General features: G+C 43.3%; 14 protein-coding genes, 6 long non-coding RNA genes, 1 other non-coding gene and 4 pseudogenes across 51 annotated transcripts; 13 read left to right on the top strand and 12 right to left on the bottom strand.

Annotated features, from left to right (window-relative positions):
* Positions 1 to 37,864: 37,864 nt before the first annotated feature.
* On the bottom strand, positions 37,865 to 38,953 carry LOC140623353 (uncharacterized). Its single transcript, XR_012022999.1, has 2 exons — positions 38,669 to 38,953; positions 37,865 to 38,153 (listed from the first exon to the last, which is right to left on the bottom strand). It is a non-coding gene; the product is annotated as an uncharacterized lncRNA (long non-coding RNA).
* An 86,913-nt stretch (positions 38,954 to 125,866) lies between these two features.
* Positions 125,867 to 130,764, bottom strand: DUXA (double homeobox A). Its single transcript, XM_072780443.1, has 4 exons — positions 130,621 to 130,764; positions 130,022 to 130,130; positions 129,448 to 129,593; positions 125,867 to 126,127 (listed from the first exon to the last, which is right to left on the bottom strand). Exons 1-4 carry the CDS (start codon positions 130,762 to 130,764, stop codon positions 125,867 to 125,869), a joined length of 660 nt encoding a protein of 219 aa, XP_072636544.1.
* A 25,468-nt stretch (positions 130,765 to 156,232) lies between these two features.
* Positions 156,233 to 172,832, top strand: LOC140631940 (uncharacterized). Of its 3 annotated transcripts, XM_072823413.1 has the most exons (5): positions 156,233 to 156,634; positions 157,689 to 157,871; positions 158,212 to 158,338; positions 166,076 to 166,171; positions 169,761 to 172,832. In XM_072823413.1, exons 2-5 carry the CDS (start codon positions 157,836 to 157,838, stop codon positions 171,359 to 171,361), a joined length of 1,860 nt encoding a protein of 619 aa, XP_072679514.1. In that variant the 5' UTR covers positions 156,233 to 156,634; positions 157,689 to 157,835; the 3' UTR covers positions 171,362 to 172,832. The 3 variants fall into 3 exon arrangements, with proteins under 3 accessions (XP_072679514.1, XP_072679596.1, XP_072679677.1); XM_072823495.1 differs by lacking the exon at positions 157,689 to 157,871; XM_072823576.1 differs by lacking the exons at positions 156,233 to 156,634; positions 157,689 to 157,871 and adding an exon at positions 165,468 to 165,612 and having other exon boundaries at positions 158,227 to 158,338.
* Positions 172,833 to 184,954: 12,122 nt separating this feature from the next.
* AURKC (aurora kinase C) lies at positions 184,955 to 188,602 on the top strand. The gene is made up of 7 exons (XM_072826720.1): positions 184,955 to 185,163; positions 185,249 to 185,285; positions 185,470 to 185,661; positions 185,997 to 186,135; positions 186,853 to 187,001; positions 187,987 to 188,161; positions 188,337 to 188,602. The coding sequence occupies exons 1-7, from the start codon at positions 185,103 to 185,105 to the stop codon at positions 188,505 to 188,507; spliced, it is 924 nt and encodes a 307-aa protein (XP_072682821.1). The 5' UTR covers positions 184,955 to 185,102; the 3' UTR covers positions 188,508 to 188,602.
* A 2,005-nt stretch (positions 188,603 to 190,607) lies between these two features.
* LOC140634122 (uncharacterized) lies at positions 190,608 to 192,066 on the bottom strand. Its single transcript, XR_012031663.1, has 2 exons — positions 191,479 to 192,066; positions 190,608 to 191,132 (listed from the first exon to the last, which is right to left on the bottom strand). It is a non-coding gene; the product is annotated as an uncharacterized lncRNA (long non-coding RNA).
* ZNF805 (zinc finger protein 805) lies at positions 191,948 to 234,073 on the top strand. 7 transcript variants are annotated; one of them, XM_072823283.1, is made up of 9 exons: positions 191,948 to 192,184; positions 193,822 to 193,906; positions 201,644 to 201,739; positions 208,795 to 224,767; positions 225,223 to 225,367; positions 226,405 to 226,494; positions 227,020 to 227,146; positions 232,067 to 232,162; positions 233,880 to 234,073. In XM_072823283.1, the coding sequence occupies exons 2-4, from the start codon at positions 193,873 to 193,875 to the stop codon at positions 210,399 to 210,401; spliced, it is 1,737 nt and encodes a 578-aa protein (XP_072679384.1). In that variant the 5' UTR covers positions 191,948 to 192,184; positions 193,822 to 193,872; the 3' UTR covers positions 210,402 to 224,767; positions 225,223 to 225,367; positions 226,405 to 226,494; positions 227,020 to 227,146; positions 232,067 to 232,162; positions 233,880 to 234,073. The 7 variants fall into 7 exon arrangements, with proteins under 7 accessions (XP_072679384.1, XP_072679319.1, XP_072679248.1 ...); XM_072823218.1 differs by having other exon boundaries at positions 192,047 to 192,371; XM_072823147.1 differs by having other exon boundaries at positions 192,047 to 192,371; positions 193,780 to 193,906.
* On the top strand, positions 226,483 to 251,466 carry LOC140632076 (uncharacterized; annotated as a pseudogene).
* Positions 251,467 to 253,394: 1,928 nt separating this feature from the next.
* On the top strand, positions 253,395 to 259,578 carry LOC140634082 (uncharacterized). Its single transcript, XR_012031643.1, has 4 exons — positions 253,395 to 253,838; positions 254,620 to 254,746; positions 255,784 to 255,905; positions 257,997 to 259,578. It is a non-coding gene; the product is annotated as an uncharacterized lncRNA (long non-coding RNA).
* On the bottom strand, positions 258,556 to 274,144 carry LOC140634192 (uncharacterized). 2 transcript variants are annotated; one of them, XR_012031741.1, is made up of 4 exons: positions 274,070 to 274,138; positions 271,637 to 271,755; positions 268,184 to 268,313; positions 258,556 to 261,555 (listed from the first exon to the last, which is right to left on the bottom strand). It is a non-coding gene; the product is annotated as an uncharacterized lncRNA (long non-coding RNA). The 2 variants fall into 2 exon arrangements; XR_012031728.1 differs by lacking the exon at positions 271,637 to 271,755 and having other exon boundaries at positions 274,070 to 274,144.
* On the top strand, positions 273,992 to 282,895 carry ZNF304 (zinc finger protein 304). Its single transcript, XM_072822879.1, has 3 exons — positions 273,992 to 274,608; positions 277,183 to 277,309; positions 279,028 to 282,895. Exons 1-3 carry the CDS (start codon positions 274,576 to 274,578, stop codon positions 280,848 to 280,850), a joined length of 1,983 nt encoding a protein of 660 aa, XP_072678980.1. The 5' UTR covers positions 273,992 to 274,575; the 3' UTR covers positions 280,851 to 282,895.
* Positions 282,896 to 292,241: 9,346 nt separating this feature from the next.
* Positions 292,242 to 324,682, top strand: LOC140606617 (uncharacterized). Its single transcript, XM_072780326.1, is given in 13 exon segments — positions 292,242 to 292,381; positions 293,283 to 293,527; positions 294,158 to 294,410; positions 296,531 to 296,657; positions 297,859 to 299,303; positions 315,883 to 316,082; positions 316,272 to 316,398; positions 318,093 to 318,134; positions 320,486 to 320,612; positions 322,185 to 323,720; positions 323,723 to 323,780; positions 323,782 to 323,858; positions 323,861 to 324,682. Coding segments are annotated over 11 exon segments (4,149 nt in total). The 5' UTR covers positions 292,242 to 292,381; positions 293,283 to 293,527; positions 294,158 to 294,203; the 3' UTR covers positions 324,064 to 324,682.
* LOC140633148 (uncharacterized) lies at positions 316,265 to 403,677 on the top strand. Of its 10 annotated transcripts, none has more exons than XM_072825529.1 (9): positions 316,265 to 316,398; positions 337,595 to 337,682; positions 338,898 to 339,135; positions 340,802 to 341,040; positions 342,498 to 342,524; positions 342,970 to 343,447; positions 346,740 to 346,778; positions 348,376 to 348,502; positions 349,343 to 352,076. In XM_072825529.1, exons 7-9 carry the CDS (start codon positions 346,764 to 346,766, stop codon positions 350,635 to 350,637), a joined length of 1,437 nt encoding a protein of 478 aa, XP_072681630.1. In that variant the 5' UTR covers positions 316,265 to 316,398; positions 337,595 to 337,682; positions 338,898 to 339,135; positions 340,802 to 341,040; positions 342,498 to 342,524; positions 342,970 to 343,447; positions 346,740 to 346,763; the 3' UTR covers positions 350,638 to 352,076. The 10 variants fall into 10 exon arrangements, with proteins under 10 accessions (XP_072681630.1, XP_072681471.1, XP_072681554.1 ...); XM_072825370.1 differs by having other exon boundaries at positions 338,898 to 339,138; positions 342,965 to 343,447; XM_072825290.1 differs by lacking the exon at positions 316,265 to 316,398 and adding an exon at positions 320,493 to 320,612 and having other exon boundaries at positions 342,965 to 343,447.
* Positions 378,861 to 384,848, bottom strand: ZNF772 (zinc finger protein 772). 2 transcript variants are annotated; one of them, XM_072824826.1, is made up of 5 exons: positions 384,604 to 384,848; positions 383,988 to 384,026; positions 382,416 to 382,542; positions 381,955 to 382,062; positions 378,861 to 381,335 (listed from the first exon to the last, which is right to left on the bottom strand). In XM_072824826.1, exons 1-5 carry the CDS (start codon positions 384,679 to 384,681, stop codon positions 380,191 to 380,193), a joined length of 1,497 nt encoding a protein of 498 aa, XP_072680927.1. In that variant the 5' UTR covers positions 384,682 to 384,848; the 3' UTR covers positions 378,861 to 380,190. The 2 variants fall into 2 exon arrangements, with proteins under 2 accessions (XP_072680927.1, XP_072681002.1); XM_072824901.1 differs by lacking the exon at positions 382,416 to 382,542 and having other exon boundaries at positions 384,604 to 384,845.
* On the bottom strand, positions 387,312 to 389,701 carry LOC140634338 (uncharacterized). Its single transcript, XR_012031862.1, has 3 exons — positions 389,184 to 389,701; positions 388,565 to 388,630; positions 387,312 to 387,684 (listed from the first exon to the last, which is right to left on the bottom strand). It is a non-coding gene; the product is annotated as an uncharacterized lncRNA (long non-coding RNA).
* Positions 395,956 to 427,016, bottom strand: LOC140633654 (uncharacterized). 5 transcript variants are annotated; one of them, XR_012031289.1, is made up of 4 exons: positions 414,806 to 415,066; positions 414,432 to 414,580; positions 397,613 to 397,799; positions 395,956 to 396,454 (listed from the first exon to the last, which is right to left on the bottom strand). XR_012031289.1 is itself a non-coding variant. In XM_072826575.1 (3 exons), exons 1-3 carry the CDS (start codon positions 426,792 to 426,794, stop codon positions 419,945 to 419,947), a joined length of 1,173 nt encoding a protein of 390 aa, XP_072682676.1. In that variant the 5' UTR covers positions 426,795 to 427,016; the 3' UTR covers positions 419,924 to 419,944. The 5 variants fall into 5 exon arrangements, 1 of the variants encoding a protein (XP_072682676.1); XR_012031304.1 differs by lacking the exons at positions 414,432 to 414,580; positions 414,806 to 415,066 and adding an exon at positions 422,628 to 422,757; XR_012031297.1 differs by lacking the exon at positions 414,432 to 414,580 and having other exon boundaries at positions 414,806 to 415,058.
* LOC140633778 (mitochondrial nicotinamide adenine dinucleotide transporter SLC25A51-like) lies at positions 415,787 to 419,912 on the bottom strand (annotated as a pseudogene).
* A 23,674-nt stretch (positions 427,017 to 450,690) lies between the features above and the next one.
* On the top strand, positions 450,691 to 544,749 carry ZSCAN4 (zinc finger and SCAN domain containing 4). 2 transcript variants are annotated; one of them, XM_072826213.1, is made up of 8 exons: positions 450,691 to 450,830; positions 503,931 to 504,123; positions 504,338 to 504,459; positions 505,984 to 510,749; positions 538,173 to 538,407; positions 542,501 to 542,947; positions 543,549 to 543,714; positions 543,804 to 544,749. In XM_072826213.1, exons 6-8 carry the CDS (start codon positions 542,594 to 542,596, stop codon positions 544,538 to 544,540), a joined length of 1,257 nt encoding a protein of 418 aa, XP_072682314.1. In that variant the 5' UTR covers positions 450,691 to 450,830; positions 503,931 to 504,123; positions 504,338 to 504,459; positions 505,984 to 510,749; positions 538,173 to 538,407; positions 542,501 to 542,593; the 3' UTR covers positions 544,541 to 544,749. The 2 variants fall into 2 exon arrangements, with proteins under 2 accessions (XP_072682314.1, XP_072682378.1); XM_072826277.1 differs by lacking the exons at positions 450,691 to 450,830; positions 503,931 to 504,123; positions 504,338 to 504,459; positions 505,984 to 510,749; positions 538,173 to 538,407 and adding an exon at positions 541,705 to 541,851.
* On the top strand, positions 450,694 to 480,300 carry LOC140632141 (uncharacterized). 4 transcript variants are annotated; one of them, XM_072823867.1, is made up of 3 exons: positions 469,685 to 469,974; positions 472,609 to 472,735; positions 473,960 to 480,300. In XM_072823867.1, the coding sequence occupies exons 1-3, from the start codon at positions 469,942 to 469,944 to the stop codon at positions 475,501 to 475,503; spliced, it is 1,704 nt and encodes a 567-aa protein (XP_072679968.1). In that variant the 5' UTR covers positions 469,685 to 469,941; the 3' UTR covers positions 475,504 to 480,300. The 4 variants fall into 4 exon arrangements, with proteins under 4 accessions (XP_072680146.1, XP_072680054.1, XP_072679968.1 ...); XM_072824045.1 differs by lacking the exons at positions 469,685 to 469,974; positions 472,609 to 472,735 and adding an exon at positions 450,694 to 450,830; XM_072823953.1 differs by lacking the exons at positions 469,685 to 469,974; positions 472,609 to 472,735 and adding an exon at positions 457,623 to 458,169.
* On the top strand, positions 450,698 to 459,311 carry LOC140632035 (uncharacterized). The gene is given in 4 exon segments (XM_072823700.1): positions 450,698 to 450,830; positions 454,504 to 454,630; positions 455,929 to 456,609; positions 456,612 to 459,311. Coding segments are annotated over 4 exon segments (1,827 nt in total). The 5' UTR covers positions 450,698 to 450,797; the 3' UTR covers positions 457,598 to 459,311.
* On the bottom strand, positions 497,176 to 510,581 carry LOC140633455 (zinc finger protein 550-like). Of its 2 annotated transcripts, XM_072826093.1 has the most exons (5): positions 510,392 to 510,581; positions 509,613 to 509,689; positions 508,139 to 508,265; positions 505,941 to 506,036; positions 497,176 to 505,025 (listed from the first exon to the last, which is right to left on the bottom strand). In XM_072826093.1, exons 3-5 carry the CDS (start codon positions 508,170 to 508,172, stop codon positions 504,010 to 504,012), a joined length of 1,146 nt encoding a protein of 381 aa, XP_072682194.1. In that variant the 5' UTR covers positions 508,173 to 508,265; positions 509,613 to 509,689; positions 510,392 to 510,581; the 3' UTR covers positions 497,176 to 504,009. The 2 variants fall into 2 exon arrangements, with proteins under 2 accessions (XP_072682194.1, XP_072682097.1); XM_072825996.1 differs by lacking the exon at positions 509,613 to 509,689 and having other exon boundaries at positions 510,392 to 510,566.
* Positions 520,694 to 521,830, bottom strand: LOC140633919 (uncharacterized; annotated as a pseudogene).
* On the bottom strand, positions 521,855 to 526,885 carry LOC140606570 (zinc finger protein 416-like; annotated as a pseudogene).
* Positions 533,105 to 533,239, top strand: LOC140609108 (U4 spliceosomal RNA). The gene has a single exon (XR_012011067.1). It is a non-coding gene; the product is annotated as a U4 spliceosomal RNA (small nuclear RNA).
* A 5,195-nt stretch (positions 544,750 to 549,944) lies between the features above and the next one.
* Positions 549,945 to 555,376, bottom strand: LOC140634240 (uncharacterized). The gene is made up of 2 exons (XR_012031768.1): positions 554,944 to 555,376; positions 549,945 to 553,588 (listed from the first exon to the last, which is right to left on the bottom strand). It is a non-coding gene; the product is annotated as an uncharacterized lncRNA (long non-coding RNA).
* On the top strand, positions 555,079 to 561,831 carry LOC140632343 (zinc finger protein 814-like). 3 transcript variants are annotated; one of them, XM_072824339.1, is made up of 4 exons: positions 555,080 to 555,353; positions 557,684 to 557,760; positions 558,192 to 558,318; positions 559,663 to 561,831. In XM_072824339.1, the coding sequence occupies exons 3-4, from the start codon at positions 558,285 to 558,287 to the stop codon at positions 561,048 to 561,050; spliced, it is 1,422 nt and encodes a 473-aa protein (XP_072680440.1). In that variant the 5' UTR covers positions 555,080 to 555,353; positions 557,684 to 557,760; positions 558,192 to 558,284; the 3' UTR covers positions 561,051 to 561,831. The 3 variants fall into 3 exon arrangements, with proteins under 3 accessions (XP_072680382.1, XP_072680440.1, XP_072680517.1); XM_072824281.1 differs by lacking the exon at positions 557,684 to 557,760 and having other exon boundaries at positions 555,079 to 555,353; XM_072824416.1 differs by lacking the exons at positions 557,684 to 557,760; positions 558,192 to 558,318 and having other exon boundaries at positions 555,081 to 555,353.
* Positions 561,832 to 576,716: the final 14,885 nt, after the last annotated feature.

Here is a 576,716-nt window from a genome sequence, read left to right as displayed (position 1 = left end):
CTTTTTAAAAATGTATAAATGTACAAACATACATATTCAGATTTCCCTGTGTTTTTAAATTTATTTTGGTTTTGTGTTTGCCCCTGGCCAGGTAGGGCTTTCCTTGCCACTCTGAGGTTGGTCTGTGGGTGGGAGATGGAGAATCCCAGGGGGTAGGTGGCCAGGGCTAGATCATATAATTCCCAGGGGTAGCAGGAGCTGGTCGAGACATGCTTGGTGGTGGCGATGACTGTACCCTCACCAGAATAATTCTGTGGTTGCTTGTGATTTTCATCTGACTACAGGACCTTCCTACTGGCACGTTTTAAAATGTAGGCCTTATTATTCTTGTATGGGAAAGCAAATACATTCTTCCAGTTTCCCCAGACACAAAAGGCTGGTGAGAGAGAATAACATTTATTGAGTACTTACTGTGTGCTAATCATTTTGCATGCCCTAAGTGGCTCCTGTAAGCCTCAAAATCACTTGTAATGAGTGGGTTGCTCCAAGAACAAAGGTGTGATGTGAGTGTCACTAACCCAGAGCCAGCACATAGTAGTTGTGCCATTAATGTGAATCATTGGCAATCTGAAAATTTCACCTCTTAATTAATGGACTCCAGAGTCAGTACCATGACCTGTGAGGACCCTGCCTGCAGCCCCTGCCTTGTGTCTTGTCCATCCCCAGCTCTGGTTTTTGTCTGTAGCTTACTTCCTGACAACTGGCTTGCCCTTGAAACATGCTCCTGCCCTGGGGCCTTTGCACCTGCTGTGTGCTCTCATAGCTGGCTTCCTCCTTTTGTCCATATCTCCCCGTGGTTCTACCACCGTACAGATATTCCCTGATTTCCTTGTGTAAAACATCACGCCTCATGTCACTCTCTCTCCTGTGACCCCCAATTTAGTGTTGACCTTAGGGACTCATCATTCCAACATCATTTTATATTTTTGTTTACCTCCTACCTCCTCTACCAGAGTGTAAGTTCCAAGAGATCAAAGGCTTCTCTTGGTGGCTTCAGCAAATCACCTAATAGAGACTCTGTGGAAACTCATTTAGCAAATAGTGAATAAAATGAAACTTTCTGAATGCAACAGTATTTCTCCAGGGCAGAGACTCTGCCTGTTTTGGATGTTTTTGTAATTCCTGCTCCTAGCTTTGAGGCCGGCAAATACAAGAGGCTCAAGCCTTTATTACATGAGTAAATGCATGAATGTATGAAATGTGGAATAGATAATTCATATCACTGGAGCTTTCAAGAGACTTATGATTTCTTTTTTTGTTTGTTTTAAAGTTTTTATTTAAATTCCAGTTGGTTAGGGCAACTGTGTGGCTCAGCGGTTGAGCATCTACCTTTGGCTCAGGTCATAATCCCAGGATCCTGGGATCGAGTCCCACATCAGGCTCCCTGAGGGGAGCCTCCTTCTCCCTCTGCCTGTGTCTGCCTCTCGCTCCATGTCTCTCATGAATAAATAAATAAAATCTTAAAAAAATAAATTCTGGTTAGTTAACACATATGTACTCTAATACTGGTTTCAGGTGTACAGTGTAGTGATTCAACATGTTCATACATCACCTCTGCTCAATACAAGGGAGACTCGTGATTTCTAGCAGAGTATGCTGAGACTCCAGAGAAGCCAATTTTGTTGTCTTTTGCACATACGCTGTCTGATGATGCAGTTTTTCATACACAAATGCTATGCAAGAGGCATGGATGAGGCGTTGTCTGCTAGGTCTTTTCCTAGTCCACCCCATCCCCCAGCCAGGCTGTTTTGTTTTAGTTGCTTCTCTCTGTTCATCCAGGAGCATCAGTGTGATGCCTCACTGCAGGGCCTGCTCAGGCTGTTGCCATGGAAACCGCAGCTAGGGTAGGCCGGGGAGCCAGAGTCTAGAATTTTCCGAGCTCTAAAGGTGAATGCATGTGGCTTCAAAAACATCTCAGCACACTCTGGACCTGGCCTGTCGAACATGGTAGCCACTGTCCTTGTGGCTTGCACTTGGACTTGCAGTGTGCCTGGTCATTGCAAAATACACACTGGATTTCCAGGAGTTAGTATAAAAAATTTTTTTGCATACCTCATTAAAAATTTTTTGTATTGATGGGATCCCCAGATGGCTCAGCAGTTTAGCGCCTGCCTTTGGCCCAGGGCGTGATCCTGGAGTCCTGGAATCGAGTCCCACGTCAGGCTCCCTGCATGGAGCCTGCATCTCCCTCTGCCTGTGTCTCTGCCTCTCTCTCTCTGTGTCTCTCATGAATAAATAAATAAAATCTTTAAAAAAAATAAAAATAAAAATAAAATGAAAGTGGTTGCTAGGAAATATAGTTATATACGTGGCTTGAATATTTCTATTTATATTGGATAATGCTCTTCTAGGGTACATGTAACTGAGCAAATAAATGATATTTGGTCAAAACTGGGATTATTACTCATATACCATTTTATATCCTGCTTTCCTTCTCAATATATTTCTTAAATGGCTAATTGAATATCCTAATTGAAAGGATGTATAGACAAGGACACCTTGGTGGTTCAGAGGTTGAGTGTCTGCCTTCAGCTCAGGGCATGATCCCGGAGTCCTGGGATCGAGTCCCATATCGGACTCCCTGCAGGGAGGCTGCTTCTCCCTCTGCGTATCTCTCTTGCCTCTCTCTCTGTGTGTCATAAATAAATAAATAAATAAATAAATAAATAAATAAATATCTTTTTAAAAAGGGGGGGTGTATAGACATAATAATCTTCAGTAGTGGGATCCCTGGGTGGTGCAGCGGTTTGGCGCCTGCCTTTGGCCCAGGGCGCGATCCTGGAGACCCGGGATAGAATCCCACGTCGGGTTCCCGGTGCATGGAGCCTGCTTCTCCCTCTGCCTGTGTCTCTGCCTCTCTCTCTCTCTCTCTCTGTGTGTGACTATCATAAATCAAAAAATAAAAAATAAAAAAATCTTCAGTAGTGAATTAAATTGGGGGTTAAGTACAAGTTGTCAGCCCAGACATTAAAATACCATATATATATATTTTTTTTAAAGATTTTATTTATTTATTTATTCACGAGAGACACAGAGAGAGGCAGAGACAGAGGCAGAGGGAGAATCAGGGAGCCTGATACAGGACTCGATCCCAGGACTCTAGGATCACGACCTGAGCCAAAGGCAGACACTCAACCACTGAGCCACCCAGTCATCACTCATTGATATTTTTTAGAAGGAGACACCTTTTCCTGCCCCCCATGGAGACAGGCAAAGCTTCCTGACTTTCACGTTGAGCCCATTCCCAGAAACTGCATGGCTGAATCAAAGCAAATTTGTGCACACTTGCTGCTCTGCTACATCTTGCTAAAATAGTTGAATAGAGGCAGCGCCTACCCAGATTCCCTCTGGCCTCAACCGAAGGGGTCCATTCCCTCCCACTCTTGCCAACTCTGGGTGTCATCACTCTCAGTGTCCAGGTTTCGTTTGGTTTTCTAAGTTGTGGTAGAATCCATGTAAAGTAAAAAGTCCCCTCTTAACCATTTTTAAGCGCACAATTGGGAGGCATGAAGCACATCCACACTGTGCGACCATCAGCACCATCCATCTCTGGAGCTCTTTTCCTCTTGCAAAAATAAAACTCAGTACCCATTCAATGTTAAGTCCCCAGTCCCCTGTCCCCAGCCCCTGGCGACCCCCTCTCTGCTGTCTCCGCGTGACCTAGGCTGCCCTAGATATCTCACATAAATGGAATCATGCAGTCTTTGTCTTTGTGTGACTAGTTAATTTCACATAGTATAATGTCACCAAGCATGTATATACTGCTTCTGGTTTATCCCCTCGTCTGTCGATGGACAGACTCTTAGTCTGTTTCTCCCTTTTGGCAGCCACTCTGGATGCACACCGACTTCCAGTTTTGCAGCACAAAGATGTTGGAACATCCTTTCATGTTTCTCAAAACCTTTGCATTTTCTCTGTCATGACCTGCCCATTGTAGTCCCTTTTCTCCTGATTTGCTGTTCACCTTTTCTGTGTGGATCCATTGGCACTTCTTGGGTAATATCAGTAGAATTACTTAGATTTTATGTGATACAATGATTTCACCCAGTTGGATACTGGGATGGGGTTTTCATGTTCTTATATTGTTAGTGTTTATGTAATAAGGTTTAACACTCTTTCATTCTGTGTTTGTTGATATTTGGACTGTCTTGAATCAAGCACCCCCTAACCTATGATTGCAGAAATATTCTCCTGTATTGCGCTGGGCTCAGAAAAGAACTCTTCTCTCTCTGTGTAGACCCTGCCCTCTTCACTGTGTTCAGAAACTCTGGTCCTCATTAAGCCCTGAGACCTTAGTGTTATAGAAGGGATCTGGGCCAGATCTGAATTCAGTTAAGAGACACACATCTAATTGGAAATTTGTGGTCCTGGAAAAGAAGGAGTTTGGATGTTGCTTCCTGGCACAATCATCAGATTATATTTTAGTTCAAGGACTCACCGTGGTTCATTAGCTCAGTGCTCGGCTAGAAACCAAACAATACATACATTTCCTCCCTAGCAGGAAGCGGTTGGATTTCTTGAAAACAACTCCACATTGACCTCTGTTCCAAAGTCATGGGTTTCCAAATCATGAAAATACTTAACACTAGCTTTCCTTTTCCTAGACTCTACCCTTCCATGTTCTTTCTCAGCTTCTCTGTCACCCGAGCCTCATCATTTTCTGATGGACCAAGTGTCTGTCTTGGGTGCTGGCAAGACTGGTGCTTGTGTGTGCACACTGCAGATTTTTATACACAATAGCCATCTGGTTCCAGATATGCTTGGTTAAACCACATTACACAGTGCGTTGAAGTCACAGCCATGTCAACGAGAAGAATTTCGCTTCTATTCCTTTGTCTACACACACATACACACACACACATGCACACACACACACATGCAGAAACGTATGCACATATGTTCAAAGAAATCATTTGCATTTTCCTAAAGACTGCTTGTGAGAGTCAGAGCATCCGGAAAATGAATGCTAGCAGCAGGGGCTAGAGGCAGCCCCTCCCCAACTGGAATGCATCCTCCACCTCCCCAAGTGCTGCCTTTGTAGAAATTCTGGAGTACCGGACAGTCTGCAGGTCAGGGGGGCACCAGGTCTTTGCTTATGGAACAAAGGGAATCCACTAAAGTGATTTAAGCAGAGGACAGATGCAGCATTACTTTCCTTTGGGATCTGTTATGTCTTAAGGCAGTGAAGAAGCAGGAGATGTTTATATTTATTATTAAATATTAATATCTATGTACACATGTGTTTACATATACATACATATATGTAATCAATAATTAGTGTGAACATTGTTAGGGCTCCAGACTTCAGTGATCAGATTTTCTTCCATAACCAGACAGTCCAGTGAAAAACACACATTATATTTTGCTGCATTTTCCAGGCTTTTTCTCCATGTCCACCTCCACATAAAGTTTCATATGAAATTGGCATGATTCTTTGAGTCTGACATCTTTTTTATGTTATTTGTGAGCATTGCCCTGTCATGAGATACACTCTAAAATATGACTTTATTTTGAGAAAGAAAAAGAGCTTGACTGTTTGTCCCCCCCCACCACCATCTTATTTTATTGTTGTGAGGACACTTAATGTGAGATCTACCCTCTTAACATGTTTGTAAGTGCACAACACAGTCCTGTGGACTAAAGCTTATTCCTCTTGCTTGAGTGAAATGGACTATTTGCTTCTGTTTAGAAAAACACTCTGTGTTATAGACCCAACTGCCATTTGTTATTTTAGAAATAAGGCTGCCTGAATCTCCATTATTACAGTAATCTGGCACATTTGGCCCAGTTTCCATTGAGGAAAAATTCCTAGATGTAGAATTGAGGAATGGGTCAAGGAAACGAAATTTTGTACAAATTAACAAATGGCTCACCACCTCCTGACAGGGGAGGACCAGGATCCAGTCTGTTTGCTTGGTCTTGAGGACCAAGAGTGGGGGCATTGAAGCTAAGATGAAGACTGGTCTAGATGGCAGTGGCCTAGACCAGGGTGGCTGCCAACTGTGAGCAGTGACCCATGGGAGATGACAGAGCTTTACATGGCACTAGACCAAGGGACAGCCAGGAGGGCTTCTGTTCCTGAATCCCTTGGAGCATTCACTCAAGTGACCTCGGGTTGTGGTAAGCCCTTAGGCCAGCATCGCACCCTAATCTGTCTTCTAATACAGGAGCTAAACATCTAGCCAGAGTCCAAATACATCCAATTAAACAATTAGGTAAGAGAACCACTTAGCATGACCTACTGATTCAGAAATTCTGGGAGAGGAGCCCATCACTTTCAGCTCTAACAAGGCCTCTAGGGTTCTGATGTCCATCAAGTTTGAGAATCTCTGGTCTAGATGAGAGCCTTTCTCTACTGGGATTCCTCATGTGAACCACATAACTAGGAAAGTGGTGTTGTTCACACTCACTGTTTCCCAATCTCAAGGATGCTACAACCCAGAAACTATTCTAGGTTCAGAGGAGAAAGGCCATAGATCAGATTCTGTGACACCTGAGGACATGGAGTCAGAGAGTCAGAGAGGACAAGAAAGCAAAGGTGAATCACCCATGGTATAGATGGAGATGTGTTCTAGAGAGGAGGCTTGCTTTGCTGTTAACAAAGATCGATTTTGAAATTCATGAAGTTGGAAATCCAAACACACATCTGGTATAGAACATGATGGGATTCAGGAGGGGGATCAGGGCTGGGGATAGAAATGCGGGGTCTCCAGGAGAAGTGGAGCCAGGGAGAGGAGGGCATGGCTCAAACTGAGGAGGGGAGAGCCAAGCAGCTGCCCAAGTTTTGAGGAACTCAACAAGAAGATCTTTCCTACCCAACAGGAAAGTGGGATATGATCAGGGAACTAATATTAATCTGAAGTCACCACCCAGCAGAGCACAGCAGTGGTTCCCAAACTTCACTGTGCCCAAGAAGCATCTGGAAATTGGGCTAAAATGTAGATTCTGACTCAGTAGGTGTATTCGCCTGCTCCAGCTACCATCATGAAATATCGCAGACTGGAGGCTTAACAGATATTTAGTTTCTCCCAGGTCCAGAGGCTGGAAGTCCAAGCAGGGATAGTTTTCCAACAGGATTGTTTTCTGCTAGCCCTCCAACCTTGTATTACAGTTTAGGGCCCCACTCTTATGATTTTATTTAAATGTATTCCCTCCTGGGATGCCTGGGTGGCTCAGCAGTTGAGCATCTGCCTTTGGCTCAGGGTGTGATCCTGGTCCCAGGACTGAGTCCCGCATCGGGCTCCCTGCATGGAGTCTGCTTCTCCCTCTGTCTCTGCCTCTCTTTCTGTGTCTCTCATGAATAAATAAATAAAATCTTAAAAAAAAATTTATTCCCTCCTTACAGGGCCCATTGCCAAAGACAGTCACACTGGGGATTAGGGCTTCGACAGATGAATTTCAGGAGACACAACTCGGTTCATCACAGTAGGTCTGGGGTGTAGGGGTGCTGAGGTCCTCCATTTCTGCAAAGCCCACCAGGGGATACCCATGCTGCTGGTCTGTGGAGCACAAGTGAGTGGCAAGGGGAAGACCAATCATTCTCAAAGTGTTATAAGCGGATCATCCAAGTGTCACCTGGGAACGTGTTAGTAAAGAGATTCTTGGGTACCACCCAGATATATGGCATCCGAAAGACTAGGCAATCCGGATGCCCCCTCCGGCCTTGTGTCTCCCACCCTCCACACTCATCCTGCCTTAGTCATGATTTTCCCTGGGCAGAAGGCATTTGCAGTCAATGAGAAGCTGAAAATAAGGATGCAGAGACCCCAGTTTGGAGGGTGTTGATTCTGAAGACAGAGCTGGGCATGAACCCCTGCTGGGGGGGACAGTGGGCTCCAGCCCACCCTGAAGTCCCCTCCTTCTTCCCACCAGAGATGCTCAGGAGCTCTGCTCTGCTCTCCCTTTCCCCTGCCCAAGAGCAAGAGGGGGAGAGGTGGCTCTGGATGTTGTCATGGAAACGTCAGCTCAGGCCCAGTTGGAGGGAGGGGGTGCTGAGGAAAGAGCTTTTGAGACTGGAATATTCCATGCTCTGAGAAGGCTACTATGTGGCAGGTTCAAAACCGTGTCCCAGCACCAAGTAGTACTTTGGAAGGAACTTTGGAAGGATAAGTATACCCCCACCCCCACAATACATCTATCTGTCATACTCACCAAAGGCCCACGTGGGTTAAGCATCAGATTCTAGGAAATGTACTACTTAGGTCTCCTTCTGTCTTGGTGAGGTTAGTGGATAAGGAAGTAGTGTGAAGAAAGGGAGATCCTGTGCTTACAGATGGGCAGTGGGGTGGTGCAGGAGATGGAAACACAGCAGGTGCCACCCCAGCAGAGTCATGGGCATGAGGTCCATGCCTCATCCCACCATGTGCTGCTGTGGCTCAGTGTCCCACTGTGGAGTGTATCCATGCTGCCATGAGGAATGTGCATGCCTCCCCCTTGCCATCGGTGGTGATTGGTGTGCATATACAGCCTGTGTTCATGCTTCCTGCCCCGGTTTTTAAACTCTTGACTTGTGGTATCATTGTCACATCGTGAATGTCTCCTTCGTTGACTGGCACATTGTTGTTGATTAATAAATATTTATTGAATGAAGAAAGGTTGCAGGGAACGTCCTCGTACTGTTGCTTTGCCCATGTGGCGGAGAATTTCTCCTGGTCATCTTCCTAAGGGCGAAACCATTGGCAAAACACTTCTTTTGTTTTTAGATGGTACCAAATTTCTCTCTCAGGAGGCCTTTCAGCAGCTCCATAGGCAAGGGCCTGCCTTCCTTTCATCTTCCATGCTTGCAGGAAGCCTTGTGCCTCAAGGTAGGTCTGGCACAGAGTAGGCACTCAGTGTGTCTCAAGTGTGCAGAGTGAATGCATCACTTTTGCTTTTTTTTTTTAAAAGATTTTATTTATTTATTCATGAGAGACACACACACAGAGAGAGAGAGAGAGGCAGAGTCACAGACAGAGGGAGAAGCAGGCTCCATGCAGGGAGCCTGACATGGGACTCGATCCCAGGTCTCCAGGATCAGGCCATGGACTGAAGGCAGCACTAAAACCGCTGAGCCACCAGGGCTGCCCTCACTTTTGCTTTAAATGAGCACTTAAAAAACAAATAAATAAATTTTAAATGAGCACTTAAGTGTATAGATACACATTTAGCCTGCCTTCACTGAACATGCTACCATGACATTAAATGTTCGAAAATAAGCTTTGGTATCATCAAACCCCTGCTCAGCTACCAGCATTTGAGAATGCCTATTCCCTACAACCTTCTGAACTTCATTTACAGTTGCTGTTTTTTTTTAAGTGGGCCCCGTGCCCAATGTGGGGCTTGAGCCCATGACCCTGAGGTCAAGAGTCACATGTTCCACCAACTGAGCCATCTGAGCACCGTCCAACCTCCCTAACTTTGATTTCTTTTTCAATTTTGTCAGTCTAAAGCAATACCTCCTCTTTGGGGTGAATGTTTTGATATTACAGGTGTCGTGGAATAAATCTTTTATTATATTTATCACACACACAGACATTCTCTTGTAGTCAATTTGTATCCTTTGCCTGCTTTTCTATTTTGTTATGCAGCTTTCCTTCTGACTTGACGCTTTGTATGTTGACTTGACTATCATTTCTGTTTCTACAGATTTGACCTCAGGTGGCCACTTAAGTCTTCTTTAAGAAGGCTTCCCCCACACAGATGTTTTCAATTGTTGTGGAGTCAGATTTACACATTTGTTATTTTATGTTCAATGACTTTTGTGTCATGTTTAGTAAATCCTTCTTCATCTCATGGCTTCAAAAATATTCTTGGGGCACCTGGCTGGCTCAGTTGGTAAAGCATGCAACTCCTGATCTTGGGGTTGTGAGTTTGAGCCCCATGTTGGGGGTAGAGATGACTCAATAAAAACAAAAAAAATTTTTTTAAATTATCTTCAGTTTCCTCGTTGTGCCTGTGAAATGGAGGACCTGCTCTAAACAATGTTTTTCCTGCTCAGACAAAACTCCAGGACCAAACTGTCAAGTAGAGTAGCCAGCAGTCACACATGGCTAGAAAGCATCTCAACTGTGGTTGATCTGACTTGAGCGGTACCACACAGTGAGTTTCAAACACTAAGTATAAACAAACGATGCAAAATATCTCACCAACAATCTTTATGTTGATTACACATGGAAACGGTAATATTGTTGACATACTGAGTTAAATGGAAAGTATCATTAAAATTAATTCCATCCATTTCTTTTCTTTTTTAAAAAAGATTTCACTTATTTATTCATGAGAGACAGAGAGAGAGAGAGAGAGGCAGAGACACAGGCAGAGGGAGAAACAGGCTCCATGCAGGGAACCCGATGTGGGACTTGATCCTGGGACTCCAGGATCACGCCCTGGGCTGAAGACAGGCACTAAACCACTGAGCCACCCAGCGATCCCCTCCATCCATTTCTTTTAATGGCTAACAGAAAATTAAGATCAGGATGAGTGGCGGCTGACAGAAACTTAAAATTAGATATGTGGCTCACATTATAACCCTACACTGTTGCTGTAGGGTCTTTCGAGACAGTCTCGGTTGCTACAGGAAGGACATGGGCCCAACCTAAATAAATAGAAAAGAGGTTTAGATGACAGACCTTTCTGACTGGAGACTCTTAGTCCTTGAGAAGGAGTTTGAATGTCAACATTGGGCCCAGTTGCCAGATAAAACCGCAGTTCGACAACCCACCATGGAATATTTCCCTGATTAATGAGCTAAATGCTGGAGTGGAATCCAAGCAATATATATGTTGCCATCCAACTCATGAAGGGACTGGCTTTCTTGGAATGAGTACAACCCAGCCAGTGTTCTTAAGACTTCTATTTCCAAAACTGTAAAAATATTAAATACTAGCCATCTGTTTTGCAGATTGTGTCCCTGATTCCCATCGTTCATCAGTTCCCACCACGACCACATATTTTCTGAGGTAAATATCCTGCCCCCTCATTTTCCAGGTTCCATTATGAGGCTCTATCTGGCATCCTGGTGTGCAAATAGCAGCAGTGTGTGGATATTTCACATTGTGATACATGATGCCAGCCTACCTCCATGGAGTAAAATTCCATAATGCCTTCAGAGCAAAACTAAATAAGAATTCACTTTTCAGTTTTTTAATAATAGCTTTATTGAGATATAATGCACATACTATACAATTTACCCATTTAAAGTGTACAGTTCAATGGTTTTTATTGGCAGGGTTGTGTAGCCATCACCACAGTTCAATTTTAGAGCGTTTTTCTCTCCCTGTGTTTATCAGCAGTCACCCTGCATTTCGTCTCAGTTCCCCCTGCCCTAGGCAGCATACTAAAATCTACCTTCCATCTGTAGAGATTTTCCTATTCTCAATCGCACAATACGTGATTTTTGTGGGTAGCTTTTTCCATTTAGCTTAATGTTCTCAAGTTCATCCATGTTGTAGTGTGAATCAGTACTTCCTTCCTCTTTATGGCTGTATAATATGTGTGGATAGACCTCGTTTGATTTATCTGTTCATAAGCTGATGGACATTTAGGGTGTTTTCCCTTTTTGGCTATTATTAATAATGCTGCTGTAAACATTTATGTACAATTTTGTTGTGTGGACTTATGTTTTCATTTTTCTTAAGCATATACCGAGGAGTGGAATTGCTGGGTCATATGGTGAGTCCATATTTCACCTTTTGAGGACCTGCCAGACTGTTTTCCAAAGTAGCTGCAGAGTTTTCTATCCCCACCAGCATTTATGAGTGTTCCAAGTTCTCTATGTTCTGACCAACAACAATCACGTCTTTTTGATTATAGCCATCCCAGTGGGTACAAAGTGGTATCTCAATGTATCTACAATTTGAATGTTCTTGATGACCAATGACATTGGCTATCTTTTCATGTACTTCTTGGCCATTTGTATATGTTCTTTGTAAAAATATCTATTGAGAACTTCCACAGACCCATCCATTTTTGGAACAACTGGTCTACCCATGATGGGTTGAATTTTCCATTTATGTGGGTGCAGTGGAGTCAGAGAAAACAGAAAGGGTACAAGAGTGATTTGAGTGGTAACGAGAAATTATACCCAAACTAATTCAGCTCAGAAAGGCTCGGCTTAAGGATGCAATATAGAAAACTCACTCTGGCCTCCAGGAAGGAGGCAGGAGGAAGAAAAGGGGCGGCAAGTAGATGCCAGGGGAGATTTTATTAATTCGCCTCATGTACTTTTAATAATTTATGTTTAGTGGTATACACCGAAAAATGTTATGTGCAAAATAAAACCTGGAAAATTTCCAGAGGGTAAGATTAAAAAGAAAAAAGGAAGTTCCAATAATTTTTTATACATATGACCACTTTTGAGACCACCAATCTAAGTGCTATGCTATGGGGTTAGGCCAGGCAGGGTCAAGGCAGGGTTTTAGGAGTGGGTGGGAGGATTTGGGAGGCATTTGGGGATGAGTAAAATGGCTGAGGTATATTTTGGAAAGCAATTTGATCTGATGTGCTGGTGGGCTTGGCTTTTCATTGTGAATGAGGTCCATGCTGAAAGTGGTTGAGATGAAAGTCTCAAATCTTGTGTGGTTTGGGATGTATGCATAGCTTCAGAGAGAGGTCTGGGCCTTGGCAGCCGAGGTAGGGATCTTGGAGAAGCAAACCATAAGCATAACCAGGAAACTGAACAAGATGGCAGTGAGCAGAAAGGATAGCCAAGAGCCAACACAAATTTCTGAAGACAGGGGTCTGGCTGAAGAGCCTCACCGTCTGGGTGTGTGGGCTTCCTCGGGAGTCTGGGACCCACCTCGTATTCTTGCCATAGCTTCTGTTATTGTCAAAGCCAGCCAGCCAGTTTCCCCTAAAGCAAGAATTCTTACTCATGCAAAGGGTCACACCTACTGCAGTTCCCTTCCTAAGAACCTCACCCAAGAGTATATTTTTAAGGTGTGCAAAAACCAATGTGCAAGCAGTGATGGAGAAAATTTGAGCCTCCCTGACTGAGCCTCCTTCCACCTCCCCATCCATCTCAAAAGCACTAATCTGCTGCCATCAGCAGAGTCTAGCTCCAGCTCTTGCCATGGCAACCAAGGCTGCAGAGAATGGCATTTTTAGACTCTGGTCAACTATATGTGGGTTCAAGATCCCAGCCTAGCCTACAAAAGGTGGTTAATTGTGTTTGTAGAAGGAGAGAACATTTGTCTCCCCTGCTCCACCACAACCCAATGTTCTGTGCAATGAGAGTGATCTTCTCGACACGGAGCAAAAAATTGTGAAGTTGATATTCAAAAAAACCTTCAGGTTTACTGAAGTATAATTTACATATACTAGGATTTGCCCATTTTTAGTGCATAGTTTGGTACATTTTAATAGTTGTTTATGGTCACATAACAACCATCACAGTCAAGATATAGAACGTTTAATTTCCCCAAAAAGTTCCCTGTGCACTTTGCCTGAGTCCCCTCCATAGCCCAGAACCAAGCAAACTTTGGTTTGCCTCAGTTATTACCGTTTTGCCTTTCTGAAATTTCCTGTAAAGGAAATCATTTGCTATTTTGTTTTTGACCTCTTTTCACCCAACATAATGTTTTTGAGATTTATCCATGTCGCCATATGTATTGGTGTTTTGTTTAGTAATATTAATTATCAAATAACTATTAATTATCAAAAATATATCAAATAATATTTTGTTCCTTCTTATTGCTCAGTATTATTCTGTGATATGGATATACCACAATTTGCTTGATTTTCTGGTGATGGATGCTAATAGGTTGCCTCCAATTTTTTGGCCATTATGAAGATTGATGTTATTAACATCCACCTTTTCTACCAGCATTTTGAAATTTTTCTCCACTATTGCAAACCTAAAATATTGTACTTTTTTTTCATTCTTGTCAGTTGGATGGAGAAGAAATGACCTCTCCTTTTGGTTTTGCTATCCAGTTTTTTTTTTAAAGTTTATTATTATTTTTAGTAACCTCTAAACCCAAGGTGGAGCTCCAACTCACAACTCTGAAATCAAGAGTGGAAAGCTCTTCAGACTTTTGGAACCAGCCAGGCTCCCCATTATCTGTCAATTTTCAGTTTTTAGGGAATCACACGTATCAAAATTTTATGTGTTTTGGTTTTAGCATTCCAATGGCCATTATAGTTATCACCCCAAGATTATAAAAACATTCACCCATGCTCTCTGAGCATGAGTGAGGCAAAGAATCCTTTGATACAGGGAGGAATTTGGGTTGAACCTGCAGACTTAGGAAAGCGGGTCAGAAGGGAATGACATTTCTGACTGGATACCTCTGAGAAGAAGCAGTTAAAATGTCAACTGCCAGAGAAAACTTCGGTTCAATGACCCACCATGGAGTTTCTCCCTGGATTCATATGCTAAATGCCTGGCTGGGATCCAAGCAGTAGAGATGTTGCCATCTGAACTCAGGAAGGGAGCAATTTTCTCAGAAACAGCACGGACCTGGCCAATGTTTTAGAGATCTCTACTTTCAAACCACAAAAATGCTTCATTCTGGTTGTCGTTTTGCAGATTCTATCCCCTGGTCCTATCAGTAATCATTCTGGGGTGGGTGTTTTGTGGGGAGGTCAGGAGTAGAAATCCTTCCTTTCATTATTTTCTGGTTCTACTGACATTCTTCTGTGATTCCAGTCTGATTCTAAGTATGCTTATGTAACTTAAATTTCTATAACTGGTTCAATTTGAGACCAAATCTATAGGAACTAACCTTTATTGCTTCACCTGACTGTGTATGTCTAAATTAAGTTCACACACATACTCATCTCTTCATAGGGTTTGTCTTTTGCCACAAAACTGTTGTGCAAACTTTACAGTATAACTATATGCCTATTTTGCATAATAGTTAATAGCTTTGTGAAAACACAACCTTACAGCAAATAACTCATTGCTTCTTGTTATGTCTGTCCTGGGAATTTGTATGTTGAAGTCCTAACTCCCAGGACCCTGGAATGTGACCACATTTGGAAACAGGGTCTTTTTAAAAATTTTCTTAAAAGATTTTTAAAAATTTATTTATTCATGAAAGACACACAGAGAGAGGCAGAGACATAGGCAGAGGGAGAAGCAGGCTCCCTTTGAGGAGCCCGATGTGGGACTCAATCCCAGGAACCTGGGATCACAACCTGAGCTGAAGGCAGATGCTCAACCACTGAGCCACCCAGGTGCCCTGTGATTGATGTTTTCATAAGAAGAAATGTGGGTACAGACATGCAGAGAAAGAGGACCACGTGAGGACCATGGAGAAGACAACTGTCTACAAGGCAAGGAGAGAAGCCACAGGAGAACCAATCATGCCCACACCTGGATCTCGGACTTCTACCCACCTCCAGAACTACAGGACAATACATTTCTGTTGTGTGAGTCCCCACCGTGGAGCTTTGTTACAGTTGTCCTCGCAAATTAATATACTTCCCCAACCAGGCTGCCCCCATACCTCCTTCCCATATAGAAATCCTGGAGTTCAGACAGCTTTCACATCATGGTAAAAAAGGGGCTCTTTATCTAGAGAACAACATGAGGATCCATGGATGTGTTTTTACCCAAGACGTATACACAAGTGCTTTTTCTTTTAAGAAAATCTATATTGGCACCAATGTGGACAAAAAGCCAGGATTGATGGAGAGAGGGGACCAATGGAGGGACATCTGTTTTGTGTCCACTTGGCCAGGCCCTCATTCCCAGTTAGTCAGACTTGAATCTGGTGTTGCTGTGAAGTATTTTGTCGATGTGTTCAGCATCTATGATCGGTTGACTTTAAGTGAGGAGATTTTCCTGGAGAATGTGGGTGGGCCTCATTCGGTCAGTTGAAAGGCCCGAAGAGCAAACACTGAGGTTTCCCTGAGGAAGAAGAATTCTGCCTCAAGACTGCAGCCTCAGCTTCTGCCTGAGTCTCCAGCCTGCCAGCCAGCCCCACACATGTCAGACTTGCCAGACCCACAGCCATGTGAGCCAATTCCTTGAAATGAGTCCCTTAAAAAAAGCCCAAACATAGATATAGATAAACCTATCTATGCATATAGATATAAGTATACATATCTAAAACTATACATATAGATACATGTACTAATAAATATATTTATACATACACAGACACATATATACATACACCCGTATACACACATGTGCATGTAAATGTACCTGTGTACCTGTATACACATACACACATACAAATACACATGCACACATATATACACGTATGTGTGCACATATGCACATATGTGTACAATGTACATATATAAACACAAATACATGCATGCATGCATATATATAAAGACATATAAATGTACATATATGTCCTACCTGCACTTGTTTGCTTGGGCTGCATAATACAGCAGCACAGGCTGAATTGTCTAAACAATAGACATCTATTCTCTCCCAGTCCTGGAGGCTGAAGTCTGAGATCCAGGTGTGGGCAGGGCTGGTTTTCCTGGGCTCTCTCTCTGTGGCCTGCACACGGCCACCCACTCCCCGTGTCCTCACACAGTTCTCCCCGAGTGCACATCTGTGTCCTGATCTCTTCTTACGAGGACACCAGTCACATTACATCATGGCCCACCCCCACAATCTCAGTTTGCTGTAATTACTCTTTAAAGGCCCTGTGTGCAAGTACACTCATGCTCCAATGTGCTGGAGGCTGGGACTTCAGCTTATGAGTTTTGGGGGACACAATTCGGCCTGTAACACTAGTGGTGGTTTCTCTGGTAGGACTCTGACAATCCTGTAACATGCACAATTTCTGCTTTAGGGAGCTGGCGGCCTCGCTCCCTGAGAACGGGGAGGATTTGGAAGTGTGAGGGGTTCCACGCAGCTGGGTAGAGACCCGGGAAGAGGGGGAACCCTCGACTGCCTCCATGAAGGGGAACATTGTCCTCATGTTCCTCTTTCCCAGACAAAAGCATCACGGCCAACCCCCACTCGGATCTGCCTCTGTGTACTGCATCCCACCCCTGGGGGGAATGTAGCAGTTCAAGTTCCAGGTCACAGTGCAGGAAAGGTCCTCAAATTTTGCTGTGTCCATGAATTTTATCCCAAGTCAGGGAGCTCAGCCGTGGTGCCTGTTTTTTGGTGACTGCATTTCTGTTCCTCCATGCTTGCTGCACAGATAAGCCTGTAAATGTTTATTCGAAATCAGGGCTATGTTTCAGCAGCTTGTCATCCAGTTTCTTTCGCTCATGAAGATGTCCCATGATAGAAAATATTTCTTTGGAATTTTGATTGCATTTTGAAAGGGAAAGAAATTTGTTTTTATCTTTTAATTAAAACAGTGCTAAGTTCTCATTTTATGTACCATTTCTGTATTTTATAGCCTTGTTTCCAATTATTTCGTCTCACAGACACACTGTGAGAGTCCCATTCTGTCTGTGTCCCTGGGCTCTTGGGCTGTATTCATTAAGAATTAATCCATTGTGTTGGATTCATGGGAAGCCCAAAGTGGATGTAGTATGAGCTCCGTACAGTACGGACACCCTGTGTGTCAGAAAGAGCACCCTGGCTGATGTGCAGAGGCAGAGTGGTGGAGGGAGTAGAGGGGGAGGCTGTGCTGGCCATCCAGGACTCTGCCAGGGGAGGCTAGGGCAGCTTGGTGGCCAGCAGAGACTCATAGAACAGGCCAGTGTTTTAAGTGGGAGCCATATGGTGATAGAAGATCATCCTCTCTGGGTGAAGCCATTAGAATGTTATCCCAGAGGCCAAATGAAGCCTCATACAGACCCCACCCTGGGATGGTCCCCCATCTAGAGAATTTCCTTCCAAGAGATAAGCATCGTAGACACTGTTCTGGAGGGATCCATTTCTAAAGCATGAACATATTTTCTTTTGCAATCATGTCTTTTGTAACTGTTCCAAAGTTTTAATCACAGAGAAAAGGAAAGAATGGCACCTTGATTACGTCTGATCGTTGCTTCATGATTCCCGTACTGGTGGGAAGGGCCGATCTTTTTTGTGCAGACTTCCAAATATATGGATATTTGTTCTCAAGAGCAACACAGATCTGGTACGTAGTAAACACTCAATAAATACTTGCCAGCTGAGTTCTGTAATGTGCGTCACACATGCTCAGGACGTGAAGAAATGTCCATTTGTGCTCTGACACATCAGATGCGGTAACGTATGTGAACCTACCTGTCCACACTCATACATGCTTGTGGCCAATGCAGAACCTGGCACTTTACGGCTTAGAACTTTGCAAACCAACCCACTGGAGAAGTCTTGGCCCACCTTCCCCATGAGCCTGCCTCCTGCCGGCTCTTCTCTGGGAAAGCCATAACACTTCCTCTGCTTGGGCCTCAGTATGGAGTGAGGCTTTCATCCCCAAAGCAGCTGGAGGGGGAATTAGAGAGGGACAGGGCCATCTTCACTTGGGGAAGGAAGCAGAACAGGAGAAGGTTATTGCAGGAAATGAGAAAGACGGTCAGTAATGAAACACGGAGTGTTTTGAGGCAGAACTGACATGACTTGGGGATTGCTAGATTTCTGTGAACTGACATGACTTGGGGATTGCTAGATTTCTGTGTCTGAAAAGCATGCCTCCAAGGCCCCAGGCCCCTGGTTCCAGCCCAGCCTCACTGTGACCAAGTATTTTAAAATACAGGCTTCATTATTATTTAGGCATGGCAAGATCAACACAGATCAGGAGATGACTGCCATCAAAAAGGTCAGTGGCTACTCACCATTCTCAAAAGAAGAGGGCATGCCCTGTCAAGCAGGGGCCATATGGGGAAGCAGCAGACCTGGTCAGTGGGGTAGACGGAGCCCTGACTGTGGCTTCTGTGGGAAGGAGCAGGCAAGACCAAGTATCAGGCTCAGGGTCAGCTCTGCTCCATGAGCTGTGTGGCACAGGGGTTGTAGGGCACCCGGCCCTGAGGGCTGAGGGCAGGTAGACAGGGGCTCGGAGTGTGAGTCCCATGGAGCAGGGGGGAGTGCAGCTGGGGATTGGCTGGCATGCACACAGAAGGCCCGCTCTGGTGCTTTCCTGCCTCTATGAATGAGCTGACCTTGGTTGGGGGAAATGGGGGCGCAGTCTCTCCAGGGTCAGCAAAGCCCCAAAATGGCAAAGTGTCAGAAAAGGGACAGTTAACACACCCAGGAGAGGCGTAGGGAAGCCCAGGTCCCTCTGTCCTGCTGCTGGCTGATGAGGGTGTGGGATCCAGGGTGGATAGAGCCGAGCAGGGAGGCAGGATGCTGCCAGGCCAGGCTTTTTCCCACCAGTCTCCCCTGTCCATGGCTCTGCCTCCTAAAGCAGCGCTTCTCACATTTTTCTATGATTCGAATCACCTGGGGAGCTGACTGAGTAGGTCTGTGGCATGCCTGTTATTCTTGCATTTCTTTCTTTCTTTCTTTCTTTCTTTCTTTGTATATATATATTTTTTATTGGAGTTCGATTTGCCAACATATAGTATAACACCCAGTGCTCATCCCATCAAATGCCCTAACAACAGTGCTGGCCACCCCCCTGGCGAGGCCCTTGGCAGTGGCACCTGGCCCTTGCTGTGGGCAGTGAAGTCCTGCTGAGCCCACCCCTTCCCAAGTCAGTGTCTCCATGAAGAAGGCATCCCACGCTCTGCCCTGGGCACATTTTGGCCAGGTCAACTTTCTGCTATGGGCGTCTTCTCCTTCTGGAGCACACACATGGATTCTGTTCTGTTGCCCCGCCACACATTTTCAAATTATCTGTCTCAGGGTCAGGACTCACAACCTGTGCACGTGCAAACGCGTCTGCTGTTTTCCAGCTACTCAAGGTTTGGTCTGTGGCGGTCTGCTATCCGTACCTCGTGCCATGGTCAGGCGCTAACTACTGGAACCCTCCGTTCTGCAATGCTTAGCCCCACACTCTTCTGTAGCCACCAGAGCTGGGCACTGTATGCTCACCACAAGGCAAAAAGGGGGTGACTATTTTAGGGACCAGACAGAGTGAACTGTCTGGGTAAGGAAGCAACAACCAACACACATGGAAGATAAGATGGGCAAACATGGCTCCATCTGGACTGAACACACAGATACCAAGGAAAGGGGAGCAGAGAAGCCGGCAAAAATAGATGCGGCACGGTCAGAAACTCATGGTTAGTATACGAAGAGTGCAAATGTGTCCAAAAGACAGAAGTCAAAGGCCAAAAAAGAAAGAGTGAACAAAGGCTGGCAAGAAGCTGCTAGAGAAAGAGAAAAATCAAATTATCAATAGGTATGAAGAGATCCTCCACATCACTCAGATCTGGCAAAGTGGATGTAAAAATCAAAATGAGGTGCCACTTGCCATGCCAAGGACAGAAAAAAAATGGAAAACTAGGGAGCATGTAAGAGTGTGGCTGGGGATTGGGTTCATCTGCGGCCGGCGTGAACACATGCTCCTCCAGTGCCGCCTTTCCGAACCTTTTTTTCGCCATCGATCTGAAGGCCCTTGGACCGAGTGATTCCCCCAATTTGGGAACTGGGTCCTCACCCAACATTGAAACAGCACACAACAGTGGCTGTGATAATCCCGAGGGATCTTTGCCTCTCCTGCCCGAGGGGATATTTGGCAGCACCTACAGACAGGTTTGGTGGGGGGGCGGGTATGCCCAGCATCTAGTGAGTAGACCAGGGAGACTGTTGCATGTCGTAAAATGCATAGGACAGCCTTCCCCCACCCCCTAAGAAAAGAATAACTGGCCCCAAATGTCAGCCCTGCTGGGTTGAGGAAGCTGCCCCGACCCCAGCTGTTCTGCTCCTGGGTATGTGCCCTGGACAGGGGTGCTCCCCCTCATCCCAAGGACCCCAGGACAAGAATGTCCACTGCAGTGTGTCACAGTGCCATCTGTGTGCCATCCATATGCTGTGATAGCTACGGGTGGGGGCTGTTTGTATTCTTTGTATTGGAAAAAATTACATCCTTGAATGAGAACACTGCAAAAGATACAGAACCCGCTGTGAGGGCCTCCCAGGACCTGGTCAGAAATCACACACATCTCTAAAGCACCAGTGACATCAGCCGTTTCTTCTCCTTGTTCATTCATTTATTCATTTATTCAACAAATATGGATCGACTGTTCTGGGAGCCAGTGATACAAGGAAAAATAAACCTGTAGAGGAAAGCTCGCTCTTGGCTCCAAGAGCTGAGCTGTGAGCGGCTTTTGTTCCTTTAGATGAGAGACTCTTTTTTTTTTAAGAGTTTATTTATTTATTTATGAGAGACACACACACACACACACAGAGGCAGAGACACAGGCAGAGGGAGAAGCAGGCTCCATGCAGGGAGCCCAACGTGGGACTCGATCCTGGGTCTCTAGGATCACACCCTGGGCCGAAGGCGGCGCTAAACCGCTGAGCCACCTGGGCTGCCCTAGACAAAAGACTCTTTTAGAATCATTCTGCAGGGATCCCTGGGTGGCTCTGCAGTTTAGTCCCTGCCTTCGGCCCAGGGTGTGATCCTGGAGACTCAGGATCGAGTCCCACGTTGGGCTCCCTGCATGGAGCCTGCTTCTCCCTCTGCCTGTGTCTCTGCCTCTCTCTCTCTCTCTCTCTGTCTCTCATGAATAAATAAATAAAATCTTAAAAAAAAAAAAGAAAGAAAGAAAGAAAGAAAATCATTCTGCAGAAGATGTTGGACCGGCCACTACAGGCCAGGGGTCATGTGAAGCAGAGGTGTGCATCAGGAAGAAAGCACACCAAAATCCCTGCCCTCAGGGAGCCTGTAATCCAATGCAGGGCAGAAATGTTAAATCGACACATGCATTTATGTTCTGTCTTGTATCTTCAGCGCCAAGCAGAATGCTGAGCCCGTAGGACAATCTCCAAACATTTTTAACGTGTGAATAAATAGGTGGATTCTGTTCAGCTCACAATCGAGATTCTGCTGTTTTTATTCATGTAACATGGTGTCATAGCATTAAGCTTCCTTCCTGGGATGGACGGGCTGTTGATTGGATGTCAGAGATCCTAGAATTGCCTGAGAAAGAGGAGGGAGGGCAACACAGGGCAGGCAGAGAGCTGATGGGCTTCAGTTTCCTGCTCACCACAGAAAGCTTGGGTGAACATTTTTGTATTTGGATGGAGGAAAGCTCAGTAAACACAACTTGAGAGCTTACTGCCTTAAGAAGAAAAGACAAAAGCTGAAAAAAGAAGGTGCAGAAGATAAAAAGTAAAGCAAAGAAACAACATGGGTAAAACTACTTGCAACCTAATGAAAATCCAAGAAATTATATCTTTTATCTGCCAGTTGTGTTTGTGAGAAATGAGTATAAGATATGGGGGTAGGGGAGTGAGCCTCCAATTACCTATATGGATGGGAAGGCTTTAAAGAATAAATTGAAATGATAAAAAAATACAAAATGACATTCCAACCTCTTTGTACTCAAAACAAAAACAAAAACAAAAACAACCCCCCCCAAAAACAAAACAATCAAAAAACCCCACGAAAAACTGGATGTGGAAGGCTAACTGGCAAGCCATTTTTCCCATTGTCAGGACAAAAATGCAAACATAGTCCAGTGGAGTTGGCATTTGTGTAGAAGATGGATACCTTCCTGGGCTGTTGAGAAGACAGCTTACTATAACCTTTCTGGCAAGGTTTTTTAACCATGAACATCAGTGTAAAACACGTATGTCCCTTGACCAACAAACCCACCTCTGGGAACCCCTGCCTGCAGACATTCATAAAAACACACCCATCCACACTGAGGTTGAGGCGGCCTTGCTGGGGACAGGGGCTGATCATGTGATAGGTGCACAGAACATGCGCACAGGGATGTGAAGTGCCCTCTTGCTGCCAGATTTTACAGCCCAAAGACATGAATAAAAAAAAAATTCTTCCTTTGATAAAGAAACTGTATTTTGAAGGATACTTAATGTTAGGATTTTATGTTAATTAAACAAGAGCTGGACTAAAAACTTGTATTGGTGTTAATTTTCCAGATGTGAGCAGGTAGAACTCATTTACCCGTTGGTTTATTCACTCACCATATGAATTCACTCACCAAAAACTCATGCCACCACAGACCGAGGTGAAAACACAACAGAGATGGAAAACAGAACATGTCTTTTCTCAGACGGCATCCATTTCAGAAGACAGAATAGAAGTCCAAGACCATTTTGGGGAGCTGTGTGACAGTATGTAGAAAAGCTGGTGGGGTGCGCTCCCCCAGCACTCAGAAAACTCAGTTTGAGATTTGTGCCCTGAAAGAAACTCTCACACAGCTGTATGTTTATTCAAACTGTGTACTGGACACTGTTCTGAGCTTCAGGAGCCAGCGCTGCAAGAAAAAGAAACTAATACCAACCTAGATGTCCACCAGCAAGCAAATGTGCACATTCACTGAGGTCTGTTCAGACGGCAGACTATGATGGACAGTTTCCAGGCAAGAGAATATGGACATAAGTTGCAGAATGACTCGTTGATGGAAGACCCCCCACCCCATTTCTCTCAGCTCCCTGTCTCGTGTTCTCTGTTGCCCTCAGAATTCCCTGAAGTTCTCTCTCTCCCTTCTCTCTGCCGGCCATTCTTAGCTGGCATTGTTTTGGATTCAGGGACTACCATGCACATCAGTAAGGGGGGCTGCCCTTGTGTGTGGCTCTCCTGGGAACACACAGCAGTGAGGAGAAAATACTCTTGGTTCAAAGAGACATAGAGAGGGGATGCCAAGCCCTTCATTTTCTCAAAAAACTTTTAGCAAGCACCTGCTTTGGGCTAGCCAGGCATTCTGATCCCAGCACAGCCTAATGGCAGAGCTGGAAATTTCCAGTACTCCTTAGGCTTTGGCTCTCTGGCCCCCTCCCCTAGCCTTCCCAGAGCTCCCCCCCCCTACTGTTTCCATGGCAACGGCTGGAGCCTGCCTCTGCCGCTCAATCAGGTGACAGCTCTTGAGGGAAAACTGAAGATATTGGTGCACCTCCCCCCACAACACAAAGACCCAGCCTGGGTGGGGGAGGGGCTCACACCTGCAGCCCCTCCCCCACCGCTGGTCTGGTCCATCCTTTGTACACATTGATGCACATCATTAGATGGGGGTCACTGAGTAAGAACACAAAACCAGCACACTGCATCCCCTGCAGGCCTTATAAGAACTTTCAAACCTCCTGCAAGAACCAGGGATGTTGGTCTTAGCCTTTCAACGCTCACTGACTCATTCAACATATTGATTAACCCCCACACTCTTCCTGAAGCCAAGGATGCAATAGTGAGAAAAATAAGTGGTGTCCTCCCTGAAATCCTAATATCTGAGACATCTGTTCCTCTGAAACATGCACTTAATCATCAGACAAATAGGTACTGAGGCCCCCCTACCACATATCAGGTGACAGAGCAGAGGGTGAAGATGCAACAGGGACCAGATGGTTGAAAAGCCCTGATTCTCGGTCTTTTATTTGAGTAAGGTCACAGTCAGTGAGCAGGAGAACCCATCAAGTCCCACCATAATAGAAGTGACATAGAAAAATAATTAGGATAAGGGGCTCAGGAGAGGCTGGGCAGGCTGGTTGTCGCAGGGAGGCCCAGGAGAGGATAGGGATTGAGCAGATTGTATAAGGAAAGGGAGTGAATAAGCATGAGGGAAGAGAGGCCCCGGCCGTCCAGGGCTTGTTAGGACATTCTAGGAAGCCAGTGGCCCCTGAGTAGCATGAGCTAACAGATGGGAGGAGGTGAGGTCAGCGATGGAGGAAGGTCAGGTCATGGTGGAAGGCACTTTGTATTTTATTAATGAGCCCCTGTAAGTATTAATAGAGAGAATGTTATTTGTATTAAGTGTGTCCATCACTCAGAGACACACATATGGAAGCGTCCATGTGGCTCTGTGTCCATGGGAGGGAGAGGAAGTGCACTGACAAATGCCTAGAGGTGACATTAGAAAGACGAATGGTTTGCTTGGTGACTGCTCTGGGCCGTGACACCACAGTACTGGGTCCCACCTCCAGGAGCACAAAGCAAGAGCAAGATGGCAGCATGAGTTGGGGGGGACTGTTCTGGAGAGGGATGCAGAGAAAGGCATTCAGCACAGGTGTGGTGTGGGCACAGTGTGGGTGGGGTTGTGAATACCAGGGTTGGGAAAGGGTCAAAGGTGGCAGTGCTGATGGTGCTCAATAAACACGAGCAACACATTTTCAGTAGGAAGAGTAGGAAGACTTTCCTTTCCTTCCTAAAGATTGAAATATGAGTAGGGAGGCCATGGGGCTTCAGTGTAGAGTTATACAGGCTGTGCACTGCATAAGAGCAACATTCAAGAGGGCAGGTAAAAGGGTTGAAATCCAAATGGTCCTGTCCCACCACACTGTGCATGGAGTTGTGAGGCTGTACTCTCCCAGAGAAGGGGCATCCCTTGCAACTTCATGCAGAGGCAAGATCTGGTCAAGCTGTGGTCCTAGAAGCCAACACCTCCCTGCACCAGGAATCCTGGACACCAGACTCAGGAGATGCTGGCATAACAGCCAGCATTCTTGGCAGTCAGCAGGAGAAGCCAGTATGACTCCAGTCACTGAGAGAGGCATTAGGGGGATGGCAGGTGGCTCTTAGGAGAGGCAGGAAGGCTTTAGTTCCCTGTGGAGGTTCTGGAGGCAGACTCACAGTGGCTGGACATAGACTGGTCTAGGAAGGACACAGACATGGCTGCCCCCGGACTCGAGGGGCCACCAAGGCCTCTGGGAATGAACTTCTAATGTCCAGAAGGCATTCTCTGCCTTTGCACTCACCAGCATGCCTCGTTGATAAATAAGGGGAGTCCTTACCCGTAGCAAGAGTAGCAGCAGGAGAAGGAGGAGGATAAACAGGGATTCTTTTCCAAATTTATGAACACATACACAGGAAGTCAGGTCACAAAATCATAAAGACTTCTCACTCTAGTATATCCTGAGCATTTCAGAATATATGATTCAGTAATTGTTACTTTCATTCAATGTAATACGGGATTTTAGAGGTGGGCTCTAAATGCTTGATGCCTATAGGGTCCCAGTAAAGTCGCTCTGCCCAGGAACCGAAGCCAGGAGAAAATGAGAGACAGGATTTTAATGCCAGGAGAGTGGAGAGAAATTCAATTGCAGCGGGCTCCAGGGAAGTCATCTACAGAACAGACGACTAGTCTTAAACATGTTTGGGAATGAATGTCTCCAGAATACTGGCTGCATTTTGCTGTTTCTGAGAAAGCCATTCCCTTCCTGAGTTAGAAGGCAATCCATAGAGAGCTTGGACTCCAATCTGGCACTCATTCATTCATCAGGGAAAATTCTGAGGTCGGTTGATTGCTCTGGCATGCAGGCTGAATGTTGACATTCTTCAAGACCCATCCACAGGGCCATGGACTCCAGACAAACTCCTCTCCCATATGAACCATCTTTTCAGTTTAGTTCTGGCTCAGACTCTGTGAGCAGCTGGTGCCAGCACCTCATTGAGGGATACAGTTTCTCTGGGGCAAAGAGTACACCGTGGCCTCCTTTCCTCTGCTCAGTATGAGACTTGACATGTCAATGTTCTTACCATCGCAAAGAGGTAAGGATGTGTGAACAGGTCACAGAGGCACACAAGCAAAAGTGCAAAGACATGTAAATCTGACCACATAAAACCAGTGAGATGCCATCTCACCCATTACAATGGTTACTATTTAAAAAAAAACAAAACCCAGCAGATATCAGGTATTAAGGAGGATGCTGAGAAATAGGAACTCTCGTGCACTGTTGGCGTGGATGCAAATTGGTGCAGCCACCATGGAAAACAGTATGAAGTTTCCTCAAAAAGTTAAAATAGAGCTAACCTATGACCCAGCAATTCCACTTTGGGGTACACACCCAGGCACCCCAAAAGCAGGGTCTTAAAGAGGTATTTGTACAGCCATGTTCAGAGCAGCATTGTTCACAGTAGCCAAAATGTGGAAGCAACCCGTGTCCATCAATGAATGAATAGATGAGCAAAATGTGGTCTCACCGCACAAAGGAATATTATTCAGCTTAAAAAGAAAGGAGGGGTAGCTGGGTGGCTCAGTCAGTTAGGCATCCGACTCTGGATTTCAGCTCCGGTCATAATCTCAGAGTCCTGGGATCAAGCCCCCCATTGAGCTCTCAGCATGGAGTCTGCTTAAGATTCTCTCTTGCCCTTTCCCCCTAAAAATAAATAGATAACCCTTTTTAAAAAGAGAGAAAGAGAGAGCAAGAGAGAGAGAGGAGAAAGTAAATTCTGACATGTGCTACAACATGCATGGACTCTGAGGACATTTTGCTAAGTTGCCTAAGCCAGTCACAGAAAGATAGTGTTATGATTCCACTTATATAAGGTACATAGAATAGTCAAGTTCATAGAGGCAGAAAGTAGACAGTGGTGCTACCAGGGGCTGGGGGACAGGTAAGGGGAGTTGTTTAAATGGGGGCAGAGTCTCAGTTTTGCAACATGGAAAGTTCTGGAAATGGATGGTGGGGACGGTTGTACAACAATGTAAATGTACCTAAATTGGGCCATGTCCTTAAAAATGGTTAAGATGGTACATTTTATGTAATTATATGTATTTTATCACAATTTTTAAAAAGCGTGTATACATATATGTACTGGGGAAAGCTACAAGTTAAGAAAGATTGAAAACCCACTGGTTAACAGATAGGATTGCAGATGGGATAGTCAAAGGAATCTGTATCACTTGTTTATATGAATTGTGTTTTAGGTCAGTAAGAAATTATAAAACACACAAAATGGAAAAACAAGACAAAGGATCTGAAAAGGTGTTCACAAAGCAAAAAATCCCAGCATGCAAGCAACAGTAATAGAGGTCTCATTTCACTTGTGATCCACAAACTGGATGCTAAGCCAAACCAAAGTAAGACACAGTTTCTTCCACATCAGGTAGATGAAGGTGACAACACGCAGTCGACAGTCGACTGCGGGGGGGTTTGTTGGGGAGGTTGGGGGCGGAGCATGTGTGGGATACAACCTCTCTGTCCAGTATTTTTGGCAAAGTTTAAAATACGTTTGCCCTCCAACCCAGCAATTCTGCTTTCGGAATTCAAAAGAACATGAGTGTCCACCTGTGGTCATGGCAGTAATGGCTTGCAACAAAAACAAGAAAGCTCTTTCCTATACAGGAGCTTGTGCTTTTGAAGAATATGTAATGCCATGTGTGTTGGGGTCCCCAAGATGGCTGGCAGTTTCCACAATTCACTGGATGGGCCCTCAGGACGCGGCATGACTTGTCCTCACACCTGCATCCACAGCGTTAGCGCATTTCCGTCATGCACGGGTGCCTGGCATCATTTCCTTCCTCCACTTAGTGAAAGCACTTAGGTATTCATCTGAGTTTCACTCACCAAAATTCACTTAACAGGGAGGAATAGGCAAGGGCAATTCTCCTAGAATCAAATACAGATCACTTCTATTTCTCCCTTGCAAGGAGGAGATATTTCTCATGTCACAGATAGAACAGTTAGGGGGAGCAGGCAAAAGAATTTTGTTCTTTCTACAAATTCCCGTTGTGTGGCATGTGTGCTAGGACGTCCTGAAACTCATATTTGCCTCTAGAGCCTGGATGTTTCCAAGCCCTGAGCCCCTCTCTCAGAGTTTCTACAATCCTATAGCCCCCACCCCAGCTGCAGTTCCCATGGCAACATGTGAGCGTGGCCTTTGTCCTGTAAAGGTCTTCAGGGAGAACCGAAGATAGTAGTGGACAACAAATTAACCAGTGTGGGGAGGGCTCAAACCTGTGGAACATCCACCAGAGGCCCAGACATGTTCTTTCCTAGAATTAAAATGCACTGTTGGGCGTTTGTAGAATGTCACCTCATCAGCCTTGCTGCCTGAGCCCTGGCAAGTCTCCTACGAGCACCGTGATGCAAGCATTATCTACTATAATTGTTCATTCATAGACTATGGATTTCATACCAACAGTAATGGCAGATCCTGTTATAGGATATGAGGATAGAACAGTGCTTTTCAAAGCGGAGGGGGGGGCAGTTTTGCCTCCCCAAGGAAGCATTTGGGAATATTCTGGTTGCCACAAGCAAAGAGGGTACTGTTAGCATCTAGAGCATAGAGGCAGGGGTACTGCTAAACATCCTACAGTGCACAGGGCACCTACTGTCCCCCCCCCACCACCAAGGAACAACCCAGCCCCTAATGTCAGTAGTGCCAAGATTGAGAAACCTTAGGATACAATGATGTGGAAGAACCTGCCCTGAAAATTTTCATGGCGCTTACTTTCTGAGAGAGGAGACAGACCACAAACGCAATATGATTTGTGTGCTCTGCTAAAAGAATGAGGGTGTTAGCAGATGAGACAGTGACTGGCGTCAAAGTGATGGCAGCCTTTCTCAGGGTGTGATAAATGAAGAGAGAGATGCATAAAGTCAGGGAGCAAGTCATGGGAAAAGAACATTCCAGGGAGCAGTTACAGTACATGCAAAGGCATGCGGTAGAAACATGTTGCACACGTTCAAGGAAGGGCAATGAGACCACAGTGGTCAAAGCATTATTAGGCAGGGTGAGGAAGGGAGGTGGAGGGGTCAAGAAGGGACGAGTTGATGGTAAGAACCATGGGATTTGCACTTTAACTATTAAAAGTATTAATATTGTTAGCGTCATCAATATTAACTGAACGTTTACTGTATGCCATGCTTTCTCTGGGACACTGGAGATCACCAGGAACATGGATGCAGGTGTGATCACTGCCTTTTTGTGGCTCCAAGGCCACTGGGAGAAAGACATCAAACAGCCACACAAAAGCAAACTGCAAGAAAAACAAATATTTGCTCAGTGACTTCTCTGGGCTGTGTGGCCATTGGGCTGGGGGGTTGAGGGGATAGGGGGATGGGGAGGCCTCCATTAGCGTGGGAGCCGAGAGAGAGAGAGAGAGAGAGAGAGAGAGAGAGAGAGAGAGAGAAGTGCACATATCTTAGATGGCAGAGCTAGTCACTGAGATGAAGAATCCTGGTATTTTTAGAATCAAGCAGTTTCAAATCTGGCTGGGGCCCCAGATTGCTGGTGCATCACCATCATCAACATCACAATTACTAAAAAGGAGAAGGGGGATCCTATCAGGCTCTAATTGCAGAGCTAGGACGCCCTGGATGGAGCCCATCACACCACAGCCCCCTATGCCCTCTGAGCCACTTGCCTCATTTGAAAAGAAGAACCTGCCTCTCAGGGTTCACATGAGCACTACATGAACAAAGGTGCAATGACCACACAGCAAACTCAATTGGTAACACCACAAAACACTCGGCCCTCAAGATAAACAACATTTTAATGCAATATTTTTTTAAAAATATTAATGAAAACCCCCTCACGATGAATCAAATATTAAAATTATATTTATCTATTTATTAAATAAATAAAAAGGTTAGTTTGTTTATGCAATTTTTTAAAAAAGTAATCTCTACACCCAGTGTGGGGCTTGAACTCAGAATCCAGAAATCAAGAGTCACATGCTCTACCAACTTAGCCAGCCAGGTGCCCCACTTTTATGTATTCTGAAATTTTTTTTTTAATTTTCTCATGACATCCATCACTTCTTTTTTTTAAAAAAGATTTTATTTATTTGAGAGAAAGAAAGAGAGCATGAGCAGTGGGGATAGGCAGAGAGAGAAGCAGACTCCCTGCTGAGCAGAGACACCCCCACTCCCCAAACGTGGGACTCAATCCCAGGGTCCTGGGATCATGACCTGAAGGCAGATGCTTAACCAACTGAACCACCCAGGCACCCCTTACATGTATTTTTAAGGGGTAATTTTTTCCAAAATAGATTTTGAAAATATTACTGATGCTTTGCTTCCATCAAATCCAGGAAAGTAAAATTATAAGTTCTGGGTTTTTTCTTTTGTATAACTAAGATATTTAGACATAAGATAATGTTGTAAGTTTTAATATATTTACTTTTCAGTTTTTTAATATTTTTCTATGAATTTAATGTTCTAGGGGACAATTAACCATTAAAAATTCACATAGAAACACATATATAGGAGCTCACGTTTTTCTTTACCTCAGGCTTCAATATGGTTCAGCATACTCTGGACTTTATTTAAATTTTTGACATTCCATCTTTCCATCATGGCTTTTTATTTTTGGCATTCATTTTGATTTTTTAGCTTAAGATGCCAGCTTAGTATTCATGGAAAGATGTCATGAGGCAAGAATTCTTTTTTTTTTTTTTGAGGCAAGAATTCAAATGGAAAATCAGGGTTGGAGATGGTTTTTGTAAACATGGCCCTGGATGAGGTCAGCCCGGAGGGAGTAGTGAGGATGTGGAAGCTAGCCACCAAGGTGGGCCCTAGTGATTCACAATCCAGGTATGCAAGCCTCTGTGTTGTCCCTCCTGTAGAGGAGAAAGCTGACCTGTGTGACCAGTAGGACGACACAGACCTGTCCATGTGTGGTTTCTGAGGCAGGGTTATAAAAGGCATACTGGCTTCCTGCATGCTCCTTCCCGGCTCACTTGCTCTGGGGGGATCCATGTCATGTGGGCACTCAGGCAGTCCTCTGGAGAGCCACACTAGGCCAGGAACTGAGGCTTCCTACCATCAGGAATCATGAGGAAGCCCCCTTGAACATGTAGCATGCAGCCCTGGTCGAGCCTTCAGATGACTGCAGCTCTGCGCAACATCTTACTGGCAACTTTAGGAGAGATTCAGAGCCAGGACCACTCAGCTGAGCCACTCCCAATTCCCAGAATCAAAGGCTCTGTTGCCTTCAGTCCTAAATATTGGGTGATTTGTTAGCAACAGTAGATGGCTAGTGCAGATGAGAAAGGTGCCTGGACCTGGTCCTGGAGCCTCCACTGCTTAGCACCTGGGTGAGGAAGATGAGGAACAGGGAGGTCGGTGTCCCCATGAGTGGGTCAGAGTCTGTGAGCTGAGCAACATGGATGGACGTGGCCATGGGATTTAGGAATGTAGAGGCCTGTGGCACCTGGACAAGAGCAGCTTCTTGGAGTGATGTGCTGGGAACCTGGCTGGTGTTGAGTGGAGAGGGAGCAGGGCAGGACAGGTGAGGCGGTGCCCACCATGAGTGTAGATGTCTACACAGGGAGTGCACATGCTCAGCGCACATGTATGCAGTCCCAGGCCGCAGGCACAGAGTCAAATTCTTCTAAATACATTCCAGTCACATAGGAGACCTGTTTGGGGAGCTCTGTTTGGCAGGAATTTGCTGAGCCGCACACTGTGGCAGTTCTGTGAGTGCGTGTGGAGGACGCCGCAGACTCCAGTCTCAAGCACAAAACTTGGCTGTTTATAAGTTCCATGCAGGAAGGAAGGAGAGGGCTGAGAGGCGGGAAGCTGCACACCCCACACCCCACCCCTAACACATCAGAAAGAGAGGCTTTCTTCTGTGTCTCTGCTCACAGACACCCCTTCACACACACACACAGCTAGTTCCAGGAACTGCTTTCTATCCGCACACCAGAGAGGACCTTGAACTCCCAAATCAACAAACTTTAAAGTGTGAGCTGAAAACATACACTTGAGCAAAGAGGCCGTGTGTGCATTTGGAAATAAGAGAACTCACAGTATTTCTCTTTTCATGACACGGAGCATGGCATTGAAAAGCTAAAAGGAGGGAAGTAGGTTCATGGACGATTATTCCCTGAGATTCATTCAAATTTGGGACGTGAAGTTTTGTTGATAGTGAACAGTTGATTTTGTCAGCGGATATGTTGGAGATGGGTCTGTCAGTGCAGCAGAGCTTCAGGCTGGGTGGGTCTGTCTGTGCATGTGGCATTTTCACAAAGTGCAAAAGTGTGCATAAACGCATGTTAATAGTTCACAGTATTGTTACTTACAATAAGCAGCACTGCGTGAGGGTTGAGGGGCAGGCTCAACGAGGTCACCTCCAATTCAGAATTTGGTGTTCATCCTATCAGCAGTGGGAATTCCTCAAGGGAAGGTCCTAGCAAAAGAATGGGCCATTCTAGGGCCACCCCAAAAGTGGCAGCAACATTTGGAGCTGACAGATGAGGTGGTAGCCAGGATGTCAGGGAGCTGGGTCAGCCTCAGATGTTCTGGACCCCATCTTGTCAGGACTCCATGATGGTTGCGTGGAAACCAAGGGAGGGAGAAGCTCAGGAGGATGCTGTGGTCCTGCCTTGCACAAGTGGGTCCTGAGATGGGGGTCCTGCTCTGTCTGCTCCAGAGGGGAGGGTTCACTCCTTCCACCATGGCCAGCACAGGGCCAGGGCAGATGATAGGTCACATGCACCAAGCTGCACCCTCACACCTTACAAATACAAGTCATCTGGTCTTCACTGTCCCCCACGGGGGTAGAATCTGTATCGTGCACATTTTATAGATGAGGAAACTCAAGTACAGACAAGTAGAGCTCCGTGAAAGCAGAGACTGGGTCTGTTCTTGTGCATTGTTTACCTTCCAGTGCCTAGCAGATTGTAGATGCTTGATAAATAGTGTTGAGGGAGTGAGCATATAAACAAATAATTGAACTAATGAATACTGGGGGCACCTGACTGGTTCAATTGGTGGAGCATGCAATGCTTGATCTTGAGTCATGAGTTCAAGCCCTACATTGGGTGTAGAGATTACTTTAAAAATAAATCAATCAGGGGATCCCTGGGTGGCACAGCGGTTTGCGCCTGCCTTTGGCCCAGGGCGCGATCCTGGAGACCCAGGATCGAATCCCACATCAGGCTCCCGGTGCATGGAGCCTGCTTCTCCCTCTGCCTGTGTCTCTGCCTCTCTCTCTCTCTCTGTGACTATCATAAATAAATAAAAATTTTATAAAAAAAATAAAAAATCAATCAATCAATCAATCAACAAAAAACCAATCAAGACCAGATGGTAGGCGATGGTGTTTATGCCACCAACACCCCCGATCGCTACTCAACTAAACACTTGCAGTGATGTAGAGTCTGCAGAAGCTCCAGAGCCATCTGGTTGCCCATCTGCAAAGACTCCATCAAAGGAAGCAGTGTGGCAGGCAAGAAAGACGTGCATGATCGCTAGTGGGAAAGCAAAGTAGTGCAGCCGCTTTGGCAAACAGTATGGCAGTCCCTCAAAAAGTGAAGCATAGAATTACCCTACGATGCACCACTTCCACTTCTGGGTATACGCCCAGAAGAACTGCAAGTGTGGTCTCAAAGAGATGTTTGCACACCCATGTTCATAGCAGCATTATTCACAGTAGCCAAAACATGGAAGCAACCCAGTGTCCATTGAAAGATGAATGGATGGGCAAAATATGGCCTATCCATATATGAGAATATTCTTCAGCCTTAAGAGGGAAGAAAATCATGTCACTCACTATAGCCTAGAGTTGTCGGATTCATAGAGACAGAAGTAGGATGGTGGCTGTCAGGGCTGGGGAATTGTGGTTTAATGGGGACAGTTTCAGTTTGGGAAGAAGCTCTGAGGCCAATCAATAGTGGGGATGGTGCACAACAGTGTGACTGCACTCAATCCCATAGAACTGCATGCCTAAAAACAGTGAAAATGGTAAAATTTTATCATGTGTATGCTTTACCACCATTTTAGATGTGCATGGACTATTGGTGAGATGTCTGTGCCTTTAAGGGTCTCCTCTCTTCCAAGGTACCCTGGCTACCTGGGTGTCAGCAGCTCAGCTGCCCCAGGAGACTTCCCCAGTCTCTGCATCAGGAGCTAGCTGGGCTCAGGCTATTGCCATGGAAACTGCAGCACAGGGAGGGAGGGGCTGCAAAGGAGCAGAGAGAGTCTTGGAGCCTGGAATTTACCAGGCTCTGAAATGGCAATAAATGAATCAACAAAAATATGGGTCTTTGTCCCTAGTAAGCGTGCTGTCCCTACTCCCTCACTAGGGAGTGGACACTGGGCCCACCGGAGGCCGGATCCTGTCCAGGCAGGTGTATGGACTGTGCGAAATAGCTTCTCTCTTTTTTTAAAGATTTTATTTATTCATGAGAGACACACAGAGAGAGGCAGGGGCATAGGAAGAGGGAGAAGCAGGCTCCCTGCGGGGAACCTGATGCGAGAGACCGGATTGCAGGACCCCAGGATCACGACCTGAGCCAAAGGCAGATGCTCAACCACTGAGCCACCCAGATGTCCCCAGATTCTCATTTTTAATTTTTTTTTTAATTTTTGGGCGGTAAAATGAGTAAATGAATTAAATTTTTTAATTAAAAAATGTTTAAAGATGTTTATTTACTTATTTATGAGAGACACACAGAGAGAGGCAGAGACATAGGCAGAGGGAGAAGCAGGCTCCTTGCAGGGAGCCCAATGTGGGACTCGATCCCAGAACCCTGGGATCACAACTTGAGCCAAAGGCAGACATCTGTTCAACCACTAGTCACCCAGGCATCCCCCCAGATTCTTATTTTTTTTTATTTTTTAAAATTTATTCATGATAGACAGAGAGAGAGAGAGAGAGAGAGAGAGAGAGGCAGAGACACAGGCAGAGGGAGAAGCAGGCTCCATGCCGGGAGCCTGACGGGACTCGATCCCGGGACTGCAGGATCGCGCCCTGGGCCAAAGGTAGGCGCCAAACCGCTGAGCCACCCAGGGATCCCCCAGATTCTCATTTTTAAGGCAGATTCTCTCCAGTTACTTTTCTTGAAGGAAAAGTCTTTGGAAAAAGATAGAAAATCATGACCTCTGTCATCTTCAGCATGTTGATTTCTGAAGACAGGTTTTGTGCTACTGGAATTTGAGTCAGGCACAGTTCTTGGCTGTTTCAGTTCCTTTAGGCACAGTTCTTGGCTGTGCACTGTTTCAGTTTCCTTACTTAACAGTGAGCCTAACTGTGGGCAAAGAGAGGGCCTTCTCTTTTTAAAGATACCCATTCAGTCAGATGGCAGGTCGGTCTTCCGCCTGCTGCATAGGTAACAAACCCTCGCAAACAGAACACTTGATATGAGGCAGTTATCTGGCTTGCGGGTGGTCTCTGGGTTGCGGGTGGTCTCACAGGTGGTGCTGCTTACCCTTCTGGGTCTCTAGGTCTCTTTCCAGCATCATGCAGTTGCTGGCAGATTTAGTTCCCTGAGGCTGAAGGCTGAGATCCCTGTTCACGCCTGGCACCCTGTCGATTTCTGCCACATGGCCCTGTCGCATCTATGGTGGCTTACCTCTTCCGTGCAGGTCTCTACCTTTGTAGAGATCCTTTGAGGCTCAGGATAAAGCTGCCTTTTCATTTGCACTCTGCTTCATATTTGCATTGACAGGTGGGGATTACTCCCTACAAAATTCAGGACTGAGTTTTCCTGAATCCTCCCAAGGTACCCAAATAGACTGAATTGCGTCCCCCCAAAATTCATGCTGAAGTCCTAACCCTCCCCTCTCAAGTGCGCTGGTATTAGGACATTGGCTTTGGGGAAGTGATTAGATTTAGATGAGGTCACGAGGGTGGAATCATTGCATTTGGAAGAAGAGTAGACACCAGAGCACTCTTTCCCTATCGAGTGAGGACACAATGAGAAGGCCATCATGGGCAAGCTAGGTAGAGGATCCTCACTTGGGCTTCCAGCCTAGCCCTGCTCTCTTATTTCAAGTGTGCTCAGACACTACTTCAGTGGGTTCCTCCCTCCCCCTTCTCCTCCCCACATGCTCTTCCCTATTCCCACCCTGCACCTTCACTCTGTTCCTCTTATTTCTCATCCCTGACGCTTCCTGTATCTCCCACTAGATGAAGCCTCCAGGAGGATATGGACTCTGTCCCATGCCACACAGTTGAGTCCTGTGTCTAGCACAGCACCTAACCCATAGTGGGTACCCCAGATCCATGTTGCAGGAGTAAATGGATTTTTTTGGAGTATATTAATGAATGACTTTTCTGACTGCGGAAAACCTAGGAAAGTCAAGTGGGCACCCGTTGTTACTTTCCTTTTTAATACAGATGCCTCAGATGGTGCCCAGCACACAACTGGACTCAGTATTTCTTGACTGACTCAGTGAGCAAATGATGAAGATAGGTAGCATTCGTGCACCTCTGTGGCATGGGAGAGATTTGTGGTTGCCCAGAGCACAGGTGGACATTCCTCCCTCCTCCCATCATTTTGCAACATCCCTTTATGTTGTGATGTGCAGCCCCCCAGTTTATGATAATTCTCCCATCCCCCCCCAGACCCTGGCTAGAAGTCGGTGAGCCAGCCTTTTCTTGAGCAGGGATTGGTCAGGCTGTTGTCTTGGAAACGGCTACAGTTGGGAGGAAGAGACTGAGGAGGGATCCTGGAGAAGCTGGAATGTTCTAGGATGTGGCTAAAGATTGTGTGTGATCTAGTAATAGTGGCCCAGCATACAGCAGGAACTTAATAAAGCCTGTGAATGAGGGAATACTGGACTTCAAGAAGTCACCCTGTGTGGAGGAGGGGTGTCACATACCTCATTTCTACTTGTACTTGCAATTTTATTTTGGGAGTGGAAATCTATATAGTTGGCATTTGAATTCATCCATCCATCCTCTTATCCACCCACCCACTTGCCCATCAAACCATCAATCCACTTGCATGTTATGTTTTTTACCTTCGGTATCTTAGGAGGTTTTAGTATCTCTGGGGGGGGGGTACTTATAGATCTAAGGAGAGATTGCTATCCCAATCTCTCTTAGGCAACCAAATTCTTAAGGAGAATAAAAGCCTGCCATATGTAAACCAAATGATTGCACACATCTCCTTCATCTGACTCACCCCATCTCCCCTGTCCCAAGTCATCCTGGGGCAGGTGCGATGCACAGGAGGCTGGCTCTAGAGTCAAAGGGCTCATCGCCAGTGGGGGGATGAGTGGTCAGAAAATGCTGCTTCTATAAGCAGCTTTTTTTGACACTTGGGATTTCTTTAGGAGTCCACAAAGACCCAAATAGTAACATCTTGACCCTACCCCAAAATGCATTTTTTTAAAAAATCAACTTACTGATTTTGTTGTAGGTATAATTTACCTACAACAGAAAATACCTGTTGGAAGCATGCAACTAATGGGTTTTGACAAATGTATGCATCTGTGTAATCAACACCACAATCAAGCTATTCCAAGGATGTATTTTAATAAGAAATAAAAAGTGTGAGGCACAGATAAGGACTGGCTACTCGACTAAGGTTGACCCCACCCCACAACTGTCATCTCCAGGAAGGGTCATGTTTCTCTCTCTCCTTGCTAACATAGTCTAGCACAGGGTGGACTTACAGTGACTATTTGTAGAGTATATTATCGAATGGAAGAATCTCCATGCAGGCTCTTGTAGAAAAACAAACAAACATTGTGGGGGAGGAAAGATAATTTTCTCTCTACCTTTTGGAATTCTTGGCTGAAATCCCTGTAATGAAGGACAGAAGAACTAGAGTAAAACAAAAGTTATTTATGTGTACACCCAATGTACACGTGGGAGACACCTAGAGAAAAGTAAATCCTGGAGTTGGCCCAGGATTCAGGCTTGCATTCCATCCCAACAGGGAGAGGCACAGGAGATAGGGTCTTTTTGGAAAGAGTATATGATTTTTCGGAAAGGGGGTTTGGTGGTTTGTGATGGTTTGTTTGTCTGGGTGTAGTGTCTGCCTCTGGTCACCCCTCCTGCCAGTCTTTCCTGGTGGATGAAACTCTCAGGCAGGGCTAATGACATGAAACTCTTGTCATGCACCTGTACTGTAGGTGCATGAGGGGCTTAGAGAATGGCCCTCCCTGCATTTGCTCTTCTCCAACGGCCTGCAGCTCAAGATAACCCAAATCCCACAGTGATGTATTTTGGGGGGGGTGGCATGTTCTGCTATCCAGCAACATCGTATCTGTATCTTTCTCATCGCAATGGTCCCAGGGCATGGCACATTGGCTTACCAGAGCAGGCTTTCAATAAATATTTGTTGAGTGAATAAGTAAAAGGATGGAGGAGAATATGGTGAGGACACGGAATCTTTATGTCACTGGCCACTTCTGGTGTGAAGATGTGGGGCTTTCTAGACTCCATGAGGCTCAGAGGCAACTTTGTGCCCTTGTGCAAAGATGCTATCAAGGACAACACAAGGATGTGCATGAACCTCTGATGGGGACCCCCAGCCTCTCCATCCCTCACCGAGGCTGGCTGCACACAGTAGATCCAGCCTTTCCCTCCTTGGGGCTCTGTTTCCTTAGCAACCCAGACAAACACAATCTGTTACCATGGAAACTGCTGCTAGGCTGAGGAGGTGTCAGTGGTTGAAAATCAGCAGAGAGAACATCAGAGCATAGAATATTCTGGAATCTTGTATTAAACTGTTTAAAATCCCAGCCTGGAATTCACTAGTTTCTCATTCATTATTTGTGAATAAATAAAAATATGGATTCTTCTCTTGTGCATTGCTGATGAGGATACAAAATGGTGCAGCTGCCATGGAAAACAGTCTGGTGGTTCCTCAAAAAATCAAGCATGGAATTACCATATGATCCAGCAATTTTGCTTCTAGGTCCATTCCCCAAAGAATCGAAAGCAGGTTCTCAAAGACAGACTTGGGCACCAATGTTCATGCAGCATTATTCACAATAGCCCAAGGTGGAAGCAGCCCAATGTCCATCAACAGATGATGGATAAGTAAAAAGTGGTGTGTGCACACAGTGGAATGTTATTCAGCCTCAAAAAGCAGGAAACTTCTGGCACATGCCACAATGTGGATGAGCCTGAGGACATGATGATGTGTGAAATAAGCCAGTCACAAAAAGCCATGTACCGTATGAGTCCAGTTACATGAGGTACTTGGAATAGTCAAAATCAGAAAGAGGGAGAGCAGGGTAGTGGGTTCCCCAGGATGGGGGAGCAGTGATGAATGGTTAGTGCTTAACAAGGACACAATTTCTGTTTTGCAAGATGAAGAGAATTCTATACATGGGTAGTGGTGATGGTTGTTTCATCACAGAATGTACTTAACTCCATTGAATTGTACACTTGAAGTGGTCAAGATGGCACATTTTATGTTATGTGCATTTCACCTCAATTTAAAAAAATAAATATAAAAGATGTTGAGCAGGTGTTTCCATCTCTCTGAGACTTTGCTAGTCAAACTCCTTGTGTGTAAAATCAGAGTATCAATTGGTCCTACCTTGTAAGGCAATAGAAAACAGCATTGAACGCATGGTCCACCAACTTATAAACAAGAATTTGATGAAAGGTGGCTAGTGGGCTAGTTACAGCAGGCTTACTTTGGAGAATCTTCCCCAAAGACGAAGATTCCACTCATCACAGGCTGTTTATCATTCAGCACTGTGTATCCTGCCCCCACTTGGTTTCTTTAGCAATGGCTTCCCCCGCCCCACCACATTACCAGGTCGTCTTTCAGCACTGGGGTTGTACCAGCTGTTCATGTACATGCACTTATTCACAGGCTTCCGGTTTGGGACTAGAACATGGTTGCAAGGAGTATCCCTACCAGGTGAACTCTATGGGCTCTGGAAGCCACATGGCTTCCATTCAAACCCCAGCCCTGCCATTGGCTAGCAGCATCATGTTCGAGAGACTGTCCAACCTTTCTATGCCTCCATCCCCTCATGTCTAAATTTGGGATAATAATATCACCTACCTTAGAGGACTGATATTGGTCTGTGGGTGCCCAGCACAACAGACACTCACTGCAAGCAGAGCAAAGGCACTAAATGCATACTCGATATTCTTGGAAGGTGTCTGTTTTTTTGATGATCTGATTAATATCAGATCTGATATTCTCTGATTAATATCAGGATCTCCGAATAACTGTGAGCTCTGTGAAGGCAGAGGGTATCTGTTTTGATGCATCCATGCAAACCCAGTGCCCGGTTCTGCATCTGACTCATAGGAGAAATTTAATCAGCAGCACTAGGATCATTATTAATAATTTGTTAATAAATTTGTTAATAAACCTGCAAGTTTTATGAAGCCTTGCATGATGCAGCTACCTTGGCCTCCCTTGCACATGCTCAGCATGTTTTTGCCTTGGGACCTTTGTACCTGATATTGCCTCTGCCTGGATTTTTCTTCCTCCAGAGAGTCTCATGTTTACTGTTTGTCTTCTGCTCAGATAGTACCACAGCTTTAACACACATCGAAGACAGCCCTTGTAACACCTTCCAGTTCTCTGCTTTACTTTTCTTCACAGGTCTGGTGAGCTTCTGAGGTTGTATTAACACCATTAATTAATTAATAAGTTAATCAATTAATTAATTCGTTCATTGTCTCCCTTGTACCAGGGGAGGGAGGCTCATTGTATTCCTTGCCGTTGCCCCAAGGTCTAGTATGAGCCTGCCTCCTAGAAGATACTCAACATCTTTCTTAAGTCAAGGGCCAAGCTTTTATTTTTTTTTGGGGGGGGGCAAGCTTTTAGAACAGACAAATGTGTGTCCCACCAGAACAAAGCACAGGGTAGCAGAGGCTACACTTGGTCTGCCTCACATTTATTCTCTACCCCTAGACAAGGGCTTGGCATACGGAAAACAGACAACCGATGGATCCTGAACATGGATAATGCTGTTAGAACTGGAGGTTGCTGGAGATGCAGGACTTCTAATTGACCCTCAGAGCCCCTCACGTGTGGTTTTGTTCTTGTGCAGACCCCATCCAAAGGCACCTGACAATGCGCCTGGAGCACTGCAGGGCTGGTTGCAGAGCTGAGCTCCTTCTGAATCCCTGTCCCCATCCCTCCCATGCCCACCACCCTGTCTCAGTGAGATTATCAACCCTGTGGTCTGCTCCCACTCCAGATTGCTCATCGCCCCTAGCAACAGAGGGAGGCTTAGCCCGTCGCCATGGAAACTGCAGCTGAGAGGAGAAGGGGAGGGTGGGGAAGGAGCCCAGAGAGCCTGGGAAACTAGAAGGTCCCTGTCAGGAACCCTGAGCTGACACACAGTAGGCCTTCCTTAAACAGTTATTGACAGAACAAAAGAGGCTCAAGGCAGCCTCCTCCCCATTGCCTATTTTTATCTGCGGGGACAGAATAAACCCCTTTGCTGGACAGATACTCTTTCATTGTTAGTGAAATTCAAAACCCTAACAGTTAAGTGTTCACATTTCCAGAGCACTGACCCAGAGCTACGGGCTTCCTAGGTACTGAAAGTCTGCTCCCCCCGCCCCTGATCCCCAGTGTGAGGGCGTTTTGAGGTGAGATCTTTGGGGTGATTAAGTCAGGGGGTGCGGATCCCTCACAGTAGTATCAGTGCCCTCCTGAGAAGAGACAAGAGATGGGAAAGATGATCTCTCCCGCCACGTGAGGACACAGGCAGAGGGTAGCAAAATAGAGTCCTCAGCGGAACCAGACTGTCCTGGTACCCGATCTGGGGCTTCCCAGCCTGGAATTGGGGGAAAACACTTGCGCTGTGAAAGCCCCCAGTCTGGGGTAGCTGATGGGGGCCGCCCTCACTCCGCACTCCGCTGGAGCTGCTTCCCACAACCCCCCATCCACAGCTGAGCCTTTCCGCACGGTTTCCACGTCGCTGAAGATGAGAATGGTTGCCCTGGACACAGCCCCAAGTGGTCAGGGTCCCCAAGACCCATCCATTTGCAAACCATAGATGATTTAAATGCTAGCCATCTGTTTTGCAAATTATTTCCTGGGATGGCATCTTGTGCCAGTGTCCCTAGCTTTCTTCCCAAGCGTTATGTCCGTCCTCCTTGGGGCTCCCCCCATTGCCCGTTCACAGCAGGTCTTTTGGGAGTATTCTTTATTTCTGCCTCCTTTTACCACAAAGAAATCTAGTCTAAAGTGCTGGGGCTTTTTTCTCCCTAACAGTAGGAGATCTTTTTGAATGAATGAAACGCATATGTTAAATATCTCACTTGTTTGCTGTTTTTATTTTGTTGAGGCTGTGGATTTTAAGTGGCAAACTATATCAGGCACCATTATAAAACAAAGATGCTGTCTCCTAAATTATGGCAAAACTGCTAAAATCTGAAAAAAAAGTCTTAAATTAATGAGATCCATTCTTTTTTTTTTCTTGCACTTTTTATTTTGTTCTTGTCTTAGGATGTCACTATGATTTTTGGTGTCACTATATGATTTTGGGTATTTTACGTTCGTTTTGCCTGCCAGCCTATCAAAGCTCACTGCAGTGCCTGACACGTATCAGGAAGTCAACAGCTTAAATGAGTGAAGGAATAGATTTTGCTTTTGAAAAACTAGAGTTGTAATGTTTTATATTGTTTGGCTTTCTGTCTCCATCTCTATTATTTTTAAACTTGAATTATAACATAAACACGGTGCAGATCATTAGCCAGCCTGGTACTCACATCTCTTAGATACTGCTAAGATAAACACACAGATAATGCAGAATTTCACAGTATCAAAATTTACACAAGAATTTTGTCAAAAGACTAGTGCCTAAAATCACAGTGATGCCCTTTCATTTATTCTAAAACATCTTTTTTTTTTTTTTTGGATTTTAACATCTTTCCCATAAGTTAGTAGATGGTAGCTTTCTTTTTACAACAGTGCCTAAAATAATTTATGATTTAAAAACCCATGGCCTCCAACGAACAAAACAAGGGGATTAGCTTTTTTGGTCCCTGCTGCAAGCACAGAAACTAGTTTTCAGTGTATAGGAACACACAGTTTAAGGATGAAAGCTCTACTACCAGATGTAAACATATCGAGCAATTTTCTTTTACAGAATAGTGATATTGCAAAAGCATATATCATTTCTTAAAGAAAGATTAGCCCAAATGGTACCTTAATGATGATACTTAGATAATTCTGTAACAAATTAATGCATAAATATTTTCTGAAAACAGAGGGCTTTATTTTTTCAGTCACAGCAACTTTTTTTAAGTATAAAAGAATTTCTTTACATTTCCCCACTAATGACAATTAATACACTTTATAATGAGCTTGTTAAAACAAACAGGGATGTCTGGGTGGCTCAGTGGTTGAGCATCTGCCTTCAGATCAGGTCATGATCCTGTGGTCCAGGGATCGAGTCCCGCACTGGGCTCCCTGTGAGGAGCCTGCTTCTCCCTCTGCCTTTTCTCTGCCTCTCTCTGTGTGTCTCTCACAAATAAATAAATAAAATCTTTTTAAAAACTAAAATAAAATCTTTTAAAAAAACAAAAACAAAAACCCGCAAGATATATTGGCTACCAAATCTGAGTAATGTAGAAAAAAATCTGAAAATTTGTATTGTTTTTACTTTTATAATTTCTTATGGTGAAAACCTTACTGCATTCTGTTACAGACATTTTGCACATGCATATTAGAAATTAACATTACATTTGAATAAACACAAAATATGAATCGCAGCATTTCCAAAACACAGGAAATAATGTTGCATATTACCAAAACTAGGAAATGTAATGAGCAAAACCAGCACACCTTTTTCAGATCCCCAGCAATCTGAGCAAGAGCTTTTAGCTTCAGAAAAAAAAAGGATGCGTGTCACTTTCCTAAAATGTCAAATGGCTGCAGAAGGCTTTTTTTTTTTTTAAATAAATGCACCGCAATATTTCAAAGTTTACATTTAAGATTTGGAGTTTATTAAATATAACAACACATCTGGAAACGAAGTTGTAGAAATTGACATCTCACAGCTGGAAACACTTAGGAAAAAATATGTTTGCTTGTTTTTAGTTGAAAGTGTTAAGATTAACAGGGATAGCTACATGAAATGAGCCTGGAGGTTTATAAGCAATTCTTGAAGATTCAAAAAAGATGTTCCTCTAGAAAATGAGATCCCTTATTTTTTTCTGATATAAAAATGCTATACCCTCTATTTATAAACATCCTATACACACTTCTTCTATAGAGCAGAAGCCCCAGCTCAAACTCCAGTGCGGCCGGTCTCCATCATCACCATCTCCCACTTTGCAAAATTCTTCTGTGTCCTAATGAGGATCTCGGATCTCAGGCCCTCCTGAACAAGGAGACATTCAGGCTAGATGTGTCCCCATCACCCTCCACTGAAACTTAGACCTCTGTGCAGAAACCACATTGCCCCCTCCCCCAGAAGAGGTTTCCTGCAGCTGCATGGTGGGAGGAAGGGAGAGAGGGTGCCTCAGGACACCCAGAGTTGGCACAGTGCACCCTGAGCAGCAGGAAGCAGACCCTCTGCCCACACCTGCCCCTCCCAGGTGAGATTGCTTTGCAGGGAAGGAATGAGAAGGGGCTGGTCAGATCTTCCCTGATTCATGAGATATCCCTGAGCTTCTCCTACCATGAACCTAAGGGATCCTGCCTGTAGGGCAGGCAGAGTGCTCTGGGAAGCTCTCACTTCATTCATTCATTCATTCATTCATTCATGCATGCATGCAACTGATATTCATTCACTGTTTTAAGCACTGGGCATACAGTGGTAGGCAAAAAACAAAAGAGTCCCTGCTTTCACAGGGTTTAGACTCCAGTTGCTGACAGCAGAGAAACAAGTGAGAGTCCCGCCATGGAGAACAGACAGCAGGCAGATGTGATATGGTCTAGAGGGGCTACTTCAGCTAAGGTAGTTGGATGGGAGCGAGGATTTCTCCTGCCGACACTGGACTGCAGAGAAGAAGCCAGCCACAGGTGACTTCAGGCAGAGCAAGAGACTCGAGGAAGCACTGAACATGAAGTCTCAGAAGAAAGGAAGGATGTGCACATCTGAAGGGCAGTGAGAAAGGCCAGAGCACACGGAGAGCAGGGTACACTGGGGGGTGCTGCCAGACGGGCTGGAGAAATTGGCTGGAGCAGAGCCAACACTCTTATATTTATCAGATCCATGAGTTTAAAAACACATTGTTCTAAAATAAAGATCTTTCCTGTAAGATGGATACAAGGGCTGCAATCATTTTCTAGAGTTGCCATGACAAATCACTGCAGAGGAGGCGCTCAAACAATAACAAGTGTCTTCTCTGATGGATCCATTGAGTGTTGACGGGCTGATTGCCCCCAGGCCTCTGTCCTTGACTTCTAGATGCCGACCTCCCCCGTGTCCTTCTGCATGGGTTTGTGTCACATCTCCTCTTCTTGGAAAGACATGTACCCACTGGACTAGGTCCCACCCATGGCTTTGTTTTAACCTAATCACCTATTTAAAAGTCCTGTCTCCTAAGGCAGCCTCATCCTGAGATGCTGGGGGTCAGAGCTTCCACATAGGAGGTCCCAGCAGACACCCTTCTGCCATCACGGGCACAGCTGTCTTGCCTGGAGCAGTTGGGGGGTCGTTCAGACCCTGAGTAGGTCCTGGCACCACGGGCAGGGCCCCCAGCCATGTGTGTGGAATGCATGGGTAAGTGGGGAGAGCAGGCAGTGATTTCTGACCATGGCAGAGAGAAGCACGATGGCAGGCCTTGCCTTCTGCACCTCTCTCGTCTAGGGGGTGCACCCGACGGAGACTCAGCCCTCTTCTGCTCTGCCTCTACCCTGCTGGGCCACGGACACTGCAGCAGGATGAGGGAGGAGGGCACAGCGGAGTGGATAGAGGGAGCCCCTGACACTGGACTTTTTCAGAATCGAGGTTCAAATCCTCACCCAGGTACACAGGTAGCACTTAATAGATGCTGCTGAACGAGGACACATGTGCCTCTTACCCCAAGTGCATGGGAGCAGAGACGTGGGACCCTCCCTCTGGGAGCTGAGAGGAAGGCAGGATGGTTTGCTCGTGTCTTCTCTGTTCCTTGGAATTTATCGGCCAAATTAAGGCTTAAAATCTCAGAATGAAGCAGCTTTGACATTGACTGGGTGCCAGGCAGCTGTTTAGGACCACAAGGACAGTGGTCATTGTCACAGCAGCTGTGGGTGTGTCCATGGCTGGCGGGGAAACTTCTGGAAGCTAAGCGGGAGTGGTGGGACAGGTGGGCTCACATGGGAAAGCTGCCACACAGCATGGTGCCCACCCCCGCACACAATAATAATAATAATAACAACGGAGGTAGGAGGAAGCTCGGCTGAGGTGATGGATAATGGCGAGGGTTTCACATGTGTATGCTTATCCCCAAATCCATCAAGTCCTATCCATGAATATGTGCAGATTTTCCCATGTCAAGAGGAATAGGAGGGGGAAGGTGGCAGAGGCAGGCTAGCCTCCTGAGCATCCCTTGCCAGCCACCTGCTCCCAAATGACCACCTCCGATGCCCACAACAAAGCCCAGTGTCCCATCCTACAGAAGAGGAATCCTGAGTGTGAGATGCTCATATCATGAAGTGACGACACACCTTTATTATTATGTCGTATCAGAACATGGAGTGTGCATGTTCACTCCCACTGCCACAAGGGCCACCTGAACCCTGAGATCCCCTTCCTTCTGCTCCTGCAGCCCTCCCCCCAGCTGTCCAGCCCCCTGTGCAGTGGGAAGGATCAGGAACAGTGTCTGAGGCACTAAGGACCGGCCCCTATCCCCAGCAGCCCCCAGCTGGCCCAGCACAATGTGTCAATGAACTGTCCCACATGGACTGAGGTCTGCTATGAACAAAGACCTGGTAGGGATAGTGTCTAGGACCTTCCCATGCCCCCCTGCAGAGTTCTGCAGCCCCCCTCCCCCACTGGGAGCTGGCACCCAGTCCTGCGGCAGCACTGGTGTGGGCTGGGAAACATTCAGGGGTTTTTCTAGCTGGTTAAGCACATTCTCCAGGCAGCATTAAATCACATACACTTAAAATGAAATAAATTACATCCAAAACAAATGTGTCCTTTCTTAATTATATTCCCAGGGTCTGTGTGTTCTTGAGGCTATTTCTGTGGATGGTCACTGTGTGGTGGGGACACCATGTGATGGTCGGGCCTGTCTCACTGCTCATCACCTGGTCTGAAAGCAAAGGCAGCCTCAGCACAGAAGCCCGGGGTGTCTGGGTTACAATAAACATCCTGTTTTTCAAAGCCAGGTGGCAGGTGGTCGGCTGACCCCCACACTATGTGGTCGGCCACCTTGACCAGAATGCCCAGGTTCCCAATCTCTACCCATGTTCGCCCTGCCACTTGCTCTCCAGCCACACTGGTCACTTCGCTAGTCCCAAAGCAGGGCAAGTATCCAACCTCAGGGCTTTGCAAAGTGTAGTTTCCTCTGTCCGGACTGTTCTCCTTGATTTTCCCATGACTCGCTCTCACCCTCCCTCCAGTGAGGTTCAAATATTACCACCTCCAGGAAGCCCTCCCTGACCACCCACTCTAAAATACTGCTCTCTGTATCTTGTCCATCCTAGCACTCACCACCACCTGAAACCTTAACTTTATATTCAACTCAAGACCCCCTGCTAGAATACGAGCTGTAGGGAACCGGGGCTCTGTGGGTTGGTTCTTTGCTGCCCCCATCACCCTTTAGGGCCTGCCACAGAGTATGCTCTCAGCAAATGTTGTTTGAGGGAATGGATGGTAGCACGAATCATGAGGGAATAGAAAGCTGCTTCTGCTCCTCATCATCTCTCAGCTCCAGGAGGGCAGACATGAGCTTCCTTTTTGCTCATCACCTGATTCTCAACTGTCCTGTGGTGGAGGAGTTGGGGGGCGGGGGGGGATGCTCCATCAATATTTCTGATCAGTTAGTATTCTGGCAACATGAATCGCTGGTGTTTAGAAGATACTCAGGACTTCTACCCATGACCACAGAGGCTCCTGACGCCATTTCTCCCCCTCTGCAGGGGCGCTGCAGTTGGTGATGCATTTCAACGTGCACAAAATGTGCACAGAGCCTCAGATGTGGATGCATACTCTGTGGTACACAGCAGGCCCTCCCCACCCTCCTTATCCTGAAGGATGCGGAGCTCAGCCTGTTGCCATGGAAACTGCAGCCTGTGTGGGAGCCAGCAGCTGTGGAAGATGCAGGGAGGGCCATAGAGAGTGGAACCTTCCAGGCCCTGCAGTAAGATGGTGGGTTCAGGCCTCCAACCTCATCCAGGGCTCTCACCTGCCCAGCACCCCTTTCAGACCTCCTCTCACGTTAGCCGTCCAGAATTCTGTCTCTGTCCCTCCTCTCAGTCTTTACCCTGGACCCCCCACTCTCTCTTGTTCATATTTCTTGGGCCTCATAACACCCACCCAGCATGAGTCCACTGCCCACTCCACCAGCCCCCTCAAGTGTTTTTATTGTGGGAAAACACACCAAAAATTTACCCTAGTGGTTGGTCTTTTGTGTACAGCTCGGTGGTAATAAATATATTCATACTCTTGTGCAACTGTCACCACCAACCATCCACAGAACTCTTCATCTTGCAGAACTGAGACTCTGTCCTGGTTGAACACCTTCCCCACCACCCGGCTTCCTGTCTCTGTAAATCTGACTCCTCCAGGGACCTCATAGAAGTGGAACCACAGTGTTTGTCTATTTGTGACTGGCTTATTTCACTAACACACTGGCCTCAAAGTCCATTCACATTGTAGCACATGTCAAAATGTCCCTTTTAAGGCTGAATAATATTCCATTATGTACACACACACACACAACACACTCAAACACACGTTTTGTTTATTCATTCATCAATGGACACTTGGGTTGCTTCCACTTTTTTGTTGCTATGAACATGGATGTGCAAATATCATTTTGAGACTGTGCATTCAATGCTTTGGGGTATATATATCCCAAATTGGGATGACAGGATCATAGCATAATTCTATTTTTAATTTTTTAAGGAGCTGCCATACAGTTTTCCACAGCTTTTCCACAGTTTTTCCAAGGCACAGCAGCTGTACCCCTTAGCCCCCCAGTGTAACCACAATAAATAACTTGGCCGAGATGGATTTCCAGGTCTGACATTTGCCATGGGAGTATCCATGGTACCTTTTAGGGAAACTTGCCTGTGTGCACTCTTTCCATGGTTCCCAATATTGAACTCTTCTCATGGTTCCCAATGTTGAATCATAAAAGTAATACATTATGTTTAGTTTAATAAGAAATCCTATAACACTTACTCTACGCCCTCCAAATTCCTACTTCATTAAAGCTCACTTGAGATATGTTCTAACATTACCCCAATTTTCCAGATAAGGACAGGGCAGGGGGAGACACAGGTGTCAATAAGCTGTGGAGAGTCACACAGCTAGTAGATGACAAATCTCAGATTCAGACAACAGAGTCTGGGCTTGTAACCTCAAGCTCTGCTCTTGCTTAACCAGTGTCCAAGGGCTGTCTATGCTCTGTGCAACTTAGGCAGCAGCCTGTGTGTCAGAGGATTTGCCATGGAGAATCTTGACCTACTGCTGGTGGGCTGGGCTTGTTGGTGGCTAGATCAGTTCTGAACCCATACCATACTGCTCATACTGAACGTCATCTGAGCAGAACATCAAGGTGATAGGTGGATGCTCATGTCTGGTGCTCATGAGGGAGATCCAGGCTGGGGATAGGATTTGGGGGGCACTGGTGATTACAGAGTTGTACAACTTCAAGGGTGTCAGCCACACAGATAACACTATGAGTGGGGGTCTCCCTCAGCTACCCAGGGAGTGTGAGGCATGAAAGAGCAGCATTCAGACCCCTACTCACTATTCAGAGTGACGGGATGGGTAATGCAAATGTTATCCAACTCCACAGGTGACTGTATGCAAAGATGAGGCTGTCTGGCAACTGTCCTTCTTCAGTCACCACTGTCATATATATGTATCTATCTCCCAAAGCCATAATCTGCACAGATGAGTAGTGTAGCCAGGACATGAGAAGCGAGTTCTTGAATTCAAAACTGACTCGGAGGGATCCCTGGGTGGCGCAGCGGTTTGGCGCCTGCCTTTGGCCCAGGGCGCGATCCTGGAGACCCGGGATCGAATACCACATCGGGCTCCCGGTGCATGGAGCCTGCTTCTCCCTCTGCCTGTGTCTCTGCCTCTCTCTCTCTCTCTCTGTGACTATCATAAATAAATAAAAATTAAAAAAAAAAACTGACTCGGAGAAGCACCCATCCACACAACCATGATCCATCTAAATACCCATCCATCCTTCACTCATCAGACCTTACATTCACCCATCCATTAACTGTCCATCATTCTACCCAACCACCCACTGACCAGCCCATCTAACTGCCATCCATCCATCCACCCAACCATCATTCATGTAACTACCCATCCATCCTTCACTCATCAGTCCTCATATTCACCCATCCATTAACTGTCCACCCATTGACCAACCACCCATTGACCTGCCCATTTAACCACCATTCAGCCATCCACCCAACAAAGAAGTGAAAATATTTCTAAGAAAAACAGGTGTGAACACCCCAATGATAAATTTAGTTATGTGTTTATTCACCAAATATCAGCTAAAATGCACTGCATGCCTCTTGGCAGCCCCAACTCTGACTTCCCCTCTGTGGTGCATCTTCCCTGCTCACTTCTCATCAGATACCCTGGCCTCCTTTTTGTTCTTCAGCATGACAAACATGCTCCATTTCTGCACGTTTTCATTCAGGTGCTGTTCTCTCTCCATGCCAATCCTGTAGATGGAAGATGCACAAGGAGGGGATCTGTCTTGGTTTCTACTTCATTCATCACATTCAACTCCATGCTGAGCCACATGGGACCTCAATAAAATACTTGGCAGAATGAACAGAATTGTGGGACTGAAGGCAGGAATGATCTACCAGAGGCCAAAAGCTGGGCCTTATTTCTCACTGCTCTGTTTTCCAGATTATAGAACCGAGCAGGTAAAGCACAAAGGGGCTCAGTGACTACTGCAGATATATAGATCAGTTCTATTATCTATATTCGCACACACACGTACACCGAGGAAACGTGCGGTAAGAACACAGCTTCAGTGTCACTGCTGTTCAGCATGGACTCACGGTTCCTGTGTGAGTGGGTGAGGCTCTGACAGTGGCTCTTCCTCTCTGTCTGTGCAAAGAGGGTGCCAATGACACATCCCCACATGCTTTATACACCAGTGATCTGACATGAGCCCACAGGAAACTCGAGCCTGGAGCCCCTACCCCATCCCTCTGCTCCAGGGAATTGGATGTAACTCGAGGTGTTGCCTTGGAACTCATGAGGCAAGGGGCTGGAGACCCCTCTGAGACCAGGAACTGAGTCCCAGAATGGCACACAGCAGGCCCTGAGCACAAGCTGGAAAGCCAACGTTGTGCATCCCTAAAGTGTAGGGAGTCCATCCATCCCACGGAACCCATTCTTCCTAGGCGTTTCTGGCAGGTGTTTATACCCTGCGACCTGGATCTCGGGATGGTTGATGTCTTCTCTGCAGCATATTCTGTAACAGGACTGAAAGTAGGTCCGAGAGGAAGCCTGACATCGTTGTCCCATCCCAGCACCAACAGTGATCAGAGAGATGGCTTTTACCACCTTGGTGACAGAGGAGGGATCTCTAGGCCCCAGGGGTTAGCACAAGCAGCTGAGCTCTGCAGGGGGGCAGGAGGCAGTCAGTGAAGACCTGGTTGGGCCTGTTCCCAGCAGAGGGAACAGCAGGCACAAAGCAGGACAAGTCAGGGAAGTTCAGAGGCCTCTGGAGCAGAGTGTGGGAGGAAGGGAACAGCGGGTGGCTGAAAACCGGGATGACCAGGGCCTTCCCAGGGGTCCCAGTGCTGAGGGTTTAATGCGCTGAGGTCACCATCATGAAAGTCTTTATTTTATCCTTGAAATTTTGTTCTGGAAGTAAAGACAAGAGGGCGTACCTGTGGGCTTGGAGTCTTGCCTCCAACATTGCCCAGCCTTCCTGGGACAGGTTCTAAGCAGTTCCCTTCCATCCTGCCCAGAGACCCTGGCTGTCCTCTGCTTCTGTGGAGAGCGTGCCAGGTCCGGGGCACAGACCTGGGGAGAGTTAGGGTCAAGTGGGACCCCCCGGGCACCTGTGCGGGTCTGCACTCACCCACCAGTATTGCCAGGTGCCTAGGGAGCACGCCATCAAATAGCAAATAAAAACCACCATTAACAGATGAACAGTATGTCTGCAGAAGAAAGGAAAGAGCCTTTTCTTGCTTTTTGAACAACAGGCCTGCACTTTCACGTCACACTGTACCCTGCAAATTATGTGTCGTGTCCTGCCTGGAGCGTGAGAGCCTGCGTGGGTCCTACCGGGGGAGACTGTTTATCGCGGGCATGATCAAGCAAACAGGAGAAGGGTGCGATTTAAAATCTCGTATTGGCTCTCAAGGGGAAAGGAGGCTCTGGGGGGAAGGCAGGGATGGGCCCGCAGCCAGGCAGGAGGTGCTGCAGGCTGGGACCAGGGGTGTGTGGCAGGGATGAGGCTTGCTAGCAGAGGAAGAGGGAAGAAGCTAGCGGTGGAAAGAAATGGTCAAGGGGAGGCAGAAGCCGGGGGCCTTTCTGGCTGCAATCTCCTGCTGCCTGAAGAGAAGCAGATGTGGAATTCAGCCGTGGCCCCTGACCCCTGGAGCCCACGAGGCAGGAGCCCCAGCCAGGGCTGAGGCCCCGCCAGAGACACAGCCTCTGACCAGGGAAGTGAAGGGTTCTCTTGGGAACCGCAGACCATGGCTGGAGACCTGGAAGTGCCCCTTCCCAAACCATGTTTGAGTTTCAAACACCACTGCTCTGTGTGGCTGTGGGTTCAGCTTGGTGTCACACGTTCTATGGGTTTGGAAAAATGCAGGGTAATATTCTAGAACCCATCATTATGGTCTCAGGGAGAGTACTTTCACTGCCCTGGAAATCCTCTATTCTCCCAACATCTCTCCTCCCCAACCCCTGGCAACCACTGTCTTCTCAGTGCTGCCTTAGCTTGCAGAATGTCCTAGGGTTGGAATCTCACACATGCAGCCTTTTCAGATTGGCTGCTTTCATTTGGTAATGTGCATCGAAATTTCCTCCTAGTCCTTTCAGGGCTTGGAAGCTCCCTTCTTTTTAGCACTGAATGTCTCATTGTGTGGATGTGAATGGATTTCTGAACAAGTGAATGAGGCTGAAGGTGTCTCTGCTGTTGGCCCCTGACCCCAGGAGGGGGCACAGACGGACCGTTTGGGGTCTCATTGTACTCTGCCTGTCTAGAGTAGCTTCCGGCATTGAGGAGGGCCTCCCTGGCTATTTCTGACTGAATGTGGATAAGAAACGTGCTCAGAGGAGACTCAGATTTTTGTCTGTGTCAGCAAAAGCTACAGCAGGCCAGCTCCCTGCTGCGAAGTGACGCAGTCCATGACGCATGTTAATGGACCCTAGGAGCCACTGATGCAGAGATAGTGCAGCCAGGCTGCTCTGAGGTCTATCCCATCGCCCGGTCCTCCCATGGAGGTGATTGTTGGCAGCAGGAATCCAGCAGGCTCAGGGGGACCTTCGAGCCTGCTGCTGGGGTACAGGAAAGGAGAGGTGGGGGCGGGAGGATTTGAAGCCAGGGTGCAGCACACGGTAGGCCCTTCATGACTGCTACAGCAGGATGAAAAGCATCCTTATGCTCCTGCTGACAACCTCCCGCATCCCTTTCTGATCCTCACTCTCACTTCTGTCCTATATTTATTATCCCACTCCTTGCAGAGAACAAAATCAATCTGCCCCAGGGCCTTTGTATGGCTGCTCCCCCTTCCTGGAATGGTCTCTGAGTATCTTCCCACGGCCTGCTTTCTCCAGTCCAGATGTGTCCTAAGCTCTCTGAGCCACAAGTTTACTCAATAGCAAATGAGAATAATGGTGTTTGAGGATTCATCGAGATAAGCCTGGAAAACTCATACGAGTGTATAATCCTAGTTTATGGTTCTGCTCAAACAACATTTAGCTGCTATCAGACTTGTACCTACGGGATTTTTCTGAGAAACAGAAATAAAGATATTTCTACTCTGGAATGGAGATGAAAGACCTTACAGTTTTCTGACCCCCACGCTGGGGCAGATTCTCTCTGTTCTGGCAATGTGGTGTAGCAGACATTTCCCAGGGTCCTTCTTGGAGGCGCAGGCATTAAGTCAACATTTATGAGAGGCCTACCACGTGCTGGGCCCTGATTTCACTCCCCGCATCCCTGAGAGGACCAGATTCTTTCCTCCCCCATACCATCAGCATTATCAGCATCAGCCATTTAGTTTAACAGGAATAACAAACCCAAAGCTCTCAGCGGAGCTGGAGGGCTCTGCTATCTGGCAGCTGCCACTTTTCAGATGTCACATCTCCTACCGTTCCATCTCCTGCTCGCACCCAGCCCCTCATGTTTACTGGTCCTGTGTCCCTGAAGCACCAAGTGCTCACCCCTCACCTGCTCCAGCACCCAAATACCACTGCCTTGGAGAGGCCCTGCTGATCCCCACCCACTCGGACATGACTCGGGTAGTGCAGACCCCTAACTCCCACCCCTGGTCTATTCACGCGTGCACCCCCCATGACACATGGGAGAAGGCAGAAAGGAGTGACTCAGACTTATTTCATAGGGGCAGGGAAGGGAGGAAAGGCACTGGCAAAAAAGCACGGGTATTTGGGAAAATAAATGGGCCCTTCAGAGAACAGACAAGGGTATGACAGCTGGAGGATCATCCAGGGGCCTGTGTGGGCATGGTGCACCTCCCACAAGAGATTGAGTTGATCCCAGGAGGGATCACAACACTTGAGTCCCTTCAAGAGGCTCTGCTTCTGGGAAGATAAGGGATTTCAGGAACTCAGATACCTTCAGCTCAAAATAGCTGGTGTCCAAAGCGGTGTGTGCTGGGCTAGCATAACCTTGTCTCCACAGAGGTATAGGGCTGAGCAACTATTATGTGTCAGGCACAGTGCTAGGCACTACTGTTGCTCGAGGGAAGAGTTGCCGAAGTCTCTGCTTCCTGGGGTTCATAGGTTGTTGGGAGAGAAATGTGGAAGGATTGAAGCAGTGACTACTCTTGGAAGCAGATGGCAGTTCCTCAAAATGTGCAACATATAGTTACCCTACAATCTGGGGACCCCACTTCCAATGATGTACCCGGAGCATGGAGAACAGGGACTCCAACCAGACCCTGTACAGCCCATGTTCAGAGCAGCATTATTCGCAGCAGCCAAAAGGGGAAGTGACCCAAGTGTCCGTCAGCAGAGGAGCAAACAACACGTGACATATCCAGACAGTGGAATATTATTCGGCCTTAAAAAGGAGTGAGGCTCTGATACATGGTACAGGGACTCTTGAAAATATTACTTGAAGTGAACATACCGGGCACAAAATGAACAATAGGCATAATTGTATATCCCTGTGGCCTCTAGGACAGGCCAGTCCACGGAGACAGGAATTGGGGAGTTTCTAGGAATTGGGGAGGTGGAAACAGTGAGTCCTTGCTTCTGTTTGGGATGATGCAGAATTTGAAAAGTGCATAGTAGTGATGTTTGCACAACGTCCTGAATGTACTAAAACTGTTTCACTATCCCCTGAAAAATGACTAAGATGGTCAATTTTAGGATGTTTCTTTTTACCATAATAGAGAATTTTTTAAAAAAAGATTTTATTTATTTATCCATGAGAGACACACACAGAGAGGCAGAGACATAGGCAGAAGGAGAAGCAGGCTCCCTGAACCTGATGTGGGACTCAATCTCAGGACCTCAGGATCATGACCTGAGCCAAAGGCAGACACTCAACCACTGAACCAACCAGGCAACCTCACAACAGAAAATTTTTAATGTAAAAAATAACATGAAATGTCTTATTCATAATTTTGTATATTGATTAGATATTGAAAGGATACACTTTCATACATAGTAGGTTAGATAAAGAACATTATTTATTATTTTTATTTTTTCAAAGATTTTATTTATTTATTCATGAGGCAAAGAGAGAGAGAGAGAGAGAGAGAGAGAGAGGCAGAGACACAGGCAGAGGAAGAAGCAGGCTCCATGCAGGGAGCCTGACATGGGACTCGATCCCGGGTCTCCAGGATCATGCCCTGGGCTGAAGGCGGCGCTAAGCTGCTGAGCCACCTAGGCTGTCCAAAGAACATTATTTAAATGAATTTTAAAACCACGCACAGATGTCTACAACAGCTCTATTTCTAACAGCCCCAAATTGGAAACACTCCAAATGCCCTTTAATAGGTATATTGCCTGATAAACATTAGTGTATCAATGGAATACTACTCAGCAATTAAAAAAAAAAGAATGGATTATTGGAATTATCTCCAAGGTATTATGCTGAGTGAAAAGCCAGACTGTCTGATTCCATTTACAGGAGTTCTACTTATTTATTTATGTATTTATATGTTTTAGAGAGGGATAGAGATGGGCAGGCAGAGAGAGAGAGAGAACCCCAAGCAGAAGCCCCATTGAGTGCAGAGCCCAACACAGGACTCCATCTCACGACCCTGAGATCATGACCTGAGCCGAAATCAAGAATGGAATGCTTAGCCGACTGCACCACCCAGGTGTCCCCATTTACATGAATTCTTGGAAAGACAAGGCTGCCCTCACATCAGATGCGGGGCAAAAATAAAATAAGAAACACACATTAGATCCAGTAGTTCCGTTCTGCTCTTGAACTAAATCTCCCCACAGAGGTAGGCTTGGGATAATTGCTGGCTACAGCCTTCCCCAGCTCCACCTCCTGCTAAATGTCTCTCTTCTTTTGATTCTTGAATCCCCAGTCTTGCTCCTGCCCCAGGGCCTTTGCACTTCCTGCTCTCTTTGCCCACAACTGTCTTTCACCAAGGCCCCTCCACTAATTCAGAGCTGACCAGGCTCCCAGGTCTAGAACATGTGGTATATCAGGAGGTGTGCATTTAAGTATATAAAAAGCAGGAGTACCAAGCAGTTACAGGGGGACTCTCCCATGGATCCAAGAAGCACTCGGGGTATATGCTATAAACATCATGGAGACTTTGGCTCCTCGTTTCGTATCTGCTTACTTTGGAGAGCTGCTCAGAAGTGCTCCTCCAGCAGGACACTGGGATGGACAGGTCACACAGACCAGTGGTGTTTAAAACTCAAACATGGGCAGCCTCGCTGACTTAGCGGTTTAGTGCTGCCTTCAGCCCAGGGCCTGATCCTGGAGACCCAGGATGGAGTCCCACGTCGGGCTCCCAGCATGGAGCCTGCTTCTCCCTCTGCCTGTGTCTCTGTCTCTCTGTCTCTCTCTCTCTCTCTCTCTAATAAATAAATAAAATCTTTAAAAAATTAAAAAACAAAAAAACAAAACTCAAACATGGTTTGGGAAGGGGCACCTCCAGGTCTCCAGCCATGGTCTGCGGTTCCCAAGAGAACCCTTCACTTCCCTGGTCAGAGGCTGTGTCTCTGGCGGGGCCTCAGCCCTGGCTGGGGCTCCTGCCTCGTGGGCTCCAGGGGTCAGGGGCCACGGCTGAATTCCACATCTGCTTCTCTTCAGGCAGCAGGAGATTGCAGCCAGAAAGGCCCCCGGCTTCTGCCTCCCCTTGACCATTTCTTTCCACCGCTAGCTTCTTCCCTCTTCCTCTGCTAGCAAGCCTCATCCCTGCCACACACCCCTGGTCCCAGCCTGCAGCACCTCCTGCCTGGCTGCGGGCCCATCCCTGCCTTCCCCCCAGAGCCTCCTTTCCCCTTGAGAGCCAATACGAGATTTTAAATCGCACCCTTCTCCTGTTTGCTTGATCATGCCCGCGATAAACAGTCTCCCCCGGTAGGACCCACGCAGGCTCTCACGCTCCAGGCAGGACACGACACATAATTTGCAGGGTACAGTGTGACGTGAAAGTGCAGGCCTGTTGTTCAAAAAGCAAGAAAAGGCTCTTTCCTTTCTTCTGCAGACATACTGTTCATCTGTTAATGGTGGTTTTTATTTGCTATTTGATGGCGTGCTCCCTAGGCACCTGGCAATACTGGTGGGTGAGTGCAGACCCGCACAGGTGCCCGGGGGGTCCCACTTGACCCTAACTCTCCCCAGGTCTGTGCCCCGGACCTGGCACGCTCTCCACAGAAGCAGAGGACAGCCAGGGTCTCTGGGCAGGATGGAAGGGAACTGCTTAGAACCTGTCCCAGGAAGGCTGGGCGATGTTGGAAGCAAGACTCCAAGCCCACAGGTACGCCCTCTTGTCTTTACTTCCAGAACAAAATTTCAAGGATAAAATAAAGACTTTCATGATGGTGACCTCAGCGCATTAAACCCTCAGCACTGGGACCCCTGGGAAGGCCCTGGTCATCCCGGTTTTCAGCCACCCGCTGTTCCCTTCCTCCCACACTCTGCTCCAGAGGCCTCTGAACTTCCCTGACTTGTCCTGCTTTGTGCCTGCTGTTCCCTCTGCTGGGAACAGGCCCAACCAGGTCTTCACTGACTGCCTCCTGCCCCCCTGCAGAGCTCAGCTGCTTGTGCCGACCCTCTGGGCCTGGGGTCTTGGAGAGGCACTTGGGTGAGATTAGAAAGTAATTGAAGTAAAGTCTGCTGTGTTGCCTATTTTATGCACTGTAGCCAGGGTTCCCAGCCTAGGGTGATATCCTCCTACCCTTGGCAATGTCTGGGAATATTTTCTGTTATCACAACTGGGGAAGGCAGTGGGGTGGGGAAGTATAGGTGCTGCTCAGCCTTGTACCGAATACAGTGCAGCCGCAGCCACAGGGACGGATTTGGCTTGACATGTCCAAGGTACTGTGGTTGAGAAAACCCACGTTATGCCTGGGATTTCCTGTGACAAGTGTCTCTGAAAGTAGGTCTGCAACATGATACAGAAATGTGCAACGTGTTCGCACAGGGGCCAGCTGTGTGCTGAACCCCCTCACAGGCACGTTGGACAGGAATCTGCTATGTCAGACAGTGAGGAAAAAAGACAGCCGGCCCCAGGAAATCTGGGGAAAGCTGGCTCTTGGAGGCCTCTGGGGATGCATCTGCAAGCCAACAGCTGCAGCACTCTGCAGGGTGGGTTTGAAAGTGGACAGGCCTGGGTTGCTGGCCTCACTGAGCAGTTCCCAAGAAGATGCTCTCTGCCCAAGGGCTGAGATATGCATCCATTTCCTGGGCCTCTTGGGGGCCTTAGCTCACAACCCTGGGAAGACTGCATGGAGTCTGTGAAGCTGAGCTTCTGTCCGGGACTGGGCTGAGTCTGGGTGTTCCTAGTGCGTCTTCTTGGGGGCCCATCAGAATGACTCTTCCGTTTGCATTGCCCCCTCTGTCAGGACGGGAAATGTGTGGGTTGGAAAGGCAGTGTCCTAATGCAAAGGGTTCTGGCTTCTTTCACAGAGCCGGAAGGACCCCCATGCCTCACCTCCCTCCCTCCAACCTGAATACGGTAAAGGCCGTGAGCTGTCACTCCCATGGTTATGGTGACCTCAGATGAGATGCTCTCCTGCCAGCCGACTTGCTGGAGATTCTCCCCACGGGCTTATGAAGTATCTATCCATGGGGTGAGGAAAGGCTACCAGAGAGGAGAGCAGCCTCCAGTGGAGGCCAGGCCTTGGGCTCCACAGACACAGGCAACCAACTCTGCCAACAACCCAAGTGAGTTTGGAATCAGATCCTTCCTGGTCTTTCCAAGTCTCTGGGGAGCTCTCTGGCCACCCTGACTACAGCCTCATGAGACCCATGAAACTCCAAGTTTGTGGAGATTGTGAGGCAGCATTCGAAAACTCAAGTACTGCAGGAAACTGTGAATGGGTGGTTATATCTTGCAAAGGATGCAAGAGACCTTGTTAAGCATGACCCAGAAGGGGACACCTGGGTGACTCAGTGGTTAAGCCTTCGGCTCAAGTCATGATCCCAGGGTCTGGGTCCTGGGATTGAGTCCCATATTGGGCTCCCCACAGGAAGCCTGCTTCTCCTTCTGCCTGTGTCTCTGCCACTCTCTCTGTGTCCCTCATGAATAAATAAAATCTTAAAAAAGACAAAAAACAAAAAACAAAAAAACATGACCCAAAAGCCATCAGTGTAAAAAAATTGATTCACAAATCTGACCTATGTTTGTAACTGGTAGAGCAAGGAGAGACTCACCATAGTCAAGGCTGACAATGAGCTCCTCTCAAGGGCTATCTGATGATGTGATCACCCAGCACAAAACCCCCCGTGAATTCCCAATGTCCAGGCAGCAAAGAAGAAGAGTGGGTCCGATGTGCGAGGAGGGGCAAGGGCTACAGAATTTCCTCTGTGGTGAAACATGGGGGAGGCAATGTTTTGCAAGAAGTGGGGAGTAAGGACTATATCTTGAGGCTTCATTTGCTTTGCCTTCTTGACTCATGCCACATTGTTGTAAAAGAAGAAAACAAATGGATGATATTACTGTGTATGCATGTATGCGTGTATATTTATGAAAAATGAAATATCCCCATTGTTTTATTTAAGCAGGGGCTATTTTCCAGGAAACCACAGCCACAAACATTAATGGATCACTAATTGTGTGCTGGACATTGTCATCAACATCCAGGATTCCAGCCATTGCCTTAAAAATGAAAGGACAGATTTTCAGCCTCTGAAAAATCCGAGAATACTCATAGCCAGCAGTACCCATGAAAACAATCAGCAAATAATCTTAATGGATTTGGACACCTTTTTTCTTTTTTTTTTTTTCCCTTTTTATCATATGGTAAAAGACACCTCTTGCATACAAAGATTATTGTGCCATATCTGAGAAAGCCATCCTGCTTTCTTGTGCGTTAAGTAGCAATGCGTACACATGTACACACTGGACCCCCAACAGGCATTAATTGTGGATTTGGGGAGCATTTTGTGTCTCAGCTTGGGTCAAGGTCCCCTGTGCACCCACTTGGCCTGGAGTAATGTTGTACTCGGGAGGGAATTTTGGCTTGAACAGTCCGGCCTTATTTGGAACCTTTGCCGTCTCCATCCTCTGCGTGTCACTGAAACCCATCAGCGCAGGCCGTCTCCATGGCAACCTCCTGTGGTCTCAGGTGCATGTCTTCAGGCGACCTCCATGGCCCTAGTAGCATCTCCCCGAGTGAAATCCTTCCGGCTCCCTCCTCTACCTCTGCTCTCAGCCGCATGTCTAGCTAACTAATGTCAATGTTAGATCATAACAGAAATGGACAGTTTCTTCTTGTCTCTGGTGGGGTCACTCCTCTTAGGAGATAAACACACTTGCAGGACATCTTGAGAATGGAAATCTCACTTCAGCTACCTCTTCACAATAGCAAGAGGTTTTTCTGCTAAAATAACCCATGTTCCCCCTCTGACCCAGGATCCTAAGCTTCCCACTGCTTTCACTGACTCAGAGCTGGACTCTGAGTCTGCTGGCATGCACCTGCCCCGCGCCTGTTAGGTCTGGGTTCAGGGAGCCCAGCATCTTGTCCAGGACGCCGAGAACATCTTCCTTCCTGGACGTCCTGTCTTGTGGGTCCAGACCTTCTGTGTACTGACATGGAGGCTTTTGCTTCCCACCCCATCACCATAACGGGACATGCCTGGAGACAGCCAGCTCCGCCCCTTCTGCTCTTTCCCACCTAATTAGTGTTGGAGATCTTCCTTATGAGTGTACCTTGTTCATTTTTTTAAAAGTCAAACAACACTGATTTGTGCATGTGTGAAGAAAAGAAGGGAAAAAAGGGAAATCCTTTATTGTGGCAGAATGGAAGCAATGTGTTCAGGAGTACATTCAATGTTGTTCCCAGAAACCGCTCTTTCAGAATCACTGCAGCAGGAGTGGGAGCTGGCCAACCCCTCGGAAGCCCATGGAAGCACAAGTCCCTGCTCCCACCCGTTCATGGCTCTCTTTCCCTTGGCCTCACTTCCTGACTTTTGTTGCAACCATCAGTGTCTAAACGTGTATGGTTTATTTGCTTGCATCTGAGCATCGGTTCCCCGGGGATGTCTCAGCCACAGCGTCAGCCCCAGAGCACCAAGAGCCTCATCTGTCCAGTCCATCTCTGCGTTTCCAGGCCTCAAATGATGCTGATCATTCCGGATGCCCCTGGACATACATGCTGTGAATGAAAATAGAGTGCATGTCCTTTGTTTCGACACTATCACTTATAGAATATCTCCAGACACTGTAACAGATGAAGTTATTTTCTGTGGCTTTTCTGGAACGAGAAAGCAGTAGAAACAACTTGTTGTCCATGAGAGGGCAAATGCTTAAGGCAACATTGGTGCACTATGGAAGATTCTGCTAAAGTCCGAAGAAGATGTTCTTAACATACTGCTAGGGAATGATGCCCAAGAGATATTATTACAAGAAGAGGACACATGCCAAATTATATATACTAATCACTTTCTATAATGTGAAAATATGAAAATATAATTATTTTTACAACATATACATGATAATTTTGTGCAAACATATATATGAAATTTAGCTCCAGGGTGAGACATAAGAAACTGGTGTTAAAAAAAAAGAAAGAAAGAAAGAAACTGGTGTTATGGGAATTACATTGGGGAGGCAGAGGTAAAAGAACTAATGGCCAGATATGGAAGAGATTTCTTTTTGTTCTGTTGGTTTAGTGCTTTCATGCTTCCTTCAAGATGAATTATCGATAGCAAGTATAAGGAAAGATTATTAGTGATTTCTGTCTTGAAGCTGGGCCAGAGGTTAACATTTATATGATGTGTGCAGTGAGGCTTTCCAAGTAAGGGTCAGGAAAGAAAAAAAAAATGAACAAATATGGTAAAATTATTTACAGTTTACATCATGGAAACAAATGTAAACAACATTTAGATAGTGATCATGAAAAAACAATTGGAAAGTGAAATTTTAAAAATACCACTTATGTTAATAATCCAAAAAAAAATACAATTCCTTGTGTAAATCTAACAAAAGTATGAACAACCTTACTCTAAAAAAAAAACCTACAAATGCTGCTGAAAGAAATGCAATGAGACCTAAATAAATAGAGACATATGGTGTTCTTAGATGTGGTAATGTTAGGACAGTCGTTCTCCTGAAGTTGTTTTTATAATCCTGGTGCCATTTTTTGTAGTAATGGAATCACAAATTCTAAGGTTTGTATGGAATTACAAGGGACCTAAAATTGGCCCCCAAAAAATCTTGAAAAAACAAATCAAAGGTGGGGGGTTTACATTTTTAGTTTTCAAGACATAATACAAATCCACAGTAAGAGTAATTGACATAGTGTGGTATCTGTATCCTGGGAAACATGATCAATGGAACAGATTCCAGAAATGCATTCATGCACATATAGTCAATGGATTTTTGACCAAGACACTGAGACAATTGGACAGAAATGGACAGTCTTCTCAACAAATTGTACTAGAACACACACATAACTTAATTCAAGATGGATATTAGACCTCAGCATGAAAACACTTCCAGAAGAAATGTTAGAAGAGTATCTTCAAACATTAGAAGAGGAAAAAATTTCTTAGACAGGAGACAAAAGAGCTACCATTTTAAAATTTAATAAGTTGGACACAATGAAAGTAAACATCTCTGCATCAAAATGTTCCCATAGCAGGAAAATACATTGGGACAAAGTAATTCGTTGCAGGATTGTTTGCAATTGCAAATGATCAGAAATCCCTTCAACACCTGCCTGTGGTGGGGAAAAGTAACCGCACCCAAACTCAAAGTGATACTCAGTGATAAAGTCAGAATTATCCATTCCGGCCCATGGCGAATTAAACCACAGCTCCTAGCTCTGGGGTGACCTATAATCGCCCTTCTTGCAGGGAAGAGAGCTGCCATTCATCCAATCATTTGTAAGCTATTGATCCGTCTCCAACTATATACAAGCCACCATTTAGTGCCCACACCCCATGGAACAAATAGAGCTGATGGATTTTGTACCATTTCACTCTTTTAAAAAAAAAGCAAATTTTTTAATAGTTAATACATTCACATAATAAGAAACTTGAATGATGTAAAAGGATAATTATGGCAGTTTCCTTCCATCCTCCATCCCCCAACTACTAAGTTCCCCTCTTTTGAGGCCACCAGGCTTACCAGAATCTTGGTATATCCTTACAGAGAACCTATGTATGCAAAACAAATGTTTTATGTTTTTTTCCTTTTTTAACACAAAAAATCGTGGTTGTCAAGTTTTGAGTTTTACTTTTTTTTCCCCTCACACAATGATGCATCTTAGCTACGGTTCTGCAGCAGTACATAGGAATTTGCTTCATTCCTTTTCATGGCCATATAGTATTCCACTGCTTACTGAACCACAGTTTATTTGATTTATCCCTGGTGCCTAGACATTTAGAGTGTGTCTAATCTCTTGTTTCTTCATATTCTTTTGATGTAAAAAAGGTTGGTGAAAGCTTAGGTCCAGCATAGCTGTGCAGAGAGATGCTCGCCAGTGGCCTCCTGTCTCCTTACACCTGGACAGTGCGGGCACCCTACACTCTATGCAATAAAAACACCTGCCAGGGGCATCTCAGGAACCCCTGGATGTGTCAGGATCTCTACTTTCTGTTTTTAATCAATCTCTCAACTCTCCCTTTCAAGACAATCTGATCTGCTCAGGGCTACTACATTTTAGAGCCAGAATGTCACATGCATCACCCCAATTCTGGACTTTTTTTTTTTTTAGTAAATGAAAGCCGGGGAGGCTGAGTGGCTCAGTTGCTTGAAATCAAGATGGCTCTTGATTTCAGCTCAGGTCATGATCTCAGGGTCATGAGATGAAGCCCCCTGTCCGGCTCCATGCTCAGTGAAGAGGGCCTCTGCTCAAGGATTCTCTCTCTCTCCCTCTTACTCTTCCCCTACTCGAGCTCTCTCTCCCCTTCTCTTCTCTCAAATAAATAAAAAAAAATCTTTAAAAAGAAATGAAATGGAAGCCTATTCAGTATATTAAAAAGAATCTGTAATATTTGATGAAGCAGATGTTTTCAACCTTGTATGCTGTTCCCATCAACCTCTTTCCTGGGTTTCAAAGGCAGCACGCATTCCCTGTGTAATTGTTCTACTGTGCCTTCCTAAAGGGCTGACATTTAAGTGATAAATGTCATGTCTCAAAATCCAGCACGAAAAGACCTCTCTGTGGAACTGCTATGAGCTGTTTTCACCTGCAAATTTCCAACCTGAGCTGATCTCCCCATGTTCGCATTACTCATACAGTTTGGGAACTGACTCATCGTTTGGGAGTCGTGATTCTCTGCAGTTGCTGCAAAACTACATCTTTCCAAAAAGACAAATATTCACCTTTTTTTTTTCTTTCTGGCATTACGGGATTGTCTTTTCTTACAGCAAGGGATCACTCACTACTTTAAAAAGTTTCCACAATACTTTTCCTGGTTAGATACATAATACAGGAAAAAACGTGCATCTATCTCATTTGTTGAGGTCAATGTCTGATTGGAGCTATTTCCCAGGCTGATGAAGGAGAGCTGGCTTCCCAGAAACCCACACCAATCCACACATAACCACCACCTTGCCTTTCATAATAATAATTTCTTTGTTGTTCTTGATAGTCTTACTGCCTGAGTAAGCCATCAGTTTTTATTGGGTTTTGTTTTTAAAATAGTAATCTTCAGGGCCCCTGGGTAGCTCAGTGGTTGAGCATTTGCCTTTGGCTCAGGGTGTGATCCAGGGTCCTGGGATCCAGTCCCACATTGGGCTCCCTATGGGGAGCCTGCTTCTCCCTCTGCCTGTGTCTCTGCCTCTCTCTGTCTGTCTCTCATGCGTAAATGAATAAAATCTTTAAAAATAATAATAAAATAAAATAGTAATCTTGTTAAAATTTTGGTAATCGTCATTTGCTTTCCCTCCCCCAACTTCTCCACATCTCCCTCTTACGTCTGTTTATGGCAAGTGAAACTGGTTTGTTTTCCAATCTGTTGTGAGGATTCAAGTTTCTCATTCTATCCTTTCAAAAATTGAATTTTGGTAAAACACACAGAACATAAAATATACCTTCTTAACCATTTCAAGTGCACATTTGGTGGCATTAAGGACTTCCATATTATTGTGCAGCCAACCCCGTCATCCATCCATAGCTCTCTTCATCTTCCCCAACTGAAGCTCTGTCCCCATTAAACACCATCTCCCCACCCCCAGCCCCTGGTACCACTGTCAATGTTCTGTCTCTATGAGAACCCTAGGGACCTCACAGGAGTAGAATTTGTCCTTTCATGACTGGCTTACTTCATTGAGCATAATGTCCTTGAGGCTCACCAATTCTCTTCCTTCTTGAAGTTGATAACATTCCACTGCATAGATACACACAGCTTGTTTATCTGGTCATCCACTGATGGACACTGGGTTGCTTCTAACGTTTGGTTATTGGGAATAAGGGACCACTCACAGTTGGTTCCTGGGATACACAAGAGTATAGAGCTGACAGGAAGATGTCAATTGATATTTGTATAATGACTGAAGGGATGAAGGAGTAAATCAGTGAAGGGGAGAAGATGATTGTTGTGCATCCCACACTCATACAGCTGCTGGGTGACTGTGACCCCTGAACCTGTTGAGGCCAGACTCACTCTGGTTTTGCTTTCTGTAAAACTCTTGTCCAAAGACAGGGTTCAATATGCATGAAACACAGGTCTGAGCCAGGGATTGAAGCCAAATCTGTGTCTCTTCTCTGGACCCCTATCAGGCCACTTTGGGGTCCCCTTTTCCAGAACTTACATCAGCCTGCCACAAGGGCTCTTACAGCTGTGGGTGATGGGTACAGACTCCAGTGGTTGCCATGGATACTAGCACCAGAGAGAGCTGAAGAATGATCTCCAACGTTATGTGTAAAAGCTAGGTCTTAAGTAGTAGATATAATGATGCTATTATTTGCTGCAGAAAATACAAAAAAGTGTGGTTAGAAACAAACACAAACTCAACAAATAGCTCTGGAATGGCAAAGGTTGTTGGTGAAGAGGAGTGGGAAGGAAGGGAGAGTAGAAGGAAAAGTCAGCAGGTAGGTGTAGAAGGTAAATTCATTTCCATCCCTTCTCTCCTGTTAGCATGCAAATTGCCAGGTTCCTCAAACACTAAAAATGACACAATCAAGAGTATCCAGAAAATTTTAGCTATTGACATAAAGTCCAGTTAGAGCCCAGTTTTCAGTTTATATCAAAATGAATTACAGTCAGACACTGTGGTTAAAAAAAACAACAACAACCAAACAAAAAACCAAGAAAGCTTTAATTCTTGGAAAAAATAAACCAAGGAGCAACTTAATCAACATATTCAGGGGCACCTGGGTGGCTCAGTTGGTTGAGCGTCTGCCTTCGGTTTAGGTCATGATTTCAGGGCCCTGGGATCAAGCCCCTTGTGGGGCTCCCTGCTCAGTAGGGAGACTGCATCTCTCTCTCCCTCTGCCCCTGCCCCCACTTGAGCTCTTTTACTCTCTCGAATTAATAAATGAAATCTTTAAAAAAAATTAACATACTCAAAATATCTACTATATGCCATATAAGAAACAATTGTCTTAATATATAAAGAACTCTTAAAAAAATCAATAGAGTAAATATCTCAAGAGAAAAAAACCTATAGCAATCAACAAATGAAGCATAAGAGAAATGCAAACACACTAGAACCCCAATGAGCAATAGTCATAGGAATGTTTGTGTGCTTCCCCAAATTCTTATGTCGAAACTCTAAAACCCCAATGAGATGATTTTTAGAGGTGGGATCTGTGGGAAGAAATTAGGTGTAGATGATGTCATTAAGATGAGATTAATGCTCTTATAAGTAGAGACAACAAAGAGAAAGCTTTTCTCTGTCTTTCCACCTTGTGAGGATGCAGCAGAGAGACAGCTATTGGCAAACAAGGAAGACAGGTCCTCGATCTTGCATTTCCAGCCTCTGAAACCATGAGAAACAAATGTCTGTTGTTTGAGCTGTCCACTCTGTTATTTGGTTACAGCTGTCCAAGCCAAGTAAGACATGGAGGGTCAGGGAAAACAAGGTGCTCACATATTTCCATGGAGGGTCCACTTGGGCAGCCATTCCATGCAACGTGACTCAGGATTTTTTCCTCAGGAAATAACCAGTACACATAGACATGTACAAAGATGTTAGCTGTGTCTCTGGTAAAATAGAAAGGAATCGGGAAGAACTCTGGGTAGCAGGACAACCACCACCACTCGTGTCCACATCCTAATCTCTGGAACGTGTGAATATGGTACCTCACCTGGCAGAAAGCATAATTCAATTAAGGATTTGGAGGTGAGGAGAGGATTATGCAGGATGGGGTCCTCAGAAGTGAAGCAGGGAGGCAGGAGGTGTGACTTGGGAGGCAGAGGTTGGAGGGACATGGGGCCACAGCCCACGGGTGTGGACGCTTCTGAAAGCTGGAACAGCATTCCTCTCGAGTCTGCAGAAGGCAGCACAGCCCTGGCACGTGTTGATTTTAGTCAGGAGACCCATCTGGGCTTCTGACTCCTGGGGCTGTAAGATAAATAAATGTGTGTTTTAAGTCACCAGCTTTGTGGTACTTCATGACAGCAGCCTGAGACACCTGTATGAGCTCAAATACCCATGAATGGAGCAACAGGTCACTATCTTCAGGGATGTTTTCAAATTTTGAATTTCAAAATTCACATGCACATTTCCCCTCTGGCCCAGAAGTGATTGATCAATACTAAACCCAAATTACAAACACATACAACCTTGAATCTGCAATGACATCCCATGAGTTCATCTAAAAAATCACAGCAAGATTCAGATGGAATTCCATCTCTGTGATTAGACTGTTCACTGCACCGGGGCATTATTGCTCTTATTTTGTAACAGAAATACAATAGAAATTCATCAGGAAATTGGCCCATGAAACCATGAGGATCCACCAATGCAATGTCCTATGGCCATTGATAATAATACACTGTGTTTTTGTGCATTAACAGGGGATCATCACCAGGACATGGTGTTTAGTGATAAAAGCACTTTTTTTTCTACCAAGGCCTGCCTCCGGGAGGGTGAAAGCAGCTGCAGACAATTTGTAATGAATGGGCATGGTGGTGTCCCAACACAACTTGATTTGTAAACATAGACAAGCCTGATGTGGCCAGTAGGGAAGACAGTTTTGCTGGTCTCGAACTTGGAACCCCGGGATCAAGAGTCACATGCTCAATTGACTAAGCCAGCCAGACACTCGAGGAGAACAATTTCTGATTCCCGGTCTAGAGCATGGATCTAGGGGATGAGGGTCAAGACTGAGAAAGAAACTTATCATCCTTGTTCCCTTCATAGAGTTCACTGAGTCCTCAAACAACACCCACACGGAAGCAAGTGTTTTCATCCTCAATACTAAGATTTGGAATCCACTCTTAAGAAAATTGCACAAGAAGCCAGCTGGGAAGTGGAAGAGCCAAAATGCACACTCCAAGTCTAATCCTGGCCACGTGTTATCATGCCACCTTCAGAGAGGGATTATTCCTTCTCTCTTTTACCCAGGAGGGAACCAAAGCACAGAGGGATTGAGTAAGCTTCTCCAGGATGCACAGCCAGTAGGGAGCCACACTCGGGTCCTACTCCAAAATATGGACGTCCGTCACCAGCACTGTGTTTCCCCCTCTTTCTGTCGATGGTGCCTATTTCTGTCCTCAGGTGCTCCCCTGGCTCAAATGACCCTTCCTTCCCTCATTCCTTTATACTAACATCCCCCTAGGCTCTGTACAAACACAGACTCACTCTGCCCTGTCAGCATCATCCCAAGGTATCAAGAGGCCCCTGAGTCTGCAAGGGACTCACACTCTGACTTCTTCCTCTCTGTCCCTCTCTCCATCTGGCCTGTCCTCACGGCCTCTTGGCTCTGTTTCCAGAACACCCCAGAGACATTCATCGCCCTGGCCAGGCCCTGATGAACACAGCAACCTCTGCCCTGACCAATCTCTTAGGTTACTTTCTTTCGGTTAAAAATTTACCTAACTTTTTATTTAACTCAAGAAATCCAAGCATTACCATTTCAAAACATAATCCCCATTGCAGATGAATAATATAAATTATTCCCCTGCTTCCCTCTGTGTTGCACAAGCCTACTGTGCATTTCACTGCTACAGCACATCTCTGTGGGAAAGTTAAATTTGACTAAATGCACTTGGTGTGCAAGAAGATTTCGTGTGATGTGTGGTTACATGCCTTGGAATGTCCTTATAACACAGCCGAGTCTCCCCACTCAGAGCTGAATTTGCACTGGCATCCACCGCTCTGCCCTCCACTTGAATGGACTTGGCTTTTGCAGACCCCACATACAGCTGGAGTAGTGCACTATGATCTCTCTGTGCCTGGCGTGTTCACCGAACAACATATCCTCCAGGCTCATCTGTGCTGCTTCAAATACATGGGTCTCATTTTTAGAGGCTGAATCGTGTTCTGTGGTATCTCCATCCCACAATTGCCTTATCTAGACATCTGTCTATGGACAATTAGATTGTTGAGGTCTTTTGCCTGTTTTCTGACTGGGTCACTTGTCTTTATCCATGGGTGTTTTGGTTCCTATCCCATCACTGATTTTATAGATAAGGAAGCTGAAGCACAGAGAGGTTAAGTGACTTCCCCAAGAATGCACAGCTAATAACTGGAAGAGCCAGAAAGAGGAAGCCAGGCCATCTCATTGGTGAAAAAGAAGCAGAGAGACCATCACCCCTTTGGATGGATCTTTAAGAACAAACAGTGATTCTGTGTTCTGACAGCTCTAGACAATGTTTTGGAATCTGATCATTTGAGATGCTCCAAGTGGCCTGGCTTGTACCCACCTCAGGGCCTCTGCATCTGCTGTTCCCTCAGCCAGGAAAGTCCTTCCCATAGACATTCTCCTTGTCTGCATTCAAGTCCCAGCTCGAAAATCTGCCTTAGAGGGCATTTCCTTTGGTTTGGCCTTTGGTTTATTGACTTGCTTGTTGTCTTTTCCTGCCAGGAGGATGTAAGCTCCACGGGGTCAGGTGGCTTGTTTGTGCTGAGATGGGCCTCTGCCCCCACACCTGACTCCAGCCCCATCTCTCACCAGTCCTCTCTCTGGCCCCTGAACGTTTCTCACATCTGCAAATGTACCACATTCTCCAACACTATACTGCCCAACACAAAAGATAAGCAAAACATGCTAGTTGAACGACAATAAAAATAGCAAGAGTGGAAATCTGGAAATGGACTTTTAAAAAAAAAAACTAGGAGATTAGAATCATGGAAATTGTCATCTCCCGAGAAAATAAATGCTCTTTTTGTTCAAGTTCTAATTCTTCTCTGGTTCCAGGAGGAAATTCCTATACAATATCAGGCTGGTGAAAGAGGTTTTCCTGCACCAAACAATGGATAAGGGGTGAAAGAGCCGGCCCCCAGGATGGTTCCCTAAGGCCCTGGCCAATGGGTGTTCATACTATGGCAGTTCTCCACATTGAAGAGGGCTATGTGACCAGTAAATGACAGAAATGACCGTGTGTGACTTTTTTCTGCCTGCTCTCTCCTGACCACCTGCTTGGAGGGAATCCAGCTGCCATGCTGGAGAGGCCTCTTGCCCACAGTCAGAGGCCATTCACCAGCCATGTGTGTGCACCATCTTGGAAGTGGGTCTTCCTTTGCCAGTCAAGCTTTCAGATGGTCAGGGTCCCAGACAGCATCTTGACTGAAACCTTATGAGAACCTTTTGTTCTCCAGTCCCTCTGTCCCTCACTTTACTGTTTTTCTTCCTTCTTCTTCATAGGTACCCAACCAGTACACATTTGTTTCTCTTTACGACCTCCCCCTTCTCACTAGGTTACAAGCCACAACAAGGCCTGAAGATTGCCTTATTTGCTTTACTGGTTATGTCAACAGCCTCAACAGGGCCTGGCATGCTGAAAAATTATTGGCTGAATGCTGTGGATTAAGAAGGCCCAATGTTTCTGACTGCTCAAGAAGTGGCATCTGTTTAAGTGGCCTCAAGACACCTTGCAGCTTCCTTTCCACTATTTTAGGACCCTGAGGCCACCATGCTATGAGGAGATCCAAGTGCCCAGAGGAGAACCAGCATAGCTGCTGAGCATGAAAGAAAGACATCTGGGACCTCCTGGCCCAATGGATTCTCCAGCCAAACAGGGTCACACAAGTGGGCTCAGGAAAAACCCATGCACAGAGCCACTGGCCAACTCGTGGAATTGTGAGCATTCACAAGCCATTGCTTCTATACAAGCCATTGCTTCTATATGTTTGGGAGCAGCTTGTTACATGGCAGTAAGTAACTGATACTCTCAATAAATAACCAGCTCCCTAGCAGCCCTTCCTCCTTCTACCCTTGACCCCTGCAGTCCCTCTCCACACAGCAGCCAGAACCATGTCTTGGAAAACACAGCTGGTAATGTCACCTCTCATCTCACTTAATGCAATTCAAAGGCTCCCTGTTGCTTTTAGGATAAAGGGAAATGCCAGAGACATTGAGGTTTTGCAGGCCCTAGCCTCTCCCTTTGTGTCCTGCAGGCCTCATCACCTTCTACTCCATACTCCGGCCCTCTGGAGTGTGATTAGTTTACTGAAGGCTCCATATTCCCTCCTGCCATGATGCATTTGCACATGCTGCTCCTCTGCCTAGAGTGCTCTTCCCCAAGCCCACACCTGGTAACACCTGGGCAACCTTGAGATAGCAGCTCCAACACCATTTCCCCAGAAGAACCCTCCTTGATTTCACAGACCATCCTGCCATAAGCTCTCACAGCCCCTGACACCTCTCCTCTATTAATACTTACTATGGGCTGTAATTTTTTTCTGAAACATATCTGTATTATTCAAGTTTCACCAATGAAACAAAGTGATCATATGAGTATGGAGTCTGGCAGGTCCAAACTCTGCAGGGTGGGGCCAGTAGACTGAAGACTGAAGGTGGAGCTCATGTTGCAATTCAAGTCTGAAGATCATCCACTCACAGAATTCCCTCTTGCTTTGGAGGTGGTTAGTCTTTGTTCTGTTCACGCCTTTGACTGATTGGACGACGCCCACCCACATTAGGGAGGGCAGTCTGTTTGACTCAAAGTTCACAAATTTAAATATTAATCTCACAAAAAACACCCTGAAAGAAACACTCAGAATAACGTTTGAGGAGGTGTTCTGGCACTGTGGCCCAGCCAAGTGGACCACAACATTTATCTCACTTTTAAGAGGTAATTCCCATGAGGGCAGGACCATATCTGTACTTTCTCCCTGTGCCCCAGCATGGTGGCCAGCATGATGGCTGACACATAGCTGGCACTCGCTCAACACTTGTCTTATGAAACATGATGCTGCAGCCACTTCCTTCTTGCTGAGTCTCATCATCCTCTTCTCACACCCAGGATTCCCATAGCAGCCTCCTTTAGGGTCTCATGGCTGCCATATTCCTCTTTCCTAGTCTAATCTCCAACATGTCTTTCCAAAATATTAATGTCAACAGCAACAACAGTTGATCTGATTGTGAACATCCTTTACTTAAACACTCATGGCCAATCCCCACCATCTACTGCATAAAGCTTAGCTTGGCCCATAAATCACTCCCATTCTGTGGATTCTATGATGGTCCCCAAGACTCACACTGTGTACACACCCTGTGTAATCCTCCTGAGTGTGGCTGTGAAGATCTTGCTCCTGTGATTGTATTATGTTTCATAGCAAAAGGGAAATCCCCCTGAGTGGGCCTGACTTAATCATTTGGGCCTTTAAAGGAAAAGCAGAGGGCACCAAAAAGACACATGCCTGCTGGCCTGGAAGAAGCAGCAACTGCCATGAATTCTCCCAACAACCAGTCTTTGTGTGTGTGTGTGTGTGTGTGTGTGTGTGTGTGTGTGTTCTTGGAAGAGTGCCCTGAGTTTCAGATATGACCATAGACCTGAATGATACCTTGACTTCAGCCTGGTGAGACCCTAAGCAGAAGGTCCAGCTAACCCATACCTGAATTCCTGACCAGAAAAACTATGAGAGGGACTCCTGGGTGACTCAGTGGTTGAGCATCTGCCTTCAGCTCAGAGTGTGATCCCAGAGTCCCAGGATTGAGTCTCACATCAGGATCCCTGCAGGGAGCCTGCTTCTCCCTCTGCCTGTGTCTCTGCCTCTCTCTGTGTGTCTCTCATGAATAAATAAATAAAATCTTTTAAAAAATGAGATAACAAATTGGTGCTACTTTAAGCTGTGGAACAGTGTTGATTTGTGCTACTTTAAGTTGTGGAGCAGAATACAAATACACCTTCTACCAGTTTCCCACATGTGTACCAAATGCTGGTACAGTCTGGGCCCGAGGACCACAGCACCAAGGAAGTGAACCCGGAGGGTCCCATGGTCAGGGCCACAAACCTCACAACGGCTACGGTTCTTAAGCTAGAACACACATTTTGGGGCCATCGAGCAGTTCGTTATAGGGACCAGCATGGGGTCACAAGGACCTGGTCCATAGTCTGGTTCTGCTCCTTCTAGTTGGTGTCAGAAACTCTCTGATTCCCAGCTATTCAACTATAAATTAGGGATGATGATGGTGCCTTCCCTATGAGTTCCTCCAAATTAAATGGTCGGACCCCTTTGTAAAGCACATGCCATGGGGCCTGGAATACTTCTGCACATGGAATAGACATGCTACCTGAACTCATCATAACCAAGTCCTTCACACATGTGTCCATAATAATGTGTATAAAGGCACACACATGAATACACATTCAACAAGATTCCCACACGAACAGAGGCTCTCATTATTCTCACACCTGTATCAGTGGAAATTAACTGTGGGAATTAATACCAATTGGCTTCAAGACATCGTGAAGGGTCCCCAGGACAGAGAACTACTTCCTTAGAAAATGGTATTGCGGGCAGCCCCAGTGGCGCAGCGGTTTAGCGCCGCCTGCAGCCCAGGGTGTGATCCTGGAGACCCCGGGATCGAGTCCCACATCGGGCTCCCTGCATGGAGCCTGCTTCTCCCTCTGCCTGTGTCTCTGTCTCTCTCTCTAGCTGTGTCTCTATGAATAAATAAATAAAATCTTTTAAAAAAAAAAAAAGAAAGAAAATGGTATTGCAAAATGAGCAGTTCTCAGATTGCAGAGGGAAAAAATGGTTAGAAAGAGAATGTGGTGATAACAGTTTGCCAAACAGATGGCTAGTATTACTCTTTTTCTCATGTTTGGGAAAGGATGCCTCCACTATGCTGTCTGTACTGAGCTGGGTCCTCGGTCACATGGAAATATGTGCTACTGGTATCCAGCCCGGCCCTTAGCTCAGTGGAAATTCCATGGGATTCTGGAGCGTAGAGGGTCTATCTGGGCCACTTGGCCTCATGTGAAACTTCTAAAAGCTTCTTACTGGAGTATTTCTCACATCTGTCTCATTCACCAGGGCCAGGACTGGGGTGAAACAGGGGAGGCTCTCAGCTTGGTTGCAAAATCGAAGCATGGGATTGAGGGGGACTGCAAACATCTCAGTAACTCAGAGAAACAATATTTTAATCCAAAATGTCTTTAAAATTTCAAAATTTATGCAAAAAAAATCAATGATAAACAAAATATCAATAATTTAAAGACAGGACCTGATAGGATCGATATTGTGGTACAGTGAAGGAGGTGAGGCACACAAGGCACAGTGCCAGGTCCTGTCTTGGGCAAGAATTTAAGTTTTGGATGCATCATGGGTTATTTCTGCTTAATTTTCTGTCTAAAAAATATTGCATTCAAATGTTACCTTGACTCTTGTGCCACAGGTAGATGGCTCCTTGTGCCCCCTACCCCGTCACTCCACACCATTTCCTGTCAACTAAATGGCTCTCAGTCTTTCCTCCTTCCTCACCATCCTCATCCTCTCTGCCATCACATCTGGCTTGAACTGCCACAGCAACTTTCAAACCATCCTGTCTATGCCCCAGCCTCACCCATCTCGTGAAATTCAGGATTCAATATTCTTTCACGTCTTTTCCCCAAAGTCCATGTTCCATCCATCCACGGGTCCTGCTGATTCCACCTTCATCCCCCACTGTCGAGAAACCTCTAACCACCAGCCACTGCCCCCATCTCTGTGCCATCACCTTTGGCCGTGGGTGGTCGCACCTGACTCCATACTATGTTCCCAGCTCTCTTCCTTTCTCTGCCTAGGGTTTCCCAGAATGTGGGGCAGATTGTACCATTGTGATGTCAGTTCAGATGGTTTGGCTTTAAACGTAATTGAATTTCACTGTAAAAACGTATTCCCTTGTGGATTCTTTCCATCTCATCCCAGAGGAAATTTCTATGAGGTGCTGGCATGCCCTCAGCCCCTCCACAGCACTTGCTGATTGCTTTCTAAACAAAGGAGAGCTTTGCTCAGAGCCTGGGCAAACACTACCATCTGGCCCAGGGAGTCTCAGCTCAGCACTGTGGCACCAGGGGTGGGGGAAACCATTTGTGGCGGGAGCATCTTGTGTCATGTGCCCATCTCTCCCTCTAGATGCCAGTAGCGTGTGCCCCTCCCCTATGTTGTGACAACCAAAATCTCTCCAGGCAATTCCAGATGTCCCGTAGTAGGCAAACTCACCCCTGGTTCAGAACTACTGGTTTAGCCGTGCTTATTGACACGTTTTGTTTCTACTGTGTTTCCTTTTTAAAAAACAAACAAAAAGGGATCCCTGGGTGGCACAGCAGTTTGGCGCCTGCCTTTGGCCCAGGGCGTGATCCTGGAGACCCGGAATCGAATCCCACGTCGGGCTCCCGGTGCATGGAGCCTGCTTCTCCCTCTGCCTGTGTCTCTGCCTCTCTCTCTCTCTCTCTCTCTGTGTGACTACCATAAATAAATAATTAATTTAAAAAATCTTTTTTTTAAGAGCAGTTTCAGGTTCACAGTAAAACTGAGATGACAGTGCAGAGATTTCCCATGCGCCCCTGACCCCACTCATGCACAGCCTCCTCACTATCAACATCCTTCAGCTAGGGTACATTTGTCATCACTAATAAGCCTCACTGATACAACATCGTCACCCGGAATCCATAGTGTACACTCAGGGTCGCTTGTGGCACTTCATTCATGTTGTGGGTTTGGACAAATATATGATGACATGTATCCAACTTTATACCATCATATGGAGTATTTTCACTGCCCGAAAAGTCCTCTGTGCCACTCCTCTTCATCCCTTCCCTCCAAGCCCTGCAGACCGCCCCACACATGTGACACACACACACATGACACAATCCCCACATGTGGTCACACGTGCCCAGGCACATTCTCGCACACTTTGAGATCCACAGCGGCCTATGCTGGGCACTGCCCCTCCTGTTCCTCACATGACTCTGGAGGTGGGGACCATGCTTCCCCTGCCTGAAGTGAAAACATGGAGGCCCCAAAAGTCAGCAAGTGCAAGTATATGCTGTTGAATCTTTCACACGTGTTTTCCAACAAGACACATGGACATTTGGATGCAGATGGAACATTAAGGTGAACGATGACTGGGGCATAGGGGCTGGAGGAACATGCAGATGGAGAAAACCTGTTCATAAAGTCGCCGTGATCCATTCCTGGTGGCAGAGTCCTAGGGACTTTGGATCTTGGTTCTTTTTTTTTCCCCCTAAAAATTTATTTATTTGAGAGAGAGAAAGAGAGAGAAAGGAAGAGAGCACATGTGCGTGAGTGGGGGAGAGATGGGGAAAGGAGAGAGATATAAGGAGAGAGAGTCTTAAGCAGACTCTCTGCTGAGTGCAGAATGGGACTCAGAGCTCAATTTCAGGATCCTGAGATCATAACCTGTGCCAAAGCCAAGAGTTGGAGGCTCGACCTCTGTACCACCCAGGTGCTCCTGGATCTTGGTTCTTTTGTTGTGATTTGCTCAAACAGCTTCTATTCCTCTGCTCTGCCCTTTCTATCCTACAAAGTCTTCATCCAGGGCACCTGGGTAGTTCAGTGGTTGAGTGTCTGCCTTTGGCTCAGGCCATGATACCAGGATCCTCGGATCGAGTCCGGTTTCAGGCTCCCTGCAGGGAGCCTGCTTCTCCCTCTGCTTATCTCTGCCTCTCTCTGTGTGTCTCTCATGAATAAATAAATAAAATCTTTTTTAAAAAAAAGTCTTCATCCAGAGTCCCAGGGTTCGCTATTAAGGAAAACCACATCCCCGATGTTAGGAAAACCCAGGTGTGTGTTGTAAAAGCACCGTGGTGGGTGGAACAGTTTGGAACAGGGCGGTTGGAGGGCACTGGGTGACATCCCAGACTCCTGCCTTTCCTTGGGAGTGCCTCTCAGAATCACCTGATAGGGGTGTCTGGCTGCCACGATTATCTGTGACAAATTTCATGGAGCTTGAGGTTACAAACAGCAGCCCCTCATCAGCACTTTGCCGCAGCTGCCAGTGATCAGAGCAGTCAGCACTGCCCTCGGCCGCCTTCAGTGGAGACCACGTGCTGGTCAGGGGCAGCTTGACGTGCCACAGGACCAGTGCAGCTGTCGGGGGATTAGCTGTAAGGAAAGACAATCCCATGACAAACGTTTCAGGTATGTCCGCCCCTGGGAAGCATGTGCTTGAAGGTTTGCGTTATAGAACTTGATGGTATCAAAGGATAGAGAACATGTTTGTTTTCTGAGTCCCCGGAGAGTTGCGACGGAGACATCTTTGAACGTACCCAGAGAAACAGAACACTAGGTGTGAATCACACATAGGCTGTGTGCACCATAAAGAGCAGTCATTTTGGGAGTTCTGCACAGAGATTCCCTTCGGTGGTTTGCTCGCATGCAGCGCTGGTGGTTTCTGAGATGTTCTCTTTCTTGCTCAGAGTTCTGAAGCAGGGTGCTTTGCAGTAAAAGAATCACAGGAGACAAAGGGGGAACTGTGGCCAGAGGGGCCATAGGTGTCATCAGAGGTTTTAGCGGACTCTCATTGTATCCCCCAGAGATGGATAAGCATCTAAAGCCCAGGGTGTGGAGGAAGTTAAGCAAGATTGAAATTACAGATTATTAATCTGGGGTAGCTCAGTGGTTGAGCATCTGCCTTCGACTCAGGACATGATCCCAGGGTCCTCGGATTGAGTCTCACATCGGGCTGCCCACAGGGAGTCTGCTTCTTCTGCCTAGGTCTCTGCCTCTCTCCCTTTGGCTCTCATGAATGAATAAATAAAATCTTTTTTTAAAAAAGATTATTAATCTGTACAATAAAGAGCTCCACTTTCTGGCTCTTTTCAGGAGGGCAGTGGTGTTTAAAACTGGAGAGTGCAGTGGTCAGAAAGTTTAACAGAAAGGTGACTCTGGCTTTGAGTTCGAAAAGTGGTGGGTGGGGGGTTGTGTGTGGGAAAGCCTGAAAATATGCAGAAGTAGACAAAGGAGCATAATGAATCCTCTTAGACTCACCGCTTCCACGACGATCCTCTCATACACCCTCAGCCTACTATAGCCATGCTCTGGTCACACCACCTGCAATTCTTTTAAAGCAAATCCAAGACACGATACCATTTCATCCATAAATGTTTCAGTGCCTGTGTCCTCCAGAGGAAGACGCTTGCATAAAGCTGACCTGTGAACCCAGGCAGGGTGATTTTCTCTAGATAGGGAGAATGACAAATGAGACTCAGAGTTTGCATTTTTTTTGGCGGGGGGGCGGGGGGAGGGGGGATTCTCCTGCTGGTCTCCATTGTTTGCATTTCACTTAAGGTATCTGGGCTCTTGGCTTTTTTTTTTTTTTTTCTTTTTTAGAGTTTCTAATATATTAAGTAACCAATTGATCTCATATCAATTATATAGGATTGTTTTCCAGAATTTAACATTGCTTCTTAATTTTTTTTTTTTAATTTTTGCTTTTTAGGGGCATCTGGGTGGCTCAGTTGGTTAAGCATATGCCTTCCATGGGCTCAAACCCTGGGCTGGGCTTCCTGCTCAGCAGGGAGCCTGCTTCTCCCTCTTTCTCTGCCTGCTGCTCTACTTATGCTCTCTCTCTCTGTCAAAGAAGTAAATACAATCTTTTTTTAAAAAAAAGAATTTATTTTTGAGTAATCTCTATACCCAAAGTGGGGTTCAAACTTACAACCCTGAGATCAAGAGTTTCATGCTCTTCCAAATGAGCCAGCAAAGCACTCCCTGATCTCCTTTTCTTATAAGGACACCAGTCACACTGGATTAGGGCCTAACTACTTCATTTTAACTTCATCACCTCTTTAAAGACCTCGTTTTCAGATACAGTGACATTCTGAGGTCCCGGGGTTAGGACTCCAACACATGAATTCTGGAGACACACAACTTGGCCTATAGCACCTGGAACCCAGGTGGGGCTGCCCAGATGGGGCTGGAGGGCTTGGTAAGGGCCAGATGTAGAGATATATTCTTGCCCCTGATCAGGGGCTTGGATTTCACCCTGACTTCAGGAGGGAGCCCCTGATGGACATCAGGCAGCAGGGGGCCATAGTAAGACTTGCATCCAAGCAAAATGGCCCTCACTGCCACTGGGGCTGGACTGGAGGCCAGAAGTTACCGTGGGGAGACCCAGGCAGAAACTGGACACCTCTGGGGTCGGTAGGATGGACAGGCATGGTCAGAGGGGAGAGATTTGGATACAACTCATCAGGCAGGAAAGTCTGTGTTCTCAACTGCTTCTACCTCTCAGCAAGAGGACACATAGCATACAAGAGAAGACCGCAGTCCTGACTTTCCTCCTCTCTGCACCCCCTTTCCCTTAACAGAGAAAGGATGGAGTCTATGGCCATAAGCCTTTTTCTTTCTCAGGCTCTGCCAATTCTTTCTAGTTGCATAGTTTTAAGGTAACTTGACGATATTCTTGGATGCCCTCTGCTGCCCACTTTTCTCAGCATGTAACAATGGTCTGTCCCTGGGCAGGCAGCTGGCAAATGTGACCACAGAGCCCTGGAGATGTGGCCAGAGCAGAGTGACATGTGCTGTAAAGTGTAAAACACTAGATTTTGAAGATTACTTGTAAGAGAAAAAAGGTGGAATATCTCGTTAACAATGTTTTATATTGATTACATGTTGATTATGCAATAATACATTTGAATATCTTGGATTAAATAGATACGGTCTTCAAATTCATCTCACTTGTTTCTTTTTTACCTTTTTAATGAGGATACTAGCAAGTTTTAAATCACATATGTGGTTTTCATTATATTTCTTTACTTCTCACTGGTCTGTACTACTATAAATGTATGTGTATGTACCAAGGTTTCTCAGCCTTGGCACTGCTGACATTTGGGGCTAGCTCAGTCTTTGCTGTGGGAATCACCTTGTGTGTTGTAGGATATTGACCAGCATCTCTGGCCTCTACCCTCTAGATACCAGTAGCGGCCCCCTCCCAGTTGTGACAATCAGAAATGTCTCAGACAGGGGTGCCAGGGTGGCTCAGTTAGTTGAGCATTTGACATTTGATTTTGGCTCAGGTCATGATCTCAGGGTCCTGGGATCGAGCCCCGAGTTAGGCTTGCTGCTAAGCAGGGAGTCTGCGGGAGGATTCTCTCTCCCTCTCTCTCTGCCCCACCCCACACTCTTTCTCTTTCTCTCTAAAATAAATAAATAAATCTTTTTTAAAAAGTCTCAGGGATGCCTGGTGGCTCAGCGGTTGAGCATCTGCCTTTGACCCAGGGTATGATCCTGGAGTCCTGGGATCGAGTCCCACATTGGGCTCCCTGCATGGAGCCTGCTTCTTCCTCTGCCTATGTCTCTGCCTCTCTCTCTGTGTGTGTCTCGCATGAATAAATAAATAAAATCATTAAAAAAAAAAAGTCTCAGACATTGCCAAATTGTCTTCTGAGGGACAAAAATCACCCTCAGTTAAGAACTATCTATATATGATTACATATATCTGTATAAGTATATATTTGTATATGTAATTATAGAGAGAAATAAATTGATGATTACATATGAACATATATGTATTTATTAAATGAAAAAAACATGAAATATAACTACACATAATACTTTCTGAGCCCCCATCATGTGCAAGCTCTGTGTAGAGTGCTTAAGTGCATTTTCCCTTTCATCTTCACAATGACCCCATGGAATGGGCATCATTATTTTCCCTGTTTTGCAGACAAGGAAACTGCAACACAGGATGGTTAAATGACTGCCCTTGGGGTACGCAGCTAATTAATCTGAATTCAAGTCCAGGCATACCGTTGGTGGAAGGGAGATAAGAGTGTGTCCCACACTCATGGGCTGATTTATAGGAATCCAGGATCTGCATCTGACGTACAGCTACTGGACTATAGTTAGCAACACTAAATTCTATACTTGAAATTTTCTAAGAGGGTAAATCTTTTTTTTCTCCAAGATTTTATTTAAATTCAAGTTAGTTAACATATTGTGTATTATTAGCTTCAGAGGTAGAATTTAGTGATTCATCAGTTGCATATAACACCCAGTGCTCATCACATCACAAGTGCCCTCCTTAACGCCCATCACCCAGTTACCCCATCCCCCCACCGACTTCCCCTCCAGCAATCCTCAGTTTATTTCCTACAGTTAAGAGTCTCTTACAGTTTGTCTCCATCTCCGTTTTCATCTTATTTTATTTTTCCCTCCCCATCTCTGTGATGCTCTGTATTGTTTCTTAAATTCCATATATGAGTGAGACCATCTGATAATCGTCTTTCTTTGACTTATTTCGCTTAGCATAATACACTCTAGTTCCATCCATGTTGCAAATGGCAAGATTTCATCTCTTTTTGATGGCTAAGTAGTATTCCATTATATATATACACCACATATTCTCTACCCATTCATCTGTCAATGAACATCTGGGTTCTTTCTACAGTTTGGCCTATTGTGGACATTCCTGCTATAATCATTGGGATGCTGGTGCTACATCATATCTTTGAGGTAAATACCCAGTAGAACAATTGCTGGGTCATAGGGTAGTTCTATTTTTAACTTTTTAAGGAACCTTCGTACTGTTTTCCAGAGTGGCTGCAATAGTTTGCATTCCCACCAACAGCATAAGAGGGTTCTCCTTTCTCTGAATCCTTGCCAATATTTGTTGTTTCCTGGCTTGTTCTTAGCCATTCTCACTGGTGTAAGGTGGTATCTCATTGTGGTTTTGATTTGTATTTCCCTGATACTGAGTAATGTGAAGCATCATTTCTTGATGGGATTTTTTTGGTGTTTGGGTGTTAAGTTTGATACGTTCTTTTTTTTTTAATTTTTTATTTATTTATGATAGTCACAGAGAGAGAGAGAGAGGCAGAGACATAGGCAGAGGGAGAAGCAGGCTCCATGCACCGGGAGCCTGATGTGGGATTCAATCCCGGGTCTCCAGGATCGCGCCCTGGGTCAAAGGCAGGCGCCAAACCGCTGCGCCACCCAGGGATCCCAAGTTTGATACGTTCTTTCTAGATTTTGGATACTAGCCCATCACCTGTCTAATATGCCATTTGTGAATATCTTCTTGCATTCCATAGTTTGCCTTTTAATTTTATTGATTGCTTCTTTCTCTGTACAAAAGTTTCTTACCTTAATGAGGTCCCAATACTTTATCTTTGCTTTTCCTATGAGGGTAGATCTTAAGTGTTCTTACCACATATACACAAAGAAAGAGGGAAGGAAAGAAGATGGTAACTATGTGAGGTGACAGATACTTTGTGATGATTTCACTATAAATATATATATATATATATATATATATATATATATATCAGATCATTGCATTATATAGTTTAAATGTATGCAATTTTAATTCATCAATTATATTTCCATGAACCTGGAACAACAACTACAAAAATAATTCAGGATCTCCATTGGGTGGTAAATGTGCCCCATCTTTGTCATTGAGTCCTCCTGTTGGAGAAGCCACCTGCCCCATGGCTCCTCTCAGTGACCCCTCCACAAGCCCTTGGTGTCCCTCCTGGATTAAAGGCTGGGATTTGAACGTGCTCATGCCCACAGGCTAACTCCTGAGCCTTGACCCCATGCAGCCCCCTTCTCCTCCCAGGCTGGCTGTAGTTTCCATGGCAGCAATGGTCACCAGGTGACAGCTCCTGAGGCTGGGAAGATGGGGCAAGGGTGTCATCCTGCAGAGGCCTGGGGCCCCATGAGCAGTCTGCTCATGACCTCTATGCAATTAAAATGCATCCTCAGACAGGATCTTTGCTGAAGAGGAAAAATAGGTCTGTGCGGGTCTCTCCAGCCTATGTTGGAAATCCCTAAGCCCCTGAAAAAGCCAGTGATAAAATCTTATCTGTCCTCCAACTCATTCATTCATACACCTATTACACCACTCATTTATTTCACAAATAGTTATTCTGTTAAATAGATGATGAACATGGATGATTCTATTAATTTACTAATTCCACACCTGTTCCAAGCTCCCAGCTTTGTTCTAGAGCTGAAGGAAAAATTCACAGTGCCTCCTTCCCTGATGCTGATTCCATCTTAGGTGTGAGAGTGCCTACACGGAAGTAAGTATATAATATGATATCGGGCATCAGAAAGTTTTGGGAAGACAAAGCCATCAATGTTGTCTTCAATTTCATTTTCTTCCTCTTTTATTTATTTATTTTAGATTTTATTTATTTATTCATGAGAGACACAAAGCGGCGGGGGGGGGGGGTGGCGGGGAGGTGGCAGAGACACAGGCAGAGGGAGAAGCAGGCTCCACACAGAGAGCCTGATGTGGGACTCAATCCCGGGTCTCCAGGACCAGGCCCTGGGTTAAAGGCAGGCACTAAACCGCTGACCACCCAGGGATCCCCATTTAATGGTAGAACATTTTAAGTGGTAGTTATGTTGTAACTCAGTGAATGTAATAATCTTATGGTAAATGTTGTGCAGTGAAAATCCCACCTTCCTTCCCTGGCCCATGCCACCTGTACCTTTCCTGGAAGACACATCTGTTACATATTCTTGAATGTGTAATTCCAAGCATATGGTACTGTCAGCCCCTATTTTTTTTAACAGAATAGTAATTTTTGCATCCATTTTTCTTCAACTTCCTATTTTCCACTTAATATGAAGTCAGAATAGCATGGTGATTTAAAAACGTGGATGGAACCCATTATCCACTTTTTGGTTAACTGCTGCCTCAGCTCTGAAGTGGGGATTGCGTGAGTAGACTGGTGCCTGATGAGATTAATAAAACATAAATCTCAGAGATAATTCCATACCAGTACCTAAGCAATTTACTCTTTTTTGATACAGATACAGAGTATCTGATTTTGTAGATGTTTCCTGACTTATTTAACCTGTCCCCTCCTCATGGATACTGAGGTTGCATCCAATCCTGTTATAAGAAATGATGATGCAGGGATCCCTGGGTGGCGCAGCGGTTTGGCACCTGCCTTTGGCCCAGGGCGCGATCCTGGAGACCCGGGATCGATTCCCACATCGGGCTCCCGGTGCATGGAGCCTGCTTCTCTCTCTGCCTGTGTCTCTGCCTCTCTTTCTCTCTGTGACTATCATAAATAAATAAAAATTTAAAAATATATTAAATAAATAAATAAATAAATAAAATCTTTAAAAATAAATAAATAAATTTAAAGGATCTTTTTGTAGATTCCTTTGTATTTTCTACAGTCATATGAACTATAAATAAAGACTATTGCTTTTTATAAAAACTCTTTTTATTTTTATTTTTTTTTTATGCTCTTCTTGCTTCATTACATCAGTCGGGACCATCAGTAGGGGATTGAATACACGTTGGAGAACAGACATCCTTTCTTGTTTCTGACCTTAGAGGAATGTGTTCAGTATTTTATCATTATGTGTAGTGCTGGCTGTTGCTTTTCACAGACATCTTTTATCACACTGAAGAAGTTCCTCTCCCTTCCTAGTTTGCCAAGAATTTTTATTATGAATGGATGTTGGATTTTGTCAAAAACTTTCTCTGTATCTTTTATGATGATCATGTGGGTTTTTCTCCTTTAATCTTATTAATGTGATGAATTGCATGGATTCTGGCATGTTGAAACAACCTTGCATTCCTGGGGGGTAGAAATCCCACTTGTTCCTAATATATTGTCCTTTCATGCATTGTTGGATTCAGTTTGCTAATACTTTATTTTGGAATTCTGCACCTGTGTTCATGATAAATACTTTTCATTTTCTTTTCTTGTAATATCCCTGTTAAGTTCTGGTATCCAAGTTATGCTGATTCCATGAGACCAATTAAGAAGCATAACCTCTTCCTTTATTTTGTTAAAGAATCTGTGTAAGGTCAATATGATATCTTTTTCACTGTTTGGCATAATTCAGTAGTAAAGACATTGGGCTAATTTTCTTTGTGAGATGTTTTGAAATGACACATTCCATGTCTTTAACAGATACATAACTATTCACATGGTTTATTCCACCATTTTTAGCTGTTGCATTTTGTGAGTTTTTAAATTTTTTTTAATTAAAAAAAAATTTTAGAGAGAGTGTGTGCACACAACTGGTGGGAGTGGGGCAAAGAAAAGGAGAGAGAATCATGAGCAGACTCCATGACCAGCACAGAGCCCAACTCAGGGCTCAATCTCACCACCCTGAGAACATGCCCTGTGATGGGCTGAGGGTGTAAGAGGAGACCAAGAAAGGCAGATCTCCACTCTCACGGAATGGAACTTAGTCTATAGTGAGGGAAAGACACTAAAAAAACAAGGGTGTGGGAAATGGGGAAATGTTGGTTAAAGAGTGAAGTTTTAGTCATGGGGGATGAGTGAATTGTGAGGAGCTAAGGTACAGCATGGTGACTCTAGTGAACAATTGACTGTGTTGTAGCCTTGACATTTGCTATACACACACACACACAGCCATACACACCCACACAGCCACACACAAATCATCATCATATGAGGGGGCTAATATGTGAATTAGCTTGATTGTCATAATTGTTCACTATGTATATGTGTATCCTTTTATTTTAAAAAAGATTTTATTTATCTATTCATGAGAGACACAGAGAGAGAGCCAGGGACATAGGCAGAGGGAAAAGCAGGCTCCTTGCTGGGAACCCAATGTAGAACTCGATCCCAGGACCCCAGGATCAAGACCTGAGCTGAAGGCAGAAGCTCAACCACTGAGCCACCCAGGCATCCCTGTATATGTGTATCCAAACACAGATCAAAATTATGTAAACGCATATACAATTTTTTTTAAGATTTTACTTATTTATTCATGAGCGACACAGAGAGAGAGGTGGAGAAGCAGGCTCCATGCAGGGAGCCTGATATGGCGAGACTTGATCCTGGGACTCCAGGATCATGCTCCGAGCCGAAGGCAGGCCCTAAACTGCTAAGCCACTCAGGGATCCCCTGCATATACAATTTTTGTCAATTATACTTCACTAAAGCTGAAGGAAAAAAGAAACAAAGAAGCCAATTTCCGGTGCTGAGATGTTGCACATAAAACAAAGCCAGAGTGTGAGTAGAAGACAGGGCAGCAAGCAGTGCAGGTTCTTCTGCTTTGACTGGTCTGGAGGGCAGCCTAGGACTCTGCATTGTTAATCATCCACCTGCCCCCCCCACACACACACATTCTAATGCAGAAGTCTGCAACATGCTTTTTAAAAACTCTAGCTACACTGACAGGCATGGTGCCACATACTTTACAAGCAGCACCTATTACAACCCTCACCACAATCCAGGGCTCCAGGGAGAGAATTCTCCAGTTTTAGAAGAGGAAACGTAGTTTCAGGAAGGTGAAGTCACTTTCCCATGACCCTGTATTTTCATTTAATCCCCCCACGAATATTTACTGAGAACCATTAGTATGGCAGGCTGCGATTCTAACCCACCTACAGTCTAGAAAGTTCCATTCTCTGAATGCCTCCCAGCCTCCTCCCCATCTCGGCTCTGGCTGCAGTTTCCATGGTGATGGGCAGAGCCTACCTGCATTATTGTAGCCTGCTGAATTCTCTTAAGGACCAGCGCAGAGTAACAAATGCTGGAACAGTTGAGCTGGGGCAGGGGGAGGTTTGGGGGAGGACACAGCCCTGATGCACCTCCATCTGGGATTTGGGCACATCTTTTGGACACATCACAATGTAAAATGGGCACATTTAAAATGGTATCTTAGCAGAAGGGAGAAAAAACCTGGCTGTGTGTGCCATTGCAGACAGGAGTAGAAATCACAAGTTTCTGTTCTGTGGCAGCCACCAGTACTAATGATGTAAACAGCTTTTGTTCTTAACAATACTAATTAGTTACTTGACTGATCATTCATTCATCAAGTATTTATCCCGAGTTTTTCCAGGACCCAAAGTTAACAAATCGGATGAGATCCAGGTTTAGCCAAAGGAATAGCATCCGTGAATGACAGAAGAAAAAGGCTCCTCATATTGGAGGATCACACTCCCCAGCTCATCAGTGACCGAGTTTTCCTCCATGTCTTCCTGACTTTCAAGTATCAGCCCTCTTGCCAAATCTCTACTTGATATTTCAAGCACTCATCAAACAAATACATGTGGGGGGCCACGTGTGTGCATTTAATTGTCCTAAGTTCTGAAAATACAGGATAAACAAAATAGATAAGGTCTTTACTTTCATGGAACGTTCACCATCATGCAGGGATGCAGAAAGCAAATGAGTAAGAAATAAATTAGTGAGATTATTTCATACTCTAAAGCAGGTTCTAAAACTGTGCAAAGCCTCAAATGCACACCGCACATGAAATTTTAAATTTTCCAGGGGCCATGTTTATTTATTTTTAAAGATTTTATTTATTTATTTGACAGAGGGAGCGAGCACAAGCAAGGGTAGTGGCAGGCAGAGGTAGAGGGAGAAGCAGGTTCCACATGGAGCAGAGAGCCAATGTGGGGCTCTATCCTAACACCCCAGGACCATGACCAGAAAACAGATGTTTAACCGAATAAACCACACAGGCACCCCTCCAAGAGGCATATTTAAAAAGGTAAAAAGACACCAGTGAAATCAATCTTAACAGGTTTTACTCATCTAAATAGATTATATTTAACCCAATATATGCAAAATATTACCATTTACACCAAGGACACCAATGCGATAAAGTCATCTATGAGTTATCAATTTATTTTCACCAGATTTTCAAAATCTGGTGTTTACTTCACGAGTACAACATATCTCCATTGGGACTAGCCACATTTCAAGCACTCGGTAGTCACAAGCTTGCAGCTACCATATTGGAAGACACAGAACTAAACACTGCTGTGAGGGGATCCCTGGGTGGCTCAGCAGTTTAGCACCTACCTTTGGCCCAGAGCATGATCCTGGAGTCCCAGGATCTAGTCCTGTATCAGGCTCCCTGCATGGAGCCTGCTTCTCCCTCTGCCTGTGTCTCTCATGAGTAAATAAATAAAATTTTAATAAAGACCGCTGTGAGGAAAATTATAGTTCACAGATATTTATTGACCACCTGCTCTGTGCTGAGACTGAGATTTCACATCCACACATTGGGTGTCTTGAGGACCTGGAAAATTAAATTCCCTCCCTGCCCACCTCCCCTCCAGCTGTGGTTTCCGTGGCAACAGTCTCTGCCTAACATCAGCTAAACACCCTTGAGGGGAGCGGGAGCGAGAGATGGTTGACATCAGAATAGCCTGGGCTGGGGGTGGTGTGGCTGGGGGAGTGTGAAGCCCTGCAATCCCTACCCCACCCCACATCACTGGTCACTCAAGCCTTTAGTACTCATTAAGAGGTTTCTTTGGATGAGGTTTTTGCAGAAGAGGAAAAAAAAAAAGAAGAAAAGAGGAAAGAAAAAAAATGGCCAAGCAAGCTGCTGCTGAGAGACTCTTAAAGAAATTTCAGGTTTGCCATGAAGCTGCAGCTGTAGGTGCCAGCGACATACCATGACCTATTCTCACCACTTAACAGCATCTCATTCTTCCTTCCACACAAGTTGATTGAGTGCCTGGGGAACTGTGGGCACTTGAAAATAGTTGCAAAAAAACCCCTATTATAAGGACTGAAAATAGGGCTGTGAAAGCTTCAAGGATCTTTCTTCCCAAGAAACACAAGTGTGGGGGTTCCATTTATCCTTGATTCAAAAGATGTTGGGCACCTGTTTTCTGGCGCCCATTAGTGCCCAAATGCTTCAAGAGACTAATAGTAATTTGAATAAAACCAAAGAATCAATCAGAACTCATAACCCAAATTACATTTCTTTCAAAATCAGTGGAAGGGGTGAAGGGGAGGGGGTTGTAAACAGAGCTTATTCTTAGCAGTGCATTCAGAAATTGATTGCTATTAATTTCAAGATGCTGCTATTATTAATCACAATTCAAAATCTTGAGACAGGTGCTTCCCAGTGGAACTGTGGAGGCCTGAGGAAATGCTCAATAAATTTGTGCCTCAAGAAGGGAAGCAGATGGCATGAGGGACAAAGAGTTGAACATCTGCTTGAGCAAATGTTTGCTTGTTTTGTCCATGACATTGTATAAACTGCTACTGTTTTCCTCTAATGATTATGCGAGTTTTCACAGGTTGTTTCTTCAGAAGCATGGCCATTCGAGCTCTAACATAGCATGGTCATAAGTAAATGATCACAGCTTAGAGGGGGAAATAAACTTAAAATGTTTATCTTTGTGACCCTAAGCAGAATAGACAGAAAGTGAAGAATTCAGATTATGACACATGTCCCTGCAGATAGATATTCTGAAATACACAGAGTATGAGAGAGTCAGTGCTAACCAGGGACACTGAAGCACATTAATTACTCCTGCTGGCATCCCTCTGCTTGGTCATACACAAACTTAAATTTTTACCAACTCCAGTTTTTATTGTACCACAGCTTATAATAACACACTGTTGGAAACACTCAATATTCTTCAAGAAGGGACTCGGTAAACTCTAATGAAATCATTCAATGGAATTCTATGCAGCTGTGTAAAATTCTAAGGATATTCTTTAGAATATCTTAAGAATATCTTCTTAAAAGAGCAAAATGCATAGTGAAGTGAAAGCAAGGTGTATAATAATGGGGAGGGTGGCTACCATCATGGACAAAAGGGGAAAATAAACATATATAAAAATAGGGATGCCTGGGTGGCTCAGTGGTTGAGCATCTGCCTTCAGCCCAGGGTGTGATCCTGGAGACCCAGGATGTAGTCCAGCATCGGGCTCCCTGCATGGAGTCTGCTTCTCTCTCTGCCTGTGTCTCTGTCTCTCTTGAATAAATAAATAAAATTTTAAAGAAATAAAAAAAATATATGTGTGTAATGCAATACAATGTATTATATTGCAATACATAAAATATATGTAATAATATATAAAATATGTGTAATATAACATATAGGAATACGTGTATATATATAGGCCATCTCTGTTACAGCACGGGGGAGCCACTGAGTAGCTGGTGGACATGGATGATGTCCTAGGTTGATGGGATAGATTGACTGCTCTATCCTTCCAAAATTCATATGTTAAAAGCTAATCCCCAATGCGATGGTATTTGGAGGTGGAGGAGTTGGAAGGTAATTAGGTTGTGAGGGTGGAGCTCTTGTGAATGGGATTGGTGCCCTTATAAGAGACCCCAGGTGTGACTATAGTTAATAATACCACATCTCAGGCAGCCTGGGTGGCTCAGCGGTTTAGCGCCACCTTCCGCCCAGGGCCTGATCCTGGGGACCTAGGATCGAGTCCCCGCATAGGGCTCCCTGCATGGAGCCTGCTTCTCTCTCTGCCTGTGTCTCTGCCTCTCTCTTTGTGTCTCTCATGAATAAATAAATAAAATATTAAAATATATATACAGATTTTGTTTCCACAGCAATAGGATGATGACCAAATGAATGGTCTCAAAGGGACCAAAAAAGACTGATTAATGCCAATGTGGCCCCTTTGCAACTAGGCCCAGAGCAAAGGTGGCAGCCTGGTTCCCAGCCTGAGTTGGTGGTGATCTGGTCTAGGAATGAGAAATGCATGCACGATCTGTTAGAGAAGCATCCAGGCATGGGGTATGCTGACACTGACTCAGTGGGGCTTACAGTGGGTTGGCCACAGAGATCCCAGAGAAGGGAGCAAATGGGGGATTTCTTTTCTGGGGTTTCATCCTGAGGAACTTGGTGGATCGCAATGGCTCTTGCCAAGGCAGGCCAGCCTGAAACACATAAGGGAGGGATGACAGCTTCTACTCTCGTTATCCAGGGGTGTGGGGTTCTGAGGATAGCAGGAATGTGGAGGGACCTTAGTGAGAGACAATGTGAGAAGAATAAAAGCATTGAAAGCATTGAGAGCTTGTGCATAGGGAGAACAGTCAGCGAGTTGACCATCTCTCCCACCGCCAGATGACAATCATCAATAGAATTTTCCACTGAGCTAAAGGCCAGGCCAGATTCCAAGAATTATATGCATCCAGTGTAATCAAGGATAGGGAAGGTTTCTTTTAGACACAAAACAGTGTGGACAGCATTCTGGAGACATCTGTTTAAAATCACATATGTCTGAATACTCACTTGTTTAGCAAATTATCCCTGGATTTGATCCTCCACTAGTTTTCATCTAAATTTTAAGAACTGACAACATTGAATTTTATAATCTATGGCCTTTATTTATTTCGAGGTGTTTACCATGGTGTCTGGCACACAAAAAAGTGCTCAATGCAGCTTATCTGGAATCAATTTCCCCAACACAGTTAGAAAGAATGAAACGCTTCAGGTTAGCCTAATGTACCCTCTTTTTAAAAATGTAGATATCTATTTTATATTTACCTAAGTATATGACAACATGTGCATATATAGAGGCATATCCATAAAGAAGATTAGGTGGATAAATTCAAGTGGAAGTTAACTTCCGTGGTTTGGGGTCTGCACCCAATATGATGACAAGTGCTTTATCCAAGTCAATATATTTGCCCTCCCAGGGAGCCCAAGGGGTGAGCATAAGTGAGTCTAATCTCCACTTTAACAGACAAGGAAACTGAGGCATGGAGAGACATAGCAGTCACAGAGTATGAGTGCCACCAACCACTTTGCCCCAACACCAAACATCCCAAACACCCCCACTGGCCATGTCTTCACCTCCCACCCAGCACTCTGCTCATTCATCACACTCACTCCCCTGATGATTTCATGCAGGCTCTGGTTTTTATCATAAACATGTTGATGGTGCCAGAATGCATATCTGGGTTAGAGAGCCCAAAATAGGGGTGCCAGAGTTCGCAAATAAAAAATACTGGACGCCTAGTTAAATATGACTTTCAGACAAACAACTAATTTTTAATACATGTTTTGTTTTAGAAAAAGTTTAGATTTGGAGGAAGTTGCAAAACTAGCACAGGGATTTCCCATATACCCTGCACCTGGTTTTCTCGATTATGAACATCTTACATTAGCATGGTTTGTCACAATTAATGAATAATTCTCAATACATTGTTGTTTAACTGAAGTCCATACTTTTATTCAGATTTCCTTCATTTTTACCTATTGTTCCTTTTCTGTTCTGGGATCTGAGCCAGGACATGGCATCACATTTATAAAGGGTTATATTTTTATTTATTTCTTTATTTTTTAAAGAGCTACCTGTCTGTTTTAGAGAGGGAGAGCATGCGTGGGAGGGGCAGAATGACAGATAGAGGGAACCTGAAGCAGACGTCACACTGAGTGGAGAGCCCAATGCAGGACTTGATCCCACGACCCTGAGGAGATCACGACCTGAGCCAAAACCAAGAGTTGGACTCCCAGTGGACTGTGCTGCCCAGGCGCCTCATCACATTTTTAATTTTCATGTGTCTTCAGGCTCCCTTTGGCTGTGGCAGCTTCTTAAACTTTCCCTGTATTTAATGACCTTGACAGTTTTGAAGACTGGAAAGGTATTTTATAGAATGTCCCTCAACTGGGGCTGTCTGATGTTTTTCTCATGATTGGACTAGAGTTATGGGTTTTGGAGAAGAAGAACCCATAAGGGAAAGTGCCGTTTTATATCACTTCATATCTAGAATACATACTGTTTATGTGGCTCATGGCTTGACCACCTGGACAAGGTAGCATTTGTCAGGTTTCTTTCCCATAAAGTTACTCTTTTCTTTCCCTTTCCATACGGTACTTTTATTTTTTATTTTTTTTAAAGATTTTATTTATTTATTCATGAGAGACACAGAGAGAGAGAGAAGCAGAGGGAGAAGCAGGCTCCTTGCATGGAGCCCAATGCAGGACCTGATCCGAGGACCCCAGGATCATGACCTAAGCCGAAGGCAGAAGGTCAACCGCTGAGCCACCCAGACGTCCCCATACTGTACTTTTTTAGAAGGAAGTTAGAAGTACAGTCCACACCTAAAGAGTTAGAGTTATGCTCCACCTACTTGCAGGCAATATACATAAATTATTTGGAATTTTTCTGTATGGGAAATTTCTCCGTTCCCCCTGCAAAGCTCTTAATTGCTTTTATTTTATTTTATTTTTAAAGATTTTATTAATTTGTAAGAGAGAAAGTGAGAGAGAGAGAAAGCAAGAGAGAAAGAGAGCATAAGCAGGAGGAGGAGCAGAGGGAGAAGCAGACTTCCCACTGATCAAGGAGCTAGAATTGGGCTTGATCCCAGGACCCTGAGATCATGACCTGAGCTGAAAACAGACACTTAACCAACTGAGCCACCTCGGTGCCCCTTGTTTTTATTTTATTTTATTTATTTATTTATTTATTTATTTATTTATTTATTTATTTATTTATAAGAAAGCTCTAGGCCCAACATGGACTTGAACTCATAACCCCAGGATTAAGAGTTGCATGCTCTACAGACTAAGCCAGTCAGGGGCCGTACTAATAATTGTTTTTAAGTGTAAGTATGTTTTATGCAATCTTTGAGACACACATGAAAAAGTTACTTGTTGTTTGTCTGAAATTCAAACTTAACTGGGCATCCTGCATTTCATCTGGCAACCTTACCCTAGACCCATATATCTACAAGTATTTTTGACATCCCACTATTGGATGTCCGAAAGGCACCTCAAAATAACAAATTCCAATCTAAGCTACAGATATCCATTCTCATCCCTTCAGCCAGCTGCTCCTGCAAAGTTCCCATAAAGGCATCTCATTTCTTCAGTTGCCCGGGCCCAGAACCCAGGAGGATCCTTGACTCCTTTCACATCTCATAGCCAATCAGAAGATCAGGGCAAATCCTCATCCAAAAATGTACTAAAAAATTCAACAACTTCACACCATGCCCAATGTCACTGCCCTGGTTCATGCAACCAACAGCTCTTGACAGAATGATTGCAAGAGCCCCCCACATACCATCTGTTCTCTCAACCTCTATCCTTTCCCCGAGTTAGGTTCAACAGAGCATCATAATCCTCATTGTAAATTGGAGGATGTCCTTCCTGTTTAAAGTCCTCCCACAGTTCCCATCTTGCTCAGAGTAAAGACTGCTTCTCTGAAGGCTGAGACCTCTATATTCTTTGCTTTCCCACATCAGATCTCTTTACTCTGGCCTCTTGTCAGCTATACAGACCTCCAGCAGGGTAGACATGACTCCACATTTCTACCCCTGTCCTCTATCAGGAAAACAGCATGGCTACATGTCTTCATTCACTTCCTCAAGACGTCTTCTCTAGACGCCCTACCTGAAGTGTCACCCTTCTGCATCCATGTCCCTCTTCTCTGCTTTGTATTAATTGCTCCTGAAGAAGAGAAAAAGCAGCCCCTGATCTCTGGGAGGATCAGGCCTGGCACGTCATGAGAACGGGAAGCCCAGCCGTGGTGTTCTGTTAAACATCAACCTTCAACAATGTCCTCCAGAACATCAACCTTGGAAGAGGCCACTCTGTAGTCATAATGGATCAGGACAAAATACACCCACTCCATAATTATGTCTGAACACAAATGTGAATATTGTCCAAGACACAAAAACAAACAAGCAGTCCTCTCTCCTGGCCAACACTGGTAAGCATGGCTTCTTAGCCAGTTACAACTTTAGCCTTGCTCTAGTTGATGCTCCTTCTCCATAAGATTGACTGAGATATTCAGTCATAGCATCACCCTCTATTTCTGACCACATCTAGTCTAAAACAAAGCCTAGCTTCCTTAAACACTTCCTCGGAATCCCCTAAAGGGAATTCAAATTCTAGGATAGGTTGTTCACAGCACAGTCTTAACCCAGTTTCTACCATGCCTTCTTCTGCATTTCAAAAGTAAACTGTTGGGATGCCTGGGTGGCTCAGCGGTTGAGTGTCTGCCTTCGGCCCAGGGCCTGATCCTGGAGACCCGGGATAGAGTCCCACGTTGGCCTCCCTGCATGGAGCCTGCTTCTCCCTCTGCCTGTGTCTCTGCCTCTCTCTCTCTCTCTCTCTCTCTCTCTGTGTGTGTGTGTGTGTGTGTGTGTGTGTGTCTCTCATGAATAAATAAATAAAATCTTAAAAATAAAAAAGTAAACTGTTGTATTCAACTCCAAGTGTCTTCCTGGACACTCCTTAGAATTCAACACTAACATCCTCATCATCATATTTATTGTCTGTTGCCCTATTATAACGTACACTGAGGACAGAAATTCTGCCTGGCACAGTGACTAGCTTGACAAATAGCTTTTGAATGAAATGATCAATGATAAAATTGAAGCTTGGGGGCAGGGGGCATCTGGGCAAGGGCACACAAATGCTATGTGGTGGAGACAGTTGTAAATGCAACTTTGGGAGCCCTTGCTCTGGAGCCCTGCTGCTGGATTGGCACCACCACTCTTGGGCATGGGTGGAATTTGCTCCCCTGCCTTCTCCTTCTCTGAATTTACCTGTTGCCCCTCTGGGGAGGTAGTTGCCTCTTTGAAAAACAATGTATTGAAATAAGTCTGGAGCAACAACATTCTTTATTTTCAAGATCAGTGGGACACTTTTTTTCCTCAAATGAGGAAATTTTAGAAAATATTCTAGCAGCGCCATCTTTTGACAATTGACCTCAATCACTGGTGAGTTTTTTGAGTCCAGGTGCAACTTCTTAACCCAAAGCACCTGAACCAAGTGGTGGGGAGGAAGCAGTTATGTGCAAGCACTGCCAACCTGGGCCTTCTGAGATGGAGGTCCTGCCTTGTCCCTCAGAAGTACCTGAGAATCTGTGAGCTCACCCCACAGAAGAGTGGCACCTCAAACCCCCTCTCTTCCTACCTCCTGTTCCTCCATCTGATTCAAGTTTGGACAAGGCATTCTCTCACTGGAGGGCTCCATCCCAGTTGAGGCCACCTCTCTCCATGCTCCGCTACAGTTCTCCAACCTCTCTCTGCCTCTCCTTCTCCTCCTTTGACTTTGGCATTCCATAGAGCTGCCCTCTCTCAAAATATATTTTTTTGTTTGGGTTTTTTTTTAAAGACTTTATGTATTTATTTATCTATTTATCTGAGAGAGAGAGCATGAGTGGGGGAAGGAGAAGAAGGAGGGGGAAGGGGAAAGAATCTCCAGCAAACCATGCTGTAAACACAAAGCCCCACGTGGGGTTTGATCTCAAGACCCTGAGATCACAAGATCAAAGACCAGTCTTTAATCAAGACCAAAACCAAGAGTTGGAGGCTTAACCACCTAGGTGCTGCTCAAAATAGACTTTTGGCACTGCTGTCCTTTCAACAAGGCGATGTTGAAGATTTGCTCCTCTGCAAGGCCTGCTCTAGGTTGGGGACACTCTGAAGAACAAGACCAGCTGGGTCATTGCCCAGAGGGAGTTTACACTATAAGATAGGAGGACAGATCATTAGCAGATCAATCAACTTTAAAAAATCATTTTGGATACGGACATGCACATGCTCTCAAGAAAATGAAGCAGGTGATATTTTAGAGAGTGAACTGAAGTTGAAAGGTTCTGCTTCCTTCGTTTTAGGGACCTCAGGATTCCCCATTTTTAATAAGCCCCTCTAGCCAAGCACTCTGAGGCACATGGTCTCGGGGCACCACTTTGAGAGACGGGCTAAAAGGAAATCAGATCTGGTGCTGAGCATTTTATAGGATGATTTGCTTTATGCTCATGCCAACCCTATAATCCAGGAATGATTATAATTTGTGTTCTAGAAGAGGAGCTGGGGCTTGGAGAGGAAAGATCACTTGCCAAGCTTCAATATTTTTTATTGTGTGGCTAGGCTGTGATTTGGATCCCACACACAGTCTGACTGCAAAGCTGGGGAGAATTCAGTTGGTCTCTGGGCCCCAGTCCTTTCTCTAGACCCTCTAGCCCCCATTTCCATGGCAACAGCTTGAGTAGCCTCTATCCTCACAGAGGTGGGAGTTTCTGTGACAGGAAGGGAGAGGGTGTCTTCATAGGCAGGCTGTTATCAAAAGAAACCACAGGTGGGGCAGTTTCTTTCTCAAGGTCTGGAGGCTGGAAGTCTGAGATCAAGGTCCTGGCAGATTTGGTGTCTGGAGAACCAGCTGTCTGGTTCACAGATTATGTCTTTTCTGTGTCCTCATGTGGGAGAAGGAAATAAGGAGTGTTCTAGGGTCCAAACTTTAATGAGGGCACTCATCCCAGAATAAGGGCTCCACCTCCCATTGCCATCACCTATAGGTTAGATTTCAATAAATGAATTTGGGGCACACAGACATTCTGTCCACTGCAGGGGCAGATGCCAGACCAGTGTGGCTGGCAAAGGGAGGGCTGAGCAAGGACTTGAACCTCCAGTGGCCCCAAGAAGTCTATCAGGTACATTTTAGCCCAGACTAAAACAGAAACTTAAGAGTTCTTACACCAGTACAAAAAAATTTAATAAAATGGCTTTGTGGTCTTTTACAGATGCCTAAAGAAATCCCATGTTCTAGACAGCACTGCTGAAAGTGCAGTGGCTTAAAGTATAATTACTTATATGACTAAAAATAAAACATATGATGGATGAGATATTACCAGCCATGAGGAAGAAAGAAATCCTGCCATTTGCAACAACACAGGTGGACCTTGCGGGCATCATGCTGAGATAAGTTGGACAGAGAATGAGAAATACCACATAATCTCACTTATGTGGAATCTTGAAGAAGAAGAAGAAGAAGAAGAAGAAGAAGAAGAAGAAGAAGAAGAAAGAAGGAAGAAGAAGAAGAAGAAGAAGAAGAAGAAGAAGAAGAAGAAGAAGAAGAAGAAGAAGAAAGGAGAAGAAGAAAGAAGAAGAAGAAAGAAGAAGAGGAAGAAGAAGAAGAAGAAGAAGAAGAAGAAGAAGAAGAAGAAGAAGAGAGAAGAAGAAAGAAGAAGAGGAAGAAGAAGAGAAAGAAGAAGAAGAGGAAGAAGAAGAAAAGAAGAAGAAGAAGAAGAAGAAGAAGAAGAAGAAGAAGAAGAAGAAGAAGAAGAAGAAGAAGAAGAAGAAGAAGAAGAAAGGAGAAGAAGAAAGAAGAAGAGGAAGAAGAGGAAGAAGAAGAAGAAGAAGAAGAAGAAGACGAAGAATGTGGAGGAGGAGGCACTTGAGTGGCTCAGTGGTTGAGCATTTGCCTTTGGGTCAGAGGGTGATCCTGGGGCGGGAAGATCAAGTCCCACGTCAGGCTCCCCACAGGGAGCCTGCTTCTCCCTCATCCTATATGTCTGCCTCTCTTTCTGTGTCTGTCATGAATAAATAAACAAAATCATTTTTTTAAATTTTATTTATGTATTCATAGAGACAGAGACATAGAGACAGAGAGAGAGAGAGAGGCAGAGACACAGGCAGAGGGAAAAGCTGGCTCCATGCAGGGAGCCCAACACGGGACTCAATCAGGGCTGTCTGCCATCACGCCCCGGACTGAAGGCGGCACTAAACCGCTGAGCCACCTGGGCTGCCCAAATAAATAAAAAAATAAAATCTTAAAAAAGAAGAAGAAGAAGAACAGAGGGTCAAACTCAGAGCAGAAAGTTGATGACCAAGGGAGAGCAGGTGGGGCAAATGGGCAGATGTTGGTTAGAGTGTAAGACCCTTCAGTTATAAGAGAATAGGGGTGATGGAAGGGGAGGAGGGCGGGGGATGGGGGTGAATGGGTGACGGGCACTGAGGGGAGCACTTGACCGGATGAGCACTGGGTGTTATTCTGTATGTTGGTAAATTGAACACCAATAAAAAATAAATTTATATTTAAAAAAAGAGAATAAGTTCTGGGGAGCTAATGTATAGCGAGCATACTGATGTTGAGGAGGAAAGTTTTTTCTATCTTTCAAGATTCTTCCAGTGGGTTTAAAATTTTTTTTTTTAATTTTTATTTATTTATGATAGTCACAGAGAGAGAGAGAGAGGCAGAGACATAGGCAGAGGGAGAAGCAGGCTCCATGCACCGGGAGCCTGATGTGGGATTCGATCCTGGGTCTCCAGGATCGCGCCCTGGGCCAAAGTCAGGCGCCAAACCGCTGCGCCACCCAGGGATCCCTTTCCAGTGGGTTTAAAAATTAAATTGACAGGAGCCAGATTGACAAGAGGGGGGAAAAAAACCAACATTTGATTATGTACACACCAAGGAGGCCCAGTACTGAAACTGAGACCCAAAGAAAAGACCAAGACAAGCAGTTTTTTTAATTTATTTTTTATTGGTGTTCAATTTACCAACATACAGAATAACCCCCAGTGCCCGTCACCCATTCGCTCCCACCCCCCGCCCTCCTCCCCTTCTACCACCCCTGGTTCGTTTCCCAGATTTAGCAGTCTTTACGTTCAAGACAAGCAGTTTTTATACTTTTTAGACAAAGTGACAAATCTGTGAGGAATTGACAGGACAAAGAAAATGTTTGTTTAGGAGCTTCAATTAGTGAAGAATCCTAAACAGAATTTGGGCTAAGGTAGTAAATTAGTGAAAAGTAATAGGGGTTGTTTATACAGACTTCTGGGCTCTAAATCTTCTAACTCTGGTGATAAGGACACCTCTCTGCCTCCCGGTATAGGCAGGGTCCCTTTTACATGAGAGATTTATTTTTCCTGTTTTCTAGGAGACGGGGTTGAGGGGAGTCAGAGTGTTTTAGGTTTTGTGGGGGCTTTTTGTTTGGTTGGGGTTTTTTGTTTTGTTTTTTGCACTGGTTGTTTCTTAAGAAACTTTTAATTTAAAATAATCAATATGCTAAAGTGGCACATTTTGGGGCAGCCTGCCCTTGGTCCCTATAATTACTGTAGTTAACAATATTATATTGTGTACTTGAAATTGCTAAGAGAGGGACACCTGGGTGGCTCAGTTGGTTAAGCACCTGCCTTCAGCTCAGGTCATGATCTCAGGGTCCTGGGATCAAGCCCTGAGTCAGGTTCCCTGCTCAGCAGAGAGCTTGCTTCTTCTTCTCCCTCTGCCTGTCCCTCCACCTGCTTGTGTTCTTGCTGTCTCTCTGTCAAAAAAATAAATAAAATCTTTTTTAAAAAAGAAATTGCTAAGAGAGTAGAACGTATGCTTTCTCACTACACACACACTCAACTAAAACCGTCAATTTTAAAAACAAAATAAACATTCATGAAAGAAATGGATAAATATTATTCTTTCAGTGTATTGTTGGTGGTGAGTCTCTGAAATGATTAAAATAAATTTGATATACTGTGATATACCCGTTGTCATTTTTGGAGGCATGCATAGACATAGGATGAGATGCCTCAGCGTGTGTAGATGAGGTCAAATTAGCACCCTGCTCCACCTGTTTCTTTCTTCAAATTATTTTTCTCTTTCTGATTTTCTCATATTTTCTCTTTTCCCTTCACCAACACCCATCAACCCAAGGGGAAAAGGACAAAACCCAGGAACTTTCTTCTGCCTCCTATTCATATTATCTGTCTCTCTCCCTCTTCTCTCCTTGTAGAAGAAAGCCCCAGAAGGAGCAGAGTGCAGGGGTCTGAGAGAAATGCCATCTCCTCTGTGAACTGCAGGCATCCCACAGACCTCAGATCTTTGTCTCAGGCAGGGAGCACAATGGCAACTGTGGTTTCAAGATCCTCTCCAGCTGCAGAAACACCCAGAGTCTCAAGAGAAAAAATTTCTAATGTCACCATTTTAGGATTGAGGAAAACTTTCTCCAAAGACCTCTCAGCAGACACTATCTCATGTCCCATTGCCCAGATCTTGGTCACCTAAGCATCCGTAATGCAATTATTGGCAAGGAGAACGGGACCTCCATGAGTGAATTAGACCTACCGAATTTACTGCTGTAGCTCAGGATGGGGTCACTCTTCCATGACTCAAGTGCTTGCTCCAGGTTTTCACAAACCTTATTCCCTTTCATCACTAAAGCCTCAGCACAAACATCACCTCCTCAGAGGAGCCTTCCAAGAACATCCCATTTAGAGTAGCCTCACCCAGAAACTCCCTCTCTTACTGCATTATTACCTATTCTTCCAGGCATTTATGACAATCATAAATCATCTTGCTCACTTATGTTTTCTACCAGATAGACACCATCATTCTTGGAAGGAATACAGAGGCACGTTCTTTGGTCCCTTTATGGTCAACATGACCCTTGCACGAATGTGGATGTTGCCATCTTGGTTTCCTCCCCATCATTTACCTGTGTTCCCCTAAATTGTGGCTATGTATTGCTCTTGATTTTTTTAAATTATAAATCTGAAAAAATAATTACTACAATTTGGGGCGCCTGGCAGTCTCAGTTGGTGGAGCATGTGACTCAATCTCGGGGCTGTAAATTTGAGCTCCATGTTGGGTATACAGATTACTTTATTTTTTTTAAAGAGATTTTATTTATCCATAGAGACAGAGGGAGAGAGGGGCAGAGACACAGGCAGAGGGAGAAGCAGGCTCCATACAGGAAGCCCGACGTGGGACTCGATCCTGAGCCTCCAGGATCACACCCGGCTGCAGGCGGCGCTAAACCGCTGCGCCACCAGGGCTGCCCTACAGATTACTTTTAAAATGATAATAAACTTTAAAAATTACAATAATAAAATTATAAATCTGAGATCTGATTAAAATTAAAGAAGGATTGGGACCCCTGGCTGGCTCAGCGGTTGAGCATTTGCCTTCAGCCCAGGGCGTGATCCCGAGGTCCAGGGATCAGTTCCCACATCGGGCTCCTTGCGGGAAATCTTCTCCCTCTGCCTATGTCTCTGCCTCTCTCTTTCTGTGTCTTTCATGAATAAATAAATAAAATTTTTTTTTTAAAATTTAAGTAAGGGTTAAAAAGGCAAATGCCCATGGGCGGCCAGAATGGATAGGACAGCTGTGCCAAGTGCTCCCAGTTGGATCCCATATAATTGGAATTGGTCAGGACCTCTTTAGGATTGGCTAGTGCTCTAAGTGTGAAATATTTGGAATATCTTGTTTGCCTCTCAGTCGGGCACATGGAGCAGGATCCCACCGATGAGCAACTGGTGGAGGTAAGGCAGTAGTAGGGGGGCAGTGAGGAGATTCAGTACTGTGATGTGGGGCTTCTCAACCTCAGCACTATTGATATTTGAAGCTTGATGATTCCTTGTAGTAGTAGGATGTCCTGTGTCCTGGCCTCTATCCACTAGATGCCAGTAGCACCACCTCCCCCACACCCAGGCCAGTTGTGACAACCAAAATGTCTCTGAACACCCCCAAATGTCCACTGGAAGGCAGAATTGCCTCTGATGGGGGCACCTGGGTGGCTCAGTCGCTTAAGTGTCTGCCTTCAGTTCAGGTCATGATCCCACCGCCTTGGGACTGAGCCCTGCATAGAGCCCTGCACTGGGCTCCTTTTTCAGTGGGAAGTCGGGTTCCTCCTCTCCCCCTGCCTCTCCCTCAACTTGTGCTCTCTCTCTCTATCTCTCTCAAATAAATAAAATCTTAAAAAAAAAAAAAGAATCACCTCTAGTTGAGAACCACTACTACTCTAAATGATTCAACACAGATTGGAGTTCAGAATCCCATGGGAGTGGTAGGGGACAGCGTGGGAGTATGGGGTTTGTGTAAACCATACTGGGCCCCACCTCTAGAATTTCTGGTTTAGGAGGTCTGGAAATCTTACCTGGAGAAGTCCCTGCTCTAAATAATCAAGATTTGTCTTGTTGTTGTTGTTTTTCTTCTTCCTCTTCTTTTTTCTGTTTAATAGAAACATTTAACGTTGCAGGGAAATGTTAAAGCCATCAACATATGGGGGTGAGTTAAGAGCCCCTCGGTGCGTGTGCATTGTGCTAAAGCCTTAAGGTTAGTACTGTCCAGAAGGGAACAATGATTCTGCATTCCTGAGGACACAGAGGCCTCCTTTGGTTTGTTTTTTTAACTTGCCTTGCACCTGCGAGCCTGTGCCTGAGAATTTCTGTGGTGATTGCTATGTATGACCACTAGATGGTGGTGGAAGCCAAGTAATAAAGTGATCCGACTCCGGCAGAAATTAGATGCCGGTAGGGGGTTGCCTATTTAAGGCTTTCTTTCCCGGTTTAAAGAAGAGCCCCCACCAGTTAGATACTCCAGTGCTGCCATTACAGAGTTTTCCATATTATCCAACTCTGCCTGACAGTTTTCCTTTAAATAGGTTGATTCACTTGTTATTTTTAAAGATTTATTTATTTGAGAGAGAGTGAGAGAGCGCGCATGCACAGAAGGAGAGTGAGAGGGAGAAGCAGGCTCCTTGCTGAGCAGGGAGCCCACTGGGGGGCTTCATCATAGGACCCTAGGATCGTGACCCAAGCCCAAGGCAGACCTTAACTGTCTGAGCCACCCAGGCACCCTTACTTATTTTTTAATTTTTATTTTTTGAGAGGTGGGGGGAAAATGCCTGCAGGGGGTGGGGAGGAGAAGCAGAGAGAGACACTTAGGCAAGCTCCTTACCCAGCCTGGCCCTTGCAGCTGGGCTGCAAGACAAGTATATGGCATGTCCATATATATAGCCTTAAAATTACCTCTCATGTTGGGAAATGAAATAGATTCTGTATTTGTCAAGCAATGGATGATGAAGATTCAGCAAATAATACACTTTATAATGCATTATTTAGTAAAATTGTGCTCAAAGTTCTAGTATTTCAGAGCCAAGAGAGATCTCAGAGCATGCGTGATGGTAATAATAATGATAATAATAATAAACATTTATTCAATGATTCTCCTCTGCCAGGTCTTATTCTGTGCCTTATGAGGTCATTCAGTGAGTCTTGATTCGATCTCTATAGCAAATGTAAGAGCTACATAGCATTATTATTCCCAGTGGCTTGGGTAATTGTGCAACCACACAACCAGTCCCAGCCCTTAATTTGTATAAGAAATGGAAACCAGCTTTAACAGTGAGTTGATCCATGATACGTCTGCACGTGTGTGAGCACACATCCGCACACCCGCCTGCACACACACACACACACACACACACATACACGCATGAGGATGTTCTTCCTGTTGCCACTAGGTAGTGATAGAAACCAAGCAATATCATGATGTCTATAAACACTGCTGGGTTCACAGATGACGCATAAACATGAGGTTTATATTTGCATCCATTCGTTCAATCACTCATTCATCTACACAACAAATAACTATTGAGCATCTAATATGTGCCCAGGACAGTTCTGTAGTCTCAGGATACAACCATGCATAAGACAACAGAATCCACTTTAAAGGTCCATACAAGAGATGATTGGAACTTGGCAATAGGAAGCAAGAGGGGATGATGGACGAGGGAGGTGCTTTGAAGGAGAATAAACAGGACTTTCTGGCAGTCAGGAAGTAGGAAGCATGGGAAAAGTCAAGGTTAAGGCTGACGGAGGTCATGTCCCTGGCTTTGGGTACGAGGGAGAGTATAGAGACCCTGCAAGTATTTCCCTACATAGGGTGTGCACTAGGAGTATTATATGGTATCAGAACTAATCTTCCACTATTTCAATGCTCTGGAACATTCCTATTAACTATGTTTCTCAAATATTTTTAAATTTTACCCAAAGAACTCTGCTCAGCCTTTCCTAGAAAATCACTCATCTGAGATTTTCAAATTTATTACTCTAAATTAGCATATACCGTATTTGAAATCTGCTCTGTATATGTGGCTACTTCTTGATCATTCAAGACTCTGATAATGTGTGTGTTCTGTCTTTTTTACCTAGTTAGGTCTGCCAACTGTTGGACTATTTTCTTTTTCTTTTTCTTTTTTTTAATTTTTTTGGACTATTTTCAAAGCTCAGCCTCTGATATTTGCATATCAATGCCTCTTCTATCTTATGATTCCTTGATTGCTGGTTTTAACCCTATTGATGTTTTTCTTAGATTTTTTAAATTTTTTACAATGTTATTGATATAAAGTTGACCTACAATAGACGAGATATACTTAAAATAAGCAATGTGATTCTTTTTGATAAATGTATACCTGCAAAACCACCACAATTGAGACAGTGAACCTATGCATCATGCCCAAAAGTTTCCTTGTGCACCTTTTTACTGTCCCCACATGCCCTCCAGCAATCCTCTCGTCAGAAAACTTTTCCACCGGTCTGCTTTCTGTCACTACAGATTCATTTGCATTTTCTAAACTATTATATAAGTGCAATTATATGATACATACATTTTTGTGTCTGGCTTCTTTTATGCATCATAATGATTTTGAGATTCATTCAGGTTCCTGTAGCAGTAGTTCATTCCTTTTTTTTTTTTTTTTTTTTTGGTGAGTAATATTTCATTGATGGCTATATCACAATTTATTTAACCATTCACCAGCTAATTGGCATTGGATTTGTTTCCAGTTTCTGGCAATTGTTCTGAGTCTGTGAGGGACAATGGTGTATGTAGTGACACTTCTGTAAAATCCAAGGGAGAGAAAATGGTAGTTCAGATCAGGACAGCAGTGTTGGGAAGTGTCAGATTCTAGATATGTTGAAAATGGAGCCACTGGATTATTGACTAGTTTGAGGAGAATATGAAATTGCATGAGATTTCCATTAGGAGACCCCTCTCCATTTTAACCCACATTGTTTGGATAGAATTGACTCTACATTCAACTCTAAGAATGTTCCTGAGTCTAACTAGTTAGTGCACCCTACCTCCAGTTCAACCACAGCAATTGGTCCTGAGGTTAGTACATATCTCAGGCAGAGCCAGTGAGAACACAGGGGACATTTGTTAGGGATTCTGGAAAATAGATGCTTGCTCTCTTATTCCAGGATAATTTGGTGAGGTATGGTGTGTTGCTGCTCAAAAGACAGGGGCTGGGGTGGGACACCTGGGTGGCTCAGCGGTTAAACATCTGCCTTCGGCTCAGGGCATGATCCCACAGTCCTGGAATCGAGTCACACATCAGGCTCCCTGCATGAAGCCTGCTTCTCCCTCTGCCTATGTCTCTGCCTCTGTGTGTGTGTGTCTCTCATGAATAAGTAAATAAAAATATTTTTAAAAAAGAAACAGGCTGGGGCAACTGAGAGACCACCAGGTAGAAACTGAGGATTAAGTCAACACAGTGGAAGGAGCATGGACAGAGATAGAGAAATGGGGTTACTGTCAACACTTTTTAAGCTGCTGGATCGAGCCTTACCTGATTCCCACATATCAGTCCTCCCTCTGGACATCTATGAATTCTTGTGTTTTTTTTTTTTTAAGCCAGCCTGATATTGCTTTTGAGATACTGAACAGAGGAGGTGGTGCTCTGGATGAGTAGTGTGTTCTAAGGTGATAGAATAGCAGTATGGGCCATCATTTGCTTATGGGAGATGTGAGAGAAGAAGGTATCCATGATAATGCCCCCAGATATCTGGCTTCGCAACCCACTAAAGGAATGAGTAAGCAGAAGGGGCATGTTCTACAGAGTGATATGGTGAATACTGGATTGTTGAAATTGAGGTGTCTCTCAAATATCCAGAGAGATATGACATTTGAATACATGGATGAGGGATCCCTGGGTGGCGCAGCGGTTTAGCACCTGCCTTTGGCCCAGGGCGCGATCCTGGAGACCCGGGATCGAGTCCCACATCAGGCTCCCGGTGCATGGAGCCTGCTTCTCCCTCTGCCTGTGTCTCTGCCTCTCTCTCTCTCTCTCTCTCTCTGTGACTATCATAAATAAATAAAAAAAAATTTTTTAATTTGAATACATGGATGTATATAAGTATATGTGCTCAAATGCCACATCTCTCTGGCTATTGAGGGGTACTTCAGCTTCAAACTCTCCACGATAGAGAAGATAAGGAGGGATTGCCAAAAGCTGTTTTATGTATAGTAATATTGGAAAAATTTTTTAAGTATGTGCAAATATTGTCTTCCCCCCTCCCAAAACTCAAGTTTATTCTTCTTTTGTCACTCTGCATTGAGCAGTGAATGGATGGCCCAACAGTGATGGGCATTGGAGGCTGAGCCACTGAAAGATACATTCTTTCTGGGTCATCACCATTGATAGAAGTATAGGCTACTAGGATAATATTTAGGCCTAGGAACCTTGGAAGCTCCAAGATGAAAACAAAAAAAAAATCAGTCTGGGAGCCACGGTGGGATTGGGGGAAGGTAAAGAAAAGTCCTATTTACTGGGAAACCAGTGTGACCAGAGCCTCAAAACTATGTGTCCAGAGCTGCTGGGATTTAGAATGAATGTGTGCAAATTAGGAAAAAAAAATACCGTTTCGTCAGACAGACCTATAGATACATGGCTTGACTTATGGATAATACTTTTGTGGGTGAAAAACGCCATCCCTACTTCCAGGCAAGTTGAGCAGAGAGTAGTGACCATGGCATGGTGAGCAGACATTGGGCTGGATTTCAGCTTCTACTTCTGTCCTGGGCAGGAGTTTTTATGCAGTACACAAACTACACAACTGTATATGATAGCATGCCAGAAAGCACACATTTCTTTATTGTTTAGAGCATAGGCTCTGGGGTCCTATTGCCTGGATTTGAATCTAGGCTTTGCAGTTTGCCATATATGTCTTTGGGCAAGTTTACAAAGTCCTCATGCCTCATAGATAAGTTTTCTTGTCTCTAATGTGGGAATAATTTTTCATTTTTACCTCTTAGCACTACTGTGAGGATTCAGTGAGCTAACACATGTAAAATGCTTAGGACAGGGCCTGGCAAGGTGCCTGGGTGGCTCAGTCAGTTAAGTATCTGACTCTTGATTTTGGCTCAGGTCATGATCTCAGGGTCCTGGGATCAAGCCCTGTGTCAGGCTCCACACTCAGCTTAGAGTCTGCTTGAGATTCTCTCTCTCCCTCTGCTCTTCCCCCTGCTCCTTCTCTCTGTCTCTCTAAAATGAATAAATAATTCTTTGGAAAAAAAAGAACAGGGCCTGGTACAGAGTAAATATTCAATAAATATTCCCTAGTGTGCTGGATAGAGTGTGAGGATGGACTCCAAGATTTCCACTCCTTTGTCTATATGTTCTGTAAAATCTCTAGGAATAGGAGTATGGCATTTTACTCCTTGATTAGTTGTATTAGTGGGAAAGTTGACTTCTAAAAGGTGGGACTATCCTCAGTGGTCATGGTCTGATCATGAGAGTCCTTAAAAGTAATGGAGCCCAGCCTGAAATTCAAGAGCTTTGAAGCATTAGGGAGACTTGACACACAAAGTTTTCTAATGCTGGTTTTGAAAACTGAGGGATCTGTGTAGAAAAGTCTTGAGAGTGGCCTCTAAAGTTGAAAGTGATCCCTGGCCAACATCCAACAGGGAACAAAATTCTGTCAATGATCTCAATTAACCTGGAAGAGGCCCCTGATCTCCAGATAGAAATGAAGCTCCAGCCAACATCTTAATTTCAGCTTGTGAGAACCTGAGTTGAAAAGTCAGCCTCACCATCCCTGGGCTTGCGACATACCAAACTGTAAGCTAACAGATGAGTGTTGCTTTAAGCTGCTAAGTTTGTGGTTAATTTGTAATACAACAGTAGAAAACTAATACCCCTAGTAATAATAGAGAAATAGAGCTGAGCACTCCAGTATGGACTGAGCTTTAAGAAGATGATCTAGAATAGAAGAGATGCATTCTGAAAGACCAGATGTGGCTGGAAGCCCCTGACCCAGCAGTCTGATAAAACTACATCCTTCACACCAGCTAGAGCTGAGCTCCTCAGCCCCTCTCAGGAGCAGCACAGAGGGAGTAGCCATCACTCTATCTAGCCCTCTGTCCATAGGAGACTTCCAGTGATCAAACTGTGGATAGAAATCCAACCTTGGATTAAATTCACAGTGCTGTGAATTATTTCAGAGAACTTTGAACTTTACAGTCATTTTACTCATCTATAAACATGGTGTATTTCTCCATTTACTCAATTAATCTGTGAAGAAGAGTCCCAAAAGTAAGAGTCTAGTCTCAGTTTTCATTCATCACCCAATCAGTATATGTGAAATGAATAAGTGAGGGGGCTTACAGTGTTGCTTTGCAGCTTTATATATATGCATGCCAGCCACTCTCTTCTTCACACCACATACTCTGTTATGAGCCTTGGAGATGGCAAAGGCTTTGGGGGTTCCTATAGCCCAGATGAGTGAGCTCCCCAGATCCCTAACCTAAGACCAGTCAATGCAGAGTTCTAACACACAGAGGAGGCAAAGCAATGAAACTGCAGGCATGAGTTATAAAGCAAAAATAGATGTACTAAGACATGAGACCAAACCACCTGAATTCAAATATGGACTTTGTCTCTCATGAATGGTGTGACCTGGGGTAAATTACTTAATTTCCTTACCTGTAAAGCGGCTTAGTCATGAAATCTCTTTCATAGGGTCTTACAACATTCAATATATAATTCAGTTTATATAAAGTGCTTAGAATAAGCTGAGAACAACCATTACTATTTACACTGACTGACCAACTCATGGGGATTTTGGGCAGGGTGAGCAATACCCAGAAATTTTGTAACCATATGCCTTGATTAATGCATATATCCTAAATCAAGATCCTCTCCTTTGTTCCTTCTTTTATGTTTCTCCCAGGACCTACCTGGAGTTGCCTGATCACTCCTGGGTAGCCCCATAACATTATAATTTCCATGTTCAAATGAGATACCATGTCTGTCTCCCACCAATTCCCATAATTGTGGAGAGGGGGATCCTGGAAAATTATGTCTTCTCAGGCTTCGTTAGTGATGGCAATATTAATGCTGTTCTTTTTTTTAAGATTTATTTTATTTTTATTTTAGAGAGAGAGAGAAAGAGAGTGGTGGGAGGAGGGGCAGAGGGAGATGCGGGGGAGAAAGTAAAGAAGATTCCTTGGGGCTCCATTCCAGGACTCCAAGATCACGACCTGAGCCGAAACCAAGAGTCAGTGGCTAAACCAACTGAGCCACCCAGATGCCCCTGGTTTTTTCAAAGTGTGTGCAAATCATGTCATTAATCAGCAGTCAAAACAGGTAAAGAATCAGACTTTAATTTCAGTGATATTTTATAGAAAACAATTCATTATATTTATAGGGCTTCTCACCAGTGTGAATTCTTTCATGCATAATGAGGTGTGCTTTTCTCCTAAAGACTTTCTGGTAGAGCTCACATTAATAGGGTCTCTCACCTGTATGAGACCTCATGTATTTCATGAGGGAGTAAATGATCAATAAGTAAAGGTTTTCTGATACCTGTTATATCCATAAGATTTCTTCCCAGAATGTAGTTTCTGGTGTCCAGTCAGGTGTAATTTCAGACTGAACACAGCTGTATTCACCATATTCATAGGGTTTTTTTCACTTTTGTGAATTTTCTCATACTTGATTTGAAATTAACTATAACAGAACAATTTTTTCATCTCTGTTAAATTCAAAAAGGTTCTTTCTTCTACAGTTAAGTAAATCTTTTTCTTGGTTCATCTCTATTTGGTTTGCATCTCCCCATTACCTCCTGAAATAGAAATCAGAATTATCACTTGTGTGAATCTTCCCACTAGTCTGCTATGAAATGAAACTCTTTGACACACTGTCTTTGGTGGACATATACTCTTCTTTTGCCTCATACAACTTGCCACACTCCTAACAATATCTTTACTTAATGGTTCACACATCTGGTTTCCATTAACTGTGAGAATATTTAAGACCAGAATCTCAGTTCTAGACTTCAAAGTATCTTTATTCTGTTTTCTCTTGCTGTTGACCATGTACAAAGCAATAATTTCTCTTCAGCACAAGCCCATAATTCCTCTAGTCCACACCAACACAGCAAATATGAACGAAAAAAGCTAGAGACACTGGCCTGGCAACCCAATCTCCTGTCACCTGGATCCATACCATACACTTAAGCTTAAACATTCTTATTCCCAACAAATACTTTCTGCTCCTTTGCTGTGTTTAATTTCTGGCTACATCTCCAATGTTTAAAAATGTTCCCGGGGTATCTGTCTGGCTCCAGTCAGGAGACTAGGCAACTCTTGACCTGGAGCTATAAGTTCAAGCCCCATGTTGGGTGTAGAGATTAGTCTTAAAATAAAATCTTAGAAATAAAAAATGTATGGGATTCCTGGGTGGCTCAGTGGTTGAGCATCTGCCTTTGGCTCAAGGCATGATCCTGGGTCTGGGGATCGAGTCCTACATTTAGCTCCCTGTGAGGAGCCTGCTTCTCCCTCTGCCTGTGTCTTTGCCTCTCTCTTTCTATGTCTCTCATGAATAAATAATTTTTTAAATCAAAATAAAATATGTGCCTAGTATATAAAAAGCATTTAATAAATATAATAATAAAATTTTGCTGACCAAAGAAGCAAAATCAATCTTCAAAGGAAACTCCATATATTAAGACTTCATTGCCTCAGCTACAGGCTTCAAGTTAAGGCCCTTTTTGTACGAATTCCTGGCTAACCTATAAGTGAAGATATTCCCATATTTTTAATGTTCACAGGGTTCCTGTCTGTAATCTAACAAGATCTGAATCATCAGTGAAGACTTTTCTGCATTTAGAACATTCAGAAGGTTTTTGTCCAGTACGGTTCTTTTTATGCCCAGTGAAGGTTGGCTTCCTGCTGAAGGACTTTCCACACTCATTACATTCGTAGGCCCTCTCTCACTGTGAATTTTCAGATGGGTGTGAACGTTTGACTTCTGAAAGAAAGCTTTCCCACATGTATTATATTCATAACATTTTTTTCCAATATGGATTTTTTTATGTTGGGTAAGATTTTTCTTCTTTTAGATTTTTCTTCATTTTTGAAGAAAGATTGATTTTGCTTCTTTGTTCAGCAAAATTTTATTATTTATTATATTTATTAAATGCCTTTTATATACCAGGCACAAATTTTATTTTATTTTATTTTAATTTTTTTAAAAAATTATTTATTCATGAGAGACACAGAGAGAGAGAGAGAGGCAGAGACACAGGCAGAGCGAGAAGCAGACTCCTCACAGGGAGCCCAATGTGGGACTCGATCCCCAGACCTAGGATCATGCCCTGAGCCAAAGGCAGATGCTCAACCACTGAGCCACCCAGGTATCCCATACATTTTTTATTTCTAAGATTTTATTTTAAGACTAATATCTGGGATCCCTGGGTGGCGCAGCGGTTCGGCGCCTGCCTTTGGCCCAGGGCGCGATCCTGGAGACCCGGGATCGAATCCCACGTCGGGCTCCCGGTGCATGGAGCCTGCTTCTCCCTCTGCCTGTGTCTCTGCCTCTCTCTCTCTCTCTGATGTAACTATCATAAATAAATAAAAATTAAAAAAAAAAAAAAAAAAGACTAATATCTACTCCCAACATGGGGCTTGAACTTATAGCTCTGCATGAAGGTATTGTCACTAAGATTACACTCATAAGCTGTCTCCCCAGCATGAATTTTCTTATGATCAATGACATTTGATTTCTGGGCAAAGGCCTTTTCACATATGCTACATTCATAAGGTTTGTCTCCTGTGCATGTTCTCTGATGTTTCACAAGATCTGACTTGTCAATGAACACTTTGCACAGTCATTAGAGCTATAGGGTTTTTGTCCCATGTGAAGATTTTTATGTTAAATGAAGATTGAGTTCTGTTTGAAAATAGCTCATATTTGTTACATTGATATGCTTTCTCTACATCATGAATTTTCTCATATGGGATGATTTTCAGGAAAAGGCTTTTCCATATGTTTTACATTCTTCGGGTTTCTCTTCAATATGAGTTTTCTGAAATTGAATGGGACTTAGCTTTTGCTTATAGACTTTTCTATATTTATCACATTTAGAAAATTTTCTTTCTGTATCAGTTTTCTGATGTTTATTGATCCTCCACTCAACCTTAGATACTTTTCCACATTTATTATGTTCAAGGGATGCATCATTAGGTCACTCTGATGGCATGGCTTTGAGCTGAATAACTTTGACAAGCATTACATTCAATTTTTTTCCCACGAATTTGGGTGGATTATGACCAACTAATTTTCTGTATGTTTTGTAAGAATTATTTTTTTACATAGATTTTCATATCTAAACTATGTTTCAAATCTTTTCCAAACAGGCCATAGTCAAGCAGTCTGAATCTTAAAGGAACACTGTCTATTCCCAGTAGTAAGATTTCTTTAAACTTGTCATGTTCAATGCCTTTTTGCTTCGTTAGTATTTGCTTGTTGTTTGATACAAATTCCCTCTTATGACTCTGCTCCACATCCTGGAATCTCCAAATCTGATCTTTAATGCCCCAGTCTTTTTCTAAAACAGAGTATAATGAAAATGTCCTGTGTGAATCTTTCCACTCACATAATTGAAATGAAATGTTATAATCTATTGCAGTGATCATTCTGCCTTCAGACTTAATGTCTGTAGGGAACTGAACTTGATCTAACCTTATTGAGCAATATTGAAAGAATAGATGCAATTTCAGGTGGTACTGATCAAGAATGATCAAAAACAGGATGTCAAATTAAGCTTAATAGAACAATTGACACAAGTTGAGTAACTGCTGCTTACTAAAAATAGGATGCTGTATAACAACCGTAGCTTTAATTTCAAATAAGTAAAGTTTAACATCCACTATAGATTTATAGTCATTAGGTTACCTGCACTGTGTGTATTCTGGGTTTCTTTTTTCTAAATAATCTAGATAATTCTGTATTTACACACACACGTACAACACTCACACAATCACACAATACTCACAAACATCAAACTCCAGTTTTTCCATGAACAGAAGAGACCATCAAACCTGAGGTGATCTTGAGATCCACACTGTTTTAGTGTGTACCTGGACTTGAGATCTTCAGCACTTCTCCTCCCACTATCCACGGCTCCTCTCCTTGCTCCAATCTCAAGATCACTTCAGATTTGACGGTTTCCTCTCCTATTCATGGAAAAACTGTGGAGCCTGATGTTTGGGAGTGTTGTATGTGTTTGTGCGAGTGTTGTGCTTGTGTGTGTATTTGCATATGTGAGTTGCATGTAGATATTTGTGTGTTTCTGTAAGGGTATGTGAGTATTTGTGTGCAGATGTTTTCGTGTGTGTTTATAAGTGTTGTGTGGGTGTTTGTGTGACATTGTGTGTATATGCCATTGCTTGAAGGGTGAATGGGGAAGAAACAGTTTCAAGGATTTCCCAGAGAAGTCATTTCACATACAATAAAAAAAAAAAAAAAAAAAAAAAAAAAGCTTTTTTCCTTGGATGATCAAGCTTTTAAAAAATTGAGGCCCAGACTAGGCTGGAGAGAGAAGCATTGACCCTAGGACAATTTAAAAGTTCTTGCAGTGCTTGGACACTTGGGTGGCTCAGTCAGTTAAACATCTGCCTTTGGCTTAAGTCATGATCCCAGGGTTCTGGGATCCAACCCCACATCAGGCTCCCTGCTCAACAGGGAGTCTTCTTCTCTCTCTCCTCCTGCCTCTTCCTCTAGCTTGTGCTCTCTCTTGCTCACTCTCTTTCTCAAACAAATAAATAAAATCTTAAAAAAAAATTCTTACAGTGCTTACATGACCCTGACACTGAAGGGTCCTTACATTTAGCACATGTGCACTTCATATGCCTCATCCTAATCCCAGTCCTGCCACCAACATATCCAAAGCAAAATCCACCTAAAAGCCAAAGCTGATAAGCCACACAAGGGTGAGTGCCCAGGCATTTCAGGTTTCCAGTTTTAAGTTATCCTGCCAAGAAGCTGTGCTTACCCATGGAGACCAAATTCTAATCTATTTCTCACAGTCAGGATGGAAACTAGAGAGTGGCATGCTCCAATTTATTGACTTTCCTTGCTTTTGGGAAAGAGCATCCATCCTTTACATGGATCATGGTTTCTGCCATTGCATGCCACATTCCCACTCAATGCCTGTGTCACTCCATGCTTGCCTTAGTCTCCTTTCTCCAGCCATTCGGGGCTTATGGTAGCATTTTATTCTTGTCAAAGTGTTGGAAATCATACTTGCAAAACCAACTCTTATTGGCAACTAAAAATCTTTTTGCCTCTAAGAACTGGCATGTGTTGTCCTATTGGACAGAAAAAAAATGTAGTTGCATTTATGTTCCAGTTTGCTGTTCTTATAGAGACCAGATTCCAACATCAGGCTTAAGTTTTAAAAATGTGAAGAAACCACCATCTGCATAGTTGTGTATACCTTGTCCCTGGTCCTTGAACTATCTGTGATTTACTTCAGTTGTGATTTTTTTTTTATCAGTTTATGATTCTTCAGCTTATCGGGCAGATTCATGAAACCTATTTCAATGGGATGCCTGGGTGGCTCAGCGGTTGGGTGTCTGCCTTCAGCCCAGGTCATGATCCTGGCGTCCCAGGATTGAGTTCTGCATCGGGCTCCCTGCATGGAGCCTGCTTCTCCCTCTGCCTGTGTCTCTGCCTCTCTCTGTGTGTCTCTCATGAATAAATAAATAAATAAATAAAATCTTAAAAAAAAAACCTATTTCAAATGCACACAGAACAAAGTAAAGGACAAATTTTCAAAACACCAGTAAAATTCCTTTTTTTAGATATATTGGGATAGTGCTGCCTGGGTGGCTCAGTTAAGCATCTGCCTTCAGCTTAGGTCACGATCTCAGGGTGCTGGGATCGAACCCCATGTCGGGCACCCTGCTCTACGGGGAGTCTGCTTCTCTCCTTGCCTGTCTCCCCAGCTCATGCTTGCTCTCTCACTCTCTCTCACTCAAATAAATACATTTTTAAAATTTAAATATATTGGGGTGACACATACATAGTATAATACATCTGGGGCTTAGCAGTGGACTAGGTGTGTGAAGGTAGTGACCAAGAGATGCTTAGTTTTACTTGAAATGTTTTAGTTTGATATGAAAGGAAAAATCAGAGCGTGTGGCCCCTTTTGATAAAGGTATGGAAGGAAGAAAGGTAGGAGGAAAATATGCCAAAATATTAGCAGAGGTTAATTCTGAACAATAGGAATATGGGTGACATGTTTTGTTATGATGATTTGAATTTTTGAAAAAAAAAATTACATGGAGGGACGCTCAAGTGGCTCAATGGTTGGGTATCAGCCTTCGGCTCAGGGCATGATCCTGGAGTCCCAGGATCGAGTCCCACATTGGGCTTCCTGCATGGAGCCTGCTTCTCCCTCTGCCTATGTCTCTGCCTCTGTGTGTGTCTCTTGTGAATAAATAAATAAAATCTTTTAAAAAATAAAACATAAACTTACATGGAGACGGTTCATTTCCTGTCCTTTTTGAACCAAGACAGTCTTGGGAAGGAAGGTGTGAGAGGAAATGAAAGACAGGCATGAAAATGAAAGACAGCTCCTTTCTTTGGAACTGCCTGGATATCCATTATAGAGAGCTCCATACACTTTATTTATCTCTTGGACCCCTCAGAAAAGCCCTCCTTTCTCCCTCGGTGATCTCTGTCTGAACAAGTGCTGACTTTATTGTCAATGCCTCTGAGTTCCATTGAATGCCATATATGTATGGAGTGCCCATGACTCTTCCTAATTTATGTAGCCCTTGGATCATGAAATTCTACCTATAACACTTTTGCCTTAAAATAAATAAATGCCAAAGTGCAAAAAAAAAGTCAAGTATAAGACATTTCATGTACCAACTTATTTTCAAATAACTGTATATACAGGCAATGATAAATGATCACTTAAGGAAATTATGACTCAATCTCAATGTATACAAGGGGGATCATACTGTCAAACACATACAAATCACTCCAGGAATCCACTCTATGTGCTTTTCACGTGTGTGTCACAGAGTTTTCAAAGGCACAGTTGTCTCTCAGTGCAAATTCAGCTTGGCTGACTCTTGATGGTCCTCCTGGTGTCATCATAAACTTGCCAGTGTGGATGGGATGGAAAGCCACAGCCTCCCAGAATCCAACTTTAGGCCCAGGGGAAATTCAAGAAGGAACTGTCCTGAGACCATGTCTTCCTGAAATTTCTGCCTCATCAGAGAACACATGGTCTGTAAATTATTTTGAGCTGTTCCCAAAGTCTACCAAACCATGCAGTCTTCCCCTAATTGCAGAAGCAACATACGTGAAGCAGACACTTGAAGACACAACCACCCACAGAAGCTGGATTCATAAGATGGCAAGAATTCAGACAGATGGAGCCTGGGTAAGAACAATAAATGCCCTTTGCCTTATTAGATTCAATTTCTGAAGATGTTTTATTTTCATCTTTCATTTTTCTCTGGAGATTAAAAGGAGAGTGTTGCAAAGAGGAAATTTAAAAACAAAATTATTGGGGCACCTGGATGGCTCAGTGGTTGAACATCTTCATTTAGCTCAGGTCATGATCCCGGGGTCCTGGAATGGAGTCCTGCATCAGACTCCCTGCTTCTCCCTTTGCCTATGTCTCTGCCTCTCTCTGTGTGTCTCTCATGAATAAATAAAATCTTTTTAAAAAATTATTGATTTGTATTTCCCTGATGGCAAGTGATGTGGAGCATTTTCTCATGTGCTTGTTGTCCATGTCTATGTCTCTTCCTCTGTGAGATTTCTGTTCATGTCTTTTGCCCATTTCATGATTGGATTGTTTGTTTCTTTGCTGTTGAGTTTAATAAGTTCTTTATAGATCTTGGATACTAGCCCTTTATCTGATAGGTCATTGGAAAATATCTTCTCCCATTCTGTAGGTTGTCTTTTAGTTTTGTTGACTGTTTCTTTTGCTGTGCAAAAGCTTCTTATCTTGGTGAAGTCCCAGTAGTTCATTTTTGCTTTTGTTTCTCTTGACTTCATGGATGTATCTTGCAAGAAGTTACTGTGGCCAAGTTCAAAAAGGGTGTTGCCTGTGTTCTCCTCTAGGATATTGATGGACTCTCATCTCACATTTAGATCTTTCATCCATTTTGAGTTTATCTTTGTGTATGGTGTAAGAGAATGAACACCAGTAAAAAAATTAAATTAATAAAAAAAATTATTGAAAGCAGTCTTGGATCAAAATGGAAGTCAGTTACCCAAATGAACAATAACTGGGAAGCAAAATTCATAAAACTAGCATTTTTTTTAAAGCTTCCATATATCATTTCTCTGGAAACCACTGGAGGAGCTGACACAAAAAAATGAGGGAGTAAACCAAGAGAAGGTTCCAGAAAACAGGGGATCCAACATGGAGGATGAACCAAGAGGACTCCAGGACATTGGCTGTATGTAAGTTTTGACAGCAAGGAGTTCACAGGGTCACAAAGGCTCAGGAGGGATATCTCTAGGAAGACACACAAAATTGATAGGCTAAATATTGAAGGGGTAAGAGGAATCTACATGGGCACAGATATATCAATATATAAAATAGAGATGAACTGAGAATAAAATAAACAGAAGCTCAACTGCACCTTTGAAATGAGCCTGTGCCAAGACCATGAGGCAAAGATGGTGTCAGCTAGAACACAGCAAAAAAGCTGAGAATGGAAAATAATAAGGTCAGAAAACTAACCATGGACCAGTGATGCTGAAGACTCAAACCATGAAAAGGATATGAGGTGTCCTGGGAGCATTACTTTCTAATATGAAAAATTTTAAATCCAACCTACAACCTACATTTCACTTTCAAGGGAAAAAAAAAAAGCCTACCTCCAACAGGATCTGATATAAGTTGGCAAGTTGATTCCCAATGCCCGTGGTCTTTTTGTCTCCTTGGATGGATTAGAAATGAAAAGACATGTATTCTGAAAAGCTAAATTAAGGATCAAAATAAATTTAGTCAGCTTCCTCCTTAGCTCATCCTACATGATAATGCAGTCTGGAAAAAACCCACAATACTCACATCCTACCAGAAGAATTAAACTCCACCTAAATTAGACCTATCAGACCTTCTCATCCACCACGTCCCCCAAACCTAATAAACTCCCATAAAATTTGCAATTTTAAAAATATTTTGAAAAATCTGTTCAGTTTCCAATGAAAAAATTTTAAATCTCAGGCAAGTAAACTTTGATGTAAAAATGAAAGTTAAGGGATGCCTAGGTGGCTCAGCAATTGAGCATCTGCCTTTGGCTCAGGGAGTTGATCCTGGTCCTGGGATCGAGTGACGCATCAGGCTCCCTGCGAGGAGCCTGCTTCACCCTCTGTCAATCTCTCTGCTCTCTCTTTCTGTCTCTCATGAATAAATAAATAAAATCTTTTTGAAAAATGAAAGTTAAAAATAACTTTTTATCTTCATCAACATTCTTTGCTTCTGGTTGAGAATAACTTGCAAACTGAAAACACATTACTTGAATTTAAGTAAGAAGAAGAGCAGAAGAGAGATGACAACCCTGTATAAAATTGGGTCCACAGAAGAGCAAGGAGTGCCCTTCATCCTTAGGGAAGGTACATGCTCCTAGCAAGGTACCTCTTCAGCTGTCTGGATACTCTCAAAATGAAACCAGTACGCCGATTAGGTCCCACCCTCATCTGGGTCTTGAATTTATTTTTTAAAAAGATTTTATTTATCTGACAAAGAAAGAAAGCATGAGCACAAACAGGGGCAGTGGCAGAGGGAGGGAGAAGCAGATTCCCCACTGAGCAGGGAAACCAATGTGGGCTGGAGCCCAAGGCAGACGCCAACTGAGCCACCCAGGCGCCCCTGGGTCTTGAATTTAAATACTTGTTATGTAACCTCTGCTTATAGATATAGAAACTTTCCAAAACAAAGTGCCCAACTTAATTCTGAAAGATTACACCAGACTTTACGAGATAGGCTACAACAGATTTGATATTCTCCCAAACATAACTGAAGGTGGTTATTTGTAAAATAACCTGAATTTAAAGGGGAGAGATAGAGCACAGAGGACTCTTAGGGCAGTGAAAATACTATGATGCTATAATGGTAGATACTATTTGTCCAAATTCTCTGGCTCAAGCCCAAAGAATGTACAACACCAAGGGCAAACCCAAATGTAAGCAATGGTCTTTGGGTAATGATGGGTCAATGTAGATTCATCATCTGCAACAAATGTACCACTCTGGTGAGGCATGTTGATAATAAAGGAAGCTATGGGGGAGGGGATATGGGAACTTTCCTTTTTTGAACTAAAAATGGCATGCCAACTGGGAATTTTCTGTACCTTGGTGTGAACGTAAAACTTTTTTTAAAAATTGTATTTCTGAAAAAATGAACTGATTCTACTGATCAGCCCTGATCTGAAGGGTGAAATGAAAGGAATGATTTATATTATTTTTCTCCCTAACTGTGGCAGAAGTGAGAATTGCTACGGGAAAGTTGCTTTATCATCCTTCAGAAATGTCAGGGTGATGGTTTAGTGTTAGTGGAGAGGGTTTCTTAAGACTAATGGTTTGAAAAAATAAATGGTGATAGAGCCTCGAGACATTTTCCAATGTGTTTAGAGTCCCAAGATCTAATTTGACAGCATCATTGCTATCTCCACATGGCAAGAACAAGAATTTCAGAGTAGTATGAATGGTAAAAGTGGTGATACTGTTGAGCTGGGTGCTCAACATGCAGAAGCATCACATGCTGGTTTACTGTCTGTGTGGAAATTCACTTGAAAATACCTCTGCTAACTCCAAAGCACCACCTAAAAGTGACCACAATGTCTCAAACTGTAGATATTATTCTCAAACTGCAGAACTGGAATCGAGTGATAAAGCATTTTTCTTAAGGGCTCTTGGGTGGCTCAGTTGGTTAAGCACCTGACTCTTTGATTTCAGCCCAGGTCATGATCTCGGGGTCATGAGATCAAGCTCCTCATCAGGCTCAACAGGACTCTGAGAGTCTCTTCTTCTCCCTCTGCCCCTTCTCCCCCACTCTCTCTAGTAAATAAATTTAAAAGGCATCCTTCTTAAATAATTTATAAGTAACTATTACCTAACACTTCAGAATTATGGAGGAACTTGCTACTGCATCTTCTTACCATGCCGTATGTAAGCTCATGACCTTTAAACCTCCAACCAACTTTTAGCACTTCCCTGAACAAAAGGCCACTTGCTCTGAAAATCCCCAGGAAGCTGTGAGAAGCTGGATAGCTAGTGGTTAAACAAATGGACTCTGGAGCCATACTTCTCTAATCCACCTTGTACTAGCTGTCAGAACTCCAATAAATGACATTATCACTCTGGCCTCAACTGCTTCATCTGCCATAATCACAATGGAGGGAGTCACAATGTAGTGAGGATTAACTGGTCTGAGACACAAAAAGAACTCAGAAGGCCCCCTGGTACAAAGTACTTGCATATATTCATTATTGTTTGTCCCAGAAGTTGCTGTACACACACAGATTCAGGGGTTTCATAGCAAGCGAGGTAGATGAGAAATTCCACATTCATCTTAACCCTGTAGTGTCCAGGACTGGTGTTAATCCCTAACACACAACTCAGTTCTCTTTCGATAGCCTCCCCAAATTTATTGGCTCTGTTTATTCTCCAGATCCATGCCCTTTTATTTTAAGGAGCTCTTGCCCCAAAACCACCCAGGTTACTTTATCTTCATTAAGTATTTATGCTTTCATTTTCTTTAGTTCTTTTTCTGACTTGGGTTTGATGCCAGCCCACTGTTAATATTCATGTGCCTTATTGCATATATTAGGTTTCTTCATTTGAGTCGTGTACAAGGTGAGAAGAAAAGTTTCAAGTCCACCTTCTGGAAGGGGAACAGAACAAGTTTTTTATAATCAAAGGGATTGACATTACATTATATTGATGAAAAGGGTAGAGAAGCATGACTTTTCATGAGTAAAGATAGAGCATGCGTACTGAGCATATATATACATAACCTATATTCCATATTCATTGGAAGTAAAGACAACACCAGAACAAAGCAAAACACAGCTCCTGATACCAGGTGGTTATATTAAGACAAGGGGAAGCAATGATGGGCATGTTCTGGGAGCTGGTATAAACTGGATGGGGTCCAAAAGCCTGAATGGCCCAGTCAGTTAAGTGTCTGCCTTCAGCTCAGGTCATAATCTTGGGGTCCTGGAATCGAGTCCCACATTGGGCTCCTTGCTCAGTGGGGAGTCTGCTTTTCCCTCTGCCTGCCGCTTCTCCTGCTTCTGTGCTCCCTTTATCCCAAATAAATAAACTATCTTTAAAAATATGTGGGATCTTGGCTCATTTTCTTGAGTAATGCAGGTCCTTCCTTGTTCATGAGCTGAGACCGTTATCAGTTGACCTTGAGTCCAGGCTTCTGCAGAGACAGCTAGCTAATAGGTTTGTTAGTGGGGTCTTAAAAGGCACAATAGCTAATTGGGGTAAAAGTTGTCTAGGAAACAAGCTTAAATTTTTCTACTAGTCTTAACCTCATTAACCAATAGCACACTGCTTCAGTGTTGCGTGATTAAGATAGAGTTTTACGTTACTTTCTAAGCTACTAACACCATCAAATAAACAGGTACCAGTGTTTGAGGAGTACATTTATAAAATTAGAAAGACACTGCCCATGTAATGTTTAAATAGTTCACAAAATGCTTTCTAGATCTGCACCATTCAATAGGGTAACCACTAGACACATGTGACTACACTTTATGCCTTTATTTTTTTTTACTTAAATCCAGTTAACATACAGTGTATTAGTTTCAGAGGTAGAGTTTAGTGATTCATCAGTTGCATACAACACCCAGTGCTCATCACATCACATGCCCTCCTTAATGCCCATCACCCAGTTACCCCATCCCCCCACCCACCTCCCCTCTGGCCACCCTCAGTTTGTTTCCTAGAGTTACTATAACATATAAATGAAAATAAATTATGGGGTACCTGAGTGTCACAGTCAGTTAAGTGGCTGACTCTTGGTTTTACCTCAGGTCCTAATCCCAGGATCATGAGATCAAGTCCCATGTGGAGCTCTGTGCCTGGAACAGAGTCTGCTTGAGATTCTTTCTCCCTCTCTCTGCCCCTCCCACTCATACTCCCTCTTAAATAAATAAAACTTTTAAAATAATGGAATATTACTCAGCCATAAAAATAATAACATTGGGAAAAAATAATAATAACATTGGGGTGCCTTGGTGGCTCAGTCGGTTGAGCATCTCCCTTAGGCTTGGGTCGTGATCCCAGGGTCCTGGGATTGAGCCCCACATTGGGCTCCCTGCTCGGTGAGGACTCTGCTTCTCCCTCTCCCTCTGTCCCTCCTCCTTGCTCCTGCTCACTCTCTCTCTCTCTCCAATAAATAAAATAATTTTTAAAAATCTGGCCATTTGCAACACCATGATAGATCTAGAGAGTGTAATGCTAAATGAAATAAATCAAGAGGTGCCTGGCTGCCTCAGTCAGTAGAGCGTACAGCTCTTAATATTGAGGTTATGAGTTTGAGCCCTAACAGGGGGTAGAGATTACTAAAAAATAAAAATAAATAAAATTTTTTAAAAGAGGGGGCACTTGGGTGGCTCAGTCCGTTAAGCATCCAACTCTGTTTTAGCTCAAGTCATGATCTCGTGAGTCATGGGACTGTGCCCTGTGTCAGGCTCTGAGATGCTTCAAAGATTCTCTCCCTCTACCCCTCCCTGCAAGTGCTCGTGGGCTCTCTCTCTCTCAAATAAATAAACCTTAAGAAAAACTTTTTAAAAAGCCACATGTTAAAACAAATCAGTCAGAAAGACAAATACCATATGATTTCACATATATGTGAATTTAAGAAACAAAAAACCAGACTCTTAACTCTAGAGAACAAACCGATGGTATGCAGAGGGGAGGTAGATAGGATGGGAGAAATAGGTGAAGGGGATTATATACATTTACCATGATGTACACTGAATAATGTATAGAATAGTTGAATCCCTATATTGTACACCTGAAACTATTAACACTGTACGTTAAGTACACTGGAATTAAAATTTTAAAAATCAGTCATTGATCATTGACAAAGAATTCAACCTCCAGCCTCTCTCCACTTCCTGGAGGTCAGGGAGGAAGAACCAAAAGTGCCAATGCTCTAATTTCTCTCATCACAGAAAATTCCAAAGGTTTTAGAAGCTCTAAGCCAGAAATGGGGATGAAAACCAAATAAATGTTTCTTATTTAAAAAGCACAATTACTGCGATGACTGAAAAACACTGTTTATTTTCATTGTCTTCATGGTCTGCTGAACTCTGGATCCACAACCAATCAGTAGGGCTGTGTGATGTTATGTGTCTGTCTCTGCCTCCTGAAGTTCTGTTTACCATCTCCAGCAGGTTCAGCTTCTGGAAAAACTGAAGGTATGTAAAGATATGTTCTCAAGAAGAGTGAGAGAGATTCGGAGCCCAAGCTGAAGACACCAAACTTACTGAATGTCTATCCATCTTGCTCTGGCCCTGGAAAAATAAGACAGCTGAGAGTAAGATTGGTACCATTTTGTGTAGTTTATATGCCTAAGGGAGAAAGATAAGAAGAAAGAAAAATAGAAGCCAGTTTATACATTCAAACATGAAAGTAAAATCGTTCCCACCTTCCTAGTCCAATATGGAACTTACTATCTCCTAGGAAAGGCACACACTAGGTGGCCCCTGGCAGAACACACCAAAGGACTGATTCTTCCATTCATTCAACCATACCTTCCATAAAAGTTTACTGATTGTTTACTATGTACCAGGCACTTGGAAGACATCAATGAACAAAAATCACATTCTACTGGGGTGTCTGGACTCTGGCTGGAAAAGTGGCCAGAGGAATGAATTCCTTAGGGGAATCACCAACTTGGGAAGAGCCTTCAGAGACTATAACCAATCCCCTCACTCCATGGAGTCTGATGAGGCACTTGAATAGGCATATCTTCTACTTCCCAAGAGATAGTTGAGAGTTGACTCCACCATGTGGAAGAACTGGACAGTCAGGAGGCTCTGCTTGTGAGCCAAAATGAGAACAGAGTGATTACCTTGAACTCTCTCAACCCAGAGATCCTGTTCCTGGTCTTGTCTCTGTTCTAAGTCTTTATCATCAGGTTCTCTTTTTCTCTGAACGTGGAATCTGGATCTGCGATTTTGAAACCAAATCTAAGTGGGTAAAACATTGAGAATTAATTAAAACCAGTGATGTCACGCAAGCTTCACCATTGTTTTTTTCATAAGGCAGAAGGAAGAGTGAGATGGTTTGCTTTAGGCCTAATTCCAAAATTACTGACATTACATATGACATCTAGGAAAGTCTTTCCAGTCTGGAGATAAAGCCCAAAATTCACACCTAGTACCTTCATGATGAGTTTCATACCTTCAAGGTCTCCATGATCCCTCATTACCAGTGCTGTTTTTTTTCCCGAAAGTGCCATGCCTAGACTGAAGCCCTGGAATTCCTTCCCCATCTTTTTGCCTACCTCTCAAAAATGCCAATTTTTCTTCCATGACCCAGGATAGTATATCTGTCTAGGAAGATATTTTTCATCCCACTATACATAATTGGTTGCTACCCCTAGTCTCTGCCAATCAATTACACATATATATGCACATTAAACACATATTAAATGTCTATATACATAATTTATAATACAACTTTAGAAAAACATTTTTTATATATTATGCACAAACACATTCACATTCCATAGCTGCTACTTTTGGTTTTCACAGAGGTTGCAAGGAGGATAAAGCACTGGTCTGGAGTCCAAACACCAGGCTTTGGAAAAGTCACATAATATCACTGGAACTTTCACATCCTTCCTGAGAGTATAGACCACTCTACAGATGAATGCTTGTTTTGGAAAGATCTGTATATATGTAGACCTGTATATATGGTTTTCTACACCCAAATTATAAATCCCTTTCTCCATCTGCCATGCTTATAGTATCTACAAGAATTAGTTCCCTGTTGACAAAGTCATTCAGACATTTCTCATTTCTGCACCTACCAATATCTTAATTAAGAAAAAATACATTCAGCTTTCAATTTTTAAAATTTTATTTATTTATTCACAAGACACACAGATAGAGGTAAAGACATATAGGCAGAGGGAGAAACAGGGTCCCTGCAGAGAGCGTGATGCAGGACTTGATCCCAGGACCCCAGGATCATGACCTGAGCCAAAGGCAGACACTCAACCACTGAACCACCCAGCAGATGTCCCTCAGCTTTGAATTCTGAGGAGAAAATTAGCCCAAAGAATATTGGAATGGCTATATTAGGACATATTTGCTTCATATTTTACCACTGACTTCTATTTTCTTCTCTCCCAACTCACACTCTCAGAATTTTACCAAACCTTTTACTCAAAAGTCAGTCTGCCATTTATATCCATCTTCTTTATAAAATCTCCCAGCCTTTACTGGGGTGTATCCTCTCCTCCCCAGAGCTTTGGAGTCTTATGGAAGCTGCCTCTTAGATATCTGTTCTAGGTATCTCAATTGGACACCTCCAACCCTGTGGAACTCTTTATATTTTAGAACCCAATCCTCCTGCTGGTAACACCAATATTAGCCAGCTATCCAAGCCAAACCCATCATATCTTCCTGCCTGTCTCATCTCTCTCCCTTTCCATGCCATCCCTGTCCTCTACACCCCAATTATGCATCAATAGACCTACTCTGTGAGGCTGCCTTCCCATTCAGGCTGGGAAGAGCCCTCTGTCACCTGAAGGCCGTATATTTCCCTGTGGCCCTGTGATGGCTACGGTGAGGCTGTTCTACCCGTCATCCTCAGTCAGTGACACCCACCTCCATTGGCCACCTGCCCCATTTGGGGTCCAGAGTTGTTTCTACAGTAAGGGATTATCTGGTGTCTTCTATGCTTTTTTTAAAACCCAGCTAATATCTTTATAATCATTGTTTTATTTTTTTTTCATCGTTTTAAATTATAGTTCAGACATCTTACTTATACCCACATTGATAAAATCCCTGGATGTGAGTACTACTCACATTGTTCTTTATTGTGAGGTGAATTTCTCCTTCTCATCATTTGGTCCAGGAAAAAAAAAAAAACTCCTACCTTCCAAAAGGTGGTCACTTTTCTACTTGTGGAAAAAGTAATACTTGGCAGTATTTGTTTTCTCAGACCTCTGATTTTCCAGGTATTTAGAATGATTTGATAACTATCTAGTTGTATTTAAGGGATGAGACAAACTTAGGCCCCCCCTAGTCCTTCACCATCTTAACTCCTCCCCTGGGATCTAGAGTTGTTTCATCAGTGGTGTATAATGTGCACTCCTGATCCAGCCTCCAGACTTGCCTTCAGGACCACATATTTGCTACCTTCAACTGCCTTCTGGGTCCTCTTCCCCCTCGCCAACTGACTGCTAAACAGGAAACCTCTTTGATGTTATTGCTTGTGCATCTATTTGCCCAGTACCCAGTACTGTCGTCAATTCCTGAGAGCCCTGGAGCAGTTTCCTACCATTCCCATCTTCTAGCTGCTTGTTTTAAGTCCTTTTTACGTGGCATCACCTACCTCCAATATCGCCAACTGCTCTGTGATACTCACCGAGTCATCTGGCCTGGGCTCAAGTTTGAATGACTGGTGGAGTTACCCCCTGAAAGGCCACTCTCTTCGCTTTTGTATCTTGTAGTTTTTGTGTCAGTACTATGATCCCCACAGCTTTGATCTGTGATCACTGTGCCTGTGAAATTGTGCATCCCTTTGTAGCCTTTCTCAATGTGGGTGGCAGCTTTGAGACTTCCTAATGCTAGAGTTAAGCTTTTCTGCAAAAATGAGCAAGGCTCTTTGTGCCCTCTAGATTTTCCATACCTCCCAACATAGGAGAATTGTGGAAGACTGCCTCCTTGGTCTTCCCCATTCTTCAACTGGTATCATTTCTTCTGGGTTTGATGCAAATCTTTGAGGTGTTCTGACTCGTTAAAGCCTCGTTAAAGGCTCTGGTGGGCTACCCTATCTCCTCTCCAACCCAGTTTTTCAGACTAAATTATTGTGAGGCCATCAGCCCTTTTGTAGAATTCTGTGATCTCCATCCAGCTGACCTTTGGGTGGAACCTGGGCAGTACTTGCCTTCTTCCAACCTTCTGCTACATCCATGGCACTGGTTGTTTTCTGTGAAAATGGCAGTGGACAGATTCAATTCTGAACTGGTCCTGAGGAAATGGGTCAAGTATGTGGGCAAGCGGAATGTGAGCCACTGGAGAACTGAGAACGAATTTTTTAAACACCTTTTAATATTAGTAATAAATGTGGTGAAAAGATGAAAAAACAAAAATAAAATATTCATTATAACAAAAAAGAACTTAAGGGGGTGAGAGAGCTGGCTGTGGGAGAACGTGGGTTAGATCCTGGATTGAGAGAACAGCTTGTGGAAAAGCCCTAGAGTAGGAATGTGTCTGGCATGTCCACGTGGCTCCCCTTCGTAGGAGATGGAGCAGTCAGATTCTTTATTACTTACTTGGACTCTTGACTCTGGAATACCAATTTCTTTAGCAAGTTGCTCTCTGGTGTCAATGCCAGGATAAGGGTTATTTGTAAATGCCTCAATGAGGGTGTGTAATTGTGAGGAGGTATAGCTGGTACGACACCGTCTGTCTTCTCTACCTAGGATAGATATAAGACTGAGGGCCAAGGAATATTTCAGAGGTCAGTTTGCATATTCAAACAAGGAACCCAAACATGTCCCACTCCGTCTCCCATCCAATTAGGAACCTGTTGCCTCTCCTTAAGAGGGCCTTGCCCCAGTTTATTCCTGGCAGAAGGTTCTAGAGGGGACTCAGTTTATGGCTAGGTTGCTGTTTCTTTCCAGTGGAAAGAAGGTAAGCAAGAGAGTCTCAGAAGGTCCATGAACTATGCATGGAAGACTTTCCAGGGGCCATATTGAAGCTTGAACCAGAAGACCCTGAACAGGAGGTCCTGAGAGAGAGAGAACATTCCTTTTCCACTCAGAGTAGCAGTTAGCTCCAGTGTAGAGAGACACTTGGGTACCCAAGAGACTCTGCTGGGGAACAGGACTGGAGTAGACTATTTACTTGGAATCTCCTCTTCAGGGTAATCTTGGTCTTGGCTTGATTCTAAGTCCTCATCAGGTTCTGATTTTTTCTGGCACTGGTGTCTAGCTCTTCGATTCTGAAACCAAACCTCAAGTGAGGAAAAGAAAGTGAGAGAATTAAATATATCTATGTCATCTCAACCCCATCACTGCCTTTCTTCAAAGGGTATGCATGATTGTTATTAGATCAAAGCTCAGGATTGTTACTGATACCTGTCACATCTGACAAGTCTTAGGTCAAGGCTTGGCATTTGGCATCTTCACAATCTCATCCCAAAATGACCATAATAATCTTTTTAAGTTAGTAAATAAATGCTGCGATTATGCATTTAACAAGAAGCTCAAGCATTTCCTTTTCTCTGAAGGAGTATCTGCACATTTCCTTTCCACTCCTGCAAGCTCTTTCATCCTCAGTATCCACATTTGTGAAGTGAGACAAAGCAACATCTTTTGAGTTCTGGGTGTCCATCAAGATACTCCACGCAAAGCCCTTTAGCACACTGGCTCATAACATGTGCTTGATCAACAGTTCCCTCCCTTTCTCTTTTTAGTCTTGGAGATACAGAATTTATAACTTACCTGGATTCTAGACTCTTCAGCATTGACTTCTAAAGCAAGTCTTTGTTTGGTAGCATAACCTGGATAAGGATTTTGGTCAAATGCCTTGATTAGGATTTTCAGTTGATCTTCTGTGAATTTGGTGCGGCTACGTCTATGATTCATTGCTATGGTCTCTGTGGAAAGATTAGGAGAGAGAATTGAATAGTCCAGTTAAACATTTCAAACTTCAGGCTCAAGCTAATCTCTGATTTCTTCTCATTTGGAATCCACCATAACCCAGTAGGAAAGAACTCTGACACAATTATAAAGCTCTTAAACACACAAGGATGATTCTTGAACTTCTCTAGTTGATCTGAATGCCATGACTGGGAAGTCAAGGTCTTCTATCTTTAAAAATAATGAAAAATGGATATGTTCTGTTCATATGGGTTAAAAGCAATGAGTCAAGAAAATTATAATTAAATTACAATTATGAATACTTAAACCCATAGAAATGAAGAGCAAATGAAGTATCATTAAGCTCCTTTCAGTTTTTCTGGTTAAAAGTCTGGTGCTTATGAATCATTTTGAAGTCTATTGCCATCAGTAGTGGGTAAATAGGATCATTTTCCAAAATGTTTTTTAAAACACTGTGGGGAGCATAAATTAATACTTTCAGTAGAGGGCACCTGGATGGCTCAGTGGTTGAGCCTCTGCCTTTGGCTCAGGTCATGATCCTGGGTCCTGGTTTTGAGTCCTGTTTCGGGCTCCCTGTTGGGGGCCTGCTTCTCCCTTTGTCTATGTCTCTGCCTCTCTCTGTGTGTCTCTCAGGAATAAATAAAATCTTTATAAAAAAACTTTCAGTAGAATCTTCAAATAAGGAATAAATACCACATTACATTGTTTTAGATATGGGACACCACCTTGAAATAGCCAAATCTGGAAAGCCTGGGCATTTGTTTGGAACAAATGATTTTGTAACAAAATCAGACTTAGTGAATTGGAATTAGAAGTTACTGAGGATTCTGGAGGTTCGCTTGGAAGTGCAACAGCTGTATTTATGAGAGAAGATTTTAATGTATTGAGTTGCTTTGACTGGGACCTCATAGGAAAGAGCAAGTTGAGTCTTACTTCCTTTCTGTCTCTAATACAATTGTTTTGCAATATTTCTGAAGTCACTCTCAGAAAAATCAAACTCCACATTTATGCAAAAATAAAATCCAGTAAAATCTAACTATGGCTACTCATTACATTCCTTAAGCAAAAGAATTCATTTGGATTTCTAGTCTATAAGGATTCTTTTTGTTTGATCCCTCCTAAAAGCCTAAATCTTCCAATTGCATATCAGTCTACTATCTCCTGGTCTATTGTACTTCACTGAAAGGGAAAGGTTAATTTTATGTATGTGTTTTTACTTATTTTTAGATTTTTAATTTTTTAAAATAATCTCTACACCCAGCGTGGGGGTTGAATTCACAATGAGCATGAGTCGCATGCTTTACCCACTGAGCCAGATAGTCACCCTGAAACAGGAAAGTTAACTTTACTATCATTCACAATTCCTCTTAAATCGTACCATGTTGATCAGGCTTTTATCTATATCTTTGACATCATCATATAGTGATCTATTTGGCCTGATACCCTGGAATAAGTATGTTGTCCAGCCACCACATATAACTTCTTTCTGCCTCCTAACCAGGCCAACTTCCTCCTATTCCAGAGCTAGGTACTTGTTCCTCTCTTCCTGTGATGCTCTTCCTATGATGATGGACTAGCTTGTTAGTCCAACAGGTTCTAGCTTGAACACTATCTTCTCAGTCCTTCTCTGACTCTCCAGTCTAAGGCCCATGCTCCATGCTCCAAATAGTCTGTGACAGAATTTTTCTTTCCTTTTTTTTTGAAAGATTTTTTGAGAGCTCATGAGAGAGAAAATGAGCAGGGGGAGGGGCAGAGGAAAAGGAAGAGGGAGAAGCAGACTCCCTGTTGAGTGGGGAGCCCCTTGTGAGCCTTGATCCCAGCACCTGGGATCGTGACCTGAGCAGAAGGCAGGCACTTAACTGACTGAGCCATCCAGGTGCCCCTGTGATGGAATTTTTCTGATGGCAAACTGATCTGCTCTGAGGTTGATTTTAGGTTCAAAAGCCCTTACAGGACCCCACCCATCTAATACTGTCACATTTTCTCTGTGCACAGGTCCTTGACTATCCATTCTTGAAGGAAAATCCCTTTACAGTGAAAAGCTTAAAGGAAACGTTAAGCCCTTAAGTAGCTGTGGCAGATTTTTTTTTTTAAAACAGAATTAGTCCTCCCTACCTCATAGGTAAGTGTGACATTGTTTTTTTTTTTTTAAGATTTTGTTTTAATTTATTTATTCATAGAGACAGAGAGAGAGAGGCAGAGACACAGGCAGAGGGAGAAGCAGGCACCATGCAGAGAGACGTGGGACTTGATCTCCAGGATCACACCCTGGGCCGAAGGTGGCGCTAAACCACAGAGCCACCTGGGCTGCCCCTTCACTGTACTTTTTAAAAAGCAATCTCTACACCCAATGTGGGGATCAAACTCATGACCCCAAGATTAAGAGTCACACGCTCTTCCGACTGAGCCAGCCAGGTGCCCCTCCCCTATTAACATCTTACATTAGTACAGTGTATTTGTCACAACTAATGAATCGATACTGATACATTATTAGTAAATAAAGTCCATACTTTATTCATATTTTAAAAGTTTTCTTCTAAAAAAAAAGGTTTTACCTCATATCCTTTTTCTGTTCTAGGATGCTCCTCAATGTACTATATACTACATTGGGTTATCATGTCTCCTTAGGCTCCCTTTGGCTCTGACAGTTTCTCAGACTTAGTTTTTCATGTTATGGACAGTTCTGAGGAGTACTGAGGAGGTATTTTGTAGAACCTCATTGGAGTTATCTGGTATTTTTCTGATGAAGATATGAGGGCTATGTTATCTGAGGAGGAATCAAATAGGATTGAGAGCAACCTAAAATGTACAGGGAGAATAAAAGCCCACAAAGTAGATTATATATATATATGTTTTTTAAAAGGATAAAGACGATAGATTTAATTATCCAGATAAAATAGAGCAGTAGAATTTTTTTTCCTATGGTACTCATGCAGAAACAGACAAGGAGACAAATGGAACCAAAGAGAAAGCCAAGAAACAGAAATCTTGTTATAGGGCAGCCCGGGTGCCTCAGCAGTTTAGCGCCGCCTTCCACCCAGGGCCTGATCCTGGACACCCGGGATCGAGTCCACATTGGGCTCCCTGCATGAGGCCTGCTTCTCCCTCTGCCTATGTCTCTGCCTCTCTCTCTCTCTCTCTGTGTCTCTCATAAATAAAATTTTTAAAAAATCTTATTATATCTGAGAACTTGGGATAGCTATAGCCTCCAAAATCAGTGTGAAATAACAGTGTTGGGTAAAGAGAATGGCTTACTGTATGAAGAAAAATGAAGTTAAGTCCTACTATGTACAGTATATCTAAAAATGCCAAATTAAAGACATGTAAAATGTAACAGTAAATGGAAGATGATGTAAAGAAAGCCTATGTTAACACTGAGATAGAAAAGAATTACTTGAATAAAATGCCAAAATGCAATGGGAAAAATTGCTGGACTAAACACATTATAATTGAAAGCAGTTCAAAAGTTAGAAAATTAGATAAAGTCAGATGCTTGCATGATGGGGATGGCATGGAGAAGATGGAAACCCTTCCAGAGAGCTGGCTGGAATGTACTTTAGAAAGTCTGTGAGAAGGTTTTTAAATGTGTTATTTACTTCTCTAATCATGACAATTGCTATAAAATAAACAAAAGTCTAGAAAAATTAAGGAAGTCTGTACGGGGGATGCCTGGGTGGCTCAGCAGTTGAGCGTCTGTCTTTGACTCAGAGAGTGATCCCAGAGTGCCAAGATCGGGTCCCACGTCGGACTCCCTGCATGGAGCCTGCTTCTCCCTTGCCTGTGTCTCTGCCTCTCTCACTGTGTCTTTCATAAATAAATAAAATCTCAAAAAAAAAAGTCTGTACGGCAATTGGGCTATGCTTGTTTAAATTATGTGTAAGAAGTCATTGTAATACTGTAATTTATTTCTCACTCAGATCTCCATGATGTTTTTTTTTCAGAATGCTGTTTGTAATAGCAGTTGAAGCAACTAAATGCCCATCAACATAAGAATGGATAAGTGAAATATGGTATATCCCCATGATGAAATTTTATGCATTAAGACCAAAATAATGAAGAAAAAAAGGACAGAGAAGTAAAATAGATAGCTCTCAAAGATACAATATTAAGAAAGGAAGATGCAAAATGAGGTTTACAGAGAGCAATATTATTTCTTTTTTTAGCAACATTATTTCTATATAGTAATGTATATACCTACATGAGTAAACATAAAGTCTACACTTACAATTTGTGCATTTTACTGTATACAGTTGTTTACTTCAATAACTTCCAATTGGAGGGTGAGTGCCATGGCTCAGTCAACTAAGGGTCCAACTCTTGATTTCAGCTCAGGTCATGATCTCAAGAGTTGTGAGATCAAGCCCCAACTCAGCATGGAGCCTGCTGAAGGTATAGTCTCTCTCCCTCTCCCTACTGCCCCACACCTGCCTCCCTCACCCACATGCATGCACTCTCTAAAAAAATAATTTAAAAAATTGAGGAATATCAAGTTATTCAATAAAGATCAACTAATATAAATAAAATATATTACATAAAAATAATGTATATTTGTCAAGGATACACACATATCAAAATAGACACATACCTAAAGGGCATGTAGTGCACTAAAATAGATGGATGCCTGTGGATGAGCTGGGGAAGGAATTTTGTGTCATGAAGAGCAGATAACAAAAAGAAAAAAAGACATGAAAACTTTGCAATTTTTTTCTCCAGAAAAGATTCTTAGATCACTAATTCCCAATTGATTTTGGCTTCAAGACCCATTTACACTTTTAAAAATGAATGGGCACATGGGAGACTCAGTCAGTTTTAAGTGTCTGCCTTCAGCTCAGGTCATGATCCCAGCCAGGGTCCTGGGATTGAGTCCTGAATCAGGCTCCCTGCTCAGTGGGGAGTCTGCCTCTCTGCCTTGCCCCCTTCTCATGATCTCTCTCTCTCTCTTTCTCTCTCTCTTTCAAATAAATAAATAAATAAATAAATAAATCTTAATGAATACTCAACGACCATTTTGTTATACCTTATTAAAAATTAAGTGAGAACATTAATCCATTTTAAAATGTCAATAAACCCATTACACTTTAACAAAAGTAGCATTTTTATTTAAAATAAAATAAAATAAAGTATTTTCCCCCTCCCGGGGGAAGGGGAGAAATTAAAAATTAAAAATTACCACTTCTTCAAATATTTTATTTATTTATTCATGAGAGACACAGAAGAGGCAGAGACATAGGCAGAGGGAGAAGCAAGCACCATGCAGGGAGCCCGATGTGGGACTCAATCCTGGACCTCCAGGGCAAGGGCAGATGCTCAACCACTGAGCCACCAAATTGTGTCCCAAATTATCACCTTCTGAATAAAAATGATTACTGAGATAAGAGGATTGCTTTACATTTTTGGAAATATCTTTGTTGTCTAGACTAATAGAAGAGAGCTGGATTCTTACATCTTCATTTGATTTTGATAATGTTCTTTTAACTTAATATGAAGCACATACCTACTCAAACAGATATGTAGTTGGACAGAGTTGTGCTTGAATAATCCTTCAGATAATTGAAAAATACACTATAACAAGCTTCTTAAACTTTATTAAATATTAGTTGCCACATAGAGTCAAACCATTTCAGTGAACTGTGCTGTGTGCTATATTAAGATACACAGCATATAAAGATTGATGATTTAAAATAATGGCTTACCATATTCTGCAAATCTTCCAAAAATTGATAATATCCAGGATCAAGTCACATTCATTAAATTTACTACTTATCCCATAAGAAAAGTCTTTATAAAGTATTGTGATACGTCAAGCCTAAAGTGACAGATCCGAATTTTCCAAAATTCTAATTTTCCTATGAAAGCTTGGATTTTTCCACTTTTCTTCACCCAATACACGTTAACTCATAGGACTATTAGATAAGTCCAGGTAGGATGAACTATAATATTTTCATCTAATTTTAATTGTTCATAAAAATACTTCTAGAGTGCCTATTAAAAGTCAGACCCTATCCTAGGCAATGTGAACAAAATAGACAAGATAGCCCTGACCTCATGGAGTCAGGAGATAGAAAGCAAACAAGTGAAATATATAGTATACCAGATGGTGAATATTTCCATGGCAAAAAAAAAAAAAAAAGGAGAAAGGAGGGAAAGGAGAGAATGCATAGGGTAAAGTCACAGCTTTAAGTGAATCAGGGAAGACTTCAGTGAGAAAAATGACTTGAGCAAAGACTTGAGGCAAATGAAAGAGGGAGCCATGTTGACATTTAGAAAGTCACATTGCAGGAACTGAGGATAGCAGTGGGAGCCTGCCTGGCCTATTTAAGAGACAGCAAGAAGGTTAGACAGTCTGGAGAAGAGGGAATAAAGCATAAGCAGGTGAGATGCTTGTTAGAGCTAAGTAAACACTTTAGATATACAAATTCAAAGTTCAGGAGAAAAGTTCAGTCTAGATTAAGAAATTTGGAAGCTTCTTTGATTCCAAAGATATTCTGGTCTCTGAAGTTTCTCATGCCTCCCATAATTCCTTTTTTAAAGTGTTTCTCGGGATCCCTGGGTGGCGCAGCGGTTTGGCGCCTGCCTTTGGCCCAGGGCGCGATCCTGGAGACCCGGGATCGAGTCCCACATCGGGCTCCCGGTGCATGGAGCCTGCTTCCCCTCTGCCTGTGTCTCTGCCTCTCTCTCTCTCTGTAACTATCATAAATAAATAAAAATTTAAAAAAATTAAAAAAATAAAATAAAATAAAGTGTTTCTCCCTCCCTCTCCTTCATCCTGAAGCAAGAAATCTATCTTGTTTAGTTCTTGAATGCCTGTATCTTTCTGAAATTCCCAATGCTCAATGCACAGAAAACAGCATATTTTCATCTCAATGAGAGAAACTCTTTCCCTAACCCTATTTTCCTAACCCTAACAGTTATTTCAAAGTTTAAAGATGGAATTTCCACAACTTCTGGCAAGCCCAATGGGTTTTTAATCCAATTTCCTCCCAAAAGGAAGGAAAGACAATAAAATGGAAACTTTAGTCAGGTGTGTGGGGAACTTACTGTTTGGAGAGTTGTCTTGTGCCATGTTAGAAGAGAGTTCTGAAGTCTAAGAATTAGACTGGGAGACAGTAGGCCTCAAGGATGGTTTTATATCATCAGCTTGCATGGCCCCTCCTGTTTATTTAATCTTTAGTGATAATGAAGTTTTATCTTTACTAATTGCATCATGTCTTAGAAACATAGGTTTTTTTGTTTGTTTTAGATTTTATTTATTCATTTCAGAGAGAGCAAGCATGAGCAGGGAAAGGGTCAGAGGGAGAGGGAGAAGCAGACTTTCTTTCCACTGATCAGGGAACCCAACTCTTGGGCAATCTCAGTACCCCAGGACCTGAGCCAAAGGCAGACAATTAACCATCTGAGCCACCCAGGTGCTCAGAAACATAGACCCTCTTAACCTAGGAAGGGCTAGATAAGCCTCCTATTCTTCCATTAATAGAAAAGTAATCATTTATACTAAGCTGTACACTTAAATCATTAAAGGAGCATTTCTGGGTACTACTGTATTCACACATTTTTTTCAATGTTTATTGTATACATATATATTTTTTAATTGCTTCTTTTGTGCTCCTCACTTATCTTTCAAAGTGGCGACCTGCTCTTATTAAATTAAAAGAGTTCTTGGGGAGGGGAGTGCCTGGTTGGCTCAGTCAGTAGACCTTGTGACTCTTGAACTTTTGGGTCATGAATTTAAGCCCAATGTTGGTCAAGGAACTTATTTTAAAAAACAGCTAACAAACAAAACACAAAAATCAAAAATTATTTTAAAGTGCCAGGATTAGGGTAAGGAAAGTGAAGATCTCACCTCAGGAGCAATTTAAAGGAGTGCAAAAAATTATGTGTTCAAAATAAATAATATTTGAATGCAATACTTAAAAAAAAACAAAAATAACTGCAAAAGTCCATGTATATAAGATATAAAAATGTAAATAAAAACAAGATCCTGGGGTCCCTGGGTGGCGCAGCGGTTTAGCGCCTGCCTTTGGCCCAGGGCGTGATCCTGGAGACCCGGAATCGAATCCCACGTCGGGCTCCCGGTGCATGGAGCCTGCTTCTCCCTCTGCCTGTGTCTCTGCCTCTCTCTCTCTCTCTCACTGTGTGCCTATCATAAATAAAAAATAAAAAATAAAAAATAAAAATTAAAAAAAACAAAAAACAAAACAAGATTCTACCCTACACTAGCAGTTGTAGTTTCAGGTGAGGTTGTATATGTAATGAACATAAGGATCTCTCCCTTGCAATTTCTTCTTGAAGTTACTAATCAACCTTAATGAAAATTGACAAATTATTTTAATTGTTCAGAGCTGTAATCCACAGCCACTGCAGGATAAAAGGGAAAGTTTTGTTTTATTATACATATATGTTTGTGTGACTTTAAAACACTCTAAAGAGGAATTAGATAAGTAATACAACTTTTATTTATTGATATATTTGACTTTTGACAAGTAAAATGTGATCAAATATTAAACCTTTCCTGAAAGTTTTTTAATCCAGAGAATAATATACTTATTGGGAAACTTTTATACCATATTCATGTAAAACAGTGATACCTTGTATATTACTCACCTCTGTATATTAAATCTTTTCCACTATTTTTTCCATCAAATTTGTCTGGAAACATAGAGCACAATTTTCTGCCATTTGTATTTATTAATATTTCTATTTTTGATACATATTTTCATGTATACCTATTTGGGTTTAAATATCATAACTTGTATGATTTGTTAAGGAATATAAATTAAATATGTTAGTAAATATTATGTTATACTTACTCCAATTAAATATTGTATTTATTTTAAAATATATATTTTAAATTTATACTCAAAACTTTGAGTATAAATTTTGAGTATAAATTTAGTATAAATTTAAAATATATGTGGCATCTAAAAAGCCACCCAGTGTGATGTTCGAAAAAAGAAAAATGAATGCAAAATGGATCAAAATTTTAAGAAGCAGTTGTAAGGTTAACTAGAAAAAATGTAAAACCACTGTAAATTATCATATGTCCAACACTGACATTGTTAAAGCAGAATTGTCACCAAATTCAGAATTAACTAAATAATGTTTTTATCAAGTGAGGAAAATAATGAAGAAATAAAAATACTAGAATTTCAGGAACTACTAAACATAAAATATAAGTAAGAAGATATTATTTGAAATAAATTTTAATAATTTTCCATTACAGCTTCCAATCCCCAATAAATATAAATGATTTTAACAGAAATGTATCTGACCCAGGACAAGATGCAGATTTTTAGAGAAGCTACTTTACATGATGGCCACCAATTTCCAAAAAACTGTTGTTTTATAGATGTTCTAAGACAAGCTACTTCATCATGACTGGTTCATATATATTCCTAAGAATCCTTGGCTTTATTTTGTTTTCCATTTGCAATTGAAATTCATCAGAATTTCTAATTTTTCTACAATATTATGTATCACCTATGTAATAAAAGTGAAGAGTATTGGGAATCTGTAAAATTTCCTACAAATAATTAAGAATAAGACATACAACCAGATAGGAAAATGGGCAAAATATATAAACAGTCATTCATTCATACATTTCACATACATTTCTTGAGTTTCATCAGATGATGAAGAAAAAACAGATTTCAGAGTAAAGCATATGTAGTATATATATGTATTCAGAGTAAAAATTAAAGAAAATATGCAAAATTGAGCAGAGTCAACATCTAATAAGTCTATATATCTAATATATATATAGCCTACCCATTGTCAAAGATCAATGAAGCTGAACATTAAAGCAGTGAAAACATTTTGTTCACTAAATACAAACAATAGGATAAAGAGCTGAGCTCAATTCTGATTTGCAAGGAGATGACTGGATGTTTTAAAGGGAGAATTAAAAGAGTAAGGAGAGGACCAAGCAGGACTCAAGTAGATCAGGGAAGTGACAAATGACAAAGATGGTTTGTGCAAATGTGATTAAACCATCAGCCTCCATAATAATATGAGCAATCCCTCATAATAAATATCTTTCTATATATTTCTATTTTTTTATTGTTTCTCTGGAGAGCCCTAATTAATATAGGTTTGGGTACCAAGAGTGGTTTCTAGAGGAATGGAATTTTAAGGATGAGTTTCCTGAATTGGTTCTGGGGCTTCTGGAATTTGCTCTCAAATATGATTAGATTTAAATACACTAGTGATTCTATTTCCAGTAGTAAACAAAGCACTGACAGTATGGGGTGAACTGTTTATGGAGATATGTAAAATACCTGCATTGGATGCTCCTAATCAATCGCCTTTGGGAGCAAGGTACTAAGTGATTCTGTATATGATACTACCAAATACTTATGGAAAATTAAGGAACGTAATGATGTTGGTTGGTTTCTCCTAATGCTGCTTGACAAAGTGGTGAAAGAAAAGGAGGAGTTCAGGAATTTGAATTCCCAGCTCAACACACCACGTAAATAACCCAAGGGCTTCCCTGTGTGCCGTGTAGGAGACCCTTATCTCCTGTAGACACAGGGCTAAAACTGACAAAAATCAAATGTAAAACCTCATCCTGTGATTGGCTGAGTTAGAACACAAGTTGAACTCTCAGCCTCACAGTTGTCATCTCTTAAAGTGAGAGCATTGATAGAGAAATAATGGGATCATATAAGTTGGAATGGGGATATGTGGGAAAACCTTGATGAAAATGAGGTCACTGAGATCCTAAATTCTGATGAGTCTTTGCCATTGGTAGAGATCTTTCTTCCTCTGGTAGAAGTAGCCTCCCAACACCCAGGGGTATCTACCTCTGAGGGAATTAACACAGCATTGCCTAAGGAAATGTTGACGGCCTTCCCTGAGGCGTTGCCATGAAAAACAATGCTGATTTTCCTCAGGACCTACCTCTTTGCTTTTAAACTTACAACTAGACTCGAGAGTCATCAAGCTCCTAAAGGTGAGATAACAGAATGTCACCTAGCAGGAGATACATTACACTTGCAAAGAACTGCTTGAGTTTTCTAAATTATACAAGCAGAAATCTGGGGAACAGGTGTGGGAATGGAAACTAAGAGTGTAGAATAATGGTGGAAGGAATATAAATTTGTGTCACATAGAATTTATTGATATGGGCCCATAAAGCAAAGATTCTACATCTAATTGCTTCTGAGTTGCATTTGCAATTCAAGGAGTTAGCCCTTAACAGTTTGTTTGGTTTGTTGGTTGAACCATGAACCAAAAAGTGGCTCACCAAAAGAGAACTGGAAATGCTCAACTTCCAGGGTTTACTGACTGAAGAGGAAGGGATTCAAAGGCTTAGGGACATTTGAATGTTAAAGTGTATTTGTTGGGGATCCCTGGTGGCTCAGCGGTTTGGCACCTGCCTTTGGCCCAGGGCATGGTCCTGGGGTCCCAGGATCGAGTTCCACGTCGGGTTTCTGCGTGGAGCCTGCTTTCTCTCTCTCTCTCTCTCTCTCTCTCTCTCTCTCTCTCTCTCTCCCATGAATAAATAAATAAAATCTTTTTTTTTAAAGTGTATTTGTCATTTAGGACCTATTTAGCCATACTAGGAGGAGGGTCTGTAAGATATACCTTTTACCAATACTTTGAGAAACAAATTAATGACAGAATCCCCAATATCCTTGAAGAGCTCCATGGTTGTTTTTGTAGGCCACACCTTACAGTGGGAACTGCAGCCACTCAATTAGAAAACCTAAATGTAGTGAAAGTAATCGAATCTTGGGATGGCAGGGGCAAAGAGGAGTGGGGAGGAACAAGCAGGGATCAAGTAGAGCAGGGAAGTGAAAAATTATAAAAGTTGGTCAGGCCAACTGTGTCTGATACCTGCTAGTTATCAAAGTTAGAATTCTGTCCTCCCACAGAGAGTGGGAGACTGAGGTACCTGAAGATAACATTTCAAAGAAATGGCTTTCATATCCTTGAGAAAGACACCCCAGAATTGTAGGAGGTACATAAAAATCTCAAAGGCAGAGAGGAAGAATTCACAATTATAAGTCTTTTTTAGTAAATGCTCTAAGAAAGGGAGGTTAAGGGCCTGTCTCAGCTATTGGCCTGTTGTGTTTTGTTAGGCAGGCATTTTAAGGGGAATCTGGGGTCACGTTGAGGACGTAGCCCTAAGCTACAAGAAGCTATGTAAAGAGTTTGGTCGAGTATCTTGGTGCAGAGGTTTGGATAGAGTTATTATTTGCTGAGTTCTTTAAAAAAAAAAAGATTTTATTTATTTATTCATGAGAGACACAGAGAGAGAGAGAGAGAGAGAAGAGGCACAGGCAGAGGGAAAAGCAGGCAGAGGGAGAAGCAGGCTCCATGCAGGGAGCCCGACGTGAGACTTGATCCAGGTCCCCAGGATCACACCCTGGGCCAAAGGTGGTGCTAAATCACTGGGCCACCAAGGCTGCCCTATTTGCTGAGTTCTGTAGTTCTTACCAGGTATGTATATACAGTTTGCTAAGCTATTTTTCATGTATCAACATATTGACACCCATCTTATAAATAAATGTATATACAATATTAATAGCTTTCTTACAATAATATCTATCTCTACAACGTTATTAGCTTTCTTATAAAACTAGTTCACAATAGGGATGCCTAGATGGCTCAGTTGGCTAAGTGTCTGACTCTTAATTTCAGATCAGGTCATTATCTCAGGGCGGTAAGATCAAGCCCTGTGTCATCGGGCTCTGTGCTTAGCAGGAAGTCTGTTTCTTTTCCTCTCTCTCTCCCTTTCCCTCTGCCTCTCCCCCCATCATGCTTGCTCACTCTCCCTCTATCTCAAATAGGTAAATCATAAATTTAAAAAACCTAGTTCACATTATACCACATAAAAACAGATCCCATTCACATAATAGTAATTTTTTTAATTCTCGGAATTTAAAGATAAAAATAAAATATTTTACACATATGGAAAAATATTTACCACATCAGGTAGACAATATAGTAAAGTGGTTATGAATATAGATCCTGGAACCAGATACATGATTCTAAACATTAGCTTTATACTTAAGTTCTGTATGACTTTGGAAAAATTACTGAACCTTTCTGATAAGTCTTCTGAAAAGCATCACTGATTAAAAGGTCAATTTGAATATATTTTTAAAAATATTTATTTTAGAAGGCATCATCATGAAACATGGAATTTTCACCATCACATAGTTTTAAAATTATTCCAATTTTTAAAGATTTATTTATTTATTTATTTATTTATTTATTTATTTGAGAGAGAGAGAGCGCATGCAGATGGGGAGGGGCAGATAGAGAGGAAAAGAGAATACCAAGCAGACTGTATGCTGAGCTTGGAACCCAACAAGGGCTCCATCTCACAATCTGAGATCACACCCAGAGCCAAAACCAAGACTTGGAGGCTCAGCCAACCGCGCCACCCAGACACCCTTAAATTATTCCAATTTTTAAAATCTTATTTGAGATGAAAATGTTTGATCCTTTTGCATTACTACTGAAATGTATTCACAGAAAATGAAAAAAGATAAATATTCTTTGGAATAAGTGAGCCAGTCATGACCAATTGATTTGACATCAGCACATTTAAAACAAACAAACAGGGATCCCTGGGTGGCGCAGCGGTTTGGCGCCTGCCTTTGGCCCAGGGCGCGATCCTGCAGACCCGGGATCGAATCGAATCCCACATCAGGCTCCCGGTGCATGGAGCCTGCTTCTCCCTCTGCTTGTGTCTCTGCCCCTCTCTCTCTCTCTGTCTGTGACTATCATAAATAAATAAAAATTTAAAAAATAATAATAAAAAAATAAAACAAACAAATATACTTTTGAAAATCCTAAACCTAAAAAAAAAAAAAAAAAAAAAAATAGAACTGCCCTACAACCCAGCAATTGCACTGCTGGGGATTTACCCCAAAGATACAGATGTAGTGAAACACCGGAACACCTGCACCCCAATGTTTATAGTAGCAATGTCCACAGTAGCCAAATTGTGGAACGAATCTTGGTGTCCATCGAAAGATGAATGGATAAATAAGCTGTGGTATATGTATACAATGGAATATTACTCAGCCATTAGAAACAACAAATACCCACCATTTGCTTCGAGGTGGATGGAACTGTAGGGTATTACGCTGAGTGAAATAAGTCAATTGGAGAAGGACAACATTATATGGTCTCATTCATTTGGGAAGTATAAAAAATAGTGAATGGGAATAAAGGGGAAAGGAGAGAAAATGAGTGAAAATATCAGTGAGAGTGACAGAACATGAGAGACTCCTAACTCTGGGAAACGAACAATGAGTAGTGGAAAGGGAGGTGGGAGGGGGGTTGAGGTGACTGGGTGATGGGCAATGAGGGGGGCACTTGACTTGATGAACACTGGGTGACATGCTATATGTTGGTAAATTGAACTCCAATAAAAGAAAAAGAAAAGAAACTAAAAAAAGAAAATCATTGGCCATTGTGAAAAAGATTTTCTCAAACTTTTGTCAGTGAAAATCTTTGAGTTTGTGGAGATTACATTACATTTTAGAATAGAGGAAACACAATTAGGAAAGATGAGAAGATTCTCAACCTCATCAGTATCTGGGACAGGAAATCATAACTTCTATTAAATTCCATTTTATACTTATTTCATTGGCAAAATATGAGAAGTTTGACGATTCCAAGTATTGAATAAGGTGTGAATTAATAACATCTCTTATCTCTTTCCAAAAATTTTGAGAAAAAAACAACTTGGCATGATCTTTAAAAACTGAAAATCTTTGGACTCTCCCCTGATGTAGCAATTTCCATCTTGATTACACACAAAGTGAAACTTTTCCACATGTTCACTGCAGCACAGTTCCTTTTTTTCAAGATTTTATTTATTTATTTGAGAGAGAGTGAGAGAAAGAGAGCATGCACACCGTGGGGTTGAGATGCAGAGGGAGAGGAAGAAGCAGACTTCTCGATGAGCAGGGAACTCAATGTAGGACTCAATCCCAGGACCCTGGGATAATGACCTGAGCTGAAGGCAGATACTTAATGGACTGAACCACCCAGGTGCCCCTGCAGCTCTGTTCTTAACAGCAAAAAAATCTGCAAACAATCCAAGTGTCCATTGAAAGTGGACTGGTCATAATGCATCGCGATATATTCATATGACAGGAAATCATATAGCTATGAAAACAAATAGATAAATCAGGGTAACATAATGTTGAGTCAAAAAGCAAGGTCCATATATCTCACTTTTATTGTTCCAAATCAAGTAAACCAAACTCTCGTCTAGGCACACACGTGTATACATATGTAATTTTAAAAAATAAATAAGTAATCCACACAAAATCTATGGCAGTGATTATCTCTCAGCTATATTTGATACAAATGATTGGTGGTGTTCTAATTTATGATTCAGATGGTAAATTCACTGATGATCATTACAGATGTATTAAATTTTATTAAATGTAATGAGTCATGAAAGAACAAAAACAATGATGACAATGTATCATAAATCAGTGATTATGATTTATCAAATTCTATGTCCTTGAGGCTATATTAAAAAGGATAAACTATTATTACCATTTGAAGCAAGGATTTTTTCTTCCATTTGTCATAGGACATCTCCTTGCCAATATTTTAACTTTTTGCTGAAATATAATACAAATGTTGGAAGTACACATAAGTACAAAGCTTGGAGAATTTTTACAAACTGAACTCCCCTATCACCAGGTGCCAGATTGGTATTTTTTCCCAAAATATTGTTATATTTGTTGTTTTTGGCTTTTATTTTATTTTATTTTTAAGATTTTATTTATTTATTCATGAGAGACACAGAGAGAGACACACACAGAGACACAGGCAGAGGGATAAGCAGGCTCCATGCAGGGAACTGGACGTGGGACTTGATCCCGGGATTCCAGGATTATGCCCTGGGCCAAAGGCAGGTGCTAAACCACTGAGCTACCCAGGGATCCCCTGTTTTTGGCTTTTAATTTAAATTTTTCACATATAATTTCAGGAAAAATGTAATATGAAACTTCCATTTTATTCATATTTTTTCTCTCAAACCTATTCACACACTACATAATCAATCTTTTATTCTTTTTTAAAGATTTTATTTATTTATTCATGAGACACCCAGAGAGAGAGAGGCAGAGACACAGGCAGAGGGAGAAGCAAGCTCCATGCAGGAACCTGATGTGGGACTCGATCCCAGGATTCCAGGATCATGCCCTGGGCTGAAGGCAGGCACTAAACCGCTGAACCACCCAGGCGTCCCTATAATCAATCTTTTAATCACTGTAAATCTAATCCTGGAAACAATGATATCTCATTGCTCTATTTTTTTTATTTGAGTATTAATGTGTTTGAACACTTTTAACTAAATATATTGGTCATATTTTACTTTTTTGTTTCCTTGATTATCTTTTCAGATTCTTGGCTTATGTAAAAGAGGCAAAATTTTACCTCTACCCTCTTAGGATCACTGGATGGGCCTGAGATTTAAATTGACATAAGACAGATTAACACAAAAGTTTATAGACAGATAAGACAGAAGTTTATACATTTATTTAATGTATGTTTTACCTGCTACACAAGGCTTCATAAGGAAATGAAGATCTAAAGAAGTAGCAAAACCTAAGTGCTTATGTATTAGGTTGAGCAAAGAGAGGTAATTGTACAAAAGTAGCTAAAATATATAGGGATACTTTTTTTTTTTAATATATAGGGATACTAAAGGAAGATAAAAGTTATTTAACAGGTCTATTTGTATGGAATTTTTTTGATTTAAAAGATTTTATTGGGCAGCCCCGGTGGCTCAGCAGTTTAGCGCTGCCTCCAGCCCAGGGTGTGATCCTGGAGACCCGGGATCAAGTCCCACGTCAGACTCCCTGCATGGAGCCTACTTCTCCCTCTGCCTGTATCTGTGTCTCTCTCTCTCTCTCTCTCTCTCTCTCTCTCTGTCTCTCATGAATAAATAAATAAAATCTTTAAAAAAATATTTTTTAAAGAATCTTTTCTTAAAAATTTTATTTATTTATTCATGTGAGACACACACAGAGAGGCAGAGACATAGGTAGAGGGAAAAGCAGGCAGGATCCCAGGATCATGACCTGAATCAAAGGCAGATGCTCAACCCCTTAGCCACCCAGGTGCCCCTGGAATTTTTTTTGATTTTGACTCCTCATCTCTAGTGATAAAAATGTTCCTTTCCTCCTAGTGTAGAAAGGGCATACTTCACATGGGAGTTTTATCTTCTACTTTCAGGGAGTAAAACGGGAGGTCAGTGGGCCCTTCTTGCCCCTTTAGCTCAAAATAATCCCTGTGCCAAAACGGCATATTTTGGGGTGGCTTGTTCTGACCTCCCTTACTTCTCAGTTACAATATTTTATGACTTGTAAATTATGTTATATTTGTTCTATGTCCTGCAAGTGTGCTTTCCAAATTCATTATTTTGAACTAATCATTTTGTTTCTATATATTTTATATCTATATAATGTTCTAAATTGGTTCTATTTCTAATTTAATTTCCTAACTGGTTAAAGTACTGGATATGGTTACGGTATTGAAGCTGGTTAATGATAAGCCTAATTTTTGAAAACGCAGAACAAGATGCAATGAGTTTTATTTAATTTAATTACCCAATTGTTTGTTTTTGAGAGACAATAAGTTTTTTTTTTTTTTTTTTTTTTTAAATTTTTATTTATTTATGATAGTCACATCAGAGAGAGAGAGAGAGAGGCAGAGACACAGGCAGAGGGAGAAGCAGGCAGGCTCCATGCACCGGGAGCCCGACGTGGGATTCGATCCTGGGTCTCCAGGATCGCGCCCTGGGCCAAAGGCAGGCGCCAAACCGCTGCGCCACCCAGGGATCCCAGAGACAATAAGTTTTTAAAAATGTTTATCAGGGCCACCTGGGTGACTCAGTGGTTGAGTATCTGCCTTTGGCTCAGGTCATGATCCTGGGGTCCTGAGATAGAGTCCTGAATCAGGTTCCCATGGAAAGCCTGCTTCTCCCTCTACCTGTGTCTCTGCCTGTCTCTCTGTGTCACCATGAATAAATAAATAAAATCTTTAAAAATAAATAAATAAAAATAAAAATGTTTTTCAAGCAATGCAATGTGATCCCATTTTCTACTATATGGAAAATCCTTAATATTTATACATAAAAATGAAGATTAAATCATGAGGAAAGGTGTACAGCAAATGAAAAGGTGGTCATCTCTGGAGGCAGCAATCAGAAGTAATCCATTTTTAAATTCCTGTTATGCATTTTTTTGACATTTGTACAGTTCATGAATACACAAGTATAAAAACAAACCCTGACAGGTTTTTTTTTTAACATGTATTTATTTATTTTTTGTTTCTATTTTAATGAATAGCGGGATTCTGTTTTCTCTCAATTTTTCAATACAGTTTCCTGTGACCTTTGCTCTCTTTCTCACCTCTTCTGCAGACGCAGGGAGACAAAAACTGCTCTCCTGAGGAAAGTCACTCTAGCCGGCTCTGCGCATGCGTTCTGCAATGCTATGGCCACCATTTTGCAAGCTTCAAAGCAAGCCGGGGCAGATACAGCCATGGAGCAGGTGTGGCATTGCGGGCGTAATAGGGGGTATGAGGTGTGCATATGGGCGGAGCGCGCACAAATGGATGGCAGTGTTCCTCTTGGTGTGTGCGGAGGGTGGGAGGTAGGGCACGGTGGGTGCTCAGGGTTGGGGGCCACAGACTTCGAGGACCTCTTCCTATAGCTACGACACGTCTGCACTGCATGGCCAGAGACTGGAGGCAGCGCGGGAATAGCCGGGTCCCAGGGCAACCTGGCCATCTGCTGATGATCTCCCGAAGGGGATGCGGAGGAGGGCACTCTCACCCTACATCTGGTTCTGTGCCATTTTCAAGCCTTGATCCTTGCTATGGTTTTCTTTCCAGTGAATCATAGAGTTCCAATTTTTAGCCCCTTAGTGGAACGTCTGGGTGGAGCCTGGCGCTCAGGAAGGATCGCAGGTAACTCTCTGGGCCAGAATCTGCCCCTGACCCTGGTGCCCAAGCAAAGGAAGACTTCAATGATGTCTCTGTCTCCTGAGAGCATGAGAGACTGCATGAGGGTGGAAGGTTTGACCCACACCTCATAGTGGGCATTGGTATCCCCAGGAAAAAGAAGAAATAAAGACATGAGAAGAGGGTCACTGGCAACAGCCACAGCTAACGAAATTATCTGAATCCCTCTATCATTGGGCCAACCTTCCCTTTACACACTCACCCCTGCCCCTCCCCCCATGTCTAATTCTTCCTTGTCTCCCACCTTCTGTGAATCTTGCCTCATGGTGAACTAAGTCCATAGAGCATAGATGTGGCAAGGATAATAATGAAATACACATCCCAAACCATCAAAAACCTTCGCATGCAAATACCCTATGATCAAACATGTTAGTGTTTCCATAAATCTTTCGTATTTTCATGCTAAGCAAGGTGAAGAGAGATAATACATAGCCTCTGGTTAGTTTATTCTACCAAAAGCGTTTATTCCAAATTTATGAGGAAACTTTCAGCTCTCATACCACTTTTATTTTGGAATTACAGGCAAGTGGTTGTGGGTTTGGAATAGCTAACACTTATTGTGCCCTGATTGTACCTCGGGAACTGAACTAAGTTATTAACTGCATATTTTCATTTTATATTCATTACAATTGAGTGGGGCAGGTACTAATATTATTCCCATATTTTTAATGTGTGAGGAAACAGACCCAGGAGGAGAGATAATCTGCCCAAGGTCAAGCAGTCAATAAATTTGGAGTTTTGGGAACCATGTTTTAAATTTTTGAAAAATTTATACATATTCCAAAATTTCTTTTTTTTTTAAGATTTATTTTAGAGAGAGAGCAGGGAGCAGGGGCAGAGGAAGAGAGAATTTTAAGCAGACTCTTCTCTGAGCACAGAGCCTGACTCAAGGCTTGACTTCATGACCCTGAGATCATGACCTGACCCTAAATCAAGAGTCGGATGCTTAACTGACTGAGCCACCTAGGCACCCCAATAAGTTGGTACTCTTTGTAAAGAAATTTTCTCATCCTGCCCTTTTTAAATTAGTTAATTCTCTTAGAAGACACATGGACTCAAGAATCCTTCAGGATTCTTGTTTTATATGGCATATTACCATTCTTATTTTATCTAGTGTGTTATAATCCATTCCTGTCATCATTTTGTACTCATTATCCAGAGTTAACCTTTCCAAGCTAAAGTGGGCTTGGCTATGGCAGCAGTAAGGCAAGCCAAGCATTAGGGGGAGTGAGGGATGAATAATACGTAGAGCATGGAAGGTTTAGTTAGGGCAGCAAAACTATTCTGTATGATATTATAATGGTGGATACATGTGTTTAAACATTTATTAAACCCATGAAATATACACCAAGAGTAAACCCTATTGTAAGCTATGGATGTTGGGTGATGATAAGTTGTACATTGATCATTTATAACATGTACCACTGTGGTGTGGGTGTGTTTGTAGGAGGGGTTTTGCATGTGTGGGGATAGTGCACATGGGAACACTGTACTTTCCATTTATGGTATGAACCTAAAATTCCTCTAAAAACACAAGTTGGTTAATTTTTTCAAAAAAAGGGAATTGGGGGCACCTGGGTGGCTCAGTCATTTAAGTGTCTGCCTTCAGCTCAGGTCATGATCCCTGGGATTAAGCCCTCTGTTAGGCTCTTGGCTTAGTGAGGAGTCTGCTTCTTCTTCTCCCCCAAGGCTTGTGCACTCTTTCTCTTTCTTGCTCTTGCTCTCTCTCAAATAAATAAATAAATAAAATATTAAAAAAAAAAAAAAAAGGAATTGAAGGTCTAGAGAAAAGAAAGAGCATGGCAAATTGTAGAACCCAAAAGATGTTTGCTCTTCACTTAAATGAACAGGAATGGTCATGGTCTTCATTTATCTGAGCAATCTGCAGATTCATTTTTTTGTATTGGCTATGTACAAGTGAAATGCCATGACTGCACTTCTAGCTAACAAATTGATTAGGGATTTATATCTTTAAGAAAAGAAAAATAAATTCTATTACCATATCCAGGATTATTAAGTAGGGAAATCAACCAGTACAACAGACCTTTCAGAAGTCAGGGGTTACTTTTCCAATACATATATATGAATTGTAAATTCATATGTAACTCTTTTCTAAGCATTTGCTTCTGTAAAGTTAGATGACTATATCGGCTTCCCTTGCAGGTACGGGGAACCAGGGAATATTGTCTTCTTACCTTGCAGACTCCATTTGCAGAAGTTTAAAGGGCCTATAGCTTTTAAAAACAATGTGGACACCCTTCATGTGCTGGTATGGAAATATCTCTAGGATATAGTGTTAAGTAAAAAATATATAAAGTCCAAGGCTCTGAGTATGTCATGCTACCCTTTGGTTAATACAGAGGGAAAATCTTTTTTAAAAGCTTTATTTATTTAGAGAAGTGGAGTGAGGGCAGAGGGAGAGGGAGAGAAATCCTCAAGCAGACTCCCTGCTGAAGGAGGAGCAAGACATGAGAATCAATCCAAGGACCCTGAGATCATAACCTGAGCCAAAATCAATAGTTGAACCAACTTGAACCACCCAGGTGTCCTGAAGGAGGAAAATTCTAATGTATTTATTTATCTTTCCTTAAAGAAAAGCCACTCTGGCAGCCCGGTGGCTCAGCGGTTTAATGCCGCCTTCAGCCCAGGGTGTGATGTGATCCTGGAGTCCCAGGATCAAGTCCCGCATCAGGCTCCCTGCATGGATCCTGCTTCTCCCTCTGCCTGTGTCTCTGCCTCTCCCTCTCTCTCTGTGTGTGTCTCTCATGAATAAGTAAATAAAAAAATATATATATAAAAAGAAAAGCCACTCAATTGCTTACTTGTGAGTAAAAGAATAGGTAGGAAAGAAGCTTCCCATTGCTATTCTTATATCATTTTGGTTTTGTACCATATGCATTCATTTCCTATTCAAAAAAATTTTTAGTTTTGGAGTGCCTGGGTTGCTTAGTTGGTTGAGCCTCCAACTTTTGATTTTGGCACAGATCATGATCTCAAGGTCATGGGATTGAGCCCCTCTTGGGGTCTACACTGGGCATGCAGCCTGCTTAAGATTCTGTCCCTCCACTCACTTGCTGTCTCTAAAAAAAAAAAAAAAAAAAAAAAAAAAGTTTGCAAGATCAACTACATTGCTTAAAAAGACATAACTTTTCAATATTGTGAACCAGTGTTCCATTCTATCTTACTGAAATATCTATAGTGTGTCTGCTTTGTGTGAGATATTTTTAAAATTTGGGGGGATACAGCAGTGAACAGTGAACAAAAAAAGACCTTTGCCCTCATGGAGCAATACCTGGAAAGGAAAACAGAAAATAAACAATAGTTATAGTAAGTAAAGTATCAGAAGTTAATCAGTGATACATACACAAACATATACTTATTTGTAAATAATTTCAAAATTACAGAAAAGTTTCTAGACTAGCACCAAGAAACTGTATATCCTTCACACAAATTTACCAATTCCCATTTTTGTCACATTTTTTCTATCACTTTTTCCTTCCTATTATTCATCAATTTATATTTTCCTGAACCATTTAAGAGCTTCATACTTCATGTTTCATATTTTTTGTATTTTCTGAGAGCAAAGATATTATCTTACACAACCAGAGGACAATTTCTAATGTCATAGAATTTAACATTATTGGATCAAACACTAATTTAGGGTTGCTGTGAAGATATTTTATCAATATGCTTAACACCTACAATTGATTGGCTTTAAACCAAGGATTTTATTTTTTTTAACATGGGTGGGCCCTATCCAATCAGTGAAAGGGCTTTAAGGGTTTAAATAAGAGTTCCCTGAGAAAGAAATTCAGTGTCAAGACTACAGCATTAGCTTTGTCAGGAGACTTTCCAGCCCATTAGCCTACCCTCTACCTTATGGATACGGTAAAATTTGCCATGCCTCACAATCACATAAGTGAATTTCTTGAAACAAATCTCAGATACATATTACACCTACATATGTATATGCAGTACACACACACACATATATATATCATACATATAGTTATAAAAGATATGTACATGTATTTATAAAACTTACATATTACTAGTTCTCTGCAGAACTCTTAATACATTCTTCATTCCTTGATGTAATTAATAACTTATCACTATGAATCTCTCTCATCTTAGAAATATTAAATCTCAAAGGCTTTTTTCTCTTAAGATTTTATTTATTCTTGAGAGACACAGAGAGAGAGGCAGAGACATAGGCAGAGGGAGAAGTAGGCTCCCCACAGGGAGCCTGATGTGGGACTAGATCCTAGACCCTGGGATCACAACCTGAGCCAAAGGCAGATGCTCAACCACTGAGCCACCCATGTGCCCCAAGGGCATTTCTATACTCCCCAATTCCAGTGCTCAGTCTGTATGCATCCTGAAATCATCAAAGATGTATTTGATTCTTTTAGCTTCACAGTTATGAAAAAAAAATCACCAATGGTAACTTCTAAAATGTACCTCTGGGTGGACATTAGAACCCCTAATGTGAATTTGTTGGTTTCTTGACATAAACCAATTAACAAATTCAGGCTGGTCCAGAGTTCATGCTCTGTCCATTCTCTTCAATGTACATTCATTCCTCTTAAGGTCTTACCTTGTATCATGATTTGAAATAGCAGTATATGCCAACAATTCCCAAATATATGGGAGTGTCTATACAAAATAAACAAACCTTTTTTAAATTTTAAAAAGAAAGGAAGAGAGTTTTATTTAAGCTCAAATTAGGAGAGCTGTGCAATATATACAATCTTAACAACGAAAAAAATGCTCTGCATAAAAAAACATTCAGTGCAGGGTTATATATAGCTTTTTGTGTGTTTTGTTTTTTGTTTTTGTTTTTTTTTACATGAAAAGTTACAAATCAGGACACGTGGATGGCTCAGTTGGTTAAGTGTCTGCCTTTGGCTCATGTCATGATCCTAGGGTCCTGGGATGGAGTCCCACTTGGGGCTCCCTGCTACATGGGGAGTCTGCTTCTCCCTCTCCCTCTCCCCCTGCTTGTGCTCTCTCTCTTTCTCAAATAAAAATCTTTTTAAAGATTTATTTATTTATGATAGACATAGAGAGAGAGAGGCAGAAACACAGGAGGAGGGAGAAGCAGGCTCCATGCCGGGAGTCAGATGCGGGACTCGAGGATCGCGCCCTGGGCGAAAGGCAGGCGCCAAACCGCTGAGCCACCCAGGGATCCCCTCAAATAAAAATCTTTAAAAGAAGTTTCAAATTATCATGACCAAGGACATTCCAGAACGTTATAGACTTTGTCTTATGTTTTTAGTATGTGCTAAACTGTATAACTGTAATCTTATGGGAACCAGAGAGGGATTTTTTCCCCCTTTTCTTACCTTTATATTTGGAATGCTCCTTTTTAGTTATTTTTTTCAACGAAGCAGATGTGCAATGTATGCTTGGGGTAGAAATAGAGCCCATGCTTTGAGGTTTTGCCAAGTCATTTTGACCTTGGTAAATGTTAAAGTATAGCTTCCCTGGGAGCCCAAGAGCAGGGCCCACAAACATGAAAAGTTGAAAATTTCCTTTATTTTATCAAGGCTGAACTCTCTTCCAAAGTTCAGTCATTGGTTGAAATGCCTATGTAACACATGCCTTGTGGTCTCATTGCCATTTTTTTTTAAAGATTTTATTTCTTTATTCATGAGACAGAAAGAGAGGCAGAAACATAGGCAGAAGAAGAAGCAGGCTCCCTGTGGGGAGCCCAATGCAGCACTTGATCCCAGGACCCCCAGATCATGACCTGTGCCAAAGGCAGACGCTTAAATGAGCCACCCAAGCGCCCCTCATCAACATTTCAAATTGACACTGCTGGTAACCTGAGTCTTTGAGTTTCCCTCCAAGCTTCCTCTACCTGCTCCTGCCTACCTCACAGAATGGCAAATATATTTTTTAGTAATCTGGGCCCATTACAAGAGAAAGAAGTTCATTCATTATATGAAAAAGGTCCTGAGCCAAAAAAAAAAAAAAAAAAAAAGGCCCGGGAGAGTGTGCCATTTGTGAAAGGGACCTCCTTGGGAGGATTTTTTTTTTCCTTTGGGAGGATTTTTAAACTACTATTTTGTCTGCTCCCTAAGAAGAGGATCCGGGAAGGTGGCACCACAAAGGGGAAGTCACCAGGCCAGCCTCGAGTGGAGGGCGAGTTCTGTTCTTTGTATTGATCTCCATCCTGATAAACATTCCTGCCTCCCGAGCCTGAATTTCCCCAGGCACAGAATGGAGGCTCTCGCTCCTCCCCACTGGTGCTAATGAATCAGCTAGGGTTTCTCAGTTGCTTGTGCTCCTTCCCCTGAGAGGAAGACTCCCCCTGAAGACCCGCCTTGCGCTGTGAGTTACAGAGGAGGGAAACCACATTACCCAGAAGGCACCTGAGGCGGCGCAGGCCAAGACAGCCCCGGGCAGGAGTGTTTCCTTCCGCGCACGTGGGCGGGACTTCCGAGTGTTTCCCTGCCGCGGCCATTTCCCTCAGCCGATAGCACTGGGACGGCCTTGACTTGCTGAGGACTGGGCAGGTACCGCTTCTTCGGCCTTTCGTGGGTAGCGAGCCGGCAAGAAGGCTAGGACTCGCCTTCGCGTTCTGTAGGCTTCGTGACCCTGTGTAGCGGGGGTGCCTCTCCCCGGCCGCTCGCCAGGCCACGGCCTCTGCAGCGCCCTCATCCCCGCGGTTGCCACGGGCGGCGCCCCGAGTCGCGGTGCCTGTTACCTCGGGGGCGCTGCCGCTGGACTGCCACCAGTCGCCAAGTCTCCGGGGCACGCGGAGCAGAGGTGGGGCTAGCAGCGACCCCGGCGCTTGACCCCAGGGCCCGCGATGGCGGTGCCGCCGACCGGCCAGGCCCAGGTAAGTGGACGTCGGTTTCAGGGTTGCTGCTGCTCTGCGAGGGCGGAGGCCGGCCTGCAGGGGCCTGGCGTCCAGACTTCCCGCGACGCGTCTCCGCAGTCGTGTGTTGTGGCGTGCGGGGCTGGCGTGCCACCTGACCGACCTCCACGTCTGTGAGGGGGTTGGTCTCTGATTGCTCAGTAAGTTGTGGGAATGAATGATTCTTCTGTCGTTCTTACAGTGAATTCACCGCGACGCTATTCCACCTGACCTCCAGCGGGCGACCTTGGGCGTCAGGGGGGACAGCTTTGCAGACACAGAGAAGTGCATGGACAGAGGCAGACTTCGGTGGTTGTTTAGAGGTCTGGGAGGGCTGAGAAGTTGCTCTGGGTCCTCTCAGCAGCGGAGCCCCGTTGGAAGGGCGAGATCCTGCGGGTAGTTTGCAGGAGGCTCCACTCACCCTTAGCCAACAAACTTTGTGGTCAACTCCCGTGTTATATGTAGCCTTTTGTGCTCCCCCTCCCTGAGGTATCCTGGCTTCAGGGGGAAGTGGTGTCAGAGCTCAGGAAGGAAAAAGATGCCAGTGGTTCATTGTGGCACCTCCCCTTAGCTTGGGAGACCCAGAGGGCATCACTGCCGCCATTTACCCAAGGAGCTGCCACCCCCTCAGATGCCTTACCTGTGAGGAGAGTGATGAGGCTGATGCTCCTCTGTCCATGTTCACAAATATCTTGGGGGTAGATGGAAATGTTTTTAACAACAGAAACTAGGGTAGAAACTTTATAAACTCCTTACTTTAATCACTCTGATTTTGGAGGAGTACCTCGATTACTCTAAGTCTGTGCTAATTTGTGCTAATCTAAATCTCACCTCTGGTTTGTAAGATGCAAGACTTTGGGTGAATTGGTGGAGCACCCTTAGCCTATCATTGACTAGTATGGAGGTGATGAAATGTTTACCTCACAGGCTGTGGAAGAAACAATGAAAATCCCAGAACACGCAGAGCACTGGTATTTTTTGTCTAAATCTCACAACTGTTATTGGTGAAGTGGGAACTATTATTGTATTGATCCAGAAACTGAGGCTCAGAGAAATGAAGTGATGTCTTCAAGGTAACACACCTGGCAGAGTCGGGTTTCAAGAGTTTGGATGCAAGCCACAGGAGACTGACTTAAGAACTGAGAACTTGTAGTCCCTGTAACCAGGATGTGAAACCCTCAGCATGGGGCAGGCAGCTAGCAGGACCACTGAGGCTCAGGTACTGCTGTTGTTACTGATACCGTTACTATCATTATTCACTCACTCCTCTGATGTCCTAGAGCCCTTGCTGTCTGCATCTCCCAGTCCTCGCGTCATTTCCATTGTGTTGTGTGGCCTTCCAGTGGCTCCCAGGGAGGAGGCTCCTCCCATACGTTCCTATATTACATCCAGAGCATTGCCCACCTCCCCCTTGAGCCCTGCACAGAGTTTGGCCCTCAGGAGGTACTCGGTGATTCGAGCCTTGATCACTCTGCATCTTTACCAGGGATGTAGAGAGGAGCTGTGATCCCAGCCAACAGCCCCCAGGCCAATGCTGCTACCTCTGTTTGACTTTCCAGGTATCTGTGACCTTTGATGATGTGGCCGTGATATTTACCCAGGAGGAGTGGGGGCAGCTGGACCCGGCCCAGAGGACCCTGTACCAGGAGGTGATGCTGGAAAACTGTGGACTCCTGGTGTCTCTGGGTAAGTCCTCCCGACTCCTCCATGGGGGTCCTGCCACCTCCTTGTCAGAGCACCCTGTGGCTCCAGGCCTGGCTGGTCAAGAAGGCCTCTGGAGCCTTCCCCTGCCTCCTGCCTGCAGCTTCAGTCATTTTCTAGACTTATCTCTTTGTGCCTGCTCTCCTGTGTCTCTTTGGGCAAGAAATGGTTCTTCTTTGGCTCCTAGAAAGTAATGGGAGGAAAGGGGGCTGTTGGCAGAAGCCAAAGCCAGGATTCCAGCTGGGCCCTCTGAGGGGCTGATAGAGGAACTAGGAACCACCATGATTAGGTCCTGGCTTCTGGTCTCTTGTCCTGGCTTCTCTCTCTGGCTCTCTCTGCTCACAGTACTGTACACAGAAAGGTTTTTTCTGCCTCATCAGGTTGTGCCAGGACTGGCCCCCAGATTCCTCGTTTCTGCATCTTTGCATGCTTATGTTCTCTTTCTCTGTCTGCTGCTGGGCTGTGTGGGGTGTCCTTGAGACAGGGATGGCCGCCCGAGCCGGTACTTGTCAGGACCTCCCACCCCAGTGCTTGGTACACACTGGCCTCCGTCTGAGGTTCTTATTTCACATTCCAGAGAGGGAGCTGACTGTGTGAGCCTGATTGGCTCAAGTGTCCTTAGCAGGGCTGTGAGTGATGGGATATTCTCCTAGAAGAGAGTGAGTCAGGCAGGCCTCCAGAAGGCCTTTGCCTTCAGTGCCAACAGGTATTATTCTAAACAACATGATCTCGGTTATGGTGCTTCTTTGTGTTCGTGTGCCTTCGTCATTGTCACTTGTTTCCAGGGCCAAGGTCCTCTGCCACTGCAAGAGAGAAGGTAGAGTACTGCTTCCCAGCACTTGGCAGTTTTGCCCCCAGGACACATTTGGCAATGTTTGCAGCCACTTTGGGTTGTCCTGCCTGGAGTGTAGGTGGTATTGGCATCTAGTGGTTAGAGTCCAAAGGTGCCACACATATCCTTGGATGGACAAGACAGCCCCCTCACTGAAGAATTGTCCCCGCTGCAGAATCCAGAGTGCCATAGTTGAGAAACACCAGCTTAGATGCTTCTCTGCTTGAAGATAATCACCACAAGGCCCTTCAGTTGGAGGGAAAGGAGGGCTGTAATTCCAGAGCTTAGGATGAGACCTGCCTATTTTGGGAGAAATAGAATTACGTCTGTCAGTGAGAAGAGAAAGAGCAAGATTAGGAAAGTTGGATAGGTTAGTATTTCGTAACAAAATGTTTAAGAATAAAGAGGCCCCTCTGTCTTCTGCTGACCTCATCACTCACCTTCAGTGTTTTCCCTGGGCTCACTCTGCCCTGGCCATGCTGGGTGTCTAGTGATTTCCCCACACACGGACCAGCCTCTGGCCTCTGCTTGCTGTTGTGTCTGCCTGGTTGGTGTTCTTGGGCATTTCAGCCACTCACAAGGTTGCCCCTTCTGTGTAAAATGAACACCTCGCCAGCTGTGTCCTGACCACCAGATCTCGTAGAGGCCCCTCCCCGATCCCTCTCACTTTCTCTCATCATCCCGATTATAACTCTCTGTGCCCCTGGTTGTCATCCAGGGATGATGTCATCCCCCAGGGACACTGGGGCAGTGTTGTCACAGGTGGGACAGAGGTGTGCCAGGCACCTAGTGGGAGGAGACCTGGAATGCTGCCAGACATCCTTAAAATGCTCAGGACAGTTTCCTCCCTGCTTTCCTAGCAAAGCATTATCTTGACCGAAGTAATCATGCCCATGTAACCCGAATAGTTACGCCAGGTTGAGAAACTTGTTTCAGAGAGGTAGGAACACTTCATCAACTGGCATTGAGGGACACCCTGACATAATCGTTTCCTGCCTTCTGATTGTTTTTGATGACAAGTCTGGTTTTAGTGCTGAACCTTCTTCACTCCTCCTTCCCTCCAATGGTTGGTACTTTTCCCTTTAAAACAGAGTAGCCTTGAGTTTGCAGCCCTGAATGGGCAGTATGCGCTCACTGGGGCTTAACATTTGTATTCCATTGCCGAGTTTTCGTGGTGACCTGCTACCAAAGGAAGTGACTCAACGTTTCCCATTTACTGGACTGATGCAAGATTTCTTCTTTGAAGAAAATAAGAAAAATTAAATATGGGTCATGTTAGAAAGCAGTTCATAATCATCAGCACAGCTGAGATACCCTGAGCACTGACTAAGCAGGACTGTTTGGGCTTATTGGTGCTCTACTCATTTAAATTCCCACAGTATCCCACCTGTATGAGTTTGCACTTCTAAGATTTTAATTTGTAGAGATGACTTAGGGACAGGCAATACAGGGAGATTAATGCTAGTGTACGTTTTACATATTTGTATGTATGTCTTTAGCGTACGTACATATTTTGTGTGTGTACACACGCACACGCTTGAGCACACCTGTACATACATGCCTGTGTATGTGTGGTAGTTGTATGTATAAGAAAAAAATATTTTTCCTCTACTCGGCAACAGTTCTTGATATCAAAATCTTGTTTTCCACACCATGAGTTGTGACATAACTACCTGGAGTTAGCACAGATCCCACAGGTTGGGGGCTCAGTCTCCTAGGACAGCACCCCCACAGACACCCCCGCACAATCCACTTCAGATGCCAGGTTGTCACCTGTCCTGATCAACTGGCTGTAAATCAGAGATATGACCCCTTCCTCAGGGTTGATAATTTGCTAGGGTGGCTCACAAAACTCAAGAAAGCACTTCAGTATTATCTGTTACTGGGACGCCTGAGTGGCTCAGCGGTTGAGCATCTGCCTTCAGCTCAGGACATGATCCTCGGTCTGGGGATCGAGTTCCGCATCGGGCTCCCTGCAGGGAGTCTGCTTCTCCCTCTGCCTGTGTCTCTGCCTCTCTCTCTCTCTCTGTGTGTGCCTCTCATGAATAAATAAGTAAAATCTTTAAAAAAAAAAAAAGCATATTCCCTGTTTATTTAAAGGATTAAATTCAGAAACGGCTAAATGCAAGAGATGCAAAGGACAAGGTATGTAGAACAGCACACTGAGTTTCCATGGCCTCTTGGCTTGTCACTCTTCTGCCATCTTGATGCGTTAACCAATCTGGCAACCCACTGAAGCACTTTACTTGGGGCTTCTTGTTAAAGCTCCTTACATGGGCCTGACTGATGAACTCATTGGCCATTGATGATTGAACTCCTTCTCCAGCCCTTCTTGCCTCCACAGAAGTTAAGCGATAGAACAGATTTTCTAGCGTTCTAATCACATGATTGCTTTCCCTGGCCCCTCCTCCTCAGGAGTTTTTTAAAAGTCACCTCAGGAACAAAATAGAATTCCTAATGCAAGAAAGCAAAAAGGTCCTGTGTCTAATTTCGTCTTAGGAGAGGCCGTCCATGGACATCTGCTGGGGTTGCAAGTTTTAGCCAGAGGGGGTGGAGTTGTCTTCACCATGAGTTGCCAGTGTGGGACCATGTTGTCTGGTTGTGTGACCATGGTATCCATTGCAAGTTGATGGGGTCCTCAGCTTTTGCCATGTTTGGTTGAAACAGTGTGTTAATGTGAGGTGTGAGTTGGCCAAGAGGCTTCTTATTAAGGCAAGAGAGAGACCCATTTAGGGGTTTGTCATATTGGGATTTGGAAAGGAGTTATTTGAAGCAACCCTTATGTCTTTTACTTAAACCAGGTTTTGGAGGCATGTTTGGGGCATGAAAGTTCTGTGGAATATCTCTTCCCAGAGCCTAGCCTTGCATAATTCGAGAAGTGAAATGTGTGTGTCTTACAGTATTGTCTGCAACTCTGAAGGGAGTAAGGAATACAAGTGCCTTGTATTGTGGCCCTTTTATGTGTAGAGATGTGTGGTTTTGATTTTTGTTTGGGGTGTCTGTGAGACAAGAGAGTCTTAAGAGTTCTTTACCCCAAAGGAGACCATTTTTAGGCAGTGGCTCAACAGTTTATAATGAATTTGGAGATGGGACCATTTGTTCATCAGTGCTAAGATACCCCGCCCCCCCGAAGTTTGGCCCAGTAATGTTTCTTAGATCCATTTTTTATTTAGAACATTCTGGCTAAGAGATAGAAAGCAGCAGCATTCCATTGGTCTCTATCATGTGTGATGGATAGTGGCATCCTTCTTCTGGTTCATGAACTCCTGTAACTGTTCTCTCTGTTAAACTCAGAGGGCTTTCCAGGTAGCCAAAGGGCCTGGAGGAGGGCTGGCCCTCTCCAACACCAAAGCATCTGGCAAGGGACAGAGGATGGGAGAAGCTGCCACCTCCTACAAGTGGAGTTCTGCCAGAGGGCCCAGATTGGGTTCCGTTCTGTCTTACAGAGTCCTCAGTAGCTGTGCTGAGCTCGTGCTGTTAACAATATTTTGAGTAGACCTTAGTCTTTGTTGGCAAGAACCCCATTTAAGGTGGACTGATTTGTAACTAACAGTACCAGTGAGATAAACTTTATAAACGAGCCCCCAAATAATACTAAGTGTAGTATTAGCTGAAACTAAACTATCTCTAATATTAGTATTAGAGATGTTGGATTTGTGTGTCCGTAATGAATGTGTGGAATGAATTTCCTCAGACACGGTTGTCATCGATGTGCCGTCATAGCTGTGCTACTGGAGGAAGGTAGGTGCAGTGAAGATCTTGTCTGCAGAGATCATGTGCAGCGGCAGAGCTGTGGAGCCACGCTCACAGGGCAGCCTGGGGAAGAAGTGTTCACCTTCGGGGTAGAGGCTGGCTGGCTGAGAAGTTGTCCAAACAGGTGCTGAACAGAACAGGGTCAGCCAGATCTGTAAGCCCAGAACAATCACCGGGTTGTTGACTGGATAATGTTATTGATTTATTCATATGGGGTATTGGGTGTGTGGATTGTGTGAACCAGCTCTGGCTGCTTAAACAACAGCTTTATTTTCACGTCATTCTGGAGACTGGAAGTCTCAGACCCAAGGTGCTGGCAGACAGATGATGATCTCTTCCTGGCTGCCACCTTTGTGCTGTGTCCTCACATGGCCTTTCCTCTGGCTTTTAAGGTCACCAGTCCTACCAGATTGGGGCCACATCCCCGTGACCTCATTTAATGTTAATTACCTCCCTACAGGCCCTTTCTCCATGTGTGAGCACATAGTAATGACACCTAGGGGCAGGCACACTCAGTGCAGCAGGAGCCCTCCTGGATGGGCCACCCTGTTAAGATTGTTGGAACCCACTGTGAAGTGCTTTTATTGGCCCCGGGGTTAATAACAGACACAACTAGGCTGTCAAACGGAGAAGTAGTGTGGCAGTCATTCCTTTTTTGATTAGCTTTTATGTGAAGTGTTACTCTCTGGAGTCTCTTTTCCAGCTTCCATTGGGCCTTTCACTATCTTAACTGCTTTTTGTGGGTCCCATTGTACCGAGTCCAATTAAGCACCAAAAATTTACTTAATTGTGTCAGAGCATCCTTGCCCAAAGTGGGGTATTTTAGGACAGTGGTACTCTGAGTAGTGGAAGTATAGGTGAGTCTATAGTTAGAGTGAGACATACCTATTTTTCCCCTGTATTTAGCTACTTTTTCAGTTTGGGCAGAGCAATATTTAAATTTAGCGGAATCTCCAGGTATAACTATGATTTGAGCCCCAGTTTTGATTAAATTTATGAAGTTTTGTCAGTTGGTACAATTTAGCAAATTCTGAAGTTAATTCAGAACCTGTATTGTGGAGTCAGAAAAGTCTGTCAGTGCCGTGTTTTGTTTTGGTGATACAATTTTTTTTGGAATATAAGTTTTGTTATGCTGTACATAGTTATTATATGTAATTTATCATATATGTTTTTAATATATAAATTTTGCATTTCCCATTGGGTCAAATTATAGACAGCGTTTTATTTTATTTATTTTTTGTATATTTTTTTATTGGAGTTAGATTTGCCAACATACAGTATAGCACTCAGTGCTCATCCCGTCAAGTGCCCCCCTCAGTGCCCATCACCCAGTCACCCCATCCCCCCCGCCCATGTCCCCTTCCACTACCCCTTGTTCGTTTCCCAGAGTTAGAGGAGTCTCTCATGTTTTTATAGACAGTGTTTTAGTTCTATGTCTTACTTAGTTCTCTTTTATTTTTTCCTCTCTTTCTAGGAGTTTGTTTTTATTACTATTTTTAAGTCATTAAATAGTTTAGAATGAGTATTATATTTTCTAGACCCGGTATTTCTTTGGTACATAAGTTCTAAAGTAGACCCCCCTCCTTTTTCTCTTGGGGCTTTAGCTTCCTGAAGCCCCATACTGACTTTGTCTCCTGCTGGTGAGAGGAGTGGGGGAGGTCCTGGGGCCTCTGGGCAGCAGCCTCCCTGAGATGGGCCCTGGTCTACAGCATAATTGTTTTTGTCACCTCTCTTGTCTCTGGTCATTTTTCTTTTCTTTGGATATTTACCTGATAAGCTTCTGGCAGTCCCAGGGGCTGGAGCTTACCTCTAGGGCAGCGGTGGTGGTGGCATCAGTATCCTGATTGTGTCAGTTTGGTTTTAAGGAGGAGACGCGTGACATGCCAGTGGGCAGCAGCAGTCAGGAGTCCCCAAACTCATTGGCCAGGGGTTGTAAAGCCTGGAAACATCCTGAGGTATCTTAAGAGGGAGCAGGAACAAGATATTCCATAACGTTTTTCCCTCCATTTTATATTGAACCCCGGGTCTCCACGAATGGGGTCTTTTATTCCTTGCTGGATTGAGAGTCAGACTACAACAGTTAGGTAAGTGACGAATGGGAGATTTGTCCTCGAAGCAATTTAAGCCTGTTGTGCCATGGTGTCTGAGGCGGGTGCCCCATACTCTGTTGGCAGTAGGTCCCTTATATCACAGGGAGCATGACTCCTGATGGCTGAAGGGAGAGCTTACTCCCTTTCCACTGCCTTATCACCAGACCCTGTCCTGAGTGGGTAGCAGATGTGAGCGAGATTTGCTCAGTGACAACTGATAATCTTGGGCTGTGGTTCAGGATCTTCCAGAGCAGCCTTCTGTGGGTCCTGGTGCCTCTACCCTTGACTCCTTACAGAGTGCTGTGTCGTCTTCCCCTGCATCTGTGTTTGGCTACATGTGACAGAGCAGCTCAGTCTTCATCCTGAAGGAAATTTATTATCTCACAATGGTGGGTGATAACCCAGCTGTGGGTTTCTTTACTTCCTCTCTGTGTTCTAGATCTTATAGGCAGGTTCCCTCACAAAAGTCCTGGGATGCTGACAGACTACAGGAGCAGCAGATCCCCTTACTCAGCCATCCTGGAATAAAGCTTTCTAAAGTTGCACACCTCTAACTGTTGGTGATTGAGTTATGCCACTTGCAGGTTGGTAGAGACTGGTTTGTCAACCTTCCTTTAACGCCAGAATCATCTGGGGAGGTTTTAAAATCTACCGATATCCAGGCCTCACCAGAAATTTCCTTTCAGTTGGACATGAACCCGACATCGCAGGAGATGTTGACGCACACATGGTTTGAGACTCACTTACCTGGGTTAATTAGAAAATATTTTCTGGGAGGGGAGGGGGTCATATTCCCTGGGATTCTGTGTGCTGGCAGTCAGAGGGAATAGGTGCTGTCTACACAGCCAGCACTACTGTCTAAAGTCTTTGAATCCCAACACTGGACTTTGTGCCTGTTTCCAGGTGATAGGTTAGTATTTTGTTTGTGTGGATGGGGGTAGCTTCATTCCCGGGTCATATCCACATTCTGAAATCCCAGACTAGATTGAGAGGTTTTATTTCTTTTTCACAAAAATCCTAGTGTCGTCTTTCTTTGTCTGTGAACAGGGTGTCCTGTTCCTAGACCTGAGCTGCTCTACCAGCTGAAGCACGGGCAGGAGCTATGGATGGTGAAGAAGGACCTGTGTCAAAGCACCTATCCAGGTAGGAGCCAAGATGTGGGCAGATGGGAGACCCTGCAGGCTGGAGACTGGGAGGAGACCACCAGCCCTGGTCCCCTGGGGAAGCTTCCTGTTCTGGCCTCTTTGGTGGTTTGGAAGCCATGGAGCCCTTTAACCCAGAGTCAGTGTGCCCACTAAGGGACCATAATGTTGGTTGTTCCTTCCACCTTCCAAGTTTCAGTGAATGGTCCTGCCACTCAAGCAGGTTAGAGGCTGGATACAGCCTCAGAGAATTCCTTACACCTCCACCTCCCTCAGTCCCTCATCCAGCCATTCCCCAGATCCTGTCCGTTTCACATCCTGTACATCTCCTGAATGCATCAGTTGCACTACCTCCATCAGAGCCATCCCCATACTCGACCCACGCTCCCATCTTCTCTCTGGGAGATGCTGCTAGTCTCATAACCTGTCTCTGCATCTGCTTGGTGCCTCTAGTCAGCTCCGTGTCCTGCATGAGCTAGCCCAGGTGCTCAGACTTTGTCCCAGATGCTGACCCAGTCGTGGATGTCTCCGTATATGACCCCTAAGGTGTCAGCAGGTCTTTATGTTGAAAGCACAGTCCGCCACCTCTATTGCTTGATCCTCCACCCCACCACCCTCATTCGGGCTCTCGTGTCTGCAGCTTCCCCTTCCATCTAGCGGGAGGGGTCTTGCTCCTGGCCCTGGCCAGTCCCTTAACCAGAGTCTAGAGCACACCTTTTCAGGAAAATGTTTTCTTCATTTATACTCTTCTTTTTTTTTTTTTTTTTTTTTTTTTTAATTTTTATTTATTTATGATTGTCACAGAGAGAGAGAGAGAGAGAGGCAGAGACATAGGCAGAAGGAGAAGTAGGTTCCATGCACCGGGAGCCCGATGTGGGATTCGATCCCGGGTCTCCAGGATCGCGCCCTGAGCCAAAGGCAGGCACTAAACCGCTGCGCCACCCAGGGATCCCTATACTCTTATTTCTTGTGTAATGTAACTTCATCCTTTCTCCACTCAACCCGCATGCTCTTGATTGTAGGGATTTTTTTTGTATCTTCCTTATACTTACCTCATCAGTTAATAGGTGCTGCAGATATAATTTTCTACTTTTCAATATTGTTTTTTCACTCCTTTAAAGTACGTTTTATTGAATAGAGGTCTTATTTCAGTGTAATTTATGCCATTTCTTATATAAATAATGATTTTGTCTTGTATAAAAATCTTGCTTTATCCCCAACATCAAAAAGATACTCTTGAGGGGATTCCTGGGTGGCTCAGAGGTTTAGCTCCTGCTTTGGCCCAGGGCACAATCCTAGAGTCCCAGGATCAAAGCCTGCATCAGCCTCCTGCATGGAGCCTGCTTCTCCCTCTGCCTGTGTCTCTTCCTGTTTCTCTCATTCATAAATGAATGAATGAATGAATGAATGAATGAATATTTAAAAACAAACAAAAAGATACTGGTGTTTATTTTATGCTAATAGTTTTTAAACTTTTGTTTTGTTGAGTAATGATTGACATACATGCAGGTTTCCCCACTATGAGAAAGTAGAGCATTCCTGTTAAACTTCTCATTAGCGGAAATCGCATTAATGTTAGGAGAAATTACCATTAATTTATATGGAAAATGTTCTGACCATTCGTGGACTCTAAATAATTTTTCTTAGAGTTTTCTGATACCTTTCACCATCTTGCTAACATATTCACAAAATAAATTGAGATGAAAGTTCAGATGCTCACACAGTTCAAGTCTGTGGTGGCTTGATGTTGAGTGTAGTTTTGGTGAAAGAGCTGCCCCTGGTGCATGCTGCCTCTAACAACTTGCTGCAAAACAGATAATAATAATAATGCTGAGCATTATTTTTGTTTTTTGTCGTTTTTCATAAAAGTGAAAATCTAATTTCTTTCAGTTGTAAAAACAGGTGCTTATGTAGGTCTAAAATTAAAAAGGAAAAAATTGGTCTTGTGAGAACTGTAATGATTTACTCTCTTCACTCTCTTGCACATCATAACAGCAATGTTAGCTTGTGTTTCTTGTGTTTTATATTACATTCCTAGTACTGGAGTGTAACTAGAAGTTTATACTTTTCAGCTCACTTTTCTCCAACTCCCCTATCTGCCACATTAAATTCTTCATTGATAGAGTTCTTCTTTGATGTCTTTAAGTATAGTATTCTCATTTTCTTGTCTAGATCATGTGTATTTTGTGAGTTTTTTCATCAGTGTGCTCCTCAGGCAAACCAGACTCATTATGTCTAGTCCAGTCCTGCTCACCTCCTGCTTATGAGCCTTGTCCTGGGAGGTCTCACTGTCACTCCCATCAGAACCTTAGGAATTCTGTTCCCTTCTCTCCTACCCATTCCTGAATCCTTATTAGTATCCTCTTCATGTGGTCAGTCCCTTTGTACATTCTGTCTCCTTAGGCTACTCTGCCCTTTGTACTTTGTCTTTTGTAGCAGTTCCTTTTATACCAGTGGAAGTCGTCACATCATGGGCACCTCCTATTGGAAAACTCTTTGATAACTTTCTACACAGTTAGCCAGGCAAGCTCAAGGCTAAGAACACAGAACTCCAAAGACTGTCAGGTCTGCCCAGGTCATCCAAAACCACTGAAATTTCAGAGATTTCCCAAAACTACTCTCAGGTGGAAAAACTCAAAAAACTTCTTAAAGTCTATTAAAGTATATACTCTCAATCATGTTTGTTACAGACAAAGGTACAACTTAGAAGAGGGGCCAGAAGTATTCCAAATAGAAGATTCCCATGTCTTTGGTGACTTGTTACCTGCTGGCTGGCATCCATGTGTGACAATAAGTGCATGGATATTACCAACCCAGGAAATTGGCCAGAGCCTCAGTATCCAGACTTACTGAGCTTTCATTGCATAAGCGTGACTGATTGAATCATTGCCAATGGGACTCTGTCTCTAACCCTTTTTTTCCTTTCTAGAGGTGCAGGTGATATCTCGTGGCTCAAAGCCCCAACTTTCTAATTATACAGTTGGTTTTTCTGATGTGGCCAGACCTTACTCTGAATCATCTTCTTTAATATAAACTGTATAGCCATGATGAGTTATGTGTTGTCATGAATTATCAGATATATTCCTACATGCCCACCGTAAATAACAAAGATGATATATCTATCACTCTGGAAGTATGCAGGGTATAGAAGTTACTTCCTTAGAGCTGGAACAAAGACCAAACTTCTTTTAGGGGAGAATTAATCTTGGATTACTTTCTCTCTTCTATCAGGGCTACATTAGGCCCTTTCCTACTGTTCTTATAGCAGTATCCTTGCCAACAGGAAGTAAAACATACAGCATTATTGTTAGTCTTTCCAGCTGCATCCAGTGTGGAAATGTAGTGGTGTCTCCACTTCAGACCCCTTGTCCTATCACCTAGCTTCTCCTGGGTCTCCCTTTCATGGTATCAGCAGTCCAAGGTTCAGGGCATAAAAAGAAATTGGAATCCTTAGATTCAGAGGTAATAATACATAACAGAGACAGGCACTATTTTCACCTATATTTTTCTCACTGAAATGCTGATTTTGGGTTTTTTTTTTCTATGTTGTCATAACTAACAGGCCATTTTGTGTATTGGGTTTCTTTCAGGTGACAAGGGAAAACCCAAGACCATAGAACTTACCACTTGTGAACCAGCCCTGAATAAGTCCCCTGAGGGGCCCTTATTCCAGGAACTAAAACAGGGAGACCCAGGGAACTTCCAGCTGAGCCAAACCAACGATCAGGGTGGCCCATCAGAAATGCAGGAAGGACACTTGAGACCAGGGTTAGAACCCCAGAGGGAGAAGCTCCCTGAGAAAACAAGCCCTGAACATGATGGTTTAGGGATAGCTGATGGTGTATGTACTGTCCATAACCATGACTCATGTGGATCAGGTAAAGATTCCATGATTCAGGAAGAGGAAAATACGTTTAAGTGCAATGAATGTGGGAAAACTTTTAATAAGAAGCACCTTCTTGCCGGACATGAAAAGATTCACTCTGGAGTAAAGCCCTATGAATGCACTGAGTGTGGGAAAACATTTATTAAGAGCACTCACCTCCTCCAGCACCACATGATCCACACAGGGGAGAGGCCCTACGAGTGCATGGAGTGTGGGAAGGCCTTCAACCGCAAGTCCTACCTTACACAACACCAGCGGATTCACAGTGGAGAGAAGCCTTATAAGTGTAATGAATGTGGAAAGGCCTTCACCCACCGCTCCAATTTTGTCTTGCATAAGAGGAGACACAGTGGAGAGAAATCCTTTGTGTGCAAAGAATGTGGGCAAGTCTTTCGACATAGGCCAGGATTCCTTCGACATCACATCATCCACAGTGCCGAGAATCCCTATGAATGTTTTGAGTGTGGCAAGGTCTTCAAACATAAGTCATACCTTGTGTGGCACCAGCAGACTCACACCGGAGAGAAGCCCTATGAATGCAGTGAGTGTGGGAAAGCCTTCTGTGAGAGTGCAGCCCTCATTCACCACTATGTCATCCACACTGGGGAGAAGCCCTTTGAGTGCCTAGAGTGTGGGAAAGCCTTCAACCACAGGTCCTACCTCAAGAGGCATCAGAGAATTCACACTGGGGAGAAGCCTTTTGTGTGCACTGAATGTGGAAGGGCCTTCACCCACTGCTCTACTTTCATCCTGCATAAAAGGGCCCACACTGGAGAAAAACCCTTTGAGTGCAAAGAGTGTGGGAAAGCCTTTAGCACTAGAAAAGACCTCATTCGACACTTTAGCATCCACACTGGGGAGAAGCCCTTTGAGTGCTCAGAGTGTGGAAAGGCCTTCAACCGCCGCTCAGGGCTCACAAGGCACCAGCGGATTCACAGTGGAGAGAAGCCCTACGAGTGCATGGAATGTGGGAAATCCTTCTGCTGGAGCACAAACCTCATTCGACATGCTATTATCCACACTGGGGAGAAGCCCTATAAGTGCAGTGAGTGTGGAAAAGCCTTTAGTCGCAGCTCCTCCCTCACTCAGCATCAGAGGATTCATACTGGGAGAAAGCCTGTCAGTGCAACGGAAGTGGAAAGAGCCTTCACCAGTGGGCAATCCTCAGTCACCCTACGAGAACTGCTTTTGGGGAAGGACTTCTTGAATGTAACCACTGAGGAGAACCTTTTGCCAGAGAAAACATCAACTACAGCATCTGATCGGACATACCAAAGAGAAACCTCCCAAGTATCTTCACTTTGAGAAGATCTTCCATCCCAGACCATCAGTAGTCCTGTAGAGATGCATTTTAGAGGTTGACCCAGCCCAGAGCCTTACTGTACATCTGAGAATTCATTTGTGAGGGAGAGAGCAGCGTTTATTGTGCACGGAGTAAAACCTTCAGCTACATGTTTCTCCTTAGTTTACACTGCAGTAATACCTCAGGAATTTTTGTTAAAAGAAGGTGGAGATATAGAACAGCAAATGAAATGAAAAACTTTTGAGACTTCTCTGTCAAGCTTATAGCACTTTGTCATGGATTCTTTAGTTTACTTGGGGTCAGGGGATGTTTCAGAGGCAGTGAGCCTTGACCACCCTGTATGTGTCATGTATATACATTCATTGCTGTCCAGTGTCAGAAGAGTTAGACAGTTGCAGACAGGTATTAAAATGATAAGTATACATATAAAAACAGCACATTTTATTGCATTAGTTAAGACTTTAAAGCTTACATATTCAGAAAACAAACTGTTCTTTATATGGTTTTAAACATGAAACAGACTTTTCCAGAATTGTTTTTGATCCAATTTATTTAATTTCTGTAGCTATATGGTAAATCTCAAAATTGGGTAAAGTGATTCCTCTCTCTTTATTCTTATTTAAATTGATTTAGTTTTCTGTAGTTCCTTTGACTTCTCTTATAAATCGTAGGATGCAAAAAATCTTGCATTTTTATAGGAATTGGTTGAAATCTGTAGATCTATTTGTTGAAAAGCAGCATCATGAACACTGAAAAATGATATACACTTCAGTTATTTAAGTAATTCTTGATATTTCACTACTGTTTTATAATTTTTAGCATACAGAGCCTGTACATTTTTGTTAAGAGTTCTATCTAGGGTTTTTTGGTTTTTTTGTTTTTGTTTTGAGTGATGGTGTTGATTTTTACACTTATTTTTCCATATGGTCTTTAGTAGTACACAGAAAGATAATTGTTTTTTGGAGTGATATTTTGGCATCCTGCAACCATACTGAACTCACATTATTTGTAGCCATTTCTTTGGGTAGAATCCTCAGGCTTTTCTGCAAAGATATGTCAGCTGCATAAGAGTCTTACTTTTTTTTCCTTCCTATCTGTATTATGTTACTTTCTTTTCTTACTGCACTAGTGGGCCTTCCAACATGATGTTGAATAGGAGTAATAAGAAAGAATGCCCTTGACTGATCCCTCATATTAGGAGGAAAATGTTCAGGTTTTCATTAGGTAGATATGATGTTAGTTGAAGTATTTTTATCCAAAGTTTTCTTATCAAGTTTAGAAAATTTCCATCTATTCTTAATTTGCTGAGATTTTTGTTATTATGAATGAGTGTTAGATGTTGTCAAATACTTTGCCTCCATCAATTGATGTGATCATCTGATTTCTATAGCCTGTTGATATAATGTATTATATTGACTAGTTTTAAATATTGAACCAGCCTTGCATCCTTGGAATAAATCCCATTTGGTTGAAGTGTATGAATTTTTTTTGCATATCAGATATTAAAACATTCCATTTGATTGTATTTTGTTGAGGAAGTTTTCCTCTAATTTCTTTTTTTTTTTTTTTTTTTTTTAAGATTTTGTTTATTTATTCGTGAGAGGCAGAGACATAGGCAGAGGGAGAAGCAGGCACCTCACGGGGAGCCCGATGCAGACTCGATCCTGGACCCCTGGGATCATGCCCCGAGCTGAAGGCAGACGCTCAACCACTGTGCCACACAGGCGTCCTTCTAATTTCTTGAATTCAGAATAATTTTGATGTTGGATACATTTGATAGTTTGAACTTTGTCCTGTTCGAGGAATTGTTCGTTCTTTCTTTCTTTCTTTCTTTCTTTCTTTCTTTCTTTCTTTCTTTCTTTCTTTCTTTCTTTCTTTCTCTCTCTCTCTCTCTCTCTCTCTCTCTCTCTTTCTTTCTTTCTTTCTTTCTTTCTTTCTTTCTTTCTTTCTTTCTTTCTTTCTTTCTTTCTTCATGACAGACACACACACAGAGAAAGAGAGAGAGAGAGGCAGAGATACAGGCAGAGGGAGAAGCAGGCTCCATGCAGGGAGCCCGACACAGGCCTCGATCCTGGGTCTCCAGGATCACAACCCGGGCCAAAGGCGGCGCTAAACCGCTGAGCCACCGGGGCTGTCCAGAATTGTTCCATCTAAATTTTCTGTTTAGTTAATAAACTTGTTTGAAATATTTCCTTATTACCATTTTAATGGGAGCAGTATCTGTACTTATAATATCCCATTTGATTCCTGATTTTGGAAATATGTTCACTCTTTGCTTTATTTTTGCCCATTTTCTTAGGCATTTATCAATCGTACTAATCATTTTGGAGAACTAGCACTTTATTTCATTTATTCTTTTGTTCCCTATTGCTGTTGATAATTTCACTAATTTCTGTTCTGATCTTTATATCTTCTCCTTTACCTTGGTTGTATTCTAAAGTAAGCATTTAGTACAATAATGTTTCCTCACAGCATTGTGACTTCATCCTGCAAATTTTCATTACATTTTATTCAGCTCTAATGATTCTTGATTTCTTTAGAAACTCTAATGGGTTCATAGATTATTGTTTAGTTTTCTAGTGTTCTGGAGTATTTTCCTTATCTTTTGATTTCTAGTTTATTTTATGTTTGGTATGTTTAAATTTGTTAAAGTATTTATGACCTAAGATATAGCCTAATTTATTGAATATCCTAAAAGACCTCCTAAAAGAATGTGTGTTCTGCTGTCATTGAGTGGAGTTTCTGTAAATGTCTGTGTTGTGCCCAAGATTGTGGAGAAACCACCAAGGAGCCGACACCGATGCAAACGCACGAGGGTTTATTTACAAGCTCGAGCTTGGGTCCAAGTATACCCGACACAACAGACCAGGGGCTTGGACCCGAGGTTAAGAGGTATAGCAGTTTTATAGGGGCCAGTGGCCAATGAGGATTATAACATACAGAAAGTTACATGGTCATGTCGGTCCACAAGCAGGTGACCAATTGAATTACGATTCACCCTCTAAGGTCCGTTTGAACTAGCCTGTTATTCTGGTCAGAATTGGTACGCAAGTTTGGTGGGCAAAGGGCGGGGTTTATATTCTTTGATGGTTGGGTGTTCCACATTCCTATATGAGCCGGTGGCTTGTCTAGAGTGGGGGAGTGGTTTCTTCCTGTAACAGGGATGGTGTTCAGTTCTTGGTCTGAGATGGCTGACAAAGTATAATATTAAACCCAACGGCCCCAGTTTCTCAGCCTTCACAGTCTGGACAGTCCTCTTGGTAGTAGTCAAATTTTCTATAACCTTACTGACCTAAACTGTTTAGTATTTTTGTCAATTCCAAAGAGAGGGATGATGAAGTTCTGATGTATAGCTGTCCTGAAGTATAACTGTTCATCTTTTGAATTCTATCATTTTCTATTTCGGGTATTTTATTTTATTTTTTTTTAAGATTTTATTTATTCATGATAGAGAGAGAGAGGCAGAGACACAGGCAGAGGGAGATGCAGGCTCCATGCTGGGAGCCTGATGCGGGACTTGATCCTGGGTCTCCAGGATCGCGCCCTGGGCCAAAGGCAGGCACTAAACCACCGAGCCACCCAGGGATCCCTGTTTTGGGTATTTTAAAGCTCTGTTGTTTGGTGCACTAAATGGTTCACATTTAATATTGGTATGTTAACCCTTTCATTAAGTAATATCCTTTTTGTACCTGTTCATTTTCTTGCCTTTGAAGCATACTTTGAGTGATTAATATGGTCCCTACTGCATGTTTTGATTAATATTTTGCATGGTTTATATCTTTATAATTTTCAACTTTATCTGTATCATTATATTTGAAGTAGTTTCTTATAACAGCATATAGTTGGGTCATACTTTACTTTTTAATCCATTCTTCTATCTTTTAATTGGTAAGTTACATGAAATTTGTTTTTTGTGTTCCCTTTATATTGTACGTCTTGTTTTCTGGTTGTTTTTGTTATTTTGCTTTTCTGTTTTGTGTTTGTTATTTTGCTCTCCTGTAGGTTACTTCAGCATTTTTTAGATTTCCATTTGATGTATCTATAACATTTTTGAATGTTGTCTTAATTTTTATATTCTAAGTATTATACATAACTTATCACAGTCTAATATCAGCATTTTAGCACTTTGATGTATAGAAACCTTAATTCCATTAGATTCCTTAACATTTTCCATTTTTAATTATTCTAAGTATTTTCTCTTTATACATGGAGCACTATGTTGGATGTTATAATTTGTGCCCCACCTGTCAAAAGATTTTCTACAAAATTCATGAAGTGTATGGTCTGTTTACCTCTATTATTAACCATTCCGTTCTTTCTCCCTTCCTGAAGACCCAGGCCTTCTGTTAACATTTCCCTGCAAATTTCCTGTACCCTTTCTTCTGAGGTAGGTCTGCTGTTGACAAAGGACTTTGTTTTCCTTTATCTAAAAAGGTTTCTATGTCCCTTTCATCCCTGAAGGATGTTTTTTGTGGGATAAAAGACTTGGGGTTTACAGTTCTTATAGTAGAAGAGAAACATGTTACCTCCCTCTGTCCTCCTGGTTTCAGATGAGAAATCTACTGCTATTCACCATTGTTACCCTGTCTGTAGTGCATCCTTTCTGTCAAGGACTTTTACGGTGTTTTTATCTATAGATTTCATCAGTTTTATGTGTTGTGCTTTTGGCTTTCTAGTAAGGTTTTTTTAGGGGTTTTTTTTGTTTTTTTTAATTTGAGAGAGTGCAAGCACATGAGTGAGGGGAGGGGCAGGGCAGAAGGAGAAGTAGATGCTCTTCCTGAGCAAGGAGCCCAACATGGGGCCCGATCTCAGGACTCTGGGATCATAATCTGAACCAAAGGCAGACACTTAACTGATTGAGGCACCCCAGTTTTTTTCTCAGTTTAATTTCTACTTAATTCTTTTTTACATTTTCTATTTCCTTGTCTAGTATCTAGTATATAATTCCAAAGAAGGACTCTTAAAAAACAGGCTATACTGTGTAGTCCAAAGTTGTGATTCTCTAGTGGTTTATCTTGATGTTGGAATAGAAGTCCTAACATATCTGGAGAAATGAAGATCCTGTTATCCACAAATATTTCTAAAACTGATCTTAAAACTGAAAACTGCAGATTATTCAGGGTTTTAGTCTCCATGGGAAATTGTGTGTAAAATTCCCCAGGTCTCTAAGCCTTGTTACAGTCCCAGAGGAGGTCTTCAAGGGTCACTCTTGCTCGTTGCCGTTGGACACATATCTCCAATCTCTGATTTTTTTAGGACCTATTTTATAACCTCACTGCTTGGTCTTTAACTTTTCCTTCTTAATCCTCTTAATCTATACTTGTGTACTGGTCTCTAGTGTCACCCCAGGTGCTTTCTGCCCCACATGCCCAGTGAGCTCTGCCCTTCTCTCTCCTAGACACACCCTGTGTAACTGTTCTGTCCACTGTCTGTCCCCACCTTCTCATGTCCCTTCACCCCACTGACGACTAAACCATGGTCTCCACCACTGTCACTGGACTTAAGCAAGTCTCACAAAGTTCCCTCTTGTCCCCCCCACTCCCCTCCACCCAACACACACACTCTGATTGGACCTTTTTACTGCTGCCCACCACTTTGACTTGAGAGACTTTCCTGGTTTCTGTGAGCTCCTGCCCTACTTCAGAGGGTCTGCACCGTCTTCCATCTATTGCTAAACAGTTGTGCTGCTCAGAATCTGTCACCCTTGCTCTCTCACTTGTAAGGTGTTCCATGACTGAGTTAATTCCCTCCTTGAGGCATTTTATGCTCAGTGAAATACAGAGTTCCCCAAATCCTTGTCTCCAGGTTGACTGTTTCTCTCTGGTCATCCTTCCACGCCTTGTTAGTATTCTTACATACTGAGCCTGTAGGCATGTGTCATGTGGTCACAGTCATCACCTTGAGGATGCACTCCTAATAATCATGGGAGCAAGCAGATATGGTATGTTATTATGTTTCCCTCATTGTTTTGAATGCTCTACACCTTTATATACATTAATTCTTTTAATTTTTGTGATAATTCTATGTGGCAGATTATGTTATCCCTATCTTACAGATCAGAAAACTAAGGCGCAAAGAAGTGAAAAGCGTGTGTCGAAGGTTTCATAGTTGATTAGGAAGTGTGGGATTTGGGATTGGAGGTCAGGTAGACAGGCTGCAGAATCCATGTCCTTATCACTTTACTGCCTCTCCCAGGGCAGGTCTATGCACTCCTTCAAAACAGAATAGAGTGCTGTCATTTGTCTGCAAATTATTTTTCTCATTTGCCAGTATATCTTGACTATCCCTATACGTTGGATAAATCAAACTCTTTTAACAGCTGCATAATCTGTTACAACTGTGCAGAAAGTACAGAGGAGGGCTTGAGGTGGCAGTGAGGTAGAGGCATGCATTTGGTTTTTAGTGTTGTTTGAGGTGCTCAAAATCTCAGTGAATGTCACCGTCTTCTGTCTTGTTGCCCAAGTCGGACACTTTGCACCCATTTTTGATCATCCCCACTTCTAGCCATTGTCTCACTGTGGTGTTCATTTTACCTCTGCCCCCCCTCCCCTTGTAGATTCAGTATGTGTGACTTAACGATGGTGACACAGCACAGGGTGTTTTTTATTTTATCGTAATGTTTGGGTCTCTCACAGACTGTTCACACAAAGCTGTTTGTATAGTTGGCACAGTACATGACCTGTTGACCTCAAAGAGAATCTGCACAGGCCTGTATGGCCATATTAGTAAATTTTTAGAAATCCCAGTGAATGCTTGTGTCAGGAATCCTCAAGATCATCCCCAGTTGCAGTGATTTACTAGGAAGACTCATAGGACTTGACATTTTATCAGACTCCATAGCTATGACTTATTATAGCAAAAAGAGAGAAAGCAAACACAGCCAAGGGATGAGATACAAGGACTGAGGAAGGCCAGAGGACATGAGACAAGCATCCAGAGTCCTGTCTCAGGGAAGTCACACAGGACAGGCTTAATTTGAGTTCCATCAAGGAGTTACGACCAGGGGAAAAAAAAAAAAAAGAATTACGACCAGGATTTAAAAACTCTTCTAGGGGAGCTCATACGACACTCAGTACCCAGGTTTTTTCTAGGGGTGGGGCTCTCCTATCATGTAACAAGCTCTAGATTTCCAAAGGGATGGCAGGCATTCAATGTAAACAACATTGTTTACCCCAGAAACTTGGGCACACTGAGATACTCCTGTCCTGGCTACTGGGAAACCTACTGATACCTAAGTTCTCAAGCCTCAGCCAAGGGCAAACCTTACAAACTCAGAGGAGAGTTGTTCTCTGACCTGCAGTGTTCCTTCCTTATACAGACTGAAATGGTTTAAAAAAGAAAAGCTGGGCAGCCCCGGTGGCGCAGTGGTTTAGTGCCACCTGCAGCCCAGGGCGTGATCCTGGAGACCCTGGATCAAGTCCCACATCAGGCTCCCTGCATGGAGCCTGCTTCTCCCTTTGCCTGTGTCTCTGCCTCTCTGTATGTCTCTCATGAATAAATAAATAAAATCTTAAAAAAAAAAAGCTGATTAAATTTCTGTAACAACAGAAAGGCAGTTCTTACAGCACCAAGTTAAGAGTCGTATATTTGGAGGCTTATGAGCATAATGCACCAAAACCAAAAAAACAGACACAGTTGAACTTAGAAACAAGCCAGGATTTAAATTAGTGAACACAAGGTACAGGGAAATCTGGTGAGAAAGGACTTTATTTCTTACAAATGCTGATTGTGTGTATACACACCACTAATGACTATATACACACATACATATGTATATACCTGAGATGTATGTTACATGTATGTGTGTGTATATATGGCCTCAAGTGGCCTGGCTTCCAAGTATACCCATTTATTACCTTTATAAAAATAGGCCAGATTGATGTGATGTGTTTTCTATAGTACATGTCAGCAATAATCTCATTTCTTTGTTCCTGCTGCTCATACGCCACCTCTGACTTTAACAAACAATACCAAATATGTGTATTACTTGAGATTAGTGTGTTGCAGGCATCATCAAGTTGATGGATCCTTCAGTGTGACTGGGAGGGAGTGGAAGCATTGGGCTCCAGCTGAGAGGGCCCTCCACAGAGACATGATGCAGGAAACCTGTGGGAGTCTGGCCTCTGGGAATCTGCAGCTCCCTCTCCTCACACCCTGGCCCACGGACAGTCTTTCCTGTCTCAGTTGTGGCATGCAGGGATGCATCAGGAATGCTCAGTGATGTCATCCTTGAGTTCTGAGGGTCAACGACCTGTAATCTTACAGATAGGTTACACGTCTCACAGTTGAATGGTTTGAACTAAATAGTAAATAGGCAGCTCTTTTTGCCTTTCTTGTAGCAGTGGAGCATTAAGAGCATGGGGCCCCTCGTCAGACTGCCTGGACATACTTCCTGGCTTGTTCTTAGCTGCTGGATGACTTTTAAAAGTCCATTTATTCTGCTTCTATTTCTGTGTCAAACAGGTGTTTTCCCACTGTGACCTTGCTGCCATGCATCCACTGCCATCTCCCTGGTCCATCCAGACATCATCTAACACCTCAGCTTCTGCTTTACCTTCCACTTTTATCCTCAAGTTGATTCTCCACCCGGAGGCCAGAGATAGGGCTCAGACTTGGTCGTGTAGGGCTCACCCCCAGCCTTTTCCCCGAAATGTTTCATGACTTCCCTTCACTCTGGGGAGAAAAACCAAATCCTTCACATGGCCCATCCATAAAGCCTTACTGGGGTGAGATGTGCCTAATTTACTACCTTTTCTCTTGCAAGACTCTGGTCTCCACTTCCTGCTTCCCTTTCCTTCGTTTTTGCACCTGCTATGGCCTTTTTCCCTCTGCCTGCTGCACATTTAGGGCACATTCATCCCTCCCATATAATTTCAAATGGCATTTCATCAGGGAACCTTGACCGGAACACCCATCTAGATCATAATCATGTACACATAGGGTTCTTTGCTCCCTTAAACCACCTTCCTGCTTGATGGTGTGCTAGGCGGATTCGCTCGACTCAGAACTGCTTTTACATTCACACTGTCTGGTACAGCACAGGGACACAGGTCAATGTCACCAAGGTCAAGGTCACACAGGGTAAAAAGTCCAGGGGAAACCAAGCACAAGCTGCCAGGTGTTCCTTCCCAGTGCAGTTGTACAAGGGTTTGCTGAAGTCTTTGGCAAAGATGTGTGACATTATGTGCAAACATCACCGATGAGGGAAAGCCACACAAGCTTCAGTGTCCAGGGTTTCTTATGAGGCATGCAGTACCTTCATGACTGAACACGGATGCTCAGTGGGGTCGCAGAAGGCAAAGATACAGAGACTCAGGCATACAAACTGGATAAATCTGGTCAAACTGATGCAGCGGGGCTTGCAGATAACAGTAACAGGCATAAAGTCACTCTTAACCAGTTGAGATACTACAAGGACGCAGGTTGTCTTCCTGGAGCTGCTCAAGGGCCAGTCCTTTGGAATGTGTAGCATTTGAGCCATGAAAGCCTGTTCAATTAACACTTCCTGCACAGTCCACCTTGGCCCTTGGCCTAGGCTCTGTGACAGAACAGTGATCTCTGCATGGTGTCTCTGTAGTAAAGCATTTCTATGAAGGTAACTGTAGTATCAGAAATCTTATTGTTGAAGGGGGCAGTGTGGAGTATGGGTAGAGCTAAATAACAACCATATTGCAGAATAATTACATATATATTCATAAGTTTTGTACTAATTTATTTGTTTCTTTTGATCAACCGATATTTGTAATTTGTGATAGACCGCCTCCCCTGTCCGAATCTTAATTTAAATCCTCATCCTCACCCATCTGGAAAATAGCCTTATTGATCTTCCCTTTTCATGCCCCTTCTATGGTTTAATTTCCACACAATACCCGGATTGATCTTTTTTTTTTTTTAACAAATTTTTATTGATTTATGATAGTCACACAGAGAGAGAGAGAGAGAGAGAGGCAGAGACACAGGCAGAGGGAGAAGCAGGCTCCATGCCGGGAGCCCGACGTGGGATTCGATCCCGGGTCTCCAGGATCACGCCCTGGGCCAAAGGCAGGTGCCAAACCGCTGCGCCACCCAGGGATCCCTCGGATTGATCTTTTAAGTGACGTGAACCAGATTCCATTACCATTCAGCTCAACTCCCCCTCCCCCCCCCAGGATGGTTATCTATTTCACAGTGTACTAACTATATATTTTTATTTCTCTGTGGTCTGGCATCTGGAGCCTTTCTGCCTGGGGAGACACTATCCCATTCCCCCCACTCCCACCCTTCCCCACCCCCCATCAGGACTAGCTAACAGCTTTGCCAGGACCTCACTATTCATATGCAAACTACCTACCTCTCCCTGGCTCCCAAACTCCAGGAGGTAATATTCCTCTGCCCTGAAACTCCAGGACCAGGTACTAGACCGGAAGTGACACATGCTCTAAAGTCCCTCCAGTATTATTCAAATAAGTCAGTCCTAAACTGTTTACCTGTCTTGCCTTACCTTTCCTGCCAAAAAACAAAACAAAAAACCTACACATTATAAATGTGCTTTCTACATCACGGCTGTCGCCTCCTGACCCACCCTGGTGCTTCTCCATATCACCTTGTGTGGTATGCCTGATAAAAAAGACAGATGAGCTGGAGGCAAGGATAGTCACAACATCCTGCCTATGGCTTCCAACACCCCAGGGCTGACAGATCTCGAGCCACGGGTGCAGAGCCCGTGCTTTCCTCTTCCACCGTACACTAGGGTAACCCCTAGGGTCATTATAATGCATTTGCATTGCAGTTTTGTCCCCTTCCCCCCCCATGAGAGAAGGTTGCCAAAAGGGTTCTGATACAAATCTCCTAGGGTCGGGATCCCTGGGTGGCTCAGCGGTTTAGAGCCTACCTTTGGCCCAGGGCATGATCCTGGAGTCCTGGGATCCAGTCCCGCATCAGGCTCCCTCTATGGAGCCTGCTTCTCCCTTTGCCTGTGTCTTTGCCTCTCTCTCCCTGTCTCTCATGAATAAATACATAAAATCTTAAAAAAGAAAAAATCTTGTAGGGTAGACAACTCCCCCTCCCAACCAGTGGGAGGAATCTCCCAAATGATTGGAAGTAGAGACCACTCCCTCCCTGAGCCATGACCCCCATTTACTTAAGAAGATCCCTGTAGCCTAGGGAGTGATCACCTCTGGACCTGCCTGCTTTCCCACCTTGACAGTGTACTGTCCTTAATAAACTGCTTTGTGCTTGCTCCCTTCCTTCTTCCTGTCTTTATCTGAGAGTAGATCCCCAAGTAAATCTTTTGTGGGGAATCCAAGAACTGAGATCTCCAAATATACAACACAGAATCTCCTACCAGTAACATGCCCTAACTCTTATTTGTTAGGGATGTGGGAGCATAAACTTCGTTCATGACAACTACTTCTAGGTCTGCTGCCTTACCATATCTGATTAAACAAATCACAGGTACATTTTAGATAACATTCTGGAGCATTTACAACCTCCTTACAAAGGCTGGTATGTTTCTGCACAATTTGTCTCCGTTTATCTCTCTAACTCATGTAATCCCAGTTGAACCCCTGCAGTTGCAGCTCTAGACACACTAGCCTTCTGGCTTTTCCTCAGGCACCCTGTGCTCTCCCAAACCAAGAATGTCTTTCTCAAAAGACTTAGGAGCTATCTCTTTGAAATGCAGACATAATGGGAGAGAGAATCCTTATCTCCCAGTTCCTCTGGGAAGGTAGACACCTAACTTTGGTGGGCACCTTGCTCCAAGTTGCAAAACAAGATCAATCAACCCTGCAACTCTGCCAATGAGAAACTGTCATCACCTTGAATTGTTGCTTTTCTCCAATGGGTTTTGTTCAAAACAACTGTCCCAACTTCCTCTTCCTTCATAAAATAACTTTTCTGTTAGGTTTGCCTATGGTTTTACCATAGCTTGCATGTTTCTAGTTGCAATTCTATGCTATTTCCAAATAACCTCATTTTTTGCTGGTAAAATAACTTTTTAAGGTTAACACTACCTTCTACCCTCAGGTAATGAGAAGTTTGTTTTCCCTTATAGAAAGCCAATATAGCAGCCAATTTACCCCAATTATGAGGTAAATTGAGGATGAATTATGTATAACAAATGGTGCTGTCATGTTTTCCTACTTGAGAGGACTAATTATTGTCTATGTTGAAAATATGTAATGGGAGACATTGAGAAAGCCGGTGTCTGCATGGATGTATGAAAGGGTATTTTTCTGACTTTGCCATCTCTCAGCAATAATTTGTGATATGGCATCACATTCTGGTTTAAAGCTATTTCAGTAATAAACTTTTTTTACTTGTCTACTATCTTTGTGGAGTTTTCTGGGTTGGGAAAAGATTTTTTTTCTTTTTAAGTTATATTTCTCCAGCAACTTATATTGTTATCTAAAAGAATTCCATTTAAAACTTTTTGAAACTTCTGTGTTTGCCAAACAAATAAACATGGGGGCTGATTTTACTATTTGAGACCCCAAATGAAAACTGATTACACGGTCTGTGAAAATTAATAAAAGGAAATTTCACTAAAATGGAGTCAGGAGGCCAGAGGAGAAGCTCTCACATGTGGCCTACGGATGTCAATCACAGACCCCAACAGAAAAATCCACAACAGGAAAAAATCATCAATAATAAGCCCCAAGGAGAAAAGATAGCATTTTCTATAAGAAATCGACCCCCACCCTCACCCCTTGCAACTCGAACAATGAGAAACTGCCTTTTACTAAAGTGTTTGTTGCTTTTCTCCAACGGACTTTCCTTCAAAACAACTCCCAAATTTCCTTCTCCATAACATGTGTTCCTTTCCTAGGTTTGAGGGACTAGCCTATGGTTTTTGTTGTAGCTTCCTTGTCTCTAATTGTAATAGTTTGTTATTTCCAAATAACCCCCATCCTTTTTCTTTTTGCTGGTAAAATATTTCTGCTGGTCCAACACACACATGGAGGCAAGGGGTGAATTGACTGTGCGTCGAGCCTGTAGTCCTGGGATGGGGGTGGGGGGGCTGGCCTCGGGGGTTGGGGATGAACTGGACAGAGTAAGAGCTGCAGGACATTGGGGGAGGAGGCAGAAATATTGGGAAGCGTGATGGAGAAGGGCCCTGGAGAACAAACCCCGAGTCGGACACGTGGGGGCCGTGAGGGCGGCGCACACGTGGTTTGAGGGTTTGCAGACGCCACGTGGGCACCCCGGCAACTTCTTGCAGTTGGTGTCTACTCATTCACACGTGCACCGTGTCAGTTCATTAATGCATTCGCGCTTTCATGGAGTCCACCATGTAGGCCTCATCCAACGAGACCATTGGCAACGTACCCTCTCCGCGGCCCTCAATTCTTTCGTCTTCTGAGGCTCCTGAAGCCCCAGCTCCCGGTGTCCCCCCGCCCCCCGCCGGTCTCTTCGCTAAGCTTGAGCGGAAGCTCCCATTCCTGCCTCCTCTATTGGAGACGCTGCCTAAGCGCTCATAAGCCTCCACCAATGGGAGTCGGCCAGGAACTGTCGGCTCAGCCAATGAGTGGGACGCTGGAATAAAAGCCCACGGGCGCCATCCTCCGGGTATCCTAGGCGTTGGTGGATCCAGGGACCCTCATCCGGGGAGCCTCCTGGGGTGCCTTGTGTGGGAGCACGCAGGCCGCGTGGAGCAGGGTGGCGTCCAAGGAGCCTCGCGCTCAGTGCCACCTCCCCTGCGCCTTTCCACGAAAGCGTCCTGCGCCTTCGCCTTTTCCCCTCGGGAGTCGCCCGGACACCGTGATGCTGTCGGGCAGCGCTCAGCCCGCAAGCGAAGGCGAGAAGACCCAGGAACAGAGCAAAGGTTGAGAAGGGCTGGTGTCAGTTGTTGGGGTGGAGGGTGCCCAGAAGGAAGTGCTGACTTCTGTCTGTTCGTCTGCCTCACGTAGATGCAGCAGGCCACGTGGAGCTCAGCGTCCCGCCCGGGTGAGAGACTGGAGTGGGAAGGGGGAGCAAAGAAATGAAGAGCTGGCGGCACGTGTGGTGTGTCCGCTTCTGGCCTGAGCGCTGTGCCTCGAGAAGGGCAAGGGGCAGGGGCGGGGCCGGGGGAGACTCCCCGCTTGCCCTCCACCCACCTCCTAAACAGGCTCCTTTTTTCCACTCCTTTCAGGCGGCGCCTCACCATCGATGACTTTGAAATCGGGCGCCCTCTTGGCAAGGGAAAATTTGGGAACGTGTACCTGGCTCGGCTCAAGGAAAGCCACTTCATTGTGGCCCTGAAAGTCCTCTTCAAGTCCCAGATAGAAAAGGAAGGACTGGAGCACCAGCTGCGCAGGGAAATTGAAATCCAGGCGCATCTACAGTAGGACAGTCTGCATGAGAATCTGGCACTGGCTTCCCACTCTTCTGTTCTCTCTTCCATCTCTGGAGTCTGAACCCATTTCCCCCAAACGACCCTCAAATAGGCCACCTTGATTCCACCTTGAAGATTTGTTTCTGCATTTCATTACACTTATACCATGTATCCTCCGTTTCAGATGCCAAAATCTTGATGTGTGCTCCGGTTGTCTCACACACTCGAGTATCAAACTGCTATTACTCTGGTCCCAGCAGTTTGCCCCTTGTGTGACCAGTCACTTGTAATAGCATCAGGAATTGGGTCTTACAAATCTGACCTTTCCTCTGTCCCTTCTCCAGACACCCCAATATCCTACGCCTGTACAACTATTTCCATGATGCACGCCGCGTGTACCTGATTCTGGAATATGCTCCAAGGGGTGAGCTCTATAAGGAGCTGCAAAAGAGCCACACATTAGATGAACAGCACACAGCCACGGTGAGGTGGAGGCCTGCGGGCTTTGGGGCCCATGAGTTTACTGTGGACTAGTGTGTGTGTGGGGGGGGTGCATCACTACTTGTGGTTGTCATTAGTGTCCAGTGTTTTTTTTCCTTTATTTCTGAATTCTATACCTTTGATATGATACATATATCCCATAACTTCAAATTTTGATACTCTAATTACCCCAGAATATTAATAATTAGTGTGTATGAATTTGGATTCTTTGGTTGTAAGCAAGACAATCTAACTCCACTACTTTATGCAGAAAAGCATGTTGAAAGCCTATGGAGGATTTCACTGAATAAGTGAGTGGAGCCGGCTTAGAATAGGAAGCAAGAGATTTCTAGAGGGCTCCAGATGGGAAATCAGAGCAACAATTATCCCAGCAGACGGGTTGCGTCAACTTGCTATCTGAATATTCTTGCAATTTTCCTCCTGTTTTTGTATCATTTCTTCAGGCCTCAGGACCTGTGTCTAGCTACTTGCTGTGGTAGGGCAAAAGGGAGGTTCTGTATACTTTAGCATCTATCCTATAAGACTTCATAAAATGAGATGAATCCCTTCCCCACCAATAATTGTGGTGCCATTAAGGAAGTAATGGTTGGTAAGCAGGAAATAAAAAGATTCCATTACAACTATAAAATTCATGTGAGTATTTTATCTCATGGAAATTGTGGCTGGCTTCATTTCTCGACTTTTTCTTTGCTCACTCAGATAATGGAGGAATTGGCAGATGCTCTGACTTACTGCCACGAGAAAAAGGTGATTCACCGGGATATTAAACCAGAGAACCTACTGCTCGGGTTCAAGGGTGAGGTGAAAATTGCAGACTTTGGCTGGTCTGTGCACACACCATCTCTGAGGTAGGTCAGGTGATGGCATGGGCCCTGGGTGCCAGTTAGGAATGATCCAATTTAATTTATTCCACGTATAAGACCCAGATACAAAGTTAGGTTTGTATTTGAGTACTGCCTTTTCCTTTTTTTTTTTTTTTTTTAGTACTGCCTTTTTCATATGCATATATTTAATGTACATTTGTAGATTGAAAGAATGTGGCTCAACCTTATCTTTTACCTTTTGTTCTCTGTTAACATAGAATTTTCCCAGTTAGCTTCCATGTAAATAAGAATCATTGCTCCATAATTCCAGGAATTTTACTTGGTCCCTCTTGATGTATCATGAGTTTGTTCAAAATCTCTATTGATGCCCAGAATATTCTGAAAATATTCCGGATCATGAGCTACATAACTATATGAATAATTCCAAAATATGGAATTGATAGGTCCCAGTATTTTCCTCTCCTAAAACTTGACCCTTATTATTATTTTTAAAAATTTTATTTATTCATGAGAGACAAAGAGAGAGAGGCAGAGACACAGGCAGAGGGAGAAGCAGGCTCTCTGCAGGGAGCCTGATGCAGGACTTGATCCCAGGACCCCAGGATCATGACCTGAGCTGAAGACAGACGCTCAACCGCTGAGCCACCCAGGAGTCCCCCTTGATCCTTATAAAAACTTGGTGTTTCCAGGGACACCTGGGTGGTTCAGCAGTTGAGTGTCTGCCTTGGGCTCAGGACATGATCCCAAGGGACTGGGGCTCAAGTCCTGCATTAGGCTCCTCACAGGGAGCCTGCTTCTCCCTCTGCCTGTGTCTCTGCCTCTCTCTGTGTGTCTCTCATGAATAAATAAAATCTTAAAAAAAAAAAAAATCTTGGTGTTTCCAAATTCCTATGCACAGGAAGGGACTGCTTGGACTTTTTAGGGTCTCCTGTCTCATCAGAATCTAGAAAAGGAGGGTTACCCTTGTTCTGGGCCTCTGCACAGTGGTCCCTTCTCTGCTGTCTTCTAGGAGAAAGACAATGTGTGGGACTCTGGACTACTTGCCCCCAGAAATGATTGAGAGGAGAACATACAATGAGAAGGTTGATCTGTGGTGCATTGGAGTACTTTGCTATGAGCTGTTGGTAGGATATCCACCCTTTGAGAGCCCTTCCCATAATGAGACCTACAGACGCATCCTCAAGGTAGGAAGGCTACACGCTGGGCATTCACTGGGTAGCCAAGACTGCAGGGCCTGGGGTGCACACAAAAGTTGTCTAATAAGATCCAGAACAGTGCCTTGAATGGTCTCAAGGAATGGATAAAACACACAGCACACAAATTAACCACATTCTCTTCTGTCTTCTCTGGCCTCATCAGGTAGACCTACGATTTCCCCCATCATTACCTTTGGGGGCCCAGGACTTAGTCTCCAAGCTTCTCAGATACCAGCCTTTGGAAAGGCTACCCTTGGCCCAGATCATGGAGCACCCCTGGGTCAGGGCCCACTCGAGGAGGGTGTTGCCTCCATCTGTTCAAATGGCTTCTTGAGGCCTGTCTGCACCTGTTTCATTGTGTTTGTTCAGAGCTTTGCTGGCTCTCTTTTGTTTCTTCTAAGATGCTAATTAATAAAAGCTGAATCATTTTGTACTAGTTGTGTATAGTTATTTGAGTTGGCATGTGACTGGGCAAAATCTTTATTTCTTGTAGAAACTCTTTCCCATAAGAGTGTCCCAAGATGATGTCCCTCCTGGCCCCCAGGGATGGTGACTCAACTATTCACCTTAAAAACTAGTAACTATTTTGTACAGATAACCACTCTGGTGGTGTATAACATACTACCTGTTACATTGGCTTCTAGACTCAATTTACTATACCCCATATTTTCAGGAGTATGCCATTTGTAAAACAGGACTCTGATTAATCCAGAGGTCCACCCTCTTTATACTGACATTCAGCATGCTACCATCTCTGAGATAAAATGTTTCACTGCACAACAATGCCATTCAATTCTCGAATTCACTAGCACCTCCATGGTGTGTCATACTCTGATTACATGAAATAAATCATCTCCTAACTTAAAAATAGTTTATATGGAGTTAATGTTACTTCCTTCACCATATTCTACATGGTTTCCTCAATGTGAAATGTCCAGCACATGCAGGACCACATCTCTGTGTATGACCAGACCCAGTAATATAAGTCAGCTACTTGACTCTCAGATGGACAGCCCCACTATTGTAGATCTGTAATTTAAATGCTCCAGGACGCTGGCTCATGAGTTTTCATCTGCACCTCCAAGGCCCATATTTCTGTGCTCTCTAGCTTTGTCCTATCAGTGCTCTTTAATGAATATTTCAGTTAAACACCTGGAAATTCCTAATTAACTGGTTTGTTCATAGGTACCTGCAATATTACTCAGTTTGGTGCTGGACATCACTGGGCACATTTTTGGGAGGTAGATACACAGAGAAAAGTCAACTAGGGCTTCCACATTGACTATCAGGTGATTTATGTCTAAATTATGAAAACTCTCAGACATGCTTTACAATAGGGATTTCAAAGTTTCTCCAATAGCTACATAGTTTTCCTCACCACTGATTCTGGACATTCTGCCTCCTATGACACAGAATATAAATTCTTAACTTTGCTATCTGATGTACATCCTTTCCTCAAACCATTCAATTAAACCGTGTCAGCCACATCTGAAAAAAGTCTTTTTCAATTTGGTCAAATTACTATGGCCAATGATGGATCACACTGTTCCTTGTCACATTTCTGATTAAGTCACATTTCTCCACGACCTCCTTTTATAAAAAGCGTCTTCTAGGAAATTAACTCCATCCCAATCCTTGATTCAGTCACTATGCTTTTTTCTACTTTTAAAATTGTCTTTTTTTTAAATTCCAGCTAACATACAGAGTAATATTAGTTTCAGGTGTACAACAGTGATTGAATACTTCCATACATCACCTGGTGCTCATCACAAGTGCACTCCTTCAGCCTCATCACCTACTTAACCCATTCCCCACCCACCTCTCCTCTGGCAACCGTCAGTTTGTTCTCTATAGTTAAGAGTGTTTCTTCATTTTCCTCTTTTTTTCCCCCCCTAAGATCACTTGTTTTGGTTCTTAAATTCCACATATGAGTGAAATCATATTTCTTTCTCTACTTATTTTGCTTCAGATAATACACTCTATTTCTATTCATGTCATTACAAATGGTAAAATTTCATTCTTTCTCATGGTTGAGGAATACTCCATAAAATTACATCTCCACATTTTCTGTATATTGTTTCCATTTTCATAACCATATGTATTCTCAACTCATTAGAAGTGAGATTTTTTTTTTTTTTAAGATTTTATTTATTGGGCAGCCTGGGTGGCTCAGTGGTTTAGCGCTTGCCTTCCGCCCAGGGCATGATCCTGAAGACCTGGGATCGAGTCCCACATCGGGCTCCCTGCATGGAGCCTGCTTCTCCGTCTGCCTGTGTCTCTGCCTCTCTCTTTCTCTGTCTCTCATGAATAAATAGTCTTAAAAAAAAAGATTTTATTTATTTATTATTGAGAGACAGGAGAGAGAGAGGGGCAGAGGGAGAAGCAGGCTCCATGCAGAGAGCCTGATGTGCCAGTCGATCCCAGGTCTCCAGGATCACGCCCTGGGCTGAAAGCAGATGCTCAACCGCTGAACCACCTGGGCTGCCCTAGAAGTGAGATTTTTTAATGATGATCACTTTATTATTTTTTTTTAGAAAAGTTTATTCTTAATTGTACAACAGAATGTAAGACAACACTTCATTCCAGCCATAAGTGGGAACAGATGCTATGACAAGGAATCCAGATGTTTAAACAGAAATGGAATTAAGGATCACCAATGCCTTGGGCACAAGGAGATTTCTGCCAGATTTCTTTTTTTTTTTTTTTTTTCTGCCAGATTTCTTAATTCCACCTGTGGCCAGAGGGCCTTTTCTCTGCAGCCATTGCTTTTAGCTCTTCCAGTTTCTTCCGCCCCTCTGTTTCTGCTTGAATGCCTTATTTTCCTCGTCCATTTCCTTGGCCTGCTTCTTGCCTACTTCAGAGGCTTTTTCTTGCCATCGTTTCAGCCGGACACACCGCCTGCTGCCCCTTCCTCAGACCCTGCCCAGAAGTGGTATTTCATTCTCTTACTTTCATAGTCCTGAGAAGAAAGCAAAAGAAGTCACTGATGGTGACTTTTAAGACTTTACCAATATAATTCTGAAAGGATTTTTAGGATTCCTAACATGACTTTGTTGATTTCTTGTCTGCAACTACCTAATGCCGGGTGGGTTCAGGGTTCACCGTGTCCATTCCTTCCTCCATCTATTCTCTCTGGTGGAGACCTGAGGTTGCAGTACACGCCAATAGTTCCCCAATCTCCATATCCACGCACGACCCTTCTGCCAGCACTCAGACACAGGTCCAAGTAAGTGCCCACGTCAAACAGACACTCACAACTGCCCCTGCTACACACAGGAGTCCTGACCGCCCCCAGCCTTGCTTACGCTCGGCCTTCCCACCTCCGGGTTCACACATGGATCCTCCAGTCCTCGGTTGCCTACTCCCCAAGAGGAAGCCCTGCAGCACAAGACGCTGGTGCCCTGACAGAGGATGCCCCAGAGGGGTTGGGCGATGCGCATGCGCCAAGGTGCAGGGGCTTCCCCGTCCTGGTCCTTGCGGTCACCCTGCCACTAGAGCATCCGTCCTCGTGAGGCGCACGGGGAAGTCAGAAGCCAAGCTAGGGCCTGGTTAAAGGACCCGGCAAATGCCTTGACCCGCCTCCTGAGCCTCGACTTCCCCGGACAGGCAAGGGACTGCCTCGCCCTTTCTCAGTACTCGCGAGTTGTGTTCGCTGTGAAGAGATGGGTCTGACAGCGAGCTCTGGGCCTGATAATTCTTTTATTTTTATTTTTATTTTATTTTCATTTTTTCTGATAATTCTTTGAGGTTTAGGAAGACAGGCCCTGGAACAAAATCTTCTGCTCCTTTGTAGAACAAAAACTACATTGCCCAGAAGGCTGTGCGCCGGGCGTCCCTCTTGGTGGGGGCGGGGCTTCCGGGCTTCCGGTGGCGTACGTCATTTGTGTGCGACGGTTCCGTCCACGCCAGCTGTGGGGAGGGGGATTGCTGTTCTGTGGCCACTTCCAGGAAGGCTCTTTGAAGAAGAGCGGAAAGGAGGCTACGACTCACCTCCGCGCCTGTGAAGGACCGGTGAGCCTCGTGGTGACCGGAGGGTGCGAAAATCAGCCGAGGCCACTCCTCCCGGGGCAGGGGAGGAGTGGCGGTCGGTCGAGCCCGCTGGACCCGCCTCTGTGGCCGCCCCCCCCACCCCCCCGCCCCGGTCCTGCACGGGGTACGGGGTCCCATGATGGCGGCGGCCTGGATGGACCCTGCGCAGGTGAGTGGAGGATGCTCTGGGCGCTTCTCCGTCTCTGCTGCGGGACGGGAACGGGGGGCGGCTCCTGGGCAGGCTGGAGGTCGAGAGAGGCCCTCGACTTCTCTTCGAGGTGTGTTCGCGTTAAGACGGGTGGAGCAGGCTTGTCACTTACTCGATCTCCAGCCTCAGAACAGGAGATATTGAACGTATAGGAGGACAGTTGGCAGGCCGCATATAAAGTAGAACTCTGACCCAGAGAAGCTAATCCCTTATCGACGGTAAGCGACCCAGAAAACCAGTCCGCTCTGACCCTCTTCCCGGAAGCCAGATTACTAGCGTTACTCACAGTCCTGGAAGCTAAAAGGGACTCCGTAGGAGTGATGGCCCAAGATGGCAGGATTTGGTGAATAACTGACCCTCCCTATTTTTCCTCCCATTGTCCACTTAAGACCGACCACAAAAACCCGTATCTGCATCCCTATCCCTTCATCTATGATGCTTGGTGAGTGCATGTCAGAGTTCTCATAATTTACACATATACCACCAGGTAGTCAAATGGAGGCCCTCCTTGACTTTTCTGTTTATCTGTCTGCCCAAAATGTGCCTGGCAATGGGAATTTATCGAGCACCAGAACTGAGTAATATTGCAGGGTTCCTATATAAGAACCAGTTCATCAGGAATTTCCAGGGGTTAAATTGAAATAAAATTCTAGAACACTATTAGGACAAAGCAAGAAAGTGAATATGAAACACCATGAGCCAGAGTCTTGGAGCATTTAGATTACACATCTATGGTACTGGGGCTCCCATCTAACAGTGGAGTAGCTGAGTTTACTTATACTTACCCTGGGTCTAATCACATGTGGGGATGTGGTCCTCCATGTGCTGGACATTTCACATTGGAAAACTGTAGAATATAATGAGGAGGTACAACTAACAAAACAAAACATATATGAAGTTTTTTTAAATCAGAAGGCAACACTAGTGGAAACCTAAGATAACTTAAGAACTGAGCACTTGTGGTCCCTGTAACCAGGATGTGAAACCCTCAGCATGGGGCAGGCAGCTAGCAGGACCACTGAGGCTCAGGTACTGCTGTTGTTACTGATACCGTTACTATCATTATTCACTCACTCCTCTGATGTCCTAGAGCCCTTGCTGTCTGCATCTCCCAGTCCTCGCGTCATTTCCATTGTGTTGTGTGGCCTTCCAGTGGCTCCCAGGGAGGAGGCTCCTCCCATACGTTCCTATATTACATCCAGAGCATTGCCCACCTCCCCCTTGAGCCCTGCACAGAGTTTGGCCCTCAGGAGGTACTCGGTGATTCGAGCCTTGATCACTCTGCATCTTTACCAGGGATGTAGAGAGGAGCTGTGATCCCAGCCAACAGCCCCCAGGCCAATGCTGCTACCTCTGTTTGACTTTCCAGGTATCTGTGACCTTTGATGATGTGGCCGTGATATTTACCCAGGAGGAGTGGGGGCAGCTGGACCCGGCCCAGAGGACCCTGTACCAGGAGGTGATGCTGGAAAACTGTGGACTCCTGGTGTCTCTGGGTAAGTCCTCCCGACTCCTCCATGGGGGTCCTGCCACCTCCTTGTCAGAGCACCCTGTGGCTCCAGGCCTGGCTGGTCAAGAAGGCCTCTGGAGCCTTCCCCTGCCTCCTGCCTGCAGCTTCAGTCATTTTCTAGACTTATCTCTTTGTGCCTGCTCTCCTGTGTCTCTTTGGGCAAGAAATGGTTCTTCTTTGGCTCCTAGAAAGTAATGGGAGGAAAGGGGGCTGTTGGCAGAAGCCAAAGCCAGGATTCCAGCTGGGCCCTCTGAGGGGCTGATAGAGGAACTAGGAACCACCATGATTAGGTCCTGGCTTCTGGTCTCTTGTCCTGGCTTCTCTCTCTGGCTCTCTCTGCTCACAGTACTGTACACAGAAAGGTTTTTTCTGCCTCATCAGGTTGTGCCAGGACTGGCCCCCAGATTCCTCGTTTCTGCATCTTTGCATGCTTATGTTCTCTTTCTCTGTCTGCTGCTGGGCTGTGTGGGGTGTCCTTGAGACAGGGATGGCCGCCCGAGCCGGTACTTGTCAGGACCTCCCACCCCAGTGCTTGGTACACACTGGCCTCCGTCTGAGGTTCTTATTTCACATTCCAGAGAGGGAGCTGACTGTGTGAGCCTGATTGGCTCAAGTGTCCTTAGCAGGGCTGTGAGTGATGGGATATTCTCCTAGAAGAGAGTGAGTCAGGCAGGCCTCCAGAAGGCCTTTGCCTTCAGTGCCAACAGGTATTATTCTAAACAACATGATCTCGGTTATGGTGCTTCTTTGTGTTCGTGTGCCTTCGTCATTGTCACTTGTTTCCAGGGCCAAGGTCCTCTGCCACTGCAAGAGAGAAGGTAGAGTACTGCTTCCCAGCACTTGGCAGTTTTGCCCCCAGGACACATTTGGCAATGTTTGCAGCCACTTTGGGTTGTCCTGCCTGGAGTGTAGGTGGTATTGGCATCTAGTGGTTAGAGTCCAAAGGTGCCACACATATCCTTGGATGGACAAGACAGCCCCCTCACTGAAGAATTGTCCCCGCTGCAGAATCCAGAGTGCCATAGTTGAGAAACACCAGCTTAGATGCTTCTCTGCTTGAAGATAATCACCACAAGGCCCTTCAGTTGGAGGGAAAGGAGGGCTGTAATTCCAGAGCTTAGGATGAGACCTGCCTATTTTGGGAGAAATAGAATTACGTCTGTCAGTGAGAAGAGAAAGAGCAAGATTAGGAAAGTTGGATAGGTTAGTATTTCGTAACAAAATGTTTAAGAATAAAGAGGCCCCTCTGTCTTCTGCTGACCTCATCACTCACCTTCAGTGTTTTCCCTGGGCTCACTCTGCCCTGGCCATGCTGGGTGTCTAGTGATTTCCCCACACACGGACCAGCCTCTGGCCTCTGCTTGCTGTTGTGTCTGCCTGGTTGGTGTTCTTGGGCATTTCAGCCACTCACAAGGTTGCCCCTTCTGTGTAAAATGAACACCTCGCCAGCTGTGTCCTGACCACCAGATCTCGTAGAGGCCCCTCCCCGATCCCTCTCACTTTCTCTCATCATCCCGATTATAACTCTCTGTGCCCCTGGTTGTCATCCAGGGATGATGTCATCCCCCAGGGACACTGGGGCAGTGTTGTCACAGGTGGGACAGAGGTGTGCCAGGCACCTAGTGGGAGGAGACCTGGAATGCTGCCAGACATCCTTAAAATGCTCAGGACAGTTTCCTCCCTGCTTTCCTAGCAAAGCATTATCTTGACCGAAGTAATCATGCCCATGTAACCCGAATAGTTACGCCAGGTTGAGAAACTTGTTTCAGAGAGGTAGGAACACTTCATCAACTGGCATTGAGGGACACCCTGACATAATCGTTTCCTGCCTTCTGATTGTTTTTGATGACAAGTCTGGTTTTAGTGCTGAACCTTCTTCACTCCTCCTTCCCTCCAATGGTTGGTACTTTTCCCTTTAAAACAGAGTAGCCTTGAGTTTGCAGCCCTGAATGGGCAGTATGCGCTCACTGGGGCTTAACATTTGTATTCCATTGCCGAGTTTTCGTGGTGACCTGCTACCAAAGGAAGTGACTCAACGTTTCCCATTTACTGGACTGATGCAAGATTTCTTCTTTGAAGAAAATAAGAAAAATTAAATATGGGTCATGTTAGAAAGCAGTTCATAATCATCAGCACAGCTGAGATACCCTGAGCACTGACTAAGCAGGACTGTTTGGGCTTATTGGTGCTCTACTCATTTAAATTCCCACAGTATCCCACCTGTATGAGTTTGCACTTCTAAGATTTTAATTTGTAGAGATGACTTAGGGACAGGCAATACAGGGAGATTAATGCTAGTGTACGTTTTACATATTTGTATGTATGTCTTTAGCGTACGTACATATTTTGTGTGTGTACACACGCACACGCTTGAGCACACCTGTACATACATGCCTGTGTATGTGTGGTAGTTGTATGTATAAGAAAAAAATATTTTTCCTCTACTCGGCAACAGTTCTTGATATCAAAATCTTGTTTTCCACACCATGAGTTGTGACATAACTACCTGGAGTTAGCACAGATCCCACAGGTTGGGGGCTCAGTCTCCTAGGACAGCACCCCCACAGACACCCCCGCACAATCCACTTCAGATGCCAGGTTGTCACCTGTCCTGATCAACTGGCTGTAAATCAGAGATATGACCCCTTCCTCAGGGTTGATAATTTGCTAGGGTGGCTCACAAAACTCAAGAAAGCACTTCAGTATTATCTGTTACTGGGACGCCTGAGTGGCTCAGCGGTTGAGCATCTGCCTTCAGCTCAGGACATGATCCTCGGTCTGGGGATCGAGTTCCGCATCGGGCTCCCTGCAGGGAGTCTGCTTCTCCCTCTGCCTGTGTCTCTGCCTCTCTCTCTCTCTCTGTGTGTGCCTCTCATGAATAAATAAGTAAAATCTTTAAAAAAAAAAAAAGCATATTCCCTGTTTATTTAAAGGATTAAATTCAGAAACGGCTAAATGCAAGAGATGCAAAGGACAAGGTATGTAGAACAGCACACTGAGTTTCCATGGCCTCTTGGCTTGTCACTCTTCTGCCATCTTGATGCGTTAACCAATCTGGCAACCCACTGAAGCACTTTACTTGGGGCTTCTTGTTAAAGCTCCTTACATGGGCCTGACTGATGAACTCATTGGCCATTGATGATTGAACTCCTTCTCCAGCCCTTCTTGCCTCCACAGAAGTTAAGCGATAGAACAGATTTTCTAGCGTTCTAATCACATGATTGCTTTCCCTGGCCCCTCCTCCTCAGGAGTTTTTTAAAAGTCACCTCAGGAACAAAATAGAATTCCTAATGCAAGAAAGCAAAAAGGTCCTGTGTCTAATTTCGTCTTAGGAGAGGCCGTCCATGGACATCTGCTGGGGTTGCAAGTTTTAGCCAGAGGGGGTGGAGTTGTCTTCACCATGAGTTGCCAGTGTGGGACCATGTTGTCTGGTTGTGTGACCATGGTATCCATTGCAAGTTGATGGGGTCCTCAGCTTTTGCCATGTTTGGTTGAAACAGTGTGTTAATGTGAGGTGTGAGTTGGCCAAGAGGCTTCTTATTAAGGCAAGAGAGAGACCCATTTAGGGGTTTGTCATATTGGGATTTGGAAAGGAGTTATTTGAAGCAACCCTTATGTCTTTTACTTAAACCAGGTTTTGGAGGCATGTTTGGGGCATGAAAGTTCTGTGGAATATCTCTTCCCAGAGCCTAGCCTTGCATAATTCGAGAAGTGAAATGTGTGTGTCTTACAGTATTGTCTGCAACTCTGAAGGGAGTAAGGAATACAAGTGCCTTGTATTGTGGCCCTTTTATGTGTAGAGATGTGTGGTTTTGATTTTTGTTTGGGGTGTCTGTGAGACAAGAGAGTCTTAAGAGTTCTTTACCCCAAAGGAGACCATTTTTAGGCAGTGGCTCAACAGTTTATAATGAATTTGGAGATGGGACCATTTGTTCATCAGTGCTAAGATACCCCGCCCCCCCGAAGTTTGGCCCAGTAATGTTTCTTAGATCCATTTTTTATTTAGAACATTCTGGCTAAGAGATAGAAAGCAGCAGCATTCCATTGGTCTCTATCATGTGTGATGGATAGTGGCATCCTTCTTCTGGTTCATGAACTCCTGTAACTGTTCTCTCTGTTAAACTCAGAGGGCTTTCCAGGTAGCCAAAGGGCCTGGAGGAGGGCTGGCCCTCTCCAACACCAAAGCATCTGGCAAGGGACAGAGGATGGGAGAAGCTGCCACCTCCTACAAGTGGAGTTCTGCCAGAGGGCCCAGATTGGGTTCCGTTCTGTCTTACAGAGTCCTCAGTAGCTGTGCTGAGCTCGTGCTGTTAACAATATTTTGAGTAGACCTTAGTCTTTGTTGGCAAGAACCCCATTTAAGGTGGACTGATTTGTAACTAACAGTACCAGTGAGATAAACTTTATAAACGAGCCCCCAAATAATACTAAGTGTAGTATTAGCTGAAACTAAACTATCTCTAATATTAGTATTAGAGATGTTGGATTTGTGTGTCCGTAATGAATGTGTGGAATGAATTTCCTCAGACACGGTTGTCATCGATGTGCCGTCATAGCTGTGCTACTGGAGGAAGGTAGGTGCAGTGAAGATCTTGTCTGCAGAGATCATGTGCAGCGGCAGAGCTGTGGAGCCACGCTCACAGGGCAGCCTGGGGAAGAAGTGTTCACCTTCGGGGTAGAGGCTGGCTGGCTGAGAAGTTGTCCAAACAGGTGCTGAACAGAACAGGGTCAGCCAGATCTGTAAGCCCAGAACAATCACCGGGTTGTTGACTGGATAATGTTATTGATTTATTCATATGGGGTATTGGGTGTGTGGATTGTGTGAACCAGCTCTGGCTGCTTAAACAACAGCTTTATTTTCACGTCATTCTGGAGACTGGAAGTCTCAGACCCAAGGTGCTGGCAGACAGATGATGATCTCTTCCTGGCTGCCACCTTTGTGCTGTGTCCTCACATGGCCTTTCCTCTGGCTTTTAAGGTCACCAGTCCTACCAGATTGGGGCCACATCCCCGTGACCTCATTTAACGTTAATTACCTCCCTACAGGCCCTTTCTCCATGTGTGAGCACATAGTAATGACACCTAGGGGCAGGCACACTCAGTGCAGCAGGAGCCCTCCTGGATGGGCCACCCTGTTAAGATTGTTGGAACCCACTGTGAAGTGCTTTTATTGGCCCCGGGGTTAATAACAGACACAACTAGGCTGTCAAACGGAGAAGTAGTGTGGCAGTCATTCCTTTTTTGATTAGCTTTTATGTGAAGTGTTACTCTCTGGAGTCTCTTTTCCAGCTTCCATTGGGCCTTTCACTATCTTAACTGCTTTTTGTGGGTCCCATTGTACCGAGTCCAATTAAGCACCAAAAATTTACTTAATTGTGTCAGAGCATCCTTGCCCAAAGTGGGGTATTTTAGGACAGTGGTACTCTGAGTAGTGGAAGTATAGGTGAGTCTATAGTTAGAGTGAGACATACCTATTTTTCCCCTGTATTTAGCTACTTTTTCAGTTTGGGCAGAGCAATATTTAAATTTAGCGGAATCTCCAGGTATAACTATGATTTGAGCCCCAGTTTTGATTAAATTTATGAAGTTTTGTCAGTTGGTACAATTTAGCAAATTCTGAAGTTAATTCAGAACCTGTATTGTGGAGTCAGAAAAGTCTGTCAGTGCCGTGTTTTGTTTTGGTGATACAATTTTTTTTGGAATATAAGTTTTGTTATGCTGTACATAGTTATTATATGTAATTTATCATATATGTTTTTAATATATAAATTTTGCATTTCCCATTGGGTCAAATTATAGACAGCGTTTTATTTTATTTATTTTTTGTATATTTTTTTATTGGAGTTAGATTTGCCAACATACAGTATAGCACTCAGTGCTCATCCCGTCAAGTGCCCCCCTCAGTGCCCATCACCCAGTCACCCCATCCCCCCCGCCCATGTCCCCTTCCACTACCCCTTGTTCGTTTCCCAGAGTTAGAGGAGTCTCTCATGTTTTTATAGACAGTGTTTTAGTTCTATGTCTTACTTAGTTCTCTTTTATTTTTTCCTCTCTTTCTAGGAGTTTGTTTTTATTACTATTTTTAAGTCATTAAATAGTTTAGAATGAGTATTATATTTTCTAGACCCGGTATTTCTTTGGTACATAAGTTCTAAAGTAGACCCCCCTCCTTTTTCTCTTGGGGCTTTAGCTTCCTGAAGCCCCATACTGACTTTGTCTCCTGCTGGTGAGAGGAGTGGGGGAGGTCCTGGGGCCTCTGGGCAGCAGCCTCCCTGAGATGGGCCCTGGTCTACAGCATAATTGTTTTTGTCACCTCTCTTGTCTCTGGTCATTTTTCTTTTCTTTGGATATTTACCTGATAAGCTTCTGGCAGTCCCAGGGGCTGGAGCTTACCTCTAGGGCAGCGGTGGTGGTGGCATCAGTATCCTGATTGTGTCAGTTTGGTTTTAAGGAGGAGACGCGTGACATGCCAGTGGGCAGCAGCAGTCAGGAGTCCCCAAACTCATTGGCCAGGGGTTGTAAAGCCTGGAAACATCCTGAGGTATCTTAAGAGGGAGCAGGAACAAGATATTCCATAACGTTTTTCCCTCCATTTTATATTGAACCCCGGGTCTCCACGAATGGGGTCTTTTATTCCTTGCTGGATTGAGAGTCAGACTACAACAGTTAGGTAAGTGACGAATGGGAGATTTGTCCTCGAAGCAATTTAAGCCTGTTGTGCCATGGTGTCTGAGGCGGGTGCCCCATACTCTGTTGGCAGTAGGTCCCTTATATCACAGGGAGCATGACTCCTGATGGCTGAAGGGAGAGCTTACTCCCTTTCCACTGCCTTATCACCAGACCCTGTCCTGAGTGGGTAGCAGATGTGAGCGAGATTTGCTCAGTGACAACTGATAATCTTGGGCTGTGGTTCAGGATCTTCCAGAGCAGCCTTCTGTGGGTCCTGGTGCCTCTACCCTTGACTCCTTACAGAGTGCTGTGTCGTCTTCCCCTGCATCTGTGTTTGGCTACATGTGACAGAGCAGCTCAGTCTTCATCCTGAAGGAAATTTATTATCTCACAATGGTGGGTGATAACCCAGCTGTGGGTTTCTTTACTTCCTCTCTGTGTTCTAGATCTTATAGGCAGGTTCCCTCACAAAAGTCCTGGGATGCTGACAGACTACAGGAGCAGCAGATCCCCTTACTCAGCCATCCTGGAATAAAGCTTTCTAAAGTTGCACACCTCTAACTGTTGGTGATTGAGTTATGCCACTTGCAGGTTGGTAGAGACTGGTTTGTCAACCTTCCTTTAACGCCAGAATCATCTGGGGAGGTTTTAAAATCTACCGATATCCAGGCCTCACCAGAAATTTCCTTTCAGTTGGACATGAACCCGACATCGCAGGAGATGTTGACGCACACATGGTTTGAGACTCACTTACCTGGGTTAATTAGAAAATATTTTCTGGGAGGGGAGGGGGTCATATTCCCTGGGATTCTGTGTGCTGGCAGTCAGAGGGAATAGGTGCTGTCTACACAGCCAGCACTACTGTCTAAAGTCTTTGAATCCCAACACTGGACTTTGTGCCTGTTTCCAGGTGATAGGTTAGTATTTTGTTTGTGTGGATGGGGGTAGCTTCATTCCCGGGTCATATCCACATTCTGAAATCCCAGACTAGATTGAGAGGTTTTATTTCTTTTTCACAAAAATCCTAGTGTCGTCTTTCTTTGTCTGTGAACAGGGTGTCCTGTTCCTAGACCTGAGCTGCTCTACCAGCTGAAGCACGGGCAGGAGCTATGGATGGTGAAGAAGGACCTGTGTCAAAGCACCTATCCAGGTAGGAGCCAAGATGTGGGCAGATGGGAGACCCTGCAGGCTGGAGACTGGGAGGAGACCACCAGCCCTGGTCCCCTGGGGAAGCTTCCTGTTCTGGCCTCTTTGGTGGTTTGGAAGCCATGGAGCCCTTTAACCCAGAGTCAGTGTGCCCACTAAGGGACCATAATGTTGGTTGTTCCTTCCACCTTCCAAGTTTCAGTGAATGGTCCTGCCACTCAAGCAGGTTAGAGGCTGGATACAGCCTCAGAGAATTCCTTACACCTCCACCTCCCTCAGTCCCTCATCCAGCCATTCCCCAGATCCTGTCCGTTTCACATCCTGTACATCTCCTGAATGCATCAGTTGCACTACCTCCATCAGAGCCATCCCCATACTCGACCCACGCTCCCATCTTCTCTCTGGGAGATGCTGCTAGTCTCATAACCTGTCTCTGCATCTGCTTGGTGCCTCTAGTCAGCTCCGTGTCCTGCATGAGCTAGCCCAGGTGCTCAGACTTTGTCCCAGATGCTGACCCAGTCGTGGATGTCTCCGTATATGACCCCTAAGGTGTCAGCAGGTCTTTATGTTGAAAGCACAGTCCGCCACCTCTATTGCTTGATCCTCCACCCCACCACCCTCATTCGGGCTCTCGTGTCTGCAGCTTCCCCTTCTATCTAGCGGGAGGGGTCTTGCTCCTGGCCCTGGCCAGTCCCTTAACCAGAGTCTAGAGCACACCTTTTCAGGAAAATGTTTTCTTCATTCATACTCTTATTTCTTGTAGTGTAACTTCATCCTTTCTCCTCTCAATGTAAAAATATGCTGAGATACCTTACCCTCAAAGAAAAATCAATAAGAAAGTTCCTGTCTCACATTGTATTCATCCACTTTGTGTGTATTCAGTTATTCACATTTTTTACCCTCATACATGATGTTGTCAGGAGCAGTCTTGTATGGGTCATCTTGCACACAATATAGTGTCTTTGATGTTTCTTGGAGTAAAATTGTTGGGTTATAAGCTATGTAAGCCTTCAAGTTTACTAGATAATTGCCATTGTGTTCTAAAGGACATGTACCTATTTACACTTTCACCGGAAAGCGTGGAAGTTCCTTCGACCTATAACTTTGCCCAATACTTGCTACTCTAAGCATTCTGAATCATTGACAATCAAATGAACCCAAAACTGTATCTCATGTGGTCTTGATTTGCTTTTCCTTCATTGCTGAGAAGCTTTCGTACCTGATCATATGGTTATTGGTCAGTCTGTAATTTTTCCTTTGACATGTCATTTTATGGGGATCCCTTGATGGCTCAGCGGTTTCCTGCCCTGCCTGCCTTCCGTCCAGGGCGTCATCCTGGGGTCCCAGGATCGGGTCCTGCATCGGGCTCCCATCATGAAGCCTGCTTCTTCCTCTGCCTCCTGTGTCTCTGCCTCTCTCTCTCTGTCTCTCATGAATAAATAAATAAAATCTTATAAAAAAGAAATGTCATTTCCTGTTAGTACCTATCTTTCTATTAACTCATAGCTTTTGATTCGTAAGGATTCTTTGTATATTCCCTGTGTTATTTTTTTCATGGTAAAATATTCATAGCATAAAACATCATTTTATCCATTTGAAGTATAGTTGAGTGATATTAAATATGTTCATAATGCCATGCAACTATCACCACCATATACCTCCAAGGCACTTCATTCTGTAAAATTGAAACTCAATATCCACTATTCAGTAACCCCCCCAATCTCCCTGCCCTAGACCCTCATGACCACAATTTTACTTTCTCTATGATTTTGACTACTCTAAGAACTTCATATTAGTGGAATGATGCAGTATTTATGTGTTTTTTATAACTGGCTTTATTTCACTTAGCATAATGTCCTCAGGTTTTATCCATAGTGTAGCATATGTCAACATTTTCCTTCCTTTCTAAGGCTCCATAATATTCCACATACCACACATACCAAGTATCCATTCATCCTTCAATGGATACTTTGATTGTTCACATGTTTTTCCTGTTGTGAATAATACCACTGTGAAGATGGGTGTACAAATATATTTGAGAACCTGATTTCAATTCTTTTGGGCATATAACAAGAAATGAAATTGCTGGATCATCTCATAATTTTTAACTTTTTGAGGAACTGCCATATTGTTTACAACAGAGACTATATCTTTTTACATTCCCACCAGCAGTGTACAAGAGTTCCCACTGCTCTACATCCTCAAGTATTTGTTATTTTCTGATTTTTTGATAGCCATCCTAATGGATGTGAGAGGATACCTCTTTGTAGTTTTGATTTACATTTCTCTAATGATAAGTGATAGTAATAGTGGTATTGAACATCTTGTGCTTATTGATGATTTGTATGTCGTCTTTGGTGAAAAGTCTATTCAAGTCTTTTCCCATTTTTGTATTTGATTTTTTTTTTCAGGACTGTATTTGATTTTTTATTGTTGAGTTTTAGTTCTCTATATATTCTGAATATTAATCCTTTATTAGAAATATGATTTGCAGAAATGTCCTATTCTTTGGGTTGTTGCCTTGCTCTGTTGATAATAACTTGATGCACAGTTTTTTAATTGTTATGACTAAAATTTATTTTTTCTTTTGTTGCTTATGCCTTTGGTGTCATATCTCAGAAGTCATAGTCCAATCCAGTGACATAGAGGTTTTGCTCTATGTTATCTAAGGATTTTATATTTTAGAAGTCTTACATTTAATTAAGTCTTTGATCCATTTGAGTTCTTTTTTTTTTTTTTTGAAGATTTTACTTATTTATTCAATAGAGACACACAGAGAGAGAGATACAGAGACATAGGCAGAGGGAGAAGCAAGCTCCATGCAGGGAGCCCAATGCGGGACTTGATCCCAGGAACCCAGGATCATGCCCTGATCCAAAGGCAGACCCAACTGCTGAGCCACCCAGATGTCCCTGAGTTCATTTTTTTATATGATGTTAGATAAGTGTTCAGTTTAATTCTTTGACATGTAGATATCTAGTTTTCCCCAGCACTATTTCTTTCAAACACTGTCTTTTTCTCTGTTACGTGGCCTTGGCAGCCTTGTCAAAAATGATTTGATGATATATGTTAGAGTTCATTACTGGGTTCTTGATTATATTCCCTTGGTCTATATTTCTTTACGCCAGTACCACACTATTTTGATTTCTGTAGCTTTGTTTTGTTTTTTGATTCCTGGAGTTTTGTAGGAAGTTTTGAAATCAGGAATTTTGAGTCATCTAGGTTTGTTCTTCTTTCTCAAGATGTTTCAGCTACTCAGGATCCATTCTGATACCATATGGATGTTACTGTGGATTTTTCTATTTCTGCAGAAAGTGCCTTTGGGATTTTGATAGGGATTGCATTGAATCTGTGGATCATTGTGCAGTATCAATATTTTAGCAGTATGAAGACTTCCAGTCCAAGAGCATGGTATATGTTTACATTTATTTACATCTTTAATTTCTTTTAGCAATGATTTATAGTTTTCATTGTCTAAGTTTTGTTTTTTTTTTTTGAACATTTTATTCATTTATTCATGAGAGACAGAGAGAGAGAGAGAGAGAGAGAAAGGCAGAGACATAGGCAGAGGGAGAAGCAGACTCCATGCAGGGAGCCCAATGTGGGACTCGATCCCGGGACTCCAGGGTCATGCCCTGGACCAAAAGCAGGCTCTAAACCACTGAGCCACCCAGGTGTCCCTTTTTTAGTAGATTTATTCAAGGCTCCAGTTTTGTTTTGTTTTGTTTTGTTTTTTAAGACTTTATTTATTCATGAGAGACACAGAGAGTACACAGACATAGGCAGAGGGAGAAGCAGGCTTCTTGCAGGGAACCTGCTGCAGGACTTGATCCCCCGACCTGTCATCATGCCCTGAGCCAAAGGCAAACGCTCAACCACTGAGCCACCCTGGTGTCCCCCTCCTTGAGAAGAATTTAAATGCTGTTGTTGTTGGGTAGAATATTATGTATATGTCTGTTATGTCTGGTTGATTTATTATGTTAAGTCTTCTACTTCATTACTTATATTTTGTCTGGTTGTGCTATCCATTATTGAGAATGGGGTATTGGAGTTTCCTATTACCTTAGGATTGTGTTTTTCTTCCTTCATTGTGTCACTCTTTGCTTCATGTATTTTGATAGTCAGTCCTTAAGTACATGTTGACAATTGTTATAATTTTTTGATGTATTACACCTTTTATTAAAATACAGTATTCTTCATTGCTTTTTGTAATCTTTTCTGACTTAAAGTCTATTTTGTTTGATATTAACAAAGCCACCCCTGCTCTCTTTTGGTTAGTATTTACATGGAATATCTTTTTTCCTTTCTTTCACTTTTAATCTATTTGTGCCTTTGGATCTATAGTAAGTGTCTTGTTAGATGCATATGGTTGGATCATGTAATTTATCAATTATGCCAGTCTCTGTTTTTTATTTTATTTTATTTTATTTTATTTTATTTTATTTTATTTTATTTTATTTTATTTATTATTTTTAAAAGATTTTTATTTATTTATTTATTTATTTTATTATTATTATTATTTTTTAAATTTATTTATGATAGGCACACAGTGAGAGAGAGAGAGAGGCAGAGACACAGGGAGAGGGAGAAGCAGGCTCCATGCACCGGGAGCCCGACGTGGGATTCGATCCCGGGTCTCCAGGAACGCGCCCTGGGCCAAAGGCAGGCGCCAAACCGCTGCGCCACCCAGGGATCCCGATTTTTATTTATTTATTCATGAGAGACACATAGAGAGAGGCAGAGACATAGGCAGAGGGAGAAGCAGGCTCCATGCAGGAAGCCCAATGTGGGACTCAATCCCAGGATCATGCCCTAAGCTAAAGGCAGACACTCAGCTGCTGAGCCACCCAGGTGTCCCAGTCTCTGTTTTTCAATTTGAGAGTTTAATCCATTTACATTTAAAGTAATTTCTGATGGGGGGAGACTTCTATCATTTTGATATTTGCTTTCTATATACATTATAGATTTGTTTCTCATTTCTTCCTTCCTGTTTTGTGTTTAGCTGACCTTTTTAAAAATATTTTATTTTTTTCAGAGAGAGCACGCATGAGAGAGGGGGAGAGGTAGAGGGAAAGGGAGGAACAAATTCCTCACTGAGCAGGAAGCCCATCGAGGGGTTCAGTCCCAGGACCCGGGATCATGACCTGAGCCAAAGGCAAATGTGTAAACCATTGAGCCACTCAGGTGCTGCTTAGCTGATTTTTTGTAGTGAAATGTTTAATTCTTCTCATTTCCTTTTGTGTATATTCTATAGCTATTTTTTTGTTGTTACCATGGGGATTACATTTAGCATCTTAAGTTTATAACACTAATTTGATTTTATACTAGCCTACCTTCAACACATAAAAAAATTCTCCTTTACATTCCTGTTCTCACCTCCTGAGTTGTTCATGTTGCATGAGTATATCTATGTGTATTGTGTGCCCTTCAACTTATACTAGTAACTATTTTAAGTGCATTAGTCTTTCAAATTATGTAGCAAACAACATGTGGAGTTATAACCTGCACTTAAAATAACACTTGCTTTTAGATTAGTATATTTTTTTAGTCTCCTAAGTCACATAAAAAAACAAAGTAGAATTATAAAGCAGTTAAAATTTTTATAATTGTGCATTTACTTTTATTGTGGTCTTTATTTTTTTATATGCCTTTGAATTACTGTGTAGTGTCTTTCAGCTCACCCTGCAGGATTTCCTTGAGAATTTTTTGCAGGGCAGTTCTAGTGATAACAGAATTCCTCCTGTTTTACATATGGTACTGTCTTAATTTCCCCCTCACTCTTAAAAGATTCTTGGTTGACATTTTTTTTTTCTTTTACCCTTGAATATACTGACCCTGTCTTTTGGCTCCCAAGTTTCATATGAGAATTCTGCTGATAATCTTACTGAGAATTTCTTGAGTTGCCTCAAACTTGCTGTTAAGATACTCTGTTTATGTTTGGCTTTCAAAAGTTTGATTGTAAGTTTTTTATTGGTGTGAATCTATTTTATTCCATCTTTCTTGGAACGTGCTGATCTTTTTGGATGTTTATATTGATGTCTTTTATCTAATTGGGGACATTTTCAGCCATTTATTCAAATACTTTTTTTGACCATTTCTCTTTTTGATAATCCCACAATGAGTAGTATATTGGTTCCTTTAGTGCTGTATTACAGGCCCATTAGGATATGTTCTATTTCTTACATATTTTTTTTTTCTGTTCTTTGGATGTAATTTCCATTTCCTATATTTAAGTATTCTGATTCTTTCTTCATCCTACTAAAATCTTTCTTTGAATCCTCGTAATGAATTTTTCATTTCAGTTATTACACTTTTCATTTTGGTTTGTTTTTAGGTTTCTGGCTTTTGTTGATATTTCCACTTTGTTTATACATAGTCTTCTTGACCTTCTCCATATCTTACTTTAGCTCTCTGAGCTTCTTTAGCATGGTTGTTGTAAAGTCATGTCCAGTAAGTCTGCATCAGGTATTTTTTAGAAACAGTTTTTGGAGGGATTGCATACATTAGCTACCTTATCCTCGGGAACTAGTTACCCTTCTGTCATTGATGTATAACAATACATGCAGAAAGTATTGGTAACCTAAGATTTTTACCTGCCTTGAGTATCCAAAGTTTTATTGACTGTCATTATATAAGCACAATTGATTGAATGCTTTCCTACATGACTCCTGCCCCTCCCCCATCTCTTTCCAGAAGCCTACTTGCTATCTTATAGCTGAAAGTACCAACCTTCTAATTACATGTGGTCAAGCATTGCCCTGAGTCATCTTTTAAGTGTGAACTTTCTGGGAGCCTAATGAGTTACCTATTTGCATAAATATCCAGTCTGGAATTGACTATGTCTTTGTCCTCTAACCCAATCACTCTCCCGGTTCCCCTTTCATGGTGTCAGCAGTTCTAGGACCAGGAAAGAAAGATACTATTACCTGGGATTTAGAGGTAGCAAGACACAGAGATACTATTTTCATCTTTTTCCCCCTCTTCATTTCACTGAAGTGCTCATTTTTATTCTACGTTGGCATTACAGACAGACCTTTTTATGTATTGGATTTCTTTCAGGTGACAAAGGAAAACCCAAGATCACAGAATTTACCACTAATGAGCCAGCCCTGTCTGAGGGAGTCGCCCTCCAGGAACAACTAACACAAAGAGTCCCAGGGGATTCCCAGGTGGGCCGAACTAAGGATCAGGATGGATCATTGGAAATGCAAGAAGGACACTGGAGATCAGAGATAAACCCCCAGGAGAAACTCCCTGGGAAATCAAACTCTGAACATGGCAACATAGGAACAGCTAATAATGTGCGTTCAAGGATTATACAGGAGCCAGTCCCTCTGGGAAGTGCTGTCCGTGACCATGACTCATGTGGATCAGATAAAGATCCCATGATTCAAGAAGAAAATATCTTTAAATGCAATGAATGTGAGAAAGTTTTTAACAAGAAACGCCTCCTTGCTCGACATGAGAGGATTCATTCTGGAGTGAAGCCCTATGAGTGCACCGAGTGTGGGAAAACATTTAGTAAAAGCACTTATCTCCTTCAACACCACATGGTCCACACAGGGGAGAAGCCCTATAAGTGTATGGAGTGTGGGAAGGCCTTCAACCGTAAGTCACACCTTACACAACACCAGCGGATTCACAGTGGAGAGAAGCCTTATAAGTGCAATGAATGTGGAAAAGCCTTCACCCATCGCTCCACTTTTGTCTTGCATAACAGGAGCCACACTGGAGAAAAACCCTTTGTGTGCAAAGAATGTGGAAAAGCTTTCCGAGATAGGCCAGGTTTCATTCGTCACTACATAATCCACAGTGGTGAGAATCCTTATGAATGCTTTGAGTGTGGCAAGGTATTTAAACACAGATCATACCTCATGTGGCATCAGCAGACTCACACTGGGGAGAAGCCCTATGAGTGCAGTGAGTGTGGGAAAGCCTTCTGTGAGAGTGCAGCCCTCATTCACCACTATGTCATCCACACTGGGGAGAAGCCCTTTGAGTGCCTAGAGTGTGGGAAAGCCTTCAACCACAGGTCCTACCTCAAGAGGCATCAGAGAATTCACACTGGGGAGAAGCCCTATGTGTGCAGTGAGTGTGGAAAGGCCTTCACCCACTGCTCTACTTTCATCCTGCATAAAAGGGCCCACACTGGAGAAAAACCTTTTGAGTGCAAAGAGTGTGGGAAAGCCTTTAGCAATCGTGCAGACCTCATTCGACACTTTAGCATCCACACTGGAGAGAAGCCCTATGAGTGCATGGAGTGTGGAAAGGCCTTCAACCGCCGCTCAGGGCTCACAAGGCACCAGCGGATTCACAGTGGAGAGAAGCCCTACGAATGCATGGAGTGTGGAAAAACCTTCTGCTGGAGCACAAACCTCATCCGACACTCTATTATCCACACTGGAGAGAAGCCCTATGAGTGCAGTGCATGTGGAAAAGCCTTTAGTCGCAGCTCCTCCCTCACTCAGCATCAGAGGATTCATACTGGGAGAAAGCCTGTCAGTGCAACGGAAGTGGGAAGACCCTTCACGAGTGGGCAGTCGTCAGTCAACCTCCAAGACCTTCTGTTGGGGAAAGATTTCTTGAATGTAACCACTGAGGAAACCTCTTACTCAGAATCTGATCATTCATACCAAAAAGAAACTCCTCAGTTTCCTTCCCTATGAGAAACCCTTCTGTTGCAAGATATCATTTGTCATCTAAGGAGTCATACTGAAAATTTACCCAGTCTAGAGCCTTATTCTACATCTGAGAACTCATCCAGAGAGAGACTCAGTGATTATATATGCACATAGGAAAACCTTCAGCTACATATTTTTCCTTAATTTACACTGCAGTATTATCTCAGGAATTTTTTTTTTTTTTTTTTTTTTTTTTTAAATAAAGAAAGGAGACTTAGAATGAACGGCAAACAAACACTTTTTTTTTCCCCCAGATTTCCTTGCCAAGCCTTTGGCACTTTGTCATGGAGTCTCTAGTTTACTTGGCAGGAGGAGGGTTTTGTTTTAGCAGTAAAGGACCTAGACTTTTATGTGTTGTGTATATGCATTCATTGTTGTCCAGTGTCAAGAGAGTTAGACAATTGAGGGCAGATTTGGAAACTTTTATGAACATCTTCTTTGTTCTAAAACATTGTCTCTGTTTAAGGAGCTTAATTTTTGTTGAGAACTATAAAGGCTGGACCCATCAAACACCTTTATATTTGAGGACATAAAAATACACATACGAATGCGAGCCCATTTTATTGCACCATTTAAGACTCTTTAAGGCTCTTTTTTTTTTTAATCTTCATGTGGTTTTAAAGAGATGATACTTAGACTTTTTCTTGTCCTTTACGATTGGTTTCCTTGATTGTTGTAATTAAGTGTAAATCCTCCAGCTTTATAAAATGATTTCTCTCTCTTTATTTTTTTTTAATTTAAACCTAATTTAGCACTCTGTATTACTTTGAACTTCACATAAAGTTTTGGAGAAGCCTATTTTTATGAAGAAAATCTATGGAATTTCTATAGAAATTGGGTTAAATTGTCAGATCAGTTGAGAATTGGCATCTTTACAGTGTTAACTCTTCAATTTATGAACACAGGATGTCTCTATTGCTTGATTTACTTCATCACTGTTTTATAGATTTCAATAATAGGTCTTGTATGAATTTTATAAGATTTGCATCTAAATGTTTTTTCTTTTATTATAAATGGCATTGACTTTTGAACTTTCAATTTCCACATAAGTTTTGGTAGTATACAGAAATGTAATTAAATTTTGGATGTCATTATGGTATCTTGCAACCTTGCTGAACTGTAGGCATTTATTTGTTTTGGTAGAATGCTTGGGGTTATAAAACTTAAAAATATCATCTGCAAATAGACAGTTCTTTTTTTTCCTCATCATATATATATCATCATATATATACCTAGTATTGTCTTTTCTTGTCTGCTAGCTAGGATTTCCAATATGTTGATCAGTAGTAGTAAGAAAGAATATCCTTGTCTGGTTTCTGATAGTGGGAAAACACTTTTTCATCAAGTATGATGTTAGTATAAGGTTTTTTTTCTTTATAGAATTTTCTTACCAAGTTTAGTAAGTTTCCCATATTCCTAATTTGCTGGGTTTTTTTCTGTTATTGTGAATGGGTGTTGAATATTACCATATACTACTTCTTTACCAATTAATAGTGTTTTTTCTTCTGTAGCTTGTTGATATTGATTTGAGTTTTGAATGTGGAACCAGCTTTGTGTTCTTGAAATAAGCCCTACGTGGTTGTAGAGTATAATTACTTTTATATATTGTGTTACAGTATTTAATATGCTAGCATGTTGTTGAGGAAATCTTCCTCTAATTTCATGAGTGGTAATGATATGTAGTTTCCTTTCTTTTGTTCTTTTTTGTTTGTCTTTTATCTTTGTTTCGTACTGTCATTGGTTTTGGTGTCTAGGTGATAGTGGCCTCCAAGTATGTATTGGGAGTGTTCTATAATGTGGAAGATAGTGTCTAGAATTGCTTTCATTTGTTTTATAAATGTTTGGTAGCATTCTCCAGTGAGCCATGTATGCCTGGAGATTTTTCTTTTGAATGCTTTTTAATTATGTATTTATTTTATTTAATATGTATAGAACTATTCAGAATATCTATTTCATATTGGATGAATTTTCATAGTTGTCCTTTTTTAGGAATTGTTCCATTTCATCTAAATGTTTTTATTTGTTTCAAGTATTCCTTTAATATACTGTTTATGATGGAAGAATCTGTACTTACATCTCCAGTTAGATTCCTGATATTAGAAGTGTGTCAATTCTCTTTTTATCTTTGTCAGTCTTCTTATTTATCCTTTTTTTTTTTTTTTTTTTTGGATCTTTTTAAAGAAACAGCACTTTACACCACTGTTTTTTCTCTGTTACCTTTTTTTCCTAATTTCACTGATACCTGTATTGACCTTTATTATATTTGTTCTTCCACCTGCTTTTGTGGTATTTTCCTCTGTAGTTTCTTGGGACAGATGCTTAGAATTTGAGATTTTTTTACTTTTCTAATGTAAGCTTTATATTCTATAAATTTTCGTCACAGCACTTTCCTCACAAGTTGTAATACATTTTAATTACATTTCATTTGGTTCTAAAAATTTATTTATTCAAGACTTCCTCTCTAACCCATAAGTCATTTAGAAGTATATTGCTTAATTTCCTAGTGTTTGGAGTGTTTCATGTTCTTGTTAATGACTTCTAGTTTGTTTTGTATTTGATCTGGTTGTCTAAATTTGTTGAGGTTTGCTTTATGACCCAAAATGGTCTATCTTGATGAATGTTTGGTTTCTTGAGAAGAATGTGTATTCTGCTGTTGGATGGAGTTTGTGTAAATGTCCACATGATCCTGTTGATTGATGATGTTATTCAGATTTTCTGCATCCTTGCTGATTTTCTGTTTAGTATTTCAATTGCTGAGAGAGGGACTTTGAAGACTGCAGTATAATCTGGAATTGTCTGTTTCTTCTTTTAAGTTCTATCAGTTTTTGCTTTGAGTATTTCGAAGCTCTGTTGTAGGTGTGTACACATTGAGGATTGCTCGTTCATCTTGGTGTGTTGACCTTTTTATCATTATGCTATGTACCTTTTTGTCTCTAAATTTTTTTTGGAATATAGTTTATCTGTTATTAATATAGCCACTGTTGCAGTTTTTGGTTAATATTTTGCATTTCTTGGTTTATATTTTTGGTCGTGCTTTGTTTTTAGCCATTTGGCTGATTTCTTTTTTCTTTTCTTTTCTTTTCTTTTTTTTTTTTTTTTAAGATTTTATTCATTCATTCATGGGAGACAGAGAGAGAGAGAGAGAAAAGCAGGCTTCATGCAGGGAGCCCAATGTGGGACTCAATCCCAGGACTCCAGGATGACACCCTGGGCCAAAGGCAGGTGCCCAACTGCTGAGACACCCAGGCATCCCCATTTTGCTGATTTCTTTTAAAATTGTTATGTTTAGATCATTTGAGTTTAAAATAATTATTGATGTGTTAGGTTTGCCTGTTTATGATTTGTTTTTTCTTTGTTCCCTGTTTATTTTTCCTCTATTGTTTTGGGGGGTTTTGTTTGTTATTTTTATTTTGCCTTCCTGTGGGTTACTTTAATTTTCAGAATTCCATTTGATATATCTGTGATTTTTTGAGTATATCTCTTTGTATTTTACTGATTATTTTAGGTATTGCTTTATACATCTATAATTTATCACAGCCTATGCTATCAGCACTTTGATATGTAGAAGCTTTCCTTTCATTGGATCCTTTCACATTCCCCACTCTTTAATAATTGTGTTAAGTATTTCTTCTTTATACACTGAGCATCATATTGGTTGACATTTTTGTTTTAACTATCAAGCAATTTTTACAAAACCTGTGAGAAGTGTAGTGTTTACTTTTTCCATTCTGTTCTTTGAAATTTCAAGATTTTTTTTTTCTGTTAACATTTTCTTTTTTTGCAAACTCATACAGCTCTTCCTTGACTTATGATGGAGTTATGTGTCGATAAACTAACCCATTGTAAATTGAACATATCGTGGTCAAAAATGCATTTAGTACACCTAACCTACTGAACATCATGGTTTAGCCTAGCCTATGTTAAGCATACTCAGAACACTTACATTAGTTTACAGTTGGGCAGAGTCATCTGACACAAAACCTATTTTATAATAAAGTGTTGAATATCTCATGTAATTTATTGAATACTATTCTGAAAGTGAAAAACTATGATTGTGTGGGTACTTATCATTAACATACACAGCCAAGCCTAAAGAATGTTTGAAATGGTGAACTAAAATTAATTGCTGGATAATGGTGATGCTACAATGATAGGATCATCAGTTTATTATGATGAGGATCAGGAATAGCTGGTAGAAGGCCCTAGGGCATCAACACTTGTTGATGGTTTAGCCATGTAGTGTTCTTTAGGAAGGTACCAAGTTTTGTGCAGTTTGTTTTTTCTTTCTATATATTTTGTTTTTTCTTATTATATATTTTTCTGTAGCAAGCATCCTGTATCTGCCCATCAGCTCTTGTGAATGTCTTGTGACTGACGTGTGTTTCTTCTAACATCTAAATGCCACTGCTGATAGTAGCAGATTCCTCTGTTAGTTTGTTTGCTGTGACCTTTCTTGGTACTTCATGTGCAACTTCTTCTCTGTCAGCTTCTTTATTTTTTTGCTCTTCTAGTTTGATTAGCTCCTTAATAGAATGCTTTCAGCGTCAATGCAACAAGCTCAAGAATATCCTCATCACTAATGTCCAATTCTGGCTGTTTCCCAAGCACTAATATCTTGTTACTTACTGTTTTATCAACAGCAAGTCTTTGCTAAAGCCTTTGAATGTGTTCACATATATCTTCAAAACTTTCTTCCATCATGCATTGCTACATGACTTCTCATTCTGTAGATCTACTCTGGATAGCATTTAGAATGTGAAAATCTTTCTAAAACTTTTAGCATTTGGCTAGATTCAGTCACTTCAATGGCCTGCATGAATGACATAAATAAATAGTATGATTTGAATATAGCTATTGTACCTTGGTCCATTGATTGAATGAGTACAGTTGTGTTTTTTGGCAACTGCACAACCTTTACATCAGGATGCATGTCCCTCAAATGCTGTGGATGCCCTGAAGCATTATCTCAGATAAGAAGAATCTTGAATGAGACGTCTTGACTACAATAGTCTCTGCCTGTGGAATAAAACAGTTTGAAAACCAGTGTTTAAACAGTGCTAATGTCATCCAAATTTTCTTGTTATGGTAATAATAAATAGGAACCATATACTTGTTCACATTCTTGAATACTCTAGGGTTCTCTGGTAGTAAAGTAGAAAGGACTTTCATTTGAACTCTGCCACATTTCCACTCAAGAACAGTATTATATGGTCTTTCAGTGCTTCAAATCCTGACACTGTCTTGGACTCTTGACGGATGTATGAATACCCCAGCATACACTTCCAGAACAAGCTTCCTTTATTGACATTAAATATTTGTTCTGGCAAATATTTCTCATCCACAATTACCCTATGTAGCTCTTCCTTAAAAGCTTCAGTACTTTCAGTATTGGCAGTATTCGTTTCTCACTGCTGGCCTTCACATTATGAAAATTATGGTGCTTATGAAGCATTGGAATCACTTATACAACTTTTTTTTTTTATACGACTTTCTATAAACATTTGTGTATGTAGAGGATCATCAGCATGCTCTTTTAGTATATCAAAAAGACTTCTTGCCTTAGCCTGGATTGTCAGCTAAGCAGTATGCCCTTCGGTATTGTCTGATATCCATGTGACAGGTAATTTCTCCATGTCATCAATTGGCCCATCTCTTTTCTTAATGATGACAGTAGATTTATCCAATACTGACCATTAATATGGTTGTTGATTAAGAAAATCCTAACTCACATGTGATGGCCATTATTAGCTTGCTGCCTTCCATGCTAGGTAATTATCTTGAGTTTGTTCACAAGAATAATTGCCTTTGTTTTCACACCAGAAGTGGGAGACACAGATGGGTGTTTTGTAGACATGATGGGATGTGAAAACACAAAACAATATCCAAAAATGATGGCAACATAGTACGTTGTGGAGCATCAGTAGTTTACCCTTGTGATTGCCCAGGTGCCTGGGAGATGTGCTGCCCCTCACATCACACAAGAGAGTATCACATTGCATATTGCTAGTCTGAGACAAAAATCAAAATCAGATTTTGAAGTATGGTTTCTGCGGAATGCATATCACTTTTACAGTCATATGGTCATCATAAGGTCAAAAAAATCATAAAACCATTTTAAGTCGGATCATCTGTAATCTTATGGGGAAGGTCTTCTAGGTAACAAATGTTTTTGTTTTCCTTTACTTAAAAATTACGCCTCCTTCATTCTGTAGGGATATTTTTGTGGGATCTAGTATTTGGGGTCAGCAGTTCTCTTCCTAGTACTTGAAAAGCATGTCACTTCCTTCTCTTCTCAGTTTCAGATGAGAAGTCTGCCATTTGACCCATTGTTTTTCTATCTGTAATAGACTTTTCTGTCAAGCTGTTTTTCAAGTGGTTTTTTTATTGTATATGGATAGAGTTTGGAGTTTGATTATGATAGAGCCTGGCATGAAATTTTGGGGGTTTATCCTGTTGGGCATTTGCTTAGCTTTTTGGATCTGTTGATGTATACTTTAGATAGTCTTCAAGTATTTTTTCAGCCCCACACTTTTTCCTCCCTTTCAGGACTCTAGTAATGTGAGTGGTAGATCTTTTCTTTTTATCCCAGAGGGTCCTTGGACTCCCACTTCTCCCTCCTACCCCAGTCTGTTTTCTCCTATTGCTTAGAGTGATTAATTTCCATTGATTTCTCTTGAGCCCACTGAACCTTTTCTCTCGTATCTAATCCAGTGAGCTCACCCAGTGAGTTTTCATTTTGGTTTTCAAATTTTTCAATTGTTTACTTTCTATTTGTTTCTCTATGCGTCTTTTTCTCTGTCTAGTTTGTAATGCCAAAGAAGGGCTCTGAGAAAACAGGCAATACTATGTAGTCCAAAGTAATATTTTCTGTGGTTTATCTTGATGTTGGAATAGAAGTCCTAGATTATATGGAGGAATGGAAGGACTGCAGTCTTCTGTGTTGGTATCCATGTATATTTCTAAGAACAGACATTAGAACTGAGAGTGATCTGCAGAATGTTCAGAGTATTATATTCCAGGAAAGATTTCTGTGTAAAATTCCCCAGCTCTCTATACTCTGCTATCCTCACTATTGGAAAGTAGAGCATTTCTTTAAAAATTTTCCTAAATGGAAATGGCATAAAGCAAAGAAACAATTATATTAATTTATATGGAAAAAATTTGTTAGCATCCCAGACTCAAAAAATAACCTTTTATAGGCTTTTCTGATACCTTTGGACATCTTGGCAACAGATGCACAAAATAAGCCAAGATAAATCCCAGATGCTCACAAAGTTCAAAGCTATGGTGGCTTGATGCTGAGATTCTGAATTGTTCCTGGGAAAGGACCTTGGCAGTTCTAGTCTTGCTGCTTGGAATGTACACTGCCTCTATAACAGCGCGCTACAAAACATGGTGAACTCTGTTTTTGCTTCTCAACTTTTTTGGTAAAAGCGAAAATCCTTCTCAGATTTCTTTCAGTTAGTGAAAACACGTACTAATATAGGTCTTTTATAAAAGCAAAGTGGTGTAAACAAAGGAAATACCTGTATAGCATCAAAAAAGAAAGAGGTCCTTCCTCTTCATGGATCACTCTTACTCTTTGTGGTTGGACACTCGTGTCCTAAATCCCTGATTTGTCTAGGACCTATTTTATACCCTCACTGCTTGGTCTTTAACTTCTTCTTAATCCCCTTCTATCCTCTTAATCTATACTTGTGTACTGGTCTCTAGTGTCACCCCAGGTGCTTTCTGCCCCACATGCCCAGTGAGCTCTGCCCTTCTCTCTCCTAGACACACCCTGTGTAACTGTTCTGTCCACTGTCCCCACCTTCTCATGTCCCTTCACCCCACTGACGACTAAACCATGGTCTCCACCACTGTCACTGGACTTAAGCAAGTCTCACAAAGTTCCCTCTTGTCCCCCCCACTCCCCTCCACCCAACACATGCACTCTGATTGGAACTTTGTACTGCTGCCCACCTCTGACTTGAAAGAGAGACTTTCCTGGTTTCTGTGAGCTCCTGCCCTACTTCAGAGGGTCTGCATCGTCTTCCATCTATTATTAAACATTTGTGCTGTTCAGAATCTGTCACCCTTGCTCTCATTTGTGAGGTGTTCCATGACTGAGTTAATTTCCCCCTTGAGGCATTTTATGCTTGGCGAAATACAGAGTTCCCTAAATCCTTGTCTCCAGGTTGACTGTTTCTCTCTGGTCATCCTTCCACGCCTTGTCAGTATTCATACATACTGAGCCTGTATGCATGTGTCATGTGGTCAGTCATCACCTTGAGGATGTGCCCCTAATAATCATGAGAGCAACCAGACATGGTATGTTACTATGTTTCCGTCATTATTTTAAATGTTTTATACACATCAACTCTTAATCTTTGCAACTAGCCTGTGTTAGGTAATATTATCCCCATTTTACAAATCAGGAAACTGAGGAACAGAAAGGGTAAGGAATTAACAGAGTTGTACATTGAACCAGGAAGTATGATTAGGGGTTTGAGGCCAGTTAGGGTAGCTGCAGGATTCATGTCCGTATCCTTTCCTATATTCCCTCTCATAGGATAATATCATTTTTGTTTTCCTGGTCACCATCATTTTTATTAAAATGGATCAAATTATGTTCATTTAGCTATAATCCCCTTTTTTCATTGGACTATATACCTTGATCATTCCTTCAGGATGAGTGAAGTAAACCAACTGTACTTTTTAACTGCTACATAATCTGTTATAATGTAGAAAATTTCAGAAAATCTCTGGATTTGAGGTGGTAGGAAGGTAAAAGAGGGATACAGGAGGCATTTGGTTTTACACACAGTGTTCGAGGTGCCTGAGAAACATCTCACTAAAGTCCATTATGTTCTGTCTTGTTGCCTGAGCTGGATACTTTACAGCCATGTTTTTTTTCATCATCCCCATATCCAGCCAGTGTCTCATTCTGTTGTCCTTACATTTTCTTTTCCTTAGTAGACACTTAATATATGTGTGTCTTAGTAAATGGCCATACACAGCAGTGTATTTTTATTTTAATGTTTGGGTCCCTCACAGAGTTTACATAAAGCTGTGATATAATCGGCACAGTAAAGAGCATATGTTGACCTCAGAAATCACACAGGCTTTTATGGCCAGATCTCTAAGACTTGAAAAGTCATAATGAATGGTGGTATTGAGAGTCCTCAAGATTACCCCAGATTTAATGATTTACTAAGGCAACTCGAAGGACTCAGCATATACTTAACAACTATGATTTATTACAACAAAAGGATGCAAACAAACTCAGGCAAGGTAAAAGGCAGAAGGACTGAAGTTCTTCAGGGGTTTTGAGTGCTTAAGGTCCGTCAATGAATTATGACAGCATTTGTGAAATGTTTACCGGGGAAGCACATTAGAAACTGTCCAGGGTTTTTATTAGGCACTCTTTCTCTAAAATCAAATTCTAGACCTCCAGACGGATAGCAGGTCACCAGCATAAGCCACATTGTTGACACAATAGGCACACTGAGCCATTTGTCATTTCTGGGAATTACGGGAAACCTGAAATATAAAGTCCCAAACTCCAGCCAAGGCAAACTTTGAAGCCCAACGGATAGCAGTCTCAGGCCTGTTACATCAGCTCTTCTTCACAGTGACTTGAATGGTACTAAAAGGTTGAGTAAATTCAAATATCTTTTACAAGCATTAAACAGAGTCCACTGCAATGAAAAAGAATCCTAGCTTTGAGGTGACGGCTTATATACATGTAAACCATTGTAACTAAATCAATTAGGTCACAGTGGATATTCTTCCAAAGTAGGGTATAATTTAATGGTGACAAAGTACAGAGAGTGGTGAGACAGGCCACTCTTTCTGGCCTTTTTACTTCAGGAGACAATATTCTGTACTGACCATCCCAGGTCCTAGTACCAGACCAATAGGGACAGCCCCTCTCCTTTAAAGCGTACCAATAGCATTCAAACTGGTCAATCCTAAGCTGTCTCCCCTGCCCTGCCTCACCTTTCCTGTGTTAAATACAAAAGTTCTGGACCATTTTTTTGTCCTCCACTGCTGCCTCCTGACTCATCCTGGTTTTCACGTGGCCTTGCATTGTGTGCCCTGCATCCTGAGTCTAGGGATCTATAAGAATAAATTTTTCCTCCATGATAATCATTTCCTTCCTCAGAGTCTGTACTCAGATAATGAGTCACCCAGCCCAGTAGCTATCCAAAGGAACTGTGTCACACAGAAAATACCTAGGACAATGAAACAAGTGGGGGGAGCACTGAGTGCCTGAAGAAGGGCAAGAAGGCTAGTGTCCAGTCTGTAGGGGTTGAAGCTGGACAAAATGAGACAGATAAATGGAGACATTGTGTAGTACTTTGTAGGCTATTAGGAGGGTGGAATGTTTCCAGTATGCTCTAAAATGTACCCGGGGGGTGGGGGGGATATACCCAGGAGAAAAAAGTTAATGTATTCAGGAGTTGGTTGGGCTGATATGACTCCTTAGACTTGTCCCAGCCACGTTTCTTAGTACTGTAAAACTGCTTTCATTCTACTCTCTATTTCTCATCTGCTCTACTTTTTCCTATCTCCACAGCACTCCCTACTTTTAAACCTATATTGTTTAGGGTTTTCATTGCTCTTGTTTTTAAATTATTGGTTGTTAGGATGAAAGATCCTTTAGAGCAGGAATGCATTCTTTTTTTTTTTTTTTTTTTTTGTATATATGTGTCCCCATTGTTGAGTGCAGTGCCTGTGAAAAGATGGCATTCAATAAATACTGAACAAATAAATATAAATATATTTTAAATCATTATGAGTGACAAAAGAGAAATGGAAAAGTGATGTTGGGTTGGAGGAATACTTTAAAATTGATAGGTCTGGAGAGACCTCTACAAGGAGGGAATGTTTGACGTGAACTGAGTCTCATCACCGACCACTTGTTTGCAATCCAAGTACACATGACTCAACACTATATTCTCCATAGCACTTGCAAAGTGCCTTCCCTCAGCTGCTCTAGAAGTATTTGTAGGGTTAATTTTTTTTTTTGTAGGGTTAATATTGAATGCATTTTACCATAAGGGTCCTAAATGCTCCTGGTCTCTTGGCACCATTATTATTAGGACTGTTTGTTGTTCATCTACTAGTTCCCTGTTTCTGCTTCCAGTAAGTAGCATATGACTCCGTGGAGAACCACAGTCCCTGGATGACAGTCATTGTTTGGGATTAGGATATGTTTGTGCTCCTGGTTCCGAAAGAATGGGAGAGATTTTTACAAGGAATGGAAGGAAGAACTGACTGGAGCTGATACCTGTTAGAGGGTGACCTCCCTCCCCCAAGTGACACAGGCTGAACACAAAGCAGATTATAGAATTCCAGGGTTATGACCCATTTAACACATTCCTGGCCAGAGAGAATTTAGGAGTTGGTGAATTTTTCCACTTACAGAGAACTGAAGAGACCATTCATGGGGTTTGAGGAGAGAGTTCCAGAATTATATTGCTTTCAACAAATTTCTGGGGCAAATTGATCCACAGCCTGAACCAAAAATATTCAAGCTTCTTGGGCTCCTATGGTGTTTGATATTTGTTCTGCCCCAGGCAGGGTACTCCCAAATTGTCTTCTCACATTCTCTGCTTCCTCCAAGCATTATTACTGAGCCAGTGCTCTTGAATTGAGAGTGGGGACATGACACCCCCATTTTGGAGGCTTAAGGATCAGTGGAGTAGGTGGGAGTTAACTTCAAGTCTTTTCAGCTGCCCACAGCGTGGAAATACTTCCTTTCAGCTTGGGCAAAAATGATAGTATACTAGTATTCTCAGCAGGATGGTGCCCAAAGTGGAGTTTCGACCCAGAAGTAGTGACTTGGTTGAAGAAGAGGCCTCTGGAATCACATTGGCCAGGAATTTAACCTTAGCAGCAAGTGAATAGCTGGGAGCAGGATGAGGAAGACAGACCTCCTACCCCTCCCAGGAAGGTAACTATCCAACTGGGAGTTGGTAGTGAGGGATCCTGTGCTCTCATCTGCACCACTGTATAGTGGATTTTCTATCTTGAATTGGGAAGGTTGAAGGAGAATGAATGTCTCAGTTCAAATACCACAGACTCTTATTGTTTTTACAGAATTATAGATCATCTTGAATAAATGTTCATTTGTTGCATATCCTTAGGGACATTTCCAGAGATGTTAAATCTTGTATTTTGTTTTTGCTTGTTTTAAAATTTTCTTCACCAGTTTCACTAGGGAATGAGTCCACATAACTACTCATGTTGTCAAGCTAGAAGTCCCTCTATGCTCTTTAGTTAAAATTTTTTATTTTTACAGTTTTAGATTTAGTATAAAGTGGCAAATACAGAGTTCCCATGTAACTTCTACCTAGCTTCACCTCATACTAATATTTTAAAGATATATGGTACATTTGTCAAAGCTAAGAAATTAACATTGATATAATACTGTTTACCTTAGAAATGATTTGAATTTTATTAAGTTTTTTCCATACTAACATCCTTGTATTGCAGGATCCCATTCCAGGACATTAAGTTGCATTTAAACATCTTTTCTCTTTAGTTTAATTCTCTCATTTCTGACAATTGCTCCATCATTTCTTGTCTTTCATGATCCAGACACTTTTGATGAGTATTCATCAAGTATCTTATACAATGTTTCTCAATTTGTATTTATCTTTTTTTTTTTTTTTTAATGAGTGAAGTGAGTTTTGGGGAAGGAAATCATAGTGGTGAACAGTTTTGTTTATCATACTGGTGAACAGCATCATACTATGTGGTACATGGTATCACCATGACATTATTAATGATGTACCTGGTAAGGGTGGTGTCTGCTAGTTTCCTCTCCTTTCAAGTTAATCTTTTTCTCTTTCTATACTTAGTCACTAGATCTGGCCAATTCAAGGGAATCAAATTCCAGCACCTGAAATAAGAGTATCTATGTATTACTTGGAATTCTTTAGGAAGAGTTCTCTTACCTCCCTCTATTCATTTACATGAGAGCACTATTCTTTTTTTTAATTGAATAAATATAAGTTCTTATAAGAAATATGCATGTTGTGATTCCCATTTTATACACATGGGGAGAGGGGCACCTGGGTGGTTGAACATCTGCCTTTGGCTCAGGTCGTGATCCCAGGGTCCCAGGATGGAGTCCTATATTAGGCTCCCTGCAGGGAGCCTGTTCCTCTATGTCTCTGCCTCTCTCTGTATGTCTCTCATGAATAAATAAACACACAAACACACGGGGAGAAAAAGCGGAGGTGTACTCTTTTGTGATGTGTTTAACAATTGTGACGGGAGAGCTGGGTTAAATGCACACCCTGTTTCCACTTTTTACAACTGTATGTATCTCAAGTCATTGGAAGCTGTACTTTATTTTCTCACCTTGGCCTGAAAGGGGGGAGGGGGGGAGCAGCAAAGAAGTAACTGATGATGACTTCTAAGAAATTTTGTAATACATTCTTGAAGGATTGTTGGGGTTCCTAACATGACTTTGTTGGTTTCTTGACAACTACTTAATGCCAGGTTGGTTCAGGGTTCACCCTGCCCATTCCTTTCTCCATCTAATCTCTCTGGTGGAGACCTGAACTTGCAATGCACGGCAACAGCTCCCCAGTCTCCATATCCACGCACGACCCCTCTGCCAACGCTTACGTCAAGTGCCTACGTCAGACACATCTACCCTGCTGCACAAGGGAGTCCTGACTTTCCTAGCCTTGCTCGTGCGTGGCCTCCCCACCTCCGGGCTCGCACATGGATCCTCCAGCCCCGGGGTGCTCCCTCCTCGCGTTGAGGCCCCGTAGCACGTGGCCGCTGGTGCTAAGTTTAAGAAGGCCCCAGAGGGGTTGGGCGATGTGCATGCACCGCGGTGCAGGGGCTTCCGGCGTCCTGGTCCTGGCAGTCACTTTGCAGCTCGAGCATCCGTCCTCACTCCAGGATTGCTAGGAGGTGAGGTGCACGGGGAAGTTATGAGTCGAGCCAGGGCCTGGTTATGGGACCTGGCACGTGCCCTGACCCGCCTCCTGAGCCTCGACTTTTCCGGGCATATTAGGGACGGTCTCGCCCCTGCCCCTTGATCCCACTGTGAAGACGGTCTGAGGCGGCTCCGAGGCGTTTCCCTGGGTCTCGCGCACTCTTCTGGAACGTTCCCCACCGTCGGTTGTTCAAAGGGAGAAAATTACATTACCCAGAAGGCTGTGCTCCGCGTGTCCGGGCCAATTACCGCCCAGGATAGGGGCATTTCTGGCGGCCTGCGCCGGCGGGGCGGGACTTCCGGTCCCTGTGACGCGTCTGTCTTTTACCAGTGTTGGGCGGGTCCTCCCCGGTTTCGGGGTCTTTGGGCGGTGGCGGGTGTTTTGTCCGAGGCCGGAGCAGAGAAGGTACCTTGGTGAGGACTGTAGGTCCAACCTCTGTGTTTTTGCGAGCCTGAGACCCATCCCTCAACTTCCGTAACGGATGTCCCGTGAGTGCCCGCGGAAGCGCAGGTCGCTGTCTCTTCAGCCCTGACGCGAGGCCATGGTCTGCGGGTGCATTTGCACGGGGAAACTGAGGCTCGGAGTGTGACAGTCCGCCGGGGTCACTCTGCTATGGGTAGAAAGGGTGGCGGTCGGCCGCGTCCGGCAGGCCCCTCGGCCGCCGCCCCTGCGGGTCCTGCCCCGGGCACGGGGTCCCGTGATGGCGGCAGTGTGGATGGAGCCGGCACCGTTGAGTGGACTTTGCTCTGGGCGCTGCTGCCTCTGCTGTGGGTGCCTGTGCTGCCGGGGTGTGCCTCCTGGGCAGGTTGGAGGCCGGAACTGCCGTCCGATTTCTTCTTCTTCCTATCGTTTGTTTCCAGCAAGTGGCGTGGGCTTGTCACTTCATCCCAGTCCTACAGCTGTGGCGGGTCTTTGGCAGGTGTCCAGTCACTGCACGAAGGATGGAAGGTGCCTCCTGCCAAGGGCTCCCACACCTACAGATCCAGCCCCTGCCCTGACCTGCAGGTATCAGCCCGGTTCTCCTGCCGACCTCCTCTGGCCTTGTCTTCTTCCCAGATGCATCAGCCTGACCACAGCCTTGGTCCTTGGCACTGGCCTTTGCCTGGGCTACTGCCCTTGTGACTTTGCAGGGACTCTGATCCTTCTGCCCTGTGCTCTGATATCACTCATTCGGAGAGAACTTTCCTAGCAGTTCAGTCCAAAATGGCCCCTTTCCTACTTACCCATCATCTGGTATTTTTGTGCAGGGAACCTGGTAGAATTAAGCATGGTGATTGAGCTTGTCTAGGACATTGTCGGAATAAAGAGAAAACAGTAACAAAAAGGAATGTGATAGCTGGTGTTAACTAGTTTTTGTGGTGGACTGACAGGCAAGCATAACATCTCACCTCATTTAATCCTCAACTCCTCTGAGTTGTGTTATTATCACTGTTTTGCACAAGAACAACTTGAGGCTTGGAGAGCTTTCGTTACCTGCCCAAAATTACTGCAGCTCTGAAGTAGTGGAAACAACCAGTGTGTCGACATTCATAGCCTGTATTTTTACTCCTTTCTCTACAAAAAGCAGATAGGGAAGCCTGGAGGCACACCTGAAGTAATCTTAGTAAGCCAAGCAGGCTTCCTTACGGTAAGTGGCCTTAGACATGAGGTGGGGATGTGGCATTTTAGCAAGTGGAAGTATATGGACAATAAAAGGTACATTGGTTGTTGAAGGAGTCTCCCGAGGACCTGTGTGGTTTCCGTGGCCCCTGTATCCCCATCTGCTGAGACGTACCCTGGGAGGGCCAGACTTTGTGGTCATTTGCTGAATGTTCCATCATATTCTCAGCAAGGACAGACACTGTGACAAATCAAAGGCTGTTATTGCCACAGCCTGCGTTGTCCTCAGCAGCTTCTATCCTCTGGGCCTGAAGTATTCTTTCCTCAAGGATACCTGCTGTTGAGACTCAGGTGGGCCAGTTTGAGTTGCCTCAGAGTTACTAAAGGGAGTGAGGGGAAGATGTAGGAAAAAGCAATGGCTCATTGTGGATTCTCCCACACAGTCTCTGAGGAACAGAAGGCTTTGGGACCCCATCCAGGCCCTGCCACTTCCCAAGCAGGTACCACCACTTCATCATCACCCAGGATAATCAGTGAGTCTCAGCTGCTGTTGCTGTAATTATTATTGTTGCTGTTTTCATTATCTTTGTTACTTTTTCCCATTCCTGTGGCATCTTAAAGCCCTTACTGTTCTATGCCTCACAGTCCACATAGGAAGGTCCTGACCTCATGGTATTCTCCATTGGCTCCCACATAGGAGGCTCTGTCTCTCTTTTTTTAAGATTTTATTTATTTATGAGAGACAGAGAGAGGCAGAGACACAGGCAGAGGGAGAAGCAGGCTCCATGCAGGGAGCCTGACGTGGGACTTGATCCCGGGTCTCCAGAATCAGGCCCTGGGCTGAAGGCAGCGCTAAACCGCTGAGCCACCCGGGCTGCCCAGGAGGCTCTTTTATGCTGCTGTATTCCAGGCAAAACAGCATCTCTGCCTCTTTGAGTCCAGCGCAGAGCTCAGCCCTCACAGGGTACTTGGTTACTCTGCTCCCTTGCCATCAAGAGAGATGGACTCTGATTCCTATCAGTAGCCCCAAGACCAACACACTGCCTCTGACTTTTCAGATGCCTGTGACCTTTGATTATGTGGCCGTGACTTTTACCCAGGAGGAGTGGGGGCAGCTGGATCTGGCCCAGAGGACCCTGTATGAGGAGGTGATGCTGGAGACCTCCAGGCTCCTGGTGTCTCTGGGTAAGGCTTCCCTAACTCTGCCATATGGGAAATCTGTAACCTCCTCCACTCCACTCTCTGGCTTCAGGCCTGGCTACTTATGAAGGCTGCTGTAGCCATCCTGTCCTCCTCCCCACTTCAGTCATTTTCTAGACTCCTCTTTTCCTGCCTACTCTCTTGTGTCTTAAGGAGGGTTAGGCAAGAAACATAGTTTGCTTTTGGTCACAACCAAAGGAGAAGGATGTGCTGGGAGAAGATGGAGGTATCTCACAGAACCTGAAGGCAGGAATTCCAGCTGGGTCCCTGGGGGACTGATACAGCAACTTATAAAAGCACAGTTATGCCCTGGCTACTGGGGCTATCTTCCTGGCTTCTCTCTGTGGGTTTGCTTGTGTCTGTCTTTTCACAATGAGTTTTTCTACCACTGCTATTTTGCAGCAGGAAGTGGCTGCCCAGTCCTTGCTGTGTAAAGGCCCCATGTTCCTTGTCTTTACTTCTTTCTGTATGCTGATACTGTTCCTCTTCACTCATTCATTACTCCCAACATGCCATCCTTGGCAAATGAGGAAAATGGGGTCACTATGTGAGTCCCTCATAAAGCTTAATCTGTTCAATTTAAAAGACACATCTTCATTGTGAAAAGCTCTCCTCTGCAGTTTTTGGTGGTACAAGTCCTTTCTTTTGTGAAATGTTGGCCAGAATAGATGGTGTTTTCTATTTGTGCACATGTCTCTATTTGACCAAATTGCTAAGTGCGATTCCCAGTTTTTTCTTCTTAGTGGTTCATAAAATGGTGTCACCAAGTCTGCTTCTCCCCCTGACCCCCGTTTCCTGAGGATTGAATCCTCCTGCTCACATCCCCCTCTCACTGTTTCAGCCTCCTTGGACTCAGGTTGCTGGCCCCACATAGGAGTGTTTGCTGTTTTCTTCTTGCTGTAGTGTTTAGGAGATCAGGGTCTTTTGTTTCTCCATATAAACTTGAGAATCAGTTTGTTGATATCTACAAAATGACTTGCTGGGATTTTGACTGGGATTGCATTGAATCTACAGATCAAATTGGGAAGAACTGACATCTCAATAATATTGAGCCTTTCTATCCATCTACATGAAATATTGCTCCATTTATTTTGTTCTTTGATTTTGTTTATCAGAGTTTTGTAGCTTTCCTCATGTAGATCTTGTATATATTTTTTTAGATTTATACCTAAGTATTTCATTTGGGGAGTAATGTAAATGGTAATATGTTTTTAATTTTAACTTCTTTTTTTTTAAAGATTTTATTTATTTATTCATGAGAGACACAGATAGAGAGAGAGGCAGAGACACAGGCAGAGGGAGAAGCAGGCTCCCTGTGGGGAGCCTGATGTGGGACTTGATCCTGGGTCTCCAGGATCACGCCCTGGGCGGAAGGCAGGCACTAAACCACTGAGCCAATCAGGGATCCCCAATTTTAACTTCTATTTGTTAAGTGCTGGTATATGTGAAGGCATTTTGTACATTAACCTTGTATCCTACAATCTTGCTATAATTGCTTATTAGTTTTAGAGGTCTTTTTTCTTTTTATTCTGTTGGATTTTCCATGTAGATGATCATGTCATCTACAAATGAAGAATTTTGTTTCTTCCTTCTCAATCTGTATACCTTTTTCTTGTTGTATTAATTGGTGCTTTCAGCTTAATGTTGAAATATGGTTAGAGAGAACATCCTGCCTTTTTCCTGATCTTAGTGGGAAAACTCCAAGTTTTTCACCTTAAAGTAGGATGTTAGCTATAGGTATTTTTGTAGATACTCTTTATCAAGTTGAAGACATTTGCCTCTATTCCTATTTTGCCAAGATTTCTCTCTCTCTCTCTCTCTCTCCCCCTCTCTCTCTCTCTCTTTCTTTTTAAATGAATGGATGTTGGGTTTTATCAATGCTTTTCTGCATCTATCAATATAATTGTGTGGTTTTCTTTAGCCTGTTGATATGATGGATTATATTAATTGATTGTTAAATTTTTATCCAGGTTTGTATATCTGGGGTAAATCCCACTTGGTTGTGGTATATAGTCTTATACATTGATGGGTTTGATTTGTTAATATTTTGTGGGGGATTCTTTTTATGTCTATGTTCATGAGAGATACTGTGTATACTTTTCTGTTATGTGTTTAGTTTTGATATTAAGGTAATGCTAGCCTTATAGATTGAGTTAGTAAATATCCCCTCTGCTTCTATCTCTGGGAGAAAATGTAGAGACTTGGTATAATTTCTTCCTTCAGTGTTTGGTAGATGTCACCAGTGAACCCAACTGGGCCTGGTGCTTTATGTTTTGGAAGGGTTTTTGTTTTGTTTTGTTTTTAAGATTTATCAATTTATTCACGAGAGACACAGACAGAGAGAGGCAGAGGCACAGGCAGAGGGAGAAGTAGAAGTAGGCTCCCCAAGCAGGGAGCTCAATGCGGGACTCGATCTTGGATCCCAGGAACACGACCTGAGCCAAAGGCAGGTGCCCAACCACTGAGCCACCCAGGCGTCCCTATTTTTTGGAAGGTTAACTATTGATTCAATTTCCTTAATAGATATAGGCCTATTCAGATTATCTGTTTCTTCTTGTGTGTGTTTTAGCAAATTGTGTCTTTCAAGTAATTGGTTCCTTCATCTCAGTTATCAAATTTGTGAGGATAAAATTGTTAATAGTATTCCTTTAATTTCCTTTTAATGTCTATGGGATCTGTAGTGATGTCCTCTGTTCTATTTCTGATACTAGTAATTTGTGTCATTTCTTATTTTTTTCTTAGCCTGGCTAGAAGCTTATTGATTTTATTGATTTTTTTTTTTCTTTTTTACAGAACTAGATTTTGGTTTTGTTGATTTTTCTCTATTTTCTGTTTTCAGTTTCACTGATTTCTGCTCTAATTCTTATTTCTTTTGTTGTGTTTATTTGGCATTTAATTTACTCTTTTTCTTAGTTGCCTAAGGTAGAAATTTATTTAACTATAGATCTTTCCTTTAAAAAATATGCATTCTGTGTTATAAATTTCCTGCTAAGCACTGTTTTGCTCCATCCCACAAATTTTGTTAAGTTGTATTTTTGGCTTTTTAGTTTGTTTAAAGTTTATTTATTTCTTTTTTTAGAATTTCTACACCCAATGTGGGGCTCAAACTCATGATCTCAAGATCAAGAGTCACATGCTCTTCCAATTGAGCTAGCCAGGCACCCTATATTTTTGTTTTCATTTAATTCAAAATATTTTTTACTTTCTTGAGATTGCTTCTTAGACCCATGTGTTATTTAAAAGTGTAAGTTTAATCTTTACCTATTTGGAGATTTTTCAGTTATTTTTCTGTTATTAATTTCCGGTTAATTACTTTATGGTTGGGGAACAGATATTTTATGATTTCTATTCTTTTTAAAATTTGTTAAAGTGTGTTTTTATGACCCAGAATATGATCTATCATGGTGAATGTTCCCTGTGAGTTTGAGAAGAATGTGTATTCTGTTTTTGAAGTAAACTGTAGATGTCAGTTATATCCAGTTAATGGATGGTATTTTTGAGTTCAGCTACATCATTACTAACTTTCTGTCTGGATCTGTCCATTTCAAAAGAGGGATAGTGTGGTCTCCAGCTTTGATAGTTTAGTCATCTATTTCTCCTTGTCATTTTCTCTGTTTTTGTGTCACATAGTTTGAGATACGTTGCCAGACATATACAGATTAAGGATTTTTATGTCTTCTTTGCAAATTAACCTCTTTATCATTATATAATGCCTTCTTTATCTGTGGTAACTTTCCTTCCTTTGAAGTCTGCTCTGTCTGAAATTGTATAGGTATACTTCCTTTCTTTTGATTAGTAGTAGCATGTTTTATTAACATATTAGTGTATTTTTCTCCATTCATTTACTTTCAACATGTACATGTCTTTATATTTACAGTGGATTTCTTATAGACAATCTCTAGTTGGGTTTATTGTGTGTGTGTGTGTGTTTTTAAAGATGTATTCATTTATTTTAGAAAGAAAACAGTGGGAAGGGCAGAGAGAGAGAGAATTTCAAGCAGACTGAAACCCTGAGATCACAACCTGAGCCAAAACCAAGAGTTGAACACTTAACTGACTACACCACCTAGGCACCCCTGGTTCTTGTTATTTGATTCATTCTGACATCATTTCTTAGCCTGGCTAGAAGCTTATAGATTTTATTTATTTATTTATTTATTTATTTATTTATTTATTTATTTATTTATTTATTTATTTATTTATTTATTTTTTATTTTTTTTTTTTTTTACAGAACTAGATTTTGGTCTCTGTCTTATAATTGAAGCATTTAGAAGAACATTGATGTTCCAAGTGATGTTGATTTTCTGGGATTAGTATTTACCATGTTTGTCACTGTTTTCTATTTGTTGTCCTTATTCCTTTTTTTGTCTTCCAGCCTTTCTGCCTGGAATAAACCCTTCTCTTTACTCAGAGTACCCAGCCACTCTGCCTACCTCAGACTATCAATGATCAGGGATTCCATTTGTGAAATGATGAAAACCAGGTGGGGTGCCATCACCTATGGAGTATTTAAAATCTCCTGATGCCCAGACTTCACCCCAGAGATTTTGTGTAAATTAGTCTGTGGTGGCAACCAAGCGAACCAGATATGGCTGATGTGTGGAATATCAAGCCCCTGATTGGATTTATTAGAAAGCACCTTTAGGAGTTAGGTCCGAATAATGTTCGGATTCTACAGGATGTAGATCAAAGGGAATTGGTGGTTATCTATGGAGCCAACACTAATGTCTACAGTTTTGGGGGCCCAACTATGGTGTTTTATGTGCTGGTTTCCAAGTCACATCACTTTGCATGGATGGGAGCAGCTTCTCTGTGAGGCCTTCTCCAAATCCTAAAGTTCCAATCTAGATTGAGAGGTTTCTTCTCACCAGAATTTCTTGTCCTTTCTCTTTCTCCATTAACAGGCTGTCCTTTGCCCAAACCAAAGCTGATCTACCCATTGGAGCACAGCCCAGATTTATGGACATTAAAGTGAGGCCTCTCCCCTAACTCCTGCCCAGGTAGGTGCCAACAGTTGGCCAGATCGGGGTTGTGGCAGCTTGCAGATAGCACAGTGATTACTGCCTCTGGAATTTGTGGAAGTTGTATTATTGTGGCCTCTCTAGAGGCTTAGGATCCATTGAGCCTTTTAACCACCAGTCTTTTTTGTGCTCCCCAGTCTCCAGTGCTCCTGTGGGCATGTAGGACCTATTAGATAATGAGTTCAGGTTCTCAGCTCCAGCTGGTTGGGCTTAAAAACTAGCTGTGACACACAGCAGCCTTGTGGCCTGTAGAAGGTGCATGATCTCACTGTGCCTTTATATATAAATTCAGACAATGTAAATCTAGCTGCTCTAACAGGCATATTCCAGAATCTTGGTGGCTCAGCATATGAAAAGTACTTTTCTTACCCAGGGACCATGTAGGTCAGTTTGGAGCTGTGTACTACATAGTTATTGGGGAACCAGGTACCTCCCATCATCAGCGTAAGACTTGCACATTGTCCTGGCATCTTCTAGCTAGCACAGGGGAAATGAGAGAAGAAAGGAGGATGTCATACCCACTTCTATATACACTATTTCTCCTCACATTCCACTAACAAGACATCTGGGGCTGGGAAATGAGGCTGAGCTATGTGTCCAAGGAAAGGAACAAATGGTTCTGTGAGTGTAGTCTGCTATACTCTGTCTCTAAATGAGTCATTGAGTTTTTTGAGGATGTACCAGATTGTTCATGAAACTGGTTCACACTGGCCCTGGCCCATAGTGAGTAAATGGCTCAGCAAAAGTAAGCTGCTAGCGTTATTCACATAATACTATTAGTCCTAATGAATAATGACAGTATCTCACATTTCCTTCTGAACTACAAGGAAACAAACTATATTCTGCATCCCACCCTTTCTCACCTTCTCCATACACCCATTCTCCAGATGTCAGGCCCTCAGAAGCACTCCCTTGCTCCATGTCTTCGTGCCCCCCTTGTTTGCTTAAACTTCAAGGTAACATTTTGCCTTCTATTCCCCTAATCTGGGCTGCTGAGGCACTGGGGATGTCAGGCATGGTAACTGGTGCCACTGCAGATCACACCTTTTCAGGGCAAACTGGCTTCTTCTTTTCTGCCTCTTCTGTTACTTTATCCATTCTCTGCTCAACATAAAAATATGCCTGGTTACATCACATTAGGGGGAAGTAAATTAAAAAGGCTTATGGCAAAAAAAAAAAAAAAAAGGCTTATGGCTCTCCAGTGTCTTCACACTGGTATCAACACTGCTTTCCCTGTATAACCAATCTTGGAAAAGTTGTCTCATTCTTGCAAGAGATTTCTACACTCGTGTTCCATTCTCCCATTTACTATTATTTTCTTGCACTTTTTTAAAAAAGATTTATTTTTATTTATTTATGATAGACCTAGAGAGAGAGAGAGAGACAGAGGTAAAGACACAGGCAGAGAGAGAAGCAGGCTCCATGCCGGGAGCCCGACGCAGGACCCGATCCTAGGACTCCAGGATCGCGCCCTGGGCCAAAGGCAGGCACGAAACCGCTGAACTACCCAGGGATCCCCATTTTCTTGCACTTTTTGAATGAGCTGTAACTCATATTCTCTATTGTGCAAAAATCTTAAGAGGTCAGCTTTATGAATCTTTGTATATGTGTAAACCAATATAACCACCACCTATGTTAATATTTAATATATGCCATAGTGCCCCCTTATTTGTGGTTTTGCTTTCTGTGATTTCAGTTACCCAACGTCAACTACAGTCCAGAAGCAGATGATCGTCCTTCTGATGTATCATTAGAAGGTCACCAGTAGCCTCATGCTATGTCACAGGCCTGTGTCATTCACTTCACTTCATTTCATCATGTAGGCATTTTATCATCTCACAGCATCACAAGAAGGATGAGTGCCATATAATAAAATATTTTGAGAGACCACATTTGCGTAACTTTTATTACAGTATTTGTTATAATTATTTTATTATTAGTTACTTTTGTTAATCTTTTATGTGCCACATATATAAATTAAACTTTACTATAGGAGTGTATATATAGGAAAAAAACATTTTATATATAGGGTTGGTACTACTTGCACTTTCAGGGATCCACTGGGGGTCTTGGAACATATCCCCCACAGATAAAGGGGACCGCTGTACAATATTTCCAGCACCTCGTCAAGGTCTTGTGCCTTCAGTAGCCCCTTCTGCTAGGTAATCCCTATTGAGACCATCAGCATGAATTTGCTTTGACTATCGATTGTTTCATCTGTATTTCTGTCTCCTTTTGACCATTGTTATGTCTGTGAGAGTCTTTTCATGTGGTTGCATGTAGTTGGAGTTTGTTCACTCTCAATCTAGTGTAATACCTCATTGTGTTGAAAACTGCTGTTTATTTATCCCTTCCCTTCTGGGCAGGCATTCTTGTGGTTTTCAACTTAATGCTGCTGAGAATATTCTTGTTACGTGTTTTGGTGCAGATAACCACTGATTTCTGTTAGGAGTGGATTCTTTCTTTTTGAATTTTTTAAAAAAGATTTTATTTATTCATGAGAGAAAGAGAGAGAGAGAGAGAGGCAAAGACACAGGCAGAGGGAGGAGCAGGCTCCACGTGGAAGCCTGATGTGGGTGGGACTCGATCCCGGGTCTCTCGGATCATGCCCTGGGCTGAAGGTGGCGCTAAACTGCTGAGCCACCCGGGCAGCCCAGGAGTGGATTCTGTGTGTTTCCAGGACAGGTTGGCTTTGTTGGAAACTGCCAAGCAGTTTTCCCAGTTTCACATGTGAAAGTGGTAACATCGTTCTCTTTGTGCTTTGAGGCCCTGTGAGGGGGTTCCTCCGTACCACAGCCCTGAAAGTTTTCCATATAGTCACTGCTTTGGTCCTCATTTTCAAATACAGCAGTGATAATGTGTGATGGCCTGAAGTTTACTGAATGGTCCTCCAGTGGCTGGCACTATGTGACCACTTCACAGGCACTTTCTTATTTAACCTCCAGGACAGTCTGTGAGGCAGAAACTGAGAGTCTCTCAGTTTTTCAGACGAAGAAATTGAGTTGGGAAGAGCTAAGTAATTTGTTGAGTATCAGCTCACTTGGTACAGGCAGAGTTTGTGCCAAGTGTTCTGGCTCCAGCTAATACTCTTCACCTCCATGCTGTGTGAATTCATAATGCAGCAGACTTTTCAGATTGTGTCATAAGCATCTGGTCCTCTTGGAGTCTCTGCCCCTAATCTCCCGGGACCTTCTTTGTCTTCTTATTCTGATTGGCTCTAATGTTGGCTCATCAGGCATCTCATGGACTCTTCTTTTTACTCTTCAATACTCTTCAAGATTAATCCACATATTCTGACGCTGTCAATTTATATGCTTCCTAATTAGGTCCCAGGTGTGTATTATTTAACCCCATTATGGGATTAACCCATAAATAACCTCAGTGTCTGGCATCATACTGAATGTGGTTCACATAGTTAACATGGTAAATGCAGGATTTCATTTCATCCTCACAGAGTCCTACAGGCCAGGCTCTATTTTTAGCTTTCCTTTTTAGAAGACAAAACGAGGGCTTATGGAATTTGAGTGCCTTGACAGGTGCCACAGGGCTAATCTTGAGTTCTTGTGGAGCGTGGGCCTAGGGTTTTGGTGGTTAGACACCATGATCTTAACCATAATTTTGCTGTGACCTCTAACTTTTGTTTAGTGGACCTCAGGTACAAATTTTGATCATAAACCTTGGTTTATGACAGATTGTCATCAGTGATTCACAAATGACCTTAGTTAATTGATGTATTTACTAAGTTATTTACTCATTCATTTCTTTTTGAAAATAATACACTTAACATCACTGAACTCAAGAATGAGACCTTTAGTTATACCAACTGTCTAGTCAGTCTGGACTGCTATAACAAGAATGCCAAGAGTTCTGAAGACAGTTTAAGACTCAGGTGCTTGCAGATCTGGTGTCTGGTTGGGGAGCTATTCCTGGTGTGCAGATATGAGTCTCTTCTTCCATCCTTAGGTGGCACTGAGAAGACCCAAATGCTTTTGTGTTTCTTGTGAGAACACCAATCCCAAGTCGGGGCCACACTCTTACCAGTCCCATCCTCTTGCATTGTAGGTTCCTTGAGTCTTGGAAGACTCTGCCTTTGTTCATTCTGTTAACTAAGGCTGAAATGGCTTTCTTGTTTTATCTTTACAGCAACTTCTTGTACTCCCTCTCTGGGAACCCTCCTTGATTTCTTCCTGGCTGCTGTGCAGGCTGTATCAGGTGCCCCTTCACTGGCCTCTTATAGCATCTGGAGATGTTCTTGCTTTGAGCAAACCCAACACATGCAGTGTCATTACCCTGTGTATTTGTCCCTAGTTGCCAGTATGTCCCTCACCTCTCCTCTCACTCTGGTTTCCCCTCAAAGGTTTCAAGAATTCAAGATCCAAAAAGAAATTTCAAACTGGATTTCAGAGATTTGAAAACATGGCAGGCATGGAGCCACTGTTTTCATCTTCTTATTTCTACTGAAATGGAAATTTTACTTTTCTGTGTTGCCATCTGTAATAAGCCCTGCTGTACCTTGTGTTCCTTTCAGGTTATGGTACAAAACCCCAGACCACAGAGTTTTCTCATTCTCACCTTGCCTTGTCTGAGGAAGTCTCCCCACAGGATCAACTGACTCAGCAAACTCTGGGGGATAGCTGAGGCAAGGCAAGAATCAGGATAGGCTATCAGAAGTGCTGGAAGGCCAGTTGAAACCAGGGATAGACCCCCAAACGGAGAAGCTCCCTGGGAACATGAAGCCTGAACATGATGGTTTAGGGACAGATGATGGTCTACACTCAAGGACTGTGCAGGATCTGATCCCCCCAGAACACGTTCTGCACAAATGTGACCGCAAGGATGACTGAAAGATCTCTTCATTCATGAACGGAAATGTCCCTATAAGTGTAAGGAATTTGGGAAAGTGTCTACGAAGAATTGCTTTCTAGTTCAACATAAGCAGATGCCCACTGGAGTAAGGCCCTATGAATGCACTGAATGTGGAAAAACTTTCAGCAAGAGCACACACATTCTCCAGCACCACATCATTCACACGGGGGAGAGGCCCTACGAGTGCAAGGAGTGTGGAAAGGCCTTCAACTGCATGTCACGCCTTACACAACACCAACGGATTCACACTGGAGAGAAGCCTTATAAGTGCAGTGAATGTAGAAAGGCCTTCACCCACTGCTCCAATTTAGTCTTGCATAACAGAAGCCACACTGGAGAAAACCCTTTGTGTGCAAAGAATGTAGGAAAGCCTTCTGTGATACGACAGGTTTCCTTCGACACTACATCATCCATACGGGAGAGAAGCCCTTTTGAGTGCATGTAGTGTGGGAAGGCCTTCAACTGTAGGTCACACCTCACCTGGCACCAGCAGGTTCACAATGGAGTGAGGCCCCTTGAATGTAATGAATATGGGAACGCCTTTTGCGACAGCATGGACCTCATTCAGCACTACAGCATCCACACAGGAGAGAAGCCATTCAAGTGCCTTGAATGTGGGAAGGCCTTCTACTGCCAGTCACACCTCAGGCATCACCAGTGGAGTCACACTGGGGAGAAGCCCTATATATGCAGTGAGTATGGAAAGGCCTTTACCCACTGCTCTACTTTCATCTTGCATAAAAGGGCCCACACTGGAGAAAAACCCTGTGAATGCAAAGAGTGTGGGAAACTTTTAGCAATTGATCAGATCTCATCTGGCACTTTAGCATCCACACTGAGGAGAAGCTCTATGAGTGCATGGAGTGTTGTAAGGCCTTCAATCGCCAGTCATACCTCACAAGACACCAGTGGATCCATAGTGGTGAGAAGCCCTATGAACGCATGGAGTGTGGCAAAGCCTTTTGCCAGAGAGCAAACCTCATTCGACATGCCATTATCCACACTGGGGAGAAGCCTTGTGTGTGCAATGAGTGTGGAAAGGCCTTTACCTACTGCTACACTTTCATCTTGCATAAAAGGGCTCACATTGGAGAAAAACCTTTTGAGTGCAAAGAGTGTGGGAAAGCCTTTAGCATGAGGAAAGACCTCATTCGACATCAGCATTTATGCTGGAGAGAAGCCCTATGAGTGCATGGAGTGTGGGGAGGCCTTCAGTCGCCACTCAAGGCACCAGCAGATTCACAGTGGAAAGAAGCCCTACGAATGCATGGAGTGTGGGAAATCCTTCTGCTGGCGCACAAGCCTCAGCTGACACTCCATTATCCACACTGGAGAGAAGCCCTATGAGTGCAGTGCGTGTGGAAAAGCCTTCAGTTGCAGCTCCTCCCTCCCTCAGCATTAGAGGATTCATACCGGGAGAAACTCTGTTAGCACAACGGAAGTAGGAAGAACCTTCACAAATGGGCAGTCCTTAGTCACTCCCTGATAGCTTCTATTGGGGAAAGATTCTTGAATGTAACTACTGAGGAAACTTCTTACTCAGAATCTGATCATTCATATCAAAGAGAAATTCCTCGATTTCCTTCCGGACAAAAAATCCTTCTGTTGCAAGATATCATTTGTCATCTAAGGAGTCATACTGGAAATCTACCCCAGTCTAGAGCCTTATTCTACATCTGAAAATTTATCCAGGAGTGTGATCCAGTCATTCTTATGCACTTCGCATAACCATCAGCCACATCTTTCTCCTCAGTGTACACTGAAAAACTATCTCAGGGATATTTAAACAGAGGAGGAGAAGACATAAAAGAGAAAGAAATGTAAGCATGGTTTTTTTTCAGACTTCTGTGACAAGCCTATAGCAGTTTGTTGTTCCTTATCTTATTTGACGGGAGAGAGTGTTGTTTCAGAGATGAGAGAGCTTTGTCCACTTTATCTTACATATATTTTCACTGCTGTCCATTGCCAGGACAGTTGAACATTTAGGATGTGTCTGAAAACATTTATTTTAAGTCTTTGTTCTGTGGCATCATCTCTACCCTTGAGTAGCATGAGTCTTAACAAGAAATATGAAGGCTTCACTTATGAAATACTGTTATATTTCAGGAGATACAATGGGCCCATGTACCACACTCTTAAACCTGATTTTTTATTTTTTTTTATTATTTTTTTTTTAATAATTTTTTTAAATTTATTTATGATAGGCACACAGTGAGAGAGAGAGAGGCAGAGACACACACAGGCAGACGGAGAAGCAGGCTCCATGCACCGGGAGCCCGATGTGGGATTCGATCCCGGGTCTCCAGGATCGTGCCCTGGGCCAAAGACAGGCGCCAAACCGCTGCGCCACCCAGGGATCCCAAACCTGATTTTTTAAAATAAAATATTTTTTCATGTGTATTTAACTACCTACCACTTATATACTTGCTCTTAATCTACTTGTTTTTTCTGTGTAATGAGGATGGCAGTGTAGCTGTGTGAACTTCCCAGATGAATATGAATTCTTCCTTCTGATTGCAATTCCTAAGCTTCTCTAATCCTCCTTAGAGAGGCTTCTCCCAAGTCCATGTCAGTTGTCTTCTAGGGGTTGAATGAGAGCCTAAATAAAATAAAGCACATAGCTAAATTAAGCTAAAAAAAAAAAAAGATAAACTCAGAAAAAGCACAGAGAAGGAATCTCATTTTTAATCTTGCGAAAGATTGCATGAAGATTCACTAATGAGGAAATTGACTAGAAATTTAACGATGAAATGGGCATGTGCACATTGCAGGTATCTGTGAGTTTCACAGTTGTTACCATGGCCTTAGTCCTAGTATAACAACTGACTAGTACCCTTTATCAGGGTCTTTTGGAATTCCTTCCTTGGTATTTTTTTGAGCTACCCATGATAGTATTACCTCACATTAAGAAATATGCTGTGAAGAAAGATGTTAAAATAATCATGCATTCACTTTGAACCCTCCTCAGGGCCTTTTAAATCACCACATGTGTACTTTTGTATTGCCATTGTAGGCCAAGCCACTTTTGTTACATTGATTCATGGCATTATGGTGAAACAGTCTCTTATTCCTTTTCATGTCATGTGTAAGAAGTCTTTTTTTTTTTTTAAATTATTTATTCATGAGAAACCCAGAGAGAGAGAGAGAGAGGCAGAGACACAGGCAGAGGGAGAAGCAGGCTCCATACAGGGAGCCTGACATGGGACTTGATCCCAGAACTCCAGGATCACACCCTGGGCCCAAGGCAGGCGCCAAACCGCTGAGCTACCCAGGGGTCCCCCTCTTGCTGGTATTTTAATGAACATACATTAGTCTATGGATCATTTTGGTGATAATTGGGCATCTTTATTATGTTGATTCTTTCAGTCCATGAACATGGTATGTCTCTTCATTTATTTAGATCCTTTTTTATTGTGTCAGTATTTTATAATTTTCCACTTGTAGATCTGGATCATATTTTGTTAGTTTTTTTCTAGGCACTTTTTTTTAGAGTCGTTATACATCACATTGAGGGTGTTTTGTTTTGTTTTGTTTTTTACAATTTTATTTATTTATTCATGAGACAGAGAGAAAGAGGCAGAGACATAAGCAGAGGGAGAAGCAGGCTCCATGCAGGGAGCCCAATGTGGGACTCGGGACTCGATCCCAGTACTCTAGGATCATGCCCTGAGCCAAAGGCAGGTGCTCAACTGCTGAGCCACCCAGGCATCCCTCATATTGAGTTTTTAATGTCAGTTTGCACATGATCACTACTGTTAACAGAGAAATATGATTAGTTTGCTATGTTGCCCTTATTTTCTTCAACCTTGCTGAAATCACTTATTCTAGCAGACTTTTTTGTGGATTCCTGAAGATTTTCTTCTTAAACAATAATGTTATCAGCAAATACCTTTAGCCTTCTTCCTAATCTGTATCTCTTTCATTCCCTTTCCCTGTATTTATTGTACAAGCTAGAACTTGCAGTGCAATGTTGAATACAAGTGGCAAAAGAGGACATACTTGCTTTGTTAATAACGTCAAGGAGAAAGCATTCCTTGTTGACCATTAAATACAATGATAACTGTGGGTTATTTTGTTTTACTTTTTTAAAAAACTTAACTCCAGGGATCCCTGGGTGGCGCAGCGGTTTAGCGCCTGCCTTTGGCCCAGGGTGCGATCCTGGAGACCCGGGATCGAGTCCCATGTCGGGCTCCCGGTGCATGGAGCCTGCTTCTCCCTCTGCCTTTGTCTCTGCCTCTCATCTCTCTCTGTGTGACTATCATAAATTAAAAAAAAAAATTAACTCCAGTATAGTTAACATGCTACATTATATTAGTTTCAGGTATACAATATAGTGAGTCAGCAGTTCCGTATATTACTCTTTGTTCATCAAGATTAGTGTACTCTTAATCTCCTTCACCTAATTCACCCATTCCCGCTCCCCCCATCACCTCCCTTCTGATAACCATCTATTTCTTATTTATAGTTAGTCTGTTTTTTGGTTTGTCTCTCTCTTTATATAGATATTCTTTATCTAGTGGAAAGTCACCCTCTTAATTTGCTAGGAGCTTTCATTTTGAATGGATGTTGAATTTTGCCAAATGCTTTTTCTATTTTGGTTGATGTGATTTTTCTTCTGTAGCCTGTTAATATGATGGATTCCTTTGGCTAGATTTGAATGTTGAACTGGCCTTGCCTTCCTGCAATAAACTGTACCAGGTCATGGAATATTATTAATATATCAATAGTCTATTTATGATATCTAGTTGAAGAATTTTGGGCCTAAAATCATGAGCATATTGGTGTATAGTTTAATTTCTTTGTATTGGTATTGATGTCTGACCACTTCTTGCTTCCCAGAATGAACTAGAAAGTGTTCCTCTTTTCTTTCTTCCTTTCTTTTCTTCTTCCTCTTTCTCCTCCTCCTACTCCTCCTCTTCTTCTTTCTCCTCCTCCGCCGCCTTCTTCTTCTTCTTCTTCCTCTTCCTCTTCTTCCTCTTCTTCTTCCTTTTCTCCCTTCTTCCTTCTTCTTTTTTTCCTGGATTAGATTTTGTAGAACTGGTGTTATTTCTTATTTAAATATTTGATAGAATTCTCCAGTGAAATCATCTGGGCCTGGAGATTCCTCTTTGGGATATTTTTAATCATATATTGAATCAGCCTAATTGGTATAGGACTATTAAGAGTATCTACTTTATATTGATAGAATGCCCTTCTAGAGAAGTTGTTCCATTTCATCTAAGCTTCTAATTAAATTGTGAAAGTCTTTGAAGTATGCCTTTATTATTCTTTTCATGATAGGAATATCTGTGCTTATATCTCCTGTTTTATTCTTTATATTGGAAATGCTTTTTATTTTTTATTAATCTTAGATTTTTATCAATTTTGTTGACTGTTTCAAAGAACTAGCTTTTTATGTCATTGATTTCCTTTATTTCTATTCTCAATTTCTTCTCTCTCTAGTTTTATTTAGCACTCTGTAGTTTCTTGAGATGTAGATTAGATTATTAACTTGAGTTTTTCTTTTCTAGTGTAAGAAGCATTTGGTTCTATGAATTTCTCTTTCAGCACTGTTGAAGTTCCATCCTGCAAACTTTCATTTGTTTTGAATTCACTTTCATTCAGTTAAAAAAAATTCTTGATTCCATTTGAGACTCCCTCTCTGATCCATGGGTTATTTAGAAGTGTGCACCTTCTAAGTGTTTTGGAATATTTTTTATTTTTCTGTTATTTTCAGTTTCATTTGTGTTCTTAGTACATGCTCTGTGTGATTTCAAAATGTTTACATATGTTGAGGCTTGTTTTATGATCTGCAAACAAATGAACCATAAACAACATCCTTATAGAATGTTCCACGGGTGCTTGAAAAAGATTTATATTCTGTTGTTGAGTGGAGTGTTCGATAAATGTGAGATTCTGCTGGTAGTGTACAGATTTTCTGTATCCTTGCTGATTTTGTGCCTAGTGTTTCTATCAATCACTGAACAAGGACTGTCAAAATCCTCAACTAGAATTGTGTAATTGTCTATTTCTTTCTGTTCTATTACCTTTTGTGCTTTGTGTGTTTGAATGTTTTCTTGTTTGGTGCATATGCATTTATGATTGCTATATCTTTTTAGTGCATTGACTTTTATCATTATGTAACTAATATTCCTCTTTGTGCCTGTTAATTTTCATGGCTCTGAAATATACTTTATTTAATATTTATATAGCCACTGCTGGATTCTTTATTACTAAATGGTTTATCTTTGTCCATCTCTCATTTTAACCTATGTGTATTGTTATATTTGAGGTAAATTATTTGTGGGTAGTATATAGAGGGGTCCTGCTTTTTTCCCCTCACACTCTGACAGTGTGTCTTTTAATTGATATATTAGACCATTTATATTTGAAGTAGTTATTGATATGTTAGGAATAGATAATGTTATTTTTCTTCTTTGATTTTTAATTTTTTCACTGTTTCTTGTTCTTGTTTTTCTGTTTTGTTTTTTGTGGGAGTGAGGAAAGGGGGTTTCCTTGCCTTCTTTTCAGTCTTTGGACATTTTTTATAATTCAGTTTTGATTCACGTATAGGGTTGGGGGTATATTTTTTTCCTTTTTCTTTTTAAGTTGCTGTTGTAGGTATTAAAATATGCACGTGCAATTATCACAATCTCCTGTCAATAGTATTTTAGCAATTTAAGTGCAGTGTAGAAACCTTACTTCTATTAGGTTCCTTTACACACTCACTATTCTTTTAATACAATTGGCTTGGGTGTTTACCCTTCATATGTTGAGGACCATATCGAATGATGTGGTTTTTGTTTCAATTGTCAGACATTTTTAAAAGCTTATGAGAAGAAGGGTAGTCAATTTACCTCTGTTTAAAAAGAGGCACTGGGGAAGTGAGAAGTATCTTGCACCAGTGATGGGGGGAATGCCGTGACCTCCAGTGACCCCGGGGGCAGGAAGCGCTTCGGGGTCGTGGGAGTCCCCAAGTCTTCTGTACATCCCGGTTTTGCCGTCTCTCAGACACTGTCCTTCAGAAAGTTCACACATACGCGTATTCTGTTGAAATCTTGAAGCTTTAAAAAACGTACTTTCCTCCCGGGCTTCCGATCCTTGTGCTCTTTGCCATCACTCCCCACCAGAAGCAGCTTCTGTTGAAATCCCCTGATCCAGGCGTTCTCTGTGCGCCCCAGGAGCAGAGGCGAGTTCGGAGTCACCGTCACCGCTCTTCTCCAGCTGGTCAGGGCTTCTTCGTGTCTTTTGGCTCTCGCGCCTTCCCTCCATTCTTTCACACCGGAGAGAACTCTAGAATTAATGGTCTTAGGTGGTGAGTGAGGGCAGATTGTGAGCCGTTCTTACCACCTTGATGGGGGCTTTTTGGTTTTGTTCTGACAAGGTTTCTCTCCACTCAAGTCCCACACCAGTGTGTGGCTTGGGGGACTGTGAGGGTTTGGAGGGGGTTTTTAAGCTTCCCTTGAGAGAACAAATGATAATGGGGAGAACCTAACCAGGGCCTGGTTTCTGCTGCAACACAGTAGCTTCACGTGCCTGCTTTTATGTGCACCTTTGTACTGTCCGCCCAGGAGCCAGCGTCCTGAGGGGTGAACCCCCCCCCCTTGTTGGCAAGCCCCCCTGCCATCGGTCCTGCCGTGTGGCGAGCGGGGTGGGAGTCTGCAGCAGAGCTAAGGAATCTTTTACCCCATGGACAAAAAAGACTTACCAAGTGGAGGGACTTTAAATAATTGGCTTAGATTGGCCGGTAGCCAGGAAGTGGCTTTTAGAGAGATACCCAAGGCTGAAAGGATTTGGTTGGTTGTTTTTTTTTATTTTATTTTATTTTTTTTTTGGTTTTTGAACCATTGAAAAGGTAGATTTTGCCCTCTTCAGGTCTATTTCCAAATGGTTGTATTAAAAAAAAAAAGTTTTTCTTTCCCACTCCCCACCTGTCCCCCTGTTGCCACAGAAGCAGGGGCCCTGTCCCGCTCCCTAATACGTATAAAATTTGTACAAAATATCTTCTATGAAAATGATTTGTAATCTGTAGACTTAATACCTGGGAGATGTCTTGAGATATAAAATCCCATCCTTTGGGTTGTGGGGTTTTTGTTTTCTCCAAATAAATCTGATCTTTAAAGTTTACCTTAATGCTGAAAAAAAAAATTTACCTCTGTTTCTTAACCTTTTCCATTGAAATTTCAAGCCTTTTTGCTATCGTTTCCTTTCTGTTGGAGAACTTCCTGTAGCCATCCTTTCAGGGTAGGTCTCCTTGTGACAATGTTCTTTGTTTTCATAGGAGAATGGCTTTATTTCCTCATCCTTGAAGGAAATTTTGATGCAATATAGGGTTCATGGTTGGCAGTTCTCTCTTAATACTTGAAAAGGGCTATGTCACTTCCTTTAGGCCTTGTGATTTCAAGTGAGAAATCTGCCATTCAAACCATTGTTCCCCTACAGATAAGATGTTATTTCCCTCCATCTGCTTTTAAAATATATGTTTGGGGCAGCCCAGGTGGCTTGGCAGTTTGGTGCCGCCTTCAGCTCAGGGCCTGATCCTGCACACCCACGATCGAGTCCTGCATCGGGCTCCCTACATGGAGCCTGCTTCTCCCTTTGCCTGTGTCTCTGCCTCTCTCTCTGTCTCTCATGAATAAATAAATAAAATCTTTAAAAAAATATATATGTTTGTCTTTAGTTTCTAGAAACGTTATTATTCTGTGGCCTGATTTAGAATTTTTTTGTTTATCCTATTTGGAGTTTGTTTAGGTTCTTGAAACTGCAGGTGTACGCCTTTAGTCAGTTTGGAGAAATTTTCAACCTTTATTTCTTCCAGTATTATTTTTAGATCGACCTTCTTTCTCTTTCTGTTCTGAGACTTCAGTAACATGAATGTTAGATCTTTAATTGTCCCCTGGGTCCCAATGACTGTTCTTTTTAAAGTTTTTTTTTTTTCCCCAGTCTGTTTTATATCTGTTTAGATTGAGTAGTTTCTATCACAGAGGGGCCAGGGAGTGGAGTGCCAACTACCTAACTACTTTCATTGCTTCTGGATGTGGTTGGAAGATTAGCTCCTCCCCTGATCCTTTGTGACACTCTCCTGAAGTGAAAGCAGAATTCTGCCTTGGATATCCTCCTGCGTTAGTACCACGTGAGGGTGGGCATTTAGCTCTCCTACCTGTACAAAGGGAAGGAGCATGTGGGCTTTTTTATGAGGTTCCCCAAACAAGGGGCAAAAGGGGGAGGTGATATTGAAAGTGGGCAACAATCAAACATCGAAAGTGGAATCAGACTCTTGTCCCTTTGGTTGGCTGGTTGAATCGGAAGAACCCAGGTCTTGGTTATAGATGAGCACCTTGCTGTTTGTGGGGTAGGCTGCAAATGAACTGCTGATGCATCACATCTCCCCTAGAGTGGCCCTGAAGGACACTAGTGTGGAGAAATCCTCTCTGTGGCCAGATCTTGGACCAGTACAATTGGGCATCGTTTTTGTTTTAGGAGAGGTGGCCTGATGTAAGGATATATGTGTACTTTTGTGGCAAATAACTTGTCCAGTTGTTCAGAAGCACTAAAGAATCAAAATTGGCAGATCAGTGATAAGTTTGTGTGGAACAGGAGCATGTGGTTAGTAGAGGAAGTGCAAAGTGAATGGCTATGTGTGTCACCCATCAGTGCCTACAGGTACCCATCATGGAGGAGAAGGGAAGGGGAGCAGAGTAGTTGAGGTTAGCCAGGCTCAGTCTTCAGCCTTCCCTGTCTTTGCACTCGAGAGCTATAGATAATATTAGCTACGGTGGCAGAAATGGAGGTTTTAGGTGAGCCCCACAGCATGGCATCCCTCTCTCCCCAGTTGAAGTAGCCACTTCACTTACTGAAAGTCTAACAGGCCAGTTGCGAAGACCAACACTAAGATCATGATCCAGTACATTATTTTAAAGGAGACCAAACTGCCACTGGGTAGCAGATTGTTTTGTTTTAAGATTTTATTCATGAGAGACAGAGAGGCAGAGACACAGGCAGAGGGAGAAGCAGGCCCCATGCAGGGAGCCCAATGTGGGACTCGATCCTTGGACCCCAGGATCATGCCCCAAGCCAAAGGCAGATGCCCAACTGCTGAGCCACCCAGGCGTCCCAGTGGCAGTTTGTTTATATCAGATCTGTTCCCTTCTGGAGGGGGAAATGATCCATCCTTATTGGGATTGATACTATTTCTGGATATGGTATTAACTTCCCTGCCAACAGGGCCTCTGCAGGCACTATTAGATCAGAGTGTATTGACTATTTGATCTGCCAGCACTAGTTGGCCATTACACTGAAGATGCCATCATAGTATAGACACAAATGGATTGAGGTCTTGCAAAGGAGTTTCTCTAGCCAGCGCTGTTGATATCCTACACTCTGTATATCCACTTTCCCACAAGTCTTATTGGAGGATCCCCAGCAAGGTGGAGCCAGACTTGCCCATCTCAAACTTCCCCACCTGCCTGTTGTCATTTCTGTGCATCCTAAGTTCATTTCTCAGATAAATGCCCCAGGCCCCAGGATTTATCTCACAATTTTCTGCTATAAAGTATCTGAAGAAGTTCTGTTTTCACATTTTCTTTACATCCCCAGCTGCCGCTAGTTCTCTTTTTCCCACTCTCACTTGTAGATATTACTTCATGTTCCTTTGAAAGCTCCCCCTTTGGCCCCATGTTGTGGAACTTGCCATACGTGGCCCTAAATCAAGAGTATTCATAAGCCCTTTTCTGAGCTGATTCAGGTTATGGGGGATTTCTGAAGAAAACTGGATCCCCACCTCCACCACCCCATAAACCTGTGCCTACCCTTCATTTCCAAGTATATTCGTATTTTTCATCATCATTTTAGCCTTCCCTCTGGGTTCTAATTTTTATACTTACAGCTTAAACATACCTGCCTTTATCATCATGTTTTCTGATCCATTTTCTTTTTTTTAATAATAAATTTATTTTTTATTGTGTTCAGTTTACCAACATACAGAATAACACCCAGTTCTCATCCCGTCAAGTGCCCCCCTCAGTGCCCGTCACCCATTCACCCCCACCCCCCGCCCTCCTCCCCTTCCACCACCCCTAGTTCGTTTCCCAGTGTTAGGAGTCTTTATGTTCTGTCTCCCTTTCTGATATTTCCCACACATTTTTTCTCCCTTCCACTATTATTTATATTCCCCAAATGAATGAGAACATATAATGTTTGTCCTTTTCCGATTGACTTACTTCACTCAGCATAATACCCTCCAGTTCCATCCACATTGAAGCAAATGGTGGGTATTTGTCGTTTCTAATGGCTGAGTAATATTCCATTGTATACATAAACCACATCTTCTTTATCCATTCATCTTTCGATGGACACCGAGGCTCCTTCCATGGTTTGGCTATTGTGGACATTGCTGCTATAAACATTGGGGTGCAGGTGTCCCGGCGTTTCATTGCATCTCTTTAAGCAGCACTTCTCTACACAGATGAAATCCTAGATGTTCATAAAATAAACTAAATATATGGAGAATTCAGTTACTCAGAGGAACAGTATTTTCTGACTTTGTTGTCACCATTTCTGGAACTCCACTGCTCCTCACTGATTAACGGAACTTCATGAAGTTTGATGTGTTACTCTTCCAAAATCACAGCAACCCCAGTGTACATTTCCTCATGAGTTGTGTACTACCTGCCTGCTGTGGCTCTCTACAGCTTTTGCCTTGTGATATTAATACTTTCAGCCTATAAAATGACTGATATGCCAGATATTCTCTTAAGTCTTTCAAAGTTTTCACCTAGTTTAAAATATTCAAAATTTGTATTGCTTTCTTGCATATTTTCTTTACATTCCTTCCTTGTTCTTTTGGACAAGTCTAGGGAATTATCTAAATTGCATCAAATTATCTTAAACTTTAATTAAATATTCCTTATTTATTTAAAAAATGTATTGAAGCAAAAAATGTATTGAATAATTTCCATTTAGTAATCTCACTTTTAAGAATATGTCTTTATTTGGGGGCACCTGGGTACCTGGGTGGCTGGCTCAGCCTCGGCTCAGGTCATGATCCCAGGGTCCAGGGATCAAGCCCCACATCAGGCTCGCCACAGGGAGCCTGCTTCTCCCTTTGCCTATGTCTCTGCCTCTGTGTGTCTCATGAATAAAGAAATAAAAATATTTTTAAAAAATAATGTCTATTAATTTTGAAATATATGTACACAATTTTGTGGCCACAATCACCATCAAACTGTGAAGTATTTGGGGTACCTGGGTGATTCAGTTGGTGAAGCATCTACCTTCAGCCCAGATTATGATCCCAGGGTCCTGGGGTCAGACTCCCTGCTCCATGGGGAGTCTGCTTCTCTCTCTCTCCCTCTGCCCCACACCTCTGTTCATACTCTTCCTCTCTCAAATAAATAAATAAATAAATAAATAAATAAATAAATTAAATAAATAAGTAAGTAAGTAAGTAAGTAAGTAAAGTAAGTAAAGTAAGTAAAGTAAGTAAGTAAGTAAGTAAGTAAGTAAGTAAAGTAAGTTGTGGGATGCCCGGGTGGCTCAGCGGTTTAGCGCCACCTTCAGCCCAGGGCCTGATCTTGGAGACCCAGGATTGAGTCCCACATCAGGCTCCCTGCATGGAGCCTGCTTCTCCCTCTGCCTGTGTCTCTGCCTGTGTGTGTGTCTCTCATGAATAAATAAATAAGTAAAATCTTAAAAAAAAAAAAAAAGATGTGAAATATTTGCATCCCTCCAAAATGTTCCTTTGTGGCATCAAATTCCTCTCCCAAGCCCCAGACTTAGGAACCACTGACTTATTCTTTTAGAATGTCAAATAAATAGAATCATTTAATGTGTGGTCTTTTTTTTTCAGGTATTTTGCATAATGATTTTGAGATTTGGTCATGTTGTTCTTTGTCTCTTCTTTTTATATAAAGCCAAGAAATATTTTGTTTTCTGTGTGTGCTCCAATTTGTTCATTCATTAACCAGTTCATGGACAGCATTTCCAAGTTTTTGGCTACTGTCCATAAAACTGCCCTGAATATTTCAGCAGATTATAGGAGACATTTTCACTTATCTTGTGTAAATATGTAGGAGGAGATTGCTGTGTCCTGTAGCATGTGTCTACTTACCTATGTAAGAAACTACCAAATTGTTTTCTAAAAGGGCTGTACCAGTTTTCACTCTCACCAATAATGCCTGGGAGTTCTGGTTGCTATGCATCCTCATCAGTGCTTTGTATTGTCAGTCTTTTTAATTCTAGCAATTCTAGCAGGTGTATAATTATTGTTATACTTTTAAGTGGCATTGCCAGAGTGACTAATGATATTGAGCATATGACATATGATATTCATATGTTCATTGGTCATTCAAGATCTTTGGTTACTTGATCAAATCCTTTGCCCATATACAATTCTTTTCCTAACATGATTTGTAAGGATTTGTTCAGTTAACATCCTGGATGCTAGTCCTTTATCAGATGTGTATTTTGCAAATAGTTTCTCTCAATCAGTGGTTTATCTCTTTACTATTTTAGTAGTGTCTTTTGAAGAAAAGATGTTTTTAATCTTGATGTAATCCAAAGTTCAGTTTTTAAGAAGATTTTATTTATTTGAGAGACAGATAGCAAGAGAGAGTAGAGTAGGAGAGGGGCAGAGAGAGAAACAGACTCCTCGCTGATCAGGAAGTGTGACATGGGGTTCAATCCTAGGACCCTAGGCTCATGACCTGAGCCAGAGGTAGATGTTTAAGCCACTGAGCCACCCAGGTTCGCCCAAAATTCATTTTTTCTTTTATGTGTTCTTTCTGTGTACTCTCTAATTGCAGCTTGTCCAACCCAAGATTGCATAGCTTTGAATTATGCTTTCTTCTAGATATTTTGTGGTTTTAGTAATTACATTAAGGTCTAGACCCATTTTTGATTAATATTTATATATGGTCTGAAGTAAAGATTTGGTATTACTTCTAAACATTTTATAACCAAGCGAATCACTTTGGGGGGCATACCAACATACATATACACAAAAGTTTATAATAATTTCATAGTAACCAAGAACTGGAAATAATTCAGATGACAGTCATCTATGAGGTGCTTAATTTCTACCATTCATTCAGTGGAATGAAACATACTTCCTGCTCTTTCTTGAAAACTACTATTTTGTATTTTGTGGTGTATAGAAATCTATGTGGACAATTATTTTCTAGCACCTTCACTGTGTCATTCCACATGTTCCAGACCCACCATATACTGGATATGAATGGAAGCAATTTACTTTGTGCTGATAGTCTCCTGGTGTTAAGGAACAGTATTTGAACCTGAGGCAAACAACACATTGAAGAGATTGTAACGGTGGATGGCCTCAGTAACTAGATAGGGTTTTGGGTTGTTGGAATAATAATTTAAAAAAAGTGACAATGTAGAATGCAAAGGAGAAATAATAAAATATACATCTGGTGACCATACTGATGGATTGTGACATAAGGTGGCTAGATGCTTACTAATCCCATTTTCTCTGTCTGGACACCTGGGCAGACAGCATGTCTCAGCTGTCTTATTTTATTTATCACATGAATGAGCTGATGAATGGTCATTCATCAACTGGTCAAATGGTCAACTGAATATAGGCAGAAGTGATGGTGAAATTGTGCCTTAATTGTTCTCACATTTGTGCACAATTTTGGGGATGTCCTCAGTGGTTCTAGATTTCACACCTCCCCCAAGACTTAGTATTCCTTTGGGGGCTGCCAAGTTCAGGTGATGGGCTGATGGTGACAGTGTTTTGATAAGAACAGGGCATGATGATCTAAAACCTCTGAGCTTCATGATCACATATCTGTATCTGTGCCTACCGGCTGTAAGCATCAGAAGGACAGGACCATGAGTGGAGATGAAGGTCCTGGTTACTGTGATGTAGATGACAGGTCATGTCACAAACTTGAGACAGCTCTACTCTGCACTTAGCCCTGACAGCAGCTATTCATAATGCTTCCAAGATCTGAATCTTGTGGCCATGCATGTGTTGGGCATCGTGCCTCCCTGTAGTTTAAGAAACTCTCCTATTACACTGTTAAAGAAATAACTAAATAACCCAAATACTTCAAACCTGTGCTTTTAGGTGAAATCTTAATTATTTATTTTTAAAGATTTTATTTATTCATGAGAGACACACAGAGAGAAGCAGAGACATAGGCAGAGGATGAGGCAGGCTCCATGCAGGAAGCCAGATGTGGGACTCAATCTGGGACTACCGGATCATGCCCTGAGCCAAAGGCAGATGCTCAACCACTAAGCCACCCAGGCATCCCTAGGTGAAATTTTTTTTTAATTTTTATTTATTTATTTATTTATGATAGTCACAGAGAGAGAGAGAGAGGCAGAGACACAGGCAGAGGGAGAAGCAGGCTCCATGCACCGGGAGCCCGATGTGGGATTCGATCCCAGGTCTCCAGGATCGCCGCGCCCTGGGCCAAAGGCAGGCGCCAAACCGCTGCGCCACCCAGGGATCCCTAGGTGAAATTTTTAATCAATACCTGTGAGGCTACTTTCTGGTCAAGGAGTCATCATTACTCAGCCATCAAAAAGGATGAATACCTACCATTTACCTTGATGTGGATAGAACTGGAGGGTATTATGCTGAGTGAAGTAAGTCAATCAGAGAAAGACAATTATCAAATAGTTTCACTCACATGTGGAATATAAGAAATAGTGAAAGGGAGCATAAGGGAGGGAGGGGAAACTGGAAAAATCAGAGGAAGACAAACCATGAGACACTCAATTCTGGCAAACAAACTAAGGGTTCAGAAGGGGAGGGGGTTGGGGGATGGGGTAACTGGGTGACATAGGAGGACACATAATGAGATGAGCACTGGGTGTAATATGTTGGCAAAATGAATTTAGATAACATTTTTTAAAAAGAAGTCACTGTATTTTGTTTTGATAAATAATGCCCAAGTCTCCTGCAGAGGCAACCCTGACTTCGCCTCCCCCAGCACATCATGTTAATGCTAACAGCAGTGCTAATACTGGTTACTTACTGAGAAGTAACCACTTAGCTCCCGTTCTAGTCACAGTAGAGCCCTGGTTTCCAGACCTGGGAGCAGCGGCAGGATTCCTTACAACACGCTGAGCTCCCCTCCGCAGTTCCCGGTTCACCGGGTGGGGGCGAGCCGCAGAGGTCCCCAGGTCCCCAGGTCCCGCGACGCCTAGCTTCTGAGGGTGAAGCCTCGGCTCTCACCCACAGGACTGGGACTCTAGTTCCCGGCGCGATCCGGCTGACCTTGGCCGTTCCCATGGAGACGGGAACTGACGCAAGTGCTTGGGCGCCGGCGCGCGTACATTACACTACCCAGAAGGGGGTGCTATGAGCTTCCGCCCGATAGACGCGCAGCAGACCGCCCGGGAGGGGCGTTTCCTGCGGGGCGGGACTACCGGCCTCACCGCAGGAGCACATCCCTGGGTGAGCCGCGGCTGGTTGGGCGGGGAACACGTGGAGTGGAGTTCCCGGGCCGCTCTGGCCGCGCGGGGCGGGAGAGTGACGTGACGGGGACCGCCTCCGTGCCCTGGGCGAGCCGTGACACCCTGGCGTCGGCCCCATCTCCTCGAGACTCTGCTCGGCTGTGGGACGGGCGCCACCCGTACCTTCTCCCGGGTCCGCGAAGGCGGCTGTCTGGGTCTTGTGGGCACCGTACACCATCTTCTAGAGAGGTTCGGAGCGGGGCAGGAAGCCGCAGGCGACCCTCGGCACCCATTCTGGTCGCCCGCCTCTCGGGGCCCATTCAGCCCACCCAAACCCCTAGCTGTGGCAGGGGCGGCAGCACGGATGAATCCGGCGCAGGTGAGTGGAGGGTCAGCCAGCATTCCCCACCCCCACTCTTCCGCCCACCGTCCCACCAGGATGGTCACCGTCCTCTTTATGGTCGGTGGTGGTGGTGGGACTGTGCTATCTCCCCTTTTATCCGTCGTGGAGTCCCTGGGGGAAGTGACTTCTGCCCCAGGATCAGATACTATATGAGTATGTTCCCGTTGGGGGCGACCCTGGAATAACACTCGGAAGAGTGAGCCAGTCACGGGCACAGGCACGTGCCAACACTTGGAGGTGAGATTGAGTTGGTAGTCACCAGGGTCTCCTTTGCGTCTTATGGAGCAGCCCGGACGCTCGGCCTCCTCAAAGTTTGGAGCTGAGGATAGAAGTGGCTTGACACAGATCCACTCACTCTCCTTCCCCTGGCTACAGAGTAGCGACTGTGGAAGTGAGGGAGGAGGTAGGGAGACTCGGGAGGAATGTGAACTGAGAGGTTTAAGGTCCTAGTACTGGAGCACACAAACCACAAGTTTGGTTGTGTCTGGGAGGCATGGACACCAGGAGAACTGGCCAACCGGAGAGTGGTGCCCTCATGGCCGACCCATAGCTTTCACAGTATCTATCTGCCCACTTGCCTGGCTCTGGGCTGCACTTATCCATCAGAGAGACATGAGGAGAGAGCAGGCACTAGTGGTGCCAAGGCCTGATGTCTCTGAGCTGGGGGCTGGGAGGAGAGGGACCAGAGGTGGTTGTGTGAGTGGATAGACTGGGGATTCCTGTTGCCTGTGGCCTCAACTTTCCCCCATCATGATAGGGCTGTGTAACCTTTGAGGATGTGTTCGTGTACTTCTCCCGGGAAGAGTGGGAGCTCCTTGAGGAAGCTCAGAGACTCCTGTACCGTGATGTGATGCTGGAGAACTTTGCACTCGTGTCCTCACTGGGTAAGGCCCTGCTTTAGTTATCTGTTGCTACATGGCAAATTATCCCAAAGCTCAGTGGGATGAAGATAAGCACTTATTATCTTACAGTTTGTATGGGTCAAGAATCAGGCATATCTTATTTGGGTACCTCTAGTTCAAGGTCTTTCATAATCTTGCTGGCAAGCTGTTCAAGTTTGCTGTCTCATCTGAAGGCTCAACTGGAGATAAGTCCCCTTTCAAGGTTATGCACATGAACAGGAAGCTGTTGGGCTAACTAGTCATTTTCTTGCTAGCTTTTGGCCAGAGCCCTCCCTCAGTCTCTTGCCATGTTGTCTTCTCCATAAGCAGATTGCATCAAGGCAGCTGATCTTCACAAGATTGAGCAAGAGACAGCATCCAACACAGAGGCTGACATTTTTGTAATTTATTCTCAGAAGTGACATCCGATCATTTTTGCCATATTCTGCTCATTAAAAAGGAGTGCTTAGGTTTAGCCCACATTCAGCTGGCAGGACTTACCAAGGACATGGATACCAGGGGATAGGTTTGACTCCTAATTTCCTAGGCTGAGTTTTGTTCTTCCCTTTTCTCCCAAAGGGCTGCTCATTGTCTGACAGTACTGTCATGGAATGACTCCTTTCCTTAGCTTCCTGGAGTAGGTGGTATGGGTCCCTGGGCTGGGCAGGGGGCACTGGCTCCTCTTCTACAGCAGCCCCAACCTCTCCTATCCCAAAGCTTTAAAATGAAGGATTTGGGGGTCAGGAGTCTTGCAGTCTGCCCAACAGATCCCAGAGGCCTGGCCACACCTTGACTGGGTGACTCTCCAAAACCCTGGTCTCTGCCCACATTCTTACCTCTTCTTCTAATTGACATTTCCTGGGGCCTGACTGTTACAGGAATTGCAGACACTGAGGTGACCATTACTTGTGAAGAACAGCAAGCTGTTCTTACAAGACCCTTTTCCAAGATTCTTTTTTAAATATTTAATTTCCTCCTCTGTGGAGGGTTGCCCAGGGTTGCCTGCTGCCAGCCACTCAGCAGCTCTACTTTCCCCTTAGGACTCGCTGTTTCCAGGTCCCATGTAGTTACCCAAATGGAGCCCGAGGGGAGCCCAGGGTGCCTGAGAAGGTAGACACAGCTCCAACTCCAGCAAAGAAGACCTGAAGGAGACTGGGCCCTGGTGAGTAGAAGCCATGGGATTGGTCACATCAGGGCTGGCTTCACATTATACCAGCAACCCATGCTGTATCTCCTAGTGTTATGCTATCAGTACCGGTAGCTGACCTCATCCCACTTTTCCTTCCCCATCTGGATGCTTTACCCACTGTCATTTCTACTGTGATCTCAGTTGCCTGTTAGTCCTCCCCACCCCTTCTCATCTCTGCATCTTTCCTTCTCTTGGTACTCTGCGGCATTGGGTTTCATTTAACATGTCGTGAGTTGTACTCACATCCTTTGATTTTCCTTGAAAGAAAAGTATTCCATTCCAGCCAGATTTTTCTGGCCCTGGACAGACCCTTTTTGCACAGGATGCACCTATCAGGGCAGCCCGGGTGGCTCAGCAGTTTAGTGCTGCTTTCAGCCCAGGGCCTGATCCTGGAGACCCAGGTGACTGGGCTGGGCTCCCTGCATGGAGCCTGGTTCTCCCTCTGCCTCTGCCTCTGCCTCTGCCTCTGCCCCCCCCCCCCCCCTCTGTCTCTGTGTGTGTGTCTCATGAATAAATAAATAAAATCTTAAAAAAAAAAAAAAAAGGATGCATCTATCTCAAAGGACAAGGCCTTTGCTGGGAGACCACTGGCAGAGGAGTGATTGGAGACCCCACCTCTTCTTATACTGTACTCCATCCTCATCCCCTCTCCCTCTGAGGTCTCCTTCATTCTCTGACCTTTAGAGCCCTGCAGTGTGCAGCTGCTCTTCCTCATCCTGATTCTAGCTCCCATGTTGTGCCAGCAGTCCCATGGATCCATTCTTGGTTGCATGAGACATGCATTTGTGAGGGCATGCCACTTGCCTCCAATTAAACATGCACTTCAGCATTTATCTTCCTTCAGGTTGTTGGCATGGAGTGAAGGATGAGGCCACACCTTCGGAGCAGGCTGTTTCTATGAGGGTCACAGATGAGAACTCCCATTGCAGGTCTTTCCACCTAAAAGGCTCATCCCTGTGACATGTGTGACCCAGTCTGGAAAGACATCTTTGCACCTGGTTGAGCCACAGGGGACACCATCTGAGCAGCACCCAAACACCAATAACATGTGAACCACTGTAGGAGAGACTTCTGGTGTAGTCTAAACCTTGACCAGATGCAGAAGCAGCAGAGTGGAGAAAATGTCTTCAGAAGGGAAAGGAGCCCGGCCTGATTTGTGAAAATATACAGATCTCATGTGTGGGGAAAGCCTTTACTTGCAGGGAGGATGGGAAGAACTTTATGGTCAGCTCTGGATTTGTGCAGTGCCAGGCCTCTCGCATTGGGGAGAAAGCACACAGGGGCCCTGAGTGTAGGGAGTCCTTTCATGGATCACATTTTCTTTAGGCGTGAAAGCACAGCCTGAGGCCATAAAGCCTTCCACTTGTTGGAGCAGCCTCCCCCCAGGGTTGATTGACTCAGCGCATCTCAAGGGACTCTTGGTTGTGGGGACCTGGGGAACGACAAGGGCCATTGGAGATGCACTTGAGTCTGGGATACTTTCCCACAAGGAAAGTGTCCCCAGGAAGGTGAGCTTTTAGCATGGTGGTGTGGGGACAGCTAATCTGCATTTGAGGCTTTCACAGGAGCAAGTCTCAGGGAGGAGGTTGCTCTCCATGAACCACTTACACAGACCACAGAAAGGTTCCAGGGTCTATGCGAAGAATTTCTACAAGTGGAAGGTTTAACAAACGGCATTGGTTGTTCAACATAAGCAGATCATGCTGAAGGGGAAGCCTTTCTTGGGAGGTTAGGCCTAGGTCAACACATGAGGATTTACGAGGAGTGCTTCCAAGTGTGGGAAGGCCTTCAGCTGCAGGTTAGAGCTCATGCAACACTAGCAGATTCACACTGGGAGAAGCCTTATGAATGCAAGGAATGAGGAAACGTCTGGGACGGCTATGCTTTTGTCCAAAATAATTCCACCACCCTAGAGAAAGTCTCTTTAAGTACAAAGTATGTGGGTAAGCCTTTTGTGACAGCTGTTTTCTCACACATCTCTTAAGGGTTTTCCCAGGAGAGAAGGCCTGAGTGCAGTGATGTGGGAAGGACTTCATTCACCATTTTTATTTCTGATATTAATAGGATCCATACTGGAGGAAAACCCTTTGAGTGTAAAGATCAGAGAGCCTTTTGTGACTGCTCTTCCCTAACTCTACGAGGAGTAACAGTGGGAGAAACCGTGTGGATACAGTGAGTGTGGACACACTTTCAGGCTTTATTCATCCCTCACCCACCACCTAAGTATTCATACTGTGGAGAAATTCTGTGAGTATAAGGGATGTGGGAAAGCATATTGCAAGTGGACTTACCTCAGTCAATACCAGAGAACTCATATTGGGGAGAATGCAACTCCTGAGGAAAATGTTTGCCAGAGGAAGCATCTTGCTCGGCGTCTGAGAAATTATACCAAAGAGAAACCCTGTAAATGATATTGTTGTGAGAAAATCTTCTGAAACAGATCCTCACTTACTGTCTCCTAAAAGATCCTATTGGAAGTTGACTCAGCTAGGACCTTACTCTACAAATGAACTTAAAAAGAAGAGAAAAATAGTAGTTAATTGTGCAGTTAACAAAACCTTCAGCTACGGCTCAGTCTCAGTATGTGCTGAAAAGCAATCATGGAATTTTTTAAAAATGAGAAAAGGCCTAAGGGAGGAGGAGAGAAAGAAGTAGATTTGACAGAAAAAGGAATACATTCTTGGTTTCTTTCAGGTTTCCCTGACAAACCCATGACAATTTATTTTCAGTTGTTTCTGTTTGGGATGGCAGGTGGGAGCAGTGTTTGAGAGGTGAAGGGACGGCATCCCTTCACGAGACTTACTATACACTGCTGTTCTGTGCCAGGAGAGCTGGACACCTGACAGCAGCTCTGCAGGTATTTGTCAAAATCCTTCTTTGTTGAAAAACACTGACTCGCCATTAGAGGTCGTAAGTCTTTGTGATAAATGTGAAGTCTTGATTTATGAAGCATTTAAAACTTAAAAGAAATTAGACCACTAAAAATATTGTTGCCTAAAATTATTTTATATCTAAGAAGCTAAGGACAGATATATGAATGGGTATATTTTTTGCACCGTTTAAGACTATCTAAGGTTTCAGTCACTTATGCACTTCTTTATTGAGATATAATTAACACATAATAACATCATGTGAGTTTAAGGTGTACGACATTGATTTTACGAATCTATGTTGCAGTGATTGCCACTGTAGCATTAACTAAACACCTGTATCCTAGTAGTATCCTGTATTCTGTGCTCCTAGTTCGTGATATAGTTTTGTTCCTCATAATATCTGTACTGTGTATTGGATCTTCAGGACTTATTTATCTACTAGTTGCAAGTATGTACCCTTAAACAACATCCCCCCACCCAAGCCTTTGGTAGCCATCATTCTCTCTATTTGAGTTCAGTTTTTTTGTTTTTCTCTTAAGAGTCCACATATAAAAATATGTAGTATTTGTCTTTCTCTGTTTAACTTATCTCAGCATAATGTCCTTAAGGGCATTCTGTATTACCACAAATAACAGCATTTCCTTTTTCCTCATGACTGAATGATATTCCATTGTGTATATACCACATCTTCTTTATCCTTTGGTGGACACTTAAGTTGTTACCATATCTTGTCTCTTGTGTACAAAGCTACAATAAACATGGGAGTGCAGATATTTCTGAGATCCTGTTTTCATTTCCTTTGGATATGTATATACCCAGAAGTGGGATTGTTGGACCATATGGTGGTTCTATTTTTAATTTTTTGAAGAACTTCCATACTGCTCTCCAATATGACTAGACCAGTTTATAGTCCCACCAACAGTGCACAAATGTTCCGTTTTCTCCACATCCTCACCAATACTTATTTCTTATCTTTTTGATAAGAGCTATTCTGACAGATATGAGGTGATATCTCACTGTGGTTTTGATTTGCATTTCCCTGATAATGAGTAATACTGAGCGCTTTTCCATTTGTTGGCCATTTGAATGTCTTTGGAAAGATGTCTGTATTTGTACTCTGTAGTTTAATCAGGTTGGATTTTTTTCTTGTCATTGAGTTGTATGAGTTCTTTATAAAATTTGGGATATTAACCCCATATCTGATAATGTGGTTTGCAGATATTCTCTGCTATTCCATAGGTTGTCTTTTTATTTTTTAAAATTATTTCTTTTGCAATGCAGAAGCTTTTAAGTTTGATGTAGTCCCACTTGTTGATTTTTTCTTTTGTTTGTGTCTTTGGTCTTATATCCAAAAAATCATTGCCAAAACCACTGTCTTGGAGCTTCCCTTGTTTTCTTTGAGGAGTTTTATAGCATCAGGTCTATATTTAAGTCTTTGATCCATGCCAAGTTAATTTTTTGAGTGGTATAAGATAGGGGTCTGATTTCATTTCTCTGCATGGGGTTATCTAGTTTTCCAACACTATTTGTTGGAGAGACTCTTCTCCATTTGATGTCCTTGGATCTCATCAAATACGAGCTAATTGCATATGTGGGGTTTTAATTCCAGCTCTTTATTCTGTTCCATTGGTCTGTGTCTATTTTTCATGCCAGTACGATACTGTTTTGGTTACTATAGCTTTGTAGTATAGTCAAAATCAGGCAATCTGGTGCTACCTGTTCTTTCTCATGGTTGCTTTGGCTATTAGGGGTCTTGTGGTTCCATACACATTTTAAGGTTGTTTCTTCTATTCCTGAAAAGTGCCATTGGAATTTTGATAGGGATTGTGTTGAATCTGTATATTGCTTTGCATAGCATGGATATTTTAACAGTAGTAGTTCTCCTCCAATCTATGAACACAAGGTATCCTTCTGTTTGTGTCATATTTCCCCCAACAGAATCTTATATTTTTCTTTGTACAGATCTTTTCACTTCCTTGGTTAAATTCATTCCTAGGGGGATCCCTGGGTGGCGCAGCGGTTTGGCGCCTGCCTTTGGCCCAGGGCGCGATCCTGGAGACCTGGGATCAAATCCCACGTCGGGCTCCCGGTGCATGGAGCCTGCTTCTCCCTCTGCCTGAGTCTCTGCCTCTCTCTCTCTCTCTCTCTCTGTGTGACTATCATAAATAAATAAAAATTTAAAAAAAAATTCATTCCTAGGTATTATGTTGTTTTTTATGCTATTTTGAATGAGATAGTTGTATTTTTTTCCCCAGATGTTTCATTGTTAGTGTATAGAAATGCAATTGATTGGTGTGTGTAGACTTCATATCCTACAACTTTACTGAATTCACTGATTAGCTCCAACAGCTCTTAGTTGAGTCTTTTGGATTTTCAATTTATAAGAATATATCATCTGCAAATAATGACAGTTTTACTTCTTTCTTTTTAATTTGGATACCTTTTAATTTCTTTGTCTTGCCTAATTGCTCCAGCTAGGACATCTAGGACTATGTGGAGTAAGAATGGAAGAGAAGCCTTCAATTTCAAAAAAAAAAAAAAAAAAAGCCTTTTTTCATGTCATTTTAAACATCCAGCCTGCTCACTTTTCCTTGATCCAGATCTGCATTTTTCTTTATTTTCTCTGAGCCATCATAGTGATCATGTAGCCGTGCAGTCTTCCCAGGTGGGTCTTAAAACTTCCCTCTGATTGGGTTTTTCACTTTTTTAAATATCTTGAGGATCTTCTCCAACTCCACCTCAGTAGTTTTCTAGGGGTCAAATTAGGGCCAAAACAAACAGTAAAACACATTCAAGGTAAATTCATGATAAACTCTGAAAAAACAAACATGGATAAAGAAGCCCATCCTTTAGTCTTAGGAGAATGTGTGAAGTATTGTTATAAAGAAAAGTGATTGGGGGGTGCCTGGGTGGCTCAATGGTTGAGCATCTGGCTTTGGCTCAGGTCGTGATCCCGGGGTCATGGGATCGGTTCCCACATCAGGCTCCCTGCAGGGAGCTTGCTTCTCCCTCTGCCTATGTCTCTGCCTCTCTCATGAATAAATAAATAAAATCTTAAGAAAAAAAAAAAAAAGAAAGAAAAGTGGAATTTACCTGTGGGTGAAGAGGTATACGTAACATGTACAGGTACATGTACTTTCCCATTTTCCCCTGTGGACTTAACTTCCTTTGTGTTCTCATCAGGCAGGGCATTTGGGAATATTCGCCTTCCTTTGGGACTGTCTTTGAGGACAAATGTTGAACTATATGAGGTGTTCCCTCATGATTGTTCCCTCATGATAAAGAAAATTGCATTATTTTTAATATAAATATAATCATTCTCACTTTGAGCCTCCTCAAAACCTCATCAATGACCTTAGGCACAGTTCTGCATCACAGTTGTGGGCTGAACCCCTTCTGTGGTGCCTTACCACATTTCATCATTCATGTGCTTCCCCATGAGTTAGTCATCACAATAGTTAACAATCTTTCAATGACAGCATGTATAGTTTTCTGTTACTTGGGAAAAAAAGTTGCGTTTCTCTGTCCTCTCTCGGGGGAGCTTGTCTATGCAGTGACCGTAGCTCTGTCACTGAGCTCCTAGGTATGTAAGGGTTGAAGAAACACTCCAGGGTGTTTCCCCACCCGGGAGCTCTTTGGTACAAGGCACATTCTGAAGCCTGGGCCTTTGTCCCAAAGCAGTTGTGACATGCTGTCCAGTGGATCACGACCGAGGTTTGTACTCTCACCTTTTTCTCACCATCAGACCTTTGCTTATGTGTTCAGTCAGAGAGCTCCCTGTGGCAAGAATGAGACAACGTGCATCCATCGTTGCACACCATGGGGGGTTAGGACACGGGGATGACTGAGTCATTGGTCCCGCCCTAGAGCTCACATGGGACATATATTAAACCGGTGAAACAAAGGATTTCTTGCACTGACATCAATCTGTCTGGGAACCCTGGCAGTATAAGCGGATTTTAATGGTGATGTGAGGACAACTGTGGAGCACCAGAGCGGCATAGCTGTTAAGAGCTTGAAATTGCAATTGGTTGGGATTCCAGCCTGTCTGCACCATGCCCATCCCCAGCCACATGATGTTGGTCCTGTCACTGGTCCCTAGAGTTCCTTGTTCTTGTAGAAAATGGGAAGATGAGCATTGAGGTAAAGCACACAAAGCAAAGCAGACCCTGAAAGGATGCAGGACACTCAGGCAGGGTTGGAGCTAGAGAACATCTGCCAATTAACAGCGCATGTCAAGATGCAGGACTGATGAGTGGGAACCAGAGGAGGGCCACTGTGGCTAAGGTGGGAAGTGGGGAGTAGGACAGGGCAACATCAGGAATTGTGGTTTGTACTTACTTGTGAGATTTCTATTAGATATCTAAGAGGAGGTATTGATATCTAGTTGGGTATGCAAGCCTGGAGTTCAGAGAAGCGTTTGGGTCTATGGGTACTTGGTGCCAGTGCCACCTGGCACCAGAAATGCACCTGACACCTGTAGTGGAACAGAGTGAGGTGTATTGGTACACTGCAGTATAGGATATCGCACTCATGGAAATGTGCAACCCTCAGGAAGAGGGTATTAGGATGTCTTCCAGGCTTTGGGTTTGTGCTCAGTGATTTGTAAGAGGGTTTAAGAAATTGGAGATTTGGTCTGAATTGGATGTTGTTGGGAAGTGGGGTTGATCTATGATTGGATATCCTGAAATATTTTATCTACAAAGCAGGGGCTGGAAGTGGCACCACAGCATCAGCTGGTAGATGATGTAGCTGTCACTGAGTCACCCAGGAGAGGTAGATACCTGGTCATTTCCATTGTTTGCACAGAGTTCTTGTTTTGTCTGTGCTCTGATATGATGATGGGATGGTTTTGTCTCTGTCTCAGTTTGTCATGGTCACTGAATGCCCTGGACTGAGGTTAGTGTTCTGTAAACTTGCTATGTTCAACAGGAGAATCCCAGGGTTTGGAGCTGAGTGCCAGACCAGCTACTAATGCCATGACCTAGCCCCCAATATCCTCCTGACCTTCTCTTTCCCTTTCCAATCATGTCCCCTCCTGTGCCAAATTTCCACCTGTAATACAGATAGAAATTAGCCCTACACAGAGTTCTGGGAAGAGGAAACATCATACACAAAGCTCTGAGTGGGTAAGCATCCTGTGCATTGAAGAAAATGGAAGTTCAGTGTGGGGAGATTTGAGGCCAGGGCCTGGGTATCAGACTAACTGAGAGGCCTCCCAGAGGTGGTGAATTCTGACTTGGGACGAGCTGAGGGCACAGATATCCCAGTGGGGACATTGTTCTAGAGTGCCTGAGTGGCATTCAGAGATCCCCTTAGAGGTGACTGGGCTGTGGCAGAGCAAGGGACCTGGTTCTAGTTTGGGCAGTTGGTCAGGGGCACCTGGAAGCAGATGCAGGCAGAGCACACTCAGACACGCCACGGAACATACACACTTTGGGAGCCAACTCTACTACACCATCACACACAGAACTACCAAAACTGTATTGGTGGATGTGCACATCCAGAGGGAGAGGGGAGCACACAAGTTGGGGAGGGGCAGACAGAGAAGCAGACTCCCCACTGAGCAGGGAGCCTGATGCAGGGCTCTATCCCAGGACCCTAGGATCATGATCTGAGCCAAAGGCAGAGATTTAACCGACTGAACCACCCAAGTGCCACTCCCTTATGATTTTCTTAATAGCATTTTCTTTTCTCTAGCTTACTTTATTGTAAAGATACAGGAGGTAACATACAAAATATGTGTTAATCAACTGTTTAGGCTCTCAGTAAGACTTCTGGTCAATAGTAGACTATTACTAAGTTTTTTTTTTTTTTTTTTTTTTTTTTTTTAAATTTTTATTTATTTATGATAGTCACAGAGAGAGAGAGAGAGGCAGAGACATAGGCAGAGGGAGAAGCAGGCTCCATGCACCGGGAGCCCGATGTGGGATTCGATCCCGGGTCTCCAGGATCGTGCCCTGGGCCAAAGGCAGGCGCCAAACCGCTGCGCCACCCAGGGATCCCTATTACTAAGTTTTGAGAGAGTCAGCAGTTATATATGGATTTTCAACTTTCAGTCAGCACACCTAACCCCCGTGTTGCTCAAGGGTATGAATCCTTAGGATTATAGATTTATAAGTGACATTATCAATAATAACCAAGAACCTAAAACTAGTCACACGGCTATCCATGGGAACGTGCCTAAATAAATTATATGGTCATAAAATGGAAAAAAACACAGCAATGAAAACTACTGCTTCATGCAACAGTGTGGATGAATCTCCCAGAAAAAGACAGTGAGTGACAGTGATACAAGTCAGAGACCAAGTAGTACATGCTATAACCTTGTAGAAAGGTTAAAAAACAGGTGAACCTAATATATGGTGAGAAAGGACAATAATGGTCATCTTTGCAGGGCTGTTGGAAATGTCCTGTGACTTTGTATGGGTGGGGCTTATATGCGTGTTGACAGGCAAATAAATACCTATCAAGCCATATACCTAAGATTTGTCCATTTTATCTTATTGAAATTACACATATAGAAAAAAAGATAAATATCAATGTACAACACACAGCATATAAAAGAGCATAGCAAGATTAGAATGTTTTATGAACCTCACAGATTACCAATACCATTTTATACTTTAGAGGAATTCTCTATCTAGAAATTTTGCTTTACTAACTCTTTTTTTAAAGATTTTATTTATTTATTCATGAGGGACACCCAGAAAGAGGCAGACGGAGAAGCAGATTCCCTGCAGGGAGCCTGATGTGGGACTTGATCCCAGGATCCCAGGATCATGACCTGAGTCAAAAGCAGATGCTCAACCACTAAGCCACCCAGGTGCCCCAACTCTCTTATAAATTCATAGTTTGACACCTTACATATGTACTACTAATTATAAGTACATTTTATGCTTGATTTTGAAATCTATATGAATGCAATCAGTATGCTTTCCTCTACTGTGGATTTTTTTTTAAAGATTTTATTTATTCAAGAAGGACAGAGAGAGAGAGAGAGAGGCGGAGACACAGGCAGAGGGAGAAGCAGGCTCCATGCAGGGAGCCTGACGTGGGACTCAATCCTGGGTCTCCAGGATCAGGCCCTGGACTGAAGGCAGCGCTAAACAGCTGAGCCATCCGGGCTGCCCTCTACTGTGGATTTTTTTAAAGCATTTGTGAAATGAATGTATCATTTGTTAATTATCATCCTTTATTTGTAATATATGTGTTTTATTTTTTAAAACATTATTTATTATTTTTTTAAAATTTTATTTATTCATGAGAGACGTAGAGAGAAAGAACAGAGACATGGGTAGAGAGAGAAGCAGGCTCCATGCAGAGAGCCAGTGTGGGACTCAATCTCGGGATCCCAGGATCACGCCACGGGCCAAAGGCAGACACTCAACTGCTGAGCCACCCAAACGTCTCAATATATGTGTTTTAAACTATTAATGCACCTATAGAATTTCATTAAACACATCTCTAAATAATATATAGGGATTTCATTATTTGGCAAAAAAAATAATTTCTGAGATGGCTGATATAAAAATGCTTGATATATTCATGAACTGGTATCTTTAGCCTTGTTATTCTGAAACCGTTGCTTTATATAATTTGAGTTACTATTACAAATTACATACATATTTTATTATACCTTCTTGGTGATGCTTTCTCCCTTCAAATTATTTTTTCCTGATACACATACATGTTTCACATATGATATTTTTAAATAATTATAACAGGTATGTTTTTCAAGACCTGTTTTATACATTTCTGTGTGTTATATTTTAGATGTGTCCCTATGTCCATGCTATGGTTGGACATTTTTAATCAATAAAAATTACTGGGGTGCCTGGGTGACTCAGTCAGTTGAGCAGCTGACTCCTGATTTTGGCTGAGGTCGTGGTCTTGGGGTCATGAGATCAAGCCCCATTTTGGGCTCCGTGCTCCAAGCAGAGTCTGCTTGAGATTCTCTCCCTCTCCCTCTGCACCGCCCCCCAAATAAATAAATAAAGCTTTCAAAGAATATAAAAAATTACTGACTTCAGTTCTAAGCATTTATTCCATACTCATCTCATGAGATGGTTGATACATATTTGGGTTTAAATACATTCTCTGTAGATATTTGTGCTTTTCTTTGCCTCACTTATTCTGTACATTTCCTTTTAAAAACTTTGTTATTTCTTTACATTTCAATTTTTCCTTCAAATTTGTAAGGTGTACACACTGATTCTGTTTATTAGCACTTAAGCTGAAAATGATAACATACTTCTTTAACACAATAGAATATAGGTACTATCTTTGCTTTCTTGAAAAATATGAGATTTAAAATTAATTTGCCACTCTCAGTTTACATGGTATTGAGCATATACATGGTAATTCCTTCATTCTGTCTCCAAAAAGGAAATATTAATGTTTTACACAGATAATGAATGGTTGTATTAATCGATAAACACACCACTCTCACAAATCCTCATACCTCCTACCATCACAGACCATTCACTTGGGATCACTTTCCTTCAACTTTAAATAGAATCTTTATAAAGATTTTATTTATTTATTTATTTGAGAGAGAGAGAGAAGATGGGGGGCAGAAGCAGAGGGAGAGAACCTTCAAGCAGAATCCTCACTGAGCAAGGAGCCTGGTTCTGGGACTCAATCTCAGGATCCTGAGATCAGAACCTGAGCCAAAATAAAGAGTCAGCTGCTCAACTGACTGAGTCACCCAGGAAGCCCCTTTTTAAAATTTATTTTATTTTTTCCAGGAGCCCCTTAAATAGAATCTTTAAAGCGTCATTTCTGTCTGTTATTTTTTTCCATTAAATTCCTCATCTTTGGTCTCACATAGTCTTGTTTTACATTGTATAAAAAAAATTCAAAGATGCATTCATTGTATATAGAAAACTGGTTGTGGTTATTTCTTCCACAGTTTCAATATGTCCTTTTACTGTGTTCTGGACAGATAACTATAATGGGTGTGAGTGAAGACATGTGTATATAATGGAGAAACAGTATTTGGACCTGAGTTGCCTAAGACTTCACCCAGTGACCCTAACTTTGAGATGCAGTCAGTGAATGGATGATGTTTTGGTTGTCGTATCAGCAAGGGTGTAAAAGGGTAGAATGTAGATGATGAATGATAAAATGGGTATTGGTGATCAAATTGATGGATTGTATGTCTAGGTGTTCACCAATACTATTATTTTGGACACCCAAGAGGACAGGCATATCCTCACTTTCCTTACACTTAATTTGGGACCATGTAAATAAATTTTGGCCAATGGAATATGGGCAAGAGTGATTGTAAAAAGGTTTCTTTGTTTTATCTTTTCATTTGTGCTCCTTACTGGAGTTCCCTCCTTGGGCCTCAGTGATTCCAGTTTTCATAGTTACCCAGGATTATTGCTTCCTTGGGAGCTGCAGATCCAGATGATGGGAAGATGGTGTCTTGATAAGGAAGAGAACCAGATATGGTGGCCTTCAGCTGCTGGATATCAGTCTTCATCTCACACAAATGCAGCTCCTAAACAAAATCACAGTCTTCATGGTCTCTGCCATTATTGCAAAAGCCAGGAGATTAGGTAAAAGGTTCTTATAAAATTAAGTGCTCCAGGCACCTTCAGCCTCCTAGCCAACCCTTCCAATGTTCTAATTCCCAGCAGTGGGCTCAGAGGAGCCACGGAGGTCTCTTCCCAATTTTCCCTCTAATCAGTTTGGAGAAATCACTCTCCAGGTTGGAAATGAATCTCTCTGTGTCTTACTGACACTAGAGCTTCACTCATGGTGCTCAACCCCATTGTTATAAAGGAGCCCCTGCGCTGGCATACTAAAACAGTTCAGAGAGTGGGGGTCTCTAATAAACCTCAGTAGGTTTCTGTCTCTGAACCTATTCCCTTTTGTCTATTCCCTTTGAGAGATACACTTTTCTCCCTAGTTCCTCCATCCCTCTTCATTTATGCGGCTGAGATTTTTTAGAAAAGATATCATGCTGGAATTTCCTTCTCCCCAAAGGGAAAAATAATTCTAGAATTTGACAGTAGCCAACCAGGTAATCAAAATAGCCAACCAGGCTAATTAAATGACCCTTTGACATCTTTTATTTGCTCCATCTCTACTAGCATTTTAGTCTGGGGACACCGATCATTTATACCTATTGGATCAGCTATCATCCTCCTTCTGGGCAAAATATTCAACTGATATTGGCAGAATCCACAGTGTACTTCCCATCAGAATTCAAAGAAGTCCCTCAAAACCTCCCCCCCGGGTTAATCAATATCATATAAAGAAGCTCTTTGAGGCATAACAGATGATCATAAGGGTTACGGCTTCATTATCTCCCTACACTGGTCCCTGTAACACCTGTTTTACCTGTGAGAAAACTCAGTGGCTGGGGATGGAGGTTTTTCGAGGACCTCTGAGCAACATTTGGCACTTTGTTGTTCCTAACCCATATACACTATTGACGTCCAATCCCACTGAAAGCAAATTTTTCACTGTAATTGACCTTTGTAGTACAGATTTAGTATTCCAGTTGCTAAGGATAGCCTTTTGCCTTCACTTGGGAAGAATGGCAATCCACCTGGACAGCAATATTCCAGGGTTTCACAGAGTCCTTCTTACATTCCACAAATCTTAAAAGCTGATTTGGGTGATATAAAGTTTTCTGCAGGCTCTACTTTGTTACAATACACATAGATGATTTTTTTCTTTGCTTTCCTTCTTAAGCCTCTTCAGAGCCTCCAACTGTAAAAACTTTTGGCCTTATAGGAACATAAAGTCTCCAAAGAAAAATTGCAATGTGCTCAAACTCAGGTTTAATACCTAGGGCACCTGATCTCAGAATCACGACTACATTTGGATTCAGGTAGGCTTCATGGCATCCTGAAATTCCCTAAACCTGAAATGAAGTGCCAATTAAAAGGTTTTCTTGGACTAGCTGGCTGCTACCAAATTTGGATTCCAAACTTCTTTCTTATGGCTCAACTTTTTAAAAATGCCAAACCTAACCCTATTATTTGGAAAGGTCAGAGTGACATAGCTCTTGGGACTTTAAAGAAAAGTCTTTGGGGGACAACCTTATTATCAACTTGTCTTTTCCCTCTTTGTATGTGTGAGGGAAGGTAATGCCCTTAGAGTGCTCACCCAAAAACTTGAGGACCATCATCACTCCATAGTGTATTATAGCCAACATTTAGACCCTGTGGCTAGGGCATATCCCCCTTCCCTCAAAGCCATTCCATCCATCACCCTTTTAGTTAAGGCCACTGCAAAAATAGTCATGGGGTCCCCCTTAACCATCCTGTATCCCACGCAGAAGCAGCCCTCCCAAGTTCTCTTCATATGCAACACCTTTCAGCCAGTCACCTTACCTCCTATGAAATCCTCCTGTTAACTCCCTCTCATGTAACTCTTTCTTGTTGTAATAGCCTTAATCCTGCCATCCTTCTCCCCTCCTTCATGGATGAAACCCCTCACACTGCTTAACTTCAACAGATCACCTCTTTTGACTCCTCATAACAATTTACAGGAATCTCTTCTAACTGCCACAGACGTTTTGTAGCTTACAAATGATTCATATTTAAAGGATGAAAATAGTAAATATCATGCTGGGTATGCCACTGCAATTTGTTTTGAAGTCAATGAGGCAGCACCTTTACCTTTGGCCACTTTATATCAACAGGCCGGCTGCTCTGGCTGTTATTAAGCTTCCTGGGCATTCCACATTTGACTTCCTGGAGGCAAAAGGAATCCACCTCACTCATACTTCTGCCAAATGGTGCTCTCAAGGAGACTCAATAGCCAAACCTCTGTCCAGTCCAAAGGGATGTTCTCCCAGATGATAATTTGGAAAAACTGACCAGAGACACCCAACAATTGGCTCCAAAAAAGGAAAAAATATTGGAATACTAATAATTACTGATTTGATAAAAAGAGAGAATTATTATTTGGACAAAATGACAGTACAGCCCTACCAGAAATTCTAAAATTCCCACTATTTGCTAATGTACAACCGTTCATCTACTGACAAAAATGATTGTTTTGATGAACCAATATTGGTGAGAAAATATTAATAAAGCCACAAAAAATAACAATTCACTTGTCCTGCTTGTCCAAAGGGAAAGGAAACCTGAGCAAATCACTCCCAGACACTTTGAGCTGCCCAATAAACCATTCAAGGTTTGGCAAATGAATTTGTTATTTATTTATTTATTTATTTATTTTATTATTTTTTTGGCAAATGAATTTCATACAGCTTTCCCTGTCTCGTGGATATAAATATATTTTAGTGATGGTTTATATATTTTCTCCACTGTACCAAAATTTCCCCTTGTAGACAGGCCACTTCTTCTGTGGCTCTCTTAGAAAAGATTATCCCTACCTGAGAAATACCTCTCAAACATCAGAGTGGTTGAGTAACCCATTTTACCAGTCAGGTGTTTCAACAGTTTTGTTCTGTTTGGATGATTTATAATCAATGTGCGTACCATCCTCAGTCCTCAGGGTCAGTTGAACACATTAATGGCACTGTTAAGAATCTATTGGTAAAATGTGTAATGATTCTCTATGTACCTTGACCAAAAATATTGCCATTGATCCTTCTAAATCTCAGATTCCTCCCACGTAGACTCTCCCTCTTTGAGATAGCATAGGACATCTTGGCCCCTGTTTCCTTTGACCCACAGATATAATTAAATATTATAAGGCCCAATTGCTTCTATTAAAAATTCCATGCTTCAGTAGAGCAACATTTTCACAATGCACTCCTGGGAGATGGAGACCCTAAGCATCACACTTTGCAACCTGAAGATTTCATCTACTGGAAAGGATTCCTCCAGAAAGACTCACCAGGAAGGCCCCACAACACTTGTGCTGCCAAACTCCAGAGAATAGACTCCTTTTAAATTCATGTAACACATCTAAAGAAAGCACCAAACTCTGACTGGACCTGCCATCTGCTGGGTGACCTGAAAGTAAAGATTTCCTGGGATTGAAGCAGATGACATATGACAAGACTTGTTTCCTAAGATGTTTGGACAAGGTATATTAAAAAGTTCAAGATTTACAGCCCTTCCTTCCTTCCTTCCTTCCTTCCTTCCTTCCTTCCTTCCTTCCTTCCTTCCTTCCTTCCTTCCTTCCTTCCTTCCTTCCTTCCTTCCTTCTTTTAATCTGGACTATTAACTGACTCTGGATTCTCAGCCAAATTCATGGTTTCTGAATTTAAAACTTTAAGACTGTATTGCTGATAATGCATTTGGTTCCAAACAGTTCTTTTGAGATAACAATACTGTTTAAAAACGTTTTGAAGTTTTTGATGGACTGTTTTACAAAAAGTCCATCAGCTGTTGCATTATGTTTATACCTGCACTCTCTTCCCAAATGCACTTGGTTAATTCTTTCAGTATGTTCTTGCACTATTCTGCTTTCATGGCCTTTTAAAGCAGGGACTTCCAGGAGGTATACATAACTCCAGGATGGGCTCCATAGGGAGAAATTTTCTTCCTCAAGTCAGAATTAGTGCGGATAAATATTTTTTGGTTGGCTATTTTCAGACCTAGAGTCCTCCAACGTGAGACATGATATCCAGGAAAGGTCCTTCCTGACATCAAGGGACAAAAGGCCACTGAATTAAGAAAAACTGACTCTTGATTAGCGATGTTTTCAGGGAAAGATCTTGGTCAAAAGGGGGAAATGTGAAAATTAGTAAAAGAAAATGTCACTATAATAGAATTGGGAAGCCAGAAGGGGGAGCTCTCACGCAGTACCACTGGAAGTCAAGAATCGCCAATTACAGAGGTCAAGAGAAGAATCTTCAACAGGGAAGAATCATCAATTACAAGCCTGGACAGGAAAAGATGTACATTTCATCTCCTACAATAAATCGACCACCCCAGCAACTTAACCAAAGAGAAATCATCATCACCCTGAACTCTTGCTTTTCTCCAATGGACTTCCATTCAAAACAATACTTCCCAAGCTGCTCTTTCTTCTCCACAGAACAATTGTTTTCCTTTGTTAAACTAGTCTATGGTTTTTGTCATAGCTTACCTGTCCTGAATTGCAATTCTCTGCTATTCTAGAATAAATCCATTTTTGCTAGCAAAACAACTGATTTGGTTGACCTGATAAGGTCAACGATATGAAACCATATTAAGTCCACACCCACTTAAGGCTAAGATCAATTAGTCTTGATAGTCCTATGTTTTGAATCATATGGGCTGTAAGGATGTGTCCCTTGGACAATAGACCTACCTGTGCTTTATGAAACCTTCTTGTATAGGATGTGTTTTTTTTTTAATTAATTGCACCTAATGGTATGCACATGTGTTTAATGCAAAAATTCTAACCCTCATGATGCTACTTGCTGAGTCACAATGGTTATATGTTGTGTTTTAACAAATATCATTAGTGATTCGGCAAAGAGAGGTCCCTGACATCCTCCTACAGCAGTACATGTGAGAAACTGGTGATGATGATGAATAGTAACAATAACAGCTTGTAAGTATTTAGCACTAGGCTCTGTGTTAAGCATTTATCATTTCATTTCCCATGAAGTAGGTTGTACTGTTTTCCCATTTTAGTTATTAAATTTTGGGGGAAGGAAGACGGTCATGACTTTTCAAGAGAGTTCCAGTTCTCAAGCTTAAGCTAGGGCCCCGCCCACAGGTTTTATCTGTCAGGAGGTGTAGGTTGGGCCAGAGAGTTTACAGGTGATGATGATACTGTCAGGTCAGGGGCTTAAATTTGGGAATCAAGGAATTAGAGGAATATATAACAATACCACACAAAGGCCCCACCAAGGAGGCATATTCACCATTCAATTTAAATCTCAGTCCCCTGGGCACCTGGGTTGCCCAGTGGTTAAGCATCTGCCTTCCGCTCAAGTCCTTATTCAGGGTTCTGGGATTGAGTCCCGCATCATGCTCCCCATAGGGAGCCTGCTTCTCCCTCTGCCTATGTCTCTGCCTCTGTGTGTCTTTCATAAATAAATAAAATCTTACAAACACAAAAAAACAACATAGTCCTCAAAGCTGAGAGATGAAGTAGCTCCCCCAGGATTAAAGACTGGATCACGTGCTGGAGACCACTGAGGATGGGCTTTGTCCCAGGTGACCAAAGAAATATGGGTGTATCAGTGTAAGAGGAGATTTGGCACTACTGGACCATATTTCTCCCATGTTTCTCCTCCCCGCAGCCTCCGCCGGAGCCACTTTGCTGTTCTCAAGAAAACCCGGAAAGATGCCTACTGCCTAGTTCGATACAGGGCACCAACTACATTACCCAGAAATCTGTGCCCACTGCCTTGGCGTCGTGCCAATGACAGCCCGGAACAAGGCGTCTCCCGCTGCCTTGGCGGCAGAGGCGGGACTTCCGGCGTCGCCATCGTGACGTATTTTGCGTGTGCCGAGGCACTCCGCGCCGGCGGCAGAGCCTCGGGGACTGGGGTGGTACGCTTCCAATGCGGCTCTCTGGAACCGGGCAGGGAAGGACGCTAAAACACGCGCTTTTGCTGGCCTCCATGAGCCCTGTCGTGGCACGGGCGACCTTGCGCGGAGGTGTCCTCCGGAGCAACGCTCCTCCCGAGGTCTTAGCAACCCCGCGGCGTCCTCGTCCGTCCCCGGCCGCCGCGCCCTGAGCCTGGGCTCGCTTTCACGCGGGGGAGACGGGCTCGGAGCGCGCCGGTCGGCCGAGGTCTCCCCGCCTCCCGGAGGTTTGGTTCCCGCTGAGCCCGCAGGACCCGCCGGGTTTGCCCGCTTTTCACGACCTGGTTCTGCTTACAGGATCCCATGGCTGTCCCGGCGCTGATGTACCGGGCTCAGGTGAGCAGAGGGTCCCTCAGGCCCTCGCCGACCCCGATAGAGGGGGTGGCGTGTCCAAGGACCCTCCTCACTTTGCCTTTAACGTTCCCTTCTCCTGAATATAAGGGCAGCGGAGGGCGGTCACTCCCGAAGCATCTGCGGTGAGGTTCCGGGTTCCAGCATCCTTGGGATGAGGTGTGCAAGGGTTTCCGAGATGCAGGAGCCAGCTAGTAGACATACTTGGAGGTGGGAATGAATTCGTGTTCCAGGAGCAGTAGGTGCCTGTTACATCACCTGGTGAGAACAGAGAGCAGGTGGTCAGGGGTCAGGCCTGGAATGGCAGCCTGAAGAGCTGGGCTTGTGTTCTGATGGTTGTGGGAGTCGTGGAAGGTTTGAAACAAAGAAGGGAGATGATCTGACTTAGGTGTTAACAGACTCCGTGGGGCTGCAGAGTGGAAAGATTGGGGGGCATGGCGGTGGGTAGGGAGACCAGAATGGAATTTACCTCAGTAAACCAGGTGAGTGTTGATGGTAGGTGGACCAGAGTGGTGGCAGTGGGGGTCAGGATAGTGTATGAGCTCAGTATCTGCTTTTAAAATAGGGCCCACTTGGGACGCCTGGGAGGCTCAGTGGTTGAGTGTCTGCTTTCGGCTCAGGGTGGGATTCTGGGATCCAGTCCCCCATCACGATCCCCGCAGGGAGTCTGCTTCTCCCTCTGCCTATGTGTCTGCCTCTCAATATCTCTCATGACTAAATAAATAAAATCTTTAAAAATAAATAAATAAAGTAGGGCCCACTGGGTTTTCTGATGAGACATAGTAATACGATATTCTGGGACTCTCTACTTGTTCCTCTATCTGCATTTTAGTCTGGGGACCGTAAGTGGGTGGTATTTCTAACCCAGCATTCTGAGTCCGGGCAAGGAGTTAATAGACTTTCCTACTTCTGGTAGCCAATAGGATAAAGATTGAAGGGTGTATTGGGCCCAGGGACAGCGTTGTGCAAATGCTGGCAGGTAAGATTGTGTTGGGAGTCCTCAAGGAACCACAGATCTTACTTGTCTGTTGGGAGCAGGGTCAGGAGTCCGGAATGTCAGGCTGAGGAGCTGGACCTCAATTTGAGGGTAGTGAAAGACATGGGAGGTTTGGAACAGAAGAGAAAGGTGACCTGACTAAGATTTAATGGATTCCCTTAAGCTGCTCTCTAGTTGAAAACAGAGCATGGACATGAGTGGGGAACCTACTGCAGTTGTCTGTGAGTGTTGATGGTAACTGGCCCAGAGAAGTGGCTGTGGAAGTGAGAGACATTGGTGGATTTTATATCTGTTTTATAAGCAGGGTGGCCAGATTTTCTGATGTGAAGGGTGAATGAGAGAAACGGATGAGTTGTGGGTGACCCTAGAGGGTTTTGTTTTGTTTTCTTTACCTGGTTGGGAAGCTGATAGAGTAATTTTCTATAATTACATTGGGGATTAGGCTTTCCTCACGTTGAGTTTTAAGAAGTCTAGAGACTCCTTAGTTGAGACATCAAGGTGGGTGCATGTTTTTAGTTCTGGGAGGGGTATTAGTTTCAGAAGTTCAAAAGGTGATGGCCAGTATGTGAAATGGGGGTAGAGCTGTGGGTTACATTTAGGAGAGAGTATCTCCAGGTCATGATGGCAATGCAGTGAAAAACAAGAAAGTTGAGGGATACCTGGGTGGCTCGATTGGTTGAGTGTCTGCCTTCTGCCCGGGTCATGATCTTGGGGTCCTGGGATTGAGCCACACGTCGGGCTCTCTGCTCGTTGGGTAGTCTGTTTCTCCCTCTCCCTCTGTAATCTCTCTTGTTCTTGCTCTCTAATAAATAAATAAAATCTTAAAAAATAATAACAAGAAAGTTGAAACTTGAGACTATGAACTGGGTCTCTTGCTTAGGCACTGGTGACAGTGGTGCCTGTCACAATGATGTATGTGCACTTTTTGGACACCATGTGTAGAGTGGAATTTTGGCGTGGGGGTGCCCTATAAGTGCATATGTTATGACCAGAAATTTGTTAGTGGTAGTGGCAGTTCCAAATGGGAAAAAGGGGTGGTTTAAAGAATAAAATACATGTTGGGGGAAGTGTGATCTAATGGTCTTAAGGTTGTATCTTCGGGGAAGCATGGTGTGAAGGACAACAGGAGAGCATTTGGTGCCCTTCATGGCCGACCCATAGATTACATAGTATCTATCTGCCCACCTACCTGGCTCTGGGCTGCGCTCAGAGAGACATGAGAAGAGAGCAGGTGCTAGTGGTGTCCTGGTGTCTCCTCTGAGCTAGGAGGCTGGAAGGAGAGGGACCAGCGGTGGCTGCGTGCATGCATAGACAGGGATTCTTGGGCAGCCTCAGTGGCCTAGCGGTTTAGTGCTGCCTTTGGCCCAGGATGTGATCCTGGGGACCCAAGATCGAGTCCCACATTGGGTTCCCTGCATGGTGCCTGCTTCTCCCTCTGCCTGTGTCTCTGCCTGCCCCCCCCTCATCTGTCATTAATAAATAAATAAATAAAATCTTTAAAAAAAAAAAAAAGACTGGGGATTCCTGTTGCCTATGGGTTCAGCTGTCCGCCATCATGACAGGACCATGTGACCTTCGAGGATGTGTTCGTGTACTTCTCCCGGGAAGAGTGGGAGCTCCTTGAGGAAGCTCAGAGACTTCTGTACCGTGATGTGATGCTGGAGAACTTTGCACTGGTGGCCTCACTGGGTAAGTCTCTGTTTTATCTATTGGTATATGGCAGATTACGCCCCAATTCAGTGGCTTAAAACAGTAAAAAAAAAAAAAATTATTTCAATTTCAGTGTATCAGGAACCTGGTCACAGCTTACTCATGTGCTCTCATGAGGTTTTAGTCAGGGCTGTGTTCTCATCTGAAGGCCAATCTCAGGAAGAGTCCACTTACAAATGCACTTGTGTGGTTGTTTGCAAGATTTTGTTTCTTGTGGCTTGTTGAACTGTGACAAATAGCCCCTCTCTGGCTGTTGGCCAATGGCCTCCCTTGGTTCCTTGTCATGTTGCCCTTTCTGTAGTGTACCTCCTAACATGGATGCTGCTTCTCTCTGAGCAAGTGAGTGAGAGAGAATGTCCAGGATGGAATCCAGTCCTTTCCTAACCTGACCTTGAAAGTGACATCCATTATCCCATTATCCTTAGAAATGAGCCAGGCCATGCCTACAGGCAAAGGAAGAGGCTTACACAAGGGTGAGAACGCTGGGAGTCAGGTATTCCCAGGCCTTCTCAGAGGCTGCCTTCCCCAGGCCCTCCCACTCACTCCTGTGGCCCTTGGTTTGGTTATTGCCCTGTGTCCCAGAGGCCGCTCTTTTTGTCCAGCTAGCTCAGTGACTCTTCTCCCTCCCTCCTCTGGTGCCCAGAGGAGGTACTATGGGTGCCAGGACTGGGCTGTGTGCAGCATCCCCTCCCTTGCTGAGCAGTTCCAGCACTCGCTGCCCAGAGCCTTGCTGGAAATGGGCTAGGGGCTCAGGGCCTTTTCATTCTGTTCAGCAGGTTCAGCATGGCTTGTGCACTCCTTGGCCAGGTAACTGTCTAGATCCATGGCAGCTCAGTGTCCTCAGGTCTGCCCTCAGGCCTGTTCTGCTAAATCTTCCTTCAGGGTTCTGTTTTTTAACATTTCATTTTCTTCTCTGTGGGGTGGGTCTCCCTAGGCCACTCGTCTGCCCAGGGTTTTCTTTATAGCTTTATCTTCCAGATCCCATGTAGTGGCTCACTTGGAGAGGGGCAGGAAGCCTTGGGTATCTGACGGGGCAGACCTGATCCAGCCACAGTGAGAGAGGCCCAGGAGGGAGCTGGAGGATCGTCATGTTAGTGCTGGGTTCAGATCATACTTTTAGCCTACTTTGTGTTCACTAGTGTTTGCCAGGGCCTGTAATGATACTTCATTTCTACCTTTACTTCCTATTTTTGGTACTTTGTCCATTTGTCACTTCTTTTCTGTCTTCCATCCCTTGGCTGTTTCCTTCCTTCTTTGGCGTCTTTATCTCATTCATTTTTCTCTTCTCCCTCTGCAGTACTCTGCAATGCTGGCTACTTTAATGTGCAATGAGTCGTGCATATTTCCTAAAATAATCCTTGAGAACCAGCTACTTATTCACAGTCAGATTTTCCTGGGCCTGGACACATTTTTCTGTAGAGAGCTCAGCAGCCAAGGCCCTACTCAATGGAGGAGCAAGCTGGAAACTTCTCTGTGCCCTATACCATGTACCACCATTGTGCCTCCTCATCGTTTCTCCTTACTGTGACCTTAAGAGGTCCAGGACCAACAGTGGGCCTTTTCTCACCCTGATCCTGGCTCCTTTGTCCCACCAGCAAGCCAATGCCCTCATTCTTTGGGGTTTCTCACACACAAGATTGGGCTGCTGCTGTCCACCAGAGTCAACATTTACCTCACCAGCATCTTTTTGCTTTCAGATTGTTGGCGTGAAGCAGATAATGAGGAGACACCTTCTGAGCAGAGTGTTTCTGTAGGAGGGTCGCAGCTCAGGACTTCCAAGTCAGGTGCATTTATCCCAAAACCCCACCTGTGTGAGGTGTGTGACCCACTCGTAAAAGATATTTTGCACTTGGCCAAACACCAGGGATCACACCCCTTGCAGAAGCTGTACACATGTGCCCCACGTAGGAGAGGATTCTTGTTCAGTGCAAACTTTTACCAACACCAAAAGCAGTATAGTGGAGAGGATCTCTTCAGAGGGGCTGCTGGTGGGACCTCGTACGTGAAGAGCTGTGAATTCCACATGTTAGGGAGACCCTTTACTTGCAGGGAGGAAGGGATGGACTTGCTAGATAGCTCTGGCCTCTTCCATTGCCAGTCGTCTGTCAGTGGGATGATTCCATACAAAAGGACTGAGTTCATGGAGTCTTTCCCACACAGCACTAGTCTTGGCCAACCCCAGGGAGACCACGATGGACTGGTGCTTTTCAGTTGCACTGACAATGGGAACACCTTCCTGAATACCTTCACTCTCCTTGGCAATCAGGTAAGTTGTACTGAAGTAAGACCCTTTAGGTGCACACCATGTGGAAATATGTCCAATGAGAAATCAGCTCTTATTAATCACAGAAAAATTCACAGTGGAGAGACATCACATGTGTGTAAAGAGTGTGGAAAGGCCTTCATTCACCTGTCTCACTTAAAAACGCACCAGAAATTTCACACTGGAAAAAGACATTACACATGCAGCGAATGCGGAAAAGCCTTCAGCCGCAAAGACACACTTGTTCAGCACCAGAGAGTTCACACTGGAGAAAGGTCTTACGACTGCAGTGAATGTGGAAAAGCCTACAGCAGAAGTTCCCACCTTGTTCAGCACCAGAGAATTCACACTGGTGAAAGGCCTTATAAGTGCAGTGAATGTGGAAAAGCCTTCAGCCGTAAAGATACACTTGTGCAGCACCAGAGATTTCACACTGGAGAAAGGCCTTACGAGTGTAGTGAGTGTGGAAAATTCTTTAGCCAAAGCTCCCACCTTATTGAGCACTGGAGAATTCACACTGGGGCAAGGCCTTATGAATGCATTGAATGTGGAAAGTTTTTTAGCCATAACTCCAGCCTCATTAAACATCGGAGAGTCCACACAGGAGCAAGGTCTTACGTGTGCAGCAAATGTGGGAAAGCTTTCAGCTGCAAAGACACACTTGTTCAGCACCAGATAATTCACACTGGAGCAAGGCCTTATGAATGCAGTGAGTGTGGGAAAGCCTTCAGCCGTAAAGACACACTTGTGCAGCACCAGAAAATCCACACTGGAGAAAGGCCTTATGAGTGTGGTGAATGTGGAAAATTTTTTAGCCATAGCTCCAACCTCATTGTACACCAGAGGATTCACACTGGAGCGAAGCCTTATGAGTGCAGTGAATGTGGAAAATGCTTTAGCCACAATTCCAGCCTCATTCTACACCAGAGGGTTCACACCGGAGCAAGGCCTTATGTGTGCAGTGAATGTGGAAAAGCCTACATTAGTAGCTCCCACCTTGTTCAACACAAGAAAGTTCACACTGGAGCAAGACCTTATGAATGCAGTGAATGTGGGAAATTCTTCAGCCGAAATTCTAGCCTCATTCTACATCAGCGGGTTCATACTGGAGAAAAGCCTTATGTGTGCAGTGAATGTGGGAAAGCCTACAGTAGAAGTTCCCATCTTGTTCGCCACCAGAAAGTTCACACTGGAGAAAAGCCTCATGAATGCAATAGTTTTGGTGGTCCTTTAGTTACATCTCTTAAACTTGTTTAGCACCAGGAAGTTCTCACTAGAGAAAGGCCTTACAAATGTAGAAAATGTTCATCTCCTTGTTCAACCTGATAGGACTCACATCAGAGAACATCTCTGTGATTACCCTTTGTGAAAGTCATCACCCAGCAGGTGAACCTTGTACATCCATACATGTATTATGGGGAGATTCCCAATTAGTACCACATAGGTGGGAAGCTTCCATGAGGTGCATTGCACTTTCTGAACTCTCCAGGGCTTTTGACAGAGTTCTATCACTGCCCGTGCCTATGGCGGAAGCCATCTCATTGCTCCCAGCTGTCAAGGTCCCACAGTGTGTGTCAGCCACTCTAGTATGGTCAGGGAAGGCAGACTCCTGTGCTCTCTCTCCTATTCTCTGGATGGAATAATGAGTGTTCTGAGCCCAGTGAGGTCCTCACTTCCAACTCCCTTGACTGGATTCTGAGTGGACATTATCCAGCCCTGGCCAAGAGATTCTGAACTGGAGTCTGCTGGGGATTTCCAGACAAGATTTCATGAACAGTGTCAGCTGTAAACATAATAACCATGACTCATTTGTTGTCTTCTAAATCCCCAATCTTTCAAACTGCTTGCCCCATGCTGCTCTGATTTGTGCGGTGACACAGGCCTGCTCTGGCAGTATTTACTTTGTGTGTGTGTGGAGGGGTGGGGGGCTGTCTATTCACTGTGTGGAATGGATTAAGAAAAAGTTGGGTTCTTCCAAAATGAAGAGAGGAACACGTCTGCACTAACTTTATATGCCTCAGAAGGGTTAGCAGAGTGACAGAACAGATCCCAGTCTAGCTGGCCTAATTTTCTTTGTGCCCAAGGCTTGCTAGAAAAGAGTGAAGAGCTTTGTGTGCCTCATCCTGTGGCCTAGGAGGCTAGGTTTCCTGTGAGCCCCAAGTTCATTTCTGAGGAGAGCATGATTGGTGTGAGAATCTCCAGTGCTTCTGGAAACATGAATTAGGTCTCTTGTTCCTAGAGAGTGTTCCATGTTCCCTAGCACTTTTGAGGGATTTCTGTCTCTTGGATCTGCACAGAAGCCAGTCCCTGATGTCCTGATTCCCATAGGCAGGTGTCATTGCCTGGAAGGCCTTCAGGGCAAGGTGGGGCTCATAATTGGGACAGAAACACTGAGAAAATGGAGTGGGGATGAGTGTCTCTTCTGACAGAGGCATCTACAAATGTCCATGATTTTTGTGGAATGAGAATATAGAAATTCTCAGAACCTTCAGACTCTTTATCTTCTGTGGCCAAGGCCACTGGGAGTGTCTAAGGTTTATGGATTTTTCTACCTCCCTGGGCCGTTGATGTTGTAGCCATCACTACACAGGCAGGAACCTCAGGACAGATGAAAAAGAGATCCAATGATAGGGCTTCTCTGACCCAGCTAGCATTCCTAGTGACTGAAGTGGACATGGATTTCATTGCTCTGGTTTTTGCTGACATTGAGGCAGGGGTCACCCTCCTGAATTGTGGAGAGAGGGATGTGGTAAAACCAAAATAGTTGGCAGATGTGACTTTCTAAGAGGGAAGGTAAATGACTTTATGGGGAACATTTAGTTCACAAAAACTTCATTGAGATATGATTGACATGAAATAAACTGCACATATTAAAGTGTGAAATGTGTTACGTTTCAGCATGTGTATATACCTGTGAAACCATCACCACAATCAAGATAATGAACATATTCAACACAACTGAAAGATTCCTTGTGTCCTTTTATAATCCTTTTATCTCCATCTTTCTAATACCCTTTCTCACAATTCACAAAAAAGAGGAAGCATTTTCTAGAATTTTGTATAGATGGAATTATATGATACATACATTCTGGAGAGTGGGGACTCCGGCCTTTTTCACTATCCATAACTATTTTGAAATTAATTCATCTTGTTGCATGTATCAATAGGTTGTTCATTTGTATTGTTGAGTATTACTTCATTGTATGCATATACCACAATTGTTTTTTATCCATTTAGTTATTAGTAAATGTTTGGGTTGTTTCCAGCATGGGGGCTGTTAAAAAATAAAGCTACTCTGAAGATCTGTGTGCAAACTATCACTTAATAACATTTCATTATATAGATACACCACAGTTAGTCTATCTATTCCCCAACTGAAGAACATCCTGCTTGCTTCCAAGTTTGGCAGTTATGAATAAACCTGCAATATACATTTGTATGTAGGTTTTGTGTGGATATAAGTTTTTTTTTTTTTAAGGATGTATTTATTATGTGTCCTTTCTTTTTTTTTTTTTTAATTTTTATTTATTTATGATAGTCACAGAGAGAGAGAGAGAGGCAGAGACACAGGCAGAGGGAGAAGCAGGCTCCATGCACCGGGAGCCCGATGTGGGATTCGATCCCGGGTCTCCAGGATCACGCCCTGGGCCAAAGGCAGGCGCCAAACCGCTGCGCCACCCAGGGATCCCCTGGATATAAGTTTTTATCTCTTGGGTTCGAGACAAGGAATGTGATTTACTGGATCATATAGTAAGAGTATATTTAGATTTGTAAGAAACTTTTTTTGAAAAGATATTTATTTGAGACAGAACACAAATAAGCAGGGTCCAGAGGGTGAGGGAGTGGGAAGAGCAGAGGGAGAGGAAGAAGCAGACCCTGCTGAGCAGGGAACCCTACAAAGGGCTTGATCCCACTATCCTGGGAGCATGACCTAAGCCGAAGGCAAATGCTTAACCAACAGAGCCACCCAGGCACCTGGGTAAGAAACTGTCTTGCAAAGTTCCTGTGCCATTTTACATTCCCACCAGCAGTGAATGAGAGTTTCTGTTGCTTCACATCCTCGTCAGCATTTGGTGGTGTCAGTGTTTTGGAATTTGACCATTCCTATAGGTGTGTAATGGTGTGTCATTGTTGCTCTAATTTGAAATTCCTTAATGATTGGTAGTCCCTGGGTGGCTCAGTGGTTTAGCACCTGCCTTCTGCCCAGGGCATGACCCTGGAGTCCTGGGATCAAGGCCCACAATGGGCTCCCTGCATGGAGCCTGCTTCTCCCTCTGCCTCTGTCTGTCTGTCGTCTCTCTCTCTCTCTCTCTCTCTCTCTGTCTCTCATGAATAAATAAATTTTAAAAATGAAATTCCCTAATGATATATGAATACCATTTTCATATTCTTTTAACACTATCTTTTGCAGAGCAGAATTTTAATTTTAATCAAGTTCAGATCACCCAGTTATTCTCTCAATGATTGTGTTTTTAGTGTTGTATATAAAAAAACATGGCCAAATCCAAAGTCACCTGCATTTTGTTCAGTGTTATTGTCTAGGTGTTCTGTAGTTTTGTGTTTTGCATTTAGGTCTATTATCCATTTTGGGAAAATATTTGTGCAAGTATAAATTATCTAGATCATTTTTAAAAAACATTTTGTTTGAGAGAGAGAAAAGCACTAACTGAGGGAAGAGCAAAAGGAAAGGGAGAAACAGACTCCCCAATAAGCAGGGAACCTGACATGGGGCTTAATCCCAGGACCCCAAAATCTTGACCTGAGCTGAAGGTAGACACTTAACTGATTGAGCCACCCAGTTGCCCCTGGATCATCTAAAAAACAAAACAAAACAAAACAGGATGTTTAGTAGTTCTAGCACCATTTGGTGAAAAGACTATCCTTTCTCTACTGAATTGCCTTTGCTTCTCTTTCAACAATCAGTTGACTGTATTTCTGCTGATCCGTTTCTAGACTCTATCCATTTTTAACATTTATTGAGATACTTGTGTGAGAGTGGGGTGGGTATTTTTTTGGGGGGGGGGGCGCTATTTATATGGCATAATCCATTACTTAATATTCCTGGGATAAATCTCACTTGATCATGACACGTGATCCTTTGTGTATGTTGCCAAGTCAATTTTCTGGTACTTTGTTAGTGTATTTTGCATCTATATTGATAAGAGCTAAGTTTTATAGATTTCTTGTGCTATCTCTGTGTGACTTTGCTATCAGAGGAATCTTGACCTCATAGAAAACTTTGGGAGTGTTTCCTCCTTTATTTTCTGGAAGGATGGAAGGAAGAGTTTTTGAAAAATTAGTGATATTTCTTTAAATATTTGCAAGAATTCCTTAGCGAAGGCACTTGACCCTAGAATTTTCTTGTGGGAAAACTTCAATTTTCAGTCAAAATTTGCTTAATATAGTCCTATATAGATTTCCTACTTGTGTCAATTTTGGATAATTGGTGTCCTTTAAGGATTTTTTGCATTTCAACCAAATCTTCTAATTTGAGAGGATAGATTTTTATAATATTCCCTTATGATACTTTTAATTTTTGTAGGGTCAGTAGTGTCTTTTTTTTTTTTTTTTAAGATTTCATTCACTTATTCATGAGAGATACAGAGAGAGGCAGAGACACAGGCAGAGGGAGAAGCAGGCTCCCCGCAAGGAGCCCGATGTGGGACTCAATCCCAGGACCCTAGGATCACGGCCTGAGCCGAAGGCAGATGCCCAACCACTAAGCCACCCAGGTGTCCCTCAGTAGTGTCTTCATTCCTGCTTTTGTTATTTTCTTTAACTTGCCTACTTCGCATTTTGTCAATTTTGTTGATCTTTTGAAAGAAGTAATTTTAAATTTCATTGATTTTTGAAAATTGAAGAATAATTGATATACAATATCCTAGTTTGAGACATACAACATACTGATTCAGTGTTCATATAGATTACAAAATGGTCACCACAAGTTGTTACCATATATCATCATACAATGTTGTTACAATATTATTGACTGTATTCTCTATGCTGTACATTATGTCCCTGTGTCTTATTTATTTTACAATGGGAAGATTATACCTCTTAATCTTCTTTGGCTGTTTCACCTATTCCCACCCCCTCGTCCCTCTGGCAACCATCATTCTCTATATCTGTGAGCCTGTTTCTGTTTCATTTGTTCATTTATTTTGCATTTTAGATTCCAAATATAAGTGAAGTCACATGATATTTGTCTTTGTATGACTTATTTCACTTAGTATAATACTGTCTAGGTCCATCAAAGTCACAAATGGCAAGATTTTGTTCCTTTTTATGGCTGAGTAATATTTCATTGTACCTCTTTATAGCTAGCTAGCTAGCTAGATATTTATGGAGATCACTAGATAGATTTATATATACAGAGATAGATATGTAACTCCATGCACATACTACATCTTTATCCATTTACCTATCATTGAACCTCTTGATGGCCTCCATATTGGGGTTATTGTAAATAACGTGATGAATATAGGGGTGCATATGTCTTTTTGAATTAATACTTTCACTTTCTTCAGATAAATGCCTAGAAGTGGAATCGCTGGTTCATATGGTATTTCTATTTATAATTTTTAAAGGAAGTTTCATACTGTTTTCCACAGTGCCTGCACCAACTAACATTCCCACCAACAGTGCACAACTTTTCCCTTTTCTCCACATCCTCACCAATGCTTATTTCTTATTTTTGTGATAAGAGCTATTCTGACAGGTGTCAGGTGATACTCATTGTGGTTTTGATTTGCATTTCCCTGATGGTAATCTTGAACATCTTTTTATGTGCCTGTTGTCCATCTAGAAGTCATCTTTGGAGAAAGAACTTCAGGTCCTCGCCCATTTTTAAATCAAATTTTTATATTGAATTTATGAGTTCTTCATATATTTTTTATTTTAGCCCCTTATTAGATATATAATATGTTAATATCTTCTCCCATTCAGTAGATTGCCTTTTTGTGTTGTTGATGGTTTCCTTTGCTGTGCAAGTTTTTAGTTGTCCCTTTTGTTTATTTTTGGTTTTGTCCTTATGTGAGGAAGACATCCATTGCTAAGACCAATGTCAAAGAACTTACTGCCTATGTTTTCTTTTAGGGGTTTTATACTTTCAGGTCTCATATTTAAATCTTTAGCCCATTTTGAGTTTAGTTTTTTATATGATATAATAAAATGATCCATTTTCATTCTTTTTCATGTAGCTGTCTAGGTTTCCCAACACCATTTATTAAATAAGGTATCTTTTCTTTAGCCTATATTCTGTCATAGATTAATTGACCATGGAGAACCCTGGGTGGCTCAGCGGTTTAGCGCCTGCCTTCGGCCCAGGGCGTGACCCTGGAGTCCCAGGATCGAGTCCCACATCAGGCTCCCTGCATGGAGCCTGCTTCTCTCTCTGCCTGTGTCTCTGCCTCTCTCTCTCTCTCTGTCTCTCATGAATAAATACATAAAATCTTTTTTTAAAAAATATTAATTGACCATTTAAGTGTGGGTTTATTTCTGGGATTTCTATCCTGTTTCATTTACTATGTGTGTTTTTGTGCCAGTACCATACTATTTTCACTACTATAGCTTAGTAATATAGCTTGAAATCTAGGAGTATGGTATCTCCAACTTTGTTCTTCTTTCCCAAAATTGCATTGACTATTTGGGGTCTTTTGTGGTCCCATGCAAATTTTAGGATTATTTGTTCTGTGAAAAATACCATTGGTATTTTGATAGGGATTGCATTGAATCTGTAGATTGCTTTGGGTAGTATGGACATTTTTAACAATGTTAATTTTTCTAATCCACAAGTGTGGATTATCTTTCCATTTGTGCTATCTTTAATTTCTTTCATCAGTGTCTTGATATATTTTAGAATCCGGGCTTTTCACCTCCTTGGTTAAATTTATTGTATTTTCTTTTCTTTCCTTTTTTTGATGCAGTTATAAATGGGATTGTTTTCTTAATTTTTTCTGATTGTTATTAACGTATACAAATGCAACAGATTTCTGTATATTGATTATGTATCCTGCAAATTTACTGAATTTATTCTAATAGTTTTCGGATGGAAGTTTTAAGGTTTTCTATATGCAGTATGTTATCTATTAATAGTGACAGTTTTACTTTCTTTCCAATTTGCATGCGTCTTATTTATTTTTCTTGACCATTTGCTGTGGCTAGGACTTCCAATACTAATTGAATAAAAGTAGCAGGAGTGGGCATCTTTACCTTGTGCCTGATCTTAGAGCAAAAGGTTTCAACTTTTTACTGTTAAGTATGATGTTAGCTGTGAATCTGTCATATATGGCCTTTATTCTATTGAGGTATATTTCTTCTATATTCACTTTGTTGAGAGTTTTTGTCATAAATGAGTGTTGTTGAATTTTGTCAAATGTTTTTTCTGCACCTACCAAGATGATCATATGATTTTTATCCCTCATTCTGTTAATGTGGTGCGTCATTTTGGTTGATTTGCTGATGTTGAACCATCCTTGCATCCCTGGAATAAATTCCACTTGATCATGATGTATGACCCTTTTAATGTATTGTTGAATTCAGTTTGCTAATATTTTGTTGACGTCTTTTGCATGTGTGATCATCAGAGATATTGGCCTGCAATTGTCTTTCTTGTAGTGTTTTTGTATGGTTTAGTTGGTTTTGTGTGTGCATGTGTGTTTGTTTTCTAATTTCAGTAAGTTTTTAAAATATTTATTATTATTTTTCTTATCCTTGGCTTAGGGTTAGTTTGTTCTCATTTTCTCTCTTTTTTTTAACATAGAAGTTTAGGTTATTGATATCTTTATTCTTGTAAGAAGCTGTTTAAAGCTATACATTTATCTCTAATTGTTTAGGTTAGTTGTGTCACATTGATTTTTATATATCACATTTTTACTTTTATCGGGCTCAAAATGCTTACATTTTTAAAATTTCCCTTGTAGTTTCTCCATTTACTCATAGGATATTTGGTAGTATGTGGTTTAGTAAGTACCCATGAAATTTGCGGGGCTGGTATCACAGAGTAGGAGAATGCTTTTATTTTTTCAGCCAAAGGCCTAAGTGTTATACTTAAAGCTAGAAATGGAAAAAATTGGGGCACCTGGGTGGCTCAGTGGTTGAATGTCTGCCTTTGGCTCAGGTCATGATACCAGGGTCCTAGGATCCAGTGTCCCAGCAGGTTCCCCACAGGGAGCTTTTCTCTCTGCCTATGTGTCTGCCTCTCTGTGTCTCTCATGAATAAATAAATAAAATCTTAAAAAAAAAAAGAAATTGAGAGAATCTATTGATTATTGTAAATATTTTACATTATGAGGAAGAGGCTGAGCAAACCTATCAGTTTTTAAAATACAAAGTAACCTACTTTATCAGGAATTGATGAGGATAATTATTGGTAGTTCATTCATCTTGAGTACTTAAGGTAGGTCATTAGGCACTTTTTCCTTCCTCAGAATACCCTCACTGATCAGACTTGAGGTATTTTTTTTTTGTCTTGGTTTTTGTTTCATAAGATGGGACAGTCCTTTTTCTAGTGTTCCTTCTATTTACGGTATTTACGAGTGTCCTTGTCAATAAGTGGTTGATTGGGAAGTGGGCCATTAGCTGCTTGACCTGCAGGGATACAATTTTCATTGGGTCCTGTCTTGTTTTTATTTTAAAGGCCTTTCTAAATGTACTGCCATGTGTTATAGTTCAGCTAAAGGGATTATTTATATTCTAATTTCTGTAAGTGCTCATTTAACATTTACAGATCAGTAACAACATAATAGTACAACTTCCCTATTCCTTTTTATCTTTCTGGTAACTCTTTAAATATTGTGTTTTCCTTCCCCTACAGGCTGTTACTGCACAATGTTTTCAAGTATTAAAAATAATCACATTTTTAGTGATCCAAAGGGGCACCAGCACCCCAACGTTTATAGCAGCAATGTCCACAATAGCCAGACTATGGAAAGAGCCCAGATGGCCATCGACAGACGAATGATAAAGAAGATGTGATACATACACACATACATACACACAATGGATTACTACTCAGCCATGAAAAAAATGAAAGCTTGCCATTTGCAATGACATGAATGGAACTAGAGGATATGGAACTAAGCAAAATAAGTCAATCAGAGACAGACAATTATCATATGATCTCACTCGTGAAATTTAAGAAACAAAATGAAGGACCATTGGGGGAGAGGAAAAAATAAAATGACTTGAAATTAGAGAGGGAGACAAACCGTAAGAGAATCAATCATAGGAAACAAACTGAGGACAGCTGGAGCAGAAGGGGATCAGGGGATGGGGTAACTGGGTGATGGACATTAAGGAGGGCATGTGATATAATGAGCACTGAATATTATATAAGATTGATGAATCATGGACCTCTATCTCTGAAAACAATAATATATGTTAATTAATTGAATTTAACATTTAAAAAAAGTTTTTAAAGTTGTGAAGAGAAAAAAAATAATCACATTTTGGGACCAAACTGTGAATGTAGCCAAGGTTTCAGCAAGCTACAGTCTCAGCTTCATTCTTTGACTTCTTAGACTCAGTTTCTCTTGCTGAGACTTCATTGAGATCTTAAGTTTTTTCTTGCACTTGTCACAGATATATTTCTCTAGAATGGTTTTGTCCCTTCCATGAAAAATTACAAAACATTTTTATTATTATTTTTTAAGATTTTATGTATTTATTCATGAGAAACACAGAGAAAGAGAGAGAGGCAGAGACACAGGCAGAGGGAGAAGCAGGTTCCATGCAGGGAGCCCAATGTGGGACTTGATCCCAGGACTCCAGAACTACTCCCCCACCCCCTCAGCCGAAGGCAGGTGCTAAACCACTGAGCCACCCAGGGATCCCACAAAACATTTATTTTATTTATTTTTTATTTATGATAGTCACACAGAGAGAGAGAGAGAGAGAGAGAGGCAGAGACATAGGCAGTGGGAGAAGCAGGCCCCATGCACCAGGAGCCTGACGTGGGATTTGATCCCGGGTCTCCAGGATCGCGCCCTGGGCCAAAGGCAGGCGCCAAACCACTGCGCCACCCAGGGATCCCCCACAAAATATTTTTAATAGCATTTAGTAATGCCAATTTGACAGGCGTTTTTCTGTTTGCTTTTAAAAAAGTATTTATTGGGACATCTGGGTGGTTCAGTGGTTGAGCGCCTGCCTTTGGCTCAGGGTGTGATCTGGTGGTCTGGGATTGAGTCTGGCATCAGGCTCCTTGCAGGGAGCCTGCTTCTCCCTCTGCCTATGTCTCTGCCTCTCTGTGTGTCTCTCATGAAAAAATAAATAAAATCTTTAAAAAGTTTATTTGAGAGAGCATGAGAGAGCACAAGCAAGTGGGGGGGGGGCAGAAGTAGGATCCCCATTGAGCAGGGAACCCAAGGGGGGCTCAATTCTAGGACTCTGGGGTCCTGGGATCATGACCTGAGCTGAAGGCAGGCTCTTCACCGACTGAGCCACTCAAGTGCCCCACACAAGTGTTTTTCCAGGGATAATCTCAACTCCCTGTGCATTCACTCTTGCTGCAATTACAGATGAAATGATAATCACTAACCAGCAAAGAAATGAGATTATAGATACTCAAATCTTTATCTCAGGGATAAGATGCCCCTTTGCACACATGGCCAATTTATCAGAAAGCCGTACACTTCAGATAGAGGTTGGCATGTGGTAAGTCTTTATTTCAGATACGTTTCAGATTCTTAAAAGAAATGGAACATACCTCAGATATACAACAGTAATATCCTAATAAGAGTATTATTCTCTAGGATTATTATTACAGACTATACAGGCAGGAAAAATGTTTTCTGTGGACTCAGACGCCCATGGTCACCCTTTCTAATGACTTCAGGGCTTCCTTCCACCCCTCCTGCAAGTTCCCATCACAGGGCTGTCTAGAGGCTTTTCCTTTCCTTCCGTTCCTTCCTCCCTTACTTCTAATCGATTGATTTAATAGGGCGCTGAGGGGGAGAATCCCAAGCAGACTGCACGCTGAGCATGGGTCCCTAGGCAGGGCTGGATTTTACCATCCTGAGATCAGGACCTAAGCTGAATTCAAGAGTGCACCCTTAACCAGCTGAGCCAGGCCGCCCTGGAGGCTTTTCCTATTGAAACTATTAAGCCCATAAAAAGGACACCACAGCGTCAGTGTATACGTCTTTGGTAAGCAACACGATAGTTGAAAGATACGAGGGGATGGCGAATAACATGGTATGCTGTGTCCCTTCCTATGTGCAGGATTTTGGAAATGTGCTGCGATTCACGGAATCTGTAACAACACGTCTCTGGACATTGTCGTGACGGGCTCTATGCTGCACTCAGAGGAAAGCTGGGTATTGCCCCTTTAAGGATCAGCAGGACACCGCCCCCTTTAGAACTTGGAACTCCATTTCCCAGAGCTCCTCAAACTCGCCGGGCCTTTTTCTTCCGTCAGGAACGACCTACGTTTGAGTCTGTGCAGTAACGGGCGCGGTAACTACAGTACCCAGAAGGCCGTACGGCGGCAGTAGAGGCGGAGACAGCTCAGACTGCGGGGCTTAGCCGAGAGTGGTTTCAGTGCCTGCGCATCGCGGGGGAGGGACTTCGGGCGGCGTCCCGCTCTTCTGTAGTTCATCCGCCAGTTCTCTTGTGGAAGGTGTCTCGAGTCTTGACTAAGTGAATGGGAAGCGCGGGAAGAGTCGTCATTCCTGCCGCGGAGGCGGCTGCCAGATGCCCTCGTCCCCGCCCAGTCGCTCGCCGCTCCCCGCTCCCCGCCCCGCTCTTCCCACTGGTAGGAAGCGGAGCCCGCGCGGATGAAGCCGGCTCAGGTGGGTGCTGAACCCTGGACCCTCAGCGCCGTCCCCGCCGCCCGGAGCGCCGCAGCCCGGATGGACGGGCGCCCGCTCAGCTACCCCCAGCCAGGCCCTTGGGGAGGCGGTCCAGGGGAGCCTGCAGGTGCTCCTGAGTCGGGGGCGGGAGGCCCGCAGGTGCTCCTGAGTCGGGGCGGGGGGATGATTGGACCAGGGCCCCCCTGTTTGTGCCGGTAACAGAGGGTGAGGCGGCGTGGGCAGCCGGGGCCAGCTGGAGGTCGCAGGGAGGCGAGGAGGGGCGGGGCATGCCCAGACTCAGAAGTTTAAGATAGGGAAGAGCTGGACCGGGAATGGCGGGGAGGGGAGACTGCCAAGAAGACACCGCAGGCCTCTCCGGAGGAGTTGTAGTGGAGGCTGGACCCGGGCGCTGGCGGGAGAGGGAAACACTATGAGCTTAGGCGTGGAGTTCGACAGCGGAGCGGACAGTATTTCCTGCTGCATCACATACACATGTGAGCAAAAGTAGGGAGTGAAGGGCCATGTCAAGACCCGAACATCTGAAAGGATGGAGGTGGGGAAGCGAGCCCAGGGACCAGGTATCGGGAGATCCTGAGCTTGATTTTGGACGTGTTGATGCTAAGATATCTCAGAGTGGAGGCATGACGTATAGTATATGGACGTAGATATCTGGAGGGCGGGGAAGGGGGCTGTGCTATCAGAGTTGTGAAGGGTGTGGGTGTGGACTGCACCAGAGCATGAGGACCACATCAAGAAAGGAGTCTTCAGATTCTTATTCCTGATGGGCTGTGGCGAGTGTCAGGAGGACTGAGGCTTTGAGTGTATAGGGGATTCAGTATCCTCAACGCTCCCACCATAAAGAAGAGTACCTAACATAGAAGGTATTCTGGCCTGTGTCTAGGAAAGAATGCCTGGATGTAGTAAGTTTGCTGGCCTCGGTGGAGATGGAGTTCTAGAGTTTCAGCCCTGCAAGTCAGCTTCTCCTTGGAGACCATCTGTGTGAGACAAAAGAAATAGCCAGGTTTGGGGAGCAGACGTGTTCCAGAACGTTCCAGACATCTTCTCTTCCACCCTTGAGGGCAAGAGGAAGGAGGGAGTGCTACAGTAAGGGGTCCTGCAAGTGCCCTTCAGGGAATTATGTAGCAGGTAGGTTTGTTTGCTGAAAGGAAGAGATAGCTAAGCTGCATACTCAAACTCTCTCTACCATTCATTAAATTCAGGATGTATGAAACATTTATTAAGACATTAAGTAACCAATATTCATCTAAATGTGTACACATAGGCAACTAGAAATGAATTCATTCAATAAATTAAGCATGGTAACAGTATAAAGTTGCAAAATTTATATGTAGTATTTGCTACCAGTAGAATTTTATATATCACATCTTATGAAAACTTTGAAAAGCAGGCATAATATGGACCCACATTTCTAAAACCCTATCCCTTTATTGGCACTGAAAACATACGGAATTGTTAATCCTGTGGATAGTTATGGATGCCAGGTCGTGTGTATTAATTATGTTTAATACTGCTATCAGCTCTGAGGTGGGGGCCATTGTTAACCCCATTTTACAGGAAAGAAATTGAGGATCAGGAGGCTCAGTCCTGCAAAGTCACACAGCTGATAAGAGTGGCACTGAAGTCAGGATCTGAAATCTTAGGTTACCAGGCCAAGATCAGTTTGCTCCAGGGCAGGGCAGGGGTGGTGGTGGTCCAGTTCAGTCTGTAGGATCCTACCATGGTTGCCCCTTTCTCATGGCCTCCCTCTTCCCACAGATTCCCATGGCATTTGCAGAAATGCTTATGGACCCTGTACAGGTGAATGGAGGATGTAACAGACCTTCATCCACCCCAGTTATCACCCTGTTGGTTTTGCCAGTCCCATATAAAGAATGGTGGTGTCCTGAGAATGTTCACCTGCTCTTCTCCCTCCCTTGAGTCAGAAGTTCCTGTGGTCTCACCAAAACCCAGGGTTTTGAACTCAGCCCTGGATTCTATGGAGCGTTTCCCATTTCTGACAACTGATAGGGTAAGATGTGGAAGGGTATCCTGGGCACAGGTTCCAGAATGTTCAAGTGATGAGGGTGAAAGTGAGTTGGAATGCAGGGAACTGCAAGGCTCTTAGGCATGGTGGGAATATGGGATATTGGGCAGGAGTGTTCCAGGGCAGGGGCATAGAGTTACCGGATCCACAGTTATAACCTGAGGTCGTGGGCCTCTAATTTGAAGGAAGTAGGAGCTAGAGAAGGTTTGGAGCAGAGGAGCCTGGTAATCACATCCAGGGTTTAACAGTTTATGTCTACGAGCTGCAGTGTGGAGAGGCTGGAGTGAAGGTGGGAATAGTGACCTGGAAGGGAGCTCCTGTTACAGTGTAGGTGAGTGTCGCTGATGGCTGGACAGGGCGTAGTGGCTATGGACATAGAGGACTGGGTGCCTTCTGGATGCCTTCTGCACAGAGATGCCCACGTTTAGTGATGTGATAAGTGAGGGCACCAGGAGGTGTGATGGGGGGGCGGGAGTCAGAGATAGCCCCAAGGCTTTTGGCTTTCTCTGGAAATTTGGAGGTTCTATTAGTTGAGATGGGGAAGTCAGTAGGCAGAGGGATTTTTCAGAGGGAAAAGGACTTCAGATTTTGCTGATGTCACAGATGTTCAAGAGACTCCCAAGTAGACATGCCCAGACGGCAAGTGGACACACAGGTCTGGAGTTCAGAGGAGGCATACAGGTTGCTGACAGCCACAACATAATGGCCAGGGTGTGGACTGAAGTGTCACTGTGCCTCAGCTTCCAGAGGGGGCTTCGTTAGATTGTGGAGGTGGGAAGGGGAAAGAGGTTGAGAGTTGGATCTCTTTTGGGAGCCTGGATGGTGGCAGTGGATGTCACAAAGACAGATGAGAAAGCAGAGTGGCTGTGGGGTGGGGAGTGTACCTGAAGGATAAAGGTGAGGAGTCTAAAAGGATTCCAAAGGATCAAGGATATGAGATAGATGTTGAAGCATCTCCATGAGGGAGGTCTGATGTCAGTGAGCTCAGGAGGGCAGGGCACATTATCTTCCCTTGGACTCATCAGTGTTTTGTGGGGACTCTGGTCAGACCTGTATTGATTCATTCAGGCTGGTAGATCAGTTGAGGTTAAAACAGATCAGCCAGGTGGGCAACCCTCGGTGGCTCAGTGGTTTAGCACCACCTTCAGACCAGGGTGTGATCCTGGAGACCGGGGATTGAGACCCACGTCGGGCTCCTTGCATGGAGCCTGCTTCTCCTTCTGCCTGTGTCTCTGCCTCTGTGTGTGTGTGTGTCTCATGAGTAAATAAATAAAATCTTAAAAAAATAAACATTTCTATATATATATATATATAACAGATCAGCCAGGAGCATTGCTAGGCCTGGGGTGGGGAGTTCGGTGTAGCCAGGCTTCAAATGTGGGTCAGGTAAACATAGGCTGTTTGTCACTGCTTGTAGGACAGCGTATGTAGTGAACATAGCAGAGCCCCAAGCGTCCAAGAGGTACTGATAGATTTGGGAGGGTGAATGTGTTACAGGTGGCAGGATCAGGTGGGGAGAACTGCAAAGGGACCCTGGGACCCTGAGTTCTGCTGCTAGGGAACTTGGGTTTCTAGGGCAAGATGGGACAAAATAGGCTGCTGATTCCATTTGCAAAATACTACCTGGATTCCATATGCACCATGCTGTGTTGGGAAGCCATAGACTTATCTACAGAGTGGGCTGGTGGGTCTCAGTAACTGGGTTGCAGAAGCAGAGGGACCAGATATGTAGAGAGGTTCAGACCAGAATGATGTGCAGGTGAAGAGGAGTAGAATGTTTGACTCCAGGTCCTGTGGTGGGGTGCTTATGGGAGAGAGATAAATTCAAGTTTTGTTGTCCAGGAGGCAAGATCTGGGGGACCAGAGCATAATTTACTGATAAAAGAGAGAGCCCTCACTGCACGCCAGAACTGAGGTGGTGCTTTTCTGCACATGGTGATCAGTGGCAGTGAGGAGAGACAGGCAGCAGTACCACAAGACCTTGTGTCTCCTCCACATTGGGAAGTTGGGGTGGAGGGCAAGGAGGAGATGGAAGTGGGGGTAGGGAGTGGTACTGAAGATCCTGGAGAAAGACTGCACTTTGATTGAACTCCCCATTTTGGCAGGGGCTTGTGGTTTTCACAGATGTGGCCATACATTTCTCCCAGGAGGAATGGGGACTCCTTGATGAGGCTCAGAGAAGCCTATACCACAGTGTGATGCTGGAGAACTTTGCACTTTTGTCATCACTAGGTAAGGCCCTCACACCCACTCCAATGTCCAGGGCTGGGCACTGGTTTTTCCCTTTCCCAGGAGGTAGCTCTGTCTTTCCCACAAGCACATCATGGTCAGAAATTCCCTTCTGGTTTTCTAGTATACCTTTATGGGAACCAGGTCTGGGCCTGGTGCGCTTCTGCTCCAAGTTTGTCTGAGAAATCCCAATGGTCTTTTTTTTTTTTTTTTTTCCAATGGTCTTATTCATCATTGGATGGGTTATTCTGTTCAGAAGCATGGAGCCTCTGTGCTCAATGCTTTCCTCCTCCTTGCTGACATTTTTTGGGGGCATGCCTGTGCCAGAAATTTCAGCCACCAACGTGGTCTCTATTTATAGAGATCACTGATTCTGCAAGATCCTCCTCTGAAGTTCTTTTGGTTTTAGAATGTGGGATGTTGTGTGTTGGATCACTCTGGGGGCATGCCGTCTACTCCCTTTTCCTATGTTTCACCTAGGTTGGCCTGTTTCAGGTCCCATGTAAATGCTCATCTTGAGGAAGTGGGAGAAGCCTGGGTGCCTAACAGTGTGGACATCTCCCCATCAATGGCAATAAGAAATGGCCCTGGGGCTTGATAGCTGGGAATGGGTGTATTGTCCAAGCTGGATTCAGCATTATATGATGCCAGGGACAGTAGTCATACCAAATTGCTACCTTTTTTTTTTTTCCTATCGTCATTTCTAAACTTGTATTCCCCAGCTCCCCCACTTTTGTGGCTTTCCTCTGTCATCCTTCCCTTCTTGTTCCCTTTGCAGTACACTTGATATATGACCTACTCTAAGGTATCTTGATGGCTGGATATATTTTTTAAATAGTCTTTGAACACCAGCTGCTGTGTTGCAATCACACACTCCTGTGTCTGGACCCAGTCTTGTATCAGTGCTCACTAGTCACCGGCAGCTATGGCCTTGTTGAAAGTCATTGGCAGGGGAGGGAGTTGAGGAGCCTGCTTCTCATCCCTGCACTTCCCCCACCTTCAGGTCCTTCCCCAGAGTCAGGGCTCTCTCATCATGGGAGCTTGCCAGGCTGAGCTCTGCACAGCAGGCCTTCCTCTCACCATCTCCAGACCCCCTTGCCCGTCAGCAGGCCCATGGCCTTGTCCCTGGGTGTGTCTGACATTCCTATGGGACTGTCTCCTCAAAGAGTCAATGTGCACTTTACCAGCATTTCTCTGCTTCCAGGTTGTTTGCACAGAGCCCAGGATGAGGGGGCACCTTCAGAACAAGGTGTTTCTGCAGGAACATCACAGGTCAGGACTCCGAAGCCAGGCCCATCCATCCAGGACGCCCAGCCCTGTGAGACATGTGGCCTGCTCTTGAAAGACCTTTTGCACTTGGCTGAGCATGATGGAACACACCCTGGGCTAGGCCTGTATACTTGTGGGGAAAAGCCTTACCAGAACCAAAAGCATCAAATTAGAGAGAAACTTTCCAAAAGTGATGAGGGGAGGTCTTCACTTGGGAAGAACTACAGAGGTCACATGACAGGAATGACGTTTACATGCAGGGAAGATGGGAAGCACTTCCCAGCCAGCTCAGGCCTCCTGCAAGAACAGGTTCTTCATGTTGTAGAAAAGCCACACTGGGACATGGCAGGTGGAGAAGCCTTTCAAAATGAACAGAATTACTACAAGTGTACGCGATGTAGGAAAACCTTCAGTCATAAACATATGTTTGTTAAACATGAGAAAATTCACACTGGAGGAAAGCTTTATGAGCAAAGAGAATGTGAGAAGGCCTTCCTTAGAAAGTCCCACCTCCATCAGCACGAGATAGGCCACGATGAAGATCAGCTTTATGAGAATCCAAAATGTAGAGGATTCTTTACACAGATACCTGGCCTCAGTGACCATCGGGGTATTCACACCAGGCTGAGGCCTTTTGAGTGTAGCCAATGTGGGAAGGGTTTCCTTAGACTATCCCAACTTGTTGGTCACCAGAAAATCCACACAGGAGAAAGACCTTATGGCTGCAGTGAATGTGGAAAATTTTTTAGGAATCGTTCTACACTCATTAGACATCAGAGAGTTCACACTGGTGAAAGGCCGTATGAGTGCAGTGAATGTGGAAAAGCTTTCACCCGCAAACATAAACTTGTTGAGCATCAGAAAATCCACAGTGGTGAAAAGCCTTATGAGTGCAGAGAATGTGGGAAAGCCTTCAGCCGCAAAGACAAAGTTGTTGAACACCAGAAAATCCACACTGGAGAGAGACCTTACAAGTGCGCTGAATGTGGGAAAGCTTTCAGCCGCAAACATAAACTTGTAGAGCACCAGAAAATCCACACTGGAGTAAGGGCTTATGAGTGCAGAGAATGTGGGAAATTCTTTATGGACGGCTCCTCACTCATTATTCATCAGAGAGTTCACAGTGGAGAAAGGCCTTATGAATGTGACAAATGTGGGAAATTCTTTAGGTACCGCTTCACACTCATTAGACACCAGAGAACTCACACTGGAGAAAGGCCTGATGGGTGCAACAATGTAGGAAATCCTTTAGTTGCAACTCCACATTCATTAGACGTCAGACAAATCACAGAAGAGAAAGGCCTTATTATTGCAGCTAATGTGGGAAGTTTTTGTGGTACAACTCCAGTCTCGTTACACAACAGAGAGTTCACACTGCTGTGAGTCCTTATGAGAACTGCAAATATAGGGACATCTTTACTTACAACTGGCCTCAATAAACTCTGTTGAATTTGCAACAATGGTGAAATGCCTTATGAGTGCAGTGAATGTGGGCGAATCTGGTGATTTATGTCATTTTACACTAATTTGCATTTCTTTAATTTTTGTGTTTGGAATCCTACAGTATACTTTTGTATGGCTGCTTTTCATTCTATTTTTACATAAATGAAATCCTAAAGTATATCCTTGCATGGCTATCTTGGGATTTATCCCTATTGTGTTCATTCCTTTTTATTGCTGAGTGGTATTCCAGTGACTGTATATACCACAATATGTTTATCTATTAATAGACATGTAGGTTGTTTCTAGTGTTTACCTATTGCCAGGACCACTGTGAACATTCATACATACCTGAGGATGGAGTGTTGCTAGAGATGAATATTTAACGTTTTAAGAAATGGCCAAATTGATTTCCAGTGTTAAGGTGCCATTTTATACTCCCACCAGCTGTATGTAAGAATCCCATTTGGAACATATCTTTAGGGATCCCTGGGTGGCGCAGCGGTTTGGCGCTTGCCTTTGGCCCAGGGCGCAATCCTGGAGACCCGGGATCGAGTCCCACATCGGGCTCCTGGTGCATGGAGCCTGCTTCTCCCTCTGCCTGTGTCTCTGCCTCTTTCTCTCTCTCTCTCTGTGACTATAATAAATAAATTTTTTAAAAAAAAAGAAATTTGTGTGGAACATATCTTTGTTGATGATAGGTATAGCCAGTGGTTTTAAAATTTTAAAAAGTGTGTCATAGTCTTATTTTAATCTGCATTTCCATAATAACTAGCGATACCATCTTTTTATGTACTTTATTGCTTTTTTTGGCAAAGTGTCCGAATTTTACTTCTTTATTATCTAATTATTTCAATAGTTAATTTAATTTAATTTAATTTTATTTTATTTTATTATTTTGTTTTGTTTTGTTTGACAGTTAATTTTAGACTTAGAGAAAAATTACTAAGATACTACAGGGAGTTCTCATTTACCCCATCCCCCGTTTTCCCTACTGTTAACACGTTATACCAATATAGTATGTTTCATGCAATTGATAAATGAATATTCACACATTATTAATAACAAAAGTCATGCTTGACTGAGATTTCCTTAGTTTTTTACCAAATCCATTTTCCGTTCAGGATCCCTTCTGGGATATTATATTACATTTAGCCCTCATGTCTCCTTAAACTCCTCATGGTTGTGACAATTTCCTTGTTTTTAGTAACCTTGGGTTTTTTTTAAAGATTTATTTATTTAGGTCATCTGGGTGGCTCAGTCAGTTAAGCTTCTGCCTTTGGCACAGGTCATGACCCCTGGGTCCTGGGATTGAGCCCTGGATCAGTCTCCCTCCTCAGCAAGGAGCCTGCTTCTCCCTCTCCCTCTGCTGCTCCCCCTGTTGGTGCTCTCTCTCTCAAATAAAAATCTTAAAAAAAAAAAAAAAAAAAAAAGATTTATTTTAGAGAGAGAGCAGAAGGAGGGGCAGTGGGAGTGATAAAGAGAGAATCTCAAGCAGCTCTCCACTGAGCGGAGAGCCCAGCACAGGGTTCAGTTATGACCTGAGCTGAAATCAGGAGTCAGATGCTCAACTGACTGAGCCACCCAGGTGCCCCGACAGTTTTCTCTTAACATTATAAAATATATTTAACATAAAATTCACCCTTTCAACTATTTCTCAATGTAAAATGTAATGGCCTTACATACATTCACAATGTCATATTACCATCACCACTATTTCCAGAAGTTGTTTATCATTCCAAGTAGAAACTCTACAGAGTAAACAGTTCCCCATCTTCAGCTTTTGTAATCTGTATTATACTTTCTGTTTCTGTGAATTTTCATATTCTAGATACGTCATGTATGTGAAATCCTACAATATTTGTCCTTTGGTGTCTGGCTCATTTAAGAACATTTGTAGGGTTCATTCATGTTGTAATAATATGTATGAGACTTTCCTTCTTTTGTAAAACTGCATAATATTTCATTGTATATATATTTAAACCTTGTGATCCATTCATCTGTCAATAGATATGTCAGTTGTTTCCACCTTTTGGCCATTGCCAGAAATACTGCTCTATCCCCCTCCCTTTCTTTCATATAAAGAATTGGTATTGCTCTGGGAGATAAGAATCATTTGTTAACTCAAAATTTTCAGGATACACTGAAGTGTTAGCACCAAAACTTTAAGCTCAAATATTTTTCTTATGTCCAATGTTCTTACATTATTTTTGGTTTTCTTTTGCTGTACTTCTCAAATTTTAGCTTCCATCAGAATCCCATGAACACAGATAGCTGGGTTCTACCCCCAGAGGTTCTCATTGAGTCAGAAGTTGGAAGGAGGGGACATCTAGATGGCTCAGCGGTTGAGCATCTGCCTTTGGCCCAGGGTGTGATTCCGGAGTCCCGGGATCGAGTCCCACATTGCGCTTCCTGCATGGAGCCTGCTTCTCCCTCTGCCTATGTCTCTGCCTCTCTCTCTCTCTCTCATGAAGAAATAAATAAAATCTTAAAAAAAGTTGAGAGGAGAATTCACATTTCTAACAAGTTCCCAGTTGATACTGTTGTTACTGTGCACAAGACCACATTTTGAGGACTGCCATCTCATTCAATTTTGATAATATTGTATATATTCTGTATACATCCCTTGTTTTCATATATACTATTCCATAGTCCTTTTCATTGCTTTGATAGATTTCTTCAAGATTTAGGACTAGGAAAGGAGTTGGTGTCTTTCTTAAATATAAATCTTCACAAAATAGCAAACGAAAATCACCATGAAGCAGTTGCACACTGTCTCCCTTGAGTCTATTTTCCAGTCCATTTCTTGTCTAGATATTTGCTATCATGTAATCTTGTATGAGAATATATTTTAGTAGGGCTAAACTAAGTTTCAAGGGATTCATGTTAAAGCTAAAAAATATAGCAATTGATTTACTTATGGACCTGCCCCCCTTCCATGCAGGCAGATCCCTCAGTGGAATGGTGAACTCTCACTTTGCTTCTTTTTTGACACTTCCCTAACATTTTTTGTTGTTGTTGAGATTTTATTTATTCATGAAAGACACAGAGAAAGAGAGGCAGAGACACAGGCAGAGGGAGAAGCAGGTTCCATGCAGGGAGCCTGACGTGGGACTCAATCCTGGGTCTCCAGGATCAGGCCCTGGGCTGAAGGCAGACGCTCAACTGCTGAGCCACCCAGGCGTCCCAACACTTCCCTAACTTAATGTATAATTTCCCTTGATCTCGCCTGCTAATAGATTCTACTACAGCAAGTAAATTCTCTTTAGGACATAAAATAATCTATCAATTTGTGTGGTTGTGAATAATTATACAAAACTATAAAATTATCTCATGGGATTTGGGGAATTTGATAAGAACTCTCCATTTGACTATAATGTTATAATAAGAAACACCAACAAAAAAGTTTTGGTACTCCCAAGAATAAGCAATTATGTATTTGAGTATTAGAACTATATCACATTTAAACAAAGTACTTTTAAGTGTAGACAATGACTGAGCAAAGAGTAAAGTAAGAACGTGAAGTTTAAGCTAAGTCAAATTTAAGCTCAGCTACATATGAAGTGATTGCCAATAAAACTTTATGAACCACCTGCCTTCTACCCAAATATCTACCAAAGCATTGTTCTAGAATTTCCTCTTTTTACTTGAACACTTTTTTTTTAGTGTCTTCAAGGTTTGTTTTTGCATCATAAAATTTCTTAGAAACGTTTTAAATAGTTCATTGTTTTTATAGTGATAAAATCACTGTAAGCATTCACTTGTAATGCTTGTAAGCATTAATCACTTTTAAGCATTCAGTTCTGTTGCATATTAGAATTATGCAGGAAAAGCAGGACCACACTAGTGTGTGCATGTACATATACATATGTATATAGAGAGATTTATTTTAAAGTATTGGGTGACATGAGTATGTTGGCTTAGCAAGCCCAAAATCTTCAGGGTAACCTGGTGGGTGGACTGGAGACTCAGGGAAGAATTACAGGGCAAGCCCAAAGCAGTCAGCAGACAGAATTCCTTCTGGTTTATTTAGGTTACTGCTTTCTATTAATTCCTTTGAGTGGATGAAACCTGCTCTCATAATTGAGGATAATCTGTTTTACTCAAAGTCTACTTATTTAAATGTTAATAAAAAAAAAACACTTGAAAGAAACATCCAGAATAATGTCTCAACAAATATCTGGATGCCATGGTCTAGCCCAGTAGACCCACAAAATCAACCATCACATACGGTTAGGTACAGCACCATCCATCTTCAGAACTTCATCTTCCCTCCAACTGAACATATTTTTCTATCATTAAACACGATTTTCCCAACTTCACTCTCCCAACTCCTGGAAGCCTAGTTTCTACTCTGAATTTGACTACTCTAAGGACCTCATATAAAAGGAATGATACATTTATCCTTTTGTGACTTATTTAGCATAATAGCTTAGTTTTGGACATTTTGGCTGAATATATTGCATAGAAAAATGATTGAATTAAAGGTTATTGTTTCTTCATTTTTAAGAGCTATTTTTCTAGACCTGCACCCACTGTTCTGACCAAAATTCATGGCTTGATCTGATTGTTCTAAAGTGATTTATTTTTTCCTATTGTCAACTTGCAAGATTTTCCTTATTCTGTGATAAAGTATTTTAATGTGACTAGTTATGAGTTATTCTGTTCTAAGTATTTCTGTCTCACTAAATTTTCCTTATTCATAGATTCTATGTTCATGTCCCTTATTTTTGTTTTGTCCCTTATTTTTTTAAAAATGTTTTAAGGTTTTTAAAGCATCCTCTTTTTTTTTTAATATTTTATTTATTTATTCATGAGAGACACAGACAGAGAGAGAGAGAGAGAGAGAGGCAGAGACACAGGCAGAGGGAGAAGCAGGCTCCATGCATGGAGCCTTATGTGGGACTTGATCCCGGGACTCCAGGATCACACCCTGGACCAAAGGTAGGCGCCAAACCGCTGAGCCACCCAGGGATCCCCTAAAGCATCCTCTTCTTAATTCATAGCTAGTTGTGTCCATTGTTATTCATCCCAACAACTCTATTTTTCACATATTTTGTGTTTTGTTATTTTGAATTGAAATCCTCATTACTTATCTTTTTTAAAGATTTTATTTATTTATGTATTCTTGAGAGACACAGAGAGAGGCAGAGACACAGGCAGAGGGAGAAGCAGGCTCCACGCAGGGAGCCCGACGCGGGACTCGATCTTGAGATTCCAGGATCACGCCCTGGGCCAAGGCAGGTGCTAAACTGCTGAGCCACCTGGGCTGCCCGAAATCCTCATTACTTAATATGACTTTACTGTTGTCTTTTTCAGTTTTGAATAAAATTTATATGCATACTTTATTTTAATCAAACTATTTTAAATTTATACAGGAAACTTTATAATGCTTTTACTTTTCAGGTACCTAAAATTCTTCCTGTAAGGCCATGGGCCACTAGGATGTATTTGTCCAGTCACATGCTGGGATGGGATTGAGTTCAGGCCTTAGTTTTTGTCTCTTGAATACAGTTGAAACTGGCAAGAATAAACCCAACACTGGGTTTATTAAACCCAACACTGGGCACAACCCAACACTGCTGGTAACAACACCCACTTCGATCTTCCACTTCCAGACAGAACTCTCTTGTCTTCAATTTTTGAAAATTTTAATTCCAGTGTAGTTAACATAGAGTGTTTACTAGTTTCGGGTGTACAATGTAGCAATTCAACAATTCAGGCAGAACTTTCTCTTAACTTTAAATATTTGGGGACGCCTGGGTGACTCAGCGGTTAAGCGTCTGCCTTCAGCCCAGGCCATGATCACGGGGTTCCAGGATCAAGTCCCGCATCGGGCTCCCTGCATGGAGCCAGCTTCTCCCTCTGCCTATGTCTTTGCCTCTTTCTCTCTCTCATGAATAAATAAAATCTTTTTTAAAAATCACTTTAAATATTTGGAGACTAATACACATAAATGCAAATATCCTCAAAGGAATGCTAGCAAACCACATTCAGCACCCTAAAAGTTTTACACTATTGAAATTGGATTTACCCCTGGGATACAAGAATGTCTCAATTTATGCAAAACAGTAAATGTAATATTCCACATTAAAGGATAAAAATCATATAATCATCTCAATGCAGAAAAAGCATTTGACAAACTTCAACACCTGTTCATGATAAAAAGTTTGTAACAAATTGAGTATACCTTAACATAATAAAAGGCATATATGAAAAGCACATAGCTAACATCATACTCAATATTGAAAAGCCAAAATCTTTTCCTCTAAGATTATGAACAAGGGTACCCACTCTCTCCACTTTTATTCAACGTAGTACTGGAAGTCCTAGCCAGAGCAATTGGGTAAGAAAAATAATTGAAAGGTATTCAAAATGGAAAGGAAGAAATAATGTCTGTTTGCAGATAAACTGTTCTTATATGTAGAAAAGATGACAGGCTATACCAAAACAAACTGTAAAAACTAATAAATGAATTCAGTAAAGTTTTAGAATACAAAATCAACATATAAAAATCAGTTTTGCATTTCTACAGACTATCTGGAAAAGACATTAGTAAAACAATCCTCTTGACAATAGCCACAAAGAGAATAAAATACTTCAGAATAAATTTAACCAAAGAAATGGGATCCCTGGGTGGCGCAGCGGTTTGGCGCCTGCCTTTGGCCCGGGGCGTGATCCTGGAGAGCTGGGATCAAATCCCACGTCGGGCTCCCGCTGCATGGAGCCTGCTTCTCCCTCTGCCTGTGTCTCTGCCTCTCTCTCTCTCCCTCTCTCTCTCTCTCTCTCTCTGTGTGTGACTATCATAAATAAATAAAATTAAAAATTAAAAAAAATTTAACCAAAGAAGTGAAAGATTTAAAGACTGAAAACTATAAAACATTGATGAAAAAAATCAGAGACACAAATAAATGGGAAGATATCCCATGTTCATTGATTGGAAGAATTAATGATATTAAGATGTCCATTCTACCCGAAGTAATCTACAGATTGAATGCAATCCCTATCAAAATTCCAATGACATCTTTTCACAGAAATAGAAAAAAAGTCTAAGGTTTATATGGAACCACAAAAGACACTGACTAGCTCAATCTTTTTTTTTTTTTTTTTTTTAAGATTTATTTATTGGGATCCCTGGGTGGTGCAGCGGTTTGGCGCCTGCCTTTGGCCCAGGGCGCGATCCTGGAGACCCGGGATCGAATCCCACGTCGGGCTCCCAGTGCATGGAGCCTGCTTCTCCCTCTGCCTGTATCTCTGCCTCTCTCTCTCTCTCTCTCTCTCTGTGTGACTATCATAAATAAATTTAAAAAATTAAAGATTTATTTATTTATTTATTCAGAGAGAGAGAGAGAGAGAGAGAGAGGCAGAGACACAGGCAGAGAGAGAAGCAGGCTCCATGCAGGGAGACCCTCCATCCCGGGTCTCCAGGATTACACCCTGGGCTGCAGGTGGCGCTAAACCGCTGAGCCACCGGGGCTGCCCTGACTAGCTCAATCTTAAGGAGAACAAAGCTGGAGGCATCAAATGCCCTCTCTTCAAACTACACTACAAAGTTATATTAATGAAACACATACAGTACTGCCATCAAAACAGACACATAGATCAATGGAACAGAAGAGAAAGGCAGGAAATAAACCCACAAATAAAGGCAACTAATTTTTTGGCAAAGGCATCAAGAATATACAATGGGGGAAAGGATAGTCTCTTTAATAAATGGTGTTGGAAAAATGCATAAGACCTGAAACAGTAAAGCTAGAAGAACAGAAAAGGAAAGCTCCCTGACATTGACATTAGAAATAATTTTTTTAAATTAACATCAAAGCACAGGAAACAAAACTAATCAACTGGGACTATATCAAACTAAAAAGTTTCTTCACAGCCATGGAAACAACACAATGAAAAGGCAAGGAGGTTATGCTGTCTACTTTGTGTGTATATAAAATAGCAATTAACCAAAATGTATGTGTCAATTTTTGTGAGTCTTCTGAAGAGTTGGCATTAAATGATAAAACTTCCCTTCAAAGGTATTTGTATAGGGACATCTGGGTGGCTTAGCGGTTGAGCAGCTGCCTTTGGCTCAGGGCGTGATCCTGGTTGAGCAGCTGCCTTTGGCTCAGGGTGTGATCCCAGTTCCGGGATCGAATCCTGAATTGGGCTCCCTGCAAGGAGCCAGCTTCTCCCTCTGTCTGTGTCTCTGCCTCTCTCTGTGTGTCTCTCAAATAAAAAAATAAAATCTTTTATAAAAAGATTGAATAATATAATTTGTATATATCATGTTTTCATCATCCATTCATCTGTTGATGAGCATTTGGTTTGTTTCCACATGTTAGCTATCATGAACAGGGCTGCAGTGAACATGGAACTGCTAATATCTATTCCAGGTCCTGATTTCATTTCTTTTGGGTATGTACCTGGAAATAGTATTACTGGATCAAATGGTAGTTCTATTTTTGGTGTTTTAAAGGAATATCCATGATGTATTCCATAGCAGCTGTACCACTTTGCATTCCCACCAACAGTGTGAAAGGGTTCTAGTTTCTCACATCATTGGCAAGACTTGTATTTTGCTTTTCTGATATGGTTGTCCTGTCAGGTGTGAAGTGATATTTCATTGGGGTTTTGATTTGCATTTCACTGATGATTAGTGACCATGAACATTTTCTCATATACCGGTTGGCCATATGTTTATCTTGGGAGAAAGGTTTATGAAGTCATTTGCCCATTTTAAAAGTCAGGTTGTTAGGGTTTGCTTTGTTTTGTTTCTAATGGGAGAAAGAGAGAGAATGCGCATGAGCAAATGGGAAGGGGCAGAGGGAAAAGTAGAGAGAATCTTAAGCAGGCTCCACACACAGCATGGAGCCTGACTCAGGGCTTGATCTCATGACCCTGAGATCATGACCCCAGCAGACACTGAGAGTTGAATGCTCAACTGACTGAGCCACCCATGCGCCCCTAGTTTTTGCTTTGTTTTTTGTTGTGTGTGTGTGTGTGTGTGTGTGTCCTTTACTGAGTTGTAGGAGTAAATTATATATTTTATATTTTATATATTTTAGAGATTAAATCTGTAGCAGATATAGAGCTTATAAATATTTTTCCCCATTCCTTAGGTTGCCTATTCACTCTATAACCACTGATCTTTTTACTATCAGTAGTTTTGGCTTTTCTGGAATGTCCTACAATTGGAATCATCTGCTACATAGCCTTTTCCAGTTGGCTTCTTTCATTTAGTATTATGCACTTGTTTCCTCTGTGTCTTTTCAAAGCATAGCATATTTCTTTTAATCACTGAATAATATTGTTTGTATGAATGTACCAAGATTTTTTTATTCATTCTCCTAGGTAAAGATATCTTGATTGTTTCTAAGTTTTGGGAATTATGCATAAACCTGTTGTACACCCATATAGCAATATTGTGTGGACATAACTTCTCAGCTCATTTGGGCACATGCATGGTTACTGCATTCCATGGTAACAGTATATTTAGTTATGTAAGAAACTTTCCAATTCATTTAAGAAGTGCTATACTATTTTTATTTTCCATGAAATAAGAGTTTTTGTTGCTTAACATCCTTGCCAGTTATTAATATTGTCATTATTTGAGAAAAAAAATATTGTCATTATTTTAGTCTTTTTTTTAAAGATTTGTTTATTTTGGAGAGAGAGAGAGCATAAGTGGGAGAGGCAGAGGGAGTGGGAGAGAGAATTGCAATCAAACTCTGCATTGAGCATAGAGCCCGACGGGATTTGATCCCAGGACCCTGAGATCACAACCTGAGCTGAAACCAAGAGTCAGGTGCTTAACCAACTGTGCTACCCAGGTGTCCCTGTCATTATTTTAGATTTTAGTCATTCAAGTAGGTAGTGGTATCTCATTTTTTGAAATCTGTTGTTTTTTATCTAATTTTTCTAATGACATATGTTGTACATTTTTATATTCTCCTAACTTTGTCTTTTGCAGAGAAGATATTTTTTAATTTTAATCAGCTGCATCTTATCCCATTTTTATTGATAAATTGTGATTTTTGTGTTGTATCTCAAAATTTACCACCAAACATAAGGTTACATAGATTTTCCCCTCTGTTATTTTCTAGGGGTCTTACAATTTTGTATTTTACATTTAGATCTATAATACATTTTGAATGAAATTTTGTGAAAAGTGTAAATTCTATATATAGATTCATTTTTTTTTTACTTGTGGTTTTTCACTTCTAGCACCATACTTTAAAAAGATTGTCCTTTGTCCATTTAATTGCCTTTGCTTCTTTGTCAGAGGTAAGTGGATGATATTTGTGTTGACCTATTTCTGGGCTCTCAGTTTCAATTTCTGTACATCTGTTGGGATGATCCTGTGGTGGGGTTTTAGGGTTTCTTCCTCTTTTTTTGTCTTTTAAAAAATATTTTATTTATTACTTAAGAGAGAGAGAGAGAGAGCATGAACAGGTGGAGGGGCAAAAGGAGAGTATATCCAAACAGACTCCCGCTGAGCCCAGACCAGGATAGTGGGGCTCAATCCCAGGAACGTGAGGTCATGACCTGAGCTGAAACCAATTTTTTCTTAAGTATTATTTATTCCATTATCTTGCAATCATATTACCTAAGGTATGAATGGTAATTATATGGCAAGAGAATACAACTTCTTTTAAGGCCTCTGTAGTTTGTTTTTTTGTGCAGAAATACATCATATTTTGTACAAATTTTGGAGAACTTATATACTTATTCATTCACGAGAAATACATCTTTGCCTCCTTATCCCTTAATCCCACTCAGCCACTTGCAGTAGAGAGCACATCAAGGTTCACAGCTGCTCTGAAGATCACCTGCTTTGCTGTGGTCTGGCCCAGCACAGTACCAGGGGGCCTTGGTGGGCCACCTACCCCTCAGGCTGTGCTCTCAATGACAACAGCAATGCCTTGGCCGCCTCCGATATAGTGGTGTATTTCCTGCCCCAATCCTTAATTCATAAACCAGGTGTGCCATAGTTCTTGTTCCAGATCCTCCCAGAGGATGACCCAAAGCAATGGCTCCGCCATTCACATTGGTTTTACTTGGGTCAAGATCCAAACTCTTCTCAACTGCTAAGTACTGAGGAGCAAAAGCTTCATTCACCTCTACCAAATCCAGTCCTTAAGACTCCATCCTGTTTTCTTCAGTTCCCCGTTGATAGCAGAGATAGGACCAATACCCATGATAGAGGGACATCCAGACACGAAATAGCCCACAATTCTTGCCAGTGATGTGAAGTTGTGTGTGTGTGTGTGTGTGTGTGTGTAATAGCATCTTCACTATCTATGATTAACAGCTCCAGCGCCATCAGATACCCTTGATGCGTTCCCTGCAGTCACAATTTCTTTCTTGAATACTGGGGGAAGTTTATTTAACTGATCCAGGGTTGTTAGAGGCTGAGCATGCTCATCTACTGTGTCTTTCCCCTTCTTAGCCTTCACCTCAGTTGGTGCCATCTCATTATTAAAGTAGCCAGCATCATTAGCAGCTTTCTACCCCTACTGGGACTACAGGGCGTACTTGTCACAGTCTTCTCTATGTTTTGCAGCAAGAGTCTCTGCAGCAATTCCCATGGGGAGTTGGATATACTGATCTGTTAATCTTCACCACAAAGCATCTTCCAGCTTGAGATCTGATTCAAACTTGATTCCAAAACATATGTTTCTGGTATGGTAGGGAGACTGACTTATATCAGTCTTGTAGTCCTGGGACTAATCCCCTTCCTTATGATGTATTATCCTTCATATGTGTTGAAGAATCAGATTTTCTGATAAATTTAAAAAGTTTTTTTAAAAAGATTATTTATTTATTTATTTATTTATTTATTTATTTATTTATTTATTTAAAAGAGAGGGAGAGGGAGTGCAAGTGGGAGGAGGGGCAGAAGGAGAGAATTTTCAAGTAGACTCCTTGCTGAGTATGCAACTGGACAGAGGGCTTGATTTCATGACCCACGAGATCATGACCTGAGCCAAAACCAAGAGTTGGTTGCTCAACTAAGAGAGCCACTCAAGTGCCCTAAATTTTCTGGTAATTTGTGTGTATTTTATATATATAAGTAAGGGTTAATTGGCTTGTAGGGTTTTTTTAAGATTTTATTTTTATTTATTTATGACAGACACCCACACACACACACAGAGAGAGAGAGAGAGAGAGAGAGAGAGAGAGAGAGAGGCAGAGACACAGGCAGAGGGAGAAGCAGGCTCCATGCAGGGAGCCCGACGCAGGACTTGATCCAGGGTCTCGAGGATCACACCCCGGGCTGAAGGCAGTACCAAACCGTTGGGCCACCGGGGCTGCCCTGGCCTGTAGTTTTTGTATATTTTCTGTATATCACTTTTTGATCAAAAGAATCTTAACCTCATAGAATGGATGGGGGAATATTCCTTCTTTCTATTCTGGAAGATTTTGTGAAAACTAGTGACATTTGTTTTAAATGGTAGGTAGAATTCCTTACTGAAGGCAGCTGGGCTTGGGATTTTCTTGTGGGAAGATGTCCAATTATTATTAGTGTATTTCTCTGTAGATTTTCTTATAAAAAAAAAGGATTTTATTTATTTATTCATGAGAGACACAGAGAGAGAGGCAGAGACACAGGCAGAGGGAGAAGCAGGCGCCATGCAAGGAGCCTTGATGCGGGACTGAATCCTAGGTCTCCAGGATCACGCCCTGGGCTGAAGGCGGCGCTAAACCGCTAAACCGACTGCCCTGTAGATTTTCTTCTTCTATCAATTTTAATAATTTGTGTCTTTTAAGGAATTTGTATATTTCATCGAAATTGTTTAAATTTGGTGGTAAAGTTGCCCATAATATTTCCTTTTGATACTTAAAAAAAAAAGGATTTTATTTAATTATTTGAGAGAGAGAGCACAAGCAGAGGGGAGGGGCAGAGGAAGAGGGAGAAGCAGGCTCCCAGCTGATCAGGGAACCCCACGTGGGGCTCCATCGCAGCACCCTGGGATCATGAGCAGCTGAAGGCAGATGCTTAACTGGCTGAGCCACCCAGGTGCCCCTCCTCATGATACTTTTAATTTCTGTAAGGTCAGTAATGATATTTCCCCTTCATTCCCAATTTTCTTAATTTCTCTTATTTTCTTTTTTAAGCTTTTATTCATTTATTTGAGAGAGAGAGTGGAGGGAGGGGAGAGGGAGAGGCAGAGAATCTTAAGCAGACTCTAATGTGGGGCATGGAGCTCAAAGTGGGGCTCAATCCCACAACCCTGAGATCATGACCTGAGCCAAAACCAAGAGTCAGATACTTAACTGAGCCACTCATGCGCCCCTCTCCTCTTATTTTCTTGACCTACCTAAACTAAAGCTGTCAATTTCATTAATTTTTTGAAAGAACCAGCTTTTTATTTTCATCAATTTTTGTAGTGTTTTCCTGCTTGAGTTTTGTTAATCTTTATAAATAAAGTCTATGTGTTCCCCCTCTCCTGAATTTGGCAGAGACTCAAAGGCAAACAGAGGAGTGGGAATGCTTTATAACAGAAAAAAGGTAAGGTTTCAGGTATGCCTTGATTGTAGAATGCTGGCATGAGGAAGTAGCAGGGGAAGCTAAATAAAAGTGGGAATCTTGTGTGATCTGTTAAGTGTACATATTTAGCACTCTCTGGTTGCTCCTAAGTAGGAAGTTTGGGCAAAAATTAGGGAAGGTCCTAGTAATTAAGTCCCTAACTGCTGACTTTTCTGCAATATATTGTAAAAAGCTGTAATACAGGGTATATAGGGTATTCTGTAAGTCATTCTAGGAATCAGGACCAAATCATTAAACACAGGACGTGTCCTTGAATTGTGACCATGTCTTGATTTATAAAGGTGACTGGGTGAACATGGAGAGGTCAATGCCATTAAGAGGAAAATTGTGCTACTCAACAGTTTCCTGTGTTATGAGTGGTAAATTAACATTTGCTTCGTACAGCACTAAGGTCCTCAAATAAATGAATAAAAGCTTTTTTAAAAAAGAAGAAAATAAGAGAAATTAAGAAAATCTGCAATGAAGAAATATTACTGACCCTACAGAAATTAAAAATATCATAAGGAGGGGCACCTGGGTTGCTCAGCCAGGTAAGCATCTGCCTTCAGCTGCTCATGATCCCAGGTGCCTGATGGTGGATCAGATCACAGTTCAATGACAGACCATGAGAGAAGTTGAAATAGAGAAGTGTATACTCAACAGGTCTTGGAGGAAGTACATGGCACACTTCCAGGGGCCACACAGGGACATCAAGGCAAAAGTGCAGGCAGAAAGAAAGGCAGGACCCAGTGCACATGCCTTTACTAGGGTCCATGGGTTGAGTGCTTTTGGGTTTCCCAGCTGAAGTCAGATTGGTCAACTCATTTTTCTTTATGGGGCTTGAACCCATGACCCTAATATCAAGACCTGAGCTGAGATCAAGAGACAGAGGTTTAAGTGATTTAGCCACACAGGTGGCCCCAGGTGATCAGTTCAAACCAAAAAGAGCTGAGTTTTGATAAGCTCCATGAAGGTCCTTTTTTTTTTTTTTTTTTTTTTGTTTCCAAGAAGGTCTTATGTAAGGGTGAACATAAGGCAAAGGTGCTGGGAGGCTGTGGACAATTAATTACAAGGGTCTTTGGAAAGTCCTATCAGGAACTTACATTTGTTTGTGGCTCTTTGGGCTGTTATGTAGGACATGTGGTTCCATGAAAGGGTATGACTTGTCAGTGTAAGGTCCCTGCAGGCGGCTTGGCCAAACAAAGTGGATACCGAGACAATGATACCATGAGGTAACTTGGCTAAATTTTCAAATCCTGGAAATAAGAGACCAAGCACACCACAGAGGTCCACATGAAACCATGTCACACGCAAGAAGGAGGGCATGGGAGGAGGAAATGAGTGCCTTTATGACTAAAGTGTCAGGAAGTACCTAGGTAGAGACATGCCCTATTCGGCAGGAAGCAAAACACACATTAGGGTTTGTTCTTGAGGTATTTTTTAAAATATTTTATTTATTTATTCGTGAGAGACACAGAGAGAGAGGCAGAGACACAGGCAGAGGGAGAAGCAGGCTCCACGCAAGAAGGCCAACGTGGGACTCGATCCCGGGACTCCAGGATCACGCCCTGGGCCGAAGGCAGGCGCTAAACCGCTGAGCCATCCAGGAATCCCCGTTATTTGTAATAGGAGTTTTGCAAGTCTGTGAAACTGACTTTCAAGAGAGAAGTACACATCTTTGACTATTAGTTTGGCCTTCAGATAAATGAATGTTTAATAGACAAACACAGGACAGTCCTAAATACAGAGAGCAGCTGGCAACCCTATCCCCAATGTGTCCTATGCACCCGCTATTGTGCCTGAAACCCAGTAGGTATACACCACATTATTTAGATCAGTAAATACATACCACAGCACAGTTTGCCTGTTCATTTCACCTTTTAGGCAAGTCTTTCAAAATATTGTCTCTATCCCTCCAAGCAGTTACTGGCCACATTGTCAAGTATAAAAAAAAAAATCTCATTTTGGAGAAAAAAACATGAGTGTGGCCCAGATTGAAGCACAGCCACAGGCTTAGCTTCATTCTCTTGCTTTTCAGATTTCATGGTCTGTCAACCTTCACTGAGATCTTAGCCTTTCTTAATTTTTTTTAACGTACTACATGTATGTTTCCTTAGAAGTATTTCTGCTACACTCTGAAAAACTGATCATGTCAGTAATTTCCAATTCACAAATGTTTTTCACAGATAATTTCCACTCCCTGTGATGGCACTGTTGCTAGAATTTTAGTGAAACAATAAACTCCTTCCCAGAAAGGATATGAGATAGGTAGTGGATCCCTAACCTTTGTCTCAAGAACAGGATGCTCCCTTTTTACAGGTGCCCCAACTACGAAAGGAGCACACACCATTCTGGCAGAAGATGGCATGTCTCAGATCACTGTTCTTTTCAGATTTCTAAAAAAGATTTTATTCATTTATTCATGAGAGAAAGAGAGAGAGAGAGAGAGGGGGGGGCAGAGACACAGGCTCCACGCAGGGAGCCCGACGTGGGACTCGATCCCGGGTCCTCAAGATCACACCTCGGGCCGGAGGCAGGCGCTAAACCGCTGAGCCACCCAGGGATCCTCACATTTCAGATTTTTAAAGGAATTGACAAATACCTCAGGTATGTAGTAGTAGCGTTTCAAGAAATACTACTCACTCAGTGGTTCAAACACAATCACTGTCTGACTCTGAAGGCATGAATGATGTTTTCCTGGGAATCAGCACAGCTTCATCCTGCTTGTTGTTCACCCTACCTACTTCAGTGCCCCATCATATCTTCTCCTCCATGGCTCTGTCTGAAGCATTTCTTTCTTATCCTGTGACAAATATGCTACTCGTTAAAACTAACTCCAGAGATCCAGTCTACATTTGAAAAGTGACAAGGTCGTTGACAGCTATGAGTCGAGGTGGCATCGTGATACGGTGTGTCCCTTTGGATCTGATAGCCTTTGGGAACCTATCAAGCTTCGAAGCATATGGAGTAACAGGTCTCTAATCTTTCTGTGACTTCCAGACTGAGCTCCAAGAAATCTGGGTAAGTCCCATTAAAGAACAGGCGAGGCCCCACACCACCTGTGGAGCCACGGAACTCCATTTCCCAGAGCCCCTGCGGAGGCCTGGACTGGTCCTTCACCCGCCACGTAAGGAGGAGGGCCTTCGTCTTCTGCGGAAGTTGGTAGCGATAGCGGAAACTACGATACCCATAAATCTGCGGTGCGGGGCGGTGGCGGCGGCGACTGAGCCAATGAAGCCTTGAGAGAAGAATGCTTGAGTGCGCATCGTGTGGAGGCGGGACTTCCGGCGTTCCTTCCCGTCAGTTTGGTGGCTGTCCGGCTCGGGGGTTCAGGGCTTTCTAGGCGCTTGGCTGAGGCGGAGGCGGAGGTGACGAAGCGGAAGAGCGTGAGGAGAGGCGTCGTACCCGCCGCAAAAGCGGCTGCCAGGGCCCTCGTCCCCTCCCGGTTGCCCGCCGCTCCTCGTTCCGTCTTCCCACTGGTCGGAGGCGGAGGCCGCGCTGATGAAGCCGGCTCAGGTGGGTTCTGGACCCTCGGACCCTTAGGCCGCTGGCCCCGCTGGCCCCGCCGCCCCGAGCGCCTTAGCCCGGATGGAGGGGCGTCCGCTCAGCTCCCCGCAGCCATGCCCTAGAGGCGGGGATGGGGGAGGTGGGGCCCGGCGTGGGGACCCGGTTCCGCCGGTGCGGGGGGGGGGGCGGGTGCTCCTGAGTCCGGGCAGGGAGATGAGGGGACCAGTGCCCCCTGTGTATGCGGGAAACAGAGGGCGAGGCGGAGTGTCTCCTGCAGCAGCGGCATGGGCAGCCAGGGTCCGTGGGAGGTCGCAGGGAGGCGAGGAGGGGCGGGGCTTGCCTAGAGTCAGAAGTTTAGGGTAGGGGAGAGCTGGACGGGGAATGGCGGGGAGGGGAGATTGCTGAGGAGACACCGCAGGCCTCTCTGGAGGAGTTGTAGTGGAGGCTGGACCCGGGCGCTGGCGGGAGAGGGAGACACGATGAGCGGACAGTATTTCCTGCTGCATCACATACACGTGTGAGCAAAAGTAGGGAGTGAAGGGCCACGTCAAGACCCGAGCATCTGAAAAGATGGAGGTGGGGAAGCGAGCCCAAGGAGCAGGTATTCGGAAATCCTGAGCTTGATTTTGGACGTGTTGATGCTAAGATAGCTCAGGTGGAGACATGACGTGAATATATGGACGTAGAGATCTGGAGGGCGGAGAAGGGGGCTGTGTTGTCAGAGTTGTGGAGGGTGGACTGCACCAGAGGTTGGCCTGAGGACCACATCAAAGAGGGAGTCTTCAGATGATTTCTGATGGTAAGGGAGGTGAGGGCTGAGAAATGGCGGGCAGGGTATGGGAACCAGGTGTTGGCATCCCTGTTGCTGCTTCAGAAAAGAGCTGCTGTAAGAGAGATCTTTTGTCTATGTCCTTAGGAAGACGTTGTTGGGATGAGGAGCTTCCCTTTGGTGGAACTGGTGTTTTGTGCTGGTATTGACTCTCCACTTGGGGACTCAGCTGACCCTCAGGGCCACTCACTATGGAACAAGGGAAAAGTCAGCCAGGCTGATGGAGCCTCAGGCTCCATGACAGGGGACTGCTTCCTTACTCCCACCCTTCAGTGCATGAGGTATGAGCGGCTATCCAGTCCAGGGCCTGCAACAAGCTCCCTTTTGAGGGTTCTGTAACAGACAGACCCTGTTGCTATATGTGCTAGTTGCTTGTCTGCCTGCGCAACCTTTTCTAGGATCTCGTTCACTTAATGTATAAAAAATTTGTGGTCTTAAATATTAATTAATCAATATCCCTTTTAAAATGTACACAGAGGTAAACAATTAGAAATGAGCCTATTCAACAAGTTAAATGTGTGTAAACACTTCATAATTAATTTGACATTAATTTACCTCTTAGTGTTTTTGTTTATATGTAAAGTTTTATGTATGGTATCTTATGAAATCTTAAAGTGGTAAAAATAAAGACCTCAGATTTCAAAATCCCAGCACTTCATTTGCACTGAAAATATACACAAAACTGTCAATCCCATGGAATGAAGCGCTGGGTGACAGCTGATAAGAGGCAGCACTGTTTTCTAGAGGACTGAACTTTGACTGTCACGCTGAGATCACTTTGCTCCAGGGCGGACAGGGTAGGGGTGCTGGTCCAGCTCAGCTCATGGGATCCTTCCATGGTTACCTGTTTCTTATGGTCTCCTTCTGCCCGTAGTGTCCCATGGAGGTGGCAGAGATGCTTATGGACCCTGGGCAGGTGAGTGGAGGGTGTCCCACCTTTCAAACATCCCAGTTGTCACACAGGTGGTTTTGGCACCTGATATCTATATCAGGGAGTGGTACTTTCCTGAGACTTCTCTTATCCTTCTCACTCTCTCGAGTCTGAAGACCATGTGCTTTCCCCAGGCCCAGGATCCTACATTTAGATTGTATATGTTTTTAACAACTGATGTTATAAGATGTGGCCGGAAGTCCTGGCCACAGGATTCAGAACATTCACATGCTTGTAGGTGAGGCTTGGCTGGGATGTTCAGGAGACTGCTGGTCTCTCATATCTGGTGAGAATGGGGAGCCACCTTGGGGTTAGATAGGAGTATGGTATCAGACTTCAAGTGACAGGTTGGGGCTCTGGATCTCTAATCTGAGGTTGGTGGGAAGTAGGGAAGGTTAGAAACAGAAGAGGAAGGTGCTGACTCAGATTTTAATAGGTTCCCCTTGACTGCAGAGTTAAGGACAGACAGGGGGATATCAGTGAAATTCTTGTAGCAGTAAAGGTAAGTGTTGTAGTGGTGGCTACACAGGAGTGGTGGCTATGGAGGTAGAGGAGTAGTTGGTTTCTGGATGGGTTTTGAACTAGAGCCACTCATACTTTATGATATTGAGACTCAGGGAGAAGAGAGATGGGATGGAGGGAAGAACCGGGGATGCCCCCAGATTTTTGGCCTTATTCAAGCACCCATCCTTCCTAATAAAAATGGAGGAAGTCAGTGGTATGAGGAATTTGCAGATGGAACATGAAGAGTTAGTTTTTGTCTATGTCACAAATGCCCCAGAGATTCCAAGGAGAGGTATCAAGTAGGCACAAGACAGAGTCCTAGGGTTCCAAGAATAGATTCAAATTGGAGACAGCCACAACATAGCGACTGGGTGTGTGCTAGGATGAAACTATGGAGCAGATTTAGGAGGCAGCATCTCTAGATCATGGTGGCGATGCCATTAGAGGAGCAGGAATGGGAATGAAGGGCCTGAGTACTGGGGTTTTTTGTTTGTATTTAAGAGATTTATTTATTTGAGAAAGAGAGCACGCATGTGAGTGGGGAGAGGGTCAGAGGAACATAGAGAATCTCAAGCTGACTCCTGCTGAGCAGAGCCTGTAATGAGGTTGGATCCCACTAGCCATGAGATCATGACCTGAGTTGAAACCAAGAGTTGAAAAAAAAAGAAACCAAGAGTTGGATGCTTAAGTGACTGGAGTTGCTCAGGTGCCCTGAGTACTCGGTTTCTTAATTGGGCGCCTGGGTGATGGTCATGGGCATCACAAGGCTGAGGAAGCCGAGTGTGTGTGTGTGTGTGAGTGTGTGTGAGAGAGAGAGAGAGAGAGAGAGAGAGAGAGAGAGAGAGAGAGAGAGTCTTCTGAGACTGGAGGGCATATGAGATAGATGTTGAGGGGGAAACTAGTTAGCTTGAAGCATTGCTAGACCTCATGTGTAGTGGGCATGTGGGTGGGGAGGTAAGTGTACCTGGGCTTCAGATGAGAGAGGTAGGTTCTGACTGCTTATGGGACAGTTGGTATATAGAAGGGAGAAAGGGCTGAGAGTGTGTGAGGTCCTCACACAGGTAGGTGGCTAGTGGGAGAAAGGGAGCGCCCTACATTGTCAGGCCCACAACCTAGGTGATGTCTTCTGCCCCTCCTTTCCTCATGTTTTATGCTGTGTTCTGGACACAGTGATCAATGGGAATGAGGAGAGAGTGGGCAGCAGTGCCACTGGCAGCTGGTAACGCTCCCACATTGGGAAGTCAGGGAGGAGGATGAGCAGGGAAGGCTGTGTGGAAGGACTGAAGGGCCTCTTGAGAGAGAAGCATATTGATAATTGCACCTACAGGAGGTGGGTGAGTGATGACATGGAGAAACCAATAACACTGAGAAAAGGTTCTTACTCTATTTCTCTAGAGGGTGGGAGCACACCATGTAACACAGGGCCACATGGGGAAGCCCTGGATTTGGTTAGGAGCATATACACCAGCAAAGGGAATCTTTATGTCAGAGCCTTTATTGGACTCTGGGAGAAATGCAGGAAGGGTAGAGTGAAAAGCTTAGTGGTGGCTATTTTATATAATGTTAGTGTACCTGGGGTAGAAGGGATGTGTCTGGTTATCTGTACCTGGCCTGGGTTGATTTAGGACAGGGAAAGTGTTGACTTGGTGTGTGAGTTAGTAGAGGAAATGGTTCAGAGTATGGGCACCAGACTGGAAGGGAGAGTTATATAAACAAATTTGGCTGTTAGTTTAGCCCTGTAATTAATGAATGGCAGTCAGATGAATACAGAATCCATAAGACACAGTTAACACAAGAAGCAACTCATGAACCAAATGTTCCAATTTTGGCAGAGCCATGTGGTCTTTGAAGACGTGGCCATATATTTCTCCCAGGAAGAGTGGGGCCTCCTTGATGAAGCTCAGAGATTGTTGTACCATGCTGTGATGATGGAGAACTTTGCGCTTTTGTCCTCCCTAGGTAAGGCCCTCACACCCATGTCCTAGGTTGGACTCTGTTTCTTACCCTTTTGTCCAAGAGCAGCTCTGTCCTTTCCACAAGACCAAGGGTAATACTTCCTTTCCTGCTTTCCCGGCATATGTGTTACTGGTGCCAGGACTGGGCTGTGTGCATTGTACTGTGTGCACTCTCCCCAAGGAGTCCCATCCCTGCTGCCCTAAATATTTGCAAGATAGGGCTCAGAGGTCAAAAATATTGAAGTTTATCTGAGAGATCCCTCAGACCTGGCTTGTCTCTGGTTGGGTCACTTAGTCAAGATGCTCAGAACCATGGTGCCCCAGGCTTCCCCCCTTCCTCTTGCTGACATTTCTTGGTTCCTGCCTGAGCAGAGCAGGAAGCCTGATGTGGGACTGGATCCCAGGATCATGACCTGAGCTGAAAGCAGTTGTTTAACCAATTGAGCCACCCAGGCGCCCCGGGGCCACACTTCATTTCTACCTTTTCTTCTCCGTTTTCATGTCTACTCTGAATACTAATCCCCTTTCCGCCACAATTTCACACCCATTGGGCTTCACCCCTCATCCTGTTGTCCTGGTCCCTTTGCAGGGCTCTCCAAGTTTGACCTATACTTAGGATATTGTGAGGCCTGCCTGCATCCTTAAGTAGTTCTTGAGTTGCATTATCACTATAGTGTGTGGTTAGGGGTTTCTAGGTCTGTTTACAGTTTTCTACACTATGCTCACCAGTCACCAGGAGCAATAGCCCTTTGCATGGGAGTGCCTTGAAAACCTTGCCTCTCCTCCCTACACAGAACCTGCAGTTTTAAATACCTGTGCCCCACCACCCCATCACCATTCATGTTTCAAGTCTCACTCCCAGTATGGTGGTATTAGGAGATGGTGCCTCTGCACCGTGGGGGTCATGAGGGCAGAGCTGTCATGAATGGGATTAATGCTCTTATAAAAGAGACCCCACAGAGCCCCCTAGCCCCTTCCATTATGGGAGGACACAGTGAAAAGTCGATATGGCACAGAAGAGGGCCCTCACCCTGTGGCATCTTGCTGGCACCCTGATCTCAGAATTCCGGCCTCCAGGACTGTGAGAAATAAATTTCTGTTGTCTATAAGCTACGTGGTCTGTGGTATTTTATTGTGGCAACCCCAGTGAACTAAGACAGTACCTCTTGTTGTTCTTTTTTAAGATTTTATTTACTTATTCATGAGAAACACTGAGAGAGAGGAAGAGACATAGGCAGAGGGAGAAGCAGGCTCCATGCAGGGAGCCCTATGTGGAACTTGATCCCGGGACTCTAGGATCACACCCTGGGCTGAAGGCAGGCACCAAACTGCTGAGCCACCCAGGTGTCCCAGACGGTACCCCTTGTGTCCTTCCCCAGAGTCAGGGCTCTCTCATCATGGAAACTTGCCAGGCTGAGCTCTGCACAGCAGGCCTTCCTCTCACTGTCTCTAGGCCCCCTTGCCCATCAGCAGGCCCATGGCCTCATCTGTGGGTGTATCTGACACAGATTCCTATGAGGCTGCCTCTTCCCCAACAGAGTTAGCATGCACTTTACCAGCATTTCTCTGCTTCCAGGTTGCTGGCATGGAGCCCAGGATGAGGAGGCACCTTCAGAGCAAGGTGTTTCTTCAGGAGCATCACAGGTCAGGACTCCAAAGCTAGGCCCATCCATCCAGGAGGCCCAGCCCTGCGAGGCATGTGGCCCAGGATGGAAAGACCTTTTGCGCTTGGCTGAGCATGATGGACTGTACCCCGATCAAGAGCTATACATTTGTGGGGCAAACCTGCACTGGCACCAGAAGGAGCAGATTGGAGACAAATTTTCCAGAAGGGAAGAGGGGAGGTGTTCCTTTGCAATGAACAACAGTGTTCACAAGGCAGACAGTAGCTTCACGTGCAGCAAAGGTGGGAAGGTTTTCCTGGGCAGCACAGGCCTTCTCCAACACCTGGCCTATCACAATGCAGTGAAACCACATGGGGACACTGAGTGTGGGGAGGCCTTTGCAGCTGGACAGAATGACTACAAGTGCGCTCAGTGTGGGAAAGCCTTCAGCCAAAAACAAATACTGCTTGAACACCAGAAAATCCACACTGGAGGAAGACCTTATGAATGCAGCAAATGCGGGATAGGCTTCATTAGAAAGTTTCACCTTGTGCAGCACCAGAAAATTCACACTGGAGAGAGGCCTTTTAAGTGCAATGAATGTGGGAAAGTCTTTAGGTACAATTCCACGCTCATTAGTCACCAGAGAATTCACACTGGATTAAGCCCTTATGAGTGTAACAAATGTGGGGAATTCTTTAAGTATAATGCCAACTTCATGAAACATCAGAGAATCCACACTGGAGAAAGGCCTTATGAATGCAGAGAATGTGGGAAGTTCTTTAGGTACAACTACAGATTGATACGACACAAGAGAGTTCACACTGGAGAAAGACCTTATAAATGTAGCGAATGTGGGAAATTTTTCAGGTACAGCTCCACATTTATTAGACATCAAAGAGTTCACACTGCAGAAAAGCCTTATGAGTGCAGTGAATGTGGAAAATTCTTTAGGTACAATTCCACACTCATTAAACACCAGAGAGTTCACACTGGAGAAAGGCCTTATGAGTGCAGTGAATGTGGGAAATTCTTTAGGTACACCTCCACACTCATTAGACATCAAAGAGTTCACACTGGAGAAAGGCCTTATGAGTGCAGCTTATGTGGAGAATTTTTTAGGTACAAGTCCAAGCTCATTAAACATTGGCAGAATCACACGGGAGAGAGGCCTTATGAATGCAGTGAATGTGGGAAATCCTTTAGGTACCACTGCAGACTCATTAGACATAAGAGAGTTCACACTGGAGAAAGGCCTTATGAGTGCAGTGTATGTGGAAAATTCTTTCGGTATAACTCCAACCTTATTAAACATTGGAGGAATCACACTGGAGAGAGGCCCTATGAGTGCAGTGAATGTGGGAAAGCCTTTAGCCACAAACATATACTTGTTGAGCATCAGAAAATCCACACCGGAGAAAGGCCCTATGAGTGCAGCAAATGTCGGAAGGCCTTTATTAGAAAGTCCCATCTTGTTCATCACCAGAAAATCCACAATGAAGAGAGACCTAGGAGTGCCATAAATGTGGGGCATTCTTGAGATAAAACTCCAAGCCATTAACCAGAGAATTACACTGGTAAAAAAACTTATGGGTGCAGAGAATATGGCGAAGCCTTTAGGTACCACTCTAAACTCTACACTGGGAAGCACCTTATGAGTAGAGTAAATGTGCAAAATTGTTTGGGCACAGCTTGCCATTTATCAGACATCAAGAGATCACTGGACGAAGGCCTGGGTATAGTCAATATGCAGTCTTAGGTGCAACTCCAGCCCCATTACACATCAGAGAATTTGCAATGGAAAAAGACCTTTTTGTGCAACAAATGGCATTTGTTCATCTAAAACTCTAACCTCATTTGGCACCAAAAGTTCATACCACATTAGAGTATTGCAGAGGAGGAAAGACTTCAAATATCTGCTCTTTGTCCCTGGGAAATACTGTAATATAGTTTTTTTAATTTTACATTTATGTTATGGCAAAGTGCATGTAGCACACATTGCACTGTCTTTGAATTGTACAGTTTAGTAGTGTTAAAAAATTCACATATTTATGCAACTAATTTCTAGAATTCCTTTCATCTGGCAAAACTGAAACTATACCCATGAAACAGCTCCTTCTAGCCCCTCCCTACCACACCTGGAAACTTTTTATACCCCATCTATGAATTTGACTACTCTGTTTACTATTTGTTAGTGAAATCATACAGTATTTGTCTTTTTGTGACTGGCTTGTTTTGCTTAGCATGATTTCTCCATTTGTCAGCATTTCCTTCTGTTTTGAGAAGGAATCAGTTGACATACCTAAGATACAGGGAAGGGTGATGGTGGAGTCAATACAGATTTGCCAGATGTTAAATTATTTCTAGAAGAAGAGGAGGTCCAGATTTTATATGGAATCTTTATTTCTTAACAACTTTATTGATGTATTGACATATATTAAAACTGCATTTATTAAAAGTATAAAATATATTTTTCATATATGTGTCCGCAATGGGAGCATCACCAGAGTCGTGATAATGAATAATTCATAGCCCCTGTAGTTTCCATGCACCCTTTTTCATATTCTCTGTCCCAGCCCTACCCAACTTGCCATCCCCAAGTGGACACTCCAGTTTGCATTTTCTAGAATTTTCTATAAAGGGAATCCTACAGTTACTCTTGTATGCTGTTTTCACTAAGTGCATATATGTATTTTTAGTATTATCCATGCTGTGTGCATAAAAGCATGGCATCTAACAAGGCTCTGTGTTATGTATTAGAGCTGCAATGTCTATAAACAACAAAGGTGCTAATCACTGAGTGAAAGAGTTGTTTAGAAGGGGAAAGTGAGGGGCGCCTGGGTGGGTCAGCGGTTGAATGTCTGCCTTCAGCCCAGGATGTGATCCTGGAGTCCTGGGATCAAGTCCCACATCAGGCTTCCTGCATGGAGCCTGCTTCTCTCTCTGTCTGTGTCTCTACCTCTCTCTCTCTGTCTCTCATGAATAAACAAATAAAATCTTTATTTAAAAAAAGAGATTGGGATCCCTGGGTGGCGCAGCGGTTTGGCGCCTGCCTTTGGCCCAGGGCGCGATCCTGGAGACCCGGGATCGAATCCCATGTCGGGCTCCCGGTGCATGGAGCCTGCTTCTCCCTCTGCCTGTGTCTCTGCCTCTCTCTCTCTCACTGTGTGGCTATCATAAATAAATAAAATAAAATAAAAATTTAAAATAAAGAGATTTAGATAAAGTAAACTTTTTTTTTAATTTTTATTTATTTATGATAGTCACAGAGAGAGAGAGGCAGAGACACAGGCAGAGGGAGAAGCAGGCTCCATGCACCGGGAGCCCGACATGGGATTCGATCCCGGGTCTCCAGGATCGCGCCCTGGGCCAAAGGCAGGCGCCAAACCGCTGCGCCACCCAGGGATCCCTAGATAAAGTAAACTTAAACTCAGTTTCTTGAATTCATTATCAAAAATTTTTGAACCATCTGAACCACAATTCTAAAAAATTCTTGCTTGACTTTTTTCTAGTAGTGTTTTAAAGCTATGTCTTTGTATCATGAAAATTCTTAGGGTGTTTTTAATTTTTTTTTATTGTGTAAAATACACAGTTTACTATCTTGTTATTTTTAAGTGTTCAGTGTGTGATATATTAGGAACCATTAAGGTGTGTGTATGGGGGGGGGATTTGTGTTTTGCTAATGGCCCAACAATTTGAAAATCTGCAGAATAGGCCAGTAGGCTGGGGACCAAGGAAGTTTTGCAGTTCAGTCCCAAAGGCAGACTGCTGGGAGGGTTTCTTCTTGAGATCATCTTTTTGCTGTGTGATCTTCAAACCAGGTGGCTCATTGAGAAAGTTGAAATTTAGAAAGGGCAGAAACAAACATTATACAATAGGAAATGGAAAGAAAACAGTTTGAGAGTGAGACATAGGAAACAATTCTCAATTCCACTCTGTATTTTTCAAATCTCAACATGTGCAAAATATTTAATGAAAAAATTATCTAAATTTATATTTACATTTAAAACTTTGTTTATGAATCACTAAATTCTACACCTGAAATCAGTTTTACTGTATATGTTAACTAGAATTTAAATACATTGAAATTTAAAAACCTTCAAAGCTTCATGACAGCATTAAAGATTTGGGTGATTGAGAAGATATTTAAAATCCTAAATGAGCCTAGTTTTAGATAATTATAGACATGCACATTTTAAATTCTTAGTAAGGCACAAGAGACTAGAACAAAACATGAGAAGACAGGGACTTCTGTTTTCTGTTCCAGCCTGTAAGAAGCTGGAAATTGCCATTCCATCCTGACAAAAAGCTGGAAATACTAGAAAATCAACTCTTCTTAGGTCCATAAGAGAAGTGAGTGGCAAGCCAAACTGCTCTTCCTCAAATTAATCCAACAGGGGAACAGAATGAAGGAAACCCAGGAGCTGACCCTCCTTCAGGAGCCCTGGTGCTGTGATAGGAGAACCTAAATCATCACACTTTGGGGGATTGTCCTCACAGTGAACATCAGAGAAAAACACTCATGTGCAGGGAGAGGGACAAAGGAACCAAAGAAAGGACTGCTCTCAGAAGAATCAGCTGGGGATTTTTCAGAGCCTGGAAAATATCCCAATCCCGGCCACTCTAGCATCTTGTCCCACTTTCATGGCGGGGGGGGGGATGGGGGGGATGGGGAAAAATGCATGAAATTCACAGCCTAGAAGCAAAGGCTCACTGAACAATTGAGACCTAATTGTTGTCCTGTAGCATGTTTCCTCTGATAACTTACCACTACTTATGACCACATTGCTAGAGGTCTATTTTCAGTGATTTCTTTTACTACTGCATCATGTCCAAGTATTAAGAAAAAATTATAACACATACTAAAAGACTAAAAACAAATTTTGAAGAAACAGAGCAAGCATCAGAACCAAACACATAAGGCAGGGATGTTGGGATTATCAGGCTAGGAATTTAAAACAACTGTGATTAAGATGATAAGGGCTCAGATAAAAGCAAACAAATACACAAAATACTAAAAGAAACCAAAAAAAAGGAATAAAAAAACAAAACCAAATAGAATATCCAAGGACTATGGAACAACTGAAAAAGTGTAGAAGGTGAATAATGGTAAAACCAGAAAGAAACGAAAGAGAGAAAGGAACAGAAAAAAGGTTCGAAACAATAGTGATGGAGACTTTCTCCCAAATTTATCAAATTTAAATATTCAGCTACTGATCCAGGAATCCCAGCGAACACCGCAGAAAAGATGCTAAAAGAAAAAAAGTACACCTAGGCATATCATTTTCAAACTACAGATAATCAGAGATGAAAAAGAACCTGAAAGAAGTCAGAGGAAGGAAACATTTTACCTCTAGAAGAGCAAAGATAACGACATCCAACTTTTCAGAAACCATGCAAGTAAGAAGAGTGGAGTACAATATTTAAATGTTGAGAGAAAAACCCTACCAACCTAGAATTCTATACCCTGTGAAATTATCCTTCAAAAGTGAAGAAGAAATAAAGAATTCTTAGAAAAATAAAAGTGGAGAGAATTTGTTGCTAGTAGACCTGCCTTGTAAGAAATGTAAAAAAAAAAAAAAAAAAAAAAAAAAGTTCTTTAGAGAAAAGGAAAATGATATGGCTCAGAAGCTCAGGTCTACAAAAAAAAAAAAAAAGTATCAGAAAAGGAATAAGTGAGGTAAAATAAGAACTTGTTGTCTTATTCTTAACTGATCTAGTTTGTCCCAAAAGTAAGCATCAACATACTTGAGTATGTATGTGAATATATATATAAGTGATATGAATAACAGCAATGATACAAGAATTGAGACAGAGGAATTAGTATTATTTTGTTATATTAAGGGACGCACACACTACTTGTGAAATGGTAGGGTTATTTGAAAGTGGATTTGGATTAGCTGTAGATATATACTATAATCTCTACAGCAACCACTACACAAAATTAAAAAAAGAAGTTATGTTAAAAAGGAGAGAAAATGGAATCTATAAAATGCACAATTAAAACTACAAAAGGGAGAAAAGGGGTGGAAGATAAAAATAGGAAGTATTAAATACTACCTCAATAAAAATGTTGCTTGCTAGATTGTAACAGTCACTGATTTACCCAGGCCAGAAATACATCCCCCTCCAACTCCCCATTGTGCCCGGTCTAGGGTCTTGTCTTTCTTGTCCCTGTCCTAGCATACTGAAAGTCATAAAGCAGTCTCCAAAACTTCAGTCAACATGTATTTTCCAAGGAACAACATAGAGAGCTGTGAGTGGGTGATGAGTGTTATTGTGGAGTTAAAAAGAAAACCACAGGCCCAAAATGTCAACTCAGGTTGAGTCCCCAAACTGGCACTTAATGTCTAATCTAATTGCAATTTCCACCTGCCCCAGAAATGTAGTCTTAACCAGCCAGGAATTTTCCAGGAATCCGCACCAATGAAGTAATCCACCACATGGGCCCTCGCCATCCCCTAAAGGAATATGAGGTTGTCTGCATTGCAGTGTGTCGCCTGCAGTGGTGACGTGGTCAGCCAGGGTCCGCTAGAGGTCGAAAAGGGGGTGGGGAGGGAGGGGATACGATGCGGTGACTTACAAAAAGTATGTATTTGTTCAGATGGCCAAAATATATTTTTGTATGTATCTGATTTAGTCTATAGTTCCTGGCTCACAGCTTCCAACACCTTTGGAATTTGCTAAGTGTTGACAGTGATAAAGTTGTCTTTTGCTAGCACCTCAGCTGATTGCTGGGAAAACCAACCTTGTGATTAGAGGGTTGGACATTTTAGTTCCTCCTTTCTCATTTCTCCCCACCTTTGGGGTGGGCGAGATGGGCTGGAGGTTGAACCAATACCCAGTGATTTAATCTACCAGGTTATGTAATGCAGCTTCCATAAAAACCCTAAAGGATGGAGTTCAGAGAGATTCCAGGTTGGTGAACACTGAGATTTCAGGGGTGTAGTGTACCTGGAGAAGAGCATGGACACTCTGTGCCCTGTCTTCATACCTGGCCATATGTGTCTCTTCCTGAGTTCTGTCCTTTTGTAATGAACTGGCAATCTAGCAAGAGTTTTGTGAGCTATTCCAGAAGATGAGGTAAATATGAGGAGATCTTGAGAACCTCTGATTTTTAACCAGTCAGTGAGAAGCACAAGTAACAGCCTGACTTGCAAATGGCATCTGAAATGGCAGGAGATTGAAGGTGAGGGTACAGTCTTGTAGGACTGAACGCTTAACCTGCGAATCTGATTTATTTCCTGATAGTGTCAGAATTGAATTTATTTCCTGTTAGTGTCAGAATTGAAAAGCCATCTTGCTGGCTTTTAAGAATTGCTTGGTGTTGGAGCACCTGGCACTGTCTACTAAGCTTTGGAATCTTAGTTTTGGCTAAGGTCGTGATCTCAGGGTAATGAGATTGAGTCCCGCCTCAGGCTCTGCGCTTAGTACATGGTCTGCTTAAGACTCTCTACATCTCCTTCCGCTCTCCACCCCCTGCCCAAGTAAATAAATCTTTTTTTTTTTTTTTTTGCTTGGTATTGTGTGAGGACAGACACAAACACACACATACACACACTTCTTGGAATCCAGCAACCTAATTTAGGGGCATATCCAGATTTGAAATGTTAAGTTGTTGAATAAAGCATGGTATATGGAGGCAAGGAGACCCACGAAAAGGACAGACACTGCAATAGATCTAGGAGAATTTGTGGTAGAGCTAGACCAGAGCAGCACTAGAGGAGAGATGTGATAAGAGCTTGGATAGATCATAGAGTCTATAAGGTTTCCTGCTGCATCCAATGTCTGTGAGTAAAAGGAGGGAGTTAGAAGACCATCTGAAGTTCATTTTTTTAGAAGGGGAGGGGAAGGACAGAGGGAGAGGGCAAGAGAGTATTGGGTAGGCTTCATGCCCAGCATGGCGGTGGACCTGGATTTTGAGCCCCTGACCCTGAGATCATGACCTGAGCCAAAATCAAGAATTGGATACTTAACTGACTGAGCCACTCAGGCACCCCTAAAGAAGGAGACTCTTAAGATTGTTATTTTAGATGGGCTCTGCAGTGAGGGTTGAGGCTTGAGACCAGAGGGCAGGACACAGGTGTGTGTGTATCCCTGATGTTCCTTCAGAGAGGAGCAGTTCCGGCTTAGGGTGAATTCTGGCATGTGTATGTAGAAAGGAAGGTCCGGGTGAGGTAAGGTGCAGGCCTGGCATGGAGACTGAGGTATGAGTTGCTGTAGGAGTTGGTGTAACTTCTCCACCTTGTAGGCTAAGCAAACCTTTGAGACCACTCCCTGTGGAACAAGGCAAAAGTCAGCTGAGTTAGTGGAGCAGCTGGGTCCCCAACCAGGCCACTGCTGCCTTTCCTCCCATCCACTGTCCAGTCAAGGACTCCCTGATTGCTGTCTTCAAAGGATTATAGTACAAGGACTAGTAGTGCTCAGTGCCTCCCTTTAACTTAAGAATGTATAAAACAGTTATTAATTTGAACACTAATGAAGCAAAATCCCTGCAAATAGGTACACATAGGCAAGCAATTAGAAATGAACCCATTGACTTATTAAATTTATTCAAATACTTAATCATGGTTTATTTTAAAATTTTTTATTGGAGTTTAATTTGCAAACATATAACACCTAGTGCTCATCCCGCCAAGTGCCCCCCTCAGTGCCCGTCACCCAGTCACCCCAACCTCCCGCCCACCTCCCTTTCCACTACCCCTTGTTCATTTCCCAGAGTTAGGTGTCTCTCATGTTTTGTCACCCTCACTGATATTTTCACTCATTTTCTCTCCTTTCCCCTTTATTCCCTTTCACTATTTTTTATATTCCCCAAATGAATGAGACCATATAATGTTTGTCCTTCTCCGATTGACTTATCTCACTCAGCATAATACCCTCCAGTTCCATCCACATCGAAGCAAAAGGAGGGTATTTGTCATTTCTAATGGCTGAGTAATATTCCATTGTATACATATACCACATCTTCTTAATCCATTCATCTTTTGATGGACACTGAGGCTCCTTCCACAGTTTGGCTATTATGGACATTGCTGCTATAAACATTGGGGTGCAGGTGTTACGGCGTTTCACTGCATCTGTATCTTTGGGGTAAATCCCCAGCAGTTCCATTGCTGGGGTGTAGGGCAGATCTATTTTTAACTCTTTGAGGAACCTCCACACAGTTTTCCACAGTGCCTGCACCAGTTCACATTCCCACCAACAGTGCAAGAGGGCTCCTCTTTCTCCACATCCTCTCCAACATTTGTTGTTTCCTGTCTTGTTAATGTTCACCATTCTCACTGGTGTGAGGTGGTATCTCATTGTTGTTCTGATTTGTATTTCCCTGATGGCCAGTGATGCGGAACATTTTTTCATGTGCTTGTTGGCCATGTCTATGTCTTCCTCTGTGAAATCTCTGTTCATGTCTTTGCCCATTTCATGATTGGATTGTTTGTTTCTTTGCTGTTGAGTTTAATAAGTTCTTTATAGATCTTGGACACTAGCCCTTTATCTGATATGTCATTTGCAAATATCTTCTCCCATTCTGTAGGTTCTGTTAGTTTTGTTGACTGTTTCTTTTGCTGCGCAGAAGCTTTTTATCTTGATGAAGTCCCAATAATTCATTTTTGCTTTTGTTTCCCTTGCCTTCATGGATGTATCTTGCAAGAAGTTGCTGTGGCGAAGTTCAAAAAGGGTGTTGCCTGTATTCTCCTCTAGGATTTTGATGGAATCTTGTCTTACATTTAGATCTTTCATCCATTTTGAGTTTATCTTTGTGTATGGTATAAGAGAATGTATAGTTTCATTCTTCTGCACGTGGCTGTCCAATTTTCCCAGCACCATTTATGGAAGGGACTGTCTTTTTTCCAGTGGATAGTCTTTCCTGCTTTGTTGACCATAGAGTTGAGGGTCCACTTCTGGATTCTCTATTCTGTTACATTGATTTATGTGTCTGTTTTTGTGCCAGTACCACTCTGTTTTGATGATCACAGCTTTGTAGTAACAACCTGAAATCTGGCATTGTGATGCCCCCTGCTATGGTTTTCTTTTTTAATATTCCCCTGGCTATTCGGAGTCTTTTCTGATTCCGCACAAATCTTAAGACGATTTGTTCCAACTCTGAAGAAACTCCATGGTATTTTGATAGAGATTGCATTAAATGTGTAAATTGCCCTGGGTAGCATTGACATTTTCATAATATTAATTCTTCCAATCCATGAGCATGGAATATTTCTCCATCTCTTTGTGTCTTTCCCAATTTCTTTCAGAAGGGTTCTGTAGTTTTTAGGGTATAGATTCTTTACCTCTTTGGTTAGGTTTATTCCTAGGTATCTTATGCTTTTGGGTGCAATTGTAAATGGGATTGACTCCTTAATTTCTCTTTCTTCATTCTCATTGTTAGTGTATAGAAATGCCACTGATTTCTGGGCATTGATTTTGTATTCTGCCACACTGTTGAATTGCTGTACGAGTTCTAGCAATCTTGAGGTAGAGTCTTTTGGGTTTTCTATGTACAGTATCATGTCATCTGCAAAGAGGGAGAGCTTGACTTCTTTGCCAATTTGAATGCATTTTATTTCTTTTTGTTGCCTGATTACTGAGGCTAGGACTTCTAGTACTATGTTGAATAGCAGTGGTGAGAATGGACATCCCTGTGGTGTTCCTGATCTTAGGGGAAAGGCTCCCAGTGTTTCCCCATTGAGAATGATATTTGCTGTGGGCTTTTTGTAGATGGCTTTTAAGATGCTGAGGAATGTTCCTTCTCCCTACACTCTGAAGAGTTTTGATCAGGAATGGAGGCTGTATTTTTTCAAATGCTTTCTCTGCATCTATTGAGAGGATCACATGGTTCTTGTTTTTTTCTCTTGTTGTTATGATCTGTCACATTGATTGCTTTATGAGTGTTGAACCAGCCCTGCATCCCAGGAATAAATCCCACTTGGTCATGGTGAATAATCTTCTGAATGTACTGTTGGATCCTATTGGCTAGTATCTTGTTGAGAATTTTTGCATCCATGTTCATCAGGGATATTGATTGGTCTGTAATTCTCCTTTTTGGTGGGGTCTTTGTCTGGTTTTGGAATTAAGGTGATGCTGGCCTCATAGAACAAGTTTGGAAGTATTCCATCTCTTTCTATCTTTCCGAACAGCTTTAGTAGAATAGGTATTGTTTCTTCTTTAAACCTTTGATAGAATTCCCCTGGGAAGCCACCTGGCCCTGAACTTTTGTGTCTTGGGAGGTTTTTGATGACTGCTTCAATTTCCTCCCTGGTTACTGGCCTGTTCAGGTTTTCTGTTTCTTCCTGTCCCAGTTTTGGTAGTTTGTGGTTTTCCAGAAATTCGTCCATTTCTTCTAGATTGCCTAATTTATTGGCATATAGCTGCTCATAATAAGTTTTTTTTTAATTTTTATTTATTTATGATAGTCACACAGAGAGAGAGAGAGAGGCAGAGACATAGGCAGAGGGAGAAGCAGGCTCCATGCACCGGGAGCCCGACATGGGATTCGATCCCGGGTCTCCAGGATCACGCCCTGGGCCAAAGGCAGGCGCTAAACCGCTGCGCCACCCAGGGATCCCCCATAATAAGTTTTTAAAGTCATTTGTATTTCCTTGGTATTGGTGGTGATCTCTCCTTTTTCATTCATGATTTTATTGATTTGAGTCTTTTCTCTTTTTAATAAGGCTGGCTAATAGTTTATCTATCTTATTAAGTCTTTCAAAGAACCAACTCCTGGTTTTGTTGATCTGCTCTACAGTTCTTCTGGTCTCTATTTCATTGAGTTCTGCTAGAATATTTATTAACTCTCTTCTTCTGCTGGGTGTAGGATCTATTTGCTGTTCTTTCTCCAGCTCCTTTAGGTGCAAGTTTAGCTTTATATTTGAGTTCTTTACAGTTTTTTTTATGGATGTGTGTATGGCAATATATTTCCCCCTCAGGACTGCTTTTGCTGTATCCCAAAGATTTTGAATGGTTGTATCTTCATTCTCATTAGTTTCCATGCATCTTTTTAATTCTTCTCTAATTTCTTGGTTGACCCTTTCATGTTTTAGCAGGATGGTCTTTAACCTCCACGTGTTTGAGTTTCTTCCAAATTTCTTCTTGTGATTGAGTTCAAGTTTCAAAGCATTATGGTCTGAAAATATGCAGGGGACAATCCCAATCTTTTGGTATCAGTTAAGACCTGATTTGTGACCTAGTATGTGGTCTATTCTGGAGAAAGTTCCATTTGATCTTAAGAAGAATGTGTATTCAGTTGCGTTTGGATATAAAGTTCTGTAAATATCTGTGAAATCCATCTGGTCCAATGTATCATTTAAAGCTCTTGTTTCTTTGGAGATGTTGTGCTTAGAAAATCTGTCAATTACAGAAAGTGCTGAGTTCAAGTCTCCCAGTATAAGTGTATTATTATCTAAGTATGTCTTAATTTTGGTTATTAATTGATTGATATACTTGGCAGCTCCCAGATTAGGGGCATAAATATTCATGATTGTTAGGTCCTCTTGTTGGATAGATCCTTTAAGTATTATATAGTGTCCCTCTTCATCTCTTACTACAGTCTTTGGGAAAAACTGTCATTTGTCTGATAAGGGGATGGCTACCTCTGCTTTCTTTTGAGGACCATTTAATGGTAAATGGTTCTCCAACCTTTTATTTTCAGGCTGGAGGTGTCCTTAGGTCTAAAATGAGTCTGTTGTAGACAGAAAATAGATGGGTCTTGCGTTTTTATCCAGTCTGAAACTCTTTGCCTTTTGATGGGATCATTAAGCCTATTTACGTTCAGAGTTACTATTGAAAGATATGAATTTAGTGTCATCATGATACCTATTCAGTCTCTGTTTTTGTGGATTGTTTCCTTGGACTTCCTCTTTCTTTTACAGAGTCCCCTTTAATATTTCTTGCAGAGCTGGCTTGATGGTCACATATTCTTTCAGTTTCTGCCTATCTTGGAAGCTCTTTATATCTCCTTCTATTCTGAATGAGAGCCTTGCTGGATAAAGCATTCTTGGCTGCATGTTCTTCTCATTTAGGATCCTGAATATATCCTGCCAGACCTTTCTGGCCTGCTAGGTCTCTGTGGAGAGGTCTGCTGTTAACCGAATACTTCTCCTATAAAGGTTAGGGATCTCTTGTTTCTTGCTGCTTTAAGGATCTTCTCTTTATCTTTGGAATTTGCAAGTTTCACTATTAATGTTAGGGTGTTGAATGGTTTTTATTAATTTTAGGGGGGATCTCTCTATCTCCTGGATCTGAATGCCTGTTTCCCTCCCCAAGTTAGGGAAGTTCTCAGGTATGATTTGTTCAAATACAGTTTCAGGACCTCTGTCCCTTTCGGCACCCTCTGAAATCCCAATTAAATGTAGATTTTTCCTTCTGAGGCTGTTATTTATTTCCCTTAATCTTTCCTCATCACCTTTTGTTTTTCTCTTTTTTCCTCAGCTTCCTTCCTTGCCATCAACTTGTCTTTTATGTCACCCACTCTTTCTTCTACCTCACTAACCCTCATCATTAGGACTTCCAGTTTGGATTGCATCTCATTTAATTGATTTTTAATTTCGGCCTGAGTAGATCTAACGTCTGCAGTCATGAAGTCTCCTGAATCCTTTATGCTTTTTTCTAGAGCCACCAGTAGCTTTATAATTGTGTTTCTGAATTGGCTTTCTGACATCTAATTGTAATCCAAATTCTGTAACTGTGGGAGAGAGTACTGTTTCTGATTTTTTCTTTTGTGGTGAGTTTTTCCTTCTAGTCATTTTGCTCAGTGCAGAGTGGCTAAAAACAAGTTGTACTGGAAAAAGGAAGGAAAAAGGGGGGAAAACAAACAAAAAACAAGGAGGGGTATTTTATATATTCTGATTTTATATACTGTAAGTCCCTTGACTTCCCCTGGAGTTTCCCAGCACTGCTTGGTTAAGAACTTGCTCTTCCCCTGTCCTTCCACCTGGTCTTCTGGGGGAGGGGTCTGCTGTGCTGATTCTCAGGTGTGTGCACCTGGGGGCGATGCCCCGCCCCCTGCCAGGTGCATGGTTCAGTGGGATCTGTTTATCCTGTGAGGCCCCTGCTCCCTGGCAGCCCCGCTCAGTGCCAGGCACAAGGTGACACCAGGAGGAACAACAATAGTGGCCAGCTCTCCAGCCCTGGAGTCAGCTCCTGCAGTAACTACTGCAATCTCCCAGTCCGCAGGGGCCTGGATGCTCCAGGGGTGGGGGGGCGCTGATCTGCACAGCCTGGGGTCACGGGGCAGCAAGAGCGTCCTTGCTGTCCTGTGTCCTCCCAGCCTCCGCCTGTCCCAAGGGGAGTGCCAGATCCTGGGCTATGTCCCCTGGGGCCTTGGGATCCAGGACCTGTGCCGCTGGAATTGCGCTCCCAGGGCCCCGCATCCCCCTCTGTGTGGAGCTGCCACCTGAGCTGCTCCCGAGGCCCCGCCCTAAATTTTTTTAAAGAAGATTTTATTTATTTATTCATGAGAGACACACACACAGAGAGGCAGAGACAACATAGGCAGAAGGAGAAGCAGGCTCCATGCAGGAAGCCCAAGTCGGGACTCAATCCTGGGACTCCGGGACCATGCCCTGAGTCAAAGGCAGCCGCTTAACTGCTGAGCCACCTGGGCATCCCCTTTAATTACTGGTTTATTTTTTTTATTTTTTAAAGATTTTATTTTTTTTCATTCAAGAGAGACACCCACAGAGAGTGGCAGAGACACAGGCAGAGGGAGAAGCAGGTTCCACGCAGGGAGCCCTACATGGGACTCGATCCTGGGTCCCCAGGATCACGCCCTGGGCCAAAGGCAGTGCTAAAGCGCTGCCCTAACCATTGTTTTAAATGTTAACTTACCTTTGAGTATTGTCTTATGATGTAAGTTTTGTGTATCACATTCTCTTAAAATCTTAAAATGTGGGAAAAATACATAATCAAAATTTTAAAGCCCAACCACTTCACTTGCACTGAGAACTTAGACAAAACCATTGGTGCTGTGGACAGTGATAGTGGCTACATAGTGTGTACTGCATATGTGTGGTATCTATATCAGCCCTACAAGGTGCAAAACAGTCTTATTCACATCTTATGGAATAAGGGCACTGATGCTTAGGAAGGTTCAGTCTTTTCCAGAGTCACACAGCTAGTCAGAGGCAGCACTGAGGCCTGAGGAGCTCAGTTTGGACCATGGTGGGGGTTCAGCTGATAAGATCCTACCCTGGTTACCCAGTTCTCCTGGCCTGCCTCCTTCCAGAGGGTCCCATTGTGGTGACAAATGCTTCTGGACCCTGCACCAATGAGATGAGAGTGTCCCAGGCTCTCACCCACCCTAACTTCCACCCCAGTGGTTCAAGTGATCCAATATAGGGAATGGTGATGTTCCAAGAATCTTCATCTGTTCTTCTCTCTCTTTCAGGGCTGACAGTCCTGTGGTACCACAAAGTCCAGGGTCCTGAACTCAATCTGGGTTCTGCAGGTCAGTTCCATTGCTGGCAACCAACCAGGTAAGATGTACTGTGCATCCTGGGAACAGATCCAGTGTTCAAATGCCTGCAGTTGAGACTTAGCTGGCATTGTTTAGGAAGCTTCCCGACTGTTTATATCTGTTGGGATGGGGGTAAGGTGGCAACTGGTAGGGTGAGAGGTCAGGACACACAGCGATCAGGCCTAGCATGACAGCCTTGGGGTCTAGGCCTCTAATCTGAGGACAGTGGGACCTAGGGAAAGTTTGGAGCTGAGGAGGTAGTGATCTGATCAAAACTTCAACAGATTACCATGGCTACAGAGTGGAGGATAGACTGGTGTCTATAGATAGACACTCCAGCAGGTGACTGCTGCTTAGTGGCAGACAGGAAGGAGGGGGGTTGCTTTCTGGGTGCATTCTGCACAGAGTTGCCACAGAGTGAGGAGGCTGGGAGATGACATGGAAAGGTGGAATCAGGGATGGGCCCATGATTTTTGGCTTTGTTTGGAAGGATGAATATTCTATCAAGTAGGATGTCAAGTCCATGGTAGAAGGGATTTTTGGAGGAAATGTGAAGAATCAGGCCGCCCAGCCCCCTCCATGTGGAGCCTCTGCCCAAGCGCATTCTGAGCAGTTCCCAGGGCCGTGCAGCCCCCTGCGCGGAGCCTCTGCCTGAGCCGCTTCCGAGCTGCGCCCCGGGCCGCACAGCTAGCTCCCTGTGGAGCCGCTGCCTGAGCCGCCTCCAAGCTGCTCCCGGGCCCCGCCGGATGCACGGATGCACGGATGCACGCCGCAGCCCTTTAGGGAGCTCGGCCGTGGTGTGTGGCGCGCTCTCCCTGGCGCGCTGGTGCTCTGTTAGTGTCCCAGGGAGGCTGAGGGCATCCTCACCCCTCCTGGGATCCTGCTCCAACTCCCGGGAAGATTGGTGAAACCCCTGCTTCTCCAGGACGGGGCTTTCCTGTCCTGGGGACACTCGCTGTGGCCTTAGCCCGGGTCCTCGCGGGGCCCTCCCACTTGAATGCCTTTTGTTTCTTTCTTTCTTCCCCCGCCCCATCTTCCTACAGTGATAGAAGCGTGAACTCTTCTCACGGTAGCATTCCAGCTGTTCTCTCTTTAAATCTCAGGCTGAATTCGTAGGTTTTCAGGATGATTTGAAAGTATTTAGGTAATTTGGTGGGGACGGGTGACTTGGGGACCTTACTCTTCCGCCATCTTGCCCCCTCCTACTCTGTTTTCCGTTTAAAATTGTTTCTAGGCAACAGTTTCAGGAGGGTCAATGAGAAAGCCATCTGACATTGGCCACCTGAGCTGCATGGTGATTGGCCACCTGAACCAGGCCACCCCGAGAGCGTGCGTGATTGGCCAGGGCATGGCGGTGACATCACAGAAAGGCATTCTGATGTACCTGGGCTGATATGAAAGCATGACAACCGCGCAGGTCCCCGTGATGACAGAGATGGCACTTCAGCCACAGATCTCCTGCTCTCCCTCAGGTTGTCTGCCCTGTTTTCTGCCCATGCCCATGGCAAGCCCCCCGGACCACCCTCCTGCCCCAGTCCTCTCGCCAAGACTTTGGGCTCCACCTGCATGTTTGCACATCCATTCATCCCCCTCTGTGGTCCTGAGAGTCTAGGAACCGACAGCAGGCGACTCCTGCTCCCATTTCCCACTGAGAGGTTGGCCTGGCTGCTCACGGACATATTCTCATGTGGACTGTGGGAGTGGGACACCGGGAATCGGTACCATGGATACTCAGGCAGAGGGGAAATGCCTCTCCGACACCTCTGGGGTCAACCTGGGGCTCAACACAGGAAAGCTGTGAGTCCCCGTCCTGAGGGAACCCAGGGCACTCACTGCTTCTCTGGAGCTCTCCAACCCAGCTCAGTACAGGGCACATGAATGCCCTAAACCTCCACTCCACCCCCATGTGTACAGTGTCTGCAGTGCCTCCAGGCACCCGGCAGATAAGGCATTGTATGAAACAAGTAAGTCCCGGGAGAAGGAGTCACCACATCACTGGACACAGTGGGGGCCATTAGAACACGGGCCCTCAGACCACAAGCTGCCTGCCCCAGCTCAGTAGTGGACAAATGGATGCTCCAGATCCCTGGCTGACCAGGCGCCCATACACCACAAACCCTCGAACACAGCAGGACATGGAGAAATTCACTCCCCAGAACAGAGAACCTACCAGGATCCCTCAGACTGGGAACCCTCTTAACCCTCGTGCCCCCGGGCATGTGAGTCACCCAGACGCTGGATCCCTATCAAAATACCATGGACTTTCTTCAGAGAGTTGGAACTAATTATTTTAAGATTTGTGTGGAATCAGAAAAGACCCCAAATAGCCAGGGGAATATTGAAAAAGAAAACCATAGCTGGGGGCATCACAATGCCAGATTTCCCCTGAAGTTTTTGCAAATTTAAAATGTGGGATGTCAGTGTGGAGTAGGTCATTCTGGGTGGGTGTTGGCCACTCCCTTTCCCTGTCTTTCCCCTAGGACCGTCCTTTTCCTGGCCCAGACAGTTGCTCACAGTGAGCTATAGGAGGGCCCCAGACACCTGATAGGGTAGACATTACTTCTGCAACATCAAGAGAGGCTCAAAAGAATGTGGCTGTCCCATGGAGCATCTCTTCTACATCTTCCATTGTGTGATGGAGACAGTGGACAGTAGCCACATCTCATTTCTACCTTTTTTTCCTCACTAATATTTCTACTCTTACTTTCGGCTCTCATCTTTTCCCTTTCATTGCTTCCTTGGAAGGCTGCAAATATCCTTAAGTAGTCTCTGAATACCAGCTACTGTGTTGGAATCACACACTCCTCTGTCTGTACCCAGTCTTGTATCAGTGCTCACCAGTTACCAGCAGCTATGGCCTTGTTGAAAGTCATTGGCAGGGGAGGGGTTTGGGAGCCCACCTCTCATTCCTGCACTTCCCCCTCACTTCCTTCCCTAGAACCCCAGGGCTCTCTCATCATGGGAGCTTGCGAGGCTGAGCTCTGCACAGCAGGCCTTCCTCTCACTGTCTCCAGGCCCCCCTGTCCATCAGCAGGCCCATGGCCTCATCCATGGGTGTGTCTGACACACATTCCTGATGGGGCTGTCTCTTCCCCAACAGAGTTAGTATGCACTTTACCAGCATTTCTTTGCTTCCAGGTTGCTGGCATGGAGCCCAGGATGAGGAGGCACCTTCAGAGCAAGGTGTTTCTGCAGGAGCGTCACTAGTCAGGACCCCAAAGCCAGGCCCATCCATCCTGGAGGCCCAGCCCGTGAGATGTGTGGCCTGCTCTTAAAAGACCTTTTGTGCTTGGCTGAGCATGATGGAACACACTCTGAGCAAGGCCTGTGCACTCATGGGGCAAACCTGCAGCAGCATCAAAAGAAGCAGACTAGAGGTAACTTTCCATAAAGGATGAAGGGAGCCCTTTGTTTGGACCTTGTAGCTTATATGGCAGATAAGACCTTGGCATGGAGGGAGAGTAGAGAGGACTTCACAGCCTTACTACCCTGCTAGCCACTCACAGTGGGTTGAAGCCACACAGGAACACCAAGTAGAGAGGGCTTTGAAAGTGGACAGAATGATTGTAAGTGGACTTGGTATGGGAAAGCCTTCAGCCTCAAGATATACATGTAGGGTACCAGAAAGTCTACCCTGGGGAATGGCCTTAGGAGTGCAGTGAAAATGGGATGTTTTTAGGTACAACTCTAACCTCAGTAAACATTTTAGCAATCACTGTGAAGAGGGTTTTGAAGTGTAGCCAGTGTGGGAAAATCCACACTTACTAGTCACCAGGAAGTTCATACTGTAGAAAGAGTGCAGTGAATGCAGGAAGTCTTTTACATATAACTCCAGTCTCCTTAAACAGTAGTGAGTTCACGCTGGAGAATGGCCTTCTTTGTGCAGGGAATGTGGGAAGGCCTTCATCAGAAAGTCCCACCTCCTTCAGCATCAGAAAATGTGGAAACTTCTTCCTTTTTTTTTTTTTTTTTTTTGAGACTTCTTTACAGGAAAATTTGGTCTTACTGAACGCCAGAGAATACACCAGGCCAAGGTTTTATAAGGTTTTATGAATTCAGCATATAGCAAGGCCTTTGCTACTAAGTATTGCATCATTGGTCACCAGAAAATGCACACTGGAGGACACTTTACAAGTACAGCTGATGTGGGGAAGTGTTTCAGTGCAAACCAATCTCGTTAAGCATCAGAGAATTCACACTGGGTAAAGGCATTGGGAGTGCAGGGAATGTGGGAAATTCTTGAGCCAAGACTCCCATCTCATTCAGGACCAGAGAAAGAATTTGAACTTGTGAGTAGAGCAAATGGGGAAAGATTTCTGCCAAAAGTATGTTTTAAATTAGCACTGGGAAAAAAAAGCTAATACATAGTTTTAAAAGTTGTGGTAAATTACACATCATGTGAAATTTACCATCTTGTTTTTAGGGGTACAGTTCAGGAATGTTAAGTATGGTCACCTTGTACCATGGATATCCGTAACTCTTTTCATCTTGTTAAACCTAATTCCATTACCTAACTAGCCATTTTTGCCTTCCCTGGCCTTTCCACATCATTTTCTTTATTTTCTCTATCCATTCATCTGCCCATGGACCATGAGTTGCTTCTACCTCTTTTGGCTATTTTGAATAATGCTACTATGGACATGAGTATACCAATATTTCTTTTAACACCTTACTTTCCAAAAAAGATTTCTTCAGTACCTTGCTTTCCAATTATTTTTGCATATATCCTCAAAAAGAATTGCTGAATCATATGGCAATATGGTCAGTTTTTTGAGGAACTGTTTTTCATAATGTTTGCACCATTTTACAGCCTTCATCCTTTTCTGTTTTTCAGTGTTCAGAAGCCTCCTTTCCCCATGTGGTAAGTCACTCGCTCTTTTCAGATGGGGCTTAGAATCTTAGAATAGAATGGATGGAGTAGGGAATGGAATACTTGGAGAAAGGGCTGGACATAATCCCCAGGAAGATTTTACTTATATGAGAGTGAGCACCAGTTGAGGTGGGGCAAAAGGAGAGGGTCAAGCAGACTCCCCCGGATCAGGGAGCCAGAAGCAGGCCAATCCCAGGATCCTGAGATCATGACCTGAGCCAAAGTCAGATGTTTCACCAACTGAGCCACCCAGGCACCTCTCTACCTTTTTTCTAACAGAAAAACTACAGAATCAATTGATTCCGCTCTAACATGTACTTGAAAAGCAGTAAGAGTATTTTAGGTCTCAGCTGTGGGTGGATGCACTTTGTGTCTGAGTGACCGTTTGTAGTTTTGGGGAATGTCTGAAAACGTGTCTGTTTTGTGATCAGCACAGGCTACGTTCCACGGAAATCTGGGTGTGACCCTTCCAAGAAGCCAGAGCCCCGCCCCGCTCCGCCCTCAAAACCTGCGGAGATCCCGATCCAGCCCCTTTCTTGGTGTGGCTAGAAAACACCCCGGGGTCAGGAAGAATGGAGACCTGTAGGGGTTCCGTAGCTCCGTCAGAACTACATTACCCGGAAGGCAGTGCGCCGTGCGTCCCCTCCACTGGACCAATGAGGGCTCGACGAGAGGCACTTCCGCCCGATGGACAGCGACGGGGCGAGCTTTCCGGCGTAGGCCTCCAGCGACATCTTGTAAACTTGGTCCTGTCTCCGGTCGGGATCCTTGGCCCGCCTGAGGTGAGGGCTCAGGATGCGCTGCGCCGGCTCCGCTGAGATTCGGCGTAGCTGTCGCCGGGACTGAGGGCTACGCTGCCACGGTGTCCCTCCCCCCCGCACCCGGCCACAGCTGCCGTGGCGATTCCCATTCAGGTAAGCGCTGCGTTTCTCTGGGCCAGCACCCAACTCTTCATTCTACATTAGAATTTCGTGTTTTTGTCCTCAGGAGGGTCCTATTTACTTTGATCTTCCAAATTTTGAAATAAGACTTGCCTGAAAAGACTTGCACAGAATGTACGTGTGCAGTTGAATAACCACCTGTAAAATTAGTACCTGTAATTATTGCTGTTAACCTTAGAAATAAAACGGGCAGTTTTTTTTTACCACCCAAAATGGGTTTATTTGGGTTTAATTCGGGAATACAAGAGTATTGCATCCAGGCAAGTCTGGAAAGGGCTGCTCTGAACAAAGCTCATTGGGCAAAGTGGGCGTCGTGAGTATAGTGGTTTCTCTTTGGCTGGGCTGTTGGCAGGGATAGTCAAGTAGTAGCTCCTGGGAGAGTCCACCTCTTTTCCTGTGAGTCCGCACAAGAAAACAGCATTTGTAGGGTTGAGAGCTTCTGCCGACCTGATCTCTCCGTTCTAATTATATTCACACTGGCCAAGTGAAGAAATGAGTTATAAATAAGACCGAGAAGCCAGCTGTGCAAGTCTTTCCACTATTATCCCAGTCTCCCAAGTTAGACTGTTGTCTGTTTCAAGTAAGCATATTTTATTGTCTTGACAGTTTGAGCAACTATGTGGGAAATACTCAGCATCTAGTATTAATAGTTTCCATGTGACTTCAAACACTATGAAAGGACTGACATCACAATCACATCACAATAGTATATTGTGACTAACTTTTTACATATATCCATTTTTCTGTGCCATATTCTATGGTATGGATACTTGGAAAACATGTCTTTGTTTTTGCCCATGGTTTTCTGCATTTATAAAAACATTGCTACTATATCCACATTTTCTAGGATATACAAGCACACAGTTGTCTAGCATATATATATTAAATATGGATTTCCACAGTCTGAGGTTTAAATTTACTTTATAATGCCAAACTGGCTTTCCAAAATGTTACCAATCTATATACCAGTAGCAGCTTACAATATTTATGAATTTCTACAGTCTTATTAGTTCTAGGCAGTGTCAGGCTTGTGAGGTCAGCCTTACTGAGTTTTGCTTTTAATGCTTACCATTACTTTTGCCTTCTTAGAAAGTGCTTGCCGGAATTCTTGTTTACATACAGAAGATTTCAGTTTATTAAGTGTTAAAATTTTAAATTTATTTTAACAATTTTGGAGGATTCAAGAATTTGTGTAATTTTTACTCAACTGTTTAGCTTGCCATTTCAGTTATTATGACAACAGGAGCCCTTTATTGTAGTGGGATTCTTTACTATGAGGCTTTGGTTTAAAAAATCTATTCTCTTCATTCATACAAGATGTAATTTTTGTCTTCCCAGCTAAGCATGTCCAGCTGAAATTACTTTTTTGTGTGCATTTGAAGTGGAGGTCTAAATTTGTTTTGCTACACAGCAGTTTTATAAGCTGCTGTTTTAATGCTCTGTACTGGCACTGAAGCATCAAGACCCACGAGTGCCCTATTTTATGAGCTCTGGTCTTTTCAACCTAATTTTTGTGTGTATAGTTTTCTTACCAGAACAGCCTTATAATGTTATCACCTCTTTAGGAACAATTACTCTTGCATGCTAAAGTGATGTTTAATGTTTATTTTTACTTACGTAGCCTTGTCACTTTAAAAGAAACTTCTCAAATTCTAAAATATTTGGGACACACAGGTATTTTAACAAAAAAAAAAAAAAAAAAAGATTTATTTAGGGGATCCCTGGGTGGCTCAGCGGTTTAGCGCCTGCGTTCGGCCCAGGGTGTGATCCTGGAGTCCAGGGATCGAGTCCCACATCAGGCTCCCTGCATGGAGCCTGCTTCTCCCTCTGTCCCTGTGTCTCTGCCTCTCTCTCTCTCATGACTAAATAATGACTAAATAAATAAATCTTTAAATCTTTTTTTTTAAAGATTTATTTATTTTAAGAGAGCACGAAGCTGGGGGAGGGGCAGAGGGAGTATGAGAATCCCGGGCATCTTGGGGAGGGGGGCGCTCCATCTCACAACCCTGAGATCACAACTTGAGCTGAAACCAAGAGTTGGATTTAGTGGACTGATCCATCCAGGTGCCCCCTGGCATCCTTAAGTAACATGCATAACATCAAGCTTTTTAGCTTTGGTTGCTCTGAATCTTTTAGTACTGTTGGGTTTGGGTTTTCTGGCTCCAGTTTATGAACTCTAGATGTGTGTTCTCTTCTCCACAGTCTTTTGTTTGTTCGTTTTGTTTGGTACTCTTTCTTATGAATTTTGTCAAGATTTGTTATTTCTTTCTCATTTAATCTTACCCTTTACGTCTGTTTGGCTGCATTTTTCTGTGAGATTCTTCTTCTCTAATGATGTAGTTTTCTTAAATTGTTTAGATTTATTAAAATTATTGTAGTTAAACTGTTTTCCCTTTCTGATCTTTATGTCATGTTACAAATTTTATCTGTAAACACTGTAAAGTGTTTATCTGATAAACAATGTTATCGTAAATTTTTATACTCTACACCCACAAGATTTTTGCTTTTTAAGTGATTATCATTTTTTATCATCTTCCTCTGGTACTACTGCTAGAGGAAATGATGATAGGATATTTTGCTAAAATAGGCAAAATTCAATAATTGTAAGGATAAAATGGAGAATGGAACAAGGTTAGGTCCTAGCTTGTTTCCTTTCCTGTAAGTTGAGAAATGCAATTACTCTGAACTGCAGGAGGCCAAAGCACCTTTCCTGGAGCTCCAGCAACAACCTCTTTATCAGACATTCATTTGGAATGGATAATCAAGTAAATAGTAGTTTGGTTTAGTTCTCTACCACAGGAGAGAATATATTCGCAATATTTTTCTGAACATTTATTGAAAAAATTGAAAAAGAAGTATAAGGAGTCATGTACCTGACCAGCTATTAGGGCCAACTACAAAGTAGAGAAAGAGAAGAATGTATTTTTGGCACAGGAAGAATCAGAATAATAAGGAATAAAATGGAAGGGTCAGAGGCCCACCCAGACATAAACTTGGACATAATTTATCTCTTTTTCTGGTTACTCATTAACCTGAGGGATGTTACTCAAACACAACACAACCTTAACAGGCTCTGTACTCCTAGAAAGACTTTCCTGAGGATGCGTGCATGCTTTTGGCATAACTCCATAACACCTTATACTTTCCTTTATAAGTGCTTTCTTTATCCCTTTCAGCTTCCTTTACCTAAAATTATTAAATGTTTCACTTTTTTGTCTGTATTCCTGATGGGAATTAAACTAACATGGCCCTGCTCTTCCTGCAGGTTCTGCTTTCAGCAGAAGCACTTATGGACCCTGCACTGGTGAGTGTCAGGTGTCCTGGAACTTTTCCTGTACTCTTCCTGCCCTTGGTGTTTAGAGACTCTAAATAACCCCTTAAGCCCAGGTCAGAGGTTGTATGGAGAGAGATTCTCACTTTGGGCCAGCAACAGGGCAAGCTGTGAAAGATTGTCTTAGGGATCAGTATGTACCAAGCCTTGGGCTTGGAGGCAAGACTGAGATGCGAGTGTTAAGGGGAGTGTTCTAGGTCTCATAGGTCTTTGTTAGGTCTGCTGAGAACAGAAGGCAAGGAGATCAGAGTCAGGGTTCTGCTCTGATAGTGATGGTAGCAGCCACCCAATTTGGGAGCAGAGGAGAAATCCAAATCTGGCTAAGGTCTTCAGAAGCCACCCCTGATGATAGAATACACCAAAGACTGGGAGAGAGGGAGACAAGGGGGTCATTACTGCGGCTAGTACTGTGGTCTAGATTGGTATTCATTGTAGCTGGGCCAAAGTGGTAGATGAGGTAGGAGAAATATTTGGCTTCTGGATTTGTTTTTAATGTAGGGCTGACCTCAAAGATGACTCCATGGCTTTTGTAGGGATACATTTGGGTGAGACTATCAAGAAATTAGGTTTGGACTATGTTGAGTCTCATATGTTTCAGAGACTCCCACGGATGGGTGGCAAATGGATAGCTGGTCATACAGCTCCCAAGACATCCACACTGGCATCTGGTGTGTATCCTGAGATAGGACTCTGGATCTGATAGAGGAGGAGGCATGTTCAGATCATAGTGGCATTGCCATTGGAGGACAACGGAGGAGAGCTGCAGAGGATAGATGGCACAAAGATAGACAAGCCAGAATAGAATTAGCAGGAATGTAGCATGAGGTATGGGGAGAGGAAACTCCGACAGGTAGCCAGATTTTCATGGGAGTAATCGTGAGACCACAGCAATAATGGAGGTGAGTTGGTAAAGTCACACTGGTCTTTACTCACTCTTCTGTGCACTCAGCCAACCAGGCTTTTGTGGTGGTTCTGTCAGGAGGTCATCAGATTAGCTTACATAAAGTGTGTTATTGGGACATAGGTTGTACCTGGTGAACTGGCAAAAAGACATAATGTGCAATATAGAAGTGGAATGTGACCAAGGGTATTTAGATCTGCATGTGGTCTAAGCCAAGAACAAGGTCAGGTGAAGCCCCTTCTGTGCAGGGCTGGAGGCCATTGGAAGTTGGGATCTATTGCACTTGAAGCATTTCCTAGATTTCACACACAGACAAAAGTCAGTATCATGGGCCAAGTAGTGATGGGGATCAGATGCTTGCTGTATGATGGAGGTATGATCCAATGAGTAGAAATTTAAGAGAATGCTAGGCCCAACATGGTTGTCTGGGAGGCATGATTCTTGGGACTCTTAGATGTCTTGAGGAAAGGGATGGGGATCCTGCATCTCAGGCCCAGAGCTCAGAAGGCATCTGTCTGAGCACTTGCCTCTTTGTTGATACTGCTTAAGTTGGAGAACAAAGGAAGATGATGAGCAGGAAAGTGAGTGAATGTGGGCTGGGGTTTAGGGTAGTTTACAGGGTCCTGCAGAAGAGGCTGCTTATGGACACAACTGTCCTCATCATCACAGGGCTCTTTGACCTTTGAGGATGTGGCTGTGTACTTTTCCCAGGAGGAATGGAGGCTTCTTGATGAGGCTCAGAGACACCTGTACCGTGATGTGATGCTAGAGGTCTTTGCACTTTTTGCATCATTGGGTAAGGCCCCCTCACACCAGCCCCAGTTCCCTGGGCTGATCTGTCTTTCCTCCTCTTTCTGGGTGCCGAGGCTGGGGCATATATACTACAGCTCTTTTCACAAATAGCTCCAATCCTCCCCGTTCTGAAGTTCTTTCAGTAAAGGTTTCCATGCTACTTTTGTTTCCTGAGGTTGTTTTGGGGTTGGTTGCCTTGGTGCTGCCCTCTTAGCTGGCCTGTCTTTCCCTTAAAGGCTTGCATCTTCTAAATCCCATGTTGTCCAGTTGGAGCTAGAACACTGCATACATGACAAAGTTGATATGACCCCCAATGGGGGAAGATGTGATGTATAGCTGGGAATCCTGTCAGGAACATGACATGGCCTGGGCTCTACACTGTTTGATGCCAAGGTCAGAGGCTCCTCCTCTTTCTTGATACTTTGCCCACTTGTTACTTTTCCATTCAGAAGAGACCTGAGTGTATATATCCCTCCCCTGTCTTCTGTCCTTCTTTGGGTCCTCCACCAATTATCGCTCCTTCTGCTATGCTCTCCAATATTGGCCTGCACTAAATGTGTCCATGCCCTTAAAATAATACTTGAACACTGGTAGCCAAAGTCCTGGCAAGAACACATTTCGTAAGAAGTGAGTTGTGGACTCCGCCTCTCCTCCCCATGCCACACTCCATCCATGTGACTTTTGCCTGCTGAGTCCTCCCTGTTCTGTGACCCAGCCTTCTCCTTCAAACTACCCCATTCCGCCAAGCTCCTTTTGTCCCAATCCCCTGGCATTATTCTTGGGATTTCAGACACACATTTGTGGTCTTCTTCTACCAAAACTCCTGACTCTTCTCTGCTTTCAGGTTGTGGGCAGAGAACAGAGGATGAGGAGGCACTTTCTGAGCAGAATATTTCTGTAGGAGAGTCACAGATAAATTCTACCCAGGAGACATGTGTCCTGGATTCAGAAGGTGACTTACATCCAGCTGAGAGCCTGGAAGCAAACCCTGGCCAGAAACTGTGCGGGACACAGGGGAAGCTTCACCAGTGCCAGAAGCAGGACAATGGAGAGAAATCTTTCAGAAGGAACGTGAAGAGCTGCATAGCCCACATGTCGAGGAAGCCCTTCCCTGATCGCTCAGGCCTTCTCCAGCACCAGCTCATTCATAGCCAGGGGACACTACCTAAGAACACCAGCTGTGCAGAGCCCTTTCACAACGGACAAAAACACTATAAGTGCAGCGAATGTGGGAAAGCCTTCTGCCGAAAATACAGACTTGCTCAGCATCAGAGAGTCCACACTGGAGAGAGGCCTTATGAGTGCAGTGAGTGTGGGAAAACCTTCAGCTATAAACATATACTTGTTCAGCACCGGAGAGTCCACACTGGAGAAAGGCCTTATGAGTGCAATGAATGTGGTAAAGCCTTCAGTAACAAACCCACACTTGTTCGGCACCAGCGAATTCACACTGGAGAAAGGCCTTATGAATGCAGTGATTGTGGGAAGTTCTTTAGCCAAAGTTCCAGCCTTAGTGAACATCAGAGAATTCACACAGGGGCACGGCCTTATAAATGTAGTGAGTGTGGAAAATTCTTCACCTCCAACTCAAACCTAATTAAACACCGGAGAGTGCACACAGGAACAAGGCCTTATGAGTGCAGTGAATGTGGGAAATTCTTTAATCAAAGTCCTAGCCTCATCAAACACCAGAGAATTCACACAGGTGAAAAGCCTTATGAATGTAGTGAATGTGGGAAACTCTTTAGCCAGAGCTCCACCCTCATCAAGCACCAGAGAGTTCACACTGGAGTGAGGCCTTACAAGTGCAATGAATGTGGGAAACTCTTTAGCCAAAGCTTTGGCCTCACTCAACACCAGAGAGTTCACACTGGAGAAAAACCCTATGAGTGCAGTGAATGTGGAGAATTCTTTAGCCAGAGCACACAACTTTCCCAGCACCGGAAAGTTCATGCCACACAAAACCCTCATGAGTGCAGTCACTGTGGCAAAGTCTTCAGCCAAAGATCTGCTCTGATTGACCACCAGAAACTTCACAGCCCAGCCAGACCTTACAAGTGCACTGAATGTGGGAAAGCCTTTAGCCGTAGGTCTAACCTCATTCGACACCAGAAAGTTCACCCCGGAGAAAGGATTTAGAATGATATGGAGATAGCAGAGAACCAGCTGGGTGTTTAAAGTAACACTACTGCATATCTGAACATGTAGGGAGCTATGTTATATTTTCTAACCTTTCCAGGGCTCTTGCCACATTTGTCACTGCAAGTTTTTTTGTGGATGTCTCAACTTTGTATGCCTCGGTGGGGATATAGTATCATGGCACAGAATAGACAGTTTTGGCCTAATTTACATTGTGGCCCAAGGTCTCCTAGAATGGATTACAGGGCAGTCCTTTTTGTGTGACCAATTCTGTAATCCAGATGTCAGCATTTTCTGTGGGTCTGGAAGTCTCCCTGAGAGGACAGTTGTTAAGAATCATGTATTTTTTGGATTAGCTTCTCTTTTTCACATTGGAGGTCACATAATGCCCCCAGGCCTCAAAAAAGAGCCATGTTTGGTAGGCCAGTATCTCTGATTCCAGGCAGGAACCATATTCAAGTACAAAAACACTGAGTGAAATAAAGAGTGTGGAAAACCAGCAAACTGGAGGGTCTGTGATGCCTACACAAACATTTCCAGTCATCACAGCTGGCTTACAGTAAGGTCGTTGCAGAAATTCTGGAGCCCTTTATAGCTAACTGTTGTGTGACCAGGGCTCCTCGCTCTACAGTTAAAGGTGGGGGGAGAGGGAGTTACAAACAGAATTAGAAGTTCAGACCTATGAAGGCAGCAGGCATGTGACTTTTATGAGCAGTGGAGACTTGGCTCCACAGTTGACCTGTACTCCAGTGGCATTGCTTGCCAAGCTAGTGCAGCAGAGCTCCCCCTCATGATAGGGGTGGAGCTATAGAACCTAGGGTTGCCAAATTCCTACTTTCCAAAAAGGTTCAGATTTTTATGTGAAAAAATGTATTTTGTAAGGTCACTTAAAATTGGTACGCATTTAAAAAAGTGCAGCAGCTAGTACTGGTCAATTTTAACATGTGCTGACATGAAACCATCAGACTTCTCCATAAAGTGTGTTAATCTTCTGACCTGTCTGGACTCCCAGGCAATTACTATTAATATGGCTACTAGTCTTAAGTTGGCTCTTAAAAGGGAACCGAATTAACAGACCATAACTAATAGTGACAATCAGCATTTAATAGTGGGACCTTTTTTTTTAACTGCTGAAATGAAAAATGTGTGTTTAATACACCTAGCAGTGCAGTGCCCGAGTCTTTAAGGTGCTAATGGTTGCTCCAGTTCTTCTACTGTTCTCGCCAATTGAAATATGATCATATTTGTTCAAGTCTTTTTGGTGTTAGTGGTTTTAAAAGGTGTGCTTAAAAGGTGTGTAGTGGTATCTTACCATGAATGGTGTATTTCCCCTAACAATTCAGTTTGCTTCCTGTACCTCTTCCTCACATAAATATTTGCCAATTCCAGTTGTTTTGAGTGCTGCTAAAGAAAAAAAAAAAAAAGGAATCTAATAACTATTCCAGTTGTTTGTGCTGTTAACAGTATGATGGGCCACATACACTTTAAACTTTAGTTCCTGGTGCTAAAAATGAGGAGTAATCCAACCATTGTTTTTATCTTAACTAATTTCCAGCATTTGCAGCTGTGAGTATGAAAGTTGCCAACCAAAATGTGCCTTGAGAAGAAAGGACAGTAAAATGGTCTATTTTCAGCCAGCTACTGCTACACAACATAGGGAATAGTAAAATTCACTCAATGATGCGAAGGGACGACTTTTAAAAATATTACCATTTAAGTTCTCCTGACCTCTCCACCTTCCAAAGGAAGGTTTAAGCACTTAACTTGGCCTTAGTCCTGGGAGCTAACCCCTGAGCCTTTGGGAACATTTTACCTGCAGATAAACAAATACCTTTGCTAAACTACTTGGGGTCTTGGACCACCCATACCCAATAGTGTGTGCTCATTAATATGATTTATGGATAGTGGGGAGCTTAAGGCCTGTCAGCTTGACCTCTGGAGCAGCTGAGGAGACTAAAGCCAAGCCCAGAGGGACTCCTTGCCCACAAGACAACTCCCACACACACAACTCCCACACACACACAGAAAAAACCCAGAGAGATTTTTTTTTTTGTGCTGGCCAAACTTCATGGGTATTGTCACTACAGTTTCCTGATTGCGTGAGAGACACCAGGGAGATCTCTTCCAGCTTCTGCCCTTCTTTCCCTATGCTGAATAGTCCTTATCCAAACAGTTTAACTAACTATCCAAACAGTTTTCTAGTGAATCACTGAACCTGAGGAGTGATCTTGGGTATTCTAGAACAAAATTTATCTGTGTCTTAAAATAGAAGTTTTTCACTAGGGATCGCTGGGTGGTGCAGCGGTTTGGCGCCTGCCTTTGGCCCAGGGCACGATCCTGGAGACCTGGGCTCGAATCCTACATCAGGCTCCTGGTACATGGAGCCTGCTTCTCCCTCTGCCTATGTCTCTGCCTCTCTCTCTCTCTCTGACTATCATAAATAAATAAAAAAAGTAAAAAAAAAAGTTTTCCACTAAAATTTAAATAGAAACTGCCCCTGAAATGTGGGTAAGTTTTGACACATACACTTCTAAAATGAACATTTTCTGTTTTAAAAATCCTTGAGACCTATAGCCTAATTTTCCATTCATAGGTGATTTTCATGTTCTACGTGCAAAATGGAAAGGAATGATTCTGAAACTCCTCCTCCCTCTTTCATCCTTTTTACCTACCATTATTCTATCTCACATGCACCCAATTTATGTAGTAACATCCTTGAATTCTTTAAAAATGAAGTACATTTTTTTTCAAAATGCATTTCTCATGTAATTTGACACCAAAAACAAGTATAAACTTTTAACTTCTTTATGGCTACTGAAACTGATTACCACAGTTTTGTGGTATAAAACATACACCTGTTCCTCTTAACTGGTTCTAGGGCTCAGAGGAATGTGGTCATGTAGAGGATAACATTAAAGTCCAGGCATCTATAGAGGCACAGGTTTTAGGGTCAAATCCTCATCCTTTACACCTTTCCTCCAAGCTGCCACCTTCCTTCTGGCTCCTTGGCTCAAGATCACTTCCCCTCATGTTCATCAAAGTCAGCAGTTGAGCACCTTCATTTCCAGTCACCACCTTTAAACTCCTTTGTAGAGTAGTCCTCCCCCTCCTTCCTGGGATTTATATCACACTGGGAAAACACCTAAATATCAACGGTAATCTCAAAAGTTACATTTGCTAAGTGTCCCGTCCCCCCCCTCCCCCCCCCCGTCCACTAGACAGAAGGGAGAATTTATTTGTAGACATGTTACAATCAGCCATAAATGAAAGCAGAATTTGTCCCAAAAGTCTCAGGTCCACACAGCAAAGGACCAAAAGGGATGGTTTTGGCTTTGAGAGCAAAAGGGCAGGTCTTGCTGCAACCAGATGCCAATGGCTGCTCTAATCAAAGCTCTAGAACATAAGGTCTGCACTCCCAGCAATTGTTACCAATGGCCCTGGCCTGTGGCTTTCCTTGGTTTATGGTCCTGGGGTAGTAGGGGTGTCACCTGCTAGCAACTTAACTTAGCTCTCCCCCTCAATCTTTTATGCTTCAGCCTGTGCATTTCCTTCCTCTGCTTGGCTCTCCTAGCATGGAGGTTTCCAGGAAGATGGTGGTAAAGGCTGAGAGCCACCTTTGCAGAGTTTTGCTCCTTAAAGTTATTGACTCTCAAATGTGGTCAAGGGACAAGGATACACATCTTCAGAGCCGGTGAAACAGCCTGCAACACCATTGGTCTTAGCAGGTTTTTAAAGTCTTAATTCATTCCAAAATCAGGATATAGAAAAAATGTTCCATCACAACATGTAAGATGTGTCTCAAATCTTAACCTTTCAAAAAGGCTTGGCTATTCTAATTTGAAGTTAACTACAGTCATTGAACCTATTACAATGCCTATTCCACATTCTAAATTTTGCTTATTTCAACTCCCTTGAATAAATGTTGGTAGTGCTAAAACCATTGAGGGTACCCCCGCCAATGAAAAACTCAACACTAGTAGTAAAAAGAAAACCACTTTATTATAAACAGTACTGCAACACAACATACACTAGAGATCATAAATGCAGAAAAAGCAAGCTCATTTAACAGCCAACCCCCTAACAAAGCCTATCAACCTACAGGTCTATTCTCAAGCAGTAACTTTTCAGTCAACCATCTCGAGGAGGGCCACCGGGGTCCCAAGGCTTGGAGAGTGGGGAGAGAGCCTCTGGGAGGATCCCGGCAGATGGCTGGAGACCAAGAACTACAGGGGTGAAGGGAGCCCCCCCGCAAGCAGACGCACCACAAAACACCTGCAAGTGGGGACGATCTCAGCGCAGGGACAGAAAACAAAGGTGGGACCTTTGATGGGTTTTTTGGGGGGGATGCCAGAGGCGTTGGGCACAAAGTGGCTGCCGGCTGCAGCACAAGGTGGGGAGGGCAGTGGGGGCAGGGACTTATAGGTGACCCCCGCCTCCCCGTGAACCCTCCAGCATACCCTTCTCAGACCCGTGTTCCTCCCATCGCCCTGAGGAGACCTTCAGGTGCTGCCCAGGGCTCGGCTCCGAGATGCCCCCACTACCAACCCTGAGGTTGCCCTACCAGAGCGCCAGCCACATGCTACCTCCTGATGCTGACCCTGCTTCGGGTCCAGCTTTGTAGCCATGCACGCCCCGAAGCGCAGAGAGCTGGTTCTTCCAGCAGGTGCCTGGGTGGGTCACGGGGTCACCGTCGCCTTGTCCCAGGAGATTATCCAGGGCAGAGCGAGGATGGTACTGCCGTTCTCAGCAAACCCTCTTGACCACAGTCGGGTCCCACCGTCTACAAGCACCGGCTGTGAGGTGCAGGGCCGGCCTGGAAAGTGTCTTAGGGAGCTGGGGGTGAGGAGGGCAGCGAGAAAATCGGCCTAGGGGACGCACAGGGGTGAGGGGTGGGGACGGCAGCGGCTCCCTCTGCCCCCGCAAGGCCACCTCGGAGCTGGTCCTCCTGCATCGCAGGCGCGCCCAGGGCGGCATCCCTGTGGCTACTGGCCCCACCCTCACCCGGAGGCTGAAGGAACTAAAGCGGCCTCGCTCTCAGTACAGGGCCCTTCAAATGTCCTGCACGACGTCCCCCCAGGTCTGCGGCAGGGAGCAGGGTACGTAAGCCCCAGCTGCGGCCCTCGGGCATGGTGGCCGTTTCTGGGGCTCTATCCCCTGGTCCACCATCGCCGCCTCCAGAGTCACGAGAACTACCACGACCTGCAATAGGACAGATGTTCATTCAGATGGGTTACTGCTGCCCAGGGCCGAGCACCCACCCTGAGGTCCCATCACCAAAACCAGAGGAACACAGCACTTGGGGTGGCTGATCAGGCTGTTCTGATTAGTGTGCACCCCGGAGGGATCTGCTTCAGCTTAGCCCTAGAAGAGGCTCTTTTCCGGGGGAGAGACAAGCAACCAGTAGAACGAGATTGGGGTTTCTTGCGCCTTTACTGAGCACCAGCACACCCTCCTCCCCCGAAGCTGCCTGGACCGCAGCGCAGAAGCCAAGCATGGGGTGCCGGGCGATCCCGTCGAGGCCAGCATCTCGCACGGACGAAGGTCAGCCCACGGTCCAGTCCCAGGAGCGCCGGGCCCTCGAACCAGGATGGGTGGACAGGACTCCACCCGCGTTCCCTCAGCAGAAGGAGTGGTGAGAGAAGCGTCCTTGCCGCCCACACATCGCCACTGTCGAGCTGACAGTAGACCGACACGGAGGGAGCCTCGGGGGGCAGGGTAAGATGCCCTGGACCGCGGCCTCAGGTGGGCAGCGAGGCGGGAGGGACAGGGCGGTGAGGGGACAAGGGGCCTTGAGCCACACCCGCGGATTGGCAGCACCGCGGCTGTAAGTCGGCCACTGGGCACTCGAGAGTTTCAGAACCTAAAAGGGCCTAGTACGAAGGGGTGGGGGCTCTGGGCACCAAGAACACCCACATTGGCCTTTGTGACCCCTGCACGTCTGGAGGCTCAGCCCTTCCCCCAGCCGCCACCGTGCCCTGGAGAGCTCTCCCGACCACGTGCACCTCGCCCGCAGCGCGGGGCCCACATCATGCCAACCGCACCCTGGATGCTACCAGCTGGTGGGGGGTGGGGGGAGACCAGGGTGACATCCGCGCGCCAGGGCTGGCTGCGGGAGCAGGCGGGGTACACGCGGGTCCTTTGGCAGACGGAGAGTCAGCGCTGACGGGCAGGAAACGCACAGGAAGACTCAGAGGAACGGGTGCACACACCGAGAAGGCGGAGGAAGAACCTCCAATTCGGTTGTGCTCAGGCCAACGTGGTCTGAACAACAGCCGCGGGAGCTGTCCGCGGATGCCTGGGGCGCACGCCCGCCTCAACGGCAGCCGCTGAAGCAATCCGGGGATACCTGGGGCGCACGTCGGCCTCGGCACCCTCCTTCCCTGCCTGGTGGCCCCTCTGTGGGGCCACCCGGAGCTCCGCTCTGGGACTGTGTCCGGGAAGCACCCCCAGCGAGGTGGCCCGAGCCGGGCTCACTAGCCATCCCGCCAGGTCAGGGGCCAGGAGCAGCCAAGAGCAGGGGTCAGGGTGCTGGAGACAGACTTAGGGCCCCGGAAAGGAGACCGGTACGCACGGTCCTTGCTGGTCCAGCTTCCGCAGGCCATGCCCGGCCTTGGAGGCGGCTTCACAGTTCACGACAGGGAAAGCTGTGCTCGGCCCCCACCGAGGGCCCTGTGGGGTCAACGGCGGGAAAAGGCCTTTGCCCACTCGCAACGGCGTGCCCCCAAGTGGTACTCGGCATGGGGGTGGTGGCCGCAAGGGTGTCAGGGCCCTGAAAGTTGGGGGGAATGGTCTCTGCGCATCCCCCCAGGTCAGGGCCGGGCAGGGCGGCAGAGATGTCCAGACGCACGGGCTGGGGACTCCCTGTTGCCGGTGAGCGCACTGGGGCCCTTCAGCTGCTGAGGAACTGTGCTGCCTTGGGAGCTCATCCGTTCGCTGCTCAGATTCTATTCCCAGAAGCGGTAAAACTCCGGAACAAGGCTGTCGAACCCCACATCGTCGCCTCCGGCTTGCCACCGGGGCAGCCAAGCGAGGTGCCCACCCCACATGGGAATGGCGCATCTTCCTCACCCACTCAATTCCCGCTCAGAGGCACGGGAGAACAAGTGGTTGAGGGGCCACTGTGAACGGGCACCTGGTAGTGGACCTCGGGGAGCACACAGGGCGGCAGGTTGGCGTCTCCACCGCGGAGATAACCAGGAAAGGAAGGGAAGTATCTGCTGGTACGAGGCCCTGACCCGAGTGTGGCCGAGAGCAGAGCGAGGCTGGCTGGGCCCCGCACCGCCCCTACCCCGGCGGGGAAAGGGGAAGAGTGTCCCAGGCGGCAGATATTCCAATATTCGTCTCCCCTCCGCCTGGAGCTGGGCTTAGTGCGGAAGAGGCGCTCCCCACCGCGGCGGGCTCCAGGAACCTGAAGGGTGCCCAGCAGAGACAAGCGTCCTGGGCCTGTTTTGGCCCCCAGCCCTGTGTCGTCGAGAAAAGATCGGTAGTCTGGAGACGGTCACCTGACAGCCCTGAACCATGAGGGATGGCAGAGCAGGTTTGCGAAGGCAACCAAGTACCTGCAGCAGGACATCACCCCCAACCTCCTGCACCACGTTTGGGAGGCCTGAGCTCACGGATGACTCAGGCGAACAGCTCAAACAGGAACAAAATCAAGCCTCAAAGCTCCCACACGCGATCTGAGATCTAGCTTCTTTTGCTAGCTGCCGAGACCCCTGACCCCGGCTACACAGCCACAAAAAGTGTCAATTTCACGTGAAAAAAAAATTTTTTTACTCTGTTCGGAGATGGAGCTGACTCACGGATTCCATGGGTTTCTTGTAACCGTAGGTCAACCACTGGTCCCCAGCAAGACCCAATCTTCACAGCTCCAGGGCTCCTGCGGCCATCTGGTTGACCCTGGAGCATAGGCACAGACCCCCCACGCTATAGAGGTTGCAGACCTTCTTCCCAGCTGCCCGTGTAGTTGGGGCCCATCCACTGGGGTCCTGGATGGGAGCGTGAGTCCCACGGAGGTACCACCGACCTGGAAAGCTTAGGTGATCCCCTTCCCTCGCGGGATGCCTGCGAGTCCCCGCTTCCAGATTGGGGCCTGAGGAGAACCGCAGAGGCACCCCCAACTCCCCGACCCCACGCAGAGCCGCGGGCGGCCCTGGTCCCTCAGCCTGGCCACCCTGCACACCCCGTGACCGTCTTCACTTCTGGATCAAAACAAACCTCGGAAAACCGAGCGTAACCGCCTGGAACCGACGCGGGTACGTGCACCGCCAAGGCCTGCCCTCTCCCCAGCCGTGTGGGGTGTGGCCGTCCATGCACGCCTACCCGTTGGGACCTGGAAGAACTTCCGCAGAGGAGTCCCCAACCACCGGACCCCACGAGGAACCGCAGCCGGGCCCTTGGCAACTTACCCCGGTCTCCCGGCAGGGTCCCCGCCGGCCCTGGGTGCAGGGCTCCCTCTCCCGTTCCCCCGCGGTATCGCAGCCAGTTCCTGCGGGCGGAGGACCCGCAAGCCGGGGCTGGTCGAGGTCCCTGCGCCCCCACAAGTCCGTTCTTCACCGCAGCTGCAGCCCGGTGGAACTGCGCATCCAATCTCCAGCGAATGGATGGCGACGACGCGCCGGCGAGACCGGGAGGATCCGGCCAGCGCCGCCGGCCTCCTGGAACCCTGCGTCGCGTGTCGCGACCGAATCCCGTCCCTCGTCGATTTCGTCCGCGCTCCGGAGGGAGGAAAGTCTAAGCGCGGCCCCCACCAGATGGCGCCCGAGAACCGCGCGAACGTCAGCGGGACGGATCATCACCGCGGGACGGCGAGGGAGCACTACCTGAGGCACAGATGTTGGAGCGCCTCTGTGAAACTGTCAGGAGGTTTATTTAGCTTTTCAAAAGGTTTGGCATATGTTTCCCAAGGGAAGTGCTCTAACGAAAGATTGGAGGAAATTCTCCTTTTTTGGCACTGAAGAGAATTCTTTTTTTATTCTTGATTTGCTTTCACACCTCCACACCTTCCTCCATATTTCTTCATATCGGTGAGATGGGTGGTGTGGGTCTACTCCAGGGGGACAGTTGTGCGATGGTGACACTCGTGGAGATACAGGAAGTGTGACAAGTGTGAGATTATGACATCTCAGAGGAACATGCAAACCCCTACACATACATCCTAGGGACACTGTATGATGAGTGAAGCATGCTGACACCCCTCAACAGGACTATGCACACACATGCATTTTACCATGCCCATGACAGAAAAGATGTGCAACGGACATGAGACACACAACGGGGTAGATACAGCTTGCACCAGGGACTTGTGAAAACAGAGGGAGGTGCTGACCCACCCTAGCAGGTATGAGGACACAGATGTACAAATACTGCAGGGAGACTTATGAGACTGGCATGGCATAGGTACACCCAAAAGCCTGGTGTGTGCATACACACACACATCAAACTATCTCCATGGACTGAGTGTGACAAGGTGATTTCAACCTGGCTTGGAGAGAACAATCACACCTCTTCCCCATCCTAGCCCCATTCCTGCAGGTTTGATGATGCATTGATGGTGGTCAGAATGGGGAACTGGGTGCACACCTTGGCACAGTGTGGAGACTCATACAGGTTTAAATACTGAATGTAAGCCTTCAAGGACATGTGATGGGAGCAAATCAACTCAAGCTGCAGTGCCTGAAAACTTAAACTTGGAAATGCCTGCTAAGGAGCACAGTGTGCAGAGGGCAGGGGTGGAGTCAGGGGAAGCTATAGGCTTTATTGGAGGAGGGTTCAGCATGCACTGAGTCAGTTTCAGGCATAGTGGACCAAGGGTGGTTGGGGGAGGGGAAGGGCCATTTTGGTGAATTATTAGCCATTGTTCAGGTGATTTGCATTTTCCCTGAAGGGAAATAATCAGGGGAGGGAATAATCAGGTGTGCCATGCCAGCCAAGTCCTAATTCTCTTGTCTTCTGGTGTTCCTCAGGTGCTTTCCTCCTGAGTAGCCAACTGTTTCTAAGTCTACCTCAGAATTTTCTAGGCGTCAAATTACAACAGCTACAACAAACACAATAAAACACATGTAGCTGAGTAAAGTTCCCAGTTCACTCAGGAAAACACATATGGAGAAGAAATCTCATTGCTTAACTTTATGAAAGTTTTTGTGAAGTGTTTTAAATTGCCTGGAATGTTCACAGGCAAACCATTATGCATGAGCTCTCTATGAACTCTGTGTGGGTTTCACAGTTACCACCATAGACTTATTCTCAAGATACTTTATCAGTTGGATGTTTTGAAATTCCTCCTTTGGATCGCCTCTGGAGCTAATTTCAAAGCTTTACAAAATAATCAATGTGACCTTTAGTTTAAAAAAGGTATTGTCTAAAAGGATACTAAAACCGTACCTTGGGGGTGCCTGGATGATTCAGTTGGTTAAGCGTCTGCCTTCAGCTTGGGTGAGGATCCCAGGTTGTGGAATCAAGCCCTGCATTGGGCTCTCTGCTCACTGGGGAGTCTGCTTCTCCCTTTCTCTCTGCCCCTATTCTTGCTATCCCTCTCTTGTGCTCTCTCTCTAGTGTGCTCTCTCTCCCTAATAAATTAATAGAATATTTTTAAAATTTCAAATAAAATCATATCTTCATTTTGAGCCCTTCTGGGAGCCTTTTATATGATGACATACATAGTTTGTGTTGCTAAGCTTGGCAAGAACCTTTTTTTGTGTGTTTTATCCAATACTGTTATTGCACACATATCTCTCAGTGAAAAAGTTTCAAAATTTTCTCCAAATTTCTGTTTTTAGGATAGCTTGTACAGTTCTTATATTCTTTAGGAAAGCCAGTGGCCTTCTGAGGACTCTAACCTCTTTTACTTCCTCTCTGGAAGTATGTTTTGGCGGTAGCTGTGGCTGTGCATTTAGTTGAGCCTTCGAGTCCATGAGAGTCAGAGAATCCACTCTTGGCTCAAAGCACAGGGTTATTCTTTCTGAGGCAAGAAGAATAAGGAAACGCTTGGTAATTGTAGATCAAAACATGGATAACTAAGTCTGACACCTGAGGGTGTTTGTGACTACCGAATAAATCCTGTGATAGCTCTGGTTTCTCAGGGCTGAAGCATCCTGCTGTTACAAAGCCTACATGGCACATGCACGCAAAGACCCAGTTAGTCTGCAAATGACCCCAGAATGACCCTTCCACTGGGCGGGGGGCCGCTAGAGGACTCCTAGTAGACCTTCACATAAGGAGTATGCCCAAGAGAAAACTCAGACTGCGCATGCGCGTTGTCTGGCCTAGAACAAGTGTGATAATATGCAGAGTTCTTGGAAGTCCCCGCCTATTTCCAGAACCCTACATGAATTTTCCACCCCTCTATTATAACTTTCCATAAAGATCAGAGCCCCACATGTACCTGGTGATCAGATCTTGTGTCTGTGACTGCACTCCCTGCCTCTTCAAGTGTGTACATTTGCTTTGCAATAAAGCTGCTTCTGCTATACTTTACTGTGACTCATCCTTAAATCCGTTCCCTCAGGGAAGTCACTGAGCCTGGCACTGACTAGTGGCTGAGGTCTCAGGGCCCAAAAACACCCAGTCTCTGGCATCATTTCTAATATCATAGAGACCTGGGCACCAGACTGCCGGAAGCAGGAGTCAGGTGCATCCTGTTGGGGGAATGATGCACTAGGGGTTAGTCCCTCATCATCCAGTTCTTCCAGTCTAGTCTTCATGTATGGGGTCATAGAGAGAGGTCTGCTGTGGCCATGCTGCTATGAGTAAGAGTCTCATAAGATCCCTGTCCTTTCTTCACACACTAAGAACCCTGTTCTGGAGAGTGGGTGGACATGGATGATATAGAGCTATGGGACATATCCTTGCACAGGGAGGGAGCAGATCATTATAAATATACATGACAACACACATAGATGCAATGAAATAATTATGCTGCTCTCAGCACACCCAGAGTTCACGAGGGAGAGAAGAATCAGATCTTGGGGTCCCAGCACAGGTGAGCAAAGGTAGTGTTCCCTAATGTCTGAGACCTTTGATTCTGGGGAGAGAGAGAGAGGAATTCAGACCCTTCTAAGCTCTGCTGATAATTTGGGGGTGGAGGGTGCCATGAGCTGTTAGTTGTGCTTCAAATAGAAATGTCATTTGGTCACTTCTGCCTAAACCTCAGTATTCTTCATAGTAAAAGTGGGAAGATAAACATTTAGGTGTAAGGCATAGAGAAGATAGCCGACAGTAAATAAAAGATGGGGCTGTGTTGGGAAACCTAGGGCTGGTGTGTTAAGAATATAGAGATTATGACCTGCTGAATGAGGGGGCACACCCACATGAGTTTGGCAGGTAGCTCCCTCAGCATCAGAGCCTCCATGTTAGGGAAGTGGAAACCTACGGTTATTTTTTTAATGATTTTATTTATTTATTTGATTGATAGAGCACAAGCAGAGGGAGAGGGAGAAGCAGACTCCCCGCTGAGCAGAGAGCCCATGTGGGGCTCCATTCCAGGACCCTGGGATCATGACCTGAGCCAAACGCTAAGGCAGACACTTAACCAACTGAGCAACCCATGTGCCCCTCCCCACAGTCATTTTGATTGAAGGTGTAGTTTCAGTGCATTCACATAAAAGAAGTAAAGTCACAAGGTTTATTATTTACAAATCCCTCCGTGGGGATACAGTGAGTCAGGGGAAAGGCAGTCCTCTGTCCCAGATCACAATGAGCAGGAGAAAGAAAGCAGGTTAGCAAGCACTTATTACTTAAAGGTGGTTGGGGCAGCAGTCACTAGTTTTTGAGGCTCAACTCTGAGCAGTTATTTTAACAGATGCCCCAGGAAAAGCAAAGCAGGACTTGTGACAGGAATCCTAAGCTCATGTCCTTAGCTACATGTCTACCCTGATTGTAAGCAGAGTTGTCATTCTGTAAACTGCCTGGGCAGCAACTCACAACAACTATTTTCTCATTACAGGGCTGAGTTGTGTTTCCCCACATTCATATGTTGAAACACACCCCAGTGTCTCAGAATTTAAGTGTATTGGGAGATAGGGCCTTTAAAGAGGTAATTAAGTTAAAATAAGGCCACCAGGGTGGGCATTCATCCAATCTAACTGGTACCTTACAAGTGATTAGGACACACACTGACATAAGGGTGTATAAGCACAGAGGGATGACCATGTGAAGAGTAAGCAAGAGGACAGCCAACTATAATTCACAGAGAGAGGCCCCAGGGGAAACTCCCCCTTGCCGGCATCTTGATCTTAGACTTCCAGCCTCCAGAACTATGAGAAAATAAATTTGTCCTTTACGCTACCCAGTCTGTGGTATCTTGTCATGACTGCCATAGCAAACTAATATATTACCCATTTACCTATGAATAGGTACTTGCAGAATTTTGTTGTTGTTATTTTGTTCCTAGCCATTGTCTTTTATCAGTAATATTGCTGTTGCTATGAACATTCAAATACAAGTATTTCTATGGACAGACACTAGGGACATACCCTACAAGTGAGATGGCTGTGTCACATGATAAGAGCATGTTTAGTTTCATAGAAAGAACCACTGAGTTTTGTAGAGTGGGGTTGTATTAGATTTATTTATTTATTTGAGGGAGAGAGAGAGAGTGGGTACACAAGCATGGGAAGGAGCAGAGGGAGAAGGAGAGAAAGAATCCAAAGCAGACTTTGTGCTGAGGGCAGAGCCTGACACAGGGCTCGATCTCACAATACTAATATCATGACCTGAGCTGAAAGCAAGAGTTGGATGCTTCATTGACTGAGCCACCCAGGCGCCTCTGTAAATTGGGTTTTAAAACATTCTGCATTCTCACCAGCAATGTATGGGAGTTCTGTCTCACAACTTCACTTGTCAGTCTTTGAATTTAGCTACCTCAATGAGTGTGTACTTGTGTTTCACTATGGTTGTTTTGTTGTTGTTTTCGGGGTGGTGGTGGTTAATCTCAAATTTTTATTTAAATTCTAGTTAGCTCACTATGGTTTTAATTTGTAATCCTCTGATGGTTAATGATGTTGAACATATTCACACATGCTTATCATTTAGGTATCTTCTTTGGTGAAATATGATTTCAAATTTGTCCTTTTTCTTGTCACGTTGGGTTGTTTTTCTAATTACTGTTGTAAAGGTTATTTTACAATTCTGGATACCACTTATTTTATCAATATACTTTAAAACATTTTTCACCAGGCTAAAGCTTGCAGTTTTAACTTTATTAAATGTGTCTTTTTAATAGTAAAGTTTTAAAATTTTGATAAATTCCCAACTTATTATCTTCTTTGGGTTTGATTTTTATGTTTATTGTGAAAAAGTCTTTGTCTAGCCCACATTCAAAGAGTGCTCCTTATATACTATTTCATATGACATGTATATATTTTATCTTAGACATTCAGGTTTATGATCCATTTCAATTTAATTAGTAAATGACTTGAGATGTTTTAAGATTTTTATTTTTCGGGATCCCTGGGTGGCGCAGCGGTTTGGCGCCTGCCTTTGGCCCGGGGCACGATCCTGGAGACCCAGGATCGAATCCCACGTCGGGCTCCCTGCATGGAGCCTGCTTCTCCCTTTACCTGTGTCTCTGCCTCTCTGTCTCTCTCTGTGTAACTATCATGAATAAATAAATAAAATCTTTAAAAAAAAAAAAAGATTTTTATTTTTCATATGCATGTCATAACTTTATTTATTTTATTTATTTTTTATTTATTTTTTTATTTATGATAGTCACAGATAGAGAGAGAGAGAGAGGCAGAGACATAGGCAGAGGGAGAGGGAGAAGCAGGCTCCATGCACCGGGAGCCCAATGTGGGATTCGATCCCGGGTCTCCAGGATCACGCCCTGGGCCAAAGGCAGGCGCCAAACCGCTGCGCCACCCAGGGATCCCATGTCATAACTTTAGAGCAGTTTTTTGAAAACATCATTTCAGGCTTGAAATACTTTGGCAATTTTGTGGGGAATAAATTGACAACACATGTATGGGTCTATTTTGGATTCTCTATCCTTTCATCAATATTATACGTTTGATTACTATAGCTCTATAGTAACCTTCTTTTAAAAAAAGATTTTATTTATTTCCTCATGACAGACACAGAGAGAGAGAGAGAACCAGAGACGCAGGCAGAGGGAGTAGCAGGCTCCACACAGGGAGCTGACATGGGACTCGATCCCAGGTCTCCAGGATCACACCCTTGGCTGAAGGTGGCGCCAAACCACTGAGCCACCAGGCTGCCCCGCTCTATAGTAATCATAAAATCAGGTAAACTCTTTTAAAATTATTGTTCTTTCCAAATTATTTTGGATATTTTAGGTCCTTTGGGTTTTCATATGAATTTTGTCCAGTTCCATCAAGAAACAAACAGTGAAAATTTGGTAGTTCTGTGAATGTTTAAAATTAGGAGAGAGAAAATTAAAATATTAAATCTTTAGATTCAGAAACGTGGTATGCCTCAGTAATGTCTTGTAAATTTGCCTTATAGTTCTGGAATGTATTTTGTTAAATGTATTTCTTCCTATATATTTCATATTTTAATGGTATTGGAAGGGGTATAGTTTTTCAATATCTGCACATTCATTGTTTATTGACCTTTTATCCTGGGACTTTGATTAACTCATTGAATTTATTAACTTTTTAAGCATGTATCTAAGGATTTTCTAAATAGATAAGCATTCATCTGTGAATAATGACTCTTCTGGTTCTTCCTTTACAATTTGTGAACCATTTATTTCCTTTAATTTTCTTATGTCATGGGCATAGATCTTCAGTGCAATACCATATAGAAGTTGTGAGAGTGGATATCCCTGCTTATTCCTAATATTAGAGGGAAAGCATTCAGACTTTCATCATGTTAACTTTGGGATTGGTTTTTATTTTAAGATTTTCTTTATTTTAGAGAGCGAGAGAGCATGAGCATGGGGCATGAGGGGCAGAGGGAGAGAATCTCAAGTAGACTCTATACTGAGGACAGAGCCTTGTGTGGAGTTTGATTTCACAACCCTGAGATCATGACCTGAGCCAAAATCAAGAGTCAGACACTTAACCGACTGAGCCGTCTAGGTGCCCCTAGCTTTAGGCTTTTAATAGATGCCCTAAATCAAGTTAAGGAAATTGATTCTGACACCAATTCTCTGACACCGACTACCCAGAGTTAGCAACGATCTCCAACATCTTTAAGGGCTTAGTCCTCCACAAGAAAGCCCCCATCTCAAACAAAAGTGGCAAGTGTCAGGGGCCACCTATACATCTGACCTATTGGCTATAATTCCAGGGGTCCCTACAATCCCTTCAAGTTCAATAACTTACTAGAATGACTCATAGAACTAACTAAAAGTGGTATACCTATGGCCCCAGTTTTGTTGTAAATAATATAACTCTGGAACAGCAAAATAGAAAGGATGCATAGGGCAAAGTCTGGGCAGGTCCTGGCTGTGAAGCTGCTATGACCTTTCCCTAGGGAGTCAAGCCACAGCACTCTCCTGCACATCACTGTGTTCACCAACCAGGAGCTCCACCAAGCCTAGGTGTCCAGAGTTCTGACTGGGGTCCTGTTATACAGGCATGATTGATTAGATCATGGCCACATGACTGGACTCATTTCCCTTTCTAGGGGAAGGTCTGTCGGACTCAAAGTTTCAAACTTCTAGTCACAGAGTTGGTCTTTCTGGTAACAAGTTTCCATCCTGAAACTTTCTAGTAGCCTACCATTAGTCACCTGTTAGCATAAGAAAGATTCCTATCACTCCAGGAATTACAAGATTTTTAAAGCTCTCTGCCAGGAACCTGGGACAAAATGCAGGTGTGCTTTTAATTATACTACACTTTCTAGCTAATATACATTCATTTAATATAATCTAAATTGTTAAAACAACTTTACATTACTGGTAAATATCAATAGATTATGACAGTTTCAGGAATCCAATTTCCTAAAATTTTAAGGATTTGTGTGTGTGTGTGTGTGCGTGCACACACATACGCATCTATGTTCATATATTGATCTGGAATTTTCTTTTCATATCATTACCTGGTTTTGCAATCAGAACAAAATTGGCTTTATAAAATTAGTTGGGAAGTGTTCCATATATTATCTTTAAAAAAAAGAGTTCGATAGAATCTTTATTTCTTCATTAAATATTTGGTAGGATTCATTGGCAAAGCCATCTTGGCCTAAGTTTTTAGCAAGAAGGTTTCTTACACTTATACACAGATTTGCATTACTAGAAGCCTGGATACTAAATTTTTAAAAAAGATTTTATTTATTTATTCATGAGAGACACACACAGAGAGAGGCAGAGACATAGGCAGAGGGAGTAGCAGGCTCCCTTCGGGGAGCCTGATCCAGGACTCAATCCCAGGGGGCCACCACCTGAGCCAAAGGCAGGCGTTCAACCACTGAGCCACCCAAGTGCCCCTAATTAAATATTTTTAATGTACAAGGATTTTCAGATTATCTATTTCTTCTTGAGTGGGACTGGTAAGTTGGTATCTTTCAAAGAACTTTTGTCCTCCAAATTTCCATTTATTGGGAAAGAGCTGTTTAAAATAAGTACCCATTATCCATTATATTTTTCAAAGATATCTAGTGCTATACCTCCTTTCCTTGCTTATATTTGTAATATGCTGTTTCTTTGTCTTTTTCCTGTTGTGTCTGGAGGTGTTTCAATTTTACTAATTTATTCAAGCTATCTTCTTTGAGGGTTCAGAAGTTTTTTGAAAAACTTAAAAAAAATTAACAAAGTTTGTTAAACTGATTCTCAATACACAGGACATTAGTCAAGCAACCTAATGCAAGGATGGGAACTGCAGGCCAACCCCAAAGTCACTCTAAGTTAAGGACACAGAGTTTGGAATCTGGGTCTGCCAAAGTGTCTGGAATCCATAGTGCGCACTGCAGGAGAGAGAAAACTTCAGGGTCATACACTGGGGCATCCTCAAATATTTGGCTGAGTACTAATTTGTATATGCATGTAGGAAACCACCAAAGGCTGGGTAAAAAAAATAAACACCAAAAAGGGTAAGATGAAATAATTTGAAGACTAATATAAAGAATGGAATAGTGGCTGTTCAACTAGAAGAGTCAGATGCTCAACTGACTGAGCCACCAGGCACCCAACAAATCCACTTTTATATTCAGGGATGTCAATAATCTTCAAAGAGAGGTTGATGGACCCCACCCCCACCCCAAAATTAGTAAGGACACAGAAAACAGACATTATCAACAATCTTAACCTAGTTGACAATTGTGGAACCCTTCACTAAACAATACAATAACATTCAAGTTAACATGAAATACAAGACAGCCCATATTCTGAGCCATAAAGAAAATCTCAATAAACATAAATAATTCAAGCCATAAAGTATATAGTCTGAATGCAATAGAATTAAATAAGAAATAAATGACAAGAAAGATAAGGAAAATTCCAAATGTTTGATATAATAATATACTTCTAAAATGAGCTAGGTGTGAAAGAAGGAATTTGAAAGGAAACTGGAAAATATTTTAAATTAAAATGAAAAAAGCATGCCTTCTATGGGAGGCAACTAAAGCAGTTCTTACAGAACCACTTTTGGTATTAAGCATCTATACTAGGGGGAAAAAGATTTCAAATCAAAGATCAAAGGATCTCAGCTTCCATGTTTAAAAGTAGCAAAATAAATGAAATCTAATAAAAGTAAAAGGCAGAGTGCTTGGCTGGCTCAGTCAGAAGAGTATGGACTTGGTCTCAAAGTTGTGAGCTCCAGTCCCGTGTTGGGTATAGAGATTTAAAGAGAGAGAGAGAAATAAAGAAAAAGGCAACGGTAGGGGAAAAAAAATCAAATTGGGAAAAAATCAGTGTAACCAATTACTTTAAGAAGATAATAAAACTGATAAACTTTTGATCAAGAAAAAGAGGTATAGATATTATCAGTATAAGGTGTGAAAATTCACAAAAAGGAAACCTCATTTAGGATGGAGTCAGGAGCACAGCATGGGGAGCTCTCATGCCTGGTACTAGTTGTCCATTGCAGACCCAATGGGAAAAGAGGACCTTGCAAGCCAATACTACTTCACTATCCCCAGGAGGAAGTTCAATTTCTTCCTCTCCTGGTAACAGCCTGGCCAATGATAGTGACAGCTCAATCACTGAGAAGCCACCATACTTACCCAGTTTTCTCCAGTGGACTTCTAGTTTATAACAGCCTTCTCAAATTCCCTTTTCCTCTATACAAGAGCATTCCTCACCTTTCTTCTCTGGACTTGCTTATGGTTTTGCTGAAGCTTGCTTGCCCTGGATTGCAGTTCTCAGCTATTCCCAAATGACACCCCCCCCCCTTTTTTGGTTAAATAAGTGGCAGTTTTATTTTTAAAGTTAAGGTTAGTTGTTGCACCAAACTGGGATCCAGAGAAGACTCCCAACAACTCTGAGGCTGGTGAACAAATGTGCTGGTACCCACACAGCTGATTGTTCTCATTGCTTTCTCACCAACCCTGGGGTTTGCCAGTAAATTTTCTTCTGGATTTTAAGCTCCATGCTTTGTGTCTGAGCCCTCTGGGACTTATTCAGGATCTGTTTTTTTTTTGTTTTTGTTTTTTATTTTTATTTTTTTATGATAGGCACACAGTGAGAGAGAGAGAGGCAGAGACACAGGCAGAGGGAGAAGCAGGCTCCATGCACCGGGAGCCCGACGTGGGATTCGATCCCGGGTCTCCAGGATCACGCCCCGGGCCAAAGGCAGGCGCTAAACCGCTGCGCCACCCAGGGATCCCCAGGATCTGTTTTAAGACCTTGTCTTTTAAAAAATTATCTCTGAGAATACTTGTTTGATCGTTGGTGCAACTCCTTTTTTAGAATTCAACCATTTTTGATGGGACTGTGTTGACTTCAGTCCAAGTCATGTTTGGAATAAGAATGTTACTATAGGAACTAGCTTTTGGTATGACTCTTTTTTGGAACTAGACTGCTCCTTTAGGAACTGTGCCCTTTTGAACTGTGTAGGACTTCAGTCCCAGTTTTTCTTGTGAATCAGATTATTCTGGTTGAAACGGTGCCAGCCTTCAGTTCAACTCCTGTTCAGGATCGGATTTTACTACTGTACCTGTAGGTACTGTAGCCTTCAATCAGATTCCTTCTAGAACCAGACTGTTCCAGAAGAACCTCTAAGAAGTGGGATCCCAGTCATCAAAATGCTTTTGAGAGCACCCCTCCCAACTGGGACTCTAGTTTTATGTTTAAAAACTATGATCGTGCATTTATGAGTAAGTAGACTAACTTAATCAAAAGTAATTTGGAGCTTCCGTGGCCATTATGAGGAAGTTTTGATCTCCCCAAGCTTACTTATTTTACTCAAAATTCAATTAGAAAGCTGCAGTTCCTAAAATAAAAAACTCTAAATGGGATGCCTATTTTAAATGGTTATCTCAAGGCTTCCAGTTGTTTTTAGTGTTCTAAGTTTGTCTCTTTGTAAAATACTATTTCTAAATTCACTGAAGCAAACAATTAAAATAAGTCAAAATGGCTTGAGGCCTCTTTTTCCCTTCTGTCTCATCTTCTTTGTCTGCAGACATGTGGCAACAAAATTCAGGCTTGCACACAGAAAGCTGATAAAAGATTTGTAATCAAGGATTGTGATCATGACAATTACAATCAACACAAAATTGTCTCAAGAATATTCTGGTTAGGGACACCTGGGTGGCTCAGTGGTTGAGCCTCTGCCTTTGGTTCGGGCATGATTTTTGGGGTCCTGAGGTCCAATCCCACATCAGGCTCCCCGCAGGGGAGCTTCTCCCTCTGCCTATGTCTCTGCCTCTCTCTCTTTGTTTCCAATGAATGAATGAATGAATGAATGAATGAATACCTTAAAAAAAAAAAGACTATTCTGGTCTACCTTTAGATGTTGAATAATCCACCTGGGTAGCATCTGACTCTGTTTATTAATGGCCTGAACAAGGATCTTTCTCTTTTAGTTAAAAGGACCAGGATGGAATGAGAAACTTCCCACTCCAGATTTAGTTAATATGGCAAACCAGCTCACCCACATCCCAGATGAGTCGCCTAAAAGAAAGACCACTAAAATTCTCAATTTTCGATTCTCACAAATGACAGTCCGTGAACAAAACAAAAGCCTTTCTAGTTGCTATTTTTGCAAAAAGCCAGGGTACTGGAAAAAAAAAAAAAAGATTGTTATAAATTTGAGTGTTCCAGGTGCATTCAGTCCTTTGCCAGCCTTTCTAGTGTCTTCCTAATTCCCAATGACGAAGGTATGAGAAACTTCAGGGGCTCTTCCCAATCCTCCTTCTTAAAACAGCTTAGAGAAACTTTTTTTTTCTTTCCCCAAAACAGGCTATTTCTTTAATTATTGAGTCTGTGGCTGAGGTGGGGCTTTCAAGGGAATTCAAGAAAATGCGCGTCTGGAGGAACTGAGGGGAGACGCGGATTCGCTCAGGAGCGGCCAGCGCTGCCAGGACGCAGTTCCTGCTGTGACCTGCGGGCCGTCATCCTTGGCTCCCTCTACTGCAGTTTCTGAAGCCCTCTCAGCGTCGTCGTTTCACTGGACAGTCAAGACAGTTGGGAATGAATCTCTGTTTTTTTTTTTAATATTCCTTTTTTTTAAATTTTTATTTATTTATGATAGTCACAGAGAGAGAGAGAGAGAGAGGCAGAGACACAGGCAGAGGGAGAAGCAGGCTCCATGCACCGGGAGCCCGACGTGGGATTCGATCCGGTCTCCAAGATCGCGCCCTGGGCCAAAGGCAGGCGCCAAACCGCTGCGCCACCCAAGGATCCCCGAATCTCTGTCTTTGATACCAAAGCTACACTCTCAGTGTTTAACCCCCCACTGCTGTAAAGCTGCCTCTGTTCCAGAGTACTAGAGTAGTTCAAATAGTGGGGGTCTCTAACACACTTCAACAGGTTCCTGTGTCTGTACCTACTCCCTTTTGTCTAGGTCCTTGGAGAGCTACTCTCACCCATTTTTCCTTAGTTATTCTGCCCCTATTCATTTTATTGGGCTGAGTTCTCTTATAAAAGTATCATGCCAGGCTTTCTCCCAAAAAGGGGTAATAACTCTAGAATTTTACAGTGGTAATCAAAATAGCCAACCAAGGGAATTTAATGACCATTTGACATCTTTTATTCTGTCTCTGACAGCACTATAGCAGACTCTGGAGATACTGAGCATTTGTTCCTATTGTAACAGCTACCATCCTCTCTGGGAAAAATCCTCAACTAATATTGGGAAATCCACAGAGTAGCTTCTATCAAGATTCAAAACCTCCTGTTAGGGGATCCCTGGGTGGCGCAGCGGTTTGGCGCCTGCCTTTGGCCCAGGGTGCGATCCTGGAGACCCGGGATCGAATCCCACATCGGGCTCCCGGTGCATGGAGCCTGCTTCTCCCTCTGCCTGTGTCTCTGCCTCTCTCTCTCTCACTGTGTGCCTATCATAAATAAATTAAAAAAAAAAAATTAAAAAAAAAAACAAAAAAAAAAACCAAAACCTCCTCCTATAATCAGTGCTCTAGAAATAAAGAAGCCTGCCAGGGTATCAAGCCCATAATAGATTAAGGAAGGTCTCATTACTCACCCACCACCCCACCCCACCCCCGCCTTATTTCCCATAACACTATTTTAACTGTGAGAAAACCCAAAAACCAACAATGGGAGTTTATCCAGGATCTCTGAGCAATAAATACCAAATAACCACTCCTCAGACCCTGTTGTCCCCAGTGCCCATCTGCTACTAACATCCATTCCTGTGGTAAACAAAATTTTCACTGTAATTGATTATGCAGTACATTTTTAGTATTCCTGTTGATAAGGATAGCCAATTTTGTTTTCACTTGGAAAGAACAGAAATACACCTGGAGAGTCATGCCCCAAGGTATCACAGAGTCCCTCTTAACTTTTCACAAATTTTAAAACTTGATTTGGATTATAGAAAGTCCTCAGCAGGCTCTACTTTGTTGTACTATATAAACAATTTGCTTCTCTGCTTCCCTTCTCAAATCTCTTCACAGGAAGACAGCACCCACCTGTTAAAATTTTTGGCCTTAAAAGGACATAAAGTCCTCAAAGAAAAAATGCAATTTACTCGGTCTCAGGTTAGATACTTAGGGTGTCTGATCTTGAAACAAGGACTACATTTCGATCCAGATGAAACCCCTCACAACTGCTTAATGTTGACAGGTACTTTTTGAATCTTCATGAGAACTTAACAGGAAACTCCTCTAACCGATGCAGATTTTTCATGGTTTACTGATGGTTCTTATTTAAAGAATGAAAATTGTAAATATCGTGCTGGGTATGCTACTACAACACCCTTTGACGTCACTGAGGCAGAACTTTTACTTTTGACTACTTCAGCCCAAAAGCTGAGTCCTATGCCCTCACTTGAGCTTGTATCTCACCCAAGAGTAAAACTCCACAAACATTTATACCTATAGCCGATATGTCTTTGAGGTAGCTTATGACTTTTGGAATATTATAGAAACAACAATGTGTCCTTACCTCCAATTGGAATAATGTTAAAAATGGTTCCTATATCCAAAATTTTTTAGATGCCATACTTCTGCCAGCTACTCTGGATATTAGTAAATTTTCTGGGCATTCCAGACCCAACTCCCTGGGGGCCAAAGCAACCCACCTCACTGGTATCTGTGCCACAAATGCTGCTCTCAAGGAAACGAATAGCCAAATTTTTGTCGTGGTTCAAAGGGATGTTCTCCAAAATGATAAATTTTGGGAAAATTGACAGGAGATACCCAGCAATTGGCAACAAAGGGGGAAAGACAATATTGGAAATATAATTGTTCCCTTAATAAAAAGAGATAACTTTGGTTTGGGACACATAACAATTCAGCCATATCAGAAGTTCTAAAATTTCCACTACTTACAAATGCATACACATTACAGGTGCCTGGGTGGCTCAGTAGGTTATTTGGTCAACTCTTGATGTTGGCTCAGGTCATGATCTCGGGGTCCTGTGATTGAGCCTCATGTCTGGCTCTACATTCAGTGGGGAGTCTGCTTGAGGATTCTTTCTCCCTCTCCCTCTGCCCATTTCTCCACCTGTGGGCTCTCTAAGTCAATCAATCTTAAAAAAAAAAAACCCAAATGCATACACATTAAACCATTTGTCTGAGAAAATGATAGCATTCATAAACCAATGTTGCTGAGGAACAGTTACTAAGTCCACAGAAGTACCTACCTCACTTGTCCCACCTGTTCAAAATATAGTCTTAGGTACCCGTCCATACTGACCCTGGGCATTTCAAATTACCCAACAGACTTCAGGTTTGGCAAATGGATTTCATACAGCTCACCCCATCTCATGGATTTAGATGTTTTAGTTATGGTTTGGGTTTTCTTACGGATCAAAGCTTTCCCTTGAAAATAGGCCAATGTCTCTTCTGTGACTGTTGGAAAAGATTATCCCTAGGGGCACCTGTATGGCTCAGTCAGTTGAGTTGCAACTTTTGGTTTCAGCTCAGGTCATCTCATGAGTTGTGGGATCAAGCCCCATGTCAGGCTCCATACCCAGCGAGGAATCTGCTTGAAGATTCTCTCCCTCTTTCTTTCCCACCCCTTCCAATATAAATAATTTTTTAAAAGATTTTATTTATTTATTCATGAGAGACACACAGAGAAAGAGAGAGGCAGAGACAAAGGCAGAGGGAGAAGCAGGCTCCATGCAGGGAGCCCAACATGGGACTCAATCCTGGGACCCCAGGATCACGCCCTGGGCCAAAGGCAGGCGCTAAACTGCCAAGCCACCCAGGGATCCCCATAAATAAATCTCTTTAAACAAAGATACTATCCCTATATGTGGAATCTCTCTCAAACTTCATAGTGATCAGAGAACCCATTTGAAATAGTGGTCAGGTATTTTGATGATTTTGTGCTGTTTTCCCAGTTTTTGCTTATCATCTTTAATCCTGTTAGCTAAATCCACTTAATGGCACTATTAAAACTCAATTGGCAAAACTTCTAGAGACTCTCAAATACCTTGGCCAAAAGCATGGCTGTTAATTCCTCTAAACCTCAGATCCACCCCCTAGGGAACTCACAGACTTTTACCCTTTGAGGTAGTCAAAGGACATTCAAAGCATTTGGCTCCAGCCTTCTTTGACTCACAGTTGATATTTATATTAAAGAGAAGTATGCTGGGCAGCCCGGGTGGCTCAGTGGTTTAGTGCTGCCTTCAGTCCAGGGCCTGATCCTGGAGACCTGGGATCAAGTCCCATGTCAGGCTCCCTACATGGAGCCTGCTTCTCCCTCTGCCTGTGTCTTTGCCTGTGTTTCTCATGAATAAATAAATATTTTTAAAAAAGTTAACTATGCTTTGGTAGAGCAGTCTTCTCTCAGTGCGCTCCCAGGTGTTGTTGGAAAAGACACCTTCAGACTTATCAGCCTCACTGGAAAGGCCCTGGTCAGGAAGTGCTAAGCAATCCTTATGCCATCAAACTCCAGGGAACAGACCCTTGGGTTTCTGTAACACATCTAAAGAAAGCACCAAAACTTTGATTGGATCTGCACATCATTTGGTGACCTGAAAGTAAATTTCTTGGAATTGAAACAGACATCTGAAGACAGCTTTCCCAAGATGTGTAAAACAAACCCGTATACCTTTTTCACTGTAGCTGCTTCTTTTATGGAAAGACAGTACCCTGTCTGCATTTTTCCAAGCCCTTGCAAAAAGGGAAACATCTTTTGATTGTGGCCTTTCAGAAACAGCATCATTATCCTGGGTCAAGATAATTTTCATTTGCTTTTTCTGAGGGGCTAGAAGGTTCAGAATTCAGAAGTCTCATCTTAACTATTAACTGACTTTGGATTCATCTCTAAATTCATGGTCTCTGAATTTGCAATGTTATAGGCTGTATTAGCAATAACACATTTGCCTCCAAATAGTTTTTTTTTTCAAATAGTTTTTTGAGATAATACTGTTTTAAAACATCTTTGAAGTTTTGTTGTCTTGCAAAAAGTTCATCAGCTGTTGCTTCATGTTTATACCTGCACTGTGTCCTCCCAAATGGTTCACTCTATTGTGCTCTTGCAGTATTCACTAGTCTGTTTTCATGGTAACTTTTAACAAACATTTCCAAGAGAAATACATCACTCCAGGTTTGCCTTCATAGGGAGAACCTTTCTCCCCTAAATTGGGGTAAGTGCCACTAAATATTTCGTTTGACTTTCAGACTTAGGGTCCTTGTTTAGAACCATCATACAATTTGGAGTTATGTTACTTCTGATGTGTACATAATTGTTTTGTATTTTGTTGACTGTTGAGGGTTTATTATTATTATTAAATGACCACTCAATAAGGTGATGCTGGCTTGATGCTTCAATAATCTGTTTCTCCCTCGTAACTGTCCTTATTTCTCAAATGTCGCCTTAAGTGGTTTCCACTTGCAACACACTTTCCTTCCAATGTGGGGCATGACGACCTTCCCAGTACTGAGGGACTAAACCAGTAAGTTTTTTTCCCCCTAGAGTGAGCATTGGTGGTTTGTGTCATTCAAGGAGTTCATTTTATTTAAGTAGTCAAACTATTCTATCCCCTACAGTGAGCATTGGTGGTTGTGTCATTCAAGAAGTTCATTTTATTTAAATAGTCAAACTATTCTTATTTTAGTACCTGTAGAGTCTTTACTGATGCCACCTCTCTTATTCTTGTTAATCTTAAAAATAAAACTGCCAGTTATTTTACCAGCAAAAAATGGGTTTATTTGGGAATAGCTGAGATTTGCAAGCAAGTTTTAGCAAAACCATAGGCAAGTCCAGAAAACAAAGGTGAGGAATGCTCTTTTATAGAGGGAAAAGGAAGTTGAGAAGTCCACTGGAGTAACTAGGAGTTGTAACTATAGTGCTTTCTCATTGGCTGGGTTATTGCTAGAGGAGGAAGAAATCTTCCTTCCTCCTGCTGGGATAAAAAGAACTCCTACTAAAGATCTACATCCACAATCAAAATTAAATTTGTAATTATAAATCTTCCCCTAAAATAAAACCTCAGGCCCAATTACTTCACTGGTGATTTCTACAAAACAATAATGAAACAATAACGAATTCTTCACAAACTGTTTCACAAAATTAAAAATCAGGGAATACTTAACCAACTTATTGTGTAAAGCCAGCATTATGGTGATACCAACTAAACCCAGGAGGGGTTTAAGGAAAATTAGAGATTACATCCCTCATGAGTACAGATGCAAAAAAAAAAAAAAAAAAAAGTAAGTACAGTACATAAAAAAGAATTCAGGATGACCAAATAGGGCTCACCTTAGAAATGTAAGGTTAACATTTTAAAACTAGTCAATGTCATTCATTAAAAGACCAAAAATGTAAAGAAAAAAAAAAACCCTATGATTGTGGAAACTACTATCCAAGATCCTCTTAGAAATCCCTACCTTCTTGTATTGTCAGTTGTGGAGCCCTCTTCTTTATTTTTTAAAATATTTTATTTATTTATTCATAGAGATGCAGAGAGAGAGAGAGAGGCAGAGACACAGGCAGAGGGAGAAGCAGGCTCCATGCAGGGAGCCGGACGTGGGACTCGATCCCAGGACTCCAGGATCACGCCCTGGGCTGCAGGCCGCGCTAAACCGCTGTGCCACTGGGGCTGCCCAGTCCTCTTCCACTTTATACTGGGATTAGTCTGTACTACTCACAGGATAAGTCAGGAATGTTAACACATCACTTCCAGGTAAAGTTTTTAACAGACACCATGGCTTTGTTTTTTTGTGAGCTCTCTATTGGATCACTTGATTTAGAACTCTTTCTCTAGGGATCCCTGGGTGGCGCAGCGGTTTGGCGCCTGCCTTTGGCCCAGGGCGCGATCCTGGAGACCTGGGATCAAATCCCACGTCGGGCTCCCGGTGCATGGAGCCTGCTTCTCCCTCTGTCTATGTCTCTGCCTCTCTCTCTCTGTGACTATCATAAAAAAAAAAAAAAAAAAAAGAACTCTTTCTCTAAAAATGGAACTTTCAGCAAAAGTATGAATGCAAACGAATGAACTACTGATGCATGTAAAACTGATGAATCACAAGGCAATTATGCAGTTAAAACCAGATATATAACAGTATATATTAAAGTGTTACCTGTGTACATAAATCCTTCCATATACATAAAATTCTGGGAAATGCAACAAAAATCTACAGTTAAAAAGCAAGATGAGTGGCTGCCTGGGAATGGGTAAGGGGAGGAGGGATTATAAGGCAATTCAGAAAACTTGGCTTCACAAACATGTATTAAAACTTATCAAACTGTATACTATAAATATGTGCAGTTTATTGCAGAAAATGTTTAAATTGCTCAGACAGGGACTGTAGCCATAAAAGAGACACAAATACGGGAATCCTGAGAATTTCTGTAAACCTCATACCAAAGCCATAGTGATAGAAACATATGTGCATTTACCTGTATAAAAGTCACATTCTCTACAGTATGTTCCCAACTCCCAATTCATCAGTATCTCTGTGCCTATTATGATTCCTAACTATCTTTTTAGGGGACAGTGACGTCTGCCTACTAAATAATAGATTTCAGGGGCATCGGCAAGTCCTGGGGGCAGGATGTGTGTGTCAAGTTCCCATAAAGAGAATATGGGAATATGAAACATCCCTCTGGAACAAGGGAACCAATTCATACCACTCCCAGATACACCAGAGGTTGTCACAACTGCCCACTGCTCAGGGTGACCTTGATCACACAAAAAACCTTGGCATACAGGCCAAAAGATTAGGCCTGGCAATCTGGGCCTAATTCATAGGAGTCCTTGAGCAGTAATGCAAGTTAGGCTAAAATGAGAGTTGTTCCTTGCCATTCTGCTAATACCACGGAGAAACATTTGAACTCTCACAAAAGTTGTTCCTTTCTTCACGCTGGCAGCGCCCAACTCTCTTCTCAATACAACCCACAGAGCGAACAGAATCCTCCAAATTAAAGGTAGTTTAAAACTAAGGCATTTGTTGCAAAAACAGAAAAAGATGAGATGGCAATTTTCAAAGTAGGGGACTTGGAGGCTGAACGAATCCATCATGAGCACAAAATGAGACCAACAAAATCAGTTCAAGTCCATGAAAAATGGAAATCTTCTCTATAAGTAACCAGCAGAAAGAAAAAAAAATTGCAACCTTCTAACCAAAACTGGGTCATGTCCATGCTTAAACCAGTTGGAGGAGAAGGCAGGAAAGAGTGAGGATTTTTAATGGGCTCTAGGTACTGATGATTCCCTCTAGGGAAGGGAGGAGAAGCAGATGTCTGGCTATTAGAACATGTTGGGATGACTTATGCACAATGTGGGACTCTGCCATTCCATACATAGCTTGTTTTTTGTTTGTTTGTTTGTTTTTGTTGTTGTTGTTGTTTTTCAGAGACACTGGCAGTGACAGAATTCTGGCAAGGCTCCTGGTGAGGTTACAAAGTGCAACACTGCACCAGAAAGATTCCCACATAGCTGGCATTCAGAAGTCTCAACAGAGTGGATGTTTAAATGCAGGAGGTTCAACTTCTGGCTGATGGCTACTCACAAAGGCTAATCTCACAGCTTCTGTCAGTCACTATGTTGAACAAGGAAATATGGTATATTACCGGCCATCCTAAGGCCTTTCTCCAGTGTGAACTTTCCAATGTCGGATGAGAGAAGCTCTTTGCCTGAAGGCCTTCCCACACTCACTGCACTTATATGGCCTTTCTCCAGTGTGAATTCTATGATGCTGAACAAGTACATGTTTGTGGCTAAAGGCTTTTCCACAGTCGTTGCACACGTAAGGCTTTTCACCATTGTGAACTCTCTGGTGTGCAATAAGGTCAGAACTCTGGCTAAAGAACTTCCCACATGCAATGCACTCATAGGGCCTTGCCCCAGTATGAACACTCCAGTGTTTAATGAGTCTGTATTTGTGACCAAAGTATTTCCCACATTCACTGCATTCATAAGGCCTTTCTCCAGTGTGGATACTCTCATGCTGAACAAGTGTGGATTTGTGGCTATAGGCTTTCCCACATTCACTGCACTTGTAAGGCCTTGCTCCAGTGTGGACTCTCTGGTGTACAATAAGGTTGGAACTGTGATTGAAAACTTTCCCACATATGCCACATTCATATGGCATTTCTCCAGTGTGGATTCTCTGGTGCTGAGCAAGTATGGGTTTGCGGCTGAAGGTTTTCCCACATTCGCTGCACTCATAAGGCCTTTCTCCAGTGTGGACTCTCTGATGCTGGACAAGTGAGTCTTTGCGGCTGAAGGTTTTCCCACATTCGCTGCACTCATAATGCCTCTGTCCACTGTGAAAGGCATCCACACATTTGGCATTACTGTTTCGCTTCCACTTACTATGAGAGGGATGGTGCTGGAAAATGCTTGAGCTAGTTGGCAAGTCCTTATAACCTTTCCCTGGCATAAAAGGCATCTCCAATGGTTTGACAGGGCAGCTGTTCACAAGTAAGGTGCTGCCCTTATCCCCTCTGAAGGGTTCCTCTCCATTGTGCTGCTTCTGGTAGTGAAGGTTTGCATTGAACCAGAATTGTTTCCCACATGCCCCACACATGTATGATTTCTGACCAGGGTGTGCTCCCTGGTGCTCAGCCAAGTACAAAATGTCTTTCAAGACCAGGCCACAGGTCTCACAGGGGTGGGCCTTCTGGGTAGCAGGACCTGTCTTGGGAGTCTTGATCTGTGACATTCCCACAGAAATGTTCTGCTTAAAAGCTATCTCCTCACCCTCTGTTCCATGCCAACAACCTGAAAGCAGACAAATGCTGGTGAAGTACAAATTGACACTGATGGAAGGGGTAGCCTCATTATAAATGTGTGTCTAACAGAAATAAGATCTAGGTCATAGGACTGCTGTCAGAACAAGAGGCCCAAATTCAAGTTGAGTAAAGGGCTGCTATGCAGGAGTTGACATCTAAAGATCATAGAATGTAAGAGTCCTTAAAAAAATTAAAAAATAAAGGAATGGAAGAGGCTTTGACTAGGAGAGGACACAAATGTGGGGTACAGCCCAGAAAGAATATTTCAGGATGTCAGTGAGGCTTTTGCTGCTGGGGACAGGTGAGAGCTGTGTCTACTGAATAGCTACCACTGAACAGTTGGTATTTAAGAACTATTTGGAGTATGTGCACATCTTATAACACACTAAGTATAGGCCAATGTTGAGGAGCACTGCAGCAGGAGCAATGGAGAGGAACAGGTCAGATATGGAGGCAGAGGTGGGGAACATCCAGAGGCCAAAGGTCAGAGCATAAATGACAAGTGTGTACATGGCAAAGTAAAGTGTGGGGAGAGAGATTAGGGAATGACAGGAACCCAGCCCCAACATCACATCCTTCCCCATTCCCATTCCCCAGGTCATACCCACCCTGAGTGTCTCTGGTCCTGGCTGGAGTAACATCTGCCCAGTCAGATCCCCAGGGCTTGCTGCCCAGCTCCAGTGAAGCAAATCCATGGGACATGGAAGATTCATATCCTAAAGATAAGACAAGACAGGTAAATGGCCAGCACTAGCCTGGGTAACCCACCCCTCAGAGAAGAAAACTATGTATTATAAAAATAACCTCAAAGAAGGGTCTTGGATGAATAGTTCATGGTCTCAACAAGTAGTAACCAAAATGGTCCCTGCAATTCCTGACCCATGCAGGCCACTAGAAACATCAGCTAGAGGAGGTGGCACAAATTAGGGCACAGAGGTACATGGATCTGAACAGAGGCTTCCAGTCCGGGAGAAGACAAGCTCTGATTCAGGAAGGGCTGGACTGCCCTTGGGAAATAGGGGAGAGGAAGAGCCCAGTACAGGACCCTGGGGTGGGTGTGAGGCCTTACCCAAAGAGGCCATAAGTGCCAAGTTCTCCAGCATCACATCACGGTACAGGAGCCTCTGAGCCTCATCAAGGAGCCCCCACTCCTCCGGGGAGAAGTATACAGCCACGTCCTCAAAGTTCACCTGCCCCTGTCCCAATGGAGAGATCCGAGTCCATGAGAAGCCTCTCTCCCAAGGACACCCATCCAGGCCTCCACAGATCTCCCCCCTGCATTCCTTCCTACCTAATTTCTCAATTCAGAGGAAACACAGAGACTAGGTGCCAAAGGTGTCTGCTCTCTCCTAATCGTCCCTTTGATTACTGTGCCCACTAACAGCAACAACAGGCAGGTGGTGCCTCAGAGAGGCACCATCTAAGCTCTGGGCCTGGCCTGCAGGGCTGCACTGTACCCCGCCTCCACCCCTTCCTGCCAGCCAGTTCTCCTGGGGTTGCTAAGATCATGCTACCAGACAACCAAAGTTGGGCTCATCTTTATCCTTTAAGTCCCTGATACCAGGACCCAGAAGCCATCAGTCCATGCTACTTTCCATGTACACAGTATTCTTTTGGATCATACTGTGTCTCACAACTCTGGTCCCCCACCCAGTCCTTGGCCTTCCACCATCACCTTCCTAACTCAGTAACTGCACTGTCATTGTGATGTGTATATTCTTCCTCCTAATCCAACCTGTACACCATTTTCTACTTTGTGGTTGTCGTCACCATGAACCCCTCCACAGAAGTCCAGTCCTGTGTCCAGCAGCTCACTTATCACTTCCATTCACTGTTCTCTGGAACAACTTAGACATGAGCAACAAATAAAATCTTGTTATCCAACCTGACTTCTCTGTCTCAGGTGATGGAGCATCTACCCTTCCAGCTGATAAGGGCTAAAACCTCGGGTTTTTCTCTCTCACACACATTTAAAAGAAGAAAAAAAAAATCTGACCTAACACTTCTTCATTCTACACATCTCCCCTCTGGCCCATCCATCACTATGAGTCACCTGGAATCTTTTTTTTTTTTTTTTTTTTTTTTTTTAGTCACCTGGAATTTTGAAGCAGCCTCCTCCTGGTCTCCTTGTCTATATTATTATATCCTTTACCCTCACCACACACAGTCCATTCTCCACTTGGCATCCAGAGGGGTCCTGTTAAAACCTGAATCAGATCACCTCCCTCCTCTGCTTGGTACCCACATGGCTACACAATCCTCAGAACAGAGACACAGCTTGTCAGCTGTCCACTCCAGACCTGACTCCTGTCCACCTGTTCCTGATTCCTATCACACATGGGGGAGAACTGTTGTTTCTTGAAAACTTCTATCTCAGTCTCTCCTCCAAGTATTTGCACATGTTGGTTCCTGTACCTGGAAAAACTGTCCACATCATACTCCAGCAGTTACCCAAAACGGGAATCCTTCCATATAACCCCTGGCCTGAACTCAAAACCCTGGGCTGAGGCTCTCTCCAGGTTCCTCAGAATCAAGAGCTGGGAGAGTATACGTAGAGTGTTGTATGATCCCACAATCCTGGAGACCATTGGGGGTGAGGGTGGGAGTGGGATGGATGAGAGCACAGGTGCCCTTCCCTCACCTGTGCAGGGCCCATAATTACTTCCGAGTTCATCCGAACCTGTAAGAAGAGGAAGATTGTGAGAGACAAACAACCACGAAGGAGCTCATGCCTATCCCCTACTCCTGCCCGGCCACAAAGACCCGGGGCTGACTGGCTCACCTCTGTGCCTCGGTCTCTAGGGCCACCTAACAGCTGTGTTACCTTGGACTAAGGCTTTCTGTGCTTCACCGTCTTCATCATCTAACCTCCACCCCAAGTTTGTTCCAGAAGCAGTCCCTCTTCGTTAGCTGCCGGCACGCGCACCACGAAGGCACAACTGCTCAGGCTGACACTGCAGGTGTGACTCCTCTTCACACATCCTCTGACCCTTTCACACACCTATGACTCCGGAGTTCCCAAATGCTCGGTCAGTGTCGCCCTCCCTCCGCCCCCAGCCTTTGCATACGCCCGTCCCTCCGCCTTCCACAACGTCCTTCCACACCCCACCACAACGGCTGTCAGATATGGGACCCAATAGGAGCGTCCTGCTGCCTGGACACAGAGGCCGGAGCTGTGGGGGCCTGAGGCGGCCCTCATTCGAGACTCTGTGTTCAGAAACGGAGGCCGCGGGGGGACTCGAGGGCGCGGCACCCACCTGCGCCAGGTCTTTCAGAGCCGCCGCCGCCACCGGAACCTGCGGACCGGGGAAGGCGCGCTGATGGGAAGGGGTCATTAACGGCCAGTGGGCCCGCCTCTGTTTAGAAGACAACGCCCCCTCTCGCGTTTGCTCTCTCCTGTCACTCAGGCCTGACACGGTGATCTGAAGTCTGACCTGGCGGGCTAATCCAAAAGCAAACAAAATGTCCGCTCAAGAAGGGAACGGAAATCCCTCCCTGACGTCTCCCGCACCAACGGAAACGCCCCTCTATCGGGCCTTCATTAACCCAGCATCGCGGAGAATCCTGGGTAATGTAGTTTCCTCAGCAACCACGTTTGGAGAAGGCTATCTGAGCCACCGCGGGAGGATAGGCCCCCGCGTTAACTGGCGGCGCCTAGAAATTGCGTCTTGAGGATTAGGCGGAGCTTCCCTCTCCCTTAAATCATCTGTTCCCGTATTTCCGACCAGTGTAGTCTGTACCAAGTTACAGAAATGTTTAGAGATTTATTTCAGGACTCTTTACGCCGAGAATGCTCACCAAAAATTCGATAGACGCATCATATGCTTATGCCACTCAGATTTTTATAGCTGGAGGCTAATAAATATTGCTATCAAATAAACTTGTAGCCTGCAGCTCTAGAGTTAGTTTTGTGAGACTCAGCATTGAGGGTCAGGACCAAGAAAGAAAAGACAACAGACACCTAGAAGATGTGGAACATGGAGACGGATGTTAAGCACTGCTAAAGCACATGGGCAATGTTTGTGTCTGTGGTTACCTCAGAAATCATTCCCCCTGCCAGTATAATAAGTGATTGTGTAGAACACAGTGGTAATACTTTCTTACAAGATCATATTTCATACTCTCTATACAGCGATGTATTCAATTCCTTATATTCCTTATATTCCTTGTGTGTTACAAATGTCTGAGAGAAAGGTGATATACCAAATGTCATTTGGGAGTCAGGAGGGCAATAAAAACAGATTCTATATAGAAGAAATAGACACGAATTTAATTTTCTATGCATAGTGAAAATGTCTCTTAAGAAAGTGTGACATAAGACTATTTGAAGCCCAAAATTTTTTTTTCCAAAATTATTAATTTAATGGAAAACAAACCCATAGAAAATAAAATTCTAAACAAAATATTCAAGTCCAAAGAAGTCTGATCCCAGATGAAAAGTTGCAATGAGAGAAGGAATTAAGATTGAGAGAGAGGTACAGCTTTTGATTAAAATAAAATAAATAGGGACTCCTGGATGGCTCAGTGGTTGAGCGTCTGCCTTTGGTTCAGGTCGTGATCCCAGGTCCTGGGATAGAGTCCCACATCGGGCTCCCTACGGGGAGCCTGCTTCTCCCTCTGTGTGTGTCTCTGCCTCTCTCTCTGTGTCTCTCATGAATAAATAAATAAAATCTTAAAAAATAAAATAAATGTTCAGTATCTATATATGATATCTATCTATCTATCTATCTATCTATCTATCTATCTATCTATGGAATTAAAATGATGGAATTGATATGCCAATGTTGGGGTTTGGAGTGAAAGGTCAAAAAAAATTATTGAGACATTGCCAGTGCAAAAATGTGATTAAAATTAAAGCATGGGGGCAGAAGCTGTGGGCAGAAAGAGTTACACTGGGGTTGTGAGGAGTGACTGAAAGCCTAAGTCCTTAAGGAAACTGGAAGGAAGATTTCCAGGATCTTGAGGGACTGTCCCCTTGATGGGCTAGCTGTTGTTAGGAAAAGGTTGTTTAGTACCACATAGTAAAACCTTAGTCATGAGACCCTTTAAATGTATATCAGTGGGCCATATGCTTGGAGGATGAGTGCTAACATATATCTTGGTGGGGTAGAAATAAAGGAAGTTTCCAAAGGAATTTTTTTTCCAAAGGAATTTTTATATGCTTTTACCTTCAAGTAAATTCTACCTCTAGGAGTGGGGCTCAAACTCACAACCCCGAAGTCAAGAGTCACACATTCTACTGACTGAACTAGCCAGGCATCCCTAGTATTTTTGTATGTTAAAGGAGACTTACAGGATCTTGGAGGTTGAGATAATATTAAGTTAAGATTGTCTTTTGCCCTTAGCAAAGTATTAACATTGAGGCAGTTGAGTTCCTAGAGGAAGGTCACTGCCTGTCCCAAGGACTTGTCAATGAGCTTTAAGTTGTAGGGAAAGTTTTCTTTTTCTTTTTCCTTTCTTCTCTCCATCAGAATTCCCAAGCATTTTATCAGACAACATCCATTGAGAGAAGGCTAGTTGCTTAATGTGCTAAATCCCTTATATTTGAAATGGGAAGTAAATGTATTTATAACTCTGTTAACTTTAAAAATAGAAGCTGCCAGGGATCCCTGGGTGGCGCAGCGGTTTGGCGCCTGCCTTTGGCCCAGGGCGCGATCCTGGAGACCCGGGATCGAGTCCCACATCAGGCTCCCGGTGCATGGAGCCTGCTTCTCCCTCTGCCTGTGTCTCTGCCTCTCTCTCTCTCTCTCTCTGTGACTATCATAAATAAATAAAAAAAAATTAAAAAAAAATAGAAGCTGCCAGATATTTTACCAGCAAAAGATGGGTCTATTTGGGAAAAGAGAATTGCAATTCAGGACAAACACGCTACAGCAAAACCATAGGCAAGTCTGGGGAACAAAGGAGAGGCACAATTCTCTATTTTTTAAATATTTTATTTATTTATTCATGAGACACACACAGAGAGAGGCAGAGACACAAGCAGAGGGAGAAGCAGGATCCCCGCGGGGAGCCTGACGTGGGACTGGATCCCAGGACCCCGGGATCACAACCTGAACTGGAGGCAGACGCTCAACCACTGAGCCACCCAGGCATCCCGAGGCACAATTCTTTAAGGAGAAAAGGGGGAAGTTGGGAAGGCTGTTATGAACTACAAGTCCATTGCCGTAAACTGGGAGTTCAAAGCAATGTGGCTTTGCATTGGTGGACCTGTTGCCTGGAGAGGAGGTGTGAAGAAAGCGTTTCTTCCTGTGTCCGGAGTAGTAGAGTAGTATCAATATGCAAGATCTTGTCCAGGTAAGGTCAAGTCCAACTCTTCCTGTTGGGTCTGCAATTGACTGCAATTGGGAGGGAATGAGCGCTTCTCCTGCAGAAACCTCCTAATTCCATTTTAGTGAGACTTCTCATTACTAATTTTCACAACTTGAATGTATTAAATACATGTTTGTGATTTTTAGTTTAAATATAATAAATAGAATCAGAGTGTATACTCTTCAGACTAGAAGAGGACAAATTTGGAATACAACTTGTTGACCAAGAAAGAATTCACTGAAGGGCAGTGCCGTGGCGCAGCGGTTTAGCGCCGCCTGCAGCCTGGGGTATGATCCTGGAGACCTGGGATCGAGTCCCAAATCAGGCTTCCTGCATGGAGCCTGCTTCTCCCTCTGCCTCTCTCTCTCTAAATAAATAAATAAATAAATAAATAAATAAATAAATAAATAATCTTAAAAAAAAAGAAAGAATTCACTGAAAATTAAAGCAAACAGACTCTTACGTGGGCAATTAGAATTGCAATTCAGGAGACACAGATTCAGGTAGAAACCTGGATAGTGTTCTGAGGAAGACAAGGAAGGGGGCAGAGTTATAAAGATAAAAGTTAAAGAGCGCAGTTTCCCATTTTTCTGTTGCATACCCGATGTCTCAGTGATTGACTTTGCTGTGCATCAGGTAGACAGACTTGGGTCAGGTTACACCCTGAAGTCCTGCACAGTCAACATGAAGTAGACTGGGATATGTAGCTTATGCTCTCTGCTATATGGCTTCCCTTCAGGTGAGTGGAGGCCTCTTTCTTCTTTTTGAAGTAAACAAAATACTAACAGCTTTCCAGAATGGAACTGTAGATTTCACCCAGGAGTAGCAGTTGTTGAGTCCTACTGACTATATCCCAGAGTCTGCTAAAATTATTCAAAGTATCTAAGCTTTGTTCAATGTACCTACCTGTCTTGCTTGTGTCTTCCGATGGGAACCCCAATAAAGACTCTGGACCATGTCAGGTGTTTCAGCCTGTTGAGATCATCCATTTGTTTATTATTGTGACATAAACTATCTAAATAGCTTTTCCTCTTTCTTTTTTAAAAAACTGTCATACATTCAGTTGAGTGTTAATAAGATGTACAAATCATGTTTTTTCTTTAATAAAGTCCACACCTAGGGATGCCTGGGTAGCTCAGCGGTTGAGTGTCTGCAGGGATCGAGTCCTGCATTGTGATTCCCATGGGGGAGCCTGCTTCCTCTGCCTATGTCTCTGCCTCTGTCTCTCTCATAAATAAATAAATTAAACTAAAAAAAATAATGACCATACCTATAAAACTATCACCCAGTGTAAAACAGAACTCTGGTCCCTAGAGTTCACCTGATATTTTAATAATCATACTCTTAATGTCTTTACAGTTTTACCACTTATGTATATTTCCTTAAATGGTAGTCTATAGTCACATGCTACATTGCGGCCTAATCTAAATAACTAATGCCACTTGGGTCTCTATCATTTCATGTTCTCAACTCCAATACTGATGTACCACCTCCTTTCCAGAATCAGCTAGTACTTAATACCTACTTCCAGAAAAATCCCAGGAAAGAGTGAATGCTTCATCATCTTTTATTCTCATGAGTTGTTCAAAAGCAGTGGTGGATTTAGTCATTACTCAGCCTACAGATAAAAAGGACAGAAGAATTGGGGAACCGGAAGACTGACACGAAATAAATGAAGCCAGTGGTAAGGGAGGTACTGGGAGAAAACATACTAAAGTGGTGGCATTTCTTTTATCAATGCTTCCTGGTATCAACAGTCCAGCATCCTTCCTACCTGCAGGGAGTTTGCTTTGTATATGGGAATGAAAGGGCAGTGGGAATACTAAGTAAAAAGGGATGACGGGGAGAAATCTAGGAGTGAGAGGCATGTTGGCTTTTAAGTTTGAGGCCCACTGTCCTACTTGAACACCAATGCTGGGCCCTTAAAAGGGAAAGGGCACAGATATGTGGGATGAGGGAGAAAGGTGAACAGTTGGGATCCCTATCTCCCCACCTACATTCAGAACTGCATCATTTTTCCTCACATATCAGACATTGATTCACCACTGCTGTCTGATATTTGGCAGCCCCTTAGCAAGGGAAATTTGGTAACGGACAATTAGTTCAATCCAAGGAAGCCGCTTTATCGTGGCTCTCAAGACTTTTGAAGTCCTTTGACAGAAGGAAAGACTGTAGTACCAGCTGCGTAGGAAAACTCAAATCTAGGCCCATCTGCATTTAGGATGGTCTCTGGAGGAGAGCCTCGTACAGTTTCTGAGCCAGACTTCTCTTGCCTGCCATCTCTGCCTGTGGGCCCACTTGCTCCACGCGGGGCGCGGTGGAAACTACATTACCCGAAAGGCGCTGCGCCCCGCGCCGCCCGCGCTCTGCAAATGAAAGCGAAGATTTCTAGCGTGCGGAACGCGGTGGGCGGGGCTTCTGGCGCGGCTGCAGGGGCGGGCGTTTTCGGGCCTCTGGGGCCGGTTGGTCTGAACTGAAGTTCAGGAAGGGAGCTGTGGGGTTGGGGTGACGAGAGCGGGAAGCTGCAACAAGAGGTGGGGCTGCGGTACCGCAGCGGCGCGGGATCGGGGCCCCCGGTGCTGGTCCTCCTCCCCCGGCGCCGCTCCGCCCGCAGAGTCCGATGGCGGCGGCCGCGCAGAGGGACCTGGCTCAGGTAGGCGGCCGCGGGTCCCTGGGCCTCCCAGCCCGCGCCCAGCTGGAGAGAGCGGCCGCACTGCTGTCAGCCAGTGTGAGGGGTGCGGGAGGGCTACGGGGACAGGGCCCGCACTCGTGTCCTAAAGCTACGGTCGGTCACGTGTCCGCAAGGAGCAGGTCCCGGTGCACTGGAGACCCGAGTGGCTGGGCCTGGGCTCCGAGGGCTCGGATGGCCACGGACTGTAGTGAACAGAGGACCGACGCCCACGTGTTGCTTAGAGTTTTCAGAAGCTTCTGAGGGAACACTGCGGGAGAGGGTAGGGTAGGATAGGGTGGAGGAGTCCGTACAGTAGACAGTCGGAGCATGGTGGCCGGAACTGGACGTACTGACGGCCATCGAGGGGGCGGACGGATGGGGTCTCTCAGGGATTTTAAAAACTGGGCAGGATTCCTGGATGCCCAGATGTGGCTGTGACAGAAAGAAGAGAAGGAAGGACCATCTGTGTTTGCATGCATGCATGCATGTATGTATGGTTCCTGAAAATACGGGGAAGGATGTAGATGGGGAAGTCGGTACAAGGAGCGGGTTTCAGGGAAAAGAGTAGGAGTTGAATTTGGGACACGGTGATTGGAATTACCCTGTCAAGTGCAGGTGTCATTGGCGTAGCTTGCTCACATCTAAATCCTGGGGATGGGTCTTGGCTGAAGATACCCAAGATGTGGTGGGGATTCCTATTTAGGAGGGAGAATTTTAAATTCTTCTTTCAGATGGGCTTGGGGGTGGGGTGTTGGCTACTTTCAGAAGGGTAATCCCAAGTGGTTCTGGTTAGTGTGTGCAGAAGTGCAGGGTTATAGGATCTAAGGACCCAGGACTGGAATGGAGCCTGAGATGTTCAGTGGTTTAGGTTTGCCACTCTGGACTCAGCAAGCCCTCATGTCCAGTCCTTGTGGAGAAAAGGAAGAGTCAGGTGAGTAGGGTAGCCTTTTGGCTCTTACCTTCCCCCAGCCTTTGGAGCAGGAGGGATGAGTAGCTGGAAAGACCCCCAGCAGGACTGCTTTTAGGAGTGTGTGTAGTAAGCAGCCAAGTTGCCACCACACTAGTATCTACTGTTTGCTCAGGCCCAATCCCCATTTTATTAACCTGTGAGTTATATGAATTAAGTTTTACTTAAACATTAACTGATAAAAATACATGTATACATATATATACATTTGCACATGTGTGTATATATATACATATGTAGGCATTAAAATAGCATGGGTTTAACAAGTTAAATTGATGTAAGTACTTCATGTTGGTTGAAGTTTTAAATATACTGCTAAGCAACTGATTAAAATCAAGGGCCTTAAATATCACATTCTCTTAATTAAAATGTATGTACAAAACTCATTTTCAATACGTATCAGTTTATTTGCACTGAAAATGTTGACAAACGTTTTAATTATGAGGTCAGTAAAAGTCACTACTAATTGACACATAGGAATGAATTTGATACACATCATGGCCCCATGAGGTGGGTACCACTATTTATCCTCATTTTACAGATGACAACACTGCAGCACAGGGAGGTTGAGTATCCAATGTCACACAGCTGGTAAGAGGCATCCCTGAGGACTGAAGACCAGATGGTGTGAGGGGCTTGGGTTGACCTTTGTGGCGCAACACTGTTGCCTGCCTCTCATGGCTTTCCTTTTCTGTAGGTTCCTATTGCTGCAGATTTGCTTCCATACCATGCGGAGGTAAGTGGGGGTTATCTTCAAACCTCACCCTCTTCAGTTCCCACCTGTATGGGCTGCTGGATTCTGTGACTCTTTGCTTGCAATTATCTCTACTCTTCCATCCTAGATCCCTGGAAGGTGATCGCCTAAGATCAGGGGCCTGAGTCCAGGGCAGGAATTCTATGGATTGGTTCCCATTTCTGGCAATCAATGGTGTGATGTTTATAAGATGTTACAGTCATGGTGATAGACATTAGAAAATGCTAGAAGAGAGGCTGGGCTGGGAATACTCATGAAACTTTAGGTCTCTATTGTGTCTGGTGGAAACAGTAGGAAACAAATAAGACCTAGAATGGAAGCCGGGAGCTGGGCCCCTATTCTGGAGTGGTGGGAGTCAGGGAAGGTTAGCAGAAGACGGAAGTGACAGGACCAGACTTAATGAGCTGTTCCTGTTGCAGAGCAGACAGCAGACTGTGGGGAGGAAGCAGCTGCAGTAGTCCAGGTGAATGTTAGTGTGGGCTGTGGAGATGAGACATGTGTTGGAATCTGGGTCTGTTTCTTCAGTAGGTCCAAGCAGACTTTCTGATGTGGAGGGTGGGAGAAGGAAATGGAAGAGGCAATGGTCACTCAGGGATGTTTGGCCTTAACAGCTAGAAGCAGGCAAGTACCACCATGTCAGAGTTGGTGGTAAGAGTCATTTTCAGTGGGCTTATAAGTCAGGTTTGGGCTATGTTGAACTGTGATGCTTCTTCAGAGACCCACAAGTGGGTGTGTTGAGTGGGCACCGGGACACACAAGTCTGGAGTTGAGGTGAAATAGTCAGATTGGATACCCATAGTATGGATGGTATGTGGACTAAGATGAGCTGTGGATCAGAGTTGGCAGGAGCATCTTCAGATAACAAGGAGCAGAGTGTGGGGCCAAGGATTGAGTCTCTTGTTGGACACCTGGATGGGGGTAGTGGGGTTTCCAAAGACACGTGAGAGAGAGAGTAGTGTCCATGCGACAGGGTGTAGGCATGAAGTGGGTCTAGCTGATGGCCAGTGGACATGAGATGGATATGGAGACAGAGTAGTGAGGTTACAGTGAAGCTGGTGCTACTGCTTATTCATTCAGCTCTGGGCTTCACAGGCTCTTGTTCTGACCCTTGCTTGGACCAGGGGATTAGCTCAAGATCAAATGGGATCCAATGGGACAATTGTAGGCCTAGCATGAAAGACAAGTGGGCTTGGGCTTCGAATAAGCATCAGAGGAAACTGAGACAGGTAAGGGAACACCTTTGCAACACAACTTGAAAAAGAAGTGGAAGAGGGCTGAGGGTGTCTGAAATCTGTGTGGTTCCTGGTGGCTGAGGATGAAGCAAGGATATGGGCCAGGCAGGAAGGCCTTGAAAGCAGGCTTGGGGATTGCTTCTAGCAGTCAGGGTCGTTGGAATTCTGGGACAGGATGGGATTCTGATTATGTTTGCCAAGCACCCTCTAGATGGCATGTGCACACTGGCATGTGGTGAGGCCAAGGAGATGCATGATGTGATGTAGGGGGTACTGGTGGCAGTGAGGGGTTGGAGGGGTGGCAGTGAAGGCAAGTGTGGAGTGATGTGCATGTTGGGCAGGAGTATAAACTCATGGCTCCAGGCTCTTGTACTGGGGGTTGAAGAACAGTTGCCCAAAGTTAGTTGTGTTTGGTAAGCACGATCTGGGGCACCCCAAGTGAATTGTCTGGCAGAAGGGTGAGACTCTGCCTCAGGGGCCCAGAGCTCAGATGGCATTTATCTGCCCACCTGTTGTTGCTGAGGACTGAACATAGTGCTGACTGGGATAGTAAGGAACAAGTAGGCAGCAGTGGCACAGCGCTTGGTATCTCCTTTGAGGTGGGGAACTCTGGAGGAGGGTAGACATTTGTGGGGATGCCTAGAGTCCTGGGAAAGGAAGCTACACACATAAATTCAACTGTCCCTTTTGACAGGGCCATGTGACCTTTGAGGATGTGGCTGTCTACTTCTCTTGGGAGGAGTGGGGACTCCTTGATGAAGCCCAGAGACTCCTATACCGTGATGTGATGCTGGAGAACTTTTCACTGATGGCCTCTCTGGGTAAGGTCCTTACAACCCACTCCAGTGTCCTGGGCTGGGTTCTGCTCTTCTCCTTACTTTAGGGACAGGTATCGCCTTCCCAAAGCTGGACTGTGGGTATTTCTTCCTTCCTCATGCTCTTGAGTAGATATTGTGAGAGCCTGGACTGTATGTACTACTTCTTCTTTTCTAGAGCTGCCTCAGTACTTGCTGCCCCAAAACTGCAGGAAAAGATTTGGGAATTAGGAGTCTTGAAGTCAGCCTAATGGATCACACCCTTTTGGCCTCTCCCTGGCCTGGGATGCTGTAAAGATCTATGGCAGCTCCATGCCCCAGGTTCTGCTCTCTTCCTCTGGCTGCCATGGGATGCGCCTATACCTGCAATTGAGGCACTAAAATGGCCACTGCTTGACTAGGTTGTTCTTGTAAGAGTTTCCTCCAAGATTCTTCTGTAATACTTTTGTTTTCTTTCCTGTGGTCTGTTGTGGAGTGGGTCACTTTGACCCACCTGTTGTCTCTTCCTTAGGACTTGCATCTTCCAGGACTCATGAAGTTAGCCGATTGGAGTGGTGGAGAGAACCCTTTTTGCCTCCCTGTGGAGTCATGACTGCAGCCATGCCAGGAGGTACTTGGAGGGCAGAGGTGGGCAAGTATGAACTCAGTGATGGGCTCAGGTCATACCAGGAATCCTTCTACTGAGCCCTGATGATTTGTTGCCAAGGCACAGTCCATGGCTGATTCCCATCTTTTCTTTCTCAGTTGCACACGTTTTATGTCTACTATGATTTCTGACCTTGGGCTATTCCCCATCTCTGTCTTCTGTATCTCATGTGGTCCTCCCCACTGCTCCCTCTGCAATGCTCCCCAGCAGTAGCCTTGTTTTGTATTCTTTATGTTCATTATGTTCAACAGGTCTAGAGAGAGTCATGACACACAGTGGGGTCTATGTGTGTTGGGTTCACATGGGAGGGAGCACCCAGGGAGTGGGCTTAATCAAGCAGAGGGAAGCAGAGAGTGAGTGAGGACCTATGGGCAAGTGACTTTCCGGGGCCAGGAGGGGCGTACACAGAGTTAAGTATAAGCTGATATCATTTGGAACATTTGAATGTCACTAGGTCACAGGAGAGGGCAAGAAGGGGGACTTGTGACAGAGACCAGCCTTATCACTTGGTTAAGCTGGTCACCTGAATGGAGTGCTCACAGCCTGTTTGTGGGATGTTGAGTCAACAGGACAACATGAAGTTTAAGAGGTTATAATACAATGAACCCTGTGATGTCTCAACATCATTAATGATACTGTGACGGGTAATGCTTGCCACCTGAGTTGTGGAGATGTTATAGGTAACTGGAATAGCTTGGTCTACCCATCAAAGGCAAGCTCTGACATAGGTGACAACTGAGAGGAGTACTATTAGACATATGATGAGGGTTTGAAACCCAGGCCACAGGTGGGCACTGTGCTTAGTGGGGAAAAGCCAAGAGAACAAGTTAGGTACCTCTTGGTTTAAGGGAATCTGCTGGGAGATTTTGGTTATGTTATGGAAGATTTTTACCTCTTGGCCTAATCAGAGCTTTGCTTGTAGCTGTTTAGAATGATTGATTTACATATAGCGGGAGGTACCCTGAATAGCACCAACACCTTCTTTCCTGGCTAGTTAACAGTTAAGCCAGACTGTTATCTATGGCTCTCTGGGCTTAGAGAGACTCATTTGCTTGTTGCATAGGGACAGTGTTTATTTTATTTTATTTTTTTAAGTTTTTTTTATTGGAGTTCAATTTGCCAACATATAGCATAACACCCAGTGCTCATCCCACCAAGTGCCCCCCTCAGTGCCCATCACCCAGTCACCCCAACCTCCCACCCACCTCCCCTTCCACTACCCCTTGTTCATTTCTCAGAGTTAGGTGTCTCTCATGTTTTGTCACCCTCAGTGATATTTTCACTCCTTTCCCTTTATTCCCTTTCACTAATTTTTATATTCCCTAAATGAATGAGACCATATAATGTTTGTCCTTTTCCGGTTGACTTATTTCACTCAGCATAATACCCTCCAGTTCCATCCACGTCAAAGCAAATGGTGGGTATTTGTCGTTTCTAATGGCTGAGTAATATTCCATTGTATACATATACCACATCTTCTTTATCCATTCATCTTTTGATGGACACCGAGGCTCCTTCCACAGTTTGGCTATTGTGGACATTGCTGCTATAAACATTGGGGTGCAGGTGAGGGACAGTGTTTAATGTAGCTTCTGTATGTGATCTTGAGAGGGTCGCAAGAGGTGCTGGTTGGCACTTATGATATAATCTCGTTTGACAAAGGCTGCTGTACTGGGGCCAGCTCTGGTGTCTCTTGTGGCTGTGGCGAATCCTGTTAAGATAGGAATAAATATTGCCAGTTTTGCCTGGGGTTAATAGCACAAGGGAGATGCCTGGTGGATAAAGAACCATGGGGATCCTCTGTAACCACTGCACCTTGGGGTTTGGACTCATTGGGAGTCAGTAGGGAAAAGTTTATAAAGTGCTATGCCCATGGGTTTGGCTTGCAGTAGAATCCAGAGATGCTGTTAGTTACTGATTTATTGGAGAGAGAGAGCATGCAAATGGGGGGAGGGGCAGAAGGGGAGAATCCCAAGCAGACTCTGAGCTGAGTGGGGAGCCTGATGCAGGGTTTGATCCCACGACCCTGAGATCATGAGCTGAAACCACGAGTTGGATGCTTAACCGACTGAGCCACCCAGGTGCCCCTGAGGTGCTGTTATTTAAAGTATATGGGCCTGTGAGGTAGTTAGCATTAAGGAGGGCAAAAAAACCTAACATGGGAAATCGGTCAAGTGCAGTTGGCTCCTGAGCACAAGCAGTACGTTTGTGGGGGTGACTTGATTATAAAGTGCAGCCATCTAGGAGAGTATAGTTGGGAACAAAGGCAGATGGTGTAAGCAAACAAGGTTCTTTGGGGGGACCCTGTCTGGGTCCTGACAGTATAGATTGTGGAGTCACTGGGCTGTTTAAATTATTCATGGACAGGGATCCCTGGGTGGCGCAGCGGTTTAGCGCCTGCCTTTGGCCCAGGGTGCGATCCTGGAGACCCGGGATCAAATCCCACATCAGGCTCCCGGTGCATGGAGCCTGCTTCTCCCTCTGCCTGTGTCTCTGGCTCTCTCTCTCTCTCTCTGTCTCTCAGTCTTTCATGAATAAATAAATAAATAAAATCTTAAAAAATAAATAAATAAATAATTCATGGACAACTCAATAAATGTATGTTGGGTTCCTTGAAAGATAAAGGCAAACAGGGGCTGTGGCTGGTAATAGGCACTGAATAAATTATATTGCCCAGATCTATCACAGCAAAGTTGTCACTGGGCACACTTGGGTATTTTCAGTTAGTTCAATTATGTTAGGTGTTAGAGCCTTGATGGGGAGAACTTAAACTTTAGGGTTTTAATAATCAATAGTAAGTGGCACTGTGGGTAAAAGCCTTGAAGACTGGCCAAATATGATTATTGAAAGGCGATATGGGAATAATCACCCTTTCATTTAGTAGATCTTGTATAGCACTCTTGAAGGCCAGCAGTAGTTTCAGATGATACTGTGGTGCGTTTTCGACCTTCACCACCAGGAGCAGGCCTGTAGGTTCTCATTTGGTGATTCTTACAGGCAGGACGGAGGACCTTGGCTCATTCAGCTTTGTATGTGGTGTGCACTGGCATCTTTGTCTAGAACAGAAAAACTCAGTGTTAGGGGTCACTGTGACAGGTAGCAATTTAATAAAGACCACTGCAGTATTGACATTGAGAAATTTCTTTGCCATAAGTAATTTTACTGGCATTACCCTGTAGTTTAAAGGGGCACTTCCTTTAAGTCTGAATAGGTGGCTTGGAATGGTGGTGACTTGGGCTCCAGTCGTACATAAAGTTAGGAAATGTTTAAGAATTCCAGTGAATTAGCAGAGTTGTATATGGGTAATTGTCCTGGGGACTGTGACAAGGCCTGAGGACTAGCTGAATCCTCACTGGAGGCCTTGACTGTTGCCATTTTTGGAGCTCGAAGCATCTTTGGGTGATTCCAGAGGAGTGGTTCCCTGAGCCACCAGACCTGTGGGTAATATGAATGAGGCTCTTTGGCTTTTTTTTTTTTTTTTTTTTAAGATTAATTTATTTGAGAGAACACAAGCAGGGAGGAGAGGCAGAGGGAAAAGGAGAAGCAGATTTCCTGCTGAGCAGGGAGCCCAATATGGGGCTCAGCCTCAGGACCCTGAGATCATGACCTAAGCTGAAGGGAGCCACTTAACCGACTAAGCAACCCAGGTGCTCCTGGTGAGGCTTTTTAAAAGATTTTATTTATTCACTCATGAGAGACAGAGAGAGAGAGAGAGGCAGACACACAGGCAGAGGGAGAAGTAGGCCCCACTCAGGGAGCCCGAATTGGGACTCAACCCCGGGTCCCCAGGATCACGCCGTGGAGTGAAGGCAGCGTTAAACCACTGAGCCACCCGGGCTGCCCTGATGAGGCTTTTTAAATACTTCGTTTAGTTGTAATTTGGGAATGGTTTGCCTAGTAGTTAGTTCGCGGGGTCTCTGTTGTCAGTAAGTCACCTGGGGGCAGTAGGGGTGAGAGGAAGTTGGGAAAGATGCAGACTGAATGCTATAGATGGGGGTCCTGCATACTAGGAGGCAGAGTATGGTAAATCAGACTTTGTGAGTCAGAGTAGGTGGAGCCCTTACAGCATGTTGGGAAATTAGTTCCATTCTGTTTGGTGTGGGACATGTCAATAAAATTAAGCAATGTTGTCCTGCATTGAGAAGGCCACCTACAAGAACAACTCCTAGACTTTGTGACAAAGGAGGCCTCCTCTGGATAAAAACCACTCAGGATTTTTCTTGTCTATGTGTTCAAAGTACTGATAGATCCATTCAACCATTCCAACTTTTGTGGAGGACCATAAGGGCTTCTTGATAGTTCTTTTTTTTTTTTTTTTTTTTCTTCTTGATAGTTCTGTTGGCCATTTCTAGGCCATGAAAATCCAAGTCAGTAAAGGCAGGGCTTCTGAATCCTGAACGGTAGTAGAAGTTTCAGATTTCTCATCTGAGGCTTTTATAATCTCATCAAAAGTTTTGGCCTGTCACTCCTGCTCTGGCATTTGGGTGCCTTCAGCTAAAAATGTCATGTGGGACTTGAACTTGGTGGGCCAGAGGATCTTTAAGTAAGTTAATGCGGGGCACCTGGGTGGCTCAGGTCATGATCCTGGGGTCCTGGGATCAAGTCCTACATCAGGCTCCTCGCAAGGAGTCTGCTTCTCCATCTGCCTATGTCTCTGCCTCGCTCTCTGTGTCTCTCATGAATAAAACCTTTAAAAAAAAAAAAAAGTAAATTAGGCATCTTAGGCTCTTTAGTAATGTCAGCAGCTGCTTCATCTCTGGGGCTCTGAGCAGGAGTTGCAAGCCTGTATTGAATGTTCTCAGTAACCAGTGAGCTCCTTTCCCCCTTCTCTTTACATGAAATCTTTCAGAATAGTTTGGATTTCCAGTCTTGTGAAGTTATGAATTTTAATTTCTACTTTCTGTATTCTCGACCTGCTGGGTCTGGAAAGACCTTGGATGCTTCCTTCCTATGGGCCTGTCCATATCTTAGGATGAGCTCAGCTGGATTGGTATCCATTGAGAGCTATGGTGGCCTGATGTCCTTTGGGAATTGGCCCTGGACCTTGGGAGCAGAGTTGGCAAGTTGATAGACAGCGTCACTAAGCAGAAATGTTTCAAAGGTTTTTACCTTTCTTGAATTATTAGCTAACTTCCTCTGGTTATTGAGAGTGCTGGAATGAAATGTTCCTGCTGAGCTTCTAGGCCATTAGATGTTGTGCCACTTATCTCCAGAGGTAAGACCTGGGATTGATACCCATGAGATTGGGAGGCAAAGAGCAACAGCAGCAACACACGCAGTGGAGGAGTTGCCAGCAGTACTGACCCTCACAGGGTGCCATGATAGACTTCCTGTGAAGGTGATGCAGTATATCTGCTTAGGACTGAGGAGCAACATGGACTTGAATGGGAACACAAAAAACCTCCCAGTCTTGGTGCCACAAGTCCACAGGAGTCATCTCCCCAGTGCTACCCAGCCCTTCTCTGTTGACAGATCTGCTAATAGCCAACACCTGACATACAGTGTTTCTTTGGTGGGTGCAAGGTTACCCTTTCACTCTCAACCTCAATCCCAGTAGAGACTTCATAATATTTTTATCCAGTTATACCAGTCTATCCCTTAACAGAGAGCACCAGGAGAACACGCCCTCTACCTCACTAGCACCCTGTGGAGTCAAAACTGGCTAGAAGTGAAGTCTCAGGGTATTGTAGGAGAATGAGCTCCACAATTTAGGATGGAAAGCCTTGGCAGTGCCTGAGAGAGGCAACACAGAGCAGCACAAGGCAGCACACAGGAATGCCAGCACAACACTCAGCTTTCCCAGATGGTAGGGCCCAACTGGGACAGCTGGTTAGTAAGCCAAGCAGTTAAGGGGCATTTCCTAAATCCTCCCTTATCCATGAGCAAACCATCCTATTTGTGATGCCAGTCATTTTGTATTCACTTATAAGACAGGTGCAGCCATAGGAGGAGACAGTAGAGGCTCAGGAATAAACAAAATTTATTGTACTCGCAGGTCTGAGAGACAGTCACTGAATTCTGGGAGGAGGGTCCCCTGGGAGGGAGTGCCATGGGAGTGGGCTCAACCACGCTGGGGAGAAGTAGAGAGACCTGCAGGCAGGTGCCTTTATTGGGAGTCAGGGTGGGATGCACAGGGAAAGGAATGAGGGGACTGCACTGGTGCATTTGAATGGTGCTAGTTCCCAGTCAGGGGAGGGTAGGAAGGAGGACTTGTGGCAGGAGCCCACCTTATCAGACTAGTGTGCATGGTTGCAGAATTCACAGCCTGTTTGTGGGGAGACTGAGGCAGCAACAGAATATGAAGTTTTTAAGGTCAGATACAGGCTTTCGCTGAATATGTTATGAGGTGTGCATGTATCCTTAATAGTCCTTGAACACCAGCTATTCAGTTGCATTTGGTTCTTTCCTGTGCCTGGACACGCCTTTTCACACTGTGTTACTGGGTCATCATCAGCCTTGTGGAAGGCTATTTGCAGAGTGTGTTGGAGACCCATTCCATCCTGTGTCCTTGCTGCTCATGAGGCTCCCACCAATCTGCGAGCTTGCTGGGTCTAGCACCACACAGCAGCCCTTCCTCACCCTGAACCTCAGGCCTGATTCTGCCAGTAATGTGATGGACTGTTTATGGGGTGTGTGAGACACAATTGTAAGCAGGTTACCTCCTCCCACTGAAGTCCATGTACATTTCAGCATCTCTTTGCTTTCAGGTTGGTGGCATAGAGCAGAGATTGAGGAAGGACCTCTTGAGCAGAATGTTTACCTAAAAGGAGTGCTCAGAGAAAAACTTCAACACCAGAGGCTGCACTGTGGAGAGAAACCATTAAGGAGAGAAGAGGCAGGAGAGGTTGGAAAGGACTTCCCAATTAGTTCTGGTTTTCTCAGTCATCAGGTGACCTGTGACGGAGGGGAGCCACAAGGAAGCACCAAGAGCAGGGAGGCCTTTCACCCTGGAAAAAGGCGTTACAAATGCAGCGAATGTGGAAAAGCCTTTGGTCAGAAATACTTACTTGTTCAGCACCAGAGACTACACACTGGAGAAAAGCCTTATGAATGCAGTGAATGTGGCAAATTATTTAGCCATAAATCAAATCTTTTTATACATCAAATAGTTCACACTGGAGAAAGGCCTTATGGGTGTAGTGAATGTGGAAAATCCTTTAGCCGCAATGCTGACCTCATTCAACACCAGAGAGTTCACACTGGAGAAAAGCCTTTTACATGCAGTGAATGTGGAAAAGCCTTCAGGCATAATTCCACACTTGTTCAGCATCATAGGATCCACACTGGAGTGAGACCTTATGAGTGCAGTGAATGTGGGAAATTCTTTAGCTTTAACTCGAGCCTCATGAAACATCAGAGAGTTCACACTGGAGAAAGACCTTATAAGTGCAGTGAATGTGGGAAATTTTATAGCCACAAGTCAAGCCTTATTAATCATTGGAGGGTTCACACTGGAGAAAGGCCTTATGAGTGCACCGAATGTGGGAAGTTTTTTAGCCAAAGCTCTAGCCTCATGCAACATCGGAAAGTTCACACTGGAGAAAAGCCTTTTAAGTGCAATGAATGTGGAAGATATTTTAGTGAGAATTCCAGCCTTGTTAAACATCAGAGGGTTCATACTGGAGCAAGACCTTATGAGTGCAGAGAATGTGGGAAATTTTTTCGCCACAGCTCCAGCCTTGTTAAACATCGGAGGATTCACACTGGAGAAATGCCTTATGAGTGCAGCAGTTGTGGGAAATCATTTAGCCAGCGTTTCAACCTCATTCAACACCAGAAAGTTCACAGTGGAGAAAAGTCTTGAATGTGGGTAATGTGGAAAAGCCTTTAACCAAAAGTCCGCTCTGGTTCAGCAACAGAAACATCACAATCCAGTAGGCCTCATGAATACAGTAAGTGTGAAGAAAGGCTTCAGCCAAAGGCTTACCCTTGTTAAGCACCAAAATGTTCAGACTGAAGAGAGGCCTTAGGAGTGCAGCACACATGCAGTCTCATGTTCAACCTAACTTAAAACAAAGAGGAACTCTAAAGGTAGCCTTTTTGAGGGAGACAGCAATTGAACATCATTGATCCAAATATCCTGACATTCTGTCTCCTGTGAAGATAGGCCTCTGCCTGGGAGCTCCAGGGAGAGGGAGTCCTGTGTTCTTGGATGTATTAGTCTGGAGTGGAGTTTCCAGCTCTATCACTGGAGTGGGGAGAAAGGGAATGGTCTTAGTTCAAATGTGATTGTCTCTTGCTGTTCTTACAAATAATCAGATGTTCTTAAGGGTTTCTTCATTTGCTGTATATCTGAGGACATTTCCAGAGTTTTAAGTTGTGTTTTTATAATTTTCCCCAGTTTTAATGGGAAGCAGGCCAGCAAAGCTCCTCACATTGTTATACAGGAAGTTGATCTAAATATTTAACTTTATTAGAACTTGCCAAGTAGTGTAATGCCATTTCATATTTACTCCTACAGTATTAGGTTTCCAGTTTCTTCACCTTATTGCTGATGACTGTATATAAGACATGCCATTCATTTCAGCCATTCTAGTAGGTGTGTGGTTTTGACTTGTCTCCCTAATGACTCAGTGTTGAGGATTAGTCTCTGTGTTTATCTGCCACCCATATATCTTCTTTAGTGAATTATCGTTTAATGTTTTTTGCTTACTTTTAGAAAAATTGGTTTCTGTTTTCTGATATATATTCTACATATAAGTTCTCTATTTGATATATGCTTTACCAATGTTTTCTCATAGTCTATGCCTTTGATTTTAATTTTTCTTTCTTTTTAAAATTTTCATTTCTTAACAGTCTCTTTCCTAGGTTAGAATTTATTAATTTTCAGGAAGTTCAGCTTATGTATTGGTTAGGGACTACATGTTTGGTATTATATTCTTTTTCTCTTATGGTACTCTATCTTTGTTTGTAAATAAAAGCCTTATCTGAGTATGCTGGAGTCTTAGGAGTCCTTATCCAATCCTGTGAAATCTTTGTGGATTTAAATGTACATGAAGATTTCAATGTATGTAGAAATATTTACTTGTGTACATATCCCCTGTCTCTTCTAAGAGAGCCTAGAAAGCAGTGGAATCCAGTAGGCATGAGCATATTTAATGCCCTCTTATTGGTGCAGTTTTTCAGTAAAAAGAACTGGAACTTCTTAGAGGCTAATTCCAGGTTGGTTCAGGAAAGGTACATGAGCCTAGGAAATTTTCTTGGATTAGTCAAAAAATGCTCACAGAATGATGTTGATTTATTAGCTTTCTAGTGCTGTCCTAACAAATTACCACAAACCTATGGCTGAAACAACACAAATTACATTATAGTACTGTAGAGCAGAAGTCCCACACAGGATGGGTCTCAATAAGTTAAAATCAAGGTGCTGGCAGGGATGTGTTCTTTTCTGGAGTCTCTAAGACAGATTCTGTTTTCTACTCATTTGAGTTGTCGGACAATTTCAGTTCCTGTGTTTGTAGGTCTTATGTTCCTGTTTTCTTTGTGGCCGTCAGCTTAGGGTCATCCCTGGAATATGTAAGAATTTTTACAGCATATTTAAAGATAAAACAGGATACCTGGGTGGCTCAGCGGTTTAGTGCCTGCCTTTGGCCCAGGGTGCGATCCTGGAGTCCCGGGATCGAGTCCCACGTCAGACTCCCGGCATGGAGCCTGCTTCCCCCTCTTCCTGTGTCTCTGCCTTTCTCTCTCTCTCTCTCTCTCTCTGTGTGTGTGTCTATCATCAACCAATCAATCTTAAAAAAAAAAAAAAAGTACCAATTGTATACAAAATCTTCCAAAACAAAGTTCAAATACTTCTCAAGTAATTAAGTGAACCCAATACTAACATGATACTAAATGTGGATAATATTAAAACAAATTACAGGGCAGCCTGGGTGGCTCAGCGGTTTAGCACCGCCTTCGGCCCAGGGCCTGATCCTGGAGACCCAGGATCGAGTCCCGCGTCAGGCTCCTTGCATGGCCCCTGCTTCTCCCTCTGCCTGTGTCTCTGCTTCTCTCTCTCTCCTCTCTGTGTATTCTCAGAAATAAATAAATAAATCTTTAAAAAAATAAATAAATTACAGAGCAATACTCACATGAACACAGATACAGCAAAACCTTAAAAAAAAAATTCTGGAGGTGGGGGAATGATGGTGGCAGAGAGGGAGGATCCTAGGGTCACCTCATCCCACAAATACAACTGAATGTCAAAGCATCCTAAATACCCTAGAAATTGACCTGAAGATTGGCAGAACAAACTCCACAACTAAAAGTAGAGAAGAGTCCACATCAAAGAAGGTAGGAAGTGTGGAGCCATGATTTGGGAGAGAACTGGACTGTGGCCAATATGGTGGAGAGAGAGCTGCACTGATGGAAAAGGTCTAGAGACAGACTCCCACAGAGGAGTATGCACAGGGAAAACAAATACCCATATCAATTAGCTTGGAAAGCACGAGGGGCCAAATTTTATGAGTTCTTGGATCAGGAGAGGCTGAAGGCCTGGAATTCTAAAGGTTAGTGCGCTTAGATCAGATAGAGCCCCGAGGCATTTGAGGTTCCTCTTGGAGGATAGCAGGGCAAACACCTTGGACATACAGCATGGAAACAATGATCTGATGAATTCCAGGGGCCAGGAAATAAGCCAAGGCTATTGACTTATCTTGGAGTGTGTCCCAGAGAGGCAGCATTTATAGAGAGATCCCTCCAGGAACAGAAGAACTGATAGTCACCGTTTCCCTCCCCTGCACCTTGGCATAAACACAGGGCCACCTGTGGGAGCCAGTGTAGCATGAATACTCACTACCTAACTTAGTTACACCAAACCCAGCAACCCCCTCCCACACTCTGGTGGAACCACCCTTGCTAGTCACGCTTGCCTCAGTCCCAATGCAGCTGCCCCTCCCCCAGAAGATTGTTCTGCCAACAATGCATCTCCCAACTCAGGAGTTTTTCAGAGCCTTGGTTCTGGCAATGGTGGTGACAAGTCTCAATTCATAGCAGACCAGAGCACATCCACTACATTTGGCCAGGGACCAAATGCTGCCCACAACAGGCAAAAAGCCTCTGCAGATGAGTGGCCTTGAAGGAAAAACCATCCAAGACAAAAGAGCAGAGCACACACAGCACACATTAGAGACAACTGCAGAAGTGTCAGGCCCTGGGAAAAAAGGGACACTACACAGCAGAGCACTACTGGACCTCTTCCTCATAAAACCTTCAAAAACAGGAGACATAGCTGACTTTACTCATACACAGAGGCACAGAGACCTAGACAAAATGAGAAGACAAACTTGTCCTAAATGAAAGAACATGACAAGGCCTCAGCTGGAGATCTAAGTTAGCAGATACTAGCAACATGTCTGATGGAGTATTTAAAGCAACAATCATAAGGAATACTCATTGGACATCAGAAAAGAGTGGACATCAGTGAGACCCTTAACACAGAGCTAAAAACCAATCAGAGATGAACAGTGAAATAAACGAGATTAGACACATATCTGATGCGATGCATAGCAGGAAGAATGAATTAATGACCTAGAAGAGTAATGGAAAGTAATTAAGGTAAACAAAAGAGGGGAAAAAAAGAATTAAGCAAAACAAAAATAGACAGGGAACTCAGTAACTCCATCATACATACTAACATTTGCATTATAGGGGGAGGAGGAAAAAAAAGGAAGAAGAGGAGAAGAAAAAATTTATTTGAAGCGATGATAGCTGGAAAATGCCCTAATCTGATGATAGAAGCATATCTACATCCAGGAGGAACACAGAACCCTCAACAAAATCAACAAAAGCAGATCTTTTTTTTAAATAATATTTTTTTATTTATTTATGACAGTCACACACACAGAGAGAGAGAGAGGCAGAGACACAGGCAGAGGGAGAAGCAGGCTCCATGCACCGGGAGCCCGACGTGGGATTCGATCCCGGGTCTCCAGGATCGCGCCCTGGGCCAAAGGCAGGCGCCAAACCGCTGCGCCACCCAGGGATCCCAACAAAAGCAGATCTATACCAAGGCATATTGTAATTAAAATGGCAAAATATAGTGATAAAAAAAACTTTAAAAGTGGCAAGACAAAAGAAGACAGTTACATGCAAGAGAAACTCCATAGGCTATCTGGGAATTATTCAGCAGAAACTTTCCAAGCTAGAAGGCAGTGGTATGATATATTCAAAGTGCTGAATGGGAATAATCTGCAGCCAAGAATACTCTCTTTAGCAGGACTATCATTCAGAATAGAAGGAGAGAGTTTCCTAGACAAAAAAAACAAAGGAGTTCATGACCAGTAAGCCAGTTCTGCAGGAAATATTAAAGGGGACTCTCAGTGGAAAGGAAAGACCAAAAGTGACGGTATGAAGGTAGAAAGCAAAAGTAGTAAGTATGACAACATATACCTAAAATGGGGAGGGGGAAGGGACAAGGAGTAAAGAATGGGTTCAGACTTAAATGACCATCAACTTAATATAGATTGCTATATGCAGAAGATGTTATACATAAACTTAATGGTAACTACAAATAAAAAACCAGTAATACGTGGGGCACCTGGGTGGCTGTCAGTTGAGCGTCCCAACTCTTGACCTCACCTCAGGTCTTGATCTCAGGATAGTGAGTTCAAGCCCCACATTGGGCTCCCATGGACCCTACTTTAAAAAAAAAAAATTGTTTTTTAAGCTAATTTGTTAGGGATGTCTAGGTGGCTTGGTCATTTGGGTAGCCAGTTCTTGATTTCAGCTCCCGGTCATGATCTCAGGGTCCTGGGATAGAGCCCCACGTCAGGCTCTTGCACAGCAGGGAATCTGCTTGAGGATTCTTTCTCACTCTGTCCCTCCTCCAACTCTCACGTGCTCTCCCTCTCTCAAATAAATCTTTTTTTAAAAAAAGTAATATGCAAAGAATAAAGAGAAAGTAACTCTTACTAAATAGGTCCCCTGAGGCAAGGAAAATTTAAAAAACAAACAATTGAGACTACATAAAAATAAAAAGCTTCTGCAGAGAGAAACAATCAACAAAACTAAAAGGCAACCTACAGAATGGGAGAGGATATTTGCAAATGACACAGCTAATAAATGGGTAGTATCCAATATATATAAAAAACATAAAATCCAACACCCAGAAAACAATCCAATTAAAAGATGGGCAGAAGACATTTCTGTAAAGAAGACATACAAATTGCCAACAGAGACATGAAAAGATGTTTATCATCAGGGAAAAGCAAATCAAAACTACAATAAGGTATCACCTCACATCTGTCAGAATGGCTAAAATAGTACAAGAAACAGGTGGAGAGGATGAGGAGGAAAAGGAGCCCTCATGCACCTTTGGTGGGAATACAAACTGTGGGTGCAGCCACTGTGGAAAATAGTATGGAGGCTTCTCAAAAAGTTAAAAATAGAACTACCTTAAAAAAAATAGAACTACCTTGCAATAGTATATTGCAAAAAATAATATGCAAACATATTACTGAATATTTACCCAAATAATACAAAAACACTAATTCAAAGGGATACATGTACCCCAATGTTTATAGCAGCATTGTTTAAAATAGCCAAGGTATGGAAGCAGCCCAACTGTCCATGGATTGGCAAATGGATATATATGATGGAATATTATTCAGCCATCAAAAAGAATGAAATCTTGCCATTTGCAACAACACAGGTGGAGCTAGGGTATAATGTTAGGCAAATAAATCAGTTAGAAAAAAGACAAATACCACATAATCTCACTCATGAGGAATTTTTTAAAAGATTATTTGTTAGAATGAAAAAGAGGGAGACAGCAGAAGCAGGGGGGAGATGGAGAAGCAGACTTCTTGCTGAATAGGGAGCCTAACTCAGGGCTTGATCACAGAACCCTGAGATCATGACCTGAGTTGAAGGCCGTTGCATAACCAACTGAGCTATCCAGGCAGGCACCTCTTATTTTGAGGAATTTAGGAAACAAGCAAAAGGAAAAAGACAAACCAAGAATTAGCTCTTAACTATAAAGAATAAACTAATGGTTACCAGAGGGGAGGTAGGTGAGGGGATAGGGGAAACTGGTGATGGGGATTAAGGAATGTACTGGTCAAAATGAGCACTGGGTGATGTATGGAATTGTTGAATCACTATTTTTTTTAATTTATTTATTCATGAGAGACACAGACAGAGAGGCAGAGACACAGGCAGAGGGAGAAGCAGGCTCCCTGCAGGGAACCCCATGTGGGACTCAATCCCGGATCCCAGGATCGTGACCTGAGCTGAAGGCAGGCGCCCAACCACTGTGCCACCCAGGCGTCCCTGTTGAATCACTGCTTGAATACCTAAAACTAACATAACTCTGTATGTTAACTAACTGGAGTTCAATAAAAACTTTAAAAAAGCAATCAAGAAATCTTAACAAAATTTTAGCAAATTGAATCCTGCCATATTTGTATATACATGTATAAGCCCCAATAAGTCATAACCTAGCATGGTTTATCAGGTATCCAGGTTTACTTAATAATGGAGTTTATAATGGAGTCTCAACTACCAGGAAAATAAAAATCATCAAAGACATTGTGAAAGCATTTCACAGACTCAAAACCAGTCATGGTTTTGAAATGACTGTTAAGAAATGATAAAATTTCTTAACAAATTAAGAACCTCAACCTGCTGGAGGGTACCTATGAAAAACCAAAAGCTTACGTATTTGATGGCAAAAGCCTGTGTGCTTTCCTCCCCACTATGGGCAGTAATGGGACTATATCTGTGCTTAGCACTTTTACTCAATATTGTACTGTAAGTCGGTGTTAGTGACTTAAAAAAAAAAGGTCTAAAGATCGTAAATGTAGAACCCAAACTGTCTATTCATATATGACATGATTATGTTGAAAATTCCAAATTATCCACTAAAAAGCTACTATGTCTAATGACTGAGTTTAGCAAGGTCCCAGGATAAAAAGGAAAATTCAAGCATATTTTGGAGATCCTGTGGATTCAGTTCAGCAAGTCAAATGAATTCTTTGGTTTCCCAATCATATAAAAGTTATGTTTATACCATAGTCTATTAAGTGTGCTATATAGCATTGTCTAAAAGAAATGTACGCACCTTAATTAAGAAGTATTTTATTGCTAAAAAATGTTAACCATCATCTTAGCTTTCAGCAAGTCATAATCACTTATCACAGATCACCATAATAGATATAATAAATTTTAGGGACACCTCAGTGGCTCAGTGGATGAGTGTCTACCTTTGGGTCAGGGTGTGATTCCAGTCTGGAGATTGAGTCCCGCATTGGGGTCTGCAGGGAGCCTGCTTCTCCCTTGCCTATGTTTCTGCCTCTCTGTGTCTCATGAATAAATAAATTAAAAATCTTTTTTAAAAATAATAAATTTAGAAATATAGGTAGCAAATGTGACACAGATATGAAATGAGCAAATGCCATTGGAAAGATGGCACTGACAGACTTGCTCAAAGGCAGAGTTGCCACAAACCTTTAATTTTGTGAAAAATGCAATTTCTTAAGTGCAATGAGGTATGCCTGTATACTATAGCTGGTTTCTATATACCAGCTATGAATGTTTGGAAGTTGAAAAAATCCCTTTACAATAGCATCAAAATATGAGATATTTAGAAATAAATTTAAAAATATATGTTCAAGAGGTATAAGAAATTATCAAACATTACTGAGACATTAAAGGCCTAACTAGGGATCCCTGGGTGGCGCAGCGGTTTGGTGCCTGCCTTTGGCCCAGGGCGCGATCCTGGAGACGCGGGATCAAATCCCATGTCGGGCTCCCGGTGCATGGGGCCTGCTTCTCCCTCTGCCTGTGTCTCTGCCCCTCTCTCTCTCTCTCTGTGTGTGTGTGACTATCATAAATAAATAAAAATTAAAAAAAAAGGCCTAACTAGTTTCACTGGCGAATTCTAGAGATGTAAAGAATAAATAATACAATAATACATCCTGTCAGAAAAGAGGATCAAATCTTTCCACTCCTTTTAAGAGGCCAAATAAAAAAGAAGCAGTTCAAGATGGCAGCATAGGAAGATCCTAAATTCCTCTCCTCCCATGGACATCACACATCTCCAACTACATATCGAACAATTCCCTCTGAAAACTAGCTGAATAGCTCCTCCACAACAAAGAATACAAGAGACACACTGACAGGCAGAAGAGGCAGAGGACACAGTCTTGCCCAAAACCCTACCCTTGGCATGGTAATGCATAATCGGGAGAATCTCATAAACACTGGCTTCTCCGAGATGTGAGGATTTTGTGCCCCATGTCATGCACTCCAACTCTTGGAATCTACACCAGAGGGATGAAACCCCCAAACATCTGGCTTTGAAAACCAGTAGAGCTTATGTCCATTGTAGGGCTGTAGGGAATGGAGATTCTGCTCCTAAAAGGCTGGCATGAAGAATCATTCACCCCAGGATCTGATACAAAAGCAGCAGTGTGTTTATTTGAGAGAGAGCACTAGAGAAACAGAGCAAGCATGAGTGGGGAGCAGAGGGAGATGGAGAAGCAAGCTCCCCGCTAAGCAGGGAGCCCATCATGGGGGTCAACCTCAGGACCCTGGGATCATGACTTGAGACAAAGGCTTAACCAACTAAGCCACCCAGGTCCCCTAAAAGCAGCAGTTTTGAAAAAATTTAAGACTACAGGTAAAGGAGATTCCTTTGTTAATCTTAAAAGCATTTGCTGGATGGGCAGTAGCATGCTAGAACTCTCTCTTGGGATGGAGATGCTGGTGGGCACCATTTTTGCATTCTATTTACTAGTACCAGCAATGGTGGGCACCAACTTTATACTCTCCTGTAACCTGCTAGCACCAGTGTGTGAACCTCTCCCCTGCCCCACTTTTAAGGCCCCACCAAAGCAAGGTGTGTGAATGCTGCAAGCACAGCCCACAGAAGGGGCACCCTTGAGCACCTGGCTCTTGTTGCCAGGGAAACAGCATTTCTGGCTCTCACAAAGCCTGACACAATCAGATAAAGTGGCAGGCTACCACCCATAGGACACTGCACAGACAGGAGACTGAAACATACCCCATCTTCCTGTGGAAAAAACCTATTTACTTATCCTAGAAGTGCAGGCTTCAGGTTTACCACACATCTGGAGGCTATGGAAATGCTTCTAGGGAACATAGGCCAGGGGACAGCATCTTTGTGCTCTTCCTTGGTCTTCCTACAGTGAGCCAGTTACCTCCCAGAAGGGAGCTTAGGCACTTGTCTGGAGCCCCAGCTTTTGCAACTGTCATGAAAGGGACACCTGTAGATCACATGATCATAAGGCCAGCAAGGGCTTATGATTGTGATCCAGTGGGACTGTATGTACTTGCATACCATAAAAACTGCTGCCTTAGGATGTAGCTTCCAGTTAGGCTGAAACTAGGTATAGACTATCCCTCCCTCTGGAAGACTCATGGGCCCTGGCATAGAATAAATCAGGCTATTTAGACAATGACAAATGTTTGAGAGATAATCAAGAGCTAAGGGAAGGCTAAGTGGTAAAGTTCTCCTTCAAGACTGGGAGAAACAGCTACTATGCCTAATACATAGAAACAAACAAAGAAACAAAGTCAAGCAAAATGAAAAACTAAAGGAATATGTCCTAAATGAAGAACAAGATAAAACCCTGGAAAAAACAATGAAACAGAGAAAAGTAATTCAATTGATAAAGAGTTCTTAGTGGTCATAAAATGCTTACTGAACTTGGGAAAAGAATGGATGAATTCAATGAGAACTCCAACAAAGAGAAAATATAAGAAAATACCAAACAGAAGTCAAAAAGTTGGAGAATACAATACATATTCCAGGGATGTAAGGATGATTGAACACCAGCAAACCAACCTATGTGATACACAGTGGTAAAATGAAGGATAAAAGTCATACAATTATCTCAATAGACATAAAACAGCAGACCAAATTCAACATCTATTTATGATAAAAACTCTCAACAAAGTGGGTATAGGTGGAATATATCTCAACATAATAAAGACCATATATGACAAGCCTATTGCTATCATACTCAACACAAAAGGTGAAAGTTTTTCCTTTATTTTTTTAAAGAGTTCTTTAGAGCATGTGGGGAGGGAGGGGGGCAGGCGTAGAGGATCTAAAGCAGACACCATGCTGAGTGCAGAACCTGACTTGGGGCTTGATCCCACAACCCTGAGATCATAACCTGAGCCAAAATCAAGAGTCAGATGTTCAACTGACTGAGCCACCCAGGCACCCTGAAAGCTCTTCCATTAATATTAGGAAGAAGGATGCCCACTCTCGCTTTTATTCAACATAGCATTGGAGGGGATCCCTGGGTGGCTCAGCAGTTTGGCGCCTGCCTTCAGCCTAGGGCGTGATCCTGGGGTCCTGGGATCGAGTTCCGCATTGGGCTCCATGCATGGAGCCTGCTTCTCCCTCTCCTTGTGTCTCTGTCTCTCTCTCTGTGTCTTTCATGAATAAATAAAAATCTTAAAAAAGAAAAAAACATAGCATTGGAACTTCTAGCCAGAGCAGTAATACAGGAAAAAGAAGTAAAAGGCATCCACATTGCAAAGGAAGAAATAAAACTGTCACTGTTTGCACACATGATTTTATATATTAAAAAATCCTTAAGACTCCACTTAAAAAAACTGTTAAAATAAGCAAATTCAGTTAAGGTTCTGTAAAGTAAAAAATCAATATACAAAAATATGTCATGGGGATCCCTGGGTGGTGCAGCGGTTTGGCGCCTGCCTTTGGCCCAGGGCGCGATCCTGGAGACCCGGGATCGAGTCCCACGTCGGGCTCCCGGTGCATGGAGCCTGCTTCTCCCTCTGCCTGTGTCTCTGCCTCTCTCTCTCTCTGTCACTATCATAAATAAATAAAAAAAAAAGTCATGTGTTCATACACTAACAAAATAGAAACAGAAATTAAGAAAGCAATCCCATTTACAACTGCATCAAAAATAATTTAAGACCAAGGAACAAACTTAACCAAGGAAGTGAAAGACCTGTATGCTGAATATTATAGAAGGCTTTGAGGGAAAAAAATTGAAAAATACACACCTAAATGGAAAGATGTTCTGTGCCAATAGATTAGACAAAATAACGTTGTTAAACTGCCATATTACCCAAGGCAATCTACAGATTCAACACAATCCTTATCAACATTTCAAAGGCATTTTCCAGGGACTCCTGGGTGGGTCTGTGGTTGAGGGACTGCCTTCAGGTCAGGCCCTGACCCCAGGGTCCTGGTATAGAGGCCTGCATCGGGCTCTTTGCAGGGAGCCTGCTTCTCCCTCTGCCTGTGTCTCTGCCTCTCTTTCTGTGTCTCTCTTGAATAAATTTTTTTTGGAAAAAAAAGCATTTTCCACAGAATTACAATTCTAAAATTTGTATAGAACCATTAAAAGACACTGCATGGACCTGCATTCTCGAACATCCCCAGTTCAGTACCACTTCCAACCATATATTCATGCTCGTTCTTGTGACTGGAAAAATCCTCCTTCATCCTACTGGGTTCCAGAAATGGGAAATGTGCTCTACAATTCCTGGTCTCCCTTAAGGGCCCTGAGCCAACAGCAACTCCAGGAGCCCAATATCAGAGGCGAGAGGAGGGGAGAGCCAGAAGCCCTAGGTCACAGCCTCCTATCGGATCCCTGAGACCAGCAGGGCAAGGGTCCCAGCGGCTGGTTTCCATTCCCCAGCTGCCCACTCACCCGCCCAGGCGGCCCCTGCAGGCCCCTCGAGCTTAGTCCACTTACCATCTTGCCCAGCCACAGGTGGGGCGTGACCTCGGCTGACCCCCACTTCCCAGCTTCAGCTGCTGTCCTCTAAAATTCACTCAAGGGGGATCCCTGGGTGGCGCAGCGGTTTGGCGCCTGCCTTTGGCCCAGGGCGCGATCCTGGAGACCTGGGATCGAATCCCACATCAGCTCCCTGCATGGAGCCCGCTTCTCCCTCTGCCTGTGTCTCTGCCTCTCTCTCTCTCTCTCTCTCTCTCTGTGACTATCATGAATAAATAAATAAAAAATCTAAAAAAAAAAATTCACTCAAGGCCCAGGGTCCTGCCTCCAGGCACCTGAGGAAGGAGGACTGGTACGGGAGGGGTGTGGGTTAGGCTAGGGTGATGGCTCACACAAAAGTGTAGAAGTGTGCCTACTCTCCTTTCTTCCTCCTTCTTCACCCAACTTGCCCAGACCCACCACAGCCTTTATGACATCATTGGAAGCCCTGCCCCCACTTCTGCAGGAAACACCTCACTCCTGGGTAGTTATTGGATGAGCGCCGGCCGCCTATGCACAGCCTGCTGGGTAATGTAGTTTCTGTCCTGCACGTGGCCAGGCTGGGATGGGCCTTTCTCATTCTCCGCAATCTTGGCCAAACAGCACTGCAAGGGACCTTGGGAAATAATGCTCTCCAGTTCCAAATACACGACCGTGCCCAGGTTTCTGTGGCCATCTTGAGTGAAGGCCCATCCTGGGAAAGCTGTAATAGACTTCTCCTTGTGGCCCTAGGCAAGACTCCTCAACCTCTGAGGGAAAAAAATATAATTAAAACCATAAAATAAGGGGGATCCCTGGGTGGCTCAGAGGTTTTGCGCCTGCCTTTGGCCCAGGGCGTGATCCTGGAGTCCCGGGATCAAGTCCCGCATCGGGCTCCCGGCATGGAGCCTGCTTCTCCCTCTTCCTGTGTCTTTGCCTCTCTCTCTCTCTATGTCTATAATAAATAAATAAATAAATAAATAAATAAATAAATAAATAAATAAATAAATAAATAAATAAATAAATCTTTTTAAAAAAGTGATCTCAGATGAAACATCTACAATGAAAAAAAAAAAAAAAAAAAAAAAAAAAAAAACATCTACAATGATTAAAGGAATGAGGACCAAAGAGGGGAATGCCTATGTCTATTGATACATCTGCTCATTATTTGTATTAAACATGAATAACATTTCCTTGTGAAGTCAGACTGATGGAATTAACATACATAATCTCAAAATATATACTGAGATAGAACATACTATTTCATCTTCTAAATCCCTTATATTGCCTGGAAAGAAAGAAAAACATTTTAAGTCTTTTTTTTTTTAATTTTTATTTATTTATGAGTCATAGAGAGAGGCAGACATAGGCAGAGGGAGAAGCAGGCTCCATGCACCGGGAGCCCGACGTGGGATTCGATCCCGGGTCTCCAGGATCACACCCTGGGCCAAAGGCAGGCGCTAAACCGCTGCGCCACCCAGGGATTCCTAAGTCTTTTTTTAAATATTTTTAAAAATTTATTTATTCATGAGAGACAGAGAGAGAGAAAGGCAGAGGCACAGGCAGAGGGAGAAGCAGGCTCTATGCAGGAAGCCTGCAGTGGGACTCAATCCCAGAACTCCAGGACCACACCCTGGGCCAAAGGCAGACTCTAAATGGCTGAGCCACCCAGGGATCCCCCATAAGTCTGCTGTTTTAAGTGTTTGTAGATTTTAGCTTAAACAATAAACAGAATAAGCTTTTTAAACTAGAATTTTTTTTAAATCTGGATTTTTTTTAACAGTAACAGTTTTTTTTTTCCTATTAGAATCTTTTATTCTGAATTTGTTGGTGCTTCAAGAAAACAGCTTTGCCTATAATTCACTGTGCCCTGAACTAATGACACCAACTTATATTTGGCCAATTAGGAACAATGCCAAACCACATTCTTCTTAGGTCTATTCAGTTAATAAATGGCACTTAACGGATAGTTTCTTTCATATAATCTTTAACAAGAACTCATAAGTTGCATTGATTATGCCCCAAGAGATGAGGGATCAATGGTAATTCAGATGAGCACCTCTGAAAAGATTTGTCAGCTTCCTGTCCGGCTCTAGCCAGATTTTCTGGAAAACCTTGGGAAAAGACTGAAATCTTTTCCCCACCAATCTGAGACTGCATGTGAGTTTTCACAACATTAACTGGCGAAAACAAGATTCCCAACATGGCACCTGACAGACCTCCACAGATAAAATTACTGACCAAATGGGCGCTGTGAGTTTTGGCAGTAGGCAGATGCTCCTTAATGGGACCTTGAAGGCCAAAGAAAAGGACATTGCTGAATCCATTACGGAAAAGAACAGGTACCAAGCCTCGATAATACTCTCTAATTCCATGGCATTTGAGTGCCTTGAAAGCCTGGTAAGTGTTTGTAAATTTGTCATGATGCTTATGGTCTTGAAGCAATGTCTGAAATCTTTCCAATGGAGTGAAAATCGCTTCTGTTGTGCCTGCAAGTACTGCCACCACACTACAGGTTGCAAACTCAGGGGTACTGATATGCTTCAGGAGAAGGCAACATAAGCCCTCGTATAGACCAAACATAAGTGCCAGTGTAGTTGTCTTCTGCATCAGTGGGGGAAGGATTCCACGGTACAAGTTGCGAAAGACATCCCTCCTCAACTGAAGCACTGCATCCCGGGTTTTGATTCCATACAGCTGCTACCTAAAGAGCACCTTCTGAATGGGAAATGTGATTGCTACATTGTTGAAAGCTGCACAGCAGCTACACAAGTAATGCTTCATTTCACCAACATTTGCAATATGAGGTGACATCTTGTTTTGAAGATGTTAGGATGGGCGGTCTCTTTTCATGAGCTTCTGAATCCACCATGTTGCTTAAGATCTTTCTTCTTCATGAAGGTATTTTTAACCTGTAACACCACCTGGGCCTGGTGTTTTGGGGAATTGTAGCTTTTTGATAACTTTCTCGATTTCTTCCATTGTTACTGGTCTGTTAGGTTCTTTCTTCTGCAGTCAATTTGATACTGGATTTCCTGAAATATCCAGGATCCATAACAGTCTTGCCACAGAAAGAAAAATAAAGTAACCAATGGTAGCCATCTTTTTGCTAGATCATGCCATCGCAGCGGGCGCCCCGTGCCATGCCCGGTACCACCAGCCAACAGGTCCGCGAGCCGGCAAGCAGCCACAGTTGTTATTTCTTAAAGGACCAGAAAAAGAACAAGTGAGGCAAAGAAAGCCACAAAATTAGAGGATATATTGATACCCAAATATATATAATATTACATTAGGTAAGTAGGAATTAAATTAAATTAGCAGTCAGTACCTTTTGATGGTTAAAACCTCCCTTTATAAGATACTTAATATAAATTTCAGGGGCAGCTTTTGAATTTCCATTCAAAGCAAACCAACATTTTCTGGCATCCTCAGCCACTCTATCTCTAAGAGGGAAAGAAACCAGGGGGCAAGAATGTCCTGGCTTTGGTGCTGAGGACCCAAGACCTTATGCTGAGGGGTCACCAGAATCTATGATCAAGCTTCTTAAGGCCAAAAATCAGCTAAGATGTCATCAGGACTTTCAGTATATTTTTACAAACAAATCCCATCAGCACATCTCCTGATAAGAAAGGAATAGGATGGCATGAAAATATAACATATTAGTGAAAACAATTTTAACAACAGCTAACATTTAAGAATATCCACAAAGCTGATACCAGGTACAACACTACCCTTTGACCTGCATAAATGCCTTGTGAGGTGCATCAGTCAACATTCCTGTTTCATAGATAATGAATCTGCAACTCACACAGGATATTAGATCACTCAGTTTACAGAGGAGGAAACTAAGAACCCCAAAAAGTCCCTAAACTGGCCTGTTGCGGCCACTAGTAAGCAGCACAGGTGAGAACAGTGCTCACAGGGATGTAGGGCTCATCACTGCCCTTCATGGCTTCCTGCCCAAATTCAATCTGGGCAGGAGCAGGGGCAAGGGCCAGGGCCCCTCAGCATCAGAGAAATAAAGCTATGGCAGATTGACTACCCATGTAACCACCGAGCGGGGAGGGAGTTCTGCCTTTTTTCTGTTCAAGAAAGGGAGCCTTCAGCTCCACTTGCTCACTCAACACACTAGGTGCTGATTGAAAACCTGGAACACAGGGCAGGCCATGGCACATTCCCATGGATGCAAAAGGCTCTCTCCTGAGGAATGAGGAGGGAAATCATTTCCTGGGGCTCACTCATCATCCCAATTATGCACATGTCCTGTGGCTCTGCCTAACATGTCCCAAGTCATCTCCCCACCAATTCCCATACCACCATCATGGGTCAGTCCAATGACAATGCCCTCCTGGACCACAGAGTGGCCTCATCTCTCTTTCCCACATAAATTACTCCCTCTTTAATTCACCCTCCACTCAGCAAACAAGGAGAAATTTAGAGACAAGATCATGCCACTGCGCTGCTCAACCACTTTCTCAGCCTCCCAGAACAGTCAGAATAAAACCCACAAAGCCCTGTGCATCTGGGCCTATTCTGTCCATCTCACTGCTCACTATTCATTTCCTCCAGACACACTGACCTTCAGCTGTTTCCTCTAATAAGCCCAACTCTTGCCTGCCTCAAGGTCTTAGAACATGCTGTTCCCTTTGCCAGAAATGTTCTTCTTCATTTTCAAATGTGGCTGGGGCTCCTCAATACCTCATGGATCTGCATGGTATCACCCTCTGTGTACTGTCTGTTCCTCTGCCCGTGCTTTACATTTTAAATTAATCTTCCCACTTTTACAAGAGAGGCCTGTGGAGAAATGACATGACCAAGGTCACCCAGAGGTGATGGGCACAGCTCAGAAGTGCTGGAATATCAATTGTCTCCAGGGTCCAAGCCCTTAGCCACTGGACCACTCTTCCCAATGCACATTTGTCCTCCACACCTAAGTTTCGACCCTGATACACAGGGTTATAGGCACATTATTATCATAGCAACAGAGTTACGATACCACACCTCTGTGCTACCACTTTTCTCCCCTCTAAAGAGCAAGGCCCGTGTCTCAGTCACCCACGTATCCATGACACAAGGCACATGCAGGGTAATGGGCATAAAGGATGGGGTTCTTGTGACCCCTGCCCTTCACACCAGCAAGAGCACAGCAGACTCCTATAAACACAGGAAGTTAGATGGGAGACAGGGACCATGAGGGAAGAGGGCCCTTCATCCACTGCAAAGCGCATCACTTCTGCTTTGGGATACACTGAGGCCAGGTCTCTTTGCAAGCCATGTGATAGCAAAGCACTTACGGGTGTGGAAAGAAGGTCCCTCTGCAGAGAATCAAGTTCTGTTTTGGGAGACTGGCCTCCAGTCTCTGCAGTGCCAGGGCTCAGCCACAGGTGAAGGTAATGCCACAGCCACAGTACAAACTGTGCACGTGGAGGACACAGTATGCAGGAAAGCCTTGGGTATGAACTCTCAGATGCCAAGTAACATTTTCCCTCCAGTCGAACAATTTGCCACCGTAGTTACTTTAAAAAGAACTCAGTATGAGTTCTCTGATGCTGACTGAGGGCTGCCTTCTGGTGAAAGGCCTTCCCACATCTCTTACATTTGTAGGATTTTACTCCACCGTGAATCTTTTGATGAGTATTGAGGGTTGAGCTGTAGCTGTAGGTCTTTCCACACTCACTGCACTCATAGAGCTTCTCCCCAGAATGAGACCTCATGTGTCGAGTTACAGAGAAGCTGTTACAAAAGGCCTTCCCGCACTCTTTGCACTCAAAGGGTTTTTCTCCAGTGTGGGTTCTATTATGCCGAATAAAATCTGAGTGGCGGGCAAAGCCCCTTCCACATTCATTGCACACATAAGGCTTCTCTCCACTGTGAATCCGCTGGTGCTCCGTGAGGTGTGACCTGCGGCTGAAGGCCTTCCTGCATTCGTTGCACTCATAGGGTTTCTCCCCAGTGTGAATCCGCTTGTGTTCTGTGAGGTGTGACCTGCGGCTGAAGGCCTTCTCACACTCAATGCACTCATAGAGCTTCTTCTTAATGTGAATGCTGTAGTGTCCAGTGAGATCTGCCTTCCTGAGAAAGATCTTCCCACACTTTTTGCATTTATAGGATTTTACTCTAGTATGAATCCACTGATGTTGAAGGAGGAAGTGATTCTTGATAAACTCTTTCCCACATTCCTTGCATTTGTAGGGGTTCTTCCCTCCATGAATCAAGGGGTCTCTTCTTGATCTATGTGGTTCACACTCATGGAGAGCATCTCCTGGAGAGTCTTGCTCCCGTAAATCCTTTGTGGGAAGATTTTTACTTGTTCCCAAATCATCACATTCAGGGTTAACCTTTCTAGGGAGGGATTCTTTGTAGGGGTCTGTCCCTGTCCTTATGTGCCCTCCCTGTTTTTCTGATGGTCCTTCTTGTTCCCTGGCTTCTCCCAATGTGGAAACACTGGAGTCTTCCTCAGTCAGTAATGTGTGGGGTGAGAATCTCTCAAACAAGGCTGGTTGAGAAGCAGAAGGCTCTGTGGTATTGGCTTTTGCTTTGTCATCTGAAGGGAATCCAATACACAAAAGAGGCCCATTAGCAATACCAACAAAGAAGGAGCAAAATTACCAAGCCAGTGGAGAAAGGAAGATGGAAACAAGGCCCCTGACACCTGCTGGATTTTCACATCTCTGAAACTCAGGTGTTTTTTTGTTTTTGCTGGTTCTTGGATTCTTGACATCTTTAAAGGGACAACTTTGGGGAGAATTTAGGGTAGAGGCCAGAATGAAATCCTGTCCTCCCTATCCAGAGCAGAGAGAAATGATTGCACCATGTGCTGTGTTTGTTCTGAGAAAGGATGTCACAGGGGACACAGGATGGGGCATCTAACCCAGCCCAACTGAAAGAAAAAGACAGCTGGGAGGTGTCTTGTGATATGAGTCCCAAGGAAGCAAGAGTTACCAAATACAGGAAGTGAGAGGGCACTGCAGTCAAAGGAGGCAAAGTATACAAAGGTACAGATTCTAGAGAGATCTTGGATGCCGAGGGAACTTCAGGGCATGAGAGAAGGGATGGCAGAGATGTGGGTGGAGATGCAGACAGGGTGTAGACTCCAGAGTTTGGAAGAGTAAGAGTAAGTATAGCCATTTCTGCTCCCAGGACAGTGTCTACATGGCTGAGAGTGAGCAGGACTGGGGGGGGGGGGCACATATTAAATCTACTGTGTGTGAGGAACAGCTAGGTGATTAAAACATAGACAAAAGCTAGTAGAGAAATCTGAAATATTTATGTCAAGATATTAAAGAAAAGCTGTGCAAATGGGAGAAATTAATAACAAAGTTGTTAACTCTCCTCATATCCATAGATAAGTTCATCATCACGCCAGAAAACATGATTTTCCACGAAACTCAACAAGCTGATTCTAGAATTTATAGGCAAGAGTTAAGGGCCAAGAATATCACTGGAAAAAAGAATCATAAGGAGATAGGGCTTGCCTTCCCAGGATTAGGGTTAGGATGAAAGTACAGGCATCAAGACAGTGTGGTATTGGCACAGATATAAGGAAAACTGGCAACAGGATAGAACAGTGCTCAGACACAGACTCTTGAACACATACAGCTATCACAGACAGCAGAGGTGGCATAGCAGATTAATGGGAAAAGAAGGGACTATATGGTAAATGGAGCTAAAAAAACTGGTTTCCCACATGCAGGAAAAAGTTACTGCATTTTTACCACACATCATACACAAGTTAATTCCAGATTAGTAAGCAACAGAAAATGAATATAATTTCATCCTGGTGTAAGGAAAGATTTCCTAGCAAGATATGAAAAGCAGTAATCATAAAACAAAAGATAAACTAACCTGACTAAATAAAATATGAATTTCTCTTAATCAAAAGATGCTTAAAGAAAATTTCTAAAAAGCTAATAGAATACAACTGTAGCACACAAAATAGGTAAAAGATGAGTATCAGGAATATACAAAAAAAAAATCTGAGAAATCAAAAAGGGAAGAGCAATCATCTTGGTGATTCTTGGTGGAGATAAAGGGAGAGCAGGCTGGAGGAGGTAAGCCCAGAAAATGGCAGGAAGGACTGTGGGAAGGATGGCAGTCTGCTCTGAAGGCCTTCTCCATAAGCCATATCTCAAATGAGAGGAAGAAACCAAGAAGGAGGCTGCCATGTCCCCACATAGAGGCAAGGAGAAGACTTACCCAGTGAGACAAGAAGCCTGCGAGTCTCTGTCATCACCTTCCAGTAGAGTGTCCTCTGGTGCAGGTCTAATAATTCCCACTCCTCCTGGGTGAAAGTCACAAGCACATCCTTGAAGGTCACCGGTGCCTGGAAAGTCAAACACAGTCATATTATGTGCTTCAAGGCAATTATTGGGTGGGATCAGAGCCTGTAACTCAGTCTCTGGTAAAGGCACAGAGAGACCTAGGCCTGAATCACCGAGGCCTCCACCAAGGCCTCCTGAGGGCCAAGCTATGAGCTGGCCCTAAGGGGGAGGCAGACATGGCTGACCAAGAAGCCCTCCATGGTGCACACAACAGAGAAGGACACAGACAACCGCATTCCTCTGAGGACCATGGGAGCAGATGGCAAGTGGTCTGGGATGCCAGAGGTACAGGGAAATGATCGTGATGATAATTCTAACAGTTAGAACAGCAGCAGCTAAGGCTGAGCATCCCTGGTCCTTCCAGTGTGCCCACTGGGGGCTGTGAGCTTCACATGCTGTGGTAAAGGGAATAAATGTCCACAGCTCTGGAACAGATGCCCATGTTTGAATTCAACCTCTTGAACCAACACTTGCTTGCTGTGTACCTTAGGGAAGCCACTTTATTTCTCTGAGCCTTGAGCTCCCGTCAGTAAAATAATTATCTTCTCACTTTATCAGGTTATTTGAGAATTCAAGAAAAAACATTTAGAAAGCCAACACTAGAGTCTCTGGCTTATGATGGTGCTCTGTATGTTTTGTTATTTATATTGATCCTACCATAGCCATGAGCATAAATGCCTCATCAGCTCCACATCACAGTCAGCAAGCTGAGACTCAGGGAGCTCTAGTGAGTCACCCTGCGAGTTCCTAGTCTACACAGCAGAGGTGGGATTTGAACCTAGGTCCTTCTGGCCTGGGTCTATTGTAACCCCCACACTGCTCCATTATTGCAGGTGAAGCACTTCTAACAAATGTTGCTGTTAATCTACTTCTGCCATTCTGGCCATACTTCCATGGACACGGGCAGAGGATTGGAGCCATCCTCACCCACCTCATGAAACAGCCACTGAAGGGGGTGCCACTCATCCTGGGAGTGGCAGCGCCTGGGCCAGCTCCCCATGCCCATGTGGGTCCCCCAGCCTTCTCAGGTCCCCCAGCCTTCTCAGAACCCCCAGGAGATTCCACAGCGAACTATCTGTCAACTTCCCCTTCCTGAGTCCTGAAGCATGCATCCCTGACTCATGGATACCGTAAGAACCAGGGAACCCAAGTGCATGAGAACAATGCCACAGTGGCCATAAGAACACAGGCAGCAGCCTCTGACTGGCTGTGATGTGTGTCCTGGGTGAGGGCAAGGTGAACATCCAGCAAATGACCACCTGTGCTCCCCTTCCCACATCTCAGCTGGCGGTTGGGGGTGTGTGGCAATCACAAGGTCCTCTTGTGACTCCTTAAACAACTCTGTACTCACAGCCTCTGTGACAAGGTTCCCTATCCTGGGTTGGCTCCTCTTTCCCTCCTTGTTCCCAAGCTCACCTGGAGGAGAAAGCCCTGCCCACCTCACAAAGTTTAAAATAGGTGTCACCATCAGGCTTCCCCAGCCCACTGTGGTTGGGAAATACAGGCTCTGGAAGCCAATGGGCAATATGTGAGTTTCAACTACTAAAGAGCTGTGTGACCCTGGATAGGTAACTGTATGTCTCTAAGCCTCCAGTTCCTCTTCTGTAAGCAGGGATGATAGAACCTAACTCTAAGGAGATGGGAACTGAATGAAACATAGTAACTGTCCCTCAGAGCAAATCAAGGGCCTGGTAAAATCCAGCTATTATCATTGTTTTGTTATGATTATTTTTCCTCTTTGCTCCTCAAGTACCCTGGCACTCAACTCTGCACAAAATGCTAGATCCCAACCCTGTGGGTTCAGGGAGTATTTTAGCTAAAACTAGAAAGACAAAGAAGTGGCATTTGAGCAGAGACCAGAGGAACACACAGGGATGCCTGCCGGGTTCTGGAGACTGTCCTAGGCAAAGGGAACTGCATGAGCAAAGGCTGGGAAGTGAGCAAGATTTTAGCAAGTGGAGGATGGCAAAGCTGCAGGGCTCTGAGATGGGGAAGAAAGGAAGGGAAGACACATGGGTAGACACAGAGCAGGTACAGGTGTAGCAGGCCATGGTGGGGGTTTGATCACAGTGTAATGAGAGTCCACTGAGGGGAGTCTCATTCTCCCACCTATCAAGGTCCTGTTACAGCTTTGCCCCCATTATAGGCCTGGGGACAGAGCAGCAAACAGGAAATTACAGTCCCTGCTGGAGAAAGATCCCCAACAAGGACCTAAATAACTAAACAAGACAATGTAGATGGCCTTAAGAATTCTGAGGCCAAGAAAAAAGTGACAAGATTAGAGAGATGGGGCCATTTGAGAAAGAAAGCCAGGGATGGCCTTGCTGAAGACAGGCTACTGGAATGGCTGGAATGAAGGGAGGGGAGCCACAGGAACAACAGATGGATGTGACAACTCCTAACAGTGATGGGGGCTCTGATGGGAGTAAACAGAGTCACATGCTGGAGAAGAACCTGGGGTCTGTTGTGTGTTTACATCTAAACGCACATCACAGTACTGCATACTGCCACCACTGAATCTTTAATGCATCTACTTTTCACATAAAAGTAAGTATCTTGGGATCCCTGGGTGGTGCAGCGGTTTGGCGCCTGCCTTTGGCCCAGGGCGTGATCCTGGAGACCCGGGATCGAATCCCACATCGGGTTCCCGGTGCATGGAGCCTGCTTCTCCCTCTGCCTGTGTCTCTGCCTCTCTCTCTCTCTCTCTCTCTCTGTGTGTGTGACTATCATAAATAAATAAAATTTTTTTAAAAAGTAAGTATCTTAAACAGAAAAATAATTTTGCCACCATAGGTAGCAAGCCAGCTTACTTGCCATAAACAGATGGCAACTACAAAGATGAATCCAGTGACCTTCGTGGCTCCCAATGTCTGAGGACCCTTTTCATCCCAGCAGAGAAGCAGTAATTCCAAAAATACTTCTGGCACTGTGAGTCTGCCCCTAGGCTCTCTCTTCCCCCTAGTCCTCCGCTGGATACAGCCTGAGCAGGATTCCCCTGAGATAAGCCCCTAAGATCATCACAGGACAAGGGGATCTGCTCCTGAAAAACACTGTCCACAGTGATACTACCTGGGCAGTGTTGGACGTTGGAGGACACACATCACACACATGCCCTCTCTGATCCCCTCAAGCCACAGGGACAAAATGTCAATATTCCCACTGACCCTCAAGAGATGGAAGACAAAGGGACTGAGGAAACTTACTCAAGGTCACAGCCCTGGGAAGGGCACGGCCAGAATGGCCCCTGAAGTCTACAGTTAAATGAGCTCATTCCTGAAACTCAGCTCATTCAGATTGTGAAGGGATGGGGGATCCTGAGAAGCCCCGTGTCTCTCTCACTCACACTGCCACAAGGACAAGACCAGGGCACAGGCCTCCTTGGACCCCAGAGATCACAGAAATGAATGCCTATGAGCAGCATTTACTGGATATTCCCTGTATGCTACCTTTCACACTGCCTCCCACACCTGCCACCAGGACCCAGAAGGAAGATACTGCGGTTAGCCCATTTTGCAGCCAAGAAAGCCAACTCTCCCACGGCTGTGCGGGGAGGGGTGGGTAGAGCCTGCAGCTGAACCTAGACAGTAGGCGCTGGATGTTGTTTTGCACAGCCGTAACACACACTTCAGCTGGGAGGGTGGCTGAAGGTGACCTGGGGAACAGAATTCCGGGTGCGATGTGGGGGCTGCTATCCCTGCCTCCTCTCACCCTGCTGCCAGAGGAAGCCTATTAAGACACTCCTCCTGTCCTCCAAATCCTCCACGGCTCCCACTGACCTCAAGGAGGCCCGTTCTGCAGCCTGCCATTCCAGACTCGCCTCCCTTCCCAGTGCTGTCTGTTCCCACCCGCACACCAGGTCGGCCTCAACTCCCTGCATGTGCACCCCTGGTGCAGGCCCCTAGATCATTCCTCCACATGGCACTGAGGTGGGTACGCCTCCATATCAAGGCGGCACAGCCTGGAAAAGTGATGAGACCCAGGGCAACACTATCCTCCATACAGAGGTGCTGGGGGGTCCCCCACTTACCTGTGCCGGGTCCATCTGTGCCTCTGCAGCCTCCGCGGGACCCCTCCCCCCTCCCGTGCGTGGACCGGAGGCCGCGGGAGGCTGGGAAAGGTCTCAAGGGCTCCGCTGACCTGCACCACCCACCCTCAGCCCTGCGTCGGCACAAAGGGGACACTTTTTCTCAAGCTTGCCGACCGTCCTATAGCTGCGACCTCGAGAGCTGACCCAGGAGCACCCAATACAACCTCCACGAGGACAGCGCCAGTAAGTCTCGCGTGAGGCCAGATCCCAGCCCTGTGCTGTGATTGGCCCAGCGCTACCGCCTCTTGCCGCTGAGCCTGCAGGGCAGTACGGTTCCCACAGCTCCTCCTGTGGCCTCAAGGGGCGCCCTTCCGGGAATCAGCGCAAGGAACCTGTGAGGCCCACGTAAGGGCCTTTGGGAAATGACATAATTGGGCTCTGAGGGCGGGGCGAGGCTGCTTCACGGCTTAATCCGCCCTCGCCCCACTTCTGGGGCACTGCTTCTCGGCTTCCGGGACGTGTTGTTTCGTGTGTGCCCAAAGTTTAGGTTCCCAAAGGGACATGGCATACTGCGATAGTGCTCAGAAAATGAGCCCTCCACTCAGAGATTAGACCTCATAAGCACTGTCCTGCTGCTCTTTAGTTCCAGGGAGACTGAATTTGAGAGCTAATCCTGTGGGATTATAGCGAAAATACGGGGTGCAGGTCGAGGGGGAGAGGGCAGAATGATCAGACAGCCTTAAATCGCGTGGCCAAGGTGCTGGCTCCTTTTCCCTCAGAAAACATTTTTTCCCCTGTCTGCATACTCACAGATTGTATTCCTATTCAACCCGGCAAGCAGGACCTTCTCATAATGGAGTATTTCTTACTGCACATTCCAAGACATACCCTATTTCTTTCAGTAGTGTGAAATCTAAGATGTATTTGAAAACGAGAAGTATTTGCCAAATTTCATTTTCTGTTGTGATGGTGACTGTAGTGGTCATGGGCATAGAATGTGTAGAAAGTGACCATCTGAACCCCGACATAAATGGGTTTTCTTGATCTCCCTCTGCTGTAACTGCAATGATAGCATCTGTCTGGGGAATTGAAATGATCTCTGAAAACCATTTGTGAAAAGTAAATTTACTCCCTACCAGTTTTAATCACTAGCAAAATTATGCACGATGTTACTAATTACCTCATGCTACCCATTAACATTTATTACATAAAAATTCACTTTGAGGGCAGACCCAGTGGCGCAGCGGTTTGGTGCCGCCTGCAGCCTGGGGTGTGATCCTGGAAACCCGGGATCGAGTCCGCATCAGGCTCCCTGCATGGAGCCTGCTTCTCCCTCTGCCTCTCTCTCTCTCTCTGTCTCTATGAATAAATAACTAAAATCTTTGGAAAAAAAAATTCACTTTGAGAAGGTACCCTGTGTTCTCATTATCCAGCATCTTTATTACTGAGAAGCTGCACATGATTACACAACTCGATGTCCTCAGATCAGAATGTGACTTCTCTTCCACCAGACTTCTTATGTCAAGCTTAGTCAAGTATGACTCAAGGGTTGTGTCCCAACTGGAAGGATAGATTTGTTCTTAACAGATGGGAAGGGGTGTTGGTGGTGGAGATAAAAGAGCTTGGAAGCATTGGGATCTCACTTTTGAACGTATTTTGTTTTAGAAACATTAAATATCCAAATGAGGCAGACTGTTGACATTTCAATATAGAACTCTAATTTTTTGGTAAAAATGTCAGCATTTTAATGCACTGATAGAGTGATTTCTTGAATGCTCATACTCTGCAATCCAGACTCCTCAACAGAAGAAGAAATTAATGTTCAGAAATACCACAAAGTAAAATGTCTCATATATGGATTTTTGCAGTTATAGGTAGGTAAGTCCAATATCTTAGAAAAAGTAAACGTAGAAGCAATTTAGCTGAGGAGTATTTAAATACTGGTTGACCTGGAGTACAAAAGGAGTGTTCCTAGGTCTCAAACCAGGACCACCTGTGGTACCATTTACACTCTAGATCTCTATGTGAGATCAGGCTGGCATAGATTCCAGATGAGATCACATCCCTTGTGTGGCTCCTTTCCTTGCCTCATTCTCCAGCCTTCCATTTTTCCTGATAATTACTCCTCTGTAAATCACATGTCATTGAATCCTGTGCCAGCTTCTGCTTCCACAAAACCCAACCTCAGACAGGACACATCTGGCCAAAATGTGAAATAGTAATCATATGAAGTGTATCCAGGATATGAAGGTTTCTTCTCCATAATAAGGTGAGCAAAGAAGATCAAGAAAACTTGCTTAAATGTGTCCTGAAATGAACAAAGCTCTGCAATTTTAGAGGATGGTTAGAATGTGATGGTGAATCTATTCGTGGGAGAGTGCCTGCCTCCTTAGTCAATACCTGATGCACATGGCACATGATGTTCTCTGCTGTGACTGTGTGAGATGGATCTCAAGTTCTTAGCAAAACAAACTTTTTCATAACAGCAAAAGGATTAAGGAAGAAGCAAGCATTCAATAATTTGTAAAATCTAAATAGATGGAACATAGATTGCAATGTCAGTAGTACTCTCCCAAATGATACTGAAAGATTATTTTTTTCTTATTATATACACATAAAAATGAGTCATTGTAAAAAAGAAACAACTAAAGTGACACCAAATTATCAGGGTCTCTTCAATTTTTTAGTTCCCTTTTTGCCTCTTTTGAGTCATGCTTTTTCACTGTAGTAGTAACTAAGGTGGAATGTGACATACAACTTTTAAAAACTTTAAAGCATATTATCTAACTAAAATTCCTTTGCAGGGTGCTGGGTGGCTCAATTGGTTAAGCATCTGCCTTCAGCTTGGGTCATGACCCCAGGGTCCTGGAACTGAGCCCTGAGTTGGGCTCCCTGCTCAGTGATGAGCCTGATTCTCCCTTTCCCTCCCCTTCTCCCTCTGTGTGCTCACTTGCTCTCTTGCTCTCTCTCTCTCTCATAAATAAATAAATAAATAAATAAATAAATAAATAAATAAATCTTAAAAAAAATAAAATAGAAGAGAGAACTCTGCCAAAAAAAAAAAAAACAAATAAAAGAAATAACCTCAGTTTCCATCTATAAGTTTCTGGGTGAATGAATGAGGGCATAACTGCACTCACTTCTCAATATCTGTAGAAGTAGGGACAGGAAATTTTTGTATACCAAGCCAGTCAGTATTGTTTCAGTCTTTTTTCCAACATGATTGAGAAGTTAGGAAACATCATGAGCATAAAGCAAATTTTATAACTGCTTATGGGTGTTTTTCATCTGTAAGAAAGACTGGATAAATGGCAAAAATTGCCCTCAGATGAAGCATGCTATGCAGGAATTAAAAAAATGCTCACTAAGACACAACTAAAACATCTGCCAAGCATGTCAGTTTACTGTGCAGTATAGCCTCATACACCCACATCTAGTGCTACAATTTTCTGCCTGATTTTATTTACGTTTTTAAAATTGAGGTATTATTGTTATACAACATTATATTAGTTTCAGCTGTATAACATAATGATTTGACATTTGTATATATTGCAAAATGATCACAATAAGTCTAGTTAACATCATCACCATGCATAGTTACAAATTTTTTCCTATGATGAGAACTTGTGAGATCTCACTGTGAGATCTACTCTCTTAGCAACTTTCAAATGCACAATGCAATATTATTATTTTTTAAAAAAATTTATAGTCACACAGAGAGAGAGAGAGAGAGGCAGAGACACAAGCAGAGGGAGAAGTAGGCTCCATGCACCGGGAGCCCGACGCGGGATTCAATCCCAGGTCTCCAGGATCGCGCCCCAGGCCAAAGGCAAGCGCCAAACCGCTGCACCACCCAGGAATCCCACAATGCAATATTATTAACCATAGTTACCATGGTGCTCATCAGTTCCCCATGACTTATTTATTTTGTAAGTGGAAGTTTGTTCCTTTTGATTCCCTTCACCTGTTTTGTCCATCCCTACTCACTACTTCACAATAACTCAAAAGCCATAATCCTTCTGACACTCTACCTCATGCAAATTTCAGCTCTTTAAAGTAAAATGTTATATTTATTGCAATATTTGTGTATTTCTTAAACACTTAAAATGTGTAAAACTGTGTTTCTACATTTAATAGGCTTCTATCTTCTTTTTTATGTTTCACTGATGACATTTTTTAGCGTCCCAATAAACTCTGTGATTTTATTTTGGATCCTGTATATCGCAGTGGTTTTCAGGAACATATGCATTGTGTCATAGCAGAACTGATTCTATGGAGTTTTCTCCAGGATATATTCTATTTTTTTAAAGATTTATTTATTTATTCATGAGAGACAGAGAGTGAAAGAGGCAGACCTAGGCAGAGGGAGAAGCAAGCTCCTCGCAGGGAGCTCAATGCAGGACTCCATCCCAGGACTCCAGGATCATGCATGACCCCAGCTAAAGGCAGATGCTCAACCGCTGAGCCACCCAGGCGTCCCTCCAGGATATATTCTTTTTTTTTTTTTTTAAGATTTTATTTATTTATTCATGAGAGATACAGAGAGAGAGAGAGAAGCAGAGACACCGGCAGAGGGAGAAGCAGGCTCCATGCAGGGAGCCTGACATGGGACTCAATCCCAGGTCTTCAGGATCACACCCCAGGCTGCAGGCAGTACTAAACCGCTGTGCCACCAGGGCTGCCCTCCAGGATATATTCTAAAAAGGAAAAGGCATAGTTCAAAACAGTGTACACAGTATGCCATATTTTTTTCAACCAAATAGAAAATTTTAAATAAAGGAAAAAAATGTAAACTGTAAACAGGTAGAGAGACAGAAATGAAAACTTTTGAAAGTTTCTTGTGTTTTCTCTTTCGTTTGTAGAAATTTAAATATTTTACATAGTTTTTATACAATGTCAAATCAAAATGACACTTATAAATCCTTAAAATGAAAAATAAATAAATAAATAAATCCTTAAAATGAAGGGCAAAATGAAAGAAAAAGTGAGCTTTATTGTGTGTTGGCCTTGTGTCCTATCTAGAAAAAGAAAAAGCCTTCAAATGGCTTTAAATCCCAGACACACACACACACACACACACACAGGAATCAACTGAATAAAAGTAATGAAATCTGAATAGGAGCAGTGTATACTATCATTGTTATGCAAAATGTTACCATTGGAAGAAACTGAGTATTCACCAGCTTTCTCTGTATTAGTTCTTATAACTGCATGTGAATCACTAGTTTATCTATAAAAATCTCAACTTATAAAATATCTAAGGGATACATACATTGCAAAAATACCTGCAAAAATATCTTAAAATTGATACGTTAAAATTTGGCACTATTACACCAAAATTAGGGAATTAAAAAAACAGAAACAAAATTTAAAACTCTATTAAAGGGGATCCCTGGGTGGCTCGGCGGTTTAGCGCCTGCCTTTGGCCCAGGGCGCGGTCCTGGGGTCCCGGGATCGAGTCCCACGTCGGACTCCCTGCATGGAGCCTACTTCTCCCTCTGCCTGTGTCTCGGCCTCTCTCTCTCTGTCTACATCAATCATGAATAAATAAATATAATCTTTATAAAAAGATATCTTGCTACCTTAAAAATAAAATAAAATAAAACTCTATTAAAATATGAGGAAATTGGGCAGCCTTGGTGGCTCAGTGGTTTAGCGCCGCCTTCAGCCCAGGGCACGGTCCTGGAGACCCGAGATCAAGTAGTCCCACGTCGGACTCTCCGCATGGAGCCTGCTTCTCCCTCTGCCTGTGTCTCTGCCTCTTTCTCTGTCTCTCATGAATAAATAAATAAAATCTTAAAAAAAATAATAGAATAAAATATGAGGAAATAAATACTATCAGAAGAAGCTGCAGCCCAAGATAATATTTGTAAAGATTCTGTTACAGTATTACACTACAGTTCCAATCTTAATGGGGATATTTCTAACATTTCTCAAGTAATTATCAAATATAAAAATGAAAGGAGAACGAAGATAATGGGTACAAACAAAAGCTTTATGCTGAAAATGGATAGAAGTAGAAAAGTCAAAACAAGAAGCAAAGCCAACACATGGCACAAAATGAAAACCATAGTAAACAAATACATAAATAGGCATATGCATATACTTTTCCTGATAAATATAACCAATTTCTGGGGAAATTATGTTATTTATTGCATGATATTAACTTATCTGGACATAGAAACAGTTATTTCAACCTCATAATTAGAACTAAATAACACGCTGTATTTAAATTGTAAAGAATGACAGACCTTTTAGATAAAAATATTGGAGTGCATTTTTATGATTTCGAGTTGTCCATACCAATGGCATTTTAATTTAATAATAAAATATTATAATATAATAAAAATATTAGTAGATACTAAACAAACAAATTAAAATTAAACACAAGAATATTTAATTAAATAAAAAATATAAAAGGGGGATGCCTGGGTGGGTCAGTGGTTGAGCATCTGCCTTCGGCTCAGGGTTCAGGGCATGATCCCGGATTCTGGGGATCAAGTTCTGCATCAGGCTTCCTGAGAGGAGCCTGCTTCTCCCTCTACATATGTCTTTGCCTCTTTTTCTGTGTCTCTCATGAAAAAATAAATAAAATCTTTAAAAATATATATACATATATATAAGAGGAATTGTCAACCACGACCTCAGTAAAAAAACTAGACTATTGAAACCAAAAACAAATGATGGCAATGTGCAGTACTCAACAGACACCTTATACACTTATGAAATATGTTTGTCTCATATGTGATCATAAAAATGCAATGGAACTGAAAATGATGTTCTGTTATTTTCAACTCTAGCATCAATTTGCAAAAACGTTATGGCTCATTTTTTTTCTGATACAAAATTTTATTTCTCTTTCCTATCACAAACCATAATTAATTAAATATTATGCCATTAAGGTGCCTGAAAATTAGAAGACATTTTGAAACTTTTCATGCTTTCTTTCAGCTTGCCAGTTTGACTCACACCCTTTACCTCAATAGTACTTATTTTTAGAACCTAAAAAGTTATTTTTTCCAGAACAATTTATTTTGTTTTATTTTATTTTTTTAGAACAATTTATTTTGGATCAAGGAGATATAGATCTAATTTTTTAACGATTTTATTTCAGTTGCCTTGCTCATAATAAATACATTATGTAATGCAAGTCATTAACTTTGGAGGAATACAACTGAGTTAGCACATATGTCACCTGGTAGGGACATGGTGTGAGGACAGAAGTAGTGATCCTATTAGCAGTGATCACATGCATTCCACTGACATTGATTAGGATATTTGACAAGAGAATAAAGAGAAGGAATTGGCACAAGGTCAGTTAGAGGAGCATTCTCAGAGATTTTACTGGATATATATATATATATGAAAATCTGGAAGGAGCCATTGGCAGCAATGTTCTTTCTAAGAGTTGAAGAATGTGGGAGGGAGGAGGGAGATAGTGTGTCAAAGTGAATATATACTTTAATTTTATTTATATGTGGATTTGTTAAAAATATTCATATGAGGGATGCCTGGGTGGCTCAGCTGTTGGGCATCTTCCTTCTGCTCAGGGCGTGATCCTGGGATGCGGGATCGAGTCCCACATCAGGCTTCTTTTAAGGAGCTTGCTTCTCCCTCTGCCTGCGTCTCTGCGTCTCTCTCTTTGTGTCCCTCATGAATAAATAAAATATTTTAAAAATATATTCATATGAAAGCTATAATGTTATAACACCATTTAAGGTTGAAACAAAAAATATAGAAAATCACTAGAGTAATGAACCTAGGTTACAAAAAAGACAAGTGAAACAAAATAAGAGAAGGGGTAAAGGAAAGAACCAGGCATCATCTTCAAGAAGAATCACAAAATGAAGTGAAATAATAGAAACATGTGGGATAATAAATAATAATAATAATTTAATAAAATTATAAATAATAATTTATAATTATAATAATAAAGTTGACTGTGGAAGTTTAAAATATTTGCACAAAACAGAAAGCCTGACAATTAAGACATTGCTGGGTTATACATCCCTCTGGCCCCTAAAGACTTGTAGTGATTTGAAAGCAAAAAAGGCTCATAATTTCCCCAAATCTTAGGGGTTCTGTGGAGACCTAGGGAGGGTCTAAATTAAGTGCCTCCTGCTATTCTAACAGAGTATCTGGTCAGCATTTTAATTTTTTTGTTTGAAAAAGAAATATAAATGGACATACATTTGGGTACAATCATACTACAGCTAAGAGATTTTATGGCTAGGGAGAGAGAGAGAGAGAGAGAGAGAAACAGGAATGGGTCAATCCACAAGGATGGTCATTGGAGGGTGGAGAGTATCAGATTAGTATGACAACAAGACAAATGAGGCACTTTAAAATCTGTTTAAATTCCAGGATAACATTTCCATTTAAGATTTCAAGTCCTAGTTATTCTTTTATTCATATTCCCACAATCTTTTTGCCCTATTTATCTTTACACAATTTTTGCGTTTCTGTACATGATAGATAAACGAGTCTCTCACTGGTCTATATGAGAAATATGGTTAACAATCTCCCACTGATGATAGAAATTTAGAGACACATCTTTGAAGATTCCATTTAGCATAACATACCCCCACTCAAAACAGAAGAGAACACCAAAACAACATGCACATACACCAGCAGCAGGTATCACACAGATACTAGGTGACTACTCAGAGTGGGCGCTCACCATTTATGTGTCTATCTACCTATCATCTACATAAGACTCCTTCCCCACCCCAGATCAGAAAGCCAGGGTTTTTTTAGATTTTTTTAAAAATTTATTTATTCATGAGAGACACACACACACACACACAGAGACAGAGGCAGAGACAGAAGCAGACTCCATGCAGGGAGCCCAGTGTGGGACTCAATCCTGGGTCTCCAGGATCACACCCTGGGCTGAAGGCAGCGCTAAACCACTGAGCTACCCAGGCTGCCCCAGAAGGCCAATTTTTAAAATAATAATCATGGATTTCCTGAGATAAGTATTTCCTGAGAGCATGATACTTACCTGAAAAGAAAAGCTATTTACACAGTTTAGGCTCCCAGGACAGGGACTGCTACCACAGCATCGGTGAAGTATCTCAATAGGACACATATGCCAGACAAAAAGGTTTGTTCTGTGATATCATCTGCTTGCCAGGAAGTGAATATCATTTCACCTGTAAATTCAGTGACAGTGTCTGCATGAGGAGTAGAGATTAATTCTAATTAATCCCCAAATAACTAAAAAATATTTGGGATTTCGCAAACTTCTGAAAGCTATTAAAAGTGTTAATAGGATATTCATTAAAAGTGGCAGAGGGCGCCTATGTGGCTCAAGTCATGATCTCAGGGACCTAGGATTGAGCCCTGCACCAGGCTCCCTGCTCAGCAGGGAATCTGCTCTCCCTCTCCCTCTGCCCTTCCCCCCCAGTTCAAACACACGGGCACAGGCACTCTCTCTCTCAAATAAGATCTTTTTAAAAATTTGTTTAAAGGGACATCTGGATGGCTCAGCAGCTTAGTGCCTGCCTTCCACCCAGCGTGTGATCCTGGAGTCCTGGGATCCAGTCCCACATCGGGCTCCCTGCATGGGGCCTGCTTCTTCTCCCTCTGCCTGTGTCTCTGCCTCTCTCTGTGTCTCTCATGAATAAATAAATAAAATCTTTAAGAAAAATAAAAATTAAAAAATTGTTTAAAAAAGAGTGGCAGAAAAAGATGGAATCTACTTTTGAAATAATCTAATCCTAATGGAATGTGAAAGAATACCATTTTATCTAATCAGTGAGAGAAGATGTTGATTGAATGTCTTAGTTTGAGGGCTTTATTTACAGAAAATAATCCCTTTCCATTGCTGAGAGTACTGAAAACACAGAAATATTGTTTTGTCCTTCTCAATGCACTATATTAGGAGGCATATAGTGTCTGTTTTCCCTTTATTGGTAATAGTAACTTTTTCACTTTGTCCCTCTGATCTCCCTACACAAAAGTTACTATTTTTCTGGTATAACTGTAAGTGATTAGGGGAAGGGTTCTTTGAAAATGTATAAAAATTATTTTCCTCATTATTTTGTACTCTTTTAAGAAATGGTCAATCAGGTGTGGCCACAAGGGGAGATAAGGGAGGGGCTCAGGAAAACAAAGTTTATGATATTCACATGTTCTAGAAACAGGAGACATGCCACAGAGGACCACATGGGAAAGACACCGGGTTGGTCAGGAGGTAAAATATAGGAGCAAGGGGAAGGTTTAGGGTACCACCTTTATTTGGGTTTCTGGGAGAAAGGCAAGGCAGACCAGGTAAACAGTTTAGGATTGGCTAGTATGAGTAAGTTTAGGCTTTGGCTTTGTAAGTGGTCCCTAGTTGCTTGGCACCTGGCTGTTACAGCTGACAAGATTCCAGGCTATTGTCCTTGATCTACTTCTGCTTCCATCTGGAGAAGCAAATATTTATCTTAGACAGAGAGAAAATGAGAATTCGAGCAGGGGCAGAGGGAGAAGGAGAGAATCTCAAGCCGACTCCATGCTGAGCTCAAGGCCCAGCAAGGGGTTTGATGATCCCACTATCCCAAGATTATGATATGAGCTGAAACCAAGAGTCTGACCCTTAAGGGACTGAGCCATGCAGGCATCCCTGCCTTAGGCTGCTTATTGTTGAGGTGATACCTGAGTACATTTTATGGGCTCCAAAATGCTCAATGTCTCTAGGATATCATATGGGAAGCAGTCACTCCCAATTCTTTAATTTGCACATACCAGTGAGTTTCTCATAAGTACACACTGTGGCCTCTGGGGCTATTATTACTAAGCATATGAGCCCAAATAGTCTATGACACTCTTTAGCAAATATTGTTTTTCTTGATTCTTGTCCTCTATCCACAAAACATGGACTATAACCATTAGGGTACATAATATCACAAGCCAGACATACAGAGAATTTTATATCTATGTATCTGGGCAACGTTTTCTTTCTTTCTTTTTCTTTCTTTCTTTCTTTCTTTCTTTCTTTCTTTCTTTCTCTTTCCTTTCTCTCTCTCTCTCTCTCTCTTTCTCCCTTCCTTTTCTTTCTTTCTTCTTTCTTTTAAGATTTTATTTATTTATTCATGACAGACACACAGAGAGAGGCAGACACATAGGCAGAGGGAGAAGCAGGCTCCTTGTGGGTAGCCCAATGCGGGACTCATCCAAGGACCCTAGGATCACAACCTAAGCCAGAGACAGATGCTCAACAACTGAGCCATCCAGGCATCCTTGGACACTTTTTTCAATGGCTTCTTTCCTTGGTTATAAACTCCACATAGATCTGTGGCTCTGCTGTAGAACACAGCATTTTGGGTGTAGTTAGGAGGCAACAATCCCTGCATATTACTTCCCAAAAGGGTTTTTTTGAAATAGATATAGCCAGACAAATGGATATTAAAAACTAAGTAATATTAGAATTATTTCACATTTTAATCTGTTAGTATTAGAAACACATTATATAGATGAATCCAGATTGTATTCATCTTAAATACATTGGGGTCAGTCCTTGACCTTTAGCTTCAAGCAGATGAGAAGGTATCTGAAGACAAATAGTCTCACCACTATGGCCATATGTAGATAAAGCAAAGATATGATATCATTCTCTGGCTCTCAGCCTCTCACAAGGCACTAAGTAAATGTTAGAACTTTTTCTTTTTGCAGATTTTCACATCGTCCCTTTCCAAAATAATTTCAGTAAGAGAATTCCTTATTTAGATATTATACTCATTACAATAATTCATTTGGGTAAAGGTAAGGCATCCATAAATCCCTGCCTTGTACCATTATTTCATTGCAAACCATCTAGAGTTTCATTACCATATACCTTGTTATGTTGTCTTTTAAACTTTTTTAAGATTATTTTTTTAAAGACATGTTAGATTCATAGCACAACTGAGAGGAGGGTAGAGAGATTTCTTTTGTTCTCCTTGCCGCTATCCACAGCCTCTTCCATTATCAACATCCCCACCAAAATGGTGCATTTGTGACCATTGTTGAGCTTACACTGATATGTTATTATCACCCACAGCCCATAGTTATATTAGGGGTCATTCTTGGTGTTGTTCATCAGTGGGATTTGGATAAATGTCTAACAACATGTCTCCATCATTATACTCTCATACATAGGATTTTCACTGTTCTAAACTTCCCTGCTCTGTCTATTCATTCATTCAATCCCTTTCCCTATCCCTGGCAACCATTGATCCTTTTACTCTCTCCATGGTTCTACCCTTTCCAGAATGTCATATAGTTGGAATCATACAGTATGTAGCCTTTTCAGATCGGCTTCTTTCATTTAGTAATGTGATTTTAAGGTTCTTCTATGTCTTTTCAGGGTTGATTGGTTCAGTTATTTTTAGCACTGAATAATATTCCATTGTCTTAGTGGGCCACAGTTTATTTTTCCATTCACCTACTGAAAGACATTTTCTTTTTTTTTTAAGATTTATTTATTTATTCATGACACACACACACACACACACACACACACACACACACGGAGGCAGAGACATAGGCAGAGGGAGAAGCAGGCTCTCCACAGGAGCCAGATGCGGGACTCGATCCAGGATCCTGGGATCATGCCCCAAGCCAAAGGCAGCCCGCTGAGCCACCCAGGTGTCCCTTGAAAGACATTTTCATTGCTTCCAAGTCTTGGCAATTGTGGCTAAAGCAGCTATAAACAACAGTGTGCCTGGTTTTGTTTATTTGGCATTATTTATCTTGTTTCTTAATCTCCATCACCTTTTTTACCCATACCCCTACTCACCTCCTCTCTGGCAACCACCAGTTTGTTCTCTGTATTTAAAAGTTTGTTTTGGATCAGACTTGGATCAGAGGCATAGTCAGGACAAGCTTTAGTATCATACTGTATCACCACCCATAACTCTTCAGCTATAGTATCTTCTCTGTTGCCTTCACTTTCCCTAGGACAAAGAAAACTAGCCAAGACAGTGTATTCTTAAATGACTTTCCCTAACTTTCAAAATATTTTGACATTCACTTATTTTTTATCTCCCCAATCCTACACCTACTGACTACAGGTCCTATATTTATACTTTCCCTCTCAAGACTGTAGTCCTTGAACAACCACAAACCACAAATGTCCAGAAGCCATCCAGACAGCAACAATGGTTCCTCACCCACTACTCCAGTACTGCCAATTTTCTTTTCCCCCCAAACTGTCTTCTCATTATTATTTAGAGTTGAGGATCATATGAATTATCCTATCTGTATCATAAACTGCAAACATTTCATGAGTCTAGATAATTGAAAAGACTCACACGTCTTCAGAACATCCAGATGTGAGGCTTTTATTAAAAGGTACTGGACGGGAGGTGGGTGGTAGATGGGTTAAATGGGTGATGGGTACTAATGAGGGCCCTTGTGATGAGCACTGGATGTCCTATGTGATGGAGGAGCAGAGGATTAGCTGAGAACAAAGCACATTGACAAGTCCATGAAATAGGCAGTGACTTTCCTGTATGAGACTCAACTGCCTTGATGTTAATACTTTACTAAGGGCAAAAGGCAATCTTAGCCTGACCCCAGGATCCTGTAGGTCTACTTTAACATAAAAAAATTCCTTTAGGAGTTTCCTTTATCTCTAAACACCACCCCCCCACAAGATACATGTTGGCAATCATCCGCCAAGCACATGGCCCACCGATGTACATCTGAAGGGCCTCATGACAAATGTTTTATTAGGTGGTAATAAATGACCTTTTCCCAACAATAGCTAGCCCCCTCAAGGTTCTGGAAACTTTGCTTCCAAAATTCTTTAGAGAGTACACTATCCCCAAACCCCTCCCAACTCCCAGGTCTATAATCAGGAACTTCTCACAGGCCTGTGGCAGTAGCTCTTCCTGCCCACGGGTCCTGTCCCCGTGCTTTAATAAAACCACCATTTTTGCACCAAAGATGTCTCAAGAATTCTTTCTCGGTCATAGGCTCTGGATCTCACCTATATTCCAAAACTTCATCACTATGTAAGTGATGAATCACTAAATTCTACACCTGAAACTAAAAAAAGGCAGGGGGACCCTATGCTGGGAGGGAGAGGAGAGTTAAAGGACATACTGTAGTAAAATAAAAGGAGTGTGGGTCACCCAGGCACAGCTTTGCAGAATTGTTATTTGCACATGGATATGATTCATCTTCAGATCAAGGATAATTTGAGTCAGTATTCCCAAAAAGGATTTTATGCCCTTCTGCTAAAAGTAAAATCAAGATGCCTAATCAATTATGCAATTTTGAAAACCATCAGTAAACAAACTGGCCTTGGGTGCCCCCATGGGATTTTTGGACTTTAAACAGAACATAATAAGTCCCACTGCCCTATCTCAACAAACGCTCAAAGCCAGACATCCAGAGTTCCTAGACATAGCACTGAAGTTTTCCAGTCCAAGTGAATTAATTCTACCTTATGCAGAACAAATACACAACACATTACAATTTGTGAGATGCTGCTAAAGTAATTCTCTTTAAAGGAAGGTATTTTGCTAAAGGTTTTTAGATAGGGCAGTGAAGGAAGAAAAAGGGAATGATGATGTGACCAGTTTAGAAACAAAGAAGTAACATTGCGTCTATTAACAGAGGACGTGATGGTATATGGAGAAAATCCTATAGGACCTACAAAACCCTAGAAACTAAAAATAAAACTACTAGAACTATTAAGTGTTACTCTACATAATAGCAATAAATAACTGCTAATTTTAAAAATACTGCAGCCTCTAATAGTGTCAGATATATTAACACTTAGAGATAAATAAGATGTTTAACTTCTTGGTGAAAGTCAAATAGGATACTGAGGAAAACAAAAAGTAACAAGTCTTTATTCACTTACTAAGATAGTATAAATGAGAGGCCCAAAAGAGAAAAGGGTGCTGGCTTCCATGAATTTTACTTGCCAGAACTGCACTGGGTGAGGGTCAGTTAGGTTAGTGCAGATTAAGGATCTCACTGCCAGGGTAGCCCTGTACAAACAGACTCAGTGTATGGGGGGGGGGGGGCGGGGGAGGAGAAATGGCTAGGAGTACTGGGAGTGCTGAGTACTAAGTCAAAGTGTGGAAGGTCTTCAAATCCCCCCCATAAGAGGGTCTTGGTAGAGGTGCCTGAATACTATTTCAGTGGAGTCCTGCCTTTGCTCCCACCTATGAAAAGGACTCTGAATGGAGTTCCCTAGTCTAGGAATGCAGATACCCACAAGAGCATGGCTGTGGTGCAGCCTGGGTGGCTCAGCGGTTTAGCACCACCTTCAGCCCAGGGCCTGATCCTGGAGACCTGGGATCGAGTCCCATGTCAGTCTCCCTGCATGGAGCCTGCTTCTCTCTCTGCCTGGGTCTCTGCCTCTCTCTCTCTCTGTCTCTCTCTGTCTCTCATGAATGAATTAAAAAAAAAAAAAATCTAAAAAAAAAAAAAAAAAAAAAAAAGCATGGCTGTGGGCAGAAAGAGAATGATTCATTGGTTGTAACTCCCTGAGTGTGCACCAGGTCTGTTGTGGGGAGGGCAGCTTTCTCCCAGAAGGCTTGCCAGGTGAAGTCTTTCTAATTGCCTATAGTTGGCCTGAAAGTTCACATATAGGATTTTAGCTTGGAGTTAAGCTACTCAAGAACTGAATAAAAGGAGAGATATACCATATTTATGGACCAGAATACTTCCTATTAAGATGTTACTCTCTCAGAGTCAGCCTATAGATAAAATGCAATCTATAACAAAATCCTGGTAGATTTGTTCCAGTAGAAATTAACAAGCAGATTCTAAAATATACATGTAAATATAAAGGGCCAAGGATGGCCAAAATAACTTTGAAAAAGAACAAAGGGGCAACTGGGTGGCTCAGTGGTTGAGTGTCTGCCTCAGGTTGTGATCCTGGGGTCCTGGGATCAAGTCCCACATCAGGCTCCCCACAGGGAGCTTGCTTCTCCCTCTGCCTATGTCTCTGCCTCTTTCTCTGTGTCTCTCAGACACAGAATAAATAAATAAATAAATAAATAAAAACAATCTTTAAAAAGAAAAGAAAAAGAATGGCGTTAGAGACTACACAACCCTGATTTTAAGACTTTTTATAAAAACACATTCATTAGCACATGGAAGTATTGGTATAAATACAACAAACTGATATGTGAGACAACAGAAAGATTAAACTTTCAGCTCCGTTCACTTGGAGAAATTGGGGCAAAGCTTAACATTCTGGAAGCCAAGGCGCCTGGGTAGCTCAGAGGTTGAGTGTCTGCCTTCGGCTAGGGTCATGATCCTGGGATCCTGGGATCAAGCCCTGCATCGGGCTCCCTGTGGAAAGCCTGCTTTTCCCTCTGCCTATGTCTCTGTCTCTCGTGTCTCTCGTGAATAAATGGATAAAATCTTTAAAAACAAACAAACAAAAACAAAAACAAAAAAAACCCTGGAAGTCACTAAGAAGGTAGGTGGTACTGAAAACAAACAAACAAACAAACAAACAAAACAAAACAAAACAAAAAAACCTCATCAATTCTTTGCAAACAGGAGACACAGTCACATTTAGTTTCATCCAGGAAATATTCCCCCCAAATGCTGCCATTGTCTCATTTTGCAGAAAAGCACCAAGGGGTTGACTGAGACTAGTCAGTTAAGACTATGGACTGTGGGCCTGAGATCATGCCCCGAGACCACAGTGAAGTTGAAAGAAAAAGGAGAATGGCGTTTTCCAGGATCCCAGCTTCCATCTGAGTAAAGAAGGTAATTCCTGAGCTGGCCAAACCCATGACAGCAATGTCTAGGGGTATGGATTTTAATCACACTCCAGAACATAGGGGAAAATAAAAGTATATGCATTACCATCTTCACGTTTCCCTCAATGTGGAACAGAACCCACAATGCCCACATAAAATAAAGCATAAAAATATATTATGAAACATGGAAGAGTTTATTAGTTGAAGCAGTAATTCTTAAAAAAAGAAAAGAAAAAAGAACTGGAAGCACAAGAAATAACTTGTCAGATAAACAAAGACTCATTGACACAAAGTACTACTTACTGATTGTAAAAAGTAAAGAAGCAGGTTTTTATACACCAGGAATAGTTCCTACAATTTTCTACTTCTATAGGAGAGAAGAAAAGTATATATGTTTATGTGTATGTTTGTGTGTGCTTACATAAGGAAACAGTTCAAGGATAAATGAAAAATAAAGGGAGAGATGTGTTAGTGAGGAAGAAAGAACAGTTTGAAGGAATACATTCAAAAGCCAGACTTAGGAATCAACATTAATTACAATTTTCACTGTGCAACAATATTATATAAAACAATTAACCAAGCTATAAAACAATTTAAAAAATTAACCTACAATTAAAAATCATAACAGAGGGCAGCCTCTGTGGCACAGTGGTTTAGCGCTGCCTGCGGCCCTGGGCGTGATCCTGGAGACCTGGGATCAAGTCCCAAGTCGGGTTCTCTGTGGAGCCTTCTTCTCCCTCTGCCTGTGTCTCTGTGCCTCCCTCTCTGTGTGTGTCTGTCATGAATAAATAAATAAAATCTTTAAAAAAATCATAACAGATCCATCATATGAAGCAGAATTGAAAAATAATTTGTTTTTTTAAACCAAATCCATATTACCAAAAGTATTTTCCCTAGACATACAGAGAATTTGTTTTCTTTATTACAGATGCAAAAGAACAATTGTGAATTTTAGCTTCTAATCCAGGACGTGGAAGGAGAGCTTGTAGGGGCATCACTGCTGCACTATAAGGAAAAAGAGCTTTGTTTGCCCCAAATCCATGATGGAGGGCTAAGCTGAGCTTTCCCAGGACTGCAGGGTTACCATTTTGCAGGACTGTGACCTTCAGCGAAGGTCACCCTGCCCCACTCTTCTCAGTCCGCATGGAGCTGGCACAGCAAGGATCGTGTCCCAAGCCCTCCCACATCCAGACCCCCATCTGCATGGTTCCCTGTTTGAGGGAGAGTGGTTTCTTTCTTTTTTTTTTTTTTTAAGATTTATTTTTGTTTATTTATGATAGACAGAGAGAGAGAGAGAGAGAGACAGAGACACAGGCAGAGGGAGAAGCAGGCTCCATGCCGGGAGCCCGACGCGGGACTCGATCCCGGGACTCCAGGATCACACCCCCGTCCAATGGCAGGCGTGAAACCGCTGAGCCACCCAGGGATCCCCGGGAGAGTGGTTTCATGAACTCTTTGCCTTCCTAGCTCCCACTTCTAGGTCTGGGGACTTTGGGGGCTTCCCTTGGCCCAGATTCCTGAATCTTGAATCCAGTCCTGGGCTTGTATGATAAAGTCCACATTTCTGGCAACCAATGTAACATGAGTCCAAAGGTTGTCCCTGGGATGGGAAGAGTCTTCTGCAAATACTTGGAGATGAAATACTTGGAGATGAGGCTGAATTGACAGTGTTCAAGTAACCATAGTCTACTTTAGTGGGAATGAGGAGGGCACAGGGAGGAGCAGGATTCAGAACTAGTACTGCTGGCTGAACAGTTGAGCCTCTGTTCTGAGGGTCTGGGGAGCCACAGAAAATTTGGAACAGAAGAGGGAGGTAATCTGACTTATCATGAACAAGTCCTCTAAGGAGTTCAGAGTGGAGAACAGATTGTGGGGATGAGGAAGGAGATAATTGCAGTAGTCTGGAGCACCCTGGAACACCCTTGACGGTGGCTGGACCAGAGGGGTGGCTGTGGAAGTGGAGGAGGTGGTTGGATCTGGATCTCTGGGAGCTGGCTAACTGCAGGGTTTTGACTTTAACACCTGCAAGAATGGAAACACCATCAACTGAGATGGGGTCAGGGGTAGGACTCACTTTCTGGGGCAATACTCAACCAGTAGTATGTGATGAAAGGTTACCTGGCCACAGGAACCAGTGAGTTCAGATGCTTAGAGATGACAGTGAGTTGGGTGTTCAGGGAATGAATTGTGGGTCCCTATTCTATTTGCTGGGCCCAGAAAACTGACGGATGGGGGCAGAAGTCAGCCCTGGAATGGCAGCCTAAGGTGGTCAGAGACTCCAGGGGAAGCTATTATAATAGTCCAGGGGAAAGTTGATGGTTCATAGCAATGGCTCTGAAGCTGGTAGAAGAGGTTGGTTTCTCAATCTGTTTGGTTAGCAGGGACAATTTTCTGCTATATGGATGAGAGAACAGTCAGTTATGCCCCCAAGATGTTTAGCCTTCACAACTGAAATGTGGAAGCATTGGGTACTGAGATGGAAAGTCAGTAGTGGGAGTACTTAACAGAAGCACACTACACGGAGTTAGCTTTTGCCCTTTCGGTCTGAGATATTCCAGGGACCCCTCAGTGGAGATGTCAAGTTGGCAGTTAGAAACAAATGTGGAATTTAAAGGAGGAATTGAGATTGAAGATATCTGAGTAGGTTAACGGCATATATAATATGTCCTATTTCAGAGGAGACCTCTTCAAGTTATGGTGGCAGTGCCATTAGGGGGAAGAATGTGGAGGTTATTGTCCAAGGACTGGGTATCTGGGTAGTGCTGGCAGTCTTCATTAACAGAAGCTGGACAGTACTGACCGTGGGGGGTGTGGTGGTGAGAGGGGAAAGTGTTGGCTACTGGCACAGGCTTCCAAGGGGAAGTGGTTATGGGATCTGTTCAGAGACAAGGAAGTAATGGGAGTCAGATGATGCAGAGGTCAGTATTGATACTTTTTCTTCCCTCTCCAGGCTCAGACTTTTCTTTTTCTTTTTTTGATAACTGTTGGTAGAGCCAGAGGAATTTCAGACAAGCTGACAAGCTTGGAAGCAAATGATTTTTACTGGAAGCAATGATTTTTACACTGGCGTGTGATGGGAGCAGATGAGGCTGGGCTTTGAATGAGTGTGGGTGGAGAGAAAAGAGGTTATGAGTGTATGTATAGGACATGCAACACTGAAAAGGAAGGGGGGTTTAGGCTACCTGAGGTCCATGGAGGGTCTGGTTGGCTGAAGATGAAACAAGGAGCCAGGCCAGGTGGGGTGGTCCTCAGAGCAGCAGAGGAGCAGGCGGGAACTGCCTCTGGCAGGAGGGTCCATCAGAGGCTTGAGGTGCCTCTGAATCTGGCTGCAGTTGGCAAGCACTCCCTGGATGCCACATGCAGATGTCTTGTAGAGAAGCCAGAGAGGTGCCTGTGACATGGACCAGAATGTGGCAATGGTGTTGGGGATGTAGCAGCCATAGGATGAAGATAGAGCAGGTGCAGTCCCAAGAATGTTGTGCAAATGGGAAGGGAGTTTGAATGGATTACTCAGGGTCTTTGTTCTCAGCATTTAAGCAAAGAGGATGAGCACAAGTGGAATGATCTGAGGAACTCCAGGGGAATGGACTCTCAGGAGAGCGGTAGGTACTCTATATGCCAGTTCTAGAAAGTAGATGACAACTTCTTTTCCCATCAATTCCTACTGATGACTGACAGAGTGAGGAGTTTGACATAAGGAAGAGCAGGTACCTTTGGAGAAGGACCTAGGATCTCCTCTGAGTTGAGGAGCTGAGGAGGAGGGCCATGGCCATGGCCTGGGGGTCTTGGTTAGAGAGGCTGCTTATGCACTCCCCTGCCCTCATCACAACAGGGCCATGTGACCTTTGAGGATGTGGCTGTGTACTTCTCAAAGGAGGAGTGGAGGCTCCTTGATGAGGCTCAGAGACACCTGTACTGCAACGTGATGCTGGAGAACTTGGCACTTATAGCCTCTCTGGGTAAGGAACCTCATTTCCACACCATTGTCTTATGTGGGGCTGTGCTCTGCTCCTTTTCCCAAGGGTCTCTGTCCCTCTCAGAGCTGGGCCATGGGCACTGCTTCCTTCCCTGGTTTCTTGGCATGGGTGTTGTGTTTGCTGGGCCTGGGCTTTATGAAAACTCCCAGGGTGTTCTGCCTTGAAGCCTCTCACAGAAAGGTTTGGTTTCTGAGTCTTGTAGCCTGTCCTGCCAATGCATTTGGCTTTGTACCTTCTTGGTAAGGTGACTGTTCCCACTTGTGTCAGATGTGTCACAATTTCTGCCCCTCCTTTTATTAGATATTGTGTGGACCTTGCCTGTCTCGGGGAGTTACAGGCACTTGAGTGGTCATGACTGCCACACACCACTAGGGTGCTACAGTAAGCCTCTCCTTCAAGGTTCTTTGTATAATAAATTTTTGTTTTAGTAGTCTCATGAGTTGAGATACCCTGGGCTAGTGTTGTCTATTCGACTGCTGTGTTTTTCTATTCAAACTTACATCTTCCAGGTCCCATTTAGTTACGCAACTTGAGCCAAAGGTTGGAGGGGAGCTCTGGGTGCCTAACAGGGTGACAAACTTCCAAAGGTTAATGGAGTCCTGGGTCTGGTGAGCTGGAGCTATAAGAAGGCATGATGTCAGGACTGACTACACATCATATCACGTAAATGTCCTTTTTCATTTTCCTGAGTGCCAATAAAGTTATTTTTTAAAACTATTGTTTGAGTTTTGGAATTCTAAAGTGGTATGCAAGAGCTTTGCAGTCTTTGGCTTTAAATCTCTCTCTTGCTTATTTGTAGGATTTATTAAATGTACTTATTATATATACATATTAACTCTTTAAAAATTATAGATGACTCAATACCTTCTCATCTGCATTCTTGTTATTTCAATTTTTATGTTTTTTGTAATAGAAGCCTATTATTTTCATATAGTTTGTGTATATGTTTTGATAATTTTTATATTTGGCTTGAGAACTCTTGCTCTATCATTTCACAAATACGTTTTCTTCCATGATCTTGTATGAGTTATGTATTTTTTATTCCCATTTAAGCCTTCTTTATCTGAAATTAATTTTTCTATGATTAAGAGCAGAGATGAAAATTGGAGTTTAAAAGTTGGATACCCTATTTCCCCTGAACAATTTTTTAAGCAGCTATTTTCCAATGTTTTCTAGCACCAACATAGCCCAGTCTTGCAGGAGGAATCTAAATATGTGAGCACCTCTTTATAACCTTTAGAATTTACTCTGCTAGTTTTGAACTTGAATTCCATGCTACTATGCCAATAAGACACTGTTTTATTTTAAATTTATGACTTGCATTAATCTCTTATAGAAAAATCACTATGAGGGCAGCCCCGGTGGCGCAGCGGTTTAGCGCCACCTGCAGTCCGGGGTTTGATCCTGGGGACCCTGGATCAAGTCCAACGCCAGGCTCCCTGCATGGAGCCTGCTTCTCCCTCTACCTGTGCCTCTGCCTCTCTCTCTCTGTGTCTCTATGAATAAATAAATAAAATCTTTTTTTGAAAAAAAGAAAAATCACTACGAGCTTTTATATTAAAATAATTTTTGTATCTTCTATACATACTGACTTATGACATTTATGAATAGCTTCTAAAATTCCAAAATAATGTTGGGATTTTTACATTTATAACTGTTATTTTCAACACTTCACCTTACCAGTCACCCCCAAAATAGTATTTTAGCACAATATCTTAGTGGTTTTGCCTTGCAACACCACCAATCATGGCAAATTAGCAAATAGTGTCAACAATGGATATGTGATATCTACTTTTATATCTTTACTTTGTAGCCAATGATGAAGCATACTAGCAAAACCGTAGGCAACAGAATTTTGTTGTATATAATTCACATTTTTTATTCCAAATCTCAATGCTTTGAGTTTTCTTTTTTCCTTTGAGGTTTTATTTATTTATTTGCTAGAGAGCAAGAGAGAGCATGAGCTGGGTTTAACTGATTAAGCTACCCATGCGCCCCAATGCCTTGATTTTTCTTACTTGAAAATTTCTCCAAGATTTTCTCTTGACAGTCTTTTAGAAAGAAAACATATTTTTAAAAAAACACAAAAATTAAGGACTGTGTCTTACCTCAGTTTTCTAATACTTTGCATGGTTTGTAATCCTGCATCAATGTTTATGTTGAGAAATCAGGTTAAAGTGGATTCTTTTAATAGGTATATATATTCACACATATACATGAACAGCAATAATCCCGAAACCTCACTAAAATGTAGTGAGGGAAAAAAAAAATGTAGTGAGGAAGTTTCGGCAAAGGGAGCTCTTACGCATTACCACTGAGTCAATTGCAGACCCAATAGGAAGAGATACACTTGACCTAGCATATGGATACTACTTCACTATCCCAGCTGAAGAAAGAAAACTTCCCTTATCCTCCAACTCAACAACTCAGCCAATGAAAAGTCCCTCTTCTTCGAACTCCCAGTTTATTCCACGGGACTTGTAGTTTATAACAGCCTTCCCAACTCACTCCTTTTCTCCATAAAACTGGGAACCTCTCCTTTGTCCTTCGACTGCCTACGATTTTGCTGTAGTTTGTTTATCTTGGATTATAATTCTCTTTTATTCCTAAATAAGACCTTCTTTGGCTGGTAAAATAAGTGGCAGTTTTGTTTTACGGTTAACAGGTTTTGGTGTCTCAAAGACTCTAAGACTCAACCCGACGTGACTTTTCCATTTATTTATTCATGAGACACAGAGAGAGGCAGAGACATATAGGCAGAGGGAGAAGTAGGTTCCACAGAGACATAGGCAGAGGGAGAAGGAGAAGCAAGTTCCCCGCAGCAATCCCGATGGAGGGCTCGATTCCAGGACCCCGGGACCATGACCTGAGCCGAAAGCAGACGCCCAACCACTGAGCCACCCAGGAGCCCCACTTGCAATGGTCTTAATTTGTCCTCTCCTAGGGACCATTCGGCCATCAATCCGCAGGCGAGGGGGAGTGGCTTTTACCCCCACAGCAAGCTGAGGATTAGAGGAACTACATTACCCAGAAGACTGTGCGCCAAGCTTCCGGATCACAGTGACCAATAAGGGAGCAGAGTTTCCACGAGGACGAAAGACCAGGGGGTGGGAGTTCCCGCCTGTTTCGCTTGGAGGCAGTGTTTCCGGCCACGGGCTGCTCGTTCGTGCGTCTGGCTGAGGAAACTAGATCCTAGAGGAGCGAAAGACTTGTGTGCTTTGCAACGGAGCGGGTGTGAGGTTCCGTGTGAGCGCGGCTGCAGCGACCCACTTCGGGGCCTCCTGCCAGTCTCCGCCATTATCCCGCGTCCCCTGGCCCGGTTGAACCCGCAGGTTACTATGGCGACGGCCAGGCTAAAGTACCTGGCTCAGGTGAGAGTGTGTTCTCGGGACTCCTCCCAAGGAGGAGTCTCCTGCTCAGGACACTGCAGTCCAGGCTCCGGGTCCCAGAACCTGGGGCGTTCGAGGAAGGGGCCCCCATTTCTGGCCGCCAGTGGAATGTGTGTGGAAGGGACCGTGGGGGCGCCCGGGAGAGCTGGGGTCCCACTCCCGCTGCAGGGAGCAGCTGGGCGGTCGGAGCGAGGGCTCTAGGGACCTGGGAGGATGTTGAAGTTTCAGTCTTTCAAAGGCTCCGGGGAGCACGGACTTAGGGAGCGGGGGAGAATGCTGCAAAAGACTCGAAACAGTGACGCTAGTTTCTGGACCAGAACGCTGAGACGAGAAAACTGGTGTGAGGAGCAGGTGTCAGGGAGAGTTTAGGAGTTGGATTTTGGACATACTGTTTCCGAGATTCCCAAAATAGAAGTGACATACAAGCTCTGGTCTGGACTGGGGTAAGCTGGCTCAGTGATGTTCGGATAATGACAGCCTAAGTCTTGGAACCAGGACCAAGCCTGGATCTCAAATTTAGGATGGAAAATCTGGACCCTTCTGTGAGATAGGTCCGGAGATGAAGAGAGGTCTGGGGCTGGAGGGCAGGCAGAGTGCCTTGCAGATGGGAGGGTCCCGTGGTCCAGGGCTTTATGGGGGGTGGGGAGGGTGTAATGAGTTAAGGAGCCGTGCTGGGATGGAGATGGAAGGGAAGATGTGAGAGTGTGTGAGATTCTCTGCTCTGAAGACTCAGCAGACAGTCTATTCCCTGTGGAGTCAAGGAAGGGCCAGCCTGGCTGGTGGAGCAGCCCAGGCTGTCAAGATCTCATAGGTGCCTCAGCTCACCTAGGAAGTACAAGTTCAAAACGGTATAGCTTTAGCCAGTTAAGCTTATGTAAGCAAGTAGTAATTGATTAAAATGACAATATGCCTTTGTGATAAAGTGTGTGTGTGTGTGTGTGTGTATGATTTTGTTATGGACTCGGCTTTGTGATAAAATGTGTGTGTGTGTGTGTGTGTATTTGGATTTTGTTATGGACTCACCATATATCTCCTAAAACCCTTAGAATTTTCTGGGTGTTAGGAGTGTTTTTTGTTATCCTAACTGTCCCCTTTTATCACGCAGGAGTTTATTTTAATGAGATGACTTGGGGTGAGGCTCCTAGATATCCTCAAGTTGAGGCCGATCACCAGAAAGACTGGATGATTAGAAGTTTACACTTGGAAAAGCATGAGACTCTTAATCTTGGAGATGTGAATTTGAGCCCCAAGTTGGGTAGAGAGATTACTTTAAAATAAATAAATACAATGTTAAAAAAAAAAAAAAAAGATATTTCAATTTTTAGTTACCCCCCACCTCCCAGATGGGAGAGGAGTTGGAGGTATTGTTGAGCAGTGAGATTCACGGAGCCTCCAGGATGGTGAACACATTGAAATAATAGAAGTAAGTGCTGGGACATTGTGCTCACTGACCCTGATCCCCATCTCCATGGTCCTGGTACATACATAAAGGAGATAGTGACATGATGAGGCCCTTCTTTCTGGGCCCTTGGGTCATCTCAGGTGCAGGGTCCTTAATCAAGGTCAGAAGTCGTGTTGAATTGTCCCATTTCTCTAGTCCATAAGGTGAAATGATGAAAGGTTTCCTGGCACAAGAACCAGCATGTCCACATTGGAGTATTCACTGAACTGCAGAACTCCATTAAATCTGTTGGGAATAGATTGAGGGGCAAGAGTCAGTCCTCGAGTAGCAGCCTGAGGAACTGAACCTCTGTTGAGGGTAGTGAGTCCGTGGAAAGTTTGGAGCAAAGAAGGGAAGTGATCCGACTCAGGTCTAAAATTTTTTTTTTTTTTTTTTTTTTTTAATTTATGATAGTCACACACACACACAGAGAGAGGCAGAGACATAGGTAGAGGGAGAAGCAGGCTCCATGCACCGGGAGCCCGACGTGGGATTCGATTCCGGGTCTCCAGGATCACGCCCTGGGCCAAAGGCAGGCGCTAAACCGCTACGCCCCCAGGGATCCCCCGACTCAGGTCTAAACAGGCTACTCTGCCTGCAGAGTGGAGGATAGATTGTGGGGGTGAGGTAGAGGCAAGGAGACCCCAGTGGAGACTGCAGTCTTGGTGAAGGTTAATGGTAGCCGGATCATAGCACTGGCTCCTAGCTGGAGAAGATTGTTTTGTTTCCAGGCTATTTTGTAAGTAGGGGTGATTTTCTGCTGTACAGAGTGAGAGAATCTGGGATTACTCCAGGATATTTGGCTTTAGCCGGAAGTGTGAAAGTGCCATACCTGAGATGGAAGTCCATAGCAGGAGTATTTAACAGCAGCGCTATCAGGAGTTAGGTTTTTGCCATGTTGCATCTGAGCTATTGCAGGGATCCCTGAGTGGAGGTGGCAAGTGGGCATCTGGAAACACACATCTGGATTTCAAGGAAGGGGTTCAGGTTTCCTCCGTGGTGGCAGGCATATAGACCATGTCACATATAAGAGGATACACCCTGAAGATCATGTTGGCAATGCCATTACAGGGGAAGGATGGAAGGATATTCTCCATGGACTGGCTCACTTACTTGGGCACCTGGATAGGGATGGCTGTCATCACTAAGACATGAGGAAGTACAGTGACCATGAGTGTGTGTGTATGGGGGTGGGGGGTATAAGGGAACAGGCCTTCTATGGGGGTCCAGGTGGTGGCACAGGATTCCCAGAGGTTGGATGCAAGATTTATTGAAAGGCAGAGCAGTAATGGAGATCAGATGACACTGAGGAAGGCATGGTACTTTTTTCCCTCCACAGGTTGTTTTGTGACAGCTCTTGCTGGAACCTGAAGAGTGTCAGATGGTAACAGATTAGCTAAAGGGAAAAGGAGGTCAGCTGATAGTCTCTTGGGCTGCGGTAGGAGAAGTGGGACTGGGCTGTGAATGAGAGGAGGTGGAGAGAGGAAAAGTGTGACTGGTATGGGGACAGAACAAGCAAAACTGAGGAGGAGGGCTTAGGGGGTCTGAATTCTACACAGATTAGGTGGCTGAAATTGGAAGACAGGGCCAGGCCAGGTGGGACAGTCCTTAGAGCATTGCTGGGACTGCCTTTGGCAGGAGGGTCTATTAGAGGCCTGGGGTAACCCTGGATCCTGCTGCATTTGCCAGTCACTGTCTGGGTGCCATGTGCAGAATGGCATATGGGGAAGCCAGAGAGGTGCCTATGACAAGGACCATAAGTGGCAGTGGTATCGTGAGTGAGTGGTCTTGGCCTGGCATGTGAGAGAGGAGTGCTGTGCAAATGGGGAGGGAATGTGAGGACACACTGAGTGTCCTTGTACTCAGGGTTTAAGCCAGAAGGCTGAGCATAAGTGACATATGGGGCATGATCTGTATGATCCCAGGGGAGTTGACTGTGAAGAGAGTGGCAGGGACTCACTCTGTGCATCAGCCTAGAGCACAGACAGGTAAGAACCTCTCTCCCCATCAATTCTTATTGATGATTGACAGAATGAGGAGTTTGACATGAGGAAGAGCAGGTACCTTTGGAGAAGGACCTAGGATCTCCTCTGAGTTGAGGAGCTGAGTTGGAGAAGGACCTAGGATCTCCTCTGAGTTGAGGAGCCATGGCCATGGCCTGGGGGTCTTGGTTAGAGAGGCTGCTTATGCACTCCTCTGCCCTCATCACAACAGGGCCATGTGACCTTTGAGGATGTGGCTGTGTACTTCTCAAAGGAGGAGTGGAGGCTCCTTGATGAGGCTCAGAGACACCTGTACTGCAACGTGATGCTGGAGAACTTGGCACTTATAGCCTCTCTGGGTAAGGAACCTCATTTCCACACCATTGTCTTATGTGGGGCTGTGCTCTGCTCCTTTTCCCAAGGGTCTCTGTCCCTCTCAGAGCTGGGCCATGGGCACTGCTTCCTTCCCTGGTTTCTTGGCATGGGTGTTGTGTTTGCTGGGCCTGGGCTTTATGAAACTTCCAGGGTGTTCTGCCTTGAAGCCTCTCACTGAAAGGTTTGGTTTCTGAGTCTTGTACCTGCCTGATCAATGCTGATTAGCTTTGCCCTACCTTTTCTGTGTTGACTGTTTCCATTTGTGGAAGATCTGTGTCACAGGCTCTGTCCCCTTCTGTTTTGTGTACTGCCTGTCTTGGAAATTATAGATACTGACATGGTTAGTATTTACAGGCAACCCTAATTCTTTTTGCAAGACTGTCTTCAAAATCCTTTTAGTAATAGATTTCTTTCTTGTAGTCTATGAGTACAGTCACTCTGGGCCAATGTTGGCCACTTAACTGCCTTGTTTTCTCCTGAGGACTTCAATCTGCTGGGTTCCAGAAAATTGTCTAGGTTGAGCTGAGAAGTAGAGGAGAATCGTGAGTTCCTAACAGCTCAGATACTTCTCTAACCATAGGAAAGGAGATTAATGGGATCCTAGGCCTGGAGCAGTGGGAAGGCATGATTACAGGACTTTGTATATGCCATACCAGGAAAATGTCCTTTGCTCACAATTATTTTAGTGCCAAGACTCATAGCTACAACTCATTTCAGTCCTTCCTCCCCATGCTTGACATTTCGCCCACTTGTCATTTCTGCTGTGACTTCTAGTCCTGACTGTCCCTTACATCTGTGTCTCTCACATCTTTACCCAGTTCTCTCTCTCTGTAATGTTCTGTAGCATTGGCCTACCCTCCATATGTCATGACATGTGTGCATAGCCCTGAATGATTGACCACCAGCTACCCAGAGGCAGTTGCCTTTTTCTGGGGTGGGATACACATTCTTTATAGCACACACTTGTCATAAGCAGACAAGGTCCTGCTGGGAACCACTGGCAGAGGAGGGAGTTGTACCAGACCTGTCTTGCTGGCACATCACTGTATCCTACTTTCTTGCTAGTTTTGAGGCCTCTGTACCTTCCTTCCCCCCACACTGTTTTATAACCATCAGAGGCCTGGTACTACACAATGTCCCCTTCCTCCACCTGATCCTGGCTCCTTTGTCTTGAAAACAAACCCATGGACTCAGTCCTGGTTGTGTCCTACACACATTTGTAATGGGCTGTTCTGTCTCACCAAAGTCTATATACACTTCACCAGCATTTTTCTGCTCTTAGGTTGTTGGCATGGGGTAAACGCTGAGGAAGCTTTTTTTGAGCAGTGTGTTTTTGTGGAAAGAGTGCCACAGGCCAGAACTTCAGATCCAGGCCGATCTATCCCAAAGGTTCATTCCTGCAATATGTGTGTCTCAGTGGAGAAAGACATCTTGTACCTGGCTGAACACAAAGGAACTCACGCTGGCCTGAAACCATGCACTTGTGGGCCTTGTGGAAAACTGTGCTTATTCAGTTCATACCTACAGCAGCACCAGAAGCAGAACCATGGAGAGAAGGATCTTGAAAGGGAAGAGAGCAGGGCTTTGTTCATGAAGAACAAAATCCTTGTGTCAGACAGTATTTTCACCTGTGGAGAGGCTGAGGATGTTTCCTTGGGGACTGTGGGCCTTGTCCAGCACCAGACCATCCCCAGCAGAGAGCATCCACAGAGAGGCAAGGGGAGAAGCGCAGTGTCTCACACTCTGCAAGGGCAACACAGTGAACATGGGCAAGCCTCCCACAAAAAGGTTAAATACACAGAGCAGCAGAGTGCTCACACTGGAGAAAGCCTTCATAAGTGCAGTCAATGTGAAAAGTCTTTCATCTACAAAAAAAGACTTCTTGAGCACCAGAGAATCCACACTGGAGGAAAGCCTCATGAGTGTAGCAAATGTGGGAAATTCTTTAAGTACAAATCTAGTCTTAACACTGGAAAGTTCACACTGGAGATAGGCCTCATAAGTGCAGTGAATGTGGGAAGTCCTTCATCTATAAAAGTAGACTTCTTGAGCACCAGAGAATTCATACTAGAGAAAGACCTTATAAGTGCAATGAATGTGGAAAGTCCTTCATCTATAAAAAGAGACTTCTTGAGCACCAGAGAATCCACATTGGAGAAAGGCTTTATAAGTGCAGTGAATGTGGGAAGTCTTTCTTCTACAAAAGAATACTTCTAAGGCACCAGAGAATCCACACTGGAGGAAAGCCTTATGAGTGTAATGAATGTGGGAAATTTTTTAGACACAGACCCAGTCTTATTCATCACTGGAAAGTTCACACTAGAGAAAGGCCTTATAAATGCAATGAATGTGGGAAGTCCTTCATCCATAAAAGGAGACTTCTTGATCACCAGAGAATCCACACTGGAGAAAGGCCTTATAAGTGCAATGAATGTGAAAAGTCCTTCTTCTATAAAAGAATACTTCTTGAGCACCAGAGAATCCATACTGGAGAAAAGCCTTACAAGTGTAACGAATGTGGGAAGTTCTTGAGACACAAATCTAGTCTTAATCATCACTGGAAAGTTCACACTGGAGAAAGGCCTCATAAGTGCAGTGAATGTGGAAAGGCCTTCATCTATAAAAAGAGACTTCTTGAACACCAGAGAATCCACACTGGAGAAAGACTTTATAAGTGCAGTGAATGTGAAAAGTCCTTTGTCTACAAAAGCAGACTTCTTGAGCACCAGAGAATCCACACTGGAGAAAAGCCTTTTGAGTGCAGCAAATGTGGGAAGTTCTTCAGACACAGCTCCACCCTCTTTAAACACCAGAAAGTCCACACTGGCAAAAGCCGTCTCAGTGCAGTAAATGTGGAAATCTTTCATCCACAGAAAAATATTTCTTTTGTACCAGAAAATCCATATCGGAGAAAAGTTTCTCATGTAGCAAACATGAGAAAACCTTCATAAAAATGTTTGAATTCAATGAACACCAGAGAGTTCACCCTAGAGAAAAGCCATATGAATATAATGAATGTGGGAAATTCTTTAGACACTGATCACTGATCCACTCACGTTCAACACCAAAATGTTCATGCTGGAAAGAGGCCTTGAATAAGTGTAATGAATCTGGGATGTCCTCCATTTATAAAAGAAATCTTGAGCACAGAGAATCCAAACTGGAGAAAGAACCTTTGAGTACAATGAATGTGGGAGAGCCTTCAGCCTCAAGGATAGACTTGTTCAGCACCACAAAGTCCACACTGGAGAAAAGCCTTTTTGTGCAGCAAATGTGGAAAGATTTTTATTGGAAGATACTGCTTCATCAGGCACTGTGAAGTTCATAGTAGAGAAAGTCCTTAGCCACAAGGGAATGCACTGTCACCAAGTTTAACAACACACCAGAGTGTAGACTTTCCATGGGATTGACCAATTGAACCTTTTATTTATGAGGATCTCCAAATCACTACAGGTATCAGGTGCTTGCGACTGTTTCTTCAGCTAACCTGACTTTCGGATGTGCAGAGTGCCTCTGGCAGAAGGTATCTCTCTTCTACAATGTTGCATGTCCCCACAGCATCCATCAGTCTCCCAGTGTGTTCAGGGGATATAGATCTTTGTGCTCCAAATCCTGAAGGAAATTGTATGTAATAGCCTAATTGAGCTGCATGGGGTGTAGATGAGACCCAGCTTTGTTGATAGGAGCAGTCTGGGTTCTTGGTGGATCACAGAGGTTTCCTTCATGATGCTATTCTTTCATGTGATTCTCATGATAGATTTATGCCTACTCCAAGTGTCCCAGCTAGGAAACTGTTTGCCTCACCATTGACTGTTGTGCATTGACATGCATTGACAAACACCTTATTGTTTAAGTCACCTTGAAGTTTGGAGGTTATGTGCCCTTTCGGGTTAGGTTTAGGATAGAATTGTGGTTTCCAGTGTGAAGGGTTGAATAGCTTTTGTGAGTCATAATGTCAATATCAGAGGCATAGTACAAGTCAGAAAATAGTTCCTATTCCTATTTGGGCTTAATTTGTATTGCTTCTCAAGGTGTCCTGGGAAAGATTGCAGGGCTTTGTGATTAATATGTAGCCGTGCATTCCTGTGTCACAGAGTAGTTAAATGTCTAACTTAATAAAGGATAATCTAATGTGGTGATACCAGTTTACATTCTCACCAGAAAAACCATTACTAGAGTTCCAGTTGCTTTATATCTTTATACCTGGTATGGTCAGGCTTCCTAATTTCAGCAATGTAATAGGTGAGTAGTGACACCTTGTAATTTTAATTTGTATTTCCCTAATGACATGGTGTTTAGAGGTTTTTTCGTGTGTTAATTTCCAACCATCATCTCTTTTTTGAAATTTCTGTTTATATGATTTTCCATCGTAATTACTGAGTTTTGACATTTGTCCATGGATTAGTGATAAAAATCTTCTATTTTAAATATTTGCCAATATATTCTTCCAGTCTTGATTTTGTCTTTTCAATCACTGTTCTTGTGAAAAATTTTAAAAATTTTAATGAAGTCTAATTTGTCTGTTCTTTTACTGAATATCCTTTTGATCTTGTATATAAAAAAAAGTTTGCCAAATTTAAAGACATAATTTTTCCTGTTTCTTTTTTTTAAAGACTCCATTAAAAAAAAAATAGAGACTCCATTTATTCATGAGAGACACAGAGAGAGAAAGAGAGAGGGAGGCAGAGACACAGGCAGAGAGGGAGAAGCAGGCTCCATGCAAGGAGCCCGACATGGGACTCAATCCCGGGACTCCAGGACCACGCCCTGGGCGGAAGGCAGGTGCCAAACCACTGAGCCACCCAGGGATCCCCTTTTCCTATGTTTTTTTTTTTTTTTTTTTTTTTTTTTTTTATGATAGTCACACACAGAGATAGAGAGAGAGAGAGGCAGAGACACAGGCAGAGGGAGAAGCAGGCTCCATGCACCGGGAGCCCGATGTGGGATTCGATCCCGGGTCTCCAGGATCGCGCCCTGGGCCAAAGGCAGGCGCCAAACCACTGCGCCACCCAGGGATCCCCCTATGTTTCTTTCTGTAAGTTTTTTCTTTTTTTTTTTTCCTGATGTAAATGTGCCTTTCTCAGTTAACTTTTGAACATTTTTTTTTTTTAATTTATTTATGATAGTCACAGAGAGAGAGAGAGAGAGGCAGAGACACAGGCAGAGGGAGAAGCAGGCTCCATGCACCGGGAGCCCGATGTGGGACTCGATCCCGGGTCTCCAGGATCGCACCCTGGGCCAAAGGCAGGCGCCAAACCGCTGCGCCACCCAGGGATCCCTACTTTTGGACATTCTTAATTAAAAAAAAAAATTTTATATGGGAACAACTGGGTGGCTCAGCCGTTGAGCATCTGCCTTCAGCTCAGGGTGTGATCCCAGGTCTAGGGATTAAGTTCCCCATTGGACTCCCTGTGCAAGGAGCCTGCTTCTCCCTCTGCCTATGTCTCTGCTTCTCTCTCTGTGCCTCTCATGAATTAAGAACTAAAATCTTTAAAAAAAAATAGGGCAGCCCCGGTGGCGCAGCGGTTTAGCGCCGCCTGCAGCCCAGGGCGTGATTCTGGAGACCAGGAATTGAGTCCCGCATCGGGCTCCCTGCATGGGGCCTGCTTCTCCCTCTGCCTGTGTCTCTGCCTGACTCTCTCTCTCTCTGAATGAATTAAAAAAAAAAAAAAAAAAAAAAGGATACCCAGGGGCAGCTGGCTGGCTCAGTAGACTCAGTAGAGTCAGTAGAGCATGTGACTCTTGATCTCAGGGTCATGAGTTTGGTCCCCAATTTGGGCATACAGATTACTTAAAAAAAAAAAAAAAAAGTAAGAAAAAAAATATGATACCCATATTCATTTAAAAGATTTTTTTTTTCTCCCTTAAATTGGCTTTTGTATTTTCATTGAAGGTTAATCATTTATGTGTATGTTTATTTCTGGACTCTCTTCTGTTGTATTTATCTATTTTATTCTATACTTTTTTGTGTTGAATAATTTGTTTTTGTAATATGTCTTGAAACCAAGGTCATGTACTCCTACAACTGTCTTCTTTTTCAAATTTGAGTGGTCATTCTTGGTCTTTCACCTTTCCATATGAATTTTAGAATCCACTTGTCAATTTCTATATCACAAAAAAGCAAACAAGGATTTTGATTGAGACTGCGTTTAATCTTCAATTTAGAAGAAATACTGAATGTCCCAATCCATAAACATCATATGTCTCCTTTTACTTAAATCTTACTGAATTTTTGTTCATAATGGGGATTTTATTTTATTTTATTATTTTATTTTATTTTATTTTATTTTATTTTAATTTAATTTTATTTTATTTTATTTTATTTTTTATTTATTTTTAAGTCACCCAATGCAGGGCTTGAATCACAACCCTAAGATTAAGAGTCACATGCTCCACTGACTGAGTGAGCCAGGCGTCCCTCTTAGCAGTGTTTTTTAGTTTTTTTTACAGGCCTCACGTATCTTATATATCTCCAAGTATTTTCTACATTTGATGATATTATAAATGGTAATTTTTACATCAAATTTCAATTTGCTAAAAAAAATTTCAATTTGCCAATTGTTTAGCGTTATTATACTGAAATAGATACAAAGGATAGAAGCAATCCTCCTTAATTTTATAAATGATGTCTACAAAGAAACTCTTACAAATATTATACCTTATCATCCATTACTAAGATTGTCCTATGGGATTAAAACAAAGGGAAAATAAATAGTTGCTCCTTTGTCTTATTCAGTTATCCTGGAGTTCTAGTTTCATTCAGTAAGGCAAGATGATGGATATGTAACAATTGTCAAGGAAGAAATAAACCACCTAAAATATTTCCTGTGTTGTTATCTTCACTACAAGGCCATATATAGATACCCAGTTTATTGCCTCAACCCATTCCAAACTCCTAACTTCTTCATCACCCATTCACTGTTCTTCTTTTCTTAGGACCCATCACCTTCTATAACAGTATGCAACTCAATATCATTTATGAATTGTGTATTGTGTTTTCCATCAACTATGGAGTAAGTTCCAGGAGGGAAATTTCTTTTTTTTTTCTTTTTTAAGATTTTATTTATTTGGGAACCCTGGGTGGTGCAGCGGTTTAGCGCCTGCCTTTGGCCCAGGGCGCGATCCTGGAGACCCGGGATCGAATCCCACGTCGGGCTCCCGGTGCATGGAGCCTGCTTCTCCCTCTGCCTGTGTCTCTGCCTCTCTCTCTCTCTGTGACTATCATAAATAAATAAAAATAAAAATAAAAAAGATTTTATTTATTTATTCATGGGAGACACAGAAGCAAAGACATAGACAGAGGGAGAAGCAGGCTCCCTGCAGGGAGTGTGATATGAGACTCGATCCCAGGACCACAGGATCATGACCTGAGCCAGAAGCAGATGCTCAACCACTGAGCCACCCAAGTGCCCCAGGAGGGAAATTTCTATCCACATTTTGTGCACTGGTACATTTCATGTTTCTAGAAATGTGCCTGAAACACATGAAGTACATAATCAATGTGGTTTTTAAAAAGATTTATTTATTTATTTTAGAGAGCAAAAGTAGGGGGAAGGGCAGAGGGAGAGAAACCCAAGCAGACTCTCTGCTCAGAGTAGAGCCCAACTCGGGGCTCGATCTCATGACCCTGAGATCATGACCTGAGCCAAAACCAAGATTCAGGCGCTTAACCATCTGTACCACCCAGGCACTCCAATAAATAGTTTCTTATTAAGTTGGTATTTATATTTCTCAGTAAAAATATATCCATACACATATGTATGTGATTTTTTTTAGATGCTTTTTTTTAGATGCTTTTCTTTTTTAGAAAAGTTCTGTGTCCCAGACTTTTCTATTTTTTTCTTTTTCAGTATAAAATGTTAGTACCCATTGTCTTAATTTCCCTTGTTTTTAACTTATTCTTATAATTTTTATATTTTATAATTAGGACATGTTAGGAATATTGCCAAAATATCTATGTTTGAGTTATGAATTATGTTAAATAAGATATTTATATTATAAAAATGTGTTTACACATATCATCTTGGGCTATACGGTTGTTTCTGCTGTTACTTCTGATCCTCATAGTTTAGTAGTTTTAACTTTTGCTTCCATTTTCCATAAAATTACCTAATTTTAGTGTTATTTTTGCCAAATTTTAATTAAAAGGCTTGTTTTTAAAATTTATCAATACTAGTTGATTTTGTCAAAACAAGATAAGTGAAGGGCTTTAAGATACTTTGTAGGAATTTTTTGATATATGTATTCCTTGGATTCTTTTTTTTTTTTTTGGATTCTTTAATTGAAATATTTATCGTGAAAATTACAAGTTACATGTAGTTGTAAAAATTGTTACAGACAGATCCTTTGTGTGTTTTACCCAGTTTCTCCAATGGTGACATTTTCTAAGACCATATTACAGTATCACAACAGTGATATTTGCATGAATACTATCACTGATCTCATACAGATTCTTCTAGTTGTACACACGGTGTATGTGTGTGTGCGTGTGTGTGTGTGTATGTATGTGTTCTGGACAATAGTTTTTTACTTAAGAATATATTATGGAGAGAGTCACCTGGGTGGTTCAGTGGTTGAGCATCTACCTTTGGCTCAGCGTGATCCTGGGGTCCTGGGATCGAGTCCTGCATCCAGCTCCCCACAGGGAGCCTGCTTCTCCCTCTGCCTGTGTTGTGTCTCTGCCTCTCTGTGTGTGTCTCTCATGAATAAATAAAATCTTTAAAAAATATATTCTGGAGGAAAGTCCACAAAGTCCGTTGTGCTGTAATGGAACCCGTGTGTTCCTAAAAATCACAAAGCTGTGCAAAATCCAAAATAAAAATCACAGGGCTTCTAAAGATCCTCAAAATATCATCAGTAAAACATAGAAAAAGAAGATAGAATCCTAATAAATGCCATAGCACAGTTTTATACATGTTAAAAGTTTGAGAAACACATAAATACTTTAATACAGCATTTAATCTTAAAAGCCAGAAATTTGTTTGTGGAAGTGGGTTGCAGTAGTGAGTTATTCTATGAAGTTATGGAAGGAGGGTTACCCAAAATCAAATGGTTGCCTAAAATTCACCCTTCAGAAGTGAATGAGTTTGGCTCATAACACATGGTGAACTGGCATACTCCATAGATGTTTGACTTCTCTCCTTACGTGTGTTTTTATACACCTACGTGACTTGTTTCAGCTGGGTAGCTTTCTGCATTCTAGACTTTTCTTGTAAATGAAAGATGCATAAGTAAGCATAAAAATTTGCTTCATTCTCAAAATGCTCTATAATTTCTCAATTGTGTTGGGAAAAATTCTGAAATAATACTGACTGGATCAGTGTCTAGAGATCTTTACTCGTCTCTACAGTTACGGAGGTCTATTGTGTAATTGTGTCCTCATTCATTCACCTGATCCTTAGAGATGATGGACCCTGAGGCTATTTCTTTTTCTTTTTTTTTCTAATTCATGAGAGACACAGAGAGACACACACACACACACACACACACACACACACACACACACGTGGAGGGAGAAGCAGGCTCCCTGTGGGGAGCCGGATGCAGACTCAACCCCAGGACCCCGGGATCATGCCCTGAGCCAAAGGCAGATGCTCAATTACCAAGCCACCCAGGCACCCCCCTGAGGCTATTTCTAATGCAATTCTTCAGGGAATTGTCTTTGCACAATTAAGCACAAAAAAGCATATAGTGTTAAACCATGCCTCAAGTGAGAAAACATGAGTTAGGAAAAGCACAGAAAATTACTCTATAGTGATAGTAAGATTTATTTTTGCTTTTTTTCCTACTAAGTCCACTGACTTTGAAAAAATTCAACAACCCTTAGACATTAATAAAATGGATTCTGGTAAATTGGAATTGGGGATTATCTTCCTCACTCAGACTGGAGTTGGGATCCTAGGAAATCCATCCCTCCTTTGTTTTTATACATTCTCTTTGTTCACTGGACACAAGTTGAGACCCATAAACCTGATTCTCTGTCTGGTCCTAGCCAACATTGTGGTCCTTTTTTTTTTTTTTTTTTTTAAAGATTTTATTTATTTATTTATTCATGAGGGACAGAGAGAAAGAGAGAGGCAGAGACATAGGCAGAGGGAGAAGCAGGCTCCATGCAGGGAGCCCAATGCAGGATTCAATCCCTGGACTCCAGGATCACACCCTGAGCCAAAGGCAGATGCTCAACTGCTAAGCCACCTAGGCGTCTCTGTGGTCCTTTTTTCCAAAGGGATCCCTCAAATGATGGTGGCTTTTGGGTCCCAGTATTTCCTGGATGATGCTGCATGTAAGTTTGTTTTTTATGATTACAGAGTGAGGTGAGCACAGGGGTTTCCTTCATTGCTGTCTCAATGGCTTCCAGGTTATTAAGCAGGATCTAGTCTTTGTATTTGGATGGAGCTCAAGATTAAATCCACCAAGTTCATTGGCTTCTGTTTCCTCTGCTGGATTCTGCATCTCTTGATAATTTCATATATTCGTATATTAGTGAATGGTCCATTAATTAGCAAAAACAATAGTGTAAAAATAAATGGATACTATTCCTAGAACATGGTAGGGAGATTTAACCTACTATATGCAGTCATATATTTTCCCCCTGACTTAAATAGATGTTAGAACCCTTCGGTGGATTGAAAATGAGGCTGACAGAAATGATAGGTTTCTGATGCTATCCTTTTATTGATTGAGATGCTGATTTAAGAGTTGTGTAGCTTTTGGGAATATTCACTGAGCTTATAATTATGTGTTTATTTTGCAGAATGCCATGTGTGTCATACAAGACTGGCACTTTGACTCTCCATGTTTGTTCTTCACTTTCATTCAAAGATTTTCCTTTCTCTCTAAACCCACCTCATGATCTGTGGCTCCCTCATGTTTAGCTGATGGCTTCAAGTCATTCTTCCTTCAGAAAAAAGGATAAAGAGTACCTTCTAACTGTATCCCCATCCCCTACTTGAAATGGGTCACCACAGGACTCCCATTCTCTCTCTTCTCATCATCACAATTTAAGAAGGGCTTCTGCTCCACCTCCCCAAGTGGGCTCTGGATCCTACCTTTTCTTGACATCTGAAAGGTTTCAACTCTGCTGTTTCTACTTTATCTCTCCTCTGTCATCTCCCATCAGCATCCAAATATGGTCTCATATCTATTCCTCTGAAAGAAAAACACTCTTGCCTCCACCACAGCTCCATTCCATTCCTGACGTTTCCTGGCTCTTCCTTCCCCACTGCCCATTCCAGTTGGCTCTGTGGCCATAAAGACTATTCCTGTCAAAGTCACCAATGACTCCATTTTTGTCCAATGATTACTTCTGCATCCTCAGATCAATTAATTTTGGGGAGTTTTCAATAAGGTTGGTTGATGTTGCCCACTCCAGATTTTTCCCCATTACCCTTGATATTTCCTGAACCCCAGACTTATTTTTCCAATTCTTTACTTGACATCCCAATTTGCCTCTCTGATAGATACCTTTCTTTTTAAAGATTTTATTTATTTATTCATGAGAGACACAGAGAGAGAGAGAGGCAGAGACACACAGGCAGAGGGAGAAGCAGGCTCCACGCAGGGAGCCCAACGCGGGACTCGATTCTGGGTCTCCAGGATCACGCCCCGGGCTGAAGGCGGTGCCAAACCGCCGTGCCACTGGGGCTGCCCCCCGAACAGATATCTTAATGTACTTGAAATAGAGCAGTTTTCCCAGCTCTTATCCTCAAAACCGTCTCAATCATTTTCTGTCACTATGAATAACATCATCTTAACAGTTGCTTTATTGCTCTCCAAAAATGTGGCAATTTTCCATCCTTAATTCATCTCTTTTCCTGATCATTTAACCCATGTTTCAGTAAGTCTTATTTTAAATTTTTATTCAGAATGCATCATAGGGGCAGCCCGGGTGGCTCAGCAGTTTAGCGGTGCCTTTGGCCCAGGTTGTGATCCTGGAGACCTGGGAGCGAGTCCCACGTCAGGCTCCCTGCATGGAACCCGCTTCTCCCTCTGCCTGTGTCTCTGCCTCTCTCTCCCTCTCTCTCTCTCTCTCACGCTCTGTGTCTCTCATGAATAAATAAAATTTTTAAAAGGAATGTATCATAGACTTAATACTAAACAGCAAGTGACGTGGAGGAAAATCTTTGTTACCATGGTTAAGCAAATACTTCTTAGATAAAACAACAAAAATAAGTTATAAGAGAAAAAATGAGAAATTACACTTCTTCACCATTAAGATCTAATACTCTTCAAAAGGCTCTGTAAAAAAACAAAGGATGAGCCACAGATGGGGAGACAATACCTGCAATCACACATTTGGTAAAAGACCTGTATCCATAATATTTAAAAAGTATTAACTAGAAAACTCAAATATTAGGAAAATAATTTAAAATTATGGGTAAAAGATTTTGTCAGACATCTCTCTACAAAGAATATAGACCAATGACAGTTATGCACATATAACGTTCTGTGGAAAATGCAAAATGAAATTACTATGCTATACTACTATTTACCTATTTGAGTAGCTAAAACTAAAACAACTGACCATACCGAGTGTTGGTGATGTTGTGGGGCAATTGGAACTCTCATACATTGCTGGTGGAACATAACCTGGGACAATTGATTAAAAAAAAACACTTACCATAAAACCCTGTGATGTATTCAGAGTATTTACCTATGTGAAATAAAAATATGTATTCACAATTTTCATAGTGGCTCTACTAATAATTTCCAAAATCTGTAAACAAAGTTCAAATGGATCTCAGCTGTAAAATCTAGGCTGCATCCCTAGAGTCATTTACCATTCAGTAATGGGAAGAAGGAACTATTGACACATGAAACAACATGGATAAATCACAAATGCATTAGCTAAGTGAAAGAAGCTAGATTCAATGGTCTTGTGCTGTTTGATTTCATTTATGTGAATCTCTGGAAAAGTGAGTCTCTAACATTCTAGAGACAAAGATCACATATGGTTACCAGTGTCTGTGGATAGGCAGAGGCACATAGGAGCACAAGAGTTTTTGGTGTGATCCAACTATTCAGTGTATTGATTTTGGTAGTAATTACAAAACTATATGCTGTCAAAAACCCCTAGAGGAATATACAGAAGGGTATATTTTATAGCGTGTAATTTATAATTTAATTTAAAATTGTATAAAGGCAAAGAAGTAGCTATTAATACTTTAGACAGTGTGGGCATTAAAGAACATTCTGATAATGGCATTTGGCTAATAGCTTGAAGGGAATAGGCAGCAAGCCATCCCTGTAGGAAGAAAGTTTGTAGGGTTGGGCTAAGATATGATCATGTTTGTTCTTTAAACCTATTGCAAGAATTGAGGTGTTAATTTGTAAAGAAGCATGCATTGAAAGGTTTGGAAAGGGAAGTGACATGATTTTACTTGGGAAAGATTAGTCTGTCTCCCTACTATTTAAAGATTAGACCATGTATGAACAAGGAAAGTAGAGAGATCATTGAAAGACAACTATAAGAAATCAAGGGTGAGGAGATGGCAGTTGGATCAGTTATTAACATATTTAGTTGAGAGATATAAATAGATATTTTTGTTCTTTGAAAGTAAGTAGCACATGATTTGACCATGAATGCTATGAGGGTTAGTATGGTGGTTAAAGATGGCCTCCCGGTTGGTGTTTTGAGGAAGTAGGATAATGGAGTTATCATGAAGCTGGTGACTACTGGGGACAGCAGAATCAAGCCCATCTGGACATGCTGAATAGGTGAAGAGAGGTATAGGTAAGTTCCTGGAGGAACTGTGATGCACAGATGTAAACTTGAGTCATAAATACAGAGAAAATGTCCTTAGAAATGAGGCTGGTTGAGGTTCCCCCACTGTAGTGAGAAGTGTACATACAAAAGAAGTGAGATCAGAAATCTGAGCCTCACTTGGCACTCTCATTTGTGCGTACATTTGTGCCCCTCATATTCCTTCTATCCTTCCCCCTTGCCCTTTCCTGGCTACTTGATCTTGCACCAAGCCTCTTCTCATCTTCTGTTTTTGGCACTTTCTCTACCTTTGTGTTGGATTGTTTTAATCTGGCTCTGCCCATGAATGACTCATCATTTGTCCTCTCAGTGTCAACTTGGTTATCAGCTGCACAAAGTGGCTACCCATACCCAGAATACAGAAAGGAGCTCTTTTTTCCCTCCTTTCAGTTTAAACATTTATTCGGCTCCTTTCTCGATTTAACTTTTATTCCCTTCTGATCCTCTGTCTTCTCCCTCATTCATTTTATTGATACATTTAGAGCAAGAGGAGAACAAGAAGAATACGTTTTGTTAGTAGGTCTTTAGGCGTAGTAGTGAGTTGTGCCGTTTTCATTTCGAAAAAAGAACAATATATTTCAGGATATGGAGCAGAAATAAGCTATAGATAAAGCGGTACTGCTCATCGGCTTGGATAAATTACTGGTAATTTAAGCAGGAAAGATATTTTCCGAGGGAACCGGAGCCTGGCTTACCCTTGTCCACCTGCTTTAGAGTGGCCAACATGCATTCCTCCTCTATTTGCGTTACCACGACCCTATCTGGAGTCTTCTCTCCTGCCCCTAACCTAAGATTCTCAAGCTAACGAAACTGACTCCAATGCCCGGGGGCACTTACATTTGAAAAGCAATAGCATGATTTTTATTAGCTTCTAGCTACGGAGCGAACGCATTTTGTACAGAGTAACTCTGGAAGGCTATGTCCATTTGGATCTGTGTCCCTTTGGGGGCATCTGAAAGAATATTCTTTGGCCTCTGACGCAAGCTCGGCTTCATGGAGTCTGAAATAACACGTTTCAAAACACTTTTGCGATCGCTTGCAACAACGGACCCAGAAGCTTGGATATTGCTCTTCCATAAGGAGGCAAGCTCCAGTCTCTTCTGGGCGAGGCCATTTCCCCGTGATCTTCGCGGTGCTGCCTGACGCCGGGGAGGTAGTTATGGGGACATCCTGGACGGAGTCTGCAGAGCTGTGGGAACTACGTTACCCAGAATGCTCTTGCCTGAACGCCCGGTGGCGCTGAGCCAATGAAGGCTCAGGAGAGGGCACTTCTGCGCGAACACGTCATACTGGGGGGGCGGGGGGACTCCTGGCGTACTCTTTTTGGCGGTCATTTTGGTTTCTTAGGGTTTACCTTGGTTTAGAGGTACTACAACTCTGGTGAGGTGACGGGATCAGAGAAGGGGCGGGAGGAGGCGCCGTCCTCACCGCGCAGACTGGGGTCCACGGCTCGGCGACGCCTCCTAGGCTGCCCCTTACGGGGGTTGGGACAGAGACCCCCAGCCCGGGTGTCCGCCCCGCAACCCGAATCCGATGGCGGCGGCCGCGCCCAGGGTCCCGGCACAGGTAAACATTCGTCCCCGGGGCCCTCCCCACCCTCCCTCCACCCAGACCCTCAAGGCCCGAGCGCGGGACGCCCGCTCGCAGCCCTGCGGCCCAGGCTCCGGTGTCCGGGACAGGGAGGCGACGGTGGGCAGGGGCCCCTCGTGTGAGCGCCGGCGCGCTGGCGTGAGGCGCTGGAGCGGGCTGCGGGGGAGGGGCGGGTTGGGGGTGCGGCGGAGGCGGGAGGACTCTGAGGTCGGGGAACTGGTAGCCTGAAGCGGGGTCACGCCGGGATTGGCGGGCGGAGGTGCTGTACCTCTGTTCCGAGGGAGCCATGGATGGTAGTGAAGAGAAGAGGGACACGGTCTGATTGTTTTCAGTTTCTCGAAGGTTGCTTGGAAAGAATAGATTGGAAGGGTTTTTGCGAGGACAGTGAGGCCCCGGAAGGTGGCGTTCTCTTGCAAGGCCACACCCCTGGTAAGAGTCCTAGCTGGGGCACAAAGGTTAGACAGTCAGCGGAGGTCACCTGACCCCGGGGCTGGGCAGGCATATGAGGAGATCTATCTGAGCCCATGGATCCTGGCCATGATGATCTTCCTCTGAGGCCTGCCTCTTTTCACATTTCTGTGGCTGAAGAAATGCTCATGAGGCCAACACAGGTCAATGGAGGGAGTCTCAGTCCCTTACCTGTCCTGACTCCTCCCATATGGTCTCTGGAATTTAGGTCTCCTGGGACTCTGCCTGCCACTCTCCCAGCCCTTGTGTCTGGGGGCACTTGAAGAAACTCTAGGCACAGTCCTGAGTCTAGGCTGAGGATTATATGGAAGGATTCTTGTTTCTTGAAAGAGGTGTGGAAGGTTATCCTTGGAACAGTGCCAGTATGTGCAAATACTTGGAAGGTACAACTTAGCTGGGAGTGCCAAGGGAACTGAAGTTTCCTTTTTTTTCCTCATGGAAACAAGAGGACAGAAGGCAGGGCTGGAGTGGCTGCCTTTGAGGTCAGGTGTCAATTCTGGAGATAAGAAGTTTGATTAAGAGTAAAGTGATCTTACCAAGGTCTTAACAGGTGTCGTGTGGCTGGCTGCATAGTGGAGAATGGACTCTTAAGATAAGGGAGGGAGAAGGATGACCAGGAAGGAGGCGGCTGTAATAGGCCAGATGAGTATTGTTGGATGCGGGAAGGGGCATGGGGCTGAGGCGGGAGGACTTCTCCATCGAGGTGGGAGAAGTGGTTGGATCCTGGACCCTTTTTTTTTTTTTTTTAAATCAGGTCATCCAGATTTGTTTATGTGGAAGGTGAAGGACAGAAAGGAATTGAGGATGATCCCAAAGTTTTTGGTCTTAACAGCTGGAAGGATGTAAGTTCCAGCAACGGAGATGGGGTAGTTGGTAGTGGGATCAGTTTTCAGTGGGGTATCAGGAGGTTTGTTTCAGCCATATTAAGCCTGAGACATTTCAGAGACCACTGAATGGAAGCATTAAGTGGGCAATTGCACACAGTTTGGAAGGTTTCAGAATGGAGCGTCCCAAAGACGATTGCTGCTGTGTCAGCCAGGGTGGAGCTGTTGGTTGCATTGAGAAGGGGGAATCTTCAGATCTTGGTGGTAATACTGTTAGCAGTCCAAGAAGATGATGTGGGCCAAGAACTGAGCCTCTGACTTGGACACCTGGTTGAAGGTGGAGAGTATTGGGTACACAGGTGATGGAGAAAAGTGGCTGGGGAGAAGTGTGGGCAGGATGATGATCTGGCAGGTGACCAAGGTTTCCAAGGGAAAATTGAACATGAGAGGAATGTGGAGGCATAGGAGTAATTGAGGCAGGATGATATTCCCTAGGATTTTGTGGTGACCCTTAGGTGGGGCATGAGGTGTTTCAGTCAGTATGGTAGGTTATTTCAGAGTCCATTGTGGTCATCTGTGTGTTGTTAGGCCTGGGGTAGAGGACCAGTGGGGCTAGTTTTGAATGAGGTTTTGGTGTGACTGGAGGGGACAGGAAGTTGAAGAGGGCCAAAGATATCTGAGGTATGCATGTAGTTATGGTTGGTGAGGTTGAAGCAAAGAACAGAGCCAGCTTTCTATGAAGGGGAGGCTTTCCTAGCAGAATTCTGGACTCCCTTGGTACTGGAAGCCATTGGAGGTCTGGATAATATTGGATTCCATTTGAGTTTGTCAAGCAAATATTGTCTCGATGCTGTGTGCCAAGTGATATGAGGAAAATCTAGGGATATCCCTGTGCTATGGGGCAGGAGGGTAGTTGTGGTGGTGGAGGGAGTGCATCTGTGGGTTCCAGAGATGTAAAAGGTGCAGTCTATGCATCACAGGGATGTGGAGAGTGAGTATGAGCTAATGACCCCAGGTCCTGGTATTGGAGTCTTAAGGTTGAATGAAAAGCTCAAATGTGGTTGAGTCTGGGATGCTTAGTCTGGAGGACTGCAGGATTATTGCTTAACAGGAGGGGTGGGGCCCAATGTGCCAGGCCCAGAGTTTAGATGGTGTTTATCTGATGACCTGCTGTTGTTGCTGAGGGCTGACCACAGCCATTAATGGGACCATGAGGAGAGACCACCGGTGGTGCCAATGGGGTGATTTTGTGGGGGAAGGGATTGTGGGTCCTTGTGAGAGGGGCTCTTTGGGGTTTCATCTGTCTCTGTCCTGACAGGACAGTGTGACATTTGAAGACGTGGCTGTGTACTTCTCCTGGGAAGAATGGGGTCTCCTTGATGAGGCTCAGAGACACTTATACCACGATGTGATGCTGGAGAACTTTGCACTTGTGACCACCCTGGGTAAGGCCCTCATTCCCTCCCCAGGGATCTGGGCTAAGCCTTTCCACATTTATCCCAGGGATAGCTCTGTATTTCTCCCATCACAAACATGGGCACTGCTTCCTTCCCCAGTTCCCTGGTTAGTTGCAGTCGTTAGGGTTGGGCTGAGTGCACTGTCCCAGCACTTCACCAGGGAGGATTCAGGGTCAGTAGTCTTGCAGTTATGCTAATGGCTTCCACCTTGCTTGTCCTTTCACTGTCTGGCTGACTCTGTCCAAGTCCACGGCATCTCTCTGTCCCCAGTGTTGGCCTCTTCCTATAGGTGATGACATTTCCTGTCTCTGCCTGCTCCAGGAATTATAGTCACTGACATGGTCAGTACTTATGTGGACTATGGTTCTCACAGGAACCTCCTCTGAGGATTTTTTTTTCCTTGTAATATTAATTTTCTTTCCTATGGTCTGTTTATGTGTTAAGTTGCTCTGGGCCAGTGCTGGCCATTCATCTGTCCCACCTTTTTCCTTATAGCTTGAATCATGCAGGTCCCATTTAGTTCCTGAATCAGAGGTTCTGGAGAGTCCTGGGTACTTCCAGGCCATGGCAAGTTAGACTCAGAGGAGTCTTGGCCCTGAGAAATGTTAAGGCTCATCAAGGCTCCATTCAGATCGTACCAAAAATCTGTCCTATTTCACTGGTGGCTATTGGCCACCTCATTTCTACTTTTCCTTCTTGACACTTGCTAATTTGTCATTTCTGCTCTGAATTTGGTTAATTCCCACCACTCTGGACTCCATATGTCACCACTTCCTCTATTGCTTTCTCTGTAGTGCTTTCTCACATTGACCTACATATGTTGTATCATTAAGTGTGCACATATCCTCACATAGTTCTTAAACACCAGCTCTCTTACACTTGGATTTTCCTGAGCTTACATACACCTTTCTTCACTGTTGTCAGCAAGGATTTACTGAAAGCCATTAGCAGAGGAATGAGCTATAGACCCTGCTGCTCCTCCCTGTGCCACACCCCATCCTTATGTTCTTCACCTGGAGAGGTCTCCCTCACTGTCTGACCTTTAGAGGCCCAGTACTGCATAGCAGCTTCTCTACCCTCACCCCAGCTCCTTCATCCTGGTAATAGTGCCATCAGCTCATTCTGATGGGTGTGAGAGACACGTAATTATGATGGTGCTGCCTCTTCCCACTACTGCCTATACGTACTTCACTAGAATTTCTCTGCTTTCAGGTTATTGGCATGGAGCAGAGGATGAGGAGGCACCTTCTGAGCAGGATGCTTCTGTAGAAGTGTCGCAGGTTAGGACTCACCATGTAGGCCCATATCCCAAGAAGACACACCCCTGTGGGATATGTTTTCTGGTCTTAAAAGACATTTTGGGCATGACTCTTGATCAAAGAACACATGCCCAATTGAGACCATACACATGTAGAAAACAAATTAGTTTCATTGCAAACCTTCATCAGCATGGGAAGCAGCACAGTGGAGAGAAACTTTTGAAATGGGCTTCATGTATGAAGAGCTGCAGGTTCCCTGTGTCAGGGAAATCCTTTACCTGTGGGGAAGTTGATAAGGACTTCCTCGCCAATTCAGGTGAGCACCAGCACCAGGATATTTGTAATGGGAAGAAACCACACAGTTGCACTGTGTGTGGGGAAGCTATTCACAGTGAGAAAAGCTGTTACAGTTGGTGCAAATGCAAGAAAACCTTCAGCCACAAATACACTCTTACTGAACACCTGAGTGTCCACAATGGAGAAAGGCCTTATGAGTGCAGTGAATGTGGGAAATCCTTCACCCGAAGGTTTAACCTCTCTCAGCATCAGAAAGTCCACACTGGAGAAAGGCCCTATAAATGCAATGAATGTGGAAAATTCTTCACCCACATCTCCAGTTTCATTCAACACCAGAGAATTCACACTGGGGCGAAACCTTATAAATGCAGCAGATGTGGGAAATTCTTTGGCCAAAGTTCCAGCCTTATTGTACACAAGAGAGTTCACACTGGAGAAAAGCCTTATGAGTGCAGTGAATGTGGGAAATCCTTTAGCCAAAGCTCCAGTCTCATTAAACATCAGAGAGTTCACACTGGAGTGAGGCCTTATGAGTGTGGCGAATGTGGAAAATGTTTTGGTGACACCTCCACCCTCATTAAACACCGTAGAGTTCACACTGGAGAAAAGCCTTATGAGTGCAGGGAATGTGGGAAATTTTTTAGCCAAAGTTCTGGCCTCATTCAACACCAGAGAGTTCACACTGGAGAAAGACCTTATAACTGCAGGATATGTGGAAAATCCTTTACCCGCAATTCTGACCTCATTGAACACAAAAGAGTTCACACTGGAGAGTGGCCTCACGAGTGCAAGGCATGTGGAGAATTCTTTAGTGACACCCAATTTGCTCAACACGAAAAAATTCACATCAGGAAAAGGCCTCATGAGTGCAACATATGTGCAAAAGCCTTCAGCCGAAGGTATAACCTCATTCGACACCAGAAAGTTCACGACCTCACAGAAAGGCCGTATATGTGCAGCAAATGTGGGAATGTCTTCAAACAGTGGTCTGCGCTGATTCAGCACCAGAAAGTTCACAATGCAGATGGGCTTTATGAGTGCAATGAATGTGGGAAAGCCTTTAGCCGAAGGTGTAACCTCATCCGACACAAAAAAGTCCACACTGGAGAGAGACCTTATGGGTGCAGTGAATGTGGGAAAGCCTTCAGCCGAAAGTCTCACCTCATCAGGCACCAGAGAGTTCACACAGCAAAGCCATAGTCATTCAAGGAACGGGCCTTTTACTTCTTCGATGTCATTATATTGGAGAAGAGCCTTTGTGAGGGTGCCTATTCCTAATTTTGAACTCATATATCTGAATGTACACCACAGGGAAGATTCGCTATAGGTTCCAGGTATGTGGGAAGCTTCTAGGAACCATATTGCACTTCCTAACCTACTTGGGGTCCTTGCTGAAATTGTGTGACTGTGTTTCTGTGGTGTAAGTCATCTCTGCTCTACTGCCTAAAAGACCCCAATGGTATACATCAATCACCCCAATGTTTAGGAAAGTAGATTGTGTTTGCTCTGGATATAATAATGAGCAGCCTGAGCCTTTAAGGTGATGTCATTCTTTTCTCTATAATGATGTGTATACCTGACCCAGTTTTCTCCTAAAAGACCTTATCTAGGGGATCCCTGGGTAGCTTAAGCGGTTTGGCCCCCGCCTTCGGCCCAAGGTGTGATCCTGGAGTCCTGGGATCAAGTCCCACATTGGGCTCCCTGCATGGAGCCTGCTTCTCCCTTACCTGTGTCTCTGCCTCTCTCTCTCTATGTCTCTCATGAATAAATAAAAATCTTTAAAAACAAAAAAAGAAAAAGACTTTATCTGGATTCTACTGGTGGCTTTTAGAGGTTTGTCTTCATGGACATTGTTTTCATATGACACTTAAGGATTTTTCCAGTTTCCATGTCACCAACCCATAAACTGCCTGCCTCATCTTGTTAAGATTTGTGCAGTAATAAAGGCCTTATTGTTTAAGCCATCTCTAATCTTGGGGGTTGTAGTCACTAATGGGTTCCTTTGAAAGCATCATGAAGGGGTAAACAGCTTGTGTGAGACTTCCCAACTTTGGTGTGCCTCAAAGGCCAAGTATGATGGCAAAGAATAGCTCTTTATTTTGGGCCTAGTTTGCAGTGTTGCCCAAGGCTTCCAAAGGAAAGACTGTAGGCTTTGTACAGTGGAGCGAAACTGTTGAATCTGGATGCCAAGATTTTGTGGGCCCAGATGTCACATTGAGGAATGGGCACTTGCAATAATCCCCAGTGTTTCTGTGATTGGTTCCTTTGCTTATAGTGCGTATCATGTAATGACTACATGGTTAAGGGAAATCTCTTTTCCAGGGCCTTCAGGGGCGCCATGTGCCCTGGTGTCCAGAATTTAGTAGGGTAGTATCACTGGTTTTAACACTAAAGAATCAGGGAATCATAATTGGTGAGAAAACACTAGATTGATAGGAAGTGGTGGAGCCTGCAGCAAACTAGATGGAACATTCCTCTCCTAAAAGTGGACCCACAGCTATTCTGGTGACTGGCTGTGTCGGGTGAGCATGTACCTCCTGGCCTGTGTATCTTGAATAGCTGAGGTGACTGGCAGAGAAAATAAAGGTTTTGTGGATTCCTATGGCTTTCTGGGCTGTTAGCCTTAAGACTGTTACTGTACATACAGGAAAACAAGGACAGAAGGGAGATCTCTTAGTCCAGTGATACGGCCTTTGTGACTACGGTAGAAACATCTTCCATTGCTCAGATATTTAGTACTACTGAGGTAAGGCATCCCTCCAAAAGCATTAAGAGAGAAGTGATGGAGATAATAGAGGGTTGCCAAGCCTGATTTTTTTTTTTTAATGGAGTGGGAGATCCTTTTATTTTGAACCATTGCTTAAAGCTTTAAGTTCTAATGACATGCAGTAAACTGCACATATTGAAAGTATATAGTTTGGTAAGATTTGACAGTATAATCCACAAAATCATCATCATTGTGATAATGAATATATAAGCCCCACACATGTTTACTTCAATTTTTATTACTCTCTCTGCCCTCTCTGGCTCTCTGGGCAAATTTGGATTTACTTTCCTTTACAGTAGACTACATTTTCTAGAATTTTATGTGATTGGAATCATAAAGTATTCTTTTTTTCTGATTTCATATATCCTGGATAATTACTTAGATTTAAAAAGTTCATTCCTTTCATTGCTGAGTAGTATTCTGTTGTATGGATATACCATTATTTGCTCTGTATATCTGTTCCTTGACATCTGGGTTTGAAAGTTTTGGCTATTAAATAAAACTTCTATGAAGATTCACATATATATCTTTATACAGATACATGTTTCATCTTTCTTGTGTTAATACCTCTGAGTGCAATGCCTGAATAATAGGGTAGGTGAATATTTAGCTTTTTAGGAAGTTGCCAAAGTGATCTGAAAGGGTTTTTCTATTTCCTACCAGCAGTATATGAGAGTTTCACTGCTTCCCTGGTTCCTGTGAGACATTGGAATTTCCACTTAATCCCTCCCTCCATAGGGTCCATCTGCAAGGATGTAAAACCACTCAGAGGGGCACCTGGGTGGCTCAGTCGTTGAGCATCTGTCTTTGGCTCAGGTCATGATCCTGGGGACCTGGGATCGAGTCCCACATTGGGCTCCCTGCAGGGAGCCTGCTTCTCCCTCTGCCTATGTCTCTGCCTCTCTCTTTGGGTCTCAAATAAATGGATATATCTTTAAAAAACAACAACACTCAGAACCAGGCTTGAATAGGCTTCTCAGCAACCGAGTCCCACTGCACATGTTGCCTGTAATCTGGTCCCTTTGGTTTTGTGGTGTCCTTCCTATATGACAGGCATAGCAGGAAGTGACAGAATGTTTTCTTATGCTATCTGTGTAAGGAATAATCTTTCTCAATCCATTTGGGCTTGTGGTCTCCTTACCAGTCATATGTATGGCAGATTGGCAAGCAAAAATCTAGACTAGCAGTTGCTGCTTCATAAAGATTGCTTGACTTTTTGACACCACATTTTCATTACCATGATTTTCTAGTTTCTTCATATCTAGTAAAGAAGTCACCTTTTGGCTTTCTCTTTCAAAGTTACCTGTAAGCAAAATCATTGTAAAAGGGGTTATGTATAACACAGGAGAAATAGCTATAAAATAAAATGTAAGGGATGCCTGGGTGGCTCAGTGGTTGAGCGTCTGCCTTTGGCTCAGGGTGTGATCCCAGGATCCAGGATCGAGTCCCACATCAGGCTCCTGCGGGAAGCCTGCTTCTCCCTCTGCCTGTGTCTCTGCCTGTCTGTCTCTCATGAATAAATAAATAAAATCTTTAAAAAAATAAAATGTAAGATTTACTTTCAAAGTTAGGAGGATATAAGTAATACAAAAGTTGTGATAATATGGAAATGCTGGGCATTGAATACAGTGGTTTCATAAAGTACACAATGGATAGGATAAATAGTAATGTCTGTACAGGGGCACCTGGGTGGCTGTCAGTTGAGCATCTGCCTTCAGCTCAGGTCGTGATCCCAGGGTCCTGGGATTGAGCTCTGCATCAGAGTTCCTGCTCAGGGTGGAGTCTGCTTCTCTCTCTACCTCTGCATGTGCATATGCTCTCTATCTCTCTCAAATAAATCTTTTTTAAAAAAGAATGTCAAAAAAAAAAAAAAAGAATGTCTATTCGACTAAAATAAAAAATATTAGGGGTGCCTGGCTGGCTCAGTTGGTAGAACATGCGACTCTTGATTTTCAGGTTGGGAGTTCAAGCCCCAAATTGGGTGTAGAGTGTATTTTGGGGGAAAAAAAAAGTATGAATATATATGATGGGGATTAATAGTAATATATATTAAATTATATATGTTAATATATAATATACTAAAAGCATATGTAAAAAATATATATTAAAATATATATTATTAAATATCAGTGGAGGAACTCTCAAAACAGTCCTAAAGGGGTAAAACTAGTGGAGATTTTAAAGGAAATCTAAAACCTGACACATTAAAGAAGCAGCAGACATATATCTAGATAATAGAACACAAAGAAGGAGGAAATTGCAGAGGGGGAATGTTTGGAAGGGAGAAACACATGCTGCCTAGACCCATTATAATAAGAATCAACGACAGGAGGAAGTTATACACATGTGCAAGGAGAGAAATGGAGGAACCCAAGTCAGCAGGCTCATTCCTTTTCACGATTAATGAATGCAAGTGTACCATGAGATAAGTTCTTAAAGTATTGAAGTAAAAATTATATATACCAAGAAAATCCTCAAGCAGCCAACAGACACATGAAAAGATGCTCATCACTAATCATCAGAGAAATGTAAATCAAAACCAGAATGAGTATCACCTCATATTTGTCATAATGGCAAAAATAAAAAACATGGAAAACAAGTATTGGCAAGGAAGTGGAGGAGAAAGGAAACTTCATGCACTGTTGGTGAGAATGCAAATTGGTGCAGCTATTGTGGAAAACAGTTTGAAGATTGCTAAAAAATTAAAAATAGAATTACCATATGATCCAGTAATTCCACTACTGGGTATTTACACAAAGAATATGAAAAACAATCATTTGAAAAGATACATACACCCCTATGTTTATTGGAGATTTTTTTATAATAGCAAGATATGGAATCAAAGTACCATGGACTTTCTTCAGAGAGTTGGAACAAATCATCTTAAGATTTGTGTGGAATCAGAAAAGACCCCGAATAGCCAGGGGAATATTGAAAAAGAAAACCATAGCTGGGGGCATCACAATTCCAGATATCAGGTTGTACTACAAAGCTGTAGTCATCAAGACAGTGTGGTACTGGCACAAAAACAGACACACAGATCGATGGAACAGAATAGAGAATCCAGAAGTGGACTCTCAACTTTATGGTCAATTAATATTTGAGAAAGCAGGAAAGACTATCCACTGGAAAAAAGACAGTCTCTTCAATAAATGGTGCTGGGTAAATTGGACATCCACATGCAGAAGAATGAAACTGGACCATTGTCTTATACCATACACAAAGATAAACTCAAAATGGATGAAAGATCTCAATGTGAGACAAGATTCCATCAAAATCCTAGAGGAGAGCACAGGCAACACCCCCCCCCTTTTTTAATTTATTTATTTATGATAGAGAGAGGCAGAGACACAGGAGGAGGGAGAAGCAGGCTCCATGCCAGGAGCCTGATGTGGGACTCGATCCCGGGACTCCAGGATCGCGCCCTGGGCCAAAGGCAGGCGCTAAACCGCTGAGCCACCCAGGGATCCCCGCAACACCCTTTTTGAACTTGGCCACAGCAACCTCTTGCAAGATACATCCATGAAGGCAAGAGAAATAGAAGTAAAAATGAATTATTGGGACTTCATCAAGATAAAAAGCTTTTGCACAGCAAAATAAACAGTCAACTAAACTAAAAGACAACCTACAGAATGGGAGAAGACACTTGCAAATGACATATCAGATAAAGGGCTAGTGTCCAAGATCTATAAAGAACTCATTAAATTCAACAGCAAAGAAACAAACAATCCAATCATGAAATGGGCAGAAGACATGAACAGAAATCCGGGGCTGCCCCAGATTGTGTTTTAATCGCCTCAGCAGCAATGAAAAACGATCCGGACACATTGAACAACATGGCTGAATTGTACTGACTAGTACTTTTTATTTCCCTCAGTGGCGGATACAGAGGCATCTATTTAGGAACATTTGTTAAATTCTAAGTATATATTAATCCCCTGTGCAAATGTTGTATTTCACCATAAGAGTGTGAAGAAAAAATGGGATAAACCTAAGTGTGGTCCTTAAGTGATAGAACCAAAAAACAGTAATATGTAAGAATTTAATGAAGATGAATTATACATAACCTTCCCAGAAAACAGAAATGCGAAAGGATTAAAAGTTGGAAAGAAGAAAAAGAAGGTTGATTATTAGGTTTAACTAGCAGGTTTCTTTCTAATGAGATCTCTCATAAGAGGCAAGGTATGAAACAAAAACACAAAATCAATCAGTATGAGTGTGAATTCCTTACAGACTCAGAGAGTGATTGCTTGACTGAAAATCAAGTGGAACAGATCAATCCATAAAATGCAAAAGAAAAAACTCCCAAAATGCTTCATTCAGCTTCAAAAACACTGTTACCTGGATGCAAAGTATTTCCATTAAGAACATGGTCAGAAACTTGGACAAATGAGTTTGAGTCGAGTTGTGACATGGAATGATGGCTGGAGTTTATAGGTTGTAAATCTGTTTTCTCATCTTCAGATGAACATGAGGATACTTAGCTTATAGATGAGTTGTATGAATACATTGTTAGCAGACCCCTAGAAATAAAATAATCTCAGACTCACTGTTAGAAAATATGAAATCTGCTGTAGAACCTATAGACCAGTAAGGTCAGGGGACAGACATGCAGTTCAGGAAAGAACTGACAGCAGTCATTAGAGCAGGTCTGGGAAAGCTCACTGTGAGGTGTGTCTGCCTGAGTCAGAGACAGAGTCATCACAGAGAAGGAAACTGCTGTATCCTTTATGGCTTCATTAGGTGTCATTGGGCTAAGGTTCCATTTTAAATACAGTGTTTTCTCATCAACTATTCAAGAACTAATTAGTCTAGGAATTACTTTAGGACTACAGAGGACAAAAGTTAATTGGTGATCTGTAGGTAATTGGAAAGCATTTAAGTCAGGGTGATTTAGAGAAACACACCCTAACTGATAGTGGATTCTGTGTGAGTGGATGTCATAGGAAGGACAAGGCCTCATCATAGACAATTGTGGAAACAAGCTCAAGAAACAGTTGCATGGCGCATGATTTTTTTAATAAAAATTAATTGGACTTACGGAGGCCTATAAATGTCATCATTTTCTATGTGCAAATAAATGATAAAAAGGTTATACATTCTCAAAGACAGCATTCAGTCTTAGGATTTATCACAATTAACTATAAAATAGTTCTAAAAATATCTGGACTCTTCAGGAAAATTAACAGGTTAAATTAAAATCCTTAAAGATGATATGAACAGCCTGAATTAAATAAAAGACAAGACATCCCAGAGGAAAAAATATACTTAATAGTAAATGTGAGAAATAGTAAATGTGAGAAATGCTTACTTAAGTTCTTGAAAGTTTGCCTTTTGTTCAAAATAAAAGCACTTTGGAGATATTCTGAGTTCCATCACCCTAGGGATATTAGAATGAAGCTTAATGGCCTGGGAGTCACTCAAAAGGCAAGTGATGCTGAGGGAAACTCCTCTACCCACTCTGTGTATGTAAAAGACAACTTTACATCCAATGTCATCCAGGAAGTATTTCCATCCAAAAGCTGCCATGGTCTTGAGGGATCCCTTTGGACAAAAACACCAAGGAGTTGGCTTAGACCAGTTGGTTGAAAATCAGTTCTTTGGATTTCAACTTGGGTCTAGTAATCAAAGTGAAGTTATAAAGACCAAAGAGGAGGGAATTTCCCAGGGTCTCCACTCCTTCTGAATGAGGAAGATGAACCCCATTTCCAAGTTGGAAGAGCCCATCATATCAATATCAAGTGGAAATCAGTCTTTTAAAACATTTTTGAAGATTTTGTTTATTATTTATTTATTTGTTTGTTTGTTTGTTTATTTATTTATTTGAGACAAGGGAGAGGCAGAGACATAGGCAGAGAGAGAAGCAGACTCCCTGCAGGGAGCCCGATGTGGGACTCTATTCCAGGACATGGATCATGACCAAAGCCAAAGGCAGATGCTCAACCACTGAGCCACCCAGGTGCCCTGCAAATTGGTCTTTTCTTTATAGTGGAAATCAGTCTTCGATGGAGTTGAAGATCTGGAGGAAACCCCATATGTATATATTACTATCTCCTGTTTCCTGTAGGGCTTTTCATTAACCACATTTTTTCCACATAAAGAACATTCAGAATATGTCCTGAAAGGCAAACAAAAGGGGGCACCTGGGTGGCTTATTTGGTTAAGGGTCTAACTTGATTTTTGGCTCAGGTCAGGATCTCAGGGACCTAAGATTAAGCTCCACCTCATGAAGCCTGCTTAAGATTCTCCCTCTCCCTCTGCCCCTCTCTCCTCCCCCTACCCCCACCAAACAAACAAACAAATGGATCAGAGAGGTTATCTAAAGGAGATTTTACTAAGTAGTAAATAAATGATGTTTCTCCAAGGTTGCACGCTAATTGACAACAACCCTTAGTCCTTGGGTTATTGAAGGAGGGAATTGTGGGTTTGTTTGTTTGTTTGTTTGTTTGTTTGTTTTTAACAATTTTATTCATGAGAGACACAGAGAGAGGCAGAGACATAGGCAGAAGGAGAGGCAGTCTCCCTGTGGGGAGCCAGAAGGAGGGCTTGATCCCAGAACCCTAGGATTGTGACCTGAGCCAAAGGCAGATGCTCAACCACTGAGCCACCCAGGTGCTTCAGTTGTGGGGTATTCAGACAAAAACGTTCATGTTAACTTTATAGGCAGGTCGATTTGCTCAGAATGTTTAGATACAATTGTGATTTTTATAACAGCAATTACAATTGAAAGATAGTTTTAAGAAAAAGTAGTAGAATATACATATGAACTTTGTCAAAAGAGAATTTTAAACCAAAGGGAAGTTCCAGAAATAATTTTGAAAACATAAAATGAATTTAATTCTCCAACAAAGATGCCATTTTATGTAGAGTGAGAATTTACCTAGTTTCTGTAAATCATAGACAACTTTGAGGAGTCTCTGACTCCTTAACAGCTGTGATCACCAGCCACTCCCATGCTCAAAGTGTAGTCATTCAAGGGCAAAAATAAGAGATTAATTTTATTCCCTTTATAAAAAGGAAATGGTGGCCATGGAGCTGTGGTTAGGAGCTAAATTATGTGCACTGTGCAGAGAAAGAATATTGAAATGTCCATCATTATGCTACTTGGGTAGAACTTTATATGTCATAACAAACTATCCTGTTAATGCTACAGGTGTGTGAGTGGTGAACACACTAGAATTTCAAAGGGGGATCAAAGGGGACAGCGAGGTTCTTCTTGGGTAGAAAGTTATGTATTTATAGGATAATTAGAATTTCACAGTAATTAGGATGCCTGGGTGGCTCAGTGGTTGAATGTCTGCCTTTGGCTCAGGGTGTGATCCTGGGCTTCCGGGATCAAGTCCCGCATTGGACGTCCTGCATGGAGCCTACTTCTCCCTCTGCCTGTGTCTCTGTCTCTGTGTGTGTGTGTGTGTGTCTTTCATAAATGAATAAATAAAATCTTTTTAAAAAAAGAATTTCACAGTAATTTTGAAATCTGATAATACTGAGAATCTGAGAATATTGAAGTCCCTGATAATCTCTGCTCTTCTAAAGATGGAGTCTTTAGTCACTTTTCTCTTAAAACAGTCATCTCCACACGGGAGTTGAAGATTTATACTCTTCCACCAATCATAGGCATTGTAGAGAAATGTAATTACAGGATCCTTTAAACACACAGGTTCTCAGTGATTAAAAACAAACAAAACCTACTGCATATATCTGCAATTGCCACCCAGAAATCAAGTGTCCATTTTGCAGATGAGAACTAAAAATAATTGTCTTACTGTTCGTTGTGTCTTGGGAGGTTTTTGATGACTGCTTCAATTTCCTCCTTGGTTATTGGCCTCTTCAGTTTCCTATTTCCTCCTGTTCCAGTTTTGGTAGTTTGTGGTTTTCCAGAAATGCGTCCATTTCTTCTAGAATGCCTAGTTTATTGGCGTAAAGCTGCCCATAATAAGTTTTTAAAATCGTTTGTATTTCCTTGGTATTGGTGGTGATCTCTCCTTTCTCATTCATGATTTTATTAATTTGAGTCTTTTCTCTTTTTAATATGGCTGGCTACTGGTTTATCTATCTTATTAATTCTTTCAAAGAACCAACTCCTGGTTTTGTTGATCTGTTCTACAGTTATTCTGGTCTCTATTTCATTGAGTTCTGCCCGAACCTTTATTAAGTCTCTTCTTCTGCTGGGTGTAGGATCTATTTTCTGTTCTTTCTCTAGCTCCCTTAGGTGCAACGTTAGCTTTTGTATTTGAGTTCTTTCCAATTTTTGGATGGATGCTTGTATTGCATGTATTTCCCCCTCAGTACTGCTTTTGCTGTATCCCAAAGATTTTGAATGGTTGTATCTTCATTCTCATTAGTTTCCATGAATCTTTTTAATTCTTCTCTAATTTCCTGGTTGACCCTTTCATCTTTTAGCAGGATGGTCCTTATCCTCCATGTGTTTGAAATCCTTCCAAACTCTTGTGATTTAGTTCTAATTTGAAAGCCTTATGGTCTGAAAATATGCAGGGGATGATCCCAATCTTTTGATATTGGTTAACACCTGATTTATGACCCAGTATGTGGTCTATTCTGGAGAAAGTTCCTTGTGCACTTGAGAAGAATGTGTATTCAGTTGCGTTTGGATGTAAAGTTCTGTAAATATCTGTGAAATCCATCTGGTCCAGTGTATCATTTAAAGCTCTTGTTTCTTTGGAGATGTGTTTAGAAGATCTGTCGATTGTAGAAAGTGCTACATCCAAGTCACCAAGTATAAGTGTATTATTATCTAAGTATGTCTTAACTTTGGTTATTAATTGATTGATATTCTTGGCAGCTCCCACATTTGGGGCATAAATATTAATGATTGTTAGGTCCTCTTGTTGGATAGATCCTTTAAGTATGATATAGTGTCCCTCTTCATCTCTCACTACAGTCTTTGGGATAAACTTTAATTTATCTGATATAAGGATGGCTACCCCTGCTTTCTTTTGAGGACCATTTGCATGGTAAATGGTTCTCCAACCTTCATTTGCATGGTAAATGGTTCTCCAACCTTTTATTTTCAGGCTATAGGTGTCCTTATGTCTAAAATGAGTCTCTTGTAGACAGCAAATAGATGGGTCTTGCTTTTTTATCCAGTCTGAAACCCTGCGCCTTTTGATGGGGTCATTAAGCCCATTCACGTTCAGAGTTACTAATGAAAGATATGAATTTAGTGTCATCATGATACCTATTCAGTCTCTGTTTTTGTGGATTGTTTCCTTGGATTTCCTCTATTACAGAGTCCCCCTTAGTATTTCTTGCAGAGCCGGCTTGGTGGTCACATATTCTTTCAGTTTCTGTCTATCTTGGAAGCTCTTTATATCTCCTTCTATTCTGAATGAGAGCCCTGCTGGATAAAGTATTCTTGGCTGCAGGTTCTTCTCATTTAGGACCCTGACTATATCCTGCCAGCCCTTTCTGGCCTGCCAGGTCTCTGTGGGGAGATCTTCTGTTAACCTAATATTTCTCCCCATAAAGGTTAGGGATCTCTTGTTTCTTGCTGCTTTAAGGATCTTCTCTTTATCTTTGGAATTTGTGAGTTTCACTATTAAATGTGGAGGTGTTGAGCGGTTTTTATTGATTTTAGGGGGAGATCTCTATTTCCTGGATCTGAATGCCTGTTTCCCTTCCCAAGTTAGGAAAGCTCTCAGCTATGATTTGTTCAAAGACATATTCTGGACCTCTGTCCCTTTCGGTGCCCTCGGGAACCCCAATTAAATGTAGATTTTTCCTTCTGAGGCAGTCATTTATTTCCCTTAACCTATCCTCATGATCTTTTAATTGTTTTTCTCTTTTTTCCTCAGTTTCCCTCCTTGCCATCAACTTGTCTTCTATGGGGATCCCTGGGTGGCGCAGCAGTTTAGCGCCTGCCTTTGGCCCAGGGCGCGATCCTGGAGACCCGGAATCGAATCCCACGTCGGGCTCCCGGTGCATGGAGCCTGCTTCTCCCTCTGCCTATGTCTCTGCCTCTCTCTCTCTCTCTCTCTGTGTGTGTGACTATCATAAATTTTTTTAAAAAATGTCTTCTATGTCACTCACTCGTTCTTCTACCTCGTTAATCCTCATCGTTAGGACCTCTAGTTTGGATTGCATCTCATTTAATTGATTTTTAATTTCTGCCTGATTAGATCTAAATTCTACAGTCATGAAGTCTCTCGAATCCTTTATGCTTTTTTCTAGAGCCACCAGTAGCTTTATAATTGTGCTTCTGAATTCGCTTTCTGACCTTGAATTGTAATCCAAATTTTGTACTCTGTGGGAGAGAGGACTGTTTCTGATTCTTTCTTTCGAGGTGAGTTTTTCCTTCTAGTCATTTTGCTCAGTGCACAGTGGCCAAAAACAAGTTGTACTGGAAAAAGGAGAAAAAGAGAGAAGAGAAAAAAGAAAAAGAAGAAGAAAAAAAGTGGGGGGGGGAGGAGCAAACAAAACAAAAAATAAGGGGGGTATCCTCTGATTCTATATACTGTAAATCCCTCGACTTCCCCTGGAACTTTCCAGTGCTGCTTGGTCAATAACTTGCTTTTCCCCTGTCCTTCTAGCTGGTCTTCTGGGGGAGGGGGCTCCTGTGCTGATTCTCAGGTGTGTGCACCTGGGGGAGCTGCTCAGCCCCCTGCCTGGTGCACGGCTCAGTGGGAGTTGTTTATCCTGTCAGGACCCAGGAGGAACAACAACAGTGGCAGCGGCCAGCTCTCCAGCCCTAGAGTCAGCTCCGGCAGTAACTACTACAGGTCCCAGTCCACAGGGGCCTGGATGCTCCGGGGGTGGGGGGCAACGATCTGCACAGCTCAGGGCAGCCCAGCGGCAGGAGCGTCCTTGCTGTCCTGTGTCCTCCCGGCCTCTGCCTATCCCGGGGGGAGCCCCGGATCTTGGGCTGTGTCCCCCAGCGCCCTGGGCTCTGGGGCCTGCACCGCTGGAATAGTACTCCTCCCCTCCCCGCGGGGCCACTGCCGGAGCCGCCGCCCGAGCTGCTCCCGGGCCCTTTAGGGAGCTTGGCTGTGGTGTGTGGTGCGCTCTCCTCCCCTCCCCCCCTTCCCCCCCTCGCGCAGGTCCTCTGTTAGTGCCCCTGGGAGCCTGAGGGCATCCCCGCCCCTCCTGGGATTCTGCTCCATCCAACTGCCTGTGAGCACCTTTCCATCCGGGAGGAATGGTAAAGCTCCTGCTTCCTCTGGCCGGGGCTTTCCTGTCCTGGGGGCACTCGCCTTGCGGCCTTAGCCCGGTTCCTCACGGGGCCCCTCCCCCTTGGATGCTTTTTTATTTCTTTATTATTTTTTTTTCAGTCTTCCTGCCTTGATAGAAGCACAAACTCTTCTCACTGTACTATTCCAGCTGTTCTCTCTTTAAATCTCAGACTGAATTTGTAGGTTTTCAGGATGATTTGAAAGTTATCTAGGTAATTTGGTGGGGACAGGTGACGGGGAACCCTACTCTTCCGCCATCTTGCCCCCTCCCAGAAAATTGTTTTTTAAAGCATGTTTTTATTTCTGAGACCACTGAACAAAAACAAAGTTGGCTGTTAAGAAAAGGTAAATTGAGGATAAAATTGACCAAGGTGTATAAACACAAAGAAAGGGATGGTGGGGCAGCCCTGGTGGCTCAGCGGTTTAGAGCCTCCTTCAGCCCAGGGCCTGATCCTGGAGACCGGGGTTGGAGTCCCACATCAGGCTCCCTGCATGGAGCCTGCTTCTCCCTCTGCCTCTCTCTCTCTCATGAATAATAAATAAAATCTTTAAGAAAAAAAAGGGATGGTGTCCTGTTGTTTCATTGCTGAATAAATATTTATTGAGCACCTCATCTGTCTCAGATGCTATTCTAAATGTGTGTTCACACCAGTGAAAATAACCAAAAGTGTGTTGCTCACATTCTAATTGATGGAAATAGAGAACAAATAATAAAAGAAATATTGGGGTTCATAGTAATTTGTAAAGTTACATCACTCAAATAGAGACAGTAGAAAATTCATGTAAAGATAACCATGTACAATAGAGTGGATAGCAATGTAAAATATGGTGATCAGGGTTGGTCTCATAGGGGTGTGAGCAAATATTTGAGTGGTGAGGGAGTGTGTGATTTGCATTTATGGGAGGATGTTCCACACAGATGAAATAACCAGACTAGTGCCTGAAGGAAAAGAGCATACCTGGATCTTTGCTGAAAATGTGAGCATGGAGCATAACTACTAAGGGAGCAAGTATAAAGCTCTGAGGAAGAGCTAAGGAAGCCAGATTATGTAGGGCACTCTAGACCATTGTAAAGAACTTGGAGTTTCTCTAAGTGAAATGGTGAGCCAGTGTATACATAGTATTGGAATAGAGAGGGGCATGATCCAACCTGTATATTAAAAGGACCACTCTAGCTTCTGTGTTGTATATCAATTAGAAGGAGCAGAGGAAGTGGAGAGGTCAGTGAGTCACTATTGTGCCAAAATTTGAACTGGGAAAGTTTAATATAAAGAAACAGGGCTGGAGTTAACAAGGGATTGGAGGGTAAGAAGTAGTGAGAACTCTGAAGAATATAGGAGTATCAGATATAAGGAATTCTAGGCCTGAGACAGAGCAGTCAGAGAGCATATCTCAAGATGAAATCTGTACCTTGTGGGCGAACGCACAGCTGGACCACTGAATAACAGAGAAATCTCAGTTTGAGTCTATGGATCCCAGGTCCTGCCAAGCATACATGGTAGCCAGCAGCTTTCCCAACATCACATCCTTGAGAAGTTTTAAAGTGGACTACCTCTGACCCTCAAGAATAGCTTTCCCAAACACTCCCAACTTCCAGAAGACAGTTTCCAGAAGTCCTGCTGGTGAGACATCAAAGCAACTCTATCATTCCAAAAATCACCATCTGCCCTTTCCAACAAGATCTTAGAAAGTCCCTTTGGTGGGGTAGGAGGATATCCTATTTGGACACATAATCTCAGCCCAAAGTCTTCTAAAATGTGTTCTTCTAATATGTTTCAGGGCTCTTTTTATTTTTACTGACAAATCTGTCATTACAGCAATCCCCTATTGGTCTTTTATGTTAAACTCTCACTGTTCAAATTCTGGTGTGGTTTCTCTCTTCTGATTGGCCCTGGTTGACATATCACCTTGTAAGCAATTAAATTAGAAGTGTATCGGGATCCCTGGGTGGCGCAGCGATTTGGCGCCTGCCTTTGGCCCAGGGCGCGATCCTGGAGACCCGGGATCGAATCCCATGTCGGGCTCCTGGTGCATGGAGCCTGCTTCTCCCTCTGCCTGTGTCTCTGCCTCTCTCTCTCTCTCTCTCTCTCTCTCTCTCTCTGTGACTATCATAAATAAATAAAAATTTAAAAAAAAGGGATCCCTGGGTGGCGCAGCGGTTTGGCGCCTGCCTTTGGCCCAGGGCGCGATCCTGGAGACCCCGGATCGAATCCCACGTCGGGCTCCCGGTGCATGGAGCCTGCTTCTCCCTCTGCCTATGTCTCTGCCTCTCTCTCTCTCTCTCTCTGTGACTATCATAAATAAATAAAAATTAAAAAAAATTTTTTTAATTAAAAAAAATATTAAATTAGAAGTGTATCATCCTTTGTTGGTATGTGTCTGTGTGTATGTGTATGTATTTGCACTGATATGCTTGTCTATACATGTTCGCATATGTCTGTGTGTGTGTTCAATCAGAAGCCAATGCACTTTGAGGATTTACCTTTGAGCTCCATCCATCTAGAGAAATTGGGGGCAAAGCTCATTGGCCTGGAAGTCACTGAGGAGGGAGGTGGTGCTGAGGAAAACCCTGCTGCCCATTCTGTATTTTTTTAAAAAGTTTAAATTCTGCATCATGCAGGACACAAATTCTTTCAAAAGCTGCCACTGCCTGAAGAATCCCTATAAAGAAGCAAGGATCTAGGGAGCCTGCTTCTCCCTCTGCCTATGTCTCTTCCTCTCTCTCTCTCTCTGTGTCTCTCATGAATAAATAAAATCTCTAAAAAAAATGTGTAGATTATGAAGAGCAATATTAAGCATGGTCTCACTATGGATATTAATCATTTAGATAACAGATTTTTAATTTATTTTTTAAAATATTTTATTTATTCATGAGAGACACAGAGAGAAAGAGAGGCAGAGACACAGGCAGAGGGAGAAGCAGGCTCCATGCAGGGAGCCTGATGCAGGACTTGATCCTGGAACTCCGGGATCATGCCCTGGGCCAAAGGCAGGCACTAAACCGCTGAGCCACCCAGGGATCCCATAGATAACAAAATTTTTAAATGCCAGTAGTGTATATGAACAGGTAGTACTTAGAAGTAAAAACATTGTAAAGTTATGAAATGCTTGTCTCTAAAATATGTGAAATGAATTGAAAATGATATACCATTATTTTCTAGTGTGATTTTTATAAATTTACCAAAATTGTTTTTTAAGCCACACTTCTGTGGTACAATATTTTCACTTTCATATCACAAACCATAATTAGCCAAATGTTTTACTACTGTGTAAATCTTTAAAAATGGCCCCAAGAAAACGAACTAGGGGTGGTGGAAGGGGAGGAGGGCGGGGGGTGGGGGTGAATGGGTGACGGGCACTGAGGGGGGCACTTGATTGGATGAGCACTGGGTGTTATTCTGTATGTTGGTAAATTGAACACCAATAAAAAAATAAATTTATTATTAAAAAAATAAATTTAAAAAATTAAAATGGCCCCAAGAGTTTAAAACATTTGAAAGCCTCATTGAGCGCAGAATGCCCACTGGTTTATATGATGCAATTCTCAAAAGCACTCTGGTTTCATCATCCACTTCTCCTTTATAGCTTTTTAAAAGGAGGGCAGCCTGAGTGGCTCAGCGGTTTAGTGCCGCCTTCAGCTCAGGGCGTGATCCTGGAGACCTGGGATTGAGTTCCACATCAGGCTCCCTGCATGGGGCTTGCTTCTCCCTCTGCCTCTCTCTGTCGCTCATGAATAAATAAATAAAATATTTTTAAAAATAGCTTTTTAAAAGGATATGCAATGTTTATTTTCTTCAAAGCATTAAATTGAGCTTTAAGTACAAAGAAGGCATTTTTTAATACATCTATATTCCAGCATTTCATTCTATCAACTACACTATGTAATTGAAATAAAGGGTGCAATGGTGTTAAGGTTTGGGGTAGAAAACTGACTCTTGATAATGACAGTTAAAATTTAAAAAACATTAGATAATAAAATATTATAGAACTAAAATTAGAAAATAGGGAGAACAATAGGAATGATTTAGAGGAGAAATCATAGAATGTATTTAAATAGCAATAGGTATGTCAACAGTCATGGTGTAGGACTTAATACATTTTTTTCCTTTTTAAGAAGAGATCTCACAACAGAAACATGTGAATCTTCAAATCAGTGTGATTATTAACACTCAGAACCAATAAAGAATTGTAGCAATGGGACAGCCTGGGTGGCTCAGCGGTTTGGCGCTGTCTTTGGCCCGGGGCATGATCCTGGAGACTCAGGATCGAGTCCCATGTCGGGCTCTCCGCATGGAGCCTGCTTCTCCCTCTGCCTGTGCCTCTGCCTCTGTGTGTGTGTGTCTCTCATGAATGAATGAATGAATGAATAAATAAATAAATAAATAAATAAATAAATAAATAAATAAAATCTTAAAAAATTGTAGCAATGCGCAGGGCAATAATGGTTTGCGCTGTCCACGTGCTCATAGTGGATTTGTAAGTCACGGGGAAAATCTAAATTTAGTGCCCCTGCTCTAAGAGAGAGAGGAAGGTGAACCTGCCTGTCAGTCAGAGTCTCTGGACAGAATTTTTTTCAGTTTGAAAACAGAATAATGTATAAAATGAGGTAGGTGGGTAAGTGGATAGGGTGGCCACACACTACATATATATTTAGATAGAAATATGGATGATGGATGGATGGATAGATATAGGTAGAAAGATGATAGATAGATGATTTTAGATTTAGATACAATGGATCCAAAGGGATAGCTGAGATCCCTAGAGGGTAGAAAGAATGTCAGAGTTGTACAAGAAGGAGACTATTGAAGCCCCTTCACAATCTGGTTACCTATCAGAGTAACATTTGTATTTTGAGACTATTAAAATCATGATTATTCCTTTTGTCTGTCCTCCACAAACTTTTTGCCACATAATTTTGTTACCAAAAAATTTTTGTTTCTATCATGCAAACAAATAAGACATTATTTTCTGTAAATGGGATATGAATGCTTACGAATGAGAGAAATTTAGAAACATATTAGACTTTAGTTAGCACTACATGCCACCCTTGTTTTGCAAAATATAGAGCAGCGTCACCAGAAGCACCAAGGCATCCTGCCAACAGTCACTCAGACATTCACCATCTGAGAGCTCCTCTTCTGTTATTGCTGCCCCCACACCCACAGCGTGAAGTCTCTAGAGCGGAATCTCTGAGGTGCAGTGTGCTGCAGACAAGTGAGAGACGGTTTCACAAGGGCTGTAACTGGGGGAAAGGGAGCAGCAGGGGTGGCCCTGAGGCAGGTGGACAAGGGTGACAAGGGCTTCTGGTTTCCTTAGCTGGTTACGTGAGCATATGTCTCCCCTACCCCTCAGTCTTTTACGTTTCAATTTCGGAAAGCCTCATGCTTTTAAGAGAATGGGTATACCCGGGTTTCCTGAGATAAACTCCTTATAATAATGAAGAACTTAACTGGAAAAAAAAAGTAGTTAATAACCCAATTGGTGTGTGCTGTGAGGCAGTGACTGCAGGGATGGCACCTGTGCAGGTCTGGAAAGGGGGCTTTTGAACCCTGAAGTAGAGGTTTAGAGATTCCATGATTTCATCTGCTTGCTGGAAAGTGATTATCATTTCATCTATAACTGCACTGACAGTGTCTGCTGGGGACTTAGCATTATTTCTGGAAAACATTTATGAATTGTACATATCACTGAACGCTGTTAAAAGTTTGATGGAGATATCCAACAAGAGTGAAAGAACAGGATGCGGAGAGCAAGAATCCTAATGGAAATTGAACAGAAGACACTGAGATCAGGTAAGTGAAAGAATGAAGCTCAGCCCATCTTATCCACTTAGTCAATTCCATGTTTATATCCAAAACATGATTTCTTTCCTCTCCTGAGAGCCCTGATGGTACTGTAGTTGAAGGGAGAGACACCAATGGGTGGGAAGAGTTAGGAACAACATATGATGTTGCAAATGAACAGGAACTCTGTGTTGTCATATTGTTTGGTGCTCTGGCAGATATTTATGGTGTAGCTTATGTGGGTCAGGCACATTTCTAGGTGTATGATACATGAGTACACAGAACATAAACAAGGAATGTTTCCTTATGGAAATTGTATGCTGATTAAGGGAAAGAGATAAGCAATGGGTCTAAGTTGTTGAATTACATAGTGTCTTAGAAGGTAATAGGTTTTCTGGAAAGAGAAAAGAACCAGATTGAGTGAAGAAAAGTGTAGGGGGTAGGGAAACATTATCATTAGTAAATTGGATCTTCATAGTAGGACTCAGTGAAGATGAAATTTGGGGAAAGAAAGTTAAGGTGGCTAGTGATAAATCCCTTATTTACTCCTTTCCAAATGTTACATATCCATTTTCTTGTTTTATTGCACTAGGCAAAAACATCAATATTAATACTGGATACAAGTACAGAGAGTAGGCATCCTGGTTTTGTTCACAATCTCAGGGGAATATTTTATAATGGACAAAGAGGCATTTGCAATAGCGCTTTTGTAGAAGCTATTTAAGATCCTTTCTAAGTTTAATGACTCTCTCTGTGGGTGTGTCATATACACACCCCCAAATTTTAAAAAATGCGCAGAGAAAAGTATTTTGTACTGAATAGGGAAAAAAACACTCAACATAAGAAAATCTATGGGAGGCTTCTAAAGCAGTAATTTAAGGAAAATTTATCATGCAGTACTTTAAGGAAAAATTATCACATTAAACACTTTTAAAAAATAAAGGTGTCGGGATCCCTGGGTGGCGCAGTGGTTTAGCGCCTGCCTTTGGCCCAGGGCGCGATCCTGGAGACCCGGGATCGAATCCCACGTCAGGCTCCTGGTGCATGGAGCCTGCTTCTCCCTCTGCCTGTGTCTCTGCCTCTCTCTCTCTCTCTCTGTGACTATCATAAATAAGTAAAAATTAAAAAAAAAAAAAAGAATCTTTAAAAAAAAAAAATAAAATAAAAAAAAAAAATAAAGGTGTCTAGGCTCCTGGCTCACTCAATCAGTGGAGAATGCCACTCTTGATCTCGGGGTGGTGAGTTCAAGCCCCACATTGGGTGTGGAGCCTACTTTAAAAAAAGAAATCTCAAATCAAGGATCTCAGCTCCCACCATTTCAGCTTCCATCATTCAGTGAAATGAAATCCAGAGAAAGCCAAAGAAAATAATAAAGATCAAAACAAAAAATGAATGCAACAGAAAATGAAGAACTCTAGAGAAAATTAGTGAAACCCAAATCTTTAAGATCAATAAATTGATGAACTTCTACCCAAACTGATCATACAAAGAAGAGGGCAATACACAAGTTTACAATGTCAGAAATGTTAGAAGTAACATCATTAAAGATTCTATAGGTATTAAAAGGATAATGAGGGAATATTACAAATCATTTTATGACAATAAACTGTCAATGTGATTTAATATAAGACAACTACTGACATGTACTGCCAAAAAAGTCTTATTTCTATAAATCCTAAAATTTCATGTCTCCAAGAAACATGGAAATTGAAGAGTCTTTAAAAATGCAATTGAGGTAAAAAATGGGTTATAAAACCATACCAGATTAGATATCATATAAATCTTTGAATATTCCACACTTAGGTTTTTGACATCTTTAAATTTTCAGGCTATTTGAAAGGATTCACAATATCAAGGCATGTTTGATCAATTCTGGTTTGTGATAATGAAAAATACGTAAAATTTAAATCTCATGGATTTGATCCAAAATACAATCTGAGCAAATTAATATGTTATAGTTGAACATAACTGAGCTTCATTTTTGCTTGCAACTTTCTACTCATTGGTAGGATGAAATAATTCAATAACATCATCAAATAGGACTCACACTCTCCTAATTTTCTTCCAAAAATTCTTTTAAAGAGTTGGTTTGTTTGAATCAGGGTCCCAACATTGTATGTATATACCTAAAATTTAGATGTTTTTGTTTTTGAGGTTTCTTGGAATTAAGGTGTCTTTTCCTTTTCTCCCTTCTTGCTCTCATTTTTATGAAGATAAAAATGGATCATTTGTCTTGAATGATTTCAAACATCCTGCTAGTATATTGTATCATGCTGATGTCATTTAACACATATCCTCATATGCCCTGTATATATAAACTTGATCTAATTCAGGTTCAGGTTTGTCCAGGACTCTTCGTAGGCAGCTCAGTTATCTCCTTATTGCCTCTTTCCAGAGCTGGCCATATCAGCCACTTTCCTTTCTGTACTGTGAAGTTTGATCAGCAGGTACATGTGCTGTTATCAGTTTCCTACCAGCCTTTATCCATTGGTTTCCCTATACTGCTAATCACTGACCCAATGAAGTAATCCATTCAATGCTGCAGAAAGTTCATATTTTAATGTTATTACTGTTTCTGTATTTAGGACCTGGAATTATACAGGTCCTAATTATACTTTAATTAATTAATTAATTAATTATACTTATAATTATACTTTATACAGAAGAATTCTCACTCATCATCGATTTGGTTACCCTGAAATGTAGTCTGTTCAGTAAAGGCAGGAGAAATGATTGACTTTTTCTATTTATCCATTTAAAGAAAAATGGAATTGGTTCCTTAACATCCCCTCATCATTGTGAAGTTAGAGCCTCTTTAAGATGAAAGATGTGTCCCATTAAAATGTCACCAGCTGTCTTTGAGAATTTCCTTGCTTGCTGGTTTGGTAAAATGTTCTGGCCATTTCCTTACCTAGACCTGGAATTGGCAATTTTTTCAAGATATTTATTTTCTTTTAGTGAGAAATGGCATTTTGAGAACACAGTCTGGGTAATGAGGGTGGCAGTACCTCCAGAGTTTGTCACTGTGTTTAGACCTGGCCAACAGAAAGTGATAGAACTTATGTCTATGATGCAAGTCAAATGCACCCTGAATTAATGGGATTAACTCCCATACAAATTTGACATTACAACATTTTTATTAAGATTTCTTTATTTTGAGAGCAGGAGCGAAAGCCCATGCAGAGGGAAGGGAGAGAGAAATTTAAGCCATCTCAGTACAGTGCACAGAACCCCACACTAGAGTTCAATTCCAAGCCCCTGAGATCATGACCTGAGCCAAAACCAAGAGTCTGATGCTTAACCAGCTGAGTCACCCAGGGATCCCAATGTCACAGCATTTTTGGACAAATATGTTACCCTTATATTTCTGTATCTCCTTTGTTGATGAAAACCCTGGTTCCAATTACACAAATACATGTACCTAATTAATTTCAATATTTAACAATAATATGACGATTCACAAAATTTTAAGACCTTTGCAGGTATTTCTACCTTCATATATCACTAGTGGCATATAGTCAAAACTTCGGGGTTTTTATTGTGTTGTTGGAAGTATTACTCCTTTGTATGGAAGCTATACATTTATTGTGCAATCAAGTTTACATACTTTTTTTTTGCCTTTGAATTTTATGGGTTTTCAGTTCCTTTTAACATTGTTTAGTAATTATGTAAAATATTTATATTTGTTCAAAAACCAAACGTATAACATCAGGTCAATTCATATCTAGTGTCTATTTCTGTCCTTCAACCGTGATCAGAGACTCTTGTAAGAAGTCACAGTGGCTCACCCTTAAACAGTTTTCTAAAGTGACTGAATATATAAATATACATGTACACATACACAAATATATGTGTGCATATGCATTTCTTTACATTTTTCTAAGTTAAAAAATCTGGATATAATACAGAGTATACAGAATTTTTACTTTTTTTCACCTAACAAAATATTTCCTATTTTATTATTTCACATATACCATTTAGAGATGTCTCTCATCCCATTTTAGCACTGTAGTTACTACATAAATTATGATAAATTTCCCAATTAATGTACATTACACTGTTTTTAGTCTTCAGATTTTATAAAATGTGCTTCAGTGAAGACCCTGAACAACTAGGGCACAACTAGGACAGATCTTTTTAAAATTTTTTGTTATATTTTTTTAATGGAGTTGATTTGCCAACATATAGCATAACACTCAGTGCTCATCCCATCAAATGCCCCCCTCAGTGCCCATCACCCAGTCACCCCATCCCCCCACCCACCTCCCTTTCCATTACCCCTTGTTCATTTCCCAGAATTAGGAGTCTCTAATGTTCTGTCACTCTCACTGATATTTCCCACTCATTTTCTCTCCTTTCCCCCTTTATTCCCTTTCACTATTTTTTATATTCCCCAAATGAGTGAGACCATATAATGTTTGTCCTTCTCCGATTGACTTCCAGCAAGCTGGAAGGAGCTCCCTTGGGCCCAACCTGGGAAGACTTGAGCATCACAATGAATGGCCCACTTACATACTTAAGTGTCCATTATTCCATATTAATGTAAATTTTTATTTTTTAAAGATTTTATTTATTCATTCATGAGAGACAGAGAGAGAGAGGCAGAGACACAGACGGAGAGAGAAGCAGGCCACATGCAGGGAGCCCAACGTGGGACTTGATCCCAGGACTCCACGATCATGCCCTGGGCCGAAGGCAGGTGCTAAACCACTGAGCCACCCAGGGATCCCCATATTGATGTAAATTAATAAAAAATGAGTGAACACACAATCTATTGGGAAACTTACTTCCAAAGTAGAATGCCAAATAATTAATGTGGGATTTGAAAATCATCAGTGGTGACTAAAATAATGGGGTGGAATATGGATGTGGATCAGTATAATCAATAGTTTTGAAACATCTTCTGAATAATTATATACTAAAAATAAAGGGAAATAAAATAACAGGCCCATCATGGAATTGTTTATGTTAAGTTACAGTTTGGATCTCCCAAAAATGGAATCATAAACATCAGGATTTCCTGATTAGTACTACTCAGGTACTTTGCCTGATGGACTCCAGCCATCTCCTGAAGGAAAGTGCCCTTGTATAAACCAACCCACTTTTTGCCAAGAATGACTTCTTTGTCCCCACTTCCTTCTCCTTTATTTTTTTAAGATTTTTATTTATTTATTCATGAGAAACAGAGAGAGAGACAGAGACAGAGAGACAGGGACAGAGAGAGACAGACAGACAGACAGACAGAGACATAAGCAGGCTCCGTGCCGGGAGCCCGACCCGTCTCCAGGATCACGCCCTGGGTGGAAGGCGGCGCTAAACCGCTGAGCCACCCGGGATGCCCATCCTTTATACAAGTATTTCATTTTGTAAAGCTCCTTGGAGTTCCCTTCTGCTAGATTAGATGCTGCCTGATTTGAATCATTTTTTGCTCAAATAAACTTAAAAATGTTACAAAAATAAAGGGAAATAGTAATTCTTAAGTCAAGATCACAAACTTACAGAAAGTGACTGAAGTTACTCTATCCATATTGGTAAGTATGGACACCAAGTGCCTCCTGATATGAAGTACTATGAAAGATACAGTATCACTTCTGTGATTTCAGTGTAAAAGCAAAATATCATCAAGAATCAGAGAAACAAAAGGAAATTCCACAAAATACATGACCTGTCACATCCAAGGAACACAAATAGTGATGAACTGTTTCATTAAAGAAGTGGAGAGCAATGACAACCAAATTCCCCATGCCATTCTGGGGGGAATGTCATAAAGACATGAAGGGACAACATTAGGACAAATGGTAATATTTGAACATGCACTGTGGATTACATAATAGTATTTTACCAATGTTGAATTTCCTAATTATGATATTCTAACATAAAATGTGCCCTTAGGAAACATGCACTGGAGCATTCACTTGTACAGAGGCAATATATTTCCCAAAGTTAAATTGTTCAGAAACAATGCACATGCACATGTATGTATGTGGGGAGAGATAAAACAAAAGATGCAGAACAAACTATTGTTTAATTGGGCAGATTTTATACAAAAGTTATCTTGCACTATCTTGCACTTACTCTAAGTTTAAAACTGAAAACTTTAAAAATTCAAAAATCAATATGCTTGACAGCTTCATACAAAATGGTATGTATCATAATCAACTCAGATGATGCATAAAATGTAATTTGATGTTAATTCACATTCTTGCCTTTTTTTAAAAAAAAAGCATAGAACAGATTTTCCTTAAACATCCAAAAAATTCTGCAACACATGCCATATGTATGATGTTAATATTTCACCCAAGATCAGAGACAAAAGAAAAATAATTGGGATCGCCTAGCCTTCAACATTACTCTATAGGCACTATCTAGTGCTATATGGCAAGAAATGTATTCATATATGCATTAGAAAGGAAGAAATAAATAAATTTGCCTCTTTAAATACATGCCAGAACACATCATCTACACCAGTCCTAAGGTGAACAGTCTTAATGTTGGGACTCCTCCCTGTCCTCTGTTTTTCTTCACCGCTGTCCTGCTTTTCTCTTTTCCTCAGAACCTACTCCTTCTAACATGCTATGGAAGTTAGGAATATTGCTGTTTCCTCACCCAGAATGTAAATTATACAAGGGTGAAATTCTTCTGGTGTTTTGTGCATCTCCTATATCTACAAAAGTCCAAGACTCACATAAGATATACAATAAATGATTCCTTGGGAGCACTAAATATCACTTTAATTTCCTTATCCATTTGTAAGAATTCACTCTGCTATTTATCCCAACTTTACTATTTCACTACCACTCTCCCTTCTGTAACAATATCCTGAGTGCTCTCAAGAATGGAGAAGAATCCTATTTTAAGAGACAAATTTTTAAAGATTTTATTTATTTATTCATGAGAGACAGAGAAAGAGGCATTGGCAGAAGGATAAGCAGGCTCCGTGCAGGAAGCCCGATGTGGGACTCAGTCCCAGGACTCCAGGATCATGCCCTGAGCCAAAGGCCAACACCCAACCACTGAGCCACCTAGGTGTTCCTGGAGTCAAAATTTTCAAGGTGATTAAGAATCCAGCAAAGCCATGTGCTCACCTTCCTTCTCTTTTTAGATTTCAGTGTACTCTGCTCACCTACACTGGCATTAAGGTCCCTCCCTGCTCATGGACAGGACTCCTGGCTCAATCACCTGGGTGCCCCACGTTCCACAGTATGCCCAGAACACAAAAAGTGGTCATGTGGATGAAGGATGGAGGTCTCTACTGAACACACCATGTATATAGTAGGTCCACTGAACACGTTAAATGAGGACTGTATGGACCTTGAAGTTGAGGGAACAAACTCTCAGATTTTCTTCACATAGTGGAAAATGCTTTGGGACAACTGGGGTCAGTGTCCCAGGCATGCAAAGGAAAATCCTTTGATGAAAACCAAGATGTTTACAGAGGGGTTTCTCCAACTCTCTTGAACCCAAGGTTCAGCCACAAGTACAGACACAGCTACAGTACACACCACCCTCCAGAGACAGGATGGAAGAGGGTGGGTCTATGAGTCAACTCTCCTTTCCAAACAACAGAAAACTATGCACACTATCCAAACAAAAACTAGGGTTCTTACTAACTCATCAAGAAGTGCAGTCATACTATGTGCGCCACAGAAAAGGCACATGCCCACTATGTAATGTGTACTGTATGTAGTCTTTTATTTTTTTAATTTTTAAAAAAGATTTTATTTATTTACTCATGAGAGACACAGAGAGAAAGAGGCAGAGACAGGCAGAGAGAGAAGAAGGCTCCATGAAGGAAGCCCAATGTGGGACTCAATCTCAGGATTCTGGGATCATACCTTGAGCCAAAGGCTAACGCTCAACTGCTGAGCCACCCAGGTGTCTCTGTATGTAGTCTTTTAAAAGGTGCTAAGGAAAGTTCCAAGTGAGGAAATGATCATTTTATATTTTCCTGTACATTATTTAACCCATTAACATTATCTTGTGTACCTTGAAAACTAGTCTTGAAGGAATATCCACAGGATGAATTTCAAACAACCACATCCAATGCCAGCACCCAGGGAATACTAAGTCCACGGTGGCAACTGTGAAGCCAACACAAATCCAACACCTGCATGTACACAATTGGACTCTTCTGTTCAAATCTCTGGCACTTTATTTTGTAACAAAACTTCACACAACCAGTTGTAAGATCAGACCATGAGAATAGTCTGTTTGTTTTTCTGGGCTTACCATGAATTTGCCTCAGCAGAGTGTTTTTCTTCCATGGTTTTAGCTATAATTCAACCCCTAGAAAGCTGTGGAGAGGGACTGGGGAATGCCCAGTCTCTGACACAGGATTAATGAACTTGTGAACCCCCAGGAACAGGAAGGCATTAGGCCCCAACAGAGGAGGCCACACTCATACTATCAGGGGAAGATACAGAAAAAAACCAAGCAGAATGGAATCAAGAAAAAGTGAGGGAGGGAGAACATCAGGCATTTAAAAGCTACACGAACAAGGAGTTTTACTTATAAATATCAAACCCGGGGCTCAGCGGTTTAGCGCCTGCCTTCGGCCCAGGGCGCGATCCTGGAGTCCCGGGATTGAGTCCCGTGTCAGGCTCCCGGCATGGAGCCTGCTTCTCCCTCTGCCTGTGTCTCTGCCTCTCTCTCTCTCTCTCTCTCTCTCTCTATGTCTATCATGAATAAGTAAAAAATTAAAAAAAAAATCAAACCTTTCAACAGTCTCAATGGATCATGTTTTAATGTGGCTGTTGTACATGGATCCTTCTCTCCTCAGACAGCATCAGAGGCAAATGGTATATGTTATTTTCAAAATTCTAACTTCTTCTAAGTTCAAGTATCTTATGACTCAGCCTTCACTTTCCTCACAAAGAATGATGCTCCTTGTGGGTACAGATGTGTGGAACAAGCCTTGCAGCAAACGTCTAGAGAGCTGCCCTCACTGTCCAAGCTTCCTGACACAGGATAGCAGTGAACACACATTAAAAACAAAGGGCTGACACCCTTTCTCTCAAACATTCCCCCACCAAAAAAATAAAACTGATGAAAAACTGTAATAAGTTTGGCAGGGAAATCTGAAAGTTTGTGAAGACATTTGTTTTTTTCCATTTATAGTTTAGGTTTCCATCTCTTTCTTTTTATTTTTTTTAAAATAATGCTGATGGGCAGCCCAGGTGGCTCAGCAGTTTAGCGCCACCTTTGGCCCAGGTCCTAATCCTGGAGACCCGGGATCGAGTCCCATGTCGGGCTCCCTGCATGGAGCCTGCTTCTCCCTCTGTCTGTGTCTCTGCCTCTCTCTCTGTCTCTCATGAATGAATAAATAAAATCTTAAAAAAAATAAAATAAAAATAATGCTGAGATGGCTTTCTAAGTGTCAACCAAGGGGCAGACCTGTGGTTGGAGGTCTTTGTAAGTGCACAGTACCCACTGTCCATTTCCTATATCCTCCTCATGGGCATAATAAGGCCCACACAGCGTCCCATTCCATCTGACTCTTAACAGTTAAGTGCTGACCTAAGTTTTCTCACAGCACTGGCAATGATGTGACTCCTGTTGGTTATGAATTCTCAGATGGCAGGTAAGATTCTTCTGGCTAAAACCTCTTCAATAGTTGTGTTCAGAATGTGTTTCCTCAGAGCTTTCTCTGATGTTGACAGAGGTGGACTCACAGGTGATCTGCCTTCTCGAAATTCTCTCTGGTATGAATCCAATGATGAGTGGGGGCAGAGCAGTGGCTAGAGGCTTTCTCATGCTCACTACATTCACAGGCTTCATCTCCAGTGTGACAACTCATGTGTTTGAAAAGCCAACCAAAAAAACCTCTCCGACATTCTTTAAACTGAAAAGGTTTTTTGTTTTTGTTTTGTTTTTTTTTTCTTCCTTCAGTGTGGATCCCCTTATGAAGGACAAAAGAGTAGCAGTGGGTGAAGGCCTTTCTGCATCCACAGCACTGAGAGGGCTTCTTTCAAGTATGAACCCGCTGGTGCTGCAGGAGGTGTGACCTGCGTTTGAAGGCCTTCCCACACTCGAGGCACTTATATGGCGTCTCCCCCGTGTGGATGACAGAGTGCTGAATGAGGTATGTGCTCCGGTGAAAGGCTTTCCCACACTGGGCACACTCATAGGGCTTCTCCCCGGTGTGAATCCGCTGGTGCTGCATGAGTTCTGAGCTGCATCTGAAGGCCTTCCCACACTCCATGCAATCGTAGGGCTTTTCTCCAGTGTGGATGATATAGTGCTGAATCAGATGTGCTCTGTTGCTGAATGATTTCTCACATTCTTTGCACTCAAAGGGTTTTTCTCCAGTGTGGGTCCTGTTATGCCGAATAAAAGTTGAGCGGTGGGTGAAGGCCTTTCGACACTGACTGCACTCGTAGGGCTTCTCTCCAGTGTGAATTGGATGGTGTTGCATGAGGTAAGACCTGCGTTTGAAGGCCTTCCCACACTCCATGCACTTGTATGGTTTCTCCCCAGTGTGAATGAGGTAGTGCCGAATAAGGGTTGAGCTCTGGCTAAAGGCTTTCCCACATGCGTTACATTCATAGGGTTTCATGCCAGTATGAACCCGCTGATGTCGAACGAGGTACCACTTCCGGTTAAAACCTTTCCCACACTGCTTGCATTTGTAGAGATTATTCCCTGCATGAATCATATGGCCTTTACTTGGTCCCTGTGGATCACATTCATGGAGAACATGTCCCTGAGAGACTCTCTCCTGTAATATCCTGGAGTGCAGACTATCATCTGTCCCCAAACCATCATTTTCAAGGCTCATTCTCTCAAGATGGGTCTCCTTTTGAGCATCTGTCCCAGGTCTCAATTGACCATTTCTGGCATTCAAAAGCCCTTCCCAACCTCTGGCATGCGCCAACCTGGAGTCCCCTGAAGATCCCTGAGTCAGGCTTCCCTGGAGCAAAGCTCCCTCAGACAAAACCAGTGGAGAAGTGCTTGGGTTCCTGATCTGAAGTTTTGTGTCGTCACCTGCAGAGAAGCCAACACAGAGGGGGACTTTTACTGCTCAATACAGAAGAAACAAACTCAACACTTCAGTGGCAAAGTGAGGGTGAAACAGCATATCTCTGGGACTGCTGCATTCTGCAGCTCTATAACCTGGGTTCCCAAGGACTGTCTATGGTCCTTATACCCTTGACACCATTAAAGGGAAAATCCAAAGAGCAGGCTGGACCAGGGGACCGAGGATCTAGAGTAGAGACCCCTTCTCACAGTCCAGAGGAGAGAAGGGAGAACACTTTTGATAACACTTGTCTGTGGGGTATTTGCTTTAAGAATTGATATCTCTTGGTGTTAGGAGAGCACATAGAAGTAGCTCTATGGAATGAAAGAAAAGCATTCATCTTCCTAGAGGAGGTGTCCCAAGAGCTAGGTCCTAATAGAGAATCAGAGTTGCCAGATAAAGAAAGAAGAAAGGAGCACTGGGTTGGAATGGAAGGAGCAGCCATGGGTAGAGTCACTCTTGGACAGTACTGAATGGTTAAAGGAAGAAAGGGCCCCACATGCCTAGTAATGCCAACACTGAAGGAAGTAAAAGGAAGAGAATTAAGACTGAGGAAGATGGAAGGAGACACTCAGGGACAAATATGGTAGAAAAGACAAGCTTCTGCTCTGCTGAGAGGCACTATGTGGTGGTTAAGAGGCCTCCAGAGCCAGAAAGCCATTGTTCTGTCCCACCTCTACCAAGTGAGTGATCCTGGATAGGTTACTTTCTTCTTCAAGGCCTGATTCCTCATCTGAGAGATCAGGAGACTCCATTTCATTCATGTTCTCCATGAATGTAACCAGGAGGACACAAAGAGTTTCACACAGAAGTTCAGAGGCACTGGTCTCTTGCATGCTGAAGGCTCCCATGACCCCACCTGACCAGTTGTCTGCTCCTACCTGAGCAGGTACTATGTGAGAGGCCTCTCTTTCCTTTCCATAGCTCCTGCCCACACTCCAGTAGATGGGTCAACTCTGGTTTGGGGACCGGATGCCCTGTTGATGGAGAAGGAAACAGGTCATGGTGTATGAGAAGAAGGCAACATCTCCATCCCATCTGGGACTTCATAGCAGGGACAAGACCTGAATGAAGCTGTGAAGAAAACGCTGATCTGCAACCTGGAAAGCAAGCGCACAAATCCCATCCTTGGGCTGCAACTGCCATAGAGGGTAGCGCTGTCTGCACAACACCAATGTCCCTGAACCTCATCAGTACAAGCCAATCCTACTCAGGGGCATAACACTTTCACACACAGCTGAGAGCCTGGGAATGGGAGCCCCTCCTTCCAGAAAGGATTCTGTAATTAATTTAAGTCACTGTTCTTAAACACCCTGTGCTTCAGAACCACTTAAGGATGCTTGATTCCAACCTCAAACCAAAAGATACCAAACTGCTTGGGGTGAGGCCTAGCCATGATATTTCTGAGCTCTCCCTAGGGAATTCTGTCTTTCAGAGAGAACTGAAAACTGCCAGGGGAAGAAATCGGGGAATGGCATCTCTGATCACTGGTAATCTGAGGCAAACAGGTAACCAGAACTGAAGACAAAGCCTTTGTTCCAACGTGAGGGGAGGCTGAATGAGGGGGCTGTTTCCTCAGTCCCGGCTTTAGCACCTCATAGGCCCACAAGGGTGACGAGCAGAGAGAACCTTACATCGCTAAAGACAGAACTATGTGGCTGCTACCTTCACCCAGGGGGCCAGCCCCACCCTGGGGCTTCTCATGAGGGGAGATGGGGAATCTCCTTCAGGGGAAGCCAGGTTTAGCTGCTGTCACGTGCAGCCAGATACATCTCAACAGAGACAGGTGGGTTCTGTACAGAAGTCTAGTGATTGAGGCCCCAGGACCCACTGAAGTCTCAACTGGAAAATTCTGATCCTCAGCCCCGGACTCACTGGGACAGGTCTCGGTAATGGTCGCCAGTGTGTGCTACCTGCCTGGCACCAAGTTCAGGGAGGGGCAATAGAAATGTGAGCCAGACCCTCCTCTGGCTCTTCCAGGAGTGGAGCTCACTGTCACCTCAGGGCCTTTTCATGTACTGGTTCCTCCAGTAAACTAAAACCCCTCCTCCACTTCCCCTCCAAGCTTCAAGTCTCAGTTCTAATGTCACTTCCAGAGATGCCTTTTCTGAAGCAACCATGAAGTACCCATGATGGGTTATGACCACCTGGCTACATATTCCTAAGTTCCCTTAATTTTTCTATGTATGACTCATCACAATTCATTTAAGATTGACATCTGCCTTCCCATCTGAACTCAGAGTGACTGGTGCCATTGTCACTGATGGCTTCTCTTTAAACATACCCACTTTTAATTTTTGTTACATATTTTGTTATAAAAGGGAACTCTGTTTTGCTCTGGCAAATGAGAAAAGTCAGGTTCACTTTCCACAAGTGGCAGGTTACCATCAAAACACAACAAGGAAATCAAAGTAATGCCAGTAGAGTCCTAGCAAGTTCATGTAGAGAGCTCAGATTGTGAGCTAGAGGCTGTTCCTTCTATTGAAGAGAAAAATTGGACACAATTAGGGCACATGAAATACTCATAACTGTTCTGAGACTTTCTCTTGACACCAATCAGCATTCCAGGCTGAAAAGGTAAAAGGACTGGCTTTCTCAAGGTGTCCACTCCTAGCATTCTGTGACATTCCCATGTACCTTCTAAAGCAGCTCCTGCCCCAGTGCAGGACTGTGACCCAGGCCTCAGGAGAACAGGTGATGTACATGGAGATACCAAGGGTCTCTTTACAGAGACTATTGTTTAGGAAGATCCTTGAGGGGCACTGATGACAAATGCCATATAGGGATCTGCCAGACTCTCTCCTGAGAACAGCCCTGCTACTGGATCCTGGGATGTCTGACCCAACCAGGCTCCTGTGGAATCTGGAATGTGGACTTCAGATTGAAGCCTGAATGTGCTGGGTATTGGGGTGAGGGTTCGTGTTCAGAAGTTGTTTCTGTCCCAATGATCCTGGATGAGAAGGAGCCAGAAAACTGTAGGATCTTTGGGGAGGAGGGAAGATGGCTCCTATGACCTTCTTGATCAGCTGGAAATCAAGAAGGCTGGCTTGACCCATAGGGATGAGAGATGAACCCTTACCCAGTGAGACCAGAAGCCCATAGGTCTCCAGCATCACCTCCTGGTACAGGGCCTTCTGGTCCAGGTCCAGCTGCCCCCACTCTTCCCGAGTGAAGGTCACAGCCACATCCTTGAAGGTCACCAAAACCTGGAAAGCCAAACAGAGGTAATGAGGTTGGCCTCATGCAGCTGGGTGGGGTCAGACCCAGTCTCTGGTGAAGGTGCAGAGACCCAGGCCTGAATCACCAAAGCCTCCTGAAGGCCGAGCTCTGAGCTGGGCTCAAGGGAGAGGGAGATGCAACCTTTGACACAATGCAATTATGGCTGAGAGAAACTTCCCCTGGGAAAGCCACTGTGATGACAGACAGTAGCACTCCTCTGATAACTGTGGGGGCAGGCAGTACGTCATCAGGGACATTAGAGGAACAGGGAAAATGTTTATGATGATAATTTCCAACAATGAGAACAGCAGCAATGGTAGCTGAGTCTCCCTGGTCCTCCCCCATGCCCGCCCCCAGCTAAGGGCTTCCCACACAGAGGAAGGTGGCTAGTGACTAGAAGTCCCTAGTTCTGGAGCCAGACTCCCAGGGACTGAATCAAGATTCTTGACTCTGACACTTGTAGGCTGTGATCACGAGGAGGACATCATATCACTTCTCCAAGCCTTGATTTACACATCAATACAATAATCATCCCCATTTCACCAGGCAGTTCTGAGAACTAAAGACAAAACGCTCACAGTGCAAACAGCGGAGTACCTGGCCTGGTATGTGCTCAACATATTTTGTGACTTTTATTAATCCTCCCACAGCCCACAAGGTGAATGCCACCATCACCTCCATGTCACAGCCAGCAGCCTGAGGCTCGGGCAGCTCTAGAAAGTCACCCACAATCTCACATTTAAGGAGTTAAGACAGGATCTGAACATCCAGCAAAAGATGACAGAATTACCAGAAAACAGGCAGGTAAGGGCCCAAAGCATCTTTTTTTTGTTTGTTTGTTTATTCATGAGACACACACAGAGAGAGGTAAGAGACACAGGCAGAGGGAGAAGCAGGCTCCATGCAGGGAGCCCCATGTGGGAGTCCATCCGGGAACTCCAGGATCATACTCTGAGCTGAAGACAGACATGCTCAACCGCTGAGCCACCTAGGCATCCCCCCACAGCATCTTAATTAGAAATAAAGCAACCAGGAAAGGCTAGTCTCAGCGGTGACACTGATGTACAGGAGGAGTGCAGAGAGACAGCCCTGCAGGGACGTGGGGACAGGGCCTGGGGCAAAGGCTGCAAAATGGGAAGGACTCTGGCAAATTCAGCATCACCCAGCTGGGTGCAGTGAGCAAGGGAAGAAAGGAAGAGGAGCACCGAGGTAAGTCCAGGGGCAGATGGAGTAGAGCTTGGGGCCCACGGAGGGGTCTGTGTGCATTTAACAGAAGTATGATGGGAGTCCCTGAAGGGGAGGCCCATTCACTCATTCAGCCATTTATTGAATACCTTTTACAAGCCCAGGCCAACTAGGTCTCAGCATAGGGCAGCCACAGGTGCTCACGATCCAGGGCTGGAAACAGATCCTAAACAAGCAACTAAAATCAGCAAGACAATGTCAGAGGGCCCTAAAGAATCCAAAGACAAGAAAACAGAGCAAGGGGACTAAAGAGATTGTAGTCCCCATAGGGCAAGACGGAAGGCGTCTCGCAGTATGGCACCACTAACTGAATGTCTTAAACAGGAAAGCAGATTCACTACTGTCAGGGGAAAGCCAGTTCCACTTACTCTAACTGGAAGGATAAACTGCTTGGCCTAACTGGCTCCCAGCCTGCCCTTCCAACCGTTTCTGCCCCAGCACAGCGGCAATTCCAAAAACCGCTCCTGTCTCTCTTCCACCCCAGCCCTCAGAGGCCAGGAGGGCGCAAGGCTCAGGTTCCCGCTGGGGTGAGCCAAGACAGACGGGCATCCTCGAGCAAAGAGCTCCCAGAGCGAGGCTCCCGGGACCCGCTGGACACCAGGGGATGCACATCATCCCCGGATCCTTCTAGTTCCCTCAACCTAGGACGAGAACTATCAACACCCAGTGCAGCAGGGGGACACTTGCGAGGTCACGGCCTCGGGAAGGGTCGCCTACACAAGTCACGCCGTCCCTTCCACACGGCATCCCCCCCGGCTGCCAGAGACCGGCGCTACCCCCACGTGCCTCCGACCTGCCTTCGGAGAAACAGCGGCCGGGAGGCCAGGCGCGGGGTCACAGGGCACCGCCATCCCGAACGGCCACTCACCTGCGCGGGGTGCACGGGCACCGCCATCGGGCCGCACGAGGGCGCTGGGGGGCTGTCGCAGGGTTAGCCGGCTCTCCCCCTCCGGTCCCACGGAGAGGCGGGAGGAGCGCGCTGCCACCGTTCCCCTCTCCCGCCCGACAAGCGGAAGCTCACAGTCGGCTAGCACCTACCCACCACGTCACAAACACACGCCCACCCGCGACGCTGGAAGTCCCGCCCCGCCAGCGGGGCCGGCAACGCCCCTTACTGTGGCACAGCTTCCCGGGTAATGTAGTGTTTGTCCTGACTCCGGCCCGCGGAGGATTGCTACACTCTTTCCAGGAGCGAAGAGGGCATTGTCCAAGGACAGGGGCGCTGGGTAAGGGTGTGCAGAAGATCCGAAGAAGAGGGCGGCATCGGATACTCCTAAAGGGATGCACCCACATTTTTGGGAGGAGGAATGCGCCCAAATTGCGTTTTCTATGTCTTTTTATTTTTTTAAAGATTTTATTTATTTATTCATGAGAGACAGAGAGAGAGGCAGAGTCACAGGCAGAGGGAGAAGCAGGCTCCCTCGGGGGAGCCCGATGTGGGACCCGATTCCGGGCCTCCAGGATCACGCCCTGGGCCGAAGGCGGCGCTAAACCGCTGAGCCACCCAGGCTACCCTGTGTCTTTTTATTTTGTAAGTGCCTGATGGAGCTAGTGTTGTAATTTTTTTTTAAGATTTTATTTATTTATTTATTTATTTATTTATTTATTTATTCATGAGAGACAGAGAGAGAGAGGCGGAGACACAGGCAGAGGGAGAAGTAGGCTCCATGCAGGAGCCCGACGTGGGACTCGATCCCTGGACCCCAGGACCCCAGGATCACAACCTGAGCTGAAGGCAGGCGCTAAACCGCTGAGCCACCCAGGGATCCCCTAGTGTTGTAAATTTTTAAAACCACATTCTCTTGTTGCTTCAACATCCTACATACAGGCTGAGAGCCCACGTGACCAGGTACACCAGTATGATAATAAGGCTAGTTCCCTATACCAATTCCTTTCCTTGTCCTTCCCTGTGATCTAGTGACATTCCACTGCATTAATGAAATTCCTGTGTCTGTGTACTCCCCCTTGACTCCCAATAATGATACTTGCCTCTCTGGGATCTCCACCTGCTTGGTTGAGTCAATTCCCTGGCTCCATCTGGCTTCTTGTATGGGGTGTGGTGCCTCCCTCTTCTAGGAGCTGTGAATGTAATAAATCCTTTAATTTCATATATCACTGAGCAGCCTTGTAAAGTGTTGCTTAAAGACTCCACAGGGGGACTTATTCCCGCATTCACTATATGGGGGAGTAACACATGATATATTTTATCATAGTGTCCCTTAGATACAAGTACCTTCATTCACAGCTTTGAACTAATAAACATTATCTTGTTGCTCTTCAAATACACTCAGACTGAAGTTTTAGAGTCAACTTTGTGAGTTTCAGTATGTCCACTGAGGGTAAGGAGAGGAAAGACTTCACATAAGCAGCCATTACTGGGATATTGGGGAGGAAAATGTTGTGTGTCCCTGAAACAGGTAGGGAATAGTGAAAATTTTGTTTTCTATAAACTTTTAAATAAGTTTATGAAGCTCCTTCAGATTTTATGTGGAATATATAGATTTAATTTACCTAAAATGAGAGAGGTTGACACAAATTATAATTTTAAGCTTATCATTATCCAAGTATCCTTATATTTATTCTGCCTTTTCCATTTTTAAAAAATGTATTCCCAAAATGTAAGGCAATATATTATAGATTCCATCCAGCAGAACAGGAACCCAAAGAAAACCTGAATGTACACACTGCAATGTTAGTCCTATAATGCTTGCTTTCAATAGTTGGCAACCAACAAATATTATTTCTCTTCAACTACATGTTGATCAAAGCTTCACAATCAATTTTGTAGGCTTTGGTATGTGCAATCAAGGGACAAAGAAGAAAGAATTCAGCTAGGGTCATGACATGGGAAATGAATGAGGAATGGCAAAAGGAAACAGGGTGCCTGGGTGGCTCAATCGGTTAAGCATCCAACTCTTGATTTCCTCTCAGTTCATGATCTCAGGTTGTGAGATTGAGCCCCATGTTGGGTTCCACACTGGGCATGGAACCTGCTTAAGATTTTCTCTCTCCTTCTGCCCATACCTCTACATGTATACATCTCAGTATTCCAACCCCAGCAATCCTATCTGTTCCCCACCCCCAAATATATTTCTAACTGAATTTCCTAACACAAATACTGCTATGATCTGAATGTTTGTGTCCCCCTCAATTCATATGTTGAAAACCTAATGCCTAATGTGATGGTATTAGGAGATGGGACCTTTGGGAGGTGACTAAGTCATGAGAGCTCTGCCTTAAAATGGAACTAGTGCCCTTATAAAAGATATCCTTGCCCCTTCCACCATGTGAGGACACAGCAAGAAGGCTGTCAGCGAACCAGAAAGTGGGCTCTCACTAGATGCCAAATCTGCCAGGACCTTAATCTTGGACTTCCAGCCTCCAGAACTGTGAGAGATAAATTTCTGTTGTTTATAAGCCACTCAGTCTGTGGTATTTCCTTATAGCAGACCTAACAAACTAAGACAGATACAATTCATTTTGAAATCTTAGACTTATCTGAAAAGAAGAGCCACTTGCCAAATTTTTTTCCTGCTGTGATAGTGGCTACTATGAAAACAATCTGAGCACGTGTGCAAAGGGGACATCTTATCCCTGAGATAAATTTTTTTGGGCACCTGGGTGGCTCAGTGGGTTGAGCATCCAACTCTTGGTTTTGACTAGGGTCATGATTTCAGGGTCCGGTGCAGTGGGGAGTCTGCTTGAGGATTCTCTCTCCCTCTTTCTCTGCCCCCCCACTCATATGTTCTCTTTACCTAAAATAAATAAATAAACAAACAAACAAACCACCTAATTCTCTCTCCCCCTCTGCCCCTCCACTAAACTCCTTCCTCACACTTGTTCTGTCTCTCTAAAAAAACAAAACAAAAAACATTTTGTTATTATTTGAGGGTGATGTTCGTGATCCAAATAACTATTCTTCCCTTTTCTATACAGACTTATTTTGAGTTAACCGAATAGAAGACTGTGGACATTTCTTTGTACTTCATTAGAATTTCTAGCTAATAAATGCTATTAAATAGCATATGCTGCTATTATGCTATTATAAATATCATATATATTATATATATTATAAATGCATAAATAGCAATAGAAGTAGGATACAAATGTGTTTCAATGGTGCATGAAATAATCAACTACCCAATAATGATCACTGCATGCTGACAGTGTATAAGATGCATGGTGAATTGGTATTGGATAGAAAATGCTAATAATATTAGGACTCATCACAAAAGAGACACGCCCATGCATCATAGCTGACTTACTTGAGGCAGTCACAATTTCTCAGCACTGTGTGTAGAGTATTATGGCCAAAGGCTGACCTGGATTTCAAACTTGTTTGGATGGCAAGACTATTAACTGAAATTGAGAATGTTGGAATATGAGCTCAAGGTGCATTTGAGGCATTCAACTGGAGACATTGGATTGAGGATATAGGATGGCATTTGGAATAGACTCAGGATCTTAGCTGAGGCTGGATATGGGCACTTCTGGCTGGCTAGGCAGCCTGGAAGGATGATCGTTAAGGGTGAGGCCACAACTTGGCAGGGAAGCCAATCCATTTACTTGATGGCTGCAGCTGCCTCTGCAGTCAGAGGTGAAATAGACATTGCTAAATATCATATTCGTATTTAGAGGACACAAAGGTCAGGGAGACACAGTGCAAGGGAATACCTTTGAATCGGATAGACAAAGAGGAGGACGAATAAATAGATGGAGAATGTGGAAGAGGGTGGGATACAGACTATTATACAGATGGTAATTTCAAGGAGAAGAAATATCTTTTTTCTTGAATCATGAAGACAGTCTACAAGGAAATGTATATTATTGTTATGATTAATACTATTGCAAGAATAAAAAAATACTATTGCATGAATAATTCTAAAATTATTTTGTCTGATATAAGGGTTGCTAACCTGGCTTTATATCCACTCTTATTTGCATGGCAAATGCTTTTTCATCCCTTCACTTTTAATCTGGAGGTATCTTTAGATCTGAAGAATCTTTTATAGGGAGCATATAGACAACTCTTGCTTTTTTATACATTCTGTCACCCTACTTTTGATTGAAACATTTAGTCCATTTACATTCAAAGTAATTATTGATAGGTATGTACTTACTCTCATTTGGTACTTGTTTTATGGTTGTTTTGTTTTTCTCTGTTCCTTTCTTCTCTTGCTCTCTTCTCTTGTCGTTTGTTGGCTTTTGGTGATATACTTGGATCTCTTTCTCTTTACTTCTTGCATATGTACTATCAATTTTTTTAAAAGATTTTATTTATTCATTCATGAGAGACACAGAGAGAGAGAGAGAGAGAGGCGCAGAGACACAGGCAGAGGGAGAAGCAGGCTCCATGCAAGGAGCCTGATGTGGGACTCGATCCTGGGTCTCCAGGATCACACCCCGGGCTGCAGGCGGCGCTAAACCGCTGCGCCACCTGGGCTGCCCTGTACTACCAGTTTTTTATTGTGGCTACCATTAGGTTTATACATAACATCTTATGCATATAGCAGTCTAAATTAAGTTGATGGTCACAATGTGAACCCATTCTTCTTGTTTCAGGTGTATGGTGTCATACATCTTTTATTTTGTGAATCCCTTGACTGGTTTTTATAGACATATTTAATTTTACCGCTTTTGTGCTTCCTACTTTTCTTACTCTTGCTTCTTTCCTTTCTACCCAAAGAATCACCTTTAACATTTCTTGTAAGGCTGGTTTAGTGGTGATGAATTCCTTTAACTTTTGTTTGTCTGGGAAACTCTTTATCTGTCCTTCTATTCTGAATTATAGCTTTGTTTGGTAGACTATTCTTAGTGCAGGTTTTTCTTTCAGTACTTTGAATATATCATGCCACCCCCTTCTGACCTGCAAAGCTTCTGCTAAAAACAACTGATAGCCTTATGGGGGTTTTTATTGTATGTAACTGTTTTCTTTTCTCTTGTTGTTTTTAAAATTCTTCATAACTACTTTCTGTCATTTTAATTACTATGTGTTATGGTGTATATCTCCTTGGGGTGATTTTGTTTGGTGGGGTCTTTCTTTGCCTCCTGGATCTGGATTTGTTTCTTTCCCCAAATTCAGGATCCCTGACAAATCCAAAATACAGCAAATTATGACAAATGACTAAGCAACTTCGACAAACAGATAGTCTAAGAATTAGAAAATGATGTGGTTTTAAGTGAGTAGGGAACAGACCCATCTACTAAGTCATATATATCCATTTTGGATCTGATTCCCTTAAAGAACAGTTTAGGAAAATTGAAAGAATAGAGCACTGACATATGAAATCCCAAATATATTTTTTTCTGTTTTATTTGACAGAGAAAGAGAGCACAAGCAAGCAAAATGGTAGGCAGAGGGAGAGGGAGAAGCAGATTCCAGCATAGCAGAGAGCTTGATATGGGACTCAATTCCAGGACCCTGGAATTCATGACCTGAGCTAAAGGCAGATGCTTAACCAATTGAGTCACCCAGGGCCCTACTCCAAATATTTTGTTTGAAAAAAAGTTTTTAGGATTAAACAGTCCTTACATTTTGGAAATGCATTCCAAAGAGATTAGGCATTGAACAAGATGTTGAGATTATATGTAAAAAACAATCTAGTAATGAGTGAGACTAGAGGGAATAAAAACAACAGGGAATTGATCAATGTTGAAAGATTAGGATTGGGGTCATGGGGCTCCATGACACATTTCCTTTTATGTATATATTTGAAAATATCCATTCAAAGGATAAATATGTCTACCATTTTAATGTTAGGAGGGATGCATTAAAAAAGGCAGAAGAAACATTTGGTTTCAGGGGTTAAGCATGTATCAAAACACAAATTGTACACTTTAAATATGCACAATATAAGAATTTTTAATAAAGCTATTTTTATTTTTTTATTTTTTATTTTTATTTTTATTTTGGGGGGAATTTTTTTATTTTTTAAAAAGATTTTTATTTACTTATTCGAGAGAGAGAGAGAACGAGGCAGAGACACAGGCAGAGGGAGAAGCAGGCTCCATGCAGGGAGCCCGATGTGGGATTTGATCCCGGGTCTCCAGGATCAGACCCCGGGCTAAAGGCAGTGCTAAACTGCGCTAGGCCACCAGGGCTGCCCTTAATAAAGCTATTTTTTAAAGTAAATGTAATAAATACTCAAAAGCTGTCACTTCCAAATTATTTTACTATATCGTACTCATATATATTCCTGAGGTTATTGATAACTATTGTATCTGTATGGTGGTATAGAATATAATGTGCTACTGCACATCTCTTCCCAAATTCACGTTCAGTGACATCATTTTAGCAATCTGAAACTGACTGGGATGGGAGTATGTATATACATGAGAGAAACTGACAAACACTACAATACAGGGCCTGTGTTTATTGAATGTCTAGACTTCAGAAAATGATGGAGAATATGTTAAGAATATAGAAAATGCTTAAATGTATATGGCCTCTGTAGGTGTTACACTGTAAATAGCACAAAAAAGTTTTTTTTAAGATTTTGAAATTTTTTTAAAGATTTTTTAATCTATTGACAGAGAGAGCACAAGCCAGGGGAGGTGGGGTGGTGGCAGAAAGAGAGAGAGGGAGAACCAGGGAGCCTGACGTGGAGCATGACTGAGCCACCCAGGTGCCCCCCCCCAAAAAAAATTGCAAAGATATTCTTATAGAATTGAAAAACAATACTTCCATTTGGCAGAGGATACAACAGTCCTGAAAAATGAGTAGAGTTCCAAAATGTGTCTTTTTATTATTAATGAAAAGTATCAGCCAACATCCATTTTAAAATAAACAAATAGTGTTGTCATTTTCATTAAAGAAGATATATAAGTGGCAAACATAAAAAATGCTCAACATCATGAAACATCAAAGAACTGCAATTAAATGCTATAACACCTCTATTAAAACAATTAAAAATTTAAAAGACTGACAATATGAAGTATTGGCAAAATGTGGAGGAACAGGAGCTCATAGGCTGTCAGTGGGAACTCAGATGGGTATAACCAGCTTAGATCACAGTTTGGCAGTTTCTTTTTTTTTAAGATTTTATTTAAAAAAAAAAAAGATTTTATTTATTCATGAGAGACAGAGAGAAACAGAGAGAGAGAGAGAGGCAGAGTTTGGCAGTTTCTTACAATGTTTTTAGTCTTCAGATTTTATAAAGTGTGCTTCAATGAAGACCCTGGGGCACAACTAGGACAGATTTTTTTTTTTGGTATATTTTTTAAATTGGAGTTCGATTTGCCAACATATAGCATAACACTCGGTGCTCATCCTGTCAAGTGCCCCCCTCAGTGCCTGTCACCCAGTCACCCCATCCCCCCACCCACCTCCCTTTCCACTACCCCTTGTTCATTTCCCTGAGTTAGGGAAACATTATACAGCAATTTGGCAGTGTGTCACGATACAAAATCAATGCCCAGAAATCAGTGGCATTTCTATACACTAACAATGAGAATGAAGAAAGAGAAATTAAGGAATCAATCTCATTTATAATTGCCCAAAAGCATAAGATGCCTAGGAATAAACCTAACCAAAGAGGTAAAGGATCTATATCCTAAAAACTACAGAACACTTCTGAAAGAAATTGAGGAAGACACAAAGAGATGGAAAAATAGTCCATGCTCATGGATTGGAAGAATTAATATTGTGAAAATGTCAATGCTACCCAAGGCAATTTACACATTCAATGCAATTCCTATCAAAATTCCATGGATTTCTTCAGAGAGTTGGAACAAATCATCTTAAGATTTGTGTGGAATCAGAAAAGACCCCGAATAGCCAGGGGAATATTGAAAAAGAAAACCATAGCTGGGGGCATCACAATGCCAGATTTCAGGTTGTACTACAAAACTGTGATCATCAAGACAGTGTGGTACTGGCACAAAAACAGACACATGAATGGAACAGAATAGAGAATCCAGAAGTGGACCCTCAACTTTATGGTCAACTAATATTCGACAAAGCAGGAAAGACTATCCACTGGAAAAAAGACAGTCACATCCTGAGACAACAGGATCTCCATTCTCTGTTTTCGTTTCTCTGCCTTTAGAGCAGTGGATGGCCACTAAGGTGAACAGCCCAGGAGGACAATGAGGACAATAAATGGTGCTGGGAAAATTGGACAGCCATGTGCAGAAGAATGAAACTAGTCCATTCTCTTACACCATACACAAAGATAAACTCAAAATGGATGAAACATCTAAATGTGAGACAAGATTCCATCAAAATCCTAAAGGAGAACACAGGCAACACCCTTTTTGAACTTGGCCACAGCAACTTCTTGCAAGATTCATCCATGAAGGCAAGGGAAACAAAAGCAAAAATGAACTGTTGGAACTTCATCAATATAAAATGCTTCTGCACAGCAAAGAAACAGTCAACAAAACTAAAAGACAACCTACAGAATGGGAGAAGACATTTGCAAATGACGTATCAGATAAAGGGCTAGTACCCAAGATCTATAAAGAACTTATTAAACCAACAGCAAAGAAACAAACAATCCAATCATGAAATGGGCAAAAGACATACAGAAGTTTCACCAAAGAAGAAATAGACATGGCCAACGAGCACATGAGAAAATGCTCCGTATCACTTGCCATCAGAGAAATACAAATCAAAACCACAATGAGATACCACCTCACACCAGTGAGAATGGTGAATATCAACAAGACAGGAAACAAAAATGTTGGAGAAGATGTGGAGAAAGGGGAGTCCTCTCGCACTGTTGATGGGAATGTGAACTGGTATAGCCACTCTGGAGAACAGTGTGGAGGTTCCTCAAAGAGTTAAAAATAAAGCAATTGCACTGCTGGGGATTTACCCCCAAAATACAGATGCAGTGAAAAACCGAGATACTTGCATCCCAATGTTTATAAACCAACATATTGCTAAAGAAAGTAAATCCCTGAATCCCTGTAAGGTCTGGTAAGGACAAAGAGAAATTATAAAAGCATGAGGTACATCATGGTTCTTCATTATCATGATTATGATGGTTTGTATGGGTTTAAATGTATGACAAAAATTTTCAATTGTACACCTTAAATATGTGCAGATTACTGCATGTCAATTGTACCTCAAAAAAGTTTCTAAAAAATAGTTCAGAATAAAAAATCTGAATCACCTACTTTTTGTAAACCAGCAGGTTTAACCACCCAGTACTGACTCCACTCTATTTTTCCTTATTCCTGAGAAAGAGCAGCCCTGAATCAGTGCAGGAAATACTGGTGAGCAATGGAGGCTGTTCCAATCTGGGACAAATGAAACACTGACTAGACCACAAGAGTCACATCCTGGGACAACAGGATCTCCATTTTCTGTCTTCGTTTCTCTGCCTTTAGAGCAGTGGATGGCCACTGAGGTCAACAGCCCAGGAGGACAATGAGAATTCACAAATACCTCTAGATTATTTGCTCTGACAATGACTTCGGCTAGAGAAGATACACAGCACTGGGAGTCCTGTAATTCCTCATAACAATAGTCACTGGGAGATTTATGGATGCACTTTTAGAAGAGGGATATAGCATCTAGTTTGCCTATTAATCACATCCAGGATATCAGTACCACCTATGGTTGAAACCAGTTACTGTAGTCTGAGGAGTGATAAAAGGCCTTCAGAATTATAAATATCAGGACACTCGGCTCCTTTGTAGAACCTGTTGAAAATATTCCCCTCAACAGTGCTGTGCATCACATGACAGCCTCTAGGAGCAAGAGAATAAATTCATGCCATTCCTAAAGGCACCAGAACTTTCCAAAGCAAGGGGCCCTTCCTTAGGGTGTCCTATGGTCTCACAATAGATGGAGGAGGCATCTAGGCCACAAATGAGGACCATGAAGCACTGCATTGTTTCCTAGGTCTTGTGCAGCCATACAAATTAGACCAAAACAGGAATGAGAACTTCTCTCTGTCACTGCATTGTCCTCACTGAGCTGCACAAAGTTGGGGCCCCCACACAAGCACATTTCTGTTTTCCATTCACCCAAAACAGTGAATACAACCCCCATGATTAAAGATAGATTAAACACTAAGAACTTTATTGCTGCACAAACCAGAGCAATGAGGCAGACCATTGGTGACCTTAAGGCTGGAAAAATCAACTACAAGTGTTGTCTGAAAACAAAAATTTCCATGAAGAAGGTAAGCCTTCCCTGTAAGCTGCCAGCAGAGCCCACTCTTGACCCAAACTGGGTCATATTCATACTTAATCAGAAAAGGGAAATTACTATAAGGGCAAAGACTACTCAAGATTTCCTCTAGGGAATGGGAGAGAGCACAGACATCTGCCTTGCTTTAGGCACACTGCAGTGACTGATGAAACACTGTACAAGGTAAGAGAAGTAGGATGGCTTCTATTAGAGAAACTGTCAGTGATCTAACTCTGGTAAGAGCCCTGGGTAGTTTGGAATGTGTAGTGCAGCTCCTGTAAGCCTCACACATGCCTATAAACTCATGGGGGAATTTCACCCTCTGGATGCTTGCAAGTATGAGGTTTAACTTTAAGTACATGGCTCCCTCATACAAACTATTTAGTGCCATTAGAGTGAACAGGAGATGGCATGTTTCCTTCAAATCTAAGCCTATCTTCAAGTATGGACTTTCTGGTGCTAAACATCAGATGTTGTAGTGACCGATTTCCCATATTTCCTGCATTCATGGGCCTTTTCCATGATGTGAAATTTTCAGTGGAGATTGAGGCTGGAGCATTGGCTAAAGGATTTGCCACATTTGCTGCACTCATAAGGCCTTTCGCCAGTGTGAACTACCTGATGTTGAATGAGAATAGGTTTTTGCCTAAATGATTTTCCACAATGACCATACTCATAAAGTCTTGCTCCTGTGTGAATGCTGCAGTGCTGAATAAGGCTGGTGCTTTGACTAAAGGATCTCCCACATTCACTGCACTTCTAAGGCCTTTCTTCAGCGTGAATTTGCTGATGTTTAGTGAAAATAGCTCTTCTGCTAAAGCATTTCCCACACTGGCCACACTCAAAAGGCTTTGCTCTGCTGTGAATTCGCTGGTGTTCAACAAGGCTGTAGCTTTGTCTAAAAGACTTACCACATTCAGCACATTCATAAGGCCTTTCTCCAGTGTGACTTCTGTTGTGCCGATCAAGTTTGGATTTGGATCTAAAGGCTTTCCCACATTCTCCACACGTGTAAAGCCTTTTACTGGTGTGAACACCCTGATGTCTAATGAGAGTAACTCTTTGGCTAAAGGATTTTCCACACTGGGAACACACATAAGGCCTTACTGTGGTGTGAATTCTCCAGTGTTGAACAAGGATGAAGCTTTGAAGAATTTCCCACATTCACTGCACTTGTAATTTTCTCCACTATGAGTTCTCTGGTGCCTTACAAGATTGGATCTGCACCCAAAGGCTTTCCCATTCCTCACACTCATAAGGCTTTTCTCCACTATGGATTCTGCAGTATTCAATAAGGTTGGAACATTGACTAAAGGATTTCCCACATTCACCACACGTATAAGGCTTTTCTCCAGTGTGGTCTCTCTGGAGCTGAACAAGTGAATACTTGCAGTAAAAAGCTTTCCCATATTTGCTGGACTCATAAACCCTTTTTCTAGTGGATACTCTTCAGTGGTAAACAAGACTCTGTGGCTGGAGACTTTCCCAGTGGATTCATGTGATGTGTAATGACTTTTTCCACCATGAAAGGCCTCCCCACACTTGGTGATTTTGTGGTGCTGAAGAAAGCCCAATGTGGCTGGAAACTCCTTTCCAACCTTCCTACAGGTGAAGGGACATGGTAAATGCAAGTCTTTACAAATAAGGCCCTTTCCACATCCCTTTTCTCTGCAGTATAATGCTTCTGAAGCTGGTGTAGGTTTGCACATGCTCCATCCAAGTATAGTTTCTACCCAGGTAGAACAGTCAGGTACAAAATGTCTTTCAGAATAGGGACACATTTCTCACAGGGGTGAGTCTTCTGGGTGGATAGACCTATCTTTGGAGTCCTGATCTGTGACAAAACTTCTAAAGAAACACTGCCAAATTATGCCTCTTCATTCTCCACTCCATGCCAACAAACTAAAAAAAAGAGAAATACTGATGAATCATGCTGACTACAGTGGGAGAGTATTCATTACAGTGTTTTTAAAGCTTTCTGCATAGGATGATTTCGCATCTTATAAAACCATGATGGTAGAGGAGACAATGGACCTGAACAACACTATGGACCAAATGGAGCTAATATATACAGAACATTCCACTGAACAGCAACAGAATACATATTCTACTCAAGGGTGCAGGGGAAAGTATCTAGGATAGAGCATATGGTAGGCTACAAAACAAATTTTTACAAATTTAAGAAAACTGAAATCATATAAGTATCTTTTCTGACCAAATGCAATGAAAAGTAGAAATAACAGGAAGATAATTGGAAAATTCACACGTATGTGGAAATAAAGAACATATTCTTGAACAACCAATGAATCAAAGATGAAATCAAAAGGGAAATTAAAAAAATATCTTGAGATATATGAAAATAAACAATATGCCAAAATTTATGGGATCCAGCAATAGCAGTTCTAAGAGGGAAGGCTATAGCAGATACTTATCTATATTAAGAAAAGATAATGGATGTTAAGTAAACATTCTGCTTTTACAACTCAAGGAATTAGAAAAGAACTAAGCCTAACATTAGCAGGAGGATGGAAATAATAAAGGTCAAAGGGAAATAAAGAAAATAATCCTAGGGGATGCCTGGGTGGCTCAATGGTTGGGTGCCTGCCTTCGGGGTCATGATCCCAGGATCTAGGATCAAGTCCTGTGTTGGGCTCCCTGCAGGGAGCCTGCTTCTCTTTCTGTCTGTGTCTCTGCCTCTCTCTCAGTCTGTGTCTTTCATGAATAAATAAATAAATCTTTTTTTTTTTTAAAGAAAAGACTAGAAGAACAATAGAAAAGATCAAAGCTAAGAATTATTTTTGGTTTTGTTTTTTGAAAAAGATAAAATTGACAGACCTTTAAATAGACTAAGGAAAAAAGAAAAGACTCAAATAAATGAAACTAGAAATTAAAAAGGGGATATTGTAATTCATACCACAGAAATATAAGGATCATAAGAAACTACTATTAACTGTACATCAATAAATTGAATAACCTACAAAAAAAGGGATATATTCCTAGAAACATACAACCTACTGAGACTTAACCATAACGAAATAGGAAACCTGAACAAACCAATGATGAGTAAGGACATTGAGTCAGTAATCAAAAACTTTCCCTTAAAACAAACAAACAAAAACCTTCCCCAAAAAGAAAAGTACAAGATTTGATGGCTTCACTGATGAATTGTAAGAAACACTTAATGTCATTCCTCCCCAAACTCTTCCAAAAAACTGAAGAGGAGGGAATACATCCAAATTCATTTACAAGGCCAGCATTACCCTCAGACCAAAGCCATATAAGGATACTACAAAACAAGAAAATTACAGGTCAATATCCCTGATGAACCTAGATGCAAAAAATCCTCAAAAAAATACTAGTAAACTAAATTCAACAGCACATTAAATGGATCATACACTATGTCCAACTGGAATTTCTCTCTAGGATGCAAAAATGGTTCAACAAACACAAATCAATAAAGTGATATACCACATTAACAAAATGAAGGATAAAAATCATATCATCACCTCAATAGATAGAAAAGCATGTGACAAAATTCAACATCTTTTCATAACAAAAACTCTCAACAAATTAGGTATAGAAGGAACATGATACCTCAACATGATAAAGGTCATATATGTATGATAAGCCCATAGCCAACATCATATTCAATGGTGAAAAGTTGAAAATTTTTGGCTAAGATTAGGAACGAGACAAGGTGACCTCTCTCACCACTTCTATTCAACATAGTACTGGAAGTCTTAGCCAGAGTAATTGGACAAGAAAAAGAAATAAAAAGCATGCAAATGAGAAAAGAAGAAATAAAATTGTCTCTATTTGTGGATGACATAATCTTATGTACAAAAAACCCAAAGACTACACTTAAAACCTGTTAGAATAAATGAATTCAATAAAGTTGCAGGATACAAAACCAACATAAAAAAAACTGGATTTTAACTTATTAACAATGAACTGTGAAAAAAGAAATTATAAACAATCTCTTTTATAATAGATTCAAAAGGAATAAAACACTTAAGAATAAATTTAACCAAGGAGGTGAAAGATCTATACACTGAGAACTATAAAAACACTGATGAAAGAAATTAAAGATACAAATAAATGGGAAAAAAAAGTCCTTGTTCATAGATTTTCAATAATTAATATTCTTTTTTTGGTAAATTTATTTTTTATTGGTGTTCAATTTGCCAACATATAGAATAACACCCAGTGCTCATCCCATCAAGTGCCCACCTCAGTGCCCGTCACCCAGTCACCCCCACCCCGCCACTGCCCACCTCCCCTTCCCCCACCCCTAGTTCGTTTCCCAGAGTTAGGAGTCTCTCATGTTCTGTCTCCCTTTCTGATATTTCCCACTCATTTTTTTCTCCTTTCCCCTTTATTCCCTGTCACTATTTTTTATATTCCCCAAATGACTGAGACTATATAATGTTTGTCCTTCTCCGATTGACTTATTTCACTCAACATAATACCCTCCAGTTCCATCCACGTCGAAGCAAATGGTGGGTATTTGTTGTTTCTAATGGCTGAGTAATATTCCATTGTATACATAAACCACATCTTCTTTATCCATTCATCTTTCGATGGACACTGAGGCTCTTTCCACAGTTTAGCTATTGTGGACATTGCTGCTATAAACATCGAGGTGCAGGTGTCTCGTTCTTTCACTGCATCTGTATCTTTGGGGTAAATCCCCAGCAGTGCAATTTCTGGGTCGTAGGACAGATCTATTTTTAACTCTTTGAGGAACCTCCACACAGTTTTCCAGAGTGGCTGCACCAGTTCACATTCCCACCAACAGTGCAGGAGGGTTCCCCTTTCTCCACATCCTCTCCAACATTTGTGGTTTCCTGTCTTGTTAATTTTCCCCATTCTCACTGGTGTGAGGTGGTATCTCATTGTGGTTTTGATTTGTATTTCCCTGATAGCAAGTGATACGGAGCATTCTCTCATGTGCTTGTTGGCCATGTCTATGTCTTCCTCTGTGAGATTTCTGTTCATGTCTTTTGCCCATTTCACGATTGAAATGAGTTTAATAAGTTCTTTAATAAGTTCTTTAATAACTTAATAAGTTTAATAACTTAATAAGTTCTTTAATAACTTAATAAGTTTTCTTTAATAAGTTCTTTATAGATCTTGGATACTAGCCCTTTATTTGATACGTCATTTGCAAATATCTTCTCCCATTCTGTAGGTTGTCTTTAAGTTTTGTTGACTGTTTCTTTTGCTGTGCAGAAGCATTTTATATTGATGAAGTCCCAACAGTTAATTTTTGCTTTTGTTTCTCTTGCCTTCATGGATGAATCTTGCAAGAAGTTGCTGTGGCCAAGTTCAAAAAGGGTGTTGCCTGTGTTCTCCTCTAGGATTTTGATGGAATCTTGTCTCACATTTAGATGTTTCATCCATTTTGAGTTTATCTTTGAGGCAGGCGGGTCTTGGATGCACCAGGGGCCCACGGGTAGGATCTGCGTGGGGCTCTCACTGCTCACATTCTCATTTAAATCTTTCCCTCTACGGACAGACATGCTTCAAGTCAGCGGGCCAGGTGTGATCTGAGGTCGCATCAGACAGGGTACAACGTGAACTGGGCACAGTGAGGGTGGACCTTCAGACCCCACGGAAGCTCAGGTGGAGGTCCGGGAAGCGCGGGAGGCAGGGAACACACCTAGAGGGCGTGGGGACCTCCTGTGGGGGGCCTCAGAGTCTCCCTCCCAGGCCTCTTCTCCCCAAGGGCGCTAATCCCATTTTCACACGCGGCCTCCAGGGGGCGCCCGCCAGGTCCCGAGTCAGGTGCGGGCCGCGAGCTGCCCCGAGGGCCCGGGGGTCCGAGAGCCCGGAGCTGCGGGAGCGCTCGGGGGTTCCCAAGTGTTGGGCACCTGCCGGCAGGCCCCCCCCCCCACCTCCCGGACTCCAGGCGTCTCCACTGCCGGTCCCGGTGCCCCAGATCGAGCTGCCAGCGACGCGTCCGCGCGGCCCTCGGGGGGCTGAGTCTGCACCTGTCGCCCCCGAGGCCAAATCTTGATCTTTTCGGGCGACCCCGGGAGGAGCACACAAACCCGCTGGCCCCGATCGGGTCAGGTCCCGAGCCCGTGAAAAGCGGCTCCGAGACTTGTCAGCGCGTTTCGCAGAGAGCGCTTCCCCTGGGAGACCTCCTACTTTGGCTGCGACCCCTCACTCCGCTGAGGGTGCCCTTGTGGGCTCGAACTTCCACGAGGGGACCATCGCCGGGCCTTCTCCCGCACACTACAGTGAATGAAGGATATTCCAGGCCCTCAATGGTCCTGATCCCACCCTTTGTCTCTGGGATTGTGTCCTGGGACTCTTGGCCTGCCCTCTTCCACTCTTCTTGGGCCCAGAGACATTGAAGAAATCCAAGCCCAGGGTCATAAATCCAGAAGTTCCTGTTGCTGGCCACCAATACAATGAGGTATAAAAGATTGTTCCAGACATAAGTATCAGAATATGTTCAGTCTAGGAGATGACTATGAGTTTGTTCAGAGAACTGCAGTTCCCCTTTCTTATCATTATAGAGAGAAAGGAGGAGAACTGAGAACAGGTGGGAAGGAGTCAGGCATGGAATGGCTCCATGAAAAGTTGGGCATCTCTTCTGGAGGTGATGGGAAACAGGAGATTTGGAACAGAGGGAACTGATCTGATACAGCTCTCATCAAGCTCCCCGTGGCTGCAGCCTGGAGAGCAGAGCATATACTTTTGGCCTCAGGAGGTTATGGGAAGAACAAGGAACAGGCAACAACTGCAGTAGTACTTCAGGTGAGTGTTGGTGGTTGTACCAAGGTGGTGGCTGTGGAAGTGGGAGAACTGGTTGGATTCTGAATCAGTTTTTTACTTAGAGCTGCCCAGAATTTCAGATTTTTGCTGAGAGGGAAAGGAAGGGAGTTTTAGAGCTCAGCAGCTAGAAGGATGGAAATTCCATTAACCAGGATATTAAAGTAGGTGGTAAGATAATTTTCACTGAGGCTATCAATTCTGGTTTTGACTATCTTAAGAATCAGAGATGTTTCAAAGAAAAATGGGTGAAGAACAATTAGTAGATGGCCACACAGGTCTGGAACTCTGAGGAGGGGTTCAGTAGGGAGATGTGCAGAACGTGGTGGTCATTGTCTGCACTGGAGGGTAGCTGTGGCTCACAATTAGGAAGGGGATCCTTGTCATCATGAGAAAGGTATTGGATGCCCAGCAGGGGAAGATGGGAGCTGTGACTGGGTGTCATGCCTGGGTATTTGGGAGGGGTACTGGGCCTCATAAACACCACTGAGGGAGAGAAATGGCTGTGGGAAGGTTGTAAGGAGAGAGGACAATCTGTCAGGTGGCCAAAACATCCATAGGAAGCATAGATATGAGAGGATTATGGAAGGGGTCCTAATGGATGGGACCACAACATTTGTTAAGTGTTCTTGCTACACACACACAAACACACGCACACAAATAATGATAATAATAAAGGGATAGGAGGAAACTTAGGTGATGGGTATATTTATGGCTTCAACAATGATAATGGTTTTATGGCATATACTTATCCCTAACCCATCAAATTGTATCCATGAAACACGTATAGGTTTTTACATGTCAATAATTCCTCAATAAAGTAGTTTAAACATCATTTACTAAAAGGCACCAAAGCCCAAACCTCAGAAACATAACCATTACTGAGGCTCAAATCATATCTGGGGAATCTCACCACTTTAACACACTGTGCTCCTATACTTAGGAAAGTAACCAGATATAAAACAGAAAAATAGATCTGCCTCACTTGAATTGTAGCCTTGCCTAAATTTCCCAATGTCATAACACCCCAAAATATCCCATATTGGGCACACTCTAACATGATGAATACTGCATTTAAAATTAGTATAAGTCTTTGACACAGATTGGCTTAATGGGATCCCACAGCCCCCCAGCACTGCCCCAGGTATTAATATCACCCAATGTAAGTTAAAATAGGGCCTCCAATGATTGAAACTTATTATATATAAAAAAACTTATTATATAAAATCTAATTAATAAAATGGTGATTATCCTCACTACTTCCCTATCCTACAACCTGACTGTGTCTGTTCTTAAATCTGGAAAAATTAAAGGCTACTTCCTGGTGGATTACTATTATTCACAATAGCAAAAGGTGGAAGTAACCCAAGTATCTTTTAACATGAATGGATTTTTAAAATGTGGTACATTAAGGCAGCGTGGGTGGCTTAGTCAGTTAAGCGTCTGACTCTTGATTTTGGCTCAGGTCATGAGATAGAACCTACTAGGATTCTCTCTCCCTCTGGCCCCCTCTCTGACTCAAGTGGTCACTCTCAAATAAATAAATAAATAAATAAATAAATAAATAAGTTATATATTCATGCAATGGAATATTATTCAACCATAAAAAGAAATGAAGTTCTGGGGCACCTGGATGGCTCAGTCAAGTGGGTGCCCTCTGCTCGGGTCATGATCTCAGGGTCCTGATATCGAGTCCCACATTGGGCTCTCTGCTCAGTGGGCTAAACTATTTGAGATGCCTGGGTGGCTCAGTGGTTGGCACCTGCCTTTGGCTCAGGGTGTGATCTTTGAGTGTCTGGATTGAGTCCCGCATGGGGCTCCCTGCATGGAGCCTGCTTCTCCCTCTGCCTATGTCTCTGCCTCTCTCTTTCTGTGTCTGTCATGTCAAAAAATAAATATTTTTTTAAAACTTAAAATTTTTGATTGACTATCCAGGTGATGGTCCCTATATGTAAAGAAAATACATATAGGGAAATACATTTCAAGTGAATCAAAAATACAAAAATATAGAATTTTGGGTGTATATCCCTAAGGGGAATATCTGAAGGCAAAACTATCTGCCAAAATCCTAATATTTTACTACAATGTATTGGTATAGTATTCGTGGAACAAATACATTAGTATAGATAAGAAACAAGTTGTTCCATGTAAGACAAAACAAATGCAGACAGGACACCAAAGGATTTGAGTAAAGTCTAAAGCCTGCATTGGATAGAAACAATATCAAGTCATATAGTATTGATTTTAACTTTTATGTATTTCATTTTTCTTTTCATTGAAAAAATCTAGAAGTGATGGGCAATGCCATAACAATGCCTAATTCTAGCACCCACCTTCATACAGTTTTTCAGTATAAGAAGCAGAGTGGCTTGGGAAGAAAACAAAAGGGCCTGTTCCAGATTCTAGGGCAGGAACTTCCCAAGATATCCCAAAACTTCTTGTCAAGCAAGGGAATAGAGGAAACTGTCAGAATGCTGAGTATCAGAGAGCCTGCTTCTCCCTCTGCCTATGTCTCTGCCTCTCTCTGTGTGTCTCTCATAAATAATTAAAATTTTTAAAAAAAAGAAATTTCTGTATAGGCACAAAAAACTGGTCTGTTTTGAATAAGACTTGTGGATAGATAAAAACATTTTCATCATGGGAAAAGATTCTGAGGTACAAAATTAATAAAAAATAAATTCAACAATATTTTAGAAGAGACTTCCTCGTAAGAACAATTCCTTCTTCCAGATGCACTGATGTTTCAGTATTCGATGATGAAGTATGAAGACATTTTCAAATTGTGAAGACACAAAACACAGAAGTATGCAAACTTTAAAAAGTTTAATGAAAAGAACTTTACTGGGCAGCCTGGGTGGCTCAGCGGTTTAGCGCTGCCTTCAGCCCAGGGTGTGATCCTGGAGGCCCGGGATCAAGTCTCATGTTGGGCTCCCTGCATGGAGCCTGCTTTCTCCCTCTTCCCTCTGCCTGTGTCTCTGCCTCTCTCTCTCTCATGAATAAATAAATAAAATCTTTTTAAATAAAGAACTTTACCATGTACAAAGTATAATAACTACAAGTTATTATTGGCAAAAAAGCCAAATATGGAATAGAACAAGGGGCTTGCAAATTATGTTTGCAGGTATTTATAGAAGCTTATATATGATAAAAATTAATGAATTAGTTTGGAGAAATGGGTTTTTTAATATATGGTAGTAAAATATTTGGAGATTTAATTAAGAAATGAAAGGTATATTTCCAGCTTTAACATTAAGAAAATAAAAAAAAAATAAAAAATAAAAAAATTAAGAAAATAAATACTAAATCTAAACATAAGGAATGTCTAATCTCTTAGCTATGAACATGGTAGTATATTTTCATAATTTTGGCTGAGCAGAGTATTACTAAGTTTTATTAAAACCGAGGACTTAAAACATTCCTAGCACATTTGTATTTAATAATGATTTAAAATTTTTTCACTGGGATCCCTGGGTGGCGCAGCGGTTTGGCGCCTGCCTTTGGCCCAGGGCGCGATCCTGGAGACCCAGGATCGAATCCCACATCAGGCTCCCGGTGCATGGAGCCTGCTTCTCCCTCTGCCTGTGTCTCTGCCTCTCTCTCTCTCTCTCTCTCTCTGTGACTATCATAAATAAATAAAAATTAAAAAAAAAAAAAAAAAAAATAAAATAAAATAAAATTTTTTCACTGGGTGCCTGGGTGGCTCAGTCAGGTAAGCATCTGCCTTCAGCTTAGGTCATGATCCCAGGGTCCTAGGATCAAGTCCCACATTGGGCTCCCTGCTCAACAGGGAGTCGACTTTCCCTGTTCCCACTCCCCCTGCTTGTGTGCTAGCTCTCTCTCACTCTCTCTCTGTCAAATAAATAAATAAATAAATAAATAAATAAATAAATAAATCTTTTAAAAATTTTTCATGTTTATGCTATCTTTTACTGAAAGATCCCTAAAACAATAGAAAAATAAAATTCAAAGAAAACATTTAAATATGTAGAACAGAGGTGATTATAGTAATCATACTGCTGCTTTGGCAATGTAAATGAACAGGCAACTCTTAGAAAAGAAAGTATACGTTAAAAAATGTGTTTTTCTCATAAATATTAGAAAAAGCCAAATTACACAGAAAATGACATAAAATTTTTCAAATACATGCATACTCTTGCTGAAGTCTCATTTTAAGGTCTGTTTCCTCTGATAGAAAAATTGCATCATTTTTCTTTCATATCAAAGAGGATTTATGAGAGGACTTGGGTGACTCACTCAGTTAAGCATCTGACTCTTGATTTCGGCTCAGGTCATGATCTCTGGGTCCTGAAATCAACCCATCGGCTCTGTGCTGGTCTTGGAGCCTGCTTAAGATTCTCACTCTGCCTTTCTTACCCCTTTACTCCCGCCTTCAAGAAGAAAAAAAAAGATTGACAATTTGGAGTTTTATTGGTCTCCTTTATTACGAATTGGAAAACTGGATATTTTCCTACTGCTACAACATCCCCACAATGTGTGAACACCTGAGCCAGGTGACCAGGTGCATCAGTGTGAAGGCTGGCCCCTGCCACAAGTTGCTCCTCTTGCCTTTCCTGACCATGACCTAGGGACATTCAGATGTGCCAATGGAATCCCCTTTCACTGTTTACTGTGAACTCCATCCTGACCCTCAATGAAGGTGCTTGTCCATAGGTCCCCCTCTCTTCCCACCCCACCTTCCTCACCTTCCCTGCCTGCTTGGTTGAGTCAGGCCCCTCGGCTCTTCCACCAATGACCTCCTGATAGTGTGCACTGACTGTGTCTCTATAGGACCTGTGAGTATATAAACTTTGTTTTTCTGGGCCTCTCTTGCATCACCTCTTGTGGCCAACCTGACTAATCATTTTATGACAGATACAAAACACCTGCTAATTTAAAATTTTTTGAAAATCATTTAGAATCCCAAATACATAATATTTTATATTTTTTCTACTTGTTTTCCAAAGATGATCGTGCCATTTAGGATTAAGTAAATTAAATGCTTTATAAACTAACTATGCTTCAAACATATTTCAGTAAATAAAATAAAGTGAACAGTTTGTACTTAAGTATGGGGGAGACACCTCATTCTTGGTAAGCAAACTAGTGGACTAGTGAAAAGACAATCCTGTGGGATGAATAGGAGGAAAACATATCTTACTAGTGATGATCAATCATAGTTGTTGGGCACGGATTAGCATGTTCCATAAGAGAATGTAGAAGGCGAACTCAACTATAAATTAGCAGATGTGACTTAAGAGAGATCTTAGTGACTGAATGTCAGTTGGTGTAAAAGGATCCTCAGCTGGTGAAGCAGGGTTACCTGTCTGGGCTAGAAAAGTGGACAGGGGCAGAGGAGTGGTGACCCAGTGGATATCCACCTGAAATTTATAAAGAAGTTGATTTCCTAAAAACTTCACAATGAAATGTATAGTTTTTAAATTTAAATTTTGTAAATTTTAAAACACCACTTAATATTGAAGAGAGAACTTGGGGCATAATTAATTGAATAAAAATATGTAATAGAGCCTGAGTGGCTCAGTCAGTTAAGCATTCGACTCCTGATCTCAGCTCAGGTCTTGATCTCGGGATTGTGAGCTCAAGCTGCATGTTGGGCTCCATGCTGGGCATGGGGCCTACTTAAGAAAATATGTAATAAGCTTTGCACGGTGGCAGTATCATAGCCAATGAGGTTTATTCAAAGCATGATTATTGCTAATAGAAAATATGTAATAGATCTAGGACAGTGAAATAAACTAACAAGAAGGGAAAGATTTAAGATCTTTTGAAAGAGACATCATAAAATAAATTTGATCTTTTTAAAAAATATATTTAAACCTAAAACACTTAGGTAAGAAGACACAGTGTGGGAATTAATAAAATTTGCTTATATAAAACCCCACATCAGAATCCTTTAAATCTGTGGTTACTGATTATTCCAGCCCTTAAAGACTTGAGAAATACTAAAGCAATAAGAGATCATGATATTCCCATAATCATAGGGTGTTGGGCAACAAAAGGAGGATCCAAACTAAGTGACTCCTGGTCTTAGAAAGGGGGACCTGAATTTCCCCATCAAACAAGTTCTCTAGTTAGAATTTTATTTTATTGTTTTTGTTCTTATCTTTTTAGTTTGATAAATACACATCTTAGAGGGCAGAGAGAGCAACAGCTTAACAGCAGTATGAGACTAGCAAGAGACTTTTAACATCTGGTGACTTTATGTACCAGGGTAATACTACTCTTTGAAGATTATTGAAGTCTCTGATTATTCCTCCCTTCCTGCTCCTGCCCCACATCCTACAACCGTTAGGCATGGTGTTCCTCAAATAATAATTTCTCTTGACTAGGAAATGAGATTAGTCTTTTAGTTCTCTAAACAGAAGATAAATACTAACACTTTTTTTTTTAATTTTTATTTATTTATGATAGTCACATACAGAGAGAGAGAGAGAGAGAGAGGCAGAGACACAGGCAGAGGGAGAAGCAGGCTCCATGTACCAGGAGCCCGACGTGGGATTCGATCCCGGGTCTCCAAGCTCGCACCCTGGGCCAAAGGCAGGCGCCAAACCGCTGCGCCACCCAGGGATCCCAAATACTAACACTCTTTTACTGATGACAACATTTAGACCTATATCATCATAGATGCATTTAGTACAACAAGCTCAAACAAAATGTAACAATAGTAACTATAAGTGATAGTTTCTGTCACACAGGCCCCAGGCAACTACTCAGAGATTGGAATTCAGTGTCTTTATCTACCTGCTGGGCACATATCTGCAGTCTTTAGAGTAATTCTGTGACATTCAGCATCCTTAGAGAGAAATGAAAGATTTCACAGAAGCTGTAACTTGAGGAGAGAAGAGAGATGCCAGACAGCTGTAAAGATGGTGGGTAAAGGGATAGTATGCATCATGTGTTCTCAGGAAACATCATTTCCCACTATATGCAAAAAATATATTTGTGTTTCAACCCATAAAACATGAGAGAAAGAAAGCAAGCACTTTATGTTTGTGGATTTTCTGTGATATAATTCTCCTATGAACCTGAAACTTAACTGAAAAAAAAAAAAAAAAAACCTTACCAAATAACATTTGGAATCAGGACAGTTATGTGTTAGGGAAGCTTCTGTGCCAATGTGGAAAGGAGCATCTGAACCTACGATAAAGTTTCGGGATTCTATGATCTCATGTCCATGGTGTAAAGTGATTATCATGTCACCAGTAATTTTAGTGACAATACCTGCACAGGGAGCTGAGATTATCTAAGAAAAACATTTGCAGGGCACCTGAGTGGCTCAGTCAGTTAAGCATCTGCCTTCAGCTCAGGTCATGATCCTAGGGTACTAGGATCTAGCCCGGTATTGGGCTCCCTGCTCAGTGGGGAGTCTGCTTCTCCCATTACCGCCCCCCTCCCCTCAGCTGGTGCTCCAAACACAAACTCTTGCATTTTTAGTCAGTTCAGTTAATTTTTAACAGAGGTGCCAAGGTAAATCAATGGGGAGAGAATAGTCTTTTCAACAAATGTTACTAGGACCATTGGATATCTACATGCAAAAACATGAGTTTAGACACTTATCTCACAAGATAAAGAATTAACTCAAAATAGATTATAGACTTGAATATACAACTTAAAGCATCTAGGTAAAACATCTAGAGGAAACACTGGATAAAAGTTTTGTGTTTTTGTGCTAGGTAAAGATTTTGTAGGTATACCATCAAAAGCATGATTCATAAAAGAAAAAAAGATAAATTAAAACTCATCAAAATAGAGAAATTCTCATCTTTCGAAGACATTAGAAAAGAATAAAAGACAAGCCACAAACTCAGAGAACTGATTTGTAAATCACATACCTCATGAAGGTGACTTTGTTTTCAGCGTATATTAAGGCTCAATAAGGAAAGTGAGAAAAGAAGTTGAAAGATATGTAATCCAAGAAAATATACAGATATCAAGTGAGTACATGTTAAAATGCTCCATCATTATTTATTAATGAATTGCATATTAAAATCACAACAAGGGACGCTTAGGTGGCTCAGCGATTGAGTGTCTGCCTTTGGCCCAGGGCATGGTCCGGGAGTCCTGGAATCAAGTCCCAAATCAGGCTCTCTGCATGGAGCCTGCTTCTCCCTCTGCCTATGTCTCTGCCTCTCTCTCTCTGTGTCTTTCATGAATAAATAAATAAAATCTTTAAAAATAAAATAAAATAACATCACAACAAGATACCCCTTCACATCCACAAGCATAGCTAGAATTAGGCAATTCTAACTGTTCCCAGGGATGTGGCAAAGCTGGAACATTCATACATTGCTGCTGGAAATGGAAAATGGTGCAGCCCATGTTCCAAGCAGCTTTAAAGTTTCTTAAAATATTAAACATAAATTCACCATATAACATGACCCAACATTTCCACTCCTAGGAATCTGCCAATGAAAATGAAAAATACCAAAAAAAAAAAAAAAAAAAAAAAAGAAAGAAAGAAAGAAAAAAAGAAAGAAAATGAAAAATACCTGTCCACACAAGGATGTTCATAGCAATGTTATTGATAATAATTAAAAAGTTAAAACAATCCAATGTCCATAAAATAGTGAAGGGGTAAACAAAATGTGGTATATTAATAAAATGGAGTATTATTCATCAATAAAAGGGAATGAGCTGTTGATACAAATAGCAGCATGGATGAATTCCAAGATAATTATTCTGAGTGAACAAAGCCAGACAAAAAGGAGTACATATGGTTTTATTCCATTTATATACAAGTCATAGAAAATGAAAAATAATTTATAGTGACAGAAAGTCACTTATTTATTGCCTAGAAAGGAAGTGTTGGGGAGGTTTTTTAGGGTAGTGGACATGTTTGTTATCTTAATTGTAAAGGAATTTTTGCAGGTGTATACATATAACTATGCCAAATTGAACACTATAAACAATTACATGTGTGTCATTTATACCTCAATACAAATGCAAAAATGGAAATTAAATTAAAAAATATATTTGCACATAATATGACATATATATAAAAATAAGCAAATGATAGAGTTGAGGAATGAAATTATGAAGATTGTAAAAATGTCTTAATCGACACACTAGGGTAAAAGAATGGTAGGAAAAATGATAGGATATAGATGAAGAGACAGAGAAAGATAATTATATGTATGTATATGTGTGGGTGGCTGTGGGTGTGGGTCTGGAAGGGGGAGACAGAGGGAAGGAGGAAATAGGAAGGAAGAGAGATCATCCTAATTTCACTAGAGTCAAGATGATATTTTGGATGGAGTTTGGGCAATTCAGAGCTCAAACATGCAAACACATTTTCCCAGCTAGAAACCAGACCCCAGCCTGCCCCCTTCTCACCCACCTCACCCCCCTGCCTCACCCACCACATGTCTTCCTGTGTGGTCCCTGAACTTCTTCCACCATCTCCTACCACACACTTGAGGGTTCTGAAGCCTGAGAATATCCCGGCCTTCCTGTCACAGGACCGCTGTTCCCTCCACAGATGGACCTTCTTTGTCAGAATCATCTCAACTTTCCTTCCTTTTTTTGGGACTCCTTGGAGTCCCAATCTTCTTACTTTATTGATGAGGGAGCAGAAGGCAAGCTGAGGACAAAGCACAAGCTGACACTCAGCAACCACCCCCCACTCCTTAGTGGAATATGTGTGACATTCCGCCAGGAAAATCCCAACTGTCTTAATGCTCCGCTAGAGTGAAAAATCACCTTAGCTTGACGATTTCCATCTCTAGTATCCTGAGGGTCTTCTTTAGCATATGAAAATCCTTTTGGACACCTCCCTTTTTCTTTAACTCCTGGACTTCAAGTATATAATCATCCATTCCTCACAAAGCCCAGTTCAGCTGATCTTTCTGCCCTCAGGTCCTGTCCCTGTGTTTTAATAAAATCATTTTTTTTTTTTTTTTGCACCAAAGATGTCTCAAGAATTCTTTCTTGGCACCAGCTCCAGACCTTACCAACATTCTGTTGTGCCCAAGATTGAGAATCCGAGAAACCACCAAGGAGCCAACACCGATGCAAGCGCACGAGGGTTTATTAGCAAGCTTGAGCTTAAGTTCGAGTATACCTGACACGGCGGAGCAGGGACTTGGACCCCGAAGTGGGTTACGGCTGGGTTTTTTATAGGCTGGTCTAGAGGATTTACAGAAGGGGTGGAGGAATTTCTCAAGTTCTGTTTACATTCTGATATGGGGCTTAAGGGCATTGAGTTCTGTTCTCATTCTAATATGGGACTTTCTACCACAGCATGGGCTCTGTTGTCTTTCTGATATGGGATTCTCTGCCGAGGGCAATTCTGAGCTCTGTTGTCTTTCTGATGTGGGATTCCCTGCCGAGGATATTCTGCAGTTTTTCCTGTAAAGTTCAGCTCTTATTCACAGGGGCCAAGATGGCTGTACTTGTGCTAATGTTAAACTTGAGGTGGAATGGCCTTAATTTTTGGCCTCCACACTGAGGCATCCTCTGATTCACCAACTGGGACTGAATAGTAAAAGAGAACATTAGCCTTGTTCTCCGCCGCTCGTGCAATCCACAAATCTCAGAAAATTAGGAAGTACTAGCAAATTTGTGTGAGACTCACTTCAGACCAAACTTGGCCAGAATTTATGTGATACTAATGGTAATTTTTGTATTCTCCTTTAGCGTAAGTATTGTTACATCTCACTGCAGAAATATTAGTGTATTTGATTGTGGCCAATTGTTCCAATCACAGGGATGTTATCTAATAATGTATTGGAGAACTGGAGCTAGAGCAAGATGAAGATTCCATCAGAGATCCCATCAACAGGATAATCTTATCCAATCACGACTGTAAATGCTTCATTGACCCCACACCCTATAAAAGGGATGAGTCTTAAGAAGGCAGAACTAGTGCAGAGAGTGAGTTTCACAGAAACTTAGCTTTCAGCCCAGAATTGACCAGTTTGAAGTTCAGTCTTCCTGAATAGGTGAGTTTCCAGAATGAAAGCAAAATTTCCAGTTTTGTGCTTGTGTTTTATGCATGTGTGTGGGATAATCATTGGGGAAAAATGCCTAGTTACAAAAATATGGGGCTTGTTCAGTTAGGTATGGTGTTTCTTCCGACTGGATGGGAGCCCCCCAAATGTAGGGTGACCAGATCGGTGGAAATTGGTGGGATGGGAGATGAGCGGATCCACCTGAGGCAGAACAAAGGTGATAGAAGTTTATTGAATACATGCAAGGGAGCAGCAGGCAGGACAGCAGAGGAGCGACTGCTTGCAATGAAGCAATGGGTGGGGGTTGCTTTTATTTTTATTTTTTTAAGATTTTATTTATTTATTCATAGAGACAGAAAGAGAGAGGCAGAGACACAGGCAGAGGGAGAAGCAGGCACCATACAGAGAGCCTGATGTGGGACTCGATCCAGGGTCTCGATCCAGGGTCTCCATGACCACGCCCTGGGCTGCAGACGGCGCTAAACCGCTGCGCCACCAGGGCTGCCCATGGGGGCTGCTTTTAAAGAGGGAAGGTGAGCAGGTATGGTAACAGAATTTTCCATTTTTTGGTAAACTGTACCTGGTTATAGTAGCTCATTGATTAGTTAGGGCCTATGGATAATTTGAGGTGGGTTGCCTGATGGGATGGTCTGTATTTAGCCAGGGGATTGCTGTGGCACTTCTCATCCCATCTCACCTACATCTCTACTCTATTGGGGATGGTCTATTTTTATAGATGCTCTAGCTCAGTAGAGATCAATGTTGTGGGCTTTATAAAAGCCTGGCCTGGTTGAAAGAGTTCTCCCATCGAAGGCATTTTTGTATGGCTCTGTTGTCTTGTTAATTTTGTTTCTAGTGAGATGTTTTTATGGCATCTTGTTAAAAGTGTTGGTCCTGAGTGGATTGGGGTGTGGTTGGGGGCTAAGATTCAAAGTTTAAGTATCAGCTATTTAGCATACCCTTACTAAGTGGCTACCTTATGCTACGGCCTGTCCCTGTGTTTTACATATATTAACTAATTGAGTTCCAGTAACAACCCTAACAGCAGGGTGTTTTTAAGAATTCTCTGCAGGGCAGCCCGGGTGGCTCAGCAGTTTAGCGCCCATCTTCTGCCCAGGGCATGATCCTGCAGTCTGGGGATCGAGTCCCGCTTTGGGCTCCCTGCATGAAGCCTGCTTCTCTCTCTGCCTCTCTCTCTCTGTCTCTCATTAATAAATAAGATATTTTGTTTTAAAAAGAATTCTGTGACAGATGGGGACCTCATGGGTAACTTGCCTGGGCCAAACAGCTTGTTTCACATTGGAACCTGGCAGTCTGATTTTGAATGCCAAAGTCTTTTTTATTCATGAGAGACAGAAGAAGAGGCAGAGACACAGGCAGAGAAGGGAGCCTGATGCGGAACTCTATCCCGGACCCGGGATCATGCCCTGAGCGAAAGGCAGACTCAAACACTGAGCCACTCAGGCATCACTAAATGTGGAATCTTAAAACAAAAACCTTAATTCATAAATAATGAGATTGGTGGTTGCCAAAAGCAGGAGGTGAGGGGTGGCAAAATTGGTGAAGTGGGTCAAAAGTTATAAACTTTCAGCTATAAATAAGTCATGGAGATGTAATATACAGCATGGTGACTATAGTTAATAATTTTATATTGCATATTTGGAACTTGCTAAGAGTAAATCTTAGAAGTTCTTATCACAGGGATGCCTGGTTGGGTTAGTCAGAAAAGTGTGTGACTCTTGATCTTGGGGTCATGAGGTCGAGCTCCATGTTGGGTGTAGGCATAGAGAATACTTCAATAAATAAAACTTTAAAAACAAAAAGCTAACAAAGTTCTCATCACAAGAAAAAATATGTAATTATGTATGGTGATATTAACTAGATTTATTGTGATCATTTCACAGTATAAACAAATAGTGAATTATGTTGTACTCCTCAAACTAATAATGTGGAATGCCAATTATACCCCAATTAAAAAAACTAGATCTATTTTTTTAAAGATTTTTTTTATTTTTTTTTTATTTTTTTAAAGATTTTGACAGAGAGCAAGAGAAAATAAGCAAGGGGAGCAGCACAGGGAGAGGGACTCCCCACTGAGCAGGGAGCCCAACACGGGGCTCAATCCCAGAACCCTGGGATCATGACCTGAGCTGAAGGCAGATACTTAATTGACTAAGCCACCCAGGCACTAAATCTATTTTCTATGTAATCTATTTTTGTGTCCTTTTTAATCTTAGATGGTAAGTAATTCACAGATCTGTATTTATTTTATTAAAAATTTCATATTAGGGGCACCTGGCTGGTTCAGTCAGTAGACTGTGTGACTCGATCTCAGGGTTGAATTTGAGCCCCATGGAGTAGAGATTAAAAATGTCAATTACCAAATATCTCATCTGGTAGTCTGATAGGATTAATCATGTTGATCCCATCTATAGATGAAATAAAGATTAATCCAGAAGAACCACACAGAAGAAAATGGAATACATATTTTCCTTTTCCTAATCCAGATGACTTTAGTATAATGCTAATCTTGTCACATGCCATTTTACATTCCCTTGCCCTCAGGAAAAACTACTGAGTCCTTCCTGGTCTCATGAGGCCTTACCTGGGTCATCTCATCCCTCTATTCTTAGCTGTCATGGCTGGTTCTCTATATCCAGGTACATTGGCCTTATTTTTCCTCTGCAGATCTCTTCATCTGGGCCTCCCCACAAGTTCTCTTTTTCAAGACCACCCCAGGCACAAATAGACCGCATGGTCACACTTGCAGACAAATACTCAATCCCACAGGGACACTGCTGTGGAGCACTGTGATTAAGACCTTAGCATTAGGGATGCCTGGGTGGCTCAGTGGTTGAGCATCCGCCTTCCGGGATCTGGGATCAAGTCCTGCATTGGGCTCCCTGCGTGGAGCCTGCTTCTCCCTCTGCCTTTGTCTCTGCCTCTCTCTCTTTGTATCTCTAATGAATAAATAAATAAATCTTTAAGGAAAAAACCACAGGAAACAGGTATTGGCAAGGATGCGGAAAAAAGGAACCCTCTCACACTGCTGGTGGGAATGCAAACTGATGTAGCCACTCTGGAAGATACTACCAAGGCTCCTCATAAAGTTAAAAATAGAACTATCCTCTGATCCAGCAATTGTACTACTAGGTATTTACCCAAAGGATACAAAAATACTGATTCGGTATTATAGCCAAATTATGGGAAAAACCAAATCCCAAGAGCAAAATTTTTAAGAAGACTTCTTTTTCTTTTTTTTTAAGATTTTATTTGTTTACCTAACAGTGAGAGAGCACAAGCAGGGGAAGCAGCAGAGGAAGAGGGAGAAGCAGGGTCTCCACTGAGCAGGAAGTCTGATGTTGGGCTCCATCCCAGGACCCTGGGATCATGACCTGAGCTGAAGGCAGACCCTTAAGGAACTGAGCCACCGAGGTGCCATAAGAATTTTTCTATAGTCATTTTGTAAATGCCTTATTACACAATGGAAGCTCCTCTCTACTCCTGGTTTTACTAAATACCTTTCTCAAAATTGAGCACTGATTTCTTATTAAGCTTTTTAAATATATCTACTATTAAGATGAAAGCATATTCTTTAAATTCAGTAATGTGATAAATTACACTGCTTTTTGAGATTTAACCCAAATTGTATATAGAAGATAAAATCCACCTATTCATGAAGTATTACTTTCCTTATATATGACTGAGTTTGATTTTCAGATATCTATGCTCATAAGAATTATTGGCTAGTATTTAATGTACTAGTATGGTTTATCCGTAAGGTTAGTTAATTAATTAACCTCATTAACTAAAAGAGGAGTGTCTTTTTATATGCTCATCTAAGACTAACATTATGTCTTTCTTAAATGTCTCATAAAATTCACCTATGAAGTAATATGGGTCTGAAATTTATATTTTCTTTTTGCTTTTTTAAATTATTCCAGTGATACAATTAAATATCTCTTCTTTGTAGTTTATAGTTTTTAAGCATCCACCACTATCAACTCTATGCAACATCTGTTATCTAAATAGTAAAATGAGAACAGAAATATCAAATGGATTCCCTGATTTTGTTTTGAAACAGATCTCCAGAAACAGGACTTCACAAACTGCATCCAGGAATTTGCATCTCTGATAAATATTACTAAGATTGGATTTATTTCTGTGTGAACCATCCATGGATGATCCTGGGTCAAAAAATAAAGACTTTAAGCCCAGCCAAAGACCTGCTCTCCAAGAGGCAGAGGAGATTTCTGAGTTCAAGGACACTCAGAACAGTTTATTTCAAAATGGCAACAACTCACATGCAAAGCAGGAACTGCAAAGACTCTATAAATCATTTTACTTCTGGCTGCAGCCAGAAAAACACAGCAAGGATGAAATTATTTTTCAAGTGGTCTTGGAACAGTTTATGATCAATAGACATTGCAGTGATCGGTCTACTTTGAAGAATAAATGGGAATCAAGTGGCAGGAACCTGGAGAAATTCATGGAAGATCTGAGTGATAGTTCTGTGAAGCCACCTGGCTTAGTGAGTAGAAGATTCTTTTCCCCTAGAGGGAGGGGCCAAAAAGAGTCAGGAATAAGCAGTCAGTAGGAGATACTGGAAGTAGGAAAATAAGTTATTATAGATGCAGTTGTCAGATCACTCCTCCTCACCGAGGAGGGAAAACTTAGGAATAAGTGAGTAAAAATAAGGGGTTATAGTCATTCTTTCAGTGGGAAAGAATAGGAACCAATATATTAATTTATTTCATTGAGTTTCATTGGAGAGGTGGTACAGAAACTCAGCAAGAAGTTGTCAGTTGGGCAAAACCTCAAGGATGAGGAGAAACACCTTGACAAGTGCTGGATCTTCCCTCAAAGCCTTAGCATTCATCTTTTTTATTAGGGAAGACACATCAATAAAGAATACATAGGGCATCCCTGGGTGGCTCAGCTCTGTAGCGCCTGCCTTCGGCCCAGGGCATGATTCTGGAATACCAGTATCAAGTCCCACATCGGGCTCCCTGCATGGAGCCTGCTTATAGCACTGCCTGTCTCTGCCTCTCTTTCTCTCTCATGAATAAATAAGTAAAATCTTTTTTAAAAAAAGAATATATTACAGTTATCTTTTTTTCTTTTAATAACAGGTCCACGTCCACATGAAGGGCCAGGACGCCCTCTTTTCTGAGAATATGCCCTTAAGAGAAGTCATCGTTCATTTCATGAAACAATTGTCAGCAGGAACCCCAACAGAAGAGAACATGGGGACACCCTCCTGGACTTCCCAAGATACTTCCCTGGAAACAGGACAAGGTGAGTGGGGTAAGCCAAGGTACCAGAGGGATGTTGTGTGTGGACTCCTTCTTGGGTACAACTTCACTGAGTTGTTTTATCCCCCACAGGAGATAAAGCAAATGGCTACAACATTTATCACAATGACGGTACTACTAGTCAAGGCAATGCAGTACCTTCCCTGTTCATTGTCCATGAGGAGGACTGTCCTCACCCTGAAGAGGACAGTGTTTCTTTGAAGGATCTGCTCAGCCCTGGAAGACCGGGTCTAGGTACGTCCAATTCCCAGGAAGGGTGCCTGCAAGGACGCCCATATCAAGATGTCCTGATGGAGGGGGCACCAGGGTTTCACTCTCGGTCAACCGCAGTCACCCCTGACCCTGTTTCTACCCACCAAAAAACCGAGGGGAATTCCACATGTGGGGGACACCAAGAAAGATTCCGTGACGCCCAAAACTCCTACAGATGTGAAAAATGTCCCAGGATCTTTAGGTATTTCTCTCAGCTAAAAGCCCATCAGAGAAGACACAACAATGAGAGGACATTCATTTGTGCTGAGTGTAACAAAGGCTTCTTCCAAGCGTCAGACCTACACGTGCATCAGAAGATTCACACAGAAGAGAAGCCTTTCAGGTGCAGCACATGTGAAAAATCCTTCAGCCACAAAACCAACCTTCTGGCCCATGAGAGAATCCACACGGGTGAGAAGCCCTATGTATGTGCGCTTTGCCAGAGAAGCTACCGCCAGTCATCCACCTACCACCGCCACCTGAGGACTCACCAGAAAATTGCCGTCAAAGGTACTCCTTCCACATCAGAAGCTTCCTCAGCTGTAGCCTCAGTGTAATGCTATGTGAATATGTATGCAAATACGTATATTTCCATAGCACCTCCCTATTTAGAACATATAATTTCCTGATTATATTTTCCATTTATTTTCTTCACTAAAATGTAAGTTTAAGGAGGAATTTCTGTTCGTTCACTGGAGTGTATCTCAGGTGCCCAGAAAAGTGGCTGACAAAAAATTCAAATAACCAATAAATAACCTGCTGAATAAATGGATGAATGTGTAATGTTGGTGTTTATTCCTTAAAATCCATGAAAGTTCAACTCCAGGACACAAACACCAGCTTCCAGTGGTCAAGTGATGCTTTCCCTCCTGCTCCCCTGCCTCTGTCCACACACTTTATCTTTACTGGGTCACATGCACTTAAAAAGGTGCAGAGCAGGGGCACAAACCCAGAAATAGGCCTTAGTCTATAAAAGGGAACTTCTATATTCAAATGTTATATTTCTTTAATTCACTTGATATATTAATGGCTAAACTCCATCTGATATGATTGGTGATTGAAAGTTTGAGAATGCTATTTTATTGACAAATACCAAAAAAGGTCAAATGCTTTCTGTTCATTTTTTCCAGAGATGGCAGGTATGGGGTGGTGGTGGTGGGGGGGGGAGGATGAGGAGCTCATTTGCAGAACTAGTTTGAAAGGGCACTTTGGAGGAAATGAAAAGATGCTGTGCACAGCTGAGGCAAGAGCATTTATGTTGGTTACTTGGAATACATTTGTGAGCTGGTTTCCACTAGGAAACTGGGACTCAATCACATTGAGAAACTAGAAGGTACCATGTGAAAATGGCTTCAATCATGGAAGGGGGTATTCTGTGAGGTATATTGTGACATTTCTCTCACTACATTCATAGTGCAGAGGACTATGGGGCTGCAGACAATGCTCCACTGTGTGGAGAAGCCCACTGATCCATCCTCTTTCCTGGGCTGTCTCCAGGTGTTTCCTATTGTGAATATTCTTGCACATACCTCTTGGTACAAGGGAAACCTTTTGTTTGGAAAGACCTCTGTGAGGCAGGTTGTGAAATAACAGAAAATATATATGTGGGTCTCTGTCCCTAGTTCCAGGCACAGAGCCCCTAAAACCCTTGTAACTTCTTAAGTGATGAGAGCACTAGAAGCATCTTTTGTTCTAATATTTGGTCTTTGACCTTGGTTCCTGATACAGAACCCCAAAATCACTTGGAATTTCCTGGGTGATAGGAGTGTCTTTTGTTTCAGTGAGGCAACTCCCGGGTAGCTTCAGGATGGGGGCTGGTCTCCAGAAAGACTAATCCATGAGTAGACGTTTAGGACGTTCATCCCTATCCACAGTGGAGAGGAGCTAGAGATTGAGTTAATGATCAATCATACCACAGAGTTTGGAGAACTTGGTGAACACCCACGTGCCAGGAGGGAGGCACACCCCCAACTCCATGGGACAGAAGCTCCTGTGCTGGGGACCCTTCCAGACCTCACCAAGCCTGGCAACATAAATGCACAAATACTCAGAGACTCATGAGACAGGCATGTCATGGGGACACCCAAACAACACAGAATTGTGTAGTCCCCACAGACCAAGTGTGATGAGGGGGATGGGTGTAGAGATAGTCTAGCTTAGAGAAAACAACCTATCCCATCTCTGCATATTTGATGACGCGCTGGTGGGAGTCAGAACAGAAAGTTGGGTGCACACCTTGGTACAGCCCGGAGGCTCACACAGGTTTGAAGACTTACAGGTGGTGGGGGAAAAACCAGCTGGGGCCCAGAATTCATTACAGGTTAATGCTTGCCCCCAGGGCTAAGAAGCCTCAGTCTAGTTGGGAGAGGAAGGTGGGAGGTTTACAGGCTTTACAGGAGGGATGGGAACTTTCTAGCAGGTTGGCAGTCACTGTTTGGACAATTTGCAATTTACCAACAATGGTGAGGGAGAACTGTAAGCGCTAAGGTCTCCTGCAAGAGCTGCGGGCAGGGATATGTGAAGGCCTCAGTGGCTGCTCTCAGTTCTTCAGGGCCACACAGCACCCATAATAGTGACAGTGATAACTGGGTGACAGCTCAGTATGGGGGCACAAGGTGGAGCGGCCACCTAGAAGCCATATTTAGGCTTCCTCCCTCCGCGGGGAGGAATTATTGCCAATGGTGGTGAGGGGACAGGATGGTCTACAGTGACACTTATGACCCGGAGAGTCTCAGGTGGAGATGTCAGGGTAGGGTTACTTGGTGGGTCAGGCTCCATGGACAGTCTGGCAGGTGAGGTGTCTGAGTGTCTTGGCCCGAGTCCTGGGCAATTTCCAAAGGAGAACAGAGGCGAACAGGGTGAGAGGGTCCAGCATGGTGTAGGCTGACCGTCCCCAGCTCAGGGATGTAGCAGCTGTGCTGCCCTGTGGAAGTCCCTTGCCCTCTCCGAGAGCTAGATCCCTCCTTTGAAAAGTGGAATAGTCTCTGCACACTGTATGGTTTGCAGGCTGTTAAAATGAAATGATCCTCAAGAGAGCCCATCAGCATTAGGTCCCCATGAAAAGATGAGTGGAGGCCCTCAGCAAAGGGGAAGGGAGGGTGTGTCTGCAGAGTGCCGCAGAGGGCCTGTGGGCCAGAAGCAACGCCAGTGAGGGGCCTTCTGTGAACCTCTGAGACCCTGGCCTAGCGGGAGTTCTGGAGGACATCTCCTGCCAGCTGTTATCGTTGCTCCTGCAGAGCAAAGCAACAGCCAAAGAGCAATCCCAGACCTGTTCAAACTAGTATGAGATGTGATGGCTGCCAAATTTGACCTTTCACGAACTTTCCCCCTCATTACAATGCTAAACGTCATTGCCAGAGGTGGAGACTTGACACACAAAAGAAACATACGTGTATAAAGAAGCATGTTCTGGGATGCCTGGGTGACTCAGCGGTTGAGCGTCAGCCTTTGGCTCAGGGTGCCATCCTGGGTCCGAGGATCAAGTCCCACATTTGGCTCCCTGCGAGGAGCCCGCTTCTCCCTCTATGTCTCTGCCTCTCTCTCTGTGTATCTCATGAATAAATAAATAAAATCTTAAAAAAAAAAAAAATAAAAGGAAGCACGTTCTGTCAACTGTGCTTGCACTCGCTCCCAATTCCCTGTATTTCCCCACCCCACATGCTTAGCCGTCACTCCTTTCTCACCTCGGGTCCTTTAAAACTTTCCCTGCCTATTTTTCCAGGAGCCAATGTGACACATTTTCGTGACTGTGTCTCCCTTCAACTGCAGCTGGTGCCCCAATAAAGCCTTGACTCTGCTTTTAAATTGTGGACACAGTCTCATTTCTACCATCTCTGGGTACAAGGACCCAAATCTGATAACATCATTATGTGCTCTCTGAATCAAATAAACCATTAATTTCCACATTACATTTACTGACTGTCATTACTTCAATTCATTCTATGATTTCATGTTCAACTTAGGCCTACACTTTTCCCTTTCCCTTTCTTTTGCTTCACAGTTCTAGTCTATTATGTATTTCATTCCACTCACAATTTCTTAAATGTCTGATTTCAATTACAAATGGATTTATAAAATGTTAAACAAATTCATCTGTGTGTACATTTAAGGTTTTGCTCTGTTAAATAACAAAATTCAACTGAGTAAGTTTTAAAGATCTAATTGGCTTTACTCAGCAATTCATGAATCTGACAGCGTCCCATCCAGCGTCCCATCCTTAAATAGAAAGGAGCCCCAAGGAGCTATACAAAATGGAAAACTTTTATAGGCAGAAGGGGTGGGACAAGGAAGTTACTAGCAAAGAGTAGATTGTTTCAGGCAAGATCATTTTCCTTTGGGGAGCACAAGTCTGTTGGGCCTCACTGGTGCTGATGAGGTAATTCCAGATTGTCTGCTTTAAGGTTCCACAAGTGTGAGAAGTTGAAATCATGATTAAGTTAGGTATTAAGTCCTAGTTTGATGACATGGGCTTAGGGCATGTGACTCCCTTTGGGGCCTCTTGTTTCTTTTCTTAACAGTTCCGTCTGACACACTTAGCCACTCCTCCCTCCAACCTCCTAACCCAAGGGAATGAACGTTTAAATTCGTGAGAATCTACAAGACACATTTTCTCCCTCATTTACAAACATTCAGTAAAATATCCATTGACTTGCCTTTACCTGACCTGTTTGTTAAATTCATTCATTGGCTCCATTTGTTTCAAAAAGCTTACTAGTCAATACAAGTGCAAGAAACCCACCAGTGCTTTGTTTCAACTGTTTCTAAATTTATTTTATTTTTTTTAATTTTTTAAAATTTATTTATGATAGTCACACACAGAGAGAGAGAGAGAGGCAGAGACACAGGCAGAGGGAGAAGCAGGCTCCATGCACCGGGAGCCCGACGTGGGATTCGATCCCGGGTCTCCAGGATCGCGCCCTGGGCCAAAGGCAGGCGCCAAACCGTTGCGCCACCCAGGGATCCCTGTTTCTAAATTTAATATCCTGGAAAAACAGTACTTTAAAATGTTACTGAGTTTTAAAAAGAACAATAACACAAGATTAGGTAATTGTATCATATGTCTATTTATGTATTCCACTCTCTGAATGGTTTTCAAAGATCTTTAACTTTTCTGGCCACTTTTAGTACTGCAAATTGTACAGTACAAATGGTGAATTATTGTTTCTTTTTTTAAAGATTTTATTTACTCGTGAGAGAGAGAGAGAGAGAGAGAGAGCCCCCACGCGCGTGTGTACAAGCAGGGGGTGGGGCAGAGGGAGAGGGAGAAGCAGGTTCTCCACTGAGCAAGGAGCCCAATGAGGGGCCTTTGGGACCATGACCTAAGCTGAATGCAGACACTTAACCAACTAAGCCACTAAGCCACCCAGGCAGCCCATTGTTTTTTTGTTTTGTTTTGTTTTTAAGACAAGAATGTTTATGCACAATTTCTTTTATTTATTTATTATTTTTTTTAAATAAGATTTTATTTATTTATTCATGAGAGACACACAGAGAGAGAAGTAGAGACACAGGCAGAGGGAGAAGCAGGCCCCATGCAGGGAGCCTGATGTGGGACTTGATCCCAGATCCTGGGATCACGCCCTGAGCCAAAGGCAGACGCTCAACCACTGAGCTACCCAGGCGTCCCCACAATTTCTTTTAGAGGAAATTAAGCCATAATAGAATTTCAGCAAATGAACATGTTATATTTGAATTTCAAATATACATGATTTTCAATCTAGTTAATATTTTGATCATTTCTTAGAAATTTTTCATGTGTTTATCATTATTCTTCAAGGATTACCATTCATATATATTGCCTGTTTTTGTTTTAAAGATTTTGTTTATTTATTCATGAGAGAAACAGAGAGAGAGAGGCAGAGACATAGGCAGAGGGAGAAGCAGGTTCCCTGCGGGGAGCCCCACGCAGGACTCGATCTCAGGATCACACCCTGAGCTGAAGGCAGACGCTCAACCGCTGAGCCATCTCTACATTGCCTGTTTTATTTGCTCTTTAACCAATGTGATTAGTTACAGCATTGAAATTAGCACAGTCCATTACATACTGTCACATATAAATTTTTTTACATTTTTATTTTTAGTTTGTTTTTGTTATATTTTGTTACAGTCTACTTTCTTTTTTTTTAAAGATTTTATTTATTTATTCATGAGAGACACAGAGCGAGAGAGAGAGAGAGAGAGAGAGTCAGAGACACAGGCAGAGGGAGAAGCAGGCTCCATGCAGGGAGCCTGACGTGGGACTCGATCCCAGGTCTCCAGGATAAGGCCCTGGGATGAAGGCAGTGCTAAACCACTGAGCCACCCGGGCTGCCCTATAGTACACCTTTAACTGAATTTTTACTTTTATGGATTTGAGTATGCCAGTAAAACTTAAGGCTTCCTATTAACACTTAATGATGAGCTGTCCAGTTCAAGACTGTAAAAATCTATTCTAATACATTTATATAGGAAAATCGTCTGTCTTCATGTTTGAACCCTTATTTACTACCTCTAAGATGAAAGCTAAAATATTTTTTAAAGATTTATTTATTTTCTTTTGAGAGAGAGCGAGAGAGAGCGAGCATGAGTGAGAGGGGCAGAGGGAGTGGGAGAATCGCAAACCGACTCCGCCCTGAGTTCAGAGCCTGACAAGGGATTTGATCTCATGATCCTGAGCTGAAACCAAGAGTCAAGACACTCAACCAACTGTGCCACCCAGGCGCCCCTAAAAATGTTTTTACTTTAAGTTCTAAGATGGGAGCTGAAAATATCCCCTTAATGCTGTCAGTGAAATTTCCATATATTTTAATAGCCTTATTTAAAAAAATCAATTCCCAACTAACTAGTAACTGACTTTTATCAGATATCAATTTCTAGAAATTACCTGACATCTACTCCTAAACATGGTTTGTTTGGGGGCTCCCTAATAACCTGTGGTTAATAGAGTTTACAAATGGGAGGACAAGTTTTCTTCATTGCACTTTCCATTCAGCCCTGAAGTTTGTTTCTGCTATTATTGAAAATAGACCTAGTCTATGGTCATATTGCCCTGAAAGTGTCCCATTTCGTCTAACCATGGCCCATCCTGCTTTAGTACCACCTTGGTTAGTATCTGGATGGGAGATCACCTGGTAAAACTGGGTGCGGTAGGCTTTTGGGATAAAAAATGGGGAAAAGAGGGAAGAGGAGTAGGGAAGAATAAAAGAAAAAGAAATTGAAAGACAAAAGAAAAAAAGAGAAAAGCTAAAACAGAGTATATCTAATCTAAATAGAGTTCTGAAATTTATTTCAAGATCTTCTCCCTATTTCTTATGTATTGAAATTCTACCTCATGGTCTAATAGATATCTAAAATGGAATATATTTTTTAAAAAGCCCTGATGGCTCCTCCAAATCTCCTCCACACACAGCCTCAAAATCTCAGCCCATAGCATATCTGTCCTTCTGGATGCTTGGGACAACATTTTTTGAGTCATCCCATCTCGTTGTATTGTGTTTCAACAAGGCTGCTCTTTGAGAGTGAGCAGGGAAGAGGAGTAAGGAGAAAGAAACCAATCTCTATTCTTTTGTAGGACCTGGGTTGGATCCTGCTGAGGCTGTGCCACCTGTTCTGGTTGCCACCTCTCATGATCCCCTCTGGCTACAAGCTCCTATGCCAATAGTAGTAGCACTGATAGCGAAGCACAGGTGGGATGAGTGGAGGGTTTCCCAGGCCCTTTTCCGCTAGACCTCCACCCCCACCCATATGTATTTTGTGCCCCAATACAGAGGAAGGTTTTTCCTGGACACTTCATCTTTCTCTCTCCTTGATGTTGAGTCTGGGGACCGTGGAGGGTCACTTCCAAACTAATGTACTAAATCCAGGCCAGAGGTGATATGATATGGGGAGGTTCCCACTTCAGGAATCCAATGAGATACAGTGTGGAAGTATAAAGTGTAATTTCTCAGAATCCCACTGACCCTGTGTCATTTGCATGGAGGGAGCCACAGAGAAGAGCAGAGCTGCAGAGACCAGAGACCTCAAAGTGCATTCTACTTGGGCCCTTCTCCAGGGCTGTGACCTGAAGTAAATCTCCTCACTGCCCTTGCTATATATTTTCTTGAGTATAGAATGGGAATACTGACAATCTCCCTCCTTACTGGAAACTAGGGGAGTTCTTGGGCCCTGAGACCTCAACCACCAGCTAGTGCCAGGCTCTTGACTTCCCCCACTAAGAAAGCATTCAAGGATGAGTCACAGTAAAGTATGACAGAAAAAGCTTTATTGCAAGGTGAAAGTACACACTCCAAGGGACACTGAGTATGCGCCCACTCGGGAAGATCTGAGCCATGCCAGGTACATACAGGGCTCTGATTCTTAAGGGTGGTTATTATTTGGGTGTGGACTATTCAAGTGGGGTTCTGGGAATAGGCATGGATTTCTAAGAACTGTACATATCACTATGCATGCTATTCTAGCTACCATGCACAGGCGCAGTCTGATTTCAGGCTAACTGGGCGTTTGTGCACAGCGTGTCACAACAACTGTCTGGAGCAACAACTTGACTTAGTCATAAATGGTTGGATTTGAAATACACCAACAAATCCATAACAATCCATTTTCCTGTTTAAGGCAATTACTTGATTTTGGAAAGTGAGTCCACTAAACTGTTGGGCTACAATAATTGCAGAAATGAGGTGTCTCTTTGGATGTAAATGGCCGAGAGGCCCTGTGTTCTCTTATTGTAATGCCAATCACCATCAAGACTTAAATATTTTATTCATCTGTTGTCCATATGGGTTCCCTCCTTCACTTCATTCCAGACTACTCCCATATCCTCTTCTCTTAGAGCCCTTCCTAGGTTGCCCAGTGTAAAGTTGCCCCAAATTCTAGGGTCTTCCCTCTGCTTTGCTTTTGTTTTTTCAGGATCCCTAGGGCTCTTTGACATTCTCTTCATCATTTATTTAGTTCCTGTGTGAAGATCTGACTCCATCAGTGGAACTACAGGTCCTCTTCATGTAACTCCACATTATCACTCATCACAGAATTATTTTGAACTAAAGGCAATAAGCAGCAGCAAAAACCAGAAAAACACTATGCTCTCCTCCTATTTGCCTAAAAGCTGGAAAGAAATTTACTAGGACTAAATTTAATCACCAAAGACAACTTTAGACCCTTATCAGCCTGGCGACAGCACCATAGGAATTTACAAAACACACCTTACTAACTATCCTTTATCTATCTGTGCTTGCCTTCCCACAATATGCCACCCCTAGAGACTCAGGTACTTTTCCCTTGTCTTGCTACTTCTCTAATATTGTACTGTTCCTTAAAGATGTTCTGTAAGACTGAAAACAAATCCATGTCTTTGAGTTATTCAACCCAGACTCTCTCTCATGTACATATGAGATATACATACTAATAAACTTATGGTTTTCTTTTGTTAATGTCTTTTGTTATAAAAGTCTGAGGAGAGGGGCAGCCCGGGTAGCTCAGCAGCTTAGCGCTGCTTTCAGCCCAGGGCCTGATCCTGGAGATCCGGGATCGAGTCCCACGTCGGGCTCCCTGCATGGAGCCTGCTTCTCCCTCTGCCTGTGTCTCTGCCTCTCTGCCTCTCTCTGTGTCTCTCATGAATAAGTGAATAGAATCTTAAAAAAAAAAAAAAAAAAAGTCTGAGAACTTGGGACGGGTAGCAGAAAACATTTGCATCCCCTTTATCTCTACATATATGTGATGAATTGCAGACATGACTCCCCTGCACTATGCTTGTGGCCCTTCTAAGAAAACACAAAGTCCCCAGCCCTCTGCCTTGAAATCCCTGCAATTTCCAGTGCCCCTTATGGTACCCAAGACCTCTTCTTTTCCCGCACATGACACTAAGGACATCCTTCTCAACAGGCCCCTGGAGTAATGGGACCTATATTAACCAGAAAACACTGGTCCAAGGACAGGTGAGTTGCTCCAATGTAAGCCCAGCAGAGGGGCAATTCCCTGCCTAGGAATGATGTTAGGGCAGGACCGCCCCCATTCTCCTCCTGGTTTTCTCCATAGTGCCAGGTAAGGATCAAGGTGATTGACTCCAGGACAGGATAGGGATCGCCCCACCCCCAGAATCCCCCTCCTCTCTGCCCTGCTCCAACCAAGGACTCCGAAGGTTGGTGAGGGGATATCAAGTGCAGGACAACCGCAGGAGAGCCATCGGGATCTGAATCTGATTTGATTCTTGGTTAACGACATTGAAGCAAGGAACAGGGAGGGAGGCCTTCTTGATAGGACTCATGGCTGCCTCTGCCAATGGGGAAATCATAGTCTGGGATAGTACTTGATCCTGTCTGAATCTGCCAAGCGTATTCTGGGCAATGTATGCTGAGTAATAATTAGAGAGGTGGAGGAGATAAGTATGATGTAGGGCAAGGAGGAGCTGTGGCTGTGGGAATGCAGTTGCGAGAGGTGTGGCAGCAAGAGTAATGTGCCCACGGAAAGGGTCTGCGCACTCATGACCCAGGACCCCCATACTGGCATAACAGTAAAGGTGAGCCCACGTAATGGAGGTGTCTGGGAAAGGCGACCTGATGAACCCCAGGAGCACTGCCTGGAAAGAGGGGGTGTTGTGGCAGTGAATGGCAGGGCCAGAGCTTAGGTGCCATCTGTCGGCCCACCTGCCTATATTGTTGAGGCGTGACACAGTCACCAATGGGACCATGAGATACTAATTGAAATAAGGTAATGTATATTAACTTCCACTAAGCGAGGACATCTTGTGACGTAAAGACGCTATGGAATGATGTATTTCTTTGGTTTGTAGCCTTTAGGATCATCAGAAATATTCTCGGCCTCCAAGAGACCGCGAATTTCGCTGGGTCTGAAATAAGTATCCAAACATTTGGGTGATCAGTGGCAGAGACCACTGCGCAAGACTATGATAACATTCTCTCAAAGAGGAAGCGAAGAACAACAGAATCGGCCTTTTCAGACGCACTAACCTGCAGGACTCGGGCCTTACCTGCCAGATGTCCCTGACCCCGGCCTTCGTAAAAGCGGAGACTACTTTACCCAAAATGCCCGGAGTCGAGTGGCAGCGTCGCTCTCCAATGAGAACTTAAAGAGAGGCTCTTCCGCGTGTGGCCCCATCGCGAGGGCGGGACTTCCTGCTGTCTCCTCAGGGCGGCCATGACAGCTGCTCTTGTTGAGGGCTCACCTGGTGAGAGTCTCTGGCGTTCTGCGTTCAGATTGATCTGACGCAACAGAAGGGGCCCGAGGAGCCGCTGACCCTGCTGCACGGTTGCGAGTCCGCGGCTCGGAAACGCCGCCCGGGCTGCCCCGCGCCGGGGACAGAACAGGGACCCCCGGGCCGGCTGTCCGCTCCCCACCCCGAGTCCGATGACGGCGGCGGCGTCCAGGGCCCCGACGCAGGTAAACGCTCGTCCCCTGGGCCCTCCTCGCCCTCCCCGCGCTGCCCGCCCTACCCCCCCACCCCCCACCCCCCGCCGCAAATCCTCGAGGCCGGAGCGCCGGGCGTCTGCTCGCGTCCCTGCGGCCCAGGCTCCCGTGTCCCGCAGAGGCAGGCGCGGGTGGGCGGGGGCCCAGTGTGTGAGCGCCGGCACGCGCGCTGGCGGGCTGGAGCGGGCTGCAGGGGAGGGGCACACCTAAGGGGCGGTAGTGAGCGCTGAGGCACACAGCTTGCCTGCCAGCGCAGGCCTGGTCTTCCGGGCCGGGCAAGGGTACAGGGAGCTTTGAGTCCGTGGAACCCGCCGTGGACTCGGTCAAAGGCTGGACTCTCCCCAATTCCCACGGCTGCAGAAGCGCTTATGGAGCCGACACGAACAAGTGGGAGGTGGCCCACGCCTTCACTGGCCCTGACCTGACCCCCACCCGCTTGTCTTCTGCATTGTTGTGTCCCGGGACTCTGAAGTGCCATTCTGACAACCGGTGTGTGCACGGTTATCCCAGGAGCATCAAACACGGTGTGCACATGCTTGAATTAATACTCAGCTGGAACTGTCTAGGAAACCACCGTTCTTTTTTCTTAAGGGTGGGAGCAAAGAGCAGGAAGGCGGACAGGAATCAGGACTGGAATAACTGCCTGGGAAGTTGGGTGTGTCCTCTGGTGGTAATGGGAGGCTTGGATATGAGCAGCCATGTGGTATTACCAAGGTCCTGATAGGCTCCATCCCGCCATAGCATGAAGTATAGACTATGGGCTGAGGGAGGAGGCAGGACGATCAGGGTGGAGGCTCCTGTCATAGGCTAGGTGAGGGGTTTTGGACCAGAGTGCTGGGTTCGATGTCATTGTATTCTGGATATGTGTTTTAAAAAGTGACAACTGTATTTTCTATGTGGACAGAGACAGGGTGAAATGGAGGATTCAGGGGTTATCTCTAGGGGTTTTTTTCTTAGCAGCTGTAGGAATGGAAGCTCCATCAACTGAGATGAGTGATGTTGGTGGGAGATGTTTTGGAGAGCACTGAGTGGATGCATTAAGTGAGCAGTCAAACACACAGGTCTGGAAATCTGGGGAGGGGTTCAGAAGAGAGACATCTAAAACCATCATGGCTCCTGTGTGGCCCCGGGTGAGTGAGCCATGAGACACATTTGTGAAGAGCAGTCTTCTGGTTATGGTGATAAAGCTCTTCTGGTGCCAGGAAGTTGAGGGGGGAAAGGGAACCAGGACTGGATACTTAGCTGATTGTATGACTTCAGCGATGAGAGATGTGAGTGGCCATGAAGGAAGAGTGCGTCCAAGACTGGATACCTGGGCAGGTGGCCAAGGTTTCCAGCAGAAGAGTAGACAGAAGAGGGATCCGGAGCTGAGGAGGAATTAAGACAAGATGATGACACTCAGCACTGCGCTAGTGCTTCTCCACTCTGAACTCCACCAGGGTTTTGTGAGGACTTTAGTAGGGCCTGGGGTATTTCATCCTGGAGGAATAAGGTCATGTGTAATGTGCTGATGTGATCACCTGTGAGAGTCACTAAGCCTGGGGTAGGCCACCCAGCAACCTTGGCTTTGGATGAGGGTCAGGACAGAGGGAGATTGTGATTGCTGAGGGGACAACAAGTGCAGTACAGGTGGAGGAGGACTTTGAGAGGAGGTATCTTGAGATCTACATACGGTTCCTAAAACATAACAGGTTCCCTGTTATGACTTTATGTCTGGTGAAAGGTGGAGGAACTCATGGTGTGAGTATAAGTTCTCCCCGCTCTTCTGCCACTGGCAAGGTCTCCTAAAGAAACAGCCTTTCATCAAAGGTGTGTTTCCTGCTTATCCCACCCACCCACCCACCCACCCACCCTTTTTCTTTTTTGGAAAGATTTTATTTATTTATTCATGAGAGACACTGACAGAGAGGCAGGGACATAGGCAGAGGGAGAAGCAGGCTCCCTGTGGGCAGCCTGATCCCAGTTCCTATGGACTCGATCCCAGGACCCCAGGATCACGACCTAAGCCAAAGGCAGACGCTCAACCACTGAGCCACCCAGGCATCCCCCTGCTTATCCTTTGTATGGGTTTCAGTTCCCTACCAGCCCATGGAGTTATTCAGAAAAGCCAATCACATCCTCTTACAGGAACCAGGAGGTACCTCACCCTCTTGATCCCACAAAGCTCAGATCCTACAGCTCCCGGCTGTTCACTCTTTCTGAGAGTGCCACCCCCATGTGGGCCTGTGTGGGGTGTGGTGTCCTCCTCTCCCAGGCTGTGAATATACATGATTAATAAAGTGCTATCCGTCTCCTCTGTACAGGGTCAGGTGTCGTGTGTTTGGCCATCCCCATAACCCTAAGATGAGACTCCTGCACTCACCAGTGGGTTGAAGAGGAGGTGATTAAAATACAAGTAACATGGGGGGAGGCCAGGGAGATTCCTGTGGTGTGGGACAGTGAGGCAGTGATGACCATAGGCATGTGGCCTTGGGCTCCAGTCTCAAGAGTGTTGTGTACTTGGAGAGGGAGTATGCCTGGTGATGCCAGGGCCCTGGTATTCAGCGGAATAGCCTGGGTGGCCGGGAGGATCCTTCTGTGCCAGGTCTGCAACTTAGTGTCCACCTGCCTCTTGTTGTGTCGGCGGGCCCTGTGATCAGTGGGCCCATGAGGAGACAGTGGTGCCATGGCACCCAGGCACTGGGGCCTGGTTTCTCCTGTCAGATGGGGAGATCGGGGGGGGATGGGCATAGGGTAGATGTGGGTGGGAAAAGGGAAATGGGTTCTTGGGAGAGGGGCTTTTTGTGGTTTCATCTGTCCCCATCATGCCAGGGCAGGGTGACCTTTGAAGACGTGGCCGTGTACTTCTCCTGGGAGGAATGGGGTCTCCTTGATGAGGCTCAGAGATGTCTGTACCAGGATGTGATGCTGGAGAACTTGGCACTTATAACCTCCTTGGGTAAGACCCTCAACCCCACCCCTGTGCCCTGAGCTAGTCTCTGCCCTTCCCTTTGTCCCCAGGAGCAGTCTGTCTTTGCACAGGGGCCATGAGCATTGCTTCCTTCCCCCGTTCTATGGGTAGGTGCTGTAGTTGCTAAGGCTGAGGTCAGTGAACTGCCTTCCTTCCTTGAGCAGCCGCCCCAACACTAGCTTTCCTGCTGCCTTTCAGGGAAGGAATCGGGGTCAGGAGTCTTGCAGTGAACCTAATGGATATCAGCTTTCTTGCCCTCTCCCTGACTGGGTGACTTTGTCTAGATGCAGGATATCTGCATGCTCCAGGTCTGCTGCTTTTCTCTAGCTGAGGCTTCCTCGTGCCTGCCTATGTCAGGACTTGCTGTCTCTTGACAAAGTTACTACTTCTATGGAGCATGGGCTGTTCTCGTGAGAGAAACCCTGTCCAGACTTCTCTGGGGACTATTTAGTTCTCTTTGCCATGGGCTGTCGTGTGCTGCGTTGTTCTGGGATACTGATGGCTGCTCATCTGTCCTGTCTTTTCCTTAGCACTTGTATCATAAAGTTGCCATGTACTTGCTGATTATGGGCGTGGGGTTGGATTGGAGAGCCTGTGGTGGTTCACAGTGGGTACATTGACCCACATACAACATGATGGCTCAGAGGAAGCCGGGCCTGCAGTGGTACCTGGGGGAGATGCTGTGTGTTCAGGTCATACCAGAAGCCCATTCTGTTTGACTAGTATTTTGATGCCAGAGTCCACATTTCATTTCTATCTTTTCTTTCCCTTTCTTGGCACTTTGCCGACTTGTCAAGTCTGTTACTTGTCACTCTTGCTTCTGGCCTGAGGTGAACCTCACATTTCTGGGATCCATATCTCACTTGTTTTTCCTGCCACTCCACCAACAGTACTTTGCACATTGGCTGCTGTATGTCAAGAGGTATGCCTGTGTTCTTAAGCAGTCCTTGAACACCGCCTGCCAGGTTCCAGTTCTATTTCCTTGGGTCTTGACACACCCTTCTGCATGGAATAGGTGTGTCAGTAGGAGATACGTTTCTTTGGAAAGTTATTTGCAGAGGAATGAATTGCAGACCATCTCTCTCCTCTGTGTCACACCACATGCTTGCATCCTTCACCTCATGAGGCCTCTCCCATTCTGTGCTCTTTGTGCTCATTTTGTGCCTGCCACTGCTAAGCAGCCCCATCCTCAACCTGAACCATCTCCCCAGTCCTGCAAACAATCCCATTCACTGGTTCCTGGGTTTGTTAGACACACATTTGTAGCTCGTATAGGAGCTGCCCCCTCCCACCAAAGGCAGCATGCACTTCACCAGCATTTCTTGCTTTCAGGTTGTAGGCTTGGAGCAGAAGATGAGGAGGTCCCTGAGCAGAGAGTGTCTGTGCAAGGAGTGTCACAGGTCAGGATTTTGAAGGCAGTTGTGTCTCCCCAAGAGGCCCATCCTCGTGAGGTGTGTGGCCAGGACCTGAGAGACATTTTGCTCTCCACTGAGCACCAGGCAACACTTTGTGGACAGAATCACTACCAGATTGGGGCCTGTGAGAAACAGTGGTATTTTGGTGCAAACCTTCAGCACCAGAAGCAGCACACTGGAGAGAAATGCTTCAGAAGCAGCATGGGCAGAGCCTCTTTTGTGAAGGACAATGAATTCTGTGTATCAGGGAAACCTTTTTCCTGTGGGGAGGTTGTGAGGGACAGCTTGGCCACCTCAAGACTGCTCCAGCATCAGGCCACACACGCCAGGGAGAAGTCATGCAGGAGAACCGAGTACGGGGCATCCTCTCGTGGAAGGAAAGCACAACACAACTGGGGAAAAGGCACGCAGGACTTCACTTGCACACATGCACTTGTTCATCCCCAGAGAGACCTCTCTAGAGAAAGATGCTTTATGTGCAGTGAATGTGGTAAATCTTTTAGCAAAAGCTACAGCCTCAGTGACCACTGGAGAGTGCACACTGGGGAAAAGCCTTACGAGTGTGGGGAATGTGGGAAGTCCTTCAGGCAGAGCTCTAGCCTCATTCAACACCGGAGAGTTCACACTGGAGCAAGGCCTCACGAGTGTGCTGAATGTGGGAAATTATTTAGCAACAAGTCCAACCTCATTAAACATCGGAGAATTCACACTGGGGAACGGCCCTATGAGTGTAGTGAATGTGGGAAATCCTTCAGTGAAAGCTCTGCACTCCTTCAACACCGCAGTGTTCACACTGGAGAAAGGCCTTATGAGTGCAGTGAATGTGGGAAATTCTTTACCTACCACTCCAGTCTCATTAAACACCAGAGGGTTCACTCGGGATCAAGGCCCTATGAGTGCAGCGAATGTGGAAAATCCTTCACTCAAAACTCCAGCCTCATTGAACACCGTAGAGTTCACAGTGGAGAAAGGCCTTATAAGTGCAGCGAATGTGAGAAATCTTTTAGCCAAAGCTCTGCGCTGCTTCAACATCGGAGAGTTCACACGGGAGAAAGGCCTTATGAGTGCAGCGAGTGTGGGAAATTCTTTACTTACAGTTCCAGTCTTCTCAAACACCAGAGAGTACACACTGGATCGAGACCTTATGAGTGCAGTGAATGTGGAAAATCCTTCACTCAAAACTCCAGCCTCATTAAACACAGGAGAATTCACACTGGAGAAAGACCTTACAGGTGCCACGAATGTGGCAAATCCTTTAGCCATAGTTCCAGCCTCATTAAGCACGGAAAAGTGCACACTGGATAAAGGCTTTAGGAGTACAGTGACTTTGGGAAACGTTTGACGTGTCTTCCATTTCAGTGACCATTCAAATTTTCACATTGAAAAAGGCTTTGTGAGTATTTGAACGTAGGCTAATATTTACCTAGAAGTCCAAGCTCTTACAACACCACGTTATCTCCTTAAATGAAAGCCTGTGAATGTGGTGGCAATTGTGGGAAGTGGCCAACCAGAGGCTAGCCTCATTGCACTCCAGAGAACTCGTGGTAGTGAAAGGCCTTCTGAATGCAGTGACTCTGGGAGAGCCTTCACCCGAAGGACTCACCTCAGAGGATATCACAAATTGCAGATGGGAGAACTACCTTAAATGTGCAGGTATTTATAAGTGGAATGTAACAACACTGGAAGAGATCCCTTGTGAGGGTGCCATTTGCCTGTGTTGAAGCTCACGCATTCAAACATCTGTATAAATCCCAGGTGTGCGGCAGCTGCATCGTACTTTTCCAACCTGCCCAGGGCCATCCCCCAGTGTCAGGGCAATTGCTGGATGACTAATGAGTTGCCTGAGCGCTGACTCCTTTCCTATTTTTCCTCCCTGAAGAGAAGGCATGGATCTCACCCAGTTTTGTCCTAGAGGATTACTGGTGATTTGAAAAGGTGGACTACATTATTCGGGGACATTGTGGTCCTTGTGAAACTCTATGATGATGCAATCCCCCAGTCTCCAAGTCACCAACCCAGGAACAGTCTGCCTCCCATCGCTCGTGCTCTGTGACAGTAAAGATCGTATTGTTTAAGCCACCATTAATCTTTGTTTGTTTGGTTTTTTTTGTGTCTTTACTTTTTTTTTCTTTAAGATTTTATTTATTTATTCATGAGAGACAGAGAGAGAAAGAGAGAGAGAGAGAGAGGCAGAGACACAGGCAGAGAGAGCAGCAGGCTCCATGCAGGGAGCCTGACGTGGGACTCAATCCCGGGTCTCCAGGATCACACCCTGGGCTGAAGGCGGTGCTAAACTGCTGAGCCACCCGGGCCGCCCTAAGCCACCATTAATCTTGGGGAGTCTGTTCACTGTGTGTGTGTGTTGAAAGCAACTATTTGCTAGCATGAAGGGGTGAACAGAGTTGTGTACCTCAGAAGGGACTGTATGATGGCAGAAGATAGCTGTTCAAAGCCTTTGGCTGCTCAGAGCCTTTAAGGAAAGACTACAGGGCTCTGTGGTCCTAACTTCTAGTTGGATGCCAGGATGTTTTGTGGGGTTGGCATTTCAACTCAAAGAGGAGGCAGTTGTTGGTTATTTGACAACCTTCAGTGCTTCTGAGCAACGTGATCCTGTTCTCTTGTTCACGGGGGGTATGGATGGCATGGTGCTCAGCGCTGGTGAAGGAAATCTATTCCCCAGGCCCAGCAGCAGAGCCACGGGTCTTGGTATCCTGAATTCTGAAGGGTAACATCACTAGTTTTGAGAGTGTAATGCCAGGGGAATGATCATGGTCCCAGAAACACTGGATTAATAGTGCAGGAGACCAAGAAAGTGGTTGGAATGTGCCTCTTTGAGAAGAGCATGCACAATGTTTAGGCACCAGGACTATGAAGGATGGGCAGGTTCAGAAATTCTCAGGACCTCCAGAAGGATCTATCCTGTGTAGCTGAGGACCTGTCAGAAAAAATACTCTAAAGGTTTTGTGGATTCCTTGGTGCCTCTGGGCTGTCCAAAGGCCATTACTGTGCGTGGCAGCAAAACAGGACAGAGACAGGAGAGATCTCTTAGTGCAGCAATGAGGTCTTTGTGACTCAGCCAGTATCCCTGTTTAATGAACTGGAAACACCTTCACTGCTCACCTATTTTTGCTACCACTGAGGCAAGTTCCTTCTGATGAGGAGACAGACGGTGGAGTCACTATGGTGGCAAACTTGTTCTAAAGCGTATGGAATCCAGACAACTTGAATCATATACTTTTCTTAAGTTATAATAAGGTGTAAATGGCGTTCAGTGTCCATCATTAAATTGTTGCAATTTGACATTTTGACATTCACATAAACCCATGAAGCCATCAATCATGATTAATCAGCCTTTTCATCACACCCACATTTACTTTGTGACCTTTAATAATCTCTCCTGGAGGCAGGCATTGAGTTGCTTTTCATTATACTAGATAAGTTTGTATTTTCTAGAATTTATATGAAGTCTTAAAGCGTTTCGTCGTCCTTTTCCTTGGGTCCCCTCATGTGACATACTCCTTTTAAAGTTCACCTATGATGCTTATATGAGCAGTCCATTCTTTGTATCTTTGAGAAGTATGTTTTATCGACAATGCACTATTTATGTATGCATGTGTTTATGGATATTTTAATTGCTTCCAGTTTGGATGGCTGTAGGTAAAACTGCGGCAGAAGGGGCGCCTGGGTGCCTCGTTGGTTAAGCATTCCGACTTTTGATTTGGGCTCAGGTCACGATCTCAGGGTTGTGAGCTCAAGCCCAGTGAACCCTGTGTTGAGCTCTGCTGTGGGTGTGGAGCCTGCTTAAGATTCTCTCTCTCCCTTTCCCTCTGCCCCACCCTCCCTCCCTGGCGACTGCCCACCTCTGCCCTGCTGGGGCTTTCTGAGTAAATAAATAAAATTGCAACCATCCCCCAAATCCCTAAAAACCCTTCTAAAAAAAAGAAAAGAGAGAGAAAAAAAAAAACTGCTATTGGATTTGGATAGCACTGTTCCTATTGGTATTGTTCCTTTCTCTTGTCCATACTGGAATCTGAGTGTAGGTGAATGAATGTATGACCTCTTAAAGAATACCAAATTGTCATGGAAAATGATTATTCCTTTTGTATTCCCACTTGCAGTGTATGAGAGTTCCAGTTCTCTGGTATCTTTGCTAATATTGGGTAAGGTTAATCTTTTTAAGTTTAAACTCTTTAAGTAAATGTGAAGCATTATCTCACTGTGGTCCTGGTTGCATTTCTCTGATGTTTCATGATGTTGAACAAGGCTAATGTACAAGAAATGTGGGGGGAGCCTGAGCATGAAAGAATCAACAAGCCACATTTACACTGTAGCAAATTTTTAAAAAAAGATTTTATTTATTTATTCATGAGAGACACAGAGAGAGAGATACAGAGGGAGAAACAGACTCCTCACATGGAGCCAGATGTGGGACTCAATCTCTGGACCCGGGATTACTCCCTGAGCCGAAGGCAGACACTCAACCACTGAGCCACCCAGGCGTCCCTGTAGCAAATTCTTCTTCTTCTTTTTTTTTTTTTTTCCAGTACCAATAAGTTTTTATTCATTGTATTTTCCCAAGGTAAAGAGAGAAGGGAAAAGGGTCAGCATGTGTGTTACAAGACAATATCAAGTGGGAAAGGAAGTACCCGGCACAGCAACATCAACCATCAAATAAACATTCCCCAGAGATGGAGTCACTAAAGCCCAAGAGGGCTCAGTCTCCTGCAGTTCAGAAATGAGGGGAAGGGATCAGGTTAAGAACAGATAGGTACAGCTTTCCTACTACCACCCCCCTCCTCGCCCCAATAAAATCAAGATTTCACAAAGCTTTGGTTTCTAGCAGTAAACATGGAGTTACATTTGTCCATCTCCTATTAAACAATCTTGTGGCCACTTTGACAGAAGTTTCTTGCACCTGCATAAAAGTTCCTGAGTGACTTGGATATACATTCATCTTCCTTTCTTGGTCTCCTGACCCTACTTTCTACATTCAAGGCCCCCCTCGTTGCTTCTGCTTCCCTCTACCCTCAGCCTGGAGAGATTAAAGTAGGTTTGTTCATCCAAATACAAGTATATTAGTATGAATCACATCAAGGAATGGTCTTGACACAGGAGTTTGGGAACAAGGGAGGAAGTGTTCTTCGCTTCTTTAGAATGTGAAATGTGTATGTGTGGGGCCTTTTCTTGGGAGGGGGGGGATAGAAGGGTAGGGTAGGAGTTAAGTTTTTAGGACAGAAGATCTGGCCCAAAAAAGGAAATACGGGAAGGGAATACAAAAGGATAGTCCAAGGCCGCCACACTTTAAGAGGGGTCACCAAGCTACGTTCCAGTTTCTTTTCCTGGTGCAGAACCTTTTGTCAAAGATGCTTTGGCTATTTTTCTCAATACAGAAAAGTTTGTAAACAATAAAACCCCAAAAGGACATGGAGAAGACCAACACATTATATTTACACAAAGCAGGCCACCTAGCAATCACCCAATCAGCTATTCATGAAAACCTACAAAACCCAGACAAATACAATCACTAGAGGGGGCAGCAAGCAGGGGAGACGAGAACCCAGGATCAGACACACATCACCCAATGTGTTCTATTGCATCTGCCCCATTTCAACAATTCCTGCTGTGCAGACCTGGAGCTGCTGCCGACTTATCCCTGAGATTGTTCATGTACCTGAGAACACAGTGCAGGAACGAGGGCCTTAAGATTAAAATACACACAAAAATACAAAAACCAGAATATTTGTATTACGAAAAAAAAAGTTAAAATGCACAGGACACGTCATTTGCACACAGCTAGTGCAGCTGGCATCCTGGAGAAAGTGGGGCCCAAGGTGCGGTTGTCCAAGGGAGCAAATAAATAAAATCCTATCAGCCCAGAATGGGGTGGGATTAGGCTTAGGAGCAGGAGGTCTGTAGCTATTCCCCCAACAATCCCTGTGGCTACTGTCACAACCCATTGCTTGGGACAGTCCTCAGCACCCTATCCCAAGAGTGGGTTATGGGACAAGATGTAGAAAAACCCTGCCTTACCCCTTAGAGATTCCCTCCCCACAGAATATAGTGGTTTGTGGGTTGGGCCCATCAATCTGGTCTCATGCATCATCTCTACACTCTGACATGGGAAAAATTATTATTACATGTCCTTCTTTGAAAGGAAAACAACTTCCCTATCCATGCTACTTTCAAAAGCTGGAGATCTGAGGGTGGAGACTCAGGTAAAGCACACGGGGAGGGATTTTCTCCAGAACCCCCCACAAGCATTTGGATAGAGCACAGTTGTAATTCATTTGCCTCAACCCTTCCCCCCCTACCCTGCCAAGAGGGAAGAGGGGGTGATGCACAGCAGGAATACTTTTTTGTTTTATCACCAGGGAGAACAACTATTTGGAGTGCATAGCCTATTGAACTACCTGTAGCAAATTCTAATGGACAAAAGGCCTAGCAACCTCACCAAGTGAACAATAAAAACTAAAAGTGGTAAGTGGTACATATAGGTTAAAAGACTCACAAGAAGGACACCTGGCTGGCTCAGTCTGTACTGCCTGGGTCTCTTAATCTCAAGGTCATGAGATCAAGACCCATGTTGGGCATAGAGCCTACTTTATTAAAAAGAAAAAAAAAAAAAGATTTGAAAGGTTCACCAAATATTTGGCTGAGGCTGAATTTCCCATCCTGATTGAAATCAATCTGCATTAAATAACCAACACAGCTGGCAAAACCCAGCACTTAAAATGACTTCATAATTTCAAGTGTTTTGGTGTTATGTAACAAAGGTTTTAGGGTCTTACAGGAGTGTTTGTTTCCATTTTAGAAACATATTTGAAGGTGTTAGGCTTGAACGACATCATGTCTGGGATCGCAAGGAAACCACTAAGTTCATGGGGGTATATGAAAGAAGGAACTTAGAATGATAAATAATGACAGAATGACAACCTCCTAATAGTGTTTTCTATTTGGGAGTGTATCTGAAGATACCATTACAAACTGTAGAATATGTCTTCAGTAATTTCATGTGGTGAGAATGATAAATTACAAAGAGTAGAAGGTAACCTTTAATACCATAAGCATGTAAATGACAGAATGTACGTTTTAAATATGAGCAATTTAAGTCAAGGGTGCCTGAATTAAGCTGTGTAAAAATATTCAAAACTTGCTATTTTCTGATATTTTAAATAGATGTTATTTTATGTGTCTCTATTATTCCTTTTTATTTGATCTAATACATCCAACAAAGATTGAGATATCCCTTTATTTTTTTTTTAAAGATTTTATTTATTTATTCATGAGAGACACAGAGAGAGAGGCAGAGACACACACAGAAAGAAAGAGAAGCAGGCTCCATGCAGGGAGCCCAAAGCCGGGCTCAATCCCAGGTCTTCAGAATCACGCCCTGGGCCGAAGGCAGGCACCAAACCACTGAGCCACCCAGTGTCCCCCTTTATGGCTTTAAAGTAGAAAGAATTAGGGATCCCTGGGTGGCGCAGCGGTTTGGCGCCTGCCTTTGGCCCAGGGCGCGATCCTGGAGACCCGGGATCGAGTCCCACATCGGGCTTCCGGTGCATGGAGCCTGCTTCTTCCTCTGCCTGTGTCTCTGCCTCTCTCTCTCTGTGTGACTATCGTTAAAAAAAAAAAAAAAAAAAAAAAAAAATTAAAAAAAAAAAAGTAGAATGAATTAACCTTAGAAAGGTGGAACAAGAAAAAGTCTTAGAGATATGTTTATTAATTTAGCGGTTGGACAAAAGGAGAGAAATACAAACTCAAGCAGACTTTTCAGTGACCACAGAGCCCAACTGGGATCTCCATCTCAAGACCGTGAGATTACCTGAGCTGAATATAACAGTCGGATGGTTAAACAACTGTGCCACCCATGTGTCCCAGGATAAGAGCCTAGAAATCCAAAGGCCCATTTTCTCCCTTTGTAGAAAATAAAATAGGGCCCAGAAAGGGGAAGGGACTTGCAGGGCTAGTTAGTAGTAGTTTTGTTTCATGGATATATATCCGGGATGTCAAATAGTTGAAATCATACAGTATGAAATCTCCTTAGATTGGCTATTTTCACTTGGTAATATGCACTTAAGGTTCCCTCATGGCTTTTCATGGCTTAGTTCACTTGTTTTTAGTAGTGAACTGTGTTCATTGTATGATCACTGTTTATCCATTCACCCACTAAGGAGATATTTTGGTTGCTTCCAAGTTTTGGCAATTATGAATAAAACTGCTAGAAACAATTGTGTGCAGATTTTTGCATGGCCCCAAGTTTTCAACTCCTTTGGGTAAATATAAAGGAGCACAACTGCCAAATTATATACTAACCGTATGTTTAGTTTTGTAGGAAACTGCCAGTGCCCTCCAAAGGTGCTGTACTATTCTCACCAGCAAGGAATGAGAGTTGGTGTTGTCCCACATCCTCACCAGCCTGTGCTGTTTTCAGTGTTCCAGTTTGGCCATTCTTTTTTTTTTTTTTTTTTTTTTTTTAATTTTTATTTATTTATTTATGATAGTCACAGAGAGAGAGAGAGAGAGAGAGAGAGGCAGAGACACAGGCAGAGGGAGAAGCAGGCTCCATGCGCCGGGAACCCGACATGGGATTCGATCCCGGGTCTCCAGGATCGCGCCCTGGGCCAAAGGCAGGCGCCAAACCGCTGCGCCACCCAGGGATCCCCAGTTTGGCCATTCTAATCGGTGAGTGGCGGCATCTTGGTGAGGATTTTTGCATCTATGTTCATGAGAGAGAAGGTCTTAAGTTTTCTTGTCATTGAGTTGTTTGGTTTGCCTGTTAGGGTCATCCTAGCCTCTTAGAAGGAGTTGGGACTTATTTCCTCAGTCTCTACCCTCTGAAAGAGAATATAGAGTATTGGTACAATTTCTTTCGTAAATGTTGAGAAGAGCGCACCAGTGAACCCACCTGAGTGTGCCACGTTCTGTTTTGGAGGGTTTTTAGTCAATGTCCTTTGTTTTATTTATTCTTTTATTCCTAGAACTCATGATTGACAGTTTTTGTGGTTGTCCCACAGTTGTATAGTCCACTTTCTTTTTCAGGCCTTTCCATTTGTTTTTTTTCCAGTTTCCTAGGTTTTTCTGAGAGAACTTCAAGCCAGATTCTTAACTGATAAGCCTACCAAAGCACTCTTCATTTCTCCTAGTTTTTGATCTTTAGCATTTCTGTTATTTAGAATTTCTATCTCAGTTTACAATGCCTGTTTCTGCACACTACTTTATCCAGTACAGCCTTTAGTGTCTTAATCACATTTGTTTTAAATTCCTGGTCTTTTTTTTAAGATCTTATTTATTTATTCATGAGACACACAGATTGAGAGAGAGAGGCAGAGACACAGGCAGAGGGAGAAGCAGGCTCCATGCAGGGAGCCCAACGTGGGACTCGATCCGGGGTCCCCAGGATCACATCCCAGGCTTCAGGCGGTGCAAAACCGCTGCGCCACCGGGGCTGCCTTAAATTCCTGGTCTTATAATTCCACATCTCTGCCTTGTCTGAGCCTAGTTTGAAGGCTTGCTTGGTCTCTGCAAACTTTTTCATTATGCCTTGTGATGTTGTCTTGAGGTCTATGGATGAGGTACTCATTGAAGAACTAGTGTAGACAGGTGTGGTACCAAGTGTGGGGAGAAGGGGATTGTTATACATTCATGATTAGGTGTCAGTTTGTGTGGTTTGGTTTTATGCCCAGAGCAGTACTGATTTATTTTGCATTCTAATTTCCTCTTCAATTTTTTTATTTTTTATTTTTTTTTAGGATTTTATTTATTTATTCATGAGGGACACACAGAGAGAGGCAGAGACAGGCAGAGGGAGAAGCAGGCTCCACGCAGGGAGCCTGACGTGGGACTTGATCCCGGGACTCCAGGGTCAGGCCCTGGGCCAAAGGCAGGTGCTAAACTGCTAAGCCATCCAGGGATCCCCACCTTCAAGTTCTTTAGGAGTGAACTTTTTTTAAAGATGTTTATTTATTTATTCATGAGAGACAGCGAGAGAGAGAGAGAGAGAGGCAGAGACATAGGCTGAGGACGAAGTAGGCTCCCTGCAAGGAGGCTGATGCAGGAGTTGATCCCAAATTCTGGGATCATGCCCTGGGCCAAAGGCAGATGCTCAACTGCTGAGCCACCAAGGCATCCTAGGAGTGAATTTTTAAAGTTTGTAATCTTAAGTTTTATTTGTTGTTTAAAGGGTTTTTTTGTTGTTGTTGTTGTTGTTTTTATAAATGTATTGACATATCCCACGGGTCTCAGTCTTCCAGTGAGTTTGTGCTTCTGGACTGTGAACTTCACACAAGCCCTGTCACTGTCCCCTCCACCTTGTTTAGGACAGGGCAGAGTGGCCCAGAGTTGTGTATTTCCCTTCCTTCTGTTCACCTAGCCTCTGGAAACCTGAGCAAGTTAGGCTCTGCTTCAATAGTGTGCATACTGATTTGATATGATTTGGATCCATCTGTTGATGACAAAAATGAATGTTTTTAAAAGTAAAGTGTTTTGATATCATCTGTCCTGTTCTCACCAGTAAGAACTCCACTCAGCTGCTGGGGGGTCCTTTGGGGACTTATCAGTAAAAACATATGAAGAAGCAAGTATGGCAAAGGGGTATTTAGGACCAAACCTACGAAGAGCTGGTGAGGACCATTTGAGAGTGTTGGGTCTGGCCAAGCCAAGCCTTGGCACATCTAAATAGCTCTCCAAGTACCTTAGGCCATTAACTTCTGCTGTGGTAAAGGCAACTCTTCTACCAGCAGTGGGGGAAACATCCAGTGGCCCAGACAGAGATCCTGTTCCCCACTGACACTGGCATCATTGTTCCCTAGGAACTTGTTCTGGCAACAGGGGACTTTTACTTTTGTGCTGACAGCTGGACATCAGGTAAGGGTTGGCTGAACTGTCTCTCCAGAATACCAACTCAAAAATTTTGTCTCAACTAAGTTTAAACTTTATTCATCTTCTTACGCCTGCTACAATAGTATGTTTAATGTATCATTGATTTGGATACTATTTTCCTTATTGGCTTATTAAGAGATTATCATGAATGCTATTAGCTTGTGAAATTCCCACTATGAACCTATGTTAAATAAACTGCTGGCAAAGACCAACTCAGTCTGTGAGCGTTAATTAGTCTTACATCAAAACAGGTAGTGTTTTCCGCAGGGAGACTTTGTAGAGAACAGTGCTATAGGGTATTTGAAAATGGTTTCTTTGGGGGAGTTTGGATGGTTCAGTCTGTAGAGCATGTGGCTCCTAATCTCAGGATTCTGGCTTCAAGCCCCAGGTTGGGAGTAGACCTTATTTAGATAAAAAAAAAATAAAAAACAGGTAAGATTGGGGATCCCTGGGTGGTGCAGCGGTTCAGCGCCTGCCTTTGGCCCAGGGCGCGATCCTGGAGACCCGGGATCGAATCCCACGTCGGGCTCCCGGTGCATGGAGCCTGCTTCTCCCTCTGCCTGTGTCTCTGCCTCTCTCTCTGTGTAACTATCATAAATAAATTTAAAAAAAAATAAAAAAACAAAACAAAAAAACAGGTAAGATTAAAAAGAAATGGTTTCTTTTCCTTTCTCCACCTGGAAGCAGGCCTGGATTTTTCTGTCACAGATCACAGAATTTCATGGGATATTCGCTGTGAGAACCACTGAGACATTTAAGAGGTAAAACTCTATAAATGTGTGGGAGCTGTCCACAGAAGTGGGTTCCCCTGGAGTTTTTTGTGTCTCAGATTTGTCCCCATGAAGATTTCAGCAATTTGTGACATATAGTTCTGTTTCCCTACCCTGGCACTGGCTCCCACTTGTTTTCACATGTGTGTTTCTGCTTCAGTAAGTTGTGATTCTCTGTATTTGCTGGTGTCAATTTGGGGACAGTGGCTTTCCCTTGTGACCACACTTCTTTTTAGAATCCAAGAATTCTCTTTTCAACTTGTTCAGCTTTTTCTTTGTTGTTAGAATGGAGTGGCCACTTCCAGTTTCTTTCTTTTTTTTTTTTTTTTTAGATTTTTATTTATTTAAAAGAGAGAGCAAGCACAAGCAGGGGGAGCAGCAAGCAGAGGGAGAAGCAGGCTCCCAGGGAGCCTGATGTGGGGTTTAATCCCAGGACACTGGAATCATGACCTGAGCCAAAGGCAGACACTCAAGTGACTGAGCCAACCAGGAACCCCGTCACTCCAGTTTCTTATATGCCGAACTGACACCAGAAGTACCTACTTATCCTATTCCGACCTTCTCAAAAAATAAAATTACTGGGGTGCCTGTCTGGCTCGGCCAGTGGAGTGTGTGACTCCTCATCTTGAGGCCAGGAGTTTGAGCCCCATGTTGGATGAAGAGATTAAAGATAAAATAATAAATTAAAAGAAGTTATTGACGCAATGACACTGCTGTGGGTCTGAATCTTTGAGTTCCCCCCAAATTCATGTTGAAATCCTAACCCACAAAAGTATGGTATTAGGAGGTGAGGCCCTTGGGATGTGCTTAGTCATGAGGGTGGAGCCCTCATGAATGGTATTAGTGTCCTCATCATAAAAGAGGCTGCAGAGAGATCCACAACCCCTTCCATTTGCTGAAGATGCAACAAGAAGTTAGGACCCCAAAGAGGGCCCTCACCTGAGCACATTAGCATCGTGATCTCCAACACGCAGTCTCCAGTAATGTGAGAAAGAAATTTTGGTTATGTATAAGCTACCCAGTCTGTGGTACTTTGGTATATAGCTGCCTGAAGAGACCAAGCCACATTATATCATTTCTTCTGGCTATTTTCAAACATACAAAAAAGGAAAACACCATGTAATGAAGCAAGATGAAGCTTTCCCCAGTTTTCCACTACTATTTATCATTTCATTTCGCCATTTTTGCTTGATCTATTGTCATATATACTAGTAGGTTATTTAGTCAGACATTACACTTAATGTACAAGATACATAAGAATCTACTGAGGATTCATTTTTAAAATGCAAGGGCTACTTCATAACTCCAATAGCCATCAAACAACCTTTTTTTTAAGATTTTACTTATTCTTGAGAGACACAGGCAGAGGGAGCCCGATGTGGGACTCGATCTAAAGACCCTGGGATCACGACCTGAGCCAAAGGGAGATGCTCAATCACTGAGCCACCCAGGTGCCTATGAGGTGGCTAAAATTCTTAAGTGTCTCTTGAGCTTATACTTTTATCTGTGCAGGAGACACATTTCTGAAAAATGGACACTCAACTTGGTTTTGTTAAAACCTGTGGCTTTGTCAAAGACTTTTCAAATCCCACACTGGAGAAGAAAAATTTAGGGATGTCTAGGTGGCCCAGTGGTTGGGCATCTGCCTTTGGCTCAGGTTGTGATACTGGGGTCCTAGAATCAAGTCCCACATCAGGCTGCCCACAGGGAGCCTGCTTTTCCCTCTGCCTAGGTCTCTGCTTCTGTGGGTCTCTCATGAATAAATAAAATAAAAATTAAAAAAGAAAAATTCATTAAATCCTCCATTCTTGTCCTCTGCACACGTATAGGAATCAATCTCTCCATCTTTGATTGAACCAAGAGATGCAAATATATGATCGGAATAAGTCTAATGACCTGATCCCAGAAGAATTTGAAAGTTAATGAAAATTTAAGGCTTAACAAGAAATGAACAAAAAAAAAATCATTTCAAATGCCTGCTTATTGATAATGTAAGATAAAAAGAATGGGGTGTCTTAACATAGCACAAAACGTAATTACTGGGCAGCCCGGGTCGCTCAGCGGCTTAGTGCCACCTTCAGTCCAGGGTGTGATCCTGGGGACCCTGCAGGAAGCCTGCTTCTCTGTGTCTCATGAATAAATAAAATCTTAAAAAAAAAAAAAAAAAAAAAAGGTAAGTACGAATTTTCTAATGCTTTATAAAGGATGAGCTCTTTATACTGCCACAGAAAATCAGTCTCAGTTGTTTTACAAGAAAAAATTGTTGAACTGTGATTCTGAATCATCATCTGACTTCTAGATCAGATAAAGCAGCACCCCTTCTCAGGCATTTTTCTCTTTGGAATGCTCTTCCCAATGCTCTACACTTAGTAAATTACTGCACAATAAATACTCATTCTAGACATAAAAGTATATTCTCAAGGACTGTTTCCCTTCACCCTCACACTAGGTCTCCCAGTGGTTTAACATATTCAACTAGTTGATCTTCCAGCATTTACAGTAATTTAAATTTTGTAGTAGTTTGTATAGATACAGGCTTATAGACTGTGTACTTGATAAATTAGCTTTAAAAAAATCATGCCAAAATAATGAGGCATGCAGGAAAGATTTTTAAAGGGTGAACATATTAAACAGATCACTGAGATTTGATAAGCCAAAAAGAGGATGTGGCAAATACTAATGGGTAAAATGTTTGTTCATAAACTTTAACAAGTAAATAAGAAGAGACTAAGTGGCTTCCTTATTGCCCGTAAAAGCCATGGTGCCCATGAATTTATTGCAGTGGGCTTCAGGTGTTTTTCACTTGTGGCTTTGTGAAGACTGTAGCTCCTATGTGATAGAGACTATGGGAATAGGCTATTTATTATCACACTTTCTGGAGTCTATGACCTATGTTCTTTGAATGTACTGAAATTCTGCATTTTGTGAGGGGATTCCAGTAGCAGCTGGCTTAATATTAGTAAATGTATTCACTAGTGAAGCGGAATTAGCAGGAAATCCAGAAGGCTATATTAGAACACTGGCAATATTTCAATCCATCAAGGTGGACTGCCCACCTTCTCTGATGGTCCTGAAAATAATTATGAAAAGACAACGGCTGGATGATACTTTTTTTTTTTTTTTGGATACTTAAATGAGCTGGTAAGATTAATGTGTGACGGATGGTCCCTGGTAGGGGACCCTTGACCAGACACTTATTAATCAATCTTCCCAAGCAACTCACAACAATTAACTTTTTATTTCTCCGAACACAAAGTGTACTGTCTTCAGAAGAAAAGAAACTAGTAATTATACTCTGTATTTTTGCTCTGTGTGATGATTAAAAGATCCTCTTCCATTGCTCTGTTTCTCAATGTTAGATCAGATTAAGGCTTTTGCATGATTTCAGTCTTTTATTTTTCTTTTATGTGTATTAAAGTATAACTGGCAAATGTAACTAATATATTTAAAATGATTGATTTGCTATATGTGTACACTGACAAGGGAAGATTTTGATTTGGGGATTTCAGCTTTGCATTAAGAAAGTTTAAAAATTTTAAAAATGCAGAGAAACTGGGATTTGTAAACTTCTGAAATAACTTTGAAACATGAATGTTTTGACAAATGGAAGGTAGAGAAGTCTAAGTATCAATCAGGAGGTATAGTTGATACACGTTTGTACTGTACAGAGACATCTGCATTACTCAAGGGCAACTCAGGATTTTAAATTACAGAAGAAATATTAAACTAAAAATATTAACACAACTAATTTTTTAGTGAACAAAATAAAAGGGGTAAGGTGAATACTTAAAGGATACATGTAATAAAAGCCATATAACTGTTGTTGTGATTGCACTTAATTTGCCATCAGTAGCTAACTCAATAAAATTTAGCATTTATATTTAAAAATATTTTGTGTATACAAGTTATCAGTTATGAGATTCCTTACATTTTCAAAATTCTTAAGAGGTTATGCATTGACATATCCAGGATGGCATGTAAAATAACCCACCAGCGGCACCTGTGTGGCTCAGTGGTTAAGTGTCATCTGCTTTTGGCTCAGGTCATGATCTGGAGGTCCTGGGATTGAGTCCTGCATCAGGCTCCCCTGGCTTCTCCCTCTGCCTATATCTGTGCCTCTCTTTCTGTATCTCTAAGGAATAAAATCTTTAAAAATAACAATAAAATAAAACCCACCAGTATGAATGGGGATACCAGAACCACCATGAAAATGATTAATCATGAAAGATTGTGATACAGCTAATGGGACTTCATTACAGTCCATTACAAAAGCCTGAATATCTCCTTATATCAATGATTTTATACGTTGAAAAAGATGAATTGGAAAGGGCAGGAGGAACTTAGGTTGAGGGATGTACACATGTATGAAAACATCAAAATAGGGGCTGCCTGGGTGGCTCAGGGGTTGAGCATCTGCCTTTGGCTCGGAGTGTGGTCCAAGAGTCCCAGGATCAAGTCCCACATTGGGCTCCTAGTGGGAAGCCTGCTTCTCCCTCTGCCTCTGTGTCTCATGAATAAATAAATTAAAAATCTTAAAAAAAAAAAAAAAAACATCAAAATATATATTTAAAACATGTAGTTTAATTCAATCATACTTAAATCAAACTCTTCTTATAAAACAAATATTTAGGGATGCCTGGGTGGCTCAGTCAGGTTAAGCATCCAATCCTTGACCTCAGCTCAGGTCTTGATCCCAGGGTCATAGAGCTCAAGCCCTGTGCTGGGCTCCACAATGGGCATGGAGCTTACTTAAATAAAAAACAAAAATAAAGCAGGGGTGCCTGGGTGGCTCAGTCGGTTAAGCATCCATCAGATTCTGGTTTTCTTAGGTTGTGATCTCAGGGTCCTGAGATAGAGCCCATCAGGCTCCACACCTAGCAAAAAGTCTGCTCACCACGCCCACCCTCGCTCCTCCCCTTCCTCTGTGTACTCTCTCAAATCTTTAAAAAATAAAACAAAACAAGAACAAAAATAAAAACAAAACAAACAAAAACACCCACAAATATTTAAAACTTGCCACTTACTGGTCATTTTACTATTTTATTTCCTATGTTCTTAGTTATTTGTGGCTATTATATCAGTACTTTGAGAATAGAATATAGTAAGGTACTACTGGAGTATCTTACCAATTCCATGTTCAGTGACATCACTCTGGCAACTTGACATTTACCACAAGAGAAGTATTTACATGGACTGCCAACGACTAAAACCTAGGCTTGATTTAATGTGTTACTAAGTTAAGAAAGCAGAAGAATTTATTAATGCAGGTTAAATTTATACATCTGGTGCATGTGGGCTTTCAATTGTGAGAATAACAAAAAGT

Source organism: Canis lupus, chromosome 1 (assembly GCF_048164855.1).
Source record: "Canis lupus baileyi chromosome 1, mCanLup2.hap1, whole genome shotgun sequence".
Classification (NCBI taxonomy): Eukaryota; Metazoa; Chordata; class Mammalia; order Carnivora; family Canidae; genus Canis; species Canis lupus.
Note: the sequence above shows the minus strand (reverse complement) of the source record. Positions and strands in the feature narration are given on the sequence as shown.

Coding starts and splice junctions, on each gene's coding strand:
- DUXA (XM_072780443.1), bottom strand. CDS start 130,764: ATGAATCATAGACGTAGCCGCACCAAATTCACAGAAGATCAACTGAAA. Junction 130,131..130,620: donor CTGAAGAGTCTAGAATCCAG/GTAAGTTATAAA, acceptor TCCTCACTTGAG/GTTTGGTTTCAGAATCGAAG. Junction 129,594..130,021: donor CCCTGAAGAGGAGATTCCAA/GTAAATAGTCTA, acceptor TATCTATCCTAG/GTAGAGAAGACAGACGGTGT.
- LOC140631940 (XM_072823413.1), top strand. CDS start 157,836: ATGGGGCAGGCAGCTAGCAGGACCACTGAGGCTCAG. Junction 157,872..158,211: donor GCAGGACCACTGAGGCTCAG/GTACTGCTGTTG, acceptor TTGACTTTCCAG/GTATCTGTGACCTTTGATGA. Junction 158,339..166,075: donor TGGACTCCTGGTGTCTCTGG/GTAAGTCCTCCC, acceptor GTCTGTGAACAG/GGTGTCCTGTTCCTAGACCT.
- AURKC (XM_072826720.1), top strand. CDS start 185,103: ATGCTGTCGGGCAGCGCTCAGCCCGCAAGCGAAGGCGAGAAGACCCAG. Junction 185,164..185,248: donor GACCCAGGAACAGAGCAAAG/GTTGAGAAGGGC, acceptor TGCCTCACGTAG/ATGCAGCAGGCCACGTGGAG. Junction 185,286..185,469: donor GAGCTCAGCGTCCCGCCCGG/GTGAGAGACTGG, acceptor CACTCCTTTCAG/GCGGCGCCTCACCATCGATG.
- ZNF805 (XM_072823089.1), top strand. CDS start 193,404: ATGGGGCAGGCAGCTAGCAGGACCACTGAGGCTCAG. Junction 193,440..193,779: donor GCAGGACCACTGAGGCTCAG/GTACTGCTGTTG, acceptor TTGACTTTCCAG/GTATCTGTGACCTTTGATGA. Junction 201,740..208,794: donor GTGTCAAAGCACCTATCCAG/GTAGGAGCCAAG, acceptor GATTTCTTTCAG/GTGACAAAGGAAAACCCAAG.
- ZNF304 (XM_072822879.1), top strand. CDS start 274,576: ATGGCTGTCCCGGCGCTGATGTACCGGGCTCAG. Junction 274,609..277,182: donor CGCTGATGTACCGGGCTCAG/GTGAGCAGAGGG, acceptor CCATCATGACAG/GACCATGTGACCTTCGAGGA. Junction 277,310..279,027: donor TGCACTGGTGGCCTCACTGG/GTAAGTCTCTGT, acceptor TTTTGCTTTCAG/ATTGTTGGCGTGAAGCAGAT.
- LOC140633148 (XM_072825453.1), top strand. Junction 348,503..349,342: donor TGCACTTTTTGCATCATTGG/GTAAGGCCCCCT, acceptor CTCTGCTTTCAG/GTTGTGGGCAGAGAACAGAG.
- ZNF772 (XM_072824826.1), bottom strand. CDS start 384,681: ATGACCCCTTCCCATCAGCGCGCCTTCCCCGGTCCGCAGGTTCCGGTG. Junction 382,063..382,415: donor GGCACTTATGGCCTCTTTGG/GTAAGGCCTCAC, acceptor TCTTATCTTTAG/GATATGAATCTTCCATGTCC. Junction 381,336..381,954: donor CAGGACCAGAGACACTCAGG/GTGGGTATGACC, acceptor GTCTGCTTTCAG/GTTGTTGGCATGGAACAGAG.
- LOC140633654 (XM_072826575.1), bottom strand. Junction 420,976..422,627: donor CAGGCTTCTTGTCTCACTGG/GTAAGTCTTCTC, acceptor GATTCCCTTCAG/ATGACAAAGCAAAAGCCAAT.
- LOC140632141 (XM_072823867.1), top strand. CDS start 469,942: ATGGCGGCGGCCGCGCCCAGGGTCCCGGCACAG. Junction 469,975..472,608: donor CGCCCAGGGTCCCGGCACAG/GTAAACATTCGT, acceptor CTGTCCTGACAG/GACAGTGTGACATTTGAAGA. Junction 472,736..473,959: donor TGCACTTGTGACCACCCTGG/GTAAGGCCCTCA, acceptor CTCTGCTTTCAG/GTTATTGGCATGGAGCAGAG.
- LOC140633455 (XM_072825996.1), bottom strand. CDS start 510,418: ATGGCGGTGCCCGTGCACCCCGCGCAG. Junction 508,266..510,391: donor TGCCCGTGCACCCCGCGCAG/GTGAGTGGCCGT, acceptor TTGGCTTTCCAG/GTTTTGGTGACCTTCAAGGA. Junction 505,026..505,940: donor CTCACATAGTACCTGCTCAG/GTAGGAGCAGAC, acceptor GCTTCTCTGCAG/GTGACGACACAAAACTTCAG.
- ZSCAN4 (XM_072826213.1), top strand. CDS start 542,594: ATGGATGATCCTGGGTCAAAAAATAAAGACTTTAAGCCCAGCCAAAGA. Junction 542,948..543,548: donor CTGTGAAGCCACCTGGCTTA/GTGAGTAGAAGA, acceptor TTTTAATAACAG/GTCCACGTCCACATGAAGGG. Junction 543,715..543,803: donor TTCCCTGGAAACAGGACAAG/GTGAGTGGGGTA, acceptor TATCCCCCACAG/GAGATAAAGCAAATGGCTAC.
- LOC140632343 (XM_072824281.1), top strand. CDS start 555,321: ATGACGGCGGCGGCGTCCAGGGCCCCGACGCAG. Junction 555,354..558,191: donor CGTCCAGGGCCCCGACGCAG/GTAAACGCTCGT, acceptor CCATCATGCCAG/GGCAGGGTGACCTTTGAAGA. Junction 558,319..559,662: donor GGCACTTATAACCTCCTTGG/GTAAGACCCTCA, acceptor TCTTGCTTTCAG/GTTGTAGGCTTGGAGCAGAA.